We start from the raw sequence: 573,688 nt of genomic DNA, 5'->3' as shown, positions 1-573,688 counted from the left end.
TGGTTCTGGTCTGGTGATTTCCTGCCATTTCTTTCTCCTGATGAAGACCCTGGACAATTCATTCCATTAGTGGTCAAAACATTGACTAATATATGGTCAACTCTGTTCATGCAGAAATGGACATTAACATGATTAATACATTTCTTTGATGATTTTCATGAAATTCCATTTATGGGCTTGGCTTTCCCTTTGTACATATTGTATATATTTTTGTTTTCTCACTTCTGTTTCATTTAATTTGCTTTGGCACATTGTTTTTCATTATTCACTGCGCCGTCACTTGGAGCACCGTTGTTTCTGGCAGATAGGTCTCTGTACAGAAATACAGCCATACTAAATTTACTACTCATATATGTTTTCTAAAAAATATATATGTTGAAGCTTTGAGACGTGTGCCTATTTGTGATGTCTCACAATATTACATTGTTGTTTCCCAAAAAATATTTTTCTTGTGAATCTCATAACTATATAAATAGTATTCATCTAATGTTTCTCCTGGCAGAACACGTATTTATTTCTTAACTGTCTCTCCTCAGGGGCCATATTGGCTGTGCTGTGTGCCAGAAATCAAGACACGTGGAAGCAGCCATGATACCATGTGAGGTTAACTCCATGGTAGGGGGAGCATTATAATGGTTTTACTTGATGGTTTTACTGTTATTTACCACCAGGTTTTGCCTCGCAGTAAGCAACATTAAAAAACGACTACATGTGTGCCCAACCAAATTGGATGGGCGGACATGTAGCCATTCCTTCAATGACCCTTACTCCCCAGTATTGTCGGAGAAGTTTGTCTATGGCGGAAACAAAGTAGTCGCCTCTGTGGCCAAACTTAATTTGGTGTTATGGTCACTATATTGGCCGGGAGAGAATTCTGTTGTGACAAATTACCCTCTCAGCCAATATATTAATCAGGCCCTTAGTCTCTTTTTTGGAAGTCAAAAATCTGCAGGAGGACAAAGCTGCAGTCTGTATCCAAAAACACCTCCATGAGGCTAGAGACCCCTTCTGCGCTGAGCCACTAATCAGGGTTTGCTGCTGCAGAGAAAACATAATGGGAAGCTGTCACAAAGTCAGACAGACCAGTGATGCACCTTGGGGAGATCGGCAAGCAGGTAGGTCCTGGTCTCTTCTGGGTTCTCATGGCACTTTTTGACTGAAATAATTTTAAGTCCCAAGGTTTGGATTTGAGCTTTCTGTGCACCTTTAGCACCACTTCCAAGGTTCAGGACTAGAAGGGCACCACTTCGAGGGTCAGGACTCACTCAGGTTGGGTTCAGGTGCGGGCCCAAGATGGAAGGAGCATTTCTGTCCCTGACGCTCTGATCAGGAGGCCAGCCAACTAGCCCGTGGAGTCACTCTGGAAGTCCTCGGTTTAAGTAGAAAAGCAGGTCTCAAGGAGTAGGGCAGACCTCTGTGGCTAGAAGGCAGGCTTCCTACAGCAGGGCAGTCCTCTTGGTGCAGCGGGTAGTCCTCTGAAGTACACAGCAGGCAACAGGCAGAAGGGCAATCCTCTGAGTGTCCTTCACAGGTCTGGAAGTAAACTGAAGTGTGGGTCAGAGGGTTCTTAATGTATACCTAGTGCCATCTTTGAATTGGAAGGAACATCTGGAGCTTTCCTTTCACAGAAGCATCTTGAATGTCCTGCCTCCCTGCCCTGGTCCCATAATGTCTAAAGTATCAAAAGTCTACTGTGAAGTTCTTTGTGTGTGAACTGAGGTAATGTCTTTGAACTGCAACTTGGCTGTGCACAACTCTGCCCCTCCCTTCCTGTCAGGATGATCCAACCTGCCAATACCCAAACATATAAGGTCTGTCTGTCTGGGGAACTACACAGGAATACACAAAGGTCAACTGTGAACTACACCTAGTCATTTGACCCAGGAAACAGGCTGCAGGCACCAAATGGTGGGGACAAGAAAATGCCAATGTTCTAAAAGTGGCATTTTCAGAATTGTGACTTAAAATCTGACTTTACCAGCAAAGAGAATTTTTAATTATTATTTCTTAAACACCAAACATGAAATTTTTACCTGCTCCCAAACAAAAGTGATCATCACTTATTAAACGTAATAGAGTAACTCAATATTATCACACGGAAAGGTATGCCTACTACCAAAACATGTAAACCTTAAAGGTTCATGCCCAACATTTTAGATACACTGTATCCAGACTTATGGGCTCTTTAGGGCCTACCTTAGTTGTGAAAAAGGGACTTTTAGGCCTGGAAATGGGTTTTATTTTGCCAGATTGAATCGACAGTTTAAAACTGCACATAGGCTGTAATGGCAGCCCTGAGAGCTGTTAAAAAAGGCTCTTAAACGGGTGGCAGAATAAGTGCTGTAAGGCATCTAGTGATATTTAATTCACCAGCTCTGGGTATGTGGTAGACTACTTTACTAGGGACTTAGAAGTAAATGGAATATACAAATCAGGTGTAGGCCAACCTTACCAAGTTTTAGGGAGTGTACATAAGCACTTTAGCACTGGTTAACAGTAGGACAGTGGTTAGAGTTCTAAGGCCAACAAAACAAATTTAGCAAAACAGTAGGGAAGAAGGCAAACAATTTGGGGGAAGACCACCAGGTCTGTCATTGCAGCCTGTGTGTGCAGTTTTAAACTATAACTAAGGTTATTATGCATAATTCATTAAAACCTTTGCATATATTATCATAGCTTTGAAGTAGGAAAAGTGCAGTTCAAAATAGCAGAGAGTTAATAATATCAAATTTTTTGTGCAATCATATAAAAATGCATCTGAAGCATAATGTCCAATTTAGATTTAAAATTCTAGGTGAGCATGGGGCATTTATTCATATCTCTTTACAGTTGAAAAAAAAAACTTCCCAAATTTGTCCAGGTCAGCTGGCTCCTTTAAGACAAACACTAGTGATCGGGCCTCAATGCAGGATCTTGTGTCATGACGAAGGAAGATTGGTCTTAATAAAGTGCGACGTGCATTCATCAGTGCCGGACAGAAACATGACAGAAGATTAAGGGGGTCATTCCGACCCCGGCGGGCGGCGGCGGCGGGGGTCATTCTAACTTTCCCGCTGGATCTCCAAAAGATCGCCCGCCGGCCCAGCGGGAAAGCCCCTGCAAAGAGGAAGCCGGCTCCGAATGGAGCCGGCGGATTTGCAGGGGTGCGACGGGTGCAGTGGCACCCGTCGCGATTTTCAGTGTCTGCACAGCAGACACTGAAAATCTTTGTGGGGCCCTGTTAGGGGGCCCCTGCACTGCCAATGCCAGTGGCATGGGCAGTGCAGGTGCCCCCAGGGGCCCCACGACACCCGTTCCCGCCAGCCTGGTTCTGGTGGTGAAAACCGCCAGAAACAGGCTGGCGGGAAGGGGGTCGGAATCCCCATGACGGCGCTGCTCCTGGGCCAGGGGTAAACCGGCGGGAAACCGCCGGTTCCCCTTTTCTGACCGCGGCTTTACCACTGCGGTCAGAATAGCCCAGGAAGCACCGCCAGCCTGTTGGCGGTGCTTCCGTGGTCGTTGGCCCTGGCGGTCAGAATGACCCCCTAAATGTCTATGATTTATATCAGCAAAGCCTGCAATTTATTATTTTGGAAAGAGAGTGCCATTTTGGGTTCAGCTCCTTTATCTTCAGGCCAAGCAGCCTTGCGGTTGTAATCTTTGTCACACAAGCTTTACTGATTGTGTTGGCCAAGTATGGCTGAGGTGCCAAGCGCTGTGAACCATTCGTGGAGGATGCTGCCACTGCTTCTTGCACAGGGTTGTTGCTCAGTTTTTTCAGGTCAGTTGCCTGGGAAAGCATTTGTATGTGTCTTTTCAGCATAGGCTGATAGAAATACATGACTGCACCAATTTGAGTAGTTCTGCTTGATCTATTTGATGGGCGGATAATGCTGTAATTAGGTACTGCGACCAGGTATTCATTCTTGCTTCAGAAATGGGGCGGAGAGATGATTTTAGAGTGTTAGGTGGGGCAATGTTTATCCTATGGTAGAATTTCAGGGAGGCGCCCATGTGGGCCCAGTTCTGGCCTTCTAAGCCAAATTCTAGCCTTATCAGATGGCCTCTTATATATTGCAGTAAGGTAAACACTCTTTTATAAGATTTGACTTGGAGCTCATCCACTAGTGCGGTGAATTGACCTGGGTAGGCTTTGTGGCCATAGTATTAAGCTGGAAGAAGAGAGGCTCTAAGTACTTGAAGAATTAACCTTGGAGAAGGACTTTCTATAAAATGATTTAGCTGGCATAGTCTGGTTATTATGAATTCTGCCTTTACCTTCAGATGGTGTAAATGAACTTTCGACTTTCCCTTCGCCGATAGCCACACGCCCAGATAGTTGAATGTGTCTGTGCTGCTTAGAGCAAGTGGACCCATTTTCCAATGGGAACGCTGATATTTAAGAGGCCCTCCAAAGATTATTACTTTAGTCTTGAAAGCATTTGCCTTCATTTTGTTTGCCAGGTTAAAACCATGCAGGGCAGTTAATGCTTTTTGTAGACCGATTTTTGAGTGATCCAGCAACATAATATAATTTGCATATGATAAAAGGGTTAATTTAAGGTTCCCGATTTTTGGTGGAATCAGATTTATATGTCTGGGACATATCTGCTGTCTAAAGGTTAAATACTAGGGATGCAAGCACACATCCTTGCTTTAACTCGTTGGTGGTGGGGCTTTTCTTGCTGATGGCAGAGCTCAATAGCTTGACCCCAGATGGATGTACAAAGCAAAATTATTGCCCTTAGTAGCTTGTAGCAGATTCCTGCCCACTGCATCAAAGGCTGCAGTATAATCCACAAAGCAGGCAAAAAGTGGAGGTGACTTCTTAGCAGCAGCCTGATACATTAAGAAGGAGAGGGCCACGATGTTGTCTCTGGTCATCGAATTCACCTTGAAACCAGTTTGGCAGACAGGGACTATCCCTGTGGCTTCCACCCAGCTTTGTAATTCTTTTAGAAGAACTAAGGCAAAGCCATTTCCTTCTATGTCCAGGAGGGCAATGAGTCAGTAATTTGCTGGATCTTGCCTATCCCCTTTTTTATAGATTGGATGTAATATAGAGCCCCTCCAGGTGGGTAGTATCTCCTGAGACACTAGGCAGGAGCGATAAAGAACAGAGAGAATTGGTGACCAAAGCTCTGTATCGTCCTTGAAGATTTGTGCTGGAATACCACAGGGGCTGGGGGCCCCAGACGCCTTCATTTTTAGCGGGATAGTGGAGATTTCAACCGGAGAAGGGACAAGTCCCGGGTCCGGGCAGGTATCGTAATGAATGCTGAGTTTATCCCTCGATCTTTCTAAGGGAAATGAGTCAGCTGCATATAGTTTTTTAACATATTTTATTCAAGAGTCTTGATTTATCATGTTAGTTCGTAAGTCTCCCTGTCCCATCTTGTTTTTGATGAATCTCCAAAGGTCGCCGTGATTGTATTTCCTTGGCAGTGAGTAAATGTGGATAGGCTCCTTTCCCACCTGTTTGTGTTCTCAGTACCAGATCAGCTGCTTCTGCTGCTTAGCATAGACCCGTAGCTGGAAGGCTAGCTCCATTTTTGTTGAAGAGTTCCTATTTTGATCATATAACCTCCGCAGTCTGCCAAGTCTCCACTTGCGTTGCATTATGGGAGGCTGAGGAAAGCCCTGTGTGTGGCTCTGTTGTGGGGCGGTAAAGGATCCTGCTTGTTGTAAAAGGTATTTAGTAATTTCTGGCCAATTGATCCAAAGGGTTTTTCATTTGCCCGTCATTGTCAACAAACTGGAGCCATTAGAGGTTTTCCAGGAGTTACATATCTTGGATGCAATAGGACCCCATTTTATTCATCTAATTGTCTGTAGATCTTCATCCCCCCCGAGAAATTCCTATTAACGTTTGTGTTTCCAGACATCTTGACTTCACCTCCAGATTTGCTATGAGTGGGAGGTAATTGCTGCCATTCGTTTATAAAATTTCAAACGTTATCAGACATTTGATGACTTCCCTTGAGGTGAAAATGTATTACAAGGTGCTCTTGCCTTGGAAAGTTGTTGGAAACGTCTGTGCAGAGGAGCTTTTTTCTAGAATATGCTAGATAGAAAAGAGGTTGTGTTTGCTGAACACATTTTGAAGTTATTGGGCTGCTGAGCATACTGGCTGGTGAATATCTGCTCTTGTTCTTAAGGACATAAGGTTAAAGTCCCCGCAGATAATGGTATTTTAGCACGCATGATCGCAGAGCACTACATCCAAGGTTTCTGCTAATTAGGACATCCTTTCTGCCCTAGCTTGGCCAAAAGAGTTGAAGTAAAGGTTAACTATTAGAGATTTTCAGAGTAGGGCCTTTTGGTGTTGGAGTTTCCAGCTTTATTACTTACAGCATTGGATCTTGGGTAAGAACCTTGCAGGATTTAAAATCTAGACTAACATTTAGATTTATTGAAAGGCCACTGGAAGGCCGCCAAAGATATTTGTTTTTGTTGCGAGTTGTTGCATTTCATTAAATCCAGGAATTACCAGGGGGGGAATTAGCCAAGTTTCTTGGAGACATATGTCAGCATTCCTCAATGGCTGTTGAGCTACGTCATGTTTCAAAAGTCTCGCCAGTCCCTCCACATTTCAAGAGACAACTGCCAGCTAACGTCCCATCGTCCGCGCTTGGTTGTCACTGCTAGGAGTGTTGATAAGTATTACTGTAAGAAGTAGCGGGCCTCCAAATTGTACTGTTTTCGTTTCCAGGGTTGAAAGATACCTTTCTAATGCATTTAGTTGGAGTCAGGTAAGTACAAAATATGGAAACATTATTGTTCAACCCCGGTGGCTTGAGATAGTCCACTCCTTTTAGAATACTATAAGTGCTGGATTTTTTATGTAAGATTTCACTTAATTATTTTAAGGGACTGGGATATTTAGGCCAGCCAATCATCTCTTTCACTATACTCCCTTCCTCCAGGGTTCGCTTGTTTGTCAATACCTGTTCGGCCAGTGCCGAGGAGCTTAAGGTCAATATGGTTGATTCACGGTATTTACTGTATTCAAGTAGCACCTTAAATGCTACTCTCAAGATGTCATCTGATTTTTTGCTGGTCACCTCTGGTAGTGCCTAGAATAACCGTAACAGGTTTGAGCGATTTAAACCATCATGGGTGCCTTCTGAACGATACTGTGGTGTAAGGGATAGCTTGGCAGAGGTTGTGCTGTTTTTTAGAGCATTCCTTCCGGGTTGTTTACTTCAGTGGCTTTTAATGTTCCCAATTTAAATCCAACTGAGTCTTCAGGTCGTAACATGCTGAGTGCTGGGTCGGCTAGCCTTTGAGCTTCGAACTTGTGGGACGAGACGCTGGCGCTGGTCGGAACTGTTGTGACAGAATGAACAGAGGCAACTGATTTAGCATCTGATGTAGCTATTATTGAGGTCAGGTGGTCAAGCGGCTCACTAGACTTTATACATGTACTGCTGTGTTATGTACGCAAGCTTGTGCCAGTGGCTGGTTGCTAAGAGAGCTCCACATGGATTGATTAACTGACAATTGCAGGGACTTCTGATTTTCCTGGGGTTTTCGTCAGCCTTCCTGCATTTAAAGATGGGAAGTGTGCTTATTACTTTAGGGTAGCTACTGTTTTGTTCCATAATTTGCTGAGCTTGTAGTTTTTCCTTTGTAGATTTATTTTTTGCCTTTTTATCTCTTTTTGTCTCTCTTTGATAGTGCCTTTGACCAGTGTAAGTCTCTATTGTTTGCGGGATCATGGGGAGCAGCTATATCCTTCTCCAAACTCCTGTTGGGATGGAGTGGAAGATTGTTGTGGAGTAGCATGAAGTTATGTTTGCACATTCTATCTAATGTTTGAGGAGTGAAGCAAATTGTACAACTGAGGCAGAAGGACCAAGGGTACAATTAATGTTGAAGATCATGGCACATCTTGGATTGCTATAGGCTTTAGTGTGGTCTCTGGAGTCAGATTCACTAATTCAGCTTGCATTAGGACAGGCACTGATGGCGTAGCAGAGCCTGGGTTTTGTAGGGCTAATTTCCATTCTGAAATCATGGTAGTCAGTACTTCTGGCGAAGTGGATAGTTTGTCCACTATTGGCATGCAGGCACATGCAGATGTAATAATGCTGGGTGCTTAAATGCCGATACCAAGCCCTCTTTGTTCCAGGGCTGTAAACGTAGCCTCTAGCGTGTGGATGGATTTGGCTAGTGCATGTATGAGGTCAATCGATCAATCAATCAATCAATCAATTTGTTGAGCGTGCTACTCACCCGGAAGGGTCTCAAGGCGCGGGGTTGCTACTGCTCGAAGAGCCAGGTCTTGAGGCACTTCGTGAAGGTCTGGAGGTCCTGGGTCTTACGTAGGTTGATGGGGAGGGAGTTACGGGTTTTGGCAGCGAGGTGGGAGAAAGATCTGCCGCCGGTTGTGGTACGGTGAATGCGGGGGACTGTTGTTCCAGTGTATAGGGCGTTGCCGTAGTCCAGTCTGCTGCTTACGAGGATGTGGGTGACAGTTCTCTGGTTTCCACGGGAATCCACCTGAAGGTTTTGCTGAGCATTAGAAGGGTGTTGAAGCATGAGGACAAGATGGCGTTGACTTGCTGGGTCATGGAGAGTAAAGAGTCTAGTGTGAAGCTGAGGTTGCATCCGTGGGTGGTGGGCGTTGGGGGCGACCCCAGGGTGGCCGGCCACCAGGAGTCATCCCATGCTGACTTGTTGGGGCCAAAGATGATGATCTCGGTCTTTTCTGAATTCAGCTTGGGGTGACTTGCTGTCATCCAGGTGGTGATAGCGAGGAGTCTGGTGTGGAGGTTGTTCTTGGCGGTTGCGGGGTTCCTCGTGAGGGAGAGAATGAGCTGAGTCTGCGTAGGAGATAATGTTGAGGCCGTGGGATCGGACGATGTTGGTGAGCGGAGCCATGTAGATATTGAAGAGAGTGGGGCTGAGTGAGGATCCCTGGGGGACTCCGCAGATGGTCTTGGTGGCCTTTGACCAGAACAGGGGGAGACAAACTCTTTGTGTTCTTTCGGAGAGGAAGGATGTGAGCCAGTCCAGGGCTCTGTGGCGAATTCCGGCGTCGAAGAGGCATGTGCGAAGGGTTTGGTGACATACAGTGTCGAAGGCTGTGGAGAGGTCGAGGAGGATGAGGGCAATGGTTTCACCTTTGTCAAGCCTGGTCCTGATGTCGTCGGTGCAGGCGATGAGGGCGGTGTCGGTGCTGGGGTTTTTGTGGAATCCAGACAGGGAGACGTTGAGTAGGCTGTTGTCCTCAAGGAAGCGGGAAAGTTGAATGTTGACTATCTTCTCTATGACCTTCACTGGGAAGGGGAGTAGGGTGATTGGTCTGTAGATTTTGAGGTCTTCGGGGTCGGCTTCGAGCTTTTTGAGCAAGGCTTTGACTGGCTGACCTTATTGAAGATGTAGTGAGGGCAGGGGTCTGCAAGAGAGCCGGAGTTGATGGTGCTCATGGTTTTGGTGGTTTCATCATCATTGGTGGGGGTCCAGGCGCTCAGTACGTTGGTGCAGCAGGGTGTTATGGGGTCGACCATGTCAGCGGTGGTGGTGGTGGGGGACGGCATTGTGAAGCTTTCATGTATGTCTGTGATCTTGCGGTGGAAGAAGATGGCGAGGGAGTTGCAGAAGTCTTGTGAATGGGGAGGGTCGGTGGAGCAGGACTTGGGGTTGGTGAGTTCCTTGATGATGTTGAATAGCTCCTTGCTGTTGTGTGCGTTGTTGTCAATCCGTTCTTTGTAGAAAGATCTTTTGGTGGTCCGGATGAGCTGGTGGTGTTTGAGCATGGCTGATTTGAGGGCGGTGAAGTTGCTCTCTGATTGTTCTTGGCGCCAGGTTTTCTCAGCTTTCTCGTTTGGAGGCCTGAAGATCTGCGAACCAGGGAGTTTTCTTGTTGACGCGGATGTTGCTGGTATTTTTGAGTGGAGCGAGGGTGTTGGCGCAGTCGTCGAGCCATTGTTTGAGGTTAAGAGCAGCGGTGTTGGGGTCGTTGGTTTGGGGTGGTAGGGATTTGGTGAGGTTGGAGATCAGTTGTTCATTGGAGATCTTGTTCCACTTGCGGTGAGGGATCGGATGCTGTTGGTGGTGGGTGGTTGGCTTCAGGAAGGAAAAATGAACGCAAGGATGGTCGGTCCAATAGAGTTCGATGGTGTGAGTGAAGATGATGTGGCTGCTGGTGGAGAAGATGGCGTCGAGGGTGTGCCCGGCTGAGTGGGTGGGCGAGGTGACTAGTTGCTTGAGGCTGTGGTTGGCGAGGTTGTCCAGAAGGGCAGCAGAGTTGCAGTCGCTGGTGTTCTCCAGGTGGAAATTTAGGTAGCCGAGGAGCAGGTAGTTCGAGGAGGCGATAGGCGTGGGAGGTGATCGTGTCGGCGATGGCGTCACAGAATTGGGGGCGGGGGCCTGGCGGTCTGTAGATGAGGGTTCCTCTCAGGGTGGTGTTGGCGTTTATGTGTATCTGAAAGTGCAGTTGTTCTGCGGCATCCAGGGCGTCGTGGGTGCCGGTGGAGATCCTGATGGAGCTTCTGTGGACTATGGCGATTCCTCCTCCTGGTTTGTTGATACAGTCTCTTCGGGTGATCTTGTAGCCCTAAGGGATGGCTATGGCAATGTCTGGTTCTGATGAGGGGTTCATCCATGTTTCAGTGAGGAAGGTGATGTCAGGGGAGGCTGATGTGAGTAGGTCCCAGAGCTCGATGGCGTGCTTGTGGACAGAGCATGTGTTGAGGAGGATGCAGCTGAGATGGTTGGGGTGTCTGGGGTTGTTGTGGTGCTTGGTGACTTAATTTCAGGTGAAGCGGCACGAGCAGCAGGCAAAGGGTCCGTGGGTGTGCCAGGGGGAGGCCTGGGCGCAGGCGGTGGGTGGACCGGGGTTGAGCGCAAGGAGCTCTGCGGTGGTGTAGTGGCGTCTGGAGGCGTGGGAGGTGTGAGGGGCAGGGGGACAGGCGCTGGGCGCGGTCCTGGCGCAGACGTGTGCAGCCAGGCTTGCCTTTGGCGCGCCTCTGGCACGGCCGCCATTAAGAAGGGGAGGTGGGAGGGAGGAGCAGGTGGTAGGGGGTGGCGAATGGGGGTGTGAGGGTGGCGGGCCGCAGGGGACGCAGTGGCGGGAACGGGGAGACCGGGCAGACCTAGCAAAGCAGAAATGGGCAGAATAAGGCAGAGACAGCAAAAAAGGCAAAAGCAGAAAAACGGCAAACAAGCACAGAAAACAGATGGCAAGACAAACACACAAGATAACAAGACCAACACACGATACTTATGTCTACCACTAGACACCAGGAATGAGGCGCAGGCGGGTGCCTGCGGGTGGTGGAGGGCCTCAAACTCGTGGCAGTAGCGAGGGGGGGTTAGGAGCACGAGGGCAGTCTGGTGGAGCTGCTCGTCATGCAGAGTGGTTCCTGGACTTAAATCAGGTCAGGAGTCACTCTGAGCACTGTGCAGCGGCCACCAATAAGAAGGGGAGGTGGGAGAGAGGAGCAGCTGGGAGGCAGGAGGGGGGCGAATGGGGGCACGATGGGGGCGGGGCCGCAGGGGACACAGCGGCGGGGCCGCAGGGGACACAGCGGCGGGAACGGGGAGACCGGGCAGATCAAGCAAAGCAGAAACGGGCAGAAAAAAGCAGAGACAGCTAAAAAGGCAAAAGCAGAAAGCAAACAAGCACAGAAGACAGATGGCAAGACAAACACACAAACTAACAAGACCAACACACAATACTTATGTCTACCACTAGACACCAGGGATGAGGCACAGGCGGGTGCCTGTAGGTGGTGGAGGGCCTCGAACTCGCAGCAGCAGCAAGCGCGGGGTTAGGAGCACGAGTACAGTCTGGTGGAGCTGCTCGGCATGCAGAGTGGTTCCTGGCCTTAAGTCAGGTCAGGGGTCACTCTGAGCACTGCGCAGCGGCCGCCATTAAGAAGGGGAGGTGGGAGGGAGCAGCAGCTGGGAGGCAGGAGGGGGTGGCGAATGGGAGCGTGAGGGGGGCGGGCCACAGGGGACGCAGCGGCAGGAACGGGGAGACCGGGCAGATCAAGCAAAGCAGAAACGGGCAGAAAAATGCAGAGACAGCAAAAAAGGCAAAAGCAGAAAAACGGCAAACAAGCACAAAAAACAGATGGCAAGACAAACACACAAGATAACAAGACCAACACATGATACTTACGTCTACCACTAGACACCAGAGATGAGGCGCAGGTCCAATTGCATCTCTAGTTTGTTTGACTGCCAAGTAAGAGCATTTATTGTGGCTGTCACGGTTGTATTAATTGATGGCAGTAGATCACTCTGGTCATCATCCATTTGGAGTACCGATGAGATTACCCTTTTCTGGGCACTTGTTAAGCCCATCTGGCTAAGACTGTAGGATGAGTAGTGCTGCATTTCTAGAGAGTCACTGTACTTTACTCCACTGCTAACCCCCTGTCTGCCTTCTGCGGTGAGGTATGGGTCTTGCATGACAGCCAGCAGCCCTGTTGGTTCCACTCTGAGGTGAGGGCAAGCTCTCTCTGATGACAGGCTTCTAGTCGGTGGACTGGGTGCTGTGGGGTTGGCAACTGCAGGGTCCTTGTGCTCCCTCTTGTATGAAGCCCACGGGGAAGCTGAGGGGTTCAGAGGACTGGTCGTGATGATATTTCTAGTACTGTATTCAATCCATTCATCAGGGTTTGTGTGGTTTAGGTCCGCTGTTAATATGTTGTCTATAATGCTATTTAAAGAGATTTCTATAATTGTGTCGTCCTCTGGCTGGACCGACCCATTATATGCCTCATCCAAGGGCTTTGTTCAGCGTTGCTTAGCAGGGTTCTTGGTGCTTAGAGTGACCCCTGGGGAGGCTGATCTGAGAGTGCTTTCGGTGGTTTTGGTTGTCGGAAGCTGGCCCTCTATGCAGTTTGCAAAACTGGGCGCACTATGCAGGGGGTCCAGGGTACCACACATTGGTTTCCAGAGGTAAAAATTAGACCACCTAATGCTCCATTTTTTATGGTAGCCAGCCGAGCAGTTAGGCTAATCCAGGAGATGTGCTAAGTATTTGCTCTACTCACAAATCCAATCATGCACCACACACACTCAATGAATAACTTGAGACCCGATTTTATAAAATACTTCAGAATTTTATCTAAATTTTAAGACCAAGATCTTTAAGATACATTAAGTACTTTTTAAGATATGACTTTCTAAAGCTTTAATAAATTTAGTCTTTCTGTACGTAATTACGCACCATAGGAATCAATAGGCAGTCACTTTAAAAATGCATTAAAAATTGTACAGTTGAGTTACGAAGCTCTTCTTTTGCAGGATGGTTGCAGCTGTCGGTGGGCACCTTGCACCAGCTGGCGAGCCCTAGGCGGATCCTGGTTCCGGCGGGAGCAGCGTTGAAAAGTCTCTTGGCACAGCACAGGGCCACCTGGAGGGGCCACTTGGAAAGAGAGCTGGTTTACAGATTTAAAGACGGCGCCTCGGGTTCCCCTTGGTCTGCTGAGGTTGCAAGAGGTTGGGGACCCGTGGAGCACAGCTGGTTCCTCATTGCAGGGTGAAGGGCGGCCGGAATCAGGGCAAGTTGGAGATCCAGGAGCTGTGTGCAAAGCGGTCCTTTGGAGCTGGAGGTGAGTCTTTTGAGGGCTGCTTACAGAACAACAGGGGAACTCTGGCGGAAGGTCTGGGGTGTTTCTGAAGTCGCTTGACTGGGGCTTCCTCCTGATTCTTTTTCAGCTTTGAGAGAGCTGGTTTTATGGTTGTCTGACATCAACTGACCAGTACAAAAAGAACAAGTGATGGACGGAATGCTGAACAATGTCAAACATTCACCCCCAGTACAGAGATCTGAGCCTAAATCCATTGTTTTTGTTGCTGCCCATGCCATTCCAGTTTGGACCTAGCCATATGCAAATCAGTCTTGACCCTGATCCCCATGGGAACAGTCCCGCCCGAACTACCAGGCCAGGTCTTCCCTGGACTGGAAAAAAGCATCTTGGGACCAGTTTCAGGGTTTCACCCCTCATCAGCCAGGCTAGCTTGAATCCAGTGGCATGGGAAGCACGGCACCCACGTCTGGGCATACCCTTCCCACTTAGGGCGACAAATGCAAAAAAAACAAGTGATGAACGGAATGCTGAACAATGTCAAACATTCACCCCCAGTACAGAGATCTGGGCCTAAATCCATCGTTTTTTTGCTGCCAATGCCATTCCAGTTTCGACCCAGCCATATGCAAATCAGTCTTGACCCTGTTCCCCATGGGAACAGTCCAGCCCGAACTACCAGGCCAGGTCTTCCCTGGACTGGAAACAAGCATCCTGGGACCGGTTTTGGGGTTTCACCCCTCATCAGCCAGGCTAGCTTGAATCCAGTGGCATGGGAAGCACGTTTGTGTTTCTAATGTTGGCCTAAGTGGGAAGGGTATGCCCAGATGTGGGTCCCTTGCTCACTGTGCCACTGGAATCAAGCTAGCCTGGCTGAAAAAGGGTGATACCCTGAAACCGGTCCCAGGATGCTTGTTTCCGGTCCAGGGAAGGCCTGGCCTGGCAGTTCGGGCTGGACTGTTCCCATGAGGAACAGGGTCAAGACTGATTTGCATATGGCTGGGTCTGAACTGGGGTGGCATGGTGAGCAAAAGAATGATGGATTAAACCCAGATCTGTGACTGGGGATGAGTGTTTGCATTGTCAGCACTCCGTCCATCATCCTTTTGTGTTACTAATATTGCCCTAAGTGTGAAGGGTATGCCCAGACGTGGGTCCCTTGCTCACTGTGTCACTGGAATCAAGCTAGCCTGGCTGAAGAAGGGTGATATCCTGAAACTGGTCCCAGGATGCTTGTTTCAGGTCCAGGGAAGGCCTGGCCTGGCAATTCGGGCTGGACTGTTCCTATTAGGAACAGGGTCAAGACTGATTTGCATATGGCTGGGTCTGAACTGGGGTGGCATGGTGAGCAAAAGAACGATGGATTAAACCCAGATCTGTGACTGGGGGTGAGTGTTTGCATTGTCAGCACTCCGTCCATCATCCTTTTGTGTTACTAATGTAAAGAAGGGTGATACCCTGAAACCGGTCCCAGGATGCTTGTTTTCGGTCCAGGGAGGGCCTGGCCTGGCAGTTCGGGCTGGACAGTTCCCATGAGGAACAGGGTCAAGACTGATTTGTATATGGCTGGGTCTGAACTGGGGTGGCATGGTGAGCAAAAGAACGATGGATTAAATCCAGATCTGTGACTGGGGGTGAGTGTTTGCATTGTCAGCACTCCGTCCATCATTCTTTTGTGTTACTAATGTTGCCCTAAGTGGGAAGGGTATGCCCAGACGTGGGTCCCTTGCTCACTGTGCCACTGGAATCAAGCTAGCCTGGCTGAAGAAGGGTGATACCCTGAAACTGGTCCCAGGATGCTTGTTTCCGGTCCAGGGAGGGCCTGGCCTTGCAGTTTGGGCTGGACTGTTCCTATGAGGAACAGGGCCAAGACTGATTTGCATATGGCTGGGTCTGAACTGGGGTGGCATGGTGAGCAAAAGAACAATGGATTAAACCCAGATCTGTGACTGGGGGTGAGTGTTTGCATTGTCAGCACTCCGTCCATCATCCTTTTGTGTTACTAATGTTGCCCTAAGTGGGAAGGGTATGCCCAGACGTGGGTCCCTTGCTCACTGTGCCACTGGAATCAAGCTAGCCTGGCTGAAGAAGGGTGATACCCTGAAACCGGTCCCAGGATGCTTGTTTCCGGTCCAGGGAGGGCCTGTCCTGGCCTGGCAGTTCGGGCTGGACTGTTCCCATGAGGAACAGGGTCAAGACTGATTTGCATATGGCTGGGTCTGAACTGGGGTGGCATGGTGAGCAAAAGAACGATGGATTAAACCCAGATCTGTGACTGGGGGTGAGTGTTTGCATTGTCAGCACTCCGTCCATCATCCTTTTGTGTTACTAATGTTGCCCTAAGTGGGAAGGGTATGCCCAGACGTGAGTCCTTTGCTCACTGTGCCACTGGAATCAAGCTAGCCTGGCTGAAGAAAGGTGATACCCTGAAACAGGTCCCAGGATGCTTGTTTACGGTCCAGGGAGGGCCTGGCCTGGCAGTTCAGGTCGGACTGTTCCCATGAGGAACAGGGTCAAGACTGATTTGCATATGGCTGGGTCTGAACTGGGGTGGCATGGTGAGCAAAAGAACAATGGATTAAACCCAGATCTGTGACTGGGGGTGAGTGTTTGCATTGTCAGCACTCCGTCCATCATCCTTTTGTGTTACTAATGTTGCCCTAAGTGGGAAGGGGATGCCCAGACGTGAGTCTTTTGCTCACTGTGCCACTGGATTTAAGCTAGCCTGGCTGAAGAAAGGTGATACCCTGAAACCGGTCCCAGGATGCTTGTTTACGGTCCAGGGAGGGCCTGGCCTGGCAGCTCAGGCTGGACTGTTCCCATGAGGAACAGGGTCAAGACTGATTTGCATATGGCTGGGTCTGAACTGGGGTGGCATGGTGAGCAAAAGAACGATGGATTAAACCCAGATCTGTGACTGGGGGTGAGTGTTTGCATTGTCAGCACTCCGTCCATCATCCTTTTGTGTTACTAATGTTGCCCTAAGTGGGAAGGGTATGCCCAGACGTGGGTCCCTTGCTCACTGTGCCACTGGAATCAAGCTAGCCTGGCTGAAGAAGGATGATACCCTGAAACTGGTCCCAGGATGCTTGTTTCCGGTCCAGGGAGGGCCTGGCCTGGCAGTTTGGGCTGGACTGTTCCTATGAGGAACAGGGCCAAGACTGATTTGCATATTTCTGGGTCTGAACTGGGGTGGCATGGTGAGCAAAAGAACAATGGATTAAACCCAGATCTGTGACTGGGGGTGAGTGTTTGCATTGTCAGCACTCCGTCCATCATCCTTTTGTGTTACTAATGTTGCCCTAAGTGGGAAGGGTATGCCCAGACGTGGGTCCCTTGCTCACTGTGCCACTGGAATCGAGCTAGCCTGGCTGAAGAAGGGTGATACCCTGAAACCGGTCCCAGGATGCTTGTTTCCGGTCCAGGGAGGGCCTGGCCTGTCCTGGCCTGGCAGTTCGGGCTGGACTGTTCCCATGAGGAACAGGTTCAAGACTGATTTGCATATGGCTGGGTCTGAACTGGGGTGGCATGGTGAGCAAAAGAACGATGGATTAAACCCATATCTGTGACTGGGGGTGAGTGTTTGCATTGTCAGCACTCCGTCCATCATCCTTTTGTGTTACTAATGTTGCCCTAAGTGGGAAGGGGATGCCCAGACGTGAGTCCTTTGCTCACTGTGCCACTGGAATCAAGCTAGCCTGGCTGAAGAAAGGTGATACCCTGAAACCGGTCCCAGGATGCTTGTTTACGGTCCAGGGAGGGCCTGGCCTGGCAGTTCAGGTCGGACTGTTCCCATGAGGAACAGGGTCAAGACTGATTTGCATATGGCTGGGTCTGACCTGGGGTGGCATGGTGAGCAAAAGAACGATGGATTAAACCCAGATCTGTGACTGGGGGTGAGTGTTTGCATTGTCAGCACTCCGTCCATCATCCTTTTGTGTTACTAATGTTGCCCTAAGTGGGAAGGGGATGCCCAGACGTGAGTCTTTTGCTCACTGTGCCACTGGAATTAAGCTAGCCTGGCTGAAGAAAGGTGATACCCTGAAACCAGTCCCAGGATGCTTGTTTACGGTCCAGGGAGGGCCTGGCCTGGCAGTTCAGGCTGGACTGTTCCCTTGAGGAACAGGGTCTAGACTGATTTGCATATGGCTGGGTCTGAACTGGGGTGGCATGGTGAGCAAAAGAACGATGGATTAAACCCAGATCTGTGACTGGGGGTGAGTGTTTGCATTGTCAGCACTCCGTCCATCATCCTTTTGTGTTACTAATGTTGCCCTAAGTGGGAAGGGGATGCCCAGACGTGAGTCCTTTGCTCACTGTGCCACTGGAATCAAGCTAGCCTGGCTGAAGAAAGGTGATACCCTGAAACCGGTCCCAGGATGCTTGTTTACGGTCCAGGGAGGGCCTGGCCTGGCAGTTCAGGCTGGACTGTTCCCATGAGGAACAGGGTCAAGACTGATTTGCATATGCCTGGGTCTGAACTGGGGTGGCATGGTGAGCAAAAGAACGATGGATTAAACCCAGATCTGTGACTGGGGGTGAGTGTTTGCATTGTCAGCACTCCGTCCATCATCCTTTTGTGTTACTAATGTTGCCCTAAGTGGGAAGGGTATGCCCAGACGTGGGTCCCTTGCTCACTGTGCCACTGGAATCAAGCTAGCCTGGCTGAAGAAGGGTGATACCCTGAAACCGGTCCCAGGATGCTTGTTTCTGGTCCAGGGAAGGCCTGGCCTGGCAGTTCGGGCTGGACTGTTCCCATGAGGAACAGGGTCAAGACTGATTTGCATATGGCTGGGTCTGAACTGGGTTGGCACGGTGAGCAAAAGAACGATGGATTAAACCCAGATCTGTGACTGGGGGTGAATGTTTTCATTGTCAGCACTCCGTCCATTATCCTTTTGCGTTACTAATGTTGCCCTAAGTGCGAAGGGTATGCCCAGACGTGGGTCCCTTGCTCACTGTGCCACTGGAATCAAGCTAGCCTGGCTGAAGAAGGGTGATACCCTGAAACCGGTCCCAGGATGCTTGTTTCTGGTCCAGGGAGGGCCTGGCCTGGCAGTTTGGCCTGGACTGTTCCTATGAGTTACAGGGTCAAGACTGATTTGCATATGGCTTGGTCTGAACTGGGGTGGCATGGTGAGCAAAAGAATGATGGATTAAACCCAGATCTGTGACTGGGGGTGAGTGTTTGCATTGTCAGCACTCCGTCCATCATTATTTTGTGTTATCAACTGACCAGTACCCAGGGTATTTAAGTAACTCAGCCACTGGAGAGTGCTGTGCCACCACATTTGGCACACATGTAAGTCACATCCAGGTGGCCGTTGGTGTGATGTTGGGTCCAGCTGAAATTTCTGGTTGCAGAGATATTGGCCAGTCAGTGAAGTGACCCTCACTGGCTTGTTGGTTCTTGCTTGCTTTTTGAGTCATGCCTCCACTCAGAAGGGATATCTGGGGTGATTCTTGAAGCCTGGAGGTTTCTTGGGGTCAGTCCAGTGTCCAGCTCCTCCATGGTGGCGATTTGTTTGGTCCTAGGTGCAGCAGGAAGGGTTTGGCGCCTTTTCTTGTGCAGCAGGTCCTCAGTTCTCTTGCTTAGGATCTTCCTTGGTGCTGGTCTTCTTTGTCTTTTCAAATCTGATTTCTTGGTCTAGGGCAGCCCACTAAATATTGCCCTAGTCATAAAGGTTCCATCCCCAGAGCCTGAAATGAGAGCACTCCTTGATATGTGAAGACACAGAAGGATTGCCCTGCTGTCTGAAGCCTGAAGGAAGACTGAACCTGCTTGCCTTAAACCCAGAATCCCAGAACTCCAGAAGTGAATCCAAGGGTCAGTTGACTGGCGTTCTGTTTGAATTACAGGGACACAAGTTCCAGAGGCCTTCCCGGCTTTACACCTGACCAGACCAAACTGGAATTGACCTGATCCCCTCTACTGGCCTCTGTAGGAGTACATCCTGACCCTCCCTCACCCAAGTGCTGTCCTCAAGGTCCAGGACCCTGAGCTAGAGTTAGCATGTTTAACTGAAAGTTGCATCACATCCGATGCAGCGCTGCACAGCTGCCAACCAAAGGAATCACCAGACCTGAAGCCGAGCATCACAGAGCCGTGCAAAAGTGGACTGCTTAACCCATGACTGGAAGCTTCACCAGATCCAATGCAGAGTGAAACAGAGCTCCACAGAACCACACCATGCAGCTCCTTGCCAAAGCCCTCACCTGATCTGGAGCCAAGTAACGCAGAGGCCAGCAGAGATGCACAGCTCCCGACTGAAAGCCTTACTAGATCCAATGCGGAGCGACACGGGATGGCACACAACCCTGCAGAATTGCACCACACTGTTCTTACATCTAAGTGAGAAGGTAAACTTTCAGCAGGACAAACTTGATCTTGTATCCGGTCCATGCTCCATCATGTCAGCCTGAACTTGTGACTTTGCCCTGGTCCAGCGCAAACAAATGCCCACCGTTGGCGCTTTGTGCTTTTTGTCACTATTTATACCTAAAACTTTAAAAAATCTATTAAAGTGTACTCTATTTTTCTAAATAGGTTTGATATTTTTCTTATGTTGTGTTTTCACTTTATTACTGTTTGAGTGCTGTATAAATACTTAAACACTTTGCCTTTAAGTTAGCCTCACTGTTTTTGTGCGAAGCTACCAGAGGGTTAAGCACAGATTTACTTAGCGACTTTTGCAGTTCATTCTTACTAGGACTGTGATCATTAGTTCAGGTGGGTTAGCAATATCTTCAATCACTAGTCCAATTTCTTACATTAACATTGCAACATTGTAGTTGGTTGTGATTTGAATCCTTCATTAATTTGTGATTTATTCTTTCTCTTTCACAAATGATAATAATAAAGTCCATTGCATAATAAAAAAGGTTGTTACTTCAAAAAGATTAATAGTAAATTAGCCATATCAGTGAATGTTTTTAAATCTAGTTATTTTAATGATCCTCCTCCTAGAGAGGAGGTTCAATGTTATTCAATGTCACAGCCATTTTGCATTCTGGCGGCTGTGGTCATGGGCTGTGCATAGCTTACTTGGACTATTGCAAAATAACTAATTACGACACGAGAGTTGTTCTACACTCTGTGCCAAATCTGCAAACTTTAACAAACAATTTAAGCAAGTGGCTAATTTCTAAATTCGTCAGCAGAGGCCCTCGAGGCTCGAATGTCTGTCCCATACACTGTTTATTCTATATCAGCGTGCGACAAATATCCTGTAAACACATGTAAATGTTACTCTAGGTCTCGAGGGTTCATCCTGAATTAGCCAGCTTCTGTCAACTACCGAGAATACTTTACCGGGCAGCGACATTTAGTCGGGTAAACATCCGGCACAGATTGGGACGTTTTGCCAGAGACGTGGATGGAACCGTTTCCCACACGCCACTGACATCACTGTCTGAGGAGACCTGCAGCAATCCCATTGGTACTCCGTAGGCCAAGGTATGTGGATTTGGAAAGTCAAAAATAGGAAAGCGGGAAGTTCGGCTTCACTCCATTTGTGATAAAGATGAGATTCTTTTAACATTGTAATAAGGTTGGCTCTTCGGGGCTGGAGGGGCCCTGACCAAGGCACTTCATGCTGTCTGTAGCGTGTTGTTGCAGTGAGTGATGGGGAAGCTGAGGAACGAAATGCAGCCCTGGCAAAAATGCTCGCTTCCACTCCTCCCTCTCTCTATTCACTCTTTTTCAATCAAGCTGTTTTGTCTCTCTTCTCCCTTCTTCCTCCCTCACTGATCATTAGTCCCACTGTACATCACTCGTTCCGCCTCTTTTTCTTTCAGTTTTTAGACCCCTAAGCTTGCTGCAAATAACCTCGGGGAGCTGGAAACAGTGAGAGAGACTCTAGGAGAGGTCATGGGCTTTCAAAACAGGCTTCCAGTTTCTCAAGTCCACTGGGGTAATGCCAATGGAGTAAAAGGCCAGTCTAGGGCTGAGTAAAGGAAGGCATCATTGTTCCTTTGATGTCACTCAATGCAGACGCTTGCTGGACGGGGTACATAACACCACGACCCACACGGCCTCCCCTCACCCGTGACGCCCCCACACCCGCCATTCTTATCGCAAGCATTTGCAATGCAATGAGTCTCGCGTTTACTCGAGTTAAAGCCTGAGTACATGGACAAAGAACAGGGAAGTACTCAATAAAAATCCTGAAACGCTGGCCTTGTTACAGGGTACCAAGTATTATTTTATGAAAATGAAAGCGTGTCTTTGCCTGGGAACAAAATGGCTTAACATAAGAATGGATGCAGTAAAATGAAGCGCTTGGTGTGCCTGCCACTTGAGAATGCTACAGTCATGTCTATGTCTGGGCCTGGGTGGGGCTAATGGACAGGGCAGGCCCATGTAAAGACCAATAGAACCACGATGGGACTCAGTGGAAGAGTCCTGGTTCTCCAAAATATGTACTGGTGGGCCCACTGGCACCCCCCAGCGCAATGTAACCACTGGGTTAAAGAGAGGGCACTGTATGGCCATAAAGATAGGGTGGTGGGCAGTTATACAGTAAGGTTTCATTTTAAGGTGTATGTTAGCATAGGGTCGGTACACTTACTCTTGAATCTATTTTACTCAATGTAGTAGTAATCTCAGAAGTGGTAATCTCAACAGTGGTAATCCCTGCAGTGATAATCTCAGCGGTAGTAATCACAGGAGTGGTAATCACAGTAGTGGTAATCTCAGCAGTGGTAATCTCAGAGGTAGTAATCACAGTAGTGGTAATATTAGTAGTGGTAATCTTAGTGGTAGTAATCACATCAGTGGTAATCTCAGCAGTGGTAATTCCTGCAGTGGTAATTTCAGAGGTAGTAATCCCAATAGTGGTAATTTTAGCAGTGATAATCACTGCAGTGATAATTTGAACGGTGGTAATATCAGCAGAGGTGATCCCTGCACTGGTAATCTTGGAGGTAGTAGTCACAGTAGTGGTAACCTCATCAGTGGTAACCCCTGCAGGGTAATCTCAGAGGTAGTAATTGCAGTAGTGGTAATATCAACTGTGGTAATCTCAGAGTTAGTAATCACAGAAGTGGTAATCTCAGCAGTGGTAATCCCTGCAGAGGTAGTAATCACAGCAGTGGTAATTCAGCAGTGACAATCCCTACAGTGGTAATCTCAGTGGTAGTAATCACAGTAGTGAGAATCACAGTAGTGGTAATCTCAGCAGTAGCAATCCCTGCAGTGGTAATCTCAGAGATAGTGATTACTGTAGTGGTAATCTCAGCAGTGGTACTCACAGTGGTAGTAATCACATCAGTGGTAATCTCAGCAGTGGTAATCCCTGCAGTGGTAATCTCAGAGGTAGTAATCCCAGTAGTGGTAATCTCAGCAGTGGTAATGTCTGCCGTGATAATTTCAATGGTGGTAATATCAGCAGAGGTACTCCATGGACTGGTAGTCTCAGAGGTAGTAATCACAGTAGTGGTAACCTCAGTATTGGTAACCCCTGCAGGGGTAATCTCAGAGGTAGTGATCACAGTAGTGGTAATATCAGCAGTGATAATCCCTGCCGTGGTACTCTCAGAAGTAGTAATCACAGTAGTGGTAATTCAGCAGCGGTAAACTCAACAGTGGTAATCTCAGTGGTAGTAATCACAGTAGGTGTAATCTCAGCAGTGGTAATCTCAGTGGTAGTAATCACATCAGTGGCAATCTCAGCAGTGGTAATCCCTAAAGTGGTAATCTCAGAGGCAGTAATCCAAGTAGTGGTAATCTCAGCAGTGGTAATCCCTGCATTGATAATTTCAATGGTGGTAATCTCAGTAGTGGTAATATCAACTGTGATAATCTCAGAGTTAGTAATCACAGTAGTGGTCATCTCAGCAGTGGTAATCTCTGCAGTGGTACTCTCAGAGGTATTAATCACAGTAGTGGTAATTCAGCAGTGGTAATCTCTGCAGTGATAATCACTGCAGCAGTAATCTCAGAGGTAGTACTCACATCAGTGGTAATCTCAGCAGTGGAAATCCCTGAAGTGGTAATCTCAGAGGTCGTAATCCAAATAGTGGTAATCTCAGCAGTGGTAATCCCTGCATTGATAATTTCAGTGGTGGTAATCTCAGTAGTGGTAATATCAGCAGTGATAATCTCAGAGTTAGAAATCTCAGCAGTGGTAATCTCTGCAGTGGTACTCTCAGAAGTAGTAATCACAGTAGTGGTAATTCAGCAGTGGTAATCCCTGCAGTGATAATCCCTGCAGCGGTAATCTCAGAGGCAGTAATGACAGTAGAGATAATCTCTGCAGTGGTAATCTCTGCAGGGGTAATCTCAGAGGTAGTAATCTCAGCAGTGGTAATCATTGCAGTGGTACTCTCAGAGGTAGTAATCACAATAGTGGTAATTCAGCAGTGGTAATCCCTGCAGTGATAGTCTCAGAGGGGCTCATTTCAATGTAGTAGATTCTATGTCGGGGTAAATGGACTCTGTTGTATTTTAGGTGGTGACATACAACCCTTCGTGCTGGGTCCTCGGTCTGATATGTTCATTGCATTTGTGTGTGAATAACCCTCAAGCATTTTCTGTTTATAACACCCTTCCCTGAAGAAAACCACTTCCTCCTCAGCGAGAAAAGGGACCTCTGAACTGAGTATAGCACAGCGCCTTCCTGAGGGGCACCATCCCCATCTAAAGGTAAACATCTTCATTTGTACAGTTTTTACTCAGCAGACTAGGGCCTTATAAAACAATGGGACTCGGATAGAATCTATTTCACAACCATTTGAAATGCAATGGGTCTCGCATTTACTCGAGTTAAAGCTTTTAGCTTGTAAACTCCTAACTGGACTTTTCTTGCCACATAAACTGAAAAGTGAAACAGTTTCACATAAGTGAGCAGACGGCCACCACGAGCGCAAAGCAAACACACAAAAGGGAACAGAAGTCCAATCACAGTGAAATTTATTGGCAAAAGTGCAATTATCCATGTCACTGCAAAAGTGCAGTTACCCATGTAACTGGCAAAAGTGCAAATATCCATGTAACAGGGTCGATGTCAAGCACTGCATTTGAAAAAATGATGCAGAAACCATAGGGAAAACATGGCGCCTCGTATGTTTTCAGTAGTTGCCTGGTGCACTCGAGGCGGGCTGAACACCGGAAAGGCATAATGTATGCATGCCTTCCACTAATGAAATCAAGCTAATTTTAAAAGGCAAGCTGACGAACCAACCAAATGGATGGGCTTGACATGGGCGTGGTTAAAAGCCCACAAAGAGATTACACCAGGGACGGAGCGCTTTGAGCTCGACCCTAAAATGATTGAATTCACACAGCTCTGAAAGGGGACGGACCAGCTCGTAGGGCAGGTTCCTATGGTATAGATCCTACATTAGACTTTAGGGTGGCATTGGGGCGTGGGCCTAGGGCTGAAATATACAGTGAATGAAGAAGAGCAAGAGAACAAATGAAATTAGGAGAAAAACACCAAGAGAGACAAATGAAAAAAGTGATAAGGATGAGAGAAAAAATATGGGTATGTATTTAGAGCAGTGGAGGAATGGGGAGAGGAAAGAAGGGGAAAAAAAAGGAAAGAAGCATCAAAAGAAAGAAGACAGTAACTATGAAACGTATGTTCAAAGTATCAGAAGGAAGGGTGAAAGAATTAATGGATGAAAGGACGGATAGATAGCAGAGTGAAAGGACTGAAGAGTGAAAGTGAGTATAGATAGAAGGGAGAAAGACTGGGTGAAAGAATGAAAAGATCGTAGGGTGAAAGGAAGGAATTAAAGATAGGAAAGATTAAAAGGGTAGATGGGTTAAAGGATGAATGGATAGGTATACAGGGAGTGCAGAATTATTAGGCAAGTTGTATTTTTGAGGATTAATTTTATTATTGAACAACAACCATGTTCTCAATGAACCCAAAAAACTCATTAATATCAAAGCTGAATATTTTTGGAAGTAGTTTTTAGTTTGTTTTTAGTTTTAGCTATGTTAGGGGGATATCTGTGTGTGCAGGTGACTATTACTGTGCATAATTATTAGGCAACTTAACAAAAAACAAATATATACCCATTTCAATTATTTATTATTACCAGTGAAACCAATATAACATCTCGACATTCACAAATATACATTTCTGACATTCAAAAACAAAACAAAAACAAATCAGTGACCAATATAGCCACTTTCTTTGCAAGGACACTCAAAAGCCTGCCATCCATGGATTCTGTCAGTGTTTTGATCTGTTCACCATCAACATTGCGTGCAGCAGCAACCACAGCCTCCCAGACACTGTTCAGAGAGGTGTACTGTTTTCCCTCCTTGTAAATCTCACATTTGATGATGGACCACAGGTTCTCAATGGGGTTCAGATCAGGTGAACAAGGAGGCCATGTCATTAGATTTCCTTCTTTTATACCCTTTCTTGCCAGCCACGCTGTGGAGTACTTGGACGCGTGTGATGGAGCATTGTCCTGCATGAAAATCATGTTTTTCTTGAAGGATGCAGACTTCTTCCTGTACCACTGCTTGAAGAAGGTGTCTTCCAGGAACTGGCAGTAGGATTGGGAGTTGAGCTTGACTCCATCCTCAACCCGAAAAGGCCCCACAAGCTCATCTTTGATGATACCAGCCCAAACCAGTACTCCACCTCCACCTTGCTGGCGTCTGAGTCGGACTGGAGCTCTCTGCCCTTTACCAATCCAGCCACGGGCCCATCCATCTGGCCCATCAAGACTCACTCTCATTTCATCAGTCCATAAAACCTTAGAAAAATCAGTCTTGAGATATTTCTTGGACCAGTCTTGACGTTTCAGCTTGTGTGTCTTGTTCAGTGGTGGTCGTCTTTCAGACTTTCTTACCTTGGCCATGTCTCTGAGTATTGCACACCTTGTGCTTTTGGGCACTCCAGTGATGTTGCAGCTCTGAAATATGGCCAAACTGGTGGCAAGTGGCATCGTGGCAGCTGCACGCTTGACTTTTCTCAGTTATTTTGCGCCTTGGTTTTTTCCACACGCTTCTTGCGACCCTGTTGACTATTTTGAATGAAACGCTTGATTGTTCGATGATCACGCTTCAGAAGCTTTGCAATTTTAAGAGTGCTGCATCCCTCTGCAAGATATCTCACTATTTTTGACTTTTCTGAGCCTGTCAAGTCCTTCTTTTGACCCATTTTGCCAAAGGAAAGGAAGTTGCCTAATAATTATGCACACCTGATATAGGGTCTTGATGTCATTAGACCACACCCCTTCTCATTACAGAGATGCACATCACCTAATATGCTTAATTGGTAGTAGGCTTTCGAGCCTATACAGCTTGGAGTAAGACAACATGCATAAAGAGGATGATGTGGTCAAAATACTCATTTGCCTAATAATTCTGCACTCCCTGTATGTATATATTGCTTAAGGGTTGATGTATGGATGGATGTAGAAGGGATGTACGGATGGATGGTTTGCAAATCATTCTAATTAGAATAATGGTTAAAGTGGGGGGATTACATTTTTTGGCTACCCTATTGATCTAATATATTCCAAAATACAGCGTAACTCATCCTATGATGTTTTGGGGTGAAAGCGGATTATAGAAGTTTGTATGTATGTGGAATAGGTCAGCTTGCAATAGCAGAGGCAGTGATCTTATGTTTTTGATAGGCATGGCACTACGGTCCTTTTGGCTCTGAGAACAAAACTGTCCTAATCTTCCCAGATTAACCCATTCCTGATTGTTAAAAAATTCCTGAGAGACTTAAATAAAAAGCATATGCTCTTTTCCCATGCCAGACTTAAAGTACAAGCTGAGGGGAAGGCCCTCACCTATGATGACACTGCTGCTGCCTGGGGATGGGAGATTGCTGGGCACCAACCTAGCTAAACTGGAGATGGTGCACACCAAGATCTGGCAGACACAGGATAAGGTTGAGGAAGCCTGCCCCAGAAGAGAATGCGGAGGACGGACCAGCGTCTGGGGTTCAACTGAATCCCATGTTCTCCTAAGCGCCTGCAAAGGCAGATGACTCACACTGACGGTGGGTCCTTAGGCAAGATGACATCTTCTGAACGGCCCTACTCTGCTCATTCTCTTTTGGTGTGACCTCCTTATTCCCTCCTGTCTTGTCTGAGCAAACCCACCTTACCTTGTCTAACATGTCCGTTTTTGGTGCAGATTTGCACCTTACTGGAGCAATGGTTAGCTTGGGAAGCAGGTGAATTAGAACACAGCTGTAGCGCTTTGGAACGTCCACTAGCCCTCCCTCTCGCCTCCTCTCCTCTGTGCACTAGCGCGTGGCTCACAATTATGCTAGAAATGCGTGCCCGCATTTAGACCATTTGCTTGCGACTTTAATATTAGAGTTTTTTATGGCTATAAGAGGCATTCAGTTATTTAGAGGAAATAATGTTAGCAGGGGCGTAGCTTGATCAGTAACATAATCGGGGTGCGAGCTTCACATTTTCCAACAAATATGTCAAACAGGGCAAATGAGAGGGGCTAAACGGTAGTGGAAAGGAAAACGAATGTGTTTTGGCAGCGGTAGTAATTGAAAAAAAAACAATATTTTGTAAAATGACCAACGTGTTTGAAGACATTCAAAGCAGAGAGGGAGCGAGTGTGTGCGCGTGTTTGTCTGTGTTTATGTAAAACATAACAGTGAAATCCGGTGAAATCCGACTGTCGCCTCATCATACCCGACTGACAGTACCTGTGCCCAACTAATTGCCCCTAAAATACATGTATTAGAGGGGTGTAACACCCCAAATACCCTCCAAGAAGCTACGCCCCTGATTGGGGCGACACCCCTGCAGGCAAGGCCCGTGGAGGAAATACATTATCTAAAATTAGGTAGGTCCGACAGAACCGCTCTCGAGTCTCGTTGATTAATATTGACTGTGCATAAGACTTTGGGGCATATTTACTACATTTTGACACAGGGCAGTGCAGTAAAGTCACTTTATTGCGCTGCCCTGCATCAAAAGAAAAGGGCTTGAATGGGCTGTATCTATGAGATGTGGCACATTCCTGTCCTCTTCCAGTGCGCTGACGCGCAATTGGCTGCCTTGTGCCAACGCAGGCACCCTTACACCAATGTGCAAGGGTGTCTGCGTTGTAGGGATGATTGCTTTTGTGCAGGAAGGGACACCTTCTTGCACAAAAGCAATCAATGGAGACGTTTTCCTTCTATTTGTGCTGCAGAATTCAGCACACATAGAAAGAGGAACAAATAAGGAGAAATAATGTTATTTCCCCTCGTTATGCCTCCCCTGGGGAGGCTTAGGCTTTTGGCACATTTACAAGTTTGCAAATCCTTTTAAATTTGGGAATATGTCAAAATCTATGGGAAATGCATGGGAACACCCACTGCAAAACCCATAGAACTCCTCTTTGATGCAGAGTAAGGCAAAGATATGCCTTGTGCAGCATTGCCTTGCTCCATATCTACAGGGCTGTGAAAAGCCACACAAAGTGTGCTCCATATCTACAAGGCCATGAAAAGCCACACAAAGTGGCTTTGCGGTGCCTTGTAGATATGGGTCTGCAGCCTGTGCTGTCGGTCCATCACAAAAAGTGAGGCACTGGTGGTGCAAGCTGCTTGTAAATATGGCCATGTGTGTGGAGTTAGGCCGACTTTGATGCAGGAAATTACAACACAGGAAGTGATGATATGGAGCTGGATAAGAGGGCACTGACAGTGAAAATCCTAGAGACAAAGAGGTATGCTGCTCTTTTTGGAGTCAATGTGTTACCTAGATTATCATTAATAAACAGTCACATTGCATTAATGAGGGAACAGATCATCCATGTGTTGGCTTCACCATTTAGCATGAAAGAATGGACCGAATTAAATGAGGAACAGGGAGAGATTAGGATGCACCCAAGGAGATATCAATGATATCTTTGGCAAATATCATTATTTGGTGTACCCTTTTCTGTGGTTCGGTTCATATGCATCAATGCTAGGGAGAGCTGCTCTCCTGTAATTGTGATCAGAATGGAGGCAGGACATGCATGCACTATTTAGGTCTAATGAGATGATGAGGCAGTCAAACTTATGCCATATGGTAAAACTCTAGGAACAGATGAAAGATTTAATTTCATGCCACTTTGTTGAACTGCTTTCAGCGTGGTTATTGGATCTGTATAATGCCTCTGTGGAGAAAATAAGTTTGCCAATCTCAATTAAAGATGCACTGATAGTGCTGACACCTAAGTCAGATCACCACTTACTGACTTACTGACCAGAGACTTGTATCAGCCACTATCGATGCTGAACTCTGACTACAAGTTATTTGTCATAATGCTGCCAGCAGATTGCTATCAGTCAGTGTTTAATTTGTAAATCAATACTTGCCGGTGCCCAAAGCCCTCCTTTTAAACACGCGGTTGCTGCATTTAAATGTGCGAACATAGAATACTGAGGCGGCGTAATCCTGGAGATATCTCGGCCTCTTCAATCCATTTAAAGCCAATCACTGCCCCTTCAGCTCACTCTTTCAGCTCTCTGCTTTCTACCTTTGTGACGCTTTTTCGTTTTTCTCTTCCTCCGTCTTTCCCATGTGTGTCTTTTGGTCGCTGTAAATGCTTAAGGCAGAAGAATAAGCGCCGGCCCTCAAAAATAAGTGGCAGTGCTCAGCACCGGAAACAACAAGCACAAATTAAGCACTGCTATCAGTGCTTCCTTCTCTGGTCCACCCTGACAGGAGTGGAGTTGTGCCAGACTACAGCGTGTCGTCTAACCTGACGAAACAACATCATGTAAAAGATCATCTCTCTGAGGGGCACTGGATGTCTTTATTGGCATCTTTAGATAGCAAGAAGGCATGCCAAACACTGAGCTAGGACTATAGTTATAACACATTGTGACCCATGAAATTTGATATGCAATTAATTCAATGGATTCAACTTGTATATACTGGACCCACAATCAGGCTGACTAATCTCTGATAGATGACAGGAACAATGAGACATCCACCAGCATTATTCCTTCTGTTTTTTGCATTGGCCATGGAACCCCTTGCATGCCTAGTACAGTGCCTGATAGAACGGAGGGGAGTCAGGTTGTTTGGCACTTTGCATTTCATAACTTTGTATGCTGATGATGGTCTGCTATTCTTGGGGGACCCTCCATGGGATCTTGCCCTCAATGATATCTTCATTTGAGCCTGTCAAGTTTGTAGATAAATTGGACAAAGTCATGCCTGTTTTCTTTGAAGAAGGGCACAGGGCAGTCATTGCATTGTACCTCATGCCTGGCTACGATGGTCACCAGTTGTCTTCAAGTAACTCAGAATTAGAATTTACCTTCAAGGCCTTCATTATGAGTGGCCCAGTGTTTTGGTAGATATTTACCAGACCTGATACAATCCAGCTCCATTGGGTCGGAATTTATCAGGTATTATAAATAAATCCTAATTAGGAGTTTGTGACCGAAAAATGGGAATCAGATGAGAACATGCTGAGTTAAGTAGTGGCCATTTTTCACCCACATTTCGGCATGTTCGACCTCCTAAAATATATGCTTAGATTTATAAGACGAATACTGCAGGAGTATCTTGTTAGCCTCCAAACGCCAGTGGCATATCTTGAGGGGGGTGTTTGGGGTGTTGCACTTGGGCCAAATGCCTGTTGTGATCTGTTCTGGTAGGGTCAGATCCTATTGTCAAGTTATGTAGCTTATTGCTGCAGGGTGAGAGTTCACTGGTGAGTTTGTGATTTGCAGGAAGGCACCAGGGGATCAGGGTGAGTGTCCGATTTAGAATCGTTCTTCATCTGGCCCTCAGTCACTCACATTGTCTCCAGTGTGTCCCCAGTACCCAAATAAATACAGACGTTAGGGTTAAAAGGCAATGCCACAATGCATCTTTGTATTGTTACCGTCAAGTTGGGGTGGAATGAATATTAGTTAGACACAGGCCAAGCAGAAGGGATGCAAGTCTCCTCAAATCATTGTAACTTACTGCTTCCCGAGGTCACCATATTCAAGGTGCCAACCTTCCTTATCTGCACTTGCCATGTAGGCAGTGGACCCTGGCAGTTAATGATGCCTCCAGGTCTAAACGTTTCAGTGCAACATTCATTCCAGTCCTGGAAATAGGCACTACATTTACCAGTAATTAGCAGCATATAATAATAGTTTTGTTGAATTTTATTAGAGATAGCTCTATGATGTTAAAGCGCTGTAAATAATGACTAGTAGTACTCGATAACTCAAGTGGTTAGTGCACTTGCTTGAGAGTTGTTTCCATTATTTCTGGTCACTGGTTTGAACCCATATTAAATAATATGCCTTGTTAACGTACCTGTTCACAGAACCCTAAAGTACACATTAAAAACATATATAAGTGTCATAAAAACATACAGCACTAAAATACAACATTTATTACAGAACTAACCAAATCAGATCAGCTTACAACTCTAGTACATTCATTAGGAAAAATAAATCTGTTGGAATTCAGTGCTGATCCGGTTACCAGATAAACAAAAACCTCAAGAAAAATCATAAAAAGGGTCTCAAAAAGGTCCATTATGCTGTCCGAAAAAAATGCTGTTAGGGCTCATTATAAATAGGTGATAGCTTAAGACTCTTATGTTTTCATAATGGCTGAGGTGCCCGGTGCATTAAACACATTAAAACACACCCCTAGCGCTTTATTGTTAGCAGCAATCCTGCAGATATCTTGAGATCAAGTAGGTAATGCTACTCCTATTGTCTGTCTTGCAAATTCTCAAGGCGTTGTGGCGATCTTTAGGTCCAAAAAGGCAGGAAAGGGGACACTCCGCCGGGCACACTACTTTCCATAGGCACAACCGAAAAATAATAAGGGATCTCCTTACTCAACAGCGTGGCAGTCCATGGGGCATAGATCAGTGAGGTTATCACCTTTGTTCCATGAACAGGCAAAGGATGCCGAGGGCAGGATCCCAAGCCTGAATTTAATAAACAAAGCTTTTGTGAGAGAGGATTGACATAATCCAAGAATTCTTCAAATTGTGGAACACACTTGAAAGACAAGTAGCTATGTAAAAGACTACCTGAAGAAATAGCAGGTATTCTAGCACTTAAAACAATATTCCAGGAACAAGATTTTACAGTTTATTGGGCACTTGGGGGTATTGTGGTGGGATGCAACCAGTATTTGCTCCGGCCCAACCTAGTCAACCAAGCTTTTATATAAGATAGCCAAGGAATTATCTGCAACAAGTGGTTAGCCAGTATCTCCCTGAGACATTCTTTATAGGGTGCTAATTCCGTTGTTGTCCTTTATCTAATCAATATAAAATTGGTTTTAAGATAACTATGTCCAAGATTGCTTTCAAGTTTGTCAAACATTAGCGCGAGTAGTAGTGCACCAGTGGAAAGCTCAAGGATGATTTAATAAAGGAGTTCTCACTTCTCGTAAGCAATTCAAGCTTGCAAAAGCACCACAATTCTGTCCCGTACAGAGCTACCCCCACATGCTTGTGTCTTATAAATCTCCACGGCTGGTGAGATAGGATATGGAGAAGCTTGATTGGAAAACTTAATGATGGTCCGAGCTCTGTGCCTTAAAGTCTATGAGCTTTTCTATAACCATGCAATCCATCTATGTGAATCAGTGAGTCTCACCCCTATGTAGGCAAATTTAGAGACCCCTTCCAATATAGAGCCTTCTAGGACTTCATTCTCTCTAGCTTTTTTACCAGGGCTGATCACCATGTATTTGGTTTTCCTGCCATTTATTTCGAAGCCATGTTTTTTGCAGAAAAGACTAAACTTTTCCAAAAGGATACATAAGCCCCTTGAAGTTTTTGTGAAAAGAAGTGTGTTGTCTGCAAATAGTAAGCTCAGAACCTTTAGACCAGCCATTTTGGGAGAGTCATGCTCACAGACCAACAGGTAGGGAAAGCAGCCATTGATAAATAACAAAAAGAGCATAGATGAGAAGATGCATTCCTGGTGGACACCTCCTCTAATTGGGATCATCTGTGGTTTCCCCACCCGCTCCCCACCTAACTCCGGCAAAGTTATCTGCAAATGATTGTTGGATCAAGGACAATAGGCCAGCAGGAACCCCCATTTTGCCCAAGATCTCCCACAGTTTTATCCTTGGGACTAGGTTAAAGGCAGCTTGCAGATCCACAAATGCGGCATACAGGGAGCCCTGATCTATGCCTATGGATATCCGTTTTATAGTCATGAACAGTGGGACCTTATCAATCATGCTTCTCTCAGCTTTGAATCCAGTATTAGCTGATGTCCACTCCCAAAGTTTTGTGGGGAGTTGCTTGCGCATATCTTCTGAATATTATCAAGAAAGCTGGCGGTAGTTGTCAGGGATTTGCATAGCTCCTTTCTTAAAAAAATGTATTATTTTAGCTCCATTCCAGAAATTGGGAATGGGGGCTCCTGCTGGACAAATTATTTATACATGTTCCCCATATTGAAGGTTCTGAACCATACAGATCAGAAGGGATATTGTCAAGGTCAAGCGCTTTCCCCATGTTTTTTTTTTTAGCATGGTTTGCGTTAAGAGTCTTTCTACTCCCTTGGGGACAAGTGGGAACATAAGGATATCCTTTTCATCCCCGTATGTTAAATTAGCATAAAGAGCTGTGAAATGCTCAACCCACTCCCTAGCGGAAATGTGGCATTCTGACTGAGCTTCATCCCTGCACTCATCATGTGCAAAGAGATGACGGAACCCTCTGCTGTCTTTTCCCTTTGCTGCTACCAGCAGGTCCTCCCATATCTTGGCTTCCCACCGGGACTTGCTGGATTTCACAACCTTGGCATATTTTTGTCTGCAAGTAATGATGTTAGGTCTCACCTTACTTTTCATAGCTTTAACAAGATCGGTTTTAGTCTCTCTGCAGTAGTGGTTAAACCACTTGAGCATTTTAGGGGGGATGTTACAGTTTTTAACGTCTTTCAGAAAGAGTTCATTCAATATTAAGAACAATTCTTCATGAAAAACTATGGTCTGGAAAGTCCTGGTCCTCAAGAGCAGTTAAGGTTATTCTTAGAATATTATAGGTATCTTCTAAGACATTTGCAGGATTTCATATGTCCATATTATATTACATCTGTTGTCAGTCAAAACTGTTACATGAGATGCGAGTGTCTCTGGACATGTCATATACCTAATGTGGGACTCCTTTATTTGAGTATGAGTAGATGGTGATCGCTTTGCTGGGGCTCAATGACCTCCATATCAGCCATTTCATAACAAATTCTAACACTGATCAATATCTAATCAATGTTGCTTTTGTAGTCACCCCTCTTGACTATCGCTTTAGCTCTGCAGTCCAAAATGGAATGGCATTGGCATGCTCTTAGGCTATGGGACACAGCTATGTCTACTAACTGTAAAATGGCTGTACTCATTCTAATGCTCCTCCTCGGATTAGATAGAGAAGGATTTCCCCAATATTAGTCTTCAGCTCAACTCTAACATTGGGTACAGGACTCAAAAGAGATGTTATTATTATTATGGTCTTGTAAAACGTGCAGCTGCCCAAAAAGGGTTTTCTGCAGCTGAGCAAAGGGTAGGGTCTTCAAATGCAGTTTAAAATAACCAAGGGCCTTATTTAGATGTTGGCAGTAATGGTCCTGCCATCCACTTTTCAATGGGAAACCCGCCCACTACCATGATGGTCCGCCCACCGTATTTAGATGTCAGCTTGAGCATAGGCCGCTGTCACCGCTAAGAATCTTCACCCGCATCAATGGCACCATAGACTAAAGTGTCTGGCAGAAGGACTCCAGTCCCTTTTACCACTGACCCAATCACAATGTGCGGTCCCACTGACGCAACTGTGGCGGCTAAACCTCCGAACTTGAGTTGGCAGATTGGCAGTTATGTTAACATGAAACTCACCCTCTGAAAGCTTTTCATGTATCCTGTTGCCATGAACCTGTTGCTACCAGTTCTCCCTTCGCTCCTGGAACAGCTACAAGATGGAAATCAACCCCGTCGTCACTGGCACGAAAGGTAAGTCACGGGCATTCCTGTTACCCTCAGAGGTGTAGCTGCATAGTAAAACTAGACGAGCATGGCTCAATAATTTGTGTACACACCACCATAGTCTGGCGCAAAGCTGAAATGTGTAATGTAGAAGCCTGCAAATGTATCAGAAAAGACCTCGAGATATAGGGAGCACCAACCAATTTTGTACACACTGCTTACATGGCAATGGACACCTGCACAAAAAGTCTCAACAATCACAAATAGAAATGTGGTGTAAGTGTCCAGTAACAACATGAATGCCTGCACCAAAATTAATATGTCCATCACTAATGTACAACACTAATGTATGCATTAAACAATAACTAAAACATACAGCCTGTTTTGTATCTCTCACAAATGAGAGGAAGTGCATGGCTCACACATACACAGAAATAACATCATCATCAAACATTTAGCTACAGTTGAATAATAAGGCCAGGACAAAGGTATACTCAAAATAAAATACATTATACATTGATGTGTTTAGTCACTCATGAAATGTCATGAGTCCATATTGTCACAGCCATTTTGGGCCACAATGGGTTTCAGGGCCATCACTTGCCTCCTAAATTCACTGTCTGAATAAAACTCCTCTAGAAGGGGCATCTATGGGGCAGAGAGTAGTGCGTGTACTAACTGGGAAAGTCACTGTGGTGGCGGCAGTGGTGGTGGTTGTGTGTGGATGTCTGCATGTCTGTCTCTGTACTTATGTTTTTTTATGTGTCTTTGTTGGGATGTGCTGCTTGTGGGGCTAGCTGTGGGTGAGTGTATATTTTTGCATGTGCTTTGGACAGGGCTGGGTTGAGGGATCTGGGTTTGGTAGGGGGTGGAAGTCTGGGCATACGGTTGGGGTGGGTGGGAGGCTGCGGCCAATGAGGAGGCCAGACCTTGGAATGACAGCTGCAGGCCAGACAGACCACCATGAGTGCCACCCACTTAAGATTTGGGTTTTGTGGCCAGCCAGCCCCTGGATGGCTTTCAATAGGATGGTCTGGCCTACAGCGATCATCCTTCAAAGATCAAGAGCCTCCTCAGTGAGTGCAGCCTTGGACACTGGGGGAGGGGCAGAGGTGCCTGCAGTAAAGGAGACACCATCCTTTTTAGGGGAGGGGGGGCTATGGCCAAGTGGGGGGGAGCAAGAGGGAGGGTGGAGATTGGAATGGGGGTCAGACAACAATGCAGGTGTCACAGTCTCCCCAGGGTCCACCTCCACTAAGGACTGGTCTTCATTGGAGGCCTTTGAGGAAGGTGTTGAATCACTCATGGCCTTCTGGCCAGTCCCCTCACCGTCCGTGCCACTAGGACCCTCAGTGTCTTTGCTGTCCACACCCAATACCTAGTGGCCAGCTTCATCTCCACCGATGTGGCCACTGTTGTGTTTGTCTTGCCCAGTTGATGCTGAAACAAAAGATACAACAGTTATAGTGTATCTGTGAGTATACAATGGCACATCACACAAGATTTGCAACAAGTTCAGTTATCCCTTCTCTCAGCTTCCATATCCTGTATGCCTTTGTCACTTATACACTTGTAGCCTACTCCTTAACAAAGGGTTCCAACAGCATGAAAAACACATAGGCCTGGCTACATCTCTGAACCACTGCAACACAGAGCTATAATTGTTTGCCTTCTTCCAAAGAGTAAGTTTTTTGGATGGAAATTGTCTGCCCAAAACAAGACACCACAACTTCTATGTGATTTTACCTTCCACATGCAAATGTCCCTTTCAGTATCACATTGCTCCCCATCATAATTTTCTCCTCTGACCATGACTAAGGACACAAAAATGAAGTCTGCGGGAAGCACAACTCTCTCACCAATGTGGACACATTCCTGTCTTCTGCATACAACACAGTTTGGCATAGAAATTCACACTGGCAATCACAGACTGGGTTAGATGCACATTTGTGAAGGGCTCAGGTCCCCCTGCTACTGCCCTCATAAATTATCACAAAATTGCTGGAGAAGCTTTCAAACATGTGTCAGATAAGGAATGATGCCACTGTACAAAGAATATCAAAACTTTTGGAGCAGATGCACATGCTTAGATTGTCATAGCACCAAATTAGCAATGTCAAGTCTGATATATCAGCTGCTCCATAATTGTGCAGTTTGCCACAGTCACCAGTATTGAAGCTTATATTCACTACACACATTTGTAACATACCATCACACCTGATCCAATCATAACATGGGACATGTTTTGTGAAACTGTCCCTCATGTCATTGTGAAAATGCTGGCAATCCATTTATTTGCATGCAGCCATGTGTCTGCCCACAACAGTACTTGCCCTGTGAGGAGGAATCTAGTGGCATGCTACAGCACAAAGCAATACACTGAACATAGCATCAGACAGTGTCTTATCAACTAATACCTTGAGAAATCATCATAGCCTTTGAATGTGTGTCATCCTCAAAGTTGATGGCATACTACATAGCTGGAAGGTAAAGAGGTCAAACCACAACAATAGCTACAGACAATGACTTACCCCCTATTGCTGCTGTTGAGCCCTCAACTGCCAAACAAGCTCCGGAGAAGCCACCGCAAGGATGCGGGCCATTAGGTGGGTGTGGGTGTGGTGCACCCACCTGGATTGCTTGGAGGACTTCCAGACTTGGTTCTCTGCAGATTTTCTGCTCACCCAACACAGGTCCTCCCACCTCTTTCTACAGTGCAGGCTACGCCACTTGTGGATCCCCAGGGCCTACACCTTCTTGATGATAGCCTCTCAGATATCCCAGTTCTGGTGGGCGTTGACCTGTATATATCACTTAAAAGACAAACCAGTGTCACTGTTAGGCAGCACTGCTGTTACATCACTGTTCATAAATTCAAGCGTACATTTATAAAACAGTTACTAGAACTCCAACTCCAAGCACAACACCACCCACATTACCAAACAGTACCACATACCCTGTGAATCAGAAAGGAAGAGGTTACTCAGTCAGACATTCACCAGTCAGAAATGTACCTGTTCCTCTGGGGTTGAATAGAGTTGGCAGTATAGGGGCAGAACCTCCCTCGCAAGGAGCTCCAGCTCCTCAAGGGAGAAGGGAGGGGCCTGTTCACCGGCTTTGCCCGGCATCCTGGCTCTCGCAGGTCGGTAACAGCAGCATAAAATGAGGAGGTCTTGATGACTGCAGCGTTAGGAGGCAAGTGACTGTTTTTTTTACAATGTGGGATACAAGTACACGGCAAATGCAATCCTTGACAGAGACCGACACAGCCAATGGCTTTCGTGTGTAGCCGTCACACATGTTAGCCTATAGCCGGGTCCATTGTGGAGGTTTCCACCTATTAGTCAATGTCCTCTGACAGCCATCGGTCAGCCAATGTCTTGATAACAAGGTCAGGCAGACCACATTTTAGGTTGTGAAGCTGCACATTTTACAAATGTTTTGCCTCACCAGCACTCAAAATGGAGGCTAGTGCATTTCTAAATTCTATTCTAAATGTCAGATACAAACAACACTTCTCTTGGCAAGATATCACACGATAAAATGTGAAGTGTGACTGTCTTTAACAACGATAGCGCCACGTGGGAAGTACTACCTCCGTTGAAGGTATATATTATTTGCACATGATGACTGCAAAATCCTAAATATGCATTTTGTAAGATCTTAGTGGACCAAATATTTGATGTCAGTGTGTATACATGTATGACCCGATTAAATTTCTACTGTTACCCAGAATTCTGATGTGTATGATGGTGTGACCATTTCACCTGCTCTTTTCTATTCCTTACATAAAGACGTCTGAACACAGCCAGGGGTAGGAAGCGACAGTCTCAGGTATTTCGGCCATTTCCAGACCTTGCCACAATAGAGGAGAGGGGCATCATCATGCAATATTGTCTAAATAGACAAACTATCCTGGATTTGTGTCATCAGTTAGAGCCTGATCTCCTGCCTCACAATAGGAATCCAACAGCCATAAAACCGATAGTAAAACTCATGTAAGTACTACATTTTGTAACCACAGACACCTTTCAATAAACTGTTGTAGTATCTGGGGTCATGTCCCAGCAAACATTCAGTGGCCTGCTACAAAAAGTCCTTGCTTCCCTGATGAAAAACATCAACAGCTACATCCAATTCCCATGTTCACAGGATTTGGCCACCACAAAGGGAGAATTTTATGCTTTGGGTGGAATACCACATGTGGGTGAAGCAATAAATGGCACATATATTGCCTTTGTGCCACCACACAACAGAGAACAGGTCTACCGCAATCTGAAAAACTTCCATTCCATCAATGTGCAAGTTGTCTTCTTACCAGACTTATACATCTCAAGTATCTGCCCTCTTCGCTTGGTCAACACATGATTCATTCATACTGCGGAACACCAGTATACCCATGCAGATATCACAACTTGGGCCAGAGAGGGCCTGGCTTGTTGGTAAGTACAACATGACTTGTTGATCTTTTGCCTGAATCCTAGTTAAAGGAAGGGACAATGGTTTGATATGTGACTGATCTGTTGATGTGTTTCCTCTGTGTAGAAGATGCAGCGTATCTTAACAGACTGCGGTTATTGGCACTGTTGAGGAGTCCAGCAATGCCAGGGGAAGTCTGCTTCAATGAGGCCCATTGCTGAACACAGAGGCCAGTGGATCAGGGTTTCAGGCTCCTGTAGGCTAGATTTAGGTGCAAAGACAAGACCAGTGGAGCCTTTGTCTACTCACCTGATAAGGTGTGCCAAATCACAGTTGCCTGCTGCAATTTCCATACCATTGCCCTGAGGGGAGACAGCCCTATAATTGCAGAGGAGGGAGACCGAGATGAGCCCCCGGGTTAGGATGTTGAAATGCCCTATGAAGATGACATCGGTGAAGAAGAATGAGTTGACTTATGTTAAAATGTGATAGCCCACTTTTTCACCTGATTAAAACTTCAATGTAAGTACAACTTAGGCCCTGAGGTACATGTCTGTCTTCTATGGTAAATTGTTATGAATAGTCAATGCAGGAAAGTTCAAGGCAAATATGTTAGTGGATCAGAGTTTCTCTACATTGGGCTATGTGGTCATTGACATAGATGAACCGTGCTTGTGCTAAGTATGTGTGTCCTCATGACTTGTCAAGTGATTTCATATTAATATGTGGTAAAATTAATTTTGCTTTGTTATTTTGTTTCAGGGTCATTCACCATGTAATTTTCAATTGGACATTTCAACATTGTGACATTTGCTGTGATATCTTGTTTTTTTGAAGTACAAAGTGTACATGTGTTGATCATGGGACAGACTTCCACTTGGGATGGATGAATCTTCTTTTTTTTCACAAAGACAACTTGCACTCTGATAGCATGGACATTCTGAAGACTGTATCTGACCTGTTTCCTGTGTGATGGTGCCATCAAGACAATATGTACCACTTGAGCTGTGTATGTTAAGCCCTAGCATACTGCTTTCCTTTCACACTGGCTAATTTTTCAATTTGTGGACTGCGGAGGTAGCTGTTGATGTGTTTCATCATTAGTGATAGGACTTTTTGTTAGCACACCACTGAGTTGTGAATGTTCCATTGAGCCAGATATTGCCACAGTGTCCTGTTCTGGTCATGTGGCCTCAAATGTCTCTGCCATGATGTGGACTATTGGTGTTATTGATCTAGTATTCATTTTGTGAGGGCAGGATGTATGGTCTTGAATGCTGCCACTGCCATGATGTGAACTATTGGTGTTATTAATCTAGATTTATTTTTGTGATGGCAGATGGTATGGCTCCAACTGAGGTCATGCACCAGTGATAGCTTGCCTACTTCATTTGTTCCTATTGCATGTTTCCTTTCCTCCATGGTATCAAGGTAGTGGGGCATATAACTCTAAATGTCACAGATATTGGGTTTAGAAGTGTTTTTTGTAACCCAGACTCAATTTCTACAAGGACCTGTTTGTAACATTAGTATGTTCAACATACATTTCCTATTCCATCGGACCAGGACAGATGGAATCAGAAAAGCCCTGCACATAGTGTGATAAAAGTCATACATCACCCCAGTCAAGGAGCACAAATTGGAATGGATGTTCTGCATCTCTGCATTGTTCTCCCTCTGTACCTGCTTAATGTACCAGAGCTCATTTAGGCCCTGGTCCATCACGTCTTGGACTGATTCCCAAGACTTGGTCAACGGTGGTCTGGTTAACTAACACCCAGGTGGCGTCCCTTGGCTGGCCCACAGATTCATTCCCATGAGCCCTACCCCCAATAGCCTGTGCCCTTTAAGTGTGCCCCAAACCACTGCATCCTGGTAGAGCTGGAGGCTGAGTTGTTGGTGGCTCAAGAGTAGCGAGGACAAAGGGGCACAGAACTGGAGTGCTGGTTCTTGGTGCACAGGAAGTGGAGGAGTCCTCACACTGTGGTCTTGTTGCAGCTGTGGTTGGAGGTGTAGCTGTGGCCGGGGTGTGACTCACTGGAGCAGAGTGTCCAGGTAGAGCAGATGGGCCAGCTTGCTCCTCACCATCCAGACTTGCAGCATTGGAGTCCTCTCTGAAGGCTTGCTCCTGGGCTGGAGTGGAGGTGTCTTGGCTGACAGATGATGTTGCACTTGGCCGGGTGGTTGGACCTGTGAAGGATACAGAGGATATGTGTTTAAAATGTTGTCTGTGCATTTCATGTGTATTTGCCTCCAAAAGGGCCAACCTAAAACCTAGAAAGAGTGAGATTGACTGAATGGGCCTCTGTGTTATTTTCATTGTTTTGCCCATGGAGCCTGATATACACAGATGACAGCTCCAGTGCTGACCTTGTAGATATGCCCTAAAATGCCAAAGTGTTATTTCAGATTTGTAGGTTACATGTGACAGGCATTGAAACCAACGCAGTGGTGAGTAGATTGGATTACTGGACCATTCCAAGGCCTAGCAGGCTGAAAAACATTGAATACAAAGTGGTTCATAATGCACACAATACTGTAATTGGTCATCATATTGACAGTGAATTTTAACTTTTGTGTGGCTACTGATTTTGTTCAGCATGTCACAACATATTTTTGGATATCATAGGTTCAACAGATAATGATTGATGTAAGCATTTTCATCAATTCAGTGTAGCTATGAGCAGGTGTCAACATGGTTGAGATACACTACAAGGGCATGGTAGCTGGCAAATACAATAGTTTTTGAAATGTGTGAACATATGGAAGTAAAGAACAGTGTAATAACATTATATTCCATACTGTTTTTCAGATCCAATAACAAAGCATCATGGTAGTGGTGGTCATCTGTTTACACCATGGGCAAAGCTTGTTTGCGAAATACGTTGCACATTTCACCTTCAGACTATCTTAGGGATGATAACATGATTGCAACTGGTACACACATATGGATATAATGTGACTAGGGGAAAATACAACTTAGGAACAACATAGTCTCCTGTGAAAATAGATGTAGTTGTAGACCTGTTTTTGTAAGCACAGCAACATACTTTGATAGTAAGGGGCAGAACCCATGCAAGGCATGATCCATGGGGAATGTCAGACAATCTGAATATCCATATTGCATTATGTTAGAAGGAGAGCTACACCTATGCGGCTGGTAATTTGTAAGACACAACATATCTTGTTTATTCAAAATTAGCTATGTCTGTGTTGCTGAGGTTGTTGCAGCATTCTAAAAGTCTACCTTATTGCCAGGACTCCATTGGTGATTAGGGAGACATACATAGATCTAACTTACCACCAGGGATTCCAGTCAAGCCTTCAGGATGGAAGATTTGCAGGACCTTCTCTTCCTAGGGAAAGAGTTGCAATGGGGGAAGAGGAGAACCACCACAAATTCTTCTGGGCCTCCTGGTGACACTTCAAGGCCAGTGAACGATCCTTCCTCCACAGGTCGGTCCACCTCCTCCTAAACAGTTGCCTTTTCTAGGAAATGGTAATTGTTAGAAATGGGTTCTTTGGTTGGCAGTCAGGTTACCCCCTTTCCAAGCAAGGACCCTCACTCTAGTCAGGGTAAGTCACACACAATCCAAATTATCCTGTGCCCACCCTCTGGTAGCTTGGCACTGAGCAGTCAGTTTTAACTTAGAAGGCAATGTGTAAAGTAGTTGTGCAATAAATCATATAATACCTCTATATAGCACCACAACAATACACCATACAGTATTTAGAACAATATATAATATTTATCTGGTTAAATGCATGTCAAAATGATCAAAGATGCAATAAGTAAATGTAGAGATATCATTGAAAAGTGATATAAAGTGTCTTGAGTCTTGTAAAAGCAAACAAAGTCTCTTTAAAGCACAAAATACCTGGTTCGCTTGAAAAATCTCCGCAAAGGGCCGCAGAGGAGGAGAAGCTTGGAAACTAAGGGGTGAGCGTCGATTTCTCAGGCCACACACGGCAATGCATCATTCAGTTTCCACGTAGGGACTGCTGTGCGTTCATTTCTGGCGCTCGTCATGGATCCTCTTCGGGTTGCGGGGTTTTCAGACGCCCCGGGGATGGTGCATGGATTGTCTGCGCTGGCAGGACGAAGTCACAGGGGCTGCGTCGATCCGGTGCGTGTTGCGTCACATTTTCTACCACATGGCAGGCGCTGCATCGATTCCTCTCTGGACTTCACGCTGCGTTGTTCTGGCTCGGCTATGCGTCGATCCAGTGGGTTGTGCGTCGAATTTCCGGTTGCTGGTGCTGCGTCGATCTTCTTGTTGCGAAGTCAGGCTACGGCGTTCCAGTTTGGTGTGCAGTGAAATTTTCACTGCGGTGCAGGCTGTGCGTCATTTCTGGCAGGCTGTGTGTCGAATTTCACCACACAAGGACTCCTTCTTGAAAAGATGAAGTCTTTTTGGTCCTGAGACTTCAGGGAGCAGGAGGCAAGCTGTACTCATGCCCTTGGAGAGCACTTCTTCACCCCAGCCAGAGAGCAGCAAGGCAGCAGGGCAACAGCAAGGCAGCAGTCCTTCACAGAAAGCAGTCAGGTGAGTCCTTTGGGCAGCCAGGCAGTTTTTCTTGGCAGGATCCAGGTTCTGGTTACAAGTTTCTTCTCCAGGAAGTGTCTGAGTTGGAAGGGGCAGAGGCCCTGTTTATATACCCAAATGTCCCTTTGAAGTGGGGGAGACTTCAAAGAGTGGCTTAGAAGTGCACCAGGTCCCCTTTCAGTTCAATCCTGTCTGCCAGGGTCCCAGTAGGGGGTGTGGCAGTCTCTTGTGTGAGAGCAGGCCCTCCACCCTCCCAGCCCAGGAAGACCCATTCAAAATGCAGATGTATGCAAGTGATGCTGAGTATCCTGTGTTTGGGGTGTGTTTGAGTGAATGTACAAGGAGCTGTCAACGAAACTCAGCCAGACGTGGATTGTAAGGCACAGAAAGTTTTAAGGGCAGAGAAATGCTCACTTTCTAAAAGTGAAATTTCTAATATAGTAATATTAAATCCAACTTCACCAGTCAGCAGGATTTAATATCACCATTCTGGCCATACTAAATTTGACCTTCCTGCTCCTTTCAGATCAGCAGCTACCACTCAAACAATGTATGAGGGCAGCCCCAATGTTCACCTGTAAAGGGAGCAGGCCTCACAGCAGTGTAAAAACTAATTTAGGAGTTATACATTACCAAGTAAGGAAAACTACCTAGGTACATGTCTTGCCTTTTGCCTACAACACACCCTGCCCTATGGGTTACCTAGGGCATACTTTAGGGGTGTCTTTTATGTAGAAAAAGGGGAGTTGTAGGCTTGGCAAGTACTTTTAAATCTCAAGTTGAATTGGCAGTGAAACTGCACATACAGGCCTTGCAATGGCAGGCCTTGAGACTAGGTTAAGGAGCTACTTAAGTGGGTGGCACAATCAGTGCTGCAGGCCCACTAGTAGCATTTAATCTACAGGCCATGGGCACACATAGTGCACTCTACTAGGGACTTATAAGTAAATTAAATGGTCCAATTGGGTATGATCCAATGTTACCATGTTTAAAGGGAGAGAGCATATGCACTTTAGCACTGGGTAGCAGTGATAAAGTGTGCAGAGTCTTAAAACCAGCAATAACAATGTCCAAAAAGTGGAGGGAGGCAGGCAAAAAAGTAGGGGTGACCACCCCAAGACTGTGAGGTCTAACAGTAATATTCTGGATTTGTGCTCCAAACAATGATGGCTCTACTACAATGTTTTCATCCACCATGACAGACAATTCTCCGTTATCCACCATGACAAAAATGGGTATTTATTTCTCCCTGCCATTGTATAATATATCCACACAAGACTAGTACAAAAAAAATTAGGGGTACTGAAAAAACATTAGATTTAACAAAAAAGACACAAAGGGAGAGGTAAACTGAATAAAAAAAAACTGTCTCCTATGTTGTAGATTTGGCTGACAGTCTGGTCTTCTGCAGTGGAATTGTAAAGGATCATGGTCTGAAATGGAGGGTGTTTCATGATGTGGTTTGCAGGTGTTCACAATTGTCCAATTTGCAACAGGTGTGGGCTACTGGCATCCAACCAGTGGTCACAGCTATGGTACTATACTGAACAGGTCCTGCGATGGACTCCCGCCATCATGGGCCCACCGCTGACACACTGCCAGCACAACTGAGTGATCTAGATAGGCATGGTGAGATGCCACATCAGGACGGCAATGCAGTGCTGATTGTCAGCATTGGAATCCACTGCGTCAGCTGCGAGATGCAGCTGGTGGGACAGAATACACTCCGTTGTGGAGGTCTTTGGCTTACCCACAATGAATCTAAATACAGTGGGAGGGAGACGGCCAATGTGACGGTCTTTTCAGGTCCACCGCGAACACGGCTTGGTGGTAAGACCGCCAACATCTAAATTAGGCCTTAAGTATTCAGGCCTTTGTGGAATTCAAGAAGTGTTGTACAATTTCTAAAGCACTCTGGAAGGGAATTCCATAGTTTCAGGCCCAGAAATGCAAAGGAGCATCCCCCCATGTGGGCCAGGTGAAACCTGGGCACAGTGCACCGGGCTTGGTTCATTGATGTCAGTGACCATGTGGGCTGATAAGGCACCACCAAATCATGAATGTAATGCAGGCCTAATCCAGCTTTAGCTTTGCACATGTAGCATAGAGCTTTAAATTGGATGCATTTAAAAATAGTAAGCCACTGAAGCTCATGAAAAAGGTGTGAGACCGAGGCATATTTTAAAAGAAGATACAAAAGACTAGCAACTGAATGTTTAACTATCCGCAGCCACCGGACCATAGCCTTATCGGTTCCTAGGCACAGCACATTACCTTAGTCTAATCTGGATAAGATTAAGACTTGGATCACAGTCCTTTGGGCTGATAGGGGAATCATCCAGATGATCTTTCTCACCCACTAGAGCACCACAGAGGAGGTGGAGGTGACCTTAGTCACCTGAGGCCTCATAGACAAATTCTTCTCCAACAGAACTCCACATATTTTACCTTAGAAGATGGAATGGAAAAGAGCCTCTAAGGATTCTGGCCAGTGTTGTGGACCCCATAGAGGAGAGCTTTTCCCAGGATCATGACTTCTATTTTATCGCCATTGAGCTTGAGTGAGTCATTATTCATCCATAAGGCAATACGGCTTAAGCCCAGGTTAAGATCGGATTGTCCATGATTCTGTGCAGATGACAAAGAAAAGATGACTTGTATCATATGCATATGATAAGAGGGTCAGACCACAACTCTCCACTGCATCCACTAAAAGGCGGACGTGAATGTTAAACAACATTGGGCTTAAGACTGAGCCCTGAGCTACCTCTGAAGTTAGAGCCCCAAGGCTCTGACCTACCACCGGCCAAGAAAACTTGAAACAATCGCTATTTTAGAGATGATGTTAACCTGGCCAGAGCTGTACTTTCAATGCCCAGTGAGAGTAGTCTTTCAACCAGGATAGAATGGCACACCGTATCAAAGCTGCACTAAGGTCTAATAAAATGAGCGTGCCCGTTCCACCCTCATTTAAGTGCCATCTCAGATGTTCAGTAATGCATAGGAGGGTGAATCCAGTACTGTGTCCAGCCCTGAAGCCCAATTGTGAGGGATGTAAAAAGTTGTGAGGCTCCATGAAAAATGTAAGCCGTGCATTATCATGTTTCTCCAAAATTTTGGAGAAAGTGGGTAACAAAGAGATTGGATGAAAATGCGACCAATTGGTCGAATCCAATTTTTTTTTTTTTTCAAAAGCGGAAGAACCATAGCATGCTACCGGCTTTGTGGGGGCAAATCCCTCCCATATAGAAGAGTTAAGAAGATCCATCAGTACCTGTAAGAAATTAGGGTCCAAAAGTCCAAACATAATAGGAGGTAAGGGATCCAGCAGAGATCCTGGTTTAATTGATTTTAAAATGGCCTTAAAGGTAGAGATGTCCAAAAGTAGCCATGAGTTCAATATTGAAGCAGGATTAATCAAATTATCATTATGCACTTCTTAAGTAGACTTCAGAGTGCAACTATTTACTACCAAATCAGCTGACAGTGCTTCGATCCTTGGAGAGATGAAGATGGAATCTACCACCTTTGTGGTTTAAAAAAAAGGGCTAACTGTTCCTACTGAGTCTGAGAAAGCAAAATTGCTGGAGACAATTTGCTTCAATCAGAAAGTTCTTTAACCATATTAGAGAGCATCTTAAGACACTTTTGAGCATTAGGGATTTTACTCGAAAGAAAACGTGCTCATGCAGTTCTACAGTGCCCATGATAATTTTTTATCCCTTCTTTATAGTTGGGTTTAGCCCCCTCGTAATAATACTTTCTCCAAAGTCTTTCCAAGGCTTTGCATCATCTTTTCTCAAGCCTAAGCGTGTTAATGTCTCCCAAGATGACCACATAGTGCCTGGCCCTATGTACATATCAGAGTGTACTCATGGTCTTTAGAGTCTGTAAAGCTTTGTTGTAAGAGAAGGCTTATTAGAGATGTTTACCAAGAGATAGGGGGTCTCTAGCTTCGGGGTAAGCCTAAGGGCAAGTGAATCAGGTGAATAAGTATCAATTTCCTTGACTGTACAGTCATTTGCTGTTTTGGTTCAACTATTCAGCCCTCTGAATGGCCTTCCAGCAGTCTTCCAGCTTTAGATTCCAAAGCATCAATGCTGTACGTTGTACAGTGCTGCCTGTAAACTCTGTTGACCAAGAAGCCCAGGCTTCTTGAAAAAGACAAATATGAAAATTATCAATAAATCTTCCAAAGTCCTCATCAGCTAATTTATTTCTAATCCTGGCTAGATTCCAGTTCACTAGCTTAAAGGTAGTTGCCATTGGATTGGAATTTGTGCTCAAGTGAGTATGCAATGTACTTGAGACAAATTTGGGGTCCACGTTATTTCCCGGTGTTTGTACATATTGAAACAATTCCCTTCTATGTCGGGGAAGATAATCTCTTCACTTCCCTGATTGAGGTGTTGTATATCAAGAACAAAGTGTGTGAGGACTTTCTCAGCCATTGCGGGAAAGGGAAGATTACACAGTCAATCTACTGCAGTCAAACTGCTATCCGCTGGGTGAACTACTGCCCTTGGACCTTCACTACTTCTTCCTGTGATGTACCCAAAATCCTTCTAGTCATGATCTTGGAGCCTCATCTTAAAGCAAACTTTGGACCTCTCTGTGGAGGAGGTACCCTGATCTAACAAAATCAAGTCCTCTGCAAGATCAGGAGCTACAAGCTTCAATTTCATTTAATCCCATTGGCCCCTGAGCATAGTGTGGCATTTCACAGGCATAATATCAGAGTAAACAATCAAATACCAATGTCTAACATTTCTAATCCAATGTAGAACCTTTTTTTTTCAATGAGTCTCTTCCTTCAGTAAAGACAGTCGGTATTTAGGAACCTTTGACCTACACACAGTATGTCCCACTTGTGTTCTTGAAGTACTCAAGGCACTGGCATGAGACGAAGCTGCTTTGGGTGGCATAAAGCAACTGGACAAAAGACTCAGACAAGACATGCCTGATGGCTTCAATAAACATGGAGGCAAAGAGGAGGTTGTAACCTTGTTAATAGTCGTATGAGGAGCCTTAAATGTACACAGTGTTGGAGGGAGAAATGCACCAGTTTTGTTAGTATACAGGTCACCCAGACTGTTACAGTTCCTGCTCCTTCTCATGCACTCTTTAGCTAGTACCTGAGAGTACTCTTGAGGATCAGCTTCAGGATTGGTTGAGCCTCTGGACCATAGCGGGGTAATAAACCTTTGAACCCCAATGTTGGTCAAGAAGGAATTACTTAAGCACCCTCCTGATAATTTAGCTAGGGTATCCACCATGCCTAAGATCATTTGCTTCAAGTTGCTTATCACTTCCATCAGAGCCTTGATAAGTCTGATTGCTTCTACAAGAGTTGAGGGATCAGAGCAGTGCCCTAGAGTGGGCAACATGTGGTTACGGGATTGGTTAGATGGAGTCTGGTCTAGCTGCAAAATTGTATATCTATTTGAGCACTCTATGGGCCAGATGTATCAAAGGGTTTTGCGATCGCAAACGACCCAAAGGACCATTTGTGATCACAAAAACTGTGTTTTGGTATGTAAGAAATCCAGTTTGCAATTTGGTACCTTGTTACCGAATCGCAAATTGGATTTGCGACTACATACCGATTCGGTATTAGGAAGGGGCGTGGCAAGGGCGTCCCCTCCTAAAACCGAATTTCAGTGGTATATATGATTGTTTTATGACCATGAATGAGGTTGCAAAACAATCGCAGTTACCTCGAATTTCAAATTGGTGGTAGCCCATTCGCAAAGGGGAAGGGGTCCCCGATGGACCTCTCCTCCTTTGTGAATGCAATCAAAAACATTTTTTAAGAGCAGCCTACTCTTAAAAAATGAAAGAAAACTTTTCATTTTTCATTTTTAAACGCATTCCGTTTTCCTTTAAGGAAAACAGGCTGCATAAAAAAAAAACAATAGCTTTATTGAAAAGCAATCACAGACATGGTGGTCTGCTAAGCCCATCAGGCCATCATCTCTCTGATTGTAGCCATTCGCAATGGCTCGCAAATTGCGACCTACCTCATGAATATTAATGAAGTAGATCCATGAGCGAGCCCTTGTGAATCGTAGTATGAAACTCCTGAAGTTTCATACATTCCAATAGCGATTACTTAATTGCGATTTGCAAACAATCGCAATTAGGAAATCGCTATTAGATATCATGATACATCTGGCCCTATTTTCAGTATTATTTCAGACACAGTGCTTTTGGAGGTAGGGCAGCAACTTGATTCAGGAATAGTACTGGAATAGCAATTGTTGGAGGTCTGGAATGCTCTGAAGACACAGAAACCGCCCGAATAAAGTAAAAAAAGTGATGGGGTTGTTTCAGTCGTCCAGGGAAAATAACAAGAATCTAAAACAGTGTAAGGAATCACATTTAAAGCAGTGACTGCATGGCATGACTGTGCCCCTGCACTATCTATTTCCACTAAGAGAGCTCCATCTGTGGAGTTTATCAAATCCTCTCTCTTTGACCCCATCCTGCTGCAGTCGAGTTCCTGCCAATGGAGAGCTTTGAGGGTTTCCAGAAATATTTATAATTTTGTGAAGACTTTGAAAGTTTTCAGTATCCTACACTGGCGATCCCTGCAAACCTTGAACAAGGTGTGCCAGATTTCCTTCTGTTGTGTCCTAGTTGCCCAGTTTTGGGATTCACTGAACCCACCTAAAACATTTTATGAAACTCCTACAGATCATTTGGCTGATTAACTGTTGACAAATGGTTTCCAAAAGTAACTGACCCACAAGGAACACTACACTCCCAGGGCGCAAAATACTTTGACCACAAACACCTCTCAAGATAAATTGCCCCAGTGGCTCATGAAAAAGTAATCTGCTTCTGACCAATTTCAAGCTAATGACATTGAAGTCTTACAACTTGGTACACTGTATCTTGCACTGAGTGCGAGTCTCACACTGAGGGCCTCATTTACAAGAATCTGATGTATCGACATTAGTGCGTCAGATTACTTGCTCTTCCCTAAGATCCCCTAAGGACGCAATGGACACATTGTATTTACAGTACAGAGCTCCATGGTGCACGTTTTCACAGATGCGTCAGAAATTCTGATTCATCTGTTGGTGCTAAACACATGCATTGCAGGAGTATCGTTATAAAAATGATGCTACTCCAGTAATGCGAGGATGCTCCCAATGGAAAAAGCCCCACTTCAATTTTACGCCTGCTCTGAGCAGGCGGTAAAATTCTGATGCACTGAAGTTGCAGAATAACTCAGTGAAATGTAAATTTCACTGTGTCAGTTCTGCATGGCTTTTTCCCTGGTAATGCCTACCTTGCATACATTATACCGGGTACAGGTATAATGTGAATTAAGGGCTTTACAAACTGATGCTTTGGGCCCAATGCATGGGTTTGTAAATCTGGAGCAGTGCGCTGCAATGCTAGTGCCACCTCTGCATTAAAAAAAAATGACACAGCAGTGGCACAAAGGGTTTGTAAATGAGGCCCTGAGTGTGAGCCTGATACTTTAAAGAAGGGTGTCATTAATTCGAATTAAAATTCACCTCTTGAAAAAGAGGCTTCCTAATTGCTTGCAGCTTACACTTTCTGAAACATTCACTCAATCATTTGATAAAAAGTCACACAAATAAATGCACAATCTTGGTCAATTAGGACCATGTTTATCGCCAAGTCACACAGCGCAACAAGTCACCTTGCTGTGCTGTGTGACAGAAAAAAGGCAGGAATGTGCAGTGTTTAGAAGAAAAAGGTGCATTCCTGCCTTTGTCCATGGGATGGTGTCATTTTGGCTGCTACACTCATACATAGTGTATAGAAATCTTCCTATCCACACCTTCTCACTTGGGCATGTGCTTGACTGGCTGGCCTACTTATAGCTCTCCAGCTACTTGTGAGTATCTCTCCTGTGTGCAGCCCCGTCAACTAAATCAGAAGCTTTTGCTTGGTTACTATAATATATGCATACCAAAATAAGAAAAGTCTGTATCAGATTTGCAAATGTGTGTATTTTCAGAACCTATAATTTCCAAAAGATTTTAAAGCTGATATTTGAATGATACATCAAGCAGCATAGTGAGACCTATTACTACTATTGTTACCTTGTAATTATTTCCTTGGTGCAAGGGGCATTGAAGCGGTGGCTCTTATGTATTACCCTTGTAGAGACATTCCAAATTCACAACACCTTTTTTTACATTGCTGCTGGCAGTCCTCACTGCAGTAATCATGTCTGGTAATCTTGCATAAGGTGGCCACTAACTCAATCTTGCCTGATGTGTGCAACACAAACAATATTAGTAGCTCTGCATGATTTTCTTTGACCATAAGTGGCTGTTGTTAATTAAAAGGATGGAGACCCCTGTGCTGCGCTTTCTCATCTCACCTCTCTCCTGATTTACAGTATGCATTGACATGTTAGAAAGGGGCATTGAAACTCTTCTAACTTGTACAGTACATTGGTATCTTAGTATTGAGGCAAGAAAAAAACTTCTAAAAAATTAATTAGCCCCAAGACCTCAATTGGTTAGCCTAAGCTTCAGCATCAGTAGTACTGCTCATTCTGTACCTGTTTTTTTTGCAGTGGGGTAGGGGCTTACACTCCTTTTGCCTCTGCTGTGCCCATTCTGTGAATATTAGTAAAACCTGCAGCCCATGCTGTCCCTAATCTGTGTACCTGATGGAAGCTTCCAGTGATAATGGTGCCTGAGCATTTGAGGCTTTAATTAAGCTGTCTGGCATATGGTACCTACCCCTGGGAGCATGGGATGGCTGCATGCCTGACATATTATGTTAACCTCCTAATGAATATATGTGCTGTGATACTTTAGCATCTTTGTTAATTTTTTATTTGAATGTATTGTTTAATTTTATTTCAGTTCTTTATTTTCAGTGATGTCACTTCCAGTGACGTCTTCAAGGTATAAACTCAGATTACATCACTTCCTGTAATACCAGCGTGGTCAATGTTATGTGATTTCACTTTCTATGATGTCATCACAGGTCAAAGGGCGCATGATATCACATCTGCTACCCTAACATTTTTGTGAATCGACGCACATGAAAGAGAGTCATCTGCTCGAGCAGAGAAATCAGCGGCTGGGAACGTTGAAAATGTCCTTTTTAGTTTGAGCATTAGCGTATGGCCTCATGTATACTTTTAATATACTAACTGTGGGCTTAAAGCCACTTCATTTGCTTGTTTCAGTGTCATTTAAAAATCCTTCCTTGCTGGTGATCAGTCATGAGCCTTTGTCCTCCTTTTTCTCTTTGGGAGAAAAGACCAATTACTGTATAATTACACTTTGTCCTGTTTATCTCTTCTTTAGGGGACTTTTTTTTTCTTTGTTTCCTGCTCGGCAAAGCTTCAGTTTTCATTTGTAGAGTACTCTTGCTTTTAGCTTAGTTGTAAACATGGTTGTAAGTCAGGCTGTTATCTTGGTCACATTTGCTCTTCATCCTCTCTCTGCACCGAGTGACCCTTCATGCAATCCCAGTGGTGGGAGGGAGAAGGCTCACTTGCTTATTTAATTACTTGTTTCATTTTAACTTTGGGGGTTTTACTGAGGCTTTACATGAGTAACAGCAACATTACACAAGGACATATTATGTTTTTCTAGGCAAGGGCCATTAAGTGATGTTGAACCGATGTTGTGGCTCAAACACAGGTCCTCAGTTCCAAAGTCTCCAGCTCTAGTCCTTGCACCACACTTTCTCATTGAGAGCTCATGTCATTGAAAATGGCATGTTTTTTTACTTGTTTATTACTAAGATGGCTCCTCTATTTTTTATTCTTTTTTCCCCATGTTAACTTTGTTACATTTTCTTAAACTAATCTTTTCATAGAGCATTCCTGATTTTTGTTATTTTTGTCCTTGATGTCATTAATATTTTGAGGCTTTCAGCACAAATAGTCAAAGTTCACGGCGGGATAAACAAATGGATTCAAGCACTTTATTGAGATCCTTGCTGTCTGTCCACCGCAAGCAGAGCAAGGTGCATTTCTAGTGGCAGCTCGGCTCGGAGCGCTGCTGCTTCTGCCTGCTAAAGCCAAGGCTCACCTCTGCTGAAGTCGGCAGGGCTGCAGTGGGCCGTCCAAGCTGTCCAATAGGCAAGACCTCCAAAGTCTGTCGAAGAGCAGGGGATACCAAATATTACACAGATACATTTGGTTTAACCTGTGGGCACCTTCTTTTCAACGCTGTTTAATCCGTGCCATTGGTTTTTAACATTAGTTTTCAAACCTTCTCTGAGCAGCTGTGCACGGAATACAGACAGACTCCCGAGGCCTCAAACATGACAAGCATCTCACTCTAGACGGCCTCCTTCGCACTGATCCTAGGTGCTCTGGGGGTCGTTTCACAGAAGTTTTCAAAGCCATGTTTGCCTGTTTGTTTGACTCTTTAACTCCCAGGACTATTTCTTCCCCTCTGTTTGGAAGGGTGTTTTGTTTTTAAACCTCCAGGCAGAATACAGTGGCAGTAAATATTTGCAGTTCATAAGGGTTTGGACCTCTCGGTCTTGTACAAAGCACACGTCTTCTTAATGAGAGCAGTCAGAAGCCAGAACCATTAATTAATTCTGCATCCACTACTTCCTGCCAACTCACCCAAGGTCCATCTTCATTCATGAACAGGATGGCCCATGGATTCCAGTCTTAACTGGCCAGGTCATCATAGGGGGCACGTGCTGGCTGTGACGCCTCGGTGTAACTGTGCCAGCCATAGCCAAGACCGACATGTTACAGCGCTTTATGGACAGCATGACCTATGTAGGGCCACAGAAATTATCGCTTCAGTGGCTGTGGGGCTTTCTGCACAAATATTAATTTGCCACACTATCCATCATCTGCTGCATAATCTGCAGATTTTAACAAATTGTTTCTAGCTCATACGGAGTAAACGTTGTTAAAAAACGCGGTGCCATGTATAGCTGCGCAACGAAAGCACTCCTTGCTGCATAATTTGGTCCTCCATTGCAAGGCCACTGGAATTATGTGACAAGAAAAGTCCACTTATGTACTTACAACGCCAACAACTCTAACTCCGGCAAATGCGAGACCAATTGCATTGCAAATGCTTCTTTATCCTGTTCTGAGCCGTTGTGTCAAAGGCGGACATTGAACCTATTGAGAAACCGACACGTCTGGGACAGAAAGGACTGACGCCAAGTGAAATAATGAGGACAAATAAGCAGAAATGAAAACAACAAAACTACATCTTGTGTTAGACCCTAATGCTAATCACTGCTCTCACTTTAACCCCTTTCAATTTGTAGGACACGACCATGCCGCCGTTCCTAAATACATCTGGTTAGTTTTGGTAGGTCCCAACACATGTCCAATCATGTTGCGCCGCCCTGTGGTCATCTAATATATCGAACGCTTGTTCAGATTACAACCAAAACAGTATGTTTTTCGGAAAGGTAAAAAATGAGTTCCTTATTGCAAAAATGTTTACTTCACAAAGTAAACATAAAAGAACAGACAAAAAGGCAGCATTAATACCGACCTGAAGGAGAGTAGCTCACCCAACTAATACAGACTAGACTCAATCGATGTCCCGAAAGCAGAATACGCAGTCAAGGTGTGGGCTCACCACATTGGTCAAATGTGCAGAACTGCAACGGAAAGTTGATGATGGTTACTCCAAGTACTGCAGCGGCGGAGGTACTAGTAGCAGAAAAAAAGATACCTGGTCCCTCAATATGAGCTGGCTATATTTTCTGTTAGAGCTTCTGCACCTGGTAAATCCTCATACTACTAGTTGAATTTACTGCTGCCGAGGCCCTGATTACGAATGGGTCAGTGTGTTCTAAACCATGTACAAACCTCTGTTTGCACAGAGGCCGGAATTCTGATTTGGATGGTATTTAGTACTCGCAATAATTGCCGGGCGCGGACCTTCCATTACATTTCGGTAAATTTAAGATGAGAAAAGTGTATGGTATTTACCGCACCATGCAGATTTTGGTGCGCCAAGCAACAAAATCTGCATATTATCTCCCAAAAAAGTGCAAGAGGTGCTAATTTTCCACCATCACAAAGCAGGTGATAACTTGATGGATTATTATTTGGGGGACATGGGCGACTACCCACCTCAAAGAGTAATTAACACCCCCTTCCTCCCTGGTAGTTATGGCACAGAGCAGGCATGCTTAACTCGTGGTAATATGTAAAGTATGCAGTACCAAAACAGTAATAAAGTTACAGTGCCAAAAAATTGAAATCCCAAAACAAATTAGAAAAATAGAGTACAATTTAGTGAACAAAATTATGTAAAAATGACAAAAATCCAATAAGGGGAACAAGAGATATGAATTGTTAAAGCTTTATGTACAAATAACGCCAAAAAGCACAACGTGCCTATAATAGTCAGTGGTCATTGTAGACAAGAACCTGGATTCAATTTGAGGTTGACTGTGATGGAGCGTGGGCCTGATACATCACCCAGGTTCACTCAGGTCAAAGATTTTGGGGGTCATTCTGACTGTACCGCCGTCAGAATACCGCTGCGCGGTCAAAAGACCGCCGCGGTAATTCTGAGTTTCCCGCTGGGCGGGCGGGCGACCGCCAGAAGGCCGCCCGCCCGCCCAGCGGGAAACCCCCTTCCACGAGGATGCCGGCTCCGAATGGCTATGCAGACACTGAAAATCTTGGTGGGGCCCTGTTAGGGGGCCCCTGCAGTGCCCATGCCATTGGCAAGGGCACTGCAGGGGCCCGCAGGGGCCCCACGACACCCGTTACCGCCAGCCAGGTTCTGGCGGTCAAAACCGCCAGAACCAGGCTGGCGGTAAGGGGGTCGGAATCCCCATGGCGGCGCTGCCTGCAGCGCCGCCATGGAGGATTCCTCAGGCCAGGGGAAAACCGGCGGGAAACCACCGGTTTCCCTTTTCTGACCGCGGCTTTGCCGCCGCGGTCAGAATTGGCCTGGATGCACCGCCAGACTGTTGGCGGTGCATCCGCGGTCTCCGGCCCTGGCGGTCCATGACCGCCAGGGTCGGAATGACCCCCTTTACCTTCTAACTTATGGCCTGATTCTGATATTGGCAGAGGGGTTACTCCATCATAACGGCGACGGATATCCCATCTGCCGAAATCTAAATCCAATTAGATACAATGGGATTTATATTTCAGTTAGCGGGATATCCCTCACAGTTGTCATAGAGTAACTCCTCTGCCAATATCTAATCCTGTAAGTGGGCAACAGCAGGGTCCAGTCCACATTCACTTGCCACTGGTCAGGTGGGTACTTCTAGCAAAAGTCCTCTTGTAGCTTGCTGTATCTCTATAGCTTGAATAGGAGGTCAGCCTTATGATCCATGGAGTCCATTTCTTTGTCCTGGGTACGAGAGAGAGCAGGCCCAGTCCTCCGGGCTGTTCTCAGGTCAAAGATAGCAGGTTAATTCTTCTTCCGATCTTCCTCAAGTCCAGGAGAGTTCTGGAGAGGGTGCCTGGAGATTCCACATGCATGCCTGATAAAAGCTAGTTAGTGAGAATGTCTCCTGGGTATGCCCTATTCATAGGGGTAAAAGTTCCTGGGGTCAACCGTACCCACTTTGGGCATTGTCAAGATGGCAAACATTTTCAGTCATGCTAAACTTGGGCTCCGAGGGCTTGGGTACATGTGGTAATCCAGGTGTCCACCCACATCTAACACCAAAATCCAGATGAATCTGTAACTGTATCCCCAATAAATCCAGAGTGAAAAGTCTGGTAGACCAAAACAGTGTTCATCAGCAACCAGACAGTGGATACGCAAGAACTGTCTTGCCATTCTGCCCTTGTCCTTTCAAGTGCAAATATCTGTGTTATACATAAACCAAGCAGATCTATCAAGCAGGATTTTAAACTTTCCCTTTTCTACCGTGATTCACTGCTCGCGTCAGGAACCTGTGCAGAGCTAGAGAGGTCGCGTCACTCAGGAGGCGGTGCCTAAGTTACCGCGCGGCTGCTAGAGATGCCGGACACCGGCAGCTGCTGCTGCCGAGGCTGCAGAGGCTGGAGCCGGTGTCAGTGTTCATGCGAGACAATACCACGGGATGGAGGGACTGTGAGGCGGCAAGAAGCTCACACCCGCGACCTCTGAGTTGAGCTGCCGCTGGAGTTGCCGGGCGCCAGGTGCTGCAGCTGGAGCTGGAGCTGGAGTTGGAGCCTAACCGGGGGGTCAACCGCGAGGACTAAGGGCCATATGTATGAAAAAGGCCTTTTGCGAATTGGAAATAGCGATTTTTAAGAAATCGCTATTTCTGATTCGCAAAATGCAATGTATCCCATCTGCGATTCGGTAATAGCGATTTCTTAAAAATCGCAAATGCTATTACGGAATCGTAAATTGCGATACCGGTTCCCATTCGCACCTATGGGCCTGTAGGCCCATATTTGCAAATTTTTTGCATTTCCAAAATTGCGAATTCCTAACTGGAATTCTCAATTTTTGGAAATGCAAAGTCCAGGGTGCTGGGGGCCTTAGGCCCCCTCTGCTGCATCCCCAAACATTTTTTCAACATGTAAGGTGCACACATGCCAAAAGGGCATGTGTGCTTTACATGTAAATTTTAAAAATGCATTTTAAATGCATTTTTTTTATTTGCACATGGTTACCACCAAGTTAAACTTGGTGGTAAATAGCGATTCCTTAATGCCCAACTCGCATTAAGGAATTGTTTGTTACATGTGCTTTAGAAATCGCAAATAAGGATTCCTTATTTGCGACTTATTATTTAGAGAGTCGCAATTTGCAACTCTTTAAACAGGGTCGCAATTTTAAGGAATCGCTATTTTAGTGATTCCTTAAAATTGCATTCAGAATGCCTTTGATACATTCTGAAATTGCTTTTTGCATTCGCAAATGGGCATTCGCACCGTTTGCGAATGCAAAAAGCTTTGATACATCTGGACCTAAGTGACCAAGTGGCAGTAAGGAGCTCACACCTGCATGAGATTTTATCTCTATCACCGGACCTAGGTAGTGGCTTTTCAGCGGCTCTTTGATGGTTTCGGCCAACTGTCTCCCACCCTCTCCCTTTACCACTCGGCTGCTTTTGACTTCTTGGGCTGTTGTTGTCAGCCTCTGGCTCTTCTCTGGCTCTCCAACCTGGGCACGCCTACACAGGGTGCCTCGGGCCTGGGGGTGTGGTGGGGGGGGTTGTGCCAGGGCTCTGCTGGGTCAGCCACTGTGCTTCATCTTGTGGCTGTTTGAGTGATCTCTGGGCCAATACCGACCTCCCTGGAACTTTCAGGATTGCCTGGTCTGCCGGGTGGAGATGCGTAGGAGTTACACAGGAGCCTTATTGGTGCACTTAGTGCATTACAGGAGCATTATAGGAGCAACATAAGAACATCGCAAGAGTCAGTGGCTCCAGGCAAATGTTTTTTTTACAAGCTGCCATAAGTTGCCCCAACTGAAGGCGTTTGGCAACATACAAACCATTTAGGCTGTAGGCATCCGGTTCTGATGGAAGTGGCTGGCGCTGCCAGTGCGGCTTGTCTGGACCGTGCTGTCTGTGCCTTTTGTTTTCCGCCTTCTATTTCAATCAAGACTCCCTCTTTTTCTTGACTTTTAGTCTGTTAATCTTTGAGTGGCGCGTTGTCTTCATAAACAAATGCTGCTCAAGCGCCTTATCAAGAATTGTCCACTTACGCTGAGCGTCATTTCCCTCCCTTGGAGTTTACCTTGCTTCAAGGTAGGGGCCAAGATCCTGTTGTACTATGAGGTCTGGCAAAATAAGGAAGGAGTACCTAACCCCTCAAAAGCGCAAGAAATGCCGTCGCGCAGTCAATGCAGGCAACGCCACTCCGCCTTCACCATCAGCATCAGCCTCTGCAATTTCAGCGGCACCCCTTTCATCGGCTGCTGATACATCCAGCTCTGAGATCAACAAGACTTATCCTTCTGTTGCTCTTATGCCTCATCCACGCTCCCTGGATCTTCGCAAATCCTCTCTACTGTTGTATTTTAAGAAAAAACCTAAATTGGAATTCTTGGCCAATGGAGGGGAGATCAAGCCGGAACTAGGCCAGAGCACTTTTACAGAGCCTGCAGTCATCGATCCTTTACCTACTGCTTGAGGATATTTTACAACTGTGGCACAAGTTTACTGTCCTGCTTCGCCCGCTTCACCTGTCTTCGCTCAGTTAGCACCTCAGAGTGAAGTTAGTCATCCACAACCCCCTGTGGACCAGCGGGCTGCACCCTCGCTAAAACACGAACCTTCTCCAACTATTATCTCCAGTGATCATTCCTTAAATCCAGGGAGGGGGCGTCTTTCTTAGTGGCATCTCCAACAGCTTTTCATCAGTTGGCTGGGCCGGATGGGCCGATTGCAGACTACCTGCAGGACCAGGGCATCTTCCTGCTATCCAAGCCCAATGGATCTGGAACTCAACAGGCAGTATCCATCCAATATCACCATTAAGGTCCTCAAGTGGGACCGCTCACAGTTCCCAAACCGAGTTCATCAAACGCAAACTCAACAATCAATCTCTCCTCGACCTATCTTGTCTTTTATCTGATTCCTTGAGCGGTGTTGTTAAGGAGTCTAATCATGTGCCCGCCCCCCCCTACGCTCACGGAAACCAGCTCTGCCTGGCCCCAGCTTCTGCAAACCCTTCAATCAACTATGCTGGCTCTGAATTACCATTCTGATAAACTGGACGTCTAAGTTGATCTGCTGAACACACTGGCTTCTTATGTAGCTGGCATTGATAAAAAAATTGAGAACCTCAATCAGCTTATTTCCAGAGCACAGACAAGCGCCAATTATGTCCAACCGACATGTTGCTGTTCCCCAATCATCGAAAGTCTGTCATTTCTCCCTCCCTTTTTAAGTTCAGTTGTATGTGAAATTAAAAGACTATCTTCACCGCCTGTGCCCTCGGCACTCCTGTCGAATCTAAGCACTCCTATTGATTTGGTTCGGGGGCCCACCGAACCGAAAACATTGGACAAAGTTTGTCCAGTTAAGAGTGTAACTTCAATCAACTCTCCTCGGTCAGCTGTCACTGGAGCTCTGGAGCTGGCCACCGAGGCCAAGGGCACCACTACGTCTCCTACTTCCTCCGAACCTGAGCTCGCGGTGCCTGCCTCTTCTCATACACCCTGCACCTTTGTACAACGTGCTTTAGTTCAACCACTGTCCTCAGGAGTCGAACCTGTGGCTCAAACTCTGCTGAGCAAGAGGGAAAAAAAAAAGTCTCCGCAAACAACGGAACAGCAAACAGAGCCAACCATCTCAAAGACCCTCGACTGACGTCCGATTGTCGGCGCATCCTGAAGTGCAGCTGCCTTTGCAGTTTCAAGGTGCACCTAGGGAGGCTCTACCCCCTAATTCCCTCCAGCCTGTGCCTAGTAACGCCCCCCGGTGGGAACAACTGTACAGGAGACTGATTCTCCCCTCAAGGATTACTTGATTTCGCATGAGAAAGGCAATCCTGGCAATGAGTTGGTTTCGGCAGCCACATATTGGGGTAGCGGAGGTTCTGCTTGCCCTGCTACCACACTGTCTGTATCCAAAATCGTCCATGGGAATATGAACGACGATGCTCTGGACCTTGGTTCTTCTAACTTTTTTAAATTGCTGCCTGTTAACAGAAGCAGTTCTCCTGCAATCCTGCCATCAAGCCCTCAGACCGCTTCCACCGAAAATCAGGTCCTGGAGGTCCCTGCAGGTCCATTGAATGCAGATGAAAAGCCACAGCCTCCAGTTTCCATGTACCCCTCCATGACCCCAGTGGAACGCTTAACTCTAAAACTTGTATTTACCCCAGAATATCGCTCCAGGGGTCCCCATGACATATTGAATAGGGGTAATATTTTAAGACTCCTTAACGCCATTTCGGATCTTAACTACATTGGTTCTAAGGACATTGTGTCCATTGAATTTTTAGACTCTAGGGGGCCTTACCCAAGTGACTCTACTTTGGTCACACTAATTTCTGCTACAATAGCTCAGTCTATTCTCCTTAGGAGAGATTTATTTTGCTCATGGGGTATTATAATAACCCCCTTCAAGGAGCCTGGATACCCGGTGTTATTATCAGAATCTCAATGTTTGATGGCCCCTACAGTTTTGAAAGCATTTTCAATCTTGAAAAGTGCCCTAGGTGGCTCCTCTACTTTTAATGGCATTCTCCCTACTGGCCCTGGTTTCAAGGGGTCTTCTAACTGGGACTGGCTGCCATCCACTCTTTTGCACGGTCACCCCCATTGACCCTTATGGGTGGGAGGTTCTGTTCCAACTTCTGGACATCTGTCTCTATGTTCATGGAACATTAATGGGGTTGCCCATAAGTTTGCCTCGGCCGACCTTTTAACATTTTTTAACAGTCACAATGTAATTGCCCTTCAGGAAACCTGGGCTGAGCATAGCTGTCCACTGCCAGGGTACTTAGAAATATGGAAATCTGCTCACAGAAAGAGAAAGAATGGCTGTGCCAAGGGTGGCCTGGCCATTTATGTGACTGTTAAATTAGATGGGAGTATACTACCTCTGGCTTGGGAGGCGAATTGGATCCAGGGGATTGTCATGAGGAATGGGATTGCGCAGCAGTCCCTTATAATAATTAATGTTTACATTGCCCCTGGAACCAAGGAAAAAAGGGGTAGGTTGTTGCGATTGGTGCAGATTGTAGCCAATCTAGTTGGGGTTTACCCATGTGCTAGTTATCTTATCATTGGTGATTTTAACACAAACCTGTTTAAGGATACAATGGAGGCTCTTGAGGGTCCAGACTTTGTTAACTGCCAGTTAATTCCTGAACAATTAAGGCCCCAGGGTTGTCTGCACTGCCCTTTGAGAGAGTACTTAGTCATGCATTTTAATAGTATGGTGTTGTACATGGCTTTTTGACAGGGACATCCCCAAACTTTTTGCCTCCTTCCTCCTATTTTTTCTGACCTGTTGTTGTTGAATTTTGACCTCTGGGCACTTTACCACTGCTAACCAGTGCTAAAGTGCATATGCTCTCTGTGTAAATTGTACTATTGATTGGTTTATCCATGATTGGCTATTTAATTTACTTATAAGTCCCTAGTAGAGTGCACTATATGTGCCTAGGGCCTGTAGATTAAATGCTAATAGTGGGCCTGCAGCACTGGTTGTGCCACCCACTTCAGTAGCCCCTTAACCTTGTCTCAGGCCTGCCATTGCAAGGCCTGTGTGTGTGTAGTTTCACTGCCACTTCGACTTGGCATTTAAAAGTACTTGCCAAGCCTAGAACTCCCCTTTTTCTACATATAAGTCATCCCTAATGTGTGCCCTAGGTAAAGTGTGCCCTAGGTAACCCCTAGAGCAGAGTGCTGTGTGGGTAAAAGGCAGGACATGTACCTGTGTAGTTATATGTCCTGGTAGTGTAAAACTCCTAAATTCGTTTTTACACTACTGTGAGGCCTGCTCCCTTCATAGGTTAACATTGGGGCTGCCCTCATACACTGTTGAAGTGGCAACTGCTGATCTGAAAGGAGCAGGAAGGTCATATTTAGTATGGCCAGAATGGTAATATAAAGTCCTGCTGACTGGTGAAGTCGGATTTAATATTACTATTCTAGAAATGCCACTTTTAGAAAGTGAGAATTTCTTTGCTCTTAAATCTTTTTGTGCCCTTCAATCCACGTCTGGCTAGGTTTAGTTGACAGCTCCTTGTGCATTCACTCAGACACACCCCAAACACAGGGTACTCAGCCTCACTTGCATACATCTGCATTATGAATGGGTCTTCCTGGGCTGGGAGGGTGGAGGGCCTGCCCTCACACAAAGGACTGCCACACCCCCTACTGGGACTCTGGCAGACAGGATTGAGCTGGAAGGGGGCTTGGTGCATTTCTTAGACACTCTTTGAAGTCACCCCCACTTCAAAGGCACAACTTAGTATAAAACAGGGTCCCTGCCCTACCTCATCAGACACTTGCTGGAGAAGAAAACTGAACCAGAAACTACATCCTGCCAAGAAGAACTGCCTGGCTGCTCAAAGGACTCACCTGTCTGCTTTTCTACAAAGGACTGCTGCCTTGCTGTTGGCCTGCTGCCTTGCTGAACTCTTGTCTGGCTGTAAAGGTGCTCTCCAAGGGCTTGGATTGAGCTTGCCTCCTGTTCCCTGAAGTCTCAGGACCAAAAAGACTTCTCTCTTTCACTTGGACGCTTCGTGCGCCGAAATTTTAGACGCACAGCTTGTTCCGCGGCAAGAAAAACGCCGCACACCGACGCTGATCGACGCAACGCCTTCGGGACGACCGGAACTTCGACGCACGGCCTCGCAAGTACAATGCCGCCCAACTTCCAAAGGAGAAATCAACGTGATGCCTGCTGTGAGAGCGAAACTTCGACGCACAGCCCCGCGGAACGACGCGCAGCCGGAAAACAAGCAGGAGAATCCACGCACAGACCAGGGACATCTGGTAATTCCCACGACCCACAGAAAAAGACTGTCCACGCGCCGGAAAACGACGCACGACTTCCCCGCGTGAAAAATAACGACGCAAGTCCGTGTGTGCTGGGGAGAAATCGACGCACACACTATTTTTCAACGTATCTCTTCTTCTGCGGCCCTTTGCAGAGATTTTCCACCAGAAACCAGGTACTTTGTGCTTGAAAGAGACTCTGTTTGCTTTTTAAAGACTTAATACACTTTATATCACTTTTCAGTGATATCTTTACAAATTCATATTGCATCTTTGATCGTTTTGACCTGCATATACCCAGATAAATATTATATTTTTTTCTAAACACTGTGTGGTGTATTTTTGTGGTGCTATATTATGGTATTGTATGATTTATTGCACAAATACTTTACACATTGCCTTCTAAGTTAAGCCTGACTGCTCGTGCCAAGCTACCAGAGGGTGGGCACAGGCTGATTTTGGATTGTGTGTGACTTACCCTGACTAGAGTGAGGGTTCTTGCTTGGACAGAGGGCAACCTAACTGCCAACCAAAAACCCCATTTCTAACATTGGTGATCAGCGGTGAGGATAGGACTTGTGCTTGTGCAGTGACATACAGTAGCTAAGTATTTCACTACCTACCCACAGTTGAAGGTCAACTTGATTTTTCATCTTTTTGCTTTTGGTTCTCTGATGTCCTCCTGGATATACTATTGATATTTTGGACTTTGGATTTTGGTTTTTGCCGGTAAGACCTTATCAGCAATGAGATTGCTTACCTACTCACTCTTTGTGCCTACTGACCACCTCACTAAGGCTGACCTAAGGAGGCTTTGCAGAAAATGGGGCCTTCCTGTATCAAGGAGATCTACTAAAATGGAACTGCTACATGCCTACATAGTCTGGGGGGAAGAAAGATGGGCAGAGAGAGAGGCAGAAAAAAACAAATGACTAAGTACCCCTCAGATGAGGAGGGGGACTCCTCAAATGAGGAGGAAGACTACTCAGATGAGGAAAGAGAACCAGTGAGAGATGAATGGCTCCTAGCTCGAGAGCGATGGATGGAAGAGCTAGATGAGTTTCTTGAAAGGGCTGAGGCAGCAAGTCTCTTAGCCCTGGAAGAAGAAAAGATTGCAGCTCAAGAGCTGAGCTGTAAAGAGCTGAAACTGGAAGCAGGAAGGGCTGAGTCCAGTTCAGATGGTGGCAGCAAAAATCTTGCATCCAGTTCTGCTGAAGAAGGGCACAAGCCCAGAGATGTGGTGCCCAACTTGAAGAAGGGAGTTGACACACCCCAGGTGGTTCAAGGGTATGAGGTAGTTCCCGTTATGCACAGGGTCCCTGAGAAGAATTGGGGAACTGGCGCAGGGAGTCATATTCCCACTGGGGGAGGGACACTTTACTGGCTCTAGCAGAGAGTGACAGAGAAAAGGGTTCCCCCCTGGTGGACGTCCTGGATATAGAGTGTAGAGACATCCCAGAAGAGTATGGGTTGAGTGTCAGGGACAGTCAGATACTGTCTCACCAGTCTCAGGAGGGTGATGTAGAGTGCTTTTCCAAGGCTGAGTTACTGGATGGTTGGGTGAAGGGTACTGTGGTTAATACATGTGAAGGGCAGAGTGATGTAATTGCTGGAGAGCATATGTCTGGTCCTTATTTTCCAGAGCTACGCCAACACCAGGTGGAGTGTGAGTTCTCTGACCCCAGGGAATTTACAATGGAGGCAGACTTCTGGGTGAGTACCAGAGAGTCTGAAGAGGCATTTGGGGGTGCTCCTGAAGGGAGTGGTCTATGTGGTTCCCAACCAAGTGAGGTGTGAGAGGATTGTAGTGTCCCAGGTAGGTCCCAGGTCCTAGAGGGTTCCATGAGGGAACACCAGGAGGGAAGCCTAGCCTGTACCGTAGGGCCACCTGTTGAGGGAAGCCCTGCAGTGTCAGAGAAACTTTGGGGGGTGAATGTAGCCAGCATCCCAACAGTTCTGGTGTCTGGCAGTATCACTCCTAGTGAGGGGATGCAGAAGTCCAGATCTAGGTTTGAGAGGGGGTTGCGGACCCCAGTGGAGGACCTGGAGAGTCAGGGGTCAGCTCTGAGAGCAGAGCCCCCCAGGAATGACCCAGGTGAAACCGTTTCTGGTTTGGGGGAGACCCAGACTCTGCTGGATGGGCAGAGGTCAGGAGACCTGCGCCAACCAGACTCTTGTGTGGCCCTTGGGGACGGTGTGTCCCTTGTGAGGGGTGAGAGTGCCCCCCAAGAAGTCCTGGCATGCCAGGCAAAGATTCAACCTCAGGGTGGTGACTCTGGGTTGGATAACCAGGTTCAGAGGTTAAACTCTGACCTGGTGGGAGGTAGGTGTGCCTCCCAGGAAGTCCTGGCCTGCCAGGCAATTGTTCAACCTCAGGGTAGTGACTCTGGGTTGGCTAACCAGGTTCAGAGGTTAAACTCTGACCTGGTGGGGGGTAGGTGCCCCCCCCAGAAAGTCCTGGCATGCCAGGCAATTGTTCAACCTCAGGGTGGTGACCCTAGGTTGGAGAACCCGGTTCAGAGGTTAAACTCTGACCCGGGTCGGGGGTAGGTGTGCCCCCAGGAAGTCCTGGCGTGCCAGGCAATTGTTCAACCTCAGGGTGGTGACTCTGGGTTGGATGGTCAGGTGCAGAGGTTAAACTCTGACCTGGTGGGGGGTAGGTGTGCCCCCTAGAAAGTCCTGGTTTGCCAGGCAGTGATCCAGTCTGAGGGTACAGACCCTGGGCTGGAAGGCCAGGTTCAGGGTGTCCCCCCAGACCTGGAGGGAGAGTCTACTGATAACATTGCCCCTACCATGTTGTCTTCTGAGGAGGCCACTCCTAGTTGGAGGGTGCTGGACCCCAGAAGGGAGGGCAGGGGGAGGGAAGCCTCACCCCGGGCCCTAGTCCAACCTGAAGGTACAGACCCCAGGCTGGAGGGCCAGTTGCAGGTTAACAGCCCTGCACTGGTGGAGGAATGGTACAGGGCGACTTCTATAAGCACCCTGACCATGTTGGACTCTAGGGGTACCGCTCCGGGAGGGAGGGTACAGAGCCCCAGAGGGGAGGACCAGGTTCAGGCTGTCATCCTTGACCTGGTGGAAGGGAGAGTGGTTAAAGGGTGCCCAGCACCTGGGGCTACCGCCCCCCACTCTCCACAGCCACAGTTGTGGGAGAGCTTTGAGAGGCCTGGGGCCTGGCTCTCATCCCTGGCAGCTGTCAGTAACCACTGTGGCTTGCTGTCCGGGTGGACAGAGTTATCCCTGGGGAGGGGACAAGTGTCACACCCTGGGGGTAGAGTGGGCAACACCACTGTGTTGGTCCTGGTGGTACTATCCTGCTCCTGGGATACATCTGTTAGCAAAGTAAGGTTAGGTGCTGCACAGATGGGATCCGCAGGTAAGGAGAAAGGTTCCCCATGGGTTGGCTTAGTGGGCCCTGAGAGTATGGACAGAGGGATCCAAGTGGAGTCAGGAAGGTGAAGAACTGGAGCATGCCCCTGCTGTTGTGGGCCTGGGTCCTTGTTCTGTCGCCTCAAACAGGGAAGTACATCAGGATAGTGATTGTTCTTCCCTGGCTTTAGGCTGGTAGGGGGTCATGTTGTACCTGGCGTTTTGACAGGGACATCCCCAAACATTTTGCCTCCTTCCTCATATTTTTTCTGACCTGTTGTTGTTGACTTTTGACGTCTGGGCACTTTACCACTGCTAACCAGTGCTAAAGTGCATATGCTCTCTGTGTAAATTGTACTATTGATTGGTTTATCCATGATTGGCTATTTAATTTACTTATAAGTCCCTAGTAGAGTGCACTATATGTGCCTAGGGCCTGTAGATTAAATGCTGCTAGTGGGCCTGCAGCACTGGTTGTGCCACCCACTTCAGTAGCCCCTTAACCTTGTCTCAGGCCTGCCATTGCAAGGCCTGTGTGTGCAGTTTCACTGCCACTTCGACTTGGCATTTAAAAGTACTTTCCAAGCCTAGAACTCCCCTTTTTCTACATGTAAGTCATCCCTAATGTGTGCTCTAGGTAACCCCTAGAGCAGAATGCTGTGTGGGTAAAAGGCAAGACATGTACCTGTGTAGTTATATGTCCTGGTAGTGTAAAACTCCTAAATTCGTTTTTACACTACTGTGAGGCCTGCTCCCTTCATAGGCTAACATTGGGGCTGTCCTCATACACTGTTGAAGTGGCAGCTTCTGATCTGAAAGGAGCAGGAAGGTCATATTTAGTATGGCCAGAATGGTAATATAAAGTCCTGCTAACTGGTGAAGTCGGATTTAATATTACTATTCTAGAAATGCCACTTTTAGAAAGTGAGCATTTCTTTGCACTTAAATCTTGTTGTGCCCTTCAATCCACGTCTGGCTAGGTTTAGTTGACAGCTCCTTGTGCATTCACTCAGACACACCCCAAACACAGGGTACTCAGCCTCACTTGCATACATCTGCATTTTGAATGGGTCTTCCTGGGCTGGGAGGGTGGAGGGCCTGCCCTCACACAAAGGACTGCCACACCCCCTACTGGGACTCTGGCAGACAGGATTGAGCTGAAAGGGGGCTTGGTGCATTTCTTAGACACTCTTTGAAGTCACCCCCACTTCAAAGGCACAACTTAGTATAAAACAGGGTCTCTGCCCTACCTCATCAGACACTTGCTGGAGAAGAAAATTGAACCAGAAACTACATCCTGCCAAGAAGAACTGCCTGGCTGCTCAAAGGACTCACCTGTCTGCTTTTCTACAAAGGACTGCTGCCTTGCTGTTGGCCTGCTGCCTTGCTGAACTCTTGTCTGGCTGTAAAAGTGTTCTCCAAGGGCTTGGATAGAGCTTGCCTCCTGTTCCCTGAAGTCTCAGGACCAAAAAGACTTCTCTCTTTCACTTGGACGCTTCGTGCGCCGAACTGTTCGATGCACAGTTGTTCCGCGGCAAGAAAAACGCTGCACACCGACGCTGATCGACGCGACGCCTTCGGGACGACCGGAACTTCAACGCACGGCCTCGCAAGGACAACGCTCCCTGACTTCCAAAGGAGAAATCAACGCGACGCCTGCCGTGAGAGCGAAACTTCGACGCACAGCCCCGCGGAACGACGCGCAGCCGGAAAACAAGCAGGAGAATCCACGCACAGACCCGGGACATCTGGTAATCCCCGCAACCCATAGAAAAAGACTGTCCGCGCGCCGGAAAACAACGCACGACTTCCCCGCGTGAAAAATAACGACGCAAGTCCGTGTGTGCTGGGGAGAAATCGACGCACACACTATTTTTCAACGTATCTCTTCTTCTGCGGCCCTTTGCGGAGATTTTCCACCAGAAACCAGGTACTTTGTGCTTGAAAGAGACTCTGTTTGCTTTTTAAAGACTTAATACACTTTATATCACTTTTCGGTGATATCTTTACAAATTCATATTGCATCTTTGATCGTTTTGACCTGCATATACCCAGATAAATATTATATATTTTTCTAAACACTGTGTGGTGTATTTTTGTGGTGCTATATTATGGTATTGTATGATTTATTGCACAAATGCTTTACACATTGCCTTCTAAGTTAAGCCTGACTGCTCGTGCCAAGCTACCAGAGGGTGGGCACAGGCTGATTTTGGATTGTGTGTGACTTACCCTGACTAGAGTGAGGGTTCTTGCTTGGACAGAGGGCAACCTAACTGCCAACCAAAAACCCCATTTCTAACATTGGTGATCAGCGGTGAGGATAGGACTTGTGTTTGTGCAGTGACATACAGTAGCTAAGTATTTCACTACCTACCCACAGTTGAAGGTCAACTTGATTTTTCATCTTTTTGCTTTTGGTTCTCTGATGTCCTCCTGGATATACTATTGATATTTTGGACTTTGGATTTTGGTTTTTGCCGGTAAGACCTTATCAGCAATGAGATTGCTTACCTACTCACTCTTTGTGCCTACTGACCACCTCACTAAGGCTGACCTAAGGAGGCTTTGCAGAAAATGCGGCCTTCCTGTATCAAGGAGATCTACTAAAATGGAACTGCTACATGCCTACATAGTCTGGGGGGAAGAAAGATGGGCAGAGAGAGAGGCAGAAAACAAACAAATGACTAAGTACCCCTCAGATGAGGAGGGGGACTCCTCAAATGAGGAGGAAGACTACTCAGATGAGGAAAGAGAACCAGTGAGAGATGAATGGCTCCTAGCTCGAGAGCGGTGGATGGAAGAGCTAGATGAGTTTCTTGAAAGGGCTGAGGCAGCAAGTCTCTTAGCCCTGGAAGAAGAAAAGATTGCAGCTCAAGAGCTGAGCTGTAAAGAGCTGAAACTGGAGGCCGGAAGGGCTGAGTCCAGTTCAGATGGTGGCAGCAAAAATCTTGCATCCAGTACTGCTGAAGAAGGGCACAAGCCCAGAGATGTGGTGCCCAACTTGAAGAAGGGAGTTGACACACCCCAGGTGGTTCAAGGGTATGAGGTAGTTCCCGTTATGCACAGGGTCCCTGAGAAGAATTGGGGAACTGGCACAGGGAGTCATATTCCTACTTGGGGGGGGGAGACTTTATTGGCTCTAGCAGAGAGTGACAGAGAAAAGGGTTCCCCCCTGGTGGACGTCCTGGATATAGAGTGTAGAGACATCCCAGAAGAGTATGGGTTGAGTGTCAGGGACAGTCAGATACTGTCTCACCAGTCTCAGGAGGGTGATGTAGAGTGCTTTTCCAAGGCTGAGTAACTGGATGGTTGGGTGAAGGGTACTGTGGTTAATACATGTGAAGGGCAGAGTGATGTAATTGCTGGAGAGCATAAGTCTGGTCCTTATTTTCCAGAGCTACGCCAACACCAGGTGCAGTGTGAGTTCTCTGACCCCAGGGAATTTACAATGGAGGCAGACTTCTGGGTGAGTAACAGAGAGTCTGAAGAGGCATTTGGGGGTGCTCCTGAAGGGAGTGGTCTATTTGGTTCCCAACCAAGTGAGGTGGGAGAGGATTGTAGTGTCCCAGGTAGGTCCCAGGTCCTAGAGGGTTCCATGAGGGAACACCAGGAGGGAAGCCTAGCCTGTACCGTAGGGCCACCTGTTGAGGGAAGCCCGCAGTGTCAGAGGAACTTGGGGGGGTGAATGTAGCCAGCATCCCAACAGTTCTGGTGTCTGGCAGTACCACTCCTAGTGAGGGGGTGCAGAAGTCCAGATCTAGGGTTGAGAGGGGGTTGCGGACCCCAGTGGAGGACCTGAGAGTCAGGGGTCAGCTCTGAGAGCAGAGCCCCCCAGGAATGACCCAGGTGAAACCGTTTCTGGTTTGGGGGAGACCCAGACTCTGCCGGATGGGCAGAGGTCAGGAGACCTGCGCCAACCAGACTCTTGTGTGGCCCTTGGGGACGGTGTGTCCCTTGTGAGGGGTGAGAGTGCCCCTCAGGAAGTTCTGGCATGCCAGGCAAAGATTCAACCTCAGGGTGGTGACTCTGGGTTGGATAACCAGGTTCAGAGGTTAAACTCTGACCTGGTGGGAGGTAGGTGTGCCTCCCAGGAAGTCCTGGCCTGCCAGGCAATGGTTCAACCTCAGGGTTGTGACTCTGGGTTGGCTAACCAGGTTCAGAGGTTAAACTCTGACCTGGTGGGTGGTAGGTGGGCCCCCCAGAAAGTCCTGGCATGCCAGGCAATTGTTCAACCTCAGGGTAGTGACCCTAGGTTGGAGAACCTGGTTCAGAGGTCAAACTCTGACCCGGGTCGGGGGTAGATGTGCCCCCCAGGAAGTTCTGGCGTGCCAGGCAATTGTTCAACCTCAGGGTGGTGACTCTGGGTTGGATGGTCAGGTGCAGAGGTCAAACTCTGACCTGGTGGGGGGTAGGTGTGCCCCTTGAAAGTCCTGGTTTGCCAGGCAGGGATCCAGTCTGAGGGTACAGACCCTGGGCTGGAAGGCCAGGTTCAGGGTGTCCCCCCAGACCTGGAGGGAGGGTCTACTGATAACAGTGCCCCTACCATGTTGTCTTCTGAGGAGGCCACTCCTAGTTGGAGGGTGCTGGACCCCAGAAGGGAGGGCAGGGGAGGGAAGCCTCACCCCGGGCCCTAGTCCAACCTGAAGGTACAGACCCCAGGCTGGAGGGCCAGTTGCAGGTTAACAGCCCTGCACTGGTGGAGGAATGGTACAGGGCGACTTCTATAAGCACCCCGACCATGTTGGACTCTAGGGGTACCGCTCCGGGAGGGAGGGTACAGAGCCCCAGAGGGGAGGACCAGGTTCAGGCTGTCATCCTTGACCTGGTGGAAGGGAGAGTGGTTAAAGGGTGCCCAGCACCTGGGGCTACCGCCCCCCACTCTCCACAGCCACAGTAGTGGGAGAGCTTTGAGAGGCCTGGGGCCTGGCTCTCATCCCTGGCAGCTGTCAGTAACCACTGTGGCTTGCTGTCCGGGTGGACAGAGTTATCCCTGGGGAGGGGACAAGTGTCACACCCCGGGGGTAGAGTGGGCAACACCACTGTGTTGGTCCTGGTGGTACTATCCTGCTCCTGGGATACATCTGTTAGCAAAGTAAGGTTAGGTGCTGCACAGATGGGATCCGCAGGTAAGGAGAAAGGTTCCCCATGGGTTGGCTTAGTGGGCCCTGAGAGTATGGACAGAGGGATCCAAGTGGAGTCAGGAAGGCGAAGAACTGGAGCATGCCCCTGCTGTTGTGGGCCTGGGTCCTTGTTCTGTCGCCTCAAACAGGGAAGTACATCAGGATAGTGATTGTTCTTCCCTGGCTTTAGGCTGGTAGGGGGTCATGTTGTACCTGGCTTTTTGACAGGGACATCCCCAAACATTTTGCCTCCTTCCTCATATTTTTTCTGACCTGTTGTTGTTGACTTTTGACCTCTGGGCACTTTACCACTGCTAACCAGTGCTAAAGTGCATATGCTCTCTGTGTAAATTGTACTATTGATTGGTTTATCCATGATTGGCTATTTAATTTACTTATAAGTCCCTAGTAGAGTGCACTATATGTGCCTAGGGCCTGTAGATTAAATGCTGCTAGTGGGCCTGCAGCACTGGTTGTGCCACCCACTTCAGTAGCCCCTTAACCTTGTCTCAGGCCTGCCATTGCAAGGCCTGTGTGTGCAGTTTCACTGCCACTTCGACTTGGCATTTAAAAGTACTTTCCAAGCCTAGAGCTCCCCTTTTTCTACATGTAAGTCATCCCTAATGAGTGCCCTAGGTAACCCCTAGAGCAGGGTGCTGTGTGGGTAAAAGGCAGGACATGTACCTGTGTAGTTATATGTCCTGGTAGTGTAAAACTCCTAAATTCATTTTTACACTACTGTGAGGCCTGCTCCCTTCATAGGCTAACATTGGGGCTGTCCTCATACACTGTTGAAGTGGCAGCTGCTGATCTGAAAGGAGCAGGAAGGTCATATTTAGTATGGCCAGAATGGTAATATAAAGTCCTGCTGACTGGTGAAGTCGGATTTAATATTACTATTCTAGAAATGCCACTTTTAGAAAGTGAGCATTTCTTTGCACTTAAATCTTGTTGTGCCCTTCAATCCACTGGCTAGGTTTAGTTGACAGCTCCTTGTGCATTCACTAAGACACACCCCAAACACAGGGTACTCAGCCTCACTTGCATACATCTGCATTTTGAATGGGTCTTCCTGGGCTGGGAGGGTGGAGGGCCTGCCCTCACACAAAGGACTGCCACACCCCCTATTGAGACTCTGGCAGACAGGATTGAGCTGAAAGGGGGCTTGGTGCATTTCTTAGACACTCTTTGAAGTCACCCCCACTTCAAAGGCACAACTTAGTATAAAACAGGGTCTCTGCCCTACCTCATCAGACACTTGCTGGAGAAGAAAACTGAACCAGAAACTACATCCTGCCAAGAAGAACTGCCTGGCTGCTCAAAGGACTCACCTGTCTGCTTTTCTACAAAGGACTGCTGCCTTGCTGTTGGCCTGCTGCCTTGCTGAACTCTTGTCTGGCTGTAAAAGTGCTCTCCAAGGGCTTGGATAGAGCTTGCCTCCTGTTCCCTGAAGTCTCAGGACCAAAAAGACTTCTTTCTTTCACTTGGACGCTTCGTGCGCCGAACTGTTCGATGCACAGCTTGTTCCGCGGCAAGAAAAACGCCGCACACCGACGCTGATCGACGCGACGCCTTCGGGACGACCGGAACTTCAACGCACGGCCTCGCAAGGACAACGCTGCCTGACTTCCAAAGGAGAAATCAACGCGACGCCTGCCGTGAGAGCGAAACTTCGACGCACAGCCCCGCGGAACGACGCGCAGCCGGAAAACAAGCAGGAGAATCCACGCACAGACCCGGGACATCTGGTAATCCCCGCGACCCATAGAAAAAGACTGTCCGCGCGCCGGAAAACGACGCACGACTTCCCCGCGTGAAAAATAACGACGCAAGTCCGTGTGTGCTGGGGAGAAATCGACGCACACACTATTTTTCAACGTATCTCTTCTTCTGCGGCCCTTTGCAGAGATTTTCCACCAGAAACCAGGTACTTTGTGCTTGAAAGAGACTCTGTTTGCTTTTTAAAGACTTAATACACTTTATATCACTTTTCAGTGATATCTTTACAAATTCATATTGCATCTTTGATCGTTTTGACCTGCATATACCCAGATAAATATTATATATTTTTCTAAACACTGTGTGGTGTATTTTTGTGGTGCTATATTATGGTATTGTATGATTTATTGCACAAATGCTTTACACATTGCCTTCTAAGTTAAGCCTGACTGCTCGTGCCAAGCTACCAGAGGGTGGGCACAGGCTGATTTTGGATTGTGTGTGACTTACCCTGACTAGAGTGAGGGTTCTTGCTTGGACAGAGGGCAACCTGAATGCCAACCAAAAACCCCATTTCTAACATATGGGCTTTAAAGTTTTGAATGGTCGATTATGTGATGATGCCCCCCCGCGGTGGACAACGTCCGATGGTCGAACTCACTCCTATTTAGATTATACCATCTGTAATATTGAACTGTTTCCTCTCATTCAAAGGTTTCAGATTTCGCCTCGGAGTGAGAGCGACCACGGCCCACAAATTGTATTTATTAAATCAAGATTTCCTGTTGATGATGTCATGCTGGCTGTGGGTGGTGGCGTTTGTTTCGTATCACTAAAGCGCATAAAATGGAATGCTTTATTGGTGGCACAATATTGATTGAATGTCATTTTTTTAACTCTGAGAGTTTGGGTTGTGTGTTCCCTATTGAGTCATGGGTTAAACTTTCTTGCCTCCTATGGTTAAAGTTTCACCAACCCGCGCGCAATTGTGCTCCACCCTGGTCTTTTGTTATCTCCAGGGAAACTAAGAATTTAAAGAAAGCACGGAATAGGCTAGCAAGGGCAATCAGGAAAAGTCCTGATTCTGAGTGTTTATTCATTGAATATAAACAATTAAGGAAAGATTATAGGAAGGCTGTTTATGACGATCATCAGACCTATCTCAGTCAGTTTTGGGTTAAACTTTTAAGCACAAGTAAAGATCCAAACTCCACAAAATTTTGGCCCCTTATTAATAACCTAACTAGTAATCAAAGGGGCATGGGCGTTGTTGACATTCCAGAAGGAGCATGGGCGTCTTATTTGACCAACCATTTTTCTGATAGTGAGCAGGGTGGGAAACCACTGTATGAGGGGGCCCACAGATCTACTCCTGATTTGCTGAAAACATGTCCTTCATCTACAGGGTCTCTAACCCCCGCGCAGGGAGTAAAGAAGTCCTTCCAATCATGCCTTCCCCATATCATCTCGAGGGCTAAGCAACTTGGAGCCCCCGGTCCCAATGGTCTTCAACAGGCATTATTTAAACAGGATCCTCTCCTTTGGGCTAATCATCTCACACATTTGTTCGAACACTGCTACCTAACCTCAACAATACCTGAGTCCTGGCGCAGTGCCATCCTCCATCCTTTATATAAAAATGGTTCAAAGTCAGATCCTGCCAATTTTAGGATGATAGCCCTGCCGGACAATGAGGCTAAGTTTTATTCCAGCCTTTTGTTGCAGGATCTTCAAGCTTGGGCTTAATCGAAGGCCTTAATCCCCATAGTCCAAACGGGGTTCTCTGCTGGCTCAGGTACCTCAACCAATTTATTAGCCCTTTCTATTTTGATTGACAGGGCGGTTTCGTCAGGCTTGACGCTGAATTGCTGTTTTGTGGACTTCAAGCCAGCATTCGATCCCCTGGAGTGCTCTATGGGCCAAATTACAAAGCTGGGGCATCCCTCCAGTACTCCTGGGTGCTATTATAGAACGTCACACTAACACCTGGGTCCGTATTAAGCTTGGTGATGGGCTCTCCCTTTCTAGGAAAATTCCGACCACTCGTGGTGTGAAACAGAGTTGTGTACTCGCTCCTCTTCTTTTCAATTTGTTTATTGCTAATATGTCAACATCCCTTGATGCCATTAATTCTCATCCCCCTAAGATCGGTGGCCTTAGGCTCAGTCACCTGCTTTATGCCGACGATCTTGCTTTGTTTAATTGTACTACGATCGGTCTTCAACAATTGCTTAACCAACTTGCAACGTACACTTTTGCTAATCAATTAGAAGTTAACTTGTTTAAAACAAAAGTGGTTCCGTTTGGGAGGAAAAAACATTTGGGCTTTAGCTAGTACTATAAGAACCGCAAACTTGTTTCCGACCAGTCTTACAAATATTTAGGGGTACATTTTGATTCGAGGGCAGCATAAGAAGGCAATCGAACTTAAAGCTGTGGCTTTGCAGGTGGCCTTTTCCAAATTAGCTAAAGTGTTAAAGGGGCCAACGCTCATTCCCTTAATGAAAGTCATGAAAGCAAAGATCGGCCCTTCGTTGGCCTACGGTCAAGAAATTCTGTTGGGCAAAGGCTCCTGCCTATCAAATAGATTGGTTAATAAAATCTATAAAAGAGTTTTTCATGTTCCGCACCTGGCTTCACCGGCGCAGGTACGGTTGGATTTTGGGCTTCCGAATTTGGTGGCAGTTGATGCTGGTGCTTTCCTGAAGTTGTGTCATAAACATCTGGAGGCAGTCCTATGGCAAGAAATTAGTGAGCTGAAATCAAAGTTTACTTATTCCCAATTTTTGGTTGATTGTAAACGGCTATTGGATGCCGGTGATCTTTGGGAAAGCAACCCCCCCTACTCCTTGTTAAAATCAGAGATTAAAAGGCTTATTCAATTGTGCTCTTATCACTCAGACTGTTATCTTCTTGCCCATCGGAAGCATGCCTGGGCAGTAATTGGCTCCTTTAAACCAGGTATGTCTTCCAGTTTCTTCTCCTGCTCATATGGGTTTTGGTTGAAAAAGGCCTTTTTGGCCCAAGGGATGGGTGATTGGGGTTTTTTAAAACACTTGCCTCAATGGCAGCTAGCCCCTGGGGACAGTGTGATATGCAGAGGCTGTAGCATTGTGCAGGAAACCATTGACCATGTGGTCTGCCTGTGTCCAGCTTTATTAAAGGAGCGTAGACTTTTGCTCCGGAGCAAATGGAATGAATTAGGAATCCGCTCCTTCCGACCGGCTATTATTCAGTCTCTGGACCCAGGCAATCCAATGTTAAATGTGTTACTGACCAAATTTATTAAAGTTGCACGATCTAAATGTAATGACACTGTGAGCAATGGACACGCTTAGTTGGAGTTTTTCCATGCTCTTGCCATTTTGCCAGTTATTGGTTAGGACGAGGAGCTCTATCGGTATTTGATGATGTTCAGTGAAATTATTACTTTATTCACCACGCACTTTAGGGCTGTGCCCATGTGTACTAGCTTGTGTTTATGTGGGGGCTTCGGGTCAGGTGGCTGGTATTGTATTGTATCATAATGTCTTTTCACATGTCGCATGCGCAATTCATGGTGTGCTTTTAGTTTGAACTCAGTTCCTGAGGGTATTTGTTTTTGATTGTTTGTCTTTTTTCTTTTTTCTTTTGCTTTGCTTATTTGTATTGGATTTTATTATCTGTACAATAATTAATTAATTACTTACACTAATGTAAAAAAGCATGCTCACCCCCCCCATTCCTGCATATTTAGTGGGGTTCATATGAGTTATCTCTGGCCATTCAGGTCAGCCCATTGTTTGCTTATGGGAAGCAGTTCACATATTTTCACACCTATTCAAATGTTAATAACTGCCTGACGGCAGACGTTGGAGACCAAGGGCCATATTTATGACCTTGTTTGAGTCTCTCTTGCACCACACAATGTGGTGGAAGAGCGACGCAAACCTTAATGGAGATTTATGAAGCCGTGCAAGGCCACCTTGCATGGCCTTGTGTGGCTTCATAAATTTTGAGTAATGTAACGCAGCACAAATCGCTGTGCTACATTACTCTGCAGCAGGGAGGCATTTCCATGGTGTTGCATTGGTGTTCCCATGCAATATCTATGGATTTTGATGCTTTCCCAGATTTACAAGAACTTGTAAAACTGGGAATGTGCAAAAAAAATACACCTCCCCCGGAGAGGCATAACGAAGAGAAATATGTTTATTTCTCCTCTTCCACTTTCTATGTGTGTGCATTCTGCAGCACATATAGAAAGAGGAAAAATCCTCTCAGGATTGTGTTTGTGAAGGAAGGGGTCCATTCCTGCACAAAAACATCCTGCTTGCAACGCAAGCACCCTGCAAGGGTGCCAGATTTGGCGCTAGCCTGCCAAAAGAGCATAAGCTCAGAGCAAAAGAACATAAATGCATTGTATTGGATATATAGGGCACATTCCTGCCCTTTCCCTGTCATGCAGGGCAGCACAGCGAGGTGACATGCTGTGCTGCCCTGCGCGCCAAAGCCCATAAATATGGGCTCAAGTGTAAAATAGACTCCAGGAACTACAGGTAAGGAAAAAGTTACTTTTCCTTAATATTTATTACAAAACAGTCTTCACAATTGAATTTGATTTTTAATAACTATTGAAACTGATTGGTTAATTATTTTTCTAGTTAATCTCATTCCTGAGATACACTAATAGGATTTTAATATGTGGCCTGCCACAGTGAAAATATCTTTTGGATGCTAGTTACAGTAAGGAAATGTTGACACTAAAGTTCTACATTTCCTACTTTTAAACACAATGCACCTTGCCTTGTGTACTATAATGGCTTCCTATGGGAGACTTATTATTTTCAAAATTGAGGTTCTAACCTATCAAAAGGGTTTATTTTCACAGACAGGACTACAGTTTTCACACTGCTACAGTCAAGTCACACAGGGTAGCCCTGAACTCATATTCAATTAATCAACCAATCAGTTTTTATAAAGCACGGGTACTCACCCATGAGGGCCTCAAGGTGAAGGGTGGAGCCTCATCTGAAGAGCCACATCTTGATGTTTTTCATGAAGATGGTGAGCGATGGGCGTTGTCTGAGGTATAGGGGCAGGTTGTTCCAGCTATTTACTGTGATGTAGGTGAAGGATCGTCCTTCGGCTGTGGTTTTTTGAATGTGAGGGATAGTGGCCAGAGCCAGTTGAGCAGAGTGGAGGGATCTGGTGGGGGTGTGGAAGGAGATGCAGTGGTTCAAGTAGGCCAGTCCGATGTTGTGTATGGCTTTGTACGTGTGGGAGAGTACCTTGAAGGTGATTTGTTTTTCTATCAGGAGCCAGTAGAGGGTCCTCAGGAGCTGAGAGATATTTTCTTGGCGTGGGAGGTTAAGGACAAGTCTGGCGGCAGTGTTCTGGATGAGTTGCAGCTTTTTGATGTTCTCGTCATGGTGGCGGCATAGAGATCATTGCTGTAGTCAAGCTTGCTTATGACTAAGGCGAGGGTGACTGTCCTGCAGCAGTCTGCTGGGATCCATTTGAAACTTTTTCGGAGTTGGCGTAGGGCCTGCCAGCAGGAGGAGGTGACTGAGTTTACCTGTCGGGTCATAGATAGGGAGGAGTCGTGGATGATGCCTAGGTTGTGGGCGTGCTCAGTCTGTAAAGGCGGGATGCTGAGAGATGAAGTCCACCAGGAGTTGTCCCATGCTGAGGTGGCGTTTCCAAAAATGATAAACTCTGTCTTGTCAGATTTGAGCTTGAGGCAGTTTTCTCGTATCCAGGTGGCGACGGCTTCCGTTCCTGAGGGGAAATTCCTTTTGGCCATGTCCTGGTCTTCGTTAGGGAAATTATGAGTTGTATGTCATCGGCGTATAAAACAATGTTCATTCCATGGCTTCTGACGATGGCTGCGAGTGGGGTCATGTATATATCCACTGTAGTGGATGGCAACGCACAGTTGGAAGAGCAGTCCACTAGTGACATTCAACTTGCAGGCAATGTGTACACTTTGTACCAAATACTAGGGCCTTATAGCTAAATTGCATATGCCAATCAGGATTATGTCAACAACAAAAGAGGAGTACAGTTACTTTGCCAAGGACTAGCAGGGGCAAAGTGCACAGAGTTCTGAAGCCAGCATACACAAAAGCCTATAATTCCAGCATGACCTCACAGGACAGGTAGATTTCCAACATACACCACGTTAATCAATTGGAACATAATTGCCAACACCATAAAAGAATGTAAAAATGCCATAAAAGGTGGTCATAGATGCCACAGCAGATTAGTTCAAGCTCTCCAAAAGACATACATGATAATTGTCTATAGTATCCAAAAGGAAATTGTAGAGCAGTAGCAACAGCACCTCTGCCACAGGAGGGGCAGTAGACCTATCCGGCAGCACCTCACCATAATGGATCCATTCATTATAAGCACCCAAGCACCCATTCCTTTAATTTCTTATTAATTCTACATTTCAAGTTTAGTCAAGATTGATATAGACTCCAACAGAGATCAGCAACCCAACCATAAAAGTATACAAAATAAAATCGAAAATATATAGGCCCTCATTACGACGTCGGCGTTCTTTTGAAAAGACTGCCGAAGCCGCGGGCGCCAACATACCGCCAGTGCTGGCGGTATGTTTGGCACCACATTATGACATTTCTGCTGAACCAACGGACGGAAACAGCATTTCCAACCGCTGGCCCAACGGAAAAGTCACCACAACATTGAAGCCGGCTCGTAATGGAGCTGGCGGCAATGTTGAAGTGCGTCAGGTGCAGCAGCACCCGTCGCGCATTCCACTGCCGTAATTTGGGCAGTGGAATGCGTGATGTGGCTGTTCATGGGCCCCCCCCCGAATCACTGTAACCGCCAGCCTTTCCATGGGGGTGTTTATCACCATGGACAGGCTGGCGGATTACAATGGCCGGGAGCCTGGTGGTATCGGCGATATTACCGTCGCGAGACCACCACAGTCATAATGTGGCGGTAAGTACTGCCAGCTTGTTGGCGGTACTACCGCCACATTAACACCTCCCACAGGGATCAAAATGTCCCCCATAGTCTTTGGTGTTAAAATATTTCCCAAAAACTCTCTAAATTTTTTTTATAGATTAAAACGCACACACTCATTAGGAGCAGATAGCAACAAGTGCAAAAATGTATGCAGAATAGTTAAATTGTATCTGCAATAAAAGGGTGTTAAAAGCTGCTTTCGAAGTACAGTAAGTGCCAGGCAAAAAAACACAACGCAATTTAAATCCTGATCATCACTATTGCAGTGTTGACATTTGGAGGGGTCACTTCCCTGGTCAGCCCATTTATGTGTATAATATCATAATATCAGACGCAGAAGGTCCCCAAGTGGGAATTTTCGCCCTTGACTTCCACGCCCATTCTTTTTATTCTATGGGAACCCCTTTTACAAGGAAATTCTTTAATGTTATTAATTTCAGAACAAGAATTTCATGATATCATAATAATAAAGGTGCTCCAATACAGTGACGGCGCAGTGCAGGGTGACAAGGTGAAAAAAGTGCACTGGTGGTAGATGTAAATATAAATGTGACTGAAACAAATGATGTGTTCTGATATGATATCTGTCCTTTAGATATCACTATCCACCTTACAAACTTTAAAAACCAGTCCACACTTATGTTTTCTGTCGACGTTACAACCCTAATAACAGATTAATCAGTGCAGGGTCACCATCAGGACGGCAAATATTATGGAGACATCAGATAATAAAGTTACTCTCCCTTGCTCTCCAGGGATGGCCCTGGTTGAAGAGGCTTCTTCATAGATCAATTTCTGTAGACCATTAAAGGGCACCAATAACTCAACAACTGTACAAATTGTAATCCAAGCCGAGAACAAGGCAACCGAGCTCTGCCAGCAATCCAAGAAAAAGCCCATTTACTTGTATAAGGAGGAAGAAAACCCAATAGTAATAGCAGTATGGTCCTTGTTACACTATGATGAAGAGACAGGGACAAATAATCCTGCTTCTTACTACAGTACAGTTTGTTGCTAAAAGATACATACATTTTAAGGCTTCCATAGTGTTCAAGATCTAATGCTCAACGTAGTCTTGGCATAGCATGTTTTAAGTATAGGTGCATCTGCCCAGGGGATCATGAATCCATATGAGATGAGGTACAACCCAATTTTTTGTGCAAATTGTAAATTCATTGTAAAGCAGTCATACTTATGTGAAATTGTTAAAACCTCCTGTCTTAATAGTTTTTTGAGTGATCCTTCATCCACATGCATTAGGCTATATAACCATTTTATTAATATTGCAAGTATCATAGCAAATGTACTAGTAAGGCCTAGTTCTAAGAGTAAGGTCTGCACATGAATTGCAGTGCTAATTGAGCAAAACCTCCTTAGGATTTTCCCCTCATAAAAATTAAGATAAGACCACCTTGCTACAAGAATGCATGCTAGGGCACAGCCTAATGTAGATGAAATTTTTACCTTATAGGTTTCTCATAGGTGGATAAAATGTCTTCTCCCCATAGATTTATAGATTGTATTTAATGTGCCTGCATGTGCTAATGCATTACTAATTGTCTGTCTTGCCATCATTGAGGAAGACCTTAAGCATGGTGTCAGAATGAGCAGTGCCAAACCACCATGCTTGAAACTGCTCAAAGTCTTGTGCTGCTATGCAGCAAGTTCCTGTCCAGGTACAGTGACCCTAGCACTTCCCTAATTGCATCCAGATGTACAATGGAACAATTAATTAATGTTTTATCACGAGAAGTTGGGTGGGATTCCCATATCATATTCTCCTCTCACGTGGTCTGAGAGACTCTTTGCAGAGTATGCAATGTATCTACACCATTTCCTATGCGGGTTACTGTGGCTATTCAAAACAACCAAGGTCATTGACCTCAATCCATTAACTAGCATCAAGACAAGATTCACTCTTAATCACATCCAAACACAGACTACAACACATCATGATTTTGGCCTAATCCAGGCCACACTTCATTACTTACACATCAGTAGTGGTAGTTGCCTCTTATATTCTCCAGAGAAGGCCAGTAAAATTATGCAGATACATGGTGCATAATTTGCCATCATTCACCGAGTGTCACTGCATGAAGAATAGCCCACTGGTTGTGATTGTGAGGTTAAAGCACACATTCATCAACACCAGACAGAGAAGGATGAGTGACAAGAGATGATGTAACTTCAAAGTATTTAGGTGTGCATCAGTCACAACTGCCTGCACATCGTCTAACCTCTTCTTTAATCCCAAAACATCCCATATCCTCAGCCCTAACACACCCAAGGAGCAGCCCCATCATCTTATTCCCTAGCCTCAACATACCCCAAAGAACACAGTTCTTTTTCCAGCTCCCAACCGATCCCCATAACAATCGCCAAAGTACATCTTGGTACAACTAATTGTTTCATCTTCGACAGATGCTGGCCAAGGTACCTAAGAGGGTTTCATATGTGCTGACCTCCACGGCTCAATAGTCTGGATTGTGGAAACCCGGGATTCATGATGACCTAGCAGTATTATCCTTTTTCTTTTACTGGGTCTTCTAAGAGGTGGGTTGCTGGTAATGTCCCAAGGGTGTTGCAAGGGTAGATTCTGCCAATCCTTATTGACTGTGAGGCCACATGACAAAGGGAGGATTGCATCCAGGGACATTGCCTTGTACAATACGTTTTACACTGTGGTATTTAGTGCTCTTGTGTTATCGAAATAAGTTTATTTTTCTTAAAACGTAAGCACTGGGCTTGATATTGAAGTAAATGTGTCTGCTTGTTGATTGTTGGGTTCTGAGCTCGGCACCCAACATTACCTCCCTGAGAATCCTGTGACTGCTCATCTCTGCTACACTGTGAATCGTGTTTGGAAAGGGTTGTACTCAGCCCAGTTTCCAAAGCCATAGTAGGACGAGTCATAGGAAACAACAGACAAACTACCTCAGTCACCTAAGTTGAGGCCCAGAAGCATCTGGCTGCTCTGTGGCCCCCCAAACAGGGTCTGACATTGGTGAATGGGTCCCAGAATGCATGGTGACTTTTACCAAAAAAAACAATGCTTGCAATTTAACCTGCTGTTACGGCAGAGAAATACAGGAAATCTGAGAAAAGTATAGCGAAATTTCTATTTTTCCTTTCAAGGGTATATCATAACACAGTAAACTGCGCCAGACTTCACTCGCTGGTGTCGTCTGAACTCTCCATGTTGAGTACTGTGTATGTTTAGAATGGAGGCTATTTGAAACATTAAGGGTATCTATCCTCCCCATGCACATGCCCACCTTAGCCCCCCATAAACCATCCGAATGCCACGGCTTGTTTGCCTTCATTCATGTATCTCTGCTTTCACCCTGTGCCCTGATGCCAGAGTCCCTGCCCACTCACACACCTCAACTCAACAATATTTTGCCTGTTTTTGACACTCGGAGCCCGCACTGGATCAGTGAGCCAATGAGCTGGCAGCTTTCCTTCAAAGACTCATTGGGTTGGTGCCCATTGCTCAGCCCAGCCTGGAGATCAGCTGTGCTATCAATATAATAAATACAGTGGCAGGCAGCCATGGTGCTACTCAGCCTGTTGTTCGTTGCTCTTTTAACTCTTACTACGTGGATCCGGCAACTCCGCCTTTCTTTAAAACGAATCTGCAGGCTTCCTGGAGGCCTGGAGCTGCTCAGAGAAACGGGAGACAACTAATCACCGGGAGAAAACCCGGGAAACTGGGAACTATTGTCAAACTTCATTGACAATTTCAAATTCTGAACTCTAAGGATTTTGTGCTTTCGCCCAGTTGTCTGTGCTGCTAATTAAGGCAGTCTCTTAATTATGGCGCTCCTGTTATTTATTTATGTAGATAATGCACTTCTGTGAATACGGCTATGTACCCTCCTGCTGTAAAATTAGTACAGGCATTAGAGATCACAGTTTAAAAACCACCAGGAAGTGCCAAAACTGTTGATTTAACAAATAGAATTTTTGACTGGAGAGAATATTTCAAGAGGTAAAGTCGTTGATGCTGTATAAAATAATTTAAGTGTGAAATTAAGTTTATCGGTGTCAACTACCATGAAAGCCAGTACATTGTTAGGACCTAGACTATCCTTGTGCAGTGTTTTTTTATGTAGTACAGAAGCAAGATTGTAAGCAGTAAGTGCACTGAGGGCAAGGGATATCAACAAAGGCACATCCCTCCCTGTCAGGTGGGGGAGCACTATCAGGACTATTAGGCGATAAGCTGGAAAGATCACAGAGCGTTTGCGCAACCTCAAAGTGCATGTGCCTAGGTTTCACTTGCTCTGCAGGGGGATGGGGCAAGGATCAATATTTGTCTGGGGGTGGAACAAAGTTTAGTTTTTAGATTTTGAAAAGGCCGTATAAACCCTGCTGGTCAGTGGAAGCCAGCTTCAGTGAAGGACACATTGGCAGACTGACACATGCCAGAGGAGATCGCAGGCGGACGGCAGAGAACATGAAGAGCGTTCTTTGTCTTCTAGTTTTGTTCCTGGTCTCTGAGGTTCGAAGCTTCGACGTAATCCTAGAGGAACTTCCAGAGAATGAGGTAAGAACTGGACAAGATCGTGTTTCTGAATTTTAATACATCAGTGAGACTGTAAAAGACAGGCACGTCGGTGATAAACATGCAAGTCATCAAGAGCAAAGGATCTCTTCTCTCAGGAATCACTCTGTCTTTTACACATAGGCACAAGTGGCCTGTTATAAATGCTAATTTAGAAGACAATCTGGCAACTTTGGAAGAGAATCCAAGAGATTAAATACTGAATCCCTGCTTTCCAAGTCAAAGTCTCAAATGCAGCCCAAGCTTGTAGCAGGAAACATGGACAGCAATCGCACAATTTTTGTGTTCCCTTCTCAAGGTTGCCTTTGTTCCAGTTACAAGTACCGCCACACATGTGCATTCTTCACATGGAACCACCATCACGGTTGGTGATGCAGATCCAGGACAATCCAAACCTACATTGAATTCATTAAAGCAAAAAGGGAGCTCGCCCTATTGCAGGCGAAACAGCACTGCTGACTGGCATGGCTAATCTCTATGCCTTTCATGGCCATGTGGCCAAGTTCCTGTTTTTCTCATTCACAAGAGCCAAGTACATTCACAATAAACATTTTGAAAGAAAGAAAACGGGCAGAAAAGGTTTAACTCTTACTGTAGGTTCTATAAGGAGTCGACTTTGACTACTTAATAGGGTTTTTTCAAAAGAAGTTTACATCTGAAAAGATTAGATGTATATTTGCCATGAGAGGAAGGGCAGCTTTAAGAAAAAACAGATACTGCTAACTCTGATGGGTATTGTCTCGCATGGGTTGCGAACCCTGGAAGCAATGGTGGATCGCAGTTGATCTGCCTTCCTTGAAGCACCAGGAATGATGACTCTGTTTAGGTGTACAGGGTTTTTTATAAAAAGGAAAAAATGGTAAGAGATGACTTCTGCACCCTACTGAGGCAATACATAATTGACAAAGTCTCAAGCTAATGACAGAAAGAGGCTGGTCAAAGGAAGTTATTGGTTGCAAGGATGGACCAAAAAAGCCCACTCTACTATGTTCTTAGCAATAAGTCCGTTTGATATCTTCACTGACAAAACCCAGACCTAGAAAGGTCACTGGGTGCTCATCAATATTCAGTTTTTCCTATGGTTTCATGGTGGAAGACAATGCCACACCTTGACTCTTCATGGGCTTATTCTGTTCGAAAGCTACATAGCATTCCAAACTAAGTTTTGTCTACATGGGGCACTCTCTGGAATAGTAAGAACTCAACAGAACACGCCCTCTTTCCAAAAATAGCTGATTAACCTTGCTGTGAGATTAACATGGAAGCGGGCCCACCCGGAAAACAGGCTTTGTAATTGTACTGAGATTCCCTTCTAGGACTGAGGTGTCTGGCTTCCTTTGACCTGCAAATCACGTGTCACCCATAAGCCCAAAGTTATCAAGTGAATGGCTTAATTTCACTTCCAGTTGTCACTAGTCCAGAAAGTAACTACAGAAATAAAGTAGATTCACTCACAACAGATCTGTGTTGATCCGAGAAGTGTGGTATCACCTGGCATGAAACATAAACTGGAGAGTGTTGTGTTTTCACGGACCGATCAATGACTGTGCTTTTGATTAGGGGCTTTTTATTTTCTGTGCCCGCAGCCGAGCAACGGGGTATCTAGCACGTGCTCTTACACAGTGCTTAATTTGTAAATTCAAACGTGCGGTGCCCAAAGCCCTCCTCTTAAACATGGGACCGCTGCACTTAAATGTGAGGACACGGAATACTGAGGCAGCTAATCCCGAAGCCAGCTAATCCCGAAGCCATCTCGTGCCTCTTTAATCTATTTACAGCCACTCCCTGCCGTTCCAGCTCACTCTTGCAGTTTTCTGCTTTCTCCCATTGTGACGCGTTTTCGTTTTTCTCTTCCTCCTTCTTTCCGAAATGCCTGGGGCAGAAGAATAAGCGCCGGGCCGCAAAAATAAGTGCCGGTGCTGAGCACCGGAAACAACAAACACGAATTAAGCACTGCTCTTGCACAGTTTCATCAGTCTAGTAGGGCACTTGAGTGGTGCTTACTGGGGCCTTTTGTAGGTGAGCAATAGAAGAACCCCTAATGAGGATATGTCCATTTATTGGGAAACAACTGCAATATAATGGAAGTGCAATTGAATGGTCTGGATATTAGAGCCAAGAGTGTCTGGACTGTCAGGGCCTGTGCCACTCACTCATATGCACACGTTACGCCTGATATGCCCAGTCACAGTTTGACAATACGGATGAAGGACCAGAAGCGCAGTAGTGGTGCAGCAGGTCCAGTGACACCGAATGCCAGCGGTTTGAGGGGTCCATTCCTCCACAAATGGCAGCTGTTTTTGTTTTTACTACCAAACCAGGACAAGGGGTGCACTTTCCTTGCTCCTTCCGTGCCCTGGGCACCTTTGGTGCATCACCGTGTAAGACAGGCTCCTTCCCGGAGTACTCACTAACATAGTGTCTTACCTTGGGACTTAGTTAAGGTATGACCTTGCTGTGCGTTAAGGCAGCGCGGAAGGCATTCAGACACCTTCAACCCAAGATATGGGGGGCAGTGGGTGGAGAGACTGCTTTACTCTAAGAAGACGTTCTTAGTCAAATGAATTGTTTCTGCCTACAGCCAGTGCTTTAAATGGGCCGGTACTGTCCCGTACGGAGTACCGGCACCTTTTTATTTTGAGAGGGGGAGTACCGGCACATCTCGAGAAAACCGCAATACTTTTAATTGGAGAGTACCGGCACTTCTCAGAAACAAGCAGGTACTCTGGCACAGAGTACCGGCACTTATATTTTTCCATTTCAAGCACTGCCTACAACCATGCTCTCAAGCGAGCAGAGCTTAAAGAGGCCTTAGCGAAATCACTGAAAATCAATGTCCGATGGAGGATACATGTTTTCAATGAGAGAGCAAGAGTTCGAAAACATTTTCGACATACTCATTTTGAAACAACATTTTCAAAATTTTGATTGTGCTATTTGGTACTTTCACTTGAAAAAGACATTTAGCGCACAAATATCTGAAGAATTAGAGTTTTGGCACGTTTTCTCCTGCCCATCCTGAAATTAAAATATTTTTGCTCTAGAATATTTTACTGAAGGCCTTAGTTATAGAGGCTGCGCATATACTGTTCATCACCTCCCACGTGTACTTATTGTTACATCTTTTCTTCATGCCGTTTCACTTTTGGATTCCAATATTTTCATCTTTTATTCTTTTTTGGAAATTCATTTTGGAACTAATCGCCTAATACGTAAAGCTTTACCAACAGCAATGATTAGTACATCTTCAGTGCATTCTTCGAAGTGAATCTTCTGAACGGATTGATATCTGGTGTTATCATTATACAACGCAAAGAATCTTGTTTCGTGGACTTCAGTAGGATGAATTGCCAAGTGGCCCCACTGGAATTCAAGACTAAGGTTTGCAGGTTACACGCAGCTGTCTAAACCAGATGCATTAACGCATTGATCTATCTTGCCCCCTTCAAGCAGATCTCTTTGCCCTATTACATTATTATCATATAATACAAACGAAGCGCAAGGGGGCAAATACAAAGTGCTGCTTTATTCTTCTAATTGTAATCCTTTCACACTGGGCCTCCTACCTAATGAAACTATCTAAGCTTCTGATACCAGGAGCTCCTGATGTTACTGTCAGTACATCTAACGTGGAAGGGCTCAGCGATTCAGGCACAAAATCTGCATCCGTGCACTGAGAAGTACGTAGTGATGATGAAATCTCAAAGTTTTAGTCTTATGGACTGTACTTTCGTTGTTACAATCACAAAACATATAAGATGCATGCATAAATTGAGTGATTAAAAAACAAGCAATGTCCTTTTCAAATTTCTTCATTTGTTGTCTTCTGTTGCCTGCCTTTCCACTTATACGATACAGCCACAGTCAACACGTGTTTCGCCCAACAGGACTTCCCTAAGGCCAACAGGACTTCCTATCAGGGCAGACGCTCAGTGTTATCCACAGGTGGTTGCTCTAATTAAGGACGTTTTCTAATCTGCTACTTATCGTATAGGAACATTCATTGCTTCTAAGACCATGAGCATCTTTTGATGGTTTGTGCCACAAGGAGAAAAGAAAAGTAGTCAATAATTGAGAACTTCATAACTTACGGACCCGCATAAGTACTGAAGCAAGTCCCAAACTGGAGGACAGATGGAGGTCTTTTTGACTTTTGATTACAAGATTTGTAGGAGCACCATCTTTTTTTTTTAATTGTACAGTTACAGAAACAGTGTTACCATCTCTAACAATGTCCATCGCTCGCACAGTCGGTGTATAAATAATAATTAGGAGTTCACAACTTTTTTTTCACACAGTCAATACACCTGTGATATAAAGACACTTCAATCAAATTCCTTTTACTTCAGTCTTTATTCTTTCATCTCCACTGCCTCCGCAACAGTTCTCCACACAGCTGCTCTTCTAGCTCCTCAACGTTCTACTGTCAACTCCAGCCCAATAACTGTCGGACTCTTCCATTCTAAGGGGAAGGGGAGGTGGAACATACTACTACTATCGGTGTAAATATTAAACTCCTATTAGGATAAACTTATTTATATAGAACAATATATATATAGCTTATTTAATTAAAACTGCGATACAACACATCTTCCCTTCTAACAAAACTAGGAATAGTACAGTCATCTGCTATCATTAATTACAGTTCATTATACTCAAGTAGTAATCTCGTAATCTTTATGCCAAACAGGAGGTTTAATTTGTCGGCTATATGTTCTTTTCTCGTAACCTCCTTCATTGCGATTCTGTGGAACTTCCTGACTTCCTCCCGCTTCCTCAGGATTGCTTCCAGTCTTTTCTACAGCCGGTGGCTGTTTGACGATCCTATCCATGCTCCAACACTGTCCATTCTCCAATACAACTACATTTCTTTTTACTTTGGCAATATTGAATGGGCCCATAAACTTGGTGTCTCTCACATTTGACCTCATTCCCTTCAATGAATTTTTAACATACACTCTGTCCCCTACCACCCACTGTTGTTGTTTCATACCATGTTTCTTATCATACATTCTTCTGTATTTATCTTGGTGCAGAGATAATTTAAGTTTGATATGAGGGGTTGCAGGTTCACTCTTCTCTCCTCCACCTAACCATGAGGGAAAGAATTTTGTGCTTGGTTTTCTGCCTTTTAGCACAGCAAACGGGGAAACTTTAGTGATTAAATTTGGAGTTGTATGGTATGCCCATAACATGTCTCTTATAGCATTTTCCACACTCAAATGATGAACACTAGCTAACTGTATGCATTCCTTGATCATACGATTGGTTCTCTCAATCAGACCATTTGCCCTTGGGCAATACAAAGCTGTAGTGAGGTGATTTATACTGAGAGATGCAAGGAAGTCTTTCATTGCTAAAGAAGTCAACTGAACCCCATTATCAGTAATAAGGGTAGCTGGTATGCCCTCAACAGCAAACACATCCTTGAGGAAATTTATCACCGATTCAGTTGTGATTTGGTTAACTAATTTTGCATTTATCCAATGCGAGTGGTAGTCAACTAATACTAAGGCAAAGCGTTTGACTACTCCTGTCATGTTGATTGGCCCAATGATATCTAATGCCAGTTTGGACCAAGGCTTGTCAGGTATGGACACAGGAGAAATTGGGGTTTTGCGAATCAATTTTGTTTTATCACTGCGTGCACATATGGTGCAATCTTTGACTTCTGTTTCAGTCATGGAGTCCATATTAGGGAACCAGTACCGTTCCCTAATACGTGATTTGGTTAGGCTTCTGCCCAGATGGCCTTCATGAGCCAGCCTAATGATTTTGTGTCTCAAACTTGCAGGAGGTATTATTTTATCATTCCTAAATACACAATTTCCTATTTCATTTATTTCGTATCTCACCTCCCAGTAGCTTTTAATAACTTCATCCAGATCCTTCCTGGATTCAGGCCATCCTTCCTTGGCTCTCAGTTTTAACAAAGTTAGAGATTCATCTTTTTGACATGCTGAATTCCATTCTTCTTCATTGATAGAAGATGTAGAAACTACCATTATAGGATATTCTGGAGTATCAAAGTCTTCTACTACATCCAACGGAACTCTAGACAGAAAATCAGCAGCCAAATTTCTATTGCCAGGGAGGGACTCAACCTTGAAACAGAAGCTTTCAAGGCCCAAGGTCCACCTCGCAATCCTTGGAGTGCTGTTGTAAAATCCCTTAGTGGAGAATACATAAACTAAAGGTTTGTGGTCTGTGTGTATGGTAAATTGTTTACCCCAAAGAAAACATTTAAAATGTTTAACAGCCCAGAAACATGCCAGAGCCTCTCTTTCAATGACTGAGTAATTGGATTCAGCTTTGCTTAGAGCCCTTGATGCAAAAGCCACAATCCTCTCTTTGCCATCAATGACTTGTGATAGAGTAGCCCCCAAACCCAATTTACTGGCATCTGTGGTGAGAATAGTTTTTCTTTCATGATTAAAATTACAAAGATATGGTGCTGTTAAAATGGCCTGTTTAATCTTTTCAAATGCATAATCATGACATTCCCTCCATTTATAAGGTATGTGACTCTTAAGTAACTCTCTGAGATCATATGATGTCTCTGAGAAGTTTTTGACATATTTGGCCATATATTCAGTGAGACCCAGAAATGACTTAAGTTCATCCTTATTTTTGGGCGCCTTTGCTTTTTTAACTGCCTCTACCAGGGAAGTTTTAGTTTTAAAACCATCTCTCGATATTGTATGCCCTAGATAATCTACAGAACTCACACCAATCTGGCATTTTTCCTTCTTTACCGTTAAGCCTGCTGTTTTCAGTATATTCAGAACCCTCCTCAGGTTTGTGTTGTGTTCCTCAACTGTAGCCCCATAAATTAAAATGTCGTCCTGGAAACACAAAGTTTTAGGAGTGTCTCCTAAAATATGCTGCATGATTTTCTGAAACACTGCAGCAGCCGACGCCAGCCCGAACGGCATCCTATTGAACATAAAGGAACCTATAGGGGTGGTAAATGCCGTAAGCCACTTAGAATCTGGGTGAAGTTCTACTTGATGATATGCACTGGAAAGATCCAGCACCGAGAAACATACTGCATCTCCCATGGTACTTAAAATCTCATGGATTATAGGAAGAGGGTGTCTTTCTACCCAAATATTCCTATTCAGGTCTCTTAAATCAATACATACCCTGATGTCTTTTGAATTACTTTTCCTAGCAATCACAATGGGGGATAACCATTCAGAGCTGTCAATAGGTTGAATTATGCCTTGAGATTGCATTCTGTCAAGTTCCTCCTTGAGCGCCTGTTTCAGTAAATGGGGTATCGGTCTGGTTTTGTGTACGGTAGGCTTCGATTGGGGTTTCAACTTGACTTTGTGCTGAAATCCTGCTAGTAAACCCAATTTTCCACTAAAAACTTCTGGGAATTCCTAAAAAATTTGTTCTTTTGAGTTGGGTTTGTCAATGATCAAAACTTGTTCTGGATTGTTTGGATCCAACTTAATCCCCAACTCCTTCTGATGCTGCCAGCCCAAAAGACTTGATCCCTCCTTTACAACATAAACCTTCCCCACAGTGGATCGACCCTTGAATGAAATAAGTGCTCTGAACATTCCTTTAAGAGGAATAGGGTCCTGGTTCTAACCTTTGGGGTTAATATCTGGTTCCGTTAAGCTGGTCACAATTCCATCATCAATTTTGTCAAGGTTCACAGCATTAATAATCGTAAAAGGAGAACATGAGTCAGCAAAGACCTTAACCGGGTTGCCATCAATGAAAATTTCACATTCTGGATACTGAAAAGGAATTACTTCTTTATCATTCACCTGTAATATAATTTTTTTAACTTTTTGATGATTTCCTTCTACATTCTTGCCATCATATAGTCTTTCTGGTCTTGACATATCCCTACACACTCTAGCAAAATGCCCTTTTTTGTTTCATTTCCTACAAATGGCTGTTCTTGCTTGGCAACCAGTTGAATTCGCTAAATGGTTGCTGCTTCCGCAACGAAAACCTTTTAGATTAGGATTTATAATCTTGCTTTTTTGAGGTATTTTATCTACGCCTCTAATTTTGAGAATGTTGTCTTCTTCTATGTTACCTTTGATTTCTGTGACCTGATCTGGAGCAGATGGACATCTAATTTCCTGTAAGCATATAGCAGTATGCTCAATGGATTTAGCAATTTCAATTGCTTCATGTAAGTCAGGTTGCTTTTGTAATAGCTTGTCTTGAATTTTTATATTACTGGTGCAACAAACTAATTGATCTCGAATGAGTGAATCATTAAGCTCCCCAAAATTGCATAAAGTACTTAATCCTCTCAAAGCAGCAATATAGTTGGTTATACTTTCTTGCTTACTTTGATTGCGAGAATTTTTTTTATGATGTTCTAAAACAACATTTATTCTGTCTCCAAATTGTTTTTCTAATTTCGTGTATGTGGTGACATATTCATCCCGCACCTGATCTTCTGGAATATTAGGTTCAGGCAAGGATTCGTAAATTTTCCTACCATGTGTTCCTAAATTGTGTAATAAAATATGCTGTTTTCTAACTGGATTAAATCTGTCACCCCCAATGGCAATTAAATATGATTCAAATATTTTGAACCATTCTTTCCATGGAGAACTAGGTTCTCCAACCTCATTTAAAAACGGAACAGGTTGGGACATACCTGCAGCAGCCATCATGAGTACAGATTCCCAGGTAAATAGGGTAAGTCAAATGCAGTTCACCTTAACACTAACTAAATACACTATAAAATATTATTGAAGTAACAGTTATGCAGTTATCATCAGTACAGATTCACAGATAAATAGGGTAATTCCAAGGTAAATCCCCTTATCAATAATTAAATACACATAGAAATTATTGAAATAACAGTAGAGAACAACCAAAATGTAAAGAGTAGGTTTTGTAGCAAAATTAGAGGAAAGAGCTCAAGCAACACACTTCCCACCATGCACCTCAAAAATGAAGAGAGCTGTGCCTGTCAGCGTTTCATTACAGGCTTCCAGAATGTACCCAGAAAGTGATTGTGAGCGCTTGAAAACGAAGTTCCAGTCAGATTTTCTTTGAATGCACTTCAGATTTCTGGGTTTCAGGTAACCAAGATTTATTTAAAATGTTTTGGTGCACTGCCAGCAACAGAAATGTGAGGATACTCATTCCGCAGTTTACTGCGCCTTCCACATTACCTGTATTCGTTTTCCTTTCTGGTCCGAAATGCCGCTTGTAATGTAATTAATTCCGTCTTAAATGCCAGTTCTAAAATCTTTAAGGCAACAGGAAAACAGCCTTTAATTTAATTATATTGTTGTGCTGCCAGGAACAGAATGCTGCCGATATGAAGACACACGATCATTGCACTTTACCGCACTGCATGTGCTTATTATTTTTATATTTTCTTTCCTCTGTGAAATGCCACTTGAAAAATTACAGCCTGGAATACTTTTCTTGTTTTGTGTCAGCGCTTAGATGAAATACTGGTTAAAAGCTGGATTGAATTTCAATGCTTCCGTTTTCTTTCATAAAAACGTTTTCACTTTGTTATTTCAGTGTTCTCTGTCAGCGCAAAGTGAAATTCCAGTGTCTTTTAGAAAGGTTAAGTGTTCCGATTGAAGATATAAATAGAACAGCAGTTTAAGTCTGTGTGCTGACGTGAGAAATTTGAAAAAATTGATTGAATTGGAGTAAGTAGTGTCCTGGTTCCGAAAGTTAAAGTAAGGCACGGGAAGCGCTAAGTATAGAAATGGCACGCTTATGCTCAGAGTAGAGTATTCTTTAAAGTAAAAACAGTACCTTAAGATAATTAAAGTTGCTGAAGGGTTATCCAAAAGGGGTAGAGATGAGAGTGCCCCCTTCCGCACGTAACTCGTCGCCAGTGATATAAAGACACTTCAATCAAATTCCTTTTACTTCAGTCTTTATTCTTTCATCTCCACTGCCTCCACAACAGTTCTCCACACAGCTGCTCTTCTAGCTCCTCAACGTTCTACTGTCAACTCCAGCCCAATAACTGTCGGACTCTTCCATTCTAAGGGGAAGGGGAGGTGGAACATACTACTACTATCGGTGTAAATATTAAACTCCTATTAGGATAAACTTATTTATATAGAACAATATATATATAGCTTATTTAATTAAAACTGCGATACAACAACCAGCTGCTGGAGGCCATTACAAGCAGGGTCGGACTCGGACAAAGAAATGTGCTTGGGCACCAAAACAAATGTGTCTCCCACTGGCAAAACACATAGCTAAAATAGTGGCTCACATCTGCAAATTATGACAGTATTGAATTTTTAAATATGCACTGCATGGGTATTTGCAAGGTATGAGAGACTGAATGCATTTTCTTTCTCCAATCAATATCTTTGGTAATATTAGGAAAACCAGCAGTAACAACTGGCCCTTCTGACCATAAAACAGGCTCACAAACTCATAAAAACTGGTCCATTCCCTTATGTGCCAGACCGGGCACTGTCTGATTGCCGTATAGGCAAGTCAGACCCTAGTCACAAGTCTTACTATCACACAGATAGTATGTCATATGATGGAGAGCTCTCAAGATTACGGTCACACACATAAGTATTACAAGAGACACAGTCATATGATTAGTACTCCCAGCTGCTATTGGCCCATACCTCTCATAGGCTCCACAGCCAAGATATTGGGATGGATAATCTTAGAAAGGCTCCTAGTCTGAGTGAAGAATAATGGCAACTCCGTTAGGCTCCAGTATGGGTTCAGAGCAGGGTTGGGGACAATGAACAATGCCTCAACTTGTATCTCATAATTAACAAATACACCATAGCAAAGCAAAAGCCTATTTTTCTAACATTTATTGACCTCACCTGTGCTTTTGACAGCACGGGAAGTGTTACACTTGATATCCTTGGTGTGGTCTCCCCTAACTTTTTCCTCTGTTTCACAGGTTGCTGATGTGTGCTGGACTCTGATTTTGCTGTTTTTTGTTACTCTTGGCTCTTTACCACTGCTATCCAGTGCTAAGGTGCAAGAGCTCCTATGTGAAATGTATGTGCATGTGTAATTGGCGTTCCATGATTGGCATATTGATTTACTAGTTAATCCCTAGTACAGTGCACTAGAGGTGTCCAGGGCTTGTAAATCAAATACTAATAGTGGGCCTGCAGCACTGATTGTGCCACCCACATGAGTAGCCCTGTAAACATGTCTCAGACCTGCCACTGCAGTGTGTGTGTGTGCAGTCTTGCACTGCCAATTTGACTTGGCAAGTGTACCCACTTGCCAGGCCTAAACCAACCCCTTTTATACATGTAAGGCACCCGAAGGTAGGCCCTAGGTAGCTCCATGGGCAGGGTGCAGTGTATGTTAAAGGTAGGACATGTACTTATGTGTTTTACATGTCCTGACAGTGAAATACTCCCAAATTCGTTTTTCACTGTTGCAAGGCCTATCACTCTCATAGGTTAAAATAGGGGGTACCTTTAAATGTCATTAAAGCACAGATTCCCTTTGGGAGCAGAGAGAAATATGGAGTTTAGCGTCTCTGAGCTCACAATTTAAAAATACATCTTCTAGTGAAGTTGGTTTTCAGATTGTGTGTTTGAAAATGCCACTTTTCGAAAGTAGCCATTATTTTGCTTAAACCATTCTGTGACTCTGCCTGTTTGTGGATTCCCTGTCTGGGTCAGTTTGACAGTTGGGCTGTTTGCACCTCTCTCTAGACAGTGGCACAAAGGGGGCTGGGGTTTAGCCCGCATATCCTGATGAGCCAACTGTGCTGGAAGGGACGGAAGGAGTGGTCACTCACACCTGAATGGGGTACACCTGCCCTCACACAGTGCAGTCTCCAACCTCCTGGTGTGTGGTTGGGGCCTGATCGGCACAAGAAAGGATCTTATAGACACTTGAGTCTTTGCTTTGAAGTTTACCAACTTCAAAGGCAGAAAGAGGTATAAGTATTGGACCCAAACCCCCAGACTTTAGATTATTCCAAGGATTCAAGAGGAACCTCAGCCTGGAGAAGAACTGAAGAACTGAGGAGAAGTGCTCCCCTGGCCTGTGACTGTGCTGTGTTGGGCTATACTGCAGTTGCTGCTTCTGCCTGTGCAAGGGGACAGAGACTGGACTTCTTTGCATTCCTGCTTGAGTAGTGACTCCAAGGGGTTGGAGTAGAGCTTGCCTCCTGTTTTGAAGCCTCAGGGACAGCAAAGGCTTCACCAATCAGACCTGAGTCTACTTGCTGTTGGCTCTAGCTTGCCAGAGGGTGCCATTACAGGTCCTGAACACCTGGAAGTAAATTACTAGACAAAAACCAGTCTAACGACGCCGGAGAACACTGTGCGACTTTGCAATGGACGTCACTGCCCGGAACCGCAGCCTCACTTGCCCGAGGCCGTGGACCTTGCTAAGTGCGACGAATCCGATGACCCTCTGAGTTGACGCCAGTACACCAGAACCACGACGCCGCCTGCCCCGTGGCCATGGACCTCTTAAAAGACCGATGATCCTGTAGGCCTTGGGCCTCTGCAGCTGCTGATCCCGCTCATCTGACACCGCTTCACTTTCACCGCTATGCAGTGAGGACCTGACACCGCTGCGCGATGCCGATGTCCTTCTGCCCTGTGGCACCGGAACCGATGTCGCATCAGATCTAGCGAAGCCGTTCTCCCAGACTCCGTGCACCGCCCTGTTTGCTATTTGTTTACTAAGGTACTGTACCTGGAGGGTCGAACGACTCAGTAAACGGCGCCATTGGCGTCGTATTGTAGGAAACGACTCCGTCATGACGACGCATAATACCAACTGGCAGTTTTTGTGCCTCAAAGCACTGTTTTCATGCTTTTAAGTGCTAAATTCGTATTTTTAACTGTATATTGTGGCTTTTTAACGTATTTGGTCCTGTTTATTTAGATACAATTTTTACTATTTTTCTAAACCTGTGTTGTGTCATTTTGTAGTGGTTCACTGTACTACTGTGTATGTTTGTACAAATACTTAACACATTGTCTCTGAGTTAAGCCTGCTTGCTCGTGCCAAGCTACCAAGGTGGTGAGCGGGGGTTAACTGAGTGTGATTCTCCTTTACCCTGACTAGAGTGAGGGTCCTTGCTTGGACAGGGGGTAACCTGATTGCCAACAAAAGACCCCATTTCTAACATTGGTGATCAGCAGTGAGGATTTGAACTTGTATTTGTACTGGACATACAGTGATTAAGTGTACACAACTATTTTCAGTGCAGACCATTACGTGACCACGTACAGTTTTTATTTTTGCTCTACTTTGGACTTTTTCCCTACTTCCATATTTATGGTGATCCTTGATTGACCTTTAAACCTCATTGAGAATTCGTTTTTCTGCCTTTGGAACCTTGTACTTTTGTTGATTCTGCATCTCAATCTGGAGATGCAGCAGCAGGAGCGGCTTTTGAATTAGGGAAACTGGAGAGCTATACAGTCGCTCAGTTGAAGGAGTTCTGCAAAAGTCTTGCCTGCGTCTTTAAGGGTTCCACAAAGAAGGAGGAGCTGCAGAAGGCACTGAGGGCCTGGGTGATTGCCAAGGAAACTAAGGGGCATACAGAGGAAGAGGAGGAGGATGAGGATGAGGAAGAGCAATCCATACACCATGGTTTAGTGGGTGGGCTTGTTATGTCCAGGGAGAGGGTCTCCAGGGCAGGTAGCAGTGTGTCATCCAAGGGTCTGACTCCTGAAGAGTTACAGGACAGATAGGCAGAGAGGGCTCACCAGCTGGAGTTGGGAAAGGTTAGAATGGAAGAAAGGAGGATGGCCGTAGAGAAGTTACTACTGGCTCATGAGCTTAGCTTGAAGGGAGCTGGATCGTAGGAGCCAGTCCAGTAGGGATGGTGGCAGCAACATCACAGTGCAGCCCAAAAGGAGGGTGCACAGTCCTAAGGACTTTGTAAAGGATTACAAAAGGGAGGATGACATATTCTTGTGGTTTAAGGGGTATGAGTATGCTCTCCATATGAATCTGGTTCCTGAAGCTCATAGAGGGGACGGTTCTGTGGATGCACTTTGAGGTAGAGGGGAGGGATACTCTGACATCCTTAGGGGATCCTCAAACTCACTTACTCTACCACGAAGGACACCCTACTCACCAGGTATGGTCTCACCCCTGATCAGTATAAGGACAACTTTAGGTCCTATAAGAAGAAGGAATCCCAAACATGGTTGGAATGTGTTGATTTTTTTTGCGGGTCACTGGATGGTTGAGTGAAGGGCAGTAAGGTGACAACGTATGAGGGGCTTTACAATTTAATTGCTTGGGAACACTTGTACAGTTTATGTTGGAGCTGCACCAGCACCTGATTGACAGCAAGCTGACTGACCCCAGGTTGCTTGCTCAGGAAGAAGACCATTAAGAGAGAACCAGGGACCAGAAGAGGTATTGGGCTGACCACGCCAAGGGTGGCAGGATCCCTCTCAGAAGAAGGAGTGGTAAGGGTAAACAGGGGGAGTTTTCTTAAGGGCCCCACCCTAGTTCCCAGGGTAAGGATTCTGAGCCCCCCAGTGAAAAGAAACAATGGTTCTCCAAAGGGAAACCTGCTGAGGGGGGTTCCCGCAAGTGCTTTGCATGAGACCAGGCGGGTCCTGTGAGGGGGGACCCCAAATGCCCCAAGAGTACACTGGCACCCACTGGTGCTCTGTCCCAGGGTTTGGCTAGTGTAGCACTTGGGGAGGAGTTAGTTCTAGGTAAGTGGGAGCCAGCTGAGACGACCCTTGTCTCACTAGGGGACAGTGGGATGGTCCAGCAAACCCTTGTGCCTGACAACACTAAGAAGTACAGGCAGTGGGTGTCCATTAATGGACAGAGGGTGGAGGCTCTGAGAGACACAGGAGCCAGTGTGACTACAGTGAGGAGTCACCTGGTGTCTAAAGAGCAGATAGATCCCCGTGTACTTCACCAAGTAGTTGCAGTGGACAACTCACACCTGTGCATAGTGGCACTGGTCCCCTTTGAATGGGGGGGTCTCAGGTTCCTTGAAGGAAGCTAGGAGTCCAACCATGTCTATGGATTGTTTGCTTGGCAATGACCTGGAGGATTCCCCTTGGAAGGAGGTGGAACACAGGTCACACTTGGAGATGTTGGGTCTGCCTAGATGGGTATGCGTATCCACGAGGTCAATTGCAGCCCGTCAGGGTGGTCAGAAACCCCTGGAGCCTGAAACAGTGGCCCAGGGGATCGCCAAAAAAGAGGAAGGGCAATGTGCAGGGGAAACTGGCCCCAGAAGTTCCCACAGTCCGGGAGGAGGTGGAGCCTGAAGATGATGCCGGCAGCCTACAGGGGAACAGGTGGCTGAACTGGGGGAGGTCCCTGAGCTGTCACATTGGCAGCAGGAAGGGGGACCCACCAGGGAGGCATTCTGTGAGGCACAGAGGACATGCCCTACTCTACTGGGTTTGCGGCAGCTGGCTGCAGACCAGGCAGCTGGCAAGGAGCCAGGATCTCACCTGATTTATTGGGAGGACGGCCTCCTGTAAAGTGAGCCTAAGGTTGCTGAGCCAGGGTCAGCCCGTGTGCTGGTGGTACCCCAGTGATTCAGAGCCTTCCTACTGGGCCTGGCTCATGATGTGCCTTTGGCTGGACAACTGGGGCAGGACAAAGACCTTTGAACGGCTGGTCATCCACTTTTACTGGAGCCTAATGTGCAGGCACTCCGATGCTCATTGTAGGTCTTGACCAACTTGTCAGGCAAGTGGAAAGAGTGGGAGGAAATGCAAGGATCCCCTTCAACCTTTTCCAGTGGTTAGTACCCCCTTTAAAAGGGTCGGTATTGACATTGTGGGGACTCTTGATCCCAAGACAGCCATGGGCAACAGGTTCATCCTGGTCTTGGTGGACCATGCCATGGTGTACCCAGAAGCCATTCCTCTGAGATCAATTACTTCCCCTCTGGTGGGTCGTGCGTTGATGGGGGCTTTTACCCGCATGGAGTTCCCAAAGGAAGTGGTATCTAACAGGGATACCAACTTCATATCTAGGTTAATGAAGTCTCTGTGGAAGGAGTGTGGGGTAACATATATGTTCACCAGTCCTTACCACCCCCAAAGCAATGGTCTGGTTTAGAGATTCAACTGCACCTTAAAAGGCATGGTCATGGGCCTGCCAGAACCCTTGAGGCAGAAGTGAAATGTCCTTTTGCCATGCCTCCTGTTCGCCTACAGGGAGGTGCCTAAAAAAGGGCTTGGATTTAGTCCTTTTGAGTTACTATATGGCCACCCTGTTGGGGGACCTTTGAGTCTGGTGAAGGAGAGCTTAGTTAAAGCCCTTAATAAACCTCCCCAGGCTGTATATAGTTACCTGCTGGCTTTCAGAAACCATACTTCCCGCTTCAGAGCTCTCGCACAAGAGAACCTAGAAGTATGCCAGGAAGACGTGAAATGGTGGTATGACCAGAATACCACCTTGGTCGAGTTTCAGCCTTGGCAAAAAGTGTTGGTTACGGCACCAGTACAGCCTAGGGAACCCAAGGACAAGTGGACTGGCCCATTTGAGGTGGGGGAGTGCAAGAGCAAAGTCACTTACCTGGTGGACTTGCGGACTCCCAGGAACCCCTTAAGGGTCCCGCATGTGAACCTTCTCAAGCCACACTTTGAGTGGACTGAATTGTCCATGCTCCAAGCAACAGATGACGGGGCAGAGGAAGAAAGCGAACCTCTTCCTGACCTCATGTCTGCTCGAGAGAAGCATGGGTCTGTGGAGGGAGTGAACCTATTCCTTTCCCTGACCTCAGAATAACGGAAGGATTGTCACCAGGTATTGGATCACTTTACCTCCCTGTCTCCTTGATACCAGGGGTCACACACTTGTGTACACATGATGTGGACACTGGGGACAGTCCACCCATTAAACAGAAGGTTTACAGGATGACTTATAAGGCCAGGGCTAGCATCAAAGATGAGGTGTTTCAGATGTTTTCCATAGGGGGTCTTTAGATTTTCTAGCAGTCATTGGGCCAGCCCTGTGGCCTTGGTCCAACAGACTGCTGCTCCTGGTGGCACCCTAGAGTTCTGGTTCTGTGTGGACTACACGGGTCAAAATGTGGTTACTAAAACTGACACGCACCCCCATCCCCAGAGCTGATGAGCTCATCGATATGTTGGGAGCTGCCAAATACCTCAGCATGTTTGGTTTGACGTCTGGGTATTGGCAAAATGCCCTAACTGAGGGGGCCAAGGAGAGGTCGGCATTTTCTACCCCAGATGGACACTTTCAGTTTAAAGTGATGCCATTTGGGATGAGAAATGCCCCTGCCACATTCCAGAGGTTGGTCAACCAGGTGTTGGCTGGGCTAGATGACTTCAGCGCCGCTTACTTGGATGACATTGCAGTGTTCAGCTCCACTTGGGAGGAACAATTGCAGCAACTCTACAGAGTGATGGAGGCCCTGCATAAGGTAGGCCTCATTATTAAGGCTAGTAATTGCCAAATAAAGCAGTGTTCAGTGGTGTATTTGGGACACCAGGTAGGAAGTGGCCAGGTGGCACCCCTACAGCCTAAAAGTGACACCATTCTGGCTTGGGAGCCTCCCAAAACCCAGACTGAGGTGAAGGCCTTTTTAGGCCTCAATGGCTATTAACGGAAGCTTGTCAAGGTATATGGCACCATTGTTGCTCCCTTGACTGAATTGACTTCCAAGAAGCAACCAAAGAAGGTGATCTGGACAGAGGCTTGCCAGACCGCTTTTGATGCCCTGAAGGCTGCCATGTGCACAGCACCTGCCTAGAAGGCACCTGACTACTCCAATGTGTTTGTTGTGCAAACAGACGCCTCAGAGCACAGTATATCAGCAGTACTCTAACAGCTTAATGAAGAGGGCGTAGATCAACCTGTAGCCTTCATTGGCAGAAGGTTACTTCCCAGTGAATGTAGGTGGAGTGCAATAGAGCATGAAGCTGTTGCTCTGGTCTGGGCGCTGAAGAAGCTAAGACCCTACTTGTTTGGGACTCACTTTCGGGTTCAGAGCGACCACTGTCCCCTCAGATAGGTAATGCAGATGAGGGGTGAAAATCTAAAACTGATGAGGTGGTCCATTTCCCTACAGAGGACAGACTTTATGGTGGAACACCACCCTGGTACAGCACACACGAATGCTGATGGTCTGTCCAGATTCTTCCGCCTTAGTGATGAGAACTCCCATGAGGTTGCGAAGTTGCTCCCCACTTTCAGCTTGGGGGGACACGTGTTAGACTTGGCATCCTTGGCGTGGTCTCCCCTAACATTTTGCCTCTGTTTCCCAGGTTGTTGATGTGTGCTGGACTCTTTTTTTTGTTTTTGTTACTTCGAGCATTTTACCACTTCTATCTAGTGCTAAAGTGCAAGTGCTCCTATGTAATAGGTATGTGTAATTAACTTTCCATGATTGGCATATTTGATTTACTAGTAAGTCCCTAATACAGTGCACTAGAGGTGCCCATGGCCTATAAATCAAATGCTACTAGTGGGCCTGCAGCACTGTTGTGCCACCCACAGGAGTAGCCCTGTAAACATGTCTCAGACCTGCCACTGAAGTCTTGCACTGCCAATTCGACTTGGCAAGTATACCCACCTGCTAGGCCTAAACCTTCCCTTTTTATACAGGTAAGGCGCCCCTAAGGTAGGCCCTAGGTAGCACCACAGGCAGGGTGCAGTGTATGTTAAAGGTGGGACATGTACTTATGTGTTTTACATGTCCTGACAATGAAATACTGCCAAATATGTTTTTCGCTGTTGCAAGGCCTATCTCTCTCATAGGTTAATATGGGGGCTCCCTTGAAATGTTATTAAAGCGCAGATTCCCTTTGGGAGCAGATAGAAATATGGCATCTAGGGGTTCTGAGCTTAAAATTTAAAAATACATCTTTTAGTGAAGTTGGTTTTTAGGTTGTGTGTGTGAAAATGCCATTTTTTAGAGAGTAGGCATTTTCTTGCTTAAACCATTCTGTGACTCTGCCTGTTTGTGGATTCCCTGTCTGGGTCGGTTTGACAGTTGTGCTGTTTGCACCTCTATCTAGACAGTGACACAAAGGGGATGGGGTGTAGCCCACATATCCTGATGGGCCATCTGTGCTGGAAGACAGAGCAGGAGTGGTCACTCACACCTGAATTGGCTGTGCCTGCCCTCACACAATGCAATCTCCAACCTCCTGATGTGTGGTTGGGGCCTGACCTGGACAAGAAAGGATCTTACAGACACTGGGGACCTTACTTTGAAGTTTGCCAACTTCAAAGGCACAAAGGGGTATAAGTGCTGGACCCACAATCCCAGACTTTAGATTACCTCATGGATTCAGGAGGAACCTCTGCCTGGAAAAGAGCCGAGGAGAAGTGTTGCCCTGGCCTGTGACTGTGATGTGTTGGGCTATCCTGCAGTTGCTGCTTCTGCCTGTGCAAGGGGACAGAGACTGGACTTTGTTGCATTCCTGCTTGGAAAGTGACTCCAAGGGCTTGGAGTAGAGCTTGCCTCCTGTTTTGAAGCCTCAGGGACAGCAAGGTCTTCACCAATCAGACCTGAGTCTACTTGCTGTGGACTCTAGCTTGTCAGAGAGTGCCATTCCAGTTCCCGGACCCCTGGAAGTGAATTCCTGGAGAAAAAACAGTCTAATGACGCTGGACGACACTGTGAGACTTCGCGCAGGACGCCACTGCCCGGAACCCCGATGTCGCTTGCCCCGAGGCCGTGGACCTCGCTGAGTGCGATGAATCAGACAACCTTGTGAGCTGACGCTGCTACCCCAGAACCACGATGCCACCTGCTCCGAGGTCGTGGACCTCATAGATGTCTGACAACCCTATAGGCCTCTCTGCAGCTGCTGATCCCGCCGGACTTCGCTGACACCGGAGTGTCGTAAGTCCAATGTCTGTGATGATTCGACGCCTTTGCAGCACCTGTGGCCCTGTGACATCATCGCGACCCCGTGAGGTTGCTCAGCACCATTGTGACTCTGCAGGACTTCACATCTGCCGGAACCAAGGGACCGACTTCGCATCTGACGCCGCTTCCCCTTCACCTCCCTGTAGTGAGGACCTGATGCCACTGCTCAACCCCTCTGTCCTTCTGCCCCGTGGCACAGGAACCAATGCCACATCAGACCCAGCGAAGTTGCTCTCCCTGACTCCGTGCACCATCCTGTCTGCTACTTGTTTATAAGGCACTTTACCTGGGGGTCTAACGAATCTGTAAATGGTTCCATTGACGTCGTATTGTAGGAAACGACTCCTTCACACCGCTGCATAATACCAACTTGAAGTATTTGTGGCTCAAGGCACTGTTTTCATGCTTTTAAGTGCAGAAGTCGTATTTTTAAGTGTATATTGTGGATTTGTATTGTATTTGGTCTTGTTTATTTAGATAAATTATTTACTATTTTTTTAAACCCGTGTTGTGTCATTTTGTAGTGGTTCACTGAATTACTGTGTGTTTTTGTACAAATACTTAACACATTGTCTCTGAGTTAAGCCTGCCTGCTTAAGGGGAGTGAGTGGGGGTTAACTGAGTGTGATTCTCTTTTACCCTGACTAGAGTAAGGGTCCTTGCTTGGACAGAGGGTAACCTAACTGCCAACAAAAGACCTCATTTCTAACAGGAAGGTACAAACTGTGGGTCAAGTTCTAGAGCCTAGGGATAGATAAGGGCCATAGTAGAGTTATTGATTGCCCTGCATTATGACCTCTCTGCCACCATCAGGTTTGGATCTGGCGGTTAATGCACTGCTTTTTTTTTGCCATAGGCCGAGGGGTGTGGCATGGTTGCGTTCTCACCCAACAACCCTTACTTTTGTATGTTAGGGGATTAGAAGAGGCACAGCTGGTCAAGGAAGTAGACATTCCCATAATAAAAAACATCCGTATCCCACCCCTCACTTATGCTGATGAAGCAGTGCTACTTGCTAGAACCCTTAAAGCTCTGAAGCTGCTAATAGAAGGCTGTATAGAATTTATGGCCTCCCTGAAGCTGGCTGTGAACCCCACCAAGACCTTCGTAATGGCCCGTGGACCAAGCAATGTCAAAATGCAGACCCCGGAGACAGATGGAAACCCAGTATTGTGATTTAACAAACTTTCCTAACTTGGGGTTACTTTTGATTCACATATAGAAGGCTTCTAGGCCTCCCATCAAGTAGCCCAAGTTTCATTCTACACAAAGAACTTGGTTTGAAGTATGTGGTGGATAACATTAATTTGGCCCCTTTGCTACTGTGGTGCTCAGTTTGGAGCAATCTTCAAGCCCTACTTAATAGGGATATCATCGAGGATTGCTTATCATTTAGCATGGATGTTCAAATGATATGGATGGCCTATGTTAAGTGGGTGTGTTCCTTACTGGGTAGACAGAACTGCTTCCACAAACCAAAAGTGCTGTGTAAGGATGATAGATCCCAGTTCAATCGATTGTTCCTCAAAATGAGGCACCAAGAAAGGGAAGCAGAGGAATTAACCAAGAACTGAGAATAAATATTATATATTAATCCAAACCACCCTTAGGCTCGAACCTTACCTGGAACTCGTGACCCCCACTTGGGATAGGGTCTCCTTAACCAGGTTTATGCTTGGATATATTATACGGCAGCTTTGTTTTCCCCTCCGGCAATATGAATCCTCTTCCATCCTAGCTTGCCCATTCAACGAAAACTCCCCTCAGAGCTTGTAGCATTTTATGCTTTTCTGTAGATTTTATTCTTATTTACAAGGGGCTATGTCATCCCAGCTTTGAGGGGCACAGGGATAACCAGATGTGCACCCGCGCTTCAGCATCTACAGTCACCGAGCTCACCACTGAATTGCTTCCGTGTCACTTCATTTTTTAAAAGCGCTTTCCGTGTCAGGAGTCATATGATTGTTTTTATTTCAGTCTGTACAAAGGTCAGGATTTTAACACACTGTTTTAATGGTTTCAAAAACAGTGTTTTTTTATGTATTTGCTCTAATGATGATATTTAATGCTCGAATAAAGCTAATTGATTGATTGATTAGCATGTCTAAAGTTTGAGAGTCCAGTGGTACAGCTGTATGAGTACACTACTTGGCGGGAGCCGGAGAACTGTCAGTGTTGCTCACTTATAGAATTGGTCCACATATGTTCAGGGGTCTCGGTTTGCAGCCCCACTGCGAGTATCCGTTTATCAGCAGGCTGTACATTTCCTACACAACGGTCACACTCTCAGCAACGAGGCATCATTGTTACACTGTCAGCACATCTACTCATGGAGAGTTTTCAGTGTTTCACTGTTAAACAATCACCATATCCCCTGAGGGAGCGCTCTCAGTGTTGCCTAGCAACACAGTAAGGGCTATATTTATACTTTTTGGCGCAAAACTGCGCCAACGCAGTTGTGGGTCAAAAATTTTACTGACGCCTAACGCCATTCCAACGCGCCATGCGGGCGCCTTATTTATGGAATGACGTTAGCCGGCGCTGCGGACTGGTACGCGTAAAAAAAAATTACTCACACCAGGCAGCACCGGCGTATGGGAAAATAGGGGTTGTGCGTCAAAAAATGGTGCAAGTCAGGTCTGAGGCAAAAATCAGGCCTCACACCGGACTTGCGCCATTTTTCTTTACGCACAATCCCCATTGACATGACTCCTGTCATAGCAAAGACAGGAGTCATGCCCCCTTGCCCAATGGCCAGGGGACGGTCATTGGGCATAGTGGCATGTAGGGGGGCCCAAATCAGGCCCCCCTATGCCATTTATAAAAATTAAAAAAATACTTACCAGAACTTACCTTTCCTTCCCTGGGATGGGTCCCTCGATCCTTGGGTGTCCTCCTGGGATGGGCAAGGGTGGCAGGGGGTGTCCCTGGGGGCAGGGGAGGGCACCTCTGGTCTCCTTCCGAGCCCACTGGTCCCTTAACGCCTGCCCTGACACAGGCTTTAAAAAACGGCGCAGCAGGCTGTGCGCCGTTTTTTAAGGCCCACCCCCTCCTGTGCGTCAAAATGACGCCGGAGTATAAATAAGGCGCACAGGCCTTAAAGTAATTTTTTGGAAGGGAATGCCTACCTTGCATATAATTAACGCAAGGCAGGTTTCCCCTTCCAAAAAATGACGCACATGGTGGGATTTTGACAACCGCGGGGTCGGGCGTCAGATTATAAATATGGGGCAGGGTTTGTGCCGAATGTGCGTCAAACTTTTTGACGCACATTCGGTGCAAGCAAAGTATAAATATGCCCCTAAGTATCTCTCCTGCCACAGAGCTCTCAGTTCTTTACAGCCACAGAACCATTATATCTATTGCTGGTGGTCTCTCAGTGTTACACTGTCAGATAGTAAATCTACTGCTGGAGAGTTCTCGGGGATGCACAGACTCACAGTCAATGTATCTACTATTGGAGAGATTTTAGGATTGCACAATTACACAGCCATTAAATATACTGCTGCAGGAGAGTTCTTTGTTTTACACAGTTAGTATATAAACTGTTGGAGAGAACTCAGGGTTAAACAGTCAGTGTAGTTCCTGCTAGAGACCTCAGTTGCAGTGCATGCATTGCTGGAGAGCTCCTCGAGTTACATTCACTCAATCAGCATATCTGCTGCTGATGGTCTCTATGTGTTGCATCTGATTATATAACACAGTCGGTATGAACAATGTTGCAGAGCACAATGTTGGAATTGAGCTACATGTTTATGTAATGTAACCCAAGTTTGGAGTACAATCCAGACTTTGTGCAAACAGATGTTGGAGTCTAAGTCTTCTTTACGTTGTACTGTAAATTTACACACCCACGATATTCCAGGTGCAAATTTCACGGCGCCATATTTAATGAACTTTGCACACGGAAAGCAGGTCAAATGGTGGGCAAATATGCTAGATTTAAATTCAGGAAAACCCACTCTGTTTATAATCTCCGGGTTTATGCAGCATAGTGCAATCATCAAAGCCGAACAGCTGCCTATTTTCAAGCTGATTGTAGAATAACAGATAAAACTGTTGCTATTATAACTAATTCCATGTATATAGCACCTCCTGCCCTTAAGGGTCTCTACAAATATTCCTTCTCTCTTCCTCTAAACTCGGTACTGCTTTAAAGAGCAATGGTTATAAATATTTCCTTACCAAGCACTGACTGTAAACTGTGAGAAAAAGAAAGATTACAAGAAATGGAACTGATAAGCAAAACAATATTTTAATTCAATCTTAAACTGGTATTTGCTGTTTTTCTCACTGAGCTGGTTTTCACACTGTTTGTTTGGTAATCAGTTATTACTGTAGAGTAGTGATGCCATGTTCTTACTGCCGGCTAGAATTGGTGTGATTTCTTAATTATATTTTCCTGCTCTCTTTAGGAATTTCTACTCGAAGGCATCGAGTTCAGCGAATTCCACGGAAATGGAAGACATAAGGTATAGTAAATAGCACATTTTTAACTCTGAAGTCATGATTGGCTGTTGCACATATAGGGCATTGCCTTCTTCAAATTCTCAAACTAACAAGAGAGTCCTTCAACTTGTAACCGTGTTTCCTGTTTTTTGGTAAACGTCCCGTCGTTAATACAGTGAATACATCACCATGCACGAGTGTTTTAGGACGCAAAATTAAACCACACCAAAAACTAGAAAGAACACACATGCTCGGAATAGCTTGAGCTGTAGGGTAATTGGGTGACTCCAGGTTCTCTTTCAGTAACATAATGGGCCTCATTACAACCCTGGCGATTGTATCACCAACAGGCTGGCGGTACAATTTGCCGTATTATGACCGCAGCGATAGCGCCGCGGTCGCACCGCCAGGACCGGCGGTTTCCTGCCATCGTTGTCCCGGCGGGTATAATCCACCAGGGCAGCGCTGCAAGCAGCGCTGCCCTGGGGATTATGACTCCCCTTCCCGCCAGCCTGTCCATTGCGGTAGAGACCACCATGGAAAGTCTGGCGGGAAGGGGAGTCACGGGGCCCCCAGGCACAGCCCCATTAGGAGCCGACTCCAATGTTACGGCTGACATCCCCTTCTGGGCTGGCGGGCGGAAACCCTGTTTCCGCCCGCCGGCCCAGCGGGGATGTTGTAATGCGGCCGGCGGGATTGGGGCCGCATAGGCGGCCGCTCGGCTGTCCAACCTTGGCGGACGGCCTCCGCTGCCCGCCAAGGTTGTAATGAGGGTCAATGTGTCTCTGAGAGGTAGCATTGGGCACGTCTTTTGAACTACCTGGACTAAAGAACCAAATAACAATGGATGATGGAAGGAAAACCCAGAGTAGTTCCTGAATCTTATTTTACTAGTGACAGAACTAGAAAGTAAGAACTTCTTTGGGTTAAAGTGAAAGAACACTACGTTCTTCTCTTGAGCCTCATGTAAGGCTATGACTCCCTAAGTCATGTCCAAGGACAGTTGTGCCTAATTTGGGCAGTGAACCATTAGAATTTCTGCCCCATAAAACATGTAATTCTTTTATGCCATACACCATTATCTGCTTTAATAATTTAAATATTCATAGTGCCCTAAACGCAGATTCACATGGGTGATATTCAGGGGCGAACGGTGTTCCTGGGTAAAATGGCATTGTCCTGCCACCCTCCGGGGAGAGGCAAGAACAAGGAATTAAGCAGAGCCACTGAAAATAAACCACAGCTCTGAGACAGTTTGCTGAATCTCCTCAGTGAACTCTAGTGAAATTTGCAGATGTCCTACTGTGCAAGTGCCAGCTGGGGGAGCCTTGGACCTGCAGACACAAGGCACAGCAGTGACATCATCAGAGAGGAAGTGCTGATTTCGAATGCAAGTGATCCGGTTGCTTTTGGGGCGCATAAACAGTGACCCTGGTAGGAGTTACAAAACTCCAATCACTTTAGTGGATGGGGGTGGGGCAGGCCAATGAGGACAAGGAGGGAGTGGGTGGCAACAATTTGTTGGTCATCACAGAGGGGCAGGCTTGAAGAAGTGGTGCAAGGGGGCTACTGTTCTGGAAGTAACAGGTATTTAGTACTGCTTTTGGTTTCACTTTGTATAAAACGTTATAGAGCTAAGCACAATAGAGGGCTCCTCACCTCCACTATAGAGGCCCAAGACAGGGAAGGAACCAGCTGCAGGCAATTGCACTGGTAGACTAAAAGGTAAGTGTGCATCTTCATGCCCCCCATGCTTTAGCAGCCACAGTGGGGTGGGGTTCTTGACGGGCCTCTTCCCTCTCCAACTCAGCACACAAAGGCTCATAATTAACTTGGGAGGGTAAGTGAGTGAAAGGAAGGATGTGTAGATCAATGGATGAAATGGTGGATGGATAGATGCATGGATGAATGAGTGAAAGGATGGACGTAAGAATGGAAGAGTGAATGGCAGGGAGAGTATATGAGTGAATGAGAGGATGGATGGATGGGCTGATGGCTGATTAGACAAAGAATGGATGGATGGATGGTAGAATAAGTGAAAGGATGGGTGGGATGAATGAGGGGAATGGTAAATTGATGGATGAGTGGATTGATGAATGGAAGGAGTGAAAGTATTGATAGGTGAGCAAAAATATGGATGAGTGAAAGGATGTATGTATGGATGCATGAGTAAACAATGGATGGATGAATGAAAGGCAGGGTAAATGTATGTCTGGATGAAAGGATGGATGGGTAGATGCGTGGAGGGGTAAATGGATGGATGAGTGGATGGAAGGAGTGAAAGTAAGTATGGATGAATGAAAAGATGGATGAGCAAAAGGATATATGTAAAGATGGATGATTAAAACAATGGATGGATGAGTGAAAGGGAGGGTAGATGGATGTCTGGATGAAAGGATGAATAGATGGATGAGTGGAATTGTAAATGGATGGATGAGTGGATGGATGGAGTGAAAGTATGGATGGATGAGAGAAAGGATGGCTGAGTGAAAGGATGTATGTAAAGATGGATAAGTAAAATAATGGGTGGCTGAGTAAAAGGCAGGGTAGATGGATGTTTGGACGAAAGGATGGATGGATGAGCAAAAGGGTGAATTGATGGATGAATAGATGGATAGATGGATGGGAGAGTGAAAGGATAAATGGGAGGATGTATGAATGGATGGATGGAAGGAAGGATGGGACGAAGGGTGGATAGATGGGTGTTAGGATGGATGGCTGAGTGAAATTGTGGATAGATAGATGAGCCAAAGGGTGGATGATGGAGTGAAAAAATGGGTAGATGGAGCAAAAGGATGGATGGATGAGTGAAAGGATGAATGGATGATTGAATGAATGGATGAAAGGGGGAATGGATAATTGAAAGGACGGATTGGTTTGATGGAGTCCCTGGACCAGTGGCAGGTCTCCTTTATGGGCTCCACAGCTACACTACACCCTCCTTATTTTGTGGTCCACTTTTATTGTATCAAGAATAAGTGAATAAGTATTTACTCTTGATGCAATAAAAATAAAACACTGACCTGCTTCGGATCCAGCAACAAAAGCAGCTAGTGACATTGTTTGATTGCTGACACAGGTGCATGAAGGTGCCTGCTCCCTTCCAGCACTGTCAGCATGTCTGTGTGACTGTGTGTGTGAGTTAAAGTGAGAGAGAGTCAGTGAAGGAATGAGCCAGAGTGAGTGAGAATGAGTGGCAGTCAGGGGCGTGGCTTCAAAACACCCTACTTCCACATCAGCTGTGCTTCCAGCAAGAATAACCTCCCGTAAAGCGAATAACATGAAAAGCACTCAGTAATTTGTAAACCCAGAAGAACTTGGATCCAGGGGCGTAACACAGGCCAGTGGCACCTGCAGCACAAGGGAGCTCCCAACAAATCATGGGGCCCTGTCTTTCAGGGGGTCTCCATTCAGCCCAAGGATAATGAATATTTGTGATGTATGGGAGACTCTCGGGCCTCCAACACAGGCCAGATTGGGGCCCCATAATATGGTGTTATGCCAATGCTTGGATCTGTACCTTCTCATCAACACTGTATGACATCATATGAGAACCCTCTGCAAACCTTAATACGCTGTTTGAAGAGCGATTCATTCAATTGCAAAAGTAGGAAGGGAGGAAAAACCAATAGCTATTTGTAGCTATTGCTCTCACAACTTAAAGTGCCCTTCATTAATGGGACTCAAGGAAATTTAGTAAAATCCTGCCTCCGGAGCCTTTTAGATAATTGAGATGGATGTTTGAAGCCACATAAATGAATCGCAGAGGGGTGAGTCAGGCTTTCAGCCTTTCAGCTTATATAAGAAGCACCTACTTCTGTTTGGTTCACAAACTGCTTTTTCTTTAACAAAAAAGTGCTCGTTAGATTTTAGAATCATTTGACTGTGTCGTTATTAGGCCCCTCTTTTTGATCCCGGATTGCTTGGCTATTGTTTTCTTTTTTTTTTTTTTTTTCTGCTGGCTGTTCCCTATTATTTTTCAACCATTTCCCAATTTCTAATCTTGCTCATTTGATTCGTGGCCTATTTGTGTGACTCAGTTTTGTTCAAAGTTTTTGATTTTACCTGACTTTCCATTTGTTGTCAGCTTTTTGTTATTGGATGGCCCCAAATCGATAATTATTTTGTTTTATTAATTTGTGCCCTTCATCACATTGCATTTGCAGCATGGTTTGAATAAAAGTATTTTAAGCCTATCTTGCGCCAAGGCAGTTGTTTATCAGAGTTTGTAGCCGAACTCTTCGCAATTCCTCTTTACATACACAAACACAGGGAGCTGCTTGACGGCATACTATGGGTTAGTAAGGTAGTGTTGTGTATCAAAATTGAAGTTTCCACACTCACCAAAAATCACCCCTACGCATCAAAGGAAAATCTCTAGCTCGGAACATACACTGGTCTGATGGAGGGAAAGATTAGCTTTCCTATTTCGCTTGCAACTTTGGCGTTTGTATAGGAAGAACTCTGTCTGGAACATTTCTGCCATTTCTCAATCTAAGCTGAGTGGCAGATAGTTAAACACTTTTTGAAGCAGATATCGGGTCACACAGCGCAAGCTAATACCACAGAATGATTGGGACAAAGGATAGCCCTGGAAGATGCATTCATAGCACCGCCACTGAGCGCATAATGAGCGAATGATTACTTGGAGGTCTTCGGGAGGCTGAAAGATATCCATTGGCTTCTAGTCAACTCCAAAGAGAACTGAAACATTCTAACCCTTCCGCGTCTTGCCTACTGCTCTGCTCCATTATTTCGTTGGAGCTTCAATTGACGTATGTAGCAGAGGATCACAGTACCAACAAACGTGACATAGACTATTGTATGAACATTTTGGTGTGCTAGAGTGCCATGAATTCCATGAAATTTCGGAAAAATGCAATTTCAAAGCAAAACGAGATTTCGGCCAGGAATAATGATTTCCACCGGCAGTGTGGATCCCTGAAAACTCAACGTTGGTGCTCAAGGTATATGAAATGTGTATTAGCTAGGAATCTACTAGTTACTGAAGCTCCCAGCAGTGGCAAGGGTGGACATAGAAGCCATGAATGTTTCGATAAGCATCAAGAATGGCCAGCAGTAATACGGTGGAGTTATTCAAAGCCGGGTACTGTGCGGACCAAGGGAAGGTCTCACACACGAGGGCTCTGCATTAACTCAAGATTGCAGAAATATCAGTAGCACGAAGCAAGGGGTAACGCAGGCCTGCGCACCGAGCATCGGTCATTCGCACAAAACCAGCAGAGATCTTTCTGCTGTGAAAGGAGCCACTCCCACGGCAGCCCCCTTCACAGCAGCGAAGTGTGCCAAGTAGGGGCCGTGTTTAAAGATACATTTTTTGTTCAGAGAAAACGCTAATTTCCGAAGCAGTCGTTTGTTTTCTTGTGAACATAGGTAAATAGCCTGGGAATTCAGGGTGCTTTTTCCTTGTGTTTGGAGGCCATTTAACATTTTCTCGGCCATGTCCATCATGCCTCGCATGGCGAAAAAAGTAGGGAAAATACACAATGGTTGTCCAGCTCTCAATAGTGTGGGATGATGGCCAGCGTGGCCCAGTCTTTTTGTGGCCGATGGCTACTGGGTCAGAGTTAAGTAGTCCAGCGGAGTTCTGCCAGTGGTAACCCAGCAGTTTCCTCGAATATAACAATTGATTGGCGAAACCACAGGTTTGGCAGCGCGTAAGGTCAACTGGTTTATGGTATTTTCCCTATCCCCAAACCCTAAATAAAGCTAAACCCTTTTGCGTCACTATCTTTTGGCTGAACAGCTATCGTTTGTTCATCATGATCTCAGAATTTATACTGTTGCTTTGACTAAATACATAAGTAAAAATCAGAATAAAGAGAGTTTACGTTTTGACATTTATGCCTTGTCCTCATCAATCAAGTGGCCTAGAGGTGGCTATGCACCCCATAGTTTACCAATGGTTCAAGATAAGTCATCCTCCCTGGTACGTCCAGCAACAGGTTTGGCCGCATCTCAGAGCTTGCGCACTGGCCTAAGGGTTTAGTTGTCTCCAATTCAAAATCCCGAATACGTCTATGAAAAAGTATTTGGTTCACCCCAAGTATAGAAGTTGCTTACAAGTATCTCCGTAAGCGTCCCTGTCATAATAATTTCAACAGGACTTTTTGTGTATCTGAAAAAACCTGGGATGGCACAAAACTGCTCTCATGTAAGATTATGTATTGGTAGAGCTCCACAAGAGGGTGAAAAAGAGTGTTTGGGAAAACATATGAGACATTTAACAAACTGCTTCACTTCTCAGCGTTCTGTGAACACTTGTATTTTACACATCACATGACATAGGCATCTGCATGTGCCCTGCTCACCAGATGTGGAAGTAGTAAGTCAAACTCTATATGTGACACAAACCACCAGGGTCCATTTCTAGTGGCCCAGCATTTTGAATGCATTTCAGTCCTGAGCCCATACGTTACAACCGTGTGGCTGAGACGCCCAATATTGGCCGACAAAAATTATATGAAAGAAAGTTGGGGTGCTTTTTGATACTTTTTCACTACTGTTTTTTCATTTTATATGTAAGATTTCTACATGATGAACTGAGTGATTTGATAGTTAGAGGGTTTTTTTCTTTCCCTCAATTTGAGGTTACTACATTGTTAGAAATAGGGTTTTTTGTTGGCAGAGGTCTGCACCCTTTCTAAGCAGGAAACTCAATCTTAGTCAGGGTAAGTCAGATACATCCCATAAACTAACCTGTGCTCATCCTGTGGTAGCTTGGTACAGAGCAGGGAGGCTTACCTTTGGAGGCAATGTGTAAAGTATTAGTGCAACATTTAAAACAGTAAAACAGTGAAAACTCCACCCAAAAACAATCCACATGAGGTTAGAAAAACAGAGTTTAATTTTAATGACCAAAACAAGACCAAAACAACAAAAATCCAATAAGTAAAAGCTGAGATATACATTTTTAAAGAATAAAGTGTTTAGAAGCATGAAGTGCCAACCAGGGCTATCTGGTCTGAGAAGTCTGGCCAACCGCGGGTAGAATGGGTCGGATACAGGGACCAACCTAGGCCCACTCAAATCAGTACCTTGGTTTGGGGTTGTATTGGCATTGAGCGAAGATGCAAGGATCAGTGCGGGAAGCAACTGAGTTGATGCATCATCATCAATCTTGGCGATGTAGGCGATGCATCAGTTCTGAACTACGCACTCAGGGATGCATCACTGCTGAACCCCTTAGATTCAACGTTGTCATCAACCGGCGCAGCTGGCAATGCAGTGTTTCCTGAAGTGGCGATGTGTCACCTTCAAAGAAGATGCGTCAGTTCCAACCATCTCAATGACAGTCATGCGTGGATTCTACAGTTGCAACACTTTCTACCCAGGCCCAGAACAGGATTGGCACCACTTGGCAGGGCAAGACTTGCAGCAAGCAAAGTCCAGGTGCTGTTGTAGGATGGTGTGAAGTCTTTGATGTCCCTGAGACTTCAGAACAGGAGGCAAACCAGCAAGCCCTTAGTGTCACTTTGGTTCTGGGATTGTAGAGATCCAGTTCCAGTCCTTCTCAGTCCCAGGCCAGGCGGGCAGCAGGGCAGGCACAGCAGAGCAGAAGTCCAGCAAAGTCCAGCAGAGTCCAACTGAGTGATAGTCCCTTCAGCAGCATAGCAGTCCTGCTTCCTGGCACAACCCTGGGACGGCACAACACTGGGTGCCGGTGTACTTTTGGGTCATTTGGGTCCCCCTCACATGACCCACCTGGTCACATGCATAGCACTTACGTGGGGGACCACCTGCCACTGACTTCCCTTTGGAGAACCATGGCTTCTTTTCACTGGGGGGTTGGGAATCCTTACCCTGGGAATCAGTTTGGGGCCCTTTAGAGAACTCCCCCTGTTTACCCTTACCCCCCCTTTCTTCTGAGAGGGACCCTGCCCACCCTTGACGTGGTCTCCCCCATACCTCTTTTGGACCCTGGTGCTCTCCCAGTGGTCCGATTCCTGCACAGGCTTCCTGGGGTCAGTCAGCTTGCTGTCAATCAGGTGCTGGCGCAGCTCTGGAAAACATAAACTGTACAAGTGCTCCCAAGCAATCAGATTGTAAAGTCCCTCATACGTAGTTACCTTACTGCCCTTCACCCACCCATCCAGTGACCTGCAATAAGAATCAGCACATTCCAACGATGTTTGGGATTCCTTCCTCTTGTAGGACCTAAACTTATCCTTGTACTGCTCAGGGGTAAGACCATACCTTGTAAGCAAGGTATCCTTCATGCTAGAGTAGGTGAGATTCTGAGCATCCCCTAAGGCTGTCAGTGTATCCCTGCCCGCTACCTCAAAGTGCTTCCACAGACCCGCCCCCCAACGAGCTTCAGGTGCCAGATTCATGTGGAGAGCAAACTCATACCCCTTGAACCACAAAAATATGTCATCCTCCCTCTTGTAATCTTTCACAAGGTCTTTAGGAATGTGCACCCTCCTCTCAGGCTGCACTGTAGGGTTGGTGCCACCATCTCTACTGGACTGGCTTCTATGATCCATCTCTCTCAAGCTAAGCTCATGAGCCATCGCTAACTTCCTCTCCTCAAGGGCTAGCCTTCTCTGCTCCAATTGGTATTCCCTTTCTGGCTGTCTATCCTGTAACTCTTCAGGTGTCAGACCCTTAGATGAGACACTGCTACCTGCCCTGGAGACATTCTCCCTGGACATAACAGGCCCACCCACAATACCATTGTGTAGGGAACACTCTTCCTCCTCCTCCTCATCTCCCTCATCCTCTGTGTGCCCTTCAGTGCTCTTGGCTGTCACCCAGGCCCTCAGCGCCTTTTGCAGCTCCTCCTTCCTGGAGGAGCTCTTAATGGGTCAGTCAAAACTTTTACAGAACTGCTTCAACTGAGCCTTGGTATAACTCTCCAATTTCTCAAGGTCAAAGTCAGCTCCAACTGATTCATCTCTAGCACGATGAAGATTCAAAAACAAGTGCAAAGTTCCAAGGGCAGAAAAAAAAGTTCCCAAATGAAGTTCCAAAGAAAGTCAATCAAGGAATCAGTGAAAAAAAAATGAAGTAGAACAAAAACAGTCCCAAAGAGAAAAATGAAAGATCACCAAACAAGTAGTATGTGGTCACGTAGTGGTCTGAACTCAAACAGTAGTGTACACTTAATCACTGTATGTCAAGTACAAATACAAGTACAAATCCCAACCGCTGATCACCAATGTTAGAAATGGGTCTTTGGTTGACAGTCAGGTTACCCCCATTCAAGCAAGTACCCTCACTCTAGTCAGAGTAAAAGAGAATCATCCTCAGCTAACCCCTGCTTATCCACTTGGTAGCTTGGCAGAGCAGTAGGCTTAACTTCAAAGTGCTAGGTGTAAAGTATTTGTACCAACACACACAGTAACTTAATGAAAACACTACAAAATGACACAACACCAATTTAGAAAAATAGGAAATATTTATCTAAACAAAACAAGACCAAAATGACAAAAATCCACAATACACAAGTCAAGTTATCAATAAAAATGCAAAAAGAGTCTTTAAGTAGTTTTAAACACACACTAGCGCTGCTAGCGTGAAAAAGTACCTGGTGCGTTTAAAAAATAACCCTGCACGGGCGAGTGTGCATCAAAAAGGGCTTGCGAGGCGTTGATTCCACTCTCGAGCGGGACCGTGCGTCATTTCTCCTTTTGCCCGGTCGGGCGTGTCGTTTCTTCTCACTGCAGGAGAGTGATGCGTCGATCCGGTCAGCACTCTCGGGTCCGGGCAGGCCCTGCGTTGTTTTTCCACGCACAGCGGTACCTGAGTCAGAAATCCAGCCGCACGATGACCCAAAAACCCTGAAGCGTGGGTTGTGATCTCCCAGCCTCCATCAGCGATGCTGTGGGTTGTTTCTCCTGCTCCGTGAGTCAATTCTTCGGTCGCGTTTCCTGCGAGCATCGTTTCTCAGCTGCAGAGCCGGCGGCCCGTCATTTCTTCAGCCGCAGATCAGAGTCGCGTCGATCTTTTCCCCGCATGGCACTCTGTGCGTGGATTTCCTTGTCTTTATGCTGCCAGCTTCTCCTTTCAGGTTCCCAGGAACTGGATGGGCACCACAGGGTAGAGTAGGAGTCTCTCCAGAGACTCCAGGTGCTGGCAGAGAGAAGTCTTTGCTGTCCCTGAGACTTCAAACAACAGGAGGCAAGCTCTGAATCAAGCCCTTGGAGATTTCTTCTCAAGATGGAAGGCACACAAAGTCCAGTCTTTGCTCTCTTAGGGGGTGATTCTGACCGCGTTTCATTCATTCTGACAGCCGCGGCCAGAAGCGGAAAGCCGGCGGTGTACCGCCGACTTTCCGCTGCCCATGGGAATCCGCCATGGCGGCGCAGCTTGCTGCGCCGCCATGGGGATTCTGACACCCCATACCGCCATCCTGTTCCTGGCGGGTCCAGGGTGGGAAAAAACTGCTACAGAAGCTACTAAGATAGCCATGAAGATACCATCATCTTCACGTACCAATGATGTGGTCTAAGATGATACTAGCTATATATGACTGACCAGTAGTATATTTATAATATCAGGCTACTCAGTTTAGGTACTCAAATAACAAAATCCTATTACATGATTGATACAAACTTATTTTACAAATATAGATATTTTATTATTCCATGATGATACAATCATAGAAAATATATACATTAAATAAAAAAAAATAATAACAGAAACATGCATACAAAGCACCTAAGTCAAACATACCACATAAACATTGAATAATTCAAAAAAGAAAACGTGTCTTATTTACAAGTGAACCAGCACATTGAAAAACTAATTCAAGTAATGTGATTGGAACAATTTAAAGTAATAAGAATATACAGATATAAATTGTTCTAATATATTAGTCTTAATAATCTGATACATAGCCAAAACAGGCCAATATGGGCATGGTTCTGTCACAATGATACCATAGGGACCGAAGGCCTACGCGCGTTTCGGTGTTATAGAATATAGAAGACAACCTTCCTCAGGGCCGTTCCCAGTGGTACTAATATATAATACTCGAATCTTGGCAGCCAAATCTTCTGGTCAGATCAATTGTAAATTTGTGGTGTTCTTTTTGATAATGTAGTCCAAAAATCTAATAAGAGAATTGATTTATATGAACATTTGGTATACAGTTCTCGTGCTGGTTATCTAGTGGTCACCTCTGTGGGCATGACATATATATCTCTACCAACAGTGGCATATTGTCTTATCAGAGAAGCGTGCCCAAAAAGAGTAAAGTGAATAGTATATAGTGTTGTTAATGGAAAAATACATAGGTCATAAAGTATAGGGTCGCCCGCCAGGAACAGGATGGCGGTATGGGGTGTCGTGGGGCCCATGGGGGCCCCTGCAGTGCCCATGCCAATGGCATGGGCACTGCAGGGGCCCCCGTAAGAGGGCCCCACTTTGTATTTCAGTGTCTGCTTTGCAGACACTGAAATACGCGACGGGTGCCACTGCACCCGTCGCACATCCTCCACTCCGCCGGCTCCATTCGGAGCCGGCATCCTCATGGAGGGTTGTTTCCCACTGGGCTGATGGGCGGCCTTTTGGCGGTCGCCCGCCAGCCCAGTGGGAAACCCAGAATCACCGCAGCGGTCTCCTGACCGCGGAGCGGTGTTCTGGAGGGGGGAACACTGGCGGGCCGCCCGCCAGAGTTAGAATCACCCCCTTACTCTGGCAGAAGCAGCAACTGCCGGATAGCTCCACAAAGCACAGTCACAGGCAGGGCAGCTCTTCTTCCTCAGCTATTCAGCTCTTCTCCAGGCAGAGGTTCCTCTTGGTTCCAGAAGTGTTTCTAAAGTCTGTGGTTTTGGGTGCCCTTCTTATACCCAATTTCTCCTTTGAAGTAGGCCTACTTCAAAGTAAAGTCTCTTTTGAATGTGAAATCCTGCCTTGCCCAGGCCAAGCCCCAGACACTCACCAGGGGGTTGGAGACTGAATTGTGTGAGGGCAGGCATAGCCCTTTCAGGTGTGAGTGACCACTCCTCCTCTCCCTCCTAGCACAGATGGCTCATCAGGATATGCAGGCTACACCCCAGCTCCCTTTGTGTCACTGTCTAGTGTGAGGTGCAACCAGCCCAACTGTCAAACTGACCCAGACAGGGAATCCACAAACAGGCAGAGTCACAGAAATGGCATAAGCAAGAAAATGCTCACTTTCTAAAAGTGGCTTTTTCAAACACACAATCTTAAAATCAACTTTACTAAAAGATGTATTTTTAAATTGTGAGCTCAGAGACCCCAAACTCCACATGTCCATCCGCTCCCAAAGGGAATCTACACTTTAATCAGATTTAAAGGTAGCCCCCATGTTGACCTATGAGAGGGACAGGCCTTGCAACAGTGAAAAACGAATTTAGCAATATTTCACTTTCAGGACATATAAACCACATTACTATATGTCCTACCTTAACCATACACTGCACCAGTGGCGGCCGGCAGCTTTGGGTGCGGGCGGGCGGGGCACACACACACACAAACACACACACTCACAGACTCATTCTTTCACACACAGACACGCACGCACGCACGCTCATCCATTAACAACACTCATTGCATTCAAACATGCATGCACGCATCAAACATTCATTTTGCAAGATCACACACATTCATTCTTTCACACACGCACGCACGCACATCCATTAACAACACTCATTCCATTCAAACATGCACACACGCACCAAACATTCATTTTACAAGATCACACACATTCATTCTTTCACACACACACACGCACGCACGCACATCCATTAACAACACTCAGTCCATTCAAACATGCACGCACACACCAAACATTAATTTTACAAGATCACACACATTCATTCTTTCACACACACGCACGCACGCACATCCATTAACAACACTCATAACACTCAAACATGCACGCGCGCACCAAACATTCAATGTAAAACATAGCACACATACTTACACACACACACATACTTACCTTTAGCCTCCAGGTCCCAGGAGGGTTGTGACTGCTGCCTTCCCTCATTGGCTGACCTGAGGTCAGCCAATGAGGGAAGGCAGCAGTCCCATCCTCATCACAGAGTGGGATGGGGTCAGTGAGACTGCTGACCCCACCCCTCTCTGTGACGAAGTGTCACTGATTGACACTCAGGGCTTAAACTGAAGCGCACAGGGAGAGTGTCAATTGGTGACGCTTTCCTCTGCACCCAGGGGAGGGCCTCGAGGCACCTTTGCTGGGCCGAGGAGGTCACGCCCATAGGAGCTGTGATCTCCTCAGCCCAGCAAAGTTCAGCTCAGGCAGCCAGGAGTCTGCACAAATCGCACATGTCTGCTCCTGGCTGCCTGACCTGAACAGGAAGAGTGTCTGTCAGGCTGACCTTTGTTCAGCCTGACAGACACTCTTCATGGGGTGGGGGGGCGTGGGCCCTCCGCCCTAAAGGACGGGCCGCCACTCCACTGCACCCTGGCCTTTGGGCTACCTAGGGCCTACTTTAGGGGTGTCTGACAGGTAAGAAAAGGAAAGGTTTAGGCCTGGCAAGTTGGTACTCTTGCCAAGTCGAATTTACAGTTAAAACTGCACACACAGACACTGCAGTGGCAGGTCTGAGACATGATTACAGAGCTACTTATGTGGGTGGCACAACCAGTGCTGCAGGCCCACTAATAGCATTTGATTTATAGGCCCTGGGCACCTCTAGTGCTCTGTACTAGGGACTTACTAATAAATCAAATATGCCAATCATGGATAAGCCACTTACATACACATTTTGTAAAGGAGCACTTGCACGTTAGCACTGGTTAGCAGTAGTAAAGTGCCCAGAGTAACAAAAACAGCAAAATCAGAGTCCAGCACACATCAACAACCTGGGGAACAGAGGCAAAAAGTTAAGGGAGACCACGCAAAGGATGAAAAGTCTAACAGCATACAATTAAATTTTCGCATTTCAGGTGAGTTATACCATCAGATCTAACCTTATGATATATATGGAACATTATACCCTCTGCCACACATTATAAGGGTACTGCAAGACACTTATAAGGCCCAGGCCTATCTAGGGGCCGGAGGCACTCTTAAGGTCACAAACGATATCCTTACAACGTTCCTAATTGAGGGCACATTATTTAATATCATATATGGCCCCAGTGTTGACAGTCTGGGGCATGTCTGTGACACCTCCGTGTGAAGCCTTGGTCTCCTCACAGACTGCAGTTGTGCATGACCAGTAGCACCACTGGGCACAGTCTCTCCATCTTGAGAGACTGGTGCCACCTCTCTCTCAGCTTTGATCTCAGATTCCACACCAGCACATGCCACTTTCAGCTTTCCAAGGATGTCCTCCTCCTTGCGTGGGTTTAGGAAGGTGCAAGAGCTCTTGTTATACCTATTACAAGTTCTAATAGTTCTGACGTCAGAGCACGCTTATAATAAGACAATTAAAGGCGCATGTTATGAGAACATTAGATCTCTCTAGAATTGCTATTTATGTAAACATTACTTCTATTCAATCATCGTTATGTAAATTAGATTGTGATTAAAGAAAAAGAAACCAACAGTTCTTTAGTACATTTTCTCATGCAAATGAATAGTGCAACAGTTGTAGCAAGTAACTTGCTTGTTTTTTCTACCACAGAGAAGTGCAACCAGCAGTGAGGAGGATGGGGAAGAGGTATGTTTTCTGTCACGTAAATGTTCCAAAAATCAATGCATGTTTAAACCGTTCCTCAGAAATCGATGTCTCTGTTTGCGCTGCGAATGATCTTTCTTGCATGGGAGGTTACTGACCTCTATTTTTCTTCAAATTAGGCCGCTTGCACAATTTCAACTTTGTAAGCACACGACAGTCATTGAGGCACAGTAAACATGTTTTTCAGTAGGTAAAAATTGTGAAAGCATTTACAGTACGTTTTACTCTGAAAGAAAACATGCACTTCAGTATCCAAGTTTTGCATGGCCTAAGTTCGTAATCAGTTTAATTGCCTGCATTGCCCAAAGTGCAACTATTTGAAGAGAAGGAGATGGTAGACTCGAACCAGATCAAATCCAGTAGCACATTTTAATTTGGAAGGTCATTATCTAAGATTCACCCAAAATCCAAACCCAGACAAAAACAACCATAGGTACTCAGATCTCTGCGATCACCTTGGTCTGACGTCATGAATGAGGTGATGTGCAAGGACCAATATCGCTGTCCCTCATCTCCCCCGTCAAACACTATGGTACACTCCAACACCATATTCACTTGTGTGTAGATGAAACTGGGAAAACCAAAATGCTATTGTAGGGTGTAAGCGTCTTCACCTTAAAAGTGGGATTTCCCTTCCTGTGGTCTGGAAGGTCATATTATAGAACGTTACATGTTTTATTCGGTTTTGTTGCTATTACTAGTGTTGCATATTCCTGCTTGGGTGTTACAAGAACGGTTGTTTAAAGTTCTAAACCCTAACCCCTTTCAAACCTGTCCCTTTTACTGCTCTTTTCTGCTGTTTATTGGTGGCCATGGGCTTGTTGTCCTTCATAGCTTTAATATATGTTTCATTTAGATGGACTATTATGCAAAATAGACAGACAGGTACCAAAGACTTGCACAATGGCGACAAAATTAGGAAGATCTTCAAGAAAGGGTCACACATTCATTTTTACACCCTGCCGCCCTGTTCAAATTTCATCATCTGTAGCGCACAGCCTTCCTCTCCTAAAATACGAGGTGGTTCTCAAACACCACTAATCCTCAAAAGTGCCAATCAACCTATCAATGGGGAATCAACCCACCAGTGCAGCACCCAAACGATCCTTTTGTACATATTGGGGCATTCAACCCATCAATGCTGTACCCCAACTATCCTGGAGTACTGTGTTATTAATGACACAATCAGTCAATCGATGCTGCACTCCAACTATTCCAATTTGCTGAGGTCTCAATTCCTAAGTCAAGTCAAAATATCTTTATTCAGGTTTGTATTCAAATACATAAAAGAACATACAATAAAAGTCCATAAAAGCATAAATATCATCAATTATTTAAAGAGGTAAAAATATGCTATACAACAAATGTATATAAGAAAAAACAAATATATACATTTAAATACATTCGAACAATAGTTTTGTTAGACACAGCCAATCAAAATTCATCATCTTAATGCAGTAATGCCAGATAGATATTTCATACAATAGTATCACCTCAAATGCTGATGGTCACAATCATCCTACTTTTTAAGCTAATCAATCAAGACATGCTTAAAGTTAAAGGAACAGTGCTCAAACGGCATTAGGAATTTCTTGATACCGCAAGTCATCTAAATAGCAGTAGCGGCTTGTGGAGTTTACAGGGGGTGGGGCAGACGGCGCGTGGGGGAGTTGGTGGGGGGACATTAAAAACATAAAAATTAAATACATTTTTAAAAACTTACCTCAGCTCCACACGCCGCTCCTCTCCTCCGTCCCAGGCAAACTGGGAGCCTGTGCAGGCTGTCGTTGCTGGGCTGGAGACAGCCTACTGCGCATGTGTGTTTGGCCAGCCGAGACAGCCGGACAAACATACATGGGCAGTGAGGGGAGTGCACAGTGCACTCCCCTCACTACTCGTCACCCCACATGCAACGCCCTTTAAAACGGAAAGATAATAAACATAGTTAAAGGATTTGCAGCGGTTGCTGCTGGTGGTGACGATCCTACGCCCTAGCAGAGGAGCCGCCACTGCTAAATAGGTAAGTGATTTGCCTCTGCAGAGGGCCTTCTTCCTATATTTAAGTATAGCACAACATGTGTACATGTTTCGTAGATTTTCTAAAGAATAAGGGCCTCCTGATGGTGTAAAATGCCCTTTAACAAAAAAAGAGGATGTAAGGTGGAGGATCTGATATCTCTGTAGAATTTGCAAAACAGTAAGAAGTGAGTAGTTGTTTGTTTGGCCTTTTTTGACGACATGGATACCTTGACAAGTTTGAAAGCCATGATTTTGTTTTAGAAAAGGCCAGTAGATAGTTATATTGCTCTAAACGTAGCCTCCTAGTTAGCAGGAATCTGTCATAAACATCTTTCACATTAATCAAGTAACCTTGGATCCCCTGATGGATTACTCCCCTGGAATATCTGTTTACTGTTGGTTTCATTTTTCCTGATCCTCACTGATGGCCTCCGTTTTCCCCACCAAGGTCGATATTATTTCTCTTTTACTGAACTGCAAAATACTATGAAGTTCTAGAGGATTAAAATGTACCCCTAAGTCTGTAATCAACCGTTTTGTATGTTGAAACCACTGGATTTTTCTAAAGTGACCCTGACCCAAACAATCCCTGATGATTTCCCTTGTAAAACTGGTACCTTGTTTTCTCTAAATGCCATGGTATTTAGTTAGTACAAGTAGATCAACAATGTCCTACATATACTCTATTCCCAGTTCTTTGTGTGCAGTATAAGCAGGGATCGACTTTGAAACTGCCAGGAGCCTTCATAAAGAAAGGTCTTCATGCAACTGTGATAAATTACACTTATCCATACCCCATACTGGGTAGCCATACATGTCCACTGGAAGACTTTTACTTCTATACAATTTGGTGATTTCCCCTATGAGTTTACTGCCTACCATCTCGGCAAAGCCAAGAACAGCGGCAGTAGCCCTTATATATTTTAGCCCGGTTGCTTCCAAATGCGGTGACCAATTATAATTCCAGGAGAAGACAATACCCAGACAGCTGAAAGTTTTCACTTCTTCTAGCATGTGTCCATTCACAAAATGCCTTGTCCCCTTTGATAAACTCTTCCCACATACCATGATGTAGTTTTTAGTCAAATTTAATTTTAAATCTCTACTTTCCATGACAACATCAAGATTGTTATCAAGTGCTAGAGGCCAATGGCTGTCCTGGATAAAAGTACGACATAATCTGCGTAGAGAAGGATGGGGGTAATATGGCAACCCACCCTGGGGAATCTGCATTTATGTTCTGCAGGTAGCCATCCACCCCATTTATGCATTAGAGCAACGGTACTCAAAGTACGGCCCGCGGGCCGCCAGCAGCCCCACGGACCTAGCTTGGCGGCCCGCGAGACGCACACCAAACGCCACATCATAATGGCAGCAGTATGTAAACATAGAAGAGGGCCGCGGGAGCATGCTCCCGCGGCCCTCCTCTATGTTTACATACGGCGGCCATTGTTTATGGCGTTGCCCTGACGATCCTGGAAGCCAAAGCCCCATAAAAGTCAGCGCTTGCAGCTAACTTTTATGGGGCTTTGGTCGTCTGCTTCCTGTCACCGGCTCCACGTCTGCTGCCTGCTGTTCCACATTTGTGGCATCTTTACAGTGCTTTGAGTCAGGTAAGGCTCTTTGGTTATTTATTTATTTGTTTTTAATGTAGTGTGTGTTACTGGGGTAGGTGTGAGAGCAGATTGCGCTGTGTGTGTGCGCTGTGTGTGTGTGTTACTGGGGTAGGGGTGAGAGCAGATGGCGCTGTGTGTGTGCGCGCTGTGTGTGTTACTGGGGTAGGGGTGAGAGCAGATGGCGCTGTGTGCAGATGGCGCAGTGTGTGTTACTGGGGTAGGGGTGAGAGCAGATGGCGCTGTGTGCAGATGGCGCTGTGTGTGTTACTGGGGTAGGGGTGGGAGCAGATGGCGCTGTGTGCAGATGGCGCAGTGTGTGTTACTGGGGTAGGGGTGAGAGCAGATGGCGCTGTGTGTGTTACTGGGGTAGGGGTGGGAGCAGATGGCGCTGTGTGCAGATGGCGCAGTGTGTGTTACTGGGGTAGGGGTGAGAGCAGATGGCGCTGTGTGTGTTACTGGGGTAGGGGTGAGAGCAGATGGCGCTGTGTGTGTGCGCGCTGTGTGTGTTACTGGGGTAGGGGTGAGAGCAGATGGCGCCGTATGTGTGCGCGCTGTGTGTGTTACTGGGGTAGGGGTGAGAGCAGATGGCGCTGTATGTGTGCGCGCTGTGTGTGTTACTGGGGTAGGGGCATTGTTTTGAAAAAGGGGGTGGGGTGGTTGTTCCCCCTCTAAGCCCCGCCCCCCGCTGTCACTTCAGTGCGGCCCTCGGCCGCAAACCATACTGCAATTTTGGCCCCCGAGAAAAAGTTTGTGAGTACCCATGCATTAGAGAATACCAGGGGAGGTAACACACATCCATACCTAATGCCCTGAATCACACAAAATGTATTTATTGTTTCCTAATTTTTCCCACACCGCACACAAGATGTTAGGAAAGCATACATTTGGGAAAGGTGACTCACTTTATCATTTGGGGCACCCATATCTATTAACACCTGCCATAATCTGCCATGGTTCACCAGGTCAAAGATGCTAGAGAGATCTGAGAAACACAGATGAATGTGCCCCTCCCTAGCCAATGTGTTCCTACTAATGATTAAGGGCCATATGTACGAACACATTTTCCCATTGATACAGAATGGGAAAACCCCTTTGATTCACCTGGCCCTAAATGTAGGTTTATTCCCTGTTTGACAGTGCCTAATTCCTTCCTGAACCATGTTGTGGTTCTGTCACGATACTTTGCTCCTGAACCCAGGATTCCAGTCTAGCTAGAGCCACCCGACCCATGGTTTTCACTGAGGAGTCTAAAAGCGAGATGGGGCAATACAATCTAGCATCTCCTCTGTTCTCTTTTTTAAAAATGGGGATGATTACACTTTCACCCCAGGATTTTGGCAGGTAGCCTTTTGCTGCTGCGTTAATAATTTGTGTTAAAATCGGGACCCATAAGGATGTGTGTGACTTAAAAACATCCACTGGACCCCGTCAGGCCATGGCTTTTCCTTGAACACTGTTCTTTAATGCTACACTGACTTGCTCCATGGCAATCCGTTCCAAGGACTCAAACATAATAGATATTTGAAAACCCAAAGAAACATCAATAGCAATATTATCTGGGTTAAAGATAGCTGCAAAATGTTGAACCCAATCATCTGGTGGGATGGAAACCTCAATAGATGGACTTTCCCACTCCTTAAGACAAGGTGAATTTATTGTTTTCCAAAACAAACAGTTGTTTCCCGTTTTGGCCGCCTGGTCTAAATCTGCTCAAACTAACTCCTGTAGATCCTTCTTTTATTTAACACCGACCTGTACATTTTTCGAAGTTCCTTCACTTTTTCCCCATTTCTCAGTGATTCTTGTTAAGCCTTTCTAAGTGCCTGATTTGCTTTGGTGCATTGTGAATGGAACCACCTTGAGTTATTACTTCTCTTACCAGGACCTTTAGCTGGCAGGTTTAAATTATTGGCAATTGCTATTATGATTTGGAAAAAGGACTCCACCAACCTTTCATAATCTGCCCTCACTCTATACGTATAACAAAGGCATCCTATTTCTCTTGGATAATGGCTTCAAGTATTTTTGGATTCATCTATCCCCGCCCATTTTAAGGTGATCCCATTTCTCCCCGAGGTTGTAAGTGATGGTACTGCTTCCCATGCATTTTGATTATTAAATGGGAGGGGTACAGTATGTTCACAATTGAACAAGCTAATCATTTTTTTTTATCTTTGGCTGATATCATTACATCGCCAACATTAAATGTAGTCTTTTTCCATAAAAAGTCAGCAACCCAACACAATGTTTTCATGGGTCCTGTTCTATAATTTCCAAATTTAATGTATGTAGCAATTCATTGAGCGAATTCCCATACAAATTATGAGTAGAAAAATGGGTGATCAACCCTAAAACAACCGGAAAGCCCACAGACGGAATTACTGTTAGACTGGCATTTCCCCAGGTTAAAGTCTCCAACCCAAAGGTACATATAATTAAGGCCCACTTTATTCACAAAGGCCTCTAGATCCTTCTCCAGCTCAATAATTATTCTACTACATGTATCGTTGAAAATATTATTATAAACAATATATTAACATGACATCATACCCTTGGTCTGTAATCAGATTTGCCTCCTGGTAATAAGAGGATGTTGTTAAGGTTTTCTTAACTGTGATGGGCAGTAGGTTAGAAATAAGTATAAAGTAAATGCAAACCAAGACCGCCCAAGCAATCATAACCTAACCTGACTACATTGTAGCACCAATTAATGGAGCCAATAGTACAAAAATAAGATCTGTTTATTATAAATTCAGAAACATCACCATTAGATTACAGTAAATTATTCACAAATTCATTTTCAATATCAGACATGATACTTTTTTTCAGACTTAGACATAGTACGTGCACCAACTGGAAAACCCCCTGCTACTACAACTAGTCCTCATTCGTCACCACACATCACTCACTACCATTCACACCCATTCAACTATACTCATACCAAATCATACATCATTATAAATCCATTCATTAAAGAAACCTGAATATCCATACATTTAGTGCAACAAGATATCTATCCAATATTGTTCGTTATTCCTAATGTGAATCTATGCCATATGAATGCTGTATGGTAGACAGTCAATGAATATAGGATCGAAATCTTGTTTCACCTAATTTATGGATATTAAAGGTTTTTGTAATGAATGGATTTATAATGTGCCCAAGTCTGAAAAAACAAGTATCACATCAGATATTGAATTGCAGTTTATCCCATTTTCATTATTTTTATTGAAAATACACCCCAGACTCTAGCTTGCCATGCCCTCAGAGTGTGAAGGCTTCTATTTGCAAACATGCTTCGTACATTGCTTAATCTATGTGAGATGTGTAACAAAGCCTGAGCCCCACCCCTGCAAAGAACATTAAGGATCCCCCCCCCACACCGGTCTCACTCAGGAACTCTCAAGCCAGAGTACTGCGGGGGCCTTTGTTATGCCATAGAGTGAGGTAGACTCCCAAGACTGACATTATTGTCTTCCCTAGCAGTGAGCATCACACTGCCTGCACACTATGGGTGGCCGCTCCACAAGAGTGGAGGAGCATTGCCCCGCAAAAAAAATGGCCCCAGAACTGAAAAATAAAATGGTAATAAGGTTTAATTATTACCATTTTATTTTTAAGCACCCCTTCCCAAATAGAGGGTCAGGACGCGGGTCGGGGCAATTGCTGCTGAGTGACAGCAACAAGGAGCTGTGCTCTTGTGTTTAAAGTGCGCATGTCCCTTTGGCCAGCTGTCTGGCGATGGCCAGCCTGACATGTGCACTTTACACTTCTCTAACCCACCTGTCGTAAGACAGCTGGTTAAAGAAAACACAGGCCTCCAGCGCTCTTGTTAGCGCTGAAAGAGGCCACTTCCTCCAATCCTGAGCAGCAAGATTGGTAAGTGCAGTTTCCTGGGTCCTGCTTTGGAGCTTCCAGGAGAGGAGGAGAGACAACGAGAGGAGAGGAGGATGCCATAAGGTAAGTGACTTTTTAGGTCGAGCATACGCGTTGGACCTCTGTATACTTTAAGTATTCTTCTTCTGTGGGCTTCCTGCTATTTCATTTATTAGCGTCAGTATCATTTAAAAATCCTTGTTTGCTAGTGGTCTGTCACACCTCCTTTTCCCTCTTCCTTCTGTGTAGGAGCAATGACTAACTACTGTATAATTACGCTTTGTCTTGTATATCTGGTCTGTAGGAGACTTTTTACTTTGTTTCCTGCACCTGTCCAGGGAAGCTTCCCTTTTCATTTTCAGAGCATTCTTTCTCTCAGCTTAGCTGTAAACAAGGCTATAAATCATACTGTTATCTTGGTCACATTTGGTCTTTGTGGGCCCTCCGCACCTTCTCCCAGCTGCCTGGCTCCGCCTTTCCGTGGCTTGAATTTTCTGTACCAAATGTGCCTGCCTGTGTGCTCAGAGCAAGGGCGGAGGATTGCTTGTAATTGCTTATAGCCTAGGCATGCAGCTCTACCAGGGACCCGCAATCCTTAGAGACAGTGCCCACTCCTGCTCCATAATGGGATCCCACTTGCAGCCCCGTCAGTGCACCTCAGTTCACACACCCTAAGCCCTCAGCTGTGCCAGTGCCAGGAAACCCATACACGCTATCTGCCAGAGCACCTTAGTTCTTGCAGTCAGTACACTCTGCTGCTCCAATACTAGGACTACGGGCGCACCTCCATCAGTCCACCTCAGTTCTACCCCGGCAAGGTCACTTCCTTTCCTATTAATATTCAGTCCCACTGCCAAGCCAACACTGGACCCAAAAGAGCAAAACCCAGCTCAGCCAGTGCACCTCAAGTCTAACATCCAACGCCACTGTTGATGGGAACCACCACAGATCCACCAGAATCCATCAATACTAACATTTAGTGCACATTTCTTCTCAGTGCTAAGGCTCACACACATGCCCTTCAGGACTCCTCACTTCTGTGGTTCAGCGGCACTGCCACTCCCATGCTGGACCCCACTCCCAGCTTCACCTGGGCACCTCCAGGCTACCATTCAGCAACACTGGCACGCCAATACAAGTTGTACACATAGCTCCATTAACATACCTCACTTCTGACTTTGTGTGCCCGTTACTATTCCAGTACTGCAGCCCACATACATCTCTGTCAGTGCACCTCAACCCTAACCTGCAGCACCCCATTATTCCAATACCAGGAATTATACAGCACTCCGTTTGTCACTCTTCACCTGCTGCCTTTCTGTTATTCCAGAACTGGGCCCGGTCACAGCTCCGTCAATACCCCCAATCCTGATCTAAAGTGCCCCAAAATTGTTGTATTGGGATTCACATACAACTCTGCTAATGCACCTCCTGCTGTTCTGCAGTGTCCCCTGTTGTTCCACACTCTGGGGGTTATTACAACTTTGGAAGAGGTGTTAATCCGTCCCAAAAGTGACGGTAAAGTGACGGATATACCACCAGCCGTATTACGAGTCCATTATATCCTATGGAACTTGTAATGCGGCTGGTGGTATATCCGTCATATTTGGGATTAACACCTCCTCCAAAGTTGTAATAACCCCCTCTGACTTCTGTTTGAGGACGTGGGGGAGCCAATTAAATCTATTCTGAGCTGTCATCTTTATTTGAGAGGGTCTGTTTCACCTATCTGACTCTGCTCTTTCCTTTATTCTGTTTACTCTCAATGTTTTCTTTCTCCCCTACTTTTCTCTTTCCTGCTCTTCAAATACCCACATTAACAATTTCACTCTTCCTTTCAACTGTTCATTTCTACTCCTCTCCCTTTTTTTATTTCCCTCTTCCTCTTGCTACCTCCTCTTTCAAACTCGAAAAAACTTGGGGCCAGATGTAGCAAAGTATTTGCACGTCGCAAACGGCGAAAATCGCCGTTTGCGAGGTGCAAATGCCTCTTTGCTATGCAGAAATGCATATTGCGAGTCGGTATTCATTTCCGACTCGCAAATAGGAAGGGGTGTTCCCTTCCTATTTGCGAGTCTGAGTGGCAAATGGCATCGCAGTTACCATCCACTTCAAGTAACCCCCATGGGACCCCTTCCAGTTTGTGACTGGACCCACAAATATTTTTTCAGGGCAGGGAGTGGTCCAAGAGACCACTCCCTGCCCTGAAAAAATACCGAAACTAAAGGTTTCGTTTTTTTTTTAAGTGCAGCTCGTTTTCCTGTAAGGAAAACGGGCTACACTTAAAAAAAAAAAAAAACTGCTTTATTTAAAAGCAGTCACGAACATGGAGGTCTGCTGACGCCACAGGCCTCCATGTTTGCGAGTGCCTATACTCGCTATGGGGCCCCAATTTGCGACCCACCTCATGAATATTCATGAGGTGGGTCATTGCGACCCCATAGCGAGTTGCAGTCGGTGTCTGAGACACCGTACTGCATACCAATTTGCGAGGTGCAAAGTGCGAGTCGCATGGACTCGCACTTTGCACCTCGAAATGTTTTAATTTGCTACATCTGGCCCTTGGTTATTTCTTTCCTTGTTCGTTACTCTCTTTTTTCATCATCAGGCGTTCATTCTTTCCCAATTTTTTTCTCTTCCCTTCATTCTTTGTTTTTTTTATTTGCTCATTCCTTTGACTAGGTATGCATCCTTTCACTTTTTTTTTTTACATCTTTCTTACTTCCTTTCTCTGGTGTTTTTCTTATCTTTATCTGCAAAGTCATGTTTTACTATAAATCCCTCTTTTTCCCATCTATATGTGGAAGACACAAGTTACTTGTCGAACCGGAAGTGTTAAAGTGGTTTTCCTGCTCTGCGTCTCTGGAAAATGTGTCAGCACATACTTGCCCTGTTTCCTTCACTGCTTGTTTCTCTCACCATCTCTCTTTTTTTCTCTGATGTTAATTTTTCTCTTTTTTTTCACACTTCTTTCATTATTTTTTCTCTTTATCTTTCATTCACTTGCTTCCTTCCTTTTTTTTTGTCTCACACGTTTGCTCTATTTCTTCTCTGAGTTGTGTTTTCATTTTCTCATTCTTTCTTTCCCTTCTTTTGTTTATTTCTTTATGACCCCTTCTCTTTCTTGCTATTGTCTGTTGAATTCCTTTCTCCTTTCGCTTCTCTTTTTCTGCCCCATCTGCTTTCTCTCCTGAGGCCTATTTATCAATAGAGCAACAGGAGCACCAGAGCCCAGAGACCTATGGACCTCACTCAATTCTAATTACTGCCATATTTTTCTACCAAAATTGCAGTCAACCATTTTCCTTTCTTACTCCAGAGCCCATGACACTGTTACTACGCCACTTGTCCTCTCCATCTTGACTCCAGACTCCCTCTTTCCCTTCACCTGCCAATCCGTCCCAAATTATGTTTTTGTTATGGTGTTTTGAGCATTACACTCTAATGCCAAAAGTTTATTTCTGATAAAGGTTTATATGATAATTATATATGTTTTAGGATAGAGGAAGATGCTAAATAGAAGTGCTTTATTTAAATGATGTGCCACTGAATTATATGGCAGGAAAAGATGAAATCATGAGGCATGGTTGACCACTTTACGTGGCAAGAAAAGTCCAGTAATAAATTTACAGTGCCAATAGCTCTAACTCAAAAAAATGCAACAGCTATTGCATTGCAAATGCTTGTTTTTCATTATTATTATTGTACCCCACCGCCCCCATTGTAGATATAAGCCAGCCAACACTGCTGCACACACGCCTAAATGGCCAGTTTTACAGTTTGCATGCTCTTTATTGTGAACAGGTAGACACTGGAGACGAGGTGACGCTTCAGAGCTACAGAGTGGACTCCAGAATCACCTCCCATTTTGTGAACACGAGGATCCGCAGCAAAGTGGTGAACAATGCCAAGCGCCCACAGACAGTCGGGTTTGACATCAAACTTCCGAAAGATGCCTTCATCAATAACTTCACCATGTAAGTGAGTGATGCACAGCGAGGCGGGAGGGTTGTGGCTATCTCTCGGATGAGTCACGTCTTGGCTGTTTGTTGACATATAGGAGCACGCTCAACGCAATCTCATTCTGAATACGATAAAAATAGTTGTTAAGATGCATGATCATAACAAAGTCATCACACTTTCAACCACTCACCCTGCATGTTGTAGAGTGTTACCTGTACGTGGAAGCGCTTCAGCTCCCTGCATAGGAAAGAGCTATAGAAATACAACAATACACTACAATGCACTGACTGAAAGAGGTGTGTGAGATTTACCAATGGCCCAGATTTCTCCCTCAAATAATTTGCCCACTTTCTAAAAACACAATAAGTCCAGTTTTGCATCACACATGAATGGACTGTATTATTAGTAACATTTAAAGTCCGAGTAGCTCCTGCCTGATGGTAATGGCTATTAGTCTTTAGTCTAAAACTAAACAATAGTATTATAACTATTGTACACTAAGGGCCCCATTCCAATTTCAACTTAACTCTGCAAGAAGATACCAAGGACGGAGTTAACATTTCCGGCTGGAACCTCTCTGTGAGCTAACCGGGATTATGAGTTATAGTTTCTAGACTATGGAAGAACTCAACAGACCTGCAATTACGGGTCTTTTAAGGCTTGTTTTTCTTGATTCAGTAGAGTTTAATGGGATTTGGGGAAAAGGTACTGTTGGGTGGCAGGGAGCGCATGTGGATGGAGGAGATACTGTGCCATCCCTGTGGGGAGCACTGTTTTTTCCCAGTATTGTTGGAGGAGCGACCAGGAGCTGGACTGTGCCTCTGCCCACAGCCTCTGCCCCTTTCCCAGCCTATGTTTCTGCACCTGAGAAATCCAAGTGTTGTGTTTTTGAACCCAGAAATTTGGGGATTTCTTGGTGTTGCTAAGAGCAGTATACCACAAGCGTACCACTCTGGGCGGCTCTTTATGGAGGCCTTTATATTTAAGACAACCTCAGTGCTGAAGAGAAAGTTGCTCCAGCATATAAAGTTATCTTGCTAAAGAGTGGGCTTCATGCTGCAGGTTTATGGAGTCAGAGCTTACATGAGGGAGTGGGAAAATAGCTTTCTCATGTTTCTCATTTTGGGGAGAGTGGGTACTTTGTTTTGCCTAGATATCCTGGACCAATCGGTAAATTCGACGTGGGCTGGAAGTGCCTACTAAAGTAATTGTTTGGATGAGAGGTGCCAGTGCACAAAGAGGGGATGAGAGGGTTGTACCACAGCACTGATAGGCTCTGGTCATGGTAAACAGAAGAAAGTGTTACTACTGTGATATGGGGTGAAGCAGGCTTCTTTCACACCATTTGTCATTCAAAATATGCTTGTCTGTGTGACACAGAAAAATAAGACGTGATCGAAGGAAATTATAGAAATGAAGACCATAAGGTGAGGCCCTAATCTAAGTCAGCCAGACATGTAAAAGTGTGTACTACCTTTTCATGGAACACATAAAAAATTTCTGTAAGCAAGCGGTTGGTCTCCGAAAACAGAAAATAAGACTTTCTATAAATCGTCCAGTTTTCATCCACCTGATCCAATTTCCCTCAGCTCTGCCACCAAGATTATCTGTCTTTTTCTGTTTTTCTGTCCATGTGTTTAACCTTCTTGTTACCATTTTGCTTCATTGATGTATGCAATTTTCGAGTTTCTCCATTGTTGTACTCTTCCATTGTTCTATTCTTCCATTGTTGTACTCTTCCATTGTTGTACTCTTCAAATGTTGAACTCTCCCTTTGTTGAATTCTCTCATCGTTGTAATCTTCCACTGATGTACTGTAGCATTGTTTTACTCATCCATGGTTGTACTCTTCCATGGTTGTATTTTTCTATTGATGAATTTTTCCGTTGTTAGACTCCTCCATTGTTCTATTGTTTCATTGTTGTAATCTTCCATTATTCTATTCTTCAAATGTTGTACTCTTCCTTTGTTGAATTCTCCCACTGTTGTATTCTCCCATTGTTATACTGTACTCTTCCATTGTTGTATTCTTCTGCTGTTACATTCTTTCATTGTTGTACTCTTTTGTTGTTGTGCTCTTCCGTTGTTGTACTCTTCCATTGCCGTACTCTTCCATTGCTGTATTCTTCCATTGTTAAATTCTAATACTGATATCCTCATCCATTGTGGTACTCATCCATTGTTTTACTCATCCATTGTTGTAATTGTCCATTAAGTATTGGTTTAGTAAGTTTGTCTTTCGCACTTCTGGACTCAGACATTGAGTCAAGTAAGTTCCCTGCCCCGTTTGAAATGCTCTGCTGCATCCTAAGGCTTCTTCCTTCCTTGCTACATAAATACCGGTAATGGAATAAAAAAAACAATGGCACTACATAGCATGCTCAATGGCATGGTAGAGGTCCCTGGTGGGAAATCTTCTGTTTCTTCTGTTTCTTTTTGGGCTTCAGCCTGTTCAGAAACTGTAGCAACATACGTAGATGCACGTTAGCCAGTTTGTCTTCACATAAAATAGAAGACTCAAAGTCACATTTGTGGCACAGGAACATTTCTCCTGGCCTTTTAAATCAAATTATTCATAGGCATTATGGTTTATAAAGTACAACAATGTTCTGGGCCACCATGTTTAAAATATAGCTGATTCTGCAAATGGGCTGAACGGTGTGACCCTTAGGTTTTCAGAGTCTTTTTCAGTTCTTTGCACAGTTATCTTTCTTACATCCTAATTTGGATCATCACATGCTCTGAAGGGTGACTTGCATTTCAACTAGTAACCACGCTTACTATTTAGGCCCCTAGGTTCATAGTGTGTATTGGATTGTTCCATGTCCGATGCATGATTGACTTTGCTCTCTTGTACTCCCCCCAAATCTGTGTTTTAATATTATGCCTAAAGTTTTAATGTTTATATTGCTCAATGTAACTATTATTGTTATCTTTTTAGGATGATGGTTTAGAGAATATATAAAAATAAATAGAAAATTAAAATGAAATTCAAAATATTCTTTGATGGGTGAAAGCCATTGCTTTTTGATAAAAACTTCTATAACACTTTAGAAAATTCCCTCAATTCTACCTTCAGCAACAATATAAACATATTTCCTTTATTTATTTGTTTATTTCTGCAGGCATGTATTTATATTTTTATTTTCCTGTGTTGCTTTATAGAGCACAGACCACACCCCTAAGGCAAAAAAGAGCATCACACAACCACCCATGTGGAGGGAGGGGAGTGAATATTAAAACAACATATACATGTGACTTGTTTTATATATTTGATAGCAATCACTTCCTGTAATCATCTTGCATAAGGATAGAATAAATCTTGAATATGGTTGGCCGATTATTTTTAGTTTGCATTATGGATACACATACCATGATCTGAATTCACAATTTTTGTGTGATCCGCATACACCTATGATGCTCTAAAAAAACGGAACTGCAGGCAGTAGTGTCACAGCACTCCTGTTTACTGAGTGTAATTATCAGCCTGCGCAATCCACAGTGAGTTGACACATGGTCTGTTCTGATCAGGTGCCAGCAGCCACCCACAATGATGCTAACATGCAGGCCTATTCGGATTGGATGAAAGGGTTTCTAGGGTTGGACCATTCTGATTGGTTTCTGACAGCTAACCAGAATATCTTTGGCAGCCCACACAGGTAGATCAAACACAGAGGTTTGTGTCCTTGGGAAGAAAGCCACTCGCTTTCTAGGTCACTTCTGGAGCAGATTTGTGTTTTTCATTAGATTAGCTCATACATACTTCACAGGCAAATAGAACATAGAGGTGGATTTTGCCTGATTCTCCTTACAGTATTTTTTCTCCTACCCCTAATTATGTATACTTGATTTAAACCACAAGACACCACAAAGGTTGAGCAAAGCGGCATTACCGACACTGACACGAGCACTGTGTGTGAAAAAGGCTGCTTTTATTGGAAACAGGTGCACTTACAGCTCGAAAAACCTCAGCCTTTGCCTTACAAAACTATTGACCTCACTATACAGCCAATTATCTACAAAACTCACCCCCTTTCCCTACTCTACCCTACGCTCCCCACCTCTTAACCTTGCCCTTTCCATATTGTACTCCTTAAACTGTTCAAATTGCTTACTATAGTTAACTGCCTTCTGATGCAATATAACAATGAACTTGCAACTAGCATAACTCCTGAGACAACGTTTAACTTCCTGACTTGTCCAGGCCTGTTGTTCTCCACCCCTCCTTTTGTTCTCAATGTGGACTGCCAGGTTCACTATTCCTACATTTCTGTCTGCCATGTGAACTTGCTATTTATATACCATGGGCTATCATGTAGCTCAAATAGAGCCCGCCATAGCCCCACACAGTCCCGGACTGCTCTGCCTTCCCCAATCCTCCCGGGGGGGAGACCTCCCATCGGTCGGCAATCCCTCTCAAAACCCCATTCTACCACAAATATGGAATCTTATGTTAGCAGACACTTTTTCTTAAAATAAGGGGTGAGGAACATAAGTTATCTAGTGAGCACAATGGCAAGCCATGCTTGATGCCCACAAGCCACCAATCACTTCATCACAATCTAATGACCAGTATCCCCTATACGTGTGGAACCTTGCTTGCTGCTGGGTTTTATAATATATATTTTTTAATTACATATTATATTTATATTCTCTTAAAGTGCTGGATTGTGATATTTATTTTGCATACTTTTATGGTCACATTTGTGCCCGAAATAAAGTGAATTTGAATTTGAAACGTTAATAAAACTGTCTGAGTCAATCTGCACAACCTTACACCTTTTATTTTATTTATATGAGGCTTTCTCTGTCTCTCTTTTAGGAACGTCAATGGCATCACATTTAGTGGTTCTATAAGGGAAAAGTCGGTCGCCAGGAGCTTGTTCTCACAGGCAAGAGCGAAAGGCAAAGCAGCTGGGCTTGTAAGGTGAACACCGTCAATGTCTAATTGTGTGAGATTTTACAATATTTATAGACATGTTCTTCTTGTGTTGCTTCGACGGTAGGCATAGATTGTTAGAGATACTTAACACGCAATATTTTTCAAATCAATTATCATTTCTGAGGCCCGTACTTTGACCTCAACATGGCTAACTATACACGGCAAGGTATTTATTAGCTGTAAAATCTAAATGTATATTACGGTGCAGAAAACAGAGTGAAAATACTAACTTTGCTTATCTACGACATTCAGAACAAACTCTATGGACATGGAAAACTTTAAAGCTGACCTGAGCGTCCCCCCTGGTACTAAGGTCACCTTTGAAATCAATTACCAAGAAGCACTGCGACGGAAGCTTGGACGCTACGAGCACGTGATCCACCTCGAGCCAGGAAAGCTGGCCAAGAACCTGCAGGTAAGGTTTCTGCACCGGTGCATGATCCAGAGCGAATATGCCCTGAAAGCTAATGTACTTTCATCACTTACACTTGTTCGGCTATTGAAGCCATTTCCATCCTGGAGACTGTTTGAGAGGTACTCCTGACAAGGCCATGGGTAAATCTCTTCCTGGTAAGGGAATGGAAAAAAGACCAAAACTGGTAGGGGTGCATCAGAAGGGCGTCATTCTCTTCACTCATGGAGAGGAGAAGAAATGAATTAGCTGTTGCTCTTTTTTCCCTCATACCCAAATACGCATTTATGTATATCTGCATTTGAAACAGAAATTCAGAAAAGTTTTTTAAGAATTACTCCTGGAAGGCTGAGATTCGCGCAGATGTCCCTCTATTACCAGGAAAAGCTTTGTGAATGCCAGCCAGTCATACATCTGCACCAATGTGAGCGTGTAAACTTGTGAGTGCAGATTTCTCACTATTTCAAGAACCGAGCACTTCTTTCTGAGAATGCATCCTGCCAAAAGATGTGGTGCAGGACAGAACATATTGTCTGGTGCTCTTACATACCCTTGGTGGAAAGGCAGTGCTTGCTGCAAACGGCTTTTATCACCATAATATAAAAGCAGATTTGTGTAAAAGATTTTTTCTTGTGTTGTGTTTTCTTGTGGTGGTGATCTATTGTGTTGTTTTTTGTGCTTTTGTGTTGTACTATTGAATTTTGTGTTTGTTGTGCCACACCATGGCTGCTGTGTTGTATCCTGTTTTACCATGCTATGCCTAGTTATATTATTTTTGGGGGTGTTATTTTGCTTTCTTTCGTTACCTGTGTTATGTTATTGTCATGTTCTCGTGTGCTCTATTGGGTGATGTCATTATTTCAAAGATGTCAACAAATGCTGCAACATTTCCAGCCAAGAGCAGCGCATTCCTTAAATGCTCCAATGACAAGCAACTACTGGTCACTTACTAAGCTGTTAAAATAGTGCTGCTCCAGCACTTCAACTATTTAAGACAACTGTGAGCCCAAAGCCTGAGGCATAGACCAGTTTTAAATGAGTCTCAGTAAAAGCCATATGTAGCCAAGAAAACGTTAGTGTCTTTGTTTCCTTTCACAGCAGAGGGCAGGTATCCCCTGGATAACTGGCAGCTTTATTTACCATTTTGACAGAAAGAACAAGCAACGCAAATAGGTCTGTCTTTAACAAGCTTGCATTTTTTATATTACTTTTATAGGCAAACCCATGCAGCAGGCAGCAAAACTAAAAAAATGAAAAATTACATCACCTAACGGTGACACGCATATGTTTACGAAAAAACAAGTGAAAATGACATCTCACAAAACTCAAGTTAAAAAATACATGAAAGTAGGAATTACAGATTACAGCAGAGCTGGGCCCACAGGCACTGGTAGTGAAGTGGACTAATTTCTAGGTGGGTGAGCGCACCTGCCAAAGAAAAATGCTGCCACTCACATTTAGCAGAGCTAGTGACGGGTGTGGCTGACCCAATACCCCATACTGCAGGCTGTGATGCGACAAGCAAAATGTGAGACAGAGACTGACCATTGAACAGACAATAAATAAAGTAGGCTGTATAGATTGATTTTTATTATGTATGTTTTTTTTTAAGAAGACATAAGACTGGCAAGACAGCCTTTAAACCAGACAAGCATTAGGAAAGTCAATACGTCTTGCCTTTGTAATGCGAGTGCTGAGTTGTCGTCTTTGCGAATGTTTGTCTGCAAAGCATTGCTTTAAAAAAAGTACAACTAAATGTACTTAATGTATGTAAGATTCTTTAAGATGGTGCCATACTCAATAGTTATAGTTAGGTCTGCTTTTCCATAGACAGAACTCTTTTTGGTTTGCTATTAACTTTGGCACCATCTTGAAGAATGTTCATAAACCTTTATAAAAGCTCCTTCCTTGAATGTTTCAGGGTGATCTGTCAAGGGGGTAAAGTATATATACATATATATATATATATACATATATATATATATATATATATATATATATATATACACATATATATATAACTATATATACATATATTTATAGAGTTTAAAACAACAGTCTTGTGAGATAGCTGTCTCAAAGGCCAGTCCTGAAAAAGGCTGGTCAGTGAATCAATGTTGCACCATACTTATGGGAGAAGGACAAGGCAGGGAGCAAAGAAAAAGGCTATGATAATAAAAAAAACTACTTTTCTTGCAGTCACAAAGGGATCAAACTATTATTCTCATTTAAAGAAAATTATAATATAATGCTTGGATAAATTAATCTTTATTTTAGTAAATTGACAAGAGCTTCAGATACGTTGTCTTTAGACAAAACCAGTGCATTACCTAAAATGAATATGGACATTAAGTGCAGATAGGCATTTCAAAGCTCAGAGGAGTGCACAAGCTACAACTCCCAGTATCAGCTATAATTGTCTAAGTAACAGTAGCGTAACGAAACTTGCCCCCCCTGCAAAGTACTTTGAGGGGACCCCCTCCCACTGGACCCAGTCAGGGGCCTGCTTCCTGTGCACAGTGTACTGTGCTGAGGGGAGCCCCGAAGCTCTGGGGTCCCCCCTGCACTGCAGGGGCTGCGGAGGCCTTTGTTACACCACTGCTAGAAAGTATCTTCATGCACGCTTCTGGCATCATTACCTTTACATCAAGAAATGTAGCTCTGTTTCCTGCAAATTAGCTCCCCTCATGCCCAGAAAGAGTGAATATGTTTCTTAATGTGGAGTTGTCCCCAAAAATAGTTACTTTGCAAAAATAAAAAAATGTGTAAAGTGAAATGGATATCAAGGCAACGTTTGCAACATACGCAAGTCTAGTTTCCGAAGCAGTTAGTTTCTATTTCACTGTGTGATATTATTAGTAGTAGTAGTAGTAGTGGTAGTATTAGTATTATTACTACATATGTTGTTGCAATTGCTTGTTTTTTTTGTTGTTAGTAATAATTCCTGTTATTAGTATATTTCAATTATCGAGCTCAAATATTGAGATAGTGTCTTTGTTGTAATGTGTTACTACCTATTAGAACACAAAATGTGATTGAAAATGATTGGGAGGATGGAAGCATTCAAATAGAATCGGGTTATCCCAAAGCAACCCCATGGCTCTTTATTCACTGTCAACATATTTTGGGGAAACGTGACCGCAATGGAGGAAACACACTTTACATACCGCAGGATTAAGATAACTGCTGGAATTTGTGACAAAGCAATGTTCCTGTGTCAGTATGAACAAAGAGTGCTCAATACAAAGGTCTTGATTACGAGTTTGGCAGTCAGAAAACCAGACCGCCAGACCCGTGGTAAGGAGACCACCGCTGGGCTGGCCGTTTCCCCACCGGCCCCATTACGAGTTTTCCACTGGGCTGAACGACGGAAACCAAAGTTTCCACCGGTCAGCCCACATGGAGCTGAGTCCATTGCCGTCACACAGAGGGTCCCCCTTACGCCCTTGGAATGCGCACTGTCTGTGCAGCAGACAGTGCGCATTCCGGCAGTGCTGGCAAGGGAGGCCTCCTGCATTTGTTCTCTGCCAGCCTTTTCATTGTGGTTGAACTGCCATGAAAATGCTAGTGGAGAGCATTGTTGTAATCAGCACGGCAGCACTGGATTCAGTGCCACTGTGGCTGATTACAACCACAACTGCCGTCATCCCGTCGGGATCAGAGATCCTGGCGGAGACAGTGGTCTTTTGGCTACACTGACCACCAATCTTATAATGTGGTGGTTGGACCACCACAGCCGCTGCGGTCCGACCTCCACCACGAGTATTTTGATCTTCAAACTGCCAGACTCGCATTCGGGCCCATAGTCTTTTGCTTTGTCAGATTCTGAAAACATAAAAACACTCTTGTCTCTTTCTTCTACAGGTCGATGTTTACATTACAGAGCCTCAGGGAATTCGCTTTATCAATGTTCCAAATTCTCTTGGGGAACATTTTGCTGGACTTGTCAATATCTCAAAAGAAGAGAAAAGGGTAAGTCAACAGTTTGATCAAATGGACTAGTTCACAAAGAAATATATATTTGAGAAGTCATGCCTAGTCATAAAATTGCTCAAACTATCCTTCACGGAACACTGGATAAATTCTAAATTTCAAGTCAAGTAAGTGCAAGTCTTTGGAAGCTGAGAGAGCTCTTTCTTACAACATGATGTGAAACACGAGCTTTGTTGCATTTTATATGGCAGCTTTGGACTACAGGGGTTTTAGCATATGATGGCAAATGAAATTCCTACGGTATAAACTTATAATCCTTCTGTGGACATTAATTTTTTTTTTATACTCGTCTAAGAATGCATTTTGGATTCTCTGTTTTTTTTTCAGAGATCTTAGATGTTTCCTGATGATGAAGGGGGCAGAACATAGGTAGAAAGGAGCAGTGCTAATAAATACACTTAAGATAAACCATTAACTGAAAGTGATTCATTACTCTGCTTCTTTGAAGGCTCACATATCTTTCCGGCCAACAGTGGATCAGCAGCGAAAATGTCCGGAATGCTCCACAACCGCGGTAGATGGGAACTTTGTTGTTAAGTATGACACGAGCAGGGATCCTTCTTCTGAACTTCAGGTGTGTTTTCATTAAGTAGTTACTTATACAGGGTGTAATGGAAACATTTTGGGGGTGGCAAGATCCTTGAAAACACCGTAAAGCCTTAAAAGTAATATTGGGAATGGTTTCAAAGAGATGCCATTTCTTCAGGAGTTTTACTACTCTCCTTCCCCAAAGAGTGTGTGATGATCTCATGCTTCTCATGGTCAAACATATCTCTGTTCTCACCTGTGCACAACAACGAGTGTTCTTGCCTACCACTGTCTAATAACTCACTTGCTCTTTTACAGGTCTTTAATGGATATTTCCTTCACTTCTTTGCTCCTGAAAATCTGCCTCCTCTGCCAAAAAATATATTATTCGTTATTGATGTCAGTGGTTCGATGTGGGGACTGAAAATGAGACAAGTAAATACTTTTGAAATATTTCTTGTCATTTCTAATAAAGTGCATACAATGTATCACATCGATAAAGTACACTAATGTTATTCTTTGAAATATTAAATCGTGTAGTAACACACTCAATTGAGAGGAAAGTATGACTATACATCTTGTTTCAACCACTATGTTCAAATAACAAATATATTTAAAAAACTGAAGGTCTTTCCTTGACATTTACTTGGTATTTGAAGGATGAAGGTTAGTCATTGTAGCCATCCGGTTATTTTCCTACTCTCACAACGTCATCTTCCCTTACCCTATTTAACATACAAGAAGAGATGAAATGTTCCATTCCTAATCAATTTTACAGATGCTTGTACAATGCTGAACTTAATTTTCCCTAAACTATGGCACCTATAGCAAGGACACCCTAAAACACTATTCTAGCTCTTGAATGGTCACAAATGCTGAAACCCAAGTGATCACTATAACTTCAAGTTTTTTCCAACAAACTCATAAATCAGTGATATATTCTTGAATTTAGTGGATCTCATCACACTCAAATTCCCAGTCATATTATGCAAGGCAGTTTATCTTGGCACCCTATATTGCCCGACTAAGATATAAACCTCGGGGCACAAAAGACCCATTGTGCTCAGTGAATGTCTTTCCCTTTTACATCCTTATAATGCACAAATATAAAAGCACCCCTTTGCAAAGTATGGCATCATCAACTGCACTGCTCTCTGTGGTCATATGAAAAGGAGAATTACATTACCAACTTTCAAGCAGAAACAAAAGCAGTTCCATTTCCAGCAAAATAGGAAACTAAGGTCCTTATTTATACTTTTATTGCGCCACATTTATGTCAGTTTTTGACGCAAAAGTGGCAATTGTATTTTGTAAGTTTGCGCCGCTTTTGCGTAAAAAAATGACCCAAATGCAGCGCAAAAAAAGTATAAATATGGGCCTAAGGGTCTCATTACGAGATTGGCGGTCATGAAAGTGCCAAACTAGAGGTGGTGGTCGACCCCCACGGCGGTGGGGGTTCGACTGCCAAATTTCGACTTCGGCGGGCAGACCCACCTGAAGACCACCGTCCCCACCAGGATCATAAATCCCGGTGGAGTGACGGCGGTCAGGCTTGTAATCAGCCATGGCAGCACTGAACTCACCGACGCCTGGCTGATTACAACCCCACTTTCCGCTAGCCTTTTCATGGAGGGATGCCACCGCCATGGTGGTGATGTCCCTCCCCAAGCATATTACAATGTTCTCGCCCGGCTGAGCAATGGGAACATTGCAATACACGTTTCCGCTGGGCTGCTTGGTGGGAACAGTGTTATGATATTGGCTTATGCTCCCTTAAAGGAGCTGAGGCCAATATCTTAACACTTCAGCACCCTAGGAATACACGGTGCTAGGCGGGGAGGTGCAGGGACAGTGCAGGGGTCCCCCTGTGGCCCCCAGCACTGGCTTTTTGCCAGCCTTTTCATTGCGGGCTCCCGCCATGAAAAGGTTAACGGAAAGTGGGGTTGTAATCAGCCAGGCGATGCTGAGTTCAGCGCTGCCATGGCTGATTACAAGCCTGACCACTATAACCCCATTGGATCTATGATCCTGACAGGGATGGCAGTCTTCAGGTGGGTCCACCTGCCAAAGTCGTAATTTGGCAGTCGGACTGCCACAGTTGTGGTGGACCAACCGTCACCACGAGTTTGGCGGTCTCATGACTGCCAAACTCGTGATGGGGCCTTAAGTCAGGATGCAGCAACAACAAATCAAATTCTACTATGTTTACAGAAATCTACTGTCTGGCTACTAGATTTTGACCTGTGTTTACTGTTGAACAGTTTTTCAAAAAGTCCCTTGGGGCATAGTGCAAGTGGACAAAGAGTTTTCTCTGTCCATACTCAGGAAGCAGTTGATGATTTCTTTCTCTTCAATCTTCTGTTCTAGACTGTTCAAGCTATGCAGACTATCTTAGATGACCTGCGCTCTGATGACCAATTCAGTGTCATAGACTTCAATCACAATGTCCGATGCTGGAGAGAGGAACTGGTGAGAGCCTCCTCAATCCAGACAGAAGATGCTAAGAAGTACATCCGTGAAATTCAGCCAGGTGGTGGTAAGTGGCTATGACGAAAGTGTGCCACAAGCTGGGGCAATCGTACCAGCTTCTCTTCAAAATTATTTGACGACAACATTTAAGTCAGAATCACTTTGATCCTATATCGTTCATGAGTTTATTTCAGAAATTGGTCTTGAAAGAAACCAACAGAAATCATTCTTCTTTCTTTAAGTTTATTTTATGGAAGTGTTTTGAAATGTAAACAACTTTATTTGTCCTGAACAGTTTATTAGAAGAATGTGAAAATGATTTTAGGAGTGGGAGTGTGCATTAAGGCTCCAATTTCAACAGGTGCAGAAAGATTATTAACCTGAATATAACAGTTTTGTTCAAACCAAAAGCATGCATAATAATATCCAATGTAATATAGCCACTGTGATGCATGACAAAACATTGGGAACAAAAATATTCCAACTAAAATATCAGTTACCAAAATATTGTGCTTTGTATGTAAACTACAAAAATATCACAACAAAAATATTGTTGATCAGAATATCACCAAAACAGCCAAGTATTTATAAATACTATCCATGGCATTATATTTAATTCAATTCACATACTAAAGTTTAAGAAAATAATTTAATTAACATGTACAAAAATAATATATAACAAATATTATAAAATACAGTTAAAATCACATATATATTAAAAGAATAAAAATTAGTTAAGCAATTAATAGCAATAAATTACAATACAAATAATAATCATAGCAATAGAAAAGGGCAATAAACATGCACACTTATAACATAAGCTAGAGCAAATTATATAAAAATAAAATTTAAAATAATATTTTAAACAAATATAAAATAAAAAAATTACTAATTGTTTAATTTCACAATTATTTAAAATAAATAAAATAAATGGGAACAATTCTAACTAAGCAACAATAGGGAAAGTGTTGGAATATGTGGGGGTGGGGGGGTCACAATTACTATTCACACTCCAATCTAGACAAAAGTAAATTTTGAAATTTGGAGGAGTCAGATTTGCTACTACCTCTCCAATCTGAGCAACAGGAGGGATATTATTTGATTTTGGATTGATCAAATTTACTATTCCCAGTCAAACATATGCAAAAGTAAGGACAAGGTTTAAGAGGGGGTCAAATTAACTATTCCCACTCCAAAAGTTAGCAAAAGCAGAGAAAGTGTTGGACTTCGAACTTCGAAGGGGTTAGATTTACTATTCCCACTCTACCATAAGCAACAGTAGGGAAAGTGTTGGACTTTGAAGGGTCGGATTTACTAGGCCCACTCCAATGTAAGCAATCATATTGAAAGTGTTGGACTTTGGAGAGGTGAGACTTACTATTTCCACTCCAACATATGTAAAAGTAGGGAAATATTGGGCAGGAGGTGTCAAATTCCCTATCCCCGATCCAAATGAAGCAACAGTGGAGTAAGTGTTAGAATTTGGAAGGGTTAGATTTATTTTTCACAATTCAACATAAGCAAAAGTGGGGGAAGTATTGAATTTTGGAGGAGTTAGAGTTAATATTCCTACTCCAATGCAAGCAAAAGGAGGGACACTGATGGACTTTAGAGGGGTCAGATTGACTATTACCACTCCAAAGTTAGCAAAACTAGGAGAAGTGTTGGACTTTGTGCGTGTTAGATTAATATTCCCTCTCCAATGTAAGCAACAATAGGGAAAGTGTTAGGCTTTGGAGTGGTTAGATTTACTAGTCCTACTTTAATGTAAGTGAAAATATTGAAAGTGTTGGGCATTGGTGAAATCAGAATTACTGACTCCTACATAAGCAAAAGTAGGTGAAAGTGTTGGTCTTTGAAGGAGTCAGATTTCTCGTCCCACTCCAAAATAAGCCAAAGTAGTGTTGGACTTTGTAGAGGGGAGAGTTGTTATTCCCATTATTATTCGTTTCATTAAAACATTTAAATATAGACCAAAATATTAAAACATATATAATGCCATTATTTCATTAAAAAGTACACAATATTAAAATGTAGACAAATAAACATTTATTTTGCAAATACAAGATATACACATATAAATATTTTCAGTTAAACCACTTCCCTCCCTCCTACCCTAAAATGGGTACTGACAAACAATTACAATTAATAATAAAAATAATATAGCAATTATAGATTATAAATATTAATTATTACCTAAAATACGTAACATGTATAAATATAAAATTAACACAATTTAATACTTAACTAAAAATTGATCAAACAATTAATGATTATTAAAAATCAATGAGTAACTAAAACAACATTTAATCATATTACAATTAAACATTAACTTACATAAGCAACTAATTATAAATGAAAAACAATTTACATTTTAAAAATCTTCCCACTCTAATTCCCTACAAATACAAAAAGTGCTACTAAATTAACAATTTCTAATTAAATTAAAAGATATATAATAATGTACAAGGCGTTCTAAAACAAAGTAACCACAAACATAATTACACTTATCATGCATTATATTAAAATCATTAATATGCTCAAACTAGTAAAAAAGATATTTCATACACCTACAATAAACAATATATTATGATATGCAACTATACTTAAAAGAAATACTAATGGGCTCATTAGAGGTATGGCAGTCAGTCAAGCCGACCGTCAAACTCACAGGGCCGAGGCAGCCGTCAACCTGACTGCCTCACCCCCCACCATATTACAATGTTTCCACCAGGCTGACCAGCGGGAACATTGTATTACAGCCTGGCGAGAACCATGCTATAGTATTGGTCTTTGCTCCCTTAAGGGAGCCGAGGCCAATACTCTGGCATGCCAGCACCCTCGGAAGGCACACTGTCTGCAAAGTACACAATAAGCATTCTGAGGCTGCTGGCATGGGCAGTGCAGGTCCCCTCTCTGGCCCCTAGCACTGGGTTTCCGCCAGCCTTTCCAAGGTGGGTTCCCCGCCATGGAAAGGCTTGCGTAAACAGGAGTCTTGATCAGCACAGAGATGCTGAGTTCAGCGACGCCATGGCTGACCACGAGTGCGACTACCGTCAGCCCATCAGAGACTATGTTCCCGGCAGTGAAAGCGACTCCCTGACAGAATGAACACCAGGGCTGTAATGTGGCGGTCAGACCGCCTGGAGTGCAGCAGTCTGACCGCCACCACCACCACCAGACTTGTAATGAGGCCCTAAATGTCTAAAAATGATATTGTACCTCAGGTATTAAGACCTATGATATTTTTGACATTGTTATATCTTGGCAACAATATTTGTGACCCAAGATATTTTTGATTCAAAGTTTTGGTAAAACATTGCCCTTGCATTTGTAATTAAAACATATTTTACAAAATAGGCAAATCACAGAACATTATTGGAGTACAAATCCAATAAATCAACAAACTTCATTTAGATCCTCAAATGCATATCTTTTCACCACACCTTGAAATCAAAAATACAACTACAAGATGAAAAGGATGTGCAACACACTATTGCTGAAACTACCTTAATTCAGATTAGAATCTCTGAATAAAAACTGTAAACAATAGCAATTTCATTTGCATTTAGGGATCTCATTGCACGTCTTTTTCCCACAAAACTCTATTGTTTATCATATGTGTTGTTTGTGCATAAGTGTTGCTAGTGCAGTGGTCATAAGTGTCTATATTGAACATCTATAAAAATAGGTAAGCGAATATTAGGTGAGCCAATAGAATCATATATGCAGTGGACGAAAGCTAATTTACTGTTTGGTAAACATGAGGGAACACTATGAAAGGTCATCAAAAGATGGTAGACATTTTGAAGGTCCAATAAATGATGGGCAAAACAGAGGCAATATCCAGTTACAACTAATATTTACTAAGGTGGATGGATTTGGGTGGAGGAAATAACACCCCCGGCTCATAGGTGTAAAATGAGCGAGTTAAGGTAAACCACTGGAGAACCAGGTGAATGAAATATAGTTCCTCAGGTTTACTTCTTTAGGTTTAGAAATATAGTTCCTCAGGTTTAGACACTTTAGGAATGTCTAAACAGTATTTTTTTATTTTAATTGTAGAGTGATCTCTACCAGGAAAAAATTAAAGAGAAAGGCTTGTGGACAGGATCTCGAGAAAGCAAGTCTACCCAAACATCCAGAGGAGCAAGTAGATGAGTACTGTCTCTTCTAACAAAGGGACAGATTCCCATACTCGTTTTCAACCTTGCCAGTGAGGAAGCTGTACTGTGCTGAACATTTTGTATGAAATGTGTTGAGGCATTAGGGTAATTTCTGTTTAAAATCATGGCTGAAATTTAGCATTGTATACATTTCTCCTTTGTTGCAGAGTGCTGAAATGTCATTCATCCCTAAAAGGATAGAAGGTCATTGACTTGTGTAATCTGCAGGCAGATGTAATTGCTTAACCTTGGCATAAAATATATGTGAAGGTACTGGTAAATATGCTAGGGTTTGTTGTAGAGATATGATTCATTTGGTCATATGGCCAATTTGTTAATTTATAAAATAAATCAATTGATCCTGTAATTTAAGGTTGCTGAGACATTTGTTTCAGGGAGTCAACCTGTAAATCCTATGTGCTGCTCCGATGCATGTGGCATACTCGTTTAGATTTATCTTGTGATTATGACTTTATTATGACTCTCCTATAGCATCTACGTTTATCAATGAAGAATTATTAATCTCTTTTAAACTATGCAGCAGTACTTGTCAGGTGTGTCTCAATTCCCTTCTGCCACAGATATGGAACCCATGTTCATGAATTACATCATTGATAGATCGGGTGGGGGGATTGGCTTGACGTACAAACCAACTATTTTATTATATCTTCTAGTGATCCTAGACGTCAAACTTCAGCCAATACACAGGCATCCCAGATGTGCACAAAATCCGCTACAGAAGTAGTCTAACTGGAGATCCCCTCACTTGATATTCACTGTTCTTGGCTGCCACACACTGCACAGTCCCACGGAAATTCTATCAGAAACCATGTATTCCAAAGAAATCCCCAAAGTGTTGTCAACTGTGACACCTTAGCTGAAAAAGAGGCTGACCTAATGGCTATATGAAATTAACAACTGATTGATAAATGCATTGTTCATGAAGGTGCTTTTATCATCAAATCTTGCCATTGAGGGTAAAGTTTTGGCATATTTCTCATTTGGATCTTTCCTCACAGGTACCAACATTAACGAGGCACTCCTTAGAGCCATATTTATCCTCAAGGAAGCCCAAAGCCGGGACATGTTGGACAGCAACTCAATCTCTCTGATAGTTCTCGTGTCAGATGGTGATCCCACAGTGGGTAAGTGAAAATGATCTCCTGAGCTAGAGAAAAGGGATTCACAGTAGCACAGGGCTTTCGGTTATATGTGTATAAAAGCAGAGTGCATACACTGTACTTTTTCATCTCTTGTGGGGTGTGATGTTTGTTGATTTATTCTGTTGTTTGTCATTCAATAACTGCACTCTCAGACACAGTTCGGAAGCATTTTAATTTTAGCACTTTGGACAGTGTAGGTAGACCTGACTAAATTAATTTTAAGGGAACTAAAAGAGATGTGAAAGTGAAATTGAAGATATTGTGAAGAATTGTGCCACAATAGCACTGTATCATTCTTGGTGAATGCAGTAAGAATAAATACCAAAATTCGCTTCATGATTTAGAAAAGTGTGTGCTATTTAATTTGTCATATAATTAAGTGGTTTAATATAATACTATACCCTAGACATTCTAATCTAGCCTTGAAATGTTGGGTTGATTAGAGACAGGATATAGTGAGAGACAAAAGGGTAAGGAGGGAAAATGTAGTTCTTTTCACCAGTGATATTATCAAGAGCATACACAGAAGGACTGAGCAACAGATTAGACTTCTTTACCCCAAAAAAAAACCCATCGTCACTTTACCCTGTACAGTACTTTGCTCTTGATTATGCATTCCACTCATACCCCTCAAAAAGATGATTTCTTAATGACAAACAACTCCCTCTGTCTCTGCTACTTCGAATATATGTGAGTCAAATGTATCTGAACCTACACATGCCTCCTCAAAGAATCAACCCAGGTCCATATCACTCTGTCCTAGAAATAACATGGACTCCCCCTCGCAATCCTGGTCCCAGAATCTGATTCAGCCACCTGGGTCAGAAACTGATGCCCCATGGGTTAAATGGCCGACCTGGAATACAGTAAAAATCTGCAATTCTCCTAAAAATAGCAGAGAAATCTCAGGTGTGAGGTCCAAACCCCTTTTCTTCCCAGGATACATATATCCCGCCGAGATATCCAAGCACAGCTTGCCTCCCAGAAGTCAAGGCTTCAACTGTGCTTGTGGTTCTCTAGCATGATGGACGCATACAAAGACAAGTCATACTTGCCTGCTTAATTCTTACACTTCTTTTGCAGTCCCACATTTGACACAAAATGTAATCCCACATCAATATTGGCTTCTGAAAATATCTAGTGATTAAAGAGTTCAGCAATAATAAGCATTATCAATAAATCATAAATAATAACAATAATCTACAAAGCTCATGGATTTATCAATTAACTATGAACATTGCAGTCAATATACACAACCACCTGAAAGATCTCTCTCTCTCGCTCTCTCTCTCTCTCTCGCTATATATATATATATATATATGTATATATATATATATATATATATTTATATTCAAAAAAGAAGAGAGAACTCTGGGCAGTTCCCAAGTTTAGGTGGAGAGCATATATATATGTACCAAAATAAGTGTGTGAATTCACCATTTAGAAAAAATATACTTACTACATAAATCCGCTATTGGTTGACAGCCAGACAACTAATGTAGAATAAAATGAACTGTGAGTTGAGCTGATGTAGGAGACTGACTAGCACTGTTCATTTGCTTTGAAGTATCACTTCAATTACAGCCTAAATTCCTCTCTGCCAGGTGAGCTGAAACTGTCTAAAATCCAGAAGAATGTGAAAAAGGAAATGCATGATGATTTTTCGCTACATGCTCTCGGCATCGGCTTTGACGTGGACTATGACTTTCTAGAACGCATTGCTCAGGAAAACCATGGGATGGCGAAAAGAATCTATGGAAATCAGGATACTTCCACGCAACTTAAGGTGCTACTATGTGTTCATAATTTCTGAGGGCTATGTTCAGTATTTATTTTTACTTTTGTAATAGAAATTCTTTTTTGATATATTTTAATCCGATAACATCCGATCTCAGTTCAATTCTTAACATTAGACAACAGTACAGTATATGGGACAGGACGGGGCAAGTTGGGGGGGTAAAAAAAACATACCTTCTTGAGGAGACGTGTTTGTCTCCCCTCTGTCCTTGTCCTGGCTGCACAGAGGTTCCCAGCCAATCATGACGCTGCTGTTACCAGCATGACAGCAGTGTTGTGATTGGTCTGCGTGGACTGCTTCCCCCTTTAGACTGGGAGTGGGCGCCTGTGCATGTTCTCCACTCGGCTGTGCAATACAGCTGGGTAGGGAACATGTAAAGTGCGCATGTCTGTTTTGCTGGTCCAACACAGCCGGCCAAATAGACATGAGCACTTTGTGGTGCACATACCCCTCCTTCGGCCCACTCAAGCCCAGCCCCACCCCCTTACTCCCAGGAAAACTAAAATGATAATAACATAGCGTAATTATCATTTTATTTTTCCTTTTTTTACAATCCAGTGGGGTGATGCTCCTCCGCCTTAGCAGAGGAGCTGCCTTTATAGCCCTCCTTGTTCCTTTCATGCCACGCGATGGTGGGCTGTGGGAACACAGCACACAAGCAGACACCCACTGTGACTACAGCTTCCTCTAAGCAAAAGCTGGGCACGTTTTTGGTTTTGTGAGGGTTGTGGGGGGGGTGGTTCAAACTGCGCCAATATATGTGTTGGCTCTCAGGTGTCTAAATCATGTGCGTGTGTATCTGTGAGTGTTTGCACAATAATGCCTAGAGGCATATTTACAAGCCCATTGCACCACCGGTGCATCTCTTAGGCAGCACAGAGTGCAGAACCATATCTCCAAGACCACACTGAGCCACTTTGCGTGGCTCTTCATGGCCTTATAGATATGGTGGAAGGCAATGCAGCGCAAGTCAGTGGTTTGACTCACACTGCCGCTGAGGCAGGGGGATGCGGGCATTCCATGAGTGTTGCGGTGGGTTTTCCCATGCAACACCCATGGGTTTTGACACATTCCCAGATTTACAAGGATCTGTAAACCTGGGAATGCGTCAAAACTGTACGCCTCCCCAGGGGATAAAGATATTTCTCCTTGTTTTTTCCTCTTTCTATGTGTGCTGCATTCTCATTTGTGCAGGAAGGTATCTCTTCCCATGCAAAAACAATCCTGTGAAAAGCCCAGACCCTTGCACCATGGTACAAAGGTGCCTGCATTGGCGCTAGGCACCAAATTGTGCGCCAGTGCTGGCTGAAAGGACATGAATGCACCATATCTTGTAAATACTGTACATTACTGCCTTTCAAATTGGCATGGGGCAGCACAGCAAAAAGATTTGTGGCACTGCCCTATGCCAATTTATTGAAAATATGCCCCCTAGTGATCCTACTCTTGCAAACATAATTGTGTATACTTGTGTGTGTCTGTATTACATAAGGTAAACTACTATTAACTGGATCCTTCTGTTAGGTACCTCAGATTTCCCAAACATCATAGAGGTATCTTCCTTCTGCCTTGTCCTATATCATGCAGTGCCTAACTGGCCATTTATTCCATCGGGCATCTGCGTGGGGGAAAGGACCATTAGAGGCCTGTTTTCAGAGGGCCAGGGTCGCTGCTAGCACCTCTGTCACTTTTTCCAGCTCCCAAGTTTAATTCCAGCTTGTACAGAAAGGGGATATTGAGGGGAGAAGGAGAAAACAGTGTGTGAGAGAGAGAAATATTAAAGGGGCGATGGAGACAGCTAGACATGGAGTAAGAAAGGAGCAGTGCTGGTTTGAACAGTTTTACTATAGATGGTTTGGTGCCCAGCAACAGAAAAATCGTCCAAGATTTACTAAACTTTCACACACAGAACCAGTGTAACTGCAAATCGGGTCCAGCCTTTTGCACTTCTGCCTGGCATAGAGCTGCAATGCAATACATTTTAATGCGAGTGCTGTTGGAACGAGATCGAAGGGAAACAAGCTGTCTAAGGATCACTGTTACTGTGCCTCAGGGTGCTCCGGGGCTGTTTCTCATCATACATACTAGCATTCATAGATCAATGGGGCCCAATATCCAAGGACATTATTTAGGGGTCACCTGGGGTCACAGCTGCAACCCCTGCCTTGCCCTTTGCGACCCCTGGCACTGTCTTTGCGAACCCCTAGCCTCAGAGGTGGCAAAATCAGTGCCAAGAACACAGTGGCAGCTCATCCTTATGGACGCTGTTTGGTTCTTCACTCCGTTTTCTCTCAACGTTTTTATTACACTAACAGTGAATAATGTGGTGTGTGTGCAAATTTGAAGGTCAAAGGGCGTACGATGTCACTTCCGCTACCCCTAGCATTTTGGTGAATTGACGTTCATGCCAATTTCCCGCTGGTCTTTGCCCCCCACTTGTTGGAGGGAGCATAATTCTGGGGCCAGACTGAAAACTGAAAGTCAGATATTCTTCAATACACCAGCCTGCGCCTCTTATGAGTGCCAAGGGACCGCCGAAGGTCTATTCTTCCGTCGCGATGAAGGTGAACAAACACCAATTACCCAGGTCCTTTTTTCATCTCCCGCATTCTTGAGTGCCCGGAAATGTGGCATAGTGCACAATAGAGCGGATGGGCTTTGTGTACACAGGTAAAGTACACCCTGATGCTGAGGTGACAAAGAGTACATGAATGTCCTATTTACCTGATTTCTTGTCTCCCCCAGATGTGCGGAGAATTCGAATACCAGAGTGTCTGAGTTAAATAATGAGCCTGGGGGGCAAAGGTCAAAATTGTATAGGCAGACCACAGAGCACTCTGTGAGCAGAGCTATTATCTTAATGAGGATAGCTATGAGCAGAGCTCTCTGTGGCTTTTAATTTTCCCAACAGCAGAGCCCGCCCCCTTCTTCATCCGTCTTGTGCAACAAGTATCCTGGCAAATTACATGATCAGTACTTGTCGCCATTTCACAGCCCTCTTTCTTTTGGCTGATGTTGATTTTTTTTTCTGTATTGTATTTTATGAGTGTAAAGAGAAGATGTAAAACACATAAAAGCATGTTGGTTAATACAGCTTCTATAGTGTATCAAATCTGGCACTCAATCAAAATAAATACAGATCATTAACTCGGTCACCCAGTGGCGGATGATTCCATACATCATACAATTCTAGCGCGTCAGACTTGATAACCATAATGAACAAGTAATAGGTTACCAGAGTAATTCAGATTGCCTGGCTACGAAGCTATTGACAGATACTTCCCTCTACCCACTACTCACCGACGGAGGATCTTACCCATCGATGTTCCATGATCGACTGCGCAGACACACCTCTAAAACACAACATAGTGGGAGTCCACCAACCTGTTACCAATCACGGAGGGCTCTCATCATTTTTTATATCAGGGTATGGAAATATTCATCCCAGACTGTTGAAGCAGTTGGTCAGTGGACCTGTTTATACCTTAAGAACAATGCATTGCTTTCTGCCTTAGCCCATTTGTACACCTCTCTTAGCCACACCTCATTTATAAGGTCATGGAAGATGTTCATGCCATGGCAGTTTGTCCTTTGGCTACCACTAAGGCAATATCAATGTATCTAGTGACTAATTTCACATTTCTTAGACCTGGGTCTGAGTCACAGAATTCACTTCTCATGAGTCAGTACGCCTGTCACTCTGGTTATCGCAGTTAGCCATCAGCACACTCCTACCAGTTGCTACTTAAGGCTTAATCCCAGAACATGTGGGTTAAGTCAGCTGATGACCAGAGGTATTTTCGACATTCATCAATGGATTCTGTGAGGAGTTAGATAAGCTCCCTATAATATCTTCTTTTGTATTGATTTACATTTCACATTTATACAGACATCCCAGGGGAACTAAAGAATTTGCACCCATTCGTTAGCGGCGAGCATCCTGGACAGGTCCATCCCCCACCTCACCCACTGTGTGTCGATACTAACTTTAGTCTGTTCAACCATAGCGTAATATAATATCATAGTGGTCTTCTGGCCTTTCCCTAGTGTTTATACCACTCGCAATGCCTTGTGTACATCTGGGTCAGTAGTCCCACTTTTCCAAACATTTCTAAAAGTCCAGGAAACAGTGTCATAGGCCACAAATTGTCCTTCGGTAAATTGTATGCCCAACACCTTTCATAAAAAGTCAATAAAGCTTGCTCAGCGTTTGACTCAGGGACCAGATGCCGTTCAGGGTTGGTTGGCATCCTAATTTTCTTGAATTCTGAATAGAGCTGCAGCAGGTCTCTAATGTACAGGCAGACGCTGTTTGGACAAGCATTTTCTCCAATGGTACTTTTCTACTGTCAGTAGTCTAAATTGACCCTTTCTCTCAGTATCCCTCTATAACATGTCAGGCACCAACTGCTTACCTCCATTTGCTTCCCTTATGTAGTTAGAATCCTTAGCAAGAGGTTCTGTATACCTCCTAGCCACCCATTGCAATTGCAAAGCTATGTAGTAATTCTCATATTCAGAGGCGTTATGACCGCATCCAAAGCCAGACAGCTGTAGTTTCAATAGTGCTATGGCAAACCACCCTCCACCACACACTAGATTGAGCGGCAATGTATTCAGGGCCTGATTTAAGAAAAGTGGCGCTGCACACAGTGCTGCTCCACTTTTCTTGCACCCCTTACCGCCCCCCTAATGCCACTGCGTGTGCACAATAACTGAGATACGGCTCACCATGGCTATAGTTAGGGGAACTAGCTTCAAATTTTTTGACGCTAGCTAGGAGCTGTTAGAAATGGGGTTTCTGGTTGGCTAGGGTATGCACCTCAGCCAGGCAGAACTTACCCACTCTAGTCAGGGCAAGGGAGTTACACGTCCAAGATAACCCCTGCTCACCCCCTTGGTAGCTTGGCACGAGCAGTCAGGCTTAACCCGGAGGCAATGTGTAAGCGCTTGCACAACACACACACACATGTGACGCAATATCCCCACCACAAAGGAAACACAACACCAGCTTATATGAAAATATACTGTATTGTACACAACGTAATTATCAGACCAACATCACATAACAGTACTATCCTGCTATCTTAGCAGTTGTCAGAACGTTACACATTAGTTACTCTGCAAACTAGCAGTAGTCACACATAACACACAGGTTACTCAGTATTCTGCAACATAAGCAGTAGTCAGGAAACACGTTATCACATTAGCACACTTGTCATAAGAATATCATAAAACGCCCATAGTAGGAACATTAGAAAATCTATGGCAAGTTAGGGAAACATATTAGCAAGTCATGTCCATAAAAGGAACATGTGCACACATATGTAAAAGCATCATGTAACAGGTAGGCAATACATCATAATGGCAAAGTCTGTAGCAAGAACTTTAGATTATAATTATATTGGTCCATTTAAAAGTACCTGTTTTGCTAAAGGCACCTCCAGTGCCTGAGGAGCCGAAACAAGGGGGCCCCCGGCGCTCCATGCGCCAAACGGGGGCCTTGTGATCCTGTAACGGGAAAGGGGCAGCACGCACCCTCTCCGGTCCTTATTGGGTCCCTCTTGGGGACTCGGGGCCTTTAGGGCCCCCCCTCGGGCCTCAACCGGCCCACTCACACGGGGGGCACCAAGCGGCAAAGATTAGGGTCGGAGGGGCGTTCGCACCCCTAGCGCAGTGACCGGGGAAAGGGGAACCCCCTTCCTCCCTGCTTCCTGCTTGCTGGGAGGCAGCCGCCCTTGTCCTCGGTGCGGCTGCCAACGTAGTGGGGGAAGCAGGGGCCTCCGTTGAGGCACTGCTCCCGCTTCCTGAAAGCGGCCGCACCCAGTCCGGTGCGCGGCCGCGGTGCTGCCTTCCCTCGTCCTCTGGGGAGGCAGCGCCGAAAGGTAAGGACCCGGTGTGCCCCGGGGGCGCTCCGAAGGGTGCGGGTCCCCCAGGGGCACGGTAGGAGCGTGCTGCTCCTTCCTTCACTCCTTGAAGTGCCCCGGGGGCACTCAAGTCAGCGCGATCCTCGCGCTTGAAACAGAAAGCCCTGCCCGGGCTGCAACGGTGATTCCTGCCAAGAAAAGGCACAGCTGAGAGCGCGAGGGCACATCTATGAGCCCGGGTTGCGGCAGTGATCTCCCTTAGTAGAAACGCGCTCCAGGAAGCACGAGGGCACAATTAAAAGCCCGGGCTGCGGCAGTGATTTTCTTTCGTCAAAGAAAAGCGCTTTCAAAGCGCGAGGGCACATCAGCAGCATCAGCAATTAAAAGAATGCCTTGTTCCTGGTGGAGGCATTCTGTGCAAAGGTCTAAAGGATCGTTGCAGGGGTCAGGGGCCACAGCACCCTGCCCCTGGGAACAACTCAACAAGAAGGAGCACAGGGCTGGTGGGCCCAGCTACAGGCCAGCACAAGGGGTGCAGATGGTGGCAGTTCCTCCTAGTGACCAGGCAGGTCACAGGTCAGCACAGCAGCAGCAGTCCATGGCGGTTTCCTGGTGAGTCCATTCATCAGCGTTCTGTGTCCAGTTTCAAGTTCCAAGAATGTTCAAATTGTGGGGAAAATTCCCCTGTACTTATAGTCCTGTTTTTACAGTGTTTTACAATGATAGGGAGAGGAGGTTCCAGCCAGTTACAACTGGTTCTGGGAGTGCCCCCTCTCTCCTTTCAGCACAGGCTCCAAACATCAGTGGGGGGTTAACAACCCTATTGTGTGAGGCCAGGGCACAGCCTTTACAAATGTAGGTGTGCCCCGCCTCTCCCTTCTCTCAGCCCAGGAAGACTATTCAGTATGCAGATGCACCTCTGTGACACCTCCACCCTCCCTGTGTGCAGGCTGTCTGAAAAGTATGCACAAAGCCCCAACTGTCACTCTGACCAGACGTGGATTGGAGTCAAGCTGTAAAACACCAGAGTCATAAGCACAGATAAATGCGCACTTTCTAGAAGTGGCATTTCTGTGATAGTAATAAAAAATACACCCACACCAGTAAGCAGTATTTATTATCACCATCACAACCATACCAAACACGCCTACGCTACCCCTCATAAATCAGACAATACCCCTTACACATAAGGCAGGGCATTTCTAATGCAATCCTATGAGAAGGCAGCACTCACAGCAGTGAGACACCAAGTTAGGCTGTTTGTCACTACCAGGACAGGCCATGCAATATGGCACATGTCCTGCCTTTCTACATACATGGCACCCTGCCCATAGGGCTAGCTAGGGCGTACTTTAGGGGTGACTTACATGTAGTAAAAGGGGAGTTCTGGGCCTGGCAAGTAAATTTAGATGCCAGGTCCCTGTGGCAGAAAACTGCGCACACAGGCCCTGCGCTAGCAGGCCTGAGACAGGTTTGAAAGTCTACTTCAGTGGGTGGCGCAAGCAGCGCTGCAGGCCCACTAGTAGTATTTAATTTACAGGCCCTGGGTATAGAGATACCACTGTACAAGGGACTTATAGGTAAATTAAATATGCCGATTAGGTATAAGCCAATCATACCAACTTTAGATGGGAAAGCACCTGCACTTTAGCACTGGTCAGCAGTGATAAAGTGCTCAGAGTCCTAGAGCCAACAGCGAGAGGTCAGAAAAACCAGGAGGAAGGAGGCAAAAAGACTAGGGATGACCATGCGTATGGCCAAAAGTCCAACAGGAGCTTTGCAGGATTAGCGTCAAAAACATTGATGCTAATCCTGCAAAGCCCTTTGAGGCCCATTATAAATAATGGTGTGCCTCCTTTTAATGCCTGCTGTAAGCAGGCGTTAAAAGTGCTGAAAAAATGACCCAACTAAATCTCTTTGATTTCTTTGCGCCATTTTTTCGGCCCCCTAACAGGGGAAAACCCCCTTTGCATACATTATCCGGGTGCAGGCATAATGTAGTGCAAAGGGTTACAAAGTGGCGCAATGCATGCATTGTGCCCCATTAAAAATGCATTGTGGCATTTTTGGCTATCTAACGCCACATTAGTGTAAAACAAATGACGCTAATGTGTCATTAAGATGGCGCTAGGAGCTCTTAAATCAGCCCCTCAATGTTTTCAATGTTTGCTTGGGCCCCACAACCAGTATGTTTGCTAAAAAGTAGAGTAGGTGGAAGTAATTTTGGAAAGAGCAACTTTGCCTAACGTAGACAACAGCAGTTTGCTGCAAAATAGTATAGATGCTGTGGCCACCCTAATAACCTTACCCAAGTTTCCTTCTATGATGCTGCATCTTCATAGAAGGAGTGCACACCCAGATATTTAAATGTCCTCTCAGTTCACCGTAATAAGTGTATAGGCAGTAGATCCAACTGTTCCCCCCGGACCCCCAGAGTGGAAACAGACAGGGCTTGTCTATATTGAGTTTGAGGCCCAAGCCTATGCCAAAGAGGTCTAATTGACTATGAAGGCGGTTCAAGTCAACTCTCAGGTTCCTAACATAGAGCAAAATATTATCTGCAAATACCATCATTGTATGTGTGTGTGGTCAAACAATGAGACTTATCTTGGTGTTTCTTAGTTTCCACTTAGTGCCTCCAATGGCTCAACTGCTAATGAGATGACAGTGGTCACCCATGACTTGTTCCTCTATGCACCTTTCAGGCCTCTGAGACTATTTTAACATTGCAAACTTTAGTCATGGGTGTATTGTAGTGCAGCTGTATCCATAATAGGGTTTAATCTCCAAAGTCAATTCCCTCACTTACAAAGAACAAAGAACGTATCAAAGACTACAGCTGTGTGGGGCCTGTGCAGGAGACTGAATAGTCTTCTTACTTTCGCTGAAGTATTTCTATCAGAATCAAATCCTGATTGTTCTGGGTGAATGAGGTCAGGAAAACTTCAGATAGCCACATCCCTAAGACCTTGGCAAGTATTTTGTAGTCTATGTTTAACATAGATAATGACCTGTATGACCCCATACACACTGGGTCTCTATTCAGTGTGACAATCAGAGCATCTCTCAAATATTGTGGCAAACCTCCTTTTTTCTAGCTGCAAAATACAATTTCCTCAGCCCCAGTGCACCATTATATGCTGAGTAAAACTCCACAGGTAGCCCATCACTTCCAGTGGATTTATCCCTGGATAGTTTCTTTATCACACTTGAGATCTCTTCTAGCCCCAAGAATGCATCAAAATGGGTCTTCTGATTTTCATCAGGCTTGTTTATCTCGGCTTCCCGAACATAATCTGCAGCTGGTTTCTCTGTAGCTTTTCCAGCCACCACATAGAGATGTTTATAGAATGTTAGAGAAGCTTGGTTTATGTCTGTTTATGTGTTAACAATTGTTCTGTTTGTGTTATGGACAGCTCCTACCTGGATGTATGACGTTTTGCTACATGCTAGATAATTCAACATTCAGCCAGGTTTATCACCTTCAGTGTGTTACCTATTTGTGTACTCTCTGTAATTACGTTTACCGAGTCCAATCATTCTTTGTAGTCTCTCCTAGCTTGTGTCAACTGTGTGAGGCTGTCTATAGAGACTGCCTCCAGCTCCATTCTTTTCATTTTGTCTTTCGGTTGGCAAAATCGTACTCTAATATAGTCCTAACCTCATACCTCATACGTCAATCCCATGGACACATCCCTCCACGTGACTTTAAACATCTCCCAAACTACGATTCGGTTATCCACTGAGCCCTCATTCTCCAAAACGTGCTGATCTGGGTATAGCAAATACATCAAATCCCCACTATATGGTCAGTTCATGGAGGTCATATTCTAATAAGGTTTTGCTCCGATATTCAGAGCTCATTATAGAATCACGAACTGCAGCAACATTAAGGTCTATGCCGGTATGCAGAATGTGTACATGAAAGATAAGAATAATCCCTAATTCCTGGATGCATTCCCCGTAGGTATCACTGAAGCCCCAGTTCAACAATTACGCTTTCAGTTTATGTGAGATATAGAGGGCAGTTGTCGCAGGCAGTGGCCACCACAATTCAGTTCGCCACCTCAGACTGAAGTTTGTTACACAGCGGCAAAGGTGCAACCTTATTAAAAAAATCAACTTGTGCAGTGATGGGAGCATAGGCATTTCCCACTCTCAAAGGAACTTTGTCCTTACAACCCTTCAGAACAGTATACCTGCCTGCCAGGCCGTTAAAGTACCTTTCCTCTAGATAAGGTGTATTAGAGGAAACCTAGAACAGTGTACCTCGTGCATCTGAGGAGTAACTAGTGCAGTATTCCTGCCCCTCTCCATCGCTTCTTCAACCTCGTTCTCTCCTCCCTTATCAGGGAATTGTCTTCAGGGAACTCAATGCTCATTGAGCATCATGTAATATGGGAATATATTTTATGTTTTTTTACTAGGCTGGCCAACCATCCCAGGTTCCATGTTACAATACTATAAATACAGCAACCCATATTTGCTATGTGATTTTCTTTACTGGGGGTTGTTAAATGGTACCCAAAGCATAATTACTTTAGTGCTGCTATCCCTTTGTCCAAACTTGACACAAGCTGCCGTCTCCAGGTAATTTAACCTCAGCCTCTAAATGTTGCAACATCTCCTGTAAAACTGAACAATAACTATCCCCAATTGCCCCCCCCCCCCCGGTTAGTTCCCCAAAACATAGGCTCATTTAAAAACTTAAAAATGCTATAACTACAGAATATACCCCTAGGTCCAATTAGTACGAATATATCTGTAAGAAAGGGGAGACATTTGCCCAGGTTTAAGGCATAAAAGCAATCAGCTGTTTTAGGTAGCCAAGCTTGCCCGTCACCATCCTTCTACCCATCCACACCTGATCATCATGACCAGTTCTTTTCAAATATCAAAACTAAAGCCTGAAACCACAACCAACAATCCCTGCACCAATAGATACCCCCAGCACAAACACATCTCTGTTTCTGTAACAGTATCCCAGCTTAACCAGTTTGGCGTAAATGCACAGTAAACAGCCAGATCTAATCAATCCACAATATTCATCATCTTCCTCTTCGTCAGCACTGTCTGAGCCAACGGAGATAGAATTGTGATTGGAGCCAGTTTCCTGGGAAGATTTGTTTTCAGCTATCCATTTGGACACTACCAACAAAGCCTCGCCCTTGGCTACTGATGTTTGTTTTCTTGAAGGTTTAGGGATTTTCCAAGCAGCTGAAGGTCTCTTCCCACTTTTATGCGGGCAGTACAGTCTTTTTCAGTTAGCGGCAGCCCATTTTACAGTCAATTTATGTGCCTCCTCTGGGTCGGTGAAGAAAAAGATTGTTACTGTTGATAGTCTTCAAGGAGGGCGAAAAAATAGACATATATTTCACGTTAAGCTTCATGAGGTTTTTCTTGATACAAACAAAGGAGCCCCTTTTGGCTTGCGCTGGTGTTGTATGATTTGGGAACAAGAACACCTTTCGGTCGTTGACCAATGTAGGCCCAGAGGTCCTAGATCTTTGAAGCAGCATGGCACGTAATCACTATAGTTCAATACGTTTGCAGCAATTGGCCTCAGTGGGGTGCCAAGTGGCAGCCTCGCTACTGGGCTAACTCCACGACAAAGAATGAGAACAATCTCTCAAGTGCCAACTTTGTTTGAAGCCAGTCCTTCAGAGAGGCTGACATTTAATGAGCTTTGGGCCCTCTCAGGCATAACAACTATCATTAAATTGCTACAGCAAGATCGCCCTTCCATATCTGCAGCTCGGTTCTGTGCTGTAACCCATTACTTGTTTATGGACCTCTTTAAGATAAGGCTGCATCTCTGCAAGAGTGGCTTCTACTTCTGTCAACCTCTTCAACCTCTCAGCAATCGTATTCAGTGCCAGTCTCAAAAGATTATATTAATGCATTGTGCCATCTGTTTTCTGCTTGACAACCAGTTTTGACTCACGCTTGGCCGCCAGTATATTATCCAGTTTAGTTTTAGGTGCCTTTTCCCCACTCTGTGGATCATTAGTGTCTTTGCCATCTGCTGGGGGTAAGGACATGGCTCTGACTGACACAAACAGTGCAGGCCAATTCACTGGTGCCTTGTATGGGGGAGGCCCTGCCTCGCATCTTCAACAGGTAAACTGGTGGCTGTCAGTGTTGGCCTCAACGTCGATGTCAGTCACCGCCACACATGAATCATCAGTCAAAATACCTGCCCCAGTCCCCAAGCAGAGTTTTAGATGAACACACTGACAAGGTCACTACATTATGTGGAGTAGTAGCGCTGATAGCGCATGAAAGGAGCACCACTTACATGCTGGACTCGAAGTGCATTTCTTGGTAGTATGTGAAGTTTAATGGCAGGCTAAGAACCATCTCGCCAAAGGTCAAACAAGGTCAAACAATGGCTTAGTCATGCCTCAGTCCAGTCCAGAACAGAAGGGAAGGAAAATCGGGGGACTTTCGGGCCTGGTTGGATCACAATTAGTAATTTCCAAGACCCTCTCCTCCCACGGATACCCATTCCTACTCAACGCTCCCCCTCCCACGGACACCCAGTCTCACTCAACGCCTCCACATCAACAAGCATCTTACAACACCTGCAAAGATGATCCATCTCTTTCTCCTGTTTCTCTCACTGCCAAGGGGGCTGCTCCTCACCTCTGGCGCGTCCCTCGTGGATCCGCACCGCTGGAGGCCACGCAGTATGCCCTGCTCCTGATTAACTGCCTCGGAGGGAATGAAAATGTACAGTATTTTAAGGATTTCTACGGTTGCGACTCAACGGCCTGGATAGACTTTGGACACGCATTGGCGGGTGCCCCATTGCTTTCCAGGGAGACCAGGTCCCAGAGTTCAAAATGCTAATTTCAGTCCGCTAGATCCCTTCAAAGTGCTGGGAGAGACCAGTGCTATGGTTGCATTGCGTGTGCCATGTGAGCCTGTATGTTTGCAGATTGCTTGGCCTGGAAAATGCGGCCACAGGTCCTCACTTGGCCGCTTCTGGCACCATCGGCTGAAGGCCACCCCCTTTTGGCTGTTGTCAGTGCTTTAAATGGTCCGGTACTGTCCGGTACTGAGTACCGGCACTTTTTTATTTTGAGAGCTAGAGTACCGGCACATCTCAAGAAAAACGTAATTCTTTTAATTGGAGAGAACCACACTCAAGATTTTCTTCAGCCAATTCTAAGACTGTTCTTGCCCGGAACGGGGCATGACATTTAAAATAGGTCATTTTGAAGGCCTCATTTTGTTGTGTGTGTGTTTTGTTTTTCTGGAGCTCAGTCCTGGCAAGCCACCGGAAACACTTGCTTGTAGTACCATTTCCTTTCAAGAGAAAACCTCCCTAAATTGAATTTGCACAAACCTGAACTTTGACAGTTCTATACTTGAGACTATACATGTCACTCAAAAATGTGCGGCTTATATAATAGGCCCTTTTGATACTATGAATTTGGAATAATTATTTTGAATGCATCCCAGAAAAGGAGAAGCGTTCACACCTGATTAAAAAATTATCTGGAGGCCAACTGTCCTTTACTATGTTTTCTTTGCACTCACTGTTCCACGGACTTAGCTATTAGTGGTGAAGCAGGTGTAGTGGTACCGGTATCGAGGTTTCAAGGGTACTCTGTATCCCAATTTTGTTTTTTTCCCATTTAGCAGGCGTAGGTGTGCATTTTACATGATTGCATTGCGACCCATTTCGCCTTGCTACACCGTACTGTTTCCTTAAAAGGAAACAAAGCTGACTTGTTGCTGTCTGTGCAACAAACTTCAAGGGTTTTTATAGTTGAAATCTCTTTATTCAGTTTTTAAAGTGATAACACATACACTCAACTACATCCACCAGCCAGTGAAGTGAAAGACTGGTAAAACATGATGAAGGGGTTGTCACATGGTGGGTGGGTTGATGGGGAGGGTGAACTGGAGAAGCGGTCAAGCAGTGAAGAGGGAGGGTTAGATGGGTGGTCTTCCTCTTAAGGTCAGTCGCTGTCAAAAAATAGTCTGATATGTAGTAGTGGGTTGAGCAAGGTGAGGAGTCTATGAAGGTCAACAGCTTTACTCGTTAAGGAGCTGTACTTGTCTGGATGGCAATGAGCTGCAGTACTCACAGGTAGGTTCTCTGAATTCTTACACAAGCAAGCGTGCACAGGGCTCCCGCAGTTTATCAAAGTATAGAAGTTTATTCTCAAGGGAGGCTGTGAGCTTTTCAATCCCCACTAGATCCCACTGCTTGTGCAACCACTCGGCATGTTCTGGCGACTTGTCCATTCCTCATTTGGCCGTGATCACTTGCTTAGCTGCACAGAGGGACTGTGTTATAGCTCTCCCCTTCTGGGAGTTTAGGGGGTAAATCAATATGATAGGGAGTCCAAGTAAGATATATCTGGGGAAGTGTGGAATCGCAATGTCAAAAATGTCTTTATTGTCTTCTAAGACCTTATCCCAATATCTTTTGAGTTCTGTGTCTTCACAATTGCGCCAGCATTTATAAGGAGTGTTCAGCTTCCACTGGGAAACTCTGTCCAGGGTGTAATGTCAGTAATGTGTTATTTTGAGCATGGAATTTTCTCTAGATGTGCTAAGGTGCACGTTTTGCCCTGTGCAATATGTCTGACCATTCTTTGGAACAAAAAAGTGTGCTCCAACTCTGCTTCCCATCTCTTTTGTGCTGATGATTTGGTGGTGGTGGTGTTGGGGGTGCTTTTGGCAGGAAACCATATAAATCAGATAAGAGCCGTTTGTCATCTGCTTGGGTGCAGCTACTTCTCGAATGGTGTGAGTTATCTGCAAGAATGTGGTCTTGTGTGACTGTGAGACCCAGTATTTGATATAGGTATTTCTCCATTGTTCTAGGTCAAGGAGGCAGTAATGGGGTTTTAATTGTGTAACGGTTATTAGGCCCTTGTGATCAAAGAGGTCTCCTATTCTCTTGCCGTTGCCTGGTTGCCATGAATGGTTGTCAGTTCCTGTGAGTTCCAGTGGAAAGTCCAGGTTGTCAATTATAGGTGGAAGCAGAGAAGGATGAGAGGAAAGCCCTTTACAAATTACAATTTTACCAAAGTCTCCCCTGTCTCTTGTGCTACTAGGGAGATGTAAGCGTCTGAGGGACAGTGTTTTTGGGAACTAGAGATTTTCCAAATATGGACCTCGGCTATAATTTGAACAATGAAGCACCAGTGCTTTCCAGTCAAGAGTCACTTCTGCTCTATTATGTACCTCGACTGAGCTGCAGCATAATAATGCATGAGGTGTTGTATACGCAGGCCTCCCACAGCCATTAGTATATATGCCCTCTTCTTAGCCATGCACTGTCTCTTACCGTCCCATATGAAAGAGTAGAGAAGCTGCTGCAGTTTGTTAAAAAAGCGAGGGAGCGGTTGTAGCGGTAAGATCTGCATGATGTTGAGTATTTTGGGGAGAAGGGTCATTTTGGCCACTGTTATTCTTCCCACCTGTGAGAGGCCTCCCGACTTCCAAGTTTGTAGGTCTGAGCTGGCAGAGGCCACTAAATCTAAATAATTAAAATCTACTGTTTTTTCTTTTGAAGAACACATTTTTAGCCCCAGGTATTGCATACAGCAGTTCACCCATGGGAATGGGTACAGTGGATCTATGTGAGTCCTGTCCTTTGTAAGGTAGTGAGAGTCAGACTGTGCATTTGTTGCCAGTGGCTGGATCAGCGCTCACTCTTTCCACTAGGGGCTCCATATAGAGGACAAAGAGTAGCGGTGACAGGGAACATCCCTGCCTTGTACCCCTGAAGATAGCAAAGAGCACTGATAGTGTACCATTGACTTTTACTCAGGCAGTGGGGCTGGCGTATTTGCACCATATTCATTTCTTAAAGTAGGGGCCTATTCCCAGTCTTTCTAGGAAATGGTGCAGGAACGGCCAGTGTACTCATCGATCACTTTTTTAGTGTCAACTGGTATTAAAAGTGAGGGCATTGGAGGCAAGATGTTTTATTAATGACATATAATAGTATTTTGTGTTGTAGTGTCAGTTCCTCTTTGGAATAAACCAAGGTCGTAAAAGTGCATATTCAACTCTGTCATGATCTAGTGCTTTGTGTTGTTTTCTGGCAAGTGTCAGCTACCTCCAGATTTTATGTGCTCTGGTATTTTTATGTTCTTCTTCCAAGGCACACACCCAGCCCTCCAGTTCTGTACACCTATCTCTCCTAACTTTGTTAAGGCAGACTGAGATCACCATTAGGTTCCCCCTGGCTACCACTTTCACTGTTTGCCATAAGAGTTATATGTATGTGTGTGCAGGGTATCATTTTTTTTAATGTATTATTATATGGTCTCTCAAATTTCTTCCATCTTGGTATCATAGGTTAGGAGTCTGTCATTGAGTCTCACCATGTTGACGATATTGGCAGCTCAGGGGTTCTAAAGGTGAAAGGTATTGGTGAGTGGTCCGATAGTTCTGCAACTTCTATTGTGGTCTGTATGGTCATGGCTAAGACTTGCGGTGATGCTGAGAAGTAGTCTAACCTGGCATAAGTCTGGTGAGAGGGGAAAGGAGTATTTATTAGTTGTAGGGTGGTACACATACCAGACATCATTCATACCCACGTTCTTTAGCGATTGCAGCTTGCTGATTGTGAGTGTTGGACTAGGTTGAAGTCGTTCCTGATTGCATTGATCTTGGTGCTCATTAGGTGTGTATAGTGTAGCTATCGTGAAGGGGTAGGTGCCCAGAGAGACATGATGTGCTAGAAGTCTGCCTGGTATCCCTGTCGAATTCGGAGGACTTGTTCCCAAAATTGATTAGCTATCAGAATGGCCATCCCAGCCTTTTTGACGGGTCCTGATGAGAAAAATTGATTCACCCCCATCTAGCCCAGTCTTTTTTCAGTAGGTGTTTTTCCTGAGAAGGCACTTATGACAGTCAGAGTCCTGCAGCACACATTTTGACTCAGTATTTGAACCATGTGGCTTTGAATTGTGGGGAGGTGGATGCTTGCAATTCTTGGCTGTGGGACGTGTGGCGACTCCGGGTAGGGGAAAGTAGTAGTACACTGTGTTTATCTGTACATGTTTGGTGATGTGTCATTGAATGGGGTGGGAAGTTAACTGAGACAGAACAATTAACTCACAAGATCCACTTCTGGAAGCCAAGTCCAAGATTAAGGTGGGGTTGGTGTCAACGGTCATGGTAGCACTGCTCGTTCCAAGTACGGTAGACATACTCCGCCATGCTCTGATCCTAGGTCGCCACTGTTGAATGGTGGTTGTTGCCTCACAAATCAAATGTGTGGATTTCCAGAGAGGTATGCTGTTGGAGAGTAAGGTTATGCTGTGATGGCTTGGTCTTCTATAGGTGTTGTGTCCCTCAAGTGTTGTCCTGATGCTGCAGTTTATACGCAGGACTGAGCATTCTCAGTGGCTTTCGTCTGTTGTTGGTTTGTGTGCTTTCTTCCTGGAGGTGCATCTCTTTGATGGACCACCTGTTAGACCTGATAGCCTTAGGATGGTCTTCGCACAAACTTTTTGGCCTCAGCCTCCATTTTTTACTGATCTTGTTTTTGTTGGCCTTAAGATTCTGCTAACCAGTGCTAAAGTGTGTGTGCTCTCTCCTCTAAACATGATAAAATTGGCTTACACCCAATTAGCACTTTCAATTTACTTGTAAGTCCCTAGTAAAGTGGTACTACATATACCCAGGGACTATAAATTAACTGCTATTATTGGGCCTGCAGCATTTATAGTACCACCCAATTAAGTAACTTTTCAACATGTCTCAGGCCTGCCATTGCAGCCTCTGTGTGCAGTTTTAAACTGCAATTTCGACCTAACAAAATTAATCCTTTGCCAGGGCTAAACCTTCCATTTTAATACATATGTTACCCTTAGGGAATGCCATAAGTAGCCCACCGGGCAGGGCGCAGTACATTTAAAAAGGTGGACATGTATTTTTTATTTTTACGTGTCAAGGTAGTGAAAAACTCCTTAATTCAATTTTAAAATACTGCAAGGTCTGCCTCTCCCATAGGATAACATTTGGGTAACTTATTACTTTTTTTAAGTGATAACCTTCAGTTGGGAGCAGGTGGGTATGTCAAGTTTGGTGTCTAACAAATTGTAACTTAAAGCCCTCTTTAATGGTAACATCAGATTTTATGTCACAATTCTGAAAATGCAACCTTTAGGACATTAGCATTTTCTTTTCTCAGACATTTGGTGTCTGCAGCCTGTATCCTGAGTCACACGACTAGGTGTAGCTTGCAGTTGGTCTTTTTGTATTGCTCCCAGCCAGTGAGACAAACAGCAATAGGTGATGGCAGTATGGGCCATCTCTGACTTGAGGGGGGGAGCTGTTATACTACCACACTTGCATATCACAAAGGCTCTGCCTGGGAACTCTCACACGTGTTTGACACTAGTCTTTTGTGACCCCAGACAAGCTGGGACCAGGGCAGAAAGTCAGAAAATTCCAAACACTTCTGGAGTGGAACCCTCCAGAATTGTCTCCTACTTCAAAGATGGCACAAGGTATCAATAATAGACCCTCAGATCCAGCTCTTCAGTACATTTCTTGGCCTGTAGAATACTCTTATGCCCTACTGCCCAGCTGTGTGAGGAAAGGACTGGACCTGCATGTTGATCCTAGTACCATCAGAGGGACTCCAAGGGGTAGTTGGCTGGCCTCCGGATTACAGCATTAAGGACAGACAAGACTCCAACCATCTTGAACCCAGTAACTGGACTTTACTTGCTGTGAGTGTTGCCCCCTAAGTGGTGCCACACCAGTCCTGGACCCATGGAAATGGGCCCGAAGGTGCTGTGCTAGCTATGCTGTGGTCCTGTAGACAGAACCAACGCAGTGTGATGCATCTCCTCGCAGCTGCCTGCCAAACAGGTGTGCAATGCATCTTCAACGCTGGACTTTTGCATTGCAAGCCCCCTGTTGATGACATCCTTGATGGTGATATAAGACTCTACATCGCAACCTCTCAGCTGCCCAGAACTGCCACTGTGCAATGTTTCTTCGACATGAGATCTCGCAATGCTGGGCAACCACAGCTTACGGTACTTTGTTCGCCGGGCTTAACTCGGTCCCTGTATCTAACTGGCATTCCAACATGGTCGACCTGAACTTGTGACTTTGTGCCAGTCCCCCATGACCAGAGAACCACAGTCAGCACTTTGTTCTTCTAGGCACCTTTTTCATTTAAATCTTTAAAATTGCATATCTCTGGTGGACTACCTGGATTTTTGTTGTTCTGCTGTCAAATTATGTATAAAATTTTGCTCTATTTTTCTAAAATGATGTGGAATTTTCTTGTGTGTTTTCACCTTAATATTGTTTGAAGTGCTCCATAAATTCTTTACACATTGTGTAAGAAATTGGGCTACTGGTTGAGGGGAGGTGAACCCTACTGAAGCAGGAACCACACTGCTTGTCAGGGTGAAGTCACAAACAAACCTCGAGTTAACCTGTGTGCAACCCTCTGATAGCTTGGCACAGAGCAGTTATACTTAACTTAGAGGCAACTTGTAAAATATTTACGCAGCACTTCAAACAGTGTTAAAGTAAAAACGCAACCCAAGAAAAATTCCACACCAATTTAGGAATATATAGTATATTTTAATAAATAAATCAAGACCAAAATGACAAAATTCTAATAAGTAGAACCGCAGATGTGCAATTTCAAAGGTTTAAGTGATAATAGCGCCAAAAACACAAAGTGCTATATTATGACACAGTCACTAGTTCAGGACAACTGCATTGGAGTGTGGGCCAGCTACAGGGACCCATTTAGGCCTGCTGAACAAGAGTATCTTCTAATCCTGGTTGCAACGAGATGCGGAGCTCCGTATCCAGGATGCATCCACAGTAGAGGCAATGCAAGGTCTTGGCGAGGAGATGTGTCACGCATTGGTGGTTCCGGGAAGCTGCAAAGTGTGAAGCGATGTCTTTGCATTGAGATACATCACACAGTATGGTTCCACCGGGCTGCATTGAGTAAGGTAATATTCTTTCATGGAGATGCATCGGCGCTAGTGGACTGCGATGGGTGATGCGAAGTTCCCCAGTAGGGGAAGTCCATACAGCAGAGGTGATGTGCCTGTTCCGATGACTATGCATTGAGCTAGAGAGGTGATGAGCCAGTTCTGCAGGAGATGCACTGCACCGCAGAGGAGAGGCACCAATTCTGTTGGATCCACAGATGGGCTGGCAGAGCAAATTCAGGTTCACTTCCAAGGGTCCAGGACTGGGATGGCAACACATGGAAGGGCATACCTCACTAATGGCAGAGTTCTCTGAGTCTTCTGATCAGGATGCCAGCCAACTAGGCCTTGGAGTCACTCTGGGGTCAAGGCATCCGAGATGCAGGACCAACCCTTCTCACCCAGGCAAGAGGCAGTGGGAAGCAGGTCAGCATAGCAGGGCACCAGTTCTTCAAAGCACTAGTCCAGGAGACTGGCAGTCATTTCAGCAGCACAGCAGTCCTTCTTCCTGGCAGAGTCAACAGGTCCAGAAGTGTACTGAAGAGCTGGGTCTAAGGGTGCAACATTTAAACCTGGTGCCCACTTTGAAGGGGAGGAAGCTTCTAGTAGTTTCCACCCCCCTGAGATAGCAGTCATCCCCTTCCTACCTGTCCTGGCTCCAGCTTGGCTGGGCTCACAAAAGACAAGTGTAAAACCCTTTGTGTGAGAGAGCCTTTGTGATGTGCAAGTGTAGTAGGTGATAGCTCTTCCTCCTCCTCGTTACCTCAGAGTGGCCTATCCTGCCTACACCTATCTTCCCTTTGTGTTACTGCCTGGAAGCAATACACAAAGCTCAACTGCCAGCTACACATAGTCCTGATACTCAGGATCAGGCTGCAGGCACCAAATGGTTAGGACAAGAAAATGCCAACTTTCTAAAAGGGACATTTAAAGAATTGTGATTACAAATCTGACTTTACAATTAAAGAGGTCTTTTAATTACAATTCTTTAAAGACCAAACTCGAATGACATGTCTTCCTGATCCCAACTGGAATTTACAGCTTATTAAATGTAATAGGGTAACTCCAGTGTTATCCTGTGGAATCGGTAGGCCTTGCAGTACTGAGAAGTGAATTCATGAGTTTTTCACAGCCAGGACATGTAAATCTGAAAAGTACATGTCCTCCATTTTAAATACACTGCAGCTTGCCCTCTGGGCTGTTCAAGACCTACTTTAGGAGTGACCTATATGTATTGAAAAGGAAAGTTTGGGCCTGCCATGGCAGGCCTGAAACATGTTTAAAAGGCTACTTAAGTGAGTGGCACAATAAGTGCTGCATGCCCACTAGTAGCATTTCATTTATGGGCCCTGGGTATGGACTGTACCACTTTGGTAGACACTTACAAGTAAATTAATTATGCCAATTGTTTGTAAGCCAATTTATACCATGTTTTATAGAAGAAAGCAGAAGCACTTTAGCAATGGTTAGTAGTGGTAAAGTGTGCAGAGTCCTAAAGCCAACAAAAACGGATTAATAAAACAAGAGGGTGAAGACAAAAACTTTGAGTATGACCCTGCAGAAAGGGTCACTTCCAAGATATTGCCTCTAAATTAAGCCTGACTGCTTCATGCTAAGTTGCCAGGCAGTTAAGCATAGGTTATTTTGGAGTTTGCTTTTGTTACACCTTACCAGAGATTGTAGTTGCTGCTTGAATAGGGTTTCACCCCCCCAACCAATAACCCAATTTCCAACACTACCGGTCTTATGTGGAAATGATCTGTGAGCGTCCACGGGTGGGTCAGCATCGTCAGATGGATGGCAAAGGCCGGGAATCATCAACTGAGCTTCATCAATTGTGCACACTTCTGTGTTTCTTAGTCCCAGACAAAGCTAACTTGGAAGGGGTGTCCCCATTTGCATTTTACACCCTTGCCATGCAAAATGTCAGTAGCTTCTTTAAGGGAGCACCAACACTGAAGTGGAAAAGGAGAAAGGTCTTGGTATAGCAGTAGTTTAATGCTCTCAAAGTTGATTGGACCTTCATTCTATGCCACCATCATTGTTTCCCCCTTCTATTTGTAATAGTGGAGACAAGTTGAAACATTCTGTGGCCTGCCATGGGAGCTCACTGGGCAGCCGCTGTCTTGGTGCAGTCAAGTTTTATATCTGAATCTCCCAGGGTTGGGAGTAGCTGTTTGAAGAGGGGAGCAATGTATTCTTCTATATCATCTATCTCTGCATTGTGTTGTGCCCCCTTAATTCTCATGTTAGAGCTTCAGAGTCTATTCTCCAGCTCCTCTAGATGTGTCCGTAGTTTGAAATTCTCTTCTTCGAGCTCTAAGAGTTTTCATCTGTGGTGGACCTAGTTCTTCATCCTTAACATTGCTGCTATCTTCCAGAGGTGCCATGGGTTGCCCTATTTCATCTACGTCTCATTTGATATAATTGATGTCAGTAGCTACTTCATTTCTCAGGACAGCGAGGTCTCCACCGAGTTTGCTGAATAGGGTTTCTAGGAAGGATTTTGTGATGTGCTGATCTGCCCCCTCCTGTTCTGTGCTCTGCGTTATGCTGTTGTTTGTGGGTTAATCCACAATTGATATTTCTCTTGGAAGATCAATTTTCTTGGATGACACTTAGGAAAGGAGTTCCTTGAAAGTAAGCTCTTTCTTTGATATGTGTGCCACTATGGGTCTATCTTTTGTATAGCTTGAGGTGCTGCCCATCACTGGATCTGTTCCTCCTGTCCTCGATGCGACTGTGACCCAACCAGTGTCAAGATCTGCAGCATAGCCCAGGGTGTGGCCCAATACTGGTGGGGGTGCAGTCATCTGTCACCTCTGGCATGCTCCCCTTGCTACATCATCTATTTCCATTTATGCTTACTATGGGCTGAATGGGCATCAAGGTTGTATGCTGTGCTGTGTTCTATAGCAATAGTCTTGGCCCCTGCCCTTTGTAAAATGTTGATCTCAATCACCGGGGGAATACAACCCAGGTGTGCCTTCTACCCAGCTGGGTAGAAGGGTGCCAGCTCTGTTCCCTGTGGTGTTTAGCAGGCCAATTCATACTCTTTTAGTCCTCGGATGGCTTCACTGTGAAGGAATGATTGGCAAGCTCCAGTCAGAACTGTGACACAGCCTGTATGGAGTTGTAGCATGTTTCACCCCCTTTACTTCTCCCCCGGGGCCAGACGGTGGAAGTGGAAGGACATGTGTGTGTTGGTGCTCCACTCAGCAGTAGGGCTCCCAGGACATAGAGGGCCTTGATGTTGGTGGAGGGGGCTAGTCCCTCTCCTATGCCATGCACGGTCTAGACCTTTTCACCATATTCTCCCCCAGGACCCGTGTAGCGTGCTGACTAGCTGCATCTGGGTGATGTGAGGAGGCAGAAGCTCAGAGATCACTGTCTGCTTGCAGACTTACTGGTAAGGATGGGTGCATTCAGATGAGCAGTATTTCTCACCACAGTGGTGCTGAATTTTTCAGAGTCAGCTTTGCGGCACAAGTGGTGTAACAAAGGCCCCTCAGCCCCTTCAGGGAGGCCCTGAGTCCAGAGGCCCCTCAGCGCAGTACACTGTGCGTGGGTGGGAGGCCCCTGACTGGGTCCAGGTGTGAGGAGGCCCCCCCAAACGTACATTGGAGGGGGGCCACTCAAGATTTCTTGCACCACTGTGTGGCACTAAGCATTTTGTGAGCAGACCGCGCATCTAACTTCCAATTCAGCCACTCGCTGCTTTACTTAGTCTGCTTGGAAGAACTGGAATGTTATCCCCTCTCTCTGGGGAGGGTTGCCAATCTGTTCCCACCAGAGGTCCAAAGCTGCAGAAGCTGGAGGTAATCCCTGGGGAGATCAGGTTGCGTTGCTACACGAAGGCGCTCCTACTCGGCCACCATCTTAGCCACATCGATTTAAGGGCTTTCAAAATCATTAACATGACTAGTACCACTCTTTTCATGCTACAAAGACCCTGATTGTTTCTGTTCACTTACGATTAAATAAAAATCTCAAACGTTTTAATTTATTTGTTTCCTCTCTGTTCTTACTACATGATTCCAAACATGCTGAACATGCCACTATATGTGTATTTTTTACTTCCGTCCATATAAATATAAACATTTTCAAAGTTTTGATTTCTTTTGTTCAAAAAAAAAGTTATTTTAACGTGTGGTTGGAGGATTTTGGTGGAATATGATTAATGTATTTTGTTTTCTGCTTAGAAGTGAAATGTAACACTTTTTTACTTGTTTTATTTACAGGAATTCTACAAGCAAGTGTCTACCCCACTTCTCAAAAATATTGAGTTTGTATACCCATATGACTCAGTTTCAGATGTCACCCAGAATGCATTTAATACATTCTATGGAGGAGACGAAATTGTCGTAGCTGGAAAAGTTAATACTGCAGAAATTCAAGGTTTTCAGAGCATTCTCTCTGCCACCGCTGTACGTTTTATTTTTAAATTGTTTCTTGTTCCTGCAATGCTTTGCTTTTTCTTACATCTACCTTCGACATCCCAATTCCAGATGATCTAGTTTCTTTCTTCTTAAATTATGTGCAGTGATTATTTAGGTGCTGATTGCTACGGATGTTTAATCCCTTGTTGCTTTCACACGTGTGTGCATGCCATAGAGCCCAAAAATAGTGGCACACCTGCTGATTTGTATGCGTTTTGCACTGATATAAAATATATGTGTTTATGCAAAAATAATAGGAGGGTGAGGTGACTCACAATTACGTAGCCTGCTTTGACTACAATGGAAATCTATGTGGAGAATGTAAGAGAGAGGAATCCTGGGTGTTTCAGATATTTAACACTAATTCTCAGCTGCAGTAAATAGTCTTGTAGGAACAATAGAGGCAGTAGTGTGTACGATGAAACAGGATACTCATACTTCCCTTTTCTCAACCTCAGAGACCAATGGATGACCCACTCTGACCACAACAATAGTAAAGTTATTAGAAATGGCTTGAAAATGCATCACTCAACAATACCCATTGTTGTGGGACATCCTTAGACTGTTCATACTGACCCAGACACTTTTTTGAAGCTTTTTACTGGAGCTTGCTAAATCACTGTGATTCTTATTTTGTTTGGGCCGGAAACCCCGATAAAAACTGTGAGTTTAATTTGCATACAGTTGCTTTTGGCATACCCCTCGACCGGCATACATCATGTGCAAATGTCATATTCGGGGGGTGGCAACAATTTAACTGTTTGTGCTTTATGCAAACTTGGTGGCCCCTTGATGGATACTTATCGTAGAAGATCTAGTTCCTCCACAGTATACAATTTTGCAGCAGGATATGCCTGCTCAGATTCCAATTAACTTTCCACCTTAGTCTAAGTGAAATAGTGCTAGGCCCCACAGATACAGTGGGCCACTTCCTTGATTCGATGTAAACATTTTCTGATAGGGTGTTACTGGAGTCTCTTTTCCTTGATACCTGGTCTGGCCATTTTGTGATACTTTTCAACATTTTGAAATGCCAATAACCGAAATAAGACAGATGACACAACTTTGACAGTACTCTTTGGAAGACGCACTCCATGGAAGAATTAGTAAGGGCTCAAATATCAGACAGATTGGGGCAGACCCTCTCTTAACTGTGTAAGCACATCTATTACGATAGCCTTGGAAAAACTGGTTCTGTGTAAAATCATCTATCAGTGGCGTAACCAGTCCAGCCGTATCGAAGACTAAAGGTTTGAGGTAGAGGGGGGCAGTAGAGGGGTGAGGCTGCAGTGGGGGAGGGGTACCAGGACCGACTTCGGTTAAAATAGAAACCTTCGAGCTCATACCCAGATGTGTTTTTTGGTGAGTTCCTGCGTGGTACCTCATTGCTAACCCTTTGTGGGTGGGGCGATAGTGAGGGGTCACTGGAAAAGTAAATGAGAGGTGGGCCCCATGCTCCAGGTAGCTCATCAGAGAAGCTGGGACCATTTCTGATTTCAGAAAGGCGCTATTATTTTCGCGCTGGTCTTATGTCAAAGCAGAGCAGCAATTACAAAACATCTCAGGTCACACCAGCGTGGGCATGTGGGAGCAGCGCCTAATTTGCGTTGATGGTTGCAGGCTGGGCCCAGGACACACTACTTCGGGGACCATCACTTATTTTGCCTCATTAGATATTGACTCAGAGCAAGAGATGCAAAACACACAAAGGGGAAAGTAGGAGGAACCGAAAGACGGCGGGAAAACGCCTAAAAGCGAGAAAGCAAGGACTGGCAAGAGGGAGACAAAGTGGCAGGGAGTGTCTGGAAGTGGATTAAAGACGGCTAAAGCAGATTCAAGAGTACACAGCCTTGGAATTCCACACAATACCATTATTAGCACTAGCTCTGGGGTCCTAAGCTAAGCAGAAATTTGGACATCAGTACTCATTCTTTTGCAAATTATACATTTCACAGAATAGCAACCAAAGCGCTAGGACAGCATTTTTGAAAGGGCAATTGAAGACTAGCGGTTTCTGGCTACCATCGGCACGGGAGCCTTAAGCCATTTCAACTCTAAGGTGAGTTAGGACATTTAGAAATGTATACAAAAAAGATTGATGAGTGTGTATAACTGTCAACATTCCACAAAGTAAACAGTAGTTTAAGGGTTCAGAAAACCCCCCAAAAAACCTGTTTTTTGTGGGGACACTGTAGAAAATTGGCCTGGTGTGCGGTGAGCACCTATGGTGTTTTCACTGAATACCAGGTCCAGGTATCCTCTATTAGTGAAGTGTAGGCAGTGCCTAGGAAACCAGGGCTCTCTAAAGGTAGCTGTGGATAAGCAGTCAAGACTTATCGAGGAGACATGCAAAGCTTATGCAGTACCGCTATGGCCACACAGCACTCTCACACATGAAGGAACCACACAGTTACCAAAATAAAGGTACTTTATTATAGTAACACAAATACTAGACTAGAGAATGAGTAAGCCCCCAACTGGAGGTAAGGAAACACACTATTATGTACACATTAGCAATCAGTAAATAGCATAGAAAGTAATAGGCATTGGTAAAAGCAATAGCAAATAGTGAAGGCCAGAGGGGAGGGCCAAACCATATACTAAAACAGTGGAATGTGAAAGGCAGTCCCCCCCCTCAAGGAAGTGGAATCAGTAGAAGGGAGCTGGAGGAACTAGGAACCCCAAGAGGTGAGTACCAGAGTGGCCCCCAAGGCCAGGAGAGCAGAGGTAAGTAGCTGTCACAGTGAGGCCCAATCAGTACGCATGAAGAGGAGTCCCACGTTTCTGGAGCAGCAGGCAGGAGACTGTGCTTTGCAGAAAGGAGCGCTGGAGGCAAGGGCTACACAAAGCCTGAAGATCCCTTGGAGGAGGAGCAAATAAGCCTTGGTAGCTGCAAGAGTCAGGGTGCACACTCGTACTGTCCTGTAAGGAGCGGCAAGGGCTTACCGTCTCCCAAGTCTGACAGCTGGTAGAGATGACCAAGACAACCACTCTAGACTACCACCTGTGATGCAGGATCCAAGCAGGTCCAGCGCAGAGCAGATCCACTTAGCCGGTCATTGTTGCAGTTGGTGGCTGCAGATGCAGGGGAGTGACTCCTTCACTCCAAGGGAGATTCCTTCTTACTTCTTGTGCAGACTGAAGACTCTTTGCCCTCAGAGGATACACAGTCAAGGAAATGTTGCAGTTGCTAGAAGGAGCCAGAGAACAATGTTGCAGAGAGGAGTCGTCACTGAAGTTGCAGATTGTCAGTTCCTGGAGGGTCCACTTGCAGTCACAGTGGCCAGAAGGTGAAGTAAATGAAGCAGAGGAGTCCTGCTAGAATCTTGCACGTTGAATCTGAGGACCGACCCAGGTGGGAGACCCTAAATAGCCCAGGAAGGGGGATTGGTCACCGTGCAGGGTGACCACCTATCAGGAGGGGGCTGTGATGTCACCTATCTGACCTTGCCACTCAGATGCTCCCAGGGGCTTCTTCCCACCTTGGATTCAAGATGGCAGAATCAAGTGGCCACCTGGAGGAGCTCTGGGCACCACCCCTAGCGTAGTGATGGACAGGGGAGTGGTCACTCCTCTTTCCTTTGTCCAGTTTCACACCAGAGCAGGGACCAGTGGTCCCTGGACTGGTGCAAACTGGTTTATGGAAGTAGGGCACCAAATGTGCCCTTCAAAGCATATAGGTGGCTTGGGGAAGCTACCCCTCCCAAGCCATGTAATACCTATTTGAGGGAGAGTGTGTTACCTTCCTCTCCCACAGGAAATCCTTTGTTTTGCCTTCCTCTGTCTGGGCTGTTGAATCAGCAGGAGGGCTGAAACCTGTCTGAGGGGTGGCAGCAGCTCTGGCTGCCTGGAAAACCCAGGAAGACTAGTAGGAGCAATGCTGAGGGCCCTCTAAGGAGCTCCCATTGTGCATGGAATCATACAACCAATACTGGGTTATGATTCCGACATGTTTGATATCAAACATACCAAGATTCGGAGTTACCATTATGTAATTGGATACAGGTAGTGATCTGTGTCCAGTACATTGGTAAAGTGGGTTCCCCGCACTTACGAAGTTCAGTGTAATGGAGCTGGAGTTCGTAGGGGCACCTCTGCTCATGCAGGTGTGTCCTCAACACATGTACCTGCACCCTGCCCTCTAGGCTAGGAGAGTCTACCATAGGGGTGACTTACAGTGACTATGTGCAGTGACTTGTAGTAAAAGGGTGCATGCACCTTTTCACATAGGCTGCAATGTCACATTTTGCATGGATTCTCATGGGTGGCATTATACATGCTGCAGCCCATGAAGGACCCCTGGTGCCCCAATGCCCTGGGTACCTACGTACCACATACTAGGGACTTATATGGACAGTATGCCAATTGTGGAATGTGCAAAGCCCTAGCCAAACAAATTTAGAGGGAGAGAGCACAATTACTGGAGTCCTGGTTATCAGGATCCCAGTGAAATCAGTCAAAGCATACTGACAGCAGTAAAACGCGGGTGTAAACATCCCAAAAAGAGGGTACTTTCCTACAGACACGTTTTGCTCCTATCTTTGCAGAACAATGGAAAGATGACTTTGCCCTGTCAAGATCACGCGTTTCTAGAGGAAGAGACACCAAGGTGTCTGATGAGTAACATTACTGTATATATGGTGACAACAGCAGTAAATTAAACAAAAGGAGCTGGGAGTTGGGGTTGAATGATAGTAGAGCTGAGGACAGTGGGAGGTGTAAATGCTACCTAACAGCCAACAACAAATTGGGAAGGGGAGTCTGTCTTGTCCCTGGAGGATGATACAAGCGAGATTCAGGGAAGGGCTTGCCCTCCTAACACTCTCTCCCCGAAGTGTAATTTTTCCCCATGTTTCTGCCTCAAAATCAATGCCCACACCATCCCCTACAAAATAGCTTGAGAGAGTGTTTCTCAGTGCTTAATTTGGAAAAGATAGAGTGCCAGTGTCCAGAGCGCTGCTCTGAAGCTGGTATTCAGGCAGGCATTCTTAATTCCACCTCATGCCTCTAATCCTCTACCAGACACTCCCTGCCCCTTTATCTCACTGTGGCGAATCCCTGGTTTCTCTGTTTGTGACAATTTTGCCATCTTTCTCTTCCTCCATCCTCCCTATCTGTCTGTGTGTTTTCCCCACATTCAGGAAAATAAGTGCCAGTCCCCAAAACTAAGTGTCGGTGGCTCCCACCGGCAACTATTGTCTCAAATTCAGCACTTGTTTATTCCTTAAAGAATAATTTGTGCAGAGATGCTGTAGCTTTGGAGAGAAGGTCGAGCTGGAAGAGATGCTGAGGCCGTTGATAGATGCTAAGGGTGTGGAGATAAGCTGGTGCTGTTGAGAGATGCTGGCGTTGTGGAGAAGTGCAACTGTGGAGAGAAATAATCACTGAATTGATCTGATATGTAAAGATCTGTGGAGAGAGTATTGGGCTGTGAAGAAATGCATGCACTGTCAAAAGAATATGGGACTGTAATGGCATGCTGAAGATATGGATTGAAGACAGAGCTGCAAATAGATGCCGCTACAGAGGTATTTTGGGTCTGATTAAAGATTACTTTTTATGTTGAGATGGTGCTGCATGCTGTGGGAAATGTTGAGCACTGTGTGGATATGCTGGGGATGTGAAAGGATACCGAGTCTGTAATGAGATAGTGGGTTTCTGATGAAATGTCTGGTTGGCTATAAATAAAGGGGCTGATACTTAGGGTGGAGCAGTTGTGGTGAGGTGAGGGTACAGTGGGGGGAGCAACAGGTAGTGAAAACATGAGTCAAATCAAATCAAATCATTAACATTTATAAAGCTCGCTACTCACCCGTGCGGGTCTCAAGGCGCTAGGGGAAAAGGGGGGGTTATCGCTGCTCGAACAGCCAGGTCTTTAGGAGTCTCCGGAAAGCGGAGTGAGGCTGGTGGGGAGGGAGTTCCAGGTCTTGGCCGCCAGGAAGGAGAAAGATCTCCCACCCGCCGTGGAGCGGCGGATGCGAGGGACAGCAGCGAGTGCGAGGCCAGAGGAGCGGAGGAGGTGGGTGGGGACGTAGAAGCTGAGGTGTCTGTTGAGGTATTCCGGTCCCTTGAGTGGGGTTTAGAAGAGATGATGGATAAATACGTGTGTGCAAAGAGAGGGTGCTGTGAATGATATGTTCTGTGGATAGATGGGGCACTGAAGGCAGGTGGGGCTGTAGAAAGGTCTGATAAAGTAGAGGTGTTGAGCCACCTAGAAGGAGGTGACAATGAAGTAATGCAGAAGCCATACACACACATGACACTGAAGACATTTAGCTGCTGTAGAGAGATAAGACAATGAAACATTGCAGAGGCTGTAGACAAATTATTTATGGCTCATTGAGAAGTGAACACATACAAGGTGTTTAGAGAAATGGGGTATTTTATTGATGCAGTGCCTGACAATAGGTGTAACATTGAAGAGATACAGGGTCTATGTAGAAATACATGGGGCTGTGGAGAATTGCGGAGTGCAGAGCTAATGCAATAAGGAGATGCAGAAATGACTCTCAGACAGTGAAGGTTTGCAGGCTTGGGCTTCATATCTTCACCGGCAGTCTCCCACAGTATAGCTTGGAGGCTCTCTTTGTTTTACTCCACCTTTGGAAAACCTCTGCATGATCCAACTCAGTGCTTGATTCCAGTCCTATCCTACGCTGAGTAACTGGGCAGAGAAGTTGACATATGTCCTGGGACCCCAAATGACCTTGCTGGGCCAAATAATTCAACACCAGAGCCAGAAGGAAAGGTGAATATTATTGGAATATCTCACATTTAAAGAGTTCACATGGACATCCAGGGCAACAGGGTCACTTATTGCTTGCTTTATAAGGAATCTTAACAGTATCAAGGAGCAGCTTCACTTAAAGTGGTACAGCACATCTCATCATTTGTGGAGGATGGAGACTGAATTTTATAAACGTTTCTCAATGCCACAAGTATTTGGTCCAGTCAGGAGACAGTTGAGTGGGCACTGGATCTAAGAATCCAGCCTTCTTGATTAAAAAGATGTGTACTCTATTAAAAACAGTGTACTACATTGAGAAAGCAGTTTTTTGCTCTAAATGGAAAATTGTCCACATAGGGACCATGTGGAAACCCTAGAATGGGTAAACCCAGTTGCTACATCAGGGCATATACGCTGAATTTTAAATGACTGCTTTCCTATTAATTTTTATAGGGAGCACCTTTTATGGGGACACACACTGCCACTCTGTGAAAATACACCTATGTGCTCTTGCCATATGTGGGGGATGTAGCTATGAGTAGTGCAGGAGGTACAGTAGCGTTGGCTACTCAGTGAGGAAAAGTTGCAAATTTCCTTGCCTGCGTTGGGGCCCATACCGCCTTTGCTTCACCACTCTGTTTTGGTCACTAACTACCCCACTGGCAGTATCTACTGAGGTTTCTTTGGCAAAATATTTTCACTGTCTGCTCAGCCCAAGGCCAACCATCATGGTTCCTAAAGGGAGAGCTGTACTACAAATAGAGCATCCCCTTTGGGAACCAATTACCACCACAATTCTAATGTTGGTAAATGACCAGTGGTGTTAGAAATTGGATCTCTAGTTGGCAGAGGTATGCACCCTGTCCAAGTAGGAACCACAATCCTAATCAGGGTAGGTCGCAAACCAGCCTAAATTATCCTGCACTCATGCTGCGGTAGCTTGGCACAGACCAGGCAGGCTTAACTTAGAAGGCAATGTGTAAAGTATTTGTGCAATAACTCATACAGTAGCACAGTGAAAACACTACAAAAAGTACTCTACACCAGTTTAGGTAAATAGATAATATTTATCTGAATAAAAAAGACAAAAATGACAAAAATCCAATATGCACAGGTCAAGATATCAATTTTTAAAGGTTTAGATGAGTCTCAATCCTTAAGAATTAGTAGTTGTATCCTTTTAACACACAGTACCTGGATGCGTAAAAAATAATGACGCAAAGGGCCACAGAAGAAGATATGCATCGAAAAGTATAAGTAATGCGTTGATGTTTCCGGCACAGCAAAGGCAACGCCTCATTTCTTTCCACGCAGCTTCAGTTTCCGGGAGCACATCCTTGGTTCATCACTGCGACGCGGGGATATTTTGACACCCAGGGACAATGTGTGGTCAATCCAGAACACGTTGAGAGGGGGCAACAGGTACTGCGTCAATCTGGCAGGAGATGAGGTGATTTTTCAGCTGCGAAGAAGGTGTTGCATCGATCCAGCAGGTGTTGCACCAAATTTTGCAGGTGTTGCGTCTATTTTCTGATGCGCTGGAATTTATTTTCTTTAGTGAAGTCTTTGATAGCCGTGAGACCTCAGAACAGGAGGCAAGTTCAATCCAAGCACCCTGGAGAGCACTTGAGGAGGAAGGCAGAGCCCTTCCGGCAGTGTAAGGGGTCAGCAGGCAGCAGGGCAGCAAACAGGCCAGCAGTCGTTCCAGCAAAGCAGTCCAGATGAGTCCTTTGGGCAGCAGGGCATTCCTTTCCACAGAGTCTAGTTGTAGGTCCAGAAGTGTCTAATTTGGTGGGGTCACAAACCCAGTATATATACCCAAAAGTGCCTTTGAAGTGGAGGAAACTTCAAAGAGTGGTTTTAAAATGCAAAGTTTCCCTTTCAATGAAGCTCTGTCTGCCAGGAGCTCTGTTGGGGGTTATCAGTCCTTTGTGCGAGGGCAGGCCACTGGCCTTTGAAGTATAAGTGAGAGTCCCTCCACCCTTCAGATCCATCAGTATGCAGATGAATGCAGATGCAGCTGAGTGCCCTGTGTTTAGGGCTGTCTGGGTGGAATACACAAGGGGAGCTGTCAACCAGCATAGACCAGAAGTTGATTGGAGACAGGCTGTTAAGCACAGAGAGCATTAAGAGCAGAGAAATCCCTACTTACTAAAAGTGTCATTTCTGAAATAGTAATGTAGAATCGAACTTCATCGGTAAGTAGGATTTCTAGCTACAAATCCAACCATATCAAACATGACAAGTCTGTTCCTCTCAGATCCGAAATTATCACCTAAAAGCATAGAAGGGAATTGCTAATGCTGGCCTATGAGAGGAGCAGGCTCCACAGTAGTGAAAAATTACTTTGGGGTTTTTCACTACCAGGACATGTAAAACCTGTAAGTACATGTCCTGCCTTTTACTTACATGGCACCCTGCCCTATGGGTTACCTAGGGCCTACCTTAGGGGTGACTTATATGTAAGAAAAAGGGGATTTAAGGCTTGGGAAGTAGTTTTAAATGCCATGTCTATGTGGCAGTGAAGCTGCACACACAGGCCTGTCAATGGCAGACCTGAGACATGGTTATGAGGCTACTTATGTGGGTGGCACAATCAGTGCTGCACGCCCACTAGTGGCATTCAATGTACAGGCTCTGGGCACACCCAGTGCACTTTACTAGGGACTTATAAGTAAATCAAATATGGCAATTGGGTATGCTCCATTGTTATCATGTTTATGGGATAAAGCACAAGCACCTTAGCACTAGTCAGCAGTGGTAAAGTGTGCAGAGTCCTACAACCAGCAAAAGTGAGTTCAGAAAATGGAAGGAGGCAGGCAAAAAGTTGGGGGAAGACCACCCTAAGCCTGTCAGGTGTAACAAATGGTTTGTGATTTCAGTTGCAATCACAAACCTTCAATGCATTTTCTTGAAACTCACAAATTGGAGTGGGACGCTTGTTGGAAATTTGTCCTTTATGTAGGGTCACACTGGATTACTTTGCCTTTTTTGCTGAACCCTATATTTGCTGGATGTAGCACTTTGCACTTTAGCCCTGCTAATCAGCAGTAACATGTGTGTGCTCCTCCTTTCAAAATTTTTGCATTGGTATCCACCTTATTCATCCATTTAACTTACCTCCAGGTCTCTAGTATATAGTACCAATGTGTACCCAAGACCTGTAAGTTAAATTTCACAAATATACTGCATCACCCATTGTGCTATCCACTACAGTGACAATGTAAACATGCCTGCTGGCCTTTTGACAGGCCTAAATCTTCGTTTTAAATATCCATGTCACCACTATAGGTGTTATTGCCCATAAGGCAGGGTAGGTGGTATTTAAAAGTAGTGTTAGAAATGGGGTCTTTGGTTGACAGTCAGGTTACCCCCTGTTTAAGCAAGGACCCCCACTCAAGACAGGGTAAAAGAGAATCACCCTCAGCTAACCCCTGGCAGAGCAGTAGGCTTAACTTCAGAGTGCTAGGTGTAAAGTATTTGTACCAACACACACAGTAACTTAATGCAAACACTACAAAATGACACAACACCAGTTTAGAAAAATAGGAAATATTTATCTAAACAAAACAAGACCAAATCCGACATACACAAGTCAAGTTATTAATTTTTAAAGATTAAACTCAAAAATAGCACTTAGAAACACAAAATGCTTCGATGAGGTGTTAACACGGCGTCGTGACGGAGTCGTTCCCAACAAGCTGACACCAGCGGCGCCGGACACGGAGTCGCGTAGACCCCCAAGTACAGTACCTTTGGTGAAGAGTGAAAACAAGCTGATGCGCAAAGGTGGGGATCGTGGCATCTGTGCGAAGCGTTGAATCCGTGCTCTTCGCGCGATGTCGGTCATGACGTGGTGCGGCGACTTCCACGGAGTTGCAGACTTCAGCGGGTCTGCAGCGGCGTTGGGCCTGCGAAGGTCATCGTGTTCCAACGAAGATCACGGAGTCAGTTGCAGGCGGAGTCACCGGATTCAGCAGCGGCGTCGGTCCGAGGTTGTCCGAAGTCGATTTCCTTGGATTTCCACCAGCTTTCCTTTCAAGGGCCCAGGGACTGTATAGGGCACCACTTGTCAGAGCAGGAGTCTCTCCAGAAACTCCAGGTGCTGGCAAAGAGAAGTCTTTGCTGTCCCTGAGACTTCAAACAACAGGAGGTAAGCTCTAAATTAAGCCCTTGGAGATTTCTTCACAAGATGGAAGGCACACAAAGTCCAGGCTTTGCCCTCTTACTCTGACAGAAGCAGCAACTGCAGGATAGCTCCACAAAGCACAGTCACAGGCAGGGCAGCACTTCTCCTCAGCTCTTCAGCTCTTCTCCAGGCAGAGGCTCCTCTTGTTTCCAGAAGTGTTCTAAAGTCTGTGGTTTTGGGTGCCCTTCTTATACCCAATTTCTCCTTTGAAGTAGGCCTACTTCAAAGTAAAGTCTCTTTTGAATGTGAAATCCTGCCTTTCCCAGGCCAGGCCCCAGACACTCACCAGGGGGTCGGAGACCGCATTGTGTGAGGACAGGCACAGCCCTTTTACGTGTGAGTGACCACTCCGCCCCTCCCTCCTAGCACAGATGGCTCATCAGGAAATGCAGACTACACCCCAGCCCCCTTTGTGTCACTGTCTAGTGTGAGGTGCAACCAGACCAACTGTCAAACTGACCCAGACAGGGAATCCACAAACAGGCAGAGTCACAGAAATAGTATAAGCAAGAAAATGCTCACTTCCTAAAAGTGGCGTTTTCAAACACACAATCTTAAAATCAGCTTTACTAAAAGATGTATTTTTAAATTGTGAGCTCAGAGACCCCAAACTCCACATGTCCATCCACTCCCAAAGGGAATCTACACTTTAACCAGATTTAAAGGTAGCCACCATGTTAACCTATGAGAGGGACAGGCCTTGCAACAGTGAAAAACTAATTTAGCAATATTTCACTGTCAGGACATATAAAACACATTACTATGGCCCTCATTCTGACCTTGGCGGGCGGCGGAGGCCGCCCGCCAAAGTCCCGCCGTCAGGTTACCGTTCCGCGGTCGAAAGACCGCGGCGGTAATTCTGACTTTCCCGCTGGGCTGGCGGGCGGTCTCCTTCAGACCGCCAGCCAGCCCAGCGGGAAAGAGGCTTCCACGATGAAGCCGGCTCGGAATCGAGCCGGCGGAGTGGAAGCTGTGCGACGGGTGCAGTTGCACCCGTCGCGTATTTCACTGTCTGCGCAGCAGACAGTGAAATACATGTAGGGGCCCTCTTACGGGGGCCCCTGCAATGCCCATGCCAGTGGCATGGGCACTGCAGGGGCCCCCAGGGGCCCCGCGACCCCCCCTACCGCCATCCGGATCTCGCCGGTCCGACCGCCGGGATCTGGATGGCGGTAGGGGGGGTCAGAATCCCCGCGGCGGTGCAGCAAGCTGCGCCGCCGCGGAGGATTCAATGGGGCCGCGGTACACTGGCGGGACCCCGCCAGTGGTGCCGGTCCGACCGCGGCTTTACCGCCGCGGTCGGAATCCCCATTGAAGCACCGCCGGCTTGTCGGCGGTGCTCCCGCGGTCCTCCGCCCTGGCGGTCAAAGACCGCCAGGGTCAGAATGAGGGCCTATATGTCCTACCTTAACCATAGACCTCACCCTGACCTTGGGGCTACCTAGGGCCTACCTTAGGGGTGCCTTACATGTAAGAAAAGGGAAGGTTTAGGCCTGGCAAGTGGGTACACTTGCCAAGTCGAATTTACAGTTAAAACTGCACACACAGACACTGCAGTGGCAGGTCTGAGACATGATCACAGAGCTACTTATGTGGGTGGCACAACCAGTGCTGCAGGCCCACTAGTAGCATTTGATTTACAAGCCCTGGCACCTCTAGTGCACTTTACTAGAGACTTACTCGTAAATCAAATATGTCAATCATGGATAAACCAATCACATACAATTTACACAGAGAGCATATGCACTTTAGCACTGGTTAGCAGTGGTAAAGTGCTCAGAGTTCAAAAACCAACAGCAACAGGTCAGAAAAAAAGGAGGCAGGAGGCAAAAAGACTGGGGGTGACCCTGCATAAGCAAAAAAGCGAAACAAGTAGGACATGAGAAATGTTAATGTTAAACATGTCCTTACAGTGACAGTCACCTCAAAGCTATTTTCACTGTAGCAGGGTTGTGTGTTCCATGGGAAACGGTCAGGATGTAATATTAATTACTAATACTGTATCTCTGGAATGGTACTAGCATGAACAATATTTAAACTATTTTTTTTAAAGTTATTAACAATCCAATTCAATGGTGAAGTTAGAATTTTTCTAGATGTTACGGGAAAATTAACTTTTATAAAGTTCACTTTGCCCTGCTTGAAGACCCTAGAAGCTAAATCTGCATTTTGCGCTCACTTCTGCCAGACAGTAATTAGCATTTTAATGGGTGTAAATGAGGTGTGAACTTGCTCTCAAGACAGGGACAAAAGGTCTTGAGTATGGGGAGGAGCTGTTCTGTTCTTGACAAGATGGCCTGTGGGTTGGGCTCAAGAACTTGATTAATATCAAAGAGGCCTACCCTGTCACACTGTCAAAGGCAGATGTAGCTAGCGCACAGGTCTGCACCTTCTGTTTGCCCACAGCCAAATCAGTCCTCATCACAGTGGACCCCTTGTTGGCATAATAGTGTCAGATCTGCTGGAGTGTCAAGACCTGCTTGAGAAGTCTGCTGGGCTTCCACATATCACATTTGTGGTACCCCTCAAATTACGTAAATAAGATGGCAAAAAGTGTGTATCCAATATCTGTTTACTGATTACCTTTTTTTACCAAACTCCTGTTTCCGAGTTTGTTGTGGGTATAAGGACTGTCTAAAACTGGATTTTATTGTTTGATATGGGAGGACACGAGGATTACCATAGCACACTCCCCACACACACCCACACATACATGCATCCCTCAGATCCCCAGTTTAGTGTGGCTGAAGACCTTGACCACCTTGAAAATGCCCAAAGTGTGTAGGGATAGCCCCAGGAGTATTTACTGTATTTATTAGGGCGTACTAGGGGTCATTCTCACCTACTAACTTGTGCCAGACATAAATGTGGCATCTCCAGGCACCCATTTCAGAACACTCCTGGTCCTGTGGAAGATTAGAAGCTGTCTGAAACCTGATAAGAGTGTATAGGATTAGACTTGCTCTCCCTCTGGCTTTCTATTAAAGCTACAGGTCTACAACAAGCTCCAGGAAGTGTTTTCCTGCAATAGTCCATCTGGCCAGTGTCAACTGGACCTGGACTGGACCCACTTGTTGACTGCTGCCTGCAATTCTGTGAACATTTAAGTGCCACCCCTGAGGTCCTGGGGTGCTATAGGGGTGTACCCCTATGGTGGATGGGAATTTACAGGACTAAAGTCAGAAGGTAAAATAAGTGACCAGGAGAAACCTGATTAGTGTATCCGACCCATGCAGTGATAGTTGCATTGTGCCTAGGTCCTGTTCTACCGCAACCATTAACTACCATTGGCACTTTGTGATTCTTGGTGCTATTTCTACTCAAAACTTAAAAAAATGCATATTGCTGATTCACCTTTTTTGGTATGTTAGCCATTTTGGTGTCATTTTGTTTATTAAACTTTACTCTATTTCTGTAATTCATTTGGGGATTGTTTACGGTTTTGCATTTTGACTTTATTACTTTTTTAGTACTGTATAAATACTGTACACATTACTTCTAAGTTAAGGCTATCTGTTCTGTGCCATAACTAGCAAGGAGTTGAGCTGGGGTTTATTTAATGGTATTTGTAGTTCACCCTGATAAGGACTATTACTATTACTTGAGGTGGGCACGTACCACTCTCTACTAATAACCCAATATCTTGCAACGCCTTTACATGAATCCTTCAATTTACAATTTAAAATGGGTCATAAAAAAGGTTGTAGGTTCGGTACAGGGGTGGGGGGTGGGGGTGGTAAACCTTCCTAACAAAAGCATTATCTGATTGGGAGCAGAGGCTCCTAGTCACAAAGACAGTGTTGGATTTCACTTGTCATTAGCAGCGCTGGAGTATTTCGACCAAACTCTCATCCTCCTCCCACACACACACAGCAGGACAGGAGACACAAAGGAAACAGTTATTGCATGTTAGCCCTGATGTTCCAAATATGAAGCTATTCACCTTAATCTTCATTTTGGGTCTGATTCACAGAAAAAGTGTGACTTTGCACCTGTGATTTCTTACCTCACATTGATAGAGATTAACTCATTTTTGGAATTCACAAATGTTTTCAAGGTTATGTTGGAAAATCTGCAACAGCCAAGATTTTGTGAATTATTTCTGCACATGCTAACATATACACATATTTTTACATTAACACGTATCAGAAGAAGTGCAAAATACAAGAATTAACTTGTTTTCTCCACAGGGAAAATATTTTTCGCTGTGAAAAACCTTCCATAAATCCTCACCAATTGTGAGGGTGATCCCTTGCCAATTCCACTATGGAAAGATTTTTAATCTTGCCATTGACAGGAGTCAATCTTCAACATGTTTCGGGGAGGGAAGGAAGTCGGAGAGGAGTTTCTTGAATATCGCCAAACATACAAGTTTGCGGGTGTTTTTACACTTGCAGGATATATAAGCCATTTAAACCGAGTACTGCATATTCACCGTCCCCACAAGACTCCTGGTTATGGAATACTAACTCAAAATATTGTGTGATTAAAACCATACATGTTTGCAGAACTAACTGTTCTAACTTAAAGAGCTCCTGTGCACTCTGAAAAAAGGTTATTTACATGGGTTAGTTTGACTTATGTGCAAAAACAATGTTGAGTTTGGGAAGGGACAAATGTTGGGCTGGCACTAGCTGTGAGATGGCAGGCCCCAACAACATATTCCTGCCAGGTCATTTAAAAATCACCCGTCAGCCCAACTTTCTACGCTGTGGCCAAAGTTCAAGGGTAAGTTTCACAAAATATATAATTTTGCAGAAATTACTCTTTATGTATTGGAATAGTACACATTATACTTGCCCATTTTTAGGTTGAGCGTTAGCGTTCGGCCTGCTGTATACTAAAGTATACAATGGAGTGAGTTCCATCATTTTGATTTGTTAGTTGCAGTGTCCTTCAAAAATCCTTGCTTGCTAGTGGTCAGTTCTGCCTCTTTGTCCTGCCTTTTTTCACTTTAGGAGCAGCACAAAGTACTGTCTAATTACGCTATGTCCTGTTTATCTCTTCTGTAAGGGACTTTTTTTTGGCATTTGCTTGTTTCACCTCAACAGTGTGGGTGCTTGTTCAGTCCCTCCTCCCTACCAGCTCCCTCTGTAAACATAAACCACAGCTGAGGGGGGCTTTTCCAGGGCCAGCTCACCCTCGCTCTCTTCCTTTTGTTATTTTCAGTCTGTCTGGCAATAAAAGTCCAGTCAGTAATTTACAACCCTATGAGCTCTAACTCGAGCAAACACAAGACTATTGCATTCCAAATGCTTGTTCTATCTTGCATAACATCTGATCATCTCAGGTAGGGTTTCCACAAGATACTGAGCCCTAGCTTTGCGGGCTTCGTTGTAACGTATGCTCCATGGAGTCGAACAGTGATAAATGCCGCTGATTAGAAGCGCTTGTTGCGCGCACATGCACTTGTGAAGTTATCACAGTCAAGTGCAATAATAGCTTTACACTCCAGGGCTTCAGAAGGCTTCAAGTATTCTTAGCGATCAAACAACAAACTGTATCCAAGAAATGCGGTTCCACGAAACATCAGATAACTATGTCGAACTGCGCGCTACGGTCTGTGCCAACACAAAACTGGCACTGCTTTGAAATACCTCTGTTCCTTCCATAACGCCACTCAGACTCAAAATGGAGGGAACAAATACGCTTGCTGCTCAGGTAAAATAAAAAAATAACGCCACAGATTGCACCAGTGGCATGGAGCGTTTGCACTGACATTTCAGGATAGCACAGACTGCAAGGGTGCAATGTGGTGCTGTTATCTGCATTTAACAAGCGCAAATACAATTGAACCAATTAGCTAAAATAATATGCCGCACAAGTCGGTCCAAATGTTTGTGCATATTTCACTTTCGTGAAAACGTATGTATGCTGGAGGCCGATAAAAATCTGGGCCCCCTACCATATGAAAAAGGGGAACCTAGGCTCTCCTTGCGCTCTGTCTGCTGTCAGATCTTGTGACAGTGATTCACTACCCACGGTGAGTGGGGTGGCAGTGCAGCCTATATGACGCAAACGAGGCTATCTTGTTTGGTGACGTGTGTGACGCAAAGCATTTCGACTGTTTACGTACCATGAGAAAGAGCCACAACAGGAGCAGGAAATTGTGCAGCACAGTGCAAGAGGCGCAAAATCCTGAGTAAACCTAGGCCCATGTGCGTGTGGAAATATGCTCCAGTTCCATCTATGTAACTCAAAACCTCAGTGCAATATTTCACCAGTCTAGGCTTTGTAATATGACATTTTAAAAAATTCACCAACTGGCAGACGCTGATCTACTTCTAGAACTTTGAAGGTTTTGAACTATTTATTTCACAAGTACAAATATGATGCAAAATATTTTTCACACAGTGTTGTTAAACTTTTGGTGCCAGCCAACAAGTTTGCTAATATAAGTGATACAGCTCACGATGAGGTTTTACACATTATGTGTATAAGAACGGATAAATCACAGAAAAAAGTTAATATTAGCACAATTGAAAGGGATATGTGGTGTACGCAGGCAGATATGGTGAGCATGTGTGCGCTGTCCTTGCCATGGTTCAGACAGCACACTACGTGCCTAGAAGCCTATACCGAATCAGAGATATTCAGAGCGTTTTAATGCCCTGGGGATGGGAAAGCTTCTTAGAAGTAGAATTTCCATTGTCTCCATGTCTTTAGCAACTGCATTGAGTCCTTCTAAGGTATTTGTCTGTGAAGCAGTCGTGAAAAAGTGCCAGGTGATATTTTTATTATTCAAAATAGAACATCCTAGGAACGACCTGATAGTTTATGGTAAGAAGTTATAACCCTGCTCTTATGAGGTGCACAAAGTGCCCTATGTCACATGACACTGTAATTCAGGACCAGTTTTCAAATAGATTAGAAACAAAAGACGTTCTTTTACGTGCTGTATAAAGAAAGATGTTTATGTAGCAACCCAATGCAACCGTGGATGTTGTAGTCTTGGCTGGCTCCGCAAAATGTTCCATTACCCAATCACAAATTACAATAAGTTGTCTAAAACCAAAGGACAGGAATGGAAACACCGTGGCACCCTATTCTATCGAGTACCGCGTTAATCTGACTGCCTTATAGTAGCATAGTTGAATTAACCTGTTGCCTCATTTCAGCACTTACGCCATTGGTTCCCTAGTAAAAAAGAAATCCACTGTACTTCAAATCCCCTGCTCAGACCTCTCAACCTTGTCTTCAGGTGTCTGAAAGTAGATCTCCCTCCGGCGGTGAGGAGCGATCTCATGGGAGGTCATGGAATGAGGGCAACAATTCTTTAGTGCATGAGAAAGGTTTGCATGCTTGTGCCCCACCTGAAGGGCCCAGGAAGCATATGGCATGCTGGTGGAATGAAAAAGATCCCACTGCCCTTGACATACTCCAAATGACTGTGGCGGAGTGATCTGCACAATTCTTGGTATTTTGAGTTGCGATGCCAAGGACTGAATGGGACTGCAGCAGTATGCTCCCGTACACTAGTTAAGACACCAAGGGCCATATGTACCAACGAATTTTCCCATAGACACAGAATGGGTAAAACCCTTTGCTACATCTGGCCCCAAGTGAGCACGGTGAAGGGTAGTGGGCACAGTTAGGTAAGTGCCAATCTAGTCATTGTTACAGGTTCAATGCAGCATGCATAAAGTCAAGTTAATTGTATAATATTTGAAATTATGTTATTTTGTTATCAGCATTTGCATATCACCTTCTACCGTTAATGTTGCAACTAAGGGCTTTCTTAATCTGGGCACTACTTGTATGTGCAGGAACCACACGTAGGAAAACATTACAATCAGTGGTTTAAGGTTGCAGAGGGGCACCACATCTAGATCCCTAGACGGTGGGTGGCTCTATCAGAAAGACCTGAATAACGTCCTCTTCTGATAGAACCATAAAGTCCATCCTAACATTTTCTAGAGGCAAACGCCACAGTCTGGGAGCACAGTCGCAAAAGGTGTGGTTTGCAGTTTTGTCTTTTTAGGTCGAGCATTGCAGCGCGCAAGTGCTGCTTTTCCGACCTGTTGGTAAGTATCTGGGCTTTTAACAACGGCCACCTCACGCCCATCACTACCACTCGTTTGTGGGCTTGCCCTTCAAAAAATCCTTTGATGACATTGGTAAATGGTTTACCTTTGTCCCTCCATGGGAAGGTTTTGTTACCGCCTTGTCCATCGCCCCTGTTACATGGCTAATTGCACCTTTGCCAATTAGTTTAACTGCAAGCAAACTTTTTTTCCTTTTGTGTCCCTCTTCACGCTGATGCTCATGGCGGCTGTGGCACTGTGAATCGGCTCCCTTATGTGAAACTGTTTAACTTTTAATTTTCCATTTATGTGGCAAGAAAAGTCCAGTTAGGAATCCACAACACTAATAGCTCTAACTTGAGCAGTTGCGAGACATGTTGCATTGCAAATGCTTGTTAGCTCATGGTTTCATTTTGCACTTGGATTTCAAGCAAACCAAGATCACTCTTTTTAACAGATCTGGTTTTGTTTGAAATATTATGGCGAATCGGTTGTGCTTGCTAAAAAGCCAGTTTGTGCTGTGATCTTGTCAAGTCTCTAGTGTGAAATGCCTTTTGACAAACACTGCCATCATGCGATCTCCCATGCTAAAGTACAGTAAATCAGGACCTTGCCTGTGTATGCCCCAGTGGGTTTAGGGGAATATGCTCACTTTCACCCATTTCTACTGACCAAGCTCCCTCCCCCCCCCCCCGTTCATAATAATTTGGAATTCTGTCTCATGCCGTGATTTTGGTAACTTGAGCGTTTACAGTCGCGTAGGCTGTGAGTTTGTGAATCGCAGACTTGGTAACCACTAAAATGTTTCATACATCCTCCCTGTAGCGCTAAAACATTGACTGGAAACAGGAAAAATATCTTATTCATGCAGAAGGGGGTAAGGGGCATTAAATTAAATGAGAAAATGCGTTTATCAATATTCAATTTGCAGTTATTACGCTGTGTTTTCTTTCCAGGCAAACGCCAAACTGTTGACGACCATAACAGCAGAACTCGAAGAATTGGATGAGTTTCTGAAAGAGAGTAAATATGCCTTCCCTGACTTTGCTAGGCAATACTGGGCTCATCTTACAATCAACCAGCTCCTGGCAGAGAGGTAAGCTGGAAATAGCTGCATTGTGAAAGCCAGGCCAATCAATCGTGCCTGGGCTGAATGTTGGCTTAATCATGAAAGGGGTGTGTCTGCCGTTCAAAATTAGGGATGTGTGCTAATCCTTTCTTCATCCATGGTAAAAGCAACATTGAAAATACAACATTAGAGGCTCTTCGTATTGTGCATTTGGCTTGCACTTTGCCATAGCTCAGTAGATGAAGCATCTGCTGTTGAGATCTGTGTTCAGCCTGCAGTCAGAGCTTTCTATGCCTGTAATAAAACAAACAGCAATAAGCAAGGTGGTAGTAACAGATGTGGGGCGGTACCGCAATATGCATTTCAGAATCGCAAATAGGAAGGGGTGTTCCCTTCCTATTTGCGATTCTGAGTGGTATGCAATACCATTTGCGACCGCATATGCGGTCGCAAATGGTGTCGCAGTTACCATCCACTTTAAGTGGATGGTAACCCACTCGCAAATTGGAAGAGGTCCCCATGGGGTTTGCGAGTTGCAAATTGTGAGTCGCATGGACTCGCAATTTGCAACTCGCAAATTTTTGTTTTTGCTACATCTGGCCCGTGATGTTTTCATAGCGCTGCGATATTCCACAATGCACAACAGCAAGCCCTACATACCAAAATATTGAAATATCATGCATGGCTCTAACAGAGACCCTCTATCGTTTATTTCAGTTTCTGAAAATGATAACTCACTGCTGTGACACAGCAACAGTTGATAAAAAACGTTTATAATTGTATATGTTATTAGAGCTTTGTAGTCAGGTAGACTGAAGTTCTCTAACAATATTTCTTGAACGGATAATAATTATAATCAGAAACAACCTTTAGCTTTGCACACAAATCTATACATTTATAATGTTTTTTTTTTAAATATCTTTTGGAAATGAAACTATCAACAGCATTATTTAAATCTGAAATAAGATAAATATAAGTGTTTATACAGAAATGTGAACTCTTTTGAAAAAGAATGGCTTGTCCTGCCTTCTTTACTCCACGTTTTATGCCCAAAGACCCCAGGCAGTATATTTTTAAGGAAAGTCTTAAAACTATCTTATTTTATGTAAATGTAGTGATTTATACATTCAGGGAGTGGCCCTGCAGACATGATAAACCTAAGAGAAATGAAAGACCGTATTAGGTAGTTCCATTTAGTGACACATGTAACCTTTTAATTACTTCAGAAGGACAGACAATAACATTGTCAGGTTAGATGAAAAAGATATGTAGGGGAAGATGTATCCAAACACATTGGGTTAGTGCCTCTGGCTGATGGTGGCCATGCAGGTCCATTAAAATTCAAGGCTCCGATTTACTATTATGTGGCGCAACGCAGCAAGGCAACTTGCTGCACTGCATCAAATGGAGAGAGCAGGAATGTGCCATATTTACTAATAGATGGCACATTCCTACTCATCCTCTGCATTGACGCACACAGTGCAGCCTTGCACCGATGCAGACATCCTTGCTCCATGTTGCAAGTGTGCCTGCATTACAAGCAGGATTGTTTTTGTACAGGAAGGGTTACCTTCCTGCATAAAGAGAATCCTCAAAGGCAAATTCCTCTTTCTATGTGTGCTACAGAATGCATCACGAATGGAAAGAGGAAATGATGACGAGAAATAAAGATATTTCTCCTTATTATGCCTCTGTTGGGAAGGCGTACCATTCTGACACATCCCACGTGTAGAACAGTGGTAGGATGTGCGAATGGACGGAGGATAAATGATCCTCCACACGTAACAAGTCCAAGCTAGTCATAGTAGTCCAAGTGATTATGAATGAATATACAAAACTTTGAGGAAAACACTAGATTGTGGTAAACACTACAAGACTGTTCTCATAAATAACTAATTGAGTGGAAGATATTGCCCTTGTGTTTTTCTCAAGCAGAAGCAGAGAGGTGACACAGGCAGTAATTAAATCCCTACCGTAACAATGTGAAATGCTGCAATTGAATAGGCATATACACATATAGTTAGTTCCTCCACAGATTACTGAATTTAAATCTTTATAACCTCCTTGTGCTTTACAGACTTTTCAAAATTTGCAACCTAAAACAAAACACAAATGGCGGGAAAAAACTCCTCAGAGGTGTAACTTCACACGGAAAAACTCATCAAAATGTCTCCTAAAATTAAATATGGATGCAGGCGGTAAACGTTACATACAACAGAACCTGCACAAAATGTGATGTTTGCCAACTTCATCCACCATTATAGACCAAGTCGTGAGATCATTTATTTCTATGAACCAGCTGAAGCTGGAGAAAACAGGATTTCCATGAGATTTGAAGACCAGAGAACACACAGCACAGTGACCCTGAAGCAGAGCTTTCAAGTCCTTGAACGTCTTAGGAGTGAGACCTAAAAAGCATATTTGATGACCAGAACCGGGACAGTCGGTAGTTGGCAAGCAGCAGCGGCAGCAGAGAGAGAGACGTGTGGTGCGGTGTGGGCTCCTCTGGAATTCCTCATAGCTTTCTGGCTTGTGGGGGCGTGAGGGGGACGTAGTTGCCGCTGCTTCTGCCACTGCTCCTGCTTCGCTGTCATTTTTGCTGCGGTTTAATAGCCTCAGCAACTCCAGCCAGCAACAAACCTCCTGTATATTGGCACACCAGCACACTGGTAAGAAGAAGTGCCTAGCGCATAGCGCTTCCCTAACCTGCATACCTCCAAGCAGTACGCCATTTTCCGCTTAGCGCTGCGGCCCGGAGACAGTTCTTTGAGCCGGCACCGCTGCCTCTGCTGCCAAACTGTGTTGCACAGAGTGCTGCTGGCTCCTGTGCCTGCATCCGTGCTCCCATACCTGGGACCTGTCCCCTGCCTCCTGGCACATTCTGTGCCTTGTTGTGGACGGGGCGGATGCCGGGCTTTCGCTGACGCGCTTATGCCCAGGGAAGTGTAAGGACAGGGTTGGCGTGGAACAAGGGGCGCAGCAAACTGTAAGCAGTAACAGCAGCAGGAGGGGGCGTGGTAGCGCCAGTGCCGTGAGAAGGACACCGTGGACACCGCGGAAAAGCAGTTGAGAGGGAGTGCTAGTCGCCACTAAAGCACCATTAAAGCAGGAGTACCACGAGAAAGTCGTTGCAGGGTTGGAGTTTTTTGGTGGCGAGGAAGTCCATTCGTAAAGGATAAGAAGAGAAGGAATCCATTCTGAGCCCCGTTTTCATACATAAGGAAACTCCTGAATATTGTGTATTGTGGTGCATTTGGAAAACGTGGACAGCTGTAGCTGCTCAGTGGGTCCTAGCCTGCAGTTCGAGAGGAGCTCAGGCTACCTTGACTCCAACTTGGGGGCCCTGGTAACTCTGGGGGAGAAAAAATAGAGCCGTAGTGCTGGTAGTTAGCTCCTGGTGGTGGTGCGGAAGCGGCTGGTACTAGACCAATGCGGTTTGCTACCCCCCGGCGCTCAATTAAGAATTAAAAGAGCTAAAAGAACCCCTACAGTGTAGCTCGTGGGGTGTGGAGTACTGTGATCTATCGTGGAATATTACCCAGTGTCTAGAATAGTACTAGTATACAGTATACAATACACAGCACGCAGTATGCTGGGGAGCAAAGCTCGAGCACATGGCATACTGTAAAAAAGGGACCAAAGACAGGTCTTAAATCAAAGGAGCCTTTGGGGGTGCTTCAGCTTTCAGAAGTATTACAAGGGAATTATGAAGAAGGTGAAGGAGGAAATATACCTCAGTTGTTGGATCAGAAGGATACCCAGAGAGACCATGAAGACAGCGGTGAAAAACCCTCAGAGACCTCACTGGGAGTATCAATCAGAGAATTTGTTGGGAAATATTTTAAAAAGACCCATTATATATCACAGGCATCATAGGGAAATAATATCTTTGATCCTAATCAGAGTGAAATTGCTCGACCCAGAAGGAATGACTTTCAGATCTCAGACTCATTGCAGCTAGAGGATTTATTCCTAGAGGAGGGGCTAGAGGAGGCAAATGGGCGTAAGGTTTCATTGAAACCTAGTCAGTCTTCATCCCCATGCCTTCCACCGCAAGCCAGGGGTGGTATAAGATTAGAAGAGGGACTCCCATCCTGCCTTGGCTCTGAGAGAATGGAAGAGCGGGAGGGTCTTGTAGGAGGCTTGGAGGGACTTGGAAGAGAGGAAAGCAAAATAAGAACACTTATGCCGTCTTCCCCCTTGGGCAGACAGTCTGTATTTGCATTAGATACCACTGCCGTACCTGCTGAGTCACTACTAGATGTAATGTTCCTAATGCAAAAGACCCTGCAAGCAATTTTAGAAGTGCTGACAGCAAATAATAGTTTGGGTAAAGTACATAATAATCAATTGCAAGGGATAACAAATGAGCTGAAATGTATTAATAGTAGTATGCCAGCATTAGTACGACCTGTATTGGAAAAAAAGGTATCAAGGAATAGACACCCTTGATCCCCCTGAACAAAATAAAGGAGGGGAAACAACTATAATACAGTCATTAAATCAACAGTCAGAATATGTTTCCAAACATCCAATGCTGGTGATGAAGAGGAATTGCAGATGGGGGAGAAAGGGATATGGTTTGCATAGTCTCCACAATAAACCCCAATATAGGAAGCGAAGTAAACAGGGCAACATTGGAAGCAAGACATCTGTAGGGAGAGAGGGAAAGATAGTGCAGGCAGTTCAGGCTAACACTTTAAGGACTGACTGTGGCCAAGAGTGGGAAGTATTAGCCCTAGAGCAAGGAGCCACATCACAAAAAATACCTAGTATGCCCCACAGAGAACTTAGTCAGCGAGGAAAAAGAAAGAAGGGTAGTCAAGGGGTAGAAGTGGAAATGGAAGAATTAAAAGAAAGAGTGGAAAGTAGTGGTTTAGAGGGAGAGAACAAAGAGATCAGTAAGAAGGAGGGGGTGCAGAGATTTAGATAATCCAATTTGCCCTGTGAAGAGCAGGGTCTCGTTTTCACCTAAAGGCCCTGAGAATAAGAGGGAGCAGGAAAGTGCTTGTGGAAGGAAATGTAGGTCGATGTATTTGGAGCCTTGGGGAAGAGAGATCGGGAGGAAACGGTGAAGGAAGTTAAAACCCTTGAATCGTACCCGCCTTTTAGAAGTTATCGCCTTGTGCCCAAGCCTATGTGAGATTGAGTCAGAGGATATAAAGCAAATAGGATTTATATTAAGCCCGGAGGGGGAAGAGGTGACAAAAGCACTCTTCTACTCTGATTGCATTAGACGATTGGTACTGCAAGCAGAGGCGGAGCTAATAAATGAGGGTGTAAGATTAGTGCAGCAAAGTGAGTTAGAGGGTGAGACACAAGATAGGAGAGCCCTCATGTGTCATGCAGGTCTGTTCCCAAATCAAGTGCAGTGTAATTTGTTAAATAATAAAAATTGCAGAAGGTGCGTGGATGGAAACAATGGCAGTTTAAGTGGAGGAATCGTTTTGAGCCCCTTGTATAACCCTGTGATAAGTATACTAGGGGAGAATTGAGTGATGTGGACTAGGAATTAAGCCCTGCACACAGCCATTTGATCTTATCCTGGAAATCTGGGAGGTTATACTAAACACTTAAAACAATATTTTTTTAAAGGAGAGTTTGAAAAGTATGATATAATGTGCTTCCAAGAAACTTGGCTGTGCGACAAACCTGAACTAGTAGATGGTTTTATGAAGCTTTTTAGGGGAGCAACACAGCAAGGGGTAGGACGTCCATCAGGGGGCCTGATAACCCTAGCCTCAACTAGAATAGAAAATAAGTTCACAGAAATAAAAAACAAATGTCGCTGGTTATTAGCAGGCCAGGTAAATCTTTATAATGTAATTGGAGGTGCTAAACAGCTTATGATAATCAATGTCTATATACAACCGGGAAACATGTATGACTTTGATATCCAGCGGGGTCTGTCTGAGGAAGATTTGGAACTACTATGCATTGGTAAAGCAGGTTACTTGACTCTAATGCTGGGAGATTTTAATCATAAACTTGATCCTGATAGCAGTGATAAATTGTACAAGGAGCTATTGGTAGCTGCACAAATCCCTAACAGCTTTTTTCCAAATGTAGAATGTTCTGCTCGGGATTTGTCCTTAGTAAGAACCTTAGGATCCTTAGGTATGTTTTGTCTAAATGGACGTATGAAGATGGATCATCCGGCAAAACAGACTTTTCGCATTGGCAATCAGGTATGCCTTATTGATTATGCTTTTGTAAACACCTGTTTTTTTAAAGAAGTGCTGGACTTCCAAGTCGAGAATATAGAGGGCAGTGATCACTGGCCACTTCGCTTAATAACACAATTAGCTGATAAAACTCAAAAAGAAAGAGAAAGGGCATTGATAGTGCTTGTTGAGTACCCTCGTAGGATTATGACTCGGCTTCCAGAAAGTAGTCTAGAAGCACTCAACGAATTGCTAGTAAACTATCCAAACCTTAGTATGGAAGAAGATCCAAAAGATCTGTTTAAAGGCTATAGTAGGAGTATTGCGTTAATGGTTGACTGCTTAAAAACCAAATTAAAAATACCGGAAGAGGGAAAGATGAAGGGAGAACCATATCAGATGAATACTAGCAAAATATGGTTTAATTGGGAATGTAGGCGTAAAAAGCAAAAGATATGAAGATTAGAAAGGGAATGTAAGATAAGACCCTCCGTCGATACAGAAGAAAAGCTCCATCAGGCAAAACAAAGTTACAAAACAATTATGAGACAGAGGAAACGGGAATATGTTAAAAACAATTGGGATACAACGATTGAGGTGATAAGAAGACAGAATATAAGGGGCTTTTGGCAGCTGGTAAGGGAGGGGGAAAAGTCAGGAACGATGTGGTGTTTGGTAGGAGAGGAGGACTGGCATAAATATTTGTCTACCATATACAAAGGTATCAATGATGAGGAAGGTGATAGGGTTATTAGGAGGCTTGGTGTGAATACGAGATTAGCTTTTGTCCCACAAAAAATAAAATAAACCATTGCAGCTTTGAAACTAACTAAAGCAGCAGGTCCAGACAATCTACCAGCAATAATAATAAAGAAGAACATGGTGGACAAAAAATGTTCACACCACGTTTTGTAAAATGTTTGATTATACCCGTTTTTCAGAGAATTGGAAGGGTGCCATAATAATACCGATTCATAAAAAGGAGGATCCAACACAACCCAAAAATTACCAGCTGATAAGCCTTTTAGCCGTTGGTGAAAAGGTATTTACGAAGATATTGCTGGGGTTAATTAAAGAATGGGCAGAGGATAATGCTTTGATTCCAGTAGAACAAGGTGGATTTAAAGAAGGGTACTTGACAGTTGACCACTGCTTCAGTCTGTGGGCACTAGCAAAAAAATCAATTGAAATGCGAGGAAGCCTGTATAATTGTTTAGTTGATTTTCGTGCCTCATTTGATTTGGTAGATAGGAAATTATTATGGGCTATGCTAAAACAGTTTGGGATTGATTTAGATGTATTATTTCTCCTTCATGGTCTGCATTCACAAAATTGGGCCCAAATAATTTTAGACACGAGTGGTTCACTTTCAAAAAGGATCCCCATACAGAATGGTCTTCGCTAAGGCTGTGTGTTGGCCCCAATAGTATTCTCACTATCTCTGTCAGACCTCCCAGGGCTGTTGCAGGAGGTTAAAGGCCTAAGCCCCAAAATAGATGGCGTGCATGTTTCCTGCTTATTATATGCTGATGATCTAGTGATAATGGATATGACAGAGTTAGGGCTACAAAGGAAACTGGAGGTGTTCTACTCCTATTGTCAAAGGAAAAAAATGGTAGTAAATATGGATAAAACAAAAATAATGTCTGTAGGGAAAGAAAAAAGTGTATTCACCTACCGCCTAGGAGGAGAAAAAATAGAGAAGGTAAAAAAATATAAATATTTAGGTATGTGGTTTGACGCAAAATTGAGATGGAAAGATCATATTGAAGCCCTAAAAAATAAAGCATTATCATTAGTTTGGGGATTAAAACAATTCAGTAGTAAATATGGGGGTCCTTCCCTCCAGCCGGTTATTTCTGCTTTTAATGCCATGGTACATCCCCAGTTTCAATATGGGGTGGAAGTTTTAACATTTTCTGGGAAACTAAATTGGGAGACAGAAGAAAGCATTTGCGTAAAGCGTATGCTCTCATTGCCCCCGTCAAGTATGCTACAAGTTATAAGAGTAGAATGTCAACTGACGGCATGGACTTGCCAGGGTCTACAAGCTGCACTGGAGTTTTGGCTGAGTATAAGAGATGAATGAATTTGTAAAATCGCAAGATTGTGCAAAAAAGAAATAACAAGAAGTGAGTTACATTGGGCGTTACAAATGAGAGGGCGGTTAGAAAAGATCTGCGTCCTCTTAGGCTTACCAGTGGTGTGGTGCACAAATCTCAAAACAAAATCTACGAATAATGGCGAAGGAAAGGGCAAGAGAAGTAAATCTGAAGTATTTAGAGAGCAAAATTTAAACTCAGGCTATGGTAGGCGGATGGAGGAATCTGGAAAACGTTCTCTATATAGAGGCACTACCCAACCCAAGATTAAGGGACTTAGGGCCTCATTCCGACCCTGGCGGTCCTTGACCACCAGGGCCGGGGTCGGCGGGAGCACTGCCAACAGGCTGGCGGTGCTCCTAAGGGCATTCTGACCGCGGCGGTTTGGCCGCGGTCAGACACGGAAAACCGGCGGTCTCCCGCCGGTTTTCCGCTGCCCTGAGGAATCCCCCATGGGGGCGCAGCTTGCTGCGCCGCCATGGGGGATTCCGACCCCATCACCGCCATCCTGTTCCTGGCGGTTTTGACCGCCAGGAACAGGATGGCGGTGAGGGGTGTTGTGGGGCCCCTGGGGGCCCCAGCAGTGCCCATGCCAATGGCATGGGTACTGCAGGGGCCCCCGTAAGAGGGCCCCACTGAGAATTTCAGTGTCTGCATAGCAGACACTGAAATTCGCGACGGGTGCTACTGCACCCGTCGCACACTTCCCACTCCGCCGGCTCCATTCGGAGCCGGCTTCCTCGTGGGAAGGGGTTTCCCGCTGGGCTGGCGGGCGGCCTTCTGGCGGTCGCCCGCCAGCCCAGCGGGAAACACAGAATAACCGCGGCGGTCTTCTGACCGCGCAGCGGTATTTTGGCGGCTCCCGCCGGCACTGCGGTTACCGCGGCCGGCGGGAGTCGGAATGACCCCCTTAGTGTTACAGTTCCAAATCGGGTTGAATCCAGGCTATAGGGATCCTAAAGTAAAAGCATTTCTTAAGGATACCCAGGGCCTATGCACATGTGGCTTACAACAGAAATATAGTATGCAACACCTACTTTTGGACTGTTATTGTTTTTTAGAAGTGCGTAAGAAATTTTTAAAACCAAGTTTTAAAGAATATAATATTATTAACCAGGATCAAGCGGTGAGGCTACTTATAGACATGAGATTTTTTAATGTAACCTATGCGCTGGGCCTATTTTTAAATGGTTCAAGAGGGGTTTTAACCGGACTTATAGGGTCTGGCATAATGTAGGAAGCTAAGGGGATTAGAGAGTTTTAACCTCAAAATTGATTATAGAACTGGAGTTTTATTAGAATTGTATGTAGAATAATTTGGTTAGCACATTGCACTTTATGATATTGTAAGGACCTGTTAGAATTATATGCGGAATAACTTGGTTGGCATGGTGCGTCTGGAAGATTAAGTCGGGAAATGAAATTGGTTTAAGAGTGGAATAACTTAATGAATTATGTAAGTAGAGCGGGTTAACAAGAATTAGATTGAATCAAGAATTTGGTATGTGAATGTATTATGTAATAGGAAACCCTTTTTCAAGATGAGTTTGTACACTCTACTGTTTTTATACTTTTAAGGTTTATTCCAAATAAAAGGAATTTATGACTATGTATGACTATGACCAAGTCTGGAAATTTTGTCTACCACGAATTCTAATCCTAACTATCCTTCCCTTTTTGTTGTAAGGCAAAAAGTAAACTGAAGTACCTTCTTTGGAACAAAGACTACTTTAGGTCAGTTAAATTAAGAAAAATAATTTCATGAGGAAGAGTGGAATGGATAGTATTCTGACCCCCTTCCTGGGTGCTGTAGATACAAACAGAAGTGGCTGTTATGGTGGGTGTGTAGTTATAGTTAACTTTCACTTTGCCTTGGAAACCCTTTTCTACGTGGAAAAAGCTGACAAACATTTCTTTAAAACAAACCATAGCTCACTCTTTCTTGATATTGAAACTTTTGTGCAAACTAGTCAATGAAGGCTACAGACATCGCATAGGGAGGTGAACCCTTCAGCATGACTAAATCATTTCAGTTCCTGTGGGTTTTTTGATAAACAACTGAAGAAATTTGAATGGAATGTTATTACATTTGGCATGTACAAAAAGTCAAATGTTGTCTTCTTGGCTTTTCAAAGAGGTGTAACATAATTCAGACATTCAGCAGTAATATTATAGTAAAAAAGTATCAGGGTAGGAAACAACCTCAAGTCTAAGAATGTCTGCAGACTTCTTATTCTGAGGAAGGCCCAGTTTCACTTGCAGGTAATCTTAATTATTCATTGCCCCTCAACCAAAGCTTCCCCATCCCAGCCATTACTAGTATGAGGCAGAGTCCCAAATTAAACAATTGGAAGAAAGACAAATTTTAGCCCTTCTTCCCAAGTCTTCGCTCTGCTTCCTTAAACACTACCCCGCCAAGTATATATGTTACTAAAGCAGAGAATAAGCATCCCGCCTTTGAATGTCCTTCAAGGTAAGGGCATCAGGGAGGGAAGTGGGCAGGGATGAGGAAGCCTGGGACATGGAGTATAGATTACTGGTACGCAAGGTTCAGCCTAATTATTTCTTCTAAGGTGTAGCAATAGAATATTTCTGTGTATATTTGTCTTGCTTGTGTGCACAACTGAATGATGAGATACGCAATTAGGTAAGTCGACCAGCTACCACTTAAAGTTGGATAACAAGCGATGGCAATGACAATAGGTCTGGCTTATAAATGAAGGCCAACTCCTTAGTCAATGATGAGATTAGGTAATGAAGAAGTTATTGTATATGCATTCTGTAACTCATCCTTGCTCTCATTCATCCATTCATCAGTGACTCATTGTGGCACTCACACACTTACACAACCACAATAAAACACATACATACACTCAGCCACATATGCATGGTAAACTAAAAGAATAAAAGCAGAAAAACAACACATGCTGTAACTTAACAATAATGGACATCTGCCTGCAATAACACAATTTATAGAAAGCAGTCTTGCAATGGTATCATACAATGGGCCTCACTTACAAAAACTGATGCATCGCTGTGTTGTGGCAACGATGTGTCAAAAAGTGTGTGCTGCATCAGAAAAAGTTAAGGACACCATGGATGTGTCATATTTACAATACTTCGCTCCAGTGCATAGGGTCCCAGGATGCATCAGAAATACTCACATATCCAAGGAAAGGATACTGCAATGCATACACTCAAAAAGCGATGCTATGCTGAAGTTGGTGTCAGAACTGACACAACTTCAATAATGCATCAAATATTGAAGTGATGTGTCAGTTCAGATTGATGCATGGAGCTTAATGTTTGAGGACCAATGTAAAAGACTGTAAAATGGTGGAATATCACCTTCTACCTTTTACATTGGTCCTGTATGTAAGGGGTAATGCATGCAGTATAGGTAGGTGTCACATTACAGTGGGCATAGTCTACTTATGTGTATGTACAGAGCTAACTATGTGTGACGTGCCATAGTGAGTGACAGTATAATGTGAGTGAATACAAGTATAGGTTGGAATGGGAAGAGGCAATACATGTATTACCTACCTTATGTGTGTACTTGCCTGTTGTTCTTTGGAGTACGCAGGCCTGGACCTGAAGACCCCCTTCCTCCATGGAAAACTGACAATCCTGGCCTATCCCTTACAAGTTGTACACAGCATCACATAGCCTTGCTGCGGTGGATGATGATATCCTCAGTGCCATGGTCCCAGCTAGGTCAAGGGGTCCTAGACATCTTTCAGGGTGTAAAGTGACTTCAAATGGCCAGAGTCCCATTTTGAAGCAACTGCGTCAGTCCTTATGCCTCGGCTTTGGTCATGTAGGAATTCTGATGCATAGCAGGCTATGCGTGATGCATCTGACAGATGCATCAAACGAGGAAAATGTTGTAAATACCACTGTGTCAGTTCTAAGTGACTTTTTGTGAAGGAACGCCCTCTCTGCGTACATTAAATTTAACCTGACACGGCTGGATCCCATACAGGTTTTTTTTTGATGAAGGGCCAGGAAAAGTGACGCATTTGACCAAATGTGTCATGTTGTAAATATGGAGTTAGTACAGCACCGTCGTTGCATTAAAAACAATGGTGCAACGGCTGTGCAAGCTCCTTGTAAATAAGCCCCATAGTGTGTTGCTATTTTATAGTTCTAGCAGGTTGCCACTTTTAGAACTAATGTGCTGTCCATCCTGCAGTGGTAAAAGCAATGATACCCTATTAACATTATCATTCCATTATGGTCTGCTCAATCAGATGCAGCAGCTGTGCAGGTTGTGGTACACTGCAAATGAAACAAGTTGCAAGCCAGCAGCCAGTTAACACTGTCTGTAGACCTGTAGCATACTTCCAAAATGAAAATAAAAAGAGAAGACAAGAAATAAACAAGCATTGGTAATGCCAATCGGTCTCGGCAATCTGAGAGCTATAAGCGTTGGCAATGTTAATGCATTTGTGTATATCAATAAGAACAACCCCAGAGACGTACATAAATACATTTACATTGATAATGCAGGTAGCTCTAGGATTGCCGAGACCTATGGGCTTTGCTAATGCTTGTTTAAAGCGCTACTCATAGTTCACTCACAGTTGTTTGATCTGTATACTACACGTTATTTGCAGCAGACACATAAACCCTCTGTACTACTTTCTAATGAGTAAAAACTGCCAGCAGACAAAATTCGGATATCTCACCAGCAGTAACATTAGACACCAAAGTTATCTTGACGTTTTTATTGTTGCCTGAAAACAGCTGGATGCAGAAGTAAGTTCAGTCTTTCTAAATGCAGAAGTTATTTTTAAACATAGCGACCGCACAAAAGTCAGTGCAGGCACTGCCGTAAAGCCAACCCTGCCCCCTCAGGAGCTCTCATGCCAGGTACCCTTCACATTGGCTGCCCCCCCGCCCCCCCCTCCCCCACCACCACGGAGGTCAGTAAAGTTAATTTCACATTCCAGCAGTTCTAAGCACAGTCGTTATACTTCTATGGCACAAGCCCATTAGAGGGTGATACTATACTTTTAATGTGACAACTGGCACTTTTTTTAGCACGGTTGATATGCTTTAAACGTCCGTCCATCCATACGTCAAATAGTGGCATATTGACAATGTTGGTGAAACATTGCATGAGCATCAATGCAATTTATTTTTTCCTTCTGCAGTCATTGCTTATTCTGTGTTTGTACTTGTAAAGTATGGACAGTTACCAAGATAAAAATAATAATGTAAAAATATATGAAAATAGTTTATTTTGCTTTTTCCATACCTAAGAAATATCAAAACAATTATACAGGAGAACCTGGATGGGCGTACACACTCTGAGAAAAAAGTATAATAATATTACCACCAAACGTATAAAGTTACATATTATTTAAACTGTGGTTACATCCTGTGTTAGACTACATGCACACAAACACATGCACACAGACATTTTGAGTTTGCACATGCGCATACACACTCAGACACACACACTTTCTCTCTCTCATACGTCCCATCATTTAGCTTTTAAATATTTTTGTTAGTCTGAAATGTGCAATGGCTGCCGAAGGCCACAGGGTGTCACCATCTAGTTAATAGTCTCCGGCGTTTCTCGGTAACTTTTTTTTATTCACAGTAGCCTGTGTGAACAAGCAATAAGATGGAAACCTTGTAGAATCAGTGAGCTAAGCGGGAGGGATGTTAACATTTTAACTCTATGTTTCTATCAATTAGAATTAGTTTAGAAAGTGGAATTAAATATGTTTGAGAAGCCAGCAAAGTAAAAATGTTCTTTCGTGAATTATTCACACCCCGTGACTTTGCAGGACAACCGCAGGTTTGAGAATAAGTTACATTATATTAACCCGGCGCTTGTTGGGCGGCATGCGCTCGGTGGTAAAAATAAGCATGTCAAAGAACGAGTGTGCTCATCGTGCCGCAGCAATAAAGGAAATTTAATGCACACCTGAAATTGGTGCCTCTAGGAGCTTGACTGTTAAATAACTCAGTTGTATTCATTAGTTTTGAAATAAAGAGCCGAGTGGGCTATGTCCGAGTTCATTTTGGAGGCCTATATGCTTCCATGGCGGCACTTAGCCCATTGACTTATCTCGCAGGATTCATGCCGAAACATTTCCCACTTCAGCTTTCTGTTAAGAGAGAGATCTTCGCACTACTATACTTAGCTGGTGTGAAGAGAGATGTTTCTTTTACAGCAACCTCATTCACCTCACTGCTGTGAAATATAATGCACCCCCAGATACATTATGTAACATTGGGTCCCAAGCTGTTTTTAAGTGCCTTCAGTTGTGTTTGTGTAAGAGAGGGGAGTCGATTTGCCCAGGATCACACCGTTTGGTTCTGTGGTGCCACTCACTGTAGGGAGCCGCTGCTCAGCCCAAGCCCTATATAGAACTGTGAGGCAGCTACCTTAGGTGAAATATTGGCGGCACTTGCCAAAATGTGCAAGGTGGAGTTAGCATTTTGCGTGACACAGTTTAAGTACAGGTCAAATGTTTAGCCACTATCAAACCACCTGGGGACACGGAGCACTGAGGGGCTGGTGACGTTGTGCAAGTGGTGTTGGGCCTCCAGGGTGATCATTTTGAAAATTGGTGACTTTATTAAAGTCTGCAGAGCCATTTTGTTTGTCAAGCGGGGAAGGTAATGTAACAAGAGCGTGACACCCGACAAGTCTGGAAGGGGGAGCAAAGGTGTCCAAAATTGGGTCACGAGGGAGGGGAGACAGGGCAGATTTTGTGAAATCCCAGTGAGGTGAGCTTACATACAGGGAAACTGAGTTGAAATTATTTACATAGTGAAATGCTATTTTGAAAATCTAAGGAATATAAATCTTGCTCATACGTCACATAGTGTCCACTTCCTAACATTTTACTCCTAAAATTATGGAGCTGCTTATGAAAGGGTTGTTAATATTCAATAGATACTGAGGGGCATAGTTATACTCTGTTTGCGCTGAATTTGCGTCAAAAGTTTTGACGCAAATTCGGCGCAAACCAAACACAAGATTTATATTTTGACGCCCGACCCCGCAAGCGTAAAAATTCAGCAGTGTGCGTCATTTTCTGGGTGCGTGAAACCACCTTGCGTTAATGACATGCAAGGTGGGCTTTCCCTCCAAAAAATGACTTTAAGGCATGTGCACCTTATATATACTCCTGCGTCATTTTGACGCTCAAGAGGGGGCGGGCCTTAAAAAATGTCGCACAGCCTGATTTGCGCTGTATTTTAACGCCTGGGTGAGGGCAGGCATTAAGGGACCTGGCCATGGAAACAGTCCACAGGTGCCCTTTCCTGCCCCCAGGGACACCCCCTGCCACCCTCGCCCACCCCTGTAGGACACCCATGGATGGGGGGACCCATCCCAGGTAAGTAGAGGTAAGTCTTTTTTTTTTTTAAGTAGCTTACGGGGCCTAACTTGGGCCCCCCTACATGCCACTGTGCCCAATGACCATGCCCAGGGGACAGAAGTCCCCTGGGCATGGCCATTAGGCAGGGAGGCATGATGAATCCTGTCTTTCCTAAGACAGGAGTCATTTCAATGGGGGTTGTGCGTAAAAAAATGTCGCAGGTCCGGGTAGAGACATGATTTTTGACTCTAACCTGACTTTCACTTTTTTTTGAGGCACAACCCCCATTCTTCCCTACTCCTGCGTTGCCCAGTTTGAGTCATTTTTTTTTACTCTAACCAGGCCGCAGTACCGGCTAAAGGCAATCCATAAATAAGGCGCCTGCCTGGCACGTTAGAGTGGCGTTAGCCGGCGGTAAATTATTTTATGCAAACCAGCGCTGGTTTGCATCAAAAAGTATAAATATGGGCCTTAGTCCCTAATTATGCACGATTGCTAAATCCCATTTAATGCAATGAGAAGGAAATGGTACTTCTGCATAATATACCCTACGTCTGCTATTTCAAAGCACTGTATATAGCAAGTGTTTCTAATACCCAGTTTAAAGGTACTCAGCTTGCGAACCACAGGAGGATGGAGGGGCAAGCTGGCCATGCCAAGATTTGAATGTTTGACATGCAGCTCAATACCGGTTGGTGGCCAGGGCCTAGTACACTGACCTCTCCATGACTTTCTTTATTCACAGCCTGGTTTGCGCTTCCTAACTCACTTTTTTCCCCTAAGTTTCCCCAAAGTTCTGCTTTGCTAAAAAACAGCAGCAGCATGCATATAACAAATAAATAATAAAGTCGGGCTACAGTACTGATGTGTGGCGGGTCGGTCACCCATTGAAAAAAAAAAAAAATGGTCCTGAAACAAAAACTAAAAAATGGCTGCTGGGTAGCCTTACAGTACTTGAGCGGTGCTCTTTGGAAGGGCTAATCACCGCAGGAGGCATGACATATGCATGCCCTTCTCAAATGGTGATACTGAAAAATGGAGCGAATGTGGTGCCAGAAAATGGCAAGCCTATGGGTGGGCTAATGCCCCAGATGTAGATATCAGCAGGTCTTGCTTTGAGACAGCGCATCTGCACTGTCTAGAGCCGAGACCTAAAAAGGATGTATAAGTAGAAAACGGAAAACCAAAAGAATAATTCACCAGCCTCAGAATTTCTGTGCCCTCAATTTCAGAAAGATGTGCTAATTTGACCAGACAAATGTTGTTACTCACAGAACATGAGAGACAATGCCTGCAGTGGGCTGACCAACTGGCCCATGATGCTTGTTTTCATTGGTTGAAGCAGAGTGTAAATTATACTTATACAGACCAGTGACTGACTCAGAATCCATATGTGTGTGTATTTTTAATGATTTTTTAATTAGAAGATCCTGGCAAAACTAAGTTTTAAGCCTTATGAAGAGGTTTTAGCAAGAATAATTACAGCACAAATTCTGTACATCTAACACTTGTCAAAGGCGACGATCAACACCAAAATCCTTGTAAAAAATCTGTGAGACTTCATGTAACAAAATACATCTGTCGGCCTAACCAGGGTGCCATAACAATCTACCCTTAAAGCCTATTGCCTTTACAGGATATGCTTCATAATAAATACATCAGGTCTACTGTTTTTGCCAGAACGTTTCATAAGACCACTCTGAAAAGTGGCAGGTGCATTCTTCAAACCAAAGGGCATAACAGTGAACTGATAGTGCCCTCCAATGGTGGAAAATGCAGTTTTAGGTTTAGCATCTTCTGACAATTTAATCTGCCAATACCATGCAGTTAAATCAAAAGTGCTTAGATACTTGGCAGAAGCCAGTGTATCTATTAGCTCATTTGCCCTGGGTATAGGGTGAGCATCAGTTTTGGTTACTTGATTGAGACCTCTGTAGTCAACACAAAACCTCATTTCTCTTTTACAATCTCTACTGTGAGGTATTGGGACAAGCACCACTGGGCTAGCCCATGGACTCTCTGAAGGCCCAATTACTCCTAGGTCCAGCGTTTTCTGTACCTCTTGTTTTATGCAATCCCTGACATGGTCAGGCTGCCTATAAATTTTACCTTTGACAGGTGAACTGTCTCCAGTGTTGATTGTGTGCTCACACCAGGTAGTTGTACCTGGTATCAGTGAGAAGAGGTCAGACAATTGGCCTAGGAGATTTATACAGTTGTCCTTCTGCTCAGCAGTAAGGCAATCTGCAAGTACCACTCCCTCCACTAAGCCATCAGCTTCAGTGGTGGAGAAGAGGTCAGGGAGAGGGTCACTCTCTTCTTCCTGCCCCTCATCAGTTGCCATGAGCAGGGTTAAGTCCGCCCTTTCATAGTAAGGTTTTAGGCGATTGACATGGAGCACCCTAAAGGGAATATTGGCAGTGCCCAGGTCTACTAAATAGGTAACCTCACCCTTCTTTTCAACAATGAGATGGGGTCCACTCCATTTGTCCTGGAGTGCTCTTGCGGCCACAGGCTCTAATACCCACACCTTCTGTCCTGGGTGGCACTGGGTCAGGACAGCCTTCTGGTCATGCCATTGCGATTGGAGCTCTTGGCTGGCCTTAAGGTTTTTACTGGCCTTTTTCATGTACTTAGCCATTCTGGATCTTAGGCCAAGTACATAGTCCACAATGTCGTGCTTTGGAGCTTTTAAAGGTTGTTCCCAACCCTCCTTCACAAGAGCAAGGGGACCTCTTACAGGGTGCCCAAAGAGAAGTTCAAAGGGGCTAAAGCCCACTCCTTTTGGGGTACCTCCCTATAAGCAAAAAGGAGGCGTGGCAACAGGACATCACATCTCCTTCTGACTTTTTCAGGGAGCCCCATAATCATACCTTTGAGAGTTTTATTAAACCTCTAAACCAGACCATTTGTCTGTGGATGATAAGGAGTAGTGAACTTATAAGTTACACCACACTCCTTCCACATAGCTTTGAGGTATGCAGACATGAAGTTACTACCTCTGTCTGACACCATTTCCTTAGGGAAGCCCACTCTGGAATAGATTCCCAGGAGGGCTTTTACCACTACAGGAGCTGTAGTAATCCTTAAGGGAATTTCTTCAGGATACCCAGCGCCATGGTCCACTACCACAAGGATAAACCTATTGCCTGAAGCTGTTGGAGGGTCAAGGGGGGCAACCCCTAGCCTTTCAAAGGGCACCCCAACCACTGGGAGTGGAATTAAGGGGGCCTTTGGTGTGCCATCAGTCTTGCCACTGGCTTGGCAGGTCACACAGGAGCGACAAAACTCCTTAGTGTCCTCTGACATGTGAGGCCAGTGAAACAATGGAACAAGTCTGTCCCAAATTTTGCTCTGGCCCAAATGCCCAGCCAAAGGAATATCATGTGACAAGGTCAGAAGAAACTCCTATACTGCAAATGGATGACCAATCTCCTGGCAGCTCCAGGTTTAGGGTCCCTTGCCTCCGTATAAAGGAGGTTATCTTCCCAATATACCTTATGGCTATCAGTGATATCCCCATTCTGCTGTTTGACAGCTTGCTGTCTTAAACCCTCTAGTGTGGGACAGGTCTGCTGTGCCACACTCAGCTCTTCCCTAGCAGGCCCCCCTGCACCCAAAAGCTCAGCAGTGTCAGCTGCCAGCTCATCTGGTGTAGGTCCTGCACAGGGAGAGGATTCATCTTCCTCAAAAGGGGAATCTTTTGGAGAGGGAGGGATAGTGGGCTAGGATTTACCCTTTCTACCCCTAGCTTTTGAGAGCACTTGATCCATTGTTCCAGGATCCAACCTTCACTGTCCTCTTTGCTTCTGGGCCTGAGCCCTTGTGAGAGCAAGGGTATGCCCTGGAATGCCCAGCATTTCTGCATGAGCCCCCAACCCCACTTCAGCCCAAGCTGATGTCTCCAAATCATTGCCTAGTAAGCAGTCTACAGGTAAATCAGTGGGTACCACAACTTTCTTTGGACCAGTAACTCCCCCCAGTTGAGATTCATAACAGCCATGGGGTGGCTAAGAGTGTTGTTATGAGCATCAGTCACTTGGTACTGCTGACCAAGTAGGTGTTGATCAGGGTGAACCAGTTTCTCAATCACCACAGTGACACTGGCTCCTGTATCCCTGTAGGCCTCAACCTCAACAACATTTATTAGGGGACGTTGCTTGTACTTACCCATACTAAGGGGGCAAGCAACCAAGGTGGCAAAGTCAATACCACCATCAGAGACTAAAGTATCCTCTGTGGTCTCCCTACCAAGACGAACCCCAACTACATTACCAATAGTGAGCCCAGCTACACCCTTTGATTGGCTATTTGTAGTAGACTTCCCACCACCACTGCTATTACTAGGGGCACTAGCGGACGCAGTTGGGGTTGTGGTAGTGGGAGCCTTGGTGTTTTTCTTTGGGCAGATGAAATCACTTGCCCAATGGCCTTTACTTTTACATAAATAACACCATGGCTTATTTTGATTGTTGGAAGAGGATTTGGACCCACCACCCACAGAGGATTTTTGTGGGCCTGATGAAGACTCAGAATGCTTTTTCTCTTTGTCCCTACCCTTGTCGGAAGACTTACTATCATTCTTCTTGCCATCCTTGTCACCACCTGTATGAACTTTTCTGTCCACTCTTGTTCTGACCCATTTGTCTGCCTTCTTTCCCAATTATTGGGGAGAGGTCAGATCTGAGTCTACCAAGTACTGATGCAACAAGTCAGACACACAGTTATTCAAAACATGCTCTATCAGGATTAGATTATACAGGCTTTCATAGTCAGTCACCTTACTGTCATGTAACCATCCGTCCAAGGCCTTCACCAAACAGTCTACAAAGTCTGTCCAGTCTTAAGAGGACTCTTTTCTGGTATCTCTGCACTTAATCCTGTATTGTTCAGTGGGTAAGCCAAATCCATCTAAGAATGCATCCTTCAAAACTTTGTAGTTGTTGGCATCACTTTCTCTGGCAGTAAGGAGCCTATCCCACCCTTAGCAGTGGAAGATAGCCACAAGATAGTAGCACACTGCCTTTGAGGGACCAACTGTACCATACAGGCCCACCAAGTGCAGCAAATCACTTGTTAATGTCATCCCCCTCCTTGTAAGGGAGACTATCTTATGCAGGTTCCTAGAATCTTGTTCTCTTACAGGATTACTATCAAGAACACTGCTGCTGCCACCATGGGGAACTAACTCCAACCTCTGCCTTTCCCTCTCTACATCGAGGGATTCCCTGACTAAGGCCAACTGCTGCTGTCTCAGCTTCAGTCTGGCCTCTTCCAACCTCAGCTTTCTGAGCTCACTGTCTAGGGTGTCATTCTCAGGGTGGGAGGCTTGGGAATTCTGAGACACAGAGGAAATGTGGGAATTGGCAGAAGTGGACCTGTCTCTAACCACCTGAACCCTAGTTACCTGGCCTCTTGGAGTGAAAGGTGCCCTACTAGTGTGTGACCCCCTTCCACTACCAGTGTCACTAGGTGGCTTGTCAGCTGACAGGTCTTTGGATGAACCCTCCCCAGAGTCCTCAGGGCCCTCCCCTGAGTCTTGCTGGGTAGCCCCCTCTACCTCCTGATCCTGGGATGGGCTAGACTGGTTCTGGTCACTTTCTAGGAGAAGGCTAAGGAGAAGATCTTTGCTAGGGTTCTTACCAATGCTTAAACCACTTTGTACGCAGAGATCCCTCAAACGTTTAAAGATTAAACTACCATAGGTTGCCTGGTCAACTGTGGGAGTAAGTTCTAATGCAGACATAGTTGTTGGAAAGGGTTTAGGACAGAGAGAAAAACGTTTTAGAAACTGTTTAAGAAAAGGGAAAAAACTTTTCAAAACTTTTTAGAAACTTTTTAGAAAGTTTTTAGAAAGAAAGTTAAACTGTTTAGGTTAACTGTGTATATTTTTAAGTATTTGGAATATGTTTTTCTTATGAAAAGCACCAATGACAAAGTGGTAAAGTAGTTACAAGTACTTATCCCACCGCTGCCACCAATGTCGGAGGCTGGCCTGGCTCATAGTGGGTACTTGATGGTACTTACACATTGTGCCAGGTCCATTTACCCTTATTAGTAGATTAGTAGTGTTCTAGCAGCTTAAGCTGATAGACGTAGCTATAGGAGAGCAGCTTAGCCTGAACTGGAGACATGCAAAGCTCCTACTATACCACTTATACCATATAGCACTATATCACACAAATCATAATACTCAGAGTTACTAAAAATAAAGGTGCTTTATTTTAGTGACAATGTGCAAAAAATATCTCAGAGGATATACTCCCTTAGGAGGTAAGTAAAATACACAAAATATACACACAAACCAAAATCAGGTAAGTAAACAGTTAGAAAAGTAGTGCAAACACTGTAGAATACAATAGGATGCAATAGGCCTAGGGGCAACACAAACCATATACTAAGAAGGTGGAGTGCGAACCACTTAGGGATCCTAGGCCTAGTGTAGTGTGTAGAGGGCTGCTGGGAGTGTAGGATAACACTAAGGGTGTCCAAGATACCCCACCCCAAGACCCTGAAAACCCTACTTCCCCAGAAACACACTAAAGTCATGATAGGAGATTCTGCAAAGACCACAACTGACTGCAAAGCACTGAAGACGGATTCCTGGACCTGCGGACCTGTAAAGGAAGGGGACCAAGTCCAAGAGTCACAAAAGTGTCCAGGGGGGGCAGGAGCACGCGAAACCTCGAACGTAGGTGCAAAATGGCTGCCTCTGGGTGGAAGAAGCTGAAGATTTTGCAACAACGGAAGATGCCAGGAACTTCTCCTTTACACAGAAGGTGTGCCACGGCGTGCTGGAGGATGTTCCTATGCAGAAAGACCGCAAACAAGCCTTGCTAGCTGCAAAGGTCACGGTTGAAGAAAAAGGGTGCTGCCTGGGCCCAGGAAGCAGCAGGAGGTCGCCACTTGGACAAGGAGACAGGGGGGGCACGCAGCAACACAGAGAGCCCACGCAGAGCAGACAGCACCTGCAGAAGAACTTGAACACAGGTTCAAGAAAACTGAGCATGGCGGTCATCTCAACACTACAAAAGAGGGTCCCACAAAGCCGGTGGTCAACTCAGCGAGTTGAGCAATGCAGGACGGAGTGCTGGGGACCTGGGCTGTGCTGTGCACGAAGGATTCCTTGCAAAAGCGCACAGAAGCCCTAGCAGCTGCAGTTCATGTAGTACACAGGATTACTGTCTGGCGTGGGGAGGCAAGGACTTACCTCCACCAAATTTCGACAGATGGACCACTGGACTGTCGGGGTCACTTGGATCCAGCTCCTGTGTTCCAGGGATCACACTCATCACGATGAGAGGGGTCCCAGAGGACCGGTGAAGCAGAAGTTTGGTGCCTGCTTTAGCAGGGGGAAGATTCCGTCGACCCACGGGAGATTTCTTCCAGTGCAGGGTGAAGGCAGTCAGCCCCCAGAGCATGCACCACCAGGGAACAGTCGAGAAAGCCAGCAGGATTAGGCGCTACAATTTCGCTGGCAGTCTTCTTGCTACTTTGTTGCAGTTTTGCAGGCGTCTTGGAGCAGTTAGCGGTCGATCCTTGGCCGAAGTCGAAGAGGGAGATGCAGAGGAACTCAGGTGAGCTCTTGCATTCGTTATCTGAAGAGAAGCCCGCAGGAGAGACCCTTAATAGCCCTCAGAGGATGATTGGCCACCTAGTCAGGTAAGCACCTATCAGGAGGAGTCTCTCACGTCACCTGCTGGCACTGGCCACTCAGAGGCCTCCATTGTGCCCTCACACCTCTGGATTCAAGATGGCAGAGGTCTGGGACACACTGGAGCAGCTCTGGGCACCACCCCTAGGGTGGTGATGGACAGGGGAGTGGTCACTCCCCTTTCCTTTGTCCAGTTTTGCACCAGAGCATGGGCTTGGGGATTCCTGAACCGGTGTATACTGGCTTATGCAAGGAGGGCACATCTGTGCCCTTCAAAGCATTTCCAGAGGCTGGGTGAAGCTACTCCTCCCCAACCCTTAACACCTATTTCCAAAGGGAGAGGGTGTAACACCCTCTCTCAGAGGAAATTCTTTGCTCTGTCTTCCTGGGACTGGGCTGCCCAGAACCCAGGAGGGCAGAAGCCTGTCTGTGGGTTGGCAGCAGCGGTAGCTGCAGTGAAAACCCCAGAGAGCTGGTTTGGCAGTACCCGGGTCCATGCTGGAGCCCTGGGGATGCATGGAATTGGCACCCCAATACCAGATTTGGCATGGGGGGACAATTCCATGATCTTAATCATGTCACATGGCCATATTCGCAGTTACCATTGTGAAGCTACATATAGGTATTGACCTATATGTAGTGCACGCGTGTAATAGTGTCCCCGCACTCACAAAGTCCAGGGAAATTGCCCTGAACTAGGTGGGGGCACCTTGGCTAGTGCCAGGGTGCCCTCACACTTAGTAACTTTGCACCTAACCTTCACCAAGTGAGGGTTAGACATATAGGTGACCTATAAGTTACTTAAGTGCAGTGTAAAATGGCTGTGAAATAACATGGATGTTATTTCACTCAGGCTGCAGTGGCAGTCCTGTGTAAGAATTGTCTGAGCTCCCTATGGGTGGCAAAAAAAATGCTGCAGGCCATAAGGATCTCCTGGGATCCCACTACCCTGAATACCTAGGTACCATATACTAGGGAATTATAAGGGTGTTCCAGTGTGCCTATTAGAATTGGTAAAAATGGTCGCTAGCCTGCAGTGACAATATTAAAGGCAGAGAGATCATAAGCACTGAGGTTCTGATTAGCAGAGCCTCAGTGACACAGTTAGGCACTACACAGGGAACACACATTCAGGCCGCAACTATGAGCACTGGTGTCCTGGCTGAGACAGGCAAGATGGTACTTTCCTACAGTGACAATTAATAAAAAACAAGAAAAAAAGCATTTGCAAATGCAATACAGAACTACAGTGCTGTACATCATTGAGGAAAAGAAGTACAGAAAATAATAATAATTAGTGGAATAGCAATAGTAAAGGCAGACTCTACCACTAGTATAAACCACCTGAGAGGTATAGAACACACCTCACAGACATCGCCCAGAAAGCGGAGGGTAACAGAACACAAGGTGTTTCACTTCAAACTGTGAGTGGCATATATACTGCAGAATTTAGGAAGGTGTCTCTCCACCTCGCACACTGCAAATCAGAAAAACCACATCATACACTACCTGCTCTGATTCAACATGTCTGCCATCCCTCCAGTCGAGCCTTTTGTCCGCACAAGCTCCAAGATGGAATGACTGGGTTGACAGAGTACTACTGTAGTTTGAGGCCACCAAAGTAGAAAAGGCACAAAAGAAAGCCATGATCCTACACCTGGTGGGGAAAGTCATCTACAAAGTATCCAAGAACCTCATGGAGCATTTGGCCCTGATACCTGCCCTCAATATGCATTTCGAACCCATGGCAAACACAAATACGAATACTTTGTGTTCAGGCAAGCCAGACAACAAGCAGAAGAATCGATTGATTAATTGCACATGAGGCTTAAAGACTTAGCCAGCACCTGCGGGTTTGCAAATGAGACAGAAGAGATCAGAGGCCAAGTGATTCAGGGGTGTGCAACAGCCAAGCTGCGAGAGAGAATCCTTGAGAAGTCCAGGAGGTCCCTGCCTGACATCCTCACAATGGGACATACCAAAGCGTTATCCAAGGCCCAAGCCTCACATATGGAGGCGTCACTCCAAAGACCAATTAAAGAAGAACCAGTCAACACAGTGACATGGTCTCCTAACAGAGCTTGACCCAGAAATAGTCGACCACCACCAGGGACATGTGGGTACTGTGGCGGACCCTCACTCCGACCAAGTCACTGCCCTGCCAGTGGGAAGAAATACGTAGGCTGTGGAAAGCTTAATTTCTTTGTGAAGGTGTGCAGATCAAGCAGATCGAGCAAACCACAATGAGGGAATGACTCTGTCAATGCCATCGCAAGCAAGTCAGAGAGAGGTAGTGACATGGATGACGACGACCATAGGAAATGCCGCCCAATCGTCAAAAAGACTGCCATAATGACAGATCACAGTAGACACACACCCGACCCTTGCTGTTGTTGACACCGGTGCCCCCATAAACATCTTGGCCGCAGATGTGTACCATCAGATGATTCCTGCGCCGATTTTGGAGATAACGAAGGTGAAGGTATACGCGCATGGCCAGAACATGCCACTCACCCTCAAAGGTAGATTCGAGACATCCATTGCTCACGGATCGCGGTCAGTCAACGCCCAAGTACATGTGGCTGAAGAGGGACATGGGATACTTTTAGGGTGCCAAACAGCCGAATATCAGGGCGTTGTCACATTTGCTTTTGGTATACATCAAGAGTCGTGACCTTCACCAGTTCCGCGTTGTGTTTGAGGGGATAGGCTGTGTGCGTCATAGAGAGGTAAATCTACACATTTATAATTCTGTGCAGCCAGTTGCGCTTCGGCACCGATGCATTGCATTCCACCTCAGACCACAAGTAGAGAAAGAACTTGAAAAACTTGAAACAGCCGGCATCATAGAAAGAGTCTTCAGACCCCACGTCCTGGGTATCTCTGATAGTGGTCACGCGGAAGCCCAAACAACCAGGAGAAGTACGCATCTGCATAGACATGCATCTTCCCAACGTCTCCATCAAGCGCAAAATACATCTGACACCCACAATAGATGACTTGATAGGTGAACTGAGTGGATCGTGTTGGTTTTCCAAGCTAGACTTGAGCTCAGGCTACCATCAGTTGGTTCTGGCAAAGGAGTCCCACTACATAACTACATTTTCAACACATGTAGGATTAAGGCATTACAAAAGACTGAATTTTGGCATCTCTAGTGCTGCCGAGGTTTTCCAAAATGTCATTCACAAACTCCTAGTTGATCTGCCCGGCACTGTGAATGTCAGCAATTACATCGTAATTCATGCAGCGACGATCCTGGAGCAGAATGCCAGACTCAAGAGCATATTGCACCAAATCAAAGAATCTGGCCCAACTCTTCACCGCCGAAAGTGTGAATTTCTCACCAGCCGATTCCAGTTTTTTTGGGTATGTGTTCTCAGCAAGTGGATTGGCACCTGATCCTGAGAAGGTGAAAGACATTAAGGACGCGCTTCCAACTACCAATGTGGCAGAAATCTGAAGTTTTCTAGGAATGGTCAACTACTGTGGCCGTTTCATTAAAGTCCTTTCCACTTTAACACAGCCACTCAGAAACCTGACTAAGTCCCCGGAACGGTGGGTGTGGGGATCACCCCAACAAACAGCATTTGAAGCCACCAAGGATGCCCTATCTAGTGACACCACACTCTGATACTTTGATCCCCGCAAATACACGACGATTGCAGTTGACGCTGGCCCACAAGGCCTAGGAGCAGTGCTGCTCCTGAAACAGGGAAATGATGAGTGGTCACCAGTGTCATTTGCAAGCAGGTCATTGACTGATACCGAGCAACGCTATTCTCAAATTGAGAAACAAGCGGTAGCTGTGCACTGTGGTTGTAAGCATTTTCATCTTTATGTATATGGCCAACCGTTCCTTGTCACGACCGACCATAAGCCCCTCATTCCCCTATTCAATGGGACCGCATCAAAACCCCCACCGCGGATAGAAAAATGAATGCTTCAATTGCAGCACTGCTGATGTCATTTGGAATATCGTCCTGGGTTGGATAACCCAGCTGAGTACGTGAAGTGTGTGTCTGAAAGGTCTCGAATATTACCCATCTCAACTGAAACGACAATTCAGGCAACAGCACATGATGACTTCCTTCAGAAAGCTTTGCAAGCTGTCCGTTCCAACCAGTGGCATGCAGCATGGAAGCAATTACCCTCGCTCACACCCACCTCCACAAGAGTAATGGAGAGCCCGTATCATGTTCGTGATGAAATGTCAGTTGATTCCAATGGAGGCTAGCTGCGAGGCTACCGGCTAGTCATCCCCTCCTCACTCAGTGATTGGGTAGTACAGGAGGCACACCATGGACACCAGGGCACGTTGAAAACTAAAAGTCGATTGCAGACAAAAGTGTGGTTTGCCCTAATAGACGAACAAGTCGAGAATTTAGTGCAGTCATGTGAATGGTGTCAAGCCTCTGGAGAGCCCAGCCTGCCTGTTCCTGTTGAGACGGAGCCAGGGCCCTGCCAACCATGGGTTTCAGCCAGTCTCGATTTTGGAAGTCTCCCTGATGGCCAATACACCATGGTGATGATCAACGACTTCTCCAAATATCCAGAGGTAGAGATCATTCCCGCTCTCTCTGCTGAAGTTGTGATTCCCCGAATTGAGAAGATCCTTGCCACTCATGGTCTTATTTCTGAGATCAAGACGGACAATGGCCCTCCATTTCAGAGTAAAGAGCTTGCCTCTTACTTTGACACTACTGGCATCTGACACTGACGGATCACATCGCGATGGCCCAAAGCGAACAGAGAGCTCAAGAGGTTCATGCAAACCTAAAACAAGGCAATCCGGAATGCTGCAGCAAGTGGGCAGTCGAGCGAATATGCTATATATTCCTTCTTACGGAACTATCGACAGACTCCCCATTCTACTACTGGCCAGGCTCCTGGGCACATCTCCTTAGGTAGAGCCGTTATAGATTCCATTCCTCATTACCGGCAGTGGATGCCTGGAACAATTGATGACTTTCAGGTCCATCAGAGACAGGCTAGTGTAAATCGGAAGGCCAGTCGCCGGCATCGTGCGATATCATCAGACTTACAGATAGGAGATCCTGTACTGCTGAAGAACACTCTTCTGGGAGCAAGTTCGCCTGCCATTCGACAAGAACCCGTGGACCATTGTACACCGATGTGGATCCATGGTTGTGGTCCGGCGAGAGGCTTCCACCGTCACAAGGAATATTTCCATGTTCAAGAAGTTTCATTCCCCACAGCCACGCGTTGGAGATGAGCCCGAACCGCCATTGTCTGACGTTGATTAAATGTCCCTACCTGACTCAGATGATGGTGTCCCATCTTCCCAGTCAGTCTGCATTCCAAATCCTGAAGCAGCTGCAACTGGGCTGACACCTGCTGGTGTTCCAGAGTGTAACCCTGGTACGAACAGACCCACTCGTATCCAGTACAGCAAACATAACAATCTGGCTCCCTCTCAGCAATTGCGAGAGCATCTGGTGTGAGCTGGTGCCAGACTTAATTTGTGTTTTCAGTTGTACTGTACTATTTGGTTTTGGGAGGAATGTAGTTTATCACCAGTGACGTAACTGGTCGCGGGGCACTACCATTACTGATAGAGCGTCTGCAGAGGGGAGCCGCTCAACTTCCCTCCATTTGAGTGCTCAGTGCTGTGGACTACTAATCACATGGGGGAGGTTATAATAATAAATGTGAGCCAGCGGGCGGGGGTAGAGGGTGTGAAGCAGCGAGACTGCTGGCACCCAACAGTATTATTTCATGCGCTAGCGACCGCGCATGTTATAGTAGTGCTATGACACTACAGATGGTTCAGCTAGAATATTTTATTAAAGTATTTTTACAGTGGAGGCTCCTCCATTTGGGCAGAGGAGCGGCATCCCCACCAGCTGGCAGAAGCCGCAAGTCTTTCACAAGGAAAGGATAATAAACTATGGGGTGATGAGCAGTGACGGGAGTGCACTGTGCAGTGATTCCCTGTCACTGATAGTGCCTACCGACATGGTTTTCGTGGTGGTAAGGAATCCACAAAAACCATGGTGGTAGGCGAGGTCATAATCCCGCCAGCGGCCAAGTGACGGCCGCCAGGCTAGAGATTGAAGTCTCCAGCCTGGCAGCCGTTACCGCCGTGGTGGTCAGTGTGGTACATTAGCGGTATGTCTGAAGCCAAACTCCCAATGTCAAAATATGGAGGAATGTACCACCAGCCTGTTGGCAGTACTTTCCTCCATATTTCCACTGACCGACAGGGTCATAATGGCACCCACAGTCCACAAAAACTGCATTTTTCAATGAGGACACCTTTTCTAAATTGCATTTTTCAGGTGAAAGTTTTTTTTTTAGCTCTTGTACGAGTTTGTGCTTCACTGGCTTGATTGTAGCATCTCCATCAAATAATACATATGTTGGAAGAAGATAATGCAACAAAATGTCCTTGACAAATTTACCCCTTTCTTTTTCTACATCCATCTCTCTAAGTGCTTGCAAAAGTTGTTTTTTGTAGTGGCTGCTTGGACGAAACTCTTGCTATGACAATTAAAGTATGGAAGTTTAGCTTCAGTGATTATGTCTGCTTCTGTTCTACATATTGTTTCTATCCATATTCTAGGACATCTAGTAGATGTGTCTTTATATCACTATCCACAAATTGTTTGGTCACAAAGTTGTGTAGCCACACAGGCTCAGTCATTTCAAAGGGGTTTTCTTGCTGCTGCATTAAATGAAGAAGGCCCTCAACATGTTTATTAAAACAATCCCATCTCCCCCAAGTTTGTGGTGAAGAGCGGTTTCACGATGGTCCATAAATGTTGAATTTGTCATCTTTCTGAAAACATTGCAAATAGAAAGGACTTCGTGGTAAACTAGCTGCCATTGAGCAACATATTCACTTTACATGTCTGATTAACAATCCCCTTCGAGCTTTTCTGTGATCACTAGATCGTCTGTTCCAGTTTCATATCTGCCCACCATTGAACCTTCCATCTCCTTCTTTCATCACAAAGGGGGTCATTCTGACCCTGGCGGCCGGTGGCCGCCAGGGCCACCAACCACGGGAGCACCGCCAACAGGCTGGCGGTGCTCCCACGAGCATTCTGACCGCGGCGGTCTCCCGTCGACTTTCCGCTGCTCGGGGAATCCTCCATGGCGGCGGAGCGCGCTCCGCCGCCATGGGGATTCAGACACCCCCTACCGCCATCCTGTTCATGGCGGGAAACCCGCCATGAACAGGATGGCGGTAGGGGGTGCCGCGGGGCCCCTGGGGGCCCCTGCAGTGCCCATGCCAATGGCATGGGCACTGCAGGGGCCCCCGTAAGAGGGCCCCGCAAAGTATTTCAGTGTCTGCCTTGCAGACACTGAAATACGCGACGGGTGCAACTGCTCCCGTCGCACCCCTGCAACTACGCCGGCTCAGTTCTGAGCCGGCGTCCTCGCTGCAGGGGCATTTCCTCTGGGCCGGCGGGCGCTCTTTTGGAGAGCGCCCGCCGGCCCAGAGGAAATGTCTGAATGGCCGCCGCGGTCTTCTGACCGCGGTGCGGTCATTTGGCGGCTCCCGCCGCCCGCCGGGCTCAGAATGAGCCCCAAAATGTCTTTGGATGAACTTTCTGTAGAGGTATGGTTTTTCCACCTCTAGCTTCTTCACTTTTGCCAAATACCAGGACCCATATGTTAGGTCGTTCATGCAATCCAATTAGAGAAATACAGAAATCAGTGACTCCACAGTCTTCAAGTGCAGCTCCCAATCACCTTCCCGATCAGCATGTACCAAGTTTTTTTTTAGATAAGATATGAAAACCTAATTTGTCATTCTTGTTCCAGAAAGCATTCCAAACCAATGTTTCTATAGCCTCTGATATGATGAGCATACCTTGTAACAAATTAACATAATGAGTTCCACTCAGTTCTGACTAGCCAGATTTGCTTCCAAAGATTTCAGTCTCAATAAGTGCTTTGTGTATGCCACATCCACTGAGATAACTTCCTGCACACCGCAATGCAACTTTTGTCATGTGGAAAACATTCATCATTGGATAAAGATAATCACCTTCTACTGGATTGCTCATAAAAATGTCAGCTGCAATATGGAAAACACCTTCATTGTGGAAAAGTGGCAGGACAGGCTGGTCTTCAAGCTGAGTATGCACATTTTGGTAATTTTCTAGAGCTGTGTATGTTGTTGCATAGTTTATGACTGGAGATGGTATCACTGGTAAAAACCCAAATTTCTTCAGTGGGACGATATTCTAGGAGATCAGAGCATGAATTCCAGCTCATGGAGGGATGGCTTTTCTTCATCCTTCAGTCCACACTGAAAAAGCAATGCGATATATTCAGTTAAATCAGCGTTGTGAACTGCAGCATCAGGTAGAAGAAGATCCATGTCCTCAGCCACTTTGACATTTTCTGGTAGACTGTACATGTGGATGGCTTGTAGTGATTTTGCACATGTTGGCAAGGCAGTTGGGTTATACGTTTGCAGCTTTTTTTGTTTATGCCTACAGCTGACACAGCTTGTTTTGCTGCAGCTACTTCATTGGTTCAGTCTTTAAAAAGCACAGTGGCAGTATCATGTGTGCTGGATGTTCCAGACAAAGAAGAGCTGTCTTCAAACTCAAAATTATCAAGAGCAGCAATTGTAAATCTTTCCTGGTAAAGTGACTTGAAAGTGGTGGGCTGTCAGATTCACAAGAGTTTACAGCACGAGCTGCTAACAAGTTCCTGTTCCATGCTATGTCATATAACTTGTTGATACACCAATCTTATTCATTGAAGTGATTAGCTCTCTACTTTTGCACTTGTCATAGATTGCGTGGGCAGTTATCATGTGTAGCGTAATTTTCTTTTTGCCATGATATAACTCATAAAACATAATTTGGAAAAGACAGGACATTTTCACAGCATACGCCTGTCAGTTCAAGGGATTGTCTTCCACTTCTTCGCGTATATCTTCAAAGCCATCATCAATATTGTTGGCTTCTGTTCCGAACTCATAAACATTAGCTTGTGACAGTTTTGCTTTGCTAATGTTAAAGAATGTTGTGAAAAATTTTAAGACAACATCTGGCATTTTTGGTGACTCCCATGATTTACGGAGCACTGAGGCATCACAAAATGTGTCATTAAGTCCAAACTTTAAATCCTTCAGGATATTTCTTATAATGGTTCCTCTTTTATTTTACTGCATCCTGTGACCTTATTTTGGCAGCAAGAACTTAGGGAGTCAACTCAGCTGAGATGACCATAAGTGGCTCATTCTTTTTGTTAGACTGACAAAACGGTATTCTGTCATTGTACATTCTCACTATAAAAATCTAAATTTCGTTATTATGGGTAAATACAGTTTCATCAATGTTGACCATTATTTCTCTGATCTATCTGAGTGTGATCCCGTAGCCAGCACTCCATAGTGGCTTGTATACTTCCTTTGCTTTTCCAAAAAGTGCAAGCTTGTGGTTATGCTGCTGCTGGGGGGTCATTGTTCATTCATATTTTCTAATGTATGCACGCCTTCAGTTCGGATGGGCATACAAATTTGCTGCAAATACATTCACCTCGCTGTTTCAATCAGCGACTTGTCTGAAAACTTCATCTTGGAAGAAACTAGCTGCAGATAAAAAACATGTTTGCCCTTAGAGACTCACATACTCTGTACTTTGTTCCTTTGTCAGTCCCTTTGGCCCTTATTCTGTCTAAACACAGATAACACATGGAAGATCCTTTGCTTTCTGTTGTAGGTTGTGGATGAGGGGTGGCCATCGATCTTCTAGGCGGATGGGCATTGGGTTTGGTTGTCGTCGCTTTCTGAGAAGACTCAGATTCCAGTTGTGATTCACTGGTTTCTGCTATTTTTTGACAAATATTTTCCAAGCTTTTTTTCCATTGTATACGACTTGTAGCACTTGTTGTTACAATAATAAAGTATTTGATCCTCTTCACCAATCAGTTTCAATCTTTTGTGAACTTCGTCTTTCCGTATTTCTGCAGCATCTCGAAGTCTCTTCTGTCCAGCCACAGTTGATGTTAGCTTTTCTTTTGGATTAGTTTGGCACATGACACATTTTTATTTGTTGAAGCAGTCCTCAGATTTTGTAGTTACCAACACTTTGTCAGGAGGTAAAGATCCTCTGCTACCACCTACTTTCCTCATGTTCACAAATTTAAATAAACTAAAAACCTGAAACAAAAACAATATTAAAATAAATTACCAATATGATGGCTAAAACATGTCATTATAGAGCCACTATTTTGGAAAATGTCGGAAAGGTTGTTCAGAGGAGTTATTTTCTATCTAAGGGGTATACTTGACCTCTGAAAACATATGTTTTGACAGCAAAATGAAGTATATAGGTATTACTTCTCTAATGATACAAAAATACAAATCACAAATGAAAATCACTGGACAACAATTTTTTTACGGAGGTATATCAAGGGGCCAGTAATAGTGTTACTGTCAACTTGGCTATAAGAAAAATCAGGTTTCTACATTTGAATCCACAATGCCTACAGAGCCAGTTAGAGATATTAGAATCAGTAGTTAGCTCCAGCTTGTTACATTGAATCCTAGACTTACCATAAACATTTCTGATAGCATTTAGTTCATCATTTGTATAAGTGAAGCATTGCAAGGTGTCTGATACAAAAAGGTCCATGGGTCCTGGTGAATGGTGCAGTCTGGGCATGGACGGGCACAGACAGGCTTGCCTTTGGCGTGTCTCTGATTATTGTTTTTGGCGAGGAGCAGCCGCTATGGGCATAGGCTTTTGCCGCCCCCCAGGAGAACAATCAGTCCTCCTGCCACCTCTCCTTCAGAGAATGATGGGGTGTTTACCTCCAATCTGCCCCCACCCCTGTAGGAAAGGGGTTAAAAGCCCACTAGACACCAAGGAATGAAAGCTGGGGGTGGCCCACCCTTGGGCAGGACCATGCCCCGAAATCAAAGAGGGAAAAATAGTCTTTATACCTATATGGGAGGCAGGTTGGGAGTTTGACTGCAATCTGCCTCTTGACTTAAGGGATTTTCTTTATTCAAACAAAGAAAGAGGGTGGAGGGGCCCATCCTGACATAGAGCCATGTCCCCTCCTCAAAAGGAGCAATATTTGCTTTAAGCCTCTGGGTGCAGATTGGAGTTTTGACCCCTGTTTGGCCCTTGGGGCAGAAAGCATACTAGACAGCAGAGGTTTCAAATTGGCACCACAACAAACAAAAGGATGGGATGGCATTAGGACACACCTCACCCAAGATGGGGTATATATGCCCCAGGGGGATATATGAGATTTGCCCTGATTGGGGGGTTTGCCCCTAATCTGGTCGAATGGGGGTGAGGGATATAAAACCCAATAGACACCAGGATTTTTAAATGTGGGCAACAAAAGGGGTGGTGGCATCCTACCCTGGTATTGGGCCATGCCTGCACCCGAAGAAGGGGCAATAACATCTTTCAGCCCCCATGGAGGCATATTGGACATTTCCTTCTAAATGCTGCTCAGGAGGGACAGAAATCCCACCAGACACCAGGTAAACAATAGGCCTCTAAAAAAAGAAGTGGAAGATATAGTGCGAGCTCCTGTGGGCAGAAAGCCCACTAGGCACAAGGGATTTCAAAATGGTTTCAATACAAACAAAAGGGTGAGGGGGCCCTTCCTGGCACTGGGCAATATGCCACCATGGAAATGGGTAATCAAGTCCCTAGAATGGGGCAATAAAATCCTATCTGTCTGAGGGACAGATAGGATTTATTTCCCCATTTTGGGGATTCATGTGGAGTAAAAATTGCACTAGACACTAGGGGGCTGATTTAAGAAAAGGCACGCTACACCTAGTGCAGTGCCTATTTCCTTGCGCCCCGTAGAATCCTTCTACCGCCACCATGTGTGTGCCGTATTTAAAATACAGCGCACCATGGCGCAGGGTAGGGGGCAACAGTGTCAGAATTCCTCACACTATTGATGTACTCTGCAGGACTAGCTCAAACATTTTGGCGCTTCTCCTGCAGAGTACATAGGCGCCCATTCTATTCAATGGCATGCCCTCTTTTCATGCCTGCTCTGAGCTCTTAGATTTTCTTGTGCCATTCGTTCGCCCCCCCTGCATACATTATGCTTGGTACAGTCATAATGTGGTGCAAGGGTTTACAAAGTGGCACAATGCATGCATTGCTCCACTTTGTAAATATGGCACGTGTTTTGCGCCACCTTAGAGTAAAAAAAAATACGCTAAGGTGGCACTATGGCCTTTGAAATCAGGCCCGAGGTATTTTACATTTGGGCTAAAAAGGGGATGGCGTGTCCAACACTGGCATTGGGACATGCCTCACCCCAAAAGTGGCAATAAATTATGTGTGCCCCAAAAGTGGAACAGATAAGACATTTGCCCTCACGTTTCCCCAGAAGGAGAAGAAAGTCCACAAGACACCAGGGAAAAAGTAGGCCAAAATAAAGACAGTGTGGGGGGCAGCCCACCCATGCGCACACCATTTTCCAAGCCCAGAACAGGTGTCACAGCGTTTCACCCCCAGGAGACTAAAGCATCCCAATCCCAATGGCAAATTAGATGAAATGTTGACTATTTTGACATAGGGCCTGATTTAGAGTTTGGCGGAGGGGTTACTCTGTCACAACAGTGACTGATATCCCATCCACCAAAATCTAAATCCTGTTATATTCTACGGGATTTAGATTTCAGCAGAAAGATAGCTGTCAATGTTATGATGGAGTAATCCCTCTGCCAAACTCTAAATCAGGCCCAAAGTCTTTACTTGTAAGCAGGCATGTGTAACACACAACAGGAATGTATCCTGTCAATATGGTGTTGCATGGTCCTCAGTTTTATCTGATGCTGTTGCAGGTGCTAGGCTCAGCCACACAAATGGGGTAATGTTTTTATCAGGACAAGTGTGGAAATGCTGGGTGATAGGAAATGTGTGGATTCCTCCTCGACCACCAGATTCCTAACATTCTCTCAAAAATGTGAGAAAAATTTGTTTTTCCCAAAGTTTGCAGATTGAAGGACACTGTGGGTAAGAAAACATAATTGGATCAATACAAGGAACACTGCCTTGGTCTCCCTGCATGTCTAGCTTTCAGAAATGTCTGGGTTTGGGAGTTTTCCCTGGTAACAGCCAAGCTCATGCACAAAATCCATATTGCAAAAATATGGTTGGTTTTGAGTGGAAAATGTGATATGTCCCTGTTGCATTTTGAGGCCTTTACTGCTGCAGGCCTAGGCCCACTGACACAAGGGGTGTACTATTTTTTATTGGGACACGCGTGGGAATGCTGAGTAGTAGGAAATTTGTGGATTTCCACAGAGTCCGTAATATTCTCTCACAGAAATGTGAGAAAAATTTGTGTTTTTTGTCAACCTTTAAGGTTTTAATGCCATTTGTGGGTACATCATGGGATCCACACCAGGCACAACACCATGTGCCCTTCTGGATGTCTAGTTCTTGAAAATGTCTTGGTCTGGTAGGTTTCCCTAGGTGGCGGCTGAGGCAAATATCCACAGCAATCTACATTGCAAAAAATGGTTGGCTTTGAGTGGAATAATTTAATCTGCCAAGGTTATGTTTTTTTCTTTTGCGGGCACTAATTTCACCCACAAAAGAGGAGCACCGTTTTCATCAGGGAAAGTGTGGAAATTCTTGGCGCTAAAAAGCATGTGGATCCCCACAGATTCTGGAACTTTATCTCACATAAATGTGTGGAAAACGCATGTTTTTAACCAAAGTTTGAATAGGCTATTGGGTAAACAAAATTGTAAGATTCATGCAAGTCACACCACCTTGGACTTTGTTCAGTGTCTAGATTTCATATGTCTGGGTTTGGTAACTTTCTCTAGGTGGTGGACAAGCCACGGCCTAAAAACCCAGTACGCCACATTGCAAACTAGGGAAATTTTCTTCTTTAATAACTCCATGTCATTAATTGGAGTGGCTTGTGTTGCAGGAGGTATGACCAGCCACACAACTCTGGTACTTTTTTTTTATCAAGAAAAGTGTGGAAACACTGGGTGGTAGGATTTCAGTGGGCCCCTACAGCTTCTGGAACTTTCTCTCAGACCAATATGAAGAAAATGTGTATTTTAAGCCGAAGTGTTAGGTTTTGCTAGGCCTTCTGGTTATAAAACATTCTGGTATCCACACAGGTCACACCACCTTGGACACCTTGAGTGTCTAGATTTCAACTACTCCTAGTTTGTTCGGTTTCCTTGGGTGGATGCTGAGGTAGGGTTCATATTCCACAGCTACCCACAATGTAACAAAAGGTTGATTATTTTGTTGGGTGAAATGTGATGTCTCCAGGTCTTAGTTTTAGAGCATTTTGTATCATAGATACAAGGTCCAGCTACACCAAAGGGGTACCATTTGTTTGGAGCCATGTGGGAGCACACAATTGCAGAACATATGGTATTACCATTGGGATTTCTCAGCATTTTTGGCTTCCAATTGTAAGCCAGTGTGCAAGAAAAAAGACATGTTTTGCAAAATACCCACTGAATCACATAATAATGGTGAATTGCTTATGTAAATAAGCAATTGAGTCAAAAACATTAAAGATAAAAACTTTGTCACCAATGGCTTTTTTTTCCTACTCATCATCATTATTTTTTATTCAATTATTAGTTTCTTTGGGAACATCTTAAGGTATTTATGCAAATGATCCTTTGGTGAATTCAGAATTGTGTCTACTTTTCAGTGTTGCTTTCCAAGAGCACCCATTAATTTTTCACCTTTTTCCAACTCAATCTGGAAACAGGCTAAAACCACAAAAAAATAGGAAAAAGAGACTGCCTCTTAGAAAAATGTACAACCTTTGGTACAAAACTTATTTCTTTGGTAGAACTTTGTTTTTTCCTGAAATCTGGGAAGCTGGTGACCCTAGCACAGCAAACCTTTTGTTGATGTCATTTTTTGATAAAAACATACATTTTTTTGCAGAGTACTTTTCCCCACTATTTCCCCAAAACTGAGGGGGTCATTTTGACCCTGGCGGTAAAAACCGCCTACCGCCGTGGCGACGGCCGCCAAAAGACCGTCGCCACGGCTACCAGACATCCACCCTATTATGACCACAGCCGGATTTCCACCAGAAGGATGGTGGAAATCAGGCTGTGGCCATGCCAACGGATGGCGGTAAAGTGGCACTGCTGCCAGCAGCAGTGCCATGCCAGTAGACCGCTGTAGACGTGTCATGACCCATGATACGGCCTAGCGGTGTTCTGCTGGTGGACGCTGCTGCTGGCAGCAGCACCCCGTCCCTTCTCCTGCCAGAGGACCCCCCTCACAACAGGTAAGTCAGGTGCTCCAACAGGGGAGAGGGATAGGGGGTGTTGTGTGTGTGTGGGAAGGGTGTGTGTATGTCTGTGTGTGCATGAATGTGAGTGTGTGTTGCATGTTGTATGTGTGTGCAAGTATGGATGTGTGAGCGCTTGTATGTTGTGTTGTGTGAATACATGTGTGCTTGTATGTATGTAAGTGTGTGTCAATGGATGTCTGCATGCATGGATGAATGTGGGAATGAGTGTGTGAATGCGTGTGTGAATGAAGGTGTGTGAATGAAGGGGGGTCTGTGGAGGAGGGTGGGGGGGAACCTGGGGAGGGGGAGGGAGCGGGGAAGATCCCTATCAGTGACAGGGAAGGGATTCCCTGTCACGCATAGTGCTTACAGCCATGGTTTTCGTCGCAGTACGGTTGCCACACAAACCATGGCAGTAGGCAGGGTCATAATCCCCCAGGTGGGCTAGTGATAGCCGCCGTGCTGGAGACTGAAGCCTCCACCCCGGCAGTCATTACCGCCGTGGCGGGCAGTGTGGTACTTTGGCGCTTTGGCTTGAGCCAAGTCACCAATGTCTTAATATGAAGAAAAGTACCACCAGCCTGTTGGCAGTACTTTCCTCAATATTAACACCGTCCGCCGGGGTCATAATGACCGCCAAAATGTAGCTATAGTTTTGCTATTTTCAAGGTTCCATCCAGAGGAAAATACAAACCCTGTATACCTTTAACCTCCCCAGAACATTGGAAAAAAGACAGAAATTTGGTGTGAATACCTTTTGTGGAAAAGATTTATGAAGGTTTAAGCGCAAACCACTCCAAATTTTAAAAAAGTGTTAGGGGATAACGTGCTGCCTTTGGGTTTGTACTCCATCAGTAGCTTAAGGATTTGTAAATAATTCAATTTTGACTTCCTTAATATTACTTTGTATCATTCACCTGGATAACTACAGATTTTTCCGTAAACTAACAGACCACCCATAGCATAATACAGGCAGTTTTGCAGAGACTGAATGTATTTATAGTTACAAAATTGGAAACGTTTCGAATTGAAGGCATTCATAGAGTATGTAATCTTGCCTTGTCAAACGTTACATGGATTAGTACAAACTAGTTCATTCAAACAGTTAAGTCAGCCTGTAGTTTAAAATACACATACAGTTGCATGGGATCTGTTCAAGGTTATCAACATAATATTCCATATTAGTAGTACCCTTAGCAAAGACCACACAGGCGAATGTAGCCTTAATTTTGTGAGATCAGTATACAAATGTAATATTTGCTCATTTTTACTCTAGATTTTGTGGTAAATAAAAACTAATCACATGAAATAATACAGCAAATTACAAAATAATATGAATAAAATAAATATTCTCTTAAATTCACAAAGCTATATTTGTTTGTCAAGATCAAAAAAAGATATTGATCAATATGCATGAGTGTTTTGTTTATCTGCATATGCAAAATCTATAAAGAAACATCTAGAAAACTGTTGATTCTGTTGCCTGCTGTAAAGAATAAACTATTACATTCAATACCATTTGGTTTAAATACTAATCATCCATTTTCATAGCATACTATACTATCCACACAGTTTTCCTTATAGTATGTAGGTAACCATCCTCTTGGCATTTATCATGTGTTTCCTTAAGATTATATCATCAATGTTGTTCAAATACAAAGAAACGTAATTACACCTGTTTTAGAAAGAATTGAGGCCATCATTTAGGGATTGGTGGAGTTAAGGGATCCACTGTGTTACCTTGAGTGGAGCCTCTTCTGGCCTAGCAGTTCATCCACCACGGGACCACTGGGGCAGAGTGCAGTTGACCCTCTCTATGAGGGTGGGACAACCATCATTCATTTTCCTGCCTGTGTTTACCGTAGCCATCACCCCCAGTAAGTCGGGGTGATCTGTTTCCCCTTGCCATCCAGGAAGGGGAGTTACTCCAGAACTTGGCTGGAGTAAATCTCCAACCATTTTTAGGGCGGAAAGGACTTGGATCAAGTTAGGAAATAGATATATACATACATTTTTAAGGATGCTCACAATCCTCAATGGCAAACTACACTTTGGGAAGCCCACTTATGAACCTTCGAGTGGGATTTACCACTGCAAATTTGTTCATACTCTTGGCAGAGTAATCTGCAATAATGCCTACCAAGATTCCCTTTTGCAGTTTTTGACAAGCATAAATGATACATTTTCCGCTGTAAACTTGCGTCTACAGCCAAAATTACATCTGTTACTAGGTCCCATATTTTTAACTGTGTTTGGCCATTATAAGGATGACAATCTGAAACATTATGGAGTTATAGAAAGGCTGCTTGTTTCCTGATTGGTGGCAGTCTGTGAGAGTTTCAGGCTGTAGCTCTTTTAGTGTACCCCAGAGGGGGCCTAGTTACCCTCACTGTCTAACATCAAAGCAGTCACAAAGAGTGCTTTACTTGTGTGAAAAAGTTTATAGATAGCAGATGAATCTATGCTGGAGGGCTGCCTGGATGAAGATGTGGTGACTTTTCATGAGAAGGCCACTACATAGATGTAACCGTTTTACACTTCAGCACATGCTGAGCACATAAACACTAAAATAATAAGTTGGTTTTGAGATATTGTGCAGCTGGCTAGAATACAATGTTACAGCCTAGTCAGCTCTCTCCAAACTAAATCAGAGAAAAGCCCAGAGACTTTTAATATGTAAAGAAAGCTCACTTTCTTATCGATCCTGGAGAAGGACTTCTATGGACTGTATAAGTAATTGCCCTTGAGGCTAGTAGTTTAGTTCACTTGAACACCGTGGTGGATTTGATCAGTACTTAGATAACTTGAACCAAGCATGATTCCTATTTTCTTCCCCAAAGAAAAGCGACACCTGCTTCAATATCAGAATCAACCTGCCAGATCTTCAGGGATTAGTGAGCTGCCCAGCAAGTTGATCAGATAAGCCACCAAGGAGAGTGACCCAGTGAAATAGTCAAGCAAGCATGCACTGCTGGTGAATAGAGTGTATAGGCACACACTACTTCTACTTATGACCCTTGTATTCGCTTAACTACTGGAGTGACAAGAGCTGCCATTGAACATCATACCTATGAACAAACAGCTCACTTGAAATTGTTTCCACCGCACACATTCTCTTCCTGATGAATGATAATTTTGGGAGCCAGGATCCTCCCTCCATATGCTGTTTATGTAGACTATACCCCTCACACCTCATAACCTAATATGACAACAATGAGGTCACTTCCCCCTGCTGTTCTGACGCCAGTCAAGAGGTCACAGAGTCAGCATACACTCTAGGTTGCCTATCACTAACCCAAAGAGAAAGCTTCCATCAAGCCCCCTAAATAACTGATTGTCCTAGATTCAGGGCGTCCCTAGAGAACTGAGAACTCTCCATCACTACAAACGGAAAAAAGTTAAGAGCTCATTTTGCTCTCTGGTGGTGCCTAACTCTACCTCTCAAGGGGTCTAGGACATTGGAAAACCCCTGACAGACACCACACAGAAGCAGTACTCCCAAACAGACCCTCACCATGAGCTTGTCAAACTTTAGGAACCTTGCTGTGCACTCTTTCTTTCAGTGTGGCAGTGTGACACCCAGATTCAAGGGCCTCTCTTCTGTACTTCAGTCACAACTGGCCTTGCACGAGATGGTACAAGAAAGCTTTGGAAGAGTGAAAGTACATTTAGACGGGTTTCTGACAATCTGTTTCAGTCAAATTGACTTGTCAAAGTTGAAGGAAGGAACACCAGCCAACAAGACCAAAAGACCTACTATGGGCCCAAATCTTGCTCCAGCCACTCTTTTGCAGGGGCAAACCCCAATCTCTTTCTCATTGTGGAGATTTCCATGTCACCACTGAATGACAGAGTTGAAGCATTCCATACTTCGGGGTGCAGTATTATTACGGCATTGTACAGAGAAGTTTGGGGGAGAGGATGTTGTGTTATGGCTAGAGCTGCCAACTTTGGAAATGTTTCAAGTCTTGGCAATGGCTCAACATTGTGTGCTTCTGGGCAAATCTCTTAATCTCCCCATTCCAAAAAAATGAATGTGGCCATATGTAATGTAACTGGTGCTCATTCCAAGCATTCCAATACCTTAGGGCTGAGTTTGCACTTTTTAAGACAGCAGAAATAGTAGAATTTGTCTCTTACCCAGTCTTGAGTTTAGGAATATATCCTCAGTCTGCTCCAGTGGCACTGAGGGACTGTATTAGAACGTTTTGCCTACCATTTTTTAGCATATTCTGTGACTATCCCACTAATTTCCCCTTTTTGCCTTGCAATTAAACCTTCTTTCCCCTTACAGTAACAGCTTGTTGAGTAATTTAATGTTTATGTGTCAGTGAACAAAACGTCTTGTCACTAGAGGAAGCAAAGGAAATCGGCCTCCCTAGAAATGAACAAAAGGTCATTGTAAAGAAATGGCTTCCTGTTGCAGTTACCCCCCACTTTTTGCCTGATACTGATGCTGACTTGACTGAGAAGTGTGCTGGGACCCTGCTAACCAGGCCCCAGCACCAGTGTTCTTTCACCTAAAATGTACCATTGTCTCCACAATTGGCACAACCCTGGCACCCGGGTAAGTCCCTTGTAACTGGTACCCCTGGTACCAAGGGCCCTGATGCCAGGGAAGTTCTCTAAGGGCTGCAGCATGTCTTATGCCACCCTAGGGACCCCTCACTCAGCACAGACACACTGCTTGCCAGCTTGTGTGTGCTGGTGGGGAGAAAATGACTAAGTCGACATGGCACTCCCCTCAGGGTGCCATGCCAACCTCACACTGCCTGTGGCATAGGTAAGTCACCCATCTAGCAGGCCTTACAGCCCTAAGGCAGGGTGCACTATACCACAGGTGAGGGCATAGGTGCATGAGCACTATGCCCCTACAGTGTCTAAGCAAAACCTTAGACATTGTAAGTGCAGGGTAGCCATAAGAGTATATGGTCTGTGAGTCTGTCAAAAACGAACTCCACAGCTCCATAATGGCTACACTGAATACTGGGAAGTTTGGTACCAAACTTCTCAGAATAATAAACCCACACTGATGCCAGTGTTGGATTTATAAAAAAATGCACACATTGGGCATCTTAGAGATACCCCCTGTATTTTACCCAATTGTTCAGTGCAGGACTGACTGGTCTGTGCCAGCCTGCTGCTGAGAGACGAGTTTCTGACCCCATGTGGTGAGGGCCTTTGTGCTCTCTGAGGACAGAAACAAAGCCTGCTCTGGGTGGAGGTGCTTCACACCTCCCCCCTGCAGGAACTGTAACACCTAGCAGTGAGCCTCAAAGGCTCAGGCTTCGTGTTACAATGCCCCAGGGCACTCCAGCTAGTGAAGATGCCCGCCCCCTGGACACAGCCCCCACTTTTGGCGGCAAGTCCAGGAGAGATAATGAGAAAAACAAGGAGGAGTCACTGGCCAGTCAGGACAGCCCCTAAGGTGCCCTGAGCTGAAGTGACTCTGACTTTTAGAAATCCTCCATCTTGCAGATGGAGGATTCCCCCAATAGGGATAGGAATGTGCCCCCCTCCCCTCAGGGAGGAGGCACAAAGAGGGTATAGCCACCCTCAGGGCTAGTAGCCATTGGCTACTAACCCCCCCAGACCTAAACACACCACTAAATTCAGTATTTAGGGGCTCCCCAGAACCTAGGAACTCAGATTCCTGCAACCTAAGAAGAAAAGGACTGCTAAGCTGAAAAACCCTGCAGAGAAGACGGAGACACCAACTGCTTTGGCCCCAGCTCTACCGGCCTGTCTCCCCCCCTTCTAAAGACACTGCTCCAGCGACGCTTTCCCCAGAGACCAGTGACCTCTGAATCCTCAGAGGACTGCCCTGCTCTAGAAGGACCAAGAAACTCCAGAGGACAGCGGCCCTGTTCACCAAAGACTGCAACTTTGAAACAAAGCAGCAACTTTGAAACAACTTGTGTTTCCCGCCGGAAGCGTGAGACTTACTACTCTGCACCCGATGCCCCCGGCTCGACTTGTGGAGAACAATCACTTCAGGGAGGACTCCCCGGCGACTGCGAGACCGTGAGTAGCCAGAGTTGCCCCCCCTAAACCTTCACATCGACGCCTGCAGAGGGAATCCCGAGGCTCCCCCTGACCGCGACTGCCCGCTCCTCAGGTCCCGACGCCTGGTAAAGACTCTGCACCCGCAGCCCCCAGGACCTGAAGGATCCGAACTCCAATGCAGAAGTGACCCCCAGGAGGCCCTCTCCCTTGCCCAGGTGGTGGCTACCCCGAGGAGCCCCCCCCTTGCCTGCCTGCATTGCTGAAGAGACCCCTTGGTCTCCCATTGAAACCTATTGAAATCCCGACGCGTGTTTGCACACTTTCCTGGCCGCCCCCGTGCTGCTGAGGGGGTACTTTCTGTGTGGACTTGTGTCCCCCCCGGTGCCCTACAAACCCCACTGGTCTGCCCTTCGAAGACACGGGTACTTACCTGCTGGCAGACTGGAACCGGGGCACCCCCTTCTCCATTGAAGCCTATGCGTTTGGGGCACCACTTTGACCTCTGCACCTGACCTGCCCTGAGCTGTTGGTGTGGTAACTTTGGGGTTGCTCTGAACCCCCAACAGTGGGCTACCTTGGACCCAAACTTGAACCCCGTAGGTGGTTTACTTACCTGCAAAAACTAACAAACTCTTACTCCCCCCAGGAACTGTTGAAAATTGCTCTGTGTCTAGTTTTAAAATAGCTATATGTGATTTATGTGAAAAGTGTATATGCTATTTTACTAATTCAAAGTTCATAAAGTAGCTACCTGCAATACCTTTCATTTGAAGTATTACATGTATATCTTGAACATGTGGTTCTTAAAATAAACTAAGAAAATATATTTTTCTATACAAAAACCTATTGGCCTCGAATTGTCTCTGAGTGTGTGTTCCTCATTTATTGCTTGTGTGTGTACAACAAATGCTTAACACTACTCCTTTGATAAGCCTACTGCTCGACCACACTACCACAAAATAGAGCATTAGAATTATCTCTTTTTGCCACTATCTTACCTCTAAGGGGAACCCTTGGACTCTGTGCATACTATTCCTTACTTTGAAATAGTGCATACAGAGCCAACTTCTTACATTGGTGGATCAGCGGTGGGGTACAAGACTTTGCATTTGCTGGACTACTCATGCGATACCTGATCACACAACTAAATTCCAAGAATTGTCATTAGAAACTGATTTTTGAAATTTGAGCTATTTTTCTAAATTTTTAAAAGTCCTGCTAGGGCCTTGTGTTAGTCCCTGTTAGCATTTCTTTTAGAGTTTAAAAGTTTTGTGAAAGTTTGAACTAAGTTCTAGAGATAGTTTTAGATTCTTAAAAAGCATTCCAACTTTTAGAAACATAGGGGGTCATTCTGACCCTGGCGGTCCAAGACCGACAGGGTCGCAAATGACGGAAGCACCGCCAACAGGCTGGCGGTGCTTCCAAGCCCATTCTGACCGCGGCGGTAAAGCTGCGGTCAGAAAACCGGGGCCGGCGGTTTCCCGCCGTTTTAGCCCCTGCTGGGCGAATCCGCCATGGCAGCGCTGCAAGCAGCGCTGCCATGGGGATTCTGACCCCCTTACCGCCAGCCTGTTTCTGGCGGTTTTCACCGCCAGGAAGAGGCTGGCAGTAACGGGTGTCCTGGGGCCCCTGGGGGCCCCTGCACTGCCCATGCCACTGGCATGGGCAGTGCAGGGGCCCCCTAACAGGGCCCCATGAAGCTTTTCACTGTCTGCCTAGCAGACAGTGAAAAGCGCGACGGGTGCAACTGCACCCGTCGCACGCCCGCAACACCGCCTGATCCATTCAGAGCCGCCTTCTGTGTTGCAGGCCTCCTTCCCGCTGGGCCGGCGGGCGCTAACATGGTTAGCGCCCGCCGGCCCAGCGGGAAGGTTGGAATGCCGGCAGCGGTCTTTTGGCCGCGTGGCAGCCGATTGGCGGTTCCCGCCTGGCGGGCGGCGGTAGGAATGACCGCAATAATATCTAATGCAGAAGAGAGTGTGATGGAACTCGACCTCACACCTTACCTCCATCTTAGAATGAGATGCAAAATAAAGAAAATAAAAGTTGGCATAAGCCCTTCCAAAGCACAGCTCCAGGAGCTGCTGGCAGAGTTTGACAAAGCCAACCCCTCTGAGGATGACCTCCCAGAGGATGAAGCTAGTGACTTGGAGGAGAATTCCCCCCCTCCAGTCCTAATTAGGGAGATCAGGGCCCCTCAAGCCCTGACTCCAACTGGGATAGTCAGAGATGCTGCTTCCCTCGCAGGAGGGTCCAGCATCTCTGTAATCACTGAGGATAGCCTCATTGAAGATGACCTCCTGCTAGCCAGGATGGCCAAAAGATTGGCTTTAGAGAGACAGCTCCTAGCCAAAGAAAGGGAAAGACAAGAGATGGGTTTTGGTCCCATCCATGGTGGCAGCAACATAAATAGGGTCAGAGATTCTCCTGACATGTTGAAAATCCCTAAAGGTATTGTAACTAAATATGAAGATGGTGATGACATCACCAAATGGTTCACAGCTTTTGTGAGGGCTTGTGCAACCAGAAAAGTAAACAGATCTCACTGGGGTGCTCTCCTTTGGTAAATGTTCACTGGAAAGTGTAGGGATAGACTCCTCACACTCTCTGGAAAAGATGCAGAATCCTATGACCTCATGAAGGCTACCCTGATTGAGGGCTTTGGATTCTCCACTGAGGAGTACAGGATTAGGTTCAGGGGGGCTCAAAAATCCTCGAACCAGACCTGGGTTGATTTTGTAGACTACTCAGTAAAAACACTGGATGGTTGGGTAACTGGAAATGAAGTGCATGACTATGTTGGGCTTTATAATTTGTTTATGAAAGAACACATTTTAAGTAACTGCTTCAATGAAAAGTTGCATCAGTATCTGGTAGACCTAGGTCCAATTTCTCCCCAAGAATTGGGAAAGAAGGCAGACCACTGGGTCAAGACTAGGGTAACCAAAACTTCCACTGGGGGTGACCAAAAGAAAGGGGTTACAAAGCCTCTCCAGGAGAAAGTGGGTGACACTAGAAACAAAGAAAAAGAGTCCTCTGTAGGCCCCCAAAAACCAGACCAGGTGGGTGGGCCCCAAGACACAAACCAAAACAAAGGTGGGTACCAGGGTAAAAACTGGGATGCCACTAAGGCATGGTGCCACAACTGTAGACAGACAGGGCGCCACACCAAGGACACTTCTTGTCCCAAAAACAAACCCTCTAGCAAAATCCCAGGGGTGAACAGTGTAGCCATTGGGGATGACTCCTCAGATGAGGAGGTCTTCATAGCCTTCAACTGGAAAAGGGGCCCAACAGGTGAGTTGGAGATTCCAGAGGGAAGTAGACACTTCCACCACCTACTGGTGAATGGAATCCCAGCCACTGCCCTGAGAGACACTTGTGCCAGTCACACTATTGTGCATGACAGGCTGGTGTTCTCAAACCAGTACATCCCAGGTGAGACTGCCAGAGTAAGAGTTAGCCCAGATATGGTCACTGATAGGCCTGTGGCTTTTGTGCCCGTAGAAGTGGGTGGAACTTTTAGCTGGAGAAGGGTGGTAGTCAGTACAGACCTCCCCCTTGATTGTCTCCTTGGAAATGACTACCCAGAGGTTAGTCAGAGCCCAAGAGAGGAACTGGTCCAGGGCAAGTCCTCTCCCAAGGACTCTGGAGGTGCTACCCCTGCAGTAACTGCAAGTAGGTCCCAGAAGAAAAAGAAAGGAAAACTGAGTAGGAAAGGTGGACAACCTTTAGCCAAGGTTCCAGCAAGCCAAGGAGATTCTGCTCCAGTAGGGGAGAACTCCAAAAGTGGCACTGGTAAGGTCCAACCTGACCCACAAGAAGTCCTGGATAGTCAGGCAACTGTTAAACCTGAGTGGGTGGCTCCTCAGTTAACAGAAGAAAGAGTGGAAGAAGGGTGTTTACTACAAGATGTAGTAACCCCCCACTCTTACACAGCAGACAGGCACCCTGAACCCACAGAAGCCTGTAACTTAGCTCCTTCCTTTGCAGGTGAAGAGCTAAAGGTGTGGTTCTGGGCACTGACAGCTGGCAGTGGCCTCTGCTGGGTGTTAGCCTTTATGGCTGCACTATCCTTGGCATGGTGGTCTGACCCCATGCCACATAGCAAGTTAGGCCCCCTGACTCTGTTGGTCATGGTGGGGTTACTCCAACTCTGGGTAACCTCTTTGGGTAAGCTAGGGGTGACCCTGGCTAAGATACGATTAGCAGAGGTGAATACCTCTAACCCCAAAATAGAGAGAATGGGTGAAGACATTAAAGGCACAGACAAGAGGCAATTCAGACTAGGTCCTATCACTGTGGAAGTAGGTCAGTTCCACAGAGGGAATGACTTGAACAGGAGGATGTAAGGCAGAGTAGGCCCTGCAACAAACCAGCATATTTCCTCTACTCTTCCTCGCCTGACAGACTAGGAAGACTCTCCCAGCTTTGGCTGAGTCTCCTGGCCTGTGGGCTGGGGGGGGGGGCTTGTGTAAAGAAATGGCTTCCTGTTGCAGTTACCCCCCACTTTTTGCCTGATACTGATGCTGACTTGACTGAGAAGTGTGCTGGGACCCTGCTAACCAGGACCCAGCACCAGTGTTCTTTCACCTAAAATGTACCATTGTCTCCACAATTGGCACAACCCTGGCACCTGGGTAAGTCCCTTGTAACTGGTACCCCTGGTACCAAGGGCCCTGATGCCAGGGAAGGTCTCTAAGGGCTGCACCATGTCTTATGCCACCCTAGGGACCCCTCACTCAGCACAGACACACTGCTTGCCAGCTTTTGTGTGCTGTTGGGGAGAAAATGACTAAGTCGACATGGCACTCCCCTCAGGGTGCCATGCCAACCTCACACTGCCTGTGGCACAGGTAAGTCACCCATCTAGCAGGCCTTACAGTCCTAAGGCAGGGTGCACTATACCACAGGTGAGGGCATAGGTGCATGAGCACTATGCCCCTACAGTGTCTAAGCAAAACCTTAGACATTGTAAGTGCAGGGTAGCCATAAGAGTATATGGTCTGGGAGTCTGTCAAAAACGAACTCCACAGCTCCATAATGGCTACACTGAATACTGGGAAGTTTGGTACCAAACTTCTTAGAATAATAAACCCACACTGATGCCAGTGTTGGATATATTAAAAAATGCACACATTGGGCATCTTAGAGATACCCCCTGTATTTTACCCAATTGTTCAGTGCAGGACTGACTGGTCTGTGCCAGCCTGCTGCTGAGAGACGAGTTTCTGACCCCATGTGGTGAGGGCCTTTGTGCTCTCTGAGGACAGAAACAAAGCCTGCTCTGGGTGGAGGTGCTTCACACCTCCCCCCTGCAGGAACTGTAACACCTAGCAGTGAGCATCAAAGGCTCAGGCTTCGTGTTACAATGCCCCAGGGCACTCCAGCTAGTGAAGATGCCCGCCCCCTGGACACAGCCCCCACTTTTGGCGGCAAGTCCAGGAGAGATAATGAGAAAAACAAGGAGGAGTCACTGGCCAGTCAGGACAGCCCCTAAGGTGCCCTGAGCTGAAGTGACTCTGACTTTTAGAAATCCTCCATCTTGCAGATGGAGGATTCCCCCAATAGGGATAGGAATGTGCCCCCCTCCCCTCAGGGAGGAGGCACAAAGAGGGTATAGCCACCCTCAGGGCTAGTAGCCATTGGCTACTAACCCCCCCAGACCTAAACACACCAGTATTTAGGGGCTCCCCAGAACCTAGGAACTCAGATTCCTGCAACCTAAGAAGAAGAGGACTGCTAAGCTGAAAAACCCTGCAGAGAAGACGGAGACACCAACTGCTTTGGCCCCAGCTCTACCGGCCTGTCTCCCCCCCTTCTAAAGACACTGCTCCAGCGACGCTTTCCCCAGGGACCAGTGACCTCTGAATCCTCAGAGGACTGCCCTGCTCTAGAAGGACCAAGAAACTCCAGAGAACAGCGGCCCTGTTCACCAAAGACTGCAACTTTGAAACAAAGCAGCAACTTTGAAACAACTTGTGTTTCCCGCCGGAAGCGTGAGACTTACTACTCTGCACCCGATGCCCCCGGCTCGATTTGTGGAGAACAATCACTTCAGGGAGGACTCCCCGGTGACTGCGAGACCGTGAGTAGCCAGAGTTGCCCCCCCTAAGCACCCACATCGACGCCTGCAGAGGGAATCCCGAGGCTCCCCCTGACCGCGACTGCCTGCTCCTCAGGTCCCGACGCCTGGTAAAGACTCTGCACCCGCAGCCCCCAGGACCTGAAGGATCCGAACTCCAGTGCAGAAGTGACCCCCAGGAGGCCCTCTCCCTTGCCCAGGTGGTGGCTACCCCGAGGAGCCCCCCCCTTGCCTGCCTGCATCGCTGAAGAGACCCCTTGGTCTCCCATTGAAACCTATTGAAAACCCGACGCGTGTTTGCACACTGTTCCCGGCTGCCCCCGTGCTGCTGAGGGGGTACTTTCTGTGTGGACTTGTGTCCCCCCCTGGTGCCCTACAAAACCCCACTGGTCTGCCCTCCGAAGACGCGGGTACTTACCTGCTGGCAGACTGGAACCGGGGCACCCCCTTCTCCATTGAAGCCTATGCGTTTTGGGCACCACTTTGACCTCTGCACCTGACATGCCCTGAGCTGTTGGTGTGGTAACATTGGGGTTGCTCTGAACCCCCAACAGTGGGCTACCTTGGACCCAAACTTGAACCCCGTAGGTGGTTTACTTACCTGCAAAAACTAACAAACTCTTACTCCCCCCAGGAACTGTTGAAAATTGCTCTGTGTCTAGTTTTAAAATAGCTATATGTGATTTATGTGAAAAGTGTATATGCTATTTTACTAATTCAAAGTTCATAAAGTAGCTACCTGCAATACCTTTCATTTGAAGTATTACATGTAAATCTTGAACCTGTGGTTCTTAAAATAAACTAAGAAAATATATTTTTCTATACAAAAACCTATTGGCCTCGAATTGTCTCTGAGTGTGTGTTCCTCATTTATTGCTTGTGTGTGTACAACAAATGCTTAACACTACTCCTTTGATAAGCCTACTGCTCGACCACACTACCACAAAATAGAGCATTAGAATTATCTATTTTTGCCACTATCTTACCTCTAAGGGGAACCCTTGGACTATGTGCATACTATTCCTCACTTTGAAATAGTGCATACAGAGCCAACTTCCTACAGTCATGAATTCCTAATAACTTTTCCAGCGCTTGGCTGTCATACTTGGCGCCGCCTAAGGACTTTCATTCCACAGGAAGGCTTTCCATTCACTCTCAATATTTGACTGAGATTACTGCTGATGCATTAGTCTTTTTAGTGGTGCAGAATGTTGATGCTCGATGCTCCTCCAGCTACTTCTTTTAAGGCTGCAATTGCCTCTCTTGACATCTAAGAAACCTCAGCAGATAAGAAGCTTCTATATTTAAAAGAATTTAAGATGAACCCACCAACGAAAAGGGAGCCCCTAACATTCTTGTAAAAAGTAAGGAAAGGGGGAGAAAGCCCACCCCGGATCTTTACGATTTTACAAACCTTTAAGATGCTGAACGTGCCTCTGATCTTCACAGGTCCCCAGAATAATGTCCGGATTTGGTCAGTGGGTTTGCAAGACAAGTCATTGTGATGTACACGTCCCAAAGTGTACTTGCTGGAAATCGAAATACAACAAAACCCGAGTAGGACTATGCACATGTGGCTCAATGCCCCTGACATTCAGAACCTTATTCAATCTTGACATCTCATTAATCTACTCAAACTCTTGCGTGCTGCCCTGAAAGACAGTCTATTTCATTCAGACCATCTAGCCTGTTGACCATAGGCAAACATGGGCCACTTCCTGGAAAATGAACACCACGCCTATTTGTTTGTTTTAGAGTCCCTTGAGATAAAATACATTTTTCATCAAAATAGTTAGTTCCTTTTGACAAGTTTCATATGCCCTTCCTATTGCTGGAATCAACAAAGAACTGGGATAAGTTATTCCACAGGTATTCAAAGCCTGTCCCAATCCAGATATCCAGCCAAATCTGCTCACGGTTTTGCAACAGAAGGCAATGCTTCCAGTCTTCTGATAGGGTTCTACTTTTGTCGACCATGGCCACAAGTTACTGTCATGGCCAATTCATCAAAATTTGACTAGGGGACTCACCAGAGGTTTTTTTTCTATGAGTGTCTTTGTGACGGGATGCAAGATTCACTCAAAATAATATGTGCCGAAGATGAGAACATTCCTTCTGGCTCTCAAAGCTTTCTTTACAGCACTCTCTTCTACAAATGAAGGCTTTGCCTTCTGGCAGTGGATATGTGTGCAGTCCATCACACTCCCACTGCTGGTCTCTCATACTGAGGTGGTTGACAACCAAAGAGCAGAGTCTGAGTGAGAAATCCTTTGGCAAGTCCTTGATTCTGTCTTCAAAGCCTGAGGCACAAATCCATTGATGCTTTGCAGGATACCTTATCCAAGTTCCTATAGAAAAGTCTGTTCTTGAGTCAACATGAAACTCTAATACAGCCCTAGGCACACCAACATTCTGGTCACTACAGCATGCAATTCTCACCAAGTCTAGTTCTTCAACCTCTAACACTTTATTCAGAAGACACACACTGGTGGAAGGGCCTCCTGTCAAGTTGAGGATGTTTTTCATAGAATTTAGATGTAGTGGCAGCCACCTAGACCAATCAACTGCTCACTTGCTCCATGGGTAATTTCTTCTCTTTTTCTAGTCATCTTGTTGAATCAAGTTTCCAGCTGTAACCCAATAAGATCGTACACTGTAGTCATTGAGGACTACAGAACAACACCAGCAAAATATTTTCACAGGGCCAACAGAGTTGCCAAATGGTGTGTTAGGTCATCTGTTTCCTCTTGTCAGACACCCGTTCATCTCTGGTACTAATTTCGTTATGCTGATTGATGCTGAGCACTCACTCCACTTTTCCCTTCCAGACATTCACTTAATAGAGAAATATATGTTTTTCTCTATTAATTTGCTCTGCTCCCACATATCGTCTGAACTAAGTTAATGGTACAACCCTCAATGTTAGGCATGCCTTACATTTTTTATTAATTAGAACTAGGACTTTACATTGTATAGACCAAGTATTCGTTACATTTAAAGACAATGATGCCCTTTTAATGTGTGGATAAGGCAATCAATCAATCAATCAGTTTTTATTAAATGCAACTACTCACTGGCGAGGGTCTCAAGGCACTAGTGGTGATTCTGAGCCTCATTCGAAGAGCCATGTCTTGAGCGGTGGGCTTTGTCTGAGGTGCGTGGGCAGGCCATTCCAGCTCCTGGCTGCGAGGCAGGTGAAAGATCTTCCTCCTGTGGTGGTTTTTCGGATGTATGGGATGGTGGCTAGCATCTGCTGGGCGGAGTGGAGGGGTCTGGTATGGAAAGAGATGTGATGATTCAGGTAGGCTGGTCCAGTGTTGTGAAGGGCCTTGTAGGTGTGGGTGAGAAGATTGAAGTTGATTCACTTCTCCACTGGGAACCAGTGGAGGGTCCTCAAGTGTTGCGAGATATGTTGCTGGTAGGGGAGGTTCAGGACGAGTCTGGTGGATGCATTTTGGATGAGTTGTAATTTCCTGATGTTCTTTGCTGTGGTGCCAGCGTAGAGTGCATTGCCATAGTCAAGCTTGCTTGTGACTAAGGTGTGGGTGACTGTTGTGCAGCCGTCAGCCGGATCCATTTGAAGATTTTGTGGAGTTGGCGGGGTGTGCCAGCAGGAACAGCTGACTACGTTTACCTGTCCGGCCATTGATAGGGAGGAGTCGAGGATGATTCCTAGGTTGCTGGCATGGTCAGTCGGGGTAGACGGGGTGCTGAGCGATGAGGGCCACCAGGAGTCGTCCCAGGCTGAAGTGGAGTTTCCAAAGATGATGAGCTCGATCTTGTCTGAGTTGAGCTTGAGGCAGCTCTTCCTCATCCAGGTGGCAATGGCTTCCATTCCAGTGTGAAAGTTCCTCTTAGCTTTGTCCGGGTCTTCAGTGAGGGATATGATGAGTTTTGTATCATCGCATATGACACAATGTTCATTCCGTTGCCTTTGACGATGGCTGCAAGCAGGGCCATGTAGATGTTGAAGAGTGTTGGGCTCAGAGAGGATCCCTGAGGGACTCCACAGTTGACTTCTATTGGTTTGGATATGAAGGGTAGGAGCCTGACACTCTGTGTTCTTCCGGAGAGGAAGGAGTTAATCCATTGCAGGGCTTTTCTACGGATTCCTACATTGTGGAGTCTGGTGCATAAGGTGCTGTGGGAGACCGTGTCGAAGGCTGCTGAGAGGTCGAGGAGTATGAGTGCTGTGGTGTGGCCGTGGTCGAGGAGTGTGCGGATGTCATCAGTGGCTGAAGAAGAGCTGTTTCCATGCTATGGTTGCTGCGGAAGCCAGACTGAGAGGTATCCAGAGAGTTGTTGTCTTCCATGGATTGTCTCAGCTGTAAGTTGATGGCTTTTTCCAGTACTTTGGCCGGGTAGGGTAGTAGCGAAATGGGTCGGAAATTCTTTAGCCCTGATGGGTCAGCTGCGGGTTGCTTCAGGAGGGGGCGGACTTCGGCATATTTCCAACCTTTGGGGAAGGTGTCTCTGCTGATAGAGCAGTTCAGCGTCTTGCGGAGTTCGGGGGCAATGGATACACTGGCTCTGTTGTAGATGTGGTGAGGACAGGGGTCTGTGGGAGCTCCAGATTGAATGCTGTTCATGATGCTTTCAGTCTCTTTTGTGGTGAGTGTGGACCAGCTGTGGATGGCTTGAGTGGGTTCTGGGGGGGCTGGGTTAGGCCGTAGGTTCTGATGGTGGGTGAATTTTGCAGAAGGAAGTAGTCATAAATGTCCTTAATCTTGCGGTGGAAAAAAGTGGCCAATTAGTCACAGAGGTCTTGCAACGGGGGATGTTAATGGCTTCAGAGGGGGGATTGGTGAATTTGTTGATTACCGAGAAAACTCCTCTCAAGTTGTTGCGGGGAGGTGTTGATGCGTTCACGGAGTGTATCTTTTTTTTTGATGCGTCGGTGGTGGGTGGCAGTGGCAACTCTGAAGGAGGAGAGGTCTTCGCTGGTTTTGCTGTTTCTCCATTTCTTCTCTAGGCGCCTGCAGGTGCACGGAGGGGGGCTAAGGAGTTGGCGCATTCAGCGATCCAGGAGTTGCGGTTGCATGCTGTGGTGTTGGTATCGTCAGTAGGATTTGGCAAGGGTCGTGGTGAGTTGCTCATCGGTGGTTCTGTTACATTTCCTGTGGGCGGCCCTTGGTACGTGGGGCAGCCGATGGGTGTGGTGATGGTGAAGTTTAGGCACTGAAAGTCGGTCAATTCCGGGGTGGAAATGTTCTTGTGGGTAATCTTTTTGCTTGAGGTGAAAATGGGGTCTAGTGTGTGTCCTGTGGCACACATGAGCACGGGGATCAGTTCTCTGAGGCCGAGGGTGGCAAGATTGTCGAGTAGGGAAGTGGTGTTTCGGTCGTTGCGGTCTTCGAGGTGGAAATTCAAGTGGTCGAGGAGGAGGTAGTCAATAGACACCAGGACATGGGGGGTGGCGATGTCTACAATGGTGTTGCTGAATGCTGGGCAGGGGCCGGGCGGTCTGTAGATCAGGGTGCTGCAGAGGGAGGAGTTGTGAGTGGTGTGGATCAGGAAGTGAAGGTGTTCCATTGTGGTGCAGTGTTCCTCTGTGTTGACAGTGATGCTGAGTAAGGACTTGCGCACGATGGCCAGTCCTCCACCCAGACAGGAGGGCCGGTCCATCCTTAGGATGTTGTAGCCGTCCGGGATTGGGATATCCAGTCTGGAGGTAGGATTGGTCCAGGTATCATTTAGGAATGTGATGTCCGGAAGGGGAAGTCAATCAGGTCCCAAAATTCAGTAGTGTGCTTATGGAGGGAGCGTATGTTCAGAAGGAGGCAGTTGTTGCGGTTGTGGCAGGCATCAGGTTTGGGGTATTCCGGCTGTTTGTTGTGGCAGAAGCTGAGGTTGCAGTTCTGGCAGGAAAAATGTCCATGGGTGTCTTTCGGAGATGCGGTGTAGCAGGGGCTGAGACGTCCAGTGTTAAGGCGGTAGAGGGTCTTGGCGTTGTAATGGAGGGTGGCCAGGGAATGGCTGCTTGGATATTTAGGGTTCCTGGCACTGGGCGTGATCCAGGCACAGATGGATGCAGAAGGGCTTGCCTTTAACATGGGGCCACAGGGCAGCAGCGGCACAGGAGGGCGAGGGAACAGAAGGGACAGAAAAGAGAAGAGGAGGCACAGAAAAGAAAAAAAAGTAGAAAAATGAAGTGAAGCAGAGGTAAAAGGCAGGAGTAAGGCGAGAACAGAGAGAACAGAGAGAGACAGGACACAGAAGATACTTGTAGGGCACCAGGGATGAGGAGCAGGCAGGAGTGGTGGAGGAGGGCCTCGAACTGAAAGCCAGACAAGCTCTAAGTTCGATCCCAGGGCCGAGGCAGCAGCAGCAGCCGGTGGAGCTGGGGAGGGCAACAGACGCTTAACAGGAGGACCACCATTGCAAGATATATTACATGCTGCATCTTCCACGACTGTGGCCTGCATGAAACAGATCTTTGTCCATCAGAGATAATGTGATTTCAGTGCCAGTTTCGTAGTATGCACCTCCCAAAAAGCTGTGTAAGGTGCACTGCTCTACATTCATTCTGCAGGCATTATGCTCAAGATTCTTTCTCCCAAAATGGTTCACGATTTGGCATAGGGGTTCTTCGGAACCTATTTGTTTAGGCCTATGTAGGCCAATGCTGCCTTTACATCTTCTCTGTCTGTTATCCTTGCTGAGCTACTTACAAACATTATGGGAATGGGAATAAGAAAGGTCATAGAAGTAGGATAATATTACATTGATGGAGTCTATCACTAATGCTCCATAAGCTCTCTTCTATTAGCAACTCCTTCCTACAAAACCTTCAACCACTTGATAAACATAAAATGCGGATTGGGTCTTTTTTCAAAATAAGGATCTGGCACACCTGTACATCAGAAGACAGCATGTTCATATATGACGACAATCTGCATGCATGATACCAGGAACGGATTGATCTATTGGACAGTGATAGAAACAACTATGGGCACGTTAACTGGCTGGCACTACTAGTTACTACTGGGCAACATCATACAAATTAAGGCCCATATCTATACTTTTTAATGCAAACCAGTGCTGGCGCTGGTTTGCGTCAACAAATTTACCGCCGGTTAACGCCATTCCTACGCGCCAAGCGGGTGCCTTATTTAAGGATTGATGTTAGCCGGTGCTGTGGGCTGGTAAAAGTAAAAAAAAATGACTCAAACCAGGCAGTGCAGGCGTAGGGAAACATGGGGGTTGTACGTCAAAAAATGGTGCAAGTCAGGTTAGAGTAAAAAATCATGGCTCAAACCGGACTTGCGCCATTTTTTGATGCACCACCCCCATTGAAATGACTCCTGTCTTAGCAAAGACTGGAGTCATGCCCCCTTGCCCAATGCCCAAATTAGGCCCACATGCCACTTTAAAAAAATAAAAAAATTATACTTACCCCAACTTACCTGTACCTACCTGGGATGGGTCCCCCCATCCATAGGTGTCCTCCAGGGGTGGGCGAGGGTGGCAGAGGGTGTCCCTGGGGTCAGGGAAGGGCACCTCTCGACTGCTTCCATGGTCAGAGACCATGGAAGTGAGCCCACAGGTCTCTTAACCCCTGCCCTCACCCAGGCGTTAACAAAAGGCGCACATCAGGCTATGCGCTGTTTTTTAAGGCCCGCCCCCTTCTGTGCGTCAAAATGACACAGGAGTATAAATAAGGCGCACAGGCCTTAAAGTCATTTTTTGGATGGGAACGCCTGCCTTGCATTTCATTAACGCAAGGCGGTTTCCCGCATCCAAAAAATGACGCACCCTGGAATTTTTGACGTCCGCGGGGTCGGGCATCATAGTAAAAATATGGGGCAAGGTTTGCGCTGACAGTGCGTCAAAATTGTTGATGCACATTTGGTGCAAACAGAGTATAAATATGCCCCTAGGAGTGCTGGAGTCACCATTGAAGCAAACGCATCCAATTAAATTCAAACTGTTCTAACTCCAGTATTATCTTGGAAACGTAGGTGGATTTTTGAAGTTTACAATAATGATCCCTCCTTAAAGTCAAAATAGTATTGACATCATGATACTTCTTCTTAGGAGTCCAGCTACGTGACGTTTTCTTTAAAAAAAATGCAATAATTTTGAAATTTAAAAACTATATTTGCCCTCCTGACAAAGGTAGACAGATATTTCTGAATAAAATGATTTATTAATCATTATACTACAACTCATCATCGATGCTAGAAACCATTTTTTGTAGGTCAATGGCAGATAAATGAATTAACCATTTCACACCAATCAAAAACAAGCACTGGCAAAGTCAAGAAGCTTGGTCTTGGCAGGCTGTCACTATGGTTAACATGCAAATAAAATTATTGTAAGTGTAGAGCACAAACTAAAGCCAATATCAAAATAAAAACCGTACCGCCACCTAAAAATGGTGGCTACATGATTGCAGTACACAAATTATTTTAAAGAAATGTTAACAATTGTATATATTTTTAGGAGAACTGTATGGGTGGTTCATTGCAAGTAGGTGTACTTAGAACAGATATAGAAACGGTTAATATTTTAAGGCACATAACGGGAAATCGTGATTCTTATTGGTGCAAGGCTAGCATACAGTTGCTTTGATTTACTGTTGCTTGCACACAAAGGATGCCTAAAAATTAAATAATATAGATAATAGAAAGGAAAAAACTGCAGCAAAGTAAAGTATTGGCCTATCAGACCTTTTTAGGCAGATGTGCATGTGATAAGACAAAATGCAATCACTCACAGTGCAAGGTATTCAACAGACCGAAGTGGACTGACCAATTGCCCCATGTTTTATGCTTTGGTTGGTGAATGCAAAATGTGAAAGACAGTTGAACAGACCAGTGGATGAAAGGGGCTATTCCAAAGCCCTTCACCATCTGTACATATATATATGTATTTTGATTTATCAATAATTTTGATGATACGATGCAAGGTAGGGTGGGTGAAAGTTGTATCAACCATTTTAGAGTTAATTGTGACCACTGAAAATTCAAAGCTTGTGCAAAACTGTGAGTGACGCAGTGCATACTGGGATACCACTGACAAAGGCAATACCTACCAAAAAGTAGAGCTTCTTCCTCACAGGCACCGTAATCCTAACTTGAGAAACAAGTTTAAACACCAAAGCATCTTTGGAAAAGTTAAGAATGGGCTGAAAACAAGGCTCCGTGGTATTAACAAACATTGATATATATGTCAACGCTTCTGGCTTGGATTCTTGTAATATGAACAGTGGACCCATGGTGGTAGCAGAATGCCATGCCTATGAAACTATGAAGCTGAAAAGTATCGAGACTGTCCTTGGCACCTTAGCCAAATGATGAAAAAGAACACCTGCTGATAATCTGAATTAAAATATCACAATGCAGCTAGATTTCCATCAGTCTATCGTTGTTAGGTATCCAGAACAGTCCTTTCACAACCTTCACAAGGAACAGACTTGTAATTGACAATGGCCTTCCAGTCCCTGACTCAGGTGGCTCCTGCCTCCTGATCCTTCCTGACCTCTTGGCAGCCTTTGATACTGTTCATCATCACATACCTTTTAAAACACTAAAACACAGTATGGCAATTGAAGGAGTAGTATGTAAATGGTTGGAATCATACCTCAAGATCTCAGATGACTATAATGAAAACGGTCTCTCAACTCCAAAGCAGTTGATCAAGGGGTCCCTTAAGGCTCTATCCTTGCTCTGACCCTATTTAACCTTTGCACTGAACCGCTAGAAGCCCTTTTACAAGAGGCCAGGATCCTCTATCACTTCTATGCTGACGACACCGAACTCTACTTCATGGTTTCCACCTCTCACAACATCTCACTTCTTCCCAACACCCTCAGCTCTATCCAAGAATGAATGATACCTCATCACCTAAAACTGAATACTGATAAAACCAAATTCCTTCTTATTTCTTCCTCCAGTGCTCCAGCCCTGTTCAATCATGGATTGCTAGTCTAAACATTCTTAACAGTAAACCTATCATCATTGTCAGTGCTGAATCCCTAGGTGTCATCTTGGATAAAAGACTTCACAAATCTGCACAATGGCAAATAATGCACACTTCCGACTTTGCCTTCCTCGGGGATACGGCATAGCATTCCTGAACAAGAACTGAAAACTATTGTCCAGTCCTTGTACTCTCCAGACTGGACTACTCTAACTCTCTCCTTGCAGGCCTACCCAAGACCCACCTATCTCTTTTAAACATTCTTCCTCCACTCAGCTGCACGCTTTGTCTACAGTACCAGGAAAAATGCCCACATCACACCTCTGCTGGAAAGTCTTTGCTGGCTTCCGATAGAACACTGTTATATTCAAGACAGCTTGTATCACCCACAACGTAATTCACACTTCCACCCCTTGCTACCTAGCCAGCAATCTCAAAGTATCAGGTGGCTCTAGATCTTCACTAAATGCTGAAAATCATCTCCTGACCCTCCAACCTTCAAAAAGGGAAATATTTATGGTGCAATCTTTTTCAGGCACCACAACTAGGATTTTGAATTTCCTACCTCCAAACCTTTGCACCATCACCTCTTCTGGATCTTCAACAAGTACCTTAAAACTCTTGTCTTCCAAAGACATTTTTCTCACTGGCACTCCTGGCAAATGCCCCTCCACCTGGCTTATCCTTCACATTATATAGCTTACCCTTGACTGTTGCATGACACCCGGGAGAGCTATAATTGGCCTTTCCTTCCAACTCTGTAACTATGTAAATATGTATCTCCTCAAATATACCCTATCCTTTCCATTATGTAATTTTGTATTGATCATGTAATATGTAATTTGTAAATACGTAACTCTCGTGTAACGTTATTTCGTTCTATTGTAAAGTGCTCTGACCCTTCTGGGTAATGCCCGCGCTATATAAAAATGCATAAATACATCAATAAATAAATTGCTAGTAAATTATGAAACCGGGCAGCTAAAATAACTGTTTCTTATCCACCCTCATCACAGAAACCTAGCTCCATCTGCTGCCCTGAAGAGGAATATCACACGAACCATTCTACAGTTGTCTGTTGATCACCACCTCGTGACGCCGCTCACAGCAATGCTGATAGAAAACACCGAAGGAAACGAGAGAATGCTCGCCGACTCGCCACGAGACCCCAAAAGAGGCTGCTGTCCAAGTCAGTGTAAACAATCATTAACTATCTCTCTATCGTCTGGGTTGCCATTCTTTTCTTATTATTATTCTGTCTCGCCTTATCCTTGCTTTTATATCTTCATGTTCTCATACTGCATTAGAAGACACTTTGATTACACTGATATATATAATAATACATATATATATATATATATATATATATATATATATATATATATATATATATATATATATATATCAATTTTCCTTCCTCTATTGAAAAAAACAGACGTTAAAGTCCACATTACATTACATGTTGGAACTAAAAAAAAACACAGTAGTTCACCAGCTGCAGTAGCTGTCATTTGACATATCATAAGCGATGTCAACAGAAACAAGTGGCAAATTTGTTAAATTTGTTCTGATATTGGCAAACTCTCAGAAGGAACCAGTTTGTGTATTTTCTCATAAATATAATTTAAGAGTTTTGATCTGGACTCGAGTTATCCGATTATGTGACACCATAAATAGACCCTACAACGAGTGTAAGATGGTGGTATCATTTCCTCACGCTTTACTTGGCATGTTGTTTTACGCATCAGAAGACGATGCAGTCCCCTCACAGGGCCACGCTCACCTTTCCAACTTGGATATTGCTTACTTTGTGTAATCAATCCGTGCTCCAAATGGTCGACCATAACTTTTGACTTTTGCCCCGGTCTCACACTACTAGATGCCTGTGGTTGGCGCTTTGATCTTTCAGGTGCTGTTTTGCACTAAAAGCCTTCGAAAAACATAACTCCAGTTCTATTGATTAGGTTTAATTTGTTTTGGTATAAAATTATTTATTACATTTTTCTGTAGTTTTCTAAATTGGTGTGGAATTTTTCCTGTGTTGTATTTTTATTACTGTCTCACAGCTACATGATGTCTACTCTGAACCCTGGGTTGTTTGGTATCAATCAACTCAAAATAACAAATCCAAACTGGTACCAGTATCCAAAATGTACAAAGGGGCACCTTAAAGGTGACCCCAGGCAGCTAACTTGCCCTGGCACTGTAGCTGACCAGTCCCGACAAGCCTGACACCACCAGAAAAGATTCTAAGTCCCTGGGGTGAGGGCTTTTGCTCTCTGGGATGAGAAAAGAAAGCCCTTCCTGGGCAGAGATGTTACACCTCCTCCCACAGGAATGTGCACTGCCCTGCATGCAAGCATCAAAGGGCTTACCACCCTTGAAACTCAACTCCCAGCCTGCTGCTAGCAGCAGATGGCTGCCTCCATTGCAAACCCCCACTAATGGCACAACTGCAGGTAAATGCACAAAGACTAGGACGAGTGGACACCTTCTGCCTGCACCACCCCTCAGGTATAGCAGGTGAGGTGACCTCCCCATTTCATTTGTTTCCATCTTGCATGGTAGGAAAATAGCCAGTTAGGGATGGGACTTCTCCCCTCAGGAAGTGGTCACATAGTAAATGTAGCCACTCTAGGGTAGGTTGCCCATTGGCCACTATCAGGTACTCCCCTAAATGCAGTATTTAGTGGGCATCCCTAGACTTGCAGATCATCAGTCGATGAACACAAGAAGGCCAGTGGCAAAGCACACCAAGGCTCAAGAACAGAAGTCCTGCTGCAAAACCCTGCCTGCTGCATCGTGGACTCGACAATCGCCACTGAGACGTTTACTGGATATCGGATGGACTCTAGGAAATCTCATAGGACCTCCAACCCTCTATAAATTGCCAAGAACCTCCCTCCAGTGTGAAGGCATAAATCCATGCAACTAGCAAGCAAGGTCCAGTGAGGTCTAGCCAGACCGCATTTTCCCTGATGGACCCAGAGGACAAACCCTATGGGTTTGATGGCACTACAACCTCTAGTGGCTGAACCGTGCAATAGCCTGGTTCCTTTGCGCACATCTCTTGGCTGACCTATCTGCTCTGCACCCAGCCTCCCTGGCCTCTGTATCAGAGAACCAGCTATGCTTTAGGGGTCCCCAACCCTTTGCAACCTCTACACTCCAAGAGGACCCACCAGACTCATCTTTAAGTCTGCCTGTACAGTACATTTCCAAGTCGTCCCACTTACCTGTCCTGCACCAGCTCCAAGATGTTCAGCCACTGCTCCTTCTAGAACTGGCTGGCCCTCATGACATCTCAATGACCTTGACCTAAAACCAGAAGGTGACATTTGCGAAAGCATTGTCTGATTTTATATGCAGTTTTAAAGTTTTCTCCTATTGATTTATATGGTGCTTAATCATGCACAAAAAGACTATTTATGCAAAATTTTGAAAAAATCATAACTTAAAAAGCACCTACCCAATTTTGATCATCTTAGTCTTAACCAAGGGTTAGCCAGTGTAGCATTCGGAGAGGAAATTGCTCAGTTAGTATGGAGGTAGAACAGAGATTACTCTAGTGTCCCTGGGTGACAAGGAGGTGATGCCCAAAGCCCCCATCTCTTCAAATAATTCCAAGTACAGGCAATGGGTCACCATCAATGGGCAGAGAGTGGTGGCACTGAGGGACACAGGAGCCAGTACAACTACTATGAGGTGTCATCTAGTGTCCTCAAAGCCGTAAATCCCCAATACATTCCACCAGGTTGTGGCAGCAGACAACTATGAGAGTCACTACCCAGTGGCTTTGGTTCACTTGGGAGGGGTCTCAGGTTCTCTAATAGTAGCTGTGAGTCCTGCCATGCCTGTAGATTGTCTACTAGTAATGAGCACACTGTCTGGAAGGAAGAGGAACTCAAGCCTCGCCTGGAGATGTAAGGGTCGCCTGCTTGGGTGTGCTTGACCACAAGGTCCATGGCAGCCCAAGAGGGTAGTGAAGGAGACTCGTAGCTTTGAAAAATAGCCCAGGTAACTGCCAAGAACAGGAAGATCAATGGACATGGGAAATCAGCCTCTGAAATTATCAAGGTCGGGGAGGAGGCTGAGCTCGAGGGCGACTCCTGGGAGCCTACAATGGAGGACCTTGCAGCCCTGAGAGATCTGCCTGAGCTGGCTGGGTAGCAAAGATGGGACCACCAAAGAGGTGTACATCAGCTTAGAAGGAGTGCCCAACCCTACATGGCTTGAGGGGGAAATCCGAGGCCCAGGCATCTGATGACACTTCTGGAGATTATCTTATCTTTGAGAGAATGACCTCCTATATACTGAGCCTAAGGTCAGTCAGCCTAGGATAACTCATGTGTTGATTGTCCCCTGGTGCTACTGAGCCTTCCTGCTTGGTCTGGCTCATGACATATCCCTGGCAGGACATCTGGGGCAGAACAAGATCTTTGCCATGGTTGTCACACACTTTTATTGGCCCGGAAGAGGACAGCTTCGGGGTGCATTCTGCAGATCATGTTCCAACTGCCTTACCAGTTGGAAGTCAGGGAAAAATCTCAAGGAACCCCTTGTTCCCATGCCTGTCATTGGCACCCTCTTTGAGAGGGTGGGCATCAACATTGTTGGACCCCTGGACCCTAAAAATACTCTAAACAACAGGTTTATCCTGGTGTTAGTGAAATTTGCCACTAGATACCCAGATCCCATACCTCTGATGACTATAACTGTACCTGATGGGAAGTTCTTTCCTGGGCGGGGTTCCCCAAAGACATAGGCCCTTATTAGGACTTTGTCAGTGTTTTCAGAAGACCGCTGAAGCCACAGGTGCCAGAAGACTGCCAATTAGGGCAGAAATCCTCCAGTAGTCGGGCTGGCGGAAGGAGGCGCGTGGGTGGTTTCACCACCGGCCCCACCCTATCAAAAGGACTCCACCAGCTGTATTATGACCTGTAATATGGCCTGGCAGTGGCCTGATGGTGGGGCGCTGCCGGCGGTGGAAGCACCTATTCTCAGCTGGACGACCTCCTTGCCGGAAAAGGGAAGTCGATCAACCAACAAGGGGGAGGGTGGGACGGGTGGGGGGCTGTTGTGTGTGTGTGTGTGTGTGAGTATATGGGAAGGGAGTGGTGGGGGTGAGGGGAGGAGGGTGATGTACTGTTTAGGGAGCGGGTGAAGGAGGGTGCTGTTCTGGAAGGGGGGTTGGGGTGCTGTACTGGAAGGGGGTTGGGGCTTTGGGTACGGAAGAAGGAGAGGGGTATTGGGATTGCAGGGGGGAGTTGGGGGAGTCATCTGCCAGTGACAGGAAAGACATTCCTTGTCACTGGTAGGCGTTCCGCCATGGTTTTTGTGGCGGTGCTACCTCTGCAGAAACCCTGGTGGAAAACCGACTTGTGATGCCGCTGGCAGTCTTCGGTGGACCGCTGGTCCACTGAATCTCCGGCCTGGCTGACTAACCGGCCTGGCGGTATAAGCGGGATGTGGCAGGTTGGCAGAGGACAACCTGCACTCTCATAATGTGGCGTCCTCCACCGCCAGCCCATCAAGGGGATACGGCCACCATGGCCCTGGTGGTCTTCAGGCCGCCAAGGTCATAATGAGGGCCACAATGTCTGACAGGGGCACAAAGCTTATGTCTGCATACATGAAGTTAAAGTGGGATGAATGTGGGTTACAAGTTCTCCACAAACTATTAGACCAGTGGGCTTGTTGAAAGGTTCACCAAGACCCTTAAGGGCATAATTCTGGGCCTACCAGAGCCCATAAGGTAGAAATGGGATGTTCTCTTGCAATGCCTTTGTTTTGGCCACAGTTTGGTGCAACAAAAAGGAGTTAGGTTCAGTCCCTTTGAGCAATTTATTGTCACCATGTTAGGTGAAGAAGGCCTCTGAGAACCCCGAGGTCAGCCTGGAGATAACGAGGCTTTGGCATGACCAGAAGGCCACTCTGGTTGAGTTTGAGCTTGGTCAAAAAGTGTGGGTTATTGAGCCAGTGGAGTCCAAGACCATTGGTCAAGGCCTTCTGAGATGAAGGAGAGAAAGAGGGAGATCATTTACCAGATGGACCTCAAGACCCCCAGGAACACCCCTAAGGGTAATCCATGTTAATTCATTAGGACCCCACTATGAAAGGTCTCCATCCTCCTGGCAACAGATGGTGGGGTGAAAGAGGAGAGTGAATCTCCGCCTGAACTCCTATCTTCCAAGGAGCAGGATGGGTCAACCTCTTTTCTACTCCGAGCAGCAGAGGGGCTGTTACCAGTTTGCCTCCCTGTTCTCCTTCACCTTTGTACTCACACATTTGAGACAGTATGCCTGTAAAGAACAAAAAATACTGACTGGCTGATAAAGTGAGCGAGAGCATTAAGGAGAAGTATGCAAGATTCTTGAATTGGGGGCTATTGAGCACTACAAAAATCAATAGCTAAGCCCAGTGGTGTTGGTAGCAAAACCACCCCAATGGGTGCCCCCCAGAACTCATATTCTGGGTGAACTATAGGCATCTCGACTCAGTTACCAACACTGATGCACACCCTTTCCCCCAAGCTGATGAGATCATAGAATTGGAGCTGCCAAGTTCCTCAGTACTTTTGATCTAACTTCTAGGTACCTGCCGATTGCCCTGACCAAGGGGCCTAAGGAGAGGTCTGAATTCTCTACCCCCAGAGGGCAACTTCCAATTCAGAGTGAACCCCTGTGGGCTAAAGAATGCCCCTGCCATCCTTCAAAAGTTGGTTAACAGGGTTGTGGCTAGGATTAAGACCTTCAGTGCCACTTACATGGATGACATAGCTGCCTTCCAGTCCGGTTGGTAGGATCACCTGTTTTATCTCAAAGAGGTGTTTTAGGCTCAGCAGCAGGCAGGTCTGACTATAAAGGCCAACAAGTACCAGATAGGGAAGGGGGTCCATGTAATCTATGGGGCACCTGGTGAGCAGGAGAAGGTGCAGTGCTTCAAGCTAATATGGAGACTATCCTGGCCTGGAGACCCCCTAAAACACAAACTGAAGTGTGAGACTTCCTGGACCTCACTGTGTACTCTCTGGAAATTTGTCAAGAGATATGGCACCATTGTTACCTCCGAGCAAGTACCCAGGCTCCCTACTCACTTGGACTTGTCTTCCAACTAATTGAGGCCGTTTCGGACCCAGTAGCCCTTCGTGTGTGCACTTTGCCTTTTGTTCACCTTTCGTTTGCTTTTGGTAGTCTTTTGCTTCATATTTCTCTCGCTCTCACATATTCTTTTGTTTGCCTTTTGTTCCCTTATTTATCTCACTTTGCCTTTTGTTTGCCTTTTTGCTGTCATATGTCTCTCAATCTCCCTTTTGCCTCTGTTTACCTTTTTGTTCTTGAATTTCCTTACAGTCTCACTTCGTCTCTGTTTGCCTTTTGTTCTCATATTTCTCTCACTCTCATTTTGCCTCTGTTTGCCTTTCTGCACTCATATGTCTCTCACTCCTACTTTGACTTTGTTGCATTTTGTTCTCGTATTTCTCTTACTCTCACTTTGCCTTCTGTTTACCTTTTGCTTTCATTTTGTGTCACTCTCCTAAAGCCTTTAATTTGCCTCCATTTCCCACCTTTTCCCCTGGCTGCCCCCACCACCTTTTGTGCTTCCTACCGTCCCACCTCCCCCTTCTTCTGCATGTCCCCCCTGCCTTTTCTTCCCTCCTCTGCTAGCCTACCCTCCTCACCCTGATCCCTTTCCACTTCCCAGGACCTACTTAGTGGTGGGTGCAGTGCACCAAAGGCAAACCTGTCTGTGCTTGTCAGCCCAGTGCCAGAATCGTTGGATCTGCTCCCCCCACAGCTACTCTGCAGCTGAACTCCATGCATTGAACACAGGATAATCTAGTGAGCTTTGCTGCACCTACCTCCTTCTATGGTAGGCCTCCTCTCCAGCTCCCATTGCTGCTTCACCAGCCTCAGCACAGACAGTAGCGCACCCAACACCACATGCACCTCCCACACCACAACATTCTCCGCACACCACAAGCTTCAGTGCATCTTCCTCAACAAGGCGTCCCTCTGTGCAAACATGCCACAGAACAATGGGACCTCATCTCCACCCTAGCACCTGACATTGTCTTCCTCATCGAAACGTTGCTGCACCTATCATCCACTCCTGACATCACCACAGCAGTACCTGAAGGATACTAGATCTCCTACAGGGCTCGCACCAACAAACCCAGAGGAGGAGTTGCCGTCATCTCCAAAGATACCATCCAATGGACCAGCACTATGGGCACCCCCCTCCAGCCATGGAACACCTCAACTTCAGACTCCAAAGTGATGGTAAGAAGACCATCAGAGGCACCCTCGCATACTCCAGGGCCTTGGGCCAGCCTCTGCAACTTCATCACCAACTTCATTGCTCCCTTTGCCATCAACTCCAATGACTTCATCGTCCTCAGTGACCTCAATTTCCACTTTTACAACCACAGTGACACCAACACCATTAGCCTCCTTGAATGCATGAAAAACTTAGGACTCACCCAGCTTATCCACGACCCAACACACACTGCAGGATGCTCACTAAAACCCATATTCACCTCCAGCAACCGGGTCATGGACAGCTAAGCCATCAAACTCACCTGGACCGACTACTTCATCATCCACTTCAACATCACCAAACCACAGACAACCACTCGCAGTCAAGAGAGCCCTCCACCCCAGCTGGACCAAAACCCAATGGACCGGCGTTCTCAATGGAACCAACCCCGACCCCACCACATCTCTCAATCACGGGGTCGGAAAATTCAACGCATGGATCACAAACTGGGCCAACAACTTTGCACCTTTTAAAGGCAGCCACCACATAAGGTCCTAAAAACAGGCCAGCTGGTACACTGAAAACCTTCGATCAGCCAAACGCATCTGCAAACAGGGAGAAAGAAGATGGCACACCACCAATAGAACCTCCTTCAAAATCTCCCTTCTACCATTGGCTTTTAAGGAATAAAAAAAAGAAAGGCCTTAGGTGCCCCAATCAATTCCAGCTCCAACCACAGCAAGGAACTCTTCAACGTCGTCAGGGAGTTCTCTCACCCCACATCCACTGAGAACAGCATACCACCTTCCTAGGAGGTCTGCAACAACCTGGCCAATTACTTCCACAACAACATCTCCACCATGTACATGAACTTCAAATCCCAATCCAAAACTTCAGACTTCCTAAACCTACACAGCCCCACTGCAACCTGCACAGAACCCTAACTAACCACTTGGAACCCATTCACCACACAGGAAATTGGCACCTTCATGAGCTCCATCCACTGAGTAGCACTGACCGACCCCTGCCCAAATCACATCTTCAACCTTGGAAGATGCACAATCAGCCACAAACTCACCACCCTGTTTAACACCTCCATAACCACAGCCACATTCCCAGAAGACTGTAATCACGCTGAGATCCTTGTATGCTCAGGTCTTCCAATACGCTGTTGGGGTCAGCCTGGTCTTCTAGGTAAAGCAAAAGCAAAATGGTAGAGTTGGATGTGAGTGCAGGCAGAACAATGAGGTCAATGAGGGTGGTGCACAATTTGGATCTTGGTCCAGAAGGGCAGTGAGTGGTGGTGCTCAAGGTGCTGATTTTGAAGGCCATCAGCCTGATTCACGAAGGTAAGTTACACTTTTGAGTACGTTTACACTTTGGAGTTAGGTTTATTATTTTCAGTATTCACAAACTGGGAGTGTAAATAACAATATGGACAGCCCACTGTTCTACCAAGGGGACAGACTAAATGACTCCATTCCCATGATAAAGGGACCTCCCACCCAATTTACGAATGACTCCCCAAGCAGGTGGTCTTTTATTAAAGCATTGTCAGGGACCGCCATCAGAGCAGTTCCTGGCAGTGCATATTACTCTGTGCTCCAGGGCTGCAGGATGCAACCCTGTAGTACAGAATATTTGTTTTTTCTTTACAAAAAGAAAATCCAAAAACAGGATTTTTTTTTTTTTAATATGATGGTCCTCCTAACATGGGAGTCTTCTCCAATGGCAGAGGAACATTGTATTGTTTTTGGTGTTCTGTACCTCCCGGTTTTCCCATTAAAAAGTACTATATATCCGCCCATCCAAATTGGAAAGGCAGTTCTGTAGCCATACGTTTGATGGCCCTTACTCCCCAGGGCTGTTGGAAATATTTAGCCATGGTGTGGACAGAGTAATCTCTGCTGTGGTCAAACTGAAGGTCTGCCCACATTTAAAACAAGAGGGTGGACATTCATGATGGTGGTATGTATACACTATCATTGTTGCAATGGCCAACATATAAATCATACAACTCACCCCCTAAGTTAATTCTCCACCCTCAGAACAAAGCAATCCCTCCCGCAACCCCTCCTTGACTCTTCTTAATCCCCTTATTTCATTGGTGGGTGGGTGGTGAACCAGGGCTACTAATGCTGGGCTCAGTCGGGGCATGAATGGGCAAAGTCAAGCTTGCTTTTGGCACACCTGCTGTGCACCAGTTGAGTGGAATCGCTGCCTATTTGGCTTTCACCCCTCCTCTGCCCTACCCACATGTGACATCAAAAGTGTCCCCTTTCTAGCAATGCTTTCCTCAAATAAATTCCTACTTGTGAATCTCAGACATGAGCGATACATTGGCAGGAATCTATTAGACACCAGTTTTTTTTTTTTTGGGGGGGTTCCTGTAGTGAGGCATATTTTATCACAGAAATATTTTTCCCCTGAGGAGTAGTGGCAGGTCCCAGGCAGAGCGGTCAACCTTCTCACGTGACAACAAAAAAATATGCAAAAATCTACTGGCCCACCAAGGAGTTTTGTTTTATGTTTTTTAGGGGGGAGAGTATATTTTGAAGCTTACAAGGCTTTGTGGGTTTATCTGTAAGAAATTGTTATGCGCCCCATACAGGTCACACCACCCTGGACTGGAGATATATATATTGCAAAGTGGTGGTGGCCACTCTTAGTTATAGTTAGGATTCCCAGAGAAGGAATCCTTCAGATTTTTGCTCGCTGATACCTTTGCTACAGTTTGATGAATTGCCACAAACTTTGCAGAACTATTCCTTTTTCTATGTTGGAAGATAATTCAAATCTTTGCTGTGATTATTTAAGGTGGTGCAAAGAAAAAAGGGGAGGTCTCAAAACGTATGTTTCCATCAGTGCATTTTCATAAGACTTTTTACTCAGATGTAGCAACAAAACAGCTGACCGGATTCTCATGAAATATGGCAGGAATATTGATTATGGTGTGGAAAGGATGCTTTTTGCTATTTAGTGAAAATACTTTTAGTAGTTGCGTGGTAATAAGGGACCTAAACTTAGTGATATATTGGGCCATGGTAGTCCACAGTACATAGAGATGATGAACACATAAAGACATAAGATGACTAAACACTATATTGTTGCCTAATGAAGGCCCTTACAAAATAAAAAGGCAGCCCTGTTGTAGATCACACCTTGACTGTGTTGTAGGTTTCTATGTGAGATAGAAGTTTTTAGCATATTTTAAAGCAATAGTATGACATGAGGCAGTTCAGCACAGTCAGTACAGGTAGGTAAAATTATATTGTTTTATGTTTTTTAAAAAGGTTTTCAAAATTCCACAGTACTTCCTCTAAAGTACAGCAATACTTGGGAATGTTAAAAATAATTAAGGGATGCAAGAAGACGCCACTGACATGTCACTGCACACAACGCCACTGCACTGTAACTACTCCTCTCTATGCCACTGCAGTCTATGCCACTGCAATCTAAGGCACTGCACTCTACAGTACTCTCCACCACTCTACTTTCTGCTACTCTACTCTATGTCATACCACTCCATTCCATACCACTGCACTGTTTTTTGCAACATTGCAATCTGTGCTCCACTGCAGTCTACACTATTGGTCTGAATGCTACTGCAATCTGAACCACTCTACAGTGTACCACTGTACTCTGTGCCATTGCACCCTATGCTCCTACACTCTGTACCACTCTACCTTTGCATCACTCCACCCTGTGCCACTGCAGTCTCCATCATTGTACTCTGCACAACTGCAATCTGCACCACTGCACTCTACTGTACACCACTGCAAAATGTACCACTCCAAGACACTCTACTCCTCTCTATGGCACTGGGCTCCACTCCACTGTACTCCACTCTAAGCCACTGCCCTCTTCTCTGCACTATTGCATTCTACACCACTCTCCTCTAAGGCACTCTACTCTATGTCACTTTGCTTTACCCCACATCACTCTATGACACTTTACTCTACACCACTTCACTCTACCCCACTCTACTGTATGCCACTGTACTCTATGACACTACACTTTGCTCCACTCTACTCTATGTCACTCTATTCTACACCACTCAAAGTCATTGTACACCTGTCCACTCTGCCACTCTATTCCACTCTACTCTACACACTCTACTCATTTTGCTCAGCACAACTCTACTATACCCTGGTTCACTCCACCCAACTTCATAGTACCCCACTTCACTCTATGCCATTCTACTGTATACCACTCTACCCTATACCACTTTACTCTAGCCCACTTGGCTCTACCCCACTTCACTCTGCAGTAATCTACTCAATGTCATTCTACTCAACACCACTCTACTGTAACCCACTTCACTATACCCCACTTCACTCTATGCTACTCTACACCACTTTACTAAATAGCACTATACTGCATGCTACTCTACTCTATTCTACTCCACTCTACACCACTTCATTTTACCCCACTTCACTCTATGCCACTCTATTCAACACCATTCTACTGTACCCCACTTAATTCAATCCCACTTCACTCTACCCTACTTCACTCCTCACCACTCTACTACTACTCTACCCCACTTCATTCTACCCCACTTCACTCTACGCTGTTCTACTCTATGCCACTGTACTCTACCCCACTTCACTCTATCCCACTTCACTCAATGTCTCTCTACTCTACGCCACTGTACTCATCCCTACTTCAGTCTACCCCACTTCACTCTACCCCATTTTATTCTACACCACTTTACTCTATGCTGTGCTGTACACTTCTGTACTCTATGCCTCTGCACTCTACAGTACTCTCCTCTATTATTCACCATTCTACTTAACTTCACTTTACCCCACTGCTGTATATGTCACTCAACTCTAAACTGCACCTCTAGACTCTATCCTACTGCACTCAATACCACTGTTTTCTACTCTCCACCACTCAATGCCACTGCACTCTATGCCAATCCACTATACACCACTCTACTGTATTCCACTCCAAATCACTCTACTCCACCCCGCTGTATGCCACTCTACTCCATTCTACTCTACTCCACACCACTCTAGGCCATTCCACTTCACTTTACGCAGCTCCAAGTGAACTTATCAACAATGTACCAGTGTAGTGTTTTAAAAAAAATAACATATAAAAGACTAAGGGCTAGATGTAGGAAAGGATTTGCGATTCGCAAACGGCAAAAATTGCCATTTGCGAGTCGCAAATCGCATTTTCCTATGCAGAAATGCATTTTGCGAGTCGGGACCGACTCGCAAAATGCATTTCCGAATCGCAAATAGGAAGGGGTGTTCCCTTCCTATTTGCGATTCGCAGTGGTATGCAATACCATTTGCGACCGCATATCGCAGTTACCATCCACTTGAAGTGGATGGTAACCCACTCGCAAATTGGAAGGGGTCCCCATGGGACCCCTTCCCCTTTGTGAATGGACCACAAATTATTTTTTCAGGGTAGGTAGTGGTCCAAGGGACCACTACCTGCCCTGAAAAAATACCGAAACTAAAGGTTTCGGATTTATTTTTAAGTGCAGCTCGTTTTCCTTTAAGGAAAACGGGCTACACTTAAAAAAAAAAAAACTGCTTTATTTAAAAGCAGTCACAAACATGGAGGTCTGCTGACTACAGCAGGCCTCCATGTTTGCGAGTGCCCATAGTCGGTATGGGGCCGGAATTTGCGACCCACCTCATTAATATTAATGAGGTGGGTCTTTGCGACCCCATACCGACTCGCAGACGGTGTCTGAGACACCGTTCTGCATTGCAAATTGCGACTTGCAATTTGCGAGTCGGAAGGACTCGCAAATTGCAAGTCGCAATTTGCAATTTTCCTACATCTGGCCCTTAGTTCCAAAATAAACAATTTTATATTATTAGAAACCAGTTTAAAAAAAAACAACAGAAATTCAATTAAAAAAAGAAAAGTTGAAGATAAGTTATAATGAGTAAATGTTGATTATTAATTTGTATACAAAACAAACAAACCACCCAAACATTGGAAATGAAAAAAAGGTATAATATTAATTTAAATTATAATTTCTTCACTACCCAAAACCCCTTCAGATGTGCCCGGTGGGGTTGGCCGCTGGGCCTGGCTGCAGGCTAGGCCCTGTGGTCAATGCCTATAAGCACCCAACCCACGCCATGCACAGCCTTTGGCTGTGTGCTGCAGCCTACCCCTACAAGCACCCACTGTCTGGACATGCATGGTGTGGATTGGTGCCAGGGACTGGCCTGCAGCCATAACCCCATTAAGAAGCCAACCCTGTGCCATACACAGCCTAGGGACTGAATAGAAAATGGAGCAGGGTAGGAACACCCTGACCCCCCTAGACTTGGTGTTGGGGATCCCCTTGGACCCTGCCAGGACAAAAATGTTTTTAAAAAAATATTTTTGCTGCGAAATTCACTAATCCATGTCAATAATTATTCAAAAAAACAAGCATGGTCTTCTGCACTTGTATACAGAAATACCCCCAGGTGGGTGAGGTTTAGAGCAAGAGGGTAACTCTTAAAAATAATGGAGGGGTGAATGGAGCCCCCTCCAAGTGCTCTTTTTAGCCCAAGGCTTCCCAGGCTGAATTCTGCCCCAGGGAACCCAATGCTCTTGGGCCAAACCACATCCACCAGGGTGCCCTGGGCACCCAGTTTTCAAAGATGGGGACCGCAGGGGGGTACGTCAAGGTTCCTGGGGTCCCAGAGAGCTTCCTGCTTTCTGTGGGAGCTGGTATTGCTCCTTCATGCAGGGAGCTGCTACATATGCAGCTCCCTGTGTGTGGGATAAATATTTCATCTGTTTTCCTGCCCGCATGACAGTGGGCAGGGAAACAAATGAAAACTATGCTCCCAACAAGCAGAAGCAGTTTTTACACTCCCGCTTGTTTGGAGCGAAGTTAGATGCTCTCACTTGGCAGGAGCTGCCACAGCTCCCGCCAAGCTAAAGCAAACAGCTATCTCTTGATGGTGGGCATCTCAGGAGATAGCAGGAGCTGACCCTGGGGGATGGCCATGCCCAAGGCCATTAATTGCTCCAGGAGGGCCCTCAACCTTTCTTTTGCATCAGCTGATTGAACTATTTTGAGGTGATTCAGCAAGTAGGGGCTGAAAAAAGGGGGTGTCCCAAAACGCTTTTTCCCCCCCATGCAATTTCCATAGGGATTTTTAGACACAACTGCCGCCTGGACCACTGGATAGATTTACACCAAATTTACTGTAAATATGTTCAGTAGTTTCAGAGAAATTTAAAGTTAAAAAACATAGATATCTAGGGACGTGGCTTAGACAGACCCCATGATGATTGGCTAACAACAGTTCTGATTGGCAACCAACACTTCAACCAGGAAGTGTTGGTAGTCATTTTGGGACTAAGACTCAGCCGAGTCCCAAAAATAAAGGAAAAAATAAAGAAAAGGTGGCAGGGTAGGAATACAGTGACCCACTAGGCCCGATGCTGCATTCCCCAGGGGCCCCATCAGAGCCAAAAAGCATTTTCTTTTAAATTTGTCCTGCAAAGCCATGGTGGGTCCAGGGATCCTGAAGATTTTGTTTTAGAAAACAAGCACGGTTTCCTTCACTTGTTTTTCTTTCAGCCCCCAGGTGGGCCAGAACCCGGGGGCATACTTAAGTGTAAGAAATGGGGAGGACCTGCATATGGCCGGTTTGAGCCACGGGGACTGCCCCCTCCTCTGGGCATTATATAAAACAATAATAGGAGGGAAGGCGTGCAGCCACCCTCCGTATGCTTTTAAAGGCCCCAGAGACCAACACCTCCCCAAGCCTTGTCAAGTAAATAAGAGGGAGGCCGGGCAGCCTCAGGGACCTCCACCTCATCGAGGTTTGTCAAATAAATAGGAGGGGGGGCAGTGCGGACACCCTCCTGTTGTTAAATTTGCCACAGGACCGTCACTTCCCTGGGACACAGTATGAGAAAAAGCAGGACATCCCACATCATATTCGGCCCAGGGGACCACCACCTTTCCAGGGCACGGCCAATATATAAGTGGGAGGGGGGCATGGGTTGTTTTCGGCCCCAGGGACCACCACCTCCCAGGTCTGGCCCTATACAAAACAAAGGAGGGGTCCCACGCGGCCCCCCTCCTGGAGCCATTATTTGTCCTGGGGGCCAGCTCCCTATGTCCCAAGGTGCCCACCCTTGGGACATAGTAGTTTACTGTCACTTGAGCAATCTGTAAATCCTCTCCCAGTGGGTGAGAGCAGGAAAACTGTTCCTGCTTACTGGGAGTGGACTTTTAATCTGTTTTCCTGCCTGCTGTGAAGGAAACCAGAATAAAGGATTGTTCCCATATTTTATTCAATGAGTTAGTTCTTACTAATCAGCCAGTAGATAATAATCCAGTTATGTAGACATCTTTCACAAAATTCTGGCCTTTTTAAGCAGGTCATATTTAAGGCTCTCAGTTTTCGGTTTTTACTGATTTTTACAGACAAATACAGACAGAAAACAACATATTTCCTTCATGTTTTTAATTTTTAAAGTGGAAAAATAAAAAATAAAAATTGCTCCTTGTTAGTGACTCTCCATGCTGTTTTTCATGAATTCTAGGCCAGCAGTTGAGCAGATAGACATCATGGAGAGTTAGAAAAACAGGATTAAATTTCACTAAATACTGGCTATATTAACCAATATTTGTATATAATGCTAATATTTACTGTGATTGTGGCTTTTTGTTAGACATGGAAGTATGACTGCATGTTTATCAGTTAATTAAAGGCAGAAATATACCACTTTACATCTCCATTTATTCTCAAAACACAAAATAAATATGGGAAAATACCACTAAGATAGCCAATAAATTAATATGGCTAAATACAGATGGAATGTTGAAAACATAAATACCATAAAACCTGGAGCCCTAGTCATAATCCATTCTAGCAGTGACACTTTTTCACAGAAATTAAACCTCAAAGGGAAGCACTTACAAATATAAACAAAACAGGTTGAAGCTGCGCTTTCGCAAGGTACAACCAGTTAATTCATTAAAACCATCTATCTAGGCACAGGGCATAATCAAGTACAAAAACATTTGTCAATGGTACTAGTCACTGCCAGGTGTGCCCTCAGTTCTTCCTTAGTACTCCATCCCTACAGGGCCCTGGTTTCTAAATCAATATTATACCTAGGTTATTTCCTTCTGACGGCAAGTACTCTGTTTTCTCCTCTGTTATCGGTGGGGATCTTTTCTACAGCAAAGTAAGTGAGTTGGTTTCTGTCACTGTAATGTTTTTCCCTATAATGTCTGGCCATGGCCAAGGTCATTAATGTCTGTGGCCCTCATATGTTCTGAAATTCAGTGTTGTCATCAGTGATGTTATTTGACATGTCAGCAGTGACATCGTCAATGATGTCATTGAACATGTCATTTGGTCTGTTAAAGTCTATTGGTTAGTGCCAGTCATGTTTTGAGTGCGGCCACATAGAGGTCGTTTTGAATGAAATTATTCCCAGGGCCAACAGCTCGCACCAGACAGGGATGACTCTTGCAGTAACATGCTGTTTGCTGGACAGCTAAGAATACACTGGTCTTTGAACTTTATGCTGCAAACATGTTTGGCCCTCAGTACCTGCTGTGCTCCACCGAAATGCTCATGAAGAGAGAAACAAAGAAGAATATTTATAAGCCCCTTGCACCTCCTAGTGCCACCCTAGCATAATTGTGTTTACGCTAAGGAGGTGTTAAGGAGACCCCTACAGTGCAATGCATGCATTGCGCCACTTTGAAGCCCCTCGCACCACATTATACCTGCGCTAGATATAATGTATTCGGGGGGGGGCGATCCCATACAGGGAGGCCCAAAAAAATGGCGCAGTGAAATTTACAAAATTTCCCTGCACCCTTTTTTTCCATAATTTTTAACACCTGCTCAAGGCAGGCGTTAATGCGATGGTCCCATAATTACCACTGGGCCTTCCTCTGCTTTGCTGGACTAGCACCATAAATTATGGCGCAGGTCCAGCAAAGCACAGGACGGCCCATAGGTCATTATGTTGCTAATCCAGTAAAGCGCCACAATTGTGTGATAAATTGTGCTAATGTGCGCCATAGGGCAGGTATAGTAAATAGAGCGCTACCATGGTGATGTTAGGGGGCACAGGGCGATGCAAGAAAAGTGGTGCATCGGAGCAGATGTGCCACTTTCTTGTGAATATGCCCAAAAGTGTTTAGAGCTCAGAAAACTGACATTTTGAAAGAAATTAACGGTTATCAAGCTTTGCTGCAGTGGAGGACTGTAGTTTTGCAAAGATGGACCACATTGCCAAGAATGCACTGGGAAGCCTACTGAGTCTGGTTTCACTTGATACTCACGGCTGAAGGCTACTGGTGAGTGCCAGTCCTATTTTGAGTATGGCCACACAGAGATTGCAAATTTCCTGTGAGGTGCAGACTTATTTGACTCCACTGCATCAAAACCAAGGTTCGGCGTCTTAGAACAGGAGTTACAAATGTAAATTTACGGCTAATAACTTTTACACATAGGCAGTGGTCTCTGTTATTGGGACTGAGACCTCCCTATGGTAAAGCAGAAGAAAAATAATACATTTTAATTACTGATGAAAATTATAAACTAATTTTAATGTAAATATCTCAAAGTAGTCAATACTAACCTAGAACTAAAATTGAGTGTTTAATAAACAAGTAAATAAAATATATAATTACATTTATGATTATTGTTTTTTTTAAATATCTTTTAAAGAAACATCTTCATTATCCTTTTGATTATGAGTTATAATTTAGTAAATTGTATTAAAACCAGTTAATTATTTTTCATTTTTTATTAAAAGCTGAAAAGCTTTATTTCATGCAAAAAATTAAGTGTTAATTTGTTTAATAAAAAATGAAATTGAATAAACTTTTATACTATATATATTGTGTATCTGCGTGTGTGTGTGTGATTTCAAATTTAAAACAGGTGTTTTTAACAATATTTCCTATGGGTTGTTATTTCTTACACCCCTGCCTCCATTATTTGTGGGTGTTTTGCCAGTGAGTGGCCAAGTGTGGCGCTGGACTTACAGAAATGCTAGGATGGAGTACGTTTTTGACTGCTTTGGTTTCATTTTGGCTGTTGTAACTTTGGAAGTGCTGTTTGTGAATAGCAATACACTTTCCCTTTTGTGGGTAGTTGTTGGTATCTGCATTCAATCCGTAAAACTCAGCCGTTCCATAGTCCTTCTGCCTATCGCTCATTGTTTTACTCCTATTTTGTAGCAAGTATTCCCCTTTTTGCAGCCTTTGCTCCAGCTTCTTCTCACATTTATTACCAAAACGTATAGCTACGTGTGCAGAGACCTCCGTAAGTCAGGCTATGAACCCTACATAGAAAAGATAGGAGACGTGGAGGTCTTTGCACGTATTACTACTAATAAGGTTACTAGTTATGAGAATATCGTAATCCCCACCACAGCCCAAGAAAACAGCTGTCCTTGTCCCTGACCCGAGAATACAGGCAAACCAAAATAATGTCAGCATTCTAAGGCTCCTGGTCGGCAGAGATGGTCTTTGCACTTTATAGATGGCACCAACAATTATTACTATTTAGCTTAATGTAGTTATAACATTTCCCTAGAGTGTACACTAGCGTGTTCACCTTGAAAAAGACGGACTGACTAATAAAATGCACGTAGAGTGACATACGTCTGTACTGTGTGGCTTTGTAGAACTGTTCGAAACATGACCTGCAAGAGTGATAGAGCGGTCCGTACTAATAATTTACCTGTATTCGGACGCTCTTTAGGCCGATGAATCTTTTGACTAAGTGGAACTCTCCGTACTCTATATCGATCAATTGCACCAAATCAATAATCAATAACGAACATAAGCAATACCCTGATCAACATAACACTTGACAATTAATCCAGAATACATTTTGGCGAACCCTGACCTTTCAGTCAGGAATAACCACACCAGTTTATTCAAAGTTAGTGAATTTATTTCCCTATATTAACAAAGCTAGCACAATATAAATGTGTCTCAACACCAAATGATAAACATAAATGAACATTAATAGCTGTCCATAACGGCGAAACAAGTGCAATCTATGCAGCATTTGAATAACAAGGCATTCGATAATAGCAATGCAAATCACTAATACTATGATCTGTAACGAGCTAATTGCATACATTTAGTCAGCATAACAAGGTCTCAAATTGCATCGTGCAACAGAAGGAATCCTCATCTAACCTCAAATTAGCATCGGCATGTGGGACTTCATGCAAAAACAATTTAGCAACATTAATTTAGAAAACTCCTAACTAGGGATCTTGTCAAAAATCAGCAGTTGGTTACCTAAAAGAAACACAATGCAATTGTACAATTTCCTTTCATATTTACCAATTACGATCAGCATACAAGGAAGTCTTCGTCTCACAGGTACCGTTTCTCGATCAGCATGGGACGGGGCAAAGGGGCAGGGGTGGACGGGGCAATTGCCTCACGGCGGCAAGGTAAAACTACTACTTCATGCAAAGGGACAAATCAAAGTTAAAGTCTCTAGGGCAAGAATCATTTAAAGTCTCTTTCTCTCGATTAGAGAAAGCATCAAAGTCTCTTTCAAAATGGCGTCACAGCAAGGTGGGCCATAATAGCTACGAAGTCTACAAAATGGCGGGATGTCCAATAATGGCTGCAATGGCTGTAATAGCTGGGTAATGGCCATGGCAACTTTCTTCTTGTGCACCTGGTTTTTATAGACAACAGTTCAAATCCAGTAGGGTCTTCCATTGGAGGGTTCATAGGTTAGCTTCAAATTGTCCAATCAAAAACAACAGTTCTCAAGCTTTTACTTAAGCATACATTATCCTTGGAGATGGGTACGCAAGTTGCAACATTTTATACCAATTAGCTCACTTTCAGAGCCTCCATTGTCCGCACCTGCAGATCGACCTTGGAGTAAAGAGAAAAAAATGCCAAGCCGGCACGAAACTTTAAGATAAGGATGTGAACGATCTCAGTGGAAAAGTACAGCTTCAAGCAAAAAAATACACGTTTATTAGCACATTGGAAAAATACGAGCATCTAAACCGTGAGACCAGGCAACTAGTCCGAAGCCTCCACTAAAGTAATGCTAAGCTAAAACATTTCAAACAAGCAAATCATAGCACACGTTTACGATTATGTCGGATTAGTGCAATTCTAATACACCACGTTATATAAAGCACGCTTATAAATGTTGGCAAACTACTCTAAGGGCACATTTTGTCCCCGTACAATCTTTATTAGTTCGGTTAAAGTCACACATGATTATTTCAACACTACGTTTATGCGCTAATAAATGTAAAACCTTCATTTCTGCTTCATCAATCCCTCCTCTGATGACTACTTGTCATCACACCAAACCATGCCCACAAATTTTATTCCATTAAAATTCTGTCAGTTCTCTTTTCCTTTTAATTCCATTAGTTTTCGCTTTGTATTCTTCCGCCATTCTTTTCATTATTTTCTCTTCCTTCCGTCTTTTAATTTTTTCCATAATCATTGTTATTCCCCTTTTTATTCCCCAAATTCCAAATATGCAAATCAGTACAATTAATATTCCCTGTATTATTTTTAGTAATATTCCATTCCAAATTCCCCCAATCCAATTTCCCACTGAAGCAAGTCCTTTTCCAACCTTCTCCCACACTCCTGGTTCTTTCAATTCCTTCAAATCTGCACTTTCTTTTGTTAGATTAGCAAGCATAGTTTTAATTTTCACACTATTGTCGGGAATATACGTGCAGCAGTGGCGCGCACCAAGCATTTTGCAAACGCCGCCATCCTTTGCTAAAAGAATGTCTAAAGCAAGCCTATTTTGAAGAGTCATAGCTCTTTCCGCTGCAAGTTCAGCATCTATCAGGATTATGGCACCTGAAAACTTTGTCAACATGTTATCCACTATAGTAGACAACTTTCTTATTTTGATGGAATTCAGCACAACTCCCAATGAAGGAATCATGGCTCCAAATATATCTCCTACCACAGCAGCTGCGGTCTCTCTTTTCTGGATACGATGGGATCCAGATGTCTTTTGAATCATCGATAGGTCATCCAGCTGGTAAACCTTTGGGAACACTATACCCAAATAACATCTCCCCCACCATCCCTTTGGAAGACGATAATAGGCATTATACCCACAAATGTAATATACACCTGGAATGACAGGGTCAAGTCCGTTCATCATGAATGTCCATTTGGCCTTAAAGATAAACGTATGTTTACACTCACTCGCTCCTACGAAAATGTTATCATAATAAGATTCACCTCGATATATAAAAAATTTCCCTACATGCCAAGCATCTAAAGCTATTCTCCCTTGTGTCTTTATTGCGGCAAAATCATAATTATCTACTGAAGTCCTCTTATGTAGTTCCTTTTCTAATTTCGCATTCATTTGTGCCCTTCTATTATCTGTACGATCTAAAAAGCTTATTTCTACTGCAGAGAGCGAGCAGGTAAGGTTTTCCCTATGAGCGTGAGCCGTTTCAAAAGGTTGCATTGGCTCGAAAAATTCCCTCATTATTTTAGCATCCCAATCTTTAGCAATCTGGCTTAGCTGCGCTATTATAGGAACATATGCAAAGGTAACATCATAATTTGAGTAAAAATACTGTATGTTAGTTTGACCATAAAACCTAGACATTACTATACTACATGTAATCCCGTAGGTAAGAGGCATGTGGTGATAAGTCACCCCTTCCTTTACTGATGTCGGTATCTGTGTACACACATAACAATCTTTCGCATCCATAGTCTCAACATATTCTGTTAGCAAGCGATAGAAAACATTATACGAAAGCTCCTTCTTATCATGCAAGTGTCTCTCATCTAATTCTAGTCTTTTCAATGCGGTTAGTTCAGTGACAGTAACAGGAGCAAAAGTAGAAGCGTCAATTTTCTCATTCTCACCCTTTCCATGCATTGCAAGCACTATTGCCATTACTATTAGTACGCATGCAATTATCAAGCCTATACACACATATTTACAATATTTCTTTCTACTGTTTTGCGTCATGATCTGTATAGAATCAGAGAGCTAGAAGCACCTATAAATGAAACTATTTAGCAATTCAGTTACAAAGCTGAACGAGCGCAATGTTCACACAGTTTTCTTCAGGAGGCCAGTCACTTATCGGTTAGCAGCATTTGTCTCAATTCGGCAATAACTCAGTCTTTATCAGTTCTGCAAGTGTCTCATCCGGTTTAGCAATGTCTCAGCTGGTTGTTTGTTTCACGTTATATTGTAGCAAGCGATGTCACTTATCACCCTTTCAATCAACACTGTCCATAAAACTTTTCTTTTCTATTGGTATCTCTTCTTCTTCGTTCTCGAGGCTTAGAGATACAAATTCGTCAGTCCAATCGTCATTGGCTACATATGCCCATTCTGGACCGGAATATCTCCTATTCGGTATCCTTTTCCTTTTCAATTTTGCTTATCTTTTCGATTCTGCCTCGCTGGTACTTTCCTCTTTTGTCAAGTCTTTTTCTTCACTCGAAGTTGGTACCACGACAGACACTTCCTTTCTTTTCTCTTTCACTTTTGGCCTTTCTCCGTCGTTCAAACCTTCTTCAGTCCTTTGTTTTACTGGTGATATACTTAGTCTCCTCTTTGCACCATGTCCATTTGTTGGACCTGCGACCTTTTCTGTAGAAGTTTGAACCTTTTCGTTCTGTTCTGCCTTGTCCCCTCCTTTTGGGGAATCAATCACGTTCTCCTTTTCTTTTTCTGTATCGTCTGCTTCTCGGAAAGCCCTCCTCTGATCAGGCTCTCCTGCTTTTTCACCTTTTTCGAGCCCTTCGTCACCTTTACTTTCATCAGGCTCTGTATCACTTTCAGCTGCTTCAGGCTCTTTGTCACCTTCAGCTGCTTCAGGCTCTTTGCTACCCTCAGCTGCTTCAGGTTCTTTGTCACCTTCAGCTGCTTCGTCGCTGTCTGAACTTTCTCCTTGGTCTTCCCCAAGTGAGTTAGTCTCTTCGTCCTCCAATAATATCTCTCTCTCTCCTGCTTCTGCCTGTTCGCTTTCAGTTCGGTTTTGTTCTGTCTCAGCACTCAGCACTGTTTTATCAGGCACTGGCAGTTTTAGCGCTTCAACTTCCTCATCTGTGGGACACAACACCTTCTTTGTGTGACTGGCGTGAATCCAGTTGGGAACCCCCGCACACTTCACAGCGGTAGTTGTCGTCAGGATCACTTGGAAAGGGCCTTTCCAACGGGGTTCCAGACACGACTTCCTCACGTGCTTCTTTACCACGACCCAGTCACCTGCTTTCAGTGCGTGTCCTGGACCTTGGATCGGTGGTAAGGTGGTTGCTTCCACCTGGTGAGAGAAAGAGCGAACCACGTCAGCCAGACCCTTGCAGTAGTCTAACACCATATCATCTGTAATATTCAAAAGCGCGTTTGCGGGAACTGCAGGAAGTCTAATAGCCCTGCCCATGAGAATGTCGTGCGGAGACAATCCAGTCTTTCTATCAGGGGTGTTTCTCATTGACATTAGCGCCAAGGGCAATGCGTCAGGCCATTTCAAATTTGTTGATGCACATATTTTCGCCATTCTTGATTTCAGTGTACCATTCATCTGCTCCACCAGTCCTGATGCTTCAGGGCGATAGCTACAATGCAGTTTTTGCTCAATGTTCAGCGCTTCGCAAAGTAACTTTATCACCTCGTTATTGAAGTGACTTCCCCTATCTGATTCTAAAGAGATCGGGAATCCGAAACGTGGTATCAACTCCCTCAACAATAGTTTTGCAACTGTAAGGCTGTCATTTCTACGTGTGGGGTATGCCTCAATCCAGTGACTAAAAATGCACACAATCACCAACACATACTTCAGACCTCCATGCACAGGCATCTCAATGAAGTCTATCTGCATTCGACTAAATGGGCCACTGGCCCTGCCAATGTGGCTGGCGTTCACAACTGTTCCCTTTCCTGGGTTCATCTGCTGGCAAGTGACACATCGATGGCAAACTGCTTCTGCAGCTTGACGAAATCTGGGGTTAAACCAATCAGTTTTGAACAATCTTATCATGGCATCTCTCCCTAGGTGAGCTTGCCCATGATAGAACCGCGCAAGCTGTGATAAGAGACTGTTTGGCAAAACAAATTTTCCCTCATTTGAAACCCATAACTCATCTGGTCTCTTTATACATTGTGATTTAATCCAGGAATCCCTCTCATCCTCCCTGACGTTATTCTGCAATGCTTTTAGTTCATTTATTGTATCTACGACCTTTAAGGCAAATGCTTCAGCTGGTTCGAGTTCTGGCTCACTTATCGAATTCCATTCATCCCTGAGTAATATACAGTTCAAGGCACAAAATCTTGCGACTTGATCCGCATATGCATTTCCCAGAGAAACATAGTCCTGTCCTTTCGTATGAGCACTACACTTTACCACTGCAACTTCGGCTGGCATTTGAATGGCGTGTAACAATTCCCTTATTCTCTCCCCGTTTTTCACTGGGGATCCTGAAGAAGTCAGGAAACCTCTCTGTGACCATAGTTGTCCAAAGTCGTGCACAATTCCAAACCCGTACTGACTATCAGTGTAAATGGTGACTTTCATCAATGCAGACAGTTGACATGCTCTTGTAAGGGCTACAAGTTCTGCTACTTGTGCAGAATAGACTCCTTGAAGCCAGGCCGCTTCCAAGACACCTGTTACAGTACATAAAGCATATCCTGCTTTCAAAATTCCCATCCCATCTCTTAGACATGAACCATCAACAAAAACAATTTGGTCATTTTCATCAAGCTTAGTATCCTTAATGTCAGGTCGAGGTTTTGTGCAAAATTCAGTCACCTGAAGGCAGTCATGCTCGACGTCTTCAGCGTTCTCAATTTCAGCATTTTCACCAGAAAGCAAGGTTGCTGGATTCAACGTAGTGCACCTTTTCAGCTGCACATTCGGTGAGCCCAGAATTATCGTTTCATACCTTGTGAGTCTTGCTCCGGTCATGTGTTGCGTTCGGGAGCGGGTCAAAAGTATCTCAACTGAGTGAGGGACCATGACTGTTACTGGTTGTCCCATCACTATTCCTTCACTCTGAGTGAGGCTGATACCAACTGCTGCTACGGCGCGCAAACACCCTGGAAGTGCTGCTGCGACCGGATCCAAAGTAGCTGAAAAATACGCTACTGGTCTGTTTACGCCACCATGGGCTTGGGTCAAGACAGACAAAGAACATGCATCACGTTCATGGCAAAACAATGTGAAAGGCTTTGTGTAATCAGGCATACCTAAAGCTGGAGCCCTGCACATGCACTCTTTCAATTCAACAAAAGCATCCATCTCATCTCCTTTCAGTTCAATTTGATCCAAGGCATCCTTCTGGGTCAGTTTCAGTAAAGGCTTTGCTAGAGTTGAGAAGTTGGGAATCCACTGGCGACAATAGCCCACCATTCCCAAAAACTTCCTCACCTCCCTCCTTGTCTTTGGTGGACTCATTTGAAGTACACGTGTTATTCTTTCCTTCATTATTCTCCGTGACCCTTTCTCTATCTGGTGACCCAAGTATTTCACTTTCTTCTGACAAAACTGCAATTTGGAAGGAGACACCTTGTGTCCATTCCTTCCCAAATGGTTCAACAGAGCAATGGTATCGGCTGTGCAGCCACTTTCTGTCTTTGATGCAACCAGTAAGTCATCAATGTACTGTACTAGGGTTGACTCAAATGGCAATTCTAATGCTTCCAAATCTTTCTTTAGAATCTGATTGAAGATTGACGGTGACTCAGAAAACCCTTGAGGAATTCGACACCAACTGTACACTCTGTCTAGGAATTTGAAACAAAAGAGGAATTGGCTGTCCTCATGAAGAGGCACAGAAAAGAATGCTTGTGACAAGTCGATGACTGAGAACCATTCGGCATCGCAAGGGACTTGAAACATTATCACAGCTGGATTTGGTACGACAGGGCAACACTTGACTATGATGTCATTTATTTTCCTCAAGTCCTGCACTAGTCGGACCTTTCCACTCGGCTTTATTAGTCCCATGATTGGTGAATTACATGGACTGCTTAACACTTCTTTCAGTACCCCCTGTTTTACAAATTCGTCAATAAGTTGGGCAACTTTCATGAGGGTGTCTTGTGCCATGTGGTATTGTGGGGTCTGGGGAAAGGTTGCATTGGGTTTTACGGTCACTTTCACTGGTTCCACTCCTTTCATCAATCCCACCTCTTTCCCTGTCATATCCCACACTTCCTTTCCGACTGTTTCCCGTAATTCGGCTGGAATATCTTCTTCAGTCATCATCGGGAAAAGACAAATCAGAGGATACTCTTCATCGACAGTTTCCATCTCATCCCCCTCTACACTGTCCTCTTCTTCCCCATCACTGCTCGTCTGGATTGTTATTCCCTCGTTCGAACACATGATCGAACAACCCAATTTGCACAATAGGTTTCTCCCTAACAGTGCTATCGGGCTTGAGTCATATACCACAAACTGATGCACCCCTTGATAGTTACCGATGCTGACTGGTACTGGATCTGTAATTGGGTTCGTCAGGTGCCTGTTTGCTACTCCCACCACTTGAACTGTCCTCCCTGAGTGTGGCAAATTTGGTACTTCACTGCTCTTAACAGTTGAACGTGTGGCTCCTGTGTCAACCAAGAATGAAACACGATGACCCATTACTCTTCCCTCTACGTACGGACCCTTTTGATCAACTTCCAAGGATGCTGCAAGCACACAATCTCCTTCTTCTTCTGAACTTTCACTCTCCCATACATTGTTTATTCCACTCTCACTGTGTAGTGGGAACTGTTGTACTGTGCCATTTGTACTCATTACCTGACCCGAGACCTGTGGAGGAACCATCACTTGCTGCTGACTCATTGGTGCCAAAGGTATTTGCATTTGCTGATTAGGTACCATGGGTAACTGCTGTTGCATTGGCTGCATTTGCGTCATCTGCATACGGGGCATCTGCATCTGCTGCGGCTGCATAGGTTGTAATCCCTGCAACTGATTTACGGTCTGAAAATTTGGGTTTGGACCTCTCATTTTCGGTCCCCTCATTGTCTGAAATGCATTGACATCATTGTTTTGCTGACCAACACCTGCACCTGCACCTTCCTGCATCACCATCGGGCACTCGCGTTTCCAATGACCGACAATTCCTCACACGTGACACGGCATCACCTTCTTCATTGCCTGCACACCAGTCACAACAGTGTTCAAATCCGGACCATTATTCACAAAACCTCCTCTGCCTCTGCCTCTGGCCTGTGGCTGAAACATCATATTTCCCTGCAACTGCGGCTGCGGTTGCGGTACCTGCTGTTGGAACCCTTGCATCCCTTGCAAACCTTGCAGACCTGTCTGAGCTGCTTTAAGTTGCATCATCATCACCTTCTCTTTCAGCCTTTTCTGTTTCACTTCAATTTCGTCACTACAGTATTTCGCATAATTCAACACCTCATCGATCGGTTTCGACTGCCAACAAATCAAATGCGACTTTATCATCTGGCTTATCTCTGGTCTCAGCCCTTCCACAAATCTGAACACAAAATGAAGCATGTCCTTCGCCTCTATTGTCTCTGTGCCACTGTAGTTCTTAAACGCCTTCAACAACCTCTCATAGTAACTATGAATCGACTCTTTGGCCTCTTGGGCCGTTCGATCTATCTTCTGCCAATCCACATTTTTCGCGGCAACTTTCGTCTTCAAATGCTCAATCACCTTGTAGTACAAGCTCATCACCATAGGTGATGGTGCACCCGTATCCCTGTCTCTTTCTGGTTCACTTGTCGGCCAACCTACAGCTCTTTTGCAATCCTCCCACAAATCTGCTGGAACCACAATCTCAAAGAGAGTGTTCAGGTCTTCCCAAAGACATTTTGCAAGCTTCACAAACCTGTCAGTCTGTTGATACCATTCAATCGGCTTCTCTCTCAGTTTGGGAAAATCATCCGTAAATGACTGAATGTCGCTTCTGTGCCATGGTACATGTATTAATTTTCCCCCTGCTGTCTCCCTCATTGGTAACATGGTTACTGCCTCGCTACTCTGTGGTCTTTTCTCGTTGAGCTCTGTAGCACTGTCCCTCCTCTTTTCCTTCCTCTTTACCCATCTGCTTTCCCACTTGTCTAAGCACCTCCACACTTGTGCACTCTGCAGCAGTTCTCTAAGGTGCGCCTTCATGCCTGCTGACCTCATGTGTTCAAAATCTGTGGTCCCGAAATCCAACCTATAGCTCCTGCTCAAGTGTTTCGTCTTGTCTATATCAACCCCGTTTTTGTCAGCTACTTCTTGCAAGCTTTTATGTACCTTGTTCACTTCTTTTGTTATCCTGGGACATAGATACCTCAGCTCTTCTTCCGAGTAGGACTCTAACCTATTCACACCCATAGTCCCTTCCACCAATTCTTGTGCTTCCATGTTCAACCTGACCCTATTCAGATAATCTTCTCCCTTCCCACTGGCTGAACTTTGTGTGGAATTTAGACTGTTGAACCACTGTGTCAGCTGTTGCGCATTCAACCCCATCAGTGTAGCGTTCACATCGACTGCCATTGATGGTTGCGGCAACTTTTCAGTATTCGATGACAGCGGTATCATCAGTGGGGGACTCGACCTCACCAGTGTTGACTGAGCACATATGGGACTAAACTCCATCAAGGTCCCAGATCCAGTTGGCTGAGCCGCTATCGGAGTTATCCCTGGAGTGTTTTCTATGCACCTCCTTTCTGTCCCATTCTGCAGCATTGATCCCTGACCGCTCCTACCTAAATTAGGCTGACTGTACAGAGGTACCGGTGGACCTACAGAATGGGTAGCGATATCGCATCTGGGTTTTGTCCATTTCCCATGTTCTGAGGCATGTTCATTCCCACACTACGGGTCATCATTGCCGGCATGCCCATCTGACTCCCCGTCATCTGAGCATGTGCATTTCCCCCCTGCATCTGCTTTTGAGGCATCAGAAACTGAGTTGATTCAACTTGTGCCAATGTCGGGTTGTGACCATTCTGTCCTCCCCTTACGGTTGGATCTAGAATCATTCCTGCACCGTTGTCACTGCTGTAGTACCCTGGGATCTGCGGCTGATAATTTTCTACTTGTTTCAACATGGGCACATCTGGATATATTCTCCTAACCTGCGGTATCTGCGGGGTGAACAGTAGACTCGGGTCCTTAGATCCCGATGAAGGTCCTGAACTCTGAGTTTCACAGTTCTGTACCGATGCCGGAGGGGCAGAACTGGTACTTGGACCTTGTCCACTCTCTGCATAAGGTGGTGGACGGTCGTTCAGCAATTGCATGATTAACTCCTCATCCTCTAACTCCTCTTCTCTTCTCAACTTTTCCTCGTCCTCTCTATCCTTGGAACACCTCCTGTTTGTCTTACAGGTAGCTTTCTTACCTGTCTCCTCTTCTTCCCTAGTAATTACGGGAAACAATTTTATCCCCTGCAGTACATCTGACCTCCACACCTTCTGTGCATTATCCCACCTAGTGTCCGCTAGTGTCTTTTCTACCTTCCTTATCCTGGTCTAGAACTTATTTTGCTGTTGCTGTCTAGCCATCAGTTCCCAAATCGCTATAGCCTCAAACTGTGCTGGCCTTGGAGGTACCTTCATGTCGTACATCGTGAATCTCAAATTCTCTAGTATCCTTATATTGAATGTCCCTTGGATCGGGAATGCTACGCTCCCATGCTTCTCTGTCAGCTTGTGCCATTGCTTTAGCCAAAGGCACGGAGCTACCCCTTTTTCCTCCATTACAATGTAAGCTGGTGTGCCTTCGGGCGGCGTCTCCTCTCCTACGCTCGCTTTAATGTAAGACTCCCCCTTCATCGCACTCCTTAATGCTTTAAAAAATTTCATTTTCTCGTCTTTTATTTCACAAAATTTGTAATCAATAGGTGACTTTAATTCCCGCAATACTCTTCGCTTGCCTTTCCCCTTCCAAACGAGCCCCACGGACTGCGTCCAATCCGTGCGCGACCCTTCTCTCCAACCAACCTATCCCAGCGCGGCTCCTAGTGACGTCACACTCACACACACTGCGGCTGACAAAGCCTCGCGGCTAGTCCTGCTTCACTCAGCTCCTCTCGTAACAACTTCTTGCATGTATCGCGAGCTACCAAAAAATAAAACAGATCTGTCGGTTTACTACAGGAAGGGTAACACAATCGCTTCAGGACCTTAGGGATTTTTCACTAGCCTCGGCAGTTATTCCATCTTTCTCGGTCCCCACTTTCGCAAGCAAATCTGACCCGCAGACCTACTCTCAACTTGTCAATGATCTATTCTAGTGCACTTAGAATCTTGTCAAAGCCCGAAGTCGAAGTTCCTTTCACTCCCTCGACACACGTACCGACTCGTTGACCACGCCCGATCAACCTACTAAACCGCCCAGACCACAACATGTATCAACATACTCCGGAGTCTCTTGACCTCGCAGGGCCCGTCTCAACAACAACAACCACGTGGACCTTTTTATGCACAAAGCGCCACACGCACATGAAGTTCGACGACTTCCCTACTCTCACACTCGGAGTCGCACCTCCGCTATTTCTATGAAGTTCGACGACTTCTCTACTTCTACACTCGGAGTCGCACCTCCGCTATCCTCTATAAAGAAAAAAATTCCTCGCAACCTTTTCACCCAACCTGCGGCAATAAGCTGTGCAAGCGCAAAACCCTAACTTCACTCATACCATCACTAGTACCGCCAACGCCGATTCCACACCTCCATTCTCTTCATTCGCAAGCTCCGAGATCCCGGGAAAGTCGCGGTGGACCTAGCCCATCATCATTCTGTCAATCTATTTTACCCAAGAAAAATCTAATTCAACTTCTCGAGTGGGGTCTCAAAGGGTGTAACCGTTAATTCAACACCATGTACTTTAAGAGTACGGGGTCCCAAAAGACGAAACCGTCCTCTGCTACCATCTACTGATAGAGTGGTCCGTACTAATAATTTACCTGTATTCGGACGCTCTTTAGGCCGATGAATCTTTTGACTAAGTGGAACTCTCCGTACTCTATATCGATCAATTGCACCAAATCAATAATCAATAATGAACATAAGCAATACCCTGATCAACATAACACTTGACAATTAATCCAGAATACATTTCGGCGAACCCTGACCTTTCAGTCAGGAATAACCACACCAGTTTATTCAAAGTTAGTGAATTTATTTCCCTATATTAACAAAGCTAGCACAATATAAATGTGTCTCAACACCAAATGATAAACATAAATGAACATTAATAGCTGTCCATAACGGCGAAACAAGTGCAATCTATGCAGCATTTGAATAACAAGGCATTCGATAATAGCAATGCAAATCACTAATACTATGATCTGTAACGAGCTAATTGCATACATTTAGTCAGCATAACAAGGTCTCAAATTGCATCGTGCAACAGAAGGAATCCTCATCTAACCTCAAATTAGCATCGGCATGTGGGACTTCATGCAAAAACAATTTAGCAACATTAATTTAGAAAACTCCTAACTAGGGATCTTGTCAAAAATCAGCAGTTGGTTACCTAAAAGAAACACAATGCAATTGTACAATTTCCTTTCATATTTACCAATTACGATCAGCATACAAGGAAGTCTTCGTCTCACAGGTACCGTTTCTCGATCAGCATGGGACGGGGCAAAGGGGCAGGGGTGGACGGGGCAATTGCCTCACGGCGGCAAGGTAAAACTACTACTTCATGCAAAGGGACAAATCAAAGTTAAAGTCTCTAGGGCAAGAATCATTTAAAGTCTCTTTCTCTCGATTAGAGAAAGCATCAAAGTCTCTTTCAAAATGGCGTCGCAGCAAGGTGGGCCATAATAGCTACGAAGTCTACAAAATGGCGGGATGTCCAATAATGGCTGCAATGGCTGTAATAGCTGGGTAATGGCCATGGCAACTTTCTTCTCGTGCACCTGGTTTTTATAGACAACAGTTCAAATCCAGTAGGGTCTTCCATTGGAGGGTTCATAGGTTAGCTTCAAATTGTCCAATCAAAAACAACAGTTCTCAAGCTTTTACTTAAGCATACATTATCCTTGGAGATGGGTACGCAAGTTGCAACATTTTATACCAATTAGCTCACTTTCAGAGCCTCCATTGTCCGCACCTGCAGATCGACCTTGGAGTAAAGAGAAAAAAATGCCAAGCTGGCACGAAACTTTAAGATAAGCATGTGAACGATCTCAGTGGAAAAGTACAGCTTCAAGCAAAAAAATACACGTTTATTAGCACATTGGAAAAATACGAGCATCTAAACCGTGAGACCAGGCAACTAGGCCGAAGCCTCCACTAAAGTAATGCTAAGCTAAAACATTTCAAACAAGCAAATCATAGCACACGTTTACGATTATGTCGGATTAGTGCAATTCTAATACACCACGTTATATAAAGCACGCTTATAAATGTTGGCAAACTACTCTAAGGGCACATTTTGTCCCCGTACAATCTTTATTAGTTCGGTTAAAGTCACACATGATTATTTCAACACTACGTTTATGCGCTAATAAATGTAAAACCTTCATTTCTGCTTCATCAAGAGCGGCCTGCACATTAGACCTTTGCAGGTGAATGTGAGCTTCTGATTTATGACTGAAATTGTGTTTCATTCCCATTACAGATAGTTTAGTAGTCGGGACAAAAATTCAGCCTGAAACTCCCACTTTTCTTCGTCCAACGTTTTCACCAGCGCAACCAACTACGCCCCATGAACTTCTGAAGGGCCCTACAGACATTATCCAGATTACTACGGCTGAGACGCCTGAGGATCCCACACCCCATCAAGTGACAACTAATGGTAGGTATCTAGTTGATCTAACTGTGTGTTCTTTTTCTAACGTGAAATAATATTTTTCCTTTCAGTTTGTGCTCATCCATGGACTACAAAAAAATTGTTATTAGTATGTGGAAAAGCAGCTCTTCTCATAATAATCGGAGTGCCAGTCCAAGGTAGCTTCAAGTCGTCGTGCCCCGATAAACGGATTTGATATATTTCGATGGGAAACACATAGTTAAGGATAAGTTAAGATTGCGTTGGACACAGGGAGACAATTCCGGCATTCTGTAGCATTGCTGCTATCTTCCACAAAACTAGGGAAGGGCAAAGTTTTAGTTACACTAACATTTTGGTAATTCATGTAGTTCACAGTTTTTACTGTCCAAATTTGACTGACGTAAGCTTAGTTACACTACACCCATCCCTGCTGCCTGATGTCCTTCCTTTGCAAGTTTTAGAAGGATTTTATTAATCATAGTTATGTGAAAGATAAGATATTAAACGTTCTGTTATTATGAGGATTTGGGTATGTTACATGATATGACTGTGAGGCCTTATCGTGGAATACACGTGCAAAAACTGTCTTGGCTCCAGTCAGGCTCCTTCCTACAACCTTAAACCCAACCCTGTGTACCTGTGGCTTTCGAGGAGCAAGGATTAACTAAGGAAGTAATGACCTGATTTAGATATTGGCAGACGAGTTACTCCATCACAACAGTGATAGATATCCCGTCCTCCAATATCTAAATCCCAATATATCCTACAGGATTTAGATATTAGCAGACAAGCTATCCATCACTTTTGTGACAGAGTGACTCGTCTACCGATATCTAAATCAGGCCCTTAGTTTAAAGCATTTAACAGCACTAAACAATGGAATAAGAAAGTCATACAATAAGAAAGAAAAATGACAACAATTTATAAAAATAGAATATATTTTAATGAATGTTTAGAGTCCTTGATCACCAAAATCCACTGTGCATTCCAGAGATATGATTTTAAAGCATTTAATACATTTTTAATTTAACTGCAAACAAGCACTGGTCAAAAAAAGTTGTAAGCTTTTGAAAAGTTTGAAAGAATTAGTTTGACTACTCCAACCGGCTTATGCGAACAAATCTGAGAAGATGGAGGTCTAGGGGGCCAGAAAGGAGAGTATGGACAGTTACCTGGCCACCATATTGTTTTAAGGCAAGTTCCAAAGTTTACAGAATAACCGCCATAGACTTCAATGGAGTGGTCCTGTTGCGGAGGATGCAGGCGAAAAGGTGCTCAAGGATGCTTCAGTTGAGGAGTTCTCCACAGGGGTGCCTTTGTGGTGACTCCTCGGTCCACAAGTGGAGTAGGGTGACTGGCCACAGAGGTGGGGGAACCTCAAAGTCCTTTACGCTGCAGTAGCTGGCCAGATGATGCTGGGTTACTGGTCTCCCTGCACCACAATTGGAGCAAAATCTTTAGGTGGGGTCTAGTGTCCCTTGTGGGTGAAGAATCCAGACTTTAATAACACTCTCGGGTCCAGCAGACAAAAGGTGCAATTTTTAGCCATAGAGTATTTTCACTTTTGGTGCACGGCTGCAGGTAGCAGCAAAACGTCAGAGTACTTCAAACCGTACTGGTTTGGGCTTCTTCAGCTCTTGTGTCCCTAAAGCTGGTTCCAGGACACCAGCCACCTGATCCTTGGCATCACTACTTCTATCTGGGGCTGGGAATCAACTTTTCCCTGAGCCAGGAGTCACAGGCACAGTCCAAAATTTGCAAGCCCAAAGTGCAGCAGGTGCAGTCCTTCAAACACTGCAGGCTCTCTTCATGCAGTTTCAAGGGCAGCTGGGCAGTCCTTCTTCAGCCCCGTTTCCAAATCAAGTGTGATCTAAGTTCCAGGGTGTCAGGGTGCCCATTATATCCCAGGAAAGTGCCCCAAGGGGGCAATGTGATTACTAGCCATTGGGCTTGTAGGCCCCCTCCTCTTTGGTGACAAAGTTCTAGTGATGGGTGGCATTTAGCAACCCCAGAGTGTAATATTCTTACCACTCTCAAGATGTCAGGACCTTTCCTCAATTCTGTGGATCTTGTTAGCCCACCCCAGAGGTGGGGCCACCTAAGGACTATGCACCTACAGGTTCCCCTTCTCTGTCTCCAGCTAGTCTATGTGAACAAAAGGCAGCCTCTCAGGAGTGTTGTGACCATTTGCTTTTCAAAGACAGCTTCTGCTTTGAAGCTTGCCTTTTGGCCTAACACCCCAGATTGCTTCCTGAGAGGGGAGTTAACACTGTGCCCTTGAGGCAACTATCTTTCTTTTTAAGCCTGAGAGTGGTTCACTCATCTTCCCAGGTCTGCAGAAAGCTATCTGTTGGCCAGGGCCTGTGTGCAGCTACTGGACCAGCTGGGTCTAGAAGTTGCTTAACGTTAAAACTGACATTAAGTTCGACTTGGACATCAAGTCAGATTTAATGCCATGATTAATTTGATACCTTACAGTACCTAGGGCCATATGTATGAACAGATTTTCCCATAGACATAAAATGGGTAAAAACCTTTGATACATCTGGCCCCTAGTTAGGTAATCCCATTCAGAAGTTAGCCAAGCTGGGATGCTAGCTGGTAACCCTGTGTTAGTCAATGGGTCTACTAACCTTTCTCAGCAAAATGACAACTTTAAGAGTTTTTCTGCTAAGACATATATAAAACTATTTGTCTTGTTTAATAATATACAGCTCCTTGCCATTGATCTCCATAGGTAATATGGGAGACATATATATCATCGAAGGACATGGGGACTTTGTCATCAATGACAATGGTGAAGTTGAACTTGCAGAGTGGCCGTGCCTTTCCGATCTGCAGTGACAGGCTGGGGACCATGTTTACACTTTGTCACACACAAAGTGATTGTGGCACAATCAGTGCGCATATCTTTTGTGCAGGGTCCATACACTGGCAGTGAGGTGTGGTTGGCAGGCCTGAATATACTCTCAAAGTTGAAAAAACATGAGCTAGTCTAAATGAGAGCAGACAGTGGGGGGAAACCTGCAAAAGCCTCTTTCCGTACAGTAATGCTTTAACATAGAAGACAGTGTAAAATAGAACATCATTTCCAGAGTAATACATGTGGCCTAGGAATGACTGAAAACAGTAACACAAGGAATGTATAAAAAAATCCATGTATGATCAATAAGAAAATTTGAAAGAGTAAATAAAAAGGAAAGACAATAAAGAGAACAAGCATCTGCAATTGGTCTTGCGTTTGCTTGAGTGAGAGCTATTAGCATTGTAAATTCATAACTGGATTTTTCTTGCCACATAAAATGAAAAGTAAAACAGTTGACATAAGCGAGCGGATTCAAAGTATGACAGCTGCCACGAGCATGAGTGTGAAGGAGACACACAAAAAGAAGTTCGCTCGCAGTCAACCATATCGGCAAACGTGCAATTATCCATGTAACAGGGTTGATGGCCAAGGCTCTTGCAATACAAGCAGGGACAAACATAAAGCATTTACCAATGATAACAAAGGATTTTTGAAAGGCAAGACCATTAACGAGGGAGAGTGATGGGCGTGCGGTGGGCGTGGTTAAAAGCCCACAGAGATTACAACACGTCAGAGTGTTTGCGCGCGCAACCTAAAAAAAGTGTATGCACTGAAAGCAACATGTAAGGCAACAGAATCGCGGAGGCGCACCCATCTCTGTATGGTGTCAGTGTCTGCACCAGGGAAGTGCTCGTCTTTCTCTGTACATTGGATTCCCCCCGCCACCCTTCCCACACCATGGATAACAACCATGTTACAACTCTCCACATCAGCTCCTGCCTGGCTGACTGGGAAGGAAAGTTCCCTTATATTCAGGGCCACTGGAATTATGTGATTGTACAGCAGCAGCTTTTTTCACATAATTATAGACTTGTCGCATTTGCCACACAATCCATCATATGCTGCAGAAACTGCAGATTTTACCCAAACATTTTTTGTGTCTACCTTAAACAGTTCAAAAGTTACTAAAAACGCTGCAACACATGTTGCCGCGCAGCTGAAGGCCCATTGCAAAGATTGAGGGTTCCCTTTCTGTTGCTTATTGATATATTGTGTGCAAGTCACTGTGTTGCCTTACTCTGCATCAATCAAGGTAGGTGGGTGTTGCGGTGGGTGTTCCTACACAGCACCCATGGATTTTGACGCATTCCCAGATTTGCAAATATTTGTAAACCTGGGAATGCATCAAAAGCCTACACCTCCTCAGGGTGGCGTGAGGGGGTGGAACAAATACCCTTATTTCTCCTTGTTTTTTCTTTTTCTATGTGTGCTGCACCCTGCAGCACACATAGAAAAAGGAAAATGCCTCTTGTGATTGTTTTTGTGCAGTAAGGTAACCCTTCCTGCACAAAAACAATCATCCCAGCAATGCAGGCACCCTTGCACCATAGTGCCTGTGGTGGTGTCATGGTACAAGGGTGCCTGCGTTGGTACATGGCAGCCAATTGAGCACCAGCTTAGGGAACAAGGACAGGAATGTGCCGTCCCTTGTAGACACAGCACATTCCTGCTTTATTTTTTTTAAAGCAGGGCAGCACAGCAAGAAGGTTTGTGGTGCTGCCCTAATTCAAAAGTTTGTAAATATGGCCCTAAGTGTTTATAGTCTGTAGAACATTCATCTCATGACTAGCATGCAGTAGGTATGTCAAAAATCATTTTAAAGAAAATTTGAGGAGTTATAAGAAGTCTATTATATACAACAAACAAGGATTAGGTAGTGTTTGCTGCTCTTGAAGCTTTTCAAACCTTAAACCAAATTTAATTGTGCACATTATTAGGCCAGTTAACATAGAGATCTTCTTCCCACTTCAGTTTTACCTGTGACTTTTGCCTCACAGTATCAGAAGATCTAATAATTGTATATAGTGTTGATGCTGATGATTGAAACAAGAGAAACAAAAAGGTGATTATAAGATATTGTGTCTGCATTAGTGATTGGAGTTTTAGCAAATATAGAAGATATTATTTGTGAAAAAGTATTACATTTGTTTCTAAATGAATTTGGAAACTGAAATATATGTTGTACATCAGAGAAAGATAGCACTGTATTCTCCTTAAATAAATGATGAACCCATAGTAACCCTTTTTCTCTCTGTGGTTGCCAAAAAATGCTTCTATTAATATGTTTATTATGCCAGATAGATGAATTTAAGAAATTATCTCTGTCATTGAGACATGGAAATAGTATGGAGTACACTAATCTGCATGTGTTTTTAAGGATAGATTGTGACATAATTGAGGGTTATGGGGACAATCATCATTACTGTTATCTAATGGGCAGTAAGTGGACTGTTTTAAACAAAAAGCATACAGTTTACCTTTTTTTAACTTCAGTAAGGACATGCGTGGTTTCCTTTTATTCCATAAGAAAGATATGAGTAAGGAATTCTCTTGCGAAAGTAAGAAAGTAAGATTGTATATTTGTAGGAATTGTATATAGGGCAAATAAAACAACATGAACCAACATAATTGTATTGGAGTCAAGACGACCCCACCAGGAAACAAATAGTGGGCTCCTTCTCCCTATTAATAAGCTGAGCTTTGCAATAGTTTCTTGTAAGTTTATTTTGACCATATCTTTCACAGAATTAGAGAACCAGAGCCCCAAAATTTAATTTTATTTGGGCTCCAGCAAATTCCAGAAGATATAAAATCATATTTCAAACAACTGTTTTGGAGGAAGTCTCTCAGAATTTTTTATATTGAGTTTTGTTTCCTGAAACTAGAGAAAAATGGTTCCCTTCATCAAGAAAAGATGGAAGTGACCAAGTTGGATTGGAAATTAATATGAGTATGCATGTCATGTGTATACAGAGATAAATCAATTTCAGTTTTTACCATAAATGACACCTCGTATATAATATTTTTTTCTTTTTTTAGATAAAAAAGCTTTTAGGGTGAATGTAGATAATATAGGATAAACGTACACCCTTGTCTAACTCTCCTTTTTAAATTGAAAGTTAGGGAAATTAAAACATTTACAAATATAGAAGCTTGAAGTGATATTAAACTGATAATTTTGGGACTGATAATTTTGGGACAAAAGTCAAACCAATTCAAGACCTGCAAAATAAAATGCCAATGAATATGATTAAAGGCATTTTCTGCTTCAAGTGCATCTGCTTTTAAACAAGACCTATAACTATTGCATTTGCTTAAATATTTTAAACATAACCTTGTGTTATCAGGGATGAATTTACATTTAACAAAATAAGATTGTTCTTCTTTTAACAGTTATGGCAGGAGTGGATCCTACCTCAAAGCAATAATTTTCACAAAGTTCTTATAATCAGTATTAACCAGGGATATTGGTTTATAATTCTTACAGAATCTAGGATCACTATTTCCTTTAGGGATCAAAGGAACCAATGCATCTTGAAAGGTACCCTAAGCTGTACCTCTTTTAAAAAAGTAGTTGAGCAAATCATGTAATTTTGAAATTAAAATGTGAGAAAAGAATGAAGACAATTCAATTGAAATCCCGTCTGGCTTGGTGCTTTGCCTTTTTTAATTGAATGAAGTACTTTAGTAATCTCTTCATAAGAAATATCCATTTCAAATAAATGAAAAGTGAAATCCTTTCCAGTGTTTGGTTGTCTGGAAGCAAGATATTCCACAATTCATTCATGTTGAGGTATGAGTTCAGGAGTGTTTAAGGTATTATAAATGTTTGCAAATTAATTCTGAATATTATCATTCTTAAATATAGGGTCTTTATCATTCTTTAAAATGCATTGCAACTTAGTTTTAACATTGAGATAGTTCACCAAAGTTTTCCTGGCTTTATTTTGTCCACCAGAATATTTCAGACTGGACATAAGACGATAAGAAGAAGAATTATTTCTGTGGGAATTTTATTAAATTGGAATTGGGCTTTTATAATTCATCTAAGCATGGTTGGGATTTCAATGAATAATACTGATGTTCTAAACTTGTTTATATTATGCTTAATATTATACAGATTTCTATTTCACATTCTTTTTTAAATTTATAAATATGTGATTATTAAATCCCTAGCTGCCGCCTTGAAGGAGTCAAAAACAACTTGCATAGAACATCGCTAGTAGAGTTAATATTGAAGAACTCAATAGAAATATTTTGGAAGTCTTGTGTGAAGGATTCATACATTAAAAGAGCATTGTTAAATCTTCATTGTCTGTTTGCATTCAGAGTACATAAGAAATCGAGATCATGCTTGGAGCATGATTGAATATTAGAATCAGGCCAATCTCAACATTGATTAAGGTTTGTGATATTTGTTTTGATACAAATATATCATCCATTCTAGACTGGGAATAATGCACTGGATATAAAAAGGTGTACTCCCTTAAGGTAGGATTACACAGTCTCCATGCATCAATACGTTACCTCTGAGTTATTGCACTGACAAATTGTTTATGCTTTTTACTTGGGACAAAAGTAAATTTAGAATTGGTGTCAATGAAAGAATCCAATATCTGGTTACAGAGATATAAGATGAATGTCAAGATGTTCATCACATAGAATGATCACTCTGTTTCTTTAAAAAAAAGTGCTTTATGTGTTTGACAAAACCAGCAAAGTTCATCAATAAAAAACATATACTTTACATTAAAATTAAAATAACTATAAAAAAATCACTTTAAAAACAATAAAAGAGTATACAACTCATCCAGTTAAAAGATAAGTCCTCATCATATCGAAAAGATCAAGTAAAGTATCCCAGTGCAATGCAGACAGTTGCAGGAGTACTTTGAAGTTATTTACAAAGTCAACAGTGAACAGTACATACAAAGTTACAGTACCAGGGAATGCAAGGATCATAACTCATCAAGGAGGCTAAAGTGCAAATAAAGGTAGTTAATACAATGTAAAAAGATGTATGTGTATGGCATGCCTAGTCTCTAGGCACTGGCCGGTGCCAAAACCTCCGAAGTACTTAAACAGGACAGATATGGACTATTACACTAATCAGAAGCTGAATAAAAGAAAAGCTTTGCATGCTTAGGCCAGTCAGGAATCAGCTCTCAATAAATACAAGGGTGGAAGTATCGCTTTTTAGTATCCTTAGGGCAATTAAGTAGCAAGTGATCCCCATATTTAAACATCCTGGCCAAATACATTTCCGACAGAAGCCCAATACTTAGGGCAGAAAAACAACACATGTTCCACAGTTTTTGTGGCCAGACCACAAGCAGGGCACAGAACGTCATCTGAATCACTCCTCCACTTGCAAACGGTAGATTTCAGTGGTAAAGTGCCAAACTGAAACCACACATACATACTCAGGTCAGTGACAGTGTAGTAATGTGAAGAAAAGAAAGAAGCATGGTGAGATCTTAAAATCAACAAACTTGTTTGTTGTGCGGCCATTTGAGACAGTCCTAACATACTGATCATAAATATAGGCCTAATAGTGGGACTTGAGTCCCTCATTTTCTGCTTTGTGAATACTTCTTAGGTCACGCCACCATTTCTGCAGGTCTAACCTTTCAGGCTATTTAAATACACATTTTAACCAGGGAATCTGTATGGCATTACTCGTCTGCAATAATTTGTTAAGGGAATCCTTGTAGTCTGTAACTTTGGGTATACCAAAGCCATGCCCAGTATAATAAAGGTTTTAAACTAACCAAATCTGAAATTCTCTTTATGCTAAGGTAAAAAAAAGAGTGGAATCAGGGGGGTGCTGACAGGATCAGAAACAAGTCACCTAGCAAAGCTGTTTTCCTCAATACCCAATTTCTGCAAGCCAGCACACACCCATACCTCAGCACCAGAAGATGCAGCTCTTTGAGCTTTAGCACAATAAGCTTCTAGCACAGGGGAAAGTGAACAAGGGCGTATTTTCCTGTGGAGGTGAAGAATAGCATTGCCTCTATGCTGGATCAACAACATACTTTTGTTGAGTTGTAGTTCCCACTTCAGTTTATCAGGCAGTTTAACCCAGAGGAAATCAAAAGTATATACTCTTTCTAGCGGCTGCTCTAATCCAACAATTCTTAACTACCCTAGCTCCAAATCCCATGAATTTAATGTTTGTAAAGTTCAGTTCCAAGCCCCAGGGTTTGCAAAATCCTGTAAACTTATCTATTAGGACCTGAAATAGGGGGTGAGTCATCCGCAAAAAGGAGGATGGGCATCTTCTTGTCATTTAAAACAGGGGAATTATTCCTACAGTCCGTCAGTTCACTCATAACATCATTTATATACAAGGTGAAGAAAGCAGGAGCTAGGACGCACCCCTGGCAAATGCCCTTTAAGATCCGAATATGGTCTGTTAATTCCCCGCTGCTACCCCAGTGAACCTAAGCATAGGTCTTGTCATGCAATCTTACAATGAGATTCCCGCAATTCCCCGGGCACCCATTCCAAGCAAAACTCCCCACAGATTATTTTGGAGAATCAGTCCAAATGTAGCCCTAAGGTCTACAAAGGCTATGTATAATTTTTGTTTTAGCAGAAGTTCATATTTCCAATATAATAGCGAAAATCTAAAAACCTAGTCAGAGATGCTAGTCCCGGGGTGGAACCCAGGTTCAAGAGGTGAAAGAATATTAACGGCTTCTATTCAATTTAACAATTTCTCAAGGACTTCCCTTGAAAAGACTTTCTGCAAATTGCCTATAAGGCTAATAGGCCTTTAATTCGACGGAACACCAGGGTTGCCCTTTTTTTCTAAACTGGGATAATCTCTACCCCCTTCCAGAAATCAGGAATCTCCCCCCGCTGCAATAGCATCGGACAGAAGATTGGCATAGCTTGCCCAAATTAAGGGTTCTGACTTAAAGAGATTTTAAGGAATTTCGTAGGACCCAAAGGCTTTTTCTGACTTTAGAAGAGAATAGCGTTAACAGTGTATTGAAAGGTGAAACAAACTGAGTCGGTGGTTCCAGGTTGCACTTGTGGGGCATCCTCAATGCAGGCCATTGGTGTTGTGCTCAACGGAAGATCATCAGAAATGTTTTTTCCATACAGTGAACTGAAATGGGAGACCCAGATTTCTTGCTGAATGTGATGACTGTGATTACTCCCACCATCATTGATACCCTGCGAGGCTATGTGCCAGAATGATCTATTATCTTTTAGTTTAACGGCCTTGAGCATATCTTACCACACCTTGTGATCCCAGTTTTTCTTGGCCCTAGTAAGAGCTGTTTTATAACACCTCCTAGCCTCAATGATCTTAGCCTGCTCACAGCCTATAAACTGTTCTTAGTAGTTTCTTTGCTTGTTTACAGTCTGAATCGAATCAACTAACCTCTTTCAAGGGAGCTACCTGTTTGTGGTCAGTTTCCTTATAGAAGATGCCTGGCAACCTAGCGAAGAATGGGTTATGGATATTTAAGATAGGGATAGAAACACTAGGGACATCTTCATACTTTGTCAACGAGGCAACAGATTATAGATCTCAGAGACCACTTCAGGGTTTGACATGACCTGCGACCAAAAGACTTGCTGGCAGTTGTGGGTCAATAAGGGTTCAGACACCACAGTATATTTGGCAGTTTGGGTTCTAAGTAAGTCTTTGCCTGAAAGTTATGTAACCAAAGAGGTGTGGTCACTCTCTAATCGTGGTTCGATTCTCATGTCCACCTGAAGGGGCCAGAACCTAATGTGTAGGAGAACATGGTCGATGACTTGATCAAAACAAGTGCGACTGTTACAAGCTCTCATGCCGCGACCAACAGATATAGAAATCAACTGAAGGGCAGAGCCCAACAAATTATGGAGCTGTTTCCCTATGACCAGGAAGATATTCCAGTGCTCATCGGTGTGCTCAGTTAACTCATGTATTAGGAGCGAGGGTTCTAAAGAGGTATCAAAGTCCCCTGCAACTATATAATCTTCACATCCTGTTGTTACTTCTCAATTAATGTGACACCCCAGTAGCTGAGACAGACCTTACATACACATTAATTATCACTAGTTTTAAACCTGACAAAAAATTCCCAGCAATATCCGGGCAGTCTGCTTTTAGAGCAGCATGCTAACAAGAGATACCATGTTAACTAGAATTACCAGTCCTCTAGTGGATGCACCAAATCTCCCAGGTGGCTTGGCTTCCACGCTGTAGATCGAGAAGCCTTTAATACACAGCCTACCGGTGGCCCATGTTTCCTGAAACAGGCAGACGTTGTGATACCTGCCACGTTCCACAACATTACTGATATGCTGGCTTGTGTTTCTAGAGCACCACTGAAATAAACATCCTTCTCAGTCTGGGTAACTACATCATTATTATAAACCAGTACACCATTGGCATTTTTATCACAGGAAGGGGACTCAAACGTTTTGTTGCCTGGTAGGGGGGACCATCGTTGAGCAACAGGGGCCAAACAGAAACACATTTATTAGTTAAAACAGGCAGAGGCTAAGAGAGCGGACAATCAATATGCTCCAAACCAGGTACCCTTGATATAGTGTCTGAAGAGAACATAAGTGTATTCGAATTGGAAGGTTTTGTCAAGTCTATAGGGGTTGGCCTGGTAGTAGAGGGAGATGTTTTTAACCTGATTTCAGTCCTTAGAGAGCCCATGAGATGAGAGGTGCATAAGATTCTCGACCAACTCCTCACTAGTCAGTGAAACATGTATGTAGTCAAAGGATGGTGAAGAATCTGGACTACATCGTCTGGCATGCTCAGTATCAGAGCGGATAATAGTTGGGTGTAGTCCTAAACCAATGCACTACCTTATTAATTGATGAGACTGGGTCCTCACAATCACCAGAGGGTAGCTTAGGTACCTTGGTCATATAAATTACTTGACTAAGGTTGGGGCTCTAATTAGAGTGCCTAGAGTGCAATATATCACTCAAAAGAGGAAGGCATTATCATACATATCCCTAATGTGAGAGTGGCCTTGAGCCCTAAGAATACATGCAGTATTTGGTTGTCGATTAAACTGAACAGGTGTAGACCTAGAGGCATAAAGGTCATCTGGTGCCCTAGCCAGAGAAATAGTGGGAGCAGCTGGGATCATCTGGTTGAACAAAGCAGGCTCCAGATGATTGGGGCTTCCAGTGCTCATAGAGCCCAGGGAGAAAGGATGATTTAGAGCTACAGAAGTGCTACTAGGGCCCCCAGATTTAGAACGATGGATAGTAGACTCTCCTGGCCTAATATGTGACCCATCTGTCATTCCTCCCGGCTCTTTACCATCTGCACACAAACCAACAATTCCTGGTTTGAATATTAGCAATTTTTCATCCTATGCATATTGGGCACTTTCAATGGCAGAGGATTGTCGTTCGAGGGAGTAGATTTGGTGTTCAATATAGTCTCCACTTCCTCAGTCAAGTAATCAATAGCACCAAGTGTAGATTCATCAGTGTCCTTAGCAAAGGGGCCCGCACTTCTCCTAGGTGGTTTCTTAGCACTGACTGAGTACTTCGAAACATCCATGGCTTTCTGGTTCCCCATAACGTACAAGTACATGTAGCAGCCAACACCCGGCATAGACCAAACATGGGGCAAAGTCTCCTTGTTGCTGTGAAGTAACAATAAAAACAAAACAAAAGTAACTTACAGCACACAGGAAGCAGAAGGTAGTGTGTCAGATCAAAAAGAAGGGGCCCGGCCCAGCCTCTTCCGGGTGATGATGGGTGAATACAGGCCTGTTTTTGGTGTACACCAGGGCATGTTCCGCACTGCGAGATCCAAAGTGTGCTTTAGAAGCACATAACTGCACCGCCTTGGGGCTGAGGTGACTGGGTGATGTAGTCCCACCCCAGTCAAAGTGCAGGAATGTTAATTGCAGACCGGGAAACTGCTAGTAAGAACCCCTGCACTGCGGGGCCAAAGTGCACTTTTGAAGCCCGCAACTTCACCTTCTTGGTGCCGAGGTGACGGGGGTTATAGTCCCATCCCAGTCACAATGCAGGAATGTCAGTCGTGGGCTGGGAAACCGCTGGTAAGGACTTGTTCCTGGAGAGGAAAAAACATTGCCCACACAGTACTTTTTAAGCTTCAATATTTATTTTTCAACAAGATAGGTCTCCTGTAGTAATGCAATGTTTGCTTTAAGGTTGGCAAGATGAGCTAATACTCTTTGTCCTTTAATCAGTGAGCCTAATCCCTTGACATACCATACTGAAACAATAAGTTACACCCTAAAAGGCTACACTTCTAAGAAATGATAAAGAGGACACATAAACATAAGCACATATCAATCATGAATTCATGACATGATACAGAAAGCAAAGTAAAATTAGATTAGAGGAGAAAAGAAGGGGTTGGGAAAATAGATGAGTAAGGGAAATAGAAAAGAAAAGAGAATGAAAGGTAGTGAGAAACCATACACATAAGAGGGAAAGGCACATATCTACAAAGATCACCAGAAAAGAACTTTCAGTCAGCGAGAAACTTTAGAAGTATCCATGTCTTCTCCTTTGCATTCATCTAAAATTGTCCTCAGTTTGGTTGGATCTCCACATGTTGTTCTCTTATTTTTATATTTTTATATGTAACTTTCAAAAGGTTTGGGTGAAAAAGACCTAATCTGGTGTTAAGATCTCTGATCTCTCTTTAACAATATCTTGAGAGAAATATAAATTATGACCAGACCATGAAACTTGTTTCTTTGCCTTTGCAGCCATAATGGCATTGAGACAGTCTGTATATTCAAGAAAAAATATAATAACACCTCTAGGTTTGGTTAATTCCCCAATCTGTGTATTCTTTGAATATTTAAAGAAACCAATGATGGCAAGTCTAGCACCTTAGGTATAATGGTTTGAAAAAACTGATTAGGATCACTCCCTTCTGCTCCCTCTGACAGGCCATAAATTCTAAGATTATTCCTTCTGTTGTGATTCTCAAAATCCTCCACTTGTTTTTGAAGAAGAGATATTTGTGACTCCATTTTATTGATTATTCCATTAGAGTCCTCCATGTTGCTCACCTGTTGTTCAACATCAGTCAGTCTTTTTTCCAAGTCTATTTGTCATCTAGTGTTTGTAATCTCCTATTAGTTTCTTCAATACATGGTCACAAAGATCTGATCTCTTTTAGGAGTAATTCTACAGATAAGAAATTAATGGTGAAAAGGATCATTTTTCAGCTGCTTATATGTAGAGCCTCTAAGGCCTAGTGACACTTCAGGTATAAGGGAGCTGGAAGTGTTTGCTGTTAGAGCTAATTTTTGTAACAAGGAAGGGGCATTTGCATTCTGCCTGACATTATGAAAATCCTCCTTATTTTCAGGAAAAGATCTTTCTGAGTGTAAAGTATTTCCAGAAGATTGAGAAGAACAAGTAGTGTTAGTTCATTTTAATTGTCTCGTTTTGCCCATTCAGAAAACTGGCTGAAAAAATGTTTGTAAAAATCTCAGAATTTGAGGAACCACTGGCTTTCTAATGACAACATATATCTCAGCTGGAACTAAAGTACTCTGAAAGTAATGCCTACAAATGTGTTGGTATTAACAGCTCACACTGAGCCTGCCCCATCCATGTGAATAAAGGTGTTTTGTCAGTAAGCAACAATTAAGCACTATGCTCCGTCATACAAAGGATGACTGAAGTGATAGCAGAAAATGAAAAGAACTTTTGACATTTGTAATTGTTTGAACTTGCTGTAACAACAGGCGAATAAGAGGAAAAAAATGATGCTTTAAAAAATATACCTCTCATTTTGGGACATTTTACTTGTGTACACATAAGTACCATGTTGCCAGCTAAAAAGCAAAAATCAATTGCCACAACTGCCAACCAAAGAGCAAAGAACTGTGACACATTTGTGAAGTGCAATACCTTTCAAAAGGGAATAGATGACTATTAAAATGCATTCCTTTATTTTCTAGTTAGTTTTTCATTGCAATTTGTATTTTATTTGAAGCTAGAAATATCGCTTCCACTGTGGAAGGTGTATGGCCTTTCTGTGGCCTATAGTCCACAGCATGTGAAAATCCTTTCTCTTCAGCTGTATTTGCCTTTCAATTAGACAGCACAATAATCTAAGCATTGTTGGAGCTATTAATATGGATGTCTAAAGCAAACAAAGTAGTTGGTCAGAAATATATTTTGCAAGCTCTCCATGGGTCATAAATAACATGAAATGGTGGCAGTCACCTGAAGAGACAGCTGGTTGCTTCATTCAGAAGGCCTTTCACATAACACACAGCAGCATTGAAAAACAATTCAATTTTTGGAATTAAAGAAAGGAATCACTCACACCTTATTATCGTCTAGGTTTGGTATATACATTTTTGTTTTTTACTGCTGTCATTATCAAATTCATTCCTGGCTCTCACTGGAGCTAAATCAGCAGGCAGCCATCCTTTCTTGGTGTCAAGGCACACCCCCCCGCCTGAAGCCCTTCTGAATACACTGCAGAACTTTGTGTTTTTCTGCAGCCACAGCAGCAGCGGGAAAACAGAACGTCCACTCCTGCAACTGCGTTACTTTCTCCACCTGTCCCTTGAAGTCCCATCTGTATATACCAAAGCAAGTAAAGGAGATGGTGCAAAGTACATAGGATGTTGCGGCTCCAATTCAAGCGTGGCAGCAGGACATTTCCCATTGCAGCACAGGGCCTTTTTAGCCTCAAGATATTCTCTTTATGTTTTTTAAACTGTACCAGAGATATGGTTCACCAATCCGGCATGGCTTTAACTCTGAAATTGTGAAACTGAGAAGCTCACAATTTCCAGACTTCACACATGTCTATACAGAACCTCAAAACATATTAAATTCACCTCAAACATAACATCACAGATAACAAATATCATTATCAGTATCACAGATGACTTTTCATATTTTATCAACAAAATCATAGGGCGGCAGCCATATTAAAGTGCATAATGTCAGGGTCCACTAAGACAACAAACGGTTCTTTATGCAGATCATTCAGCAAGTAAAGCATTTCTTTTCTCAAAAGAAGAAATCTTTGGCATTGATAGGTGTCCAGAAAACTACCACATCATGTCTAAAACGGATTAATAAGATGGTCAATACAGCTTAACCCTTTCCTTGCTAGGCCTTTTGCTCTTAGAATGCAGAGCCCTTTTTTGACTATTATTATCATAGTTCACACATAGGACTCCAAAACATTTTTTTCTCATATAAAGTACCCACACCAAAACCCTTTTTTTCCCAATACCATGGTGATTCTCAGAATACCCCTAGTCTGTGGATTCCCCTGGAGGGTACCAAGAAAATAGCCAATATAGAGCTACATTTTAGGCCTTTTTTAAACAAAAATAGGAAAAAGTACTGTGCAAAAAACGTCAGTTTTTTCTATAAAAATGGCATCAACAAAAGATTTTCTGTGCCAAAATTCCCAGCGTTCAGTAACAAGCACAGTTCAATGAAAATAACATTTTTTGCAACAGTTTTGGCATTCTTTTAAGAGGTAGCCCATTTTTCCTAATATTTATACATTTAACTTGCCTCCAGTTTGTGGTGGGAACAAGCATGAAACCCATGGGCAGTACTGGAAAGCTAAACATTTCTGAAAAGTAGACACAATTCTGAATTCAGCAAGGGGTCAGTTGTGTAGATCCCTCAAGGCTTTCCCAGATAAACTAAGGAGCATATTTACAATTCCCACGCAGCAAAATAATGCCGCCTGGAGTGTCACTTTTCTGACGCTCCAGTGGCACAGTGTGGCTGCACATATTTACAAGGCCACATAAAGCCACCTAGTGTGGCTTTTCATGGCCTTTAAATACAGGGCGTTCCATGGGTGTTGCTGTGGTTGTTCCCACACAACACCCATGGAATCGGATGCATTCCCAGAATTACAAGGTTTTGTAAACTTGGGAATGCGTCAGATTCCCAGTTGCGCAATGAGAATAACTACCCTTATTTCTCCTCAGTTTTTTGCTCTTTCTATGTGTTCTGCATTCTGAAGGAGGAAAACACCACTAATGATTGTTGATGTGAAGGAAGGTGTCCCTTTTGGCACTTAAACAATCATCCCTGCAATGCAGGCACCCTTGCACAATAGTGCAAGGGTGCCTGTGTTGGCGCTAGGCAGCCAACTGTGCACCAGCACAGAGGAAAGTACAGGGATGTATCTTATGGCTATAAATACGACGCATCCCTGCACTTTTCTAATGGCACAGCGCAGCACAGCACAGCAAGCTGGCCTGCGGAGCTATGTTGCATCATTTTCCTTTAAATATGTGCCTAACTGTTAAATTAAAATACTGAAAATGAGTTGGGAAAAATAGCCAATTGTGACAACATTTGTATCTGATACAAGCCCCTTCTGGTCACAGGGATATATAAGGTTTGTAGATTCTCTAAGAACTCAAGGTACCCAGAGCCAACGACCAAGCTGCACCTTACAATGGTGTTTAACTGTGTACCAACTATACAGCAGTTCATGTGGTAAAATATAAAGAGTGAAAAAAGGGTATGAAGGACAACTATGTATTTCTGAAATATACACCAGATACTGAGCTTATGAGCAGTGGTTATTTGCACATCTCTGATTTTGTGAGTTACCGTTGTCATACAGAGGGCATTTTTCAAAATGTCTTGTTTCTTACATACTAGTTTACATTTGGAAGGCACAAATGCAGAGAAATCCAATTGGTAACAACAAATGTTGCACTATTCTCTATTTTCAAATATCTTCAGATGAAAATGGTACATCACTTATGTGGCTGGGTCTAGTGTCAGCAACACAATACACCACAAAACGAGACCTGGCACCATGCTTTTTTTACAGTGTGGACAGCTACATTATTTGGGCCCTAGCTTAGCCTCCAGCCAGGAAAACCTACCATCCCAAGCAATTTTTGAATAATAGACACCCAGGGGTGTCCAGGGAACTGTGACTTATGTGACTCTGATGAGATGTTTTTACCCAGAAGCCCATGCAAACGTATATTGTACATGTCGCAACTTTGTGTTTTGGCCCCTTTCCTGTCAGGGATCCTAGGCCCACCCACACAAGTGAGGATCCATTTTTATTTGGGAACGTGTGTCTAATTTTTAGAACTATCTGGGTTCTGTAGGTTTTCCCTACCGACAGTTTATGAGCTGGCAGTAAAAAGTCAGAAAAACAAATATTAGTGCACACCGATCCACTACTCAAATATATATGCATACTTGAATTTGGCATGAGGGTGAGTGAAAAGTTCAAAATATAATATTTAATAACAAATTATTTCACAAAAATACACAGAAATCACTGTTAATAAGATAATTCTAAATTCAGAATATTAAACCTGTGATTCATAGATCCTGAGCTGTAAAGCCACATTAAGGTACCAACCTCTTTACAGGCCGCCACACACAGAAAGGCATTCATTCTGCCCGTTGCAAGCCCAAAGCAATACAACAATTGAATCAACCAGTGGCACCATTCAAGGGCCCGTCACTTTCATACATCCACATAAGTGACACACCAGTCACACCACCAATCACCCAGACATCATCCAACTTATAAACACACTGCCAGCCAATTGCCAATACACACCCACACTCCAACAGTTATCCACCAGTCCACATACACCACCAAACAAATGCCAGTCCGCACTCTCCACCAGTCAAATGCCAGTTCACACACACTGCATTCAAACAGTAGTCCACACACGCAGCCAGCCAAATTCCATACCACAAGGCAAACACCACTCAAACATTATCATGAAGCTCCACACTAGTTTCATTTCTGAATTACTCCTGGAATGAGGTTACACACACAAAGCACATACAGAAAAAACATCCAACTGTTAACAGACTTTTGTTTTCAAAATTAAAGAAAATACAACTATTGCTAAAAGATGAAAAACCATCTATGATTGCATGCATAACTAGTGTAATTAAACACATTAAACAAACTACTGCCATCCAGGTATCAAAACAGAAAATATATACCAATCCAGACCATAGTCATTTATGCTCATGGTAGCTCCTAACACTTGAGTAGCCTGTAGTACATTTTAAAACAAGTGGAAACACATAGGACAAGATTAGAAGGGCAATGGAGCAGTACATATACTCTCCTTTCATCCTTGTATTCAGACACACACTTTACATCAGACACACACTTTACATCTCCAACAAAGAAAGTCTATTTTGGGTGTTGGAGAAATGTATTAATGAAAGTAGCCATATTTCAATCTAGCAACAACCTTAACCACTGATTTTAAGAACTCTTGATTTCGCTACTGCAACATGAATGCCAATGCAAAGCTGCTGAAACTGTACAATAAAATCTGGAGACTAATCTTTGAAAACAATGGAAGCATTGAAGGATGCCATCTGAAACAAATGAACCGTCAACTTCTTGTACTAGATGTATGAATTTCAAACAGCATTGTAAGCTCCAACCTTCGATCTACTCTATCTACACCTCCCATGTGCTTCTAGTCTAGAATGCACATTGGTTTTTGCACTTCTGCTACTGGACTCCAAACAGTCACAGGTGAAGTGCTTCCATTAGGCATAGTTGTGAGCATGTGGACATCCCTTTGGTCTGAACATTTCAAAGCAAGTAGCTCAAACTATGCAAGGCACTGTTCTGCATCCCTTCAGGTTTCATGCATACAAGCTCTTGAACATAACCATTACGGTTAGAAACGTTTGTGCAACAGTGTCCACTTTGAACAATTCTTGAAATTATTGCACACCTGTGTAGAAATTACCTACATACAAATGGTAACCTTTGTGAGAAGTGCTCTTCCAAATTCCCACAATTGTTTTTCACTAACTACAAAAGTGGAAGGGTAACTGGCGGGTTCATTGGAAGAATCCCTAAAAGTGCACACCCTGATATTATACATTTATGCCCAATATCCAGTGGCACAAAGCTGGTCACAGAAAATGTACAGCTTAATACCAAACTTTGTTCTGTGCTCTGTTGCTGGGTATGTGCGGTTTGAAAACCAAAAGGCCTTTGTACAGGACCAAAGACTCGTCCACAGCTATACAATCAATCAATCAATCAATCAGGAATTTGTAAAGCGCACTACTCACCCACGGGTCTCAAGCCGCTGAGAGGGAGGGCAAGGGGGGAAAGGTGCTGCTACTGCTTGAAAAGCCAGGTCTTGGTAAGGAGGTCTTTGGTCTGGTGCAGGTGGGTGGGAAGAGTGTTCTACGTTTTGGCGATGAGGTGTGAGAATGGTCTAGCGCCGGCTGTAGCTCTGAGGATGCGTGAGACGGTCGCGAGGGTGAGGTCGGCAGAGCAGAGATGCCGGGTCGGGGTGTAGAAAGAGAGTCATCTGTTGAGGTATTCTGGTCCGGTGTTGTGCACTACTTTGTGAGCGTGGGTGAGGAGTTTGAAGGTGATTCTCTTGTTGACAGGGAGCCAGTGCTGGTTTTTCAGGTGGTCTGTGATGTGGCAGTGGCGGGCGATGTCCAGGATGAGGCGTGCAGAGGCATTCTGGATGCGTTGCAGCCTCTTCTGGAGTTTGGCTGTAGTTTCTGCGTATAAGGCATTGCCGTAGTCCAGCTTGCTGCTTACGAAAGCTTGGGTGACTGTTCTTCTGGTTTCGGTGAGTATACATTTGAAGATCTTTCGGAGCATGCGGAGGGTGTTGAAGCACCTTGACCTGGAACATAGATCGCTGAGAAACAATCAACTAAATGGTCAAGGACAGGTTGAATCTTGAAGAGACGGTCACAATCAGAGTGCTCTTGTGGGAACACTGCCACATTTTCCACAAAATGAGGCATCTGCTACAGAAGCAAATACTATTCTCTACTTATGAATGCTAGAAAAATAGCAGTTGCCATGAAGGGACAAGTAGAACCAATATAAAGACAATAAAGGCTTCCTTTTTAGCAATCCCATCAAAAAGGTTTAACCCAGAATTGCTTCCTCTCATAGAGATCTGTGGGAGTCCAATGCTTAGCTCTAGAGTGGGTCTTTATGTGAGGCACTGGTGTTCCTTAGAAAACATTATGCATACAAATTGGTGTGCTCAACAGATTCATCCAAACTTTCATCACCAATAAACAGCTGGAAACAAATTATAGACAGAACATTCTCTGTATTAAGTCTGCACCCTGGAATACCACTAAAGGCAGGCCAAACAGACTGCATCAGGGTTCAACACTTCCAATGTAAAGCCTTCGACCATTAGCTACAATCCAGCTTGCTCCTGCTGCACTACCAGCATATCAAAGGTCCCCTCTAAAAGAGGCACTTTATCAGCGATAATACTGGATTCATTATCAGATAATTCCTCTCCAACACAATATTCACTGCCATAAGCTTGCACTTGGTCCTCTTCCTCAGATGCAGAGTCAGGGCAATGTTCAAAGGCAGAATCGAAAAGCAAACCAGCAACCTGTGGGGATGCCAGCCTATGAGCAGCCATAATGCTAACTAATGAAGCTATTGCAACAAATAAGGTGACAAGAAACAACACTGTGTCAAATTAGAATACACTGTGGCTTTACCAAACAGTAAATATGACCACTGACATAAAACGATCTGGAAACAAACTATCAGTACAAACCACACAATGTACTTTACACTCCAAAAAGAAACCTAGATGCCTCTCACTTGCAACAGATAGCTTGACTGAGGATTCTACGTACCTAGTCAGCAAAGATACAGGAAGCGTTAAAGATATCCCACTGGAAAAGAAAGAAAATACACAAAATAGAACACATTATAGATCTCGCACAAACCCATATGTTATTCTGAAAGACAATGAAATGGAAGCTAAATATGCTCAAATTATTACAACAGTAAAAAAAAATACTTTTAAGCAAGGCAATGATATACATTTGAAGCAAACATTACAAACAAAGTTTCCTTACCAAACACATGCAACTGCACAAACCAATGCCAAACCCGCAAGCAGTATTCACCACCAAGAAAATCAAACAATTTGCACTGCAATAAAAACAATCACAAATAAGAAATAAAACAGTGACCAGTATTATGAAGTCTGTGCTGGGCACCAGACCAGAACTAAAGGCAAAATATTGGCACCACCAAATGGGAGAAACCCTTACCACCGAGGAAGATTCCCTCCCACATACAGAAATGTATTTCTTGGTGCCGCAACATTTTCCACCCAACCTAGAAAAAGATCCACCCAAAAAAATGGCAGAAAAAGAAGGAAAATTTTGTGCTTCGAGATAAACCTTTGCCCAAGGGGCTTTTCCCCAACATATAGAAAATATTTCCAGGTGTCTAGTGGATTTCAAATGCCCCAGAGGGACAAATGGGTCTAAAAACAGGTGAATGGAACTTAAGGGATTAGAAATCATACATTGTAATGCTCCCAAAAAGGAGGGACCCTTGCCCAATGGGCTGATCGCCTACAATCACAAAAAAAAGACATCCCCTGGTATTTAGTGGGTATCCCCCTTACCCGGGAGCAGATTAGCCTAAAAATGACAGATTTTCCCTCAGGGATTCAAACCACAGGAAATATATGGGGTAAATGGGGGGGAGACCCTTACTTAAGTGGCCACTCCCTACAACAGCAAAACAATCCTTGGTGGCCTGGTGGCATGCATCCCTTCTGTGCAATTGGAGGCCTACCCACAATCTCACAGGAAGAATGCACTGAAGAAAGACACCGGGGAAGGGAGAAACTCTTTCCTTTCCCCGGTGTCTCTCTCTGCCCTCTGGAACCCCCCACAGCAGAGGAATTAACTGGAAGGTGTCCTAACCCCAACAGCGCTGGAAGCAAATTGCTTTCAGCATGTCCCTAGCACCTCATAATGACTCCAGCACACAGAGCACATGCTGACATACTCAGAACACTGGGGGAGGGGTCTGGGTGGCAGCGGAAGCACTTTCGCTGCCATCACTGGTGGGGCCATGAGTCAGACGTACCAGTGGATGGAAGGTCCAGTGATTCGCCCACAGGTGGGTGCTTGAAAGTGCTAGACCAATCCTCAGCACCTGAGTGATGGTGCTGTAGATGGCTCCAGCATGTCCAGAGCACCCAAAGGGTTAAGAAAGCAATTTATTTTGCTGAACTGTACTTAGTTTTGTTGTGCACATAAGCCTAATTTGTACAATATGTTGTTTCTGTATCGAACAAGAAGGCAATGTTTTGGTAGTGACCATCAATCAATCAGTGCTTGTAAAGCGCAACTATTCACCTGTTAGGGTTTAAGGCCTCAGGGGGGGAGGAGTAGCATATACCGAGAGGTGATTATTAGAAAAGCCATGTCTTCCTTCGTGAAGCTGAGGAGGGAGGTGGTTTGTCTGATGTGGAGAGGAAGGGTGTTCCAGGCAGTGGCTGTGAGGTAGGAAAAGGATCTTACTCCTGTTCTGGTTTACCTGATGTGGGGTACTTCTGTGAGAGAGAGCTGGGCTGAGCGTAGGGCCCTGTGGGGCACGTGGAGGTTGAGTCGCTGGTTCAGGTATGCTGGTCCAGTGTTGTGGAGGGCTTTGTGTGCGTGGGTGAAGATCTTGAAGGTGGTTCTTTTTCCTATGGGGAGCCAGTGCAGTGTACGCAGGTGTTGCAAGATGTGGCATTGTTGAGGTAGGTCGACGATCAGTCTGGCAGAGGTGTTCTGGATGTTTTGTAGCTTGCGAGTGAGTTTCTTGTTGATGCCGGCGTAGAGAGCATTGCCATAGTCCAGTCTGCTAGTGATCAGGGCATGTGTGACGGTCTTTCTATGTTCGAGGGGGATCCACTTGAAAGACTTGTGTAGGAGGCGGAGGGTGCAGAAGCAGGTGGAGGTGACTGAGTTGATTTGCTGGTTCATTCTGAGGTTGGAGTCCACGATGATTCCGATTTTGCGGGCTTGGCTGGTGGGGGTGGCTGGGTTTCCGAGGGTGGGTGGCCACCAGGAGTCATTCCATACGTTGGGTTGAGTGCCTATGATGAGTACTTCTGTCTTGTTAGTGTTGATGTGATTGGTTGCAATTTGTGACCCATTTAGGATTCACTGCCGTCCCAGGGATAGTGGCCTGCTGGGGTCAGCAGACCACTGTGTCTCAGATTGATTTAAAAACAAAAACTTCTTTTTTTTTTTTTCAATACATCCGGAAAATGGAATGTGTTTAAAAATGAAAACAAAATGTTTCATTTTTATTTTTTAAGAGCAGGCAGTGGTCTATAAGACCACTGCCTACTTAAAAAAAATATTTTTTAAACATTCCCATTTGCGTATGGGTTACCACCAACTTTATGACAAGTCAGACTGCCACTAGACAAAAATCCATTCTCTCTCCAGCAGAAACATTATTCACCAGAGTTATCCTGACATTTAATTGTTGCCTGAAATCTGCTGGACAGACAGGAAACGCTGGAGCAGGTGATTGTAAACCCATAGTTATTTCTAAACACAGCATCCCCCAAGATCAGCACAAGGTGGAGCTGCATCGGTCACACTACCCTAAAGCTGGCCCTGATCACAACTCATCTTTTGACTGAACAGCAGCTGGCAATATCATTTGCTTCATTTGGGAGACAGTTACAATTTCCCAAGAAGTGACTCATTTATTACATCCCTCCCTCGACTTTCATATCTTTGTGGGAGCAAAACTGTATCCAAAAACTCAAGAAAACCCAAATTTGAGCAAAAACAAAAATGTACTACATAAAGTTCTTCCACTGGAAATATTTGTCCATAAAGGCACCCTCCCCTACATCAATTAAGAAGAGTAACAAAAACAAGTAACTGGGCCATTCAGTAATTGAGTTCTAGATCAAGGAAAAGTTAAAGGGCTTTATTACAAAAATCTAAAAAATTAGCAATACAGAATAAATGCCACAAAGGCTCCAATGCTGAGTTATGCAGAAAAGTAAGAAATCTGAAATCCTTCCAAGCCCTAAATGAGCAGCAAAATAATGAAAGGGTCGAACAGCATCCCATTCAGAACGGGAAAGTCTTCTGGCTTACCCACTAATGTAAGGATTCATACATAAACTTCTTGCATAACCAATTAGTTAAAAAGCAATTGATCGTAGTATAAACATAAGAAACAATATTTTAGCAAATCAGAAATGTGAACGTCATTACCTTATCACATAAACACTGTCCCATTTTAATAAACCATCCAGCATCTTCAGTGATACTGCCTTGCGGAGATGTTTGGAAAAAATATAAAGCATTTCAACAATATCATTCGCACAAATGAATAGAAGCTTATGAGGGGAGAAGGTGAGCAAGGGTCAAGATGGGAGGGGTGAATACAGGAGGCAATGACAAAAAGCATCTATACTATCCAAGATAATGGTTTAATATAAACGTGGCATCACTAAATTTTATTAATAAACTCACTTCTATACATCATATAAAACTCGTTTTAACTGCTATCATGTTAACTAATCATTTGCATATATCCAACATCAAATGTATTTCTTTTCATTATTATTTATTGCATAAAAAAATATAGGCTTGGAAAAATTCTTCCATACCTTTTCGTAAATACTATGCCGTGTTAACGTGTCAGCTCAGTGTGTTTGTTCTTGTTGAACTCAGGCACTCTAGTTTATAATCAGCCTGTACTATTTGCTGATAGTGTCGTCAAAATTCTGCCTCTTTGTAATGACAGCCAAAAACAAGCAGTGGCAAAGCCAATAGGTCTCGCCTATGCAAGATCTAGTGGCTTTGCCAATATGTTTTTCAGCCATGTTGCACAGTCAATGCCGGCCACATCATAGCTCCTAAAAAACTGGCAAAGCCAAATAGCGCAGCTAATTGGTTTTGCCAGTGCTTTTTAATCATGTTACAAAGCACTGCAGCTGTTGTGTAGCATGGTTGAATGTTAAAAAAAGCAGCCAGCATTGACTGTGTAATAGCACTTTTTGTTTTTACTTATAGTCAAGCAGCACAGCAGCCACGCTACTGTACAACAAGACTAAAAACACTGGCAAAGCCAGTAGGTCTCAATATAGCCAATAGATCTTGCACAGCCAAGACTTATTGCATTTATCACTGTTTGTTGGCTGGAGTAACTTTAAAAGAGCAGTTTGTAAATAGTAACACAATTGCTGTTTTGTGTGTGTGGGTGCATGATCCTCCCTCAGTCCCTCCCTAAACTTTCCTATACCCCTCCTTAATCCTCCCTAGACCCTATTGATTTAGTATACTCCTTTCCAGGCACTCCCCTTTAGTGGCACCCACATTTACTACTAAGAAGTAAACTTACATGTGAGCATCTCCCCTGGGAAAGGTAGCCGAGGTCGGGGTATTTAAATTAGTAGGTTTGTAAAGTGCATTTTGTGGTAAGTAGTTCTAATGTAGTACTACTTTACGTAATACAAAATGCAGTTTGTGAATCGGTCCATTATATTATTGTAAAATCTCATAATGCTTCTGTTCCACGTTCTCCACACATGTATGACTGTGTGAGTTATATGTTCAGTGCTGGAAAGGGCACAGATATAAATAGGAAGGTAATTAAACCATTCATATACAACAGTAGTGAAGAAGTGATGATTACAAGAAATGCATGTTTGTCTCCATGTATAGGACCATTTGAGCGCTTTACTTCCTGCAACAGTTTCATGCTCAGAATAAAATATCCATTAAGGAACTCTTGGATATCCTTTTGAAATTATGTGTGAAGTATCTGTGATGCATTGTTCACTCCGATATCTAACACATATCTAATTGATGACCAGCCAAGATTCCAGAAGCACTGAGTTGCTCCTTGGAGAATTGGAACAACAATTTCCATAATGCACCTGGTCAAGTCCTTAAAAGTCCACTGGTCGATAGTCAGCTGGGATCTTCTTACAGGAGTTTATGCGATGGGACTCTTGGAAGCTCCTTTGTCCCTGTTGCTTGCAGGGAGTCCACTCCTGGATCTTTGAAGCAAGGCAAGGTCCTTTTTATGGTGAAGCCCATAGTGTGCAGCAGGTGCAGTCCTTCAATGTGTGCTCCTTTTTGGTGTAGACCAAGGGTTCAGCAGGGCAGTCCTTCTTCTTCTGATTTCTTCCAGCAGGGATCAGTTGCTGGGCAGCTCTCCTGCTTTAGCCAGGTTTATGGGCTGGCAAACAGAGAGCACCCCAGCCCAATGGGGTACAGGGTGCCACCCTCTGTGATGACCACTTCCTTAGAGGTGTGGCACATGTTCCCAGAAAGCACTGTTTCTTAAAAATCAAAAATGGAGATAGTCTCTCCTGGAAGTTCAGGTCTAGCTAAGCCCACCCACAGGTATGGCTAACATTCCTCTACGCTCCCCTTCCAACCCTTCTCCTAATTCAGTTACAAGGACTCCCATCTGGCAGCGGGTGAAGGAAATGGAGGCATGTCACATTTCTGACTTACCTGTCTTTCCCTCTTTGTAGACCAGTTTAGTTACCTAGTACCCTTCCTGACCCTGCTGCAGTTATCCTCCCGCCAGATTGTTCCTCTGTCTCAGCCCAGCCCACTTCACATCTCATTAAAGAAGCTTGACCAGCCTGTCAAAGGCTGACCAATCAGGAGAGGCTGCTGCAGAACTAACTTTAGGTAACTTTAGGAAAGAGTCCTAAAACTCTTTCCCTGTAATAGTTATGATAAATTTAACCTTGGCAAGTTGTCGGATTTATCTTAACTATTGGTTTGACACTTTGAATCAAATTTGTAGCACACTCTTATCAAAAGATAGACTTTATTATTGTTAAATAAAGTCTTCTCATGTCAGCCTATGGAGCTAATGCCCTACAATAGGGAAACATGAAATTGGCTGTTTTTTTCCTCACTGGGGAATAAAAATCATTGTTTATAATGTCCCTGCTTACACTTTCAATCCACCCAACCCTTGGGGCACTTATATATAAACATAAGGTAATTTAAGACTTCGGCAGTACTTTTAATTCCAAAGTTGAATTTGGGCTATGATTGAGTTCTGATGTTTGGCAAACACACCGCCCTCTGTAACAACTTCTGGTGGCCTCAGAACTTGGACCCAACCCCATGCCAATACACCATGCCCTCCTCCTCTGCATCATCCTTTGACAGCAAACTCTCCAAGAAGCATTAGGTTAACATGCCTCTGCATCCAAACACTGTGCATGCTCTGCAAAATTCTCAAATTGCTCTCCAGCAGCACCAGGAATATAGTGATGCAGGCCCTCATCACCAGACAACTGGACTACAGCAACACACTCTATAAAGGCACCACCTCTGAACTGATGTAAAGGTTACAGACGGCCCAAAACACAGCCGCCAGACTGATCCTCAACCAACCCAAGACAACCCACATCACCCAACACCTGAAGGACCTCCTCTGTCTCCCGGTCCAGAAGAGATGTCAATTCAAGCTCTTGACCCATGCATAATAAGCCCTCCATTACCTAGGACCCGTCTACATAAACCACTGCCTCACTTCCACTGACCTCCCAGGAATCTCTGCTCCACACACCTTGCCCTCACACAGACACTGCGCATACGCCACTCCCGCTCCAGAGGACACTTCTCCCATCGCACCTCCACAGCCTGGAACACCCTCCCCTTCCACCCCTGCACCAAACACTCGCTGACCCTGTTTAGGAAGGAGCTCAAGACCTGGCTCTTCAACTGAGACCTGCAGCAAGTACCTGGATACTCTCCAGGGTGATAAGCCACACTTTAAAAATCAGACTTGATTGATTTGGCTTGATTTTATTTTAAAAGCCTCCTGCAAGGCAGGGCCGCCTTTAAAATGACAGCGGACACCACTGCAGTGCAGCCTTAAGTGTTTTAACTCCACTGAGGTCCACTAACCTACATGCCCTACCATATACTAGGGACTTACAGGTAGGTTGTCAGAGCCAGTTATAATTATGCCTAAATACTATATACCTTTTAAACAGAACACTGGCCCTGAGCCTGGTTAGTAGAGCCCAGGGCACAGTCAGAGTCAGTAACCACCAGTATCAGTCAAAAGATGGGGGTGATCAGGGCAAAAAGGATGACTTTCTCACCTGCTCCATCCTTCTCCCCCAGATGAAAAGTGATAGATAACTAACCTACACGCTGGTAGTCTTCATCAGCTCAGTGGAAAAACCTTGAAGGTCTATCTGTAGTAGCATGGGCACTCCCAGGTCTGTGTTCCACTGTAAAGTCCATTCCCTCTATGGAAATGGACCACCTCAACAGTGTTGAATTTTTCCCCTCATTTGTATGTGCCATCTGAGAGGTCTGTGATCAGTTTAAACACAGAAGTGAGTCCCAAACAGGTATGCTCTCAACTTCCTCAGGGACCAGATCTAAGCAATGGCTTCCCTCTCAATAACACTCCAACTTTGTTCACTAGAAAATAGTTGCCTGCTAATGAAGGCAACTGGCTGATCATGGCTCTCTTCATTTACTTGTGCCAACACTGCCCCTAATACCTTGCTACAAAGCATCTGTCTGTACAATAAACTCCTTGCTGTAGTCAGGGGTCAGTAAAAAACTGGTGCTGAACACATAGCCTCCTTCAGAGTGTCAAGGCCTTCTGACACTCTGGGGTCCAAATTACCTTTTTGGGCTGCTTCTTTGAAGTGAGTTCCGTCAGGGTAGCCACAATGATCCCATACTTCTTCACAAATCTTCTGTAATACTCAGTCAGGCAAAGAAAAGCCCTGACTTAAGTCTGGGTTTTAGGAGCCTCCCGATTCAGGATGGTCTGGGTTTTGGGCTGGAGAAGCTGTGCATGGCCTCCACCAACAAGTTAATCCAGTTATACCACTGAACACTACCTTATCTGGCATTTGCTTGCCTTGATAGTCAGGTCTGCTAGTTGCAGGGTCTTTAGCACTTCCTTCCGATGGACCAGGTGATCCTCCCTGGTAGAACTGAATACAGCTATATCACCAAGACCAGTTGCACTAAAAGGGTCCAACCTAAACAGGACTCTGTTCACCAACCTATGGAAGATGGCAGGGGCATTCCTAAAACCAAAGGGCATCACCTTGAATTGAAAGTAGCCCTCTGGAGGGGGAAATGCTGACCTCTTCTTTGTTCCTGGACTTAGGGCAATCTGCCACTAACCTGAGGTCAGATCAAATGTACTCAGGCATGTTGCAGCCCCCATCCTAGCCATGAGCTCATCAGCTCTAGGTATGGGGCGAACAACAGTCTTGGTGACTGTATTCAAACCTCTGTAGTCACACAGATTCTTAACTTCTCCCCCCCCCCACCCTTTGGGGACTAGGCTTGGGTACAAGAACTATGGACTAGCCCAGGAACTATCAGAGGGCTATTTTACCCCTAGCTCCAGCATATTAGCTACTTCAGCCTTGCTGTTGGCTCAGACCTGGTCAGGCAACCAGCACAGCTTGTTTTTGACAGGTAGGCCATCACCAGTGTCAATGTCCAGAGGTCAGGGAGAACAGCCTTGTAAACTACTGCAACACTTTTTTGCAGTTGTTTTGTCACCTTTGAAGAGAGTATAACCGCCCCCACTGATCTATTTTGCATATTTGTAGACAGGAGATCTAGCAGAGGCTCACTCTCTTCTTCTCCTCCTTCATCTGTGACCATCAGCATGGTCATATCTACCCTGTTTTGGTGGGGCTTCAGTCTATTGACATGCAGGATCCAGAGGCGATTCCTGGAAGTGCCAAGGTCCACCAAGTAGGTGACCTCACCCATTTTCTTCAGAATGGGGTAGGGCCCAGTCCATTTCTCCTGGAGGGTCCTGGGAACCGCAGAATCCAACACTCACACCAACGGTCCTGGATGGTATTTCATCATATTAGCTGATCATGCCAGAGCTTCATGAGCTCTATGCTGGCCTCCAGGTTTCTGCTTGCCATGTACATGTACTATGCCATGTGACACCTCAGGCCTAGCACATAGTCCAGCACATTCAGCCTGGCCTCCCTGAGAGGCTTCTTCCAAAGCTCTCTCACCAAACACAATGACCCTCTCACAAGGTATCCAAAAAGTAACTCGAAAGGGCTGAAGCCAACCCACCTTGTGTGGCTCTGTATGCACCTAGCAGGCATGTAAGGTGAACATTCCATACTCTCCTGAGTGTGTCAGACAAACCCATGATTATGCCCTCCAGAGTCTTATTAAATATTTCCACCAGACAATTGGTCTGGGGATAATATGGGGTGGTGAACTTATAAGTAACACCACATTCATCCCACATCAACGTCAGAAAGGCAGACATAAAGTTTGTGGCCCTATGTGAGACCATCTCCTTTGGAAAAACCCACTCTGGTGAACAAGCCAAGTAAGGCCTTGGCCACTATGGGAACAGTGTCTGTCCAGAGGGGTATTGCCTCTGGATATCTGGTGGCATGTCCCACTACCACCAAGATAAATCTATTGCCTGATGCAGTTGGTAGGTATAGGGACCAACAATATTCCAGATTCCTAATCAGAAGATACCAGAAAAAGGAAGGTCTTTCATTCTTTTCCTGAAACTCAAGAGGTTGTTTTCCTCTTGCAGACTTCTGGGCAACAAATTCCATATTTTAGTTCCCAAATATGTGACAGTCCTCCCACTGCTTTTTGATCTTTGGATTCTAGGAATGACCAACAGCTCCTGGTTGTTGAACCTCACGTTCATTTTTGCTCGATAGGAAGTCACCAGAAGTTGCAAGATGACAGGACCTACTTTATACTTTGCCTGATGTAGGATTCAAAGTGCCTTAAATTGCACCCTACACTTTATAGGCAGCAAGTGATGTGTTTTAAGTGTGATGGTTGCCAACTGTACTTTTGAGATTCCTAACAATGTGTGAGCAGCAGCATTCTGGATAATATGTAGCATGTTTAGCACTGCTTTGGAACCACCTAAATAGACAGCATTCCCATACTCAAGGCGCAAAAAGGATCACCCCTTTGTTGACCGATCTGCGTGACTCCACTAGGAGCCACTTTAACACCTTCCTGAGTGCTCTCAGCAGGGGGAAACAGTTACTTGCCACTTTTTCTGCTTTCAGGGCCATTGTCAGATGTTTATCCAAAATCATTCCTAAACTCTTTCCTTCTTCCTTAGGGGATGGTCATTCCCCCAGGGAGGTTGGCCATAAAATCGTGTCCCAGGGCATGGAATTAGGTCCCAACACCAGCACCTCCATTTTCTCCCCATTAAGCTTTAAACAGCTAGCTTTCATCCACTCAAACACCCTTTTTCCAGGCAACAGTTCAATCGTAAGGCGATTGAATCAATGTCTGGTGTAACAACCAGCTGAGTATCATCCGCATAGGATATCATATCAAATCCAGATGAACAAATGATGTCTCCCTATGGGTGAATATATAGATTTTAAAGAGGGTGGGGATTTGGGAAGAGCCCTGGGGTATGCCATAATTCTAGTTGATAACTAGATGAAAGTTCAGATCCTTCAATGACCTGAAAGGTATGATTTTCTAAAAATAAAACAAGCCCCTTCAAGCCTTCCCTGTAATACCTACCATATCCAACCAATGGAGAAGGTTGGGGTATGCAACTGTGTCAAAGACAGCGCTTAAATCCAGAAGGATTAGTGCTGCTGATCCACCTTGATCCATAGTCATTTTCAGGTCCTCTGTGGTCCTTAAAAGAGCTGAATCTGTTCTATACCCTGCTCAAAAACCTATTTGGGTTGGGTTGAGAATATATTGGCTTCTAGATAATCAGTAATCTTTTTATTGATTATTTTCTTTACAATTTTGCTAACGCCTGACAATAGGGAAACAGGCCTAAAGTTCCCTACTGCCTCCGGATCTAGATTCATTTTTTTAATAGTGGACAGATGACTGCGTACTTCCAATGCCTCGGGACGCTGCCTTCTTCCAGTAAGAGATTGAACATATTAGTGAACAATCCAGCCATTGTCTCAACCTCTTTTATTAAAATGGCAATTAGAGCCAGGTCAGCTGGAGACCCTGATTTTACTGAGGTTCCTACTACTGTAATATCCTCTTTAGTCAGCATGGCAAAAGTAGAGAATAATGGTCTGTTGTTATCTGCTCTCATTTCATCCTCTATATTAGCCTTCTCCTTTATTGAGCCTGCCACAATGTCATAAATGTCACTCACTTTCCCAAGAACTTGACATGCCAGAGCTTCGCATCATTTTACTGAAGCTACGGACCCAGATTCTGGAGTTTCATTTTCCAAAAATGCATTTACTATTTTATATAACTCTCTAAAGGAGTTCCCTGATTGTTTGATTCTTTCTGCAAGGTCCCTTACCGTTGCCTTCCAAATTTGATGGTAATATGTTTTCAGGGCTGCTTTATAAATGTGTTTGTCTCATCATAATCAGCTCTCCGTTTCTTCTTAAGTTTTTTACAGTTTTTTTTAGTTGTCTTATATCCTGTAAAAACCAGGGGGTTTTTCTTTCGAGAAAACTTTTTTTATTAGATCACAAGGGAACTAACTCATCTAAGTTCCTTATTAACCAGACATCTTCATCTTTGGTGAAACTTGGGGTTGCCTTGGCTAACGCCTGCTCCCAGCTATCTTTATGTACCTTGGACAATTATTGCGAGACTTTAGAGTATTTAATACTAGAGACATGAGAAAGGGTCTCAGAAAGGAATCTAGAAAGGGATTAAATAATGGTCTGACCATACTATTGGTAGGGGCACCTCAACTTTAATTTCTGGTATACTTGAAATTTTTTTATCTAGAGTGTGCCCTTCCTCGTGGGCTGGATGTTTCACCAGTTGGGGCAAATGAATAACTGATGAATCATAAACATAATGTACTGTCTGTGTGCATTCTGACTTCTCCACATGGATATTTATATCAAATCCCACCCTCTCAAAGGGAGTCCCAACCGCTGGCAGGGGGATTAACTGAACTTTTGGCTTGCCCCCTGCCTTGCCACTGACCTGACAGGTGACACAGGTATATAACTCCTTTACTTTGGCAGACGTTTTTGGCCAATAGAAATGGTTGACCAGCCTAATAGAGGTCTTGGTCCGACCCACTTGTCCTTCCAAGGGGATGTCATGGGTCAAAGTAAGGAGGCATTCTCACTACTTCTGGAGGGCCACCACGCTCCAGGTTGCCCCTGGTTTGGGGTCCTTTGTCTCAGTATAGAGGACTCCATCCTCCCAATAGATCCTGTGAAACCCCCTTACATCAGAAGTCTGCCTCAGGTTCTTAAGAGTGGTACACTGTCTTTGCCTCTGACACAACTCCTCTCTGGTGGGTCCACTGGCTCTTTGCAACTCTGCCAAGTCTGAGAGATCTTGCCGGGGCAGAGTCCCTACCTCAGAGGTCACATCCTCCCCCTTATGGTTAGTTGGCCCTTGCACCTCTGGAGTTCTATGGGCTGGCTCACCAGACCCAGTGCCCTTTCTCCTGGAGGCTTGGCCCACTGTTTGAGGGTCCATGTGTCCAGCACTTCCGTGATGTGCAGACTGTGACCTGGTCACAGCACATACCCACTCCAGGAGGTCCAGCATCTGAGCATGGACCTTCCTTTCCAACCCTGACCAATTAGAAGCTTCAAGACAATTTCCCAGTAGACACCCTACTGGAAGGGCAGAAGACACAACTACCTTTTTAGGACCAGTCACTCCTCCCCTCTCCAAGTTCACCATTACCATGGGATAGAGCTTAGCTCTGCTGTCTGCATAAGTTACCCAGTTGAAATACAGCATGTAGGATCTGCTCTGAAGAAGACAGTTTGTTCATGACAATAGTTACACTGGCTTCGGTATCTCTCAAAGCCTCAACCTCAGTACCGCTGACTTTAGGCCTCTGCCTGTACTTCTCCATGCTTGTAGGTAAGGCTGCCAAAGCTGCAACTTCCACCCTACCCACTGACACGAAGGTAACCTCTGTGTATTGGTTCTTCATCTCTGGGCCAACTTCCACCCCCACACCTACATTAGCAATACTGTGGGACTACCCACCAGTGGGGGGCCTCTTTGGGCAGACAATATCTCCTCTTTTGTGTCCTGGCTGTAAGGAGTCCTGCCTTGAAGGGTCAAAAAGAAAATATCCCTGCCTTTGCAGAATTAAAGTACTTCTCCTGACACTCCCTCCCCATGGAAGTGGAATGGCTCCCCATATGCAGGTATTTGTGGATCTTTAGAGGGCATTTTTGCTTTTTTATCTTGGTTATCCAGGGCTTTTCTCTGGGAGGGGGGCTGTCCTCCCTTCTTCTGATCACCCCTCCTGGTATTTCTTGGAAACCCTGGTTCTCACCAATTTATCAGCCATCTTGCCCAGTTACCTAGGACTAGACCTAGGACCTAGACACTGGTGTAACTTCTCTGAGGTACAATTACTCAAGATGTGCTCCTTCATGACTAAATTGTATATCCCCTCATGCGTACATACCGCGTTACCCTGTATCCAGCTGTCTAGTGCCTTAACTTAGTTGTCTACAAAGTCAACCCAGGTCTGGGTAATGACTTTCTGGGATTAGATAGCCTGGTTCAGTATTGCACAGTGCCTTAAAGGCGATGCACAGAGCCTTGAATGCAATTATTTTCTTTATAGTAACCAGCAAAGTCTTTTCAGTGCAGAGTTGCTGAATGATATTTACAAAGTCCAAAGACAAGATGTGCTGCTGTGTTTTGCAGTGTTTGTATTTTGGTCAGCAGCTTTTGTTGCAATCCTTTATGGAATGATTTTTTTATGCAGATCTTTATCTTCAGTGTTATAGTGCTATCTCCATTGTTGTTCTAATCCACAACTCAATTTTTTTTCCAACTACCAAGGTTCTTGAGAGTATGGTGCTGTGCATTGTTAAGTTAATCTTGGGGACTAGTTTAGCAATAGCATTGTCAAGCAAAGAATGATAGTTAGTGACTGTTAAGTCTAAATTATCAGCATTCAGCTCAGTCTCGGTAAGGACAGATCTTAGACTTGTAGAGTCTAATTTATGTGATGGCCGTATACTTTTGGTTATTTGCACACATGCCACGATTTCTAATATTGTATCACATATTTAAACCTCCCTGGTTCAAAATCTGAACTCTGGCTTCTGTCACCTTGCTAGTATTTTTTTCCATTTTTCTGAGCTGTCTCAGGCAGTGAATGATGCACTCCAAAGTGACACTAGGAGGATTTGTGTCACTTTTATGTACCACAAAGCAGCCTAGCATCACTTTTGCTGCACCTGCCTCACTTTCCTCTGCGGCAGCCATCCCTTGGATGTGTCATTTTTTTGACGCACCATGGGATCTTACGCCGTGGTGCATTATTTCATAAATGGTGCACCAATGGCATAATATACCGTCTTACCACAGCGCAAGTATTTCTGACGCATCGCAGATTTACTGCTGCAATGCGTCAGTTCTTGTAAATGAGGCCCCAAATGTTGGAAACTGGTTTATTAGTAAGGACAGGTAGGTACCTACACTAAAATAAAGTCCAGTCACGTTATCAATCTCAGTTAAGTTATAACACCATAATCACAAATAGGGTTCAGTAAAGTTCTCAATCTCAATCAAGTTCTCCAGAAATTAAACTTTGCTCAGCTCTTGGTAGCTTGGCTCACCAGCAGTCAGACTTAACTAAGGAGACAGGTGTGTAAAGCATTTAATATAAACACATAATAAAAATCCAACACCAATTTATAAAAAGAGCAATTATGTTGGTCTTTAAAATGACACCAAAACAACAAAAATCCAGTGTAGGGAACCGGAGATATTATTTTTTTAAGATTAAACTTAAAGAATTTGCTTTTCAGTGCCTAAAAGTGAAAAGCATAAACCACGGGTATCTGGTCACACCAGACTTGGTCAAAGTCAAAGTATGAGGCCGAGCACAAATGGAGCCCAAGTCGAATATGCTGAATGGTAAGCCTTGGTCAAAATTTTACCTTTGCACTTAGTTGCTTTTTTGGTTCTTTTTTCCTCGACATCGAGCAGGTCTCCTCAGCAAGCTAGCTTTCAGCTCAAGGACAGTGGCTTGCTTCAGCACAAGACAATGGTGAAGTCCTGGAGGTCTGGAGCTTTCAGGGGGACTAGCCTAAAACCTGACATCAGCTTGACTACCCAAAAATGCTCCAAATGTCTCAAAAATTCTGGATCTTCTCCCAAAAGGTCTTTTTGGGGGCTTGAAGGTCCACAACACCAGCCAAGAAGTAAAGTCGAAGACAAACGGATAATATTGGTCTCTCTGGTCTCTCTGTGGATAAGGCTGTTGCAAATGATCAAAATGTAACCACCTGCTCCATGACATTTATTGATCTCTTCCATGATGCAGGGTCCATGAAGCCCCTGAATAGATCAAAGTTATTAGCCCTTTTCTATACGTGGCCCGAGTTAAGGGAGGTGTCTTCAGGAGAGGAGCTAAAGTTGGTTAGTCCACAAGCTGGGCTGGGCCAGAGTAACGCCCTATTGTCCCAAGTGGAGTTTGCAGCGCCAAGTATAACCACGCTAGTGCTAAATTATCTGTACAATTGCCATAATGGGAGTTGACGTCCTCCAATGTTACGACAGACTCACCATGACAAAACCAGCCCATTAATAATCACCTTGTAAGGAGCTCAGGAAAGAACATCTGGTCGGGCTTTAAAGAGGCTACTTATGGCAATCTTTGTATTACTACAAATGATAATTCAAGGACAATCAAACTCTTAAACCCTGTAGAAATGGTGAGCAAGCCAGACTGCCAAGACTGGTCATGGACAGCAACATCTCTGGCAAGTAGCAGTAGAAGCACAATAAAAAGAGAGCTCAATTGATTAATGGAACGCCTTCTACTGCCAGCTCTTGTTCAAGGTTTCCATAGGTTTTGATACATACAGCTTAAACTACTGCACAGCACGTATCTCAGTAGAGCACTATTGCACCAAATGGGACTGATTGCTGCGAGGAGCTTTCTGCGCTGTGATGACCCAAACAGGGATTTGCCTCATAAGTTCTGGCATTGCCCAGCACTTTCTAACTTCTTGAACGCGGTGTTGAGATGCTAGGTGGGAGTGCTGGGCTGGATCATGCCCAGGAACCCCATATTGGTTCTCCTTCATGTTGCTGTTGGCTTAGAGGGAAACAAGTATCAGAGGACTTTTCTTTGATTGGGTTTGATAGTCGTGAAACAAGATATTGCGCGAGCCTGGAAGGATGCTGAGGCCCCCTCCATCGAGCAGTGATCCAAGGGCATGGACTTCTATATGGGATTGGAAAGTCAGCTTTTCAGATGGTGCCCCCCAGAAACACCAAAAGATATGGTAGGAATGAGCAGGATACAGGTGTATTCAATTGAAGCCATGCCCAGATAGGCCATGGTCCATTTACAGAGATATGCGCTCACATAGCTCTGCAGTACATGACTTGGGGTAGGAGACTTGCGACACAGTCATGGATTGTAATGTTATGTTTTGTGCCTTGTCACCTTGATACTTAATAGCACTGTTTTAACATTTCTGCCGTCTCTGTTGTCATGCTTTGTACCACTACTGGGAACTGTTTGATGAAACCAATTTAAAAGTTTTTTTTTTTTTTTCAATAAAGGTTTCCACAGGGCACCTAAGGTTAGCGACAAGGACCGTTTGCATATTTGTTCCTGGAATACAGCTGGTCTGGCCAGTAAACTCAATGATGAGGATTGGCTAAAATGTATAGACAAACATGCTATATGCTGCTTTCAGGAAACATGGGCTTAAACTGAAAACAAAGTACACAGTTTCTTGGAAATAAGCATACCAGCAAAATGTTCTAGAAAGGGACTCCCATCGTCCATCAGGGGAACTTTTAACATGGGTGTCCTGCAAATGTGAGCTACAGCAACTTGGTGTGGTGCACCTCTCTCCCAATGCTCAGCATGTGAGGATTTTCATTACTGTCTTAGAAACCGATGTGTTTGATATTCTGAATATTTACATCCTGCCTGGGTAGTCTGGGGGAACCCTGTTAGCTATATTAAATATGTTAGAGAAGAATTTGCTGCCCAAAAGTATTTGGGGAAAGTAAAAGGGGCAAGTATTCTATACTGATATGTAGTGATTTTAATATACAACCAATTGACACCATTTTCAACAGTGAGCTATTGATGGAAGACAATTGCTTAGCTATCCCTGAGTCAGTTATGTATTTACAGGCCAACCAAGAAGGGGTAGCCTTTTCAACCTTCTTGATAAACCATCAATGACACTTTATTAATGGCCGTATTCATTTGGATTGTTCTGCTAAAGTAACCTATGAAAATGGCAGAAGAACATCATAAATAGATTATATTATAATCAAAACTGAAGGCAGGGAGAGCGTGTGGTACTAGGCATGAAACTGAGCTCCGTGAGGCACTCCAAGGCTGACATGCTCAGCAAGATGAACTATGACCCTGTGATCATTCCAACCAGCAGAAAGAAGAGTATAAGGTGGAATAAAGGGAAATATCAGAATGAAATACCAATCCTGGAGCTATAATGATTAATATAGAACTATAATCAAGAAAACACACATTGATAGCAGTAGGAACATAATGACTGCTTATGATTCCCTGATAAAAGAACTGGAATTTCTGTAGTCTAAGTCGATTACAGCTAAGGTTACCTGTCCCACAAATAGACAGCCTAGTAGCTAGTATGGTTGGTATGACGGTGAGTGTTTTTAAACAAAGAGAGCAATGTCACAAACTCTGATACTGCACCATTGTAATTTGCAACGCAAAGCACATTTTCAAACATGTAGGTGAGAGTACAAACATCTTCTACATACTAGGTAATTGGCAATGCAAAATACCATGTGGGTAGAATTAACAGAGCTCTTCCATGAAAAACACCAAAAGGTTCTGGGAAGTTGTCACCAATGTGGAGGAGGGGGTAGATAACACAATGGATTGCCAGATTGGCTCGGAGGACTGGGTCAAGCACTTCAGTGCTTCGTATAGGGCCAAAGCCAATGGAATTTTCAATCTTCTAATCTTAGCATCAGAAGTAGAACTGGCATTGTGAAGTATGAAGTATCACAAAGCACCAGGCCCATATCTAGTGTCTATTGATATCAACCAGGAGGAACCACAATTCTGCCCTAGAGTCCTCACAAAACTTTTCAACTCATCCCTGGCTGCCAAAAACGTTCCATCTTCTTGGGGTTCAGCCATCATGGTTCCCATATTTAAGAAGAATGATCAAGGTAGCCCCTCCAATTATCGCCCAATGTCTTTTTTAGATTGGGCGCATAAAATCTTTGGAAAAGTCCTTCTAAATAGGTTGCAAGATCAGATGGATAATCATCTTTGCTGATTTGAAAACAGCTTTTGATGTAGATCGCAAGAGGTTATGGAGCTCATTGGTAGATCAGGGGGCCGACATTACCCCTATGCAGGCAATAATGGAGCTCCACACTGATAACACTGCCGAGCTTAGGTACAGCCTGGGCGGTGAGTACACTGAAGTTTTTCCTCTAGAAAGGGTGTAAGACAAGGTTGTGCGCTAACTCCTCTACTCTTAAGCCTTGTTTAAATGATGTAGCAGAATATCTACAGGAAGAACCCCTAAGTGTCCCTTTTGTGACAGGGAGAAAGATCCTTATATTAATATTTTCTGATGACGCAGTCTTGTTGGCACAGACAGAAAATGGAATCGATAGATTATTACCAAGATTTGTAGATTAGAGTCATAAGAAGTCCTTGTCCCTCAGTTGTACCAAGAGTATAGTGTCTCCTAGTTTTAAGAGGAAGCTAAAGATAGCTGATGTGCACATTGAGCCTGTCCAGCAGTACAACTATCTGGGGGTTTGCTTCACTGAGAGATTATAGTGGAAGAACCACATACAGAAAGCAAAATAAGCTTTAAGTCAGACTTCCAGGGCAGCTTTAAAGTTTAGGCACAAGGCAGGTGCCAAGAGTATTAGCACCATCCCTCAAATCTACAAAAGGAAGACAGTAGCAGCAGCAATTTATGGGGCTGAGATCTGGGGATACAGAAACTTGCACCCACCACAAATGGCGAAGAATAACTTTCTTAGAGCCTTGTCAAGACTGGGTCCTGGAACTCTGTTAGCACTTTGTGCAGAATTCAATCTTAGGCCCTTAGTGGAAGTAGCAGCCCTAAAACCAGTGCTATATTATTGATGAGCCCAAAGGCAACAAACTATCTAAAATTCTTGGCAGGCGCTGATTACGCTTGTGGTCATGGTAGGAAAACCTGGCTGGCCTGCGTAGAACGTACACTAAGCAACTTGCAACTAGAGCTCCTATGGTCTGACCATGCATCCTAAGGTGGTATACTGCTAAACTAATTCAGGAGCACTACCTTGAGTTTAAGTGGGAGAAAAAACTCCCCACGATAAGGCCAGGATCTATAACGGGGAAGTATTTCAGTAATGGATATGGCCCTGCCAATATGTCTAACTTAGATGCGACCCATCATGAGTAAAAACGTACCCCATATGTTAAGTTTAAGTGGGATATGATGGGATATCTCGCCTGCCAGGGATTACCTTGTCGGATGTTCAAGGATTGCTACAAGTGTTGAATATTACGATTGTAAGTTCAGGGGGAAGGATAACTTACTGCACTTTCTGATGTTTTATACAAAATATGACTCAGCACACAAAAGATGGCTTCTGTCCCCCTTTTTGGATTACGTGAGATCAAATGTGTAAATTGGTATTGCCGTTTTGCCACAGGACAGGCGACGAATATGTTTTTAACTCCATAGCTTCGTACCTATGGGCAGTCTGCCTATGGATGAAGGAACTGCCAGTGACCTTGGGAATGCCCAGGCCTTAGCAGGAATACATATTATTGGGGGTACCACAGCGCCCATGGTTTCCTTTTATTCTTACGCATTTGACTTTGCTAGTATGTCAACATGTAGCTGCTGGAAACAAAGGTACAAAGATTATTTGACGATATGCGACTCTTAGTTTATATGCTTTTATGTATTTGTTAATTGTTTTGTGTTACTGTATTGTTGAAAGCTGAAACAATAACATTTTCATGATTACAGAAAAATAACAAATATTACATTTGAGAAAACATTCAAATGTGATTGACAGGACTGACATTTGTCTGAATCCAGATTTAAAATGGTACAGCCATAAACTGATAACCCTTTCAAGTCCACCCAACAACATTTTTAAAGAGTTATAGCTCAAAACACACAGAACGAATTTACACCAAACCAATGACAGCACTCTTTCTGAATAAAGTGCTACTTTTATGCAATGTTTGGCCTTTGGCTTAAATCCATTCAGAAGTTTCTGGTGTAAAATAAATACATAATGGAGTAAAACACCCCTACAGGATAGTGCACAGCAGAGGTTTCAGTTGAAATTGTAGTCATACTTTTCCACCAAATGTGTTTTAAACTCTCTCCCACTGTTTGCAAAAATCATGAGAGCTAATAAAAAAATCAGCATTGCATTTGCTTGCAAAGTTTGAAGTTTGTTGCTCCAGAAAACCTCATTGTAATCTTTCCTATCCCAGTGTTTCAACCGGGGCTGGCTATAGTGCTGATGGCACCCACTGCAACAATTATTTTGGCATGTCCTCCTTCTCTACGGATTCCCTCACTTCTACCCTCTATCAGTGCCCCTCATCTTTCTATAGCCCTCTCTCACATATGCTTCATTTGTTTTAAACTGCTGGTTGGGGCTGGCTTAACTAATAACTAGCAGTAGGCTGGCTTAACTAATAAGAAGGTATTTGTACCAAAACGGATGCATTTCAGCAAAGTTAGGAATAGATAATGAAAAACTGTGAAAAAATAGCATCCTAGCCTATATTATGCAGTTTGCATGCAGGTCTTTGATGACAGTTCATAAATCACTGTGCTATATTAGGATTGAACTGTGTGTAACAAAGGGATCTCTGTGATAAAAGTAGTAACCCACTGAGCTATCCACATAAAATACAGTTCTGTCATGTGCATAGTACACCTTTCTCTACTACTGCCACTAAACAAAACTCCTGCTCTGGCAGGAACATTAATCACTAGAGTTATCTTGACATTTTTATAGTTTACTGAAAGCTTCTGGACACACGAAGTTCTGCAGCAGGTTCTTTTAAACCCATAAATTATATTCTAAAAACAGCGCCCCTCCCCCACCTCCCATGGCTGCACCGGCCGCACCACCCTAAAGCTGGCCCTGGTTTCAACCAGCAGGAGAGATTAAAAAATGGATTTGCAAGTCAGGTGTGTGGTATTATATAGTTGCACCCCCTGACTATTGGTATTTCAGTTTAATGTAATTTACCTCCATGTTGCTCAGTGTAAAAGGGGAGGTGTACTGGTTTTCCCATCTTGCTCAAGAGAAGAGATGGTGTTTTTAAACCCCCACACACCCCCTACCTGCTTGCCAAATGGTGAGGGTTATTGAACCAAACAAAATACTTGGGCAGTCGACAACTGTCTCAAAACCAACTTCTCAGTTGGAAATATGAGTCACAGTCAGCTGCCACTATCCTCATTGCCCTGAAAATTACGGTGGGTCTCAGAGGACTAGGGCACTGACACATGCCTTAGCACCCGGTTCGCAATTGAAGGACGCTGTCAGCTGACCCAATTCTTCTTAGTTCAAGAAAGTAAAATATTCTATCTGGCTGGCAAACAATTTATTTCCTTGGTTAAGGTAAAAATAATGAGGTCAAGTTAACAACAGAAATGCTTGTTAACTTTGGTCTCTGTATATTTTGTTAAACAATAAAGGGCCAGATGAAGCAAAGGTTTTTACCCATTCTGTGTCTATGGGAAAAAGTGTTCGCACATATGGCCCAAAGTGCATCTATTTACATAGTATAATATGAAACTGATGCGTTATATTGAGTTAATGAATGTATGTAATTTTAAATGGAGCATTCTGAATAGAATGCTATCTGCTTTAATATAAGTAGTCACAATTGTGCCTCTATGGTTCAGGTTAACACCTCATACTGTAGGGAATCCTTTTTCACCCTAAATAACTGCATCCTCCCTTGTCCAATTTGCACCAAGCTTTGTGATGTCTGAGTGCCAAATTTGGTGCATACTTGTCGGGATCCATGCCAAAAGTCTAAGAGGTGGGAGGGTGGGGATGGGCAACTTTTACCATAGAGATGGGCCTTTTGAGGACAAACTTAGGGCCAGATGTAGGTATATTCCAATTTGCGACTTGCAAATTGCGAGTCAGAGTGACTCGCAATTTGCGAGTCGCAAATTGGAATGTTGGATGGTGTCCCTGACACCATCTGCGACTCGCAAGGGGGTCGCAAATGCCCACCTCATGAATATTAATGAGGTGGGTCACAATTTGCTACCCCCTTGAGACTCACGGCACTCACAGGGATGGTGGCCTGCTGGAGACAGCAGACCACCATGTCTGTGACTGCTTTTAAATAAAGCAGTTTTTTTTTCTTTTGTAATGCAGCCCGTTTTCCTTAAAGGAAAACGAGATGCATTACAAAACTAAAAAATTAAACGTTTTCGTTTCATTTTTTCAGAGCAGGCAGTGGTCCATAGGACCACTGCCTGCTCTGGAAAAATGTTTTTAATGCCATTCACAAAGGGGAAGGGGTCCCATGGGGACCCCTTTCCTTTTGCGAATGGGTTAGCACCCATTTGAAATGGGTGCTAACTGCGATTGATTTGCGACCACGTTCGCGGTCACAAAGCAATCTGGCATTGCACTGCGACTCGCAATTAGGAAGGTGACTCCCCTTCCTAATTGCGACTCGCAAACCCGTTTTGAGATTCGGTAACCAGGTTACCGAATCGCAAAAGGGGTTTTGTGCATTGCCAAGTGCAGTTTGCACGTCGCAAACATCAAAGTTAGCTGTTTGCGACGTGCAACCTGTGTGCTACATCTGGCCCTTAGTGTCTTGTGTACCCACCCTTACTTTTCTCACGGGTGGAGTGAGATTTGTTCTCCCTTCATGCCTTATCTAAATGTGTGGAAAATCAAGACATTACTATCCCCATCTTCACAAAAGGTGGGTGGGATCTGCAGCTACAATCCCACCCCTCCTAAAACCCCTTGTCTTGATGCAGTTTCAGGGGGTTGTGTCACCCACACCCCCACCTGTCTTCTTCAACAATTCAACATATTGAATATTCATCATTGTTGTGTTTAAATCTCCTATGGCTTTTCCATGGGCCATAACGTCCAACACACCAACTGAAGAAATTACAGTAGGTCCATGCCTTTAGACATAGTTGGCTATTCATTTAACAAAACTGTGGTATCACATCAATTAGTTTATCAACGTAGAATAAGTCAACCGTTTTCAAAGCGTCAACATGTTTCATTCTTGTTAACAAACTTTTTCAGGGCTACATACTACTCATACACAGATTATGAGTTTGGTAGAGCCGAATTCCCATGTGGTACTCCGCTCTGCTTGATAATGAATGGCTTGGTTTTGCTGGATGCTTGAACATTGGACCTATCATATCGACTGGAAATTCTGGCAGGTATTATCGATTGAAGCTTCGACTGCAACAACAGTCAGGACGTTGCCTCCATTCCTGCCGACCTCTTTTCCAAGCAAAGGCATGCTCCCTAATGCCAGGGCATATTCCCCTTCCCTACCCTACCAACAATCCTTCCTTAACACCCACCTCAGAAGGATGACCCAGCGGCCATTTACCTCTTGCTCGATGCAGGAGGTAATTGGGAACATAAAACCACTCTGAATGGGAAATACTGTGCGAAATTCTGCACGTATTTCTGTGCCCACACAATTATTCCCCTTCCAAGGGGTCTAACTCATAATTATATGGGCACTGCCCGAGTGTTAACACACAGTACCGGTAATTACGGATGTAGAGTTTACACTTCGCCAGTACCGTGCAACTCCTAATCAGGCCTCTAGCATGTAATGTGGAGTAATGCCGAAGTGCAAAATTTGAAAACTTCATAGTGGCAGTTAAGCCAGTACAGAGTGCCGAGAAAAAGTTCAAGTAGAATCCAAAATAAGAGAGACTCAGGAAAGTAACCTGAGATGAGTGTATCCATACTGGCATTAAATTATCTGCTCTGTTGGGCACAATTGTGCATGTTCTGGCCAATATAATCGTCAATTATAGCCTGCACTGTATTTACAATACAGAGCTCCATGGTGCATGTTTTTACAGATGCACCAGAAATTCTGATGCATCTTTTGGCGCTAAACTCACACATTGCTGGAGTAGCATTGTAAAAATGACACTACTCCACTAATGCAAGAAGGCTCCAATTGGAAAAAGCCCTGCATACATTTTTTTTATGTCTGCTCTGACCAGACAGTAAAATTCTGACTCAGGGAAGTCGCAAAATGACACAGTGAATGTAAATTTCACTGTGTCAATTTTGCATGATGTTTTGCCTGGTAACGCCTACCCTGCATATATTATGCCTGGCACAGATATAATCTGATGCATTAGGCCCAATGCATCAGTTTATAAATCTGGAGCAGTGCAGTGCATTGCTAGCGCCACGGCTGCGTATAACAAACAAGCATTTCCAATGCAATCCGTCTCACATTTGCTTCAGTTAGAGCTATTGGCGTTGTAAATTCCTAACTGGACTTTTCTTGCTAAATACATTGAAAATGAAAAGTAAAACATTAGTTGACAAAAGCAAACTGATTTAAATCTCCATGGCCACGATGAGCGCAAAGGAGAGACACAAAAGGAAAAAGAAGTTCTCTCACTGTCAAACGTATCGACAATCGTGCAATTATCTATGTAACAGGGTCAGTCTGCAAGGTGGTAACAAAACCTCCCCAAGGAGGGACGAACGTAAAGCATTTACCATTGGTCTGGTTAATAACTACAAATGTAAGTCAGACCCAACGGCTTTATCAATCATTGAACTTTACTCATATTAATTTCTCCTGTGAAGTGTTTGCTTTGATTAGAACCACTAACAACAGACTTTGGCAAAGCCAATCATTTTGACTCTTGGGTAATGGAAATCCTTAGGAGACCTGTTCCCACAACCATGTACACACACAGATCGAGTACCACCTTCCCATCAGTGGTGAAGCTTACTTTGTACACACAAAAGGGAGTTATCTCACAGGAATCAGGTGTGCACGCTTACCTTAGATACACAAGTAGCACACGGGCATCAGCAATGCATAGTTCCCCAGCAGAGAGAACAGGTATAAACTCATGCTGATGCAACGCATGCTTCACAAACACACAGAGAATAGGTACCATGTGAGCACAACTATGGAAGCTTTCCTCACACAAGGAACACAGATAGGACCTGGGTAAGTAGCATAAAGTTCACTTTCTGACACAGAACAAACACCACAGGGGATTCTGGTGTATGTAGTAGGTACATTGTGTGATGGGTTCAAATCATAAATTCGAGGTCTTTCTCTAAGCCACTTTAAATACTTTTCCTCTTCGTAACGTTATCGAACTCCTATATCAAAAATAGCAATAGCAGCTTCTATCAAAGCAGCTAATGAAAACTACCTAAATTTAAACCACAGGTGCCACTGTATGCGAAAGCACCTCAAAATCATGGAAATTTCAGCAATTACTACAAAAACAGGTATAGAAAGACATTCTGACATATTTGTGTTGCAAGTAAGGGGTCGACAGGGACAATGCACTTTGATCAAGAAAATGTCCATCTGTAACATTTTGTAAGTTATTGCATGAAGAATCATTTTATCATTGTTCCACGGTCCCTTTTAAACAAAGTCAATTATTTCTATTGGACATAGCTAAGGTTTCATGCAGTCACCTCTATGTCCTACTGGTCCCAATAGCCATTATTTTTTTCCTACTACGCAAACATAATCTTAATTTCATCATAGAGTCTTCAATATTTATTCCTCTGACATTTAAAAAAAAAAACTGCTGTCAAACATGTATTCACTACAATCATTCACAGTCTTCATTGCACTATTGACTCACCTACTGGATGGATTATTTTCATTCTGTGGGATACAGGATTCCAATGAAATTCCACAAAGTTTGCTTGTGGAAGAAAAAAAAGACCGCGAACTGCCAACTGTGCAGTTTTGGTAGATTGTGTAGTTCTCCCTCGTGAAACGAGGTCCAGTGATAACTGTAAGATACATCCCATTGTAAGGCAGACGATTGGGGTGGTTCTCCCAACGCCGCTTTGACAGGGAGAACTACACAAATTGCACACACTGTGAAAATTGTCTTCGTCAAAAGTTTGCATGCAAAGCAAATTTGTTTAGTTTCTGTACACAAATTTCACTCCGCGGACAGGTTTTTTAAAAATAACACATTTCACCTATGTCGCAAAATAGTTTTGTCCAATAGTACCAGGCATACATGATGCAATTTGATCATTAAACAGAAACAACAATCACTTAATAAATTAAGAGCATACAAGGTGGACATATAAAACTGGACAATACTCAATCTACACATGTAAGCATACCACCAGTGTTTTGGCTCTTCTGCATTTTGAAATGAACGTTCTTAAGAAAAATAGAGCCACTTATGTATGATAACCAGTGAATGACCCAAGTCTATCACATTGAGGGAAGCTAGTTAATCTGCTGGAGCAGATGTAGGAGTGCATCAATGTTCTGACTTACTGAATGCAGGATTTTTTTTCCTGAAGACTTAGGAACAAAATCAGCATGGGTTGTAAGTAACAACTTGTTTAAAATAACTCCAGCTCTGGGCACAGTGCTACAGAACATATGTTGAGATAATCATTTTATTAAATAATACAACTCAAGGCACGCCTATAGCAAGTTCATGTAAGCCCTATTTGTTTACAAATTACCTCCAAGAATGGAATAATAAAAATAGGTTTTCCCTAAAAGGATGATGACGGTGCTGTAGAAATTGTCATCGAAGGATACAACCTCAAATCATTCATCTTGTTAGTAGAACTGAATCATAAAACACAGCACACAATTATCAGCACTTAATGGGTCTGTCGTCATAAAGAAGGCTCCCAATAGCTGTGAACTGCTGAAATGCTGAGTACATGAGTTTGCACTTGAAGCTAGGAACAGCGTAACATTTTATTGAACAATTTTGGCATTCTAAACATACTGTATAAATGTTTTATGAACAGCTTGCAGCATATCCGGTATGGGGTTCAGCGGCATGACCAGTGAATGATTGTCACAGCTAAGAGATCGTTTTCAAAAACTAAAGGAAAAAAAAACGAGCCGACGGCCACGAAGCAAACACACGAAAGGAAACAGAAGTTAGCTCGCAGTGAAACGTTTCGGCAAAAGTGCAATTATCTATGTAACAGGATCGATGTCATGCAAAGGGAGATTGTGCTGCCTACGAAACAAAGAGATAAAGTAGTCCAGAAACCATATGGAAAATATGGAGCCTTGTATGTTTTCAGTAGTTAGCTGGTGCGCTTGAGGAGGGCTAAACACCGGAAGAGGCATGACATATGCATGCCTTTCACTAATCAAATGAGGCGAATTTTAAAAGGCAAGCCCACAAACCAACCAAAGTGATGAGCATGGTAACAAGCCCATGGAGAGATAACAACAAGGACAGAGCGCTTTGCACGCTCGACCCTAATGACACAGCAGTGGTGCAAAGGGCTTGTAAATGAGTCCCTCATGGCTAGATAGAAGTAACTATGTGATAACAGTGATGTGGTGATGAAAGCAGCAACAGCCATACATAACTCTGTTAGAACCTGTACAGTAAGATAATTGGCCTCAACCAATTGTTTCTCAGATTGATATATCAAGGGCATGAGAAGAGGAAGAATGTCCTCATTGGAGTGCAAAACTCAGTGGCAATTTGCCAACTAATACAATTAAAAGACTTTGCAGTGAAACTCTGAAGTGAAAAAGAAATTATGAACCTTAAACATAACTTGTTCTTATATGGAGAGAACATTAGGTCAAAATGCACTTCCCAGTCCTCTGTAGACCAACAGCACATATACTTTGGTATCAGGTAAGGTTTGGCATAAAGGCCACAATATCTTTTCTCCTAATGTTTAGACTTTATCAAAGGCATAGTAAATACTACTAGCTTCAGACAACACAGCAGGGAACCCAATCTCAAATTATATGTGCAAAATTAGCGCTAACGATCTAAGTCTTAGGCACTGCTCATTCATGATCAGTTCTTGCAACACCTGCAGATACTTATCAGAAGCCAACGCAAATATAGGTTTGTTCGAAACACCTTGACCCAAGATTGTGTAACACAGTGAAGCATGAAATTTCCCAATCCTATCAAATCATCTCCATTTTAAAGATTTCAGGTTACTGTGTACCTGATCCTCACATAAACCTTTCAACATAACAACACATTTTCAGACCTATCAAATGGAAGTGTTCTGAAAATAATGACTTTCCTTGGTCTTGGGATAATGCATGTCACAAAAAATGCTATTTAGTGGTCTATGGCTCATCTTCTTCTCCATGCAATTAATAAAGGGTTTAGAAGAAGGAAGATCCATAATTGGCAGGAAACTTGCCCTACCCCTGCCACATATAGAGGTGGATTAACAACTAGCACAGCCTCAGCTGCCTCTTCCATTGCAAACCCTTGACCAGGCAAACTATCAGCCACAGTACTGCTGGGTCAACCCTTGAAAAGGCTGGCCCTGAATTGTACAAGCCTTTCTTGGGAAGACATGGCAGGCCTTGGCAGGAAAGATATTCCATAGCCCATGCACACAGGAACAAAACACTCTGCACCTCATGGACGTTAACATTTTTGTTTCATACATACCCTGATTTTGGGCATTTCTTTCTAAGAAAAACAAAAAATGTAGCTTGAGCCATGATCACTTGGCAGCCAATTTGAAGTTTGCTGTGGCCTAAATGACCCCTATATTCGAAGAGCAAATTTCTCCCTGATCCTTCTTTCTTGAATTACAGTTGCATATGAAGACTAGAAAGGTAAAAATCCTTGGCCTGTTTGCATTGTGGTTTGTGTGCCCTCTAGGAACATACATTACAGTTACTAGGACACTTATGGCTTTAGTTAGAGTTTGGCGGACAGGGTACTCCACCACAAATGTGTTAGAGTACCCTGTCCACCAAACTGACAGTCTCTTTCTAGAGCCAAGCGTACCGTCTTGTTTTTGTGTATGCAGTGCCCCCACTTGCTCTGCTGGAAGAAATATTATACTGGCAGCCCAATGGACTTGGGCTGTTGATGCAAATACTGCTTTAGGAGTTTCTTTTTGTAAAACAAGAAAGTTTGCTGAGAGGCCTCATGAAGCAAGGCACCACTCAAGAAGCTTTAGTGCCCTCAGAGGAGCCACTGTGGTGGCATCTACTTTGAAGGTACAGAGATCTCTGCCAGGACAGTGGCAATAAATAAATATGGAGGGAGGTAATCTGTCCGGTGGCGAACGTAATTTCCTCCAACTGCTGGCTGTCTGCCAAACTCTAAATGAGACTCCTAGTAGTCCTTTGGCTCCTTTCTTTCTGATCATGATGTCAGACAATTAACAAATGGCTGTGTAGTCAAAATGTTCTGTCTTATTCTGAGTAAATGCAACAGTATGTCATTACCATATTAATCTAACAACAGATTTTACACCTTATATTTGTTTTTCAGTTGATGGTGATCCGCACTTTATTGTTCATTTACCAAAAAGCCAGATGGATGTATGCTTCAATATTGACTCACAACCTGGTAAAATCTTTAACCTGATCTCCGACCCTGATACAGGTAAGCTCATCCTAAGGATGAAAATTCCAACGTTACCACACAACATTGTGTATCTTGCGACTAGTTTCATAGCTAGTTTGCAGGCTTCTACAATCAGCAGCATTTCTTATGAAAATTACACTTGATGATGTTTTTACAAATCTGCATTTTCCATTATTTGTGTTAAAACTATTTTTGTCTACAGCTTTCTAGGCAATAAAATCCTTCAGTAATCAAACTGCAGTGCAGGCAGGGTCACTAGTCAAAGTAAAAGCGTAGGCTACCATATTTCAGTTGTGCTAATGACATAGGACTGACATCTCCTTCCATATTCTACATATCACAAAAGTCCAGTCAGTGCTCCAAGAACCTTTTCAGACCTATGTTATAGTCAAAGGTAATAATGGGGGAGAGTTGCAAGACTAAAAGTCGAGTTATACCTGCCACATCTGTTCCCTTTGTCAAAGATAAAGACGTTGTATTCTTCAAACCATGAACTACAAATCTAACCATGTATTTATTTAGCTGTCATTAATAATTAAATATAGGGAATAGGGTTCTTTAAGTGTTCCGTGTAAACCACGTAAAAATTGTTCACTGGAGGAGTCAAACGACAACAGGAGGTTTGCCCCAATGATTCATGTTGTGTTGATATGAACTTTAAACTTACTTAAGCCTATTATACCCCCTGGGGTATAGGAAATCAACCAGCCATCTCTGTCCTGGGCTTTTTTTTTCAGTCTGACTCCAAGTGCAACCCGTCTCCTTGCAGTCAGCCTTGCTGCCTTAGCACCAGATGTTTCTTGGCCTTCCTCTTTTTCTTTTTAATTGAGGGGTGCACGTTAGGGCTTGCCTGCTGGTGTTATGTGGGTGCAAAGGGTATGACCTATCCACCCACAGCATCTTTTCATGATTTCTTCTTACTTAAGCACGGAGTTGGAAAGTCTGCTGCCATAGGTTGTGGTTGCTGATGGTGTTTGGCAGTGGATTTGGAGAATGTTTCTCAGACGGGTGTTGATGAAGGTCTGGATTGGACTTTGTCGATGGTGGTCATTGTTGTCATCCAAGTTTCCGCTCCATACAGAAGGACCGATTTTATGTTGGTATCAAAAAAACTGAATTTGGTTTGCAGCGTTAGGTCCTTAGAACTCCAGATCTTCTTTAGCTGAATTAAGTCAGCCCTTGCTTTGCTGATTCTTGCCTTCAAGTCGGAGTCTGTACTTCCCTACTTGCCTATGACACTTTCCAGGTCGGTGAAGGCCTCAACGTCCTCCAGTGCATCACCTGCAAGAGTGGCTGCAGTTGTGCTGGCCGTGTTAGCCTTCAGGAGCTTGGGTTTTCCTCTGTGGATGCTGAGGCCAGGTTGTGGTGATGTGGATGCCACACTGTCAGTCTTCTCTTGCATCTGCAGATGGGTATGGGAGAATAGGGCCAGGTTGTTGGCAAAGTCCACGTCGTTTAGCTGCATCCAAGGTGTCCACTGGATCCCATTTCTTCTCCTTGCTGTGGATATCTTCATGACCCAATCTATGGCCAGCAGGAAGAGAAAAGGTGAGAGCAAACAACTCTGGTGAACTCCAGTCCTCAGTATGAAAGCTTCTGTGAGTTGTCCTCCATGGACTATTTTCCCTGCAAGAAAGACCATGGAGGATTTGAAAGCTAATTGTCAATAGTTGCCCAGATTTACCAACACTTTGCATTGGGGCTGTGACATTTTGTTGATGCAGCCCAAGGCAAAAATGTATTTCAGAATTTACTGAGCCAAATAAGGCCCATTTTCCATGGCTTTGTGTGGCTTAGTTGTAAAAACAAGTAACCCAAAGCACCAAATAGCTCTGTCTTGTGTTATCGTAGTTCGGTGAGGTGTTCCATGGGTGTAGCATGAGTGTCCCCATGCACCCACCCATGGATTTTTACACAAAACCAGATTTACTAAAGTCTGTAAATCTGAGCTTGCTCCAAAATGGTGCAACTACCCAAGGCTGGCATAATGTATGTCTTTGCATGCGTACTGAATTCTGAGCCTCTATGAATAGCCTCTAGGAATACTTTTTGTGCACGGAGGTACTCTTTCCAGTACAAAAACTATTCTGACCACAATGTAGGCGCCCATGTGTCATAGCGCAAGGGTGCTTGCGCATTTACTTTAGGCTGTCACAAGTGCACCAGCACAGGGAGAGAGCAGAAGTGTGCCATTATGTTTGCAAATATGGCACATTTCTGCGCTCTCCATTTCACCTAGTGCAGCACAGCAAGCTCCCTTAGTGTGTTGTGTGTAAGTTTCGCAAATGTGTGCCTGTATCTATGATGGAAATGTCAGTCTGTAACATATTCTGCACTTTGAAAGAGTACCAGGATTGCGGACAATAGTGCAGAGAAGGTGGTGGTGAATATGCACATATCACAGGCACGTATTGATACGAGGAACTTGAGTATTTTTGTCTGCAGAATTAATGCTGGGAAATGCCATTTTTACTTGGATTTCTCAACAAAGTAAAAGGCACATTGGAATAAAACATTAAATGCAAACATTCATTGATGAACACATTTGGGAATAGAACTTTACGTGCAATTTGGATGAAACAGTGACTGGATTATTAAATTGGAATAGTTACTGAAATCCAAAAAACGAGAAGCGAGAAAGCACTTCGAAATATCACATTAAAATTGTAACTGATCATTTTCTAACAATGTAGCAGTGGAAATTTGGCTTTGAAAGTAAAACGTAAATAACATAAATACAATATAAAACCAATGAAGCAGTTTAGATTTTAATTGAAAGGAAATAATGCACTTTTGAGTCACAGATAGGGCGCTTTATATCTAGTAATGTATTTCTGGCCGATTTTTAATACCATTTCCATTGCTTGCAGTGGACGGGTCCCCAACTGTGGTATAGCTAACAGATTATATAGATAAAATGATCTTCTTACATTTTTGGCAGTTTGATCATTCCTGCTCCTTCAACCCTGAGATCCCGAAAACTGCTCAGAACTCCTACATTTGTTGGATAACAGCTGCAGTCGTCCTGGTTGTGGTACTGAGCAGTTGCTGCGTTTTTATGTAAAGGCTTGGCCAGTTTGCATAGAGTTACAGACAACAGATATTTATAGTGGCAGTCATTGGTGAACACCTAAAGCTGGCGGGGCTTACAGAAAGATTGTGTAGCACAGCTGAGCCAGCACCTCCCTTAGTTTCTAAAACGTTGGCTTCTTAAATTGGAAACTTTAGTTTTAAATAAATCTGCAAGTGAGTTACCGTACATGCCATGAAAGGGGGGTGTAGTAGAAGTAAGACAGTCCCTCAAAGGACATGATACACAGATGTTCGAATTTGAGGAAAGAAGGCCCTTGCTTTTTAGTGGACTACTAATGTATTTTGAGATGGGCCTTGTAAGGCATACTCTACCATTGTCTTGGTTATCCACCTACCCTCCAGAGGTGGAGAGATTCGCTTTTACATACAGAGCAATATTATATAGAATCTCACGACCTATTTGATTGAATATGATCACCTGATTAGGTGTTGTGCAATCTGCGGATATAATTTTCAATTTAAATTGAAATGAGCAAATTTAACCTTTTTCGTGCTCTTTTTTTTTATAATTCTTAAGCAGAAGGCATCGGTGATCACTATTTTAATTACACAGTTTTATATGAACCATTCAATCTCACAATAAACTACAGCATAACTAATATTTTGACATTTTTAGCCCCAACAGTTGTTTGTAACAGCTCCTCATTGAAGATTTCCAAACCTTAATTTCAAAGGGGTAAATGTATCAAAATAAGCATAACAAGGCAGACGTGGCAACTGCACAATTACTGCTTTGCAACTATAACCTTAGTTTTAGATGTACCTTTGCTAAATAACCCCCAACTCAAGGGCACAATATATTTTCCCCTACTATGTTTTAATTCCTTATAAAAGTGATCTGGTTCTCAATTTCTTATTTGGGAGTTTGATTACTGGCCTGGGTACTTGTACCCTTTTCTTCACACAGACAACAGGTGTAAAATGTTTCTTTTGTTTGAATTTCCTAATGATTGCAGATATACAAACAATATAACTTTGTGGATTCTTGATTGTAGCATATAATTGTTTTTACCAGTTTTCACTATTTCGTTGTTGTTTCAATACTTCTGTCTCATATCACACCCAGTTTCATCTCTCATTTCTCCTTCCTCCACTTAATCCAATCTCATGTACTCACAGAGGGGAACTCAGAACAGTTTTAAGCTGCTCACGTGGTTGTTCATCTTTTTGAGTTAAGAATGTCATAGCTTTGTGCCATGTAAAAATGCAAACCTCTTCCTGCTCACCTTCTTCTGTATGTAGTCGACCCCTCACAGTGAGCTGGATCGAATCCATTATTTTGTGCTACCCTCTGACCTAGAACAACTGTAATTTTTCTTCTATTCTACAAATAGTATCTATTTAGTAACCTGAGTATTAAGTTCTGCATCGTGGTCACACATTTTCACCCAAAGATGTGTGCTAAAAGTACTTTATCAAATCCGCTGCAAATCAAAGAACACTATGCAGGTTTGCAACTGTTTCCAGAGTGAAATATAAAAAATGGCACTTCAAAAGCTCAGTGAATTTCAAACAATTGTTTGCCAAACCTGTTGGTTTTGCAGCTCCTGCTTAACGTTTCAATGAAAATCACAACTTTACAATAACCTTTTTTCGTCCTTTTATATCTCATCTATTTCAATAGGAGTTGTGGTTAATGGACAGCTAATTGGTGCCAAAATGATGAAAAATAACAAACTGAATACCTATTTTGGAACAGTGGGGCTTCATTTCAGAAATGAAAATGTGAAAATAGAAATCACCACTGACAAAATCAGTCTGAAATATACATCTCAATACATCATCATGTCCTGGGCTGAGACTAGTCGTGTAACACTGGAAAGGTGAGTGAGACTTATTTGTCAGTATTATTCAAGCACCTGCACTAAGGACTTGTGCTTTCTGGATAAATAATTTAAATTTAGTTCTAGGGAACAATCAAACAGTAAGCCTCCTGATGCTTGGAAACTAATAAGGTGGACTTGAATGTGTAAATAACATACATGATGTTAATATCATCATAACCGGATATATTTGTTGATGCTCTTAATAGCACCTTTTGAATTTGGTTTATCTACAAACATCCAAGTGATCTCTGTATCTTCAGAGGAACAGCCATGATGGCAGTTCCTCCGACACTACAAAATAAGTAATATGGTATCCTGAAAATAATAATATTGATGTAATATATTATCATTTAAATAATAGGATCCTATTTATTTGTGATGAATATGACTGTTAAAAATCGGGCCTCAGGTTGGCAGAGGTATGCACCCTGTCAAAGTAGGGACCACAATCCTAGTCAGGGTAAGTCACAACACAACCTTAATTATCATGTGCTCAGCCTCAGGTAGCTTGCACAGAGCAGGCAGGTTTAACTTAGAAGGCAATGTGTAAATTATTTGTGCAACAACTCAGAGTAATACAGTGAAAACACCACAGACTCCATATCAAGTTAGAAAAATAGATTATGATTTTATCAATAACTTAAGACCAGAGTGACAAAAAGCCAATGTGTAGAAATCGAAATATGAATTGTAAAATAATAAATGTTAAATAGTGCTTAGACTCAAATAGCGCTCTTAGGGGTTACTGTAGGTCACATTGGACCAGACAAAAGTAAAAGTTCAGGCTATAGAGGTCCTGGGAAACAAAGTATATTTTCTGGTCAGAACAGCGAGATGCCTGGTGAGATGCACTGATCGGGCCCTGGCAGGGATGGCGATGCATCGATCTGGTTAATGCAGCAATGGTGATGCGTCAGTTCTGAAGACAAGCACTGGAGCTGAGATGCGCTAGTTCCAAAGTACGATGCGCCGGATTTTCCCATGGAGTCAAAGGATGCATCGACCTTCGTAGACTGCTGCAGTGCTGAAGCATGATTCCGATGCATCGGGCTCTCAAGGTAATGAGGCGGTTCTGAGAGTGATGCACCAATATTACTCCCACAACCAGGTCGATACAGAGGCTCTGCTACACACAGACAGGAGGTGCAATGATTTCCGTATTCGAAGTCTATGGTCCACTTTCAGGGAACCAGGCACAGGAGCAGGGATAGAGACTTTGATGTCCCTGAATATCAAACAACAGGCGACAATCCAACAAGCTCTTGGAGATCACTTGGGCTGCAGCAGGGTCAGAGAGCAGTAGGCAGCAGGGCAGTAAAGCAGAAAAGCAGGCCTTCCAGGTCAGCAGTCCAGCAGAGTAACAGTCCTTGTTGCAGCACAGCAGTTCTTCTGACAGAGTCCAGTTGTAGGTCCAGAAGTATTTAATTTAGTGGGGTCAGAGACCCAGTACCAATACCCAGTTGTGACTTTGTAATGGGAGAGACTTCAAAGAAAGGTCTTTGAAGTGTGCAGAGGACCTTTCTTCCCAGCCCTGACTCCAGACTATGGAAGGTGGTATTCATCTGTTTATGTGGGGACATGCACTCTCTATTCAGGTGTAAGTGTCAGCTCTCCACTCTTCCTGCCCACAAAGAGGCATCAGATGAATGTAGATAAGTGCTCAGATACACCTACCCTTCCTGTGTTTGTGGCACTCTAGAGGGAGTGCACAAAGTGTAGCTGTCACCTACCCCAGACATGTTTTGGGGACAGGCTGCAGGCATGAAGAGCAGAGAAATGCCCACTTTATAAAATTGGCATTTCTAATATAGTAATGCTAAATCCAACTTTATCAGTAAAGAGGATTTATCATTACTATTCATACAATATAAAACATGCAGCAGCTACTCCTTTCTGATAAGGAATTACAGCTTAAAAGTGTATTTAGGAATTCCTAATGCTGGCGTGTGAGAGGAGTAGGCCTCACAGTAGGGAAAAAATAATTTGGGAGTTTTTTACTAACAGGACATGTTAAACTTAAAGTACATGCCCTACTTTTTACCATGCCCTATGGACTACCTAGGATGAGTTATAAATAATAAAAAGGGAGCCTAGGCCTTGGCAAGTGGTTTTAAATGCCAAGTCGAAGTGGAAGTAAACTGCACACACATACCCTGCAATGGCAGGCCTGAGACATAGTTAAGGAGCTACTTGTGTGGTTCACACAATCAGTGCTGCTGGCCCACTACCATTTAATTTACAGGCCTTGGGAACAAGTTGTGCACTTTACTAGACTTATAAGTAAATTAAATATGCCCATTAGATATGACCCAACACTACCATGCTTAGAGAGAGAGCGCACGCACTTTAGCACTGGTTAGAAGTGCACAGAGTCCTAAAGCAAACAAAAATGAGGTCAGAAAAAGAGGAAGAGAAAGAAAATAGTTTAGGGTTGACCCTCTACAGAAGGCCATTTTCCAACAATGACCATACATAGCAAGTAAAAAGTCTCTTTCCAAAAGGCCCCTGGCACAAGGTGTATTCACATGCCGTATCGCAAACTGGTCCCATGGTAGACGGCACAGCCGGTCTATCAGAAAATTAAGGCCCAAATTAAAGAAGGGCATAGCGCCAACTATCGCCACATTAACAATTTTTTTACGCTAATGTGGCGAAAGTGTGGCATACACTGCGCCACTTTGTAACCCCTTGTGCCACATTATGCCTGCGCCAGGCAAAATGTATGCAAGGGTGCCATTTTTAGCGGCTTTTTTTATCGACTGCACAGAGCAGGCTTTAAAAGGGGGCATGCCACTGTTTTTCAATGGCCCCTATGTACTCTGCAGGATTAGCGCCAAAATGTTGGTGCTAATCCTGCACAGTACATCAATAGTATAAAAAAATGTTGACGCTATTGCCCCTATCCTACGCCATGGTGTGCAATATATTAAATATGGCACACACATGGTGGCATGGCAGTAGGGAGACGCTAAGGGGAGCAGGAAAAGTGGCGCAGCATTGGATGCAGCACCACTTATCTTAAATTCAGGCCTAAAAGTGAAAAGATTGAGACTGACAGATTTATACTTGCAATAACAAGATTTGTGAGACAGCCACTGTAGCACATTTATTTTCAGTTGAAGCCGCCCAAATATGGTAATTACTGTCCAAAAGATTAGGGAAGGAGGCACGGCACGGTCCATGTTCTCTGGCTCGGACTGCCAAATTGAATGCTGCTGCACCATACAGCGGTTAATACAAAATGCCCGTAGTACCACGTATTCAAAAAGTGAAAAGCAGAATAGAAAGGTGAAAAATTAAGCCAAACAAAATAGAAAAGTACTGCTAAAGGTACAAAAATAAATTGGGAAATGTAGATAAAAAAATGTTTTAGTGATCTGTTTGAAACACAGACTGAACTCACAGTCACGGATGTACAAATGTAAAATTGACTACATAATCAGTGGGGTAGTGTTTTATACGAATAGGAAGAATGACATGCAGGTCATAAAAAGGAAAAGAAAGTTAATAGCAGTGAAAATAGTAAACATTGCAGAAATTATTGATATTTCTGGCCAAGTTGATTCACCTTGCTATATTGGGTGTCTTTTTATTTTGTCTGAGCCTTTTCTCATTAACTGTGATATATATATTTACAAACATAGAATAGCCAGTACAACACTATAAAAGCTGTTTTATACACACTGGCCGTGTTTTTCAGCCCTCTAATCACTTTAATCACTACCCCAATATGACAAAGTGAAATGTTTCTTAATAGTGTCACCTTGTAATCCTACAGACCCTCATATGTATCATTTTTCTGCACTTTCTGTGAGCGATATCTTGATTTGCCAATGTGCCTTTACAGACTTCTAATTCCATAAATCGTTTGGGAAGTCATTTTTTACCCCTTGTCTTTTTTAGACCACCATGCTTAGACCTTACCTTCCTTTTGTCCTGATGATGGCCCTAGAATAACGTCTGGTTGAAACGCCATTGATGATACTGGCAATTCTGATAATAATTCAACTGCTTCCATGAGCCTGATAGAGGATTTACCTCTACAGAGTGCTGTGACATTTATAAGCTGACAGAAGCCCTATGTTTATCTGGTTTACACTTACTATAAGTGTTTTTCCTGTACAAAAATACACTGTATGATCACATAATGCACCAGCACCGCCTATGGACTTTTGATATGTGACTATTACATAATATATATACTGGATGTATAATACGTTTGTCATTACAACAAATCTTGTGTTATTTGAGCCTGCTTGATTTTTGCTCCACCTTTGTTTTTACTTTACGTGTATTGATTTTTCCAATTAATTCCACACATGCAGTACTTTGTATTATTCTATATAATGCTCGCCCTCAACAGAACATAGTTGCTTACAGTACCCATTGTATAGGTTTTCCATCAGGTGATAGGATTGCTTTAACTAGTTGCCCACAGAAGCAACGCAGAGGGATTTCCAGCTTACTTATAACAAACAGTACGTGACAAGGGTTGGGCGCTGTATATTGAGTTCAGTCTCCAGCCATAAAGTGGTGTAAAGAAAAGTGGATCAAGTTGTCGACAGTTAGCTATTCCGGGGCACAACAACTAATACATTCAGAATAAATAAGGATAACCAATGAGCCCAGGTTTCTGTGGTACCAACATTCATCCGAGCACTAGAGCATTTAAGCACGTGACTCTATCGCTCATCTGTCACTCATGCTTTGCTTCAGTTGCATTTGCAATCCATTGAGCATCATATGGAAAGACAAGCAGCATGTGATAAAGGATGCTAATATTAGCATTAGCAATCTGAGCTTCTGCGTAATAACAGAAGTCAAGGCATTTGAATACCCGCTGTGTTTGTTGTTATACAAATTCTCATAATTGTCTTGTATATTTAAGCAAATTAGTTGGCGAAATAACATCATTGTCTGTCTTTATTCTGTCTTTTATAGGGTGACCGTCTCCGTGCAGAAAAATAAAAATGTTGTGATTACTGTGAATGATGAATTGTCTTTTGTAATCCTTTTACACCGGGTCTGGAAGAAGCACCCAGTGAATGTTGACTTCTTGGGAATCTACGTTCCTCCCTCCAACAGGTTCTCTCCAGTGGTCCACGGATTGTTAGGTAAAGTGGCCAATATCTATGGTTCATTGTCCATAGGGACAGCTTAGAAGTTGATTCTAAAAGTGGTATAAACCTGACTCAATAAGCCCCACACGAAAAATTGTGTAACCTTATTATGTTAAATCCTGAAGCTAGGAATTATGGGAGTGTAAAGGGGATTATTTTAACTATATAAAGGACCACCTTTTGTAAAATGATGCACAGTATGAATGCAGCTTAAAATTAATGTGTCTACTGCATTAACATTCACTGTTATATGGCACATAGGGTGCACCAAGTACTGGTGTGTAAACCTCCATCCACTTGCCTCATAGTACATTGTGGAATGACCGCTGGCTCTATATTGATAATTAATACATTCTTTATGTACTAGCTGGCGTCCGAAGTCACTTGTGAAGTGGTTCTCTCACGGCCCCTGTGTGTCTTAGTCCTATGACTCTGTTCATAGACAGACAGACAGGGATAGGGCCAAAGGGCTGAAATCAGACGGGGGAGGGGACCATGCTGCCCACCTCCCCCCACAAAAAATGAATAAAAGGCTAGGCCATTCTGGCCTACATGCATATTTCACAGAAATTAAACCTCAACAGGAAGCACTTACAAATATACACTTAGCTGGTGTCCCAGTTGAAGCTCTGCTTCTGGAATGGACAAAGGCTGTGTGCAGTGTCGGGTTGAGTGGTTAGGGGGGGTTGGCCGCAGGGACTGGCTGCAGGCGAATCCATGAGACCAACCCCCGCTGTCCACGGCCTTTGACCATGTGCGGCACAGGTTTGGGTGGTTATCATGGGATGACGGCCAATCCCTGTTTTGCGTGAGCTTGGGTAGTTGTAGGCCATGGCCATGCGTGACGGTGGTTGGAGTCACATATAGTAATGAAAATTACTTTACATAAAAAAAAACATAAAAATTCACTAAAACAAAACAATGGTTACAGGGGCGATATAGTTAGGAAATAAAAAACAATAGAAATTCACTTAAAAAAACAAATATTACAGGAACGTTATAGTTAGGCTCACATTTTAAACATACAAAACCCTAAGGTAACTTTAACCCGCACCCTTGCCATGCACTGTTAATTACCCCACAAATTACGTCACTCATGAGATATTTGATATCATCATTGATAGTATCAATATAATATTTGCAATAACATTTTTGACAAAAAAAACTGTGGATGGCAGGGGCTTGAGTTCTGGTTACCTTAGGGCACGAGACATAGTTACTTGAGATAACTATAACTGTAACAGGTGAATTTCTATGGTTTTAGTTGTTTAAAATGTGAGCCTAACTATAACTTCCCTGTAACCTTTAGTTTTTAAAGGGAATAATATACAATATATATATAACTTAGATCACAGTTTTCTAATTTCAGGATTTTAATGGTCTAACTTGTAGTTGGGTGTGGAATGTGGAATAGTGTAGTACAACCACAATTTGCCATTAACTGTTTAATCAGTGATGATTTACCCATACCATTTACAATCATATCTCTATTTATGACCTCAACGAGGTTATTCACCTGTGGGTAAAATATCAGAATTCTATGATGTTAAATTTGTGTTCCAGTAAAAGAATTCTGCTATTTCACTCAATACAGATTGTACTCCATTGCCTGAGATTATTTCACTAGTAAATGCCTCACTCATGAAAAGCGTTCTACGTAATTAATAACCACTTTGGCATTTGTTTAAAAAACAAATTGCATTTTACTTACTGCAGTTATCCACAAACACTATGACACACTTCTGCCTGGTATTTAAAGAATGAAACAGGCCTACCAAATCTACTGCTAACCATCAGGATCACTGACAGAATCTCAGAAACACAAATATTGCGTGGACAGAATATTGTGTCAAAAATATAGAGGCCCAAAATTTCGAGAAGCTAAGTGCAAATAGATAAATATAGATTTACTATTCTTAACTCCACATCTACGTACCAATGTGTGTGTGTGTGTGTATATATAGTCAAGGTGCTTATATGTGGAGTTATATATAGCAAACTTTGCTTACCTATAGAAACGTACCTTCACAATATGTTTTTCCTCAATATTCTTGACACACTATGGTTTCCACACTATAGTTTTTCTCCAATATTTTGTTGTCTGCACACCAACCATCCACATAGTTTTCCTGGCAATATTACTGGCTTCAAATTGGAGTGACTGTTTTGAAGCATTTATTACAATATTGTCATGCTGCCTAATATAATGTTATAGGTGAAAACGTTATGTGTTCTTATATCAACTACTCGGCTTAAACTTGCAAAAGGACAGCACTGGCATCAACAGTAATGTAACACATAGCCTTGGGATCATGTCTTCAGCATTTTTCTGAAGGCAATATCTTGTTTTAGTGCTCTGAATTCTTTCTCACAATTCTATCCCAGTTGAATGTGCCAGAAAATGGATTATCAGTTTGGGAAGGGGGCAGGCTTACCAACTTAATAAAAACACCTTGGTTAGGTCTCAACATAAGTCTCAGCTAAACTCTACCTACCTTATGTGGCTAGGACAATTAAAGCACCATTGAAAACTGACAGTTTTTGGTTGGTTGGATGCGATTCTAGGCTGAGGGAGTGAGGGTCAGAAATATCATGCAGGTCATCCTGGCTACAGTATTTCCTTTCTGCCTTTGTCTACTTTTCAGAAGCCAGAATTATCTAGTGGTACAAGGTAAAAAAAGATAGACTTTCCACCTTGCCCCAGTTCCAAGTTTTACCTCCATCACTTTGAGTTATTGACATCCTCCAGTCGGGGAAGGCTGGAAGCTGAGGTCAGACCGGATTCCAAAGTGGTAAGATACATTTACAGTGAGATCCTATAAAACTCATTTTCACTAATACAAAAGCCCTCAGAGCAGGAACAACCTGTTTTTCTTGCTCACCTAGGTGTGACATCCCTGGACAAGCCTCAGCGCCTTACTTGTCTGCATCCTCCAGGGGTAGAAAAAATGACAAAGGCCCACTTCTCTCAAACTGCTCAGTAGGTTTCTCTGGTCACTCCTTCACCTTCAAGGTCCTCAGGTCAGGTTTATAACCACCAGGGCTCTCTCCAGCTAGGGTCCAAGAGGTGCCTTTTAAAATCAGGAGTGCATCTGCTTTTTGTGTCCCTGGAGCAGGCGAACAGGAGGTTAGCCACCTTCGCAGAGCAGTTTCAGTCGCTGGGTGCTTGAGTACTATTTTTTACAGCAGGGTCTTCTTCTTCAAAGGTAGTCTTTCCAGGTCCAGGAATGTTCTGAGAAAGTGATGGTGAGATGTCAGTCTTATGCAATGGACTAGCCAGTGAATGGAGCATTTTTCCCACCTAATCTCCTTTTGTAGCACTTGCTCTTATCTTTATTGTAAAAATTCCCCCAGAAGACTTAAATCCATACCACTAGCTCCTTTTAATCTGAACGATCGCTGGCTCTCCTCCAACCACTGCCCAAATTAGAAGAGCTTGCCATCCTCTTTCAAGGTCAAAATCTGTTTTTCCTCTTTCTGATACTGGAGCCAGATGTTCTAGGAGGGACTGCGGGATGAATGGAAGTAGATCATGTAAGCCCCATTTAGAATCTTCAAAAGTCAAAAGACTTTAAGCTGAATCACTGGCGCCAAGTGAGAGGGATACTGCTGTTTGCATGATCTTGATGCAGTCAGCTCAATGCACCCCTCTGAAGAGTGGCCCCCTGGGCCTTGGCAAACCACATCAATGCCAAAATCCAGCTTTGACAGTTGCCTTTGAGACATACCACGGCAGTGGCTGAGGAACACAGAAATTCAATATCGAGAGAAAGCACCTACTGAATTGCAAACCTGGGTTCAACACCCCTCATGGAAGTGGTGTCTGTCCATTTGTCAGAAGGTTCCAAGTTCACTTGGGGATCTTCTCAAACAACATTGAGCCTGAGGAGATGAAAAACATATGCCTGTATTTATACTTTTTTTGCGCCGCATTTACGTCGTTTTTTGACGCAAAAACGTCGCAAACTTGCAAAATACCATTGTATTTTGTAGGTTTGCGCCATTTTGCGTCAAAAAGCGGCGCAAATGCAGCGCTAAAAAAAGTATAAATACGGGCCATAGTGTCATATCAGCATGAAGTTTTGTGTTAGATGGATAGGAGGGATATTGTTGACAATTGTGGTAATTAAATATTTTCAAGCCACCTGGTAGATTCCAGAGTTTGACATTTATTTGATCAAAGCCCACAGCAGTGTCATTTGATAACTGACTGACTATCACTGCTTTCAAATCAAACACATTACAAAAGGGCGAAGCAGTAATTTTTATGCCATTCGTGTATTGGTGAATCTCATTAGACTATTTACTTTCTTAAATGTTTTTTGTCTAGGCCAGTTTATTCAGGACCCGGAAGTACAGGTGTATGATGAGAGACCTGGTTCCAACCCAGAGAAACCTGAAGCCACCATGGACGTGAAAGGCCACAAGCTCACAGTTACAAGGTAAATTTTTCAATAAATGAAAGGTACACATGGCAAAAAGGACTATGGCCCATATTTACGGAAGGTTAGAGTCGCCTTAGCATAATTTATTTTGATACTAAAGCAGCGCTAACTTAACTCCATATTTATAGTTTGACGCTAGACCCGTCTAATGTCAAAATATTGGAGTTATCGCCATTTCCAGGAAGCGCCAACCCACCGTGTGTCAATGAGATGTAAGGTAGAGGTTCCCTTCCTAAAAATGACGCTAGCCCCCAGCGTCATATTTAACACCCGACGCTGAAACGACACACTAGTGGGAAGCGGATCTAAATAATGGCGCTAAGCCCACCATTATTTAACACCTGGTCAGACCAGGCGTTAGCGTGCATGTAGGCCCATTTCCATGTGGAAACACCATGGAATGGGCACACAGATGCCCACCCCAACCCCTAGCATCACCACTACCCACTCCACAGGGACACTACAGGAGGAGGGAGCCCATCCCAGGTAAGTTGCAGGTAAGTGTATGTGTATGTGTGTAGTGTGCCACTGGGGACCCTTACATGGGGTACATTACATGGGGCCCTTACATGACTGGGTATTTTGGCCTTGCCCGGGGGACACTGGTCCCCTGTGGTGGGCATTGGGTTGGTCGTAATGACTCCTGTCTATACTTAGACATGAGTCATTTTTAGGCTGCCTGTGCATCAGAAAATTATGCTAGACTGACTTTTTTTTGCCACTAATCAGCCTAACATCATTTTTTACCCACTATCGCCATTTCCCCTAATGCCATCCCTTACCGGCTAATTTTTTTTTGGGACACTAGCCATTCCTTAGTGCCATTGTGCGTAGTTTCTAAAATATGGGCATTGAATGGTGTAAGAGAATGGTGTTAGCTCGCGGTGAAAAAAATGTTGCATAACTGCGCTAGAACAGTTGTGTGCCATTTTTCATACATATGGGCCCATGTCTGTAGTCACAATTAACAGCCGTATTTCAAACGTCTCTTTATGTATTTTTTTATTTCAGATAAGGCAATACATATATTTATTAAATAGTATGCAATTATATGCTCACAAGTTTCACAGTCTGTAAGACAACAGACAGATAGACAGACAAAAAAATCCCCCAAAAATTGAAACAAACATACATACAAAGAGAGAAGGAAACAGATTAAAAATGTCAGACTGGAAGACGGTGACATAAAGTTTAGACAGTGGCAAGTGAGATGGAAAAATTATGAGGAATTGTTGCAACTTTTTATTTTATATGCAAGAAATGGCTATTAACTATGATTTGAGAAATATTTAAACCTTTGGAAGCTCAGAAAACAGCAATTGCTTTCAATCAGTGACTAAAATAGATAGGTTCAACTGTAAATAAGTAGTATGACATGTGAGTGAGGATGAAGAACTGACTACCAAATTAGGCACCTTAATCAGAGTTCAGTGGATCCCATCACAAACATGGTAAATTTTCCATCTCCTGTATTACAAGTGCATTATAGCCACCTTCACTTTTAACATAGCAGACAGGATGTCTGCCATACTCTGACAGAGCATCCAGTCCGCCAGATTCTAAATAGGGCCCTAAGTAACAATGGATATTTTGTATGTCAATTTGGATTCTGTTGAAAAACAGTTGCACTTACCAAAGAAGGATATCCTGTAATCATGTCTGTTCAGTCACCATCTGACTGACCCTATTTTCACAAACCCTGTGGTGTTTTTGTTTGACCCTCACACACCGTATTGGTGTCATGCCTCATCATCGGGTCTCATCCTGGTTGCATTAAACCAGCATGGGCTCGACCATTTTCCAAACAGTACTTTGAATATTGATCTCAATGGGGCCTACTAGTAAGGAGATAATTATATAGCTAAAGGTCACCCCAGCATCCCTTTATTTGGGTGCCTTTAGTATGGTTAAAACCAGGATTTTGGGGTGTTTGAGTGTTCTAACACCCTAGTTTTAGTCAACATGTTTCAGCCCTCGTGAATAGGTCACTAAGCTTCCCAGGATTTTGTCAGAACTTCTGTAGTTACCCTGTACATTTATTTGTGTTTCCTAATTTCATGTCCAATTATGACAAAGTCTTGGTTGAATGATAGACAACATACTTCATATAACACATATATAGGCCTACTTGCCTGAATTATTTTTGTGGTATATATTATTGCCTACCTTGGGGAGAAGATTGTATAGATAGATAATGATATTCTTTTTTAAATATAGAAGCATAATCGTGTTACTTAATGAGACAAACAAGAGACACTGCATGCATGCTTCACACTTGAATGCAAATGATGAATTAGTGAGCCTCAATCATTGAGTAATTATGCAATCAAGGTAATACACATACAGAATACTATACAAATTAACACCACAATGATTATAACATTAGATGTGGAGGATCTGTACACCAGTATTCTGCAGGATGAAACCATGAGATTGATTGAAGAACTTTTGAGGAGCAATATATGGTTATATGGAAATAAATTACATCTACAAGTTTTGGTATGGCCTGTGCCATGATAGCACTGAAGAAGCACTTCTTAAACTTTGAGGACACATTCGTCCTACAAGTACAAGGAACATTGATGGGGAGCACTTTTACCCCCTAGTTTAGCAGGTTTTAGATGCATTTCTTAGAGAAGATTTATATATACCCTGAGAGCAAATTATACAAAGAGTGCATCAACCTCTGGTGTAGATACATTGATAATATGTTGATCATCTGAAAAGGTCATGAGGAGTCAGCAATTTGTGATCTGGGTTAATGGATCAGACTCTTACCTGAGGTTCACTTCTATGGTCTCAATAGAGCAGATCACATTTCTGGATCTGGAAATAGGAAATGAGACTGAAAAAAATAACACTATAACATACAGAAAAACCACAGATTAGAATGATCTACTTTAATTTCACAGTTTGTACACCCCCCTACTGACACTTAGAGCCTGCTATATGACCAGTCTCTCCATATAGATAGGAACTGTAGTCATATTGAAAACCATAGACAAAAGGTCCATTACTTGGCTGTAAAAGTACAGGATAAGAAATACCCCAACAGCATCATATGGAAGTCAATAAAAAGAGCTAGGAACAATAATAGAGATGCTCTTCTGGAAACATCCCACCATATTACCCTAGAGAGATTGACCTGTGTGACTACCTTCACCCCAGTATCAAAGACCAACTTGCCACACAGCTCTGGATCGAGGATACGTGAAGAATCTCTAACTAGAAGTTGGAACCAGTTGGAAATTATGGAACATTTTCTTTGTGGCAAGTGTAATGTTTGCTACTGTAAAAGAAGTCTAAGACAACCACATGATCAACAGAATCATACAAACTGTAACACTAAGAACTGTGTCTATATGATCACATGCAACTGTAATCTCAGGTGTGTCAGTATGACAACCAGACTGGTAAGAGTTCAAATAAATGAACATCATATGTTGTACTACCAAACTCACAACACACTTCCTAGATGCCCAACATACACCTAACAATATGCAATGGACTATACTAGAGCAATACCATCATGCCCTAACATCAAGAATTTGCTTTTGGAGAAAGAACACTGATGGGTCTTTAGACAACAAATGGGCACAAAAAAGCTCAATGATTAAATTCTATGGAGTCAGTTGATTTTCCTTCTGACTAACAATGCCTCATAAATGCACTACTTGACATCTTCAATTCCACAGGACTAACAGTGCCTCACAAATGAATTATTTGACATCTTTGTTGCATTGAAGATGAGTGCACCGGACTATGGTTATACCACAGTTACCTTAATAGTGATTAGTGGGAATAACAATAAGAAGATCTAGGTGGGATTACATGAAAATTATTTCTCCATGACTAATCATGCTTCAGCAGTAGTGCATGTGACAACCTCTATACATCTGGAGTGGATGTGGGTCTAGAACTGCATGTGAGCCACATCCTTTGTGAGACTGATTAGTATTTCAAAATTTCATGTCAGAGGTTACTACTCGATTTAACATAGCCAGGAAAAGACATCCTGTCAGGAAAAGAGATCCCATTCTTCACATTCCCCTGTATTCAACATGACCACCCACACATGAATATTTGTCTCTCTGGGCTGGTTAGTGTACCTGTAATTAGCATGTTGTGATATAACAACTGTTCCCTGGATCTAACTCTGAATAATCCCTGATCCTTAATAGCACCCATCACTGATGGTTAATCATCATCCCCTCAGCAGAACCCTTGAGCTTTCCCATTCCATTATGATGTCTGGGATTGTAGCTGCTGATTGTAGGATATATCTGTAATTTAATATTTCAATCACCTGTTAAAAGGATTGGGAATCCACTGTGTAAATAGGTGTCACTACAGAACTACTTTTTCCCCTTTTTTCTGTTTCTCAATCATTGCACTTTATCACATTATGAGGCATGCAACTCATTCAACAGAGGTCTATTCAAATATGGCAGCCATCAAGAGGATGCGTTTTGAGTAGTACAGTGTTTACATATAATAGAGGTAACATAAATCAAAAGTATACACCAGAAGCATAATCAAGTAATCAAGCAAAAAGTGATGGTTTCTTCATCTTTTATATCGGGTTAGTCTTATTTTCAGTCAGTGAATGCAGATCCTATTCCCTGGGGCCAAATACAGTTAAAGAGGGGAGAAGGGCCCGAAGCACCCGCCCGAGCCTTATTAGGCCCTTGTACGTCAACCCCAGGAGCTGTTCATTATTTTAAAAGTGAAGAGGGGCCATGATGCCTCCTATATCCAATCCTTCTGAGGCCTCAGGAATCCCATACCCCAGGGCTGTCTGTTTTTAAAAGGGGAAGGGAAGCAAGTGGCCCCCCTCCCCTTTCCTCCAGTAGCCCCGAGCAACCCATCCTCTAGGGCCATCCATTGTTTTAAAGGGGGAACACGAATGCATAGCCCCCAACGCCCCACCCTCCCACTGCAAGCCTTATTAGTCCTCAAGGACTCTATCCCCTGGGTCCTCATGACACTATAAAGGGAAGGGCAAAAACATGGACTCCTCCCCAAGCCATATTAATGGTTAGGGACTCCATTCCCCGGGGCTATATTTTATTTAAAAGGGGGAGGGTTTAGGGAGCCACCCTCCCCCAGCTTTATTAGGCCCTGGGGACTCCATCCCCCGGAGCCAAGTAATTACTAAAGTGAGGGGAGCATGTGGTGCCCTCCGTGAGCCTAATTGGGCCCCAGGACACCTATCCCTGGGGCCAAAGTTTATATAGAAGCAGAGGGGGCCATGTCACCCTCCTCCCCCAGATGTTTTTGGCCTCAGAGACCCAATCCCCCAAGGCACAATTTACTTATTTAGGGAAGCTGCCACACTGCCCCCTCCTCAAGCCCTTTTCAGCCCCAATTAATCCCTCTCCTGGAAACATCTTGAGTAGTGGGATGTGCGGACACTCTCCTCAGGCCGTATTTGGCCCAAGGGCCCAAAGTACTTTTTAAGGGGAGAGAGGCTGCGTGGCCCCCCTTCTGAGCCTCTAAAAGGCCTCCGCAAACCCATCCTTAAAGACCGTTTTTCTCCCTGAGCCGTTATAGGCACAGGGGAGACCACCCCGGGACCAAAATTCACCATAGAATGGGAGGTGTCACGTGGCCCCTCTTCCCCAAGACACAATGGGCCAGAGGGAGGTCACTCATAAGGCCATAATGTACCAAAAAGGAGGAGTAAGGCCTTTAAAAGGCTCTGAGGATCACATCCCCCAGGGCCGCTATCTTTAGAAAAAGGGAGGGGACTACACTTCCCTACCTGAGCATTTATTGGCCTGAGGACCCCATCCCTTGGGGCAGGCTCACTTACTCTGTCCTGGGGAGCCCACGGCACAGCAGTTTCCCTGCCTGCTCCAGCAAGGACAGGGAAACCTGTGTTTGCTACCACCTGGCGGAAGCATTTTTAAAACTCCCGGCAAACTAGAGCAAACACACTGGGTGAGAGCAGTCTTTTGATCTGTTTCCCTACCAGATTCAGTTCGGGCAGGGAAACAGATCAAAAGTCTGCTCCTAGCTGGCAGGAGAATTTTTAAAGCTCAGTTTTTGCTCCCATATGGTAGGAGGCTTAAGATCCTGCTGCCAGGTTGGAGCAAACACAGGTTTGCCTGCCAGCGCCGGTACGGGCAGGGAACCGCTATGCCAGGGAGTGGGTTCCCCGATACATAGCAAGAAAGCTGCCCCTGGGTTAAGGGGTCCCTGTGCCATTAATGCCTCAGGGAGGGGAGCTGTGTCCACCTTCCCTTTTTGTAAAGTTAGTGGTCCTGGGGAATGGGGTTCCCTTGGCCTTTTTAAGGCTTGGGGAGGGTGGGCGGGAACAGTATACCCCGGAATAAAAGGTTGAATATATACCCTGGCATGTATGCTGTTGCCATAAATTATGTCATTTTAGTTGTTATCAGTGACATTACCAGTGCTATCACTGAACATGTCATGAAGGATGTAATATACTATGTGAGGGTAAAAGCAGATCTAACAGGATGAAGGTCTGGGGGGGCCAATGGGATAGATGTGGACAGTTACCTGGCCACCAGAGCATTTTACAGTCTCCCAGCTTGCCTGATTTTTGCGACAGCCTTTCTTTCCTTATATCTCCCTATGTTCACTTGCTTGCAACTTTCCCTGCTTCCCGACTGCAAAGAGTTGCACTAATTCCAGTAGGACTCTCTTAGGCACCCCTCTGCAGCCCTATTGGGCAAGCTATCCATTGAGATAGATAATTGAGAAAGAGAAGAAAATGAAAGAATTAATGAAAGTGCAACAACCAGTTTGAAGAAGGAGCTACAATAAGAGGTATCCAGGAACATGCTGTGTGCCTGTATGTGGTGTGAGGTCCAGGCAGAGTCTGACATCTATCTTGCATTTAGATCTACTAGCCACCTATGCAAAAAGAGGCAGTGTATTTAATACTATAATCAAAACACTACATAACAAAACAGAGCAAGATCTTAACTGGCAGTCCTCTACAGCATGTCTAAGGGTACTGCAGGAATTACAAAATAGCAGGTTGTTGTTATGTATGTATGTGTGCATGTATATATGCATGTATCTAAGCATCTGTTATTTGTATAGTGCAACACAGCCAATAGGCAGCAGAGTGCTCTACATGGTCAAAGGCAAAAATACAATCAACAAATGATTGAAGAGATAGGTGAGTTCTGGGAGCAGAGATGGACATTCATCGTAAAGTAGTGTTCTTTAAAGAGGTGCATCTTCAGCACTTTCCTAAATTGGAGAAAGTTGGGGTGGTCTTGATGGATACTGGCATGTTGTTCTAGATCCTGGGTATGTAGATGAAGAAGGCCTTAGGCCTTGTTTTATCATTTCTTTTTTTTACACTTCTTTCCACCAGTCTATTGGTGTCTTTGCTGTAGGTGTTCCAAGAGCCACCAGTGATGGTGAGATCATAAGCCAGTAGATGGATGTGTTGGCTATGATGGCCTTGTCCATGATGCAACTCACTTTGAATATGTTGCAGGGCAAGCAAGGGGAACCAGTGAAGTTCCAGCAGGATGGGGGTGATATGGTCATATTTTTTCAGGCCATGTGTGAAATGTGCTGAGGCATGAATGATGCCCTTGAGAGGGGCAATTATGGGGTCTTGGAAGCAATGGAGCAAGGCATTACCACACTCTGGAAGCAAGAATATGGAGACTTGTCCAGCAGTTCTCGAGTCACGTTCTGAAAGGAATGGTCTCACTGTTTGTAATAGGCAGAACTGATATTAGGCTGTTGATTCTGTTCCTTGAGGGTGAGGTTTGAGTACAGGGTGAATTGGGTACTGGGTGAAGATTAAGGTTGAGAGCTATTAAGGTTCATTTCATTGAAGCAGATTTGGACCAGTTGTTGCGTGTTCTTGGCAAATAACAGGAATTGTGTCTTTGTGGGGTTGTGCATCAGGATGGTGCTGGGCATCGAGGTCTGGATGAGGTGCATTGTTTAAGGCCTTAGATATCTAGGGTTGAGGACACTTTCAAGTAGAGTTGTGTATCATTGCACATTTAGGCACAGCCAAATTGGCAGCAAAACATAGATTTAACAGTGTTACATAGAGAAGCAGAACTGCATTCTGTCCATGGCATAAATGTCCATACTGCACATGCAGAAATAGCACCATGCATAACAATTTCAGAAATGCCACAATTGTACCAATGAGGCACATCAAGGAATTGCCCTTTGATACTGAGGGCAGTGTAACAATGAAGTTAATTGTAGCACATTGAGCACTGGACAAATATCAGGGCATACCCAGCACATTTAGGACATCTACTGCAACAAACATCAAACTGATGTAAGGAATGCTTTAATTAATCTCAGCCACTGGAAATTGCTCAGATCACAGTTTAGACAATTTGTTTTGCTCATGGTGTCAACATAGAAAGAGGCCAGTAACATACTAGCCAAAATTTGTCCTGCTCCAATAGAAACAGTTCAACCTGAGCTGGTGACATTGTTGCCAGATGATGCCAGATGGGCAAAGGCAAAGCTTCTAGCCAAACAATGGCAGAGGTGTCAACACTGCATATGAGACACACAAGCATGACCATGTGCTGCTCATGGCACACATAACAGATGCCAGTGCTGCTCATGACACACTCTGATTCATGCCCCCTATGGCCCTGATGGCAGTCACCCACTCCTGACACCCAGACTCATGGCACATATACCAAGATGCTTGAAAACGTCTACGACACCACCATCACGACAGGGAAGAAGAACCCTTCTTCACTTTTGAATATGTGGTGTGACGGTGTAGCTGTCCTCTAATTCTCCTCTACCTCTAGCAGCTGCCTGCCCTCCTGGCTTTACAGTCCAGCCTGGCCACAGAGCAGTATACACATCATCTGCACATATGGGGAGTGGTTATGTTTGAGCAACAGACTATTGTGGTTTGTGAAAAATAGGTTTCCATTACACTCAATTGAGAAGGTTCACTGCATTGACTTCTTTTATTGCTATGGATCTTTGAGGAAATAAAAGAAGGACTTGTGTTGCTGTTTCCCGCTGCTCTCTAAATGAATGCAAAAAGAACAGATGATGAATGGAATGTTGAACAATGTCAAACATTTACCCCAAGTCACAGATCCGGGCTTAAATCTATAGTTTTATTGCTTGCCACACCATTCCAGTTTGGATCCAGCCCTATGCAAATCTGTCTTGACCCTACTCCCCATGGGAACAGTCCAACCCAAACTGTTAGGCCTGGTCCTCCACCGTGGACCGGAAACCAGCATCCTGGGACCATTTCAGGGTATCACACCTCATCAGCCAGGCCAGCTTGAATCCGGTGGCATTGCTAGCACGGGCCACACGCCTTGGCATACCCTTCCTAGGTTGTTTGTATTCCGGTTCAGGGAGGGCCTGGCATGGCAGTTTGGCCTGGACTGTTCCCATGAGGAGCATGGTCAAGACTGATTTGCATATAGTTGGGTGCAAACTAAGGTGACATGGTGGGCAAAAAAAGATGGATTGAAATGTTGCCTGAGAGATTGCCAGTGGCTGTGATTAATTCAGGCATTTGATTCATCACCTTGCTGTTTTTGCTTTTGCTGCCCTAAGTGTGCCGGGTATGCCCAGATGTGGGTCCCGGGCGCACTATGCCACTGGAACCAGGCTATACCTGGCTGAAGAGCCCTAACTAGGGCGAAACAGGTCCTAGGTTGCTTGTGTTCCAGTTCAGGAAGGACCTTACTGGCAGTTAGTGCTGGCCTGTTCTCATAAGGAGCAGGGTCAAGACTGATTTGCATATGCCTGGGTCCAAACTGATGTGTCCTGGTGGGCAAAAATGATGGATTGGGATATGGCCCTGAACGACCTTGTTGTTGCATTTGCCAGTCTCCAAATGGAGGCAGCTGCAGAATGGGATCACTGGCAGTAATGGAGTCTCAGCCCAGATAAACCAATGAAAGTGGTACCTACTGGTAAGATGCAGTATAGATTAAATGTATTTAAAAGTATTAATATTTCATATTGTTAATATAAAGCAGAATAACACTAAAAGTAAATATCATGCTGAACTGTCAGTACATCTCTGATATATTTGGAAACTGATTTATTGTACAACTGGTAAATTTACACAAAGGGAAGCAGAGCCAAGGTACCTAATTGTGTCTTCATTCAGCGCAGGTTTCCGCCACCTTTACCTCAGATGATTATACAATGATAAGGAAAAGTATAATATTTTCTCCCTGGTAGCACAAAATGCATATTTTGGAGATACCACTGTGGCATTCGTTACAAGTCAGGCAGATAATTTATCCCCAGAGTGATGCAGTGATTGTGCTTTTCACCAGGTGTGGGATCGCACACAGTAAAAAACTAAGGGCCTGATTTAGAGTTTGGTGAACCAGTTACTCCATCACAAACGTGACGGATATCCCATCCATCGTAATGCAAATTCAATAGGCTATAATGGAATTGTAATACGGCGGTCGGGATATCCCGTCACACTTGTGAGGGAGTAACCCCCTCCACCAAAGTCTAAATCAGGCTCTAAAACTTTTGCCCAGACCTCTTCCACCTCCATAAGCAAGTGAAGAATGTCTGTGGAAATGTCCCTGGAATTGGGAACTGCAGTTCTCGATCTAGAATGTTTCAAGTTCTGCGAGTTCCAGATCTGAAATGTCAGTACCCATTCTGGCGCTGAAACCTCATAATACTTGTTGCTGGGGTGGGCATACCAGTCGGAGTTCCTAACACCTGCACTGGTGTCTCCCTCTCTAATTACCAGGTGTGTTGTATGACGCCTTATATATCCTCCAAATGGAAGTAAGGAACGCTTTTTTAGACAAACCAAGCGCAAATATTGCACTCTGTATAGGGTTATTTTTGTCTGAAAATATTGCATCGATCACATATTTGTTCCAGTTTATGTCTATCAGCACTCTTCAAGAAATTATATTTAACGCCTATGTTAGTGTTTTTGAAAATCCTACTGGAATATGACTAGTAGTCTTTGGAAGGGCCAACATCTCACCAAAATATTTAAAGGTTTTAGAACGATCTCACTGCTAGGTGTGAAAATACTATTTCATTCTGTAGAGGCACTGCTTGTTTCTTCGATAAGGAAGTTGCTTGAAATTATTTTTCTCACAGTGCTATCGCTGTTAACTTTTGCATACTTTTGCCTAACTCCCCTCACATTTACCAGAATGATTTGCATGAAACAAATAAAGACCCGCTAATTTTTTGTTAAACATCAAAAGGACAGAGGCATTGTTACTCATTGCTGTGGGATTTTCTTCGACTATCTACTTGAGGTTCGGAAGGAAAGGTGTGGGTGGGGAGGAAGCAAGGAAATAGATAAATGATATAAAATTATCGAGTAACCTCAATAAATCAGTAGACTGTGCTAATACAATGCTTTGTTGAATGGCCTAAACGTGATGCCTGCAGTGGAATAACCTTACATGTATTTCTTTGTCCCCGCTTGCTCTTCAGTGGTTTGCAGAAAGACTTCAGTACAGATGGTGCTTCAGGGACCGATGTGCGCTGCTGGTTCGTCCACAACAGCGGAAAAGGGTTCATTGATGGCAGTTATAAAGACTATCTGGTCCCACAACTCTACAGCAGCCTAAAACGCCCTTGAGGATCTCAATGCTCAACATTTTAAATAATAAAAGGAGACGCATACTTTATTTAATTGCCAATTTTATTTTGGAATTCGTTTTTTATGCTTTCATGATCTTCACAAAGACTGACCATGATGGTGCAACCTGCTTAAATGAAGTATGACAGAAAACTGTTTTGTTTTCAGTATAATTTAAATATTGAATCCCGCACATAATATATAGATGTGCATTAGGTATATAAAGGTATATAAACAAATATAAATTCCACATAAAAGGCATTTGTTTGAGTAATGTATTTCGTTGTTCTTTGTCGGATGTTTAGTTGATTGCTTTCACGAATAATACATTTCTCTTAGGTAGTATTTTACAACTTTTACATCACAATGGAAGTTGCTGTTTTTGAATAAGTCCTTGAGAATGTCTTTACACCTTTGGTCTGTGAACTGAAAAGCCAGAGTGTTTGCCTTACCTGTAGCATAATTTCAGAAGCCTATGTTTCCGGCTATCTGCATTGCTCATGCTCACATGTACCTGGGCACCATCCTGAGATTAGATTATTGTCTATATATAAATGATGGAGAACAGAAGTACGTCCATGCTCACCAGCCGGGTGTCTTGCAGGAACCTGCTGTGTATAAACAACAGCTCATTTGTTTGCATTAAAGCCTAGAATGCCTATGTATGGATGCATATGTATGTTAAAACAGTCTTAGATTTCTTGTAACATGAATAAAACACTGTGACTGGATTACTTAATGGACACAACTAGATCCCACATAACGCTGACGGGGCCGCCTTGTTTGAAACCCCATTTGAATTTGAATCACTGCACACATTGCTAGAGCTGGCTATTCATCTGGACACTGAACTATCCCTGGAGGCTTAGGTCCTCAAAGTTGCCAGTGCCTGTTTTTTCCAAATGAAAATCTTGAACAAAATCCTTTAGTTCATTGATTCTCAACAGCACATCGCAGTAGCATGCTCCTAATTCAATGACATCTTAACTTTGGGAGTGGCATTTATTTTTATGGTCGAGCCAAACTGCTAATCTAAACCGCAAAAGCCAGACACATTAGCGGGCTTTCCAGGCGTCAGCATATCAGCCCATTACCTAGGACTGTGCACTGCTTGCATATGAAGAACAGGATCACCTTCAAGGCTATGACAATCTTCTACAACACAACTTCTGCCAACAGCCCAGAGTCCCAGGCAGCCAAATCAAATTGTCTCGGCATTATATATAGAAGAGAGAGGACTTTCCCAATTGCAGCAGCAAAATAATACAATTTGCTCTCTTATTATCTCGAATTGAGATAAATCTGACAAAATTCCAAAAGCTGCCTAAAGCCTTTTTCCGCCATAAGCAGCTCCTCTTCTTGTTCTAATGAGCACTTTCATTTTGTTTAGTTGGGCATAGTTAGCAGACCACAATTTTACCAGCTCCTCTTAATTTCAATGGAAATTTTCTCTTTTTAGTCTTTTAATTTATAATAGATCATTCATCAAGGACTTGTGCCTATGGTATGCTAAATAAATGGTAGTATCCACTTCCTAAATGAATACAGTTAACATAACCTAACACCCCCGAAGGCGTAATAAGATAGGGGACTGAACTGTAAAGCTTTAGTACTATTTGGCTTCACTCAAGTTATATGGGTTGAATGACAATAACATGTATGTATTTACCACACAATGCCTTTACCACGGATATACGTTTACCACACAAGGTAACTTTATTAAGGGCAAGTTAAACCTTAAATATACATACCATGTTTGGTAAAGGCATGCATGTTAAAGGTACATCCTTAGTAAAGGCATGCATGGTAAAGGCATTGCTTGGTAAACAATAGGTGGTAAGTGCATTGCGTGTTAATGTATGTGTTGTAAAGGGGGTTTACCGTTATATACAAGCACTAAAAGGTCCATGGTTTTGCAGGAGTTTTCTTTTGTTTGGTTTTCATAAAACGATATTACCACATGGGCATTTATTCATATTGGATAGAAAAAAATCTAAGTTTAACATAGATAGCCATTTTCAGTGGCTGTTGCAGGCAATCACATATATATTTACATAATTAGGAGCGCGGAGTGTGCAGTGTGCACTCCTCACCCACGCTCACAAAGCACTGCACAACACCGGACCAGAATACCTCAACAGACGACTCTCCTTCTACACCCCGACCCGGCATCTCCACTCCGCCGACCTCACCCTCGCAACTGTCCCACGTGTCCGCAGAACTACAACCAGCGGCAGATCATTCTCGCACCTCGCCGCCAAAACATGGAACACACTTCCCACCCACCTGTGCCAGACCAAAGACCTCCTTACCTTCAGGAAACTTCTCAAGACCTGCCTGTTCGGGCAGTAGCAGCACTCCCCCCCCCGATTTGTCCCCCACCCCTCCTCAGCACCTTGAGACCCTCTCGGTGAGTAGTGCGCTTTACAAATCCCTGATTGATTGATTGAGAAGCAAGTATTAGAGTCAGTAGGTAGGTTGTGTATGAGGGCTTGAGCTGGGTGGTTGGTTCGATTAGTGGTGTTTAGAGACTGATGGTACTAATTCTTAGTTTCCTGATTTGCAGATGGGGGAGAGTGAATGTGTGTGCGTGTGTGTGTTTGTTTTGAAGAAGTACGATACTCATGCTAACAAAAGACTATAAACAGACCAAGTATTGCTTGCTTGCATCGAACTGCTGCATCACTTAGGGACTACAATGAACACAGAAGAGCAAATGCAAACATTTTATAACAGGCTTACATTAAAATGGTCAATAGTCTGCGGTTTAGAAGTGCAGCATTTTGCTTACTGAGTGTGGGTAAAGAATTGGTCATAATATGGTCTGTTTTTCAAATTGGACAATTGGTTAATTGAAACTGAAATCAAATTCGCTTTTGCAGCGGAATTACAGGTGGCTCTTTTACTCAAAAGCATAAAAAATGGGGTTATTATATTATAGGGATACACATCACCACTGGTATTTTTTCCACTGAGAGCACTGCTCCCCAATAATTAATTTCAAAGAAAATTGCCGAGTAAACATTCACTTTCTCAGACAAATATCATTCATTTTATCAGCCTACAACAGCTCAATGAAGCTGCCCTTCAAAAGATGAGAAGCAATTTCAATGTGAACAAGGAACTTTCATTTTAAAAGTCATTAAGTGTTGATGGGCTTAGGTGCCTAATAATTTATATTGGATGAATGAAAGTAGGCACATTTACACTGGCATGTGTGCTCTGCTTAGGCGAGCTTTAGAAATATTTCAAAGACAGACAGTATATCCTTTATTAAGCATGTTTGGAAATAAAAGACACAACTATGAGCACACAGTTTTAATAAATTTAGCGGCCAGAATATCTAAGTGTGGAAATAGGGACAGCAATATTTATTTACTATTCTTATTTGTTTGTAACTGCATCCAGAGCAACAGAAATAGCAGACATACAGAAAACAACTCAGGATGGACAGCCCCTGTGTTTGCAGAGCTCTTTAGCCAATAACAAATAATTTAGTTAAATGATTAACTAAGCAAGAGAAAGGGGGCTTAAGGAGGTATTACAAACCCTAGCTTTAGACAAGGGCTCACACCTCTCAGCACCAAGGCTGCACATATGTTTTTGGTAACTATTGTGGCCTGCAGTGGATTTGGTATCACGAACAATGAGCTACATGATCAATGCTTCATCGATGGACGTCTGTCCAGTTGATGCTTGGATCAGGCAGCTGAAGAGTGATAATGACCCAGGGAACAGAAAGTGTACTCGACCACAGAGTGTGTAATCAAAATATACATTTAATTTGCACTCAGACCTGAGGCTAATCCAGCGCACCCGAATCCTAGACTACAGAAAGAGAACACCCATCCAGTCTTAGCTACTTAGGGCCTCTATACAACAGAGGTAATTCCCAATATAGCAGTCACGTGGTGGAGGGCTCAGTGGCTGGCCTCTTCCTCTCCGATTGTTAACGAGTCATTATTTCCCACTTGCAACTGCGCTCCTTATCACTAACACGTGAGCTACCACCCGCCAAGATGTTAGCACACAGCATACATTGACATTGTTAAAAACACTTTAGTTCTAGAAACCTTTATTAGAAAAAAAACAGTTATTCAAAGTTTGAATACTAGGTGAATTTAAAAAACAAATCACACGTATGGATCTTCCTCTACATATGAATATAGAGAGATGCCCTTGGCATTGTCCTCATGTAGGTACATCTCTGCATTTCCCAAAACACCCCCTTCTCCTCTAAAATGTTCCTTCTCCTGTAAAATGCTATCAAGCCTCCCTAAAGCAACCTCAGCATTGAAAAAGGTCTATGTAAAACACCACAGAAAATCAGAAAAGCTTGTCAAATAGCAAGTACAATACAGAGACTAAAATACAAAGAAAGGAGAGCTCTGCAGAGGTACTGGAATTGCACAGCCAAGTATCGCAGCAGTGATGGGTCACTTTGTAGTCAACATTATGCCAGTCCCACACAGAGCCATCCTCTGTTTTTCCACATCTGGAAACTTCAATGCAGCCTCTCCCAAGTTTCATTGTAGAACCACCTACAAATAAATGGGAAGAAGAGAAAGTCCATTGATTAATAGTATTCAGCAGACTAAACCATGCTATCAGTTGCGTGAGCAAAATGTACATAGAATCAGGCTGTATAAGTGTATGTGAAATTAACACATTCTTTTAGACTATTAGAAATTATGACGCTGTCCCATACCAGTCTAGAAAGCATAACCATTACTTCAGAGACCTTGGCCTTCTTCAGAGATGAAAATATAGCAATTACAATCCATCCTTAGACTCTTTGTATGTAAGATACCTATGATATTTTATGAAGATAGAGCAGAGCCCTTTATTTCCCCCACCACTGCTGTTCATCAAACCTACTGCACACAGAAATGACTACAGTGTCTCCTCTCAACTACCCTACCAACATTCCTTGATGGATTTAAGTGCAAACATTCCATATACCAATATAGCCTCGTGATTCCAGTAGACAATACTAAGAAGACAGGTAATACTCAACACAACTCCCTTTCTATGCAGCAGGACCAGACAATGAAAACACTCCAGCACAAACATGTAAAATACACAAAGAACAACTCAAGAGACAAATGAAACTTTTGGCCTAATTAAGGGTGTAGGGTCCTCCCCAGCCTGGGCACCTGCAAATGATTTTGCCACACACAGAGCTGTAAATCACGCTTCTTCATTCTTCTGCATGTACCTGTGAACTCTCAGCATTCTAAACCAAGCTTTCATTCCTTTCTATTCTAGTGATATATATATATATATATATATATATATCTATGTACATGTACAAATATATCTCTTTGATCAATCGTCTTGGTTATTTGATCATTCGACCTGATCTGGTTGCTCAAAGCTGTCATCTTCAGTGTCAGACATTGTTAAAAGATTGTGAAGAGGTAACATCAGTCACTGAGTTTTCAAGTTCAGCCTTTCTTTCAACATTTTGAGTTGAAGACCAATGAATCACAGGCTTAAAGTGAGAGGAGTCTCTTGTAACAGACTTAGTAGAGTACTGGGCGATCACCATGTGTCCCTTGGTAGACATGACTTGAAAAGGTTCAGCATCATATGGAGCATCCAATATTCTTTTGCACAGTTGTCGGGCAATCACCAAATATCTTCTTCTAAACAAGATGTCTTTGTAATGTCACCCTTTGTCTGCATAAGCTTTCATTTTCTGCTTTTTCACCAAGTCCCTTGTGCAAACCTGTTATCGTTTTTCTCTCTCTTGGTGGTTTATTGGGGTTACTTAGTTGTCATTGCTCTAGCGAACATCAAAGTCACAGGACCTTTGCCTGTGGTCAAGTGGGGTGCTGAACTATAAGCCCTTAGAGTAGCATTTAGGGCCATGTGTACGTCACTTTTTTTTGGACACAAACAGACCAATTCTGTAAATCAGGCCGTGTGTGACCCTAAAAAAGCATTTGCCATGCACAAAACCCTATTTTGCGATTCAGTAACCTATTCCCAAATTGCAAAATGGGTTTGTGACTCACAATTAGGAAGGTGGCGTCCTTTTCTAATAACGACTCTCAGGGGGATGTATGATTGTTTTGCAGCCGGGAATTCAGTCGCTAAATAATCGCAGTTATCACCAATTTCAAATTGGTGGTAACCCATTTGCAAAGGGGAAGGGGACACTAAGGGACACCTTTCCCTTTGCAAATGGGGATGGCAACATTTTTTTAGGGTAGGCAGGCAGGCACGGACCACTGCCTACTCTGAAAAAATGAAAAGGAAACTTTTCTTTTTTTTTGTAATGCAACCCATTGTCCTTAAAGGAAAAAGGGCTGCATTTTTTTGATTAAAAAAACTACTTTATTTAAAAAGCAGTCACAGTCATGGTGATCTGCTGACCACAGCAGGCCACCATCTTTGTGAGTGCGGTCTTTACCAAATGGGTCGCAAATTGTGACCTGCCTCATGAATATTGATGAGGCAGGTCCTTAGCAACCCATTTGCGAATCATAAAGTGTCTGAGACACTATTATACATCAGGATTTGCGACTCGCAATTTGCGACTCGCTAAATCTCGTAATTTGCGAGTCTCAAAACCTGATGTCTGTACATGTGGGTCTAGGTACCGTTTTCAAACTGAGCTTCTCAAGTGTTGCACACTGCATTGCCTTCTTTCGTGGGCTCATAAAAAGCTCAACAAGTCCATTGGCTTGCGGCCAGAAAGGTGTACTCTTTTGATGCTTTATGTTTAGATGACCAGAAATTCTTCGAATTCTTTACTGTTAAAGGGTGGGCCATTATCAGATTTCACAATGGCTGGAGTGCCCCAGGTTGGAAAGATGCCATCTAGTTATTCAATGGCTCATTTGTGAGTTGTAAATGAGAGATCTTGAACCAAAGGGAAACATGACTATTCATCCACAATAACAATTAGATGATGTCCATTATCAAGAGCACTGAAGAAGTCAATGACTATTCTCTCCCATGCATACTTAGGGAATTCTGATATTTTCAAAATAGATTTATCAACACTGATAGAAAGGCAGTTGCATATATGACAGGCCTTGTTTTCCTTTCCAATTCTCTTAACTAAGTATGGAAACCAAGTTCGGTCCTGGAGAGCTCTTTTTCTGGCAACTATCCCACAATGTCCTTTGTGAGCCACTTCAATTACTTTCTGTCACAGACTCTCCGGAATTAGGATTCTCGACCCACGCAGCATAACTCCTTCCTGAGTTATGGACTACTCGTCTTTGACATTTTTGTATTTTTGACATTCACCATCATTAGTGACAGGTCGAGTGTGTCAGGTTCACTACTGATGTGAAATTATGTTATTTGACTTTATCATATAACTATCATGGCAGTGACAATCAGGGTTAACAAGATAGTAGCTGGTGTATTTGACTTGACAATTAAATTAATGTAGGCTTCAGACGTCTTGGATGGAGTACCGTGACCTTGTACAGGCACTCTCGAAAAGTGGTCAGCTGGATTCAGATCCTTTTCTGGACAATGCAACATTGTCTAGTTGTTCAATGCCAGGAGGCATCTTGGCTTTTTAATTGCCAAAGATGGGCATTAAAGCTTGATGATCAGTTACCAGCATAAAAGGCTTTCCACACAGGAATAGATGGAAATGTTCACAAGCCCATACCGCAGCTAAACTTTCTTTCTCAGGTTGTGAGTGTCTACTAGCAAAGGCTACAATATGCCATCAAGCATTGGGGCCTCCACTGTGCTGTGCAAGGATAACTCTTAACCCGACTGGGCTAGTATCAACAACAACTTCCGTATGAAGTTTAGGACTGAAGGATGCTATTTCAGTAGAATTTTCAATGGCATGTTGGATTCTTTTGAAATTTCTTTCACATTCTTGTGACAATTGAAAGGAAACATTTTCATTGTCAACTCTCGTAATGGAGAACTAACAGTAACAAAGTCTTGTATCTATCTTGAATAGTAACTGGCCATGCCAAGAAAGGAAGATACCATTTAAACATCTTGTGGGGGATCAGCATTTGACAGAGCTTGTACTTTTGCAGGATCAGGTGTCAAACCCCAATAAGAAAAGATATAGCAAAATAATTTTAGCTTTGTCTTGTTAAAGTTACACTTCTCTACATTCAGAGTCAAACCTGCATCACTGAATAAATGACATATTCGTATGAGAGCTCTATCGTGCTCCTTCTGTGTAGCTCTGAAAATGAATATGTCATTGCTCAAATTTAGCACATTCACAACAGGCTGTATGATACGTCAAATGAAGTCTTGGAAAGGCTCTGTAGCCGATTACACACCAAAACTAAGGGCCTGATTTAGATATTGATGGATGGGTTACTCTGTCACAATAGTGACGGGTATACCATCTGCCGAAATCTAAACCCCATTATTTCCTATGGGATTTAGATTTCAGCAGACTGGACCCTCATCACCATTGTGACAGAGTAACCCATCCACCAATATCTAAATCAGTCCCATAGTCTTCTGGAAAGAAATCAAGCAATATGTGTAGAAAAGATTGTAATCTACCTGCCACTTTCTTTGAGTTCCAACTGATGTTAACCTTTATTTAAACCAAGATGATAAAAGACTTTTGCACTATTCAATTGCATTATCATGTCAGCCTTGTGTGGACATTGATGCCATTCTCATTCAATTGCCTTGTTTGCCTGATGCATGTCAACACAGATGTGTGTTGCTTCTTCACTGTCCTTTTTGGACACTACTTCTATGGGAGAGACCCATGAAGTTTAACCAGTGGAACTGTCACTAATGTTAAGTTTAAATAACGATTCAAGTTATTTTTTAACACTTATTGTAAATGAAAAGCAATTTGTCTATGTGTCTGAGCAACAGGATGGAGATCCTCATTAAGATGCAGTTTTACTCTCATAGTTTTAAGCTTTCCTAAACCATGATACAATAATGGGAATTGACTTACTATTTTGTAATGAGCATTCATGTTGTAATTTACAGAGATCAGACCCATATCAGCAGCTGTGTTAAAGCTGAATAAATAGATACTTGATGGTGTACCTTGAAGCACGTGGATCGGTGCTTGTACATTTGTTTTCTTATGTTTTACTGTCTCTGCAAATGACCTAGACTTCTTATGTGCATCAATACAGCCCATGTACACCTTTTGTTTTTCGATGGCGTAAGCCACGGTAATGGAGATAGTTCATTGTATTTCTCTTCAGGCACTATGTTTAGCAACGCACAACTGGTTACAATGAAAGCTATTGAACAACCATTTATTTTTAATATAATCTTTGGACAGTGTTTGTATGATTATGTGGATTTGGTATGTCAACTTTTCTTTGACTGACATTTTTCTTCACATGTGACCAACATGCGCCCATTCCTCTGAGGTAGACATCGACATGGCATAATCATTTTCATTTGATATTGAGATGGAAGAACGGTATGATAATGATTTAGATGGTGATTGACTTCATTTAGTGTCAATTTGCCCCACTGATGTTGCCACTGGGCCTTGTGGGTGTGCATCAAAAATTGCTTCAGGAATGTTCTGGTGGCCATTTTGTCTTCACGCTGCCACGCACTTACTTTTTCCTTTGCTTTACACACCATCACAATTTGGTTCTTTTTTCCCCACAGCCTTTACATATCTGTCCAATGGTGGGACATTTACCTTTGAGTGGAAATGAAAATCCACATCTTAAACACAACTTCTTTTAATGTGTAAACATCACTTTGTGTCCTTCAGTCTTTTGCTTTGGCTTGCTTTTCACACTCATGACTGTTTCACTATGGGCACCTCTGGCCTCCATGTCAGCAGCTTGTCTTTCAGCACACTCCTCAACTCTGGCAGCAATCAACACTGACTACAGACTGAGGGCCTCACTTACAAACCCCTTGCGCTACCACTGGGTCATTTATTTTTGACGCAGCAGTGGTGCAGTCTGTGCTCTACTCTGCTTCGTATTTACAAATGGATGCATTGGGCCCAATGCGTCAGTTTGTAAAGCCCTGTATCGCATTTTACCTGCACCAGGTATAATGTATGAAGTGTAGGCATTCCCATGTAAAAAGACACGTAGACCTGACACAGTAAAATGTACAACCTTTCACTGCATCACTCTACAACTTCACTGCATCAAAATGTTAATGCCTTCTCAGACCAGGTGTGAAATTTATACAGGGATTTTTACAATGGGACTCTCCTCTGTGTTCTCACACATTGTTGGAGTTGCATCCGTTTTACGATGCAACTACAGCAAAGCGTCACTTTAACACAAACTCCTGAAAACTTATGCCATGGAGCTCTGTATTGTAAATGTATTGTAAATGCAGTGCATCCATTAGAGGATTCGCAGCAGGCCCAAGAAATCTGACGCATCGATGCTGATGCATCAGTTTCTTGTAAGTGAGGCCCTAGGAGTTTCTCTCAGCATTCGTTGCCTAAATGAATCTCACAAGCATCCAAAAGAACTCTAAGATGCTTCAAACTCGTCTTCTCTGCTTGCCTGTCACTTAACTTTTGAAGAACTTGGGCTGGGGTGGGACTTTGACCTGGCCTTTTGTGCAACCAGGAGGAACAGGCCCTGCATGAACTTGCTCTGGCACACGCTATTAAGGCATGGCCACTTCCCCGCAGTATGGTACACTTCAGCTGCAGATTCTCTGCCTACTTGCCACTTGACTCTGGGAGAACTCGAGTTGGGGTGGCACTTTGTCCCCCAGCCTTCTGTGCAACCAGGAGAGGTGGGCCCTACATGAACTTGCCCTGACAAGTGTTATTAAGGCACAGCGACTTCCCCGCAGCACAGGATGTTTGAGCTGCAGTTTCTCTGACTGCTTGCTGCTTGACTCTGGGAGACCTCAGGCTAGGGTGGGACTTTGTCCCCCAGCCTTCTGTGCAACCAGGATGGGGGAGCCCCGCATGAACTTACCCTGACACACACTACGAAGTTGCAGACTCTTCCCCACAGTGAGTGAAGCACCCGGACTTGTGTCCGGGTGAAGATTGGGCCAAGAGCCGGCTTGTCTTTGCCCATTATTAGCTGGAAGAGGCCGGGTCCCCCACTTTTATCCATTATTTACAGCTCTAGACACCTTTCTACAGCGGGCAGTGCGACTGATAAGCAAGGAAATTGAACTGGCATACAGAAGCTTGTTCCTATCATCTTGCTGTAACCCGTTTGCAGGAATTACACAATGTTAATGAGGCTGGTGCTGACATAACTAAGAGTGGTTCCCCCTAATGTCTCTTTTTTCTCCCTCATACTCTCTCCATGTGTGTAGATAGTTGAGCAGCCAGCTGGCTGCGAGAGTTCCTCTCAGTGAGCACCATGGCAGAGGGACTTTCCTTCAACAATGAGGAAGTATCAGCAATTCTCTCAGCCCCCTCACTCCTTGGCGATACAGCCCTCTCTAAAAGAATGTCGCAGCTGGGAGACTGGGACACACTAGTGCAACTAAAACGCTCACTGGTAAAGACCATCCTCCACGGAGCCGTCCTTACCGAATATCTCCGTAGTAATACGGCACCCAATGGGCTTTTGGTTACCAACGAACCACGCATATTCTTAGAAGACCTAGAGTTTAGAAAAGATTGGGCTCTAATAGCATGGAAGTATACACGGGATTAGCTCATCCTCATTATAAAAACAGCAACTAGGTTATCCGAGGCCCTTCTAATCCAGATAAAAACAAGTGAAAATACCCTGAAATCAGGGTTGAGTATTCTCTCCTTTAAAAAGAAACTAGAGGTCAATAAAAATATGAACGAATACAAAGAATATCTCACCCAGCAAAAGCTCTCGAAATTTCAGAAAGATCTGAACCGGTTTTCCTTAGAAAAAGTGTACCCCTACATTAAACCTGACTATGTATCCAAGGCTAACAATAATATGTCTGACACATCGTCTGGCAGTAGTACCAGCTCAGACAATGATAGTGAGTCATCCGGTAACACACGGCTACGCCGCGGACGACGCGGTCAACGCCGGGGAAGATGGAACTATCCACCAATGCTATCTCAATGCAACCCGTATAATAACCAACAATGGGTTTGGCCTGCTCAATATGGACCTCCAACTCAGTACCAGGCACCCTTTTTCCAGCACCCTGCACAATGGGCATTCCCTGACCAACCACCGCCTTTTTTAGACAGAGTACACGGGAGGGGAAAAGGGAAAAGGAAAGAGGTACATTGGCGCCTAAGAGAGGACGCCCCAGAAAACTTGATATCAAGAGAGATCATCCCAGGGACGAGCAAAACACAGTAACTTACCAGGCAGAAAACAAGAGCAACATTATAAACTTGAGTAACCGGATACTAAGTGAGCATGAAACCCAAGCACTAAATAAAGGTTTAAACTTTGTGCCTACACCTAAAATTGATCTATTCAAAACTAGAACAGAACTAGCGGGTCTGTTCCGCAAAATCCGCCTGAAGGCCTTCTTTTTAGGCAAGAACTTTTAGGCACCGGAACAAAATAAAGGACTATGTCCTAAATCCGTCTTCTGTCCGACAGCGGGACAAATGGCGCCTGAGGTCTTGGCATTTTAGAAGGAAGTGTCTCTAAAAATTAGTGGACTTACTGAGACATCGAACAAGGTGCACCATAACATGAGCAAGGATGAGCTCAGTGCTTTGAAATGTCTGACATCGGATCCAACTATTATTGTTAAACCGGCTGACAAAGGCGGAGCTACTGTAATTTTACTGCAAAAGATGTACAGAGACGAATGTGAGCGCTTGTTGGGTAACACCCAACATTACAAACGTCTTTTCCGAGACCCCACCCCTGACATACAAGAGGAAATTTCCTTCCTGGTGACAAAAGGTATGGAGAACGACTGGCTCACAGAGCACGAAGCAGCTTTCCTGGTACAAGCTAACCCTTATTTCTACATTCTGCAAAAGGTGCATAAAGAAAAAATCCCCCCTCCAGGCAGACCTATAGTGTCCGGCATTGGCTCAGTGTTAGAGCCTCTCTCTCAGTTTGTAGATTTCTTCCTACAGCCATTAGTGAAAAGAATTCCAACTTACCTCAAGGACACCACCGATGTCCTGCTACTACTCGAGTCCGTGTCTTTTCATAAAACCAAAGATCTCTTGATCACATTAGACGTGGAATCCTTGTACACTAATGTTGGACTTTTGGCCTTACGCAGGGTCATCCCCAGTCTTTTTGCCTCCTTCCTCCTGGTTTTTTCTGACCTCTTGCTGTTGGCTCTAGGACTCTGAGCACTTTATCACTGCTGACCAGTGCTAAAGTGCAGGTGCTCTCCCATCCAAAGTTGGTATGATTGGCTTATACCTAATTGGTATATTTAGTTTACCTATAAGTCCCTTGTACAGTGGTATCTCTATACCCATGGCCTGTAAATTAAATACTACTAGTGGGCCTGCAGCTCTGCTTGCGTCACCCACTGAAGTAGACTTTCAAAACCTGTCTCAGGCCTGCTAGCACAGGGCCTGTGCGCGCAGTTTTCTGCCACAGGGACCTGGCATCTAAACTTACTTGCCAGGCCCAGAACTCCCCTTTTACTACATGTAAGTCAACCCTAAGGTATGCCCTAGCTAGCCCTATGGGCAGGGTGCCATGTATGTAGAAAGGCAGGACATGTGCCATATTGCATGGCCTGTCCTAGTAGTGACAAACATCCTAACTTGGTGTCTCATTGCTGTGAGTGCTGCCTTCTCATAGGATTGCATTGGAAATGCCCAGCCTTATGTGTAATGGGTATTGTCTGATTTATGAGGGGTAGCGTAGGCATGTTTGGTATGGTTGTGATGGTGATAATAAATGCTGCTTACTGGTGTGGGTGTATTTTTTATTACTATCACAGAAATGCCACTTCTAGAAAGTGCGCATTTATCTGTGCTTATGACTCTGGTGTTTTGCAGCTTGACTCCAATCCACGTCTGGGCAGAGTGACAGTTGGGGCTTAGTGCATACTTTTCATACAGTCTGTACACAGGGAGGGTGGAGGTGTCACAGAGGTGCATCTGCATAATGAATAGTCTTCCTGGGCTCAGAGAAGGGAGAGGCGGGGCACACCTGCATTTGTAAAGACTGTGCCCTGGCCTCACACAATAGGGTCGTTAACCCCCCACTGATGTTTGGAGCCTGTGCTGAAAGGAGAGAGGGGGCACTCCCAGAACCACTTGTAACTGGCTGGAACCTCCTCTCCCTACCATTGTAAAACACTGTAAGAACTGACTATAAGTACAGGGGAATTTTACCCACAATTTGGAGACTCTTGGAAGCATCTTGGAACGGGACACCAAAGGCTGAAAGGACTCACCAGGAACCGCCATGGACTGCTGCTGCTGTGCTGACCTGTGACCTGCCTGGTCACTGTGAAGGACTTGCCACTTGCTGCCTTTCCCTTGTGCTGGCCTGTAGCTGGGCCCTCCACCTGAGGACCTTGTCTTAAAATTCTGCTCCCCAGGGGCAGGGTGCTGTGGCCCCTGACCACTGCATCCATTTCTTCATGAGGGGTGCTTCTCCGTGGTTGCGGCTGCCATAGGGCTGATTGCAGCGTGCTTATGGAGCCTTGGGAGCTCGTAGGCTCCTTGCTGCATTGTGCCCCTTTAAATAAGATCACTGCAGCAGGCCGGGAAGCTGGAAGAACACTCGTGCACCGCATCGGGTGCAGGCGAGTGTCTGCTCGGGCCCCAGGAGGGGTCTGATCTTGTGGCTTCACGGCAGGACCAGGGGAAGGCGCAGGGAGTGCCCCCTGGCCTCTGCGTTAGGAGCAGGACGCTCCTTGTATGCTGTTAGGTAAAACGGGCATTATTGTGGGCCCCCCCTTGGTGGAAGGGCCAGTGGCGACCCAGGGGGCCCCCAGAGATCACGGGTCCCGGGAGGGGCCTGTCATTAAACCGGAGGGGGTGCCTGGTGCCACCCTCCTGCCCTAAGTTGTTTTTGCTGGCTTTGCCCCCCCTTGTGAGGGCCGGTTGAGGCCCTGGGGGGCCCCCAGTAATCACGGTCCCCAGAGGGGCCTGCCTATAAAAGAGAGGAGGTGCATGTCGCCCTCCTCTGACCCCAGAGTATAAGGGAGGCCTCCATTTTGCGCATAGGAGCGCCGGGGGCCCCATTGTTCGCCTTCTAGGCACTGGAGGTGCCTTCATCCAACCAGGTACTGTTTAAAGGACCAATATAGTTGCAATCCAAAGTTCTTTCTACAGACTTTTGTTTGATTCATATATTACCTACCTGCGTTTGATGTTTTTACATATGTGTATGCAAATGTTCCTTTTATGGACATGCTTGCTAATATGTTTTTCTAACTTGCCATATATTTTCTAATGTTCCTACTATGGGCATTTTATGATATTCTTATGACAAGTGCTGTAATAACGTGTTTTCCTGACTACTGCTTATGTTGCAGAATACTGAGTAACCTGTGTGTTATGTGTGACTACTGCTAGGGTGCAGAGTAACTAATGTGTAACGTTCTGACAACTGCTAAGGTAGCAGGATAGTACTGATATGTGATGTTTGGTCTGATAATTGCCTTGTGTACAATACAGTATATTTTCATATAATCTGGTGTTGTGTTTCCTTTGTGGTGGGGATATTGCGTCACGTGTGTTGTGTGTGTTGTGTAAACGCTTTACACATTGCCTCTGGGTTAAGCCTTACTGCTCGTGCCAAGCTACCAAGGGGGTGTGCAGGGGCTATCTTGGACGTGTAACTTCCTTGGCCTGACTAGAGTGGGTAAGTTCTGCCTGGCTGAGGTGCATACCCTAGCCAACCAGAAACCCCATTTCTAACAACTAATATCCCCCAAGAGGCAACACTGAATGTGATCAATAATCTGTTTGAAGCCAATAAAGGAAATTCACGTACACCTCCGGAATTTATACTGGATCTTGCGCATTTAGCTCTTACGAGGAACTACTTTAAATTTGAAGACATTTTCTTCCTACAGACACAAGGAACATCGATGGGCAGCACTTTTGCCCCTAGCCTGGCATGCCTCTATGTCGACAACTTTGAGAGACAGGTGGTCCTTCATGAAGACAACATAAACCTACAGCAGATCAAACTTTGGAAGCGATATATAGACGACATCCTATTGGTCTGGACGGGCTCTAAAGAAGAGGCACTTTCTTTCTCTTATTGGCTCAATGGGGCCAGTCCTTTCCTGACCTTTACCATGACCATAGGTGACAACCAGCTTCCGTTCTTAGACCTACTCATCTTTGAAAATGATGGAGGCTTGGCTACAGAGGTATACTACAAGCCAAAGGACCGCAACAACTTGCTGCAGTTCCAGAGTTTTCACCCGCGGGCCTTGAAGGAGAACCTCACAGTGGGACAATTTCTTCTGCGACTACGACGGAACTGCTCCATGCTTATAGTCTATCGCAAGCATGCTGACAAACTAGCTACTAAGCTGCAAGCAAAGGACTATCCCACACACCTGGTCAGTAGAGCCCGAAAAAGAGCACGCAATAACAATAGGGACCAGTTACTGCAACCTCGGGCAGTAAAACCAGACATGGAACAAATAGTGTGTGTTACGACCTTCAGCCCACTATCAAACAGGATCCAGAATATCATTAAAGAGGATTGGAAGATCCTCACGTCTGGTGACTTACCTTTCCAGCAGCCACAAACATACGGGATATGGTGGTTCATACAAGACCGAAAGAGAAATCCCACACCAGACAGACTACACTCTGGCACTTACCACCACCAACAGGCCACCACCCCTGTGGTAATTGTAGTGTTTGGTGTCTAACTCAAAAATCCACAACGTTAGACTTAGACTTAAAGACCCCATGGGTACAAAAATCCCTTACTAACCGCAATAGTAAGAACGTGATTTACCTGATTAAATGTCCGTGCCAACTCAAATACATGGGTATGACCACCAGGAAGGTCAGCACTAGGATCTGCGAGCACAGGAGCACGATCCGGTGTAAACGTGACGCCACCAAGCTGACCAACCACTTCCTCCAGAACAATCATTCCCTTTCTCCCCTTTTCTTTCCCCCCCCCACCCTCTCCTTCTCTCCCCCCTCCACTCCCCCCCTTTTCCTCTGGTGTCCTTTCCTTCTCCTCCTTACAGCTCGCTTCCCCTCATCCTCTCCTCTCTTTTCTTTTGTTTTTCTCTACCCTTCTTCCTCTCCTCTTTTCTCCTTTTTTCCTTTTTTCCTTCTTTTAACCTTTTCTCCTTCTCCTATATATTGTTTTCTTTGTTTGCCTTTTCTTGTCTTCGTTCTCTTAGTATCCCTGCTCTCTATATCTTGATCTTTTTCTCCCCCGTTTTTTCCCTTTCCCCTCCCCTCCTTTTTTCGCTCCTCCGCTTTATTGTTTCCCCCCCTCCTCCCATCCCGCTGTCAGGCTCCCATTTTCTCTCCCCCCCTTTCACCTTTGCCCCCCTTGTTCTCTACTCCTTTCCACATGCATGGCCGTTAGGAACTACAATTCCCAGCGGCCGCGGTAATCCCACGACGCCTCAGCGCTCCGGCATTCAGACGGAGGCTCCCACTTCGGGCAGCACCCGGAAGCGCTGGCCATGCCGGCTTTCACATTGGGGATGCGCTTCCGGGCCCCTCATCTGCCCTACGATGATACCGCGGGCCGCGGCAGTGATTTTACACACCTGGCCCACTGATTAACTCATTAACTTAATTGCCGACGCAGTCAACTGCAATAAATACACGTCTCCCCTTGACCGTTTCATTCAAGCGGTCCAAGGAGAGGACGGCATAGGCGCACAGCGAGCGCCCCCTTTGGTGCAGTGAGTGATCGACCAGCGCCATGGATACACAGATAAGAACCTTCTTCTCTGTCTTTGCTACATCTAACCTTACGCTACATATACTTATAGTGCTTCACTTGGGCATTCTGTTTTTACTCTCTTCAGGCTGATATCTTCCAACCAGCCCCCCCTCACTAGATTATGTAGGTCCCCTTGATGGGCCTCGCCGCTGTGTAATTCCTCCCACAGATGCTACCATTTAATGGGTCACCCACCCAATGTGTATATGTGTACTTCCCCTTAACTCTCTTTTATGGTCTTTTCTCTCCCCTTTATTTGAACCTTAGTGTTTGACAATAAGGGGACACTCCCCCTCCTGGACACCAGAGGCCATTAGCCTCTAGGGATTGAGTAAGATTCTCTACTTGCCCTCAGTAGTAGTAGTACCTACAATATGCTTATGCCTACTCTGTGCATGAATACTGCATACAATAAGTGTATCTCTCTTTTTGTGCATGTGCAATTTTCCGTGTCACGTGTGTGTTTGGTTTGCTGTGCAGTGTTTCACTTTTGCATTCATTGCCTGTCTGTTTTATACCCTGTAGGCCACCTCAAGGTAGTTCCTTGGCAAGGTAGGCTGATTGCTTTATTGCTTCTTACACCTGTTACCAACTTAGCAGAGTTTTTCTCCATTCCTAATATAAGGCTTAGGGATCCAATGCCCTGATGAATGCCCCGAGACCTTCCTAGGCTCACCACTGAGGGCAGAAACATGTTGGCTATCACTCTTTAGATAGGTGACCCTGTGAGTCCTTGTTCTCACAGAGGTGTCCCACTCTACGCTTTTAACCACACCAAAGAGATCCTATTATTAAATTGTAACTTTACACAGGCTCCTGTTGAGGTGTTTTTATCCCATAGATTAGCTGGATCCCGATCTTTCCAGAGCTAGAATGTATTTACGCACTCCCTCCTGTTCTTTTAACAGTGAGGCTGAGTCCGCTCAGGTGGCACTGTCCTACCTGGTTGGGGCTAGGTGGTCAAATGATGAAGCATGACACTATATAGTGAGTGAGACCACCTAGTCCGTAAAGGAAATCCCCCCTTTTTCCCCCTTTTATCTGCTCTCCAAGCTCACACTGACCCCTTTCCTCCAATAGAGGACCACGAGGAACCTTGGGCACAACTGGTACCCTTGGTACACATACCTTGATATATAAAAGAACCCCGTACTCCTTAATGTGTTTTTTTTTTTATAACTAAGATCATGCCAGTCAAGGGACATGATGTAGCACCCACTCCAGCCCCCCCACCATCATCTCTGATACTGAGCATACTAATCAGGCGGAGGGGCTTCAAACCTTTGCACAACACTCGCGCAACAGATGGGGAAAATACCTAAGACAGGGAGGGAAAGGAGTGGAAGGGGGATCAAAAGCTTTAAAAAAAAAAACTGTGCCCGGAACCCCTACTATGTTTACAGACCAACCTGAGTTTAATCAATAGATATGAACGATCTGCAGCTTAAGGGGGATACACCAACTTCTCTAGTGGAAGAGATAGTAAATTGTGTTTTAACATCCATCATGTCCGCCTTGAGCCTTATTTTAAAACCGCTTCATGAACATTGAAGAAAATTTGATTAACCTATGTTTCACCCTTAAGGAAGGTCTACTTGTTGGTCCATCACTCCCTGAGTCGGTAGACCCTGACTCAAACTTAATACCATCAAGCAAGACATGAGCTCAAGGGGAGCGTACAATGTCTGCAGTTGGGAGAAGAAATTACCCCACAAGTAGGGCACAGAACAAACTAATGAGGAGAGATGATTGCTCTCAAAGATCTGTAAATGGGTGAGAAGGAGCCCAGGCACAGAGAACTTATTCAAGCGGCCTGCCAAATAATACCACCAGCTATTCACAAGAGCCATCAAAGCTGCACATTTTGCAACTTCCACCCCAATCAGTTCCCTTCATAATGGTGCTAAGTAGTGTTCCCCCCTTGAGGCGGGATATGAGGGAGGAGCATGGCCAATTGACAAATAAAGTGGTTCATTAGATAAATGGGAGAATGGCTGACCCAAGGCTGTCACACAGTTAGATAGTATGGTGGTCATTATGACCCTGTCGGTCTTCCAACCGCCAGGGTTAATGTGGTGGTATCACCACCAACAGCCTGGTGGTGAAGACCGACACATTATGAGTGTGGTGGGTTGGCCACCACATCTCCACCCATACCGCCATGGCGGCATGAGCCGCTGGGCCACAGATGTTCATCTCAGACCCTGCGGTCCACAGAGGATCGCAGGAGGTATTATGAGCTGGCCTACTGCCATGGTTTCCGCTGCAGTAGCACTACTACAAGAACCATGGCAGTAGGGCTACCGGCTCCCCCCCAGCAAGCAACAGACCTCCCCAACCATCCTACAGTTACAGCATCCCCCACACAGGAACCCCTTCCCCCTTACTCACATAGTGCCCCCACCCCCTACTCACATAGATCCCCCACCTCCCTACTTACTTGACACCCCCACCCCATCCCCGCATACATGCACACAGACACCCACATGCACCACGCATACACCCATTCACCTACACTTCCAGACACGCATTCACTCACACTCATCCATACATGCATTCACTCACACATACTCACACGCATCCATACACACATACACACAAACATCTAAACACGCATACCCACACGCATACACACTGACATGCAGAAACACACTCACTTCAACATTCATACATGCACACAACCAAGTATACTCCACAACTCACAGTCGCATTCACACACGCACACACACATTCATAGACACACGCAGACACCACACATTCACACACAACACCCCCCACCCTCCCAACCCCATCCCCTGTCGGATGCCTGGCTCACCTTGTCCGGCGAGGAGGTTGTCCAGCAGAGAAGGGGTGCTGCCACCGCCAGCAGAGCCCCACCAGCAGGACACCGCCAGGCTGTCCTAATGGTAATAATACAGCTGGCCACGTCCTACTGGCAGGGCAGTGCAGGTGGTAGCAACGCCAGAGCACCACCACCCACCAGCATGGCTACTGCCGGATATCCGCCTAAAGTGTGGCAAAAATCCAGCAGTACCATATTATGGCAGACGGAAGACCGCCAGCACTGGCAGTCTTCTGGTACCCGTGGCTTTGACGGTCTCACTCAGAGTTCGCAAAGGTCAGAATGAGGGCCTATATGCCTAGCGAGCTTCATGGGTGGGGAGTACCCCAAAACATGGTAATAATGACAGTATAGTGGTTAATTTTAAAGGCAAGTTTGTGAAAGAAGATATCCTGACCCGGCTTCAGTTCTCAGGACCATCAACTAATTTGATTGAAGCACTCTGATTAGGCTTTTTTTATAGGCCACCAGAAAGAATAAGTTCAGCTCAGATGATACCCTCCCGCCGTGCCCACTTTTAATAGATTTACCCCCATAACACATCTGGATCTTCATAGCAAATCTGTCTCTTCTCCTTGGCAGAGTTTCCTCTTGAGCCAGAAGTAATCTGAATGCCTGGTGTTTCGGTCCACTACTTATACTCATTCCTGCCTTTGACGAAGGCAAACTTCAAAGGAAAGTCCTAGTGGTGTACAAGACCCTGCCTCTTCCTTGCCCTGCTCCAGACACACATTAGGGGGTTGGAGACTGTATAGTGTGAGGGCCTTTCAAGCCCTTCCAAAGTGCAGATTTCATCTCCTCCCACCCACTCTAGCTCAGGAAGGCTCACCAAGATATGCACAACACACCTCACCTCTCTTTGTGACACTGTTTAGAGTGAATTCACAAACAGCCCAACTGTCAGTGTGACCCAGACATGTATTCAGTAGCCGGGCAGAGGCACAGAAAGATTAAGCAGGAAAGTGTCCACGTTCTAAAAGTAGCATTTTCAAACAGACAATCTAAAAAACAACTCTACCAAAAGATGTATGTTTAAATTGTGAGTTCAGAGACCCCAAACACCACTTAAAAGATATTTAAAGGCAATCTCCATGTTAACCTATGGGAGAGATTGGCCTTACAATAGTGAAAACTGAATTTGGCAGTAATCCACTATCAGGACATGTAAAACACAACAGTACGTGTCCTACCTTTTAAATACACTCCACTCTCCCCATTGGGCTAACTGGGGCCTACATTATGGGTGCCTTACATGTACAAAAAGGGAGGATTTGGGCCTGGCAAGCCGCAACATTGTAACCCAAGCTGTCATGCCCTCCTATTCTAGTGATTACGTCACACTGCTACGGTTTCCGTTTGGAGACAAAACCATCCTGTCATAAAACTTGCAAGACACTACAAAGGGTTTCGTGGACAGTATTCCGCTGGTCAAATTGGCGGTGGACATTATCCCTTCACCCTGACGCACTATTGTCCGCCAAACCTAGAAATGACCATAGGCCCAGCAGTTATCTATGTCTCTTGAAAGTAACTGCTGTCATGGAAGTTTCCTTCAAGGTACCAAAACCATGGTGGATGGCTACCATCAGTTTGACAGCCTTAAAAAAAACTTTTTAAAGTTTTTTTGTTTTCAGAAACAATCTCCCCAAGCGAAGGTTTGTGAGAAACAAAAAGCTATTGATCCCGATTGCCTAGGAGATTTCTCCCAGGGCGTGGGTATCATTATTTATTTTTGCTGTCCCACACTGCTAGGCAGTGAGGGGCAGAAAAAAGGACATTTCACTTCAAACCTAAGTAGAGCAGGAGATATAAAGCTGTTCCTACTCTGTTGAGACACAGGAGGAAGTTTTCTGTGGATAAAACCAACATTGGCTGCATCGACAGAAAGCTTGTGGTCTGGCCCTCTCTAAATCAGACAGGACATCCCGTCACATTTGCAACAGAGTACCCTATAGACCAAACTCTAAATCAGATTCATAGTCTAATTTTGAAGACAAGTCTACTTGAAACAATATGATTTTCATTACTCTTCCATCCTTCAACACATCTTTGTACCATGTTCAATATAAATCTTGACATTAGTCACCCCCTGCTTATTCCAGTTCTCTGATTCCATACCCACTGTACATCTTGCAACCTCATTCACCCCCTCTACTGGATCATACTCCAACTCACCCTTCAGACCAACATTTCTCAACTTTATCCTCATGCAATGTTCAATTTTGAACTCCCTGCTATTCACACATTGCAGTGCATAATAACTCTTCCTACTTTGTTTTTGCACTTTTTTCACTGCTTTCCCTTGCAACCACTACATACTCCTTGTGTCCTCACGGCAGGTAAAAACCAGGAATCAAAAGACGTGATACCCGGCTGTCCTCTCAAATCCTGAAATGTGAAATCCTATAGTGCAGTGTGATGTATTGAGTTACGTCCATAACAACAATTGTCACAAAAGAACATTAACAGGTTATCTGTTTGCTATTGATAAATATACACTTTGCTTCCGACATTCTCTTGGTGCATTGCACAAGTTCAGTGCCCAGAGGAACACACAACCTACACGTGTTGCGCCCTACACCTGATCTCTCTAAAACTGTCTCCATGCCTCCTGACATTACATTAACTTTGACACATGGGAGCAAACCTGGGGGTAGCCAGTCTCTTAAAAACATATCAATAAGAAAAATAAATCACACCTCCTATATTTCAGTCCCTCACAAAGTTAACTTCAACACACCTCAGGAAATAATTAGTACAACCACACCATGTGGGTTATGTAGAAGACTATTAAATGACCAATTAAACCTGTCCCTAACTTCTCCCACAGGGCCTCTTTTATTTCCACTAGTACCAGGGTTTCTTTTTCAGCAAATAGTACACTTCAATATCCTGTTCTCAACTTCCCTATCTACCGAAGTTCACCAATACATTTTTCTCTCCCTCTTTTTGCTAACTGTCATACTCAAATTGTTTAAAGCTCACTCAATCTATTACTGACTGAGAAAGGTGGTATCAGCATGACCACTGTGTCGCCTCTGGTCAAATTTCAACTCTAGAAACACAGACCTACTCTACAAGCAACCTGTGCTGCTGGTGCGACACTTGTGTGGCTTCACATGGCCTTGTAGATATGGCCCCCTTTCATGCATTACTCTGCGTGAAAGGAGTGTTCCATGGGTGTTGCTGTGGGTGTGCCCACACAACACCCATGGAATCTGACACATTCCCAGATTGTGCAGCACACATAGAAGGTTCAAAACATCTCTCGTGATTGTTTTTGTGCAGGAAGGAATTTCTTCCCACACAAAATCAATCATCCCCCAATGTAGGCATTGTTGCCCCATGGTGCAAGGTTGCCTGCATTGGCGCATGGCAGCAATTTTTACGGCAGCACATGGGACAAGAACAGAAATGTGCACTATCTTACAGGTTCAGTGCATTCCTGCCCTTTTGTTTTGAGACAGGGCAACACAGCAAAAACACTTGTGCGGCTTACCTGCACCAAAACCTTGTAAATGAGGCCCATCACCTTATCATAAGAGATTGCATTTCTCCTTTCAAACATCTTTTTTTTGGTTAACATTTCCCAGCAAATGCCATCACTCTCTGTAACATACCTGTCTTGCATCGCTCCTCAGAAATATACTTTCCATGACTTAGATCCACCACGATCACTAAACAATATGTGTCATCATCCATTTAAAAATCTTTCAGATATTTTAAAAGGCAAGCTAGACATGCAGTCTGCCTTTGTGTTCAAGGCACCTGTAATGTTTTCTAATACAGAGTTCTACTTCAACAATCGTGTGCCCAATCTAGCAAAATGTGCAGTATATTTAGAAAAGAAGGCATGCAGACCCACCCCCATATAAATATTATGAATTTGTAGTCCATCCTATGTACAAAAACACATACAAGAAGCCATTATTTCTTTTTTTAATGTTCACAAATGTATTTCTCGATTATAGAGCACTGTCTCTGTGTGCAAAGCAAGAGCTACAGTGTTCCCTTTGTTGTCTACTTTGGTCAGTACTAGCCCCACATCAAGTTCACTGACATCTATAGTCATGCAAATGGAGGGAGCAAAAACAACTTGCAACTCACCTCCATAAAAAAATACGTTGCCTTCTTCTTGAACAAACAGGTGACTAGCGGCTCAGTAACTGAAGCAAAAGACATTTGAGGCAGATTTACTTTTATTTCATGCAGCCCAGCGCAGCAAGCCACCTTGCTGCACTGCATGAACTTGAAATTACAGGAATGTACCATATTTAAGATGATATGCCACATTCCTGTTCTTTTGCTAATGCTGGTGCACAATGTGCTGCCTTGCGCCAACACAGGCACCCTTGCAGGAAGGATTGTTTTTGTGCAGGAAGGGATATCTTCCTACAGAAAAAAAAACAATTCTCAGAGGCATTTTCCTCTTTCTAAGTGTGCGACAAAATGCAGCACAATTAGAGGACACAACAAACAGAAATGAAGCTACTTCTCCTCCTTGTGTCTTTCCTCGAAAGGCTTAGCATTTTGACACATTCCTAGATTTACCAGTGTTGGTAATTCTGGGAATGTGACAAAATCCATGGGTGGATGGTGGATGCACCCACACTTCACTCATGGAACGCCTCCCTGGGTCAGTGGGCAGAGTAATGCAAGACAGCGACTTGCACTGCCTTGAGTTACTCTAGATTCATCAATCCACTCAGGGCCACGCAAGGTGGCCCTGCATGTTTTCTGCTGAAATTATGACTACACTCTGAAATTGTCCATCAAATTCAGTGCCAGCAGGTGTGTGTTTCATCCATGAACATGTACTGAGAAATAGGTTACCCCCAATTGGCTAATTTAATTTTCCAGTGAGGCTATGGTAAGTGTATGTAGGAAATGAATCAGTGACATGAAAGTTAAATGTCATATTTGGGATGCAATTTATATTTACACACCCACATTTAAGAAGGAAATGTATGGCTCTAGAGAACACTATTATGTCTGAGCCAGGCAGTTTTAAGGAACAGTGCTTTGCCACATAGCTTTGGAAATGTACTTTTCTACAACGGGAAGTTACCCTTAAGTGCCCCCTCCATGTACCCACAGGACCAGTTCGTTAATGTGTGAAAGTGGACCATACTAAGAGCCTGATTTAGAGCTTGGCAGAGGGGTTACTCTGTCACAAATGTGAGGGATATCCCATCTGCCTTATTACAAGTTCCAAAGGCTATAATGGAATTGTAATACAACGGATCAGATATACGTCACGTTTGTGAAGGAGTAACCCCCTCAACCAAATTCTAAATAAGGCTCTAAATCTTAAAGAAAATTATGCCTCCACAGTAAAATCTTACAAAAGCCTGAAAAGGTGTAACACAAGTTGCATCCTCTTCTGAGCTGACCCAGATGTAAATAAAAGACTAACAGCCTGATTCTCATTTTTAGTACGTTTACTATTTTTTTGTATTCATAAACTATGTGAGGAGTTTTACAACGCCGCACTTCCTATATTTATGTGTGCAGCAGTATCCGCAACCGAGACTCTGCAGTGAGACCGGAGAACTCTGCACACTTAAGTATAGGGAGTGCAGAGTCATAAATCTCTGCATGTAATTTGTGAATTGCATTTTGTAGTACGTTTTGTAGTACTACAAAAACGTTCTTCAAAGTGCAGTTTGAGAATCGAGCCCGGAGTGTGGAGCTTCAAATGGGAGAATAGTAGAAACTTAGGGCCAGATGTAGGTAGGTTTCCTTTTGCGAGTTGCAAATTGCGAGTCCCATCGACTCGCAATTTGCAACTCGCAAAAGGAAATGCAGAAAGGTGTCTCAGACACCTTCTGCGAGTCGCTATGGGGTCGCAAAGACCCATCTCATAAATATTTATGAGGTGGGTCGCAGTTTGCGACCCCATAGTGAGTCTAGGCCCTCACGGGGATGGTGGCCTGCTGGGGACAGCAGACCACCATGTCCGTGACTGCTTTCTTAAGAAAGCAGTTTTTTTTTTTCTTTTTGCAGCCCATTTTCCTGAAAAAATATTTTTGTTTGCATTCACAAAGGGGAAGGGGTCCCATGGGGACCCCTTCCCCTTTGCGAATGAGTTACCATCCACTTCAAGTGGATGGTAACTGAGAGTTGATTTGCGACCGCTTTCGTGGTCACAAATCAACTCTACATCGCGATGCGGTCGCAAATAGGAAGGGAACACCCCTTCCTATTTGTGAGTCGGAATCACATTTTGCGAGTCAGTACCGACTCGCAAAATGTGATTCTGCATCGCGTAAGGGCTATTGCGCCTCGCAAACAGCATTTTTCCGCGTTTGTGAGGCGCAAAAGCCTTCCTACATCTGGCCCTTAATTCATTGTTTTAGTACATGTTTTGTCAAAAATCTAAGGTAATGCAGAAATCCGTTTTTGATATGTGTAGTGGAAAAGTAACTTATAAAAATGTGTACTTCAAATTACTGCATAGCAAACTGAAATCAAAACCAGTTTGGCTGGCTTCTTTTTCTTCAGTGACTGTAATTCTCATCCTAATTAGGCTTGGACTGCTGACCAACACACTTGAAGATAATGCAGCCACTTTTAACAGTAGAATCACTGAAGTGAAGTAACAACTGATCAGTTACGCAAGGAGTAGAGCTCCACCATGTGAAGACAATCCATCTGTGAGTGGACTGCAGTGGACCATGTGAGATCCCTGGCAATAGCAAGACCTGTTACACAGAAGCTTCATGTTGTGATCAGGGAGCTCTATGAGAAATCAGGTGTGACTGGGCCATTATCAAGAAATATTGTAACTCTTACCTGTAGCAAAAGCCAGAGGCACAGAGATCTAATTCGCTCTTGTAGTTGAAATTGATATCCCACAGAATTGTGTCAAGAAGACTGAAGGTGCCAGTATCTACCAGACTGAGGCAGATCAGTTTGCAGATAGTGTTTACATGCTTTTGGTTTGGTATAAAAGTGATCTCTGGTGGTTGGTTTAGTTAATATCCATAGACAGCCAGTGACACTGGGCGTTTTTTGACAATCACCTTCTCTACACAACATTTTTCTGTTTTTTTCTTTTTTTTCTAAATTGGTTTGAGATTTTTACTGTGTTGTGCAATTAATTTGAACTATTGTTTGCTGCTGCTTGAACTTAAGACTTTGTTTTATTGGCGGTAGATGATAACCCATTAATTTAATGATAAATTATTGCAATATTAAAATTGACGCTAGCCAAGCAGAGGTAGTTGGTGCCATGGAGAACAATCTTGATATTGTTCTCCAAGTGAGCGTCAAAAACATTTATCTTTAATTTGGGCTGGGGATTTCAACATTGCTAGGTGCCGTCTTCCTTCTAAAGAGGTATGTGGATAAGTGGACTCTCAGGGGGTAGGGTCTAGACCATTTCCTAAACAATCCCTATGACGTAGCAGTAAACAACTTGTGGTTTGTGTCGGTTTGTTGTTTTCTTATCTTTTCCACTGATATAAATGCCAATAAAAAACGTATCTGACCTAACTATAACTGTTTAATGGTTGATGTGCTGTGCAACCACAGTGATAACTTATGACCTACTTTTATTGGAGTATAATCAAACATATATTGACATCATATCCACCATTGTTCTTGCTTTCTGAGTTCAGGGGGGAGTAAAATGGTCTGAGTGGCTACAGTCCCCTGGTGTTGACTGTATTAATATATGTGTGGCCGAAAACATAGTTACCCAGAGTTTTGAATAATGCGGTAGAAAGACAGAATGGGTCAAAATTAAAATGGTCCTGAGTGGACCCGTATACTTTTATTACGTCCCTAGTTATTAATCACAGTTATGAATTTACAATCTGTTTAGGTCACATTACTCATGAACACAAAAGTATGTCAAAGTCAATTAATCTTTTACTGACAAGGAAGGTAAAGGGCACTAAACAAATTTCACAGGGCTGGTTTGACAAAGTCCACAAGCCCTTCACTCGTGCCCTTGGGATAATATTGCTATCCAGCACTGCAGGCACGGAAAGGTGCACAAGGGCAAATGATTGGTGTCTATACATGCGTTTTATGGATTGAGTAGTGCATTTGACTTAGTAAATCATAACAAACTATTGAACACTACCATCTTGCTAGGTGCCCCAGAGGACACCATTTCTCTGCTGGCTCATATGTATGATAACCTAACTGCCAGGGCACATTTTGGACCTTCTGGGGAGTGCACAACGACCTTCAAAAATAAGAAGAGGGGTTATGAAAGGTTGCATGTTCGCACCCCTCCTGTTATCTCTATATGTTAATGGGGAAGATGAGGAGCTTAATTCTAAATGCACTGATGTATCTAGTCAGCTTATGGGCTGTTTCCATCCTACTATACGCAGATGATTTGTTATTACTATCACATACCTTAATTAGATTGCAATGCCTTATTAACGCCTTTACCTCCTATATGGTAGATAGAGACTTGAAGGGGCAACCTAAATAAAACGTATACGATGATCCGCGGGAAGGAAAGGTTGAAGTGTTGCCTTCAATATTTCACAGAGATGTGCATCAACAGCATGCAAAATTTCGCCTATCTGGGATTACAGTTCTCATTGTGCAATAAGTAGTCCAGTCAAAAACGAGTGAGCCAGTCCAACCTGCAGAGAAGCAGGTAATAGGTGTGGTTAGGTTTGCCACCAAACTAGGTACAAGGCCTATCAGAGAAGTGATGGCTATTTACAAAAGTAAAGGTCTCTCATTGGCAATGTATAGCTCCGGCTTGTAGGATTTCAGTAATATCATGGTCCTAAAAAGATAGGAGAATAAATTATTAAACTGATTAGTTACACTACCACAATCAATCCCAGACTCTGTTATTCATAAAGAGGTAGGACGATCCCATATTAAGGATTTCTTTTACACAAAACCAGTACTCCTTTGGTATGCAATTTAGACTAATATTGAGACCTCATTTACCAAGGCTATCCCCAAAGATTGTCTTGCTCTAGGCCATGCTATAAAATCCCTTGGCTTTCTAATATTAGAGATACTTTGAGCCTGATTAATGGCTTTTACTATGTCTGCTTAGATTCTCAAGAGCTTATAGCATACTTTACAAAGAATGAAGTAAAAGCCTTGAGAACCAAAAGGCGCAAGAGAGCCTTCATAAATTCAGGCAAAATCGTGGCTAAAAGTTATTTAGCTGTCTATTGTAACAAATACATATAAAAGGTACATCTTGAATCATTTTCTTCTAGGGATAGTACATCACGTGTACTGCATTCCCAAAAATGAAGTATTGTTGAATGGATAAGCTGCATTGTCCTTGTGATGGAAGTCAACTCAGTTAACTTTGCCATATTTTGCAAATTCTATATTATTCAAAGAAACAATTTTTAAAACCCTTATTTATAAACATGAAAATGAATAACCACAGCCTTTTTATCTGTATAAGTTTAATGATATTTTAGTTATTGTGAGAAATCGAATGAAGATTTTGAATTGAACTGATTGTCCCATACCCTTAATATACCGCCATAAAAAATTGTTGTCCATCGATTTTAATTTTTTATTTGAGTTTTTGTATCATTAGAGAAGTAATTTGGCTTGGTTAGACATTGCTAATCCCAGCTGATTTTTTCTGGACAACATTTTTATAAATGGTGGATATGTTGCAGAGATTATGTAATATTTCAGGAACCATGAGACCTATATACTTAATTTTGGTGCCAAAACATAGGTTTTGGGGGGTCAGGTGCTTCACAGAGACAAAAAAAATAAGCCCTCAGAGAAATCCTTCTGCCATTATCTAAAATGATGGCTCTATAATGATATATTTTCGCAATTATATTGCCAATTTATTTTGATATTGTTTCCGAAAGGAAAGCTAACCTCAATGACAAGTGCAAAAATAGAGAGCTAATCAATTTAATTAATAGGATTGTTGTATCAACATCTTATAATGACATAGTACAGAGGAGGAACTTGTTAGGAGCTCATGCTGTAAAATCTTGTGAATTCAACAGCACACCACTTCCAAGTCACTTTAGCAGAAAAAGGATTTACAATTGCTGTTCTTGATAATTTTGATTTTGAAGACAGCTCGTCTTTGTCTGGAACATCCAGCACACATGATACTGCCATGGTGCTTTTTCAAGACTGTATCAATGAAGTAGCTGCTGCAAAACAAGCTGTGTCAGCTGTAGGCATAAACAAACAAAGCTGCAAACCTATGACCCAACTACCTTGCCAACGTGTGCAAAAGCACTACAAGCCACCAATAGGTCCCAGTTTACCAGAACGTTTCAGAGTGGATGAGGACATGGATGTTCTTCTACCTAATGCTGCAGCCGGCAAAGCTGATTTAGCTGAAATTATCACATCACTTATTCAGTGCAGACCAAAGGATGAAGAAAAGACAGTTCCTCCGTGGGCTGGAATTCATGCTCTGATCTCCCAGAATACTGTCCCACTGAAGAAGGTTGAGTTTTCCCAGTAATACCATCTCCAGTCACAAACTATGCAACAGTATACACAGCTCTATAAAGTTTCCAATATGTGCATGCTCAGCTTGAAGACCAGCCTATCCTGTCAATTTTCTGTCTTTAACATGTTTTCTGAATTGTAGCTGACATTTCTTATGAACAATTCAGTAGAATTTGATGATCTTTATCCAATGATGTTTTTTTCACGTGACAAAACTTACACTGCGGTGTGCAGGCAGTTATCTCAGTGGATGTGGCATAGATGATGCACTTACTGAGGCTGAAATCTAGCGAAAAAAAACTATCCACTCAGTATTGGGCGGGAACTCGTAATGTTTGTTCGTGACAAGGTATGCTTATCATATCTGAGGCTATAGAAACACTGCATTGGAATGCTTCCTGGAACAAGAATGACAAATTAGGTTTTGCATATCTTATCTCTGAAGCGAACAAGAGACAGGGTTTGCTTCATTCAAAAGACATAATGGAAAGCCAGGCAATGTTCAATACACTCAGTTCAAAATCACAAAACCTTAAAACCAAGTTTGTAGAGTTCGCCAAAGAATGTGAAGAAAAATCAGAACTTTGCAAGAACCGGGGAAATGTTTTACACATTGTGACTCCAGTGAAAAACATGGTACATGCTGATCGGGAAAGTGATTGGGAGCTGCACGTGAAGACTGTGGAGTCACTGATTACTGTGTTTTGTGAATTTGATTGCATAAAATATCTGAGATATGGGTCCTGGCATTTAGAAAGAGTGAAGATGTTAGAGGTGGAAAAAACAATCCTTTACAGAAAATTCATCCAAAGACATTTTGTGCTGAAAGACACAGAGGGAAGGTTCAATGCTGTAGCTCCAGATATGAAACTGGAACAGACGATCCAGAGATCACAGAAAAGCTCCAAGGGAATGGTGGGTCAGACACTTAAAGTGAATATGTGGCTCAATGGCAGCTCGTTTATCATGAAGTCTTTTCCATTTGCAATGTTTTTAGAGAGATGGCAAATCTAAAATTAATGGCCGATCATGAAACTCTTCCTGACTACGAACTTGTGGGACAGAGAGGGGTGCATTTCAATAAACATGTTGACAGCCTTCTTAATTTCATGCTGCAGCAAGGAAACCCCTTTGAAATGACTGAGCCTGTGCTACTACACAACTTCGTTATGAAACAGTATGTTGATAACGACATCAAGGCACATCTACTAAATGTTCTAGAACATGGATTGAGACTATAAGCAGAACTAAAGCAGGAGAAATTCATATTGAAAGAAAAAAACTGTTTGACATAATTACTAAAGCTAAACCTCTGCACTCGTAATTGCAACAGTAAGAGTTTTGTCTAACCAGCCACTACAAAACAGGTTACAAAAAACCAACTTTCATAAGCACATACAGAGATGGATGTAGCGATCTCGAAAAAAAACCTTTCATCTGAAGAATTTCAATTCGAAAAGGTGTTGTCATTGAAAACTGCTGTTGTGGACTATATGTCACAAATGCAAATGAACACGATTTCATCAATGCAAAACTTCAGAGAGGTCATTCAGGTTGTTCTGTAGATATCAAAGTCAGTGTGCACCTTGCAAGAACTGCACATTAGGGGTCATTCTGACTTCGGCGGGCGGCGGAGGCCGCCCGCCAAAGTTCCCCCGACAGAATACCGCAGCGCGGTCAAAAGACCGCTGCAGTAATTCTGAGTTTCCCGCTGGGCCGGCGGGCGACCGCCAGAAGGCCGCCCGCCCGCCCAGCGGGAAACCCCCTTCCACGAGGATGCCAGCTCCGAATGGAGCCGGCGGAGTGGAAAGGGAGCGACGGGTGCAGTTGCACCCGTCGCGATTTTCAGTGTCTGCTATGCAGACACTGAAAATCTTTGTGGGGCCCCCAGGGGCCCCACGACACCCGTTCCCGCCAGCCAGGTTCTGGTGGTGAAAACCGCCAGAACCAGGCTGGAGGGAAGGGGGTCGGAATCCCCATGGCGGCGCTGCCTGCAGCGCCGCCATGGAGGATTCCTCAGGCCAGGGGAAAACCGGCGGGAAACCGCTGGTTTCCCTTTTCTGACCGCGGCTTTACCGCCGCGGTCAGAATTGGCCTGGATGCACCGCCAGCCTGTTGGCGGTGCATCCGCGGTCCCCGGCCCTGGTGGTCTATGACCGCCAGGGTCGGAATGACCCCCATTGTCTTTGACAGTTATCTTGAACTATCTGTCAAAGAATGTGAGAGAATCAAAAGAATGCCTACAAGTGGAACAATTGACCTTGCCTACATCAACAATTAGACACCTATACCTGTGCAACTTGATAAATTCTGGTTATCAATATCAAACAAAATGAACTTGGAGATGTTAACTCACCATAACATTGTTGATGCTTCAGTGAACACTGAATTTCCAATTATTGCAAGTGGAATGATTGTCAATGAGGAGTTGGTGCCTGCGGAGATATATTCAAAAGGTACCGGCCATATTGTTCAAGAACTTAACAGCAAATTGGAGGAAGCTGACCTTCGTGTTGTGACACATGTTGAGTGGGCTGTTCAAAATGGTTTCAATCAAGTTATTGTACAGTCAAATGACACAGATGTTATTATGGTGCAACTTAGATTTGTTGCAATGTTCATAGGCCACAGATTGTCAGAGGTATGGATACGTTATGGAACAGGTGAGAAAAGACACTTAATCCTGCTTCATATTCTGGACAAGAAACTTGACCTAGAGATGCCCAGTGTTCAAGGTACACATTCTTAAAAGTGATAAAACTATGAGAAAGCATGGGAAAAAAGTTTGGAGCTTTAATTGCTGACCCTGTGAAGTTTCTAAAAGGATTTGCTGAAACAGAAGAAGAATGTGACTTCAAAGACATAGAAAAATACCTTGTGTGTGTGTGGAAAATGAGTTCTGACTGTCATACATTTGATGATCTTCGGTACAGTGAGTTCAAGAGATCAATCCCTCTAAGTGACCTTCCATCGACATCATATTCTATGTGAGGACACATTAAAAGAGCATTTAACTTGGTCAGAGGATGTGTAAATGTTTTGGATCATGCATATGTAGAAAAAAGGTGGAAAAATAAATTCAAAGTTCAAAAATTTGTTCAGTAGTCAATTGAGATTTCTAATCTCAAAAACGAAGTACCAGTTGGTCTTTATAGAGTATACTGTGCAATAAGGCCATGATAAGCCTATTTAGTGATGTTCATGTCGTGCAGTCTGAGTGCATGTACTGGGTATACTCTATAAAGACCAATTGGTACTTCGTTTTTGAGATCATAACTGCTAGTACTACGGACCCAGCATCTTTATTACTCCATTTCTGCTTTGGACTCCATGGATTATTTGTGACCATTACCACTATGTGCAAATTCTCTGCTTTGCGGCCTTGAAAAAGTCAAATGTGACGAAACACGTGTCAGCTGTTTTGGATGTATCATACTGGTTGGATTTACCATTGTTGATGCAAGAATAAATCTCAATTGACTACTGAACAAATTCTTGAACTTTGAATTTATTTTTCCACTTTGGATGATACGACTTGGACTACTGTGGTGTGCCCTGGTGTATATTTAATTCGCTTTACATATACTACATTATTCCTTTAGTGCAGGACAACATTTAGAATTCACTGTGCCTTTGAAAGACCACACCATGTTTGCTTGAGAGACACTTTCTTGTTCATACCGTTCCCAAAAGCAGGCGCAGATAGAATATTAAGAGCAGCATTCGACCCACATTTCTTATATTACTCCACCTCTCCTTGTGATTTTTCAGAATAGGTCACAATTTCCATGGCCTTAGAAAAAGTTGGATTTTTTGGGCAGACCAGCAGTTTTTGTTGGACCTTTTTATAGTAACAATGTACCACCCACTGATAACTTACCAATTGCTTTGCAAAGTTATCAACCTCGATTGACGCAACAGTTTCCCCCAATGACACAACATGCCTCCACTGTTTAACCGCCTCTTACCCACTTGAAACTAGGACCGGCTTTAGGGTGGCGTGACCAGTGCAGCTGCACCTGGCGCTAACTTTGGTGGGGGCGCTGTGTTTAAACATAACTGATGGTTTTAAAAGTATGGGAACTTCTTGGGTGCCCAGCAATTTCAGGCAAAAATAAAAATGTCATGATAACTCTGATGATTAATGTTCCTGCTAGGTAGAGATCGAATTGTTGTCTAGTGACAATTTTGACTCAGCCAAAAGTAGCGCAGAGGGTTAATGTGCCTGCTGCAAAGAATGTGTACCATGCAGATCACAGAACTGAGGGCCATATTTACAAGAAGGTGGCGCATTACTAGTGATGTGCCACTTTTCTTGCGGCCCCCTTGCGTCCCCTAACGCCTCTACAGTAGCGCTGTATTTACATTACAGCACATCATGATGCAATGTTAGGGGCAATAGCGTCATTTGACGCTGCTATAACGCTATACTGGATTAACGTTTAAAAAATTACGCCAACCCAACATAGTGTTAAGAGGCCCATTGAAATCAATGGGAGCCTCATTTTAATGCCTACTGTAAGCAGGCGTTAAAAATGATGCTAGAAATGGCGCAGTGGAATCTTGTAGATTCCATTGCTCCATTTTTAGCGACTCTCTAACGAGGGAAATCCCCCTTTGCATACAACATGCACATATTATGCATAATGTGGCTCAAAGGGTTTACAAGGTGGTGCAAACCTAGTTGCACCACCTTATAAATATGGCGCTATGGTAGTGGCCCGTTAGCGTCACATTTATGGCAAAAATGTTGCCGCACATGTGGGACTAAAGTGCGCAAGGACCTTGTAAATCTGGCCCCGAGTGTGAGTGAACTATGAGCAGCTCTATTAAAAAATGAAGTGTATGCCGAGAGGGGCTCTGGAGAGATGAGGGGCACTGTTGAAGAGTGGTCGTGAGGGAGTTCCTGAAGAAGGATCACTGAGAGGGGTGCGAGGGCCAAAAAAGACGGTTGTTCCGGGTGCCATCAGGGGGAAGTATATATTCAAAGATGCTTTGGCCCTCCATTATCAGGCAATGTTCCAGAACACATTGACAAGGCAGACATGACAGATTTCGTTTCTATAGTTTTGCTGGTTGACGTCAGCACAGGATTGCAGTTAACAGATAAATACAGATTTCCTTCGGGGATTTACCGCAAGCCGCTGCCTTTATATTCCCCTCCTCCCCCTTCACCGCCCCTCCCCCCACCGTACACACACACACACACACACACACACAGCCAGCACCACCAACGTTAAGCATTGCTAACCCCCAGACCCATCACGGTGGCATCAGAAGAGTTCTCCATTAGGAAATGCCAACCCCTGAAGTTGTGCATTCTGAAACCCCGCTCTCCATCACAGTAAAGCAGGAATGTTTCCATAAGCGAGTGCTACCCCGCACCCTAATACTGTGCATGCAGTGCCATTAACTGACAGACAAATAAGAGGAGATATGGGCTATGAGGAGTGTGCTGTGTCTTTATGCCATAGCATATCGACAAGCACGTCTGACACTTCAAATTATAAATATGGGAAATTCTGTATATTGAATCCTTGGACAACGGCGTTGGATGAAAAAGTGATTCGTGAGGTGGTGGAAACTATCTGCTAAACGCACCAAAAGCTGTGAAGGTCAAGCCTGAGAGCGAGCTTTAAACTTCAGCACAACATACACAAGCCTAAGAGTGACCAATACATCAAACACGCATAGCAGGTTCTTTGCCGACGTACCAGAGGATAATACGCGAATGTCGCACATCTCATCCTCTTCACAGGTTACTTCCTTGAGCGCGCTAGGCACCGGGCACAATAAACTTCGACATCCATAGCATACAAGACTTGCGCCTGTAACAGCAATACCATTATTACATTTCCCAATTATTTTTTCGATATGAAATACTTTGCACAGCATGTCATACTCATGATTTCAGTTTACTGCAGTCATTATTAAAGATTTAGTGAAAAAATGTGAACCAGGAGTCTTGAGAGCATTGCTGCTTTATGGGTTTCTGTATGGTCAGGACAGTTCTCCGGGGCCTGTGTCAATCACATCCTACTGCCAAGTCCTTGGAAACACAGGAACTAATGCAAAGTCACTGACCTGCCAGGTGCCTCCGTTTTAGGGTTTTAATTTCAGAAGGTTGTAAAGTCGAACAGTCATGGTTTTCTCTAGGAAAGTTGTGTATAGAATGTATTGTTCAAATAGCACATACATCGCTCACTATAAATATTATGTACAATGATATTCCTTTAAGTAAGAGCTATGCTACTTATATTCATAGCTTTAAGTAGTTTTATGGCATTAATAATTCCCCTGAACGTGTAGTTGTTTTACTATTTAACTGTTAGGGAATACGTTGGTTGGGTACTTCCCCAAGAGATCGAAGTTTGGAGTATGCAATTTCTTAATTCTTGTCTACGCAGTTTGAAGCTTCATTCGGATGAAGGGTTTCTACCTCACAGGACTGCAAAGGGGCTGCGGTCACATGCAGGCACCACGCTTCTTAATCTGTTGTTATCTGCAATGGTTGCTTAATCTAGATCTCTGGCTGTAGGGCGCTGTTGTAGACTTCAGAGTCACAGTTCAAATAATGAATTCTGAAGGCAACAGAGCCACACAACCCTTTGAGTTGGGGGCTGCTCAAAAGGGGTCCACAGCAGCAAACCGAGCAAATGCTGAGGGGAGGCACTTGGGCCTCACTTTGACATCAGAGTCACTGAAGATAGCCAAAATGACAACGTAGCAAGTAGGCACTTAGGCCCCATGTTGGCGTACGCATCTCTAAAAAGAGATACCTCAATGTGGCTCAGGAAGTTTACGACTGCATCAATAAATCAAGGTTATCTCAAATAGTGGTGTACAGGACAGGCACCTAAGACATACCCTGACTTTAGGCTCACTGAAGATGGGTCTTCTCATGGCAGAGGCAAAAGTGAAGCATAGTACACAGGCATGGGGTGCTCGCAACAGAAATAAGCATTGGCAAAGTCAATAGGTCTCTCCTATGAAAGAGCTACTGGCTTTGCCTATGTGTTTTTCAGCAATTTTGTACACCAGCGTGGCTGCTGTTCAGAATGGTTAAAAGTTAGTGGCATAGATGAGAGTGGCATGGAGTGTTGTACAGTGGAATGGTGAGGAGTAAAGTGGAGTAGCAGACAGTGTTGTGTATTCGAGTGGCATAGTGTGGATTCGCGTAGTGTGTGTAGTCGAATTTCAAGAAATAAAGAAGTGACAACTCTGATGACAATATAGTATATGTTTCCGTTACTAAAGAAAAGGTGGTTGATGCTGCTTGTTGCACATCTGAAACAGGGAGTTCAAAGGTATCATATCATATGTACAGTTTAGAGAAGGGTGCCATCCTGGTTATGAAACTCAACCACCAAAGGTTTCAGAATGCACAGAACAAAGGCGGAGAGGACTCACCACCTACGCCGTGTGCTGTAGAATACAAAATGCAAGACAAAAAAACAACCAGGGCACTCCACAATAATAAGTCCAAGATGAATAAAGTTACAGGAACTATTTTAATCCTTTGTATTAGGAAATTAAATTGGTCCTCATAGAATGTTCAAGTCCAAATGTTATAACAGGTACATGTGAGTTCCAAAACAGCCAACACGTGTTTCGTCCGCTCGGACTTTTTCAAGGCTGAAAACAAACAAATGGGAACTCTTACGAAAAAAATCACTACCATCCGGTAGGTACAATGCACAGTGATTTTTCTGATTACAATTAAATCTGCAGCAAAGAAACTTTACATAGGATGCAAAGCCCTCAGGTGTGCAAGGATAGTCCAAATAGAGATACCCAAGAGTAAAAAAGTTTTTGAGCATAATCACATGCCACCCTATGCATGATCAGTAGATAAAAAAAGGGGGAGTGAAGAAGAAAATATTATTTATTTAATGATAGTGAATAAAGAAATAGAGAGCCACCACATAGAAATTGGGTGTAATGTGGGGTGTGTGTACTAGACGCAAGGGTGAGAAATGGAGGTAATATGTACATGCTGTATACATAAGTGGGACAACCAGTCACTATCATTAAATATATAATATTTTCCTAGCACAGTGTCTTTTGATCTCACCCTTGGAACTCTATCAGTGTATCTTCCCTACACTACTTCCATGCCCTGAAGGGTTTACGCCCTGTCCTCCTCCCTCTACCAACCTTGACGCACACAAACATCTTGTGTCTCCCTTTCAGGTCTGCCCTAATTTACACCTCCTCCTAACACTTGTATCAGAAAGTGGCTCAGGCTCTTGTGTGTGTGACCTTCTAAATGATCTGTGGTATGCGAGGACTGGCTGTAACTGCTTTGCCCTGCACCTGGCCTTCCCTCCAGTCTCCTGTCTGTCCCTGTACTCCATTCTAACATGGTACCCAGGTATAGTACTGTATTTGTCTTGCATAGTGTACACTTCTGCATTTTTCTGTCTTAAGCCATGTGTTGACCAGTGTGGGCCTACTTTTTCTTGAGGCCTATTACATTCTCCCCTTTAGTTGAATTTTCAACTACTCGCTCACGTTTCCTGCCCAATGTACCTCTCTCAGTGTATGCATTCTGCTTCTCCTTCCACACTTTACTAACTAATCTACTAGTGAACATCCCTCCTAACTTTTGACTGCTGGACTTACAACACCCTACAATAATCTGGACAAGACAATACATCAAAAGTATCACCACAAGGATTGGAAGAAGTCCTTTAAGCAATTCTGGTAACCAGGACAGAATCCACGAAAACAACCCTGGAAACCACTCGTCAGGAGCACCCCCTTCTTCCACCATTCTCTTCTGCAGACTATGCAAAGTCTGTATGGGCTCTGTTATTGTCCATTGTCCGCATCGTTAGCTGGCACGTATGTACAACAGGCCGTACCGATCTTGGCACAAACCCCTCCTTCCATAGCCGTCATCAAGTCTAACACATACCTATGTTGCATGAGCATTACTCGCACTGCCCGCAACTCTTCTTTGACTGCATTGAAACCATCTTCCAAGGCATTGATGGTTTTCATCAGTTCCCATCATGCTATTTGCAACCAATGAGCAGTGGCTTTTACTTGGCTGAATGGGAGGATGCCTCCAAAAACCAACAGGGCATCATTAAACAAACTATACTCCTGCAGAATTTCTGCCCAAGTTGCAGTGCCAAAATACTCTGCAGCTCTTCTCCTCTTATGATGATGTAACAAGGTCTTTGGACGGCTCATTGGAAGGTCGTGTAGCTTCGAAACGTGCCACTCCTGGAATCACCAAGGAAGGGGTGTGCACAGTGACTAAGGAACAGAGACCTCTTCATCCTGCAGGAAGTCACGTATATAGCCATTCTCCACACTGCCAATAGTAGTCCATCAGACTGGAGGTGCACCATTGCATGCCAGCAATATACCTTGTGGTGATGCAATTGATGTTCTTCCCTACCAAGACCGTTCCGTTTCCCCTGAAACGTAAGGAAAAGATAATGGGTGTTCGGCCCACTCAAAGAGTTAATGGTGCTTCTACCCAGGTTTGGCTCTGTATATTCTCATCCCATATAGCCTGACTGTTATGTTGTGTGTTAGTGTTGGTTTTACTCCCTCTCCATGAGGAGAGAGCTCTGCATGCAAATGTTGCGCCATGGTGTCATAGACGTATACTGAGCCATTTACCTTGAGATATGGCCTCTCCTCACAATCATAGGGCCTAGGTGTGGCCGAAAAGTCCTTACATAAAAGAGTAGGTTGTGATACCCCTAGGAATCCCTGCTCTAATATTCTAGCCTTCCACCTATCCCCCTTGTACCATAGAACCCCTGCCCCAGCCATTGCCTCTAGCTTCACTTCTATTTCCTTACTGTCGGTCAAAACATCAGTTATGTCAGCTATCTCTTCCTTATACTGTGCGATGTTTACTAGAAAGTTCCCTGTTGTACCTGTGAAGGTTGCATACGTGCTCTCATTCTACACAGGAAAAGATGTAAAAGACACTGTGTGACATTCGAAGGTACTTCTTTAGATGAATGTAACCTATCTGAATCACTGGCATGAGGTATTAAGGAGCTTACCAGGCAAGACTTCTTAGTACTTTGCATGCCTACTTATGTCATATGCTGATACCACCTATTATCTAATAAGCTAGCATGAATATTATGAGTTACATTCTTATATTCATATGCTTCTCTCTGCAAGCACACACTATTTGGACAGGATACTTTGCATAAATTAAGATACCATTGTAATACAGCTGCAAATATAATAAAACATAAGCAAGAAAACAAACCAGAATAGAGTGCAGGATGCAGGCCATGGACACGTAGCCTATATTTTTCTTTTTTCATGGAAGGTGACAAAGCTTGTATCTGCCTTTGCACAATTCAGTGTTCAGATCACAGTGCTGCTCTTGTCAGACAAAAGGGGGACCTGTTGCCTCTGACTTGGTCCGGACATAAAGGATCATTCTTTGTTTTTTAATTTAAATTACACCTCACAGTTGCACTTGGCTTTACAAAGAACTTTAAAGGAAGGGGAAATCAGGAGAGCCGAACTATGGAGGGAATGCAGGGAGAAGGCGAGACCGAAGCACTGATTACCACTAAAACCTATAGAGCACCCTAAAACCTTAGGGACAACATACATCCAAGGGAAAAATGATCCCAGCTCAGCAGTACCCCACTGCTTTTGTACCCAAACCTTCTCATGTCCACAATTAAATATGAAGGGGAGTTAGGGAGTCCAGTCCTGATACCCTCATACATCTACTAACAAGAGGAAGCATCATCGCTGGAGTGCAAGTAATAAAAGGTCTGCACCCCACTAGTATAGTCAGTAGTCACCAACCATTAGCAGTGTTACTACCTTGTCGTTTTTTTAAATTTTTTTAAACACATTTTATTGTGTTCTCAGTAATACACAGTACGTGCCCCACAGGAGTCTCTGTGCAGTTTTTTGTATAAGCAGTAATAGTATTTACAGTAACAAATAGTGATTATTAGGATTAATAGTGCTTTAGTTCTTTCTGTAGTTGTGGTCCTATAGATGGTCAGAAATGGTTTACTGATGCAAGTTTCATGTACAGATCGTGCTCAACCAAACAACAAACATTCCCTGCAAACTCCCCTCTCCACATTATGTATCCTATGTTGAATCTGCTCTTGGGTAGAGGCCATGTTAACTTCCATCAGGTGCCAGGTCGTCGGGATCCTTCATGGTCTACCAAAGCTTCCCAAGCCCTATCTACTTCAATAAAGCTCATCCCCTCTTAGAATCTCGGAGCCTCAACTCATCTTCATAACCCGCCCACTTAATGAGCTCTATCCTTCATGTGGACGTTCATGGGTCTCTCGGACACTTCCAATTTCAAGAAATCTCCCTCTTGGTGAGAATGAAGGCCAAGTCCTGAAATCAATTCTTGATTTTATTCTTAGCACTATGAAAGAACCAGCCCAACAGGCAGTACTTCACTGTACATTGGATCTCCCTTTCAATAACAGTATTCAGAGTCCCCATGATAGGTCAGGGCAATACCAAACCATCTGATAAAACTCTATCCCTACCTCTCCACACCTGTGACATTTTCCATCTGTTGATGCGTAGTACTGGTTTATCCTCCCAGGTGTGAGGTATGCTCTATGTAACACACAGAAATAGATGTTTAAATATGGTATTTCTAGATGCTTGCACTGTATTGTACAGGATGGCTTCCCCATCTCGGTCTCCTGTGGCTACGTCAAGGTCTGTCTCCCATCGTTCTTTCGGGGCAGTCAGTGGTATGGTTAGGTCTCTCCGCAGTTGTCTGTATAGACAGGTTACCACCTTATATTTCCCCTAGGCAGTCAACACATATAGGCAGCAGGCTGCCTGCCTCAGCTCTACCATACAGATTTCCAGTGCTTTCGGATGAGTGCATTGTGTAAAAGGAAGTGACCCAGAGGTTTGTTGTATCATAAGCAAAACTCCTCAAAGGGTAGGAGCACCCCGTCCTCGAAAAGGGTCACAATCGTAATCACCTACACTTCCTACCATGCCATCAGTCCACCCAAGTTCCCGCCATGAGGTAGCTCCTCTAGGCACCCCATTGAGATATCAGGGAGGGATGGGAACAATATCTGAACCTTACGTAGGCTCTGCACCCACTTAAAATTCAGCAACGTCACCAGGTCCAGGGCTAGATAGTATGAGAAGATCCCTAGACATCCTAGAGATACCAGGGATGAGGAGGGGCATATCCCTGTTCGGCGTGAGCGTGCTGGCCACCCACTGCATGAGCTATTGCAACTGTGCCACTAAGTAGTAGGTTTCAAAGCCCGGAACCGCTAGGCCTCACTCAGTTGTGGGTCTTTGGAGTGTAGCCAAAGCCATCCTTCTCCAACCTGAACCCCAAAGGAAACTTGTGACTATCTTGTCAATGTCTAAAAAATACGATCTGGGGATCCAGACCAAAGAAGATCTGTAATCGGGGGTGAGCAATCATCTTCAGCAATGCTATTCTGCCTGCCACAGAAAGTGGCAGTGTCTCGCAAAAGGCGGCACTAGCCCGAAGGGCCCTAATAGCTGTACCTATATTCCCTCCAAGCAGATCCACAGGATCATGTTCTATGTGGACCCCTATGCAAGGGAGGGATCTGGGTTCCCAAAGGAGTGTCCCCAGTCCCTCCAGAGGATCCCTAGAAGTCTGTGTGGGAAATGAACACGATTTGCACCAGTTCACTTGGAGTACGGATAGAGATCCAAAGCATTCCAACAAAGTACAGACGTCTCTCAAGGCAGTCTGGTCATCGCGTAAGAATGGCATTAAGTCATCTACATACATTTCAATACAGTGCACTGGAGCCTCCGCCTCAAGACCCTGGTGCACAACACCCGTTCAGGTGTAGCATGCCAGTGGCTCCATAGCTAGGACAAATAACAGAGGGGTAGGGGGCAGTCCTGCCAGGTGCCACTCTAGACCACATAACTCTCTGATATCGTCCACCCGGTAAAGACCCTGGTCGACGGATCCGTGTAGAGCAACTGGTCCAGGCAATAAATTCCTGGGCCAGTCTGAACTGTGCCATGACGCTATAAAGGAAGGGCCACTCCAGGCTATCAAAGGCCTTCTCAATGTCTACCGGCAGTATTGTTGCACTTGCTTTATCGTAGGTGGTAGTCCCTACTATTGTGCATAGTCTACAGATATTATGTATCCCCTCCACCTGTGCTGCAATGCCAAACCCTCCTTAGCTAACAAGTGTGTTTCCTGAAGGAGTGCGATCTGTACCCCCCAGCGCTACAGGTATGAGAAGACTTTATACCTCTTAACCATAGCATGCATTCCCCAGATGTTCCAAATAAGGATTTATAAGTCATGGGGGCCGCCATGGTGTAGTTGAGTGATGGAGACAGGGTCCCCGCCTCTACGTCAGGAGAACCCACATCAGGTCCCAGTACCTCCCAAGTTATTCAATAGTAGTTATGTAGGACACACAATCTCCAACATTCAAAAGAAGAACAATAACCCCTGAAACTCCCCCACCCTAGGACAAACACATTACCCCTCCACAAACATACAGACAACAAACAAGTATTCGTGGGACTATCCACAATGTGACTAGTTAAGAGAGTCAGTGACCAACAAGCCCTTTCCTGCCCGGTCCTCCCCCTTCCGATAGCAGCAGTGGAAGGTAAGTATGCATCCCCAGTATCAGTCACAGTTGTACCATCATTGTTAATCAGATAAAGGTTGAAACATCAGGCGTTGAATCACCCTCATTTAGCTCTTCAGTATAATATAGATCAAACTAGATATTACTATGCATATCATTTAAAATAAATCATCTGCTGTGTGTACTGTGATTTCAGGTAGTTCATTGTCTGATAGGCTAGACAGCTTAGTATTACTTGAGGTTACTGAGTCCTAGGCATCATCAGCCTTCAGCAAAGGAGTGCTCCCTCCTCCCTGCTCATGGCCGCCACAGCCTCCAGTGCTTGTTGTTGATTTTTGTGGGCCTCCGCATCTGACAGGGTTGTTACCACGAGGCTCACGTTTGCATCGCTTCCTTCTCTTCTCCCATGACTGAACCTCCCCTCCCACAGCCTCCCCCCGGCGGGGGGGGAGAGCTCTTAACTTGGACCAGTGTGTGGCTATGTATCTATCCAGATCCACACTTCCTGCGGTGTCTGAAAAAACTGCAACCCCCCCCGGGCCACCACCTGCAAACAAGCAGGGAACAGCATGGTATATTGCAGGCCCAGTTGGCAAAAGTGACATTTAGGGTCCATAAAAGTTGCACGCTGTTTTAATGAACTCCAGAAAAATCATAACTTTGTGACTGTCTATTTGGATGTCTCTTTTGACTCTAGCTTGGGCAAGAATATTGTTGCGGTCCCTGTAATAGAGGAGCCTAGCCACCATTAGGCATGGTGGAGCCCCTCAAGGGGGTGATCAGGCAGGTACTCCAGCGCATAGAAGGGGGGAAAGGCCCTCTAGGGCCACTTCTTCTGACAACCATCTCTACAGGAAGGCCAGGGGCGTTCTTCACCTCTCTACATTCAGGGAGACCAGCTATGTGTATATTGTTTCTCCTCGATCTATTTTTACTGTCCTCCACTCAGAATTCCAGCTTGCGCACTTTGTCCTCCATCAGGGTGATCCTGTGTTCCATAGTGATGATGTCCAGGCTAGGCTCTGTCAAAGTTTGTTCTGTTGTGGTGACTCTCTCGGTTAACCGCCTATGGTCATCCTTCAAGAGGCTTAGGTCTGTTCTCAGTGTATCTATTTTAATTTCTAGGGCTTCCCTGGAGGCAGGAATTGCTTGGAGAATGTCTTGGAGGGTGGGCCCTGTGGGAGGCCCCCCCAAAGGTAGTAGCAATGTTTCTGTGATGGCCCTCCCTCCCTAGGCCAGGGTGCCTGCATCTAAATCATGCTTTCACACCATCTTGGCCATTGTTAGTAAATGACAACCGTCAGGTTCAAGTAACTTTCAGTCAGGCCCTGTATTTTTTAGGGCATTGTCAGCCTCTATTCTCTGAGGTCATCAGTGATCACAAAGCAGAGGTCTCCTGGGCCCAGCGGGATCGATGAATTCAGACTGTGCAATGTCTCCAGGGATCCCCAAGACTCTCCTCGTGATCGGTGAGGGGAGCTTATAATGTCTCACTGCCTTAATCATCGGTAACTCCACACCGGACCCTCCCACTGCCTGCAGGGATCACCATCAGTGCACAGCAGTGTTTAGTGCCACTCAGTGGTAGCTAAACAACCTGCAGCATATTGTCTTGCTTCTAATCACATCACTACTAGACTTCAGCACTGGCCACCCAGAGTAATATTTAGGTCACTATGGGGGTCATTCTAACTCAGAGTTCCCCCGACAGAACACCGCTCCGCGGTCTGAAGACCGCCGCAGTGATTCTGTGTTTCCCGCTGGGCTGGCGGGCGACCGCCAGAAGGCCGCCCGCCAGCCCAGCGGGAAACCCCTTCCCACGAGGAAGCCGGCTCCGAATGGAGCCGGCGGAGTGGGAAGGTGCGACGGGTGCAGTTGCACCCGTCGCGAATTTCAGTGTCTGCTAAGCAGACACTGAAATTCTTTGTGGGGCCCTCTTTCGGGGGCCCCTGCAGTGCCCATGCCGTTGGCATGGGCACTGCAGGGGCCCCACGACACCCCATACCGCCATCCTGTTCGTGGCGGGCGAACCGCCAGGAACAGGATGGCGGTATGGGGTGTCGGAATCCCCATGGCGGCGCAGCAAGCTGCGCCGCCATGGAGGATTCCTGAGGGCAGCGGAAAACCAGCGGGAGACCGCCGGTTTTCCCTTTCTGACCGCGGCCAAACCGCTGCGGTCAGAATGCCCTTGAGAGCACCGCCAGCCTGTTGGCGGTGCTCTCGTGGTCGTTGACCCTGGCGGTCAATGACCGCCAGGGTCAGAATGACCCCCTATATCTTTTTTGGTGGCCCCCCTAGACTCATCCCACCTAAGGAGTGCATCAGATAGGGGGCCCGCCGCCCTCTTGCATTTTCAAGGGTGAATCCCTCCACCCTCAGATTTTCGCAGCCCTGGAGGTAATTAGCCTGGCATTCTCTTTGAGGCTGAATCTTCTATGTTGGAAGAGCAGGCGCCACTATGCCCCTGGCAACCTCTTCAGTGCAGGGTCTCTGTAGCACAGTGGGGACAGTGGTGAGGGGCCACATACACCAGGTAAACTTTCAGTCTCTGCTAAAATGTGGGCTGCCTCCCCTCCTCCCCAGCCCTCAGGTCTCACCATGCTCCTTGGGCTGTGCATCCTCAGCCGATATGCTCACCTCATGTGATTCATTCAGCATGGAGACAATGCAGGCACTTTTGGTCTTTGTCCCTGGACCCGATTTTCTAAGGCTAGTTTCTGTCACATCAAGGTCCTGGGGACACCACTTGGTCGGGCCCACAGGCCGCCACCAGCTGTTCACTCCACTTGGCAATCGGGCCGTAGGGTCCTCTGCGAGAGAGGCTGTCTCTGGTTTCTCTGACCCAGTGGATTTGGCTCACCTCCTCATCTCACTCCCTTGCGGCCATATCAGGTGCACGCCCGGGATTCCATGGGGTCTTCCGCAGCTGGTTGCCACCATCATGGGCAGCTCCTGCCCACTTGCCTCAAATGTCTGTAACTGCCATTGTCTCCCCACTTATCTCTCAGGGATGCCCAGCAGGGAGGCTCACACTTGGGGGGTGTCCTTAGGGGGTTTTAAAGTCACTAATGGGACTGCTTAAATGTCAGGATGGCCAGGGATGGGGGATCGCGGGGTGGCAGCCAGTGAAATCACATCTCACTGCATCAGCAGCTAGCCACGTCCCCCTGTTACTACCTTTTTATGGTTAAGTAGCCACCTATTAGACCTGTCATCCTTGGTGTGGTCTTCCCCAAACGTTTTGCTTTCACCCCTCCCAGTTTCTGAAATTTGCTTTTGTTGGCTAAAGACTGCTAACCAGTGCTGAAGTGCACACGCTCTCTCCCTAAAACATGGTAGAAGTGGCTCACACCTGACTGGCATATTTAATTTACTCATAAGTCCCTAGCATATGGTCTACATGTACACAGCGCCTCTACATTAAATGTTATTAGTGGGCCAGCAGCACTCATTGTGCCACCTACTGACACAGCCCTTCAAAACATGTCTCAGGCCTGCCACTGAAGCCTCTGGTACAGTCAAACTGCTAATTCGACCTGTCAAAATAAACCTTTTACCAGGCCTAAACCTTCCTTTCTAAAACAGATGTCACCTATTAAGGTAGACCCTAAACAGCCTTTAGAATACAGTGCATTGTATTTAAATAGTAGGACATGTATCCTGCTAGCGAAAAACTCCAACATACGTTTTTCACTACTGCATGGCTTATCTCGGTCAATGGACAACATTGTGTTAATTTCTTACATTTAATAAGTGCCAAGTTTCAATTGGGAACAGATAGAAATTTCAAGTTTGGACTCAAATGAATTATTATTTGAAATCCTATTTAATTGTAAAGTTAGATTTTAAGTCACAATTCAGAAAATGGCAGTTATGGAAAGTTGGTATTTTCTTGTCCTAACCATCTGGTGCCTGGTGTCTGGGACACATGAATGTGAATAGCTTGGTAGGTGTTTTTTGTGTATTCCTCCCAGACAGTGAGACATTGGGGGACAAGATGTTGGCATGATATTTCATACTGCCAGGATGGGTGGGGCAGAGCTGTTACCTACCCCTCTTAAAATCCAGAGGGCTGTCTTAACCACAATCAGAAAGGAACTTGACACTAGTCGTTTGTCACCCTAGTCCACTTGGAGCCTGGGCAAGGGAAGGAAGGAACTTTCCAGAACCAAATGTGTGGGTAGCCCAGAAGGTTTCCCCACTTCAAAGGTTGGCACCAGGAATAAATATTGGACCTCCTGAGCCACTCTTCATTACACTCTTGGACCTGTGGAGAACACCAGAAGGACTGCCTTGTTCTTCAGATTGCTGCCCTGCTGCTTGAGGTCTGTGTTTGTGGTTTGAAAGGTGTTGAGCCTGAATAACTCTAAACATTGGGACTTGGAAAAAGTTTCACCAAAAAGTGACCTGAGTACTGACAGAAGATCGCGGCCTACTTTCCTGCATCACCAGTCGACCTGACTTTACAGTAGTTAGTGCTACATTCTCTGCAGCAGCAAATCCTGTTCAGCAGGACAGCCTAGCAGTGGTATACTACTTCCTATAGCCCTCATTGGTTACAGCCTGTAGCTTCTTGCCACTTGGGATTTTCAACTTCCAAAAAAGTGGCACAGTCTGAACATAAAAATCTTCAACATAACTTCATCCAGCAGCTCCTCTACAACGACAACGGCTCCTCAGACATTGCCGGCTGCTTTGCCCCAGTAAACTTGACCTTCTCTGGAACCTTTTTCCGAAAATTCTTATAAGTTCGAAGGGAAGCAAAGAGTCCACCTTGTGTAGCTCAACCACACTTAAAATTTGACTTTGACCTGGTCTTTCGCAACTAGTTGCCCAGCATTGTAACTTTGATCTTTTAGGTGGTAGTTTTCACTAAACATTTAAAATGTCATAACTCCACTTCTATTAACTGGGTTTAATTCATTTTGGTGTCATTTTATTTATTACATTGTACTCTGTGTTTCTAAATTGATGTGCAGTTTTTCTTGTGTTGTGTTTTTGTTTTGTACTGTTAGTGTGCTGCATAAATACTTAATACAGTGCCTCTATGTTACGCTTAACTGCATTTGTGCCAAGTTATCAGAGGGTTAAGCACAGATTAATTTAGTGACTTTTATGGTTCACCCTGAGAAGCACTGTAGTTGTTGCTTGAAGAAAGTTTTACCCTCTCAAACAATAACCCCATTTCTTACAAGATGTTATCAGTGATATCATCAATGATGTTATTGAACATGCCATGAATAATGCAGTCTGTAAGGCCATAAGCAGAGCATGGTGGGGACACAAGTTCTAGATAGCTCAGTAAACTATAACTGGTGAAATGTAATGTTTTTTTAGTTTAAAATGTTCAATGTTAACTGACATTTTCACTTAAGTTTGACCTTTGTTTATTTAGCAAATTTATGATTAGTTTTTTTAATGCAAAGCAAGACATTATCACACCTGACTATAACGTCACTTTAGCCTTTGGTTTTCTCAGTTAATTTCTAGGTTTATTTTTTACCATACCCAGTGCCCCTTGGGCTGTGCACGGCATCCTGTTGGGCACCTTAGTCCTACAGACACTCATTCCACACATTTTTTTAATTCATTTTCCCTGTTATTCGGGAGCCCCGATGAAGCCTCCTGAGGGACTGTTTCAGGAATCCCTTAGGGATCCTGATTTTTTTAAAATTTTGTGCCCAAGTTCTGTGACCCACTCCACAAGGGCAAGGCAGTCAGGGTACCCGTGCCCTACCCCCTAATAAGGTATTTGTAAACATTTACAGGACAGGAAACCAAGCCATCAGCCTAACTGGGAGAACCTAGTCTGGCAGTATGTGCTGCCCTGATCCTATTTGAGCAGAGTCAAGAATGATTTGCACATGGCTGGGTCCAAACTGGAATGTGTGTGTGTGTACACATATATATATATATATATATATATATATATATATATATATATATATATATATATACAAATCTATATTTATATATAATTATAATACCTACTGGTGGTCGCCAGTATTTAGTTATAGTTAGGATCTAGTTTCCACTGAAAAAGCGTTTTTTCCCTTGCCTATATCTTTGGTGCCGTTTGATGAATCATCCTCATATTTTCCCAAAAAAAGTAAGAACAAGAATTTGTGCATGGAAAGTTTTGGGGTGATGCGTGATGCGGAGGTCAAGCAAAATGGGGGGGTCAAAAACAATGTGTTTCCCATTTTAATTCCATAGAGCTTTTAGACACAACTACAGCCAAAACTCCTGGAAGGAATTCACCAGATTTGGAGGTCTCCAACACTTTCTTTTAGTAGTGCCCCCTTGTTGGGCCAGCTCCGAGGGCATTGTGGAAAAATAGGGGGTGGTGGGGTGCATGGGGCCCCCATTCTAGGGCTTCTCAAAGTCCCGGGGACCAACATCTCCCAAGGAGCACTGCATATTATGCATGCAGGGAGTGCTCACGTGCCCCCCGCACACTGGGGACTGCCACCTCCCCGTGGCAAATGCTGTAACATATGCTGGGGACACACATGGACCCCACAGCCCCGGGGACCACCGCCACCCCAGGGCGAATGGATTTAAAATAATGCAGGGGGGCTCATGTGGGCCCTTCCGCAGCACTGGGACTGGCACATCCCCAGGAAACAAATAAAATAATGTAGAGGGTCCATCATGAACCTCCAGCCGCAGGGACTGCCACCTTCGTGGGGCAATCCATACAATGTATTGGAGGGGCGCATGCCCCCCCATACCCCGGGGACTACCACCTTCCTGGGGCACTCCATACAATGTATGGAGGGCTGCATGGACGTCCTGCGCCCCACGGACAGCCACCTCCCGGGAGCTCAGATAAAATATTGTAGGGGGTCTGTCACAGGCCCTGGGGACCAACACCTCCCTGGGTATAACATTTATAGATGAAAGGGGCTCGCGCGACCCCTTCATGGAGCCATTTATGGCCCTAGGGACTGCCAATCACGAAGGCTGGCTCCTGCTACCTCCTGAGGTGTCCACCGTTGGGAAGTAGCCTTTTGCTTTTGCTTGGTGGGAGCTGACAGCTTCTACCAAGCAAAAGCAAACATAACTCCGCTTTCAGCAAGCGGAAGCTGTCAACCAGCTCCCACTTGCTGAAAGCAGAATATTAATCTGTTTCTCTGCACGCAAATATGCGTTCAGGGAAAGAGATGGAAATATTGCTCCCGCAAGCAAGGTGCTGCTATTTAAAGCATCTCCCTGCTTGTTGGAGCAATGACGGCTCCTGCAGGAGTCGGGAGCCGGCTGGGACCGTGAGGGCCTTGATGCTTCCCCTGTGGACCCCCAATTTTTTCTTAAAGAAGAAAATTATTTTTCATGGTGAAACGGTGGAACTCCAGAACTGCAATTCCACCTTGAAAATTATCTGATGAAGACGCTTAAGGAACAATCACATTGGCAAAGTTACAGACACACAAAGTCACTGGAGAGATTTCCATGACATCCTTTACACAGCTGTAGTGTAGGAGATGCACTATACATTTATCCAATGAGGTAGCACATACTAATTAGCTAGTAGACAGTACTCCAGTTGGGTAGACATTTTGCACAAAACGATGTGGCCTCTTCTTTGATAAATACACAGGGCAGGATTCATTCTGGCACAATGCTCATCTGACAGAAATTAAACCTCAACTGGAAGCACTTACAGATATAAACAAAGCAGGTGTCCACGTTGAAGCTCCACATCTGTAAAGTACTAATCATCCTAACTACGTGCACTAGGCCAAGGCAAAGCAAGCGTGTTTTCTCTGGATTTCCACCTTGAAAAGTTATCTGTAATCCTTTTTGGAGGTGTTTGCATTCTTGCCTTTTTCTAGCACAATATCTCATTAAGTGACTGTGCCAAGTATGATTGTTCTCATCAACTGCTGCTGTGACCCAACCCCACTGTGCACGGTGTGAAAAAAAGGCCTCTTTTGGCATGGTTAGCCCCTCCCCCCATTTTTGCCTGGAAATGATGTGGTTTTGAACTGTAAGTGCCCTGGGCCCCTGCTTACCAGGTTCCCAGGGCCAGATCTCTTTCCCCAAAACTGTACTATGCTTGGCACCTCAGCCACCTTTGTGAGTCTCCAATAAATGGTACCCCTGGTACCTAGGTCATGGGTACTGAAGAGGGCCCCAGAGCTGCAGCACCAATTGTGTCACTCTGAGAGGCCCCACACCAGTCTCTTGCGGACTGCCATTGCAAGTGCATAACAAGGTGTATCCAAAGTCGCAACCTTGACCTGGCACTCACCATGAGTGCCATGTCTACTAAAACTGCATGCAATATAGGTAAGTCACCCCTCTGGCAGGCCTTACAGACCTAAGGCAGGGTGCACTATAATGCATGTGAGGGCATATGTGTGCATGAGCCATTATGCCCCTAATGTGTCTTTGCTAATACTTAGACATAATAAGTGTACAGGAAAGTCATAGCAAATACAGGTACTAGACACTGGTCATTATGAGTTCCCCAGTTTAATGATGGCCTCTCTGAACCTTGGGTTGTTTGTCATCAAACAACTCAGAATTATAAACCTGCACTGATACCACTGTTGGATTTATTACAAAATGCACCCAGAGGGTACCTTAGAGGTGCCTCCTGCAAAACCTAAGAGCCCTAGTATGGTTGCTGACTGGTCCCAACTAGCCCACTACCACCAGAGCCAATTCTGGACCACTGGGGTGAAAGTCTGTGCTCTCAGGAACCAGAATACAAAGCCTTTGCTGGGCGGAGGTGTCACATCTCCTCCCTCAGGCAGGCACCCAGCACCAGCGGTCAGCTTTAAAGGCTTTGCTGCCTTTGAAATCTGACCTCCGCCTCTGCTGCTAGCAGCAGATGGACACCCAATGGTTTAACCCCCACTTTAGGTGGAAAAACCAGCAGGAAACCTATCAAGAAAAGGAGGAGTGGCCATCCCCCAGCCTGCACCACCTCTCAGGTGTGGCAGGTGAGGTGACCACTCCATTTCATTTTCCTCCACCTTGGATGGCAGGAAAATAGCCAATCAGGGTTACGGATGTGACCTCTTCCCACAGGAAGTGGATCATTAGTAGGTGTAGGCACCCTTAGGTAGATGGTCCATTGGCCACTACCAGTTGCCCCTCTAATGCCCCCTAAATTCAGTATTTAGAGGGCATCCCTAGACCAAGAGATTAGATTTGCCGGACACAAGAAGACCAGGAACAAAGAAGACCCAAGACACGAGAACTAAAGTCCTGCTGCACAAAGAAAAAGGCACCAAACCCTGTCTGCGGCTCCAAGGACTCCACAATAGCCACTGAGTGCCTGGAAAGCTGAAGGACTCTGCAAAAAGCAGGAGCACCTCCAGCCTTCTAAAAATTGCAAAGAGCCTCCCTTTGAGTGAAGTTATTACTCTCCTGCATCCTGCAGGCAAAGAACCCAGAAAGTCCAGTAAAGTGACCAGCTGCTGATTAAAGACCCAGACCCAGCATCCCAGCCAAAGTCTGTACAACAGCACTTAAGAAAAAGACCTGCCATTGTGACAAGTTGGTGGCACTGCCACTGCTTATTGCTGTGGTGTATCACTACCCGGGGTACCGGACCCCCCAAAGTCAGTGACCCAGAAGCAAAGTCCACTCTGGACTCCCAAAAGCAAGCACCAGTTGAGGGACTTAAGGACACTCAAGAACCACACCCCAGAGTGTTCCTGCTGACCTGCAATCCAGCCTCAAAATTTCCTGCTGGTGACTCCAAGATGCAGTGCTCCTTACTGACCTATATGCACTGCACCCAGCCTCCCTGGCCCTTGCATCAACCAACCAGCTGTGCCCTAGGGGTCCCTAACCCTTTCAGACCTCCACCCTCCAAGGGGACCCAGCAGACGTAACTTTAGGTCCAACTTTGCAGTGTGTTTCCATGTAGTTCCCTTCACCTTTGGGCAACAGTTCCAAGACCTTCTGCTGCTGCTCCTGCTTGAACCAGGAACAATCCGACATTCTCCAGCTGGCCCATTGGACACTCTGATGACTTTGACCTAAAAACAGAAAGTGACATTTGTGAAAGCATTGCCTGATTTTATATGCATTTTTTAAGATTTTCCCATTGATTCCTATGGTGTAATTACACATAAAAACTGAAAATGTTCTACACTTTGAAAAATCACAACAAGAGAAGTACTTACCATATATTGATGATCTTGGACTTAAAAATGTTATAAAAATCTGAAGTATTTTTTGGGAAATTGGTCTTGAGTTATTCTTCCGAGTGTGTATCTACATTTATTGATACTGTGAATACAACAAATGCTTAGCACATCTCCTGGATTAGCCTAACTGCTCGCCCACACTACCAGAAAAACAGAGCATACCCAAGTGGGGTTGCTTGAACTCTGCACAGTGCACGTCATTTTCGTAAACTATATACACAGCAAGCCTCCTACAGTGTGGCTTAATTAAATAATGTAAAGATTGTAGTGAGTGCAATTCACAGTATCACTTACTTGTAGTGAAATATTGTGGACATATGGGTTTGTTCTACAATCTAAATGATTGTTTTTCCCCACTGTTCAATGATGATTCTACAGTACTCTGTTTATAGGTACTAGTATAAACACTAAGAACAGGAAAGAGGGGAAATCAAATGTTTTATTAAATTGTCATATACTGTAGAGTATAATTAATGGATACTGTTTTCTTTTACATCTTTTCTAAGCATGATACAAACATATTTATATTCTTTTTGTCAACAGTGTTTGGAAATGTATCCCATAAAAACTTTGAAGACATTAGTAGTGGCAGAAATACATATCTTTCAGACACTTTTTGAACAGTCTTCATCTTTATTGTGCTTTATCTGCTGCCTCTAGTGTGTTTTCTGGTTACTGACCTATACAGTATCTGATACACACGCTCAGTCAGTGTCATGGAAATACTCATTCAGCTGTACACACATCACTTGTAAATTCACTCACTCATTTACTCACTCATTCACACAGATATACTATCACTCACTCACACATACATACATACACCACTCAAACATCACTAATACACCCACTCTCATATACCAGTCATGTACTCACTTATTCACACATAAACCCACTCATTCACCAACCTACCAGCCAGACAGCAACTACTACACCCTCTAGCCTGCATATCAAATCACTCATACACCCACTCACTCATCTAAACAACCACTTACCCACTCAGTCATTCATGCATACAGCCATTGATGCACCTTATTACTCACCCATACAGGCACTCATAGACCGAGTCACTCACCTATGCACACACTCATGCACTAATTGACTCAACGATACAGTCTCTCACGCACCTATTCATTGGCCCATTTAGTCACTCATGCACCCACTGACTCATTCATACAACCACTCATGCAGGCACTGACTCTCATACAATCAGTCACTCACACATACATGCACTCATGCAACTGCTCGCTCACCTATACTGCCACTCACACACCCAGCCACTCACCCATTCAGCCACTCATGTACCCAGTCACTCACACATACAGTCAATGATGCACCCTATCACTCATCCATACAGCCACTTATGCACCCTATCACTCATCTATACAGCCACTCATGCACCCACTCACTCACCCATACAACCAATCATGCACCAAGTCACTGACCCATAGAGCCACTGACACAACCACTCACTCAAGCATACAGCCACTCACACACCCATTCACTCACCCATACAGCCACTCACACACCCAGTCACTCATGCGGAAAGGCCCTCATGCACACTATTAGTCACCAATACAACCACTTACGCACCCAGCTACTCACCCATATAGTCACTCACGCATAAAGGCACTCATGCACACTATCACTCACCCATACAACCACTTACACACCCAGCCACTCGCCCATATATTCACTCACACACCCAGTCACTCACCCATTCAGTCACTCATGTACCCATTCACTTAGCCATACAGCCACTCACGCACCTTTTCACTCCCCCATACAGCCACTCATGCACCCTATCACTCATCCACCCACTCACCCATGCAACTACTCATGCAACCAGTCACTGATCCATACAGCCACGGACACAACCTCTCACTCATGCGTACAGGCACTCATACACCCTATCACTCACCCATACAGCCACTCACACTCCCAGTCCTTCACACACCTCTTCACTCACCCATTTAGCCACTCATGCACCCATTAACTGACCCATACAGCCACTCATGCACCAAGTCACTCACCCATACAGTCACTCATGCACACATTCACTCACACATACAGACACTCATACATTCTGCCACTCACCCAGACAGCCACTGATGCACCCACTCATTCACCCATACACCCACTCCACACCCACTCATCCATGACAATGCTACATATTACATTCCTTCTTTAAAAAACATGCTTCCAAAATTAATAAATGCAGCATCAATACTTAAACCTTGAGACTTGTGTATAGTTACAGCATACACAAAATAGTTTGAAAGCTGTTTTCTCAGGACATACAAATCCTTCAGAAGCAAAAGGCATACAACACACCATCCAGTTTGCTTAATGCCTTCAATCTGATCAAGCTTTATAGCTAAGAATTCAACATCTTTGCGGTTAAAAACTTTAATGAAATCAACATCTTTACCCATATGCACCATTTACCAATCCTTCTTCAACACTTACATTATGTCTTAGAATTACTCTACAGTTTTTGCAGACAGAAATATTTCTCTAGTCCAGCAGTCCTGGATATATAAACTGAGTATTACAGTTACTCGTTATTGTTTCATTTTTTCAATAGCAGTAATCTCCAAAATGTCTTCATTCTCCAGTACTAGTAATTCTTCATTAAATTCAGCACCTTCTTGAAGTGTATGCATTGAAGAACCACGGGGTTTCCCTTCTTTACAAAAGTTATATATTAGTTCTACAGGTTTCTTAATAAGTCAACCTTCCAACATGAGTTTTTCCTCCCCTGTCAGAACTCCTATTCTAATGTCCTTTAGATTGTTTCTGTACTCCATGACAGAGGCTTGAAACATGTTTTTCACAGCTTCCTTATTTTTAAAATATTGTCAAATGTTTACTTTGCCAATACTTCCCAATGAGTTTTGAGTCTCTTAATGTGAAAGAGTTTTGAAAACAGGCTGTCCTTTTAGTGGAGTAAGTTGGAGTAGATCTCCAAAAACAATTGAATGCTTTCCTCCAAACAGGACGTCGTATTTAATTTTTAATATCTGTTGCATTCTCAGGTGAACAGAGGAAAGCATGAGATCTGGGACCATGCTTACCTCATCAATAATGAAAACATTTCACTTTCTTCAACACTTTTCCCACCTCATGACAAGCTTCAACAGTTAACATCTGGTATTGTCATGTTTATTGTCATGTTCAACCAGTAGCATAAGTAATCTATGTAAAGTTATTCCTGTGATATTGTGTGCAGCTAATCCAAAAGGTGTTGTTACTACACAGAATAAGTTTGGACCTGTAGTTTTCTGTAGGTAAATGGAGATAACTTTGATGAAAAGGCTCTTTCCGATATCATCATGACCACTAGCTTGAATGATGAGCAAATGCATTCTTTCTTCTCTTGAAGAAATCTGTGTTCCATGTTGTCTTTTAGTTCAGTATAAATGTTTTTCTGTTTGTTGTTGAGTTGTCCAACTGACTATTCCAGATCTACAGATTCCTGTCTAGCTTAATCCATTGCAGTTTCCACTTCCTTCATAGCTATTGTAGTTTCATTTTCAATAATCAATATCTTGTGTAAAAAAATTCCTTTCAATCTTCATCAATGAGGACAGTACCTCCCACATTTATGTGTTTGAAAATGAAAACCTTGTTCTCTGAGACCTTTTTCAGCAGTGTGTTTTGGTATGGTACATGTCACATACCGTTCTATAAAAGATAACACAGACTCATCACTATCTGCTCCAAATTTGGGTGCATCTTTTATCCACAGTAGCATGTGACTATGAGGAGCACCTCTTGTCTGATACTCTTTCCCCCAAAATAAATCACTTATTTCTTTGAGAGGAGAATTGCTTTTGTAAAAGCAAACATAGCTTGGAACCTGTGGTTAAAATAGCTGCAAACATTAGCAGGATCTAATGAGGAAAGTTATCCAGCTGTCTTTAAGTTTAAGTCTTTCAAGTTAGAGTTCGCTTCCCTCAAGAACTGAACAAAGTCATCCAACGCATACTCAGGACAATTGAGTGTAATAAACCACACTGGTGAACCCAGGTTTCTCAGCATACACTTTAGTTCTCCATGACGATGGAACCAATATTCATTGGTGCCGTGTTGGCATGCCATTGAATTAATCAAGTTGTATTCTAAGTTCTCGTTCTTTTCAATTAGTTTGTTCACAAAATATCTTGCAGAGATATTTTTAAGATTAACTCCTATTTTAGAATGTGATTTACTGCATACAAAAGTTCGGACAAGTCACTCTCAAATAGAAGTGTATTGTATACACTGTTTGAAACTTGGATCCTCTGCATATAATCGTGTTGATCAGTATTCAGTTGCTGGTATTTATGTGAGCTGGTCATCATACCGACCTCCTATTCCAGTGGGAAACAAGTGGGGAAAACAGCAAGCCTCTAAACATTTTTTCCCACGCACTCGTAGGAGCTCCTTTAGCTTGCTCCATTAGGAAAAGGTCAATAGCATCACTAATGGCTTCTTTGGAATGTAACAGATGGATGCTGTATTGCTCATAAATTTGTTCTGATTGGGATCGATCCACTTTTTCTGTTTGTCCACTTGCTGGCAAACTGTTATCTTCAACATTTGATACATAAGGTTCAACATCAACATTTTTGTAATAAATTCTACTTTGTACCAGGTATAACGTTGATTGTTTAACTCTATTCAGATTAACTCACTCTTGCCAAATTGTTTTATTCTTAGTTGACACACCATTTACCAGAATAACAAGTGGCTCTTCACTGTCTTTGTCTACTCCTACAGTTTTAATATTTTTCTTAAAGTCTAATTGCAAATACACTACTCTTCCCTCAAGGCCTTTCATTAACTCAGATGTATGCAATTTACCTGTTTTTGGTTCCACTGGTATGAATGCTTGAGGTGATTGTATAAGGATTTATTTATATACGTGTAACTCTCATGGTTCTTCAGGAATAGTGACAAGTTCTAACCTGTTATATACTGCTCGAGCTGGTGTATTTTGATTCTGTAACTTATCATAGCAGTACTTGCATATAACTTGATGCATGGACAAGTCAAATCGCTCCTCTACAAATAAATAAGCAGCAAATTCTTGCCACTCTTCTCTGTTTTCCCATCAGTTTTGGAAAATAAATCTACATTAAGTGTTTGACTTTTGTACGGAGTGCGCCAACAACAAACGCATACATAGTTTGTTTTTTCAGAACAAGCTTGGTTAAACTTTATAATCTCCTCTTAGTAGCAATACCTGTGCTCTCTTCCTCAGTACCTGTAACTACAAATTCATTATTCTCCCTAGAACGTTCTTCAGAACCAAAGAACCAAAACTGCACATCCTCACAAACATTTTCTACTTCTCGTACAGTACCATGCAAAAGTACTACATGCATTTCTCTTAAAAATAAGAATAAATCTGGAGTCTTCACATAGTAAAGTCTCCTAACTAAACTTTTTATTTTTGAGTGCAGAACTGCCAACATTCTAAAGTGATGAAAGGTGCTTTGAAACATTTTGTTGGATAAACATGCAAAAGATTGTCCTTGTAAATTACCCTACTGATTCACTTTGCATGGATCAAATCCTCACAAAATAGATTTTTTTGCTTCAGACTTCTACATAGAAAGTCACGTACAGAAGTTTGTTTTAATAAATCAATAGTTTGCTGCTAAATGCTACACATACTGCCACTGTTCCATTTGTATACAGGGCCCTGTCTGTGCCTTCCCTGTACCTCTTCAGTTATCACCTCTTCCAAATTTCTTTTTCAACTGGACCTAGGGCCAGATGTATGAAAAAGTTTTGCACTCGCAAACGGTGCGAATCGGTAAATTCGGCCGTTTGCGAGTGCAAAAACGTGGTCTGCGATGCATGAAAGGCATTCGCAGACCAAAAATAAGAAATCGCAAAATTTGCGATTTTTTGCGGTGCAACCTGGTTTTGCGAGTCGCATTTTGTGATTCGGTATTTTCAGTAGGAAATTGCGAGGTGCAAAATGCGAATAGCTAAATCCAAATCGCAAATAGATGCCTCAAAAAATCGCAATTAGCGATTTTTCTCAGAATGGCATTTTGCACATGCAAAATACCACTAAGTGAAAGCAGGTGGTAACCAGGTGCAACCTATATAAAGAGGCCCAGAATGCCTCAGACTCTTTTCCACAATGGCTGCACTATACGTCATGGCGAGGAGGATGAGGATCCTGGCAGGTTTGAGGAGAGGGAGGAGGAGACAGGAGCGCATTTTCAGAGTGCGCATTACACTTTTTGACCTGACAGAGGAGGAAATATATGAGAGGTATAGGTTGAACTCAGCCATGATACTTGACCTGATAGCTGAGCTACAACCCCTACTGCAGGGCTGAACACTAAGGACACATAGACCGCCGCCCGCCATGCGGTTACCGCCAAATGACCGCACCGCTGTTACAAGACCGCAGCGGCCATTCTGGCTTTCCCGCTGTGCTGGCAGGCGACCGCCAAAAGGCCGCCCGCCAGCACAGCGGGAAAGACCCAGCAACGATGAAGCCGGCTCCGAATGGAGCCGGCGGAGTTGCTGGAGTGCGACGGGTGCAGTAGCACCCGTCGCGAATTTCAGTGTCTGCTAGGCAGACTCTGAAATTCTTTTTGGGGCCCTCTTACGGGGGCCCCTGCAGTGCCCATGCCATTGCCATTGGCATGGGCACTGCAGGGGCCCCAGGGGCCCTGCGGCACCCCCTACCGCCATCCTGTTCCTGGCGGGAAACCCGCCAGGAACAGGATGGCGGTAGGGGGTGTCAGAATCCCCATGGCAGCGGAGCGCGGATTCTCAAGGGCAGCGGAAAGTCGGCGGTACACCGCCGACTTTCCGTTTCTGGCCGCGGCTGAACCGCCGCGTCAGAATGCCCAGTGGTGCACCGCCAGCCTGTTGGCGGTGCTACCGCGGTCATTCGCCCCGGCGGTTTTTACCGCGAGGGTTAGAATGACCACCATAGTATCCCCACCCATGTGCAGGTATTATGCTCCTTACACCTACTCGCCTCAGGGAGCTATCAAGGGGTCATAGCAGCGGCTGGGGGGGTGTCACAGAGCAACCTCTCCAGATTTTTCAATGCATTTCTCAACGCCATGCTAAGCAAACTCCAACAGTACATCCGATTCCTCCACACCCACAGGAAATACAGCAGACAAAAATTGAGTTTTATCAGATAGCACAGTTCCCCCACGTCCTAGGTGCCATAGATGGCACACATGTGGCAATATGTCCACCATCAGTCACAGAGTATGTGTACCGAAACCGTTAACACCAACATTCCATGAATATACAGGAGATATGCAATGCCTCCTATATCATAACTGATCTCGTGGCCAGGTACCCAGGGAGCACACATGATTCATATATCTTTCGTCACAGCGACATTCACACAAGACTCCTAGCTGGGGAGTTTGGTGAAGGATATCTACTAGGTAATGTCACTCTGTACACTGGCGCATAGATGACAAACCCATGTCAGATGGCTGAGTTACTCATCATACCTTCTGTCCCTTCCAGGAGACAGTGCCTACGCAGTGCGCACCTACATGATGACGCCCTACCTCAATCCCACAACACCAACAGAACGGAGATACAACGCAGCACACAGGGCAACCCGCAACGTGGTGGAGCGCACATTTGGCCTTCTGAAGAGTCGCTTCCGTTGCCTCCACAAGAGTGGAGGGGCACTACAGTACAGTCCAGAAACCACATGTAGAATAGTGGCTACCTGTGCAATCCTGCACAATATAGCTACAACTAGGAGCATACCTACAGAAATCAGTGACACTGAATCAGATGAGGATGACGATCCCATACCACCTCTACAGCCAGCAGACAGGACCAGTGCAGCAGAGGGAAGGCAAAGGCGTGCTGACATAACACACTACCATTTCAGACGTGAGTATGAATGACAAAACTCCACTGACAACTGTACCTGTAGTGATAGAAATTTATTACCTTACGTCAGGTAATGAATGGTGATAAATGAAGTAAACAGGTGATGGCAAAAACTAAAATTAACAAAAGAACTGAGTCACGCACTATTACGTCATAGTGGGAATACCAGTGTCAATGCGGCAAGAGTCACTTCCTCCTCCCACGCACACCACTCGGGTACCCAGTTAACTCACTGGCACCCTGAATGTCACCCTCAGTGGCAGTGCTGCGCCTGGCACTGCGCCGTCTGGTGTCTGCTGCAGGTACTGCCACACTACTGAGGCTAGAACTGTCCTCAGTGTCCCCCAAGGCTACCTCACTGGGAGTGGCAGATCTCTGTCCCATGACAAGTTCAATCACATTAGTGATTTGTACAAGGCCCTGGACCACGTCCCTGCTGGTGTGTGCAGCCTCCACTTGGGCCGCCACAGCGCGACGGGCGATGAGTGCTGTGGAGTTTGCCATCCTGTTTGAGGACCTGCAGTAGTTTTCAAACATTGTCCTGAAGCGGTGTTCATGTCTGCGTCGGCTCACCCTTTCGTGGCGCAGCTCCTGACAGAGGTCACGCACTGCACTAGTAAGGTCCCTAGTGTCCTCAGAGGCCTAAACCTGTCCCTCACGCAGCTGTGTGATGTTGCTGTTCAGTGTGTCAAGTTGCCGATGCAGGCCCATCATGTGTCTATTGTGGACTCTCAGGTTCCGGTCCAAACTCAGTATTCGCTTGTTTTGCAGGCGCTGTTGCTGCAACATAGCTGCCTCAAGTCCCCCGAACAAGGATGGACCCTCACCTGCCTCATGCGGTTGCTGCTGGGACACTGTGGCACTCCTGCATTGTGCTGCATGACCCCTGTCCTCCGGTATCTGGCTGCGTCTGTCTGGTGCAGACGGTGTGCTTGGCCCCTCCTGCTGCACATCCGAGTCGCCACTGAGGTCTGGCAGTGGTAGTGCCCTGGGCCTGCGGCGCACAATGGAGATGGGGAGGGACCCACTGTTGTTGGTGTCAGAGGGCTGCTGGGTGTCAGTCTCCCCTACACAAGGACTGTGTGTGGCTGCTGGGCCAGGCCCACCTGCAACAACACAATGCAGCATGTCAGTTCTGTATGTTACATTATCTGTCTGAAAATGGCAATAAAGGTACAGGTACTGCTCAACATGGTGTTGTGTGTGTTGTGTGTCACTATGCTTCCTTACATTGTCATGCTACTGTCTGTACTAGTTTGTGGACCGCAACTCCCATAATGCATTGTTGTGCTGCTTCTCAGATGTGGACTGGACTACTTCACACACTACTTCACATTACATGCTAATTCCTAAGGGGCTTTTGTGCATGCACATATTGGGTTCACACAACAACATTGCACTTACCTTGGCTGGTACTCGGTTGACCGGAGGTGTCGATATCTGTGACCCCTGTCACAGCTTCAGGGAGGAGTGTGGATTCCACCAGGTCCTCCAGTGGTGTGGCAGGTGGTTCGGTTGGTGGTCCGCCACCTGTGCCCCTGGCCTCTGCAAGTCTCCTTGCCACCCTCTCCTTTGCCCTGGAGCGCAGGTCATACCACCTTTTCTTAATCTCCTCAATGGAGCGCTGTGCCACTCCAATGGTGCAGATTTTTCACTGGATGTCAAGCGATAGCCTTCTTATCTCGCTCTCAGGAACCTGGAGTGATGATTTCCCAAACAGGCGGTCATGGCTCCTCACAACCTCTTCAGTCAGTACCTCCAGCTCCTGTTCACTGAACTTGAGTTTGCGCTTCCTCTCCTGCTTCTCCTGTGATGTTCCTTGGGGCTCCATTCTGGCTCAGGTGTTGCTGCTCCTGCTGAGTGCTGCTCTATGTGGCTGGACTGCTCTCTCTCATGATGCTGGTTTGGGTGTGGCACCTGAAACTGCCTGGGATGACTAATTTCCTGCTGGTGATGTCATCAGGCTCCTCCAGGTGTGCATTCTCAAACTTTCTCGCATTTCGCAATTTTTTACAGAATCGCAAAAAAAAACGCAAATTGCGAGAATGCAAACTGCGATTCGGTAAATGGGCCTCGCAAACCACAAATAGCGATTTTTAAGAAATCGCTAATTCCGAATCGCAATTTTGTTACATAGCCAATTGCGACTCGGAAATAGCGATTTCTTAAAAATCGCAATTTGCGATTCGCAGACCCCAGTTTTCATACATTTGGCCCCTAACTCCTTCCTCTCATTACATTGACCAGTTGAACAAACTGCATGTACTAATGTGTTAATGTGTTTTTACAAAAATTACTTTTATTAACAAGCCTTTTTCTTTGGCTGCATCTCTTCATACCCAGCACTGTTTTATCTAATGTTCTCATTCTACTGATTTTCAATATAAAAAGCTTCCTCTTCAAGGCAGATGCCTTACACATTCTATTTGTTTCAGTACCACTCTTCCCCCTTTGTATTGCTTCATAGTTTCAATAAGATTCTGATCTACCCTGCCATGAAACATTCTCACTCTAATTTCTTTGAATTGTTGCTATCTTCTTGTTAAGCTATCTGCTTTCTCCATAGATTTCTTGCTTGCAATATTAAATTTTTTCCTTTGTTCGGCTGAATTAAAAGTTCCCTTGTTATGTTGTTCATTTTGCAAACATTTCAGTTTCCCACATACTGATTTTAAACATTTTTGGGTTTTCTTACTAGCAGCTCCTTTCTCAATAGTGACATTGTCCACATATAGTTATTTTTGTTTCTCTGTTGCAAGTAAATAGTATGTTTTCCTCAATTTCTTTTTTGTTTGTGTTTTTTTGGCTTGTTTGATATCTCTTATAAAGCAAGTGAGAAAAGGCCTCTTTTTGACATGGTTAGCTCCCACATTTTGCCTGATAAATGATGTAGCCTAGACATTGTTAGTGCCCAGGCCCCCTGCTATCCAGGTTCCCAAAAACTGTTGTGATGCATTGGCACAATAGGAGACACCTTTAGCATCCACCATAAGTCCCACGTAAATAGTACTTATGTACCCAGGGCAGGAGGTACTAAGGGTAGGCCCCTGAGGGCAGCAGTACTCATTGTGCCACCCTCTAGGGCCATGCATTCAGGTGCTCCTGCAGTGCCATTGCAGGCTGAGTGTCCTGATGAAAACCTAAAATGCAAACTCAACATGGCACACTGCCTGTGTGCCCTGTCTACTACACACTGTGTCCCTCATTATGACATTGGCAGTAAGTCCCGCTTACCGCCATGCAGACTGCCGCCAACATACCTCTACCGCAGTAGTAAACCACTACCAATATTATGACCCACACATAGCAATCCGTCACTATACAGACACACACACAAGTCCGCCAGCCCAAAGGTCAGTGATAAACTGGAGGTACCAAAACCCACACAGTTACGCCAACAGAACTACGCCCACAACATTATGACCCACGCATCACTGCACTGAGCGGGGTAAACCATTGGCGGTACATACCACTGTGCTCAAAATACACACACACTAACAAAACAACACCACATTGGACAATTCAAACTACACACACCTGATACACATACCACACCCACACTACTATAAAACACACACCCACATTACCCCACATCCCTTTACGACAAACAAAAATTGCCACTAGAGAGAGATATAGCAAGAGCACCCACACATCCAGAGCCACAGAACACCATCACCCATACACCATCCACACACCTCACAGCACACACCCCAACAAATCACCACACACACGCTCACACACACCACTCACACTACACCCATGGCACCACAAAGACACTCCAGGTTCTCAGAGGAGGAGCTAAGAGTCATGGTGGAGGAAATCATCAGGGAAGAGCCACAGCTATTCGGATCACAGGTGCAGCAGACATCCATCACTAGGAAGATGGAGCTATGGTGGAGAATCCTGGACAGGGTCAATGCTGTGGGACAGCACCCTAGAACAAGGGATGACATCAGGAAGAGGTGGAACGACCTAAGGGGGAAGGTGTGTTCCGTGGTAGCAAAACACCAGGTAGCAGTACAGAGGACTGGCGGTGGACCCTCACATCCTCCCCCACAACTAACAACACAGGAGGAGCACGTCTTGGCAATACTGCATCCTGAGGGCCTGTCAGGAGTAGCTAGAGGAATGAACTCTGGTAAGTCAAATCTTTCACTACTTTATCGCCCCCCTACCTGCATGCCATCACTAACTCCTACCCCTACCCTCATCCCCATCACTCCACCACCTCACATACACCCCACCATCACAACCCACCCATCCTAATGCCCAGCACTGCATGCACTACCAATGCATAGTCACCACTCACAGCCCTACATGGTTACCCATCATCACAGCATGCACACTAGAGAGAATCACCTAGCCCACAAAATAACTACTCACACAAGGCAAAGCTGACAGGGCACTCACAATCATAGAGGCCAACACACCCATGCACAAGACGTCACACGCAGAAACAATAACACTGCATTTACATCCCCACAGGTCCCCCACACAACGTCACCGGAGAGGAGTTGCCAGCAACATCCATTCCCCCCCAGAAGAGGCCCATAGTTATGACAGCAGCTCTGCTCGCCTGGATCAGGATGACTAACCTGGCCCATCAGGGACCTCCGGACAGTCGGTTACCCAGGCACAGTCCCATACCACCACAGAGCCTCACCACCCCCCCCCAGGAAACACCAGCACAGCACCCACCCAGCGGGCCCATATCTCTGTCTCCAGGACACGTCAATCAGCAGTGTGTCCACAACTACAGGGACCCCAGGCTACCCCACAAACACAGGGTGATCAGGGACCTGGGGTCAGTGGCAGTGGGCACACGGTTCAGGGGACAGAGGCACAGGACAACAGGGAAACTGGGAGGACTGCTGTGCGACTGGGGGAGAACAGGCTCAGGGAACCGGCTCTCCACAAGGCACTCAGCAACATCCTGGGAGCATACCACCATTCCCAGGAGACAATGGGCCAGATACTGGCCAAGTTGCAGGAGACCCAGGGGCTGCAGGAGGGACAATACCTGGGGACCAGGAAGGACCTGAGGGACATCCACACCACCCTGGTCACCATTGCAGGGGTGCTGGCAGACATGGCAAACACAATGAGGGAGGCAGTGGCACACCAACGGGCCCCTGACACTGGCCAAACCGATGAACAGCCCTCCATCTCCACTGATGCTAGTGGACAGGAGGCCTGCCACAGGAACAACAGGCCACCAGCACCCCACCCCCTGCAGAAGGAGTTCCACCCCGCAAACGGTCCCTGTGATCCCGGCAGAAGCCAGAGAACATTGCCAAGACCCCGCCAGGAAATAAGACTATCCTGACTGTCACTCTTGTGTCCCACTCTGTCACCCTGTCCACCTTGAACTGCCATTGGTCCACTTCCTTTGTCCCCTTGGACAATGCACCTGTGATACAAATAGACTGGACTCTATCCTGGACTCTCCTCAACCACCCCCAGCCTATAGCAATACCCCATCCACTTATTAGCACATGAATTAACATCATTGTAAAAAACCCAGTATTGAGTCTGTCAAGTGATTGAACTATGTATTTGTTTCACTATCAGTAGACATTGCAATTCAACTGTACAGTAATGTATACTTAGGTATGACCTGTAGTTTACTGCAGTCAATACACAAGGAGCCAGAGTGGGTCACATATATCTGTAAATAGACATGTCAAAGGGTACAGTAAGTGGCCATAGTAGTGGGAATTTCAGCCTGCCAGTTAAAATTTACAACACAAAACTGCAATGGTAGGTTAAGTTACAGTGTTTTACCTGTGTGTCACTGGAAGTACTGTCGAATGATTGCTTTTCTGTTGTCCACATCCTCATCCTCTGCCTCATCTTCGTCACTGTCCACAGGCTCCACCACTGCTACACGCCCATCTCCAGCCTCATCTTCTTGCAGAAAAGGCACCTGCCGACGTAAGGCAAGGTTGTGCAACATGCAACATGCCACGATGATCTAGCATACCTTAGGTTAGTAGCACAGGGAACCACCTGTTAGATGGAGGCATCGAAACCTGGCCTTCAGGAGGCCAAAGGTTTGCTCTATAATTCTTCTTGTTCACCCATGTGCCTCATTGTAACGTTCCTCTGCCCTTGTCCTGGCATTCCTCACTGGGGTCAGTAGCCATGAGAGGTTGGGGTAACCAGAGTCACCAGCAAATACTAAGGGATACCTGTTAGCCAGACACTAACCCTTAGAGCCAACCCCATACCCATTTACCAACATCCACTGGGTGGGGACCATGTGCTCACCTATTAGCCACACCCAGTGCCTCTGGAGATGAGCCGTCAAATATGGGATGCTGCTATTCCTCAGGATAAAGGCATCATGCACAGACCCAGGATACTTTGCATTCACATGGGAGATGTACTGGTCCGCCAGGCACACTGTGTGCACATTCATAGAGTGAAAGCTCTTTCGATTTCTGAACACCTGTTCATTTCTCGGGGGTGGGGGGCAAAGGCAATATGTGTACCATCTAGTGCCCCAATAATGTTGGGAATATGTCCCATTGCATAGAAGTCAGCTTTCACTGTGGCCAAATCCTCCACCTGGGGGAAAACCATGTAGCTGCGCATGTGTTTCAGCAGGGCAGACAACACTCTGGTCAGCTCGTTTGAGAACATTGACTGTGATATTCCTGCTGCCAAGCCCACTGTCACTTGGAAGGAGCCAGATGCCAAGAAATGGAGCACAGATAGGACTTGCACAAGAGGGGGTATGCTAGAGGGGTGAGACCAGGTCTGGCGCCAACTGGCCACAAAGCTCTTGGATTGGGGCCCTATCAAGTCTGTGGGTGGGGATAATGTTCCTGTCCTCCACTGTTGCCAAGTCCACCATGGGCCTGTACATGGGGGGGTGTCTCCATCTCCTATTCATCTTCAGCGTTTGTAATATAGGGGGCAAAACGATGAGCATCTGGTCAGTTTTCAACATGTCCTAAATGTACAGTGCTTTGTATATTGTGACAAAAACAGTATGTTGATGTTTAGGCCCAAATTGTGCCTATGTGTGCTGTGACACAGTTAGGTTGCATGGCCTGCCCCCACTGAAATGGCGGCCACCTGTCCTGTGTGGATGGACAGGCGGAAATTAGGTAATGCCACTGATGTTGTGCAGCGTTGCGGGAGGTGGTCGAGTACCGGCGTGCAACTCCTCATTGGTTAACATTGGGCTCTATTGACCACAGTAGCCAATGGTGATGTATGCCGGCGGTGACGGTAAGCACCGCCGCGGACGTGACGGCCCTTTTCTATCTGTTCACTCACTTGCTACCTGACCTTCAACAGGAGAGGACCTACACTGCAAGTGCTGCTGTGACCTGTGTCTGGAATTGACCATGGCTCGAGTCACTAGAGAAAGGGCCACTGCCTTTAGCGCTGCGGAGTTGGAGAGACTGGTGGATGGGGTCCTACCCCAGTGCCGAATGCTGTATGGGCCTCCAGACCAACAGGTGAGTACAATGTGAGCACGATGCATGGGGCATGAATGCATGGAGTGCTGTATGTGAGGGCCTTGTGTAAGGGGGGTGGTTGAGTGGTGCTGGGCTGCGTGCTGCATGTACGGTGGGCAATGTTTGTGCGTAAGGGGATGGGAGGCTATGGTGGGCCATTAGTGTAACAGGCTGGACAGTATAACTGATACCCTTTTTCTATGTGTATTTCCTCTGCAGGTCAGTGCCCATCAAAAAAAGGGTATATGGCGTGCCATCGCCAAGGATGTGTGGATCCTGGGGGTCTCTGGAAGGCAGAGCACCCACTGTGGCAAACAGTGGGAGGACCTGAGACGCTGGGCAAGGAAGACAGCAGAGGCCCAGCTGGGGATGGCCTCTCAACGAGGAAGGGGTGCCCGTCGAACCCTGACCCCTCTGATGTTCCTCATACTGGCGGTGGCCTATCCAGAGCTGGATGGGCGCTTGGGGGCATCACAGCAGCCACAAGGGGGTGAGTACAGTTCCCAATATACTACTTGTGTGTGGTGGGGTGGTCTCTGGGTGGGGGATGTGCGCCTGTTGGTGCGCCTCGTCCAGGCCGGACATTGCAGGGTAGGTTCCATGTTGGGCAGGGGCTGATGAACTCCACCTCCAAACAAGCTAGTGGGCATCCAGTACTTTGCAGGGCTCTGTGGGTCTCAGGTATGCTGCAACTGGCGTTAGGTATTACTGTCCATAGTCTGGTGACTAGCATTGTGACTGGTAGTTCATTGCCTAGTGCGTAGGGCTCTTCCCTGTGTGTTGTGTACGCCAACAGTGGTGTTGTTGCTGCCATTGACCAACTGTATCCTCTGTCTCTTTCCCCCCTTCTTGTTTTGTCATCACGTCCTTCTGTGCATTCACATCGTCTGGCAGAGGAGCAGAGGCACCGACAACAGAGGGAGCTGCATCTCACAGGGCCCATGAGCCCGAATCCACCGACGATGAGGGCACCAGTGGGACGGCAGGCGAGGGGAGCACCACGGGGAGACAGAAGGGGACAGTTCTGAAAGTGATACCTCCTCCGAAGGAAGCTCCCTAATGGTGGCGGGCACCTCTGTGGCCACCCCAACTACAGGTACAGCCGCCACCCCGTACCAGCACCGCCCTCCCAGCAGCCCCTCAGCGAGTTTCCCGTGCCCGCTCACCCAGGAGGGTGGGCATCTCCTTCGCCCCAGGCACCTCAGGCTCAGCCCCATTTAGCCCTGCTAACTTGAGTGAGGAGGCTAATGACCTCCTGCGATCCATCTCTGTTGGGCAGTCAACCATAGTGAATGCCATCCATGGCTTGGCAGGGCATTTGCAATATAAAATGCATTCCTGGAGGGCATTCACTCGGGCATGGTGGCCCAACAGAGATCATTCCAAACTCTGGCCTCCTCCCTGATGGCAGCTATTATTCCTGTCTCCAGCCTCCCCCCTCCAATTTCCTCTGCCCAGTCCCATGCCCCTGAATCCCAACCTGTTCCCATTCAGACCAGCATACACACAAGACAACACGCAGGAGTGGCTCAGGCAAACACAAGCACCACACATCATACCACAGCACTCCCACTCATACAAACACCATCCAGATGCTGACAAACCAACATTCACTGCCTCCACTGTGTCCCCCTCCTCCTACTCCTCGTCCACCTCCCTCCCAGTAGCATCTCCACACACCTGCATGCACTACATCCATACCCACTGCCTCCATCACCATCATGCCTATCACTACACTCCCCTCACTGGCAGTCACCACCCCCACATCCATGCACACATCCCCTGTGTCCTCTCCCTCTGTGTCTGTGCCCTCTCCTCCCAAAGTACACAAACATAAGCACTCAGACACCCAACAGCCATCCACCTCACAACAGCATCCAGCCCATGCACCTGCACCCAAACACAGCAGACAGACACCCCCTACAACCACTCCCCCTTCCTCCACTCCCAAACCTTCACCCTCTTTCCGCTCCAGTGTCCCCAAGAAGCTTTACCTCTCTGCCGTTGACCTCTTCCCTACCCCTCCCCCCGTCCTTCACGTCGGGCCAGGGTGGGCAGAACCCAGACTAGCATCTCAGCCACCCAGTCCACGGCCACTGTAGTTTCAGCAGCTACTGCAGGTGTGAGAGACTCCAAGGAGACACCCATCAGCACTGGCAGTGTGCCTGCACCAGCTGCCAAGGGGAAGGGCAAGGATGTACCACCAGCTGAGAAGGGAAAGGATGTACCACCAGCTGCAAAGGGCAAGGAGGCACCACCAGCTTACAAGGGGAAGGCCAAGGTGGCACCACCAGCTTCCAAGGGAAAGGGCAAGGAGGCACCACCAGACGGCAAGGGCAAGGAGGCACCACCAGATGTTATGGGCAAGGGTGAAGGGCCTGCCCCTGCAGGCAGGAGTGACAGGAGGCCTGGTGCTGTGACAGAATCTGAGGCCCCAACACCAACCATGGCGCTTCAGCCATCCGAGGCTGCAGGTAAGGACTGGACCCTCCCCCCACCACTGCCAGCACTGCCACCTGCACCGCCACCAGCACCACTGCCAGCAGCCATAGAAGGCAGCCGTCCGAGGCCCAGGGGAAGGGATGGAGCCTCCCCCATCACTGCCAGCACCGCCACCTGCTCCGCCATCAGCACCGCCACCTGTACCGCCACCAGCACCACTGCCAGCAGCAGCAGCCCCAGTGGGCAGCCTTCCGAGGCTGCAGGGGAAGGGCTGGAGCCTCCCCCCACCACTGCCAGCACCGCCACCTGCACTGCCATCAGCACCGCCACCTGCACCGCCACCAGCACCACTGCCACCAGCACCACTGCCACCAGCAGCAGCCCCCTTGGGCAGCTGTCCGAGGCTGCAGGGGAAGGGCTGGAGCCCCCCCCCCACCACTGCCAGCACCACCACCTGTACCGCCATCAGCACCGCCACCAGCACCACTGCCAGCAGCAGCAGCCACAGTGGGCAGCCGTCCGAGACTGCAGGGGAAGGGCTGGAGCCTCCCCCCACCACTGCCAGCACCGACACTGCCACCACTGAGCAGCCGTCGCTGCCTGCGGGCAGTGTGTAGTCCTGCCTCCATGGAGTGTAATGCATCCTGCCCACTGCATATCCTGTGGGTATGACACCCAGGTGGGTGACCGTGACCTTGCACTCCCAAAGATCTGCATCACTGGGCACAAAGCCCCCTCCAGAACCAGTGGAAGGAGGCATCCACTTACCCCTCCTTGCCAGGATGAAGCACACTGGGCACAAGGCCCCCTCCAGAACCAGTGGAAGAAGCCATCCACTCACCCCCTCCTTGTCAGGATGAAGCACACTGGGCATGTGCACAAGGCCTCCTCCAGAACCAGTGGAGGAAGGCATCCACTCACCCCCTCCTTGCCAGGATGAAGCATACTGCACACAAGGCCCGCTCCAGAACCAGTGGAAGAAGGCATCCACTCACCCCTCCTTGCCAGGATGAAGCACACTGGGCATAAGGCCCCCTCCAGAACCAGTGGAGAAGCCACCCACTTGAGAGACTGTGGCTTTGCACTCCCCAGGACCAAGCAGTGGGCAAACCACCCACTTGAGAGACTGTGGCTTTGCACTCCCCAGGACATCGCAGAGGGCATGTTACCCCCTCCAGGACAAGCGGCGTTGTACCATCTTTCGGCTGAGATGCCCCCCCATTCCCCATTTCCCTCAGGTGCCTGTGTATTTTTGACCTGATGCCCCAGCAGTGTTCTCTCTGTGATGATGTAGGAGTAAGATGAGGCCTTGGCAAATGTGATGTGGCCCTGTGGCCCACAGACACTATGGACTGGGCAGTGTCCCTCCATTTGTATATATGTAAATACTGTTTTGAATTTTGAGGAACTATTTCTAGAATTTTATCTTATTACACTCACTTCAATCACTTCCTTTTGTCTTGCATTATTCCTGAGGGATACGGGGTGGATGTGTAATGTTGTTGCATCTGTTTGTGTGGATGTTGTTGGGGGTGGGGGTGTTGCGTGTGTGTGTCACTGTCTTTTTCCTCCCCCCTCCCCTGTGTGCTATGCGGCAGTACTCACCGTGGTCGCCGGCGTTGGTATTCCTGGTGTAGGAGGAGGTAGACCAGCATGGGGAACACCTGCAGTTCGGGCCCCATGGCGGCGTGGTTCTTCCCTGAGTGTCCAGAGGTGAGTCCTTTGACTTCTGAGATCTGTTTCTGCCGTGCTTTTGTTGTTGTTGGTACCACCCCGGAAAAGGTGGCAGATAGGCCCGTTGTAATACAGTGGGCGGAACACTGTCTTCCGCCTGGCTGTTGGCGGTTACCGCCACGGTGCTTGTTGCTACTGGCTTGGCAGTCGGTGTGTTAAAGTGGCTGTCTGTGTTGGCGGTTTCCGCCGTGGTCATAATTAAATTTTTTTAACGCCAGCTTGTTGGTGGTATTACCGCCGCTTTATCACCGACCGCCAGGGTTGTATTGAGGGCCTGTATGCAATATAGGTAAGTCACCCCTCTGGCAGTTCTTCCAGCCCCAAGGCAGGGTGCAAAATAATGTATGTGAGGGCACAGATTCATGAGCAATTTGCCCCCACTGTGACTTGCCCAACCTGGGACCTAGTGAGTGAACAAAGCAGCCATTTTAGATGAATGTGCTGGACACTAGTCAGTATGAGTCGCACAGCTACATGATGGTCACTCTGAACCCTAGATTGTTTGGTATCAGACAACTCAGACTAATAAATCCAAACTGGTACAAGTGTTGGATTTATTCTAAAATGTACCCAGGGGTGACCTTAGAGGTGCCCCCTGCAAAAGCTAACTACCCTGGCATGCTGGCTGGGCTCATCCAGCCTTCCACCTCCAAACACAAGTCTGCATCCTTGGAGTGAGGGCCTCTGCTCTCTGGGGTTCAGAACAAAGCCCTTCCTGGGTGGAGGTGACAACTCCCCCTCCCTCAGGAATGTGCACCTTCCTGCTGGTGAGCTTCAAAGGGCTTACTGACTTTGAAACTCAACCTCCAGACCTGCTGCTAGCAGCAGATGGCCACCCCCATTGCAAAACCCCTCTTTTGTCAGGAGCAATGGCAGGAAACTCAAACAAAGGACAGGAGGAGTGGCCCTACCTAGCATGCACCACCACCCTAAGGTGTTGCATGTGAGGTGGACTCTCCATTTAATTTTTCTCCATCTTGAATGGAAGGAAAATAGCCAATCAGGTGTAGGGAAGTAACCTTTGCCCATAGGAAGTGGTCACCCTCAGGTAGATGACCTATTGGTCACTACCAGGCTCCCCCGAAAATGCCCATTAAATACAGTAGTTAGTGGGCATCCCTAGACCAAGAAATCAGGTTTGATGGACAGAAGAAGACCAGGAACGACAAAATCCAAAGGCATGAGAACTGTGGATCTGCTGCACAGAAAAGGCTCCAAGACCTGACAATCGTCGCTGAGGAGCTACTGAACAACTGAAAAAACTCTAAAGATCCCCAGAGGTCCTCCAGGCTTCACAAATTAACAGAGAACTCCCTCAAGAGTGGATGTACCACTCTAAATCTACAAGGAACCTACAAGCCAATGAGGTCCACTTCACTGATCAGATGCTAACTCCAGAACCAGACACTGCAGCCAGACCAAACTTTACACCAAAGAACGTGTGGACAAACCCTGCCTGTGTGCCAGGTTTAGTAGCACTGTGCCCTCCAGTGGCTGAACCTTACTAATACCTGTGGTGTTGGTCACCTGACTTGAACAACCAGAAAAACACCCAAACTGGGACTGTAAAAGGACCAGGAGGAAGCCCCAGTCACGGGACTTCAGAAACAACCCAGACCTCCCACCAGAGTTCCCCCTTTGTCTTGCAATTGACCCCTGAACCAACTTAGTTCCTGCTTTGGAGGGCATCCTTGCACACAGCTCCTGGCTCACCGATTCGCTCTGCACCCGGCAGCCCAGTGACCTCAACCGAAGAACCAGATGTGCTCTAAGGGTCCCCCACCCCTTGCGATGTCAGCACTCCAAATAGACCTCCAGGATTCACCTTTAAACTTACTTGTGCAGAGCTTTTCTAAGTGGTACCCCGCACTGGCCCTGCACCAGCTCCAGAGACCTTTTCCCGCTGCTCCCACTAGAACTGAGAGCTGCCTGAACTTCTCCAGCTGGCCCAGTGTGCCCACCAATGACCTTGACCAACTTGCAAAAGAGAAACTTGGTAAACCTGATGTACAATTTTATATGCATTTTTAAATATTATCTTCCATTGATTCCTAAGGTCCGTAATTACATACAAAAAAATATTTTTATTAAACCTCAAAAATTCATATCTCGAAAAGTACTTAACCACTTATGATGATCTTGGTCTTAAAATGTATATAAAAATCTTCAATATTTTTATAAATTGGTCTTGAGTTATTCTTTTGAGTGTGTGAGTTGCAAGATTGATGCTGTGAGTACAACAAATGCTTTGCACTTGTCCAAGATTAGCCTAACTGTTCGACAAAGCTACTATAAACATTAGAGGATTAGGTGGTATACTTTTTCCTTTGTAAACCAACCTGTGTTGCCTAGACTCACTGCACAGTGTGCGTAGCTTTGCACACTACATAGAGGGCCAGCCTCCTACAGTGCAGCAATAGATCTCTGAAATTACAAAAATAGTGAAATGGATACATTTTCATTATACACTGTTCAATTACATATCGTAAGCAATTCAGTGTAATACAAACAATCACATCACTTCATTCTTACATGCTACATGTGTTAGTTTTTATGTTTAAAGAAGAGTATGCCTCTCTTGGTTATCATAGGAATGAGTGTCTGACTCATTTTTTCACTTTATCCATAAATGTGTGCTTGGCTATTTTTTGGTATGTATCAGTGTATGCTCATCTTATCAAATGCATCAGTGTTTCTCTAGATACATTAGTCTATACATAACTGTGACCCTGGGTGTGTCAGAACATGTGTCCATCTAGGCCTGGATGTGTAATTGTATTTATAACTATATGCCTCCATTTGCTGCTGTATGCATTACCATATGACTGGATGTATGAGTGTATATATTAGTGTGTCATTATGCCTACTAGTGCATACATGAATATGTCCTTGGTGTATCAGTGTATCCATCAGTGTCTTATTGTGTGGAACCTGAAGGAATCTGATGCAAACTCAGATTTACAAGTCTAGAAATGCGTTAGATTCTTGCGCCACCTTTTTTATTTATTTAGTTATTTACCTTTATTTCTGCCCACTTTTCCTCTTTCAATATGTGCTGCATTCTGCACATAGAAAGCTAAACACACCTCTTGCGATTTATTTTGTGCAGAAAGGTCCCTCTTCCAGCACAAAAACAATCAACCGCACAACGCAGGCAACCTTCCACCATGGCGCAAGGGTGCCTGCGTTGGTGCTAGACAGCAATTTCTGGGCCAGCACAGGGGGAGAGAACAGAAATGCACTATGGCCCTCATTACAACCCTGGCGGTAAATCCCACTTACCGCCGTGCTGACGGCCGCCAAGATACCGCGCCCGCGGCCGTAATCCGCCACGGGTATTATGACCCACACAGAGAGTACCGCCACAATACAGACACCCACACAAGTCCACCATTTCAAAGGTCAGTGATAAACTGGCGGTACCAAAACCCAGACCGTATGCCAACAGGAATACGCTCACAGTATCATGTCCCACAATTCAACACAGCAGTCTTTCAACCGCGGTAAACCATTGGCGGTACATAACGCCGCGCTCAAAATACACACACACTTACAAAAAATACACCACATTGGACAATTCAAAATACATACACCTGACACACATACACACACCACACCCATACACTCACAACACTAACACTATAAAGCACACACCCACATTACCCACAACCCTTTCAATGAAAAAAAAGAGACCAGGCACAGAGAGACAAGCAAACAGCACACACCCAACAGAGGCACAAAACACCATCACTCTCACACCATCCATGCACATTACAGTATACATCCCAACACATCACCACACATATCACTCACACCACATCCATGGCACCTCAAAGACACCCCAGGTTTTCTGAGGAGGAGCTAAGGGTCATAGTGGAGGAAATCATCCAGGTAGAGCCACAGTTATTTGGATCACAGGTGCAGCAGACGTCCATTGCAAGGAAGATGGCGCTATGGCGGAGAATCGTGGACAGGGTCAACGCCGTGGGACAGCATCAGGGAGAGGTGGATGACATCAGGAAGAGGTGGAATGACCTACGGGGGAAGGTGTATTCCGAGGTTTCAAGACCCCAGATTGCTGTACAGAGGACTGGCGGTGGCCCCACACCTTCTCCCCCACAACTAACAACATGGAAGGAGCAAGTCTTGGTGATCATGCATCCTGAGGGCCTCGCAGGAGTAGCAGGAGGACCGACTCTGATAAGGCAAAACTTTACTACTTTCACCCCCCCAACTGCATGCCATCACATACCCCCACCCTCACCCTCACTCCCATCACTCCATCACCTCACATCTACCCCACCATCACAACCCACACATCCCAATACCAAGCCCTACATGCAACGCCAATGCATGCACACCCATCACCACAGCATGCCCAGTAGAGAGACTCACCCAGCCCACAGAATCAGCAATCACACAAGGCCAATGCGACAGGGAAACGACTATTATATAAGGGAAACACACCCATCACACAAGATGGCACACACAGGGACAATAACAATGCATTTGCATCCCAACAGGACCCCTACCCAACATCGCCGGAGAGGAGGTGCCAGCTACATCCAGTCCCACCCCCAGAGAAGAGGCCCACAGTGATGACAGCAGCTCTGCACGCCTGGATCACGATGACCAACCTGGCCCATCTGGGACCTCTGGACAGTCGGTTCCCCTGCCACAGCCCCAACCCACCACAGAGCCTCCCCCCTCAGGAAACAGCACCACAGCACCCACCCAGCGGGCCCATGCCACTGCCCCCAGGACACGTCAATCAGCAGTGTGTCCACCACTACAGGGACCCCAGGCAACCCCACAAACCCCGGATGAGCAGGGACCTGGGGTCAGTGGCAGTGGGCGCACGGTTCAGGGGACAGAGGCACAAACCCAGGGGCTGCAGGAGGGACAGTACCTGGGGATCAGGGATGACCTAAAATACATGTACACCCTCCTGGTCACCATTGCAGGGGTGCTGGCTGACATGGGCAAGACCATGAGGGAGGCAGTGGCACAACAAAGGGCCCCTGACACTAGCCAAACCGAGGAACAGCCTTCCACCTCCACCGGCGCTAGTGGGCAGGAGGCTCTGCCACAGGACCAACAGGCCACCAGCACCCCACCCCCTGCAGAAGGAGAACCACCCTGCAAACGGTCCCTGCGATCCAGGCAGAAGACAGAGAACATTGCCAAGATCCCCGCCAGGAAACAGTACTCTCCTGATTGTCACCCTTCTGTCACCCTGTCCACCTTGAACTGCCATTACTCCCTTTCCTATGCCCCATTGGACAATGCACCTGTGATACCAAGAGACTGGACTCTACCATGGACTGTCCTCCACCATCACCCCAGCACCTTGCCCCTAGCCCCATACTATTTAGCACAAAAAATAAACACCATTGAACTATAAACCATACTGGAGTCAGTGTAATGATTGGAAAGATGTATTCTTACAACATTCTCAAAGCATTGCAACGTCTATGTTCATTGAATTATAGAAATGTATGACAGTTGGTGGGCAGCAGTACATATAGCAGAAGCCAGAATGGGGTACACAGATCTGAAAAAAGGAAACCCAAAGGGAACAGTCAGTGGCCATACACAGAGAGTAAGAGGATGCCATGTACAATGTCCTAAAGTATACTGAAATGTGAAGAGAAGTTACAGTCTCTTACCTGTGTGTCACTCGAAGTACTGCTGGATAATGTTTGTTCTGTTGTCCACATCTTCTTCATCTGCCTCCTCTTCCTCACTGTCCACAGGCTCCACTGCTGCCACAAGACCATCACCAGGCTCATCCTCCAGCAGGAAAGGCATCTTGCGTCTCAGTGCCAGGTTGTGCAACATGCAGCATGCCACGATGATCTGGCACACCTTCTTCGGTGAGTAGTACAGGGATCCACCTGTCAGATGGAGGCACCAGAGCCTGGCCTTTAGGAGGCCGAAGGTCCGCTCAATTATCCTCCTTGTTTGCCCATGTGCCTCATTGTAACGTTCCTCAGCCCTTATCCTGGCATTCCTCACTGGGGTCAGTAGCCATGACAGGTTGGGGTAACCAGAGTCACCTGAAAATATCAAGGGACAATAGTGAGACACACACTAACCCGTAGGGACAACTCCATACCCAGACACCTACATATACTGTGTGGGGACCTTGGCCTCACCTATTAGCCACATCCGTTGTTTCTGGAGTTGGGCCATCACATTAGGGATGCTGCTATTTCTCAAGATTTAGGCGTCATGCACAGAGCCAGGATATTTGGCATTTACATGGGAGATATACTGGTCTGCCAAACACACCATTTGCACATTCATCGAATGATAGCTTTTTCTATTCCTGTAGACCTATTCTATTCATGTCTGTGGGGGGGCAAATGCCACATGTGTACCATCAATGGCACCAATGATATTGGGGATATGTCCCAGGGCATAGAAGTCTGCTTTTACTGTGGCCAAATCCTCCACCTGGGGGAAGACGATGTAGCTGCGCATGTCTTTCAGCAGGGCTGACAACACTCTGGTCAATACGTTAGAGAACATTGGCTGAGACATTCCTGATGCCATGGCCACTGTAGTTTGAAAGGAGCCACTTGCCAGGAAATGGAGCACTGACAGGACCTGCGCCACAGGTGGGGATTCCGGTGGGGTGGCGGATAGCTGACATCAGGTCTGGCTCCAATTGGGCACACAGTTCTTGGATTGTGGCACGATCAAATCTGTATGTGATTATAATGTGTCTGTCCTCCATTGTCGACAGGTCCACCAGGGGTCTGTGCACCGAAGGATGCCGCCATCTCATTATCTGCCTCAGAGGTTGTAGCCTATGTATGAGAACGGTGAGCAGAAGGTCATTTCCCACATAGATAGCACAACTGTGTTTGCATTAATGTCATAGAAGCAGTGTGTGTAATCTAGAGTTAGTATATGTGCCAATATGTGCTGTGACGCAGTTAGGTGCCATGCCATGTGGCCCCCTGAAATGGCGTCTGCCTGACCTGTGAGGAGGGGCAAGGGGAAATTAGGTAAGTGCACTGGTGTTGTACAGCATCGCAGTAGGTGGTCGAAGACCGCCACGCAACTCCGCATTGGTTATCATTGGGCCCTTTGGATTCCAGGAGCCAATGGCAGTGTACGCCGGCAGTGACGGTACGCACCTACGTGGATGTCACCACCATTTTCTAGCTATTCACTCACTTGCTACCTGACCATCAACAGGAGAGGACCTACACTGCAAGTGCTGCTGTAACCTGAGTCTGGAAGCGACAATGGCTAGAGTGTCTGGGGAAAGGGCCCCTGCCTTCACTGCGGAGGAGTTGGGGAAACTGGTGGATGGGGTCCTCCCCCAGTACACATTACTCTACGGTCCTTCAGACAAACAGGTGAGTACACTGTGAGCATAATGCGTGGGCCATGAATGTAGTAAGTGCTGAGTATGTAAGCCACATGTGGGGGGGCTGAGGTGTCCTGGCTGAATGTTGCATGAGAGGTGGTCAGTGTATGTGCGTTAGGGCATGGGGTGGGAACTGGTGGGCAATGAGTATGACAGTCCAGATGGGTGAGTAATTACATTTTCCGTTGTCTTATCCCTTTAGGTCAGCGCCCACCAGAAGAAGGGTATTTGGCGTGCCATCGCCAAGGAGGTGCGGACCCTGGGGGTCTATCACAGGCAGAGCACCCACTGCCGCTAAAGATGGAAGGACCTGCACCGCTGGACCAAGAAGATGGCGGAGGCCCAGCTGGGGCTGGCCTCCCAACGTGGAAGGGGTGCCCGTCGCACTGTGACTCCCCTAATGTTCAGCATCCTGGCGGTGGCCTATCCGGAGTTGGATGGGCGCTTGAGGGCATCACAGCAGCCACAAGGGGGTGAGTACCCTTTCAGAAAGCTGACTTTGCATGCTTTAGGAACTAGCTAGGTGGTGGATGTGGGCTATGGGTGCCCTTAGGCCAGGGCGACCATGCCAGGGTAGGTCTCTTTTCTGCCGGCTCTGAAGCACCCCTACCCCAATGGTAAAAGTGGCCAACTACTACTGGGCAGAGTCCTGTGGGTGTCAGATGTGCAGGTGCTGGCGTTAGGCACTGTACCCTATGGGCTGGTGACTACTTTAGTGAGTGGTTGGGCATGGCGTAGTGCCTAGGGAGGCTCAGTGTGTGTTGTGTATCCTCTGTCTATCCCCCCCTTCTTGTTTTGTTTTGTCACCCTGTCCTTGTGTGCATTAGCATCATCTGGCAGAGGAGCAGAGGCACTGGCGACGAAGGAAGCTGCATCCCACATGGCCCATGAGGGTGAATCCACTGAGGGTGAAAGCACCAGTGGGACGGAGGGCGAGGGGAGCTCCACAACAGGGACAGGAGGGGATACCAGTGACAACGACTCCTCATCTGATGGAAGCTCCCTGGCGGTGGCGGACACCTCTGTGCCCACCCCAACAACAGGTACAGCCGCCACCCCCCTACCAGCACCACCCTCCCAGCAGCCCCTCAGCGTGTTTCCCGTGCCTGCTCACCCAGGAGGGTGGGCATCACTGTTGGGCAGTCAACCATTCTGAATGCCATCCAGGGTGTCGAGAGGCATTTGCAACAAACAAATGCATACTTGGAGAGCATTCATTCTGGCATGGCAGCCCAACAGAGAGCATTTCAAGCTCTGGCCTCGGCACTGATGGTAGCCATTGTGCCTGTGTCCAGCCTCCCACCTCCAACTTCCACTACCCATACCCAATCCCCTCTACCTCAGCCTATCCCAAGCACACCTTCAGACCAGCATTCACACACATCAACACACAAAGTGGCTCAGGAAAACATAAGTACCACACATCATCATACAGGCACTCACACAAGCACCATACCCATGCACACATATCAACATCCACTTCCTCCACTGTGTCCCCTTCTCCTCTTCGTCCACCTCCCTCTCAGTGTCGTCTCCACTCACACCTGCATGCACTACATCATCAGCTACTGCCTCCATCACCAGCACACCCATCACAACATACCCCTCACAAACAATCACCACTCCCACAACCATGCACACATCCCCTATGTCCTCTACCAGTGTGTCTGTGAGCCCTCCTCCCAAAGTACACAAACGCAGGCACACACCCACTCAACAGCCATCCACCTCACAACAGCCTCCAGCCCATGCGCCTTCACCCAAACTCAGCAGACGTACACCTACTACAACCACTACCTCTTCCTCCACTCCCATCCATCTCCCGTCCCAGTGTGTCAAAGAAACTTTTCCTGGCTAACATTGACCTCTTCCCTACACCTCTCCCCCCATCCTTCCCATAGGACCCGGATGTCTAGATCCCAGCCCAGCACCTCAGCCACCAAATCAGTGTCCGCTGTGGTCCTTGCAGGTCCGAGAGGATTGAAGGGGGCACGCGTCAGGGCTGCCAGTGTGCCACCTACCGAAGCTAAGGACCACCCGATTCCACCACCTGCCAAAGTAAAGAAGGGTTCCAGCATGCAGCAGGGAAAAGACGCACCACCCACCCAGCAAGGTCTCATCCAAAACCAAAGAGGACAGTGCCAGGGTCCCGGCAGCGACTACCAAAGTGTGGAAGGGGCATAAAAAAAAGGGCAAGTCACCTCAGGGGACGGATTATCCTGGTGAGGGACTGGTGACCACCATTTCTCCGGACAGGCCAGCAACCTGTACCACGGTAAGCACCGCCGCAACGACCGCCACCCACACCGCCACCTGCACCGCCACCTGCAGTGCCGCTGCCACAACTACAGTCACCAGCATCATCATCAGTGGGCAGCCGTCTGAGGCTGCTGGAGACAGCCTGGTGTCTCCCTCCACTACTACAGACACCTGCACCACGGACAGCACCGGCAGCATCTCTGCCGCAGACACTGCCGCAGCCACCGCCACCTGCACCGCCATTTGCACCGTCACGTGCCCAGCCAGTGCCACTACATCGGACATCAGCAGCATCCCCAGTGGGCAGCCATCCAAGGCTGAAGGAGATGTCCTAGACCCTGCACACACCACATGAGGCACCAGCACTGGCACTACCAGCAGTTTGCAGCCTAAGTCACCGCAGGGTGGAGTGTGGCTCGGCCTCCATGGAGTATCATGCTACCTGTTCCCTGAAAATCTTGTGCCTCAGACACCCAGGTGAGGGAATGGGAACTGCCACACCCCAGGTGCAGCATCACTGGGCACCATGCCCTCTCCAGAACCAGTGGAGATATGAATCCACTCACCCAATCCTTGGCAGGATGAAGCACACTGGGCACAAATCCCCCTCCAGAACCAGTGGAGAAAGGCATCCACTCACCCAATCCTTGGCAGGATGAAGCACACTGGGCACAAAGCCCCCTCCAGAACCAGTGGAAATATGCATCCACTCACCCAATCCTTGGCAGGATGAAGCACACTGTGCACAAAGCCCCCTCCAGAACCAGTGGAGAAAGGCATCCACTCACCCATTCCTTGTCAGGATGAAGCACACTACCCAGGACATCGTTGTGGGCATGTTGCCCCCTCGAGGAGCAGTGGCATAGTACCATCTTACGGCTGCGGTGCCCCTCCTTCCCTTCCCCCTAAGGTGTCTGTGTGTTTTCGACCTGATGCCCCTGCAGTGTTCTCTCCGTTTTGAGGCAGGAGTCAAGTGTGGGCTTCGCCCATGGTTTTCGGGCCCACTGGTCCACGGACATTTACAACGGACATTGTACGGCCTTCTGTACAATGTAAATATTTGTATATACTGATTTTTTATACTTGTTTGCTATAAATGCATGTTCCAAAATATCACTGATTGAACTCAATTCCTTTTGTCCTTGCAGGGTGTATCTGTAATATTGTTGGATGTTTTGTTGTGTATAGTGTTGGGGGTGAGGGTGGAGGTGTTGGTTTCGCGTGTGTGTGTGTCACCCTCTTTTACCTCCCCCCTCCCCTGTGTGCTAGGTGCAGTACTCACCATCGTCATCGCCGCCGCCTTCTTTCAAATTCCTGGTGTATTAGTAGATACAACAACATGGGAAGGACCTGAATTTCGGGCTCCATGGCGTCCTGGTTCTTCGTTGAGTGTCGAAAGGTGAGTGGTTCCCCTTCCGTGTACTGTTTCCGCAATGCTTTTGCTGTCGTTCGTACCGTCCCGGAAAAGCTGGCAGATTGGCCTGTCATAATACAGTGGGCGGTACATTGTCTTCCACCTGTCTGTTGGCGGTGACCGCCACAGTGTTTGCTGCTACCGCCCTGGCGGTCGGAGTGTTAAAGTGGCTGTCTATTTTGGCGGTTTCCGCCGTGGTCGTGATCCCATTTTTTTTTACCACCGGCCTGCTGGCGGTGTTACCACCACTTTAACACCAACCACCAGGTTTGTAATGAGAGCCTGTATCTTGTAGACAGGGTGCATTTCTGCCCTTCCCCAGGGGCACAAGGCAGTGAAGCAGGGCACTTGGGCACTGTAAATGAGGCCCTTCATGTATTATATTATAAGCATATACCACCCTCCCTATAACTAATATACATCCTACTTTAGACGTAACCTGTATCCAGGAAAAAAGGAACAATAAGTCCTTCTAAGTGGTTATAAATACCAACTAAAGTTGCAACTTAAAGTGTGCGCATAAAATCTATACTACTACACGAAAGGCATGTTTTAAAATCTTGTCCTTTTTATCATTTTCTAAAATGATAAATACATTACTACATATATGAATAAAAGTATCAATACCTCTCTGGCTGTAGCTGATTTGATTAGTTTTTATCTATATCATATACACTTTTATCACTCTTATTTACAAACACAGCTTGTGTTTAAATCAATATTTTTAGTCAAATACCTGTTAATAGCTTTCATTGATTAAATAAAATATTATCACAATATCACTTTGACTCTTTTCTTTGTATAACAATGAAATTTCAGAACAAGAATGGTATACCACTCTTAGACCAAGGAACCAGTAATGGCAACCTGTTCACATTTGCTCTCAGTGATACTGTCCTAGTTAGCAAATCACAAACTGCTTTTCATGTTTTATTTATGTTACCCAACATCTGAATGGTTATGATCTGTTAACCCTTTCTTGTATTTTTACTAAGAAGCCCAATTTGCTACTGTGTGCTGCTGGATTCATGACTCCGTTGCAGCGCTCAGTGCAGCCCCGTGTAACTATGCGATGGAGTTACGACTCCACACGGGGGTTTAAAAATATATTTCCCATTATTTTTTGGTACAGTTTCAGCTACGTTTTCAGTTCAGTGATAATACTCAATCAGAAAAATATTGTTTCTCCAGTTCTTTGTGTACCCAAACCTCTCCTGTTTTAAAATTGTATGTCTGCATTAAAAGCTCCCCTTCCCCCCAAACTCTTTCTCCTCAACTTCCATAGCAACCTCCTTTAGAACACACTACTGTACCAGCAGTTCAAAAGATCAAAGCATTTTTTCATAGCAGCAGACTAGCTTCAATGTGAGCTGTGGCAGGTATGGTTGACTATTACAGAATGTAAGAATAAGAACCAGTAATTGACTGACTTCCTACTTTTAATAACAACTTATTTTTATCTACCAATATATCTACAATATCCAACCCAAATTCTGTTTTTCTTTTTAAATCCACTTCTCCCTCCATTTTAACCACCTCACATTTTCCAATTTGCCTCATTACACTGCAGCCTTCCATCGTGTGCTACTGATTCTTCCCTTCCCTTCAAAATGGTGAGAGTGTGGATTGTAGGTCACATCTATGTTTTTTGGGCTTGTGAATATGCTTGAAAGAGTGGCATTGACAGGGACCTGGGCTTGCCTAATGTGGATATTACTTGGCTTGGCCAGAGAGGATTAAAGTGGCAAGCAATTGCTTATATTGGTTGAAAGCATTAGAGATGGCCAACCACTTCACCTCATGATTGTGCACTGTGGTTGTAATGATCTGGGCACACTGACTGGGTTAGGACTGGAAATCCTAATGAAGGGTACCTTTGTTCAATTAATGAAACGTTTCCCTCACACTGCCACATGCTGGAGGCAGAAGTGGAAGTGGTCAACTGAATTCTGTACACAGACAGACAAAGTTAGGAAACATGTCAATAAAACTGTTTCAGCATTCCTCAGAGACCATAACATGGGCTCCATCTACAATAATAACCTGCTCTTTGACATGGATGGGATATATAGAAGAGATGATGTTCACTTTACAGAAGAAGGCAACAGAGTGTTTCGGAGCAACTTGAAACTCTGCATCCGATACTATGTGTACTAATCATATCCACACAATAAACACAAACACTCTTCTTAGAGTCACCCTATGTCCCAAACACTATTTTTTTCTAACAAAAAATTCCGAGTCGCAACCAGGTCGCAGATTCCCAAATCAAAAACACAAATTCAATGCACAACTCCCAACATATTGTTCAGATGTCTTTGTTTCACTCTCTCCATGAATACCTCAGTGAAAGTCTAATGGGTTATGTGAATGGATGCAAGGCTGGATAAGTGGATCTGTGAGTGGATGTGTGAGAAGATGTGTAAATGGGTGCATGAGTGTGAGTGATTGTAAGTGGGTGTCTGAGTAAGTCTGTGAGTGGGTGCATGAGTGTGTCTGTGAGTGTCTGAATGGGTGTGTAAGTGTCCGAGTGAGTCTTTTAGTAGGTGTGTGAGAGTTTGAGTGGATGCATAAATTTGTGAGTGGGTGTCCGAGTGGGTGTGTGAGTGTCTGAGTGGGTCTTTGAGTCAATGTATGAGTGTCAGTTTGTCTATGAGTGGGTGCATGAGTGTTTAACTAAATCTGTGAGTTGGTGCATGAGTGTGTGAATGGGCCTTGGAGTGCATGTTCTAATATCTGTGTACATCTGCGAGTGGGTATATGAGTGTCAGTGTGTCTGTGAGTGGGTGTATTAGAGTCTGAGTTCTTCTTTCAGTAGGTGTATGAGCATCAGTGGGTGCATCAGTGTGTTAGTGGATGTCTGAGTGGGTGTGCAAGTGTCTGAGTCAGTCTTTCACTGCATTTACGACTGTCAGTGTGTCTATCAGTGGGTGCATGATTCTGTGACAAGGTCTGTGAGTGGGTGTATGAGTGGGTCTTTGAGTGAATGTACAAGTGTCTGTGCTCATCTGTGAGTGGGTTTAAGAGAGTCTGAGTGGGTCTTTGAGTGGTGTATGAGTGTCAGTGTATCTGTGAGTCGATGCTTTACTGTCTGACTGGGTCTGTGAGTGGCTGCATGAGTTTGTGAGTGGGTCTCTGACTGGATATTTGAATGTCTGAGTGTGTCTTTCACTGAGTGTGTGCGTGTTAGTGGGTCTGTTAATGAGTGCATGTGTGTCTCATTGAGTCTGTGAGTGTATGGATGAGTGACTGGGAGGGTCTCTCAGTGGGTGTATAAGTGTTTGAGTGGGTTTGTAAGTGGATTTCTGAGTGTCTGAGTGGGTCTTTGAGTGAGTGTATGAGTGTCAGTGCATCTGTCAGAGGGTGCATAAGTGTCTTTGTGGGTCTGTGAGCGGGTGTGAGAGAGTGTGAGCTGGTCTGTGAATAGGTATTTGAGTGTCTGACTAGGTCTTTTGGTCGGTGTATGAGTGTCACTGTGTCTGTGAGGGGATGACTGAGTGTATGTGTGCGTATGTCAGTGGGTGTATGAGAGTGTGAGTGGGTCTGAGTGTCTGAATGCGTCTTTGGGTGGGTGATTTAATGTCTGAGTGGGTATTTGACTGGGTGTACGAGTGTCACTAGGTCTGTGAGTGGGTGTATGAATGACTGAGTGGGTGTACACGTGTCTGTCAACACTCTTCTATACTCTATGTCACTCTACTTGCTGATACTCCACTCCAACAAACGCCATTTCATGACGCTCCAATCAACAACACTCCACTGTACAGCACTCAGCTCTACTGCTCAACATGCCACTACACTGTAAAATGTGCTGCTCCACTTTATGATACTCCATGATATGACACACCACTCCACTGTATGACACTTTACTCCACTGTATGCTACACCACTCTGCTCAACTCCACTCTACAATACTCCACTCTATGACACTAGACTCCTGACACTCTCCTTCACTGTACTGTACTACACACTAGTTTACAACACTCCAATCAATGACACTCTATGCTGTGATTTGACATTTTTGTTAAAAAATAAAAAACATTAACATACAATGAAAACAACAAAGGTTAAGGATAATGTATAGTTAGAAATGTGTTATGCAATCTTTCTGTACAAATCCAACTTAAAATACACAAACATTAAACATTGTAAAGTTATAATTATAACTTCAATTTATAATTTATGCACCACCTTCAAATGACTTTAAGTAACCTCCAAACACAGTCTTATCACCTCACTCGCCGTATTACTTTAACTATAACTCATGCCTTTTCCATGCACTGATAATGCCCTTGCACACCACATCCCATCACTTGTAGCATGTGAAATCGTTGCATTCATAACAACACTAATAACTTTTCAAATGATATTATTTGTCACAGCACAGTGTATGATAGTGTGGCAAGTTATAGTTAGTGGTGTTTGGTAGCGAGCTGAAAAGAGTGTGCAACAATGTCCACTACTTATAATAATTTGAAGGTGGGGGATACATTGTAAATGAAAGATATAACTACAACTTCAGAATTTTTTACGTTTTGTAGTTTAAACTTGATTTGTATAGGGAAATAAGTGTTCCTAACTAAAACTAAGAAATAACCTTTGTTTTTTTCATTGATATGTATAAAAACAGATACACACTGAAAAAAATGTAGTGTAAAGGGACGTTATAGTTAGGTGAAAATGTCAATTAAACCATATGTGAGAAAGTAGCCTCTTTCTAGCCTTGTTACCCCCACTTTTGGCCTGTTTGTGAGTGTATGTCAGGGTGTTTGTCACTGTTTTCACTGTCTCACTGGGATCCTGATAGCCAGGCCCCAGTGCTCATAGTGAAAACACTATGTTTTCAGTATGGTTGTTATGTGTCACTGGGATCCTGCTGGTCAGGACCCCAGTGCTCATAGGTGTGTGGCCTATATGTATGTGTCACTGGGACCCTGTCACACAGGGCCCCAGTGCTCATAGGTGTGCATGTATGTGTTCCCTGTGTGGTGCCTAACTGTCTCACTGAGGCTCTGCTAACCAGAACCTCAGTGGTTATGCTCTCTCATTACTTTTAAATTGTCACTAACAGGCTAGTGACCAATTTTACCAATTTACATTGGCTTACTGGAACACCCTTATAATTCCCTAGTATATGGTACTGAGGTACCCAGGGTATTGGGGTTCCAGGAGATCCCTATGGGCTGCAGCATTTCTTTTGCCACCCATAGGGAGCTCTGACAATTCTTACACAGGCCTGCCACTGCAGCCTGAGTGAAATAACGTCCACGTTATTTCACAGCCATTTTACACTGCACTTAAGTAACTTATAAGTCACCTATATGTCTAACCTTTACCTGGTAAAGGTTAGGTGCAAAGTTACTTAGTGTGAGGGCACCCTGGCACTAGCCAAGGTGCCCCCACATTGTTCAGAGCCAATTCCCTGAACTTTGTGAGTGCGGGGACACCATTACACGCGTGCACTACATATAGGTCACTACCTATATGTAGCTTCACCATGGTAACTCCGAATATGGCCATGTAACATGTCTATGATCATGGAATTGCCCCCTCTATGCCATCCTGGCATTGTTGGTACAATTCCATGATCCCAGTGGTCTGTAGCACAGACCCTGGTACTGCCAAACTGCCCTTCCTGGGGTTTCACTGCAGCTGCTGCTGCTGCCAACCCCTCAGACAGGCATCTGCCCTCCTGGGGTCCAGCCAGGCCTGGCCCAGGATGGCAGAACAAAGAACTTCCTCTGAGAGAGGGTGTGACACCCTCTCCCTTTGGAAAATGGTGTGAAGGCAGGGGAGGAGTAGCCTCCCCCAGCCTCTGGAAATGCTTTCTTGGGCACAGATGTGCCCAATTCTGCATAAGCCAGTCTACACCGGTTCAGGGACCCCTTAGCCCCTGCTCTGGCGCGAAACTGGACAAAGGAAAGGGGAGTGACCACTCCCCTGACCTGCACCTCCCCTGGGAGGTGTCCAGAGCTCCTCCAGTGTGCTCCAGACCTCTGCCATCTTGGAAACAGAGGTGCTGCTGGCACACTGGACTGCTCTGAGTGGCCAGTGCCACCAGGTGACGTCAGAGACTCCTTGTGATAGGCTCCTTCAGGTGTTAGTAGCCTCTCCTCTCTCCTAGGTAGCCAAACCCTCTTTTCTGGCTATTTAGGGTCTCTGTCTCTGGGGAAACTTTAGATAACGAATGCATGAGCTCAGCCGAGTTCCTCTGCATTTTTTTTTACTTGTCGCCGAGATTCACAGAGGATCCAAAAAGGGGCCTGCCCGGCCCCTACCCCTAGCCCCAGAGACCACTGTCTCCATGGGCCTTTATTTAAATCAGCCCTGGGGACCACCACCTTCCCAAGGTGATTAATTAAATATGTCTGGGCGGCTGCATGATTCCCCGTCCCCAGGGATCACCAACCCCGGGGGAAAATGCTTTTAATATGTGGGGAGGCCTGATGGCACTTCAGAGACCAACACCGCATCACGGCATTATAGAAATTGGGTATGGGGGCCGCTTGGGCCCCCTCGCACACCTGGGGACCACCATCTCCCTGGGGCAATTAACAAGGAAGGTGTGCCCCCCTCCCCTGCAGCCTTGAGGATAAACACCTCCTTGGGGCAAATACTAAATAATGTAAATAGGGTCCATTTCGGACCCCCGAGCCCTGGGGGCTACCACCTCCCCGGGGCTATATCTACATTGGCCCTGGGGACCGCCACCCCCCCACCCCCAAGGCCAAACTCCTGCTATGTCCCGGGGAGCCCACCTCAGGACATAGCTGTTTGCTGGGGCTTGGTTGCAGCTTTGAAGCTGCAGCCTAGCCACAGCAAATGCTCCTGTTTGTGACAGAAAGAGCAGCTTTCATCTCTGTTGCCTGCACACAGGTATGTGTGAAGGGAACAGAGATGAACGGTTTGCTTCAGCAATCATCGAGCTGCTATTTAAAGCAGCTCCTTGGTTGCTGAAGCAATGGGACGTGGGGGAGGCCTTGAGGCTTCCACCCTGGTCCAAGATAGTCCATAAAGGGCTTTTTCTAAGATACTTTTTAATAAAAGGTCCGATAAAGGGCTAAAATAAAAAATAAAGTAAAAAAATTAAAGAATAGCACAGTGTGAATGTCACAGACCTTCACACTGAGTGCTGAGGGTTCGAGTCCAGCTGGACTCATTTCCCTCCTTTTTTTTTTTTTTTACTACAATGATTAAGCCTCATACTAAAAAGTGATCTTACTCTTTTTAAATGACAAACACATTTTTCTTTTCAATATGTCCAGAAGTATCTCATTCTAAGTAGATAATATATGAAAGCCTAAACTCTCTCTCTCTCTCTCTCTCTCTCTCTCTCTCTCTCTCTCTCTCTCTCTCTCTCTCTTTCCTTCTCATGCTCTTTCTCTCTCTTTTAATCTTTCTCCAAATCGCAGACCCACTCAGACACTTACGCACCACTCCCGGACCCACTAAGACCCTCGTGCACCCACTCACAGCCCCAGTAGACCCTCAGGCACCAACTCACAGACCCACTCAGATAGTTATGCACCCACTCAGAGACCCACTCAGACTCTCACACACCCACTCACAGACCCACAAACACCCTGATGCACCCACTCACAGACCCGCGCACACACTGATACACCCACTAAAATATTGATGCATGCACTCTCACACCCAGACAGACACTCTCACAGCCACTTTCACCCCTAGATACACCCTCTCACACCCATGGAGGCTGCGGCAAAACCCCACCACACATGGCCAAAGGGCTGTGCACAGAATAGGGAAGGGTGGTTAGGGGTTTGGCGCAGGTTCTGGCGCAGGTTCTGGCTACAGGCCAGGTCTTGCAAGCAACCTTAGCTGCGCATGGGTGAAGGCCTCACACAGTGCAAGGTTGGGTGCTTGAGGGGGTTGGCCTCATACAAAACCATAGAAATTCACCAGTTATAGTTAGAGTTACCTCAAGTAACTATAATTGTGCCCGAAGGTAACTATATCTCAACCTTCGACATGCACTGCTAATTATCCCACACATTTCGGCACTCATGACATATTTGATAACATCATTGATAATATCAGTGTAAAATTTGCAGGAAAATGTTTGATGAAAAAACTGTGCAAGGTGGGGGCTCGAATTATAGCAACCTTAGAGCACTAGTATGCTTACTTGGCATAACTCTAACTATAACTGGTGAATTTCTATGGTATGGAAGCTTAAAATGTGAGTCTAAATATAATGTCCCTGTAACCTTTGTTTTTTTTAAGTGAATTTATATATATATATATATATATATATACACACACATATATATATATATATATATATATATATATATATATGTGTTTATGTAGATATATATCACAAGCACAATGCAGCTGTTCAAAGATGATGCGCTCATTAGCTGGTGCTGGTGCTGGTGCTGGTGCTGGTTCTGGAGGTTAGACAATCCCTCAATTAACAATTTCCAACAAACATTATTGCACAGCACTCTGTGAAAGTATTCCTTTATTACTGAAAGTGCAACGAACCAACGCATTTTGAACAAATCGGTCTTTGTCAAAGTTAATGAGTCCTTTCGCTCTGTTGCCCTTTATACTAAAGAGTCACAACATCAATTAGGAGGCATTATGGGACTTGTAGTGTATTGATTCAAAGGCAACATTAATTAAAACACAAATTGTATATAAAAAACATTTTTGTTTGAAAAGAAAAAAAAAAAATATATATATATATATATATATATATATATATATATATATATATATATATATGTCTCTTTTCTAGAATGGTCGAATTTATAATCATATCCACTAAGTGCAATTTAAGATCATATATTACTACAATTCTGTCCTTTCTTGATAACCTTCTATAGCAGTCTATATTTCATGTTTCATGTTTAATTCTTAATCAATCATAATTTTCTGAATATGGTATCCCCCTAATCTAATAACAACCTAATAAAGGTATAGTACCCCACTAAAATCAATTTAATTAGTTTAGTGGCCCCAAGGGATGGGTTGCCTGGGTCCCACAGAGGCTCAGGGAAGGAATTGCATGGTCCCTTCCCCATTTTGAGCAATTTTGGTCCCTAGGGTGGACTCCCTGGGGCCTTTATGGGCTTGGGGCCCCAATCCAAATTTTGAATGATTTCAGCCCCAGGAGGGGGCTCCATGTGCCTGTCATGCTTCAAGGAGGGGGGCTGCGTGGCCCACTTTTGAGCCCCATGGTTGGACCTGTAATGACTCGGGGAGAGGGGCACGTGGACTCCACGGGCCCCATTTTTGACTTTTTTTTCAATCTTGTGGAAACTGGACTTTTGTTTGCTAATTTCGTTTTTGTTTTTGACCCCTGGGGGGCCCTCTGGTTCCCCCCAGGTGGGACTTAGAGGGAAAGAGTATCCCTACCCTGCCCCCTTATGTTACTTTTCATTTTTACTTCAGGACAGGGACTAAGACCCAGAGTCCTGTAATGGCTGTCAGCAATATTTTTCCTAGATTGATGGCAGCCAATCAGAGCGCTTACTCCCATGAGAATCTGAATCCTGAGGGAGCGAGTTGGCCCAAGGGAAATAAAGCTATTTGAGCTAATTAGTATGCTCTCTTTTTTAATTAGCACTCCTGCAAGAATCTCTTGTGGACCCAACAATGCAGATATACAATTTTGTTTTTATCCTAAATTTCTCAAAAGCTACTGAACTGACTCACATCAAATCACAATGAGAACAATCTGCATACCAAGATCCAACTTCTTGCAAATTTGGTGTAATTCCATTCAACAGTTTTTCCAGTAGCCTTGTCTAAAGAAGTCTATGGAAACTGCATAGGGATTTTGTGTTATGGGATCCCCTTTTTCCTCTTCCCCAACTTGACGGATCACCACAACACGTTCCATGCACAAATAAGTCAAAATGTAGCACCATTTGGGAAAGTTACATGGAGAATCATCAGAGCCAAAGGTATTGCTAACAAAAAAAATCACTTTTCCAATGGTACAGGTGACATAACTATAACTACCCAGCGGTGATCGCCACTGGGATTGATATGATATATATATATATATTCACTGATTAAAACAAAGATTACAGGTATGTTTTAGTTAGGAAATAGAATTAAAAAACCTTAGAAATTCACTGAAAAAAACAAAGGTAAATATGGTGCCATTGAGCTTCCCAATAATATAGTTGAAGGCACTTGACTTAATCAATGGCTGCTAGTCGCTATATATGCTACGTTGTCTTCAAAAGTGTTCCATGGTAAAGAAGATATTTATTGAAACCTGCAACATTGATTCATCAACATATCCCAGCATTGGCATATTTACTTATCCTATTAAAATCAAGTACAATTTATTAGAGTAGAAAAAGTAAATGTGTACATTTTTATGTTGACGCCACACACCCTCAACTCTGCGAAGGACACGGTTTGTGGAACTGCAGTTTCAGGTAAGAAATTCAATGCATTTTTGAGGCACACCTTGTAATGACTAATGAAACTAAGACTTCATGGAAGAATTTTAATGCTTTTGCAATTGTCTTGATAAGACATCTAACAGCTGGTGGTACTATGGCTCAATTTAAGAATTTCAATGCCTTTGCATTTGACTTGTGAGGACACCTAGTAACGATTTACGGAACAGCAGCTTTATTTAAGAATTTCAATGCTTTTGCATTTGACTTGAGAAGGCACCTAGTAACAGCTAGTGGAACTGTGGCTTCAGATAAAAATGTCAATGCTTTTCCATTTGACTTGTGAAGGACGCCTACCAAACTTGAGAGAGACCTCTTATAACGACTTGAAGAATGGCAGGTTTGTGAAGGACATTTGAAGCAGTGACTTGGAAGGGACATTTAGTAACAAAGTGAGTTACTGCAGATTTATGACCGACTTGCGAAGCAGTTCCTTTTGACTTGAGAGAGACATTTAGTAAAGTTTTGGAGGGCTGCAGTCTTGTTAAAGACTTCACACTGTTTTTTTCTAACTCGAAAAAGACATCTAGTGAAAGGCCAGACCGATTGGCTTTGCCAATGCTTGTTCTTTTTGGTGGCCTTTTTTTTTTTTACCCAGCCACACTGTTGAAGCACCTTTAAAACACTGGACATGCAGTGAGCAAAGCCCCTTCATTAGACAAACAAACAACTAAAGCACATCCTTTGACTTACCTACCGCAAAGCAGCACAAAACGATATATCCTTCAATCAGAAAACATTTCATTTTCCTTGGCACCACTGAAACAAAAACAGAACCACCAAGACACTTAAATACTAGCAGGGAACAAAATCAGCATTTACGTTTGCATTACATCTCTGTGCTGCCCGCCGTTCCTGCCAATTGTCCACCAGAAGCCTGCAGTGAAGTTTTCAACTCTTACGGTTAAGGGCACTGTTGTGCATGTCACGTTCATTTGTACTGGCGATAAGGACTATATACAAACTCTGACATGTAGCCAGTGCTTCAAATGGGCCGGTACTGTCTGGGTCAAAGTGCAGGCACTTTTTTATTTTGAGAGGGACCTGCGTTCTCAAGAAAAACGTAATACTTTTAATTGGAGAGTACCAGCACTTCTCAAACAGGAAGGTACTCTGGTATATAGTACCTGCACTTCTATTTTTCCATTTCAAGCACTGTATGCAGCAGACCGTATCATAAAGCCTTATGTGCATTTAATAATATGAAACTCGGGGCGAGAGGGGGAAGCACACAGGTGGTGTCACTCTTGGCAAACAAGAGTTTTATTTTAAAAAAATCAAAGTAAAAAAATGAGGGTATAAAAAACAGGCAGAGCCCAAAAAAGGAGATTTGGACTGAGAGTCATAATTTCCCATGGACATAAAGTGGTGGCTGAAATATTTTGTAAAAAGGGGGAAAAAAATGAAATATTTCGGATTACCAATAAGAAGACCGGTATTGTGTCCTGGTCCAGTACAAAACGGCTGCACATTTCTACTGCCCCTTAGTTGGTACTCCTAGTCTGCTAAAAGGAGTTTCTGTGTGAATGGATATTGTACTGTATTGAATTTATATAGGCCACGAAGTCATAGTACATAGCTAACTGGGGTTTTAATAGGCCCATACAAGAATTATGGGGTGAGGTGTGGACATTTGGGGACATGCTTTGAACAAGGTGCGACAAACTAGTAACTGAGCTTAATCTTGAGGTGCATAAAAGTGGGCGATAGGCACAGGAGAACATCTGCAGGTAGGCTGTCTGAACTAAGAAGGAGCTTCCATTTCTGTAATCTATTTTGAATAAATAGATGGTTTAGGCCACTGCACACATCCTGCCCTCTAATAATTCCTAAACAATACAATAGGGTGCAATAATGTAAAAGACACATATGAAAAATAGAATAACAAATGCATATGTAAATACAATGTGAATCTTAGAAACATTAACATTAGAAATATGAAGAACAAAAATAAGAAAATAAAGCTCATAGCAAGAACAATGCACACCAGAGTAACTGCAATGGTTACTCGCACACAGTTCTAAAACCTTACAAAACAGACAGTCCTCTTAAGACAAATAGGCCCTCTATTTACTGTGTTGAGACTTCCCACTTCATAACCATCCAAACCTTGAGTCTCACCATCACTAAGCTCATGTTCCTCCATAACCAAATTTTGCCGAGGAGCCTGTGAGTCATCATCCCTAACCATACAGACATCTTCAGACCTTCCCAAGCCAATAACAGGACTGCTGCCAGTCTCTATCAACCTATTAGCCAACTCCTCACCCCAATCATATATTGTATTTATCATTCACTGGTTCATCTGTTTAATTTCCATCTTATTGTTCAGGGTAATTTCCCCATGTTTCAAGCTCTCCCAACAGCATCGTATTACTCCTTCACCAGCTTAAAAGATTCAGAAAATTAAGTTTCACCTTTAGTTTCAAGAACACAGTTCTTCACTCTTAGATAACGTCCCACTGCAACATTTGTAACTTTAGCTAGTTTGTTATTTATCTATTTATTTAAAAGTTTGATATCATGACAATAAGGAAATACAAAAATTGTATTTCACTTTAGCAGCTATTCTGTCATCATAATGCCTCTTATAATTGGTCTAAGATGTTATTGCATTTATTTTCATAACATCTTGGAACTGATTCACTCCTTTAGGCTCCTTTATGGAACATGGCAAAACCTTTGAAAGGTGTTCTTCCACTACTTATACAGAATGGGACATAATCAGTCGTATCAGTGATGATAACTCTATAATATTACAACATTCTTTGCAGTTCATCATCCCCATGTAATTGGTTCCTAACAGATAACTAAAAGAGTATATAGTAACTGTTGGGTCTCTCCACACAGCTTTTCCCATAAGGGTGGTACAGCAATATGAACGTCTGCTCAACCTGCAACTCTTGCAACATACTTTACATACTTTTGCTGATTTAAATTGATCCTTATTGTCACATTAATATTTCTGGTGCACTATCTCGCAAACATCTTCAATAATTCCAAAAACACACCTGCATTCACATTATCAACCACTTCCAGTTCTAGCCACTTTGAAAAATAATCTATTAAGGCAATGACATTAGACTATGACAGATATCTCCATTTCTCCTCTACCTCCACTAGAACCATGTGCTCAGTTATCTAGTCACAAAGCCTTTCTCCCATAGAGGGCTTTTTTATTTTTATCCTGGGTAGTTCATACCTTCGCTAGCAGTTAGGCTATCATAACCCCATTATTGTGAATGGGGTCCATTATGTCAATTGCCACCTTCTCCCAATCCATGCTTGAACAGGCAATTGGACATATAGGAGGTCTCAACACTTTTAAAACCAAGTCTGCCACTTTACATGTTACACAGGAGCTCCCCACAAGTCCCACTTGGAAGTCTATACCAGGCCACCAAACTCCATCCTTTGCTCTTTTTTGTACATAATACCTGGATGTCTCTAATGACATTTGATGAGGCTTTACCTTAATTATGGAGGAGATACAATTGTATTCCCTTTGGTGAGATCTTCACCTTCTACAGCCAATTCTCCTCTCAGTTCTCAAAAGGCTTTTATTAAAATCTCCAAACTGAACGACTTCCGCCATCCTTTCTTGACAAGGGGCTCAACCTTGCTCAGCACCACTTTGCTTTCATAACCACAGATCCAATCACACTAGCACAATACCACATTACCACTCCCTTACACATTCACAATTATACAATTATTCCACATATCATCCTCATTTTCCCTTATCGGAACAGGTATCATACACAAAAACAAAACAGATCTAGTTTTTTTCTGAGCTGGTACATGCATTAGGTCATAAGAATCTTCTTGCAGTTTCATAGTTAGTCTTGCAGTCGTTCCAGATGCCTTGCACATACTATTGGTAGCCAATACGTAAGTAAGCAGCATGCAATCACATCTCATCTTAGGTTTACTGGCCCACACGTACTGCCTTATGTGACGAACACACCATCACTGAGTCCAACGTTTCTTTACCAATCACAGAACATTTCAAGCAAAAAGCAAAGGCAATGATACAGTTTCTCCTGTTCCTAACAGGTGAAAATTCCATCCTGATTCCATTCTTGCTTACATCATTTTCGTGTACCCACTTCATCAAACCCTTGCGGTGTGGGTACACTTCAAATAGCAAATTCCACATTTTAAAAATCTCATTAACAAGGCATACCTCTTTTTCCTTAACCTCCTCATGTGAAATGTAACACTGAAAAAAGTAAGAAAAAAATCAGAACAAAACTCCTCAAATACTATTAGTGACCTAAATCCATTCTTGTTCATCTGTTAAGGAGCTTCCATAGCCACTTGAATCGCTTCTTCTTGGACCTTAACCAATTCTTACTAATTTCCTAGCCCAGATAAGCTTCACTTTGTTCCTCGAACTTGCAGTTTGTGAATCATATAGTTAATTCTTTTATTCCTAAAATTGCTAAAACCCTTCTCAATCTTCTCTTATGCTCCTTCTTTGTGCTTATGACAACACGAATGTCATTTTAGAAATGCAGTATTAATTCACTCTTTAACATCTCATGCATTAAACACTGGCAGACAACTGCTGCCAATGCTAAAGACATCTTGTGGTAATTGAAACACCTCTCTGGTGTAATAAAGGTCATACACTATCTCATCTTATGTTTAGAGGAACTTGATGATATGCAGCAGTACTGAACCAGCAAACGTCATTTACCAGAGTCAATATTCGAGAGATGGAATCGCTCTATGACAACTTTTTTGTTCAGTTCCTTTCAGTTTACAGACAACCTGGCCCTTCCGTTTGTTTGGAGTGCAACCCCCACTGCGGACTCTACAGCAACATCCAGCATCCAACATTTTCTGTAATTCAGGCTTGACTTCCTCCCTCACTGATATTGTCTGTTCGGTACCTTATGAATTTTGGGAGTACCACTCTCCTTTGCCACTATATAGTAATTCAACCAGGCTAATTTTTCAAATTTGACAATGAATACTTTTAGAAAGGACTTAAACAATTCCTTTCCCAATTGTTGATCTTTGAATACAACACAAACCTGTTCACTGTTCGGATGTAGGACCATATTTAGGTTCTCTAGGCTGCCACACACCAATACAGTTGCTCCCTTCCTAACCACATATTTGAGGTGCCTCATTCAAACTAAATTTCAAGCTATTGTAGCTACCATATCGAGTAGCCCTCTGAATTGGTTACTGAAGGCAACAACTCTCCTTTTTTCCATGTGAACTTCTCCCTCCACAGTATCTCTTTGAAAATCGTAGACAAGGATTCAGAGTCCACAACATTACTGACTCCTAAAACACTGATGGTCATGTAAGAACTGGGTTTGTTTCTCCCTGTCAATATTCAAGCCTACATCCTTATCACCTGAAACACTTATGAAACTTTTCTCATAATTTACACATTTCATCTGTTGTCTTGCTTTCCCCATGCAGACTCAAAAAGTGACACACAACGCTGCAGTTGCTGCACCTAATTGTAAACTATATTCTTCTTTACCATTGTGTTTGACCTGACATCCCTTAGGGTGCTCTTCCCTCAAACGTTTTGCCCACTCACCTCCTGTTGCTGATGGCTTATATGTATTAAAGTGGGAGGTTTAGGCCTGGCAGAAGGTCGATTTGGCAGTTTACAACTGCATACAGGCTGCAATGGCAGGCCTGAGACATGTTTTCAAGAGGTACTTAAATGAGTGGCACACGAGGTGCTGCAGGCCCAAGAGTAGCATTTAATTTATAGGCCCTGGGTAGAGGTAGTATCGCTCTACTAGGGACTTATAAGTACATTAAATGTGGCAATCATGTTAAATACAATTTTACAATGTTTTAAGGAGTGATCACAAGCACTTTAGTACTGGTTAGCAGTGGTAAAGTGCACAGAGTTCTGGAGCCAACTAAAAGAGCTTCATCAAACAGGAGGGGAGAAGGCAAAACGTTTGGGGGAAGGCCACACCAAAGGATGTCAGGTCTAGCAATCAGGAAGAATAGAACAAGTGAATGGCACATTTAAGTTAAAGGTAGAGCCTAAACATCACGGAGGTCCCCAAACACTCTTCTACTTATGTTACTGAGTCTCCGGAATTCTCAGCATAAAAAGACAGTACTTTCTCCTCATGGGGTGTTAATGGGGAGAGCAAGAAGAATTCCTTGTATTCCTTCACCTGTGCTTGTATTAAGTGATGACGTTTTATTGGACTACTGTAAAGGCCTTGCTGATGTCATCCACTCTATCTCTGATTAGGTCCACTTGGCGACAGCATCTTCAAAAGAAGCACTTTGATATGGTCTGCAGCCCATTGACAGGAAATGGTGAGGATTCACATTTGTAAATCATGCCTAGAACCAAGGTGGAAAAGTCCCTATCAATTGATCCTTGTGACTAATACTCCTGCAAATGTGCAGACTTGCCACAATGAATCCACACATCTAAACCAGAAAGAGTGAAGCATGCAGATGAAGAAGTAGAGACAACAACCGCTGATTCACAGTGTCAAACTCAAGTTCACTGTGTGGATCCAGTAAAAACAATATCTAAATCAAGAAAATAAAGAACAAGATTTAAATCAAGTTCATAATAAGTATCAGTGACAACAAGTACAAAGAGGAAATCAAATAACTCAAATTCAAACTCCAGGAGTGAAACTAAAAATATGAGTTTCAAAAGGAAATCAGTTCACAGTTAAAAGAGAGTCAAGCTGTTCTAGATAAAACTGCAAATCAAGTGACAAGTGTAGAAGAAGATGTAGCAGTAGTCATATGTGAATCTGAAGAGGAGAGTATGCATAAAGATAAGTGGTATGAGACTGTGAGAGGAATAAAAAAAAAAGTGTTAAAGAATATTCAAACACCAGAAACAATTGAGGAAGAGTCAGAGCAAGCAGAGGAAGACTTTAATGAAAGCGACCATGAACAGCCAGGAGTGAAAAGAACAACAAGAGTAGAAGAGCCCAATAACGTATGGAGCTCCTGAATGGTCTTATTTAGTTAGAACTAAACAGATTTTAGAAATCATGGAATTAAAAGTTTGGCAATTTGTTTTTGAAGAACCACCATGAATTTGATTTATCTTAAATTAAATCCAGAGAAGATCATTACTGAATAGTTGTTGATGGGTTAATATACTGCAATCTTAAAAATGAATTCTAAGATTTTGAATGTTTTCCCTTTTTGAAATCTGCACATTATTCATAAAGCTGTTTGCTTTTAGTTTTCTTAAATTTACGTTGAACTTATGAACTGAACCCGTGAATTAAACATTTGAAAATAACTGAAGTTTGATTTTGCACCTTAAAATGTAGTAGTTAGACTTGTATTCTTTTTAGACATATTCTTAGAAGACGTATGACAGTTCACATGCAAGAGTGCTGCTCAATTTGTAAATCAGTTTTAATAATTCTGATATTAATACTTTTAGTTGCCTTTCTGATAAGCTTGATTCCACCAGCTGGATATGTCTCACCAGGTATTGAAAATGTTGAGTTAACAACTACACATAATATTTTAGTAGACATAAAGTTAACAGATGAGATACAATCTATAGGTAATTTTATGGAGAATGTATATTTAAATTGGTCAGTACACTTTGCTGAGAATATGAGAATTCAGACTAGTTATGTATGTTGATTTCTTCCTTCTTCTATTTCAGAAGGGGTAATATATTTGCAAATCCTACTTAGACACTTTACCTTTAGACTATCTGATGAGACAATGTCATGATATGCTATCCTTATCAATCCAAGACTTAAGCAATGCCTATTCCTATTTGTTAATAAATGAGTGACTGAGCCCTAGTCAGGAGGCTACTGCAGCTTGGACCACCCATTTTACCTACCAGCACTAACAGTGATAGCACCAACACAATTACCACAATTACCACACCTACAAGTGACATTTTTCAATAATCTAAACCCCAAACACTATCAGAATGGTTTGAGCAGCAGGTATTAGTAATTTGTGTTGTATATTGAACTAATAAATGGTGGACAGAGTTGCCCCTGGGGGGGATGGGAGTCACACCCCGGGGGTGGAGTGGGCAACACCACGGTGTTGGCCCTGGTGGTACTATCTGCCCAATGGGGATACATCAGTGAGCAAAGTAAAGTTAGGTGCTGCACAGATGGTATCTGCAGATGAGGAGAAGGGTTCCCCATGGGTTAGCTTAGTGGGCCCTGAGAGTATGGACAGAGGGATCCAACTGGAGTCCGGAAGGTGTAGAACTGGAACATGCCCCTGCTGTTGTGGGCCTGGGTCCTTGTTCTATCGCTCCAATCAGCGAAGTACATCAAGGTATTGATTGTTCTCCCCTGGCTTTAGGCTGGTAGGGGGTCATGTTGAACTTTTTAGTTTATGCGGGGTCATCCCCAATCTTTTTGCCTCCTGCCTCCTATTTATTCTGATCTGTTGCTGTTGGTTTTTGAACTCTGAGCACTTTACCACTGCTAACCAGTGCTAAAGTGCATATGCTCTCTTTGTAAATTGTATTGTTGATTGGTTTATCCATGATTGGCATATTTGATTTAATAGTAAGTCCCCAGTAAAGTGCACTAGAGGTGCCAGGGCCTGTAAATCAAATGATACTAGTGGGCCTGCAGCACTGGTTGTGCCACCCACATAAGTAGCTCTGTAATCATGTCTCAGACCTGCCACTGCAGTGTCTGTGTGTGCAGTTTTACCTGTAAATTCCCACTTGCCAGGCCAAAACCTTCCCTTTGCTTACATATAAGGCACCCCTAAGGTAGGCCCTAGGTAGCCCCAAGGGCAGGGGTGCAGTGCATGGTTAAGGTAGGATATATAGGCCCTCATTACAACCCTGGCGGTCGGTGTTAAAGCGGCGGTAATACCGAAAACAGTCCGGCGAAAAAAAAATAGAATCACGACCATGGCGGAAACCGCCAACATAGACAGCCACTTTAACACTCCGACCACCACAGCGGTTGCAACAAACACCATGGCGGTAACCGCCAACAGACAGTCGGAAGACAAAGTCCCGCCCACTGTATTTCAAGACGGCTATCCGCCACCTTTTCCGGGTGGAACCAACACAAACAAAAACACGGCGGAAACAGTACACAGAAGGGAAAACACTCACCTCTCCACACCCCACGAAGAACCAGGACGCCATGGAGCCTGAATTGCAGATACTGCAGATGCTGGTCTTCCTTTTCTTCTATCAGGAGCACCAAAGACGGTGGCGACGACCACGGTGAGTACTGCACCTACAACACAGGGGAGGGGGGAGGGAAAAGAGTGTGACAAACACACGCAACACCTCCACCCCCACCCCACCCTCACCCACAACACCATACACACAAATACATGCAGCAACTATATATATACACTCCCCCCACAACCTGGAAGAACGCAAGGACAAAAGGAAATGATTTTAAAGAATGTAATCATGTGAAATCTCATTATCAAAGTTCAAAATCAAGTATATACAATTATGTACACCAACTACACAAGCCCGGATAGTGCACCAATCATTATCCGTGGACCACTGGGCCCCAAATGCATGGGCGAAGCCCACACTAGATACCTGACTGGAAACGGAGAGAACACTGCATGGGTATCACATCGAAATGAAACAGGCACCTCAGGGGGAGGGGGAGAGGGGGCACCTCAGCCAGGTGAACGCACGACGCCACTGCTGCACGAGGGGGCTCCATGCCCATTGCTGTATCCTGGGGAGTGCAAAGCCACAGTCTCTTAAGTCTCTCCAGTGGGTGGGTTGCCCACTGCATTATCCTGGGGAGTGCAAAGCCACAGTCTCTCAAGTCTCTCCAGTGGGTGGTTTGCCCACTGCATTATCCTGGGGAGTGCAAAGCCACAGTCTCTCAAGTCTCTCCAGTGGGTGGTTTGCCCACTGCATTATCCTGGGGAGTGCAAAGCCACAGTCTCTCAAGTCTCTCCAGTGGGTGAGTTGCCCACTGCATTATCCTGGGGAGTGCAAAGCCACAGTCTCTCAAGTCTCTCCAGTGGGTGGTTTGCCCACTGCTGCATCTTGGGGAGTGCAAAGCCACAGTCTCTCAAGTCTCTCCAGTTGGTGGGTTGCCCACTGCATTATCCTGAGGAGTGCAAAGTCACAGTCTCTCAAGTGGATAACAGTCTCCACTGGTTCTGGAGAGGGCCTTGTGCTCAGAGTACTTCATCCTGCCAAGGACTCAGGTAGTGGGTGTGATACTCCACTGGTTCTGGAGGGGGTCTTGTGACCAGAGTGCTTCATCCTGCCAAGGACTCAGGTAGTGGATGTGATACTCCACTGGTTCTGGAGGGGGCCTTGTGGCCAGGGTGCTTCATCCTGCCAAGGACTCAGGTAGTGGATGTAATAATCCACTGGTTCTGGAGGGGGGCCTTGTGCTCAGAGTGCTTCATCCTCCCAAGGACTCAGGTAGTGGATGTGATACTCCACTGGTTCTGGAGGGGGTCTTGTGCCCAGAGTGCTTCATGTGCAGTGTGGCCGGTACAATTCACTCACCTGGGTGTGCGTGGCACGACATTGGCGAGGTACAGGTAGCATGATACACCATGTAGGCAACGACATACCTCACACTGCTGCGGCTTCGCCTTCCACCTGCAGGTGCCAACAGTGATGACAGTAATGCTTCATGGAAGCTGCCCAGGGTCCTGGAACTCTCCTCCAGCCTCAGACGACTGACCACTGGGGATGGTAGGCATGTCAGCGGTGGTGCCACTGTCCGAGGATGTCGCGGGGCTGCTGGCAGTGTTTGCGGCGGTGTCTATGGCAGCGGTGCTGGCGGCGGGGCTGGCGGTGGTGCATGGGTCAGCACCTGCTGAGGGAGAAAGCAGGATGTTTCCTGCAGCCTCGGATGGCTGCCCACCGAGGAAGAGGCTGGGGACTGTCGCCACGGCTGTAGACGTTCCGGAGGCGGTGCAGTGAAGGTGCAGCTAGCGGTGTTCGCCGCCGTACAGGTTGGCGTGGACGTGGACAGAAGGTGTGACACTGGTCCCTCAGTTGGTGCCACCATGCCCTCTCTTGACCTGCCCTTCTGTTTTTGGCCCTTCCCCACCTTTGATGGTGGCGCTGTTGCCTTGCCACTATCCCCTTTCGTTTTCGCGGAGCCCTTGGTGGCTGGTAGTTTCGGCTTCTCCCTCTGGGATGTGGGCACCTTTTTTACCTTGGCAGGTGGCGGAATGTCCTTGCCCTCGCTACGTGGCACACTGGCAGCCCTGATGGGTGGCGCACTCGATGACCCCGCAGTTGCTGGCACCACTGTGTCCGGGGATGTGGTGGCTGAGGTGCTGGGCTGGGACCTGGAAAGCCTGGCCCTAGGTGAAGGACGGGGGGAAGGTGTAGGGAAGAGGTCAATGTTAGCCAGGAAAAGGTTTTTAGACACACTGGGATGGGTAGATGGAGGGGGTTTGGGAGTGGAGGAAAAGGTAGTGGTTGTAGGAGGTGTACGTCTGCTCAATTTGGGTGAAGGTGCATGGGCTATAGGCTGTTGTGAGGTGGATGGCTGTTGGTTGGGTGTGTGCCTGCGTTTGTGTACTTTTGGAGGAGGGCTCACTGACACACTGGGAGAGGACACTGGGGATGTGTGATTGGTAGTGGGGGGGTGATTGCACGTGAGTGGTGTGTGGTGATGGGCGTGCTGGTGATGGAGGTAGTGGCTGAGGATGTAGTGCATGCAGGTGTGAGTGGAGACGAGACTGGGAGGGAGGAGGGAGACGTGGAGGAGGGGGACACAGTGGAGGAAGTGGATGTTGGTATGTGTGCATGGGTATGGTGCTTGTGTGAGTGCCTGTGGGATGTGTGGTACTTATGTAGGCCTGAGCCACTTTTGTGTGTTGATGTGTGTGCATGATGGTCTGATGGTGTGCTTGGGATAGGCTGAGGTACAGGGGATTTGGTCTGGGTGGAGGGAGTCGGAGGGGGGAGGCTGGACACAGGGACAATGGCTGCCATCAGTGCTGAGGCCAGAGCCTGAAATGCTCTCTGTTGGGCCGCCTGGCCAGAATGAATGCCCTCCAGGTATGCATTTGTTTCTTGCAAATGCCTCTCAACACCCTCGATGGCATTCACAATTGTGGACTGCCAAACAGGGAGGGATCTCAAGAGGTCAATAGCCTCCTCACTGAGGGCAGCAGGGCTGACAGGGGCAGGGCCTGAGGTGCCTGGGGTGAAGGAGATGCCCACCCTCCTGGGTGAGTGGGCACGGGACACGTGCTGAGGGGCTGCTGGGAGGGCAGTGCCGGTAGGGGGTGTGGCAGCTGTACCTGTTGATGCAGTGGGCACAGAGGTGCCCACCACTGCAAGGGAGCTCCCATCAGAGGAGGAGTCGATGGTCTCTGCTCCTGTCCCTGTCGTGGAGCTCCCCTCACCCTCCGTCCCACTCGGGCCTCAGACTCCGTTGCTTCCTCCTCCAGGGCCAAGTGGGCTGCAGCTCCTTCCTGCTCCGGTGCCAATGCTCCTCCGCCTGATGATGCTATTGCACACAAGAACATGGAGACCACAAAAAGGGTGGGGGAGAGAGAAGAAAGACATGTTCAGTGCATGCAACACCACTACCGTAGGCGGACACAACAGACAGTGAGCAGCCCTCTGCACTACGCCATGCACTTACAGTTCTAGGTTTTTCACATGACCATGGGGTACGAGTCCTAAGCCCAATTGCTGCACACCTGGAAATCACAGGAGCCTGACTAGGTGTAGATGGCTCTTACAACTAGTGGGGTTGGGGTGCCACATAGCCTGCCTCACAAGGGACCTTGCCTACCAAGATCGCCCTGGCCTAGGGGAACCCACTGCCCACCTCCCCCACCCAGACACCTCGTAATTGTGCAGAGTCAGCTGAATGAGAGTGTACTCTCCCCCTTGTGGCTGCTGTGATGCCCTCAAGCGCCCATCCAACTCCGGATAGGCCACCGCCAGGATCCGGAACATCAGGGGGGTCATGGTGCGACGAGCACCCCTTCCACGTTGGGAGGCCATCCCCAGCTGGGCCTCTGCCGTCTACTTGCTCCAGCGGCGCAGGTCCTCCCATCTTTTACGGCAGTGGGTGCTCTGTCTGTAGTAGACCCCCAGGGTCCGGACGTCCTTGGCGACGGCACGCCAAATATCCTTCTTCTGGTGGACGCTGACCTAGAGGAATGACACATGGGGAAAGGACATAACTCACCCAGCCGGACCGTCATACTCATTGCCCACCAGTTCCCACCCATGCCATGACGCACATACGCTCAGCATCTGCACATGTAAGCCTCAGCCCCCCCCATGTTTCTTCCGTCTACACCACTCAAAGCAGGCATTGCCCACTCGGCATGCTCACAGTGTACTCACCTGTTTGTCTGGAGGACCGTATAGTTGCGTGTACTGGGGGAGGACCCCATCCACTAGTTTCTCCAACTCCTCCGAAGTGAAGGCAGGGGCCCTTTCCCCAGACACTCGAGCCATCGTCGCTTCCAGACTGAGGTCACAGCAGCACTTGCAGTGTAGGTCCTCTCCTGTTGAAGGTCAGGTATCAAGTGAGTGAACAGACAGAAAATGGTAGTCACGGCAGCAGCGGTGCATACCGTCACCGCCGGCGTACATCGTCATTGGCTCCTGGGACCCATAGGGCCCAATGTTAACCAATGCTGAATTGGGCCGCGGTCTTTGAACACCCACCACGACGGTGTAGAACGCCAGCGCAGTTACCTCAAATCCCCTTGTCCCACCTTACAGGTCAGGCAGCCGCCATTTCAGGGGGCCACACGGCATTAATAATAACTGCATCACACCAATCTAGGCCTGGAATACACACAGTTACAGGCACATTGCAGATTAAAACATTTTCAGCAAATAACAATTTGTGATACCTCAGTGTTGGCTGAATCTCTGCTCGCTGTTCTCCTCCATAGGGCACGTCTGCTGGGGCAGGTGATGAGATGGCGCCATCCTCAGGTGTACAGAGCCCTGGTGGACCTGTCGACAATGGAAGAGAGACACATCATAGTCACATACAGACTTGATCGTGCAACAGTCCAGGAACTGTGTGCCCAGTTGGAGCCAGACCAGATGTCAGCTATACGCCATCCCACAGGGATACCCCCTGTAGTGCAGGTCCTGTCAGTACTCCATTTCTGGGCAAGTGGTTCCTTTCAAACAACAGTGGCCATTGCATCAGGGATGTCCCAGCCAATGTTCTCTAACGTGTTGTCCAGAGTGTTGTCTGCCTTGCTGAAACACATGCGCAGCTACATCGTGTTCCCTCTGGTGGAGGATTTGCCCCCAGTGAAAGGCGACTTCTATGCCCTGGGACATATCCCCAACATCATTGGTGCCATTGATGGTACACATGTGGCATTAGTACCCCCACGCAGGAGTGAACAGGTGTACAGAAACCGGAAGAGCTACCATTCGATGAATGTGCAGATGGTGTGTTTGCAGACCAGTACATCTCCCATGTGAATGCAAAGTTTCCTGGCTCAGTGCATGACGCTTACATTTTGAGGAATAGCAGCATCCCTTATGTGATGGGGCAACTCCAGAGGCACTGTGTGTGGCTAATAGGTTAGGCCAAGGACCCAATACAGAGTGAATAGGTATCTGGGTATGGGGTTGTCTCTAAGGGTTAGTGTGTGTCTAACAGTTGTCCCTCGATATTTGCAGGTGACTCTGGTTACCCCAACCTGTTATGGCTACTGACCCCAGTGAGGAATCCCAGGACAAGGGCAAAGGAATGCTACAATGAGGCTCATGGGCGAACTAGGAGGGTGATTGAACGCACCTTCGGCCTCCTGAAGGCCAGATTCCGGTGCCTCCATCTGACAGGTGGATCCCTCTACTACTCACCAAAGAAGGTATGCCAGATCATCGTGGCCTGCTGTATGCTGCACAACTTGGCTTAGCGACGGCAGGTGCCTTTTCCGGAGGAGGATGGGCCAGATGGTAGTCTTGTGGCAGCTGTGGAGCCTGTGGACAGTGAAGAAGAGGAGGCAGATGAAGAGGATATCGACAACCGAAACAACATAATCATGCAATACTTCCAGTGAGACACAGGTAAGAAGATGTCACTGCCTCCCACATCTCATAAAATTGTTGGAGCTAGCATAAGTCTGTCATTTTCACTCAGTGTATGGACCCTGACTTGTCACTCTGGCTTTCCATTTCACAGATCTGGGTCCCACTTTGTGCCCTCTGCTATGTTTCCTCCTGGCCTACAGCTGTGTTACATTGGTATGTGCATTGACATTGCTATATTCCATGGTTATTGAAATTACACATTTGTGAAAGCACAGACTGACTCCAGATTGTTTTGTGATTGAAGTGTGTTTATATCTGTGCAAATAAGTGGAGGGGGTTATAAAATGGGCTGGGGGGATGGTGGAGGAATGTCCATGGCAGAGTCCAGTCTATTTGTCTCACAAGTGCATTGTCCAAAGGGGCATAGGAAGTGGAGCAATGGCAGTTTAAGGATGGACAGGGTGACGTAGTGGGACAGAAGGGTGACCTTCAGGGGGGTCTCATCTCCTGGAGGGGGTCTTGGCAATGTTCTCTGTCTTGTTCCTGGATCGCAGGGACCGTTTGCTGAGAGGTTCTCCATCTGCAGTGGGTGGGGTGCTGGTGTCGTGTTCCTGTGGCGGTGCATCCTGTCCACTAACGTTGGCAGAGGTGGAGGGCTGTTCATCGTCCAGGCTATTGTCAGGGGCCCCTTGTTGTGCCACTGTGTCCCTCCTGGTGTTGACAAGGTCTTGCAGCATCCCTGTAATGGTGACCAGGGTGTTGTTAATGGACTTCAAGTCCTCCCTGATCCCAAGGTAGTGTTCCTCCTGCAGCCGCTGGGTCTCCTGAAACTTGGCCAGTACCGTTGCCATTGTCTCCTGGGAATGATGGTAAGCTCCCATGATGTTGGAGAGTGCCTCATGGAGAGTGGGTTCCCTGGGCCTGTCCTCCCCCTGTCACACAGCAGTCCTCCCAGCTTCCCTGTTGTCCTGTGCCTCTGTCCCCTGAACCGTGTGCCCACTGCCACTGACCCCAGGTCTCTAATTTTCTTGGGTTGGTAGGGTTACCTGGGTTCCTGTAGTGGTGGACACACTTCTGATTGACGGGTCCTGGGGACAGAGGGATGGGCCCGCTGGGTGGGTGCTGTGGTGGTGTTTCCTGAGGGGGGAGGCTCTGTGGTGGCTTGTGACTGTGTCAGGGGGAACCGACTGTCCCGAGGTCCCTGATGGGCCAGGCTGGTCATCTTGATCCAGGCGTGCAGAGCTGCTGTCATCACTGTGGGTCTCTTCTGTGGGGGGACTGGATATGTCTGGCACCTCCTGTCCGGTGATGTTGGGTAGGGGGGTCCTGTTGGGGTGTAAAATAATAATTATTGTATCTGTGTGTGCCATTGTGTGCAATGGGTGGTGACCCTCTACTCCAGTGCTTGCATTCTTGGCTTGGTCCTTGTGTGATAGTTGGTTTGGGGTCTGTTGGTATCTGTACTGGACATGCTTTGGTGATGGGGGTCCATGCACTGGTGTTACATGAGGGCTTGTTTTGGGGATGTGTGGGTTGTGTTGGTGGGGTATCTGTGGGTTGTTGGGGTGATGGGTGTGAGGGTAAGGGTGGGGTATGTGATGGCATGCAGGTGGGGTGGGGGGGGATAAGGTAGCAAAGATTTGCCTTACCAGAGTCCGGTCCTCCTGCTACTCCTGCGAGGCCCTCAGGATGCAGAATTGCCTAGACTTGCTCCTCCAATGTTGTTAGTTGTGGGGTAGGAGGTGGGGGTCCACCTCCAGCCCTCTGTACTGCAATCTGGTGTCTGGAAACCACAGAACGCACCTTCCCACGTAGGTCGTTCCACCTCTTTCTGATGTCATCCCATGTTCTTGGATGCTGTCCCACTGCGTTGACCCTGACGACAATTCTGCGCCATAGCTCCATCTTTCTTGCAATGGATGTCTGCTGCACCTGTGATCCGAATAGCTGTGGCTCTACCCGGACGATTCCACCACCGTGACCCTGAGCTCCTCCTCAGAGAACCTGGGGTGTGGTTGAGGTGCCATGATGTGGTGTGGGTGATGTGTGAGGTGGTGTCTGTTGTGATGTGTGAGGGGATGTATTGGTGTGTGTTGTTTGAGGTGCGTGGATGTTGTGTAAGTGATGGTGTTGTGTGTCTGTGGATGCTGCTGTTGTTTAAGGTAGTGTATCTCTCTGGCCTGCTTTAAATTTCTGGTAGTAAGGGATGTGGGTAATGTGGGTGTGTGTTTTATAGTGTTGTGGGTGTGGTGTGTGTATGTGTATCAGGTGTGTGTATTTCGAATTGTCCAATGTAGTTGTGTTTTGTAAATGTGTGTGTATTTTGAGTGCGGCGGTGTGTACCGCCAATGGTTTACCGTGGTTGAAGGTCCGTCGCGTTGATTTGTGGGTCGTGATAGTGTGGGCGTATTCCTGTTGGCGTGACAGTGTCGGTTTTGGTATCGCCAGTTTATCACTGACCTTTGGTGTGGCGGACTTGTGTGGGTGTCTGTGTTGTGGGGGATTCCGAGCTGTGGGTCGTAATACCTGTAGCGGAATTCCATGGCCGCAGAGGTATGTTGGCAGTCTTCTGCACGGCGGTAAGTGGTACTTACCGCCAGGGTTGTAATCAGGGCCATAGTAATGTGTTTTATGTGTCTTGACAGTCAAATATGTTTAAATCTGTTTTTCACTGCTGCAAGGCCGATCCCTCTCATAGGTTTACATGGGGGCTACCTTTAAATTAGATTAAAGTGTAGATTCCCTTTGGGAGTGGATGGACATGTGGAGTTTGGGGTCTCTGAGCTCACAATTTAAAAATACATCTTTTGGGAAAGTTGATTTTAAGATTGTGTTTGAAAATGCAACTTTTAGAAAGTGAGCATTTTCTTGCTTATACCATTTCTGTGACTCTGCCTGTTTGTGGATTCCTTGTCTGGGTCAGTTTGACACTTGGGCTGGTTGCACCTCACACTAGACAGTGACACAAAAGGAGCTGGGGTGTAGTCTGCATTTCCGATGAGCCATCTGTGCTACGAGGGAGGGGAAGAATGGTCACTTACACCTGAAAGGGCTGTGCCTGTCCTCACACAATGCAGTCTCTGACCCCCTGGTAAGTGTCTGGGGCCTGGCCTGGGCAAGGCAGGATTTCACATTCAAAAGAGACTTCACTTTGAAGTAGGCCTACTTCAAAGGAGAAACTGGGTATAAGAAGGGCACCCAAAAGCACAGACTTTAGAACACTTCTGGAAACAAGAAGAACCTCTGCCTGGAGAAGATCTGAGGAGAACTTCTGACCTGCCTGTGACTGTGCTTTGTGGAGCTATCCTGCAGTTGCTGCTTCTGCCAGAGTAAGAGGGCAAAGACTGGACTTTGTGGGCCTTCCATCTAGTGAAGAAATCTCCAGGGGCTTGATTTAGAGCTTGCCTCCTTTTGTTTGAAGTCTCAGGGACAGCAAAGACTTATCTCTGCCAGCACCTGGAGTCTCTGGAGAGACTCATGCTCTGACAATTGGTGCCCTATCCAGTCCCTGGGCCCTTGAAAGGAAAGATGGTGGAAATCCAAGGAAATCGACTTCGGACCGACGCCGCTGCTGAATCCGGTGACGCCACCTGCAACCGACTCCATGATCTTCGCTGGAACGCGACGACCTTCGCAGGCCCACTGAAGTCCGCGACTCCGTGGAAGTCGCCGCACCACGTCGTGACCGACGCCACTCGAAGTGCGCGGATTCAACGTTTCGCACAGACACCGCGATCCCCGACGTCGCGCATCAACTTGTTTTCTCTCTTTACCAAAGGTACTGTGCTTGGGGGTCTACGCGTCACCGTGTCCGGCGCCGCTGGTGTCGGCTTGTTGGGAACGACTCCTTCACGATGCCTTGTTAACACCTCATCAAAGCATTTTGTGTTTCTAAGCGCTATTTTTGAGTTTAATCTTAAAAAATTCATAACTTAACGTGTATGTCAGATTTTTGTCATTTTGGTCTTGCTTTGTTTAGATAAATATTTCCTATTTTTCTAAACATGTGTTGTGTCATTTTGTAGTGTTTTCATTAAGTTACTGTGTGTGTTGGTACAAATACTTTACACCTAGCACTCTGAAGTTAAGCCTACTGGTCTGCCAAGCTACCAAGGGGGTAAGCAGGGATTAGCTGAGGGTGATTCTCTTTTACCCTGACTAGAGGGAGGGTCCTTGCTTGAACAGGGGGTAACCTGACTGTCAACCAAAGACCCTATTTCTAACATTGGTGATCAGTGGCTGGGATTTGGACTTGTATTTGTACTTGACATACAGTGATTAAGTGTACACTACTGTTTTGAGTTCAGACCACTATGTTACCACATACTACTTGTCTTGTGATTCTGCTTTTTGTTCTCTGATGTCCTCCTGGAAATATTGCTAATATTTTTGGACTCTGGTTTTTGGTTGTGAAGCCTTTGCAGAATGGAAGTCAATTTCTGGCACCTATTTATGTATAAAAAGTGGCAGCTTAAAGCGTTCTGCATGGAAAAGGGACTGGCTGTGAACAAGAAATCCAGAAGGGAGGATTTTGAGTCAGCCCTGTTTCAGTATAAGTTGAAACGTTGTTGGGCAACACCACCAAATGACTCTGAGGAGGAGAACTACTCTGAGGAGGAGGACTACTCTGAGGAGGAGGGCAGTGGCTCTGAGGAGGGAACAGAAAACTCCTAGCTCGAATCCGGAGTCTGGAAGAGCTAGAAGCAGAGCTTGAGAGGGCTGGGGAGAAGAGAGCCTTAGCCCTGGAAAAAGAAAGGTTGGCAGCTCAAGAGCTGAGCTGTGAAGAGCTGAAACTGGAAGCCATGAGGGCTGAGTCCAGTTCAGATGGTGGCAGCAAAAATCTTGTATCCGGTCTTGCTGAAGAAGTGCACATTCCCAGAGATGTGGTGCCCTACTCGAAGGAGGGAGTTAACACACACCAGGAGGTTCAGGGGTATGCAGTAGCTCCAGTGATGCGCAGGGTCCCTGAGGTGGATTGGGGATCTGGCATGCGGAGTCATATTCCTACTGGTGGGAGGGAAACTCTACTGCCTCTAGGTGAGAGTGACAGGGCGAGGGGTTCCCCCGGGTAGAAGTCCTGGTTATGGAGTGTGAAGACATCCCAGAAGAGTGTGGGTTGAGTGTCAGGGACAGTCAGATACTGTCTCACCAGTCTCAGGAGGGTGATGTGGGGTGCTTTTTCAAAGCAGAGTCACTGAATGGTTGGGTGACGGGTATTTTGGTTAATTCATGTGAAGGGCTGTGTGATGTAATTGCTGGAGAGTATATGTCTAGTCCTTAATTTCCAGAGCTACGTCAACACCGGGTGGAGTGTGAGTTCTCTGACCCCAGGAAACTTACACTGGAGGCAGACCTCTGGGTGAATACCAGAGATTCTGAAGGGGCATTTGGGGTGCTCCTGAAGGGAGGGCTCTAGGTATTTCCGAACCAGGTGAGGTAGGAAAGGATTGTAGTGTCCCAGGTAGGTCCCAGTGTAGTGGGATGGGTGAGGGACCCCATGCCCAGTCTCAGAGGAGAGGGAATGGGGATGGGTTGGAGCCCAAGGTGCCCAAGATCCGGTCCTGGAGGGTTCCATGAGGGAACACCAGGAGGGGAGACTAGCCTGTACCACAGGGCCATCTGGTGAGGGTCACCCCACAGTGTCAGGAGAACTTGGGGGGGGGGAGGCGGCTGTCACCAACATCCCTCCAGTTCTGGTGTCTGGCAGTACCACTCCTGATGAGGGGGTGCCGAAGTCCAGACAGAGGGTTGAGAGGGGGTTGCGAACCCCAGTGGAGAACCTGGAAGGTCTGGGGTCAGCTCTGAGAACACAGCCCCCCATGAATGACCTTGGTGAGACCATTTCTGGGTTGGGGGGAATCCAGACTCTGTCAGATGGGCAGAGGTCAGGAGACCTGCGCCAGCCAGACTCTTGTGTGGCCCTTGGGGATGGTGTGTCCCTTGAAGTGGGTAAGTGTGCCCCCTGGAAGTCCTGGTGTGCCAGGCAATGGTTCAACCGCAGGGTGGTGACTCTGGGTTGACTGATCAGGTTCAGGGGGGTAATCTCTGACCTGATGGGGGTAGGTGTGCTCCCGAGGAAGTCCTGGTGCGCCAGGCAGTGGTTTAACCGCAGGGTGGTGACTCTGGGTTGGATGACCAGGTTCAGAGGGTAAACTCTGACCTGGTGGGGGTAGATATGCTCCCCAGGAAGTCCTGGGTTGCCAGGCATGGTCCAGTCTGTGGGTACAGACCCTGGATTGGAAGGACAAGTTCAGGATGTCCCCCCTGACCTGGAGGAAGGGGCTACTGTTAACAGTGCCCCTACCATGTTGTCTTCTTGGGGGGGCACTCCCAGTTGGGGGGTTAAGAACACCAGAAGTGAGAGCAGGGGGAGGGAAGTCTGAAGGTACAGACCCCAGGTTAGAGGACCAGTTGCAGGTTTACATCCCTGTACTGGTGGGAGAATTGTGCAGGACTGTTTCTACAAGCACCCTGACAATTTTGGACTCTGGGGGTGCCGCTCCTCCAGGGAGGGTACACAGCCCCAGAGGGGAGGACCAGGGTCAGGTTGTCATCCCTGACCTGGTGGAAGGGAGAGTGGTCAAAGGGTGACAAGCACCTGGGGCTTCCGCCCCCCACTCTCCACAGTCACAGTGGTTGGAGAAGCCTGAGGTCGGGCTCTCCTCCCTGACAGTTGTCAGGGGTCACAGTGGTTTGCTGTCCTGGTGGACAGAGTTGCCCCTGGGGGGGGGGGACAGGAGTCACACCCGAGGGTGGAGTGGGCAACACCACAGTGTTGGCCCTGGTGGTACTATCTGCCCATTGGGATACATCAGTGAGCAAAGTAAAGTTAGGTGCTGCACAGATGGTATCTGCAGATGAGGAGAAGGGTTCCCCATGGGGTAGCTTAGTGGGCCTTGAGAGTATGGACAGAAGGATCCAACTGGAGTCCGGAAGGCGTAGAACTGGAACATGCCCCTGCTGCTGTGGGCCTGGGTCCTTGTTCTATCGGTCCAATCAGGGAAGTACATCAAGGTATTGATTGTTCTCCCCTGGCTTTATGCTGGTAGGGGGTTGTGTTGGACTTTTTAGTTTATGCACGGTCATCCCCAATCTTCTTGCCTCCTGCCTCCTATTTTTTCTGATCTGTTGCTGTTGGTTTTTGAACTCTGAGCACTTTACCACTGCTAACCAGTGCTACAGTGCATATGTTCTCTGTGTAAATTGTATTGTTTATTGGTTTATCCATGATTGGCATATTCGATTTAATAGTAAGTCCCTAGTAAAGTGCACTAGAGGTGCCAGGGCCTGTAAATCGAATGCTACTAGTGGGCCTGCAGCACTGGTTGTGCCACCCACATAAGTAGCTCTGTAATCATGTCTCAGACCTGCCACTGCAGTGTCTGTGTGTGCAGTTTTACCTGTAAATTCGACTTGGCAAGTGTACAACTCTTGCCAGGCCTAAACCTTCCTTTTCTTGCATGTGAGGCACCCCTAAGGTAGGCCCTAGGTAGCCCAAAGGGCAGGGGTCTCAAATTCCCTCTAAACGTCCCACCGAAAACACACAAGATGTCAAAAGAACACATGGATCTTCTAGGACTAGAGGTCCAAGCGTTGCTACAAAAAGGAGCAATAGAATTAGTACCAATTCAACAGAAAGGAACAGGAGTTTACTCTCTGTACTTTCTCATACCCAAAAAGGACAAAACTCTAAGACCTGTATTAGATCTCAGAACATTAAATACCTACATCAAATCAGATCACTTTCACATGGTGACATTACAGGACGTAATCCCACTGCTCAAACAACAAGACTACATGACAACACTAGACCTAAAGGATGCATATTTCCATATACCGATACATCCTTCACACAGAAAGTACTTAAGGTTTGTATTCCAAGGGGTACATTACCAATTCAAGATGTTGCCATTTGGAATAACAACTGCGCCAAGAGTTTTTACAAAATGCCTGGCAGTCATAGCTGCATATATCGGAAGGCAGCAGATACATGTGTTCCCGTACCTAGACGATTGGTTAATCAAAACCAACACGCTAGAACGGTGTTCAAAACAGGAGCGAATGGACATGTAGAGTGTGGGGTCTCTGAGCTCACAATTTAAAAATACATCTTTTAGTAAAGTTGATTTTAAGATTGTGTGTTTGAAAATGCCACTTTTAGAAAGTGAGCATTTTCTTGCTTATACCATTTCTCTGACTCTGCCTGTTTGTGGATTCCCTGTCTGGGTCAGTTTGACATTTGGGCTGGTTGCACCTCACACTAGACAGTGACACAAAAGGAGCTGGGGTGTAGTCTGCATTTCCTGATGAGCCATCTGTGCTAGGAGGTAGGCGAGGAGTGGTCACTTTCACCTGAAAGGGCTGTGCCTGTCCTCCTACAATGCAGTCTCTGACTCCCTGGCGAGTGTCTGGGGCCTGGCCTGGGCAAGGCATGATTTCACATTCAAAAGAGACTTTACTTTGAAGTAGGCCTACTTCAAAGGAGAAATTGGGTATAAGAAGGGCACCCAAAACCACATACTTTAGAATACTTCTGGAAACAAGAGGAACCTCTGCCTGGAGAAGAGCTGAAGAGCTGAAGATAAGTGCTGCCCTGCCTGTGACTGTGCTTTGTGGAGCTATCCTGCAGTTGCTGCTTCTGCCAGAGTAAGAGGGCAAAGACTGCACTTTTTGTGCCTTCCATCTTGTGAAGAAATCTCCAAGGGCTTGATTTAGAGCTTGCCTCCTGTTGTTTGAAGTCTCAGGGACAGCAAAGACTTCTCTCTGCCAGCACCTGGAGTCTCTGGAGAGACTCCTGCTCTGACCATTGGTGCCCTATCCAGTCCCTGGGCCCTTGAAAGGAAAGCTGGTGGAAATCCAAGGAAATCGACTTTAGACGACTTCGGACCGATGCCGTTGCTGAATCCGGTGACGCCGCCTGCAACCGACTCCGTGATCTTCGCTGGAACGCGACATCCTTCGCAGGTCCGACGCCGCTGCAGCCCTGCTGAAGTCTGTGACTCGGTGGAACTCGCCGCACCACGTCGTGACCGACGCCGCTGGAAATGCGCGGATTCAACGTATCCCCGGCTTCGTGCATTGACTTGTTTTCTCTCTTCACCAAAGGTACTGTACTTGGGAGCCTACGCGACTCCGTGTCCGGTGCTACTGGTGTCGGCTTGTTGGGAACGACTCCGTCACGGCGCCGTGTTAACACTTCATCAAAGCATTTTGTGTTTCTAAGCGCTATTTGTGAGTCTAATCTTTAAAAATTCATAACTTGACTTGTATATGTCGGATTTTTGTTGTTTTGGTCTTCTTTTGTTTAGATAAATATTTAAGTTACTGTGTGTGTTGATACAAATACTTTACACCTAGCACTCTGAAGTTAAGCCTACTGCTCTGCCAAGCTACCAAGTGGGTAAGCAGGGGTTAGCTGAGAGTGATTCTCTTTTACCCTTACTAGAGTGAGGGTCCTTGCTTGAACAGGGGGTAACCTGGCTGTCAACCAAAGACCCCATTTCTAACAATAAACAACTGTTATTTTGCTGATCTCTAAACTAGACAAACAGGACCACCGTGTGGCAGCCTGTCTTAAGTATTGGTGTTGACAGTTAAGTGCTGATGTCGCGCACTGGAAACCACTGGCTAAAATAAAGCACTGACTCTTGGCAACAAAGAAAATGGGAATCCTGGACCATTGGAGAAAACTAAATCCTAGAATATCACATTATTTTTCTGCTCACCAACCTGTGTGCTCTTAGCCTGATTTATCATATAATGGATATGTCAAATATGAAATGTATTATATGCTACGAGGTGGTTTCTTGGCAATGATTCTGACTAATGTATTGAACATAGAGTGGCAAAAGAAATTCACAGTAGATTGAAGCTTGTGATTGAAGTTGATGCTGAACGCAGACTTTGCTTCACATTTCCATCAGCTTGTGTTACATCACAATTAAAGTTAAAATTAGGAAGTTTTAGAAATATGGTAAATAGTTTATAAAAGGCCTTACTATCCTGCAGACAACAATTAACAGTGATATCTGAAAATACTTTGGAACCTGCATGCATCCAGTTATGTTGCTCCAAGTCTAACCCTGTGTTCTCCACACCAGAGCTTTTGAACATCATGTCCTCCTTTTACACCCAGCTTTATACAGCAACCCGGATTCTCGGCTTGAGTGAGCTGGGTACTTCAACACTAAACAATTGCTCTGGCTCGATCAAGCCCACTGCGCCCAATTAGATTCCCCCATCACCACAGAAGAAACCGAACAGGTCATTAGAAGCCTTCCTGGGGTTGAGGCACATGGTCTCGAAGGACTCACCTCTGCCTTTTACAAGGAATTTACCCCTCTATTGCCCCACACCTTCTGGAAAATTTACGCCAAGGTGCTTGCCCCTCCTGCCCATGATTGTGAGGCCTGATCAATCAGGCTTTATTCCTGGCCACTTCACAACGCATAACCTCTGCACCATTCTCTCTCTTATGTACCACCTTGACCCTCGGGTCTCTGACTATAGCTGCTCTACACAATGCCACTAAAGCGTTTGACTCCCTGGAATGGGCATCTCTCTTTCCTCTTTTGGCATGACTTGGCCTTGGCTCACTTTTCATCAACAAAGTAACTCCTCTACATGCTCCCCACTGCCCGAGTGCACCTAATTGGGATCAACACCGACCCATTCCCGGTAACCCGGGGCAAGCGGGCAGGAGTGCCCGCTATCCCCGTTACTTTTTGTCATTGCGATGGAGCCTCTGGCAGTGAGGCTCCAGCAATGTCATGGGAACAGGGGCATTGGCTTCACTGTCAGGGGCCTGGTGGTCTCGATGTACGTGGATGACATATACCCTGTATGTATGCGATCCTCTGGAGAATTTGGCCTTTCTGGAGAAAGTGAGGTGGTGAGGTTGGGTGGCTTTTCCGGTATACAAGTGAACTGGACCAAATCTATACTAATTCCCCTCACAGATAATAAACATCCATTCCCCACTGAGTACGTTTTGAAGTTTGGTACCTGGGGATATGGCTAAGCCACAATCTAGAGAAATTATAGCGAACATATTACGGCCGCACTATAGCTTGGTTAGAGGACAGAGTACTTACATGATCCAAATCCCCTCTTTCTCTCACTAGCCATATCGTGATTTCAAATATGATTATTCTCCCTAAGTTCCTCTACCTCTTCCTTAATGGGGGCTCCCACTCACGGCTCAATTCCTCAAGCGTTTGAAATCCAACATGGTGGCTTTAGTGTGGGTGGGTAAACAACCATGGATTTCTTAGGAACTCCTCACTTTACCACTCACACAGGGTGGACTAGGAGCGCTGGACATGACTCTATATTGTGCTCCAGCTCAGTGTCTCCATTACTGGCTTTATTAAAATCCATTCCAGCCACATACAGAAGCTGAGACAGACCATGCAGCTACATGCCCTCTATCAACAGCACTATGTAGAAATTAACACAGTTGAATGTGTGTGTGCTGGGCATGGGAGGGTTGGAGGAAGACAGCATGAAGACAGCAGGGTTATCACTTCTGCATACTCCCTCTATTTCACTCACCAATAATCCTATGATACCACCACTCTTAGATAAGGGTGTCATTGTACGCACAAACAAGCACAACATCAGACTGTTCTCAAACCTCTACCCTGAAGACCAGTTCCTCCCACGGCTTAAGGCTGCGGCATCTTCACCACCTAATTTTTTAGACACACTGCTATATTACCAACTACGTGCTGCATTCCATGCTTTACATGACACCTTTCTATCCCCACCGCCGCCCCTCCTGGCACTGGAACATCTCCTCACTTCCCCATCTCGCAAACTAATAACTCGCCTTTACAATAATAGCCAGTGTTCCTCAACAGTTACATCCACGAGAGAGGGTGCATGGGAACAGGACATCGTTCCAACTCTTTCGGACACACAGTAGCCCTTCTGCTGTGGTCAATTAGATTTACTCTCCTGTTAGAAATGGGGTCTTTGGTTGGCAGTCAGGTTACCCCCTGTCCAAGCAAGGACCCTCACTCTAGTCAGGGTAAGTCACACACAATCCAAATTATCCTGGGCCCACCCTCTGGTAGCTTGGCACTGAGCAGTCAGGCTTAACTTAGAAGCAATGTGTAAAGTATTTGTGCAATAAATCATGCATTAACACAGTATAGTACCACAAAAATACACCACACAGTATTTAGAAAAATATATAGTATTATATAGTAATATTTAGATTTGAGAAGTACTAGGTTAAATATCACTTCAGAGCATGATAAAAAGAGTCTTTATGACCATTGTGGTGAGAAGTCCCATAGACAGCCACTTTGCCACACCGACCGCCAGAGCGCCAGACCGCCAGACCACCAGAGCGGAAACAACAGGCACCATGGCGGTAGCCGCCTGCAGCCAAGGCAGAAGTCACTGTTCCACCCACCATATTAAGACCCAGGAAACTGCCACCTTTTCAGTGGCAGTACCAATGACATCAAAAGCCTGGTGGAAACACTGCACAGAAGTGAAAGGACTCACCAGTGGAGACACAGGGAACAACCACATCGCCATGGAGCCTGAGCTTCAGATATTCCCAATGATCTGCTACATCCTGCTCCACCACAAACACCAACGATGGCGAAGACGACCACGGTGAGTACAGACGCCTAGCATACAGGGGAGGGAGGGAGGAAAAAGAGAGTGACACACACATGCACGACACACAACCCCAACACCATACACACAATCAGATGCAGTAAGAAAACATATTTACCCCGTACCCCTCAGGAATAATGCAAGGACAACAGGAATGGATGAAAGTGAGTGTAATAATATAAATACAGTAGAAACACAAAAATACAATCTAATGGTATATACATATGTACAGTTCAAGGGACACTGCCCAGTCCTCAATGTGCGTGGGTCACAGGGCCGTATGCCAAAGTCCAAGGCCCCACTTGTCAACTGCAGCAACACAGAGAGAACACTGCAGAGGCATCAGTTGGAAAATAGGCAGGCATCTCACGCGGATGGGAAACGTGGGGCACCTCAGCCGGCAGATGGAACAACACCACTGGTCTTGGAGGGGGCGACATTCCCTGTGCTTGGTCCTGGGGAGTGCAAGGCCACAGTCTCTCAAGTGGGTGACTTGCCCACTGGCTCTGGAGGGGACAACATGCCCTGTGCTCTTGATCCTGGAGTGTGCAAGGCCACAGTTGTCACGACTTACGAGCTGCTTTTAACCTGGAGTCCACTCAACAAGTGGCGAGGTTCTTGTTCCTGAATGTTCGGCCTTGGCCCAGCTACGGGCGACTCTTTCTTGTAGCCACAGTGCTGCAGGCGATAGGAACGCCAAGGGCAGGCGGTGTCCTACAGAATTAGTGCCAGAGGGAAATAAAACCTAATAAGGGGAAAAAACCTCCAAGAAGGAAAATTTCCTGAAACAGGAGCAAAAGTCAAAATGTAAATACTAGATCAAAAAAGAACAGGAAAAACACTGGAACTGACGTGAACCAGTATCTGACACAAAGGAAGAAGGAGCGAAGACACCATTCAAACAGAAAGTGTTGCAACGCAAGGAGGGAAAGAATCACAGCCCTTAAAAACCCCCAAAACAGGAAGCGACCGACAGGAAGTGCAGGACACCATATTAGATAGGGAAAAACACATAGAAAGTAATGGACAAGGAGCTATAGAAAGTAGGGAACCAAAGCATGCTGGGAATGGGAAAGAAGGAAAAACATAAAGGGAGGCACAAATGAGGGCGACAGAAAGAAAAGGACAACAATAGCAGGTGAGTGGGGAAGGGTTAAATATGCCCGAATGTGTGCCGCGTTAGGAAGAAACGAGGCCCCATGCCCAATTTGGGGCCTCATATGCTGCACAAGAGGCTGGGGGCACGGCGTGTCTTTGTGCTGCGGCCCAAGCCGAATGTTCGGCTCACGCCGCGCGCCGCGGCGCAACAACAGTCTCTCAAGTGGATGATTCGCGCATTGGCTCTGGAGGGTGCAACATGCCCTGTGCTCTTGATCCTGGGGAGTGCAAGGCCACAGTCTCTCAAGTGGGTGACTTGCACACTAGTTCTGGAGGAGGCAGCATGCCCTGTGCTCTTCATCCTGGGGAGGATGGGGTGAGTGGGTGTCATACCCACTGGTTCTGGAGGGGGCATCATGCCCTATGCTCTTGTTCCTGGGGAGGATGGGGTGAGTGGGTGTCATATCCACTGGTTCTGGAGGGGGCATTTTGCCCTGTGTTTCTGATCCTGGGGAGTGCAAGGTCACAGTCTCTCAGCTGGGTGTCATTCCCACAGGATTTGCAGGGGGCAGTCTGCACAGCAGCCCATGGAGGCAGGACCACAGACTGTCCGTCGGCGGTGATGGCTGCTCAGTGGTGGTTGTGGTGCTGATGCTGCTGGTGGTGGGGGGAGGCTTCAGCCCATCCCCTGCAGCCTTGGATGGCTGGCCATTGCTGGTGGTGGTGGTGCTGCTGTTGCTGATGGGGGGAAGATCCAGCCCATCCCCTGCAGCCTCGGACGGCTGCCCAGTGCTGGTGGTGGTGCTACTGCTGCTGGTGGTGGGGGGAGGCTCCAGCCCATCCCCTGCAGCCTCAGATGGTGCCCACTGCTGGTGGTGGTGGTGGGGGGAGGCTCCAGCCCTCCCCTGCAGCCTCGGACGGCTGCCTACTGCTGGAGGTGGTGGTGCTGCTGTTGCTGGTGAGGGGAGGCTCCAGCCCATCCCGTGCAGCCATGGACGGTTGCACAACCATAGTTGGTGATGGGGGCTCCGACTGAGTCCCTGCACCAGGCCCCTTGTCCTTCCTGCCTGCTGGTGCAGGCCCCTTGCCCTTCCTGGCAGCAGCTGGGGATGGCTCCTTGGTCTTCTTGTCAGCACTTGGGGCAGGCTCCTTGCCCTTCAGGGCAGCACTCGGGGTTGGCTCCTTGCCCTTTAGGGCAGCACTTGGGCAGGCTCCTTGCCCTTCCTGGCAGCACTAGGTGCAGACTCTTTGCCCTTCCTGGCAGCAGCAGGGGATGGCTCCTTGGTCTTCTTGGCAGCAGCTGGGGATGGCTCCTTGCCCTTCCGGGCAGCACTTGGGGCAGGCACCCTTTTGTTGTGGCTGCCTGGTGCCCTGGATCCTTTCCCACCACGAGTGGGTGTGGAGACTACTGGGCTCGTGAACTGCGTGGCTGTTGTGCTTGCCTGGGTTTTTGCCACCCTGGCCAGACGTGAAGGGTGGGGGAGGGGTAGGGAAGAGGTCAATGGTGGAGGGGAAAAGCTGCTTAGGGACATTTGAGCGGGAAGAGGGAGCTTTGGGAGTGAGGAAGAGGGAGTGGTTGTGGGAGGTGTCTGTCTGCTGTGTTTGGGTGCAGGTGCATGGGCTGGATGCTATTGTGAGGTGGATGGCTGTTGGGTGTCTGAGTACTTGCGTTTGTGTACTTTGGGGGGGCAGACACATTGGGAGAGGACACAGAGGACATGTGCATGGCTGTTGTGGTGGTGTCTGCCAGCAAGGTGTGTGTTCTGCTAGGTGTGCTGGTGATGCTGGTAGTGGATGATGGTGTAGTGCATGCAGGTGTGAGTGTAGACGCAACTGGGAGGGAGGTGGAGGAGGAGGGGGACACAGTGGAGGCAGTGGATGTTGGTATGTCTGCATCTGGATGGTGTTTGTGTGAGTGCCTGTGGGATGATGTGTGGTGCTTGTATTTGCCTGTGCCACTCTTGTGTGTTGTCCTGTGTGCATGCTTGTCTGCCTGTGTGCCTGGGCTAGGTTGGGGTTGATGGGAATGGGATTGGCAAGAGGAAGTTGGAGGGTGGAAACAGGGACAATGGCTGCCATCAGAGAGGAGGCAAGAGCCTGGATTGATCTCTGTTGGGCCGCCAAACCAGTGTGAATGCCCTCCAGGAATGCATTAGTCTATTGCATCTGGGCTGCCAGCGCTTGGATGGCATTCTCAATGGTTGATTGCCCTACAGAGATGGATCGCAGGAGGTCACTACCCTCCTCACTCAGGGCAGCAGGGCTAACTGGGGTAGGGCCTGAGGTGCCTGGGGTGAAGGAGATGCCCACCCTCCTGGGTGAGCGGGCACGGGCAATTCGCTGAGGGGCTGCTGGGAGGGTGGTGCTGGTATGGGGGTGGCAGCTGTACCTGTTGCTGGGATGGTCACAGAAGTGTCCACCACCACCAGGGAGATTCCATCGGAGGTGGTGTCTGTGTAAGAACTGTCCCCTCAAGTCCCCTCCAGTCTCCACCATGGTGCTCCCCTCACCCTCCGTCCCAGTCGTGCTCTCACTCTCGGTGGACTCTGCCTCCTTGGTCCTGTGGGATGCAGCTCCCTCCATCGCCGGTGCCTCTGCTCCTCCGCCAGATGATGCTAATGCACATAAGGACAGGATGACAAAACAAAAAAGGGGGGGAGACAAAGGATATGCTGGGTCAATGGCTGCCCCAACACTACCATTGGCGTACACACCACCCTCACACACAGGGAACAGCCCTACACACTATGCAATGCACTACCAGTAATAAAGCTAGCCATCAGGGCATGGGGAGGGGCACATACTGCCAACTGCAGCACACCAGGGGCCCACACAGCCCTGACCAGTAGTGGATGTCTACAAACTAGGTAGCAGGAATATCACTTCAGAACCCCGAACAACATGACACCTACTCTGCAATGTCTGACCTGGCCTAGGGGCACCCACTGGTACACATCCTCCACCCAGATACCCACCATGCGTAAGTTGTAATGATGGGTGGCTGCTGTGATGCCCTCAAGCGCCCATCCAGCTAGTATGTGGGCCATCGGGGGGTAAGGGCTCGACGGGCACCCCTTCCTCGTTAGGAGGACATCCCCAGCTGGGCCTCTGCCGTCTTCTGTGCCCAGCGTCTCAGGTCCTCTCACCGTTTCCGACAGTGGGTGCTCTGCCTGCTGTAGACCCCCAGGGTCTGCACATCCTTGGCGATGGCACGCCACATACCCTTCTTTTGATGGGCGCTGACCTGCAGAGAAATACACACAGGAAAAGGTATCAGTCAGACCATCCTGCCTGTTACACTTATGGCCCACCATACCCCTTTTTCCATCACCATTTGCACACACAGGGCCCAGCACACAAGATGCACGCTGCGCGGGGGTCATCCACCAACCTCTCCACACGAGGCCTTCACACACACCACTCCATGCATTCATGCCCCATTCATGCCCCATGTATCATGCTCACAGTGTATTCACTTGTTGGTCTGGAGGCCCAAACAGCAGTTCGTACTGGGGTAGGACCCCATCCACTAGTCGGTCCAACTCTGCTGAGGAGAAGGTAGGGGCCCTTTCCCCAGTCACACGAGCCATGGTAGGTTCCAGACACAGGTCACAGCAGCACATGCAGTGTAGGTCCTCTCCTGTTGAAGGTCAGGTAGCAAGTGAGTGATCAGATAGAAAATGGCGGTCACGTCTGCGTCGTGATATACCCATATCACCATTGGCCACTATACCCCATAGGGCCAATATTAACCAGTGAGGATTTGCACGGCGCCTCCCACAAAGGCACACAACGTCAGAGGAATTACCTCAATTCCACCTGTCCCTCCACACAGGACAGGCGGACGCCATTGCGGGGGGGATGGGACAGGCCCTGGATAATAACTGCATCACAGTTCACAATTGGACATACAGGACAAAGGCCAATTATACATTAAAAATGAACATCATGCATTGTACTGTTGTGGCTACGATGTACAGTTTGTGACCGTCTCTTCACTATTTTGCCCCATAGATTGCTACCGCTGCGGATGAATAGGAGATGGAGACATACCCCTGTGTACAGACCCCTGGTGGACTTGGAAACAATGAAGGACAGGCACATTATCCTCACCTATAGACTTCACAGGCCCACAATCACAGAGCTGTGTGCCCAATTGGAGCCAGACCTGAACTCTGCTATCCGTCACCCCACTGGGATCCTTCCTCTTGTGCAAGTCCTATCTGTGCTCCATTTCCTGGCAACTGGTTCTTTCCAAGTGACAGTGGGCTTGGCAGCAGGAATGTCACAGCCAATGTTCTCAAAAGTGCTGACCAGAGTGTTGTCTGCCCTGATTAAACATATGTGCAGCTACATTGCTTTCCCCCAGGTGGAAGATTTGGCCACAGTGAAAGCTGACTTCTATGCAATGGGACACATCCCCAACATCATTGGGGCAATTCATGGAACACATATTGCATTTGTCCCCCACCCCTGGCAAAATGAACACGTGTTCAGAAATTGAAAGAATTTTTATTCCATGAATGTCCAGATGGTGTGCTTGGCAGACCAGTACATCTCCCATGTCAATGCTACATATCCTGGGTCGGGGCATCATGCCTTTATCCTGAGCAATAGCAGCATCCCAAATGGGATAGGCCAACTACAGAGACACAGGGTGTGGCTAGGTTTTGGTGCCTGCATCTAACAGATGGATCCCTGTACTACTCACCCAAGAAGGTCTGCCAGATAATCGTGGCATGCTGCATGTTGCACAACCTTGCCTTGAGACACCATGTGCCTTTTCTGCAGGAGGACCCTGTGGACAGTGAGGATGAGGAGGCAGAGGATGAGGATGAGGACAACAGAACTGCAGTGGTTCAACAGTACTTCCAACGACACACAGGTAAGACAGTGTTACTTCATATTTCATTGTCATTTTTTGGTTTATCTTTGTCACTGGCATGTTGTTTTTTCCCCACTTCTATGCCTACTCACTGTACCTTTTGGCAACTAATTTTGCAGATATTAGTGCCCCACTATCGCTCCTGGTGTGATCACTGCAGCCAACTACAGGTCTTTCCTATGTGAACATTACTGTACAGTTGATTTGCAATGTTTGAACCTGGTTAAACGAAGCAAAATGCTGAACATTGTCAAACACTCACCCCCAGTCATAGATCTGGGTTTAATCCATCGTTCTTTTACTCACCATGCCACCCAGTTTGGACCCAGCCATATGCACATCAGTCTTGACCCTGTCCCTCATGGGAACAGTCCAGACCGAACTGCCAAGCCAGGTCCTCACTGGACCGGAAACAAGCATCCTGGGACCGGTTTCGGGGTTTCACCCCTCATCAGCCAGGCTAGCTTGAATCCAGTGGCATGGGAGGCACGGGACCCACGTCTGGGCATACCCTTCCCACTTAGGGTGACAAAGCAAAAACAACAAGTGATGGACGGAATGCTGAACATTGTCAAACACTCACCCCCAGTCATAGATCTGGGTTTAATCCATCGTTCTTTTGCTCACCATGCCACCCCAGTTTGGACCCAGCCATATGCAAATCAGTCTTCACCCTGCCCCTCATGGGAACAGTCCAGACCGAACTGCCAAGCCAGGTCCTCACTGGACCGGAAACAAGCATCCTGGGACCAGTTTCGGGGTTTCACCCCTCATCAGCCAGGCTAGCTTGAATCCAGTGGCATGGGAAGCACGGGACCCATGTCTGGGCATACCCTTCCCACTTAGGGTGACAAAGCAAAAACAACAAGTGATGGACGGAATGCTGAACATTGTCAAACACTCACCCCCAGTCATAGATCTGGGTTTAATCCATCGTTCTTTTGCTCACCATGCCACCCCAGTTTGGACCCAGCCATATGCAAATCAGTCTTGACCCTGTCCCTCATGGGAACAGTCCAGACCGAACTGCCAAGCCAGGTCCTCACTGGACCGGAAACAAGCATCCTGGGACCGGTTTCGGGGTTTCACCCCTCATCAGCCAGGCTAGCTTGAATCCAGTGGCATGGGAAGCACGGGACCCACGTCTGGGCATACCCTTCCCACTTAGGGTGACAAAGCAAAAACAACAAGTGATGGACGGAATGCTAAACATTGTCAAACACTCACCCCCAGTCATAGATCTGGGTTTAATCCATCGTTCTTTTGCTCACCATGCCACCCCAGTTTGGACCCAGCCATATGCAAATCAGTCTTGAACCTGTCCCTCATGGGAACAGTCCAGACCGAACTGCCAAGCCAGGTCCTCACTGGACCGGAAACAAGCATCCTGGGACCGGTTTCGGGGTTTCACCCCTCATCAGCCAGGCTAGCTTGAATCCAGTGGCATGGGAAGCACGGGACCCACGTCTGGGCATACCCTTCCCACTTAGGGTGACAAAGCAAAAACAACAAGTGATGGACGGAATGCTGAACATTGTCAAACACTCACCCCCAGTCATAGATCTGGGTTTAATCCATCGTTCTTTTGCTCACCATGCCACCCCAGTTTGGACCCAGCCATATGCAAATCAGTCTTGACCCTGTCCCTCATGGGAACAGTCCAGACCGAACTGCCAAGCCAGGTCCTCACTGGACCGGAAACAAACATCCTGGGACCGGTTTCGGGGTTTCACCCCTCATCAGCCAGGCTAGCTTGAATCCAGTGGCATGGGAAGCACGGGACCCACGTCTGGGCATACCCTTCCCACTTAGGGTGACAAAGCAAAAACAACAAGTGATGGACGGAATGCTGAACATTGTCAAACACTCACCCCCAGTCATAGATCTGGGTTTAATCCATCGTTCTTTTGCTCACCATGCCACCCCAGTTTGGACCCAGCCATATGCAAATCAGTCTTGACCCTGTCCCTCATGGGAACAGTCCAGACCGAACTGCCAAGCCAGGTCCTCACTGGACCGGAAACAAGCATCCTGGGACCGGTTTCGGGGTTTCAACCCTCATCAGCCAGGCTAGCTTGAATCCAGTGGCATGGGAAGCACGGGACCCACGTCTGGGCATAACAACAAGTGATGGACGGAATGCTGAACATTGTCAAACACTCACCCCCAGTCATAGATCTGGGTTTAATCCATCGTTCTTTTGCTCACCATGCCACCCCAGTTTGGACCCAGCCATATGCAAATCAGTCTTGACCCTGTCCCTCATGGGAACAGTCCAGACCGAACTGCCAAGCCAGGTCCTCACTGGACCGGAAACAAGCATCCTGGGACCGGTTTCGTGGTTTCACCCCTCATCAGCCAGGCTAGCTTGAATCCAGTGGCATGGGAAGCACGGGACCCACGTCTGGACATACCCTTCCCACTTAGGGTGACAAAGCAAAAACAACAAGTGATGGACGGAATGCTGAACATTGTCAAACACTCACCCCTAGTCATAGATCTGGGTTTAATCCATCGTTCTTTTGCTCACCATGCCACCCCAGTTTGGACCCAGCCATATGCAAATCAGTCTTGACCCTGTCCCTCATGGGAACAGTCCAGACCGAACTGCCAAGCCAGGTCCTCACTGGACCGGAAACAAGCATCCTGGGACCGGTTTCGGGGTTTCACCCCTCATCAGCCAGGCTAGCTTGAATCCAGTGGCATGGGAAGCAGTTCGGGCTGGACTGTTCCCATGGTGAGCAAAAGAACGATGGATTAAACCCAGATCTATGACTGGGGGTGAGTGTTTGACAATGTTCAGCATTCCGTCCATCACTTGTTGTTTTTGCTTTGTCGCCCTAAGTGGGAAGGGTATGCCCAGACGTGGGTCCCGTGCTTCCCATGCCACTGGATTCAAGCTAGCCTGGCTGATGAGGGGTGAAACCCCAAAACCGGTCCAGTGAGGACCTGGCTTGGCAGTTCGGGCTGGATTGTTCCCATGAGGAACAGGGTCAAGACTGATTTCCATATGGCTGGGTCCAAACTGGGGTGGCATGGTGAGCAAAAGAACGATGGATTAAACCCAGATCTATGACTGGGGGTGAGTGTTTGACAATGTTCAGCATTCCGTCCATCACTTGTTGTTTTTGCGTTGTTGCCCTAAGTGGGAAGGGTATGCCCAGACGTGGGTCCCGTGCTTCCCATGCCACTGGATTCAAGCTAGCCTGGCTGATGAGGGGTGAAACCCCGAAACCGGTCCCAGGGTGCTTGTTTCCGGTCCAGTGAGGACCTGGCTTGGCAGTTCGTGCTGGACTGTTCCCATGAGGAACAGGGTCAAGACTGATTTGCATATGGCTGGGTCCAAACTGGGGTGGCATGGTGAGCAAAAGAACGATGGATTAAACCCAGATCTATGACTGGGGGTGAGTGTTTGACAATGTTCAGCATTCCGTCCATCACTTGTTGTTTTTTCTTTGTCGCCCTAAGTGGGAAGGGTATGCCCAGACGTGGGTCCCGTGCTTCCCATGCCACTGGATTCAAGCTAGCCTGGCTGATGAGGGGTGAAACCCCGAAACCGGTCCCAGGGTGCTTGTTTCCGGTCCAGTGAGGACCTGGCTTGGCAGTTCGGGCTGGACTGTTCCCATGAGGAACAGGGTCAAGACTGATTTGCATAAGGCTGGGTCCAAACTGGGGTGGCATGGTGAGCAAAAGAACGATGGATTAAACCCAGATCTATGACTGGGGGTGAGTGTTTGACAATGTTCAGCATTCCGTCCATCACTTGTTGTTTTTGCTTTGTCGCCCTAAGTGGGAAGGGTATGCCCAGACGTGGGTCCTGTGCTTCCCATGCCACTGGATTCAAGCTAGCCTGGCTGATGAGGGGTGAAACCCCAAAACCAGTCCCAGGGTGCTTGTTTCCGGTCCAGTGAGGACTTGGCTTGGCAGTTTGGGCTGGACTGTTCCCATGAGGAACAGGGTCAAGACTGATTTGCATATGGCTGGGTCCAAACTGGGGTGGCATGGTGAGCAAAAGAACGATGGATTAAACCCAGATCTATGACTGGGGGTGAGTGTTTGACAATGTTCAGCATTCCGTCCATCACTTGTTGTTTTTGCTTTGTCGCCCTAAGTGGGAAGGGTATGCCCAGACGTGGGTCCCGTGCTTCCCATGCCACTGGATTCAAGCTAGCCTGGCTGATGAGGGGTGAAACCCCGAAACCGGTCCCAAGGTGCTTGTTTCCGGTCCAGTGAGGACCTGGCTTGGCAGTTCGGGCTGGACTGTTCCCATGAGGAACAGGGTCAAGACTGATTTGCATATGGCTGGGTCCAAACTGGGGTGGCATGGTGAGCAAAAGAACGATGGATTAAACCCAGATCTATGACTGGGGGTGAGTGTTTGACAATGTTCAGCATTCCGTCCATCACTTGTTGTTTTTGCTTTGTCGCCCTAAGTGGGAAGGGTATGCCCAGACGTGGGTCCCGTGCTTCCCATGCCACTGGATTCAAGCTAGCCTGGCTGATGAGGGGTGAAACGCCGAAACCGGTCCCAGGGTGCTTGTTTCCGGTCCAGTGAGGACCTGGCTTGGCAGTTCGGGCTGGACTGTTCCCATGAGGAACAGGGTCAAGACTGATTTGCATATGGCTGGGTCCAAACTGGGGTGGCATGGTGAGCAAAAGAACGATGGATTAAACCCAGATCTATGACTGGGGGTGAGTGTTTGACAATGTTCAGCATTCCGTCCATCACTTGTTGTTTTTGCTTTGTCGCCCTAAGTGGGAAGGGTATGCCCAGACGTGGGTCCCGTGCTTCCCATGCCACTGGATTCAAGCTAGCCTGGCTGATGAGGGGTGAAACCCCCAAACCGGTCCCAGGGTGCTTGTTTCCGGTCCAGTGAGGACCTGGCTTGGCAGTTCGGGCTGGACTGTTCCCATGAGGAACAGGGTCAAGACTGATTTGCATATGGCTGGGTCCAAACTGGGGTGGCATGGTGAGCAAAAGAACAATGGATTAAACCCAGATCTATGACTGGGGGTGAGTGTTTGACAATGTTCAGCATTCTGTCCATCACTTGTTGTTTTTGCTTTGTCGCCCTAAGTGGGAAGGGTATGCCCAGACGTGGGTCCCATGCTTCCCATGCCACTGGATTCAAGCTAGCCTGGCTGCTGAGGGGTGAAACCCCAAAACCGGTCCCATGGTGCTTGTTTCCGGTCCAGTGAGGACCTGGCTTGGCAGTTCGGGCTGGACTGTTCCCATGAGGAACAGGGTCAACACTGATTTGCATATGGCTGGGTCCAAACTGGGGTGGCATGGTGAGCAAAAGAACGATGGATTAAACCCAGATCTATGACTGGGGGTGAGTGTTTGACAATGTTCAGCATTCCGTCAATCACTTGTTGTTTTTGCTTTGTCGCCCTAAGTGGGAAGGGTATCCCCAGACGTGGGTCCCGTGCTTCCCATGCCACTGGATTCAAGCTAGCCTGGCTGATGAGGGGTGAAACCCTGAAACCGGTCCCAGGGTGCTTGTTTCCGGTCCAGTGAGGACCTGGCTTGGCAGTTCGGGCTGGACTGTTCTCATGAGGAACAGGGTCAAGACTGATTTGCATATGGCTGGGTCCAAACTGGGGTGGCATGGTGAGCAAAAGAACGATGGATTAAACCCAGATCTATGACTGGGGGTGAGTGTTTGACAATGTTCAGCATTCCGTCCATCACTTGTTGGTTTTGCTTTGTCGCCCTAAGTGGGAAGGGTATGCCCAGACGTGGGTCCTGTGCTTTCCACGCCACTGGATTCAAGCTAGCCTGGCTGATGAGGGGTGAAACCCCGAAACCGGTCCCAGGGTGCTTGTTTCCGGTCCAGTGAGGACCTGGCTTGGCAGTTCGGGCTGGACTGTTCCCATGAGGAACAGGGTCAAGACTGATTTGCATATGGCTGGGTCCAAACTGGGGTGGCATGGTGAGCAAAAGAACGATGGATTAAACCCAGATCTATGACTGGGGGTGAGTGTTTGACAATGTTCAGCATTCCGTCCATCACTTGTTGTTTTTGCCTGGTTAAACGAATACATACTTAAATCATTTGACATATGCCATACTTGAATTTATTCAAAGGGTATTTATTCAAGTGCTAAGGAGGAGTGGGGCAAGTGCATTGGGATTGGGTGATGATAGAGGAAAGTCCAGGGTATTGTTCCAGTCTATTTGTAGCACAGGTACATTGTCCAAGGGGATATAAGAAGGGGAGCAATGGCAGTTCAAGGTGGACAGGGTGACAGAGTGGGGCACAAGGGTGACTGTAAGACTGCTTCCCTCATAATTTTGGCCATGTCTGCCAGCACCCCTGCTATGGAGACCAGGGTGGTGTTAATGGCCTCCAAGTCCTCCCTGATCCCCTGGTACTGTCCCTGCTGCAGCTGCCTGTTCTCCTGCACATTGGCCAGGATCAGGCCCGGCGTATTCTTGGAATGTTGGTATGCTCCTAGGATCCCGGAGAGTGCCTCCTGAAGAGTCAGTTCCCTGGGCCTCTCCGCCCCCTGGCGCACAGCAGTCCTCCAATTGACCCTGTTATCCTGTGCCTCTGTCCCCTGAATCATGTGCCCAATGCCACTGACCACAGGTCCCTGATTGTCTTGGCGGCAAGGTGTGCCCTGGGGTCCCTGTAGTGATGGACACACTCCTGATTGACGTGTCCTGGGGACAGAGGTATGGGGACGCTAGGTGGATGCTGTGGTGGTGTTTCCTGATGGGGGTGGCTCTTTGGTGGTGTGTGACTGTGCCTTGGTAACCGACTGTTCAGAGGTCCCTGGTGGACCAGGTTGGTCATCCAGAAACAGGCGACCAGAGTCGCTGTCATCACAGTGGACCTCTTCTGTTAGGGGACTGGATATTGCTGGCACCTCGTCGCCATTGACATTGGCTGGGGTACCTGTGGGGATGAAAATGCAGTGTTATTCTTTCTGTGTGTGACATAATGTGCATCGGTGGGTTGCCCTCTTTGGTTGTATTTGCCCTGGCAGCTTTAACTTGTGTGAGTTGGTATGTGGTGTGCTAGCTGATTCTCTCTCTAGTGTACATGCTTTGGTGATAGGTGTCCATGCAGGTCTGTGAGTGGTGTCCATGCATGGTGGTGCATGCAGGGCTTGGCATCAGGATGGGTGATTTGTGATGGTGGGGTGTGTGGGAGGTGGTGGAGTGATGGGAGTGAGGGCGAGGGTGGGGGTGGGGGTATGTGATGGCATGCAGGTGGGGGGGTGATAGTAATAGAGAGTTGCCTTACCAGAGTCCAGTCCTCCTGCTACTCCGGCCAGTCCCTCAGGCTGCATGATTGCCAAGACTTGCTCTTCCCATGTTGTTAGTTGTGGGGGAGGAGATGGGGGTCCACCGTCAGTCCTCTGTACAGCGAGTTGGTGTCTTGCTAGGTTGTTCCACCTCTTCCTGATATAATCCCTTATTATTGGGTGCTGTCCCAAGGCGTTGACCCTGTCCACAATTCTCCGCCATAGCTCCATCTTCATAGCCATGGATATCCGCTGCACCTGTGCTCCAAATAGCTGTGGCTCTACCCTGATGATTTCCTCCACCATGACCCTTAGCTCCTCCTCTGAGAATCAGGGATGTCTTTGTGGTGTCATGGGTGTTGTGTGAGTAGTGTGGGTGCGGGTGTGTAGGGTGATGTGTTGGGGTGTGTGATGTGGGGTGCGTGGGTGGTGTACAAGTGATTGTGGTGTGTGGCTCTGGTCTTGTCTGTGGCCATGGTGTCTGCCTCGTGCCAATGGTTTGTAGTGGTAAAGGGTTGTGGGTAATGTGGGTGTGTGTTTTATAGTGGTGTGGGTGTGGTGTTTGTATGTGTGTCAGGTGTGTGTAGTTTGAATTGTCCAATGTGGTGTTGTGTTGTTTGTTTGTGTGTATTTTTAGCACAGCGGTATGTACCGCCAATGGTTTACCGCCATTAAATGTCCGCTGTGGTGATTCGTGGGTCATAATGCGGTGGGCATAGTTCTGTTGGTGTAACGGTGTGGGTTTTGTTGCCGCCAGTTTATCACTGACCTTTGGTGTGGCGGATTTGTGTATGTGGCTGAATAGTGATGGATTGGTGAGTGGGTGTCATAATATGGTGAACGGTTGGCCACTGCTGGGGCGGTATGTTGGCGGCAGTCAGCGTGGCGGTAAGTGGGATTTACCCCAAATGTAATAATGAGGGTCTTTAGTCTTTAAAAAGCAACAAGTGTCTCTTGCAAGCACAAAGTACCTGGTTTGCATTCAACTTCTCCGCAAGCGACCGCAAAGGAGGAGATCTGTGGAAACCGGGAAGGGGTGTGTCGATTTCTCCAGCGCAAATTCATACGATGTGTCCATGCAGGGAAGGCTTTGCGTCGATTTCCGGTGTGCAACTTAGATCTTCTTCGGGTTGTGGGGTTTTCGTACGCCCCTGGGACGATGCGGGGAAATCCTGGCCATGCAGGACGAAGTCACAGGAGCTGCTTTGATCCAGTGGGCGTTGCGTGGAAATTTCTGTCGTATGGCAGCCGCTGCGTCGATTCTTCTCGCAGGAAGTCGGGTTGTGTTGTTTCCAGTTTGGCTTTCCGTCGATCCAGTGGGTCGAAGTTCCAGTTGCAATGCTGGCACTGCGTCAATCTCCAATGCATCGTTCCAGTTCGGCGTGCGGTGATTTTCTCACTGTGATGCAGGCTGTGCATCGTTTCTTGCAGGCTGTGCATTAAATTGTCACCTCACAATGAGTTCTTTGCAGGATGAAGTCTTTTTGGTCCTGAGACTTCAAGGAACAGGAGGCAAGCTATATCCAAGCCCGCGGAGAGCACTTAGCAAGGTAGCAGGGCAACATCAGGGCAGCATTCCTTTGCAGGAAAAACAGTCAGGTGAGTCCTTTGGGCAGCCAGGCAGTTCCTCTTGGCAGGTTCTGTTTCAGGGTTTCTTCTCCAGTGGTATCTTGTCCAGAAGTGCCTGAGTTGGTAGGGTCAGAACCCCTGTTTAAATAACCAAATGTGCCTTTGAAGTGGGGGAGACTTCAAAGAGTGGCTTAGAAGTGCACCAGGTTCCCCTTCAGTTCCATCATGTCTGCCAGGGTCCCAATAGGGGGTTCGGCAGTCCATTGTGTGAGGGCCGGTCACTGTCTTTTCAAATGTGAGTGTCAGACCCTCCACCCTCCCAGCCCAGGAAGACCAATTCGGTATGCAGATGTGTGCTGGTGTGACTGAGCATCCTGTGTTTGGGGTTGACTGAGTGAAATGCACAAGGGAGCTGTCAAGTAACCTAGCCAGACGTGGATTGTAAGGCACAGAAGGATTTAAGTGCAGAGAAATGCTCACTTTCTAAAAGTGGCATTTCTAAAATAGTAATATTAAATCCAAATTCACCAGTCAGCAAGGTTTTGTATTACCATTCTAGCCATACTAAATATGACCTTGTTACTCTTTTCAGATCAGATCTACCACTTAAACAGTAAATGAGGGTAGCCATAATGTTAGCCTATGAAAGGAGCAGGCCTCACAGCAGTGTAAAAATGAATTTAGGAGTTTTACACTACTAGGACATATAAACTACAGAGGTCCACGTTCTGCCTTTTATCTACATAGCACCCTGCCCTGTGGGTTACCTAGGGCCTACCTTAGGGGTGACATATGTAGAAAAAGGGAAGTTTAAGGCTTGGAAAGTACTGTTAATGGCCAAGTCAAAGTGGCAGTGAAACTGCACACACAGGCCTTGCAATGACAGGCTTGAGGCATGGTTAAGAGGCTACTTATGTGGGTGGCACAATCAGTGCTGCAGACCCACTAGTAGCATTTAATCTACAGGCCCTGGGCACATGTAGTGCACTTTCCTGGGGTCTTACAAGTAGATTAAATAAGCCAATTGGGTATGAACCAATGTCACCATGTTTTAATGGAGAGAGCATATGTTCTTTAGCACTGGTTAGCACTGGTAAAGTGCGCAGAGTCCTAAAATCAGCAAGAACAGTGTCCAAAAAGTGGAGGGAGGCAGGCAAAAAGTTTGGAGTGACCACCCTAAGGCTGTCAGGTCTAACATCTCCCCTAAGTATAGACTCCTTCTCAACCACTTTAAATTTTTACACCCTCTTTATCGCACCCCCAACCAAGCTCTTCAAAATGGGGTGGGTCCTGGACCACAGCTCTTTGTGCTGAAACTTCACCCAGACTTCCTCTATCCACCTGGGGTGGCATCTTTTGGAAAGGATGTCTTCATGACCATCCATATGATCACTGGACACTACCCCCCCTCCCCTTTGGTAGGCCTGTTTGGATACATAAAAGACACACCCAGCACTTGGCGCCGCCTAAACTGCCATGTCACTCCTGCTGACTAAATGCAGGGTGGCCATACACAAGGGTAGGACACCCGCTCACTCCACTAAAGCATGGCTCTGCAATGTGAAATATTCCAGGAGCAACTAAATAACTTTTAGGAACTAATGCTGTTGTACTCCCACCCCAAGGAAATATTGGAGCCTTTCACCTCCTTTCTTCATAAGAGGAACTCTAACCTGCCTGCAGAGGATGATGCTCTAGAGTGGGGACGTCCAGATGGGGAAGGGTGACTGCCTTTCGATTTAATGCACTGAATGTCGTGTCAAACTGGGACTTTGCTCAGCCGCTAATGCTTTTACTTAAGTGACACTTTAGCGGTCCTAATACTCCTCATACACTGTTACTATGTAATAGTCTTATTGCGCTTTTATCACCCTTACTTTAGTTTACTGGATTTATACAGCACATGGCTACCCAGAGCCTTCAATTTCCTACGAAAAGAAAGTTCTAGGTTATCTTGACAGAACTCCAACAGAAGTGAGTTCCAGAGATAGGTCGCTCTAAAAGCAAAGGATCTACCTCCCTATCTTGCTTTCTTGACCAGAGGAGCATTGATTAGAGAAGCTGTTGATGATCTAAGCGACCTCTGAGGAGTGTAGAACTTTACAATCTGCCTGAGGAAGGTCAGACCCTTATTGTGAAGGGCTCTGGGCACAGTACACATGGCTTTGAAGTTAATACGTTGTTCAGTGGGAAGCGAGGCAAGAAAAACTAGGGCTGCTTTCGCAGAAAGATGTCTTAGGGTGTTCATAAGTAAGCTGCATTTTGCGCCACCTGCAAATCTCTTTAATACAGGGGAGCTCAGGAAGAGAAAATTCCCATAGTCTAAGTGTGACAATATGAAGGCCTGAATATTAAGTCTTTTGGCTGGGATTGGAAGGACCTTAAAGACTTTCCTAAGGATTCTTAAAAGACTGAGACAAGTGTCACATGTTTTTTGGAGTGGCATTCCATTGTAAGGCGAGAATCTAACCAAAAGCCTAAACTCTTTATATTCTCTTTTGACGGGGGTAGGTCTTTCAATCCTTCCGAAACTGGACCAGAGGACTTAAGGAGAGCAAGATTCCCTACCATCATTTCCTCTGTTTTCTCATCGTTTGGTTTGAGTTTGCAGTCAGCCACCCACCTGGCAACATCCTGGAGGCAAGATGATAGATTGGACTGTTTGGAGTTAATGTTCGTAGAAAATAAAAAGACCAACTGGGTGTCATCAGCATAGGACTCCAAGTTTAGACCCTAGGGTTCTACGATCTCAACTAATGGTGACATATAGATATTAAAGAAGGTAGGGCTCAGGGAAGAGCCCTGCGGAACCCCACAGCTGAGGTAGAGGTTGTTGAAAAAGAAGGAACGAACAAGGACTTGAAAGGTCCTATCCCTCAGAAAAGATGAGAGCCACTTCCAGGCAATCCCCTTCTTACATGTGAGATTCTTTGAAGCAGTATGCTATGAAGCATGGTGTTGAATGCCACACTCAAATCTAATAGGATCTAGCCATTGTTGTGTGTCTTCTGTGACAGCAAAGAGGGCAGTCTCAGTGCTATGTTTGAGTGTGATGGAGAAGCTTGTGGTCTTCAAGAAAGCCTGGCACTTGTCTGTTGACATGTTTTTCAATTATTTTAGATGCTATGGCGAGAAGACCAATTGGTCTATAGTTGCATAGCAGTGTTGCATCGAGCTTGGGTTTTTTAAGTAAGGGTTTCACAACTGCGAGTTTCCAGTGTGGTGGTATATGGCCAGATGTAAGGGATTGGTTAAAACGGGAACCGTAATGTCAGAGCCTAAGGCTAAGATGTAAGAAGGGGCAGGGTCAAGAGGGGATCCCGATTTTATGGTGCATAGGTGTTTACCTACTAAGGGCCAGATATATCATGAAATGGCCTTGCGAATCGAAAATAGCGATTTTTAAGAAATCGCTATTTCTGAGTCGCAATAGGCCATGTATCATAATTGCAATTCGGAATTAGCGATTTCTTAAAAATCGCTATTTCTGGTTTGCGAGGCCCAAATACCGAATTGCAATTTGCATTTTCGCAAATTGCGATTCGGTAATTGAAAATCACAAATTGCAAGAACGCACACCTGGAGGAGCCTGATGACATCACATGCAGGAAGTGAGTCATCCCAGGCAGTTTGCAGGTGCCACACCCAAACCAGCACTCAGAGAGAGTCAGCCCAGCTCACTGAGCAAATCTCTGAAAAAGGCAGCACAGCAGAACAAACATGGACACCTCTGCCCAGGGAAAGGAGAAGGGAGAAAGGAAGCGCAAGCTGAAGTTTAGTGAGCAAGAGCTGGAGGTGCTCACAGAGGAGGTGGTAAGGAGCCATGACCGGTTGTTCGGCAAAAGCTCACTCCAGGTGCCTGAGAGTGAAAAACGCAGACTTTGGGCAGATATCCAGACAAAGATCTGCGATGTTGGAGTGGCACAACGCTCTGTTGAAGAAATCAAGAAGAGGTGGTACGATCTGCGGTCCCGTGCCAAGGAGAGGGTGGCAAGACGACTGCAGGAGGCCAGGAGCACAGTAGGTGGACCACCCACAGAGACTCCCTCCACCCCTATAGAAGATCTGGTGGAGTCCACACTCCTCCCGGAAGCAGTCAGTGGGGTCACTGAGATTGACACATCCGGCACACCAAGTACCAGTAAAGGTAAGTGCAATATTGAATTGTAACCCCATATGTGTATGCACAAAAGCCCCTTAGGAATTGGCAAGTAATGTAAAACATTGTGAGAAATAGTCCATTCCACATCTTAGAAGCAGCACAACAATGCCTTATGGGAGTGGTAGTCCACAACCCAGAGCTGAAAGTAGCACATACAATGTAAGAGGCAGAGCGACACACAGAAGAACACAACACCCACAACACAGTGAAGAGAAGTACCTGTACCTTTATTACCATTGTGTAACCTTAATTGTAACAAACATAACTGACATGCTGCATATTGTTGTTGCAGGTGGGCCAGGCCCAGCAGCCACAGCATGTGACAGTGCAGGGGAGACAGACACCCATCCTGCTTCAGACTCCAATACGAGTGAGACTCAGAACATTGCGCCACTCCGACGCAGGCCTAGGGCACTGCCACTGCCAGAACTGAGTCAGGACTCTGATGAGCAGCAGGAAAGCTCACAAACACCGTCCCCAACTGGCAAATGCACCCAGATGCAGGAGCCCCGTTCGCTGCAGACCACAGCACCCCGCAGGATGCCTACATATGCAGGTGCACAGGCTTAAGAGGCAGGTGAAGGAACATCCTTATTTGGTGGCCTGGAATCGGCTATGCTACAGCAGCAGCACCTGCAAAATAAAAAGATCACAGCATTACAAAGGCAGATGCAGCAACATAATGCAAACATGGGGGGCCTGAATCGCCAGCTGGAGAGACTGAATACCAACATTGAACAGCTGCATGAGGGACAGGTCCAGGCATCGCAGGATACAAGGGAGCGCACTACTGCTGTGAGGGAACTATGTCAGGAGCTGCGCTATGACAAGGTAAGCCAGCGCAGGCAGGAGCGACGCTTCATGCGCATGTTTGGAGGTTTTTGTCGCTCTGTGACTAGGCTGGCTAATTCCGCCTCCCTAATATCACATTGTGCTGTGGCTGCACAGGTTGAGGCAGCACACATCAGCAGGGATGTGGCCCAAGGACTTGTACAGATCACTAATGTGATAGACAATATGATGGGAAACCGGTCAGCCACACATAGTGAGCTTGGACTGGGGACACGGAGGACACATCCAGCCTCAGCAGTCTAGCTGTGCCCGCAATGGACACCAGACGTCGCAGTGCCAGGCACAGCACTGCCACAGAGGCAGACAATCGAGGTGCCAGTGAGGCAAGTGCGCACTCGAGTGGCGTGCATGGCCGAAAGAAGTGACTGTATTGGCCACAGGGGACTGTATGTATGTCTGGAATTAGGACACTACGAAGGAATAGTGCTTTACTGTGAACTGCTATTGTTTTTTTTCACAATTACTTTTGTTGGTATTCGTTGAACTTATATTACCTGACATTAAGGTAATACATTTACTCACTACAGGTACATTTGTCAGTGGATTTGTGTTTTCATACTCACATCTGAAATGGCTGTGTGTGATGTCAGCACGCCTTTGCCTTCCCTCTGCTGCACTGGTCTTGTCTGCTGGCTGTAGGGGTGGTATGGGATCATCATCCTCATCTGATTCAGAATCAGATATTTCCACAGGTATGCCCCTGGTGGTAGCTATATTGTGCAAGATTGCATAAGTAGCCACTATTCTACATGTTGTCTCTGGGCTGTACTGTAGTGCCCCTCCACTTTTGTGGAGGCACCCGAAGCAACTCTTCAGCAGGCCAAAGGTGCACTCCACCACGTTGCGGGTCGCCCTGTGTGCTGCATTGTATCTCCGTTCTGCTGGTGTTGCAGGATTTAGGTAGGGCGGCATCATGTAGGTGTGCACTGTGCAGGCACTGTCTCCTGGAAGGGACAGAGGGTTTATTGAGTAACTGAGCTATCTCACATCAGCACGCCATCAATGCGCCAGTGTACAGAGGGACAATACCTAGTAGATATCCTTCACCGAACTCCCCAGCTAGCAGTCTTGTGTGAATCCCGCTGTGGCGAAAGATGTATGAATTATGGGTGTTCCCTGGGTACCTGGCCACGAGATCAGTTATGATGTAGAAGGCATTGCATATCACCTGTATATTCATTGAATGTTGGTGTTTACGGTTGCGGTACAGATACTCTGTGGCTGATGGTGGACAGATTGCAACATGTGTCCCATCTATGGCACCTAGGACGTGGGGGAACTGTGCTATCTGGTAAAAATCTATTTTTGTCTGCTGTATTTCCTGTGGGGTGTGGGGGAATCTGATGTACTGGTGTATTCTGCTCAGCATGGCATTAATAAATGCATTAAAAAATCTAGAGAGGGTACTCTGTGAGACCCCTCCAGCTGCTGCTATGACCCCTTGATAGCTCCCTGAGGCGAGTAGGTGGAGGGAGCATAATACCTGCACATGGGTGGGGATGCTATGAGTCCTATGTGTTCCTGGCTGCAGTATGGGCTGTAGCTCAGCTATCAGATCGAGTATCATGGCAGAGCTCAACCTATACCTCTCAAATATTTCCTCCTCTTTCTGGTCAAAAAGTGTAAATCGCACTCTGAAAATGCGCTCCTGTCTCCTCCTCCCTCTCCTCAAACCTGCCAAGATCCTCATCCTCCTCGCCATGCCTAGAGTGTAGCCATTGTGGAAAAGAGTCTAAGGCATTCTGGGCCTCTTTATATAGGTTGCACCTGGTTACCACCTGGTTTCACTTAGTGGTATTTTGCATGTGCAAAATGCCATTCTGCGAAAAATCGCAATTTGCGATTTTTTTATGCATCGAATTGGAACTTGGGTTTTGCGATTCACATTTTGCGCCTCGCAATTTCCTACTTGAAATACCGAATCGCAAAATGCGACTCGCAAAACAAGGTTGCAATGCAAAAAAATCACAATTTTTGCGATTTCTTATTTTTGGTCTGCAAATACCTTTCATGCATCGCAGACCACGTTTTTGCATTCGCAAACGGCCTAATTTTGCAATTTGCACAGTTTGCAAATGCAAACATTTTTGATACATCTGGCCCCTAAGTCTTCTGTAAGTGGCAAAAAGACTGAGAGTACAGTTCTTGGGAGATGGGATTCATCCTGACCTACCAAGTCGACTTCCTAATAGGACCTATTCGGGAAGGTTGCGTGAATGTCGAGAATTTTCTTTTGGAAGAAACACACCAAATTGTTGCTGTGCTCCTTGGAGACTTCCGTCAAATCGCTATGAGACCACTCCTGAATCATCTCTTTAAATATTGATAACATTTCTTTTGGGGAATTGGAGGACTATTCTATTTTGGTTGTATAAAAAAGCAGTCTGCGTTGATTAAATTTCTGCACGGAAGGTTCTAATCGCTTTCCTGTATTCAAGTTTGGAGGCGTCATCATATGTCTTCCTCCACCTTCTTTTGAGTTGTTTGCATTCCTTTTTTAACCGCAACAGCTGGGGAGTGAACCATGGCGATTTCTTTCGACGAACACTTCTAGTGAAAGTTTTTACTGGTATAGTATAGTATCAAGGGAGGTGGAAATCCACTCATTAAATTTGTCTGCTGAGCATAGCAAAGGGATAGAGGGATTAGGGTGAGTGTTTTCTATGATGGCAATCCTTTCACTATGGCTCAGCTTTGGCCACAGACGTTGCGTTCCAGCGAAGATCACGGAGTTGGTTGTAGGCGGCGTCACCAGATTCAGCAGCGGCGTCGATCCGAAGTGGTCCGAAATTGATTTCCTTGGATTTCCACCAGCTTTACTTTCATGGGCCCAGGGATGGATAGGGCACCACTTGTCAGAGCAGGAGTCTCTCCAGGGACTCCAGGTGCTGGCAGAGAGAATATTTGCTGTCCCTGAGACTTCAAACAACAGGAGGCAAGCTCTAAATCAAGCCCTTGGAGATTTCTTCACAAGATGGAAGGCACACAAAGTCCAGTCTTTGCCCTCTTACTCTGGCAGAAGCAGCAACTGCAGGATAGCTCCACAAAGCACAGTCACAGGAAGGGCAGCACTTCTCCTCAGCTCTTCAGCTCTTCTCCAGGCAGAGGTTCCTCTTGTTTCCAGAAGTGTTCTAAAGTCTGTAGTTTTCAGTGCCCTTCTTATACCCAATTTCTCCTTTGAAGTAGGCCTACTTCAAAGTAAAGTCTCTTCTGAATGTGAAATCCTGCCTTGCCCAGGCCAGGCCCCAGACACTCACCAGGAGGTCGGAGACGGCATTGTGTGAGGACAGGCACAGCCCTTTCAGGTGTATGTGACCACTCATCCCCTCCCTCCTAGCACAGATGGCTCATCAGGAAATGCAGACTACACCCCAGCTCCCTTTGTGTTACTGTTTAGTGTGCGGTGCAACCAGCCCAACTGTCAAACTGACCCAGACAGGGAATCCACAAACAGGCAGAGTCACAGAAATGGTATAAGCAAGAAAATGCTCACTTTCTAAAAGTGGCATTTTCAAACACACAATCTTAAAATCAACTTTACTGAAAGATGTATTTTTAAATAGTGAGCTCAGAGACCCCAAACTCCACATGTCCATCCGCTCCCAAAGGGAATCTGCACTTTAATCAGATTTAAAGGTAGCCCCCATGTTAACCTATGAGAGGGACAGGCCTTGCAACAGTGAAAAACTAATTTAGCAATATTTCACTTTCAGGACATATAAAACTGTCATGTCGTGTGCGTGTGGTTGCCGCTTTGTGTTCATGGCAACGCGTGCATTGTTATGATGTGTATGTCTGTAACGTTCCACTCTTGGTCCGGCAGTTGTTCTCTGCTGATCCAGGAGTGGGACGCTTCTCTGGAGTGGTGCAATAAACCTCATACTTACCTCTTCCGCTTGTGTATTACTTGACAAGTGACGACGAGCTGCACCACTCCCCGAACCCGCATTCCAGGTTCTCTCTTCGTTCTCCTCCAGCGTTTTTTCTTCCTCCTGGATATTTCCATCGCTCCTCCATCATTGTTCCTGCGGACAGCCCCTTCTCTTCAAGTTTACTGTGCCGTAAGTTTAGCGGCATTTTCTCTTTTAATCGTTTTTTTGGGGGGGAGAGACTTCTGGCTCGCACTGTATAGCGCCAACGTGCCGCTGTTGGAAGTTTTCATTGCATCCTCCCCGTTGTTTGGATACCTAGTGACGTGTGCCCTAGCTGCACATCACTTAGCAACGGTGGACGCAACAGTGGGTGTCTGACAACTGAATGCCGTCGTCGGACGTCCTGTGCGTTTCATTGAACTCTTCATTCGTGCTACTACAATCTCGTGGGATTTTTTCTCTGTCATCTGGTGTTTTACAACACATTTATTACGTCCATTTACTGCTTTCACTCTAAAGCAGTTCAACCAGTGAGAGCAGGACAATTAACTACGGAGGAACACCTTGACACTGCTGCGTGTACGCGCTGTGCCATTGTAGTCATTGCTACTTCACTTAACTGATCTGATCAGCCTACGAAGCACGCATTAGCAATATGTGTGCCCAGAGTGTCTCTTCCTCCTCCACAATCGTTCTGGCCTGCAGGTGGCGCTCCTTGCATGAAGTGGCCAGAATGGAAAGCATTCTTTCTCAATTACATTGATACTACTGATATCCAAGGTGATATTCCTCCCCAACAAAAGAAAAGGATTTTCTTGCATTGTGTTGGCCCGGAAGGTTTAAAGGCATACATCCAAGCAACTAAAGCTGGGAGCGGAGAAGGGGATCAAAATGCATTTGATAGTGCTATCAGTGTTTTTGACCATTATTTTTCCCCTAAAGTGTGTATTGGTATTCTAAGATACAAATTTTTCCACAGTAAACAAGAAATTGATGAGACTATTAATGATTCTCTTGCTGCTCTTAGAACGTTATCGTTAGATTGCAATTTTAGACAGGTACAAGAAGAATTAATCAGAGATCAAATTGTCATGCACGTTAATGATTCTTCTGTTCAAGAAAGGTTATGGGTTAATGGAGATTGTAGCTTACAACAAATTCTTGACATTGTCAGGAAAGCTGACATGTCTTCTAGGAGTGCTAAAGTCATACTCAAAGAATCTAAGTTGGATGAGAGTGTAAATAAAGTTCATTCTAAAATTTGAGGGCAGAATACAAGCAAGAAACCAGAAGTAATTAAGGGCACTTCTAGTGAACACCTTAAATATTTCCAGTGTGGCAGCAGCTCACATTTAGCAAATAACAAATTGTGTCCTGCATTAAAACAAAAATGTTCTTCATGCGGGGTGGTTGGACATTTTTCTAAGGTGTGTAGGAAGAAACTCTTCAATGAAGTCAAATTTGTAGAGAAAGAGTGTGATGATACTTTACCATGGGAATAAAATGATGACAATAAGTTTGTTCTAAACATCAGAAGTAATGACAACTCAGTCCTAAATGTTGATTCTGTGAAAGTCGGGAAGAAACCTATTTGTATGATGACTATTGGTGGAATTGAAGTCCAAATGTATGTAGATTCAGGCTCACCTTACACTATTATTAATGAACAGTTGTGGTTTGATAAATTTCAAAAGAAATTGGGGGATATTCTGGTCCTTCCCGATATTGCTCCTGAAGGATTTGCGGGTGAGAAAATTGATTTAGTGGGATTTTCCACTTGTTTCTTTGAATTCAAAGATAGATCTAGTTTATGCAAATTGTATGTTGCGAAGAGAGGTCCTGCAATTTTAGGTTGGCAAGATCAAGGCAGCTTAGATATCATATTGAATCCCAATAGTCCTGAACCAGTGATGGTAGTCGATGTGTGCGAATCTGGATCTAGTTCACTTAAAAAAAAAATCCCTAAAGTCTTTAATGATAGTATTGGCAAGTTAACTGATTTTGTACAGAAAATTGAGCTCAAGGATAATGCTTCACCCAAGATTTTCAAAGTAAGGAACATACTCTTAACTGTTAGATGTGAAGTTGAGAAGGAATTAAATGCTTTAGTGAGTGCAGACATTATAGAAAAAATTGAATCTTCTGAGTGGGTTTCTCCCATTGTGGTTGCTAGACGTTCTGATGGCAAAATTAGATTGTGTATTGATTCACGTCATCTTAATGACAACATTCTTGTTGACCAGTTTCCTTTACCACGCATTTCAGAAATGCTTTCGACAATTAAAGACGCAAAACTGTTTTCCACCATAGATCTGTCGGCCACTTACCATCAGATTGTGTTACACCAAGATTAAAAAAACTATACAGCATTCATTACTCCTTTTGGATGTTGCCAATACAAGAGGATGCCTTTTGGTTTGGCCTCTGCGGCTGCTGTTTTTCCAGAGACTCATGCATTCATTATTTGGTAAAATGCCCAACGTACATTGCTTTCAAGATGACATCTTAATCCATGGCAGAGATAAAATCGAACATGATCACTTGTTGGATCGTGTATTAAGTATCCTAAATGAAAGAGGTTTGACAGTCAAATTTTCGAAGTGCAAATTCGCTGTCAAGAGTGTTACGTATTTGGGTCACATGCTGAGTGAGGAAGGAATTAGGCCCAAACCTGATTTAATTGATGCAATACGTTTAGCACTGGAACCTAGTTGTAAAGATGATGTAAAGTCTTTCTTGGTCTCACAGAGTTTTACTCCAAATACATTATGAATTTTTCTTGCAAAACATTCCACATAAGACAGTTACTCAAGAATGGTAGCAAATTTAATTGGTGTAAGGAGTGTGATTATGAATTCTGAAACATTAAAACAGCTATTGCTAATGCTGTTCCTCTGTCAGGTTTTGATCCCAATTATCCCAGCATTGTTACCACCGAATTCAGCTCGAAAGGTTTAGGTGCAATATTGTCTCAGAGAAAGAGTGATGGCAGTGAAAATTTAATTGCCTATGCTTCTAGGTCTCTGACTGATGCAGAAGTTAAATATTCTGTGATAGAAAGAGAAACATTGGCGTGCGTGTGGGCTTTGGAGCATTTTAGAGCATTTGTCTGGGGCAAACATTGTGAAATTCGTAGTGATCACAAACTTTTGGTTAAATTACTCACCAGTAAAGGGATGGCCAAAGCTTCAGCAGGTATTGCCAGGTTATCCATGAGACTCCAAGATTTTCTTTACAATGTAACTTATGTTCCTGGTAAGGATAATGTGTCAACTGATTTCCTTTCCAGAATGCCTGTAAGAGGTAAACATGAAACTGAATCTGAGTGGGATGACTACCATATTGCCTGGTTACACAATGAAGATATTCCTTTTATCAACCAACAGTCGTGGATTGAGGAGTATTCCAAGGATGCTATAGTTCAAGAAGTTTTGAAGTACATGGTTGTGGGATGGCCAGAGAAGAAAGATCTGAGCCCTAATTTGAGGAATTTTTGGGAAGTTAGGAACAAATTGTCTCACTTCAAAAGTATACTATAGAGGGGTCATAGAGCTATTCACCGACTAATCTTAGGAAATCTTTTACGTTACAATGCCATGAGGGTCATGGAGGCATTGTTAGAATCAAACAATCTGTTAAAAAATTATTTTGGTGGCCTGGTTACGATATTTTCATTGAAAGGTGTGTTAGAGATTGTGTAAAATGTGTTAATGCCGACAAATCTTTAAGAACTTTGAAACCCAATGAGTACTTTTCTTGTATCCCCAAGAATCCTTGGGAAGTCATTGCATTGAATATTATGGGTCCCATTTGGCATTAATAGTAAATATATCATTGCAGCTATAGATGTTTTTTCAAAATGGCCGGTTGTTGAAATTGTAAATAGGGTAGACTCTGATGCTGTCCTAAAAATTTTAGACAGGATTTTTACTGATGAAGGCATTCCCTCCAGGATTATCACAGACAATGGGGTACAATTTACATACAAAAAAGCTAAGGAATATTTCAGTAGAGTTGGAATTAGACATTGTACTACCACTTTATACAATCCCAGTGGCAATGGTTTTATCGAATGATTTAACAGAGTGCTTAAAGGGGCAATTCAATCTGAAGGTATAGCGGATGAGAACTGGGAATTATAAGTCCTTAAAACAGTGTAGATGTATCGTATAACGTTAAATGAAATGACTGGATGTACTCCCTTTGAGATTATGAGAGGGAGGATTGCTAAAACTAAAGTTAATCCTTCTTGGTTGTTTGAGGATCCTGTAGTTACCATGGACTTAGATGTTGTAAGATACAACTTAAGTAACACTCATGAGCGTTATCGAACAAAATTTGAGCAAAATTGTAGTAACAAGCACACCCATAGTGTAAAGGTAGGGATGCTAGTTAAAACTAAGAAACCTTGGAAGGTCAGGAAGGGAGAAAGTCAATATTCCAAACCTTTCAGGGTAATTGAAATGTTAAGAAATGCGGTCAGGTTATCTGATGGTAGAGTCTGGAATTTCAGACGCATTGCCATATTAAAAGGTAATGAGTGGGTGTATCCTACTAATAGCCAAGGAGAGCGTGGGACTTTTCTGGACTTTGACCCAGTAATTGAATCGAGTAGGTCAAATAGCAATGAGGCGAGTGGGGGTCATGAGGATCAAGACTTAGTAGTAGAACAAAATGACCTAGATTTCGAGCCTCATAGACATGAGGAGAATAATTCCTTGAACAGTAACCTGTTATTCAAAGAGTCCGGAGCTAAGTCTTCATCTCCAAATATACCTGATGATAACTATGTTACCAAATGTAAAAGGAATAGATGTAAACCAAAATGGCTAGATGACTATGTTAATTAGATCCACATTAGTTTGGTTGACTGTTATTTAGATTTGCATTATTTTTATTTTTATTGTTTTTCTTTGAATATTTATATATTTTGGCTATTAAGAAAAGGGAGATGTGTTATGTCGTGCGTGCGCGGTTGCCGCTCTGTGTTCATGACAACGCATGCATTGTTATGATGTGTATGTCTGTAACATTCCACTCTCGGTCCGGCAGTTGTTCTCTGCTGATCCAGGAGTGGGACGCTTCTCTGGAGTGGTGCAATAAACCTTATACTTACCTCTTCCACTTGTGTATTACTTGACAAAAACACATTACTATATGTCCTACTTTAACCATACACTGCACCCTGCCCTTGGGGCTACCTAGGGGCTACCTTAGGGGTGCCTTACATGTAAGAAAAGGGAAGGTTTAGGCCTGGCGAATCGAATTTACAGTCGAATTTACAGTTAAGACTGCACACACAGACACTGCAGTGACAGGTCTGAGACATGATTACAGAGCTACTTATGTGGGTGGCACGACCAGTGCTGCAGGCCCACTAGTAGCATTTGATTTACAGGCCCTGGCACCTCTAGTGCACTTTACTGGGGACTTACTAGTAAATCAAATATGCCAATCATGGATAAATCAATCACATACAATTTACACAGAGAGCATATGCACTTTAGCACTGGTTAGCAGTGGTAAAGTGCTCAGAGTTCAAAAGCCAACAGCAACAGGTCAGAACAAATAGGAGGCAGGAGGCAAAAAGATTGGGGATGACCCTGCATAGGCAAAAAAGTCCAACAGCGGGTCCAATCAGGACTGGTGTAAGAATGAAATATGGAGGTCAGGAAGACCGTCTGAGGAGGCTGATGGAAACCGATGGGAACAGGCAATCAGGGAGCGCTAGCAGCGCAACAACAACATTTAATACAGTTTTTCAGTAAATAACAGTATCTTTTTTTTAAAAGTAGCTACGTAATAGTCTTATTGTGCTGTTGAGCAGTGTTGTGTGTTTTATGTCTCGATAAGGCTTGTATACCCCGTATATTTTCCCTGCTCCCATTTCTACTCTTGTCTCCCTCCCCCACCCCAACCAACTGCTTCCCTCATATGCCGTCGTCGTTGTAGTGTTTGCTTTGACAAATGCCAATTACAAAAGTTCTCTGAAAATAGCTTCCAAAAGGTGCCCGCATTCTGCTGAAACATATTAGATAGAGCTCACGCTTAAAACAGCTCGCTTGACCCACAGCGATGGTGGGGCTCTTCTCTTAACCAGCAGTTGCAGGCCACAGACCTAGAAAGAGCAGGGGAAAGGTTTCAGTTTTTACCAGCCATTGCAGCACCAGATTCGTCTTTCTCTGTGTGGTAAAAGTTACAGCAGCACATGCTGGAGAGACAGGATCTTCCCTATCTTCAACACGGGTGGTCTTCACTTCATTACACAAAATTCAAACATTTCTTGAGTCTGAAATGCGGCCCTCACACCTCCCACGGGGTAAATACATTGCAAAGCCACCATTATGCCACAACGAACCCTTTTATCCAAAACATATATGGATGAAAGAAGGGCAAGGGAAATGTACCCATAGGTCAACTCTTTTTGGAATAAACCTTTACCTTGTATTTGTGACTCATTTCAGGGTCACGTCAGCTGTCCGGTTTCCATTTCCTGACAGGGTGCAGTCTGTAGCAAAGAACGCGTGATGCACCACAATGCACCATTCCTTGGCCCAGACACCGCATTCCACTAATGGAATGTGAGCTAAAGCGGAAGTAAGGTGGGCAGCAGTTAACAATGGTCTGTGTAAGTTACAACTTAGCAACAATGACAATTTTAATATGTGTTATGTGAGCGAATGTATTCTATGTGTATAATTAAGGCTGCTCTTTAGTGATAGAATCTTTAATAAAGCTTGCAATATTTTTACACAAAGTCGAGATTTTAAATATTCTTTTTAATGGCTAGACATTATTTGACAGGGCAGAATATTTTCACTCAAAAGATCAATCTAACATTCAAGAACAGACACTTTGATCGCATTCATAAAAACACCATAATGGATCAGCCCAAAAAGCATAGCTTTTAGTTGTAATTCTAAATAGTTCATACTGTTGCATCTAATCTAGGTACAAGACTCCCCCCTTGCAGACTGTGAAAATGAGAGGGATTGTTTGAATGAGATTTGCATGAGATGCCAGACCCCATAGGGGTTGTGAGAGGGAGTATCCTGCTAGTACTTGCTAGGTTGCTGGGTTGCTACAGCGTGGCCTCATGTGGAACAGATAGTTCAGTAGCTCTAACCAACAAAAGATGCGTAGCTGGATGCAGACTGAGAGTACCCATGTGTCAATATGTGTGATGAGTGATTCAGAAGAGACAATTTTCATGTGTATGTTGAAGGTATTTCACATTTGAATTATATATGACTACACTAACTTGAAGTTATTGGAAAAGAAACAAAATCATTAAGATGTGTGTGAGAAATTATTTTGCTTTTTTTTGCTTGACTGAGGTGTGAGCCATGGTCAAGCAATAGCCACACTCCTTTGCAGGGTGAACCACAAAAACTCACTAAATTAACCTGTGCTTAATGTTGGGTAGCATGGCACAAAAAGCAGTCAGGCTTAACTTCGAGGCAATATAAAAAGTATTTGTGCAGCACACAAACAGTAATAAAACAAAAACACAACACAAGAAAAATCCCAAACCAATTTAGAAAAATAGAATAAATTGTAGCAAATTATTTGACACCATAACAACAGAAATTCACTTAGTAGAACCGGAGATATGAACTTTTAAAGTATAAACTGTAAAACAGCACCTAAACGTATAAAGAACCAACCGGGGATATCTGGTCGCACTGGACCGGGTCAAAGTCCTAAGTTCAGGGTGATCTCGATGAAGCGTGGGTCAGATATATCCCAGATTAATCCCCCTGAAGTTGTACCTCCTCAAGTTTTGTGACCAGAATGCCGTTCACATTGGAGAAGAGTCACTGAGAGCAAGGAGAGCTTTGTTGGTGACATGGCATGAATAGCAGGCAATGCGTTGCAGACAGGCAGACTGGCGCTTTGCGTTGGCGGTCCCCTGCAAGCTGACACTGCTGTGCGAAGAGATGGGCTGGCAGTATATCATGCTGATTTTCAGTGCGAACAGACCTGTTCACCGGCCCGAGGAGTCCTAAAACTTGATTTCAAAAGCTTAGGCGCTAGATCAAGGGTTCAGGACATGAGAGGCGCCACTTGGGGGGCAGGAACTCGCTCAAGACAGGTCCAAGAGCTGTTGGGGAGCTTTTGTTGTGCCTGAAGCTCAGATCAGGAAGCCAGCAGAGTAGCTCTTTGAGTCACTCTGGGGTCCTGGGTTCAAGATGGGGGTGCAGTTCCAATTCTTCTTTCTTAGGCAAGAGGGCAGTAGTCAGAAAATCAGCACAGCAGAACAGCAATTCCTTAAGAGCAGCAGTCCATTAGTGTGACAGTTCTTGGAGTAGCACAGCAGTCATTTTTCCTGGCAGAGGATTCACAGGTCTAGAAGCATACTGAAGAGCTGGTGTCTGAGGTCCTTTTTTTTGTAATCCATGGGGTTATGGTTCTGGAAGGTGGGAGAAGTATCTAGACAGTGGCTTTGAAGTGCATGGACTTCCCACCCTAACCTGCCCTGGCTCGAAGCTGGCTGACAATGCAGGGTCATTATGCCCCATGTGTGAAGGGAGAGCACAGGCTAATTAGTTGTAGGTGGGGCTCACATCTGCGCCCCATCCTGTGATCAGATGCCTGATCCCGCTATTGTGAGAAAGTCTCAGAGGAATTTAAAAAATCTGTCAATTGCACCAGCATGTGACCAGAGACAGGCTGCCGGCATCAAATGGCTAAGGCAAGAAAATGCCAACTTTCTAAAAGTGGCATTTTCAAAAGTTTAATTTAAATCAGACTTCACCATAAATTAGGGTTTTAAATTAGGATTCCAGAACCACCAAACATGAACCAATTATCTCTTCCTATATGGAAATTACATTTATAAAATTTAATAAGGAAACACCAATGTAATCCCATGTAGAGAGAGGCCTTGCAACTTTTTAAATACACTGCACCCTGCTCTTGGGGCTGTCTAGGGCCTATCTAAGGAGTGACATATGTATTAAAAAGGATGGTTTAGACTGAAAAAAGTTTTATTTTGTCAGTTCGAAATGGCAGTTTAAAACTGCACACATAAGCTCTACAATGGCAGGCCTGTGATGTTTAAAGGTCTACTCAAATGGGTGATACAATCAGTGCTCCACGGCCACTAGTAGCATTTAACTTTCAGGCCCTGGGTCTATCTGATGCTAATCTACAAGGGGCGTCCATGTAAAATAAATATGCCAATTGGTTATAAGCCAATTATACCATGTTTTAGGAAGAGAGCACAAGCACTTTAGCACTGGTTAGCAGTGGTAAAGGACACAGAGTCCTAAGGCCAGCAAAGACAAATTCAGCAACAAGTGGAGGGTGAAAGGCAAAAAGTCTGGGGGTAGCCCTGCAGAGAGGGCCAGGTCCAGCAATGTGCTTTATTGTGTTTTTACTGGCTTACACTAATCTGGCCTCAGGCCTCAACTCCACGTTTAGAAATATGGCTGCTGTTTCATAATGACCATTGTGTGCTTACATTTCCCATTTGACAGCGCATGCAGTAAATGTGCACGTTGTTCTTCAAGAAACCACGGGGCAGCTTTTGTAACACCCAAGGCTTTTCCTGCCTGTATCCGAAGACTGCTCAACTATGAATCTTTCCATTGTTCATGTAACATCCTTATTCCACCACTCCAACTATATTAGATCAGAAAGGGTTTAATATAATCACATTAGGGGACAATGCCAACTTTGTGGATTTATATAACATTTTAAAATACAGTATTATGATTTGCCAATGAAAATAGATATTTGCTAATTTGATGCCGACTGTGCAATTCCACATCATTTTCAATGCAAGAATTAGGTACACAAGACCCTCGACTTTGGGGATGAGCCAGATTTTTTGAGACTTCACTATGAATGCTGCCCGATTTCTTGTTGGTTTGCTGTATATTTGGGACTTAATGCAAATACGGCCAAAATCAGAAAAATATATTATTTCCTAATAACGATAGCCTTTGTGGCAATTAATTTCAAAGCCCTTTGACTGACCTAATGAGACTGCTGCTGCATTTGTAGTTTTACATTTTTCTGTATTAAACTTTATATTTTAATAAACCTTTGTGGTTTCCCTAAAAGTCTGATCTAAAATTTGGGTGCATTTAGTCATATTTTTATTTTTTATATTTTTTATTGTTACTCCTTTGGGGCACTATTGACTGCGGGGTCACTATAACTTACACGGTTGCACTGCTGAATCATTTTACCGTACTATCAGGCTTGCTGGACGTGAGCACAATTTCTCATGCAAATATTTTGTTATATGTTCTAAATTACTCAGTTATTTGATTACAGGTGTTTTTTTTAACCTGGTTTGCCTTATGTTCCTTTAGGCAATCTATGAGCCAAGAGCATACAAATTAATTTTAGTACTATTCGTGCATGCTAAATTAATTAATCGAATGATAAAAAGGCCAAATGAGAGCCTTTTGGTAAAATATTTTGGAACAGTTTTGAATCCACTTTCCCTCCTATTGATTTTGTAGATTGACCTTTGTGATAGAAGGAAAGCACAACACTCAGGGAGTCTTGGTCTCAGGCGAGTCTTGGTCTTAAGACTGCTGAATGCTGGTATGGAGGCACATGGTCCTCTGTACTATGCCAGCACTTTGGTACCGTCAAATTCTGAAATGTCAAAAGCTGGCAGGTGGCTGTATGGGTCTCAGAGGCATGTCCGCACCTGTGATGTTCATGGACACTAGGAGGAGGTGCAGGGGGTAGTCAGGACGGCACCCACAACCTTCAGGTGTCCTAATGTCAGCAGTATACTTAGCAAAATTAGAGAGTGGTGAAGAGGAAAGTGGTCCCAAATGGGTAGCACTTTATTTGTAGTAGCCATGACAGCTACTTATCATAGCTCTGGAAACACAATCTTCGGTTCGGTGGGATGAAGGGCAGTCTCAGGTTCCGCTCTGGGTAGTCCTTCACACAGAAAGCTTCTCACAGCAGCCCACTGGACAGCTGCCGGTAGGCTTCGGGCTCAAAACAGCAGGTTCTCTAGTGGTCAGGTCGTCCACATATTTATCTTATGTTGACATAACAGAGATGTTTTGCCCCTACCCACAAAGGGTAGCACTCTGTTGGTGAGCACCAGCCAAAACAACGAGCACATGCCAGAGGATCCATTACATAAGTACCTTGCACAAGAAAATATACCAGATGGCTCAACTGAGACAGTACGGAGCAGGGTAGCAAACAACTGGAGACCTTTAACTGCAGTTAAGAAAACTATGAGGCATATTCACAAGGACATATTGGAGCACCTAAGTTAGCACTCTTAAATTGCCTTTGTGAATTGGCCCCAAAACTTCTAAAATTGGAGTAAAACTGGAATATTCTGGGAATATAAAAACACAGTAGTCCAAATGGTAAGCACTGTGCCATATTTGCACTTTTACTGACAGGGAGAAGGACATATCAGGCTGATTCAGAGTACATAAAAGAGAACAGATGTAGTAGTACTTCCCATACTAATGACTGCTTTTGTGAATTGCCTCCTCAATGCCACTTAAAACACATGATTACTAAAGTACATGAAGAAAGCAAAGGACTGGCTGCTTTACCCTCAGCTTTCAGAAAGCTCCACGTGTGGCTCGAATCACTTAAGAATCAAATTTGAAAATCTGGGAAAGAAAAAGAAACCATTATGGAGAGCCTCCAAAGGTGGGACAGTGAGCATACCTTCATCACACTGGTGACATCATGAAGAGGAGAGGCCATTTCTGCTGTCATGTTGCATGGAGTTGAAAATAATTCAAGGGTGGGACAAGGCTTGGGGTAGGAAGGAATACTACAAGTAAGCTATTGCTCTTATGCTTTTTTGCAGTGACACTAAACAAAGTCCTTGGCACTTACCAGTCACTGTGAGAAAGGAAAAGTGAAAGGGGTTGTTCCAAACATACGCAAAAGAGAAATCAATTATGAAATACTCCCTTCAATTTTAATATTTTTTGCCCCTGTAGCATAAACTGATAGAACAGTTCCAGGCCCTAATATAATGTGCTGGATACATTAAGTCTGTCTAAGTGGGGGAGGTATTAAGGATTACAGGTGGAACGTTAAGATTCCTGTGAAAAACAGTGTGAAAGGTACCTTTTAATTCCTGATGGGGCCAGTAACTCGGTTACTCGACATACTGGGAATTCAAGGGTCTGTTATTGGCTTCATGGGCGAAGTCTGAGAACCTTGTTATTGCTTTTACTCCTGAGAATTTTGCTATTCGATTTGTGTAATCTAATTTTCAAGACAAACGAAAGCATAGTTCATGGAAAGCAGACAAAAGATTAGGTGGCAGTTATATGAAAAGTGGCGCTGCACGTAGTGCATCGCTACTTTTCTTGCGCCCCTTAGCGCACCCCTAATGCCACCATGTGTGCGCCATATTTAAAATACAGTGCACCATGGCGGTAGTCAGGGGTACTAGTGACATCATTTTTTACGCTAATCCTGCCCAGCACCCAGAGGCCCATTGAAAACAATGGGAGCCTCCCTTTAATGCCTGCTATTAGCAGGTGTTAAAATAGCAGATGAAAATTGCACAAAGAAATCTCTTAGATTTTTTTGCGTAATTTTTTAGGCCCCCTCTAGCGTCAGAAGGCCCCCCTTGCATACATTATGCCTGGTGCAAACATAATGAGGCACAAGGGGTTGCAAAGTGGCGCAATAGTGGCGCAATTCAAATATTGCACCACTCTGTAAATATGGTGCAGCTTTTTGGCCCTCTAACACCAAATTAGCGTAAAAAAAATATGTGAATGTGGCTTTGGAATGGCGCTAGGTCCTCTTAAATTTGGGCCTAAATGACTCCTGTTATGGCAGGCGCTTTGAATTACGTTGTGTGCTACATTTGGCAATAGCAAACGACTAAAGCCTGGGACTCGATCACATGCTACTCAGCCTCTAATCACCTCCTATAGCTTCCATTCACTCCTACATGATGTTTACTGCTACCCTTTCTGGAGGAATCAGATTTCGTTCTCAGAAACACCAACCTGTAGAATAACCAGGTTTCCTGCATCTTAGACTGGTTTCCCAAAAGCTGGCTTTCACTCCAGGTCCACAAAATACACAGTTCCCACCCTTTGCAGCCAAAGAAGTGAGAGTTATTGGGGAGACTACAGAGGTGGGTAGGGGCAAAGCTGCCAATCCACACTTGGTCTTCATTATACAGGCAAGGATGGACGTACCCAAGGCATCAACCTCTCTCGCCCTCATCACTTATCTGGAAACCTGATGAATATCCTCCAACTCATGAAAATCCACATTCTCAGAAAGAAAAAGTTATACACTGTCTCACTCGTGCCTTGTTCCCAAAAGCAAAAAATAAATGGCCGCCACTCATTCCCTCCTATAAATTCTCTACCTCTTGCTCAGAACTTTAAAGCAAAGCTTTGTGAAAAAAGGTAATTTCTGATTTACAATGAAATCAAGAAACATTGCATCTTCAAAAAGAGGAGTATGTTAAACTGGATCTTTGTAGTACAGAAAGAATGTTTAAAATCTTCTTTGCTTTTCAGTGGAAGCATTTTGAGCTGAGTCAGTTGACACCTGGCCTACGGGGGATGACCACGCCCAACTTGTGGACTCCAATAAACTTCTCTCCTATACAAACAGAACTTGTGGAGAGTGCTCTTAACCACAGATTTTGACAACGAGCTGTCTCACACAAATGTCATAAGTCATACATACAATGTATGAATACAACATAGCCACCATCTTGAATTGAGGAGGACAGTGCTTAATACAGATTGATCAGCGTGTCTCTGGTAGCACACACACCTGTTTGCAAGAAACATCCCACTTGAAAAAAGCATTTTGGAGGAGAACATGTCGGCCGGCTAGGAGTGTTGTAATGATGAGGAAACAGAAGAAGAGAAAACGTCTACTTTATTGTCTGCCTTCTCCACAGAATGACCCGCAATGGACCCCGTTGACCCAACATTCCAAAGACCGCGCACAGCGTATGCCACGCACACAGACACACGAGGATGAACAGAGGGAAAGGGAAAACACATGACACAGAGGACTAAACAATTACATAATTTTTCAGTGTTTTAACAGGACATTACATCATTTCCGCTTTATCAACAAGTAGTTGAACACGTAATCCTTGAACCTGACAGGTAGTACAATAGTTCTTCTGGTCATTACAGAACCCTTTTGATTGGTTACAACTGGAGTTGAAGACATGTTAGAAGGGTTACCATTTACAACATTTTCATGGCTTGTTTTGCATTTGGCCGTGTTCAGGCAAATTATTATGAACAATTTCATAGTCTCTACCTGGTTCTGGTAATTTAATGCTGACTACATTTGATCCATTCCACCATTGATCATTATCCAACAAGACAGCTGTGCCATTAGTCTTAACTACCCATCCTGGTTCACTGTATTTGCTCATATTAACTCTCTTCTTTCAATATCTCACTCTCACCAAATCAACAGCACACACACATTCATTTCCTTGAGTGCATTTCTAGCATTATAGTTGCTACACATGCATTTTTGACGCTTGTCAACCAACGTTCCCTTTTTCATCTCCTTTTACTTCATGTCATTTTTCCCCATTTCTTCCATGCCACCGACCAGTATGGCTGCAATTGTGTGATGGCCTCTCTACCCCTGAGGAACTCGAAGGTTGTTTTACCTGTGGTGTTGTGTGGAGTGGTGCAATACAACCATAGTCTAGTTCTAAGGGCTGCCTCAATGGGAATATGAGACCTTAATGCCATCTGAATGGTTCCTTTGACTAAGCGATTGGCCCGCTCAACCTACCCATTGCTTTGGGGGCCGTAGAAGGATGCCCCTATGTACTCTATGTTATTTACTTTCAGGAACGTAGTCATTTCTTGTGACAGAAAGTGCACTCCATTCTCTGAGACCAGCTGATGTGGAAAGCCTTCCCTACAAATTCCTTTTAGGAATGCAGTCACTTCAGACATGGTGGGCTGTGATACAAACTTAGCCTCAATCCATTTACTAAAGTAGTCAATAATAACAATGGCATAACACATGTTTAGGGGTACAGCATTCATTGGTCCAATAAAGTCTATTCCAATCCTTATCCACAGACCTTCAGGCAACTGAACAGATGACGTAGGACATCAGTGAGTTGTCATGGTTTTATCCGCTTTAGCACATACGGAACATTGGCTGACAAACACATCAAAATTGCGATTCATGGCTGGCCACTAATACTTTTCCCTGAGCTTTTGTTTAGTTCCTGTCATTCCTACATGGCCTCCATGTGCAAGGGCCACCAACCTCCCTCTCAATGACATTGGTGCAATAAGGGTTTCACCTCGAAGAAGGACCTCATCAGCAATGGTAATATCATCTTTAATTTTCCAATACGGCTGCAAGGTTTCTTTCAATCGCTTTTCACATGGCCACCCTTTAATTATGTACATTTTTATTTCTGTAAATATATTGCCATTTCTAGTGGCCTCCTTCCACTCTTGTTTGGTAATAGCACTATTGGGCTCTTCACTATTAGACAAACATGCAACCAGCACATCATCATCACACTCGCCTTCTTCACAATCAGTTTCACTATCACATGGTGCACGTGACAAGTATTCGGCAGTAATATTCACTTTGCCAAAAATATGCTCCATTCTGAATTGGTACTCTTGTTGCATACATAATAGCTTTGCTAATCTTGGAGTAGGTTTACTCAAACCTTTCCCTTCTAGGATGCTGACTAATGGCTTGTGATCTGTACATAAAATAAACTCTGTTCCCCAAAGAAAACTTTAAAACTTTGTAACAGCCCGGACACAGGCTAATAGCTCACATTCAATCACTGAATACTTTGACTCTGCACCTCGCAGTTTTCGTGAAGCAAAAGCAATACATTTCTCATCATTAACTGCTCTCTGGCTGAGCCCTGCCCCCAACCAAATTTAGCTAGTGTCAGTGGGCACTATGGTTTGTAGTTTTTCACTGAAGTACTGCAAGGATGGTGCCAGCTCAAGTCCTTTTTTTAATGTGCTCATGCTTGTTCACACATTTCATCCCATATGAACTCTGCATCCTGCTTTGTTAACTTTCAAAGTTGTTCCACATTTCATCCTCAGTTTCTGTTGCTCTAACCAACCAAGGATGTTGACATTGTAGTCTACCATGAACACCTTTGATGATGTATTTTTGTCCATGAACGTCAAATCAGCGTTAACTACTCCATCTAGCTTTATTTTGTGACCTCTATAGGCTCCTGGAACGATCTTCCTAGCATGTAGCAGTGCTTTGCATTCTAAGGTCTGGTAGGTGTCCGTTGACAAAATAGTTATTCTGGATCCAGTATCAACTAACATTTCCACACTTTCCCCATTTACATGAATGTTGCATTTGGGTTGATTATGTAAATCTTCCTTACTGATGATGGCCACAAGTAACACTAAATTCTCCATCATTTCACTGTCATCTAAGTCTTCGTCTGATTTAGATTCTTCCACCTTGAAAACTTTCTTCACATGAGAAGATTTGCAAACTTTAAGTAAGTTTCCAACCTTTCCACATCCCTTGCAAGTTTTGCCCATGCTGGATGCTAAATGGGTACTGGATCCGCAGTGGTAACATGCCATCTTGTTACTGCTCGAATTTGAACTGCTTTTTTTATTGTTTTTTTTTTTCATTTGACTTGTAGATGTTTCACCTTCTTTGCGAATTAGATTGACATCCACATGACGTTTATCAGGTTTGTGCAGAAATTTTATTCCCTTTGCAGATCTTTCCATACTTTTAATGGTTGATACCACTTTCTCCAAGCTAGGGTTACAATGGCACAACAGCTTTTCTTGCGTTTTAATACAAGTGGTGCGCATTACCACCTGATCGCGGTTCATTTCATCCATGTTTCTGAACAAGCATGTTGTTGCTAACATCCTTAAAGTCGTAACATAAGACTCAATTGACTCTCCTGAAGCTTCGTAACAGTAACAGAAGTTATATATTTCCATAATGACACTCATAGTTGTATCAAAATAATTTTTCATTCTTGCTTTGGCTTTCAGTGTACACATCCCATTCTTGATCTTCCTCTTCCTCTTTCTCAACAGGGGCTTAGTGATCAAACAACCTTCTTCCCTCTACCCCCAGACAGTTATACATCATGGCTTGTTTTCTGGCTGGATCGTGCTTGGTTCCAGCAATAGCCTCCAAGTGTTTTTCAAAACATTTGATACATTGTGTCCAGCTTTCTGCAGGTGGTCCTGGAACATCTAAAAATGTGTTTGGCATTGCCACTGCATTCATTATCCCAGCCATGATATTGTTGATTTTCTGGGATTGCACTTATAATGTATACGTAATAACATATCAAATTGGCTAACTTCAAAGTTTTCCATTGTATAATGACTTTATTTAGCTTTTAATATCAATTTTTAGGATCTAGTTCCGTCCTGTGTCAATTTAAAGTATAGCACTCTTGTTAAATCAGGGCATGCAAGGGGTTACTCACTCACAGTTCAGCTCAGGAAGTCCTCTCAGAAGCTGGTGAAATCAGGGTCAAGAGGTCATAACTTTCCAGCAGGAACTCAGATGCCTGAGTGCATGTATAACTGGAGGTGCTGGTATTGAGCAGAATCACCTTGGACTTCCTCACATCACCTTACGCTCGAAACATGCACTTAGGTAAGCCAGTTCAGAGCTGTGAACACAGCTCTGCTCCTCGTCAACTGAATTTATCAATATCATCCCGTCCTTCATTGCCAATTGTATTCTATGTAAGGACGAGGAGACGGAGGAAGAGGAAACGTCTGCTTTATTTTCTGCTTTCGCCACAGAATGACCGGCAACAGTCCCCGTTGTCCCTTTCCCACAGAACATTCCAAAGACCACACACAGCATATGCCACGCGCACAGACACACTAGGATGAACAGAGGAAAAGGGAAAATACATGACACGTAGGGCTAAACAATTACATAATTCTTCAGTGTTTTAACAGGACATTACAGTGGGCTGTGGGAGCACCCTACCAAGTGGCATATGTGCCCAGGGAGTGAGGACATTGAGACAAGTGAACTTGGAGGTAGCAGACCCGGCAGAAGGAAACAGGGTCACTCAGCAGAACTCAGGGATGACAGGGTTAGAAAGGGAAGCACCAAGGAGTAAAGTACCTCCCAAACCTCATGTTGAGGCACCTAGGTCACCTCTGGAGATGACGGGTGTAGCAAACTCAGCAGAACAGGGATAGAATTGGCCTCTAGAATGGAAGGAGAGAAGCAAGACCGAGCACGTCAATCTATAGCAGATATGTTAAGATCCAATTCAATGGAAACTAGGAGTGGATTTGAGATCTCTGTGAGTAATCAAAAGGAGATTAAAAGAATGTATGAAGAGTTGGGGAAAAAGCTGGATGATCTCGCAAGTATGACAGCCATCCTGGAGGGAGCAGTGAGAAACTTAAAATCAGCAGTGAAATCAAATAAGGAGGAAATTCTAAAACTGAAGGCACATGAAGAGGGAGGTCAAGCAAATTGAGACCCTGGAAAATAATCAGAGAGAAATAACCTGAGAATTTTGAATAACCAGTAGGGGTTGGAGGGTGAGGATTTGAAAGTTTATGTTATTCAGCTGTTCAAGGTGGGGGTCCAAACAGAAGAATCGGAGGAGGCTGTTGCAAAAGACATCCAGAAACTCCATCGAGATCCTTTCAGAAAGATCTCTAACAGAAATAAATGTAGGAAGGCTTTAGTAAACCTCCATAATTATACCATTAAGGAAAGTCTCCTGTTTTAGGAAGCGCTCATCATGCGTTGTCTGTGTCCCTTTGTACAAAGCGCTCCATCAAATGGTGTAGGAAAATATTGGATATTGTACTGTTCTTATGGTTAGGACCTTCCAGTACACCCACTGGAGTATAGAGAATACTCATTTGTTATTGTTTTGGTGTGAGTGTTTGTGTTGCTGATTATACAAAAAGCATGCTGGTTCTTTCTGAGTGCACAAACCATGCTAAATTCTTCCCCACAAACAAAGTCTTTAACCAAGATTCTGGTGACTCATCGTCCTTGGCACGTGTTTCCACCTGCTTGGCTCCCGTGTAACAACATGAGTAAAAACCTATTTAAGCCAAATCAATCATCATTTCCTTGCTTGGCTTCGAGCGTTCTAGCTCTTGTGTCAGAGTGTTCCTGTGCCGATCCTTGAAGTCTCTCTTCGTGAGTGAGCAGATTTCCTGCAAGAAAGGACTTTGGTTCATTTCTTCTTTCAATCCAGAGAAGGCAAAACCCAGCAGCTTTACTAGTAAAATTCTCATTGTACCCTCTGTGCCCCTGGGTGCTTCAAGGTTAGTGTTATCAGGTTTCTTTTACAGAGAAAAATAGAGAAATGAATGCGACTTTCTCAGAAAAAGACTGTTTATAAAGGTGAACATTTATTTCAAAGAAACTTATTTTTTTAACTTTGGAACATTATGTTAAAAGTTAATCAGGACACGTTTTTGAACTGGCTATGCAGAAATAGTCTTTTGTTTTTTTTACTTGCTCTGTTTTTTGGTAACTTATAAAGGATCCTGGAATTCTGTTGAAAGAATAGAGAGAAATGGAAAGACAATATTGCTTAAGTCAAATAAAAGAAGTGAAAATTAATGCAACTTTAATTTTACCTGTCAGCACTCATGGCTAGCATTGACTACAGCACTGACTACGGTGTGTGTATGTGTGTTTTGATTTATGTTACACTGTTTTCTACACACTAAAGGGATATACTTATTTTTGTTCATTGTCTCTCACATAGGCATTTCAATATACTACAAAAGAGGAGCGTTCCTTTGGATTGAATGTCATAGAAGCTTCTGATACCAGTTTATCTCTTCCCCCTTCCATCTTCCCTATCCCTACCCCTCCCACCCGGGAGTTATTCCCTCAGTAGCTGTTACACTTGGCTTTGAGGGAATAATTCATAGGGTTGTGGGTTACCTCTTCGCTCCCGCGGATACCTGGATTTCAGGTGAGTTGTCCTGGCACTGTCATTGTGCTGGCTGCATTGAAGCAAAGAACATTAAATGTTGACGGGGTGTCATTTGAGATTAGATCGATGTCTCTGGTAATACCCTTAACTAACAGTGGGAGCTGGGGAAGAGAATAGAACCACTGAGAAAGCTGGGGCCACAGTCCAGTTGAAGTTCCCCTCTATTCTAAGAGTTATGCACAACAACAAAACATACAACTTAAGAGACTGTAAGTGGGGAGATGATCCAATTAAGGAATTGGGGAGTACTAATTGAGAGTAATGATAAAGAAACAGGTGAAACTCTCTGAGAACAGTCCTCTCTGTTCCTCTCTATGCCCTATTCTCTATGTAACTATGTTAAGTTTCAAGCCAATAGTAGGATTTGGTAGTTTGCTATTGTTTAGACTATTCTGGATTTTGGCTGAGCTCGTTCTGTTACCTTTTTAGTTTTAGTGTTGAGATGTAGTGGGTATGTAGTTGGTGGGGGGCCTCCAAAGGTGTTACACCATGAGAAAGATTGGGAGGGTTCTCCAAGGGAATGGGGATGGAGAGGGTGGGGGCAGGGATGAGGTCACTGGGTGGGGAGCATTTGGTAAAAAAATTATGTCCTCAGAAACCTATGAAACTCCTATAGTGTCAAGAATGCTGATGTTCAGAATTCTTATTAGGACCACAGGGGAGCCATTTAAGGGGTGTAGAACAGGAAGATAGGAAATGACAAGTTATTTAAAACTCTTCTCCTGGAAAATCAGCAGGCTACAGGTTAAGAGTAGATGGGAAAACCTATTGTAGTCCCTAAGGGACTTCCCAGTTCATGTTACTGTCCTACAGGAAACACATTTGATTAAATCTGAACACATTGATCTGTTTAGGCCTTTAAAGTGGATACAACAAGTGGCATGTACAAATCATAGTGTGGGAACAAAAGGCATTGCCATTTTGCTCAAGAGACATCCAAAACTATTAATTGGGAAGAGTGTGTAGACAAGTCATAGAGGGGGGTGATTTTGTGTTTGACAGAACACAACCATATATACACCCTTGCAGGTTATTATGGATTGAATGTTGATTGAAAGACATGTTTTAACACTCGCTGCAATCTCCCGGTCCCATTATTTTGACAGAGATGTCAATGTAGTTTTGAACTATGATTTAGGCAGTTCAACAGGCTGTAAGTCAAGAGCTATTGAGAAAATGCTGTCCCAGATAAAAAGTATGATGAAGCAGTTGGGGTTATATGATGTGTGGAGAGAGAGGATGGGACCACTGCGGGGGCACACTTATAATAAAACAAATACGGACATCAGTGAAGGATTGATTATTCTTGGGTGACTGGAAGCTAAAGGAACAAGTCCAGCATATCCATCATGTAATATATATAAATACACCTCTCAATGGTTATATTGAACAGTTTGATATAGAGCAGGCAATGAAGATTAGTAATGTGGGTAAAGCTGCAGGTCCAGATGGTTGGCCTTTGGAAGTTTGTGCAGTGACAGTTTAACATTATGACCAAACTTTTTGGAGAGATCTTGCAGTCAGGGGCCTTGCTACCCCCTCCTTGGAACAAAGCTATTGTCACACTGATCCTGAAACCATGGAAGTGCCCTAGGAGCTGCAATTCATACAGGCCAATATCACTTTTAAACTGAGATTACAAAATCTTTGCGAAAGTACTGTCTGATAGACCTGGTAGTGTGATTGGTGGGCTCCTTCATGATGACCATAAAGGCTTTCTCTAGGGAAGGTTTCTGCATAAGTGAACGCATGGTCTGATTGGCTCAGCATACCTAGCTATGGCATTTGTGGCTTCTCGGGCTGTTGTTATGTTAGAAGCCACAAAGGTGTTCAATAGAGTGAATTGGACGTACTTGCAAACTCTGTTTAAGGGTTTTCACTTAGGGGAGAACTTTTGTCAGGTATTAGAAATTATTTATCATAACCCCCATGCAAGAGTCATGGTGAATGTAAGCCTGACTTTGTCCTTTAAAATAGCAAGAGGCAGGGGTGTCCCTTATCGTCTCTATTGTTAAATAAATAAATAGGGTATAACACCATTTAGATGTAATGGTTGGCAAGGGAACGTCACTCTGTATGCCAAATCGTATGGTATGCATGTCAGATTTAAGGGGCACTTCGCTGGTTTTGGAGAGGCTGATGGCAGATTTTGGAAGGGTGACAGGGTATCTGGTCAATAATGCCAAGACAGAAGCCGTGGTCTGGAATATGCCAAGGGAATGTGAGCTAACTGAAGGAGAAATGATGCATCTGGGGGTAACAATTATCTGGGGCATTGAAAAGCTCCCAGAAACAAATTTTGGTAAAGTTATGAGGGAATCTTGTAGGTTTAATGAAGAGTTTGGAACACCTACCCAATTACCATTCCAGAAAAAGTCAATGTAGTTAAAATGTGCATTTTACCTAAATGTATTCTTATATATAATTCTGTGCCATTGATGTTAAGAAAATAGTGGTTTGATAAGCTTCAGGGCAAGATAATACATTTTATTTGGGCCTCAAAGAGGGTGCGAATTGCCTGGAAAAAACTGAGGAGGAAAAAAGAAAAAGGGGATATGACACTTCCAGATTTTCAATTATGCATTGGAATTCTTATTAAAAAAATGGCAAGCTATTGTTGAATAGCCCAGGAAAATCAGGCCGGGGGCAATATATACAGCCATCATAAAGAACATCCAAGGCGGTGATTTTGTTTTTATGTATAAATTTGGTGACCCCAAGTTTTATAAAAAGTTGAAGCTTAAGCTGCTACAAGATCTGGCAGAACTCTGGTTCCGTATCAGGAAGGTTACCAATCTCCTGTACTACAGTAAATATGCACCCATATGGGATTTCCCCAGAATGGATCGAAGATAAATTGGCTGCTCCTTGAGGGGTGGATGTTCAGAAGTGAGGCCAATTTTATGAAAGTAGGGCATTGTTGTTCTGGGAGAAATTTAAGACAGAGGTGGGTGGGAGAGTATAAAAGTATCTTCAACCGCAAAGCTGGGTTCAGATTTTGGACAGTAAGGTTGGGGTTTTGTTTGAGCTGGAAGAGCTACTATATCAAGAGGCACTGAAGAAGAAGGAAGTCGCGGGATGGAATTGGTTGATGGTGGAGATAGGAGATGGAGACTTTTCACTGCCAGAGAAATTATGGGGAAAATGCTTGCCAGGGATGCAGTTAAGAGATTTATGGTAAGTATCTACAAATCTTTTGAATAGCACTGTCAAACCTGCATGTTTAAGGAGAAATCACCTGTTTTTCACCCACAGGGCTTATTGTACTCCAGAAAGACTGGCAAAAATGAAGACAAGCGGTATGGTCAACTGTAAAAAATGCAGACATGGGGAAGCTAATGATCTGCATATGTTTCTGGAATGCCCAGTAATCCATAATTTTTGGAAAGATGTGCACAACACAGTGGGTTGCGATACTTTCAATAAAATTCCAGGTAAGACCCTCTCTTGTTCTCTTTGGGACTTTGCAAGATCAAGTTGAGTTATGTAACGACAGTGCTAAACTGCTTTTCTCTATGATTTGCCAGATCCAATGGAGATATGTAGAATATGGCTCAGTAGTATCCCACCCTTATAAATAGGCTGGAAGGGGTCTCTCATCTACAATTTGAATTTAGATGTAAAAGATGTGGAAAGCAGAAGATATAGGTTTTGGCAGCCACTAATGAAATGGCTAGAATATAAAATCTGGAGTGGTGAGGGTTAGCACCCAGCAAGGTCCCAACAGGTTCTGTGGCTCAGTTGAGCCATCCTGTGATTACACCTAATAGCCACTGCGGCTCTTTGATACCTGGCTGAAAGACTATGGTGCATCAGAGAATCGGTGCTTATCCAGTATGCAGAAAGGAGTCTTCCTGAAAGAGATCTGAGATAAAGGCGGTTCCAGGAAAAGATCTCTAGGGGAACATCTGGAGGTAAATGAGGTGAAAAAAAGAAGAAACATCCCACCATTGTTTTATCCGAGTCTGCAGTGACACACATATTTTTATTCTCACAAAACGTCAACTACTTTATTAAACGTGATGTGGCAGTAATCATCTATACATGACAATCTTTGCATTTTGTTTTGAAGTACTAACTTGTTAATTGTGAAGTCGTGCACTGAAAGCATATATATTAACATGCTTTCACTGTACAATAGTGATTTTAAGTGATGTGGTATAGCCCTAAAACTTTGAGTATAATCATTTGTTTTTATTTCAGGTATTTCATTAATGATGTTAATTCATAGTTCTCACTAAATCAATAATGAATTTGTAATAATACATATTTTAAGTGTTATCTGCAAATGTCGAAAATGCAGCTCCGCACAATAGCTATGGAAATGTATTAACATTGTATATCGTTTTAAATCTACTGTGACATGAATACTGACAGATGAATGATGAACTTATAATTTTGAATGTTATTTGTGCCTTGCTTGATATAAATGAAATGTGCTTTTTTAATTCATTTTGGTTAGCCTATGTAAGGCCTGCAAGGCCATGTTTCATAAAACGTCTAAAAAGTGTTTAGTCATTCTTGCTAACATGACATTTCTTTTAGGTTCCGTTCCCATGATATGCTAGCTGAGCAATAGATATCCTGTTGTTTTGTGCATAGTAAGCCTGAGACAGTAACCTTAAACCCAGTACATTGAGGAACTGTGTAAATGGACTATATACAAATGCTTCAACCAATGCAGATGAGATAAGTTGAATGTCTTTCTCATGATGGACTTTGAAATATGTCCCTATGTTGCAGTTCCATGTCATGCGATGAACTTTGATCGGACAGTGAAATCTTCTGATTGATGTCATGCAGCTAATGGACGAATCATCAGTCCCTTTGGACTTTAATATACCGTTACCCAGTTGGATAAGTATAATTCTTTACAAGAACCCACATGAGCATTCTGCTTGCCCCTATCGCTCCAGCATTCTCCACTTGGCCTGGCTTGGACTCTGAGAAGTACAGACCTCTATACCCTTAACCTTTTTTTAACAGTGCTTTGCTGAGACTCAGAAATGTTTCCCCTGACACAAGGAGAAGTTTCTTGATCAAGCAACTGAAAAGCGGATGCCTTCCCTTTTTACCTACTTTTTGCCAACCCCAGTTAGTCACATTTTGCCCCAGATGTTGTTTTTCCAAACTCCTTGTATCCTTTATATTCTCTTTTACTTTTTGTCCTCATGTGTTTTAGCCCAGCACATTAACTTGACTTGCCAATTTGAAGGATTTTCCCTTGTCCTAGCTAGCTAACTTAGGTGGCTCTTGAATTGTCTTCAGGTTTAAGAGAATTGGACAGCACTGGTTCACCAGGCACCAAATAATTGTTTTGCATTGCTATTGTTGAGTGTTTAGCCCTTTTGGTGTTAGTTTGCCTAAATCTTTTCCAATACCTTGGTCAACCCATGGTGATTCTTTATCTTTATAGTTTTGTCTTGAGAATCATTTACATGAATTTGAGCATGAGGCTGCAATAGAATCTTGAACTTTATTCTCAACTGGTGTTTTCCTTGTTTTGCCACATGGGTCATACTGTCATTTTAAATTGTGTTGTTTGGGACTTGATGCCTAATTTTTCTACCCCTTATGGTAGGTGAAATGTTTCATTGACCTTGTTAAAAGCATAACTGAGAAATGCTTTATCAAAGGATTCACAGTGATGCACACACCTATTCACACTACATGAACCAAGTACTTTGACATTTTTATTTCATTTATCTTTTGTTGCTTATAACAACAAAGATATAGGTGGCAATGCCACAGTGTACACACATCCCACGCATTACCAACAGGAAGGCAAATGTAACATAAGGTTAAGTTCCACATAAGGATGGTGTTAATCCCGTAAGACACCCTGCCACCTAAGGTGAACACAAACGGCCCAGAACTGGGTCTAGCCCCCTATAACAATAAATCAAAATACAACAGCACACATAGGTAGTCCAATCAGCATGAAATAAACTGCTGTGAGTTCGTAGTTTTTTGTAGTTGTGTTTTATTCTTCACGCTTCCTGCATCACAGGTCACAATCCAATATGAATGGTCAGCCTGATCTTTAGTTGTTTATCCCTGGTTTTCATTTGTAGCATACACTGTGTCAAATAAAATATTATTCCTTTTATTCCACGTATTTTTATCCTATTTGTGCCATGGAATCACACAATACCACTGTAACACTACCTTTGCACCTTTCACAGTCTGGACCATCATCCATAGAGTGGGAAGACTAGATAGGAATGTTCAAAATTATTTACACTGAAGTATTGGATTGTGAAGGATTTTGTCCTTAAAGGTAAAACACATTAATATTGAGCATGTTAGGCAAAGAAGGTCATTGTTGTTAAGAAATGCCCACACGTTGACTAGTGATCAAGATTTATTCTAGGTTAAAACATCATCCAATAGAGATCTGAGAAGGCAAAGACCAGCCTAGACTCTTTCTCTGAGCGGCTCCCTCTTGACGTTCAACATCCATGCAGGAATTTGGGACACCAAGAGAAGCATGCTCTAAGGAATCTTACCTCAATAAATAAAATAATACATCAAAATACACATAAATAAAGCATATAAAATAAGAATACTTTTGCAAACACAACAATCATGTTTTCAAATAATTGCCAGTAGCTCTATAAACTAATCGGCAACCAGTTCAAGAGGAGTACAAGAAAGCAAAACAAACGACTTGGAATTAGACTTACAAAAGGGGTTAATTCAGTGATGGCCAGATATAAATTGAACACCCTATTACAGAATTATAGTGGATAGTGAATATATTTGTATCCAGACTGAAGGAATTAACTATTAAATATCAGTTTGGAGTTATGGCTGAAAAACATATCAGTGACCAACTTATTGTCCAATGCAAGAGTACAAAAATAAGGAAAGAAAGACAAATTGGATAATGAAATTTCAGTCATTTACAGAAACAACACTACTAGTTCTGTTGTAAGCGATGTGCTAAAATCAAGGCACTGACTGGTCAGAATTAGACTGCATACTAGAGGGCATATTCACTAAAATGTGATGCAGGGCAACAATGCAAGTATTTTTGCTGCACTGCCCTACACCAATATGAGAAGGATATGGTGCATTCCTGTCCTTTCAGCCAGCACTGGAGCACAATTCCTGCCTGTGTTGTTGGCAGGATTGTTTTTGTACAGGAAGGGACACCTTCTGTGTGTGTTGGCAGAATGCAGAACACACAGAAAGAGGAAAAAACTAGGAGAAATAAAGATATTTATTTTTGTTACGCCTCCCCTGGATCCTACAGATCTTTGTAAAACTGGGAATGCGTCAAAACCCATGGGTGTTGCATAGGAAAACCCACTGCATTGCCCTTGGAACACCCCCTGACGCAGTGTAAGGCAACGCAGTGACTTGCCCTGCACTACATTACACCATATCTACGAGGCCGTGTGGCTTTCCATGGCTCTGAAGATATAGGTCTGCACTCTGTGCTGCCGGAGTGCCATGAAAAGTGATGCACAGGTGGTGCATTGGGCTTGTAGAGTAGCCCCTCGGTGTTTTTATGAATGTGGTAGTCCTAGCAATGGATCAGAATCTAAAACAAGCATCATGATTAACAGAGATTGTAAAAAGTATAGCTGGAGAGGCCATTGTGCATGCTTGCGCAAAGACGGAATTTATACCAGGATAGCAGCTGCGTGTGTGTGTGTGTGTGCGCAGAGAATTCTATGGAGGTCCTTACTGATGGACGGTTAAGCATTTGTAATGATCAACAGGATAAGGGAAGGAAGTGCAGACCAAAGGTGAAGTTTGAGATAAATAGTAGGGCAGTAGAACATATATTAATCAGTAGATTCTGGATCAATGTACACCTAATTACCACAAAAGAAAACAAACTGTAGAACGAAGAACGACCAACTATTGTGTTATAATCAAAATACATTAGTCCTGGGGATCAGTAAGGTGAAACCACTGAGATAGCTGGAGTAATGCATTCCACCATCAAGTTTGAGGAAAGGTAAATAAATGGTATATATCAGAAGACGTATAACTCATCAGATGGATGCATTATTATGATTTACAAATTGTCATAATTCTAAGGACATTCAACTACATAATGGTGGTGGAGGATGGTATTATAACAGATATCTTAAAGGAAGCAGATTATTCAGATGCTCTATCTGTACAAGATTAGATGAAAAGATTTCCCAATGTTTTTCGAGCCGAAGTTAGAAAAAGATTGGAAGAAATGATTAGTACTGGAGTGACAGAGTCTATAGAAACCTCTAGTTGGATTTGTCCAGTGATAATCACTGAGAATGCTGATGATCATTTGAATTTTTATGCGGATCTCAGATCACTTTGTGAACAAGTTATTTACCCTTAGTAACGCCTTATCTGGTAAAGACTCTAACTGAAGATTTCTTACTTTAGAATATTCCCCAGGCGTCCGACTGGAATCTGAATTTTTTTCCTGTGCAGTACCTCTGCAAGCTGGTAGGTGGTGGTGTTCGTTTTCACGTGGCGTCATTGGCGTCGTCCATGCCAGAAGTGATGTGTGCAGTGCCTATATAAATGCACCAACAGCGCACTGACATCAGTTTCTTTACGCGACTTTCCAGGCCAGAAGTGTGGAGCCACAAAGAACCCTGACCACTGGTGTGGAAAACTAGGCCCTGAAAGGGGAGCAGCCCTGTCCCTAGAAATCGGTTGAGAGAGTGGGGAGGATAGGTGGGTCAGTAAAGAAACTGCAGATTGATAGAGTCTATACCACATAAACCATTACCATAGCTAAGTAACTTGTTCATCTAATACAGACTTCTAACCACAGATTCCTTACCTTAAAATAGAAACCCAAACAATAATTTTCTGGAGGCGGGTCTACAAAATAATTTCACATTGAAAAGTCCAGCAGGACTGAACAAGTAAAGTTCCATTCCTGTGGACCTGGCTGTCCAGGCAGCAGTGCTAGGTAAACATGTGCAGAGATGCCCACGTTGTTGCTGGCAGAAGTCCAGGACTGGAACTTTCCATGCTAATGCAGTAGTCGCAGCATTGGCTCTGGTGGAATGAGCACACAAACTTTCAAGGGGTTGCTATTCAACCAATGCACTATCCATACGGAGATGGTCCGCTTCTACACAACCTTTCTCTTCTTGGCTCCAACATACCCCACCAAGAGTTGGTCATCCACCTGGAAATCTTTCATGCAATCAAGGTAGAACAATGCTTTTTTTGGGGCACAGCTGGTGGAGTCCCTTCTCTTCTTTAGAGGGATGGGGTGGAACATAAAAGGTAGGTAGAGTTATGGACTGGCCTACATGAAAAGGAGTGACAACTTTCGGTAGAAATGAAGGTCTAGTGCAAATAACCAGCTTATTTGGGAAGAAGGATAAGTATGGAGGCATAGATAAGGCCTGGAGCTAATTGGCCCTCCAGGCAGATGTAATTGCCACCAGGAAGGATGTTATGATGCTAAGGACCCTGAGAGGACAGCTATTAAGTGGCTGAAAGGAAGCGCACATCAGAAATATAAGTACCAGATTTAAATCTCATCATGAGGCATCATGAAGGGTGAAGGTGGAAATGTGTTGCAGACCTTTCTAAGACCTAGTTCAACAGGGAATTTGAAGAGGGATGGCGGATCTGGCAACAACAGGAAGGCTGAAATGGCAGAATGTCAGCCCTTTAAGGTGTCCAATCCAGAGCCCATCTGAGCAAGAGAAGGAATAAATAGAAGAACTTGGTGAAAGCGGGCAGAAGGAGAGTCATTCTTTTCGGCACACCATGACACAAACTTTCCCCAATGGCAGGCGTATACAGTCTTGGTGAAAGGACGACTCATTACCAAAATGACTTTGCAGACTTCAGACGGGAGGTTGAAAGCTGTTAGCTATTGCTGCTCAATCTCCATGAATGAAGGCTGAGAACTGGCAGGTTCGAGTGGAGAACCCTCCCCTGCTGCTGTGACAGAAGATTCTCCCTAAGGGGCAGCCCGATTGGAGGACTGATAGCCATGCTCAACATCTTGGGATACCAAATTCTCTGTTTGGAGCCACAAGGATGACTTGGGCCCAGTCATTCCTGATCTTTTTGAGAACTCTGGGCAGGAGCGGTATTGGGGGACAGGCAGAAAGGAGGCCCGAGCTCCACTCAAGACTAAAAGCTTCTAAAAGAGTTGCCTTGGAAACTCCAGCTGGCAGAACTGCTGACATTGCATATTCTCTGCAGTGGTGAACAGATCTAACCAAGGCACTCCCCACTGTCGAAAGCGACCATGCACCCCCAACAGATGGAGACACCATTCATGATCCGCTAGGCGTCTTCGGCTGAGTTCATCTGCTCTAGCGTTCAGAGAGTCTGCCAGGTGTTAAAGCACTAGAGAAATGCCCTGACATGCCATCCACCTCCAGAGACCCAGGACCTCTTGACAAAGGGTCCACGACCCCACCCCACCCTGTGTGTTGCAAAAACCATATGGTGGTGCTGTTGTCTGTGAACATCTGCACTAGTCTTCCGTTAAAGGAGGATAGAAAGGCTTTCAATGCCAGCCAATTACCCAGAGCTCCAGCAGGTTGATGTGGAGTCTGGATTCTATTAGAGACCTGAGACCCCTGATCTCTGCTTCTCCTACATGGCCACACCATCCAAGAGGTGGCACATCTGTCACCACTGTGAGATCTAGTTGGGGAAAGGGAGAGGGGTCTGCTGCGGATTCAATCGTGGTTTGTTAACCACCACTACAAATCTTTTGGGTTCCCTCTGAGCTCTGATGCTGCATCCACTGGCCCTTCAGATTCCACTGCAGATCCTGCATATGCTATTGAGCATGCATTACAAGCAGGAGGCCATTAGGTCTGGCAGCCTCAGGGTCATTCGCACTGAAACGCAGGATAAAAGCTGAAACATCAGTATTGTAATTTGAATATCCTGGACTGGTTCAGTGGATAAGCGCGAAATTGCACTGTGTCCAGAAGTGATCAGATAAAAGAGAGCATCTGAAAAGGAATCAGGTAGACTTTTTTTATGTTTATAGTTAACCTTAGTGAGTTGCAAAAGGTCTGCTGTAGTCTGGAAGTGGGAGAAGACTGCGTGGGGCAAGCCCACCTTCAACGCTCAGTCGTCAACATAGAGAAAGACTGATATCCCTGATTTTCTCACATGAGCAACAACCACCGCCATCACCTTGGTGAATATCTGAGGGGTGCTGGTAAGGCCAAAGGGGAGCATGGTGAACTGAAAGTGCTTGTGGCCCACTGTGATCCGCAGGTAACACCTGTACGCAGGCAGGATAGGAATGTTGAAGTATGCGTCCTGCAAGTCCAACACTACCATCCAGTCTCCGGGACTAGAACAGACAAAACTTAAGTGAACATGAGCATTTTTAATTCCTCCTCTTCTAGCAAGAAATTGAGAGGGCACAGGTCTAGAATAGGATGAAGGTTTGTGTCCTTTTTGGGCCCCAGAGAGTAGTGGGAATAACAAACATGACCTACTTCTGGCATCTGCTCTGTCCCTTGGCCACGAAAGCCTCCATTTCATGGCAGAGTAAGGAGAGATGGTCCTCCTTTAGCCTGGCACAAATGTGTGGCATGGGGGTGGGGTAGCCATGAGGGGGCGTGAGTGACCCCTTTGGAAAATCAGGTGTTATCGACCACCAGTAGTGCAGGTAACGGCGCAGGAGGGCAAACTAAAAAGGTTTGGAGGCTGCAGCTGCTGGGGTGTAGTGGACTGGCCCAACCTCTGACTATCAGGTCAACGAGGTCTGCGAGCACTGCATCCTCAGCCATGCAGGGGCTAGTAAGCCTGCGTGCCGTGGAGGCTGGGTAAGTAAGGACCCTGCTGAAAGACCCTTCTGTGGCCACAAGAACAGCGAAAGGTCGACTGGTTTTGGTGAGGGGCTATAGAAAGGCCCAAACGCTGGGCCATAACCCTGCTATCCTTGAAGAGCTCCAGCGCGGAGGCCACCTTCTCTCAGAAGAGACAGGAACCATCAAAGGACATGTCCATAAGCAAACCTTGGACATCCCCTGAAAAGCCACTCATTCTCAGCCAGGCGTGGCGCCGTAAGGGCACTGACAAAGAAACCCCTCTGCCTAATGAGTCTGTTGTATTCAGCCTTCATCTGATCATGAACTTGGCTGCATCTCTCCCGTCTGCCATAGTTCAGGAAAGTATGGTCCGGGCCTCCTCCAGGACCATGGGAAGCAGCTGCACAATCATATCCCATAGAGAATGGAAGTTACAGCCCAAAAACCTTGCAGTGTTTATGAACCTCAGTGCCAGGCTCGTGGAAGAAAATATTTTCTTTCCTAAGGTGTCCAACCTCTTGGATTCCCTATCCAGTGGAGTGGTTGGGAATGCACCAGGGTTTACTAGAGAAGGGGAGGCTTGTAACACCAATCTTTACAGAGTAGAGTGATGTGTGAGGAAACTTGGTTTCCCTGGAGCGGGCGATGGCAGGAGGCAATTGTCCTGTTGACAGGAGCCCCTGTGATGTGTTTGGACCGGGTTTAAGGCAGAACTTGTCCGAACGCCCCTAGAGTGCATCGAGGATCTTTGGCTCTGTAATCGAACCCAGAACGTACCTATGGACCGGGATCAAGACCATTGCAGTATCACACTTCGAGAGGCAAGGAGCTTGAGGGGCCGCTCCCTCGATGACTTGGAGTGCATGGTGTGGCAGACAACGCAATTCTTCCAGTCGCTCTCCAGACACCAAATGCAAACCAGATGTGCATCCGTCACCGACATCTGTTGGTGACAGGTCTTGCTGGGCTTGAAGCCATCTTTCCTAGTGGACACCCCTGCCACACCAGGAGAAAAATCTGAAAAAAAACTTCAACAAAATTAAAAAAAAAAAAAAAAAAAAGGTCAAAAACTGAATGGGGGTAGCTCTCAGGATCAGTGCCAACTGCCGTCGAAAGAAAGGAACTGACATCAGTACAGTGAGTTGGCACCTTTATAGGCAATGCACATGTCACTTCTGGCACAGATGATGCCACGCCAAGTCAAACAATGCCACCAACTGGCGTGCAAAGGTACTGCTCACCAAAAAAATCTGCATCTAGTCTGACGCCTGGTGAATGTCTTAAATAAAGGAATCTGCAGTCAGAAGTGTCTATCAGATCAAAACATTGTTGTGGACATTTATCCCTTACCAAACATTAATGAATTGATACTGTTGTTGAGAGGTGGTATTTTTTAAAACTGGATTTGAAAAATGCTTATCACCAGATCAAGATACACAATGATTCAAAACCTCTTACAGCATTTATTACAATGGAGGACACTTAGCAATTCACATGCATGCAGTTTGTTTGTCCTCTGCACCAAGTGTCTTCCAGAGGATGATGGCTGACATGTTCAGGGGAGTATACAACATTGTGAATTTTCAAGATGATATTTTCATATTTGGTGGAGTCATTGAATAGAATAATATTTACTTAGACAAGGTTTGTGCAGGCTGCTGGAAGCAAGCAAGATAAGTGATGGTTGAACAAGTGGAGTACCTGGGCTACACAATACATAAGGGGGTTATGCCAAAAGCAAATTTGTTAAGTGCAATTACGTTGGTGCCCTTGCCTTCAGACAAAACAATTATGATCTTTCAGGGGGCTTCTCGAATATTATTCTCTGTTTGTTGGTCAAAGATTTGCAGATAAGAAGGAATGTCTGTGACATTTGTTGAGGAAGGGTTGCAGTTTTGTGTTGGGGGAGGAGCACAGAAGTGTTTTGAGTTAATCAAGGAGGAAAATTGTTCTGCTAGTATGCTTACGTGCCATCTGATACCAGAATGAAGTCTGTGCTTACTGATCAAAGACAGTGCTACTGGTGCGGGGGCAGTTCTCTCCCAAATTCAGGAAAAAGTAGAAAATAGTTCCCTTTATCTCAAGACCCCTGACAAGCACTAATCGAAAATACTCTGTCAATGAATGGACAGCTTTAACAGCTGCGTGGGGTGTAGAGTATTTTTGCACATATTCATGGGGAACAAATTTTCAGTTACGAATGGATTGTAAACCCTTACTTGAAATATTATACTCCTAAGAGTACAGGTAAAGGATTGGCAAGACTAAATTGGCAGCTAGGTTACAAGAATATCACTATATGATGAAACACATTCAGGGATGGAGGAATTTACAGGCTGATTGTCTTTCTCAGATGTCTGTTGACTGGTGTAGCATTTTTAGACCATCTGAAATTGCAATAGAGAATGAACAAACTATAGCTTCTGTTAAGGATGCAGAGGTTTAGGGTGCTCAGGCTGTTACAGTAGAAGAGTAGAAGCAACAAATGGACTGGACTGGTAGCAGGAGGGAGAGTACTGTTTTGCACTTGGTGAAACCCTAGGTTACGGTCTTGGATAAAATGTCAGTGTGTGAAAAGTTGTTAATAAGGGGTGAGCGATTTGTACCACCAGTGGTTTTATAATTTAAATTGATCAATCTAGCTCATGAAGGACATTCGTGGCAGACCCTCACTAAGAAGTGTCTCCGATCAGAGTTATGATGGCCTGGTATGGATGATCAAGTTATGTTGTTGGTGTAAAATTGTAGAGTTTATAAGGGGTGGGAGTTGAAAGGCTGAAAGTGGGGACACAGTCTCATATGCGTCACATTAGTGCTCTTGGTAGGCTGTGGCATACTCTGTGTTTGGATTTCATTGGGTGTGGCCTATGAATGAACACAGAGGAGACAACATTTTTGATGGTTGTGATAGATGGCCATACCATGTGGTTGAGAAGTTGCTACTAGAGCAACTATTCATAATTTAAAAAGATTTTTGCAGAACATTTTCTGTTTATAATCATTACGGATAATGGGACTCAGCTTCCTTTGAGTGAAATGTACACTTTTCTGCTGTCATCTGTTGTTAAGCACAACCATACTTCACTTTCTACCCCACGGCTAATGGTGTATTTGAGAGGACATGTAGAATGGTCAAGAGGAATATTCAAATGGTATAAACGTACGGTCAAGATTTAGAGAAAATGTTTCAGACATGATTTGGGAATTTCTGACATCTATCCATGAGGCTCCCCAAACGTTTTCTTTAGTGTTGATGTGTGGCAGGTTATCTGATAAAAGGCTAGTTCTGGTATGATTAAAGGACTGGGTGTTATATGGTGTGATGAGAATAATTCCCCTAGATGAGTAGAAATGCATGTTGAATGTGGGAGACTGGGTGAAAGTTACAATCACCTTGGACAGAGAGAGGGATGCCCCATACTGAAACTCTGAAACTTCATCCACATAATTATGTCAAAAAAATGGGTCATGAAATATTTCATCCCAAAACCTTCTCCTTTGCACAACCACTTCCCTTATCTAGCTCAGAGGACATTTTTCCAAAAAAGGAGTGGGCAGTGTTGAAGAGGTAGCAAAGCAGCACTGATGCTGAAGGTTATGGAATAAAAAGATGTGTCTACTGGTTATGGGACTAACTGTTTGTTCAGGGATCAAGATTTATAGTGGAAGGGGTACAGGTGAACTCATAAACCTCCTTATCTCGTGGCTTATCCAAGATTGGACAAGAGCACTCAAGACCTATGGTTCTGTCTTCACCTTTGTACTTGGAATCTTGGCGTTTAAAGAATTCTTACCTCTGATAAAGTGCCCAACAAGATGTGCTGTATCTGAGAAAGTAAAAGAGCATTATTATTACTGCCTAGTGGTGTGTGAGCCAACAAATTAACAGGGAGAACCAAGGCAAGGGTCTGACTTTGCTCGAAGAGTCTGTACACAAGTCGAGCCCTCAAAACGTTTCCCTGTAGATCATGCAGCAAACCTCACGCAAAATACTATGAAGCTGCTTCCAAATTCGAAATAGTATACTTCTTTAATATGTGGAAGCTTTGACATTAATACAATATATTTTACCACTGCAATGAAAGGTACTTATTTGAAGTGATATTTATTAATCATGAACTTAGAACCATTTCTGCCACCACACTGGCGACAATGCCATTAAAAAATCAAGAGTCACTAACCTCAGTTGCCATGTGCGCTCTGTACGAGAATCAGGTTCTTATAGTAAGAGCAACTTTATAGTTTATTAAGTTAAACAAAATGCGTTTTTGAACTGTTCTGGAACTCATATTTGAACGTATTTTCATATGCGGTAGTGAAGAAAAAGAGTAAAGTGGAAATAAAATACTTGCCTTAAAGCACACAGTTTGGTAAGGTGGGTAAACCAGTATTCATCCCATGGTTTCTGGTTTCACTTCATGCCACTAAATGGACGTGTCTACTATTTACCACAAATATGAATGCGTTGCTTTTAACTCTTTATGCAAGAGGGGAGGAGGACAGAAGGTTGGCTCATTTTGGGCTTGAGGCTCCAGCCAGAGCCATGCATCTGGTTTGTGCTTTCGGTTCCTCGCCCACCCCTAGTACTGTCTACTACATAGTCAGAAACTAGAAAGTTCTGAAGGCAATAATGAACCAGGATACCCCAAAGAGGATGCCCACAGAAGGCAGGACTTCTAGATAACCATGCAAGTGAAACACTAATGAAAGTATTTTGTAAGGACAGGGTTAGAGTACACCTCTTCTGGGCACTTGACCTCGACCAGGCCTAGGTCAAACACACTCAACAGGCTTGTAGTTCTTCATGTTCTTTGCTATCAGGGACTGGCATCTTACGTGTGGGGTACCAATCAATCCATTGCCAGGACCATATAATACAGAGAGGCCCTTTTTACAAGGGGACACTTAATTCCGAAGGGCTCCATAAAAACAGTTATAGGCCCCACTGCAATTATTATCTGATCACGGAAACACCACTGATTGGTTTAATTTCACACAGAGATTTTATCTGCTGATGTTGTGTTGTGTAATGTTGTGTTTGCGTACTAAGCACAAACGAATCACCTCTCGGCGCTGATATAGTTCTACAGGTTCAGAGACAGGAAGGTGAAACTAGTTAGGTAAGTTTAAGTGAGCCATGTTTTGAGCAGTGTTTTAAACCGTTTGAAGCCAAAGCTTGCACGTAGATGTGATGGAGGTCTACTCCAATGCTGAGGGGGCAAACATGAGAATGTGCAGCCCTTATATCTAGTGGTACTGGTGGGTTGTGGCTGCGGCAAAAGTTTCCCCCTGGATCTGAGGCTCCAAATGGGGAAATAAAGCTGCACCTTGCCCTGCAGATAGAGGGACCCACACCTATAAAAAGATTTATGTACCAGACAAAGGAGTTAAAACAGAGAGCACTTTTTATTTTTATTTTTTTTAAAGGCAGCCAATGGAGAGCTCTGAGAATGGGTTCAGAGGGCAATCAAGGTGGAAGGTTACAAATTAGGCAAGTCACAGGATCTTCAACCACCTGAAGGTTAGAAGTCAGGCCTTCATTCATAGCTACCATTTATGCATTACCATAGTCCAGGTGACTCACTATCAGGGCCAGAACAAGTGACTTTCTTGACTCAAGAGTTAGCCACTGGAATGCTTTCTTAAGGAGGTGCATGATCCTGAAGTAAGTGCCTGCAGTGGCATTTACATGTTCCCTCAAGGAAATGCTTTCATCTACCATGATTACAGGTTTTTCACTACAGCATTCAGGATAGGAGCTGGGCCCAGACCCTGGGGCCACCAGTCATCTGATCACACCAAATGAGCCTTACCAAGGAGCACTACCCCAGTTTTACCCATATTTAATTGAAGACGATTGAGCTGCATCCATGAAGCATCTTTTCCATACAATTGTGGAATCTTGCTTTAGTAGAGTCCAGATTAGGCCCTATGGTGATGACCAATTGTGTGTCATCAGCATGCGAGATTACATTGAAGTCAAAATAGTTTATCCCTTGTGCCAGTTGGACCACGTAGATATTAAAAAGGGAGGGACTCGAGGATCCCTGTGGCACTCCTCTGTCACGAGCTATGGTGTGAGAGCACAAGGACTCTAACTGTACCATATGGCTTTTATCCCCGACACCAATCTCTCTCAGTCTTTGTATTAGGACTGAGTGTGAGATGGAGTTGAATGCTGCAGACAGATCTAACAATACTAGCATTGCTGAGTGCCCATCATCCAGAGAAAGTCTTATGTTATCTGAGACTTCTACAAGTGCAATTTCCATGCTAAATGAAACTCGAAAACCGGACTGGGAAGGATCGAATTGTTCTCCAGAAATGCTGTGAGTTGGATATTCACCAGGGCCTCCACAAGTTTTCTGAGGTAAGGGAGCAATGAGATGGGTCTAAAATGTGCCAACGCCTTCTGGTCTCCCCAGGGTTTTTTTTTTTACGAGTTTAACCCTGGCTGTTTTCCACTTTAGAAGGAAAGTTTCCGAACTCAAGAAAAGGTTAAAGAGTTCAGTGCTGGAAGGAAGAAGTCCTGGGGCCAGAGTTGCCCATTTTAAGGAGATACTGGGTCCTCTGGGGATCTAGACTTAATTGTATTGATTAATAGTTTAACTGGGTCCTGGGACATCCAGTTAAACTCTTCCAAAAGAACAGGGTGAGCAGTGACAGGGGGGATGGGTGTAGCCCTTATTTCGTGTGCCATTTCCTTAACAAAAGTGTTATAGATTCTCGCTATTATTTCCACAAAATTAGTAGATCATTTGTCAGAGCCTGAGAACCTGAAACAGATTTGGCACAGGCTGCAGGATTGGTAAATTCCTTGACAATCTTGTACAATTGTTTTGAGGAGTTGCTGGCATTGTAGATTCTGTTTACAGTATGGGATTTCCTTGCCACTTAAATTGTTTTTTATGATAGATTCTTAGCCCCCTTTGTGGACTGATCTATCTTCTGACGTTTTTTGAGGTCATCAAGGAGTCAGAGAACCATGGGGCAAAGGTGGTCTTTAGATTGGAACGGCATAATCTAGCTGAAGCAACCTTATCAAGTGCTAGAGTGAAAGCACTCTCAAATGCTGCCAAGGTAGTGCTCATTTTTTCTGTACACTTAGAGGAAGAGAGAAGAAGTGTTGTGTGAAAGAGAGGAGCACAACTTTCCTCCGTGGTCTAACTAGCCTACGTGCTGCTACCCTATGATTGTAAGGCTTTCCCACCTGAAAATTAAATTTGATAGCTTGATGGTCAGACCCGACCAACAGAGTGGGGGATCAAAAGAGAGATTTGTGGCATTGGTGAACAGCAGATCCAACGTGTGTCCTGCTATATAGGTAGATCCTGACACTTTTTGGTACAGGCCTAGCGATTCTAGGTCTGAGAGTAGTCAAATGGTGTCAGGGTCTTCTATGATCTCTGCATGAAGGTTAAAGTCTTCTACCAACAAGAAATTGTAGTTAGTCAAAATGTGCAGGGCCCGATATTCCATTAATTTATTACTAAAATCTTTTTTAACCTTTGGAGGCCACTATGTAAGTGCTCCTCTCCAGGTTCATTTTATAGGTGTATCTAGTTCAAAGATGCACATTTCCACTCACTCCATGAGGTGTGACTTTATCCAGGAAATCTTTATCATATTACAGAAGGCAATGGCAACACCCCCTCCTATCTTTCCTTCTCTATCAAGCCTAATTAAGTTATACTCCACAGGGAAGGCAAGTGAGACACAGGGGAGGGCCGCCGGGTGCAACCAGGTTTCTGTTAAAAAACAGATATCAGGCTTTTCTGTGTCTAGAAAATCCATTCGCTCCAATGCATGTTTGGAAATCGATTGGGCATTGCAATAGAGTCCATAAAGCACACTAGGTTGCACGGAGTTCTTGAGCCCTGATGCTTTTTAATGTTATTTGGCGAAAGGAAATAAGACATATGAACTTGCAGATATTACAATACAAGGGGCCGTCTTATTCAATAGATAAAGCATGAGTACAGCATGAGCTCTGAATAGCCGCGGCAGCGGCTTGTTCCCGGATATCCTGTAGCTCAGTGCTAAAGTAGGATAAGTACCTCATTGTCATTACCTGTAGTGAAAATAGGAAAGAAACAAATGCAGGGGTCCTGGTGGCTAGCGGCATCCAGGCACAAACGGGCGCAAGCATGCTTGCCTTTGCTGTGCCTTCGGCACACCAGCAGTCACAGTAGTAATCCACAATTTACACCGAGTCTTAATCCAGTCCCTCCGCTCAATCGGCACAAGCCATGACGGACTAGAGACTGGTCGGAATGCCTAGAAATATAAAGTGTCTAGTGCAGGGATAACAGCAACAGATACTGGTCTAGTATTTAAGTAGGGTGTTCAATATAACAGATCCCCAATGAAAGGCAACCCAGAAAAGTATGAGCCTGAAATGTCTGTGCCAAAATGAGTAATAATTTCACGTTTTTAGCACTTTTAGTGAGATGCATTCTCTATGCCTGGATTTATCTGTATTCTGGTTATTGGAAATTCTGGGGGAGTGGAAAAACTGGGCCATTTCCCCCAACAAGTGATAATGAGGGCCTACATAGGGCCTCATTACCATTATGTATTTACCACTATAACCCAATCTTTGGCCAAGAGACTTTCAACTGCTAGAGGGGGTGCCAGAACACAGGGAGGCTTCTGTTTTGCCATTAGGTTACTAGATGGCAGACAATTGTCAATTATGAAGCACAAACATATTAAACAGCTAGACAGTCTGAGAGTCCAGCAGAGAAAAAAACTTAAGACTGCAGCAAGTATACAATCCAGGGTCCACATTTCAGACTTACTCTTGTACCTGTGACACTGCTAAAGATGCTCAGAGTCATAGTTAAACTGTTTATTAATGGTTTGACAAAGGAAAGTTCAGTAAGAAGAGATGATCACCATCGTGTGACAGATATCCGGTCTGCCAAATAACGATCTCCATAGCATATAATCGGATCGTAATACGGCAGACGGGATATCCATCACATTTGTGTGTTCCCCTCTGCCAAGATCTAAATCAGACCCTAAGTAGATTTTAGAAATGGGGTCTCTAGTTGGCAGTGGTATGCACCCTGTCAAAATAGTGGCCACAATCCTAGTCAGGGTAACTCACAAACACCCTTTAAGACCCACACAGGGCCCTCTGAGCAACAGTACCTTGGTTCTGGAGAAGCTTCAGTTGCGATCGGCGCAACTATGTCAATGTGTCGGTTCTGGGTCTGCACTGAAAAAAGCAGTGAAGCAATGTGTCGGGGTCAATTCAGAGGATGAAGGTGATGCATCGATTTGGGCCACGCAGAGAAGAACGATGCATCGTACAGTAAGCAATTCGGTGCTCCGATTCTTGTAGCAGCGGCACTTTGTCATCTACAGCGATGTAGTGTCCATGATCCTCACAATTGCTGCAATGCAGTAGTGGAGCTGAGATAGCAAAAGCGATGCGCTGGTTCCGATCAGCAGAGTGAGGTCGATGAGCACTTCTTTGCAGGAGCAGCCAGAAAAACGCATTTATAAGGGCCCAGGATTGGGTTGGAACCACTTGGCAGGGCAGGACTCATGGTTGGCAGAATTGACAGGCTGTGGCAGGACTGTTGGAAGTCTTTTGTGTCCCTGAGAATTCAGAAGACAAGAGGCAAGTCAGAAAGCCCTTGGAGTCACTCAGGGTTAAAGTGATGTGGGTCCAGTTCTTCTCACCCAGGCCCCGGAACAGCAAGCAGCAGGGTAGCTCAGCAAGGCAAGAGTCGAGCAAGGCAGGATCCAACAAAGTAGTAGTCCTTTAAGCAGCACAGCAGTCCCTCTTGCTAGCAGAGTCTTCACAGGTCCAGAATTGTACTGATTTAGTGGGGTCAGAAACCCAGTACTTATACCCAGTTGTGCCTTTGAAGTTGGGGTGACTTCAAAGAAGGGTATTGGAAGTTAACAGAGGTCCTTTCTTCCCAACCCTGGCTCCAGAGTATCAGTAGGGGGTAATCAGCCCTTTGAGTGGGGACATGCACTGCCTATTCAGGTGTGCCAGCCCTCCCCTCCCTACCTGGCCAGAAAGAGACATCAGAATACAGATGCATGCTCAGACACACCTAACCTTCCTGTGCTTGTGGCTATCTAGAGGAAATGCACTAAGTCTAACTGTCATCCACCCCAGATGTGAATTGGAGACAGAATGCAAGCACACAGAGGCATTACTTAAATAGCAATGTTAAATCCAACTTTACCAGAAAAGAGGATTTATCATTACCATTCCAATTATATGAAACATGATCTAGCTTTTCCTTCTCAATCAGGAATTACAGCTTAAAAGCGTAATAAGGAATTCCCAATGTTAACTTATGAGAGGGGTTGACCTCACAGTAGTCGAAAACGAATTTGGGAGTTTTTCCCTACCAGGACATGCAAAACCTAAAAGCACATGCCCTACCTTTTACTTGCACAGCACCCTGCCTTATGGGCAACCTAGGGCCTACCTTAGGGGTGACCAATGTGGAATAAAAGGGGAGTTTAAGGCTTGGCAAAGGGCCTTAAAAGTGAAGTTGAAGTGGCAGTAAATCTGAACACACAGGCTTTGCAATGGCAGGCCTGAGGCATGGTTATAGGGCTGCTGTAGTGGGTGGCACAATGAGTGCTTCTGGTCCAATAGTAGCATTCAATTTGCAGGCCTCAGGCACAAGCAGTGCACTTTACTATGGACGTATGAGTAAATTAAATATGCCAATTAGGGTTAGGCCAATGTTACCATAATTTAGGGGAGGAAGCACCATCGCTTTAGCACCGCTTAGCAGTGGTAAAGTGCACAGAGTCCTAAAACCAGCAAAAATGAGGTCAGAAAATGGAGGGAGGCTGGGAAAAAAGTTGAGGGGAAGACTACCCTAAGGCTGTCATTTCTAACAGTAGACAAATTAATTATTGAAGAGATAACTTTAAAGGGATTTCCAGAATGAGAGGTAGTGCAGGTCAGCTATGAGGTCATGGTTAAGGGCAATCCAGAGTTTAGGGCCAAACAATCCTATTGGACAGGCATCACGTTTTTGTTCTGTTATGTAGATTAGTAGAGCGCACTACCATTTGGGAAGGTACCCTGGCACTGAGCAGGTGAGAGTCTAGCCAAACCTAGGGCCTAATGAGAGTATGCAAAGTCAGCCCTTCAACTTCTTGTGGAACTAAAGAAATGAAAAGGAGGCTTTCATGTGTAGCAGCAGGAAGTTTCATGTTTTAGGAGCGATTTAGGAGAAGGCTTGCCAATTGAATCTGGTGTTCTGCCTGAGCAAAACGTGTGCAGGTAGGAGTCCAGACAAGTGGAGGTGTCTAGAAGGTTTGTGAAAGCATATGTGATTGTTGAGGTATGCGGGTGTGAGAAACTAGCCTCTTTCTAGCCTTGTTACCCCCACTTTTGGCCTGTTTGTGAGTATATGTCAGGGTGTTTTCACTGTCTCACTGGGATCCTGCTAGCCAGGGCCCAGTGCTCATAGTGAAAACCCTATGTTGTCAGTATGTTTGTTATGTGTCACTGGGACCCTGCTAGCCAGGACCCCAGTGCTCATAAGTTTGTGGCCTATATGTGTTCCCTGTGTGATGCCTAACTGTCTCACTGAGGATCTGCTAACCAGAACCTCAGTGGTTATGCTCTCTCTGCTTTCCAAATGTGTCAGTAACAGGCTAGTGACTAAATTTACCAATTCACATTGGCATAATGGTACACCCATATAATTCCCTAGTATATGGTACTGAGGTACCCAGGGTATTGGGGTTCCAGGAGATCCCTATGGGCTGCAGCATTTCTTTTGCCACCCATAGGGAGCTCTGACAATTCTTACACAGGCCTGTCAGTGCAGCCTGCGTGAAATAACGTACACGTTATTTCACAGCCATTTACCACTGCACTTAAGTAACTTATAAGTCACCTATATGTCTAACCTTCACCTGGTAAAGGTTGGGTGCAAAGTTACTTAGTGTGTGGGCACCCTGGCACTAGCCAAGGTGCCCCCACATCGTTCAGGGCAAATTCCCCGGACTTTGTGAGTGCCGGGACACCCTTACATGCGTGCACTATACATAGGTCACTACCTATGTATAGTGTCACAATGGTAACTCCGAACATGGCCATGTAACATGTCTAAGATCATGGAATTGTCACCCCAATACCATGATCCCCTGGGTCTCTAGCATAGTACCCGGGTACTGCCAAACTGCCTTTCCGGGGTCTCCACTGCAGCTGCTGCTGCTGCCAACCCCTCAGACAGGTTTCCGCCCTCCTGGGGTCCAGGCAGCCCTGGCCCAGGAAGGCAGAACAAAGGACTTCCTCTGAGAGAGGTTGTAACACCCTCTCCCTTTGGAAATAGGTGTGAGGGCTGGGGAGGAGTAGCCTCCCCCAGCCTCTGGAAATGCTTTGATGGGCACAGATGGTGCCCATCTCTGCATAAGCCCCTCTACACTGGTTCAGGGATCCCCCAGCCCTGCACTGGCGCGAAACTGGACAAAGGAAAGGGGAGTGGCCACTCCCCTGACCTGCACCTCCCAGGGGAGGTGCCCAGAGCTCCTCCAGTGTGTCCCAGACCTCTGCCATCTTGGAACAGAGGTGTTGGGGGCACACTGGACTGCTCTGAGTGGCCAGTGCCAGCAGGTGACGTCAGAGGCTCCTTCTGATAGGCTCTTACCTCTCTTGGTAGCCGATCCTCCTTCCTTGGTAGCCAAACCTCCTTTTCTGGCTATTTAGGGTCTCTGCTTTGGTGAATTCTTCAGATAACGAATGCAAGAGCTCATCAGAGTTCCTCTGCATCTCCCTCTTCACCTTCTACCAAAGGATCGATCGCTGACTGCTCAGGACGCCTGCAAAACCGCAACAAAGTAGCAAGACGACTACTAGCAACCTTGTATCACCTCATCCTGTCGGCTTTCTCAACTGTTTCCAGGTGGTGCGTGCTCTGGGGGTAGCCTGCCGTCACCCTGCACCAGAAGCTCCAAAGAAATCTCCTGTGGGTCGACGGAATCTTCACCCTGCTAACGCAGGCACCAAAAGACTGTAACACTGGTCCTCTAGGTCCCCCCTCATCCTGACGAGCATGGTCCCTTGAACTCAGCAACTCTGTCCAAGTGACTCCCACAGTCCAGTGACTCTTCAGTCCAAGTTTCGTGGAGGTAAGTCCTTGCCTCCCCACGCTAGACTGCATTGCTGGGTACCGCGTGATTTGCAGCAGCTCCGGCTCCTGTGCACTCTTCCAGGTTTTCCTTTGTGCACAGCCAACCCTGGGTCCCCGACACTCCTTCCTGCAGTGCACAACCTTCTGAGTTGTCCCCCGGTGTCGTGGGACTCCCTTTTGTGACTTCGCGTGGACTCTGGTTCACTCTTCTTCCAAGTGTTTTTTCAGGTACTTTTGGGGGTGCTGCCTGATTCTGTGAGGGCTCCCTGAGTTGCTGGGAGCCCCCTCTGTCTCCTCCTCCAAGTGGCGACATCCTGGTTCTTCCTGGGCCCCAGCAGCACCCAAAAACCTCACCGCGACCCTTGCAGCAAGCAAGGCTTGTTGGCGGTCTTTCTGCGTGGGAACACCTCTGCAAGCTTCATCACGACATGGGACATTGGTCTTCCAAAGGAGAAGTCCCTAGCTCTCTTCTTTCTTGCAGAACTCCAAGCTTCTTCCATCCGGTGGTAGCTTCCTTGCATCCTCAACTGGCATTTCCTGGGCTCCTGCCCACTCTCGACACTGTCGCGACTATTGGACTTGGTCCCCTTGTCTTACAGGTACTCAGGTCCGGAAATCCACTGTTGTTGCATTGCTGGTGTTTGTTCTTCCTGCAGAATCCCCTTATCATGACTTCTGTGCTCTCTGGGTGTAGTAGGTGCACTTTACACCTACTTTTCAGGGTCTTGGGGTGGGCTATTTTTCTAACCCTCACTGTTTTCTTACAGTCCCAGCAACCCTCTACAAGCTCAGATAGGTTTGGGGTCCATTTGTGGTTCGCATTCCAATTTTGGAGTATATGGTTTGTGTTGCCCCTATACCTATGTGCTTCTATTGCAACCTATTGTGATTCTACACTGTTTGTATTACTTTTCTTGATATTACTTACCTAATTTTGGTTTGTGTACATATATCATGTGTATATAACTTATCCTCATACTGAGGGTACTCACTGATATACTTTTGGCATATTGTCATAAAAATAAAGTACCTTTATTTTTAGTAATTCTGTATATTGTGTTTTCTTATGATATTGTGCATATGACACCAGTGGTATAGTAGGAGCTTTACATTTCTCCTAGTTTAGCCTAAGCTGCTTTGCCATAGCTACCTTCTATCAGTCTAAGCTGCTAGAAACACCTCTTCTGCACTAATAAGGGATAACTTGCCCTGGCACAAGGTGTAAGTACCTCTGGTACCCACTACAAGCCAGGCCAGCCTCCTACAGCGGGTTAGTGTTAAATGGTGCCTTGAAGTGAGGGTGAGGAGTTTGAATTGTGATCATTTGTGTATGAGGAGTCAGTGGTGCACCTGCAGTTGTGGTGTGATGTGAGTGCAGCGTGGGACGCTGAGAGTGATTCTGGCTGCCAAGTTCTGAATGATCGTCATCCTTTGGGTGAGTTTTTTGCTGATCTCACCATAAAGGGTTTTCCGAGTGATTATTGGGAGCCATTTGGAAATATTCAGCAGCTTCATGGGTTTTAAGCATGAGGTGGTGACGGCACTGACTTTAGTGGTCATGTCGAGTTTGCGGTTGATAATGGTCCAGAGTTTCTCATTGTGGGTGAGTTTTGGTCGTAGCTTTGCTGGTCACCAGGTGGAGTCCCACAATGAAGTACTTTTCCCAAAGATCACTATTATGTTCTTATCTGTTTTCAGATTCTAACAGTTGGTCTTGAGCAAACTGAAGATTTCAGTCATGCAGGCATTTAACTTTATCTGGGTACTGGGTGTCTTTTCAGTGAGGGAGAGAATTAGCTGTGTCTGCTGTCAGCATAGGAGAGGATGTTTATGTTGTAAGAGCAGACAATGCTGGTGAGAGGGATAATGTATGCATTGAAGAGGGCCAAGCTCAAGGAGGATCCTTTGGCACTCCGCAGTTGAGGTTGCGGACATCCAAGGGGAAAGCTACAACATTAACTGACTGGTTCGTTCCAGTTAGAAAGGAGCAGATCCACCTCAGTGCTTGTCCTTGGATTTCGATGTTGTTTAAGCCTTGGAGGAAGATGAGGTGGGAGACTGTGTCAAACACTGTAGAGAAGTCCAGGAGGCTGAGGGCCACAGTGTGTCCTCCAGTCAGAGTCATGTGGATGTCATCAGTTGTGGTAATGAAAGCAGCTGTGGTTGGGTCTGAAACTAGACTTAGTAGTGTCAAGGAGTTGGTTGTTGAGGTATTTAGTGAGGCATCTGTTGATGATTTTCTCTAAGACCTTGGCTGGGTATGGTAGCAGGGAGATCAGTCTGTAGTTGGTGACCATTAAAGAGTCCAACTGAATGTTTTTTCAGCAAGTGTTTCCATGCATCTTGGAAGGTGGCTGAAGAGATGGAGGCAATCACATTGGGTGTGAGCATGTCCCTGACTGGATGCAGTCCTCTGGAGTGGGTGTAGTGGGGGCAGGAGTCCGATGGGATCCCTGAGTGAATGGGTAATAAATGTTCAACTGTTCCAGAGGCTGCCAGAACTTCCTGACATCTCCTAGAAGACAGTGGAGTGCAGGAAAGGTTGAGTTTCCACAGGCAAGCATTTCAACTTTAGGCCCATCTAGACAGCTTGATTCTGGAGTTTTGAAGTTTATTAGAGTCTCTGATAGTTGTGTACATTGCAGGAGACTAGACACCTTGTTTACAAGACATATTGTTAACATGATAGAATGATGTTTGCAGGAGAGAGATGGTTTTGCAAACCATGGAGATGTTTACATCTCTGAACACAGCACTGATTTACAGAGCAAATGTTGCATCCTAGACAAAGGTAAGTCTCTGGGTTCTGGTTTTAAGTGGAGGGACCGGACCCAGGACAAATGGGAGGGAAAGACGGCAGGATAAATTCCTCCCAGGATTAGGAATTCCGTTTTTTCTTCGTTTAGGTGGAGGAAGCTTTCTCCCATTCTGTGTTGACTGTGATCTAGAATGTTGATAATATCACGAATATTGGGTTTGCACTTCAGTGAAGATGATTTGTTGTCCTATATCTTGGATTCTGGTTACATCGGCATAGCAAACTATATAGTGGCAAAATGTAGTAATTAAACAGCACTGGGGCGAGGGCAAAGCCTTACAAAACACCATGGGGGGGGGAGGGGCAGTGGGAAGATGATTTTAAAGATGCCTGCCCACATATTGAGCCCGACCACTGAGGAATGACCTATTACAATGTATTGCACTCTCAGCTATCCTAAAGTACTCTTTCAAACTAGAAAGTGATATGCTTTGAGTGGCCATGTCATAAGCACCAGAAGGATCAAACAGAATCAAAGCAGGTTGAGGGCCTATGTCTGTATTTATTTATTTGTTTGGTGTTGTGCCAATATGGCAACACAAACTTACATAGCAATCACACAACTAACTTAACTTTCCGCAATGCCAAATTTATCCCAATCAAATATATCACATTAATCGAACCCCTAATCTTAAAAACTGATAAAATCATATATACATTTAAAATGAAAGTTTGCTTCAATAAGTAAAATACATTTCTTTAAAAAAACACCTTTATTAGATCATACAAACAAATCAGTGAAGGTACAGAATTTATGACAATAGTAAAATATGATACACCCATAAAAGCTTCAAACTGTATTACCAAAAGGGACACGTCCATATTACCGACTACAGATCCTTCAAACCTATTACATAAAATATTTTATTATTTATCCCTTTTTTATTACAACCCTATACCTAAAGGGTCTAAAACCATACAGAAAAAGATCCATGAAATATGCAACTCACATCACTAACGTTTTACCAATATTAATATAGTAAATAGCAAATAAAACTATATAGAAGCACAAACAGTCGTGCATAACATTGTAAATACCCGCCGTAAGCTATGTTTCTATTTTTGAAATTGATTGAGAATCGTATGCAATATACTGAAAAGTGCACTGCACTTAAATAGCAAGATCACATCCCGGACATCAAGTTCTTTACACAAACAACGCCCCCAGTCTACTTAACCCTCACAATTTCTAAAAACCTACTTATAGCATGCCATAAACGACCATCATTATAATTCATAAAGTATACTAGCAAGTCTGGTAAATGGTAAATGTTAATATCTTGAAACAATAACAGTACCACTTTCTTTCTCTCGCTATTGAATGCAGAAAAGAAAACCAAAAGGTGAACTAGAGTCAAGTCGCTTTTAGCACAGAAATGTCAAGTATTTCTCACTACATCCTCCTTTCTACTATCCCTGATTGGCCTCATACATTTAAATGGTTGGCACTTGACCCAGTCTGAGTTGCAGCATCCAACCTCGAATATTCCTAAATGTAATATTTTTTAAATAGGGTCAGGGAAACCCTCTATAATCTGTGTCCATCAGATGAGCCAGCTGTAATGGGCCTGACGTCCTTTCAATCACTTTCAATAGATTTTTCCTGAAACTAACCTTTTCGCGTATTTTTCCTAAATGCTACTGAATTGTCCTCAATGTTAACAAGCTTTTCCGTGTCGAGGTCTTTAGTTACGCTGACCAAGAGAGTAGGCAAAGGTTCCTTTATGTCATGCTTCAGGTGAGTTGAAACCAGAACTTGAATGAGCCTTCCTCAGCTTTCAACAAACTGAACAAGAAATTCACAGTCCTTTGCAGGCCCTTAAGTTTAATATTGGCCAATCCAGCTCTAGCCTCAACCTGCTACTGACTGTTCCTTTTGCTAGTCCCAGTCATTTTATTCTAAATTATAGTTCACAGCCATACAGCAAAAGGCTAGAAATATTTTAAATTATACACAACACACAATACTTCTTTGAACATGTATAACTGCGTAACTAACACTAAATATTTTGCTAGGCAGGGGTAGGTTGATACTTGGGCGTCTTCTATGGGTTTGTTTTAGAGATAATGCATGGTTTAGTTGTCTAGGGGCTATGCTTACTGTCAGAGACAAGTTTATATTTTAGTCAGTTCAGTTTCCAGAGAAGACATGCTTCATGCAAGACACTACATAAAGAATCTACAAGCAGTTCAGGTGCTTTGATCTTTGGGAATATCTTAGTTATCACATCCTCGAGAAAAAAAAAAAGGACCGAAGGTGACAAAAATAAAACGAAATAGATCTTCATAATGTTGTAAAATCGAGCATAGTTTGGTTTTTTAAAGCGTCTAACTATGTCAGTTCTCAATATACATTTGAGTTTCCGCCTCACTTTCTGAAGTGCCAAATTATTCAGTACAGGAGTGATGTTGAGGAGCAGTCTCACAACCAGAGACTATGGGCTACTGTTGTGTGCTGGTAGGTAGACAACCTTTTTTAATATTCATCATATTCTTCATGAGAGGTCAAGTTAATTAAGCTTTTTTGCTTCACTTTTTTTTTTATGTGGGCATGGCTGATTACACACATTCAAAATATGGAAATATATAAAGTATTGCGCGAACCAAATCTCTGCCTTAAGCTCAAGGTTGTGGGTGAGTAGAACATTGTGCGTTCCAATGTCTGTATTGTACCATTGCAATCAACTCTTCAACACATCTGTTGCTACCTAGTCACCCAAATGCTGAAACTTCCAATCAAAAGGATTTTTGGTGTTATGGTTTGAAAATATAAGGCCAGATCTAGTCTTTTCTCAAGAAATTTGGAACTGTGTCCTGTGGGACAGTATATTACAACGGAGAACCATGTTTTCAGACCTATTATGTAAGGGGTACTGTTAAAAATGTATTCATGGTGCTGGAAATGACCAGTTTTTGCATTATACTCCCAGATTATTGTCTTTTTTTTGTTGCCCAATAGACTCTGCACTCTACTTGTGGTAAGAAATGGTCAATTGCTTCTGCTCCCCTCTTCAAACATGTTAGAATTAGCATATCCTTAACTGGAACATTACATTTTCTTGCAGGCCTCTAGTAAATGGTCCCACCTACACCTATAAATAAATTAAATTTGTGGGCTGTAGCACTCACTGTGCCACTCACCAATGTAGTACTCTAAAAGTTGTCTCCAGGCCAGCCACTACAGCCTCAGTGTGCAGTTTTAAACTATCATTTCAACCTGGCAAAAAATCCTTTTGCCAGGCCCAATCTAATGTTTTACATTTTCTGACAGTGAAAAACATCCAAGGTTGTTGCAAGACTGTCTTTCCTAAAGGAAAACACTGGGTTACACTATCAGACCTTACGGTGCTTGTGGGGCATGGCTATACGAGATGATTGAGCAGACGTGCTACAGAACTTCTCCCTCGCACCATGCTGCTACCTTGACCCATCCGAGCCTCAAGCCCAGTCACCAACCGTTTCCGATACTGTGCCTGGGATGTAGCAAGGGAGGTGCATCCTGCTGTGTCACTTCGGGGCCACGGCAGTTGCTGGACCCGTGCCCGCTGCTCTGGGCCCAGCGGTTGGGGCCTTGCAGCTGCTGCCAGTGCTACGGCCCGATTGTGGGCTGAAAGCCAGGACTATCCAGGAGCTGAAGGGCCCGACCAGACTGAGGGAGCAGTGTTTTTTTTTTCCCTGTGAGGATGGTCCAATGCGCGGCTATAAGACAAAACCCACCATCAGTGATCCTCGGTTCAAGGTGCCGGGGAACCAGGGGAGAAGATGCGGCTACATGTTTGGGTCTCAGCAGCAAGGGGACAGAGGTGAGACCAAGTTATTTGCTTGTCCTAGGCTGCGTGTTGGAGCTCGATATGGGCACATACACAGTACACGGCACCAGCAGTCCGGGACCTGGTGCAGCAGAGGTCGTGTGATTGGTCCGCGCAACGGGTGGCAAACAGCGGTGCAGGTGCGTCGATCGCTGAGATTGCACCTGAGTGAGTGACACTGTGGCTGCTGCCACTCGGGGGAAAGCCGTGTAACCGATTTACGGGAGGCGGCCCTGCTGCACGTCATACCGCATGGCACAAGGGGCACCCTGCAAGTAGGGAGCAGTGGGCGGAAGCACTGGGCCCCTCCCTGTGAACAATGAAAACCTCTTCCCGGGGCTGGGGAGTAGCCTGGAGGTTTGATGCTGGTGCTCAATGCCCTGTGGACTTTTGGGCAGACCAGAGAACCCCTATACCCTCAATGCAATAGGCCATAGCTACGTCTTTATTGATTCCTCCTGATCTTCTGTGAGAGAGAGGCCACCTGTGGGGGTCCCCTATGGATTGACTGAGACTTTGCAACGTTGAGGAATCCTTGCTTGCTGTGCCTGCTTGCTGCTGCTTTGTGGGCGTGACCATCTCCCTCCCATTGGGGCATGCTATCTCTGGACCTATGCCTCCTGCCTCGTCCCCCATGCTACTGCCTTTCTCCTCATAGCTGTTGGATGCGTATGCTCGCCTGGGCCTACAGCATATTCTTTGAGCCCCTGCAGGCGGGTCTGACCGTCATGTCACTTTGTCGGAGAGGGGTGTGTTGTTGCCTTTTCGCTGGTGGGGATCTGCTGGGGCCGAGAGAGAATGACCAGCCTCAAGGTTTGCTGTTGGTGCCAGCTGCTGAGGCGGCTTCTTCCAAGGGCCAGAATCTCCATGCTGCCTGTTAGACCTGACAGCCTTAGGGTGGTCACCCCTAACTTTTTGCTGCCTGCCTCCCTCCACTTTTTGGACACTGTTTTTGCTGGTTTTAGGACTCTGCACATCTTACCACTCCTAACCAGTGCTAAAGTGCATATGCTCTCTCCCATCAACCATGATGACATTAGATCATACCCAACTGGCTTATTTAATTTAATTTACTTATGAGTCCCTAGTAAAGTGCACTGTATGTGCCCAGGGCCTGTAGATTAAATGCTACTAGTGGGCCTTGAGCACTGCTTGTGCCACCCACTTAAGTAGCCCCTTAACCATTTCTCAGGCCTGCCTTTGCAAGGTCTGTGTGCAGTTTCACTGCCAATTCGACTTGGCATTTAAAAGTCCTTGCCAAGCCTAAAACTCCTCTTTTTCTACATATGTCACCCCTAAGGTAGGCCCTAGGTAACCCATAGGGAAGGGTGCTGTGCAGACAAAAGGCAGGACGTACCTGTGTAGTTTACATGTCCTGGTAGGGTAAAACTCCTAAATTCATTTTACACTGCTGTGAGGCCTGCTCCTTTCATAGGCGAACATTGGGGCTACCCTCGTATGCGGTTTGAGTGGTATCTTCTGATCTGAAAGGAGTAACAAGGTCATATTTAGTATGGCCAGAATGGTAATACAAAATCCTGCTGACTGGTGAAGTTAGATTTACTATTACTATTTTAGAAATGCCACTTTTAGAAAGTTAGCATTTATCTGCACTAAAACCCTTCTGTGCCTTACAATCCACATCTGGCTAGGTTCAGTTGACAGCTCCCTTGTTCATTCACTCACACAACCCCAAACACAGGATGCTCAGCCACACTTGCATACATCTGAGTATTGAATGGGTCTTCCTGTGCTGGGAGGGTGGAGGGCTTGACACTTACATGTCAAAGGACAATAGCCTGCCTTCACACAAAGGACTGCCACACCCCCGACTGGGAGCCTGGCAGACAGTATGGAACTGAAAGGGGACCTTGTGCACTTCTAAGCCACTCTTTGAAGTCTCCCCCACTTCAAAGGCACATTTGGGTATTTAAGCAGGGTCTCTGACCCTACCAACTCAGTCACTTCCTGGAGAAGAAACCCTGAACCAGAACCTGCAACCTACCAAGAAGAACTGCCTGGCTGCCCAAAGGACTCGCCTAACTGCTTTCTGAGAAGGACTGCTGCCTTGCTTCTCTGTGGCTGGGCTGAGAAGTGCTCTCCAAGGGCTTGGATAGAGCTTGCCTCCTGTTCCCTGAAGTCTCAGGACCAAAAAGACTTCATCCCTGCAAGAAGAACTTCCTGTGCGGTGAAAATCGACGCACAGCCTGGAAGAAACTACGCTCAGCCTGCATCGCGGTGAGAAAACGCTGAACCAGAACAACGCAGCCTGACTTCGCAAGGAGAAGATCAACGCAGTGCCAGCGTAGCGACCGGAAATTTGACGCATGGGCCACTGGATCGATGCAAAGCCGAGCCAGAACATCGCAGCCCAACTTCCTGAGAGGAATCGACGCAGCTCCTGCCGTGCGGTAGAAATTTCCACGCAACGCCCACCGGATCGACACAGCCCATGTGACTTTGTCCTGCAAGCACTAGATTTCAACACATCGTCCCCGGGGTGTCCAAAACCC

General features: G+C 44.9%; 1 protein-coding gene across 1 annotated transcript; it reads left to right on the top strand.

Annotated features, from left to right (window-relative positions):
• Positions 1-86,345: 86,345 nt before the first annotated feature.
• On the top strand, positions 86,346-373,259 carry ITIH2 (inter-alpha-trypsin inhibitor heavy chain 2). The gene is made up of 21 exons (XM_069229266.1): positions 86,346-86,508; positions 110,767-110,823; positions 125,389-125,424; positions 136,758-136,930; positions 141,739-141,843; positions 142,111-142,273; positions 146,135-146,242; positions 146,712-146,837; positions 147,110-147,226; positions 149,159-149,327; positions 154,446-154,571; positions 156,194-156,375; positions 180,448-180,633; positions 200,542-200,681; positions 262,222-262,394; positions 295,047-295,223; positions 346,359-346,472; positions 351,172-351,370; positions 356,315-356,487; positions 360,824-360,935; positions 372,381-373,259. Exons 1-21 carry the CDS (start codon positions 86,419-86,421, stop codon positions 372,526-372,528), a joined length of 2,874 nt encoding a protein of 957 aa, XP_069085367.1. The 5' UTR covers positions 86,346-86,418; the 3' UTR covers positions 372,529-373,259.
• The last annotated feature ends 200,429 nt before the right edge of the window (positions 373,260-573,688 follow it).

Source organism: Pleurodeles waltl, chromosome 4_1 (genome assembly GCF_031143425.1).
Source record: "Pleurodeles waltl isolate 20211129_DDA chromosome 4_1, aPleWal1.hap1.20221129, whole genome shotgun sequence".
Lineage (NCBI taxonomy): Eukaryota > Metazoa > Chordata > Amphibia > Caudata > Salamandridae > Pleurodeles > Pleurodeles waltl.
Note: the sequence above shows the minus strand (reverse complement) of the source record. Positions and strands in the feature narration are given on the sequence as shown.

Coding starts and splice junctions, on each gene's coding strand:
- ITIH2 (XM_069229266.1), top strand. CDS start 86,419: ATGAAGAGCGTTCTTTGTCTTCTAGTTTTGTTCCTGGTCTCTGAGGTT. Junction 295,224..346,358: donor CCATCAAGTGACAACTAATG/GTAGGTATCTAG, acceptor TTTGTTTTTCAG/TTGATGGTGATCCGCACTTT. Junction 346,473..351,171: donor GATCTCCGACCCTGATACAG/GTAAGCTCATCC, acceptor CTATTTCAATAG/GAGTTGTGGTTAATGGACAG.